Below are 571,658 nucleotides of genomic sequence, written 5' to 3'. Positions count from 1 at the left end.
GAGGAGCTTCCTGCTCTCATCACCGGCTGTTCTTCTGGTGTTGGGAGATGAATGTGTGGAGACTTGATGTAGACTTTATACCACCGACCAAACTGGTCTTATACGTGCGGATTTAGTGGCCAATGAGGCTCCTGTAGCCATTATCCAGCTTGTATATCTCAGTACTGTCCCTTTACTTCTTTCTATCTCTTCCATCAGGTCTCTGTACACACAGGACTATTGATCTGTTAGGCCGCTTTCACACATCAGTTTTTTGCCATCAGTCACAATCCGTTGAATTTTGAAAAAAAAACGTATCCGTCGCAGATTGTGAAAAACTGATGCAACGGATCCATTTTTTCGCTGGATCCGACTAGCTGATCCAGCTAATTGGATCCTAAAAAAATCTGAGCATGCTCAGTTAAAAAAAAGGATTCCGTCGCCATAGGCTTCCATTCTAGAAAGCAACGGACAGCGACAGATCCGTTGCTGTCCTTTTTTTCGACGGACACAAAAAACGTTACTATGTCAGTTTTCTCCGGCTGCCGGATAAACAATTTTCAACGGATCCAGTGAAAAACGGATGAAGCGTGAGGCAATCCATCCCTAATACAAGTCTATGAGTAAAAAACGGATCCGGAGGCAAATTTTGCCTTTTCCGTTTTTTTCAAAATTCGCCGAATTGAGCCTGACAACGACAAAATGATGTGTGAAAGCAGAATTAACTGGTATCATGTACAATGTGCGCCCTCTAGTGGTTCTCCATATTGCAGGTAGTACGTCCCTGGTATCATGTACAATTTGCGCCCTCTAGTGGTTCTCCATATTACAGGTAGTATGTCCCTGGTATCATGTACAATGTGCGCCCTCTAGTGGTTCTCCATATTGCAGGTAGTATGTCCCTGGTATCATGTACAATGTGCGCCCTCTAGTGGTTCTCCATATTACAGGTAGTACGTCCCTGGTATCATGTACAATTTGCGCCCTCTAGTGGTTCTCCATATTACAGGTAGTATGTCCCTGGTATCATGTACAATTTGCGCCCTCTAGTGGTTCTCCATATTACAGGTAGTATGTCCCTGGTATCATGTACAATGTGCGCCCTCTAGTGGTTCTCCATATTACAGGTAGCATGTCCCTGGTATCATGTACAATGTGCGCCCTCTAGTGATTCTCTATATTACAGGTAGTATGTCCCTGGTATCATGTACAATGTGCGCCCTCTAGTGGTTCTCCATATTACAGGTAGTACGTCCCTGGTATCATGTACAATGTGCGCCCTCTAGTGGTTCTCCATATTACAGGTAGTACGTCCCTGGTATCATGTACAATGTACGCCCTCTAGTGGTTCTCCATATTACAGGTAGTACGTCCCTGGTATCATGTACAATGTGCGCCCTCTAGTGGTTCTCAATATTACAGGTAGTACGTCCCTGGTATCATGTACAATGTGCGCCCTCTAGTGGTTCTCCATATTACAGGTAGTACGTCCCTGGTATCATGTACAATGTGCGCCCTCTAGTGGTTCTCCATATTACAGGTAGTACGTCCCTGGTATCATGTACAATGTGCGGCCTCTAGTGGTTCTCCATATTACAGGTAGTGTGTCCCTGGTATCATGTACAATGTGCGCCCCCTAGTGGTTCTCCATATTACAGGTAGTGTGTCCCTGGTATCATGTACAATGTGCGCCCTCTAGTGGTTCTCCATATTACAGGTAGTACGTCCCTGGTATCATGTACAATGTGCGCCCTCTAGTGGTTCTCCATATTACAGGTAGTGTGTCCCTGGTATCATGTACAGTGTGCGCCCTCTAGTGGTTCTCCATATTACAGATAGTACGTCCCTGGTATCATGTACAATGTGCACCCTCTAGTGGTTCTCCATATTACAGGTAGTACGTCCCTGGTATCATGTACAATGTGCGCCCTCTAGCGGTTCTCCATATTACAGGTAGTACGTCCCTGGTATCATGTACAATGTGCGCCCTCTAGTGCTTCTCAATATTACAGGTAGTACGTCCCTGGTGCAGGGCTGGCTCCAGGTTTTTGAGGGCCCCGGGCGAAAGAGTCTCAGTGGGGCCCCCCCTTTAACACATACCATGATTCATGATCGCATATAACACAGCCATGTAGTATATAACACAGCCCACGTAGTATATAACAGCCACATAGCATATAACAGCCCATATAGTATATAGCACAGCCACATATATAACACAGCCCACATAGTATATAGAACAGCCATGTAGTATATAGCACAACCCACATAGTATATAGAACAGCCATGTACAGTAGTATATAGCACAGCCCAAATAGCATATAACAGCCCATATAGTATATAGCACAGCCACATAGTATATAACACGGCCCACGTAGTATATAGAACCGCCATGTAGTATATAGCACAGCCACATAGTAAATAACACGGCTCACGTAGTATATAGAACCGCCATGTAGTATATAGCACAGCCCACTGTAGCATATAACACAGCCCACATAGTATATAGCACAGCCACGTAGTATATAACAGCCACGTAGTATATAGCAGCCACGTAGTATATATCACAGCCACATAGTATATAGCACAACCCACGTAGTATATAGCACAGCCACGTAGTATATCGCACAGCCACGTAGTATATAGCACAGCCACGTAGTATATAGCACAGATACGTAGTATATAGCACAGAAAACGTAGCACAGCCCACACAGTATATAAAACAGCCCACGTAGTATATAGCACAACCCACGCAGTATATAACAGCCCACATAGTGTATAACTCAGCCCACGTAGTATATAGCACAGCCCACGCAGTAAATAACAGCCCACGCAGTATATAACAGCTCACGCAGTATATAACACAGCCCATGTAGTATATAGCAATGTGGGCACCATATCCCTGTTAAAAAAATAATTAAAATAAAAAATAGTTATATACTCACCTTCCGGTGGCCCCCGGATACAGCCCAGGCCTTTAGCGATGCTCCTCGCGACGCTCTGGTCCCTAGAATGCATTGCAGCAATAACCCGCGATGATGTAGCGGTCACACAAGATCGCTACGTCATCAGCAGTCATTGCCGCAATGTATTCTTGGGACCGGAGCGTCGCGAGGACAAAGAAAGGCTGCCGCGGACGCCAAAAGGTGAGAATATAATGTTTTTTTGTTTTTTTTATTATTTTTTAACATGTTTTTACTATTGATGCTGAAAAAGGCAAAAAACCGCAGCAACAATGTAATAATCAGAGCAGATTGTTATTGTGCAGTTTGGTGCGGATCCTGCAGAGGAAGAATCGCAGCATTTCTGTATTTTCTTCATTTTGGCATTTTGTGTGTTAATCTCAGCGCTTCTATCACCACATGGAGATCACAGGGGACGTCGCCCATTACTGAGCAGTGACTCCATCTGACAGAAGAGATCTACAGGAGAAGTGACGCTCTCCATGAGGACCGGGCCGGAGAAAGGCGCCGTAATCCTCTGTGGGGTTAGTTCACACTTGTCGGTGGACGCCCCCTGTAGTCACCGAGGGGTTTACTCCAGGGGAGAGATTCCACCATCGGGTCAGAGAAGGAGTGAGGAGCCCGGACACAATGTCAGGAAGAAGACGGTCACGTTCCAGGGGAATCACTATATACTCAACCTGTGCTGGAGAATAACACTGCGCTGATGTGTAAGGCCTCGTTCACACACGGGTTATTCATGGACGTGGTGTTCACAGACGGACTGTACCAGGTACATGATCTATGGGGATGTTCACATGTCCCTGGTATTTCTGGGCCGAGCGTTCAGCATAAGATCACGGCAACATGTCCGTTTCTGATACAAGTCCCAGATCAGGTCTATGGGTCTGAGAAAATCACACCCAGCACACGGACGGCGTCAGCGCCATTAAGGCCTCGTTCACACATCAGTATTTTTATGCCAAAACCAGGAGCGTCTCCTCACACAGGACAGGTGTCAATATTCCAGTTATAGCTTTTCTCTGTAAGTTCCATATCTGGATTTGGCATCAGCAAAATACTGATGTGTGAATGAGGCCTAACATTGTAGACACGCTCAGTACTTGGTCAGTATTTTACATCAGTATTTATTTATAAGCCAAAATTAGGAGAGGAACAATCAGAGGAAAAGTATAATAGAAACTCGTCATCACTTCTGTATTTATCACCCACTCTTTGTTTTGGCTACAAATACTGTTGTAAAATACTGACCAAATACTGAACATGTGAACATGGCCTAACAGACAGGAGAAGTTTGCAATCATCTGATAAAATAATAAAACATTTATCCATGACCTCTTCATCACCAACAAACTCTCCTTCCTTGGCATCACTGAAACCTGGCTTACCCCCTCTGACTCAGCCTCTCCAGCTGCGCTTTCCTATGGCGGATTCCACCTCTCACACCCCTCGCCCCAGCAACAAACGTGGTGGAGGGGTTGGCTTGCTCCTGTCCAACACCTGCTCCTTTACTCCAATCCCGCTACCACCCTCCGCTACTCTTTCCTCATTTGAGGTGCACTCCGTGCGCATCTACTGCCCCTCCAACCTCCAGCTGGCTGTCATCTACCGTCCCCCAGAACTAGCCATCTCCACCTTTCTCGACCACCTCATCACCTGGCTACTTCATTTCCTCCCTGCTGACATCCCCACTATCATCATGGGTGACTTCAACATCTCTACTGACAATTCCACCTCAGCTGCCTCTAAACCTTTATTGCTCACTGCCTCCTTCGGCCTCACTCAATGGTCCTTTGAGGCCACTCACAAAGATGGCCACACGCTGGATCTCATCTTTACCTGCCTCTGCTCCATTACTAATCTCACTAACTCACCCCTCCCCGTCTGACCACAACCTACTGACATTCTCTTCCCTCTCCTCCCCTAGTGTGCAACCCCCACTCCACAGTCTCACTCACCCTCGCAGAAATCTCAAACACCTCAATTTACAATCATTCTCTGAGTCCCTTCTCCCTCTTCCTTCCATGACACAGATGCTGCTGCCACTTTTTATAACACCACAATAACAGCAACACTCGATTCGGCCACCCCGCTCGTGCATAGCAAAACTCATACAATCAACAGACAGCCCTGGATGACCAGCCTGACCAAAGAACTGAGACAGGCTTCCAGGGTTGCTGAGCGGAGATGGACGCGATCCCGCTCTGTCGACCACTTCACTGCATACAAAACAAACTTCTCATCTCTCATATCATCCCTGTCTCACAACCCTAAACAGCTTTTCAACACTTTCAATTCTCTATCCCCTGCACCTCCTCCCTCCACTCTCATTTCTGCTGAAGACTTTGCCTCTTTCTTTAAACAGAAGATCGATATGATCAGAGAAAGCTTTGGTCCACAGCGCCCAATGCCCCTCTTAGCTGCTCAACCCTGTTTCTCCAAAACCAGCTTCTCCACCATGACAGAAAATCAGCTCTCCACCCTCCTGTCAAGATCACACCTCACCACCTGCACGCTTGACCTGCTCCCATCCCACCTCATCCCTAACCTCACCACAGTCTTCATCCCAACCCTAACACACATTTTCAACCTCTCACTCACAACAGGTGTCTTCCCCTTATCCTTCAAACATGCCAAGATCACACCCATCCTCAAAAAGCCCTCGACCCATCCTAGCCATCGCCCAATATCTCTTCTCCCTTATGCCTCAAAACTACTGGAACATGTCCATCTTGAACTGTCCTCCCACCTATACTGCTCCCTCTTTGACCGGTTACAATCTGGCTTCTGACCCCATCACTCAAATGAAACTGCCCTAACTAAAGTCACCAATGACCTACTAACTGCCAAGAGCAAGCGACACTACTCTGTCCTCCTTCTCCTGGACCTGTCTTCTGCCTTTGACACTGTGGACCACTCCCTTCTGCTACAGATCCTCTCATCTCTTGGCATCACAGACTTGGCCCTATCCTGGATCTTGTCATATCGAACAGTCCGGACATTCAGTGTCTCCCACACCACCTCCTCACTTCGCCCCTTGTCTGTCGGTGTTTATCAAGGCTCTGTTCTAGGACCCCTACTCTTCTCCATCTACACCTTCGGCCTGTTACAGCTCATAGAATCCCATGGTAAGCAGTATCATCTCTACGCTGATGACACGCAGATCTACCTATCTGGACCCGACCTCACCTCCTTACTCACCAAAATCCTGCACTGTCTCTCTGCTATTTCAGCCTTCTTTTCTGCTCGCTTTCTAAAACTGAACATGCACAAAACAGAATTCATCATCTTTCCCAATCTCACTCTACCCCTCCACCAGACCTATCCATCAATTTCAAAGGCTGCTCACTCTCCCCAGTCCCACAAGCCCGATGCCTCGGGGTGATCTTCGACTCTGCCCTCTCCTTCAAGCCACACATCCAAGCCCTTGCCTCCTCCTGCCATCTCAAACTCAAAAATATTTCCCGGATCCACACATTCCTTGACCGTGACACCACAAAAACACTAGTGCATGCCCTCATGATCTCCCGCCTTGACTACTGCAAACTCCTATTCTCTGGCCTCCCCTCTAGCACTCTGGCACCACTCCAATCCATCCTACACTCTGCTGCCCGACTAATCCACCTGTCCCCCCGCTATTCCCCAGCCTCTCCCCTATGCCAAGCCCTTCACTGGCTTCCTATCGCCCAGAGACTCCAGTTCAAAACCTTTACTATGACATACATAGCCATCCACAACCTGTCTCCTCCATACATCCATCCTTGTCTCCCGGTACCTACCTACACGCAACCTCTGATCCTCTCAAGATCTCCTTCTCTATTCCCCTCTCATCTCTTCTTCCCACAACCGCATCCAAGATTTCTCCCGTGCTTCCCCCCATACTCTTGAACTCTCTACCCCAGCACATCAGACTCTCGCCTACCATAGAAACTTTCAAAAAGAACCTGAAGACTCACCTCTTCCGACAAGCCTACAGCCTGCAGAGATCCTGAACCTACTGACCCGCCACACAACCAGCTCTCCCCTCTCCTAGTGTATCCTCACCCATCCCCTGCAGACTGTGAGCCCTCACGGACAGGGACCTCCCTCCTTATGTACCTGTTAGTGCCTTGTTTTTTCCTCATGTTTATTGTATTTGTCTATATTTGCCCCCTTCTCACATGTAAAGCGCCATGGAATAAATGGCGCTATAAAAGTGTATAATAATAGTAAAAACTGATCAAACAATGATGAAAATGGTAATTAAAACACTGATTGACAATGGTTTGTGTTTTCATGGATGTCTGAATGAGACCTAATGAGGAGTCTCATCAGCCACATACAGCGTCGTCTGCCGGAGTCTGACTGTATATTACAGCCTGATAGGAAGAGGTGGAGATGAATTCTACTTCACCCAACTCAAAATTTGCAAATATTGGTCTTTGTATGCAGTAAAGTTTTGTGGATTCTCTTCATAGCCAGGTGGAGTCACTACAATTTTTAGACACAGCGGGCAGCAGTTCTCATAAATTTACATCCATTTTGTTTGCACAGTTCGGCCGTGGTCACACATGGTGTAAATGCTGCAGTTTTATGTGCAGAAAATCTGCTGCGTTTAACCGTCCAAGTAAAGTGGATGTGATTTCATGTAACCTCCGGCCCTCTGTGGTCTGAAGACGCTGCTGAACTCTGCGGTCTTTGTACGTTGTTTCTTTATGAGGAGCCTGAAAAAAAAAACACATGTAAAAAAACACAGCTCCATTTTTAATGCAGAACCAAAGTATCTGTAGTATAAAAAAAACGCGGCTTCACATCTGCACCAAAAACGCATAAAAAAAAGAGAAAATGCACAAAAAAATGCAAGAAAAATGCAATAATCAGAGAGATTGTTATTGTGTAGTTTAGTGCAGATCCTGCAGATAAAAAGCAGCAGAAGAGGACGGCGGGAAGGGGAGTAAGACCATTTTTTTTTCTATGCATTAAATAACAGCAGCAGAATGGGGAACATATACCAGGACGGCGGACATTACTAAATAATGGGAGAGGGATTACAACTAGTATGTCTTCATCAGATATAGAACGCTACAAGGACCCATACATCTCACCGACACGCGGGGAGGGACCAGGGTCAAATGTTCCACCGGGGCCCATCGGACTCTAGTTACACCACTGTCTATGGATCTGTGAAAATCACACACGGATGTGACTAAGGCCTCATTCACACATCAGTATTTCTATGGCAGGAGCGTCTCCAAAACACAGAACAGGTGTCAAATACTTTAATTATAGTTTTTCTCTATACGTTTCTTTCCTGGTTTTGGCATAGAAAATACTGATGAAATACTGACATATAAATGAGGCCTAACACTGTAATAAGACCACGTTCACACGTTCAGTAGTTGGTCAGTATTTTACCTCAGTATTTATAAGCCAAAATCAGGAAAGGAAAAGTATAATAGAAACTCGTCACCACTTCTGGATTTATCACAACTTCTGGTTTGGGCTACAAATACTGATGTAAAATACTGACCAAATACTGACCGTGTGAACGTGGCCAAACACAAGAGAAGCTTTACAATCATCTGAGAAAATCACTAGTAAAAACTGGCACAGACCAAGTACTGATGAATAGCAGCTCGTTTATTCACTGACGTCAGAAAGAGACCTAAGGCCGGGGTCACACTTGTGAGGAACTCGCACGAGTCTCTCGCCTCAATACCCGGCACTCGGGACTGGAGAGTGCGGACACATGTATTTCTATGTAGCTGAATGCTCCGTTCCCGAATGCCGGGTATTGATGCGAGAGACTTGTGCGAGTTTCTCTCATTGCACATGCAAGTGTGGCCCCGGCCTAATGAGGAGTCTTTCATCAGCCACATACAGCGTCTTCTGCCGGAGTCCAACTGTATATTTCATCCTGATAGGAAGAGGTGGAGAAGAAATTTACTTCTGGAGGAGACCAGAATCTTCTGTACTTACTGTACAAAGTCTAGTGTCCCGGATGTGAAATCCTGTCTGCAGTGTGAGGCCTCACTATGTGACGACCACCTGACAGCCCACAATAAGACAGTGCATCATATAGTAACAGAACCCACCGATTCCTTTGGCAGTAAAAAATGTTCCCTCCACAAGAAGGTTCTGGAGTATTACTGCCCGCAGGATGCGGCTTGTCTGTGTGTATCTTGCTGTTTGGTTGGCGAACACCGAGGACACCAGGTGGAACTTCTAGATGAGGCTTCTGAGAAGAAGAAGAAGAAACTGATGGAATATCACAATGAACTAAATCCCAAAAAAGCAGAAATTCAGACAAAAGTCCAGAATCTACAGGATCGTAAGAGGAAGATCCAGGAGAAAGCCTCCGATGAGAAGAAGAACATCAGTAAAAGATTTAAGGACCTTAAGAAGCAACTGGAAATGGCAGAAAATAAAGCACTGAGCGAGGTCTCTAGGCAGGAGGAGAAGATTGTGTCCAAGATATCTGATCTCATCAAGAAGTTGGAAATAAAAGTGAATAAGCTGTCTAAGAAGATGCGTCATGTGGAGATGTGTCGTGTCACCGACCCAATAAGACTCTTACAAGAAGGTGACATTACATTAAGTAGTCATGGAGGAGATGAGGATACAGAAGGAAATGGTGGAGAGGTCAGTACTGAGGAGGATCTGGATGAGGTTCTGATCTCACTGACCTTACACCGATCTATGAGGGATATTGTCACCAATGTAACATCAGAGCTCGGGGTCCATGCCCCAGACATATTGCTGGATTTGGCCACTGCTCATAGATGGGTGAAGATATCAGAAGATCTGAAAACAGCAACAAGATCAGAAAAAGAACAGAATAGACGAAAATCACCAGGAAGATTTGTGGACTACTCCGAAGTGTTAAGCAGATGTGGCCTCTCCTCAGGAAGACATTACTGGGAGGTAGAGTGGGACCAGACAGGAATGTGTGCCATTGGAATGTCCTATCCCAGTATAGAAAAGAAAGGACTACAGTCTGATATTGGACTTAATGATAAATCTTGGTGTCTGTCCATGTACGAAGGTGTATATGAATTATTTCATAACTCATTCATTTCAGCCCTCAGTGTAAAGCCAACATGTCCGACACTTGGAGTCTTCTTAGACTATGAGGCCGAGCGTCTGTCCTTCTATGAGCTGTGTGACCCCATCAGACACTTACACACCTTCACCGCCTCCTTCACTGAACCCCTACATGTTGTGTTCTATGTGGATGATGGAGCCTCTGTTACAATAAGAAGCTGAGGCCGATGTCGTCCTTGTCACATTATAATTCCATTATTCCTTGTCACATGGACACATCTGTATACAGTGAGTTATCAGCAGGACCCCCTAATACAGTGTCATGGGGGGATTGTTCCTTTTGTTTTTTTTTCTTCCCTGTAGATCTGATGCAGAATCAATGATTGAGCAGAATGTAAATATTAATGGGTGAATTGTCCTGAGACTGATAATTGTTATTCAGTAAATGATTAATCCTATCTGATAAAGTGCTGGTATATAGCTGGGATATGTCATGGTGATGGCCCATAAACAGTATGATGCCCTACTGTGCCCCCCACATATGAGTGGCAAAATAGAAAATAAAATCCTCCCCTCGCCTCGATCACTTGATGCGCTGCTCTGGTCGGTGACCGGTGTGGACATAGCGATGACAACACAGGACTCAGTGGCTCAGGCTGAATGGTGGAGCAGGGATCTGACGCCTCGTGTCCCATCATTGTGTTGTACTGTATCTGCATTTGGAGCTGCAAGTGCAGTGGGGTTGGATGTTGCACTTGCAGTTTTCCTGCTTCTCTCCCTGGTCACCGTCCGCCGCCTACCTGTCAGTCAGAGACAAGAGGCAGCAGGCGGGGAAAAGGGAGAGAGGCAGGAAAGCTGCAAGTGCAACCTCCAACCCCACTGCACTTGCAGCTCATTAGCGTTCAAATTTCAACTAGGGATTTAGCTAAAAACAGAAAAATGGATTTCTACAAGAAAGGTCAACATTTCATCGAAATTAAAGCATTTTTACATACCTGCCATTAGTTTAGGGTATGAAGATCTGTTGACAGGTTCCCTTTAAGATGGATGAACTTAGGCCTCAGAGATGCTTCCTGCAGGAAGGACTATAACATTGATAATCTGTGGATTTACATTATTTACTCCTTCAGTGTAATATAAACCTAATAGATCCATTCAGTCCTGCTGTGAGTCTTCTTGGTGGGTTCACTCCTTGACTGTGACAAGAACTTCATCAGAGACTCCTCTAGAATATAATAAGGACAGGTCAACCTTCAGGCTTGGAAGATGAATCTCTTCAGGTCCTGGCATAGCTGAGTGCCATTAGACATTAGTTCTGCTGGGGGAAAGTCTCCAGAAACAAAAACATCAAATCATCTAAATAAATTGCCAGGATCATTTGCCAGAGCAGTGTGACGTCTGCTATCGTGGCCTGGACTTGTCTGATCTTCAGCAATTCTCTTGGTATCACGTAAACTGGAGGAATCCCGTAGGTCAGCTTGAACTTCCCAGATGGACAAACACCATGCTCTCCCAAGTGATAGTCCCTGAAGAAGGATTAGAAAAATTATGTGACTTGGGAGTGAACATGTGCTAGGATAAATGGATCTTTGGCACGTCCCACATCTTATTGATCTGCTCTAGATCTGTATTTCAGAGACATGATCTTTGACTGCTGAACCTCAGCTAGATTAGTGATATTGAAGGAGCTGTCCTGTTTAGTATTATTTATTCCGGCCTATACAGACCACAAGATCTAGAGACTAAATGGCGCACTCGTCCCTTAGACGATTTCCACTTCTGAGGGAGTAAAGATTTCACAATTATAGAGTTCACCTATCGCTCATCAGTCCAGGGTCTCTCTGTAGGTTTAGCGAGTGTCATAAGGACCTGCAGCCATTTGCCTTATTTCTGCAGCTGCTGTCATAAGTCGCAATGTCCACTGCTGCCAATGTTTTCTCCATAGAACAGGAGTAAGGAGGACAATATCTCCGAAGGATTTATGATAAAGCCTAAGGGCAGTCTCACACGTCCAGATAATTCCGGTACCGGAAACAATCGGTACCGGAATTATCCATGTCCGTGTGCCCCTACGTTTCTGGTGTACATCAGTGTGGCACATGTGTGCCGCCCGTGTGCCCACTGGGTACCACACGCACCGTGCTGGGTACCACACATACAAGCATCTGGTGCTGAATCCGCAATTCATATCTTCCCTGCAGCAGCGTTTGCTGCATAGAAGATATGAATAATAGTGTTTAAAAGAAAGATCTATCTGTCCCCCGCCCTCCCACCCCCTGTGCGCCCCCCCACCCCCTGTGCGCCCCCCCGCTGTTCTGAAAATACTCACCCGGCTCCCTCGTTGGCTGTCGCTGCTTCCTGTCCTGGCCGCACCTTCTACTGTATGCGGTCACGTGGGGCCGCTCATTTGCAGTCATGAATAGGCGGCTCCACCCCTATGGGAGGTGGAGCCACATATTCATGACTCTAATCGGCGGCCCCACGTGACCGCATACAGTAGAAGGTGCGGCCAGGACAGGACACTGCGAGGGAGGCGGGTGAATATTTTCAGAACAGCGGGGGGGCGCACAGGGGGTGGGGGGACGGGGGACAGATAGATCTTTCTTTTAAACACTATTATTCATATCTTCTATGCAGCAAACGCTGCTGCAGGGAACATATGAATGGCGGCTTCTGCACCATGTGGGGGGACAGCGCTTACTGTAGCGCTGTCTCCTGCACGGCACAGGGACTGCACACGGAGAACGTCCGTGTGCGGTCCGTGTTTTACACGGACCCATTGACTTTAATGGGTCCGTGTAATACGTGCGCTCCCACGAACACTGACATGTCTCCGTGTTTGGCACACAGAGACACGGTCCGCAAAAAATCAATGACATCTGCACAGATGCATTGATTTTAATGGGTCTACGTGTGTCAGTTTCTCCGGTACGTGAGGAAACTGTCACCTCATGTACCGGAGCCATTGACGTGCAGAGTCCAGAATCTGCAGGATCATAAAAGAAAAATCCAAAAGAAAGCCTCCAATAAGAGGAAGAACGTCAGTAAAATATTTATGGACATTAAGAAGCAACTGGAAATAGCAGAAATGAAAGCGCTGAGCGAGGTCTCCAGGCAGGAGGAGAAGATTGTGTCCCAGATATCTGATCTGATCAGTAAATTGGAAATACAGGAGGACGAGCTGTCCAGGAAGATGCGTCACGTGGAGGAGATGTGTCGTGTTACCGACCCAATAAGACTTTTACAAGAAAGTGACATTACAGTGTGTAGTCATGGAGGTGATGAGGACACAGGGGGAGATGGTGGAGAGGTCAGTACTGAGGAGGATCTGGATGAGGTTCTGATCTCACTGACCTTACACCGATCTATGAGGGATATTGTCACCAATGTAACATCAGAGCTCGGGGTCCATGTCCCAGACATATTGCTGGATGTGGACACTGCTCATAGATGGGTGAAAATATCAGAAGATCTGAAAACAGCAACAGATTTAGAAGAAAAACGGAAGAAGCCAGAATCACCAGGAAGATTTTTGGATTACCCCCAGGTGTTAAGCAGATGTGGCCTCTCCTCAGGACGACATTACTGGGAGGTAGAGTGGAACCAGATAGGAGACTGTGCCATCGGATTGTCCTATCCCAGTATAGAAAGGGAAGAAGATAAGTCTGGTATTGACAATAATGATAAATCTTGGTGTTTGGTTATGTATAATGGAGGATATATTGTAACTTATATCTCGGTAAAATTAACTCTCAGTGTAAAGCCAACATGTCCAACTATTGGAGTCTTCTTAGACTATGAGGCCGGGCGTCTGTCCTTCTATGAGATGTGTGACCCCATCAGACACTTACACACCTTCACCGCCTCCTTCACTGAACCCCTACATGTTATCTTCTATGTGAATGATGGAGCCTCTGTTACAATAAGAAGCTGAGGCCGATGTCGTCCTCGTCACATTATAATTCCATTATTCCTTGTCACATGGACACATCTGTATATAGTGAGTCATCAGCAGGACCCTCTAATAATACAGTGTATATGGCGGAGTCATGGGGGGATTGTTCCTATCGGGTCGGTTTGTCTACCTTGGAGATCAGATGTAAAATCAATAATTGAGGTGAACTGAAATATTAATGGTAAATTGTCATAAAACTGATAATTTCTGATCATTAACCCCTTCCTGATGTCCTCTGTACATGTACGGCACGTATGTATGGTATGTATTTTGTTGGCTCACAAGCAGAGCTGGGTCTTAGCTGTATATCATAGCTGAGGCCCTACTGTAAAAGTCATGGACGGTGATAACCCCTATCGTGGCCATTTGACCCCTCTGATGATTCTGTTGATGGTGACAGTAGTATCTGTTTATTTTAGGGAGGGGGCACCCTCTCCGTCCCTATCGGCACCCCATGATTTTGATTACAAGGTGCAAATGGCAGACATGATGACCCCAGGCTGAGTAATGTCAGATGGTCACCCAGCTATAGTGGCCTCTAAGGTTCTGCCATGAGCAGGACCTAACACACCTCACTGTCAGACTCACCCACCAAACAACCGAAGTGCATTTCACCATTGCTTCATCAGGGGTCTGGTTGGTGAAAAGCGCGTCGTGTGTCTGGTGGGTGAGCCTGAACATGTCCTCATTATCATGTGCACTATTTGCTATTTATCGTATGGGACCTTAATACTGTTGCCACCTTTATTCTTATTTCTATACTTCATTTTTAGATTTGATTTCATTAAGTGTTTACATTTCATTGCATATTAGTTTATATACCTTACTCATAATTTTGGAACAATTCCATGATTTCCATGGCTGGGGTAATTCTTTTCTCTAGTTATACTTTCCACCGTTCTTTTTTATTGGCTAACCCACCATTAAAGTCTATGTTTATTATGTTGGATATTTCTTCTCTTTTAAAAATTAATCAATAAAGATCATCGATCATGTTTTATTCATATCTACTTTAGTCTTCGCGTATTTCTTCTTTTCGGGTTAATAAACCAATCAAGTAAAATCCATCTTCAGAAAGCCGAATGTCCCCTTCTGACTCCCGCATCGTGCAAAGGGGAGAACCCATCTAAAAGGCTTCTCCAGGTCTAATCAGGGATCACCTACCACTGCACAGTTCATCAATATGAGATCGATGTGGGTCTGACACCCGGCACACCCACCGATCAGCTGAAAACTGCTCCACCAAAGCAAAGTCCAGGCAGAACACAACAGCACCGTCCATTGCTTAGTGCGCACAGGTGAATATTGCGCTTTGTCCATTTAAGTGAATTTACTACAGGACTCGGGATCGGCCACTAAACATTTTCTTGGACGGCTGTCTTTGGCCCGTACATCACTTAGTTCAGGCCACTGCAGAAACAGTTTTCAGCTGATTGTGGGACTGTCGGACCCCCATCAATCATATATTGAGATGAGCCATCATGCTTTAGGTCCTGGACACCTCATGTAATAATTTAATAGGTGTGTGTCTCCAGAAGCACCAGCTGGGCACAGTGTATACTGCACAAAAATGGCATATTTGCAAATTTTCACTCTGCAACATCCACTGCACACTAATTTCTGGAAAATGCCAGTGTGGTCAAAATAGTCACTACACCCCTAGATGATTTCCCTGAGTGTAAGTTGCTAATTCAGGCCACTTTTGGGGGATTTTTGGCAGCTTAGGGGGCTCTGCAAATGGCGCCCAGATCTTACACCAGGAAACTCTGTCCCCCCAAAAGCCAAATGTTGCTCCTTCTCTTCCAGCCAAAAATGAGCTCCGAAAGTCACAGATTGAGTTCAGTAGAAATTGCTGCATAATTTTTCAGCGTTTTCTCTCATTGCACCAAAAATGCACATTTCAACCTCCTCTTTAGCTGCACAGTGGGCAGAAGTTCTAGTGAAATCCCATCCACTTTGTTTGGTAAATGTTGCGTTTTTTTCTGCTTCGATTTTTTTTTTTTTTTTTTTCATGCAGAAAACCTACTGCATTTAACCCCTTCATCCCAGAGCCTGTTTTCACCTTCTCCAGGCCAATTTTTTAAATTCTGACCAGTGTCACCAGATCCCACTGATCTGGTGGGATCTGGTGACACTAGCAGCACTACCTGTTGTTGAGTGAAAAATGCAAACTGATGTTGTAGTGACCAGTACGCTGTAGTGACCGGTACGTTGTAGTGACCAGTACATTATGCCCAGCCCATGCTTCTGGAGACACGAACCCATAAATTAGGTGGGTTCTCATCACTTCAGAAATGCCAAACGTGGATGCATTATGTGGTTTGGGTACACTGTGGGGCTCAGAAGGGAGGAGGCATTTGGATTTGGGAGAGGAGAATTTGCTGAATTTCTTTTAGAGGGTGAGGAGACATTTCGCTTTTTCAGAACCATTGTACCACCAGTAACATGGAAGCCCGCTATATTTCCATTAACAGATGACAGACCTGAGTGGGGACTTGCTTTTTTTTTGTGGATTGAGTTGAAGCTTTTATTGGGAACATTTTACATAACGTTTGGGATCACATTTATCCGGTGCTCTACGCTGAGCACTTACATTGGGGTTTCCATGCATGGACCCGTAGAAGCACTAAGCAAGCGGAAAACGGCCGTAAGTCCGTCGGGCTCTCAACTGCATAGCTCCCCTGCTACCTGCACTCCGCACTTTAATATGGTTTAATGTCATAATTCGCCATTGAATCAAATTGCACATCAAGAAGGATCCGGGTGAGTGCCCCAGTTCTTTCAATTTTTTATGTTTTACCTTGATGATACCTATATGAGTGAGAAATATGAAGAAAAAGAAATAGTGGTACTCACCAAGCCAGAGGTGTAGCTAGCCTTTCCTGCACCCGGGGCAAAGGATCAGTTTGCCCCCCCACACACACACACCTCCCCCATTTGAACCTTGACTCTATTGAAACTGCATGACCAAGCCAAGGTACATTCCTGAATCCCCATAATGTTAAAATAGATACCAATAAAAGTAAAATTAATTGAGACATCAGTAGGTTAAGTGTTTTTGAATATCCATATTGAATCAGGAGCCCCATATAATCCTGCATAAAGGTAAATAATGGCCCCATAAGATGCTCCATAGAGACATTTGCCCCATATAGTGCAGCAGAAACGTTAATTATGGCCCCATAAGATGCTCTATACAGACACTTGCCCCATTATAGTGCTGCACAAACGTTATGGCCCCATAAGATGCCCCATACAGACACTTGCCCCATATAATGCTGCACAAAGGTTATGGCCCCATAAGATGCTCCATACAGACACTTGCCCCATATAGTGCTGCACAAAGGTTATGGCCCCATAAGATGCTCCGTACAGACACTTGCCCCATTACAGTGCTGCACAAACGTTATGGCCCCATAAGATGCTCCATACAGACACTTGCCCCATATAATGCAGCACAAGTGTTATGGCCCCATAAAATGCTCCGTACAGACACTTGCCCCATTATAGTGCTGCACAAACGTTATGGCCCCATAAGATGCTCCATACAGACACTTGCCCCATATAGTGCTGCACAAACGTTATGGCCCCATAAGATGCTCCGTACAGACACTTGCCCCATATAGTGCAGCAGAAACGTTAATTATGGCCCCATAAGATGCTCTATACAGACACTTGCCCCATATAGTGCTGCACAAACGTTATGGCCCCATAAGATGCTCCATACAGACACTTGCCCCATATAGTGCTGCACAAACGTTATGGCCCCATAAGATGCTCCGTACAGACACTTGCCCCATTATAGTGCTGCACAAACGTTATGGCCCCATAAGATGCTCTATACAGACACTTGCCCCATATAGTGCTGCACAAACGTTATGGCCCCATAAGATGCTCCATACAGACACTTGCCCCATATAGTGCTGCACAAACGTTATGGCCCCATAAGATGCTCCATACAGACACTTGCCCCATATAGTGCTGCACAAACGTTATGGCCCCATAAGATGCTCCGTACAGACACTTGCCCCATTATAGTGCTGCACAAACGTTATGGCCCCATAAGATGCTCTATACAGACACTTGCCCCATATAGTGCTGCACAAACGTTATGGCCCCATAAGATGCTCCATACAGACACTTGCCCCATATAGTGCTGCACAAACGTTATGGCCCCATAAGATGCTCCATACAGACACTTGCCCCATATAATGCAGCACAAGTGTTATGGCCCCATAAGATGCTCCGTACAGACACTTGCCCCATATAGTGCTGCACAAACGTTATGGCCCCATAAGATGCTCCATACAGACACTTGCCCCATATAGTGCTGCACAAACGTTATGGCCCCATAAGATGCTCCATACAGACACTTGCCCCATATAATGCAGCACAAGTGTTATGGCCCCATAAGATGCTCCGTACAGACACTTGCCCCATATAGTGCTGCACAAACGTTATGGCCCCATAGATGCTCTATACAGACACTTGCCCCATTATAGTGCTGCACAAACGTTATGGCCCCATAAGATGCTCTATACAGACACTTGCCCCATTATAGTGCTGCACAAACGTTATGGCCCCATAAGATGCTCCATACAGACACTTACCCCATTATAGTGCTGCACAAACGTTATGGCCCCATAAGATGCTCCATACAGACACTTGCCCCATTTGCTGTTGCTGCGATAAATAAAAAAAATCACATACTCACCTCTCCGTCGCTCAGGTCCCCGGCACTTTCAATATTCCCCTGCTCCTTGTTCCAGCCGCCGCTCTATCTTCAGCACTGACGTCCAGGCAGAGGGCGCACACTAACTACGTCACCGCGCCCTCTGACCTCAGCATCACTACTGAAGACGGAGCGGCGGCTGGAACGAGGAGCAGGTGAATATCGTGCAGCGCTCCCCTCCCTGTTATACTCACCTGCTCCTGGCAGGGAGCAGTCCCTGCTTCCCCGGCTCCGGCAGCTTCTTCCTGTACTGAGCGGTCACCGTTACCGCTCATTACAGTAATGAATATGCGGCTCCACCCCTATGGGAGGTGAAGCCGCATATTCATTACTGTAATGAGCGGTACTATGTGACCGCTCAGTACAGGACGAGGAGCTTCCTTGGACCGCCGTATCATCAGGCGGCCCGCTGGCGCCCCCCTGTCGGCTGCGCCCGAGGTACATGCCCCGGCTGCCCCCCCTGGATACGCCACTGCACCAAGCGATGCGTTTAAAAGTCCTTTTATTCTCCCACTTAGTGGGGTGAGGACATACCTCTAGGGCGGCGGGTGTACACGAAGGTGCAAGGAGCTTGTGCAGCATTTTGTCCTACCATCCATCGAATATCGCCTTACCTAGTGCCGTTCTATATTTTTTTTTTTCTTTTTTGTGGAATACCTATATGAGTGCCCCACCCCACAGAGGCATATTGAGGTGTGAACCAGTGAACATTGCTTGATTACGGCAACTGGTGCCTAATTCTTTTTTTTTTTTTCAAATAAGAAGAATTGTTTTTATTTATTTTTTACACCATTCCTCTGGTGGTATAACTGATTAGATGACTTTATTCTTCAGGTCAGTACGATTATAGCGATTATAGCGATACCAGATTTATATAGTTTTTTTTATGTTTTGGCGCTTTTACACAGTAAAAACTATTTTGGAGAAAAAATAAGTTTTTTCATTATTTTATTCAGAGAGCTATAACTTTTATTTTTCAGCTTACAGCTATATGGCTGCTTGTTTTTTTGTGAGACTAGATGATTTTTCAGCTATACCATTTCTATTTCCATTCGACTTTTTTATTGCGTTTTATTCCACTTTTTGTTTGCCGGCAGGGCCGAACTGGCCATCGGGCACTTCTGACAAATGCCAGAAGGGCCGGTGCCAGTCGTGGGCCACTCGATCCGCCTCCCCCCGCCACCGCCGACTCCCCCCCGCCGTCGCATTCAACTATACCGGCGTCCATGACGCCGGTACAGTTGAATGCAATGATGGAGGAGAGAGCGTCTACAGATGCTCCCTCTCCCATCATTCCCCACTCTGCCTCTGACACTGCGGGTGCGCGATGACGTCATATCATCGCGCACCTGCTGTGTCCCGGGCAGACTGCAGCCGCTGAGACAGGAGCAGGAAGCAACGCGGGCAAGAGGAAAGGTGAGGAGAGTGTTTTTTTGTTTTTTTTTACTGGACTGTGGGGACATTCTCGGGGGGAGGAGGAGGAGAGATGCGGGCTGTGCTGGATATACCACTGTGTGGGCTGTGCTGTATATACTACTGTGCGGGCTGTGCTGGATATACCACTGTGTGGGCTGTGCTGTATATACTACTGTGCGGGCTGTGCTGGATATACCACTGTGCGGGCTGTGCTGGATATACCACTGTGCGGGCTGTGCTGGATATACCACTGTGCGGGCTGTGCTGGATATACCACTGTGCGGGCTGTGCTGTATATACCACTGTGCGGGCTGTGCTGGATATACCACTGTGTGGGCTGTGCTGGATATACCACTGTGCGGGCTGTGCTGTATATACCACTGTGCGGGCTGTGCTGGATATACCACTGTGCGGGCTGTGCTGTATATACCACTGTGCGGGCTGTGCTGTATATACCACTGTGTGGGCTGTGCTGTATATACCCCTGTGTGGGCTGTGCTGTATATACCACTGTGCGGGCTGTGCTGTATATACCACTGTGCGGGCTGTGCTGTATATACCACTGTGCGGGCTGTGCTGTATATACCACTGTACGGGCTGTGCTGTATATACCACTGTGCGGGCTGTGCTGTATATACCACTGTGCGGGCTGTGCTGTATATACCACTGTGCGGGCTGTGCTGGATATACCACTGTGTGGGCTCTGCTGGATATACCACTGTGTGGGCTCTGCTGGATATACCACTGTGCTGGATATACCACTGTGCGGGCTGTGCTGTATATACCACTGTGCTGGATATACCACTGTGCGGGCTGTGCTGGATATACTACTGTAGGGGCTGTGCTGTATATACTACTGTGGACTGTGCTGTATACCGCTGTGTGGGCTGTGTTATATGCTATGTGGGCTGTGCTATATACTACGTGGTCTGTGTTATATACTATGCGGGCTGTGCTATATACTATGCGGAGTATATTATCTTCTATGGGGAGGTCATGTTATGTACTATGTGGCTGTGGTATATACTATTGTAGGGGTATATTATATTCTATGGGGGCTGGCTGACCTAGAGGTTGTCACAACGATCGGGCCCTGGTGATGACATGGTGGGGGCGCTGGTCAAAAGGGAGAGGGAGTCACCTTCCTTTTCTAGCCTTCTAACACTCCTGGCAGTGACAAACAGGTTCCGCTTTAACTTAAAGAAGTTGTCCACTACTTGGAGAACACCTTGTTATCCCCTATGCTTGGCCCGATAAAATAAAAAAGCTTATACTCGCTCCCGTGCTAGCGCTGTTCCCGCGGTGTCGGCACTCGCTTTCCCCAAAGCTCCCATGCTGTTGTTGTGACATGTGACCCAGGCGCCCAATCAGCGCTGGCATCACTGTCCCCGCCTCCTTTCGAATTGAGCATGAAGAGGAAGTCAGAGACTCTGTGGTCTTGGGGATTTTTTTTCTTGATGATGAGCCTCAAAAAAAGCATGGAACATACAGAGAAAAACTATAATTGAAAGATATACACCTGTTCTGTGTTTTGGATATGTAACACAAACCTATGAGACCTCTAGAAAACTAGTGCAGGATGTGCCATTAATGAGGAGAGACTGCCATATGTTGGCCAGCCGAAATTAAGCGTAACCAAAGTGTGCTGGAAGATTTGCAGAGGAAACTACCTTGTGTGCTGGTCCGGATCAGGTGACCCTCAGTAAGGACTTCCCTGATATGCGCTCCCAACCACGAGATTTGGCGCCAGGAAAGAGAGCGAGGCAGATGTGCTCCAGAGACACCGCTGAGACCAACGTTGTAGGCCTCAGCTGGGAGTCTGTGCTACCCAGGTGTCGGTCACCACCTGCCAAGGTCTGGATCCCCCAGAAGAGATCCCCAAGAACGGCGTACACTGGTCAAAGCCGGAATCTGTGCCTTGCGCTGGTCAAGCCTCTGAGGCCTGACTACACCTGCCAAGAGTTGAGGCCCTGATCCTCTCTGCCCCCGAGCCTGAGGGACTTCCACTGACGGTTAAGCTGAGAAGAGCCTTGCCACGACTGCTATAGGAGAGGCATGCCTGCAAGAGAGGAGGGACAGTGCAAGTGAGCAGGGCCGTCACTTCCAGCTATCACCTGCGGTACCAGAGTCGGCAGTGATAGGATTACAGGATGGGAGGGGGCCGCTTGGTGCATGGGAGGCTCAACGGGCTTTAATAGACTACGTCAGGAAGAGACTTGCTGACTAGCGGGAAAACCTGGTGACCCCCGCTGAGGCCACAGCTTCGAGTGAAAACTCACGTGGTGTCTCCCAAGACTGGGCGCACCACCTTTGTGAAAAGGACACTAACGTTAAGTAGTGCACGACTTTCTTATTTATGCTAAACCTGTTGTGATTCCCTATACTGTTAAATTGTATATATACTAACTGTTGTGTATCAACTCCTGGCTGTTTCTGCCTCCTGATCTCTTATAGTTGCATCCAGACACCTGCATTAGGCCTGGGACAGACCTAACGGATAAAAATACGGTCCGTTTTTTAAGGCCGAGATACGCAGAAAAGTTTCTGAACAGTGATCCATAATCAATGCGAGGATGCGATTTTATTCTCCAAAAAGTATCCGTATGGTGATATTTTCTCGCTGGCTTGCAAAATGGACATAGGATGGACCCACAGGCTCAAATATTTATGAAAACATATATATATACATATATTTAATGCATAGCTAGAAAGCAGAAAAGCTGGCAATTCAATTACTGGCTTTTGCTAAGTCCTTACCAAACCCGACAGGATATGAGACATGGTTACATACCGTAAACCATTTCATATCCGTTATATTTTTACATATTCCTCACTAATAATGTTAGTAGTTTGTGTGTGCAGAATTTTAGAGCTCTAGGTATTAAAATAAAGGGTTAAATCATGGACAAAACTAGCGTGGGCTCCTGCGCAATTTTCTCCGCCAGAGTGGGAAAGCCAGTGACTGAGGGCAGATATTAATAGCCTAGAGAGGGTTCATGGTTATTGGCCCCCCTGGCTAAAAACATCTGCCCCCAGCCACCCCAGAAGAGGCACATCTGTAAGAGGCGCCAATTCTGACACTTAGCCACTCTCTTCCCACTCCCTTGTAGCAGTGGGATATGGGGTAATAAGGGGTTAATGTCACCTTGCTATTGTAAGGTGACATTAAGCCCGGTTAATAATGGAGAGGTGTCAATAAGACACCTATCCATTATTAATCCAATATTAGTAAAGGGTTAAAAATACACACACACATTAAGAATAAAGTATTTTAATGAAATAAACACATAGGGTTTTATTATCTTTATTGTATGCTCAATCCAACTGAAGCCCATTGTTCTTCTGTAAAAAAGGAAAATAAAAAAGCAACAATATCCTATACCTGTCCCATGATGTAAATCCATCTGAAGGGGTTAAATACAGTTACAAGCAGGAGCTCTGCTAATGTGACTGCTCCCGGCTGTATGAGACAGGGGAATGAATGAAATGAAGGTAACGGAGCTTCGGTGAGTAGCGGTGCCGTCATCGAAGCTGTGCCCCGTGGTGGTATAAACTCATTTGAACTGTAACATGGGAAATTTTCTGAATATTTTCTCACGCTACAGTTCAAATGAGTTTATGCCACCAGGGAGCGCAGCTTCGATGACGGCACCGCTAATCACCGAAGCTCCGTTACCTTCATTTCATTAATTCCCCAGTCTTTTACAGCCAGGAGCGGCTGCATTAGCAGGCTCCTGGTTGTAACTGTATTTAACAACTTCAGATGGATTTACATCCTGGGACATGACTGTATGGTGGACAGGTATGGGATATTGTTGCTTTTTTATTTTCCTTTTTATACAGGAGAACGAGGGTCTTCAGTTGGATTGAGCGTAAAATAAAGATAATAAAACCCTGTGTGTGTGTTTTTAACTCTTTACTAATATTGGATTAATAATGGATAGGTGTCTTATTGACACCTCTCCGTTATTAACCAGTCTTAATGTCACCTTACAATAGCAAGGTGACATTAACCCTTATTACCCCATATCCCCTCGCTACACGGGAGTGGGAAGAGAGAGGCTAAGTGCCAGAATAGGCGCATCTTACACATGTGCCTTTTCTGGGGTGGCTGGGGGCAGATGTTTTCAGCCGGGGGGGCAATAACCATGGCCCCTCTCTAGGCTATTAATATCGGCCCTCAGTCACTGGCTTTCCCACTCAGGCGGAGAAAATTGCTCGGGAGCCCAAGCTAGTTTTTTCCATGATTTAACCTTTTATTTTAACACCTAGATCTCCCAAAGTTTGCACACACAAACTACTAACATTATTAGTGAGGAATATGTAAAAATATAATAGATATGAGATGGTTTACTGTATGTAACCATATGTCATATCAGGTCGGGTTTGGTAAGGACTTAGAAAAACCCGGAAATTGAATTATCGGCTTTTATGCTATCTAGCTATGTATTAAATATCAATATATAAACTATATAAACATTATATATGTCTCACTGATATATATACAGTTGTGGCCAAAAGTATTGACACCCCTGCAATTCTGTCAGATAATACTCAGTTTCTTCCTGAAAATTATTGCAAACACAAGTTCTTTGGTATTATTATCTTCATTTAATTTGTCTTAAATGAAAAAAACAAAAAAAGAATTGTCCTAAAGCCAAATTTGATATAATTCCACACCAAACATAAAAAAGGGGGTGGACAAAAGTATTGGCACTGTTCGAAAAATCATGTGATGCTTCTCTAATTAGTGTAATTAACAGCACCTGTAACTTACCTGTGGCACCTAACAGGTGTTGGCAATAACTAAATCACACTTGCAGCCAGTTGACATGGATTAAAGTTGACTCAACCTCTGTCCTGTGTCCTTGTGTGTACCACATTGAGCATGGAGAAAAGAAAGAAGACCAAAGAACTGTCTGAGGACTTAAGAAACCAAATTGTGAGGAAGCATGAGCAATCTCAAGGCTACAAGTCCATCTCCAAAGACCTGAATGTTCCTGTGTCTACTGTGCGCAGTGTCATCAAGAAGTTTAAAGCCCATGGCACTGTGGCTAACCTCCCTAGATGTGGACGGAAAAGAAAAATTGACAAGAGATTTCAACGCAAGATTGTGCGGATGTTGGATAAAGAACCTCAACTAACATCCAAACAAGTTCAAGCTGCCCTGCAGTCCGAGCGTACAACAATGTCAACCCGTACTATCCCTCGGCGTCTGAATGAAAAGGGACTGTATGGTAGGAGACCCAGGAAGACCCCACTTCTTACCCCGAGACATGAAAAAGCCAGGCTGGAGTTTGCCAAAACTTACCTGAAAAAGCCTAAAACGTTTTGGAAGAATGTTCTCTGGTCAGATGAGACAAAAGTAGAGCTTTTTGGGCAAAGGCATCAACATAGAGTTCACAGGAGAAAAATAGAGGCATTCAAAGAAAAGAACACGGTCCCTACAGTCAAACATGGCGGAGGTTCCCTGATGTTTTGGGGCTGCTTTGCTGCCTCTGGCACTGGACTGCTTGACCGTGTGCATGGCATTATGAAGTCTGAAGACTACCAACAAATTTTGCAGCATAATGTAGGGCCCAGTGTGAGAAAGCTGGGTCTCCCTCAGAGGTCATGGGTCTTCCAGCAGGACAATGACCCAAAACACACTTCAAAAAGCACTAGAAAATGGTTTGAGAGAAAGCACTGGAGACTTCTAAGGTGGCCAGCAATGAGTCCAGACCTGAATCCCATAGAACACCTGTGGAGAGATCTAAAAATGGCAGTTTGGAGAAGGCACCCTTCAAATATCAGGGACCTGGAGCAGTTTGGCAAAGAAGAATGGTCTAAAATTGCAGCAGAACATTGTAAGAAACTCATTGATGATTACCGGAAGCGGTTGGTCGCAGTTACTTTGGCTAAAGGTTGTGCAACCAAGTATTAGGCTGAGGGTGCCAATACTTTTGTCTGGCCCATTTTTGAAGTTTTGTGTGAAATGATCAATGTTTTGCTTTTTACTTCATTCTCTTTTGTGTTTTTTCATTTAAGACAAATTAAATGAAGATAATAATAACAAAGAATTTGTGATTGCAATCATTTTCAGGAAGAAACTGAGTATTATCTGACAGAATTGCAGGGGTGTCATTACTTTTGGCCACAACTATATATATATATATATATATATACTCTGTATATACATATATATACCTATACTATGTGTACACATTTATTCTATCTATTCTATTCTAACCTGTCAGTGGGATTTTACTGTACACCGCACTGAATTACCGGCTTTTCTATAGAACACCGCTGTATATTTCTCGCAAGTCACACGTGTGGTCCGTGTGTAATCCGTATTTTTCTCGCCCCATAGACTTTCATTGGCGGATTTTAGGAGGAATACACTGACAATCGCTGCGATTTTCTCAGCCCGTTAAATACGGCCGAGAAATAAACGTCTGATGGAAGCTGCCCCATAGAGAAACATTGGTCCGAGTGCAATGCGTTGTTTTTGCGCCTCTTCCTCGTCCGCATTTCTCTCTCGTGTGACCCCGGCCTTACAGAGACGCTCCTGGTTTTGGCCCAAAAATACTGATAAAATAACTGATGTGTGAATGATGCTTAATATGACCAGTTGGAGACACTACAACTCCTAATCCCACACCAAATCTTCATGGCTGATCGCTAAGTGCTTTCTTGGATCAGCAGTGAACACAAACATGGAGTTGTAGGGGTTAAATATCCTGCACAGACTCTCTGCCCTTCCTACTGGGAGGAAACTATCACTTTCAGTTCCACTTCCTGTTCTTTATCACTACAATGGCGTCTTCGGAGCTGAGGGACGAGCTGAAGTGCTCCATCTGCCTGAGCCTCTATACAGATCCCGTATCCCTGAGATGTGGACACAACTTCTGCCGCTCGTGTATTGTGAGTGTGCTGGATGCACAGGAGGCGGCTGGAGGGTATTCCTGTCCTGACTGCAGAGCAGAATATCCGGAGCGTCCGGCCCTGGAGAAGAACCGGAAGCTGAGGAATATAGTGGAGCGTTTCTCATCTACTCAGCCTGGTATGGAGGAGACCAGAATCTTCTGTACTTACTGTACAAAGTCTCCTGTACCGGCTGTGAAATCCTGTCTGCAGTGTGAGAATACTTTCTGTGACGACCACCTGACTGTCCACAACAAGACATTAGATCATATATTAACAAATCCCACAAGATTTTTTGGGAAGAAAAGATGTTCCCACCACAAGAAGATTCTGGAGTATTACTGCCTGCAGGATGCGGCTTGCCTGTGTGTGTCTTGCTGTCTGGTTGGTGAACACCGAGGACACCAGGTGGAACTTCTAGATGAGGCTTCTGAGAAGAAGAAAAAGGAACTGAGGAAATATCTGGATGAACTAAACCCACAAAAAGCAGATATTCAGATAGGAGTCCAGAATCTGCAGGATCATAAGAGGAGGATCCAGGAGAAAGCCTCCGATAAGAGGAAGAACATCAGTAAGACATTTATGGACCTTAAGAAGCAACTGGAAATGGCAGAAAAGAAAGCGCTGAGCGAGGTCTCCAGACAGGAGGAGAAGATTGTGTCCCAGATATCTCATCGGATCAAAAAGCTGGAAATACAGGAGGACGAGCTGTCCAGGAAGATGCGTCATGTGGAGGAGATGTGCCGTGTCACCGACCCAATAATACTCTTACAAGAAAGTGACATTACAGTGTGTAGTCATGGAGGAGATGAGGACACAGGGGGAGATGGTGGAGAGGTCAGTACTGAGGAGGATCTGGATGAGGTTCTGATCTCACTGACCTTACACCGATCTATGAGGGATATTGTCACCAATGTAACATCAGAGCTCGGGGTCCATGTCCCAGACATATTGCTGGATGTGGACACTGCTCATAGATGTGTGAAGATATCAGAAGATCTGAAAACGGCAACAAAATCAGGAGAACAGGAGAAACCAGAATTACCAGGAAGATTTGTGGATTACCCCCAGGTGTTAAGCAGATGTGTTTTCTCCTCAGGACGACATTACTGGGAGGTAGAGTGGAACCAGATAGGAGAATGTGCCATTGGACTGTCCTATCCCAGTATAGAAAGGGAAGGAGATAAGTCTGGTATTGACAATAATGATAAATCTTGGAGTTTGTTTATGTATAATGGAGGATATGAAGTTTGGCACAAGTCCGAAGAACTAACCCTCAGTGTAAAGGCAACATGTCCAACACTTGGAGTCTTCTTAGACTATGAGGCCGGGCGTCTGTCCTTCTATGAGCTGTGTGACCCCATCAGACACTTACACACCTTCACCGCCTCCTTCACTGAACCCCTACATGTTATCTTCTATGTGGATCATGGAGCCTCGGTTACAATAAGAAGCTGAGGCTGATGTCGTCCTCGTCACATTATAATTCCATTATTCCTTGTCACATGGACACATCTGTATATAGTGAGTTATGAGCAGGACCCTCTAATAATACAGTGTATATGGCGGAGTCATGGGGGGATTGTTCCTATTGTTTTTTTCCTCTTCCCTGTAGATCAGATGCAGAATCCATGATTGAGCAGAATGTAAATATTAATGGGTGAATTGTCCTGAGACTGATAATTGTTATTCAGTAAAGGGTTAATCCTCTCTGATAAAGTGCTGGTATATAGCTGGGATATGTCAGCACTCTGACTCCCGGGACCCCCACCGATCCTGAGAATAAAGGGGTTGAAGCATTAGTTCAGCCTCCTGCACATTGGAGCTCTGGACTCCCCCGATGCAGGAGCTGCAGTATGGCCGCAGTGGATGGGGGGCACATCGGGGGTCCGGAGCGCTGCTGTGCAGGGTAAACAGGGAGGGGACACAGCACTAAATCAGCTCTGTGGCCCCTTCATTCTCAGGGTCTGCGGCATATGGAAAGTATCTATATATATAATCATCTAAGGGGCACTTCCGTCTGTCTGTCGCGGAAATCCCAAGTCGCGGATTGGTCGCTGCCACAGTTTGGCCGCTCCCTACTTCCCTCCAGTTAGCGCCCAGCCGCCCACATAGCGGTTTAGCAGTCAGTTAACGCTGCTATTAACCCTGTGTGACGAACTTTTTACTATTGATGCTGCCTATGCAGCATCAATAGTAAAAACATATAATGTTAAAAATAATAATAAAAAAATCATTATATTCTCACCTTCTGGCGCCTTTTCCACTCCTCGCGCGCCGCTCCTGTCCGAAGAATGCATTCTTGGGACCGAAGCGTCGCGAGGAGCATCACTAAAGGCCTGGGCTGGATCCGGGGGCCGCCGGAAGGTGAGTATATAACTATTTATTAATTTATTTTTTTTTAACAGGGATATGGTGCCCACATTGCTATATACTACGTGGGCTGTGTTATAGACTGCGTAGGCTGTGTAATATACTGCATTGGCTGAGTTATATACTGTGTTGGCTGAGTTATATACTGCGTGGGCTGTGTTATAGACTGTAGGGGGCTGTGTTATAGACTATGTGGCTCTGCTATATACTACGTGGCTCTGCTATATCCTTCGTGGCTGTCTGTTATACACTGTGTGGGCTGTGTTATATACTATGTTGCTGTGCTATATACTACGTGGGCTGTGCTGTATACTAGGTGGCTGTGCAATATACTACGTTGCTGTTATATACTGCGTGGGCTGTGTTATATACTATGTGGCTGTGTTATATACTATGTGGGCTGTGCTATATACTACGTGGGCTGTGCTATATACTACGTGGGCTGTTATATACTACATGGGCTGTGCTATATACTACGTGGGCTGTGCTATATACTACATGGCTGTGCTATATACTACGTGGCTGTGCTATATACTACGTGGGCTGTGCTATATACTACATGGCTGTGCTATATACTACGTGGCTGTGCTATATACTACGTGGCTGTGTTATATACTATGTGGCTGTGCTATAAACTATGTGGCTGTGCTATATACTACGTGGGCTGTTATATTCTATGTGGCCTGTTATATACTATGTGGCTGTGCTATATACTACATGGCTGTGCTATATACTATGTGGCTGTGTTATATACTACGTGGCTGTGCTATATACTACGTGGCTGTGTTATATACTACGTGGCTGTGCAAGGTACTACGTGGCTGTGCTATATACTACGTGGCTGTGTTATATACTACAAATCCTGTGTATTCATTGCATTATTCTTAAATCTTCATAAATAAACTACATATATATTCTAGAATACCCGATGCGTTAGAATCTATAAATATATAATAGGTACAAATTCTACTTACTGGACTCTGACTTCCACCAATCAGCTCTCGATGCCCCGAGGAGTTTCTGTTGTATTTTTGCTGAATGAAAAATGCCTTGTCTTAGACTATGTTCACACATTGCATTTTTGCTGGTTTTTTCCACAGTCAATCGGTTCTCCTGGCAGTAAGAAACTTACTTCAAAAAAGCAGGTTTTGTTTAGTTTTTGTTGCGTTTTTTCCCTGTGTTTTTGTACATTTGTCTCTTGTACATGCTGATAAAGTTTAGTTCATAAAAAAAATCTGATTCACTTTCATCAGGTTTTGGCACCAAAAATGCAGCAAAATCTGATACCTGCAATTTTTCAGTTTTTGCACCACTCATTGCTTTCTATTGGTGAAAAACATTGGTTAAATGCTGAAAGACGTGACTTGCTGCATCCTGCAAAAACCGAGGGATTTCACAAAATACTGAGGACAGACCGAGCCGTGTGCAGGAGATTCCTGAAACCTCATAGACTTTGCTGGTACAGTAAAACGCAGCTAAAATTTGCATAAAAACTCTGAAAAACATAACGTGTGAACATTTTCCTTACAGTTCTAGTAAAGCGGATGAGATTTATAGAGATTTCTTACCCTCTGTGCTTTTTTTACGCAGAATATTCCATACTGTGAAGTCCTGGTGATAAGAAACGGAAGAATGAGGGAATCTACGGCCTGGAGGAGGCTCATTAAAACAATGGCGAGGCAAAAAATGAGACCAAAAATGTTGTGGTCCCGTTACCAGATACGTTTTATATTTCCTATATATTATATTTGATTTCTTGGGAATTAAGTTCTGAAGAATCAGATCACCATGGACAATGAACCAATACCGGTATAATATCTTCCTAATGGAGGCTCGGCCTTCACTACATGTGATGATGAGACAAAATTTAAATTCTTCCATATTTTCAGTAGTTTTAGCATTTTTTCCTTGTCTAATCTCCTGTCCTTTTTAATACATTCCTTCTGGGACCTCTGTCTGGTCTTCCTGTAGGCGTCTGTAAGGCCGGCGTCACACTTGGCGTAAGACAATACGCCACGTATTATACGTCCGTACTACGGCCGTAATACGGAGAAATGTTCCCAAAATAGTGATCCGTAGTCAGGGTGTGTCAGCGTATTTTGCGCATGGCATCCTCCGTATGTAATCCGTATGGCATCCGTACTGCGAGATTTTCGCGCAGGCTTGCAAAACCGACATCTAATGGATTTATGGGCTCAAATGTTCGGCAAAACATATATACAGTATATATATATATATATATATATATATATATATATATATATATGTCATTGAGACACATATATATATATTCTGTATTTAGATTTCATTCAGCGCGATATCTGTGAACAGCCGGTAATTCAATTACCGGCTTTTCATTTCTCCTTCACAAACCCGACAGGATATGAGACATGATTACATACAGTAAACCATCTCATATCCCCTTTTTTTTTTGCATATTCCACACTACTAATGTTAGTAGTGTGTATGTGCAAAATTTCAGCGCTGTAGCTGCTAAAATAAAGGGTTAAATGGCGGAAAAAATTGGCGTGGGCTCCCGCGCAATTTTCTCCGCCAGAATGGTAAAGCCAGTGACTGAGGGCAGCTATTAATAGCCAGGAGAGGGTCCATGGTTATTGGCCCCCCCGTGGCTAAAAACATCTGCCCCCAGCCACCCCAGAAAAGGCACATCTGGAAGAGGCGCCTATTCTGGCACTTGGCCACTCTCTTCCAACTCCCTGTAGCGGTGGGATATGGGGTAATGAAGGGTTAATGTCACCTTGCTATTGTAAGGTGACATTAAGCCAGATTAATAATGGAGAGGCGTCAATTATGTCACCGATCCATTATTAATCCAATTGTTTGAAAGGGTTAAAAAACACACACACATGATTTAAAAGTATTTTAATGAAATAAACACAGCGGTTGTATTAATAATTTATTGCTCTCTCAATCCATTTGCAGGCCCTCGCTTGGCAAAATAATAAACGCACAAGATACATACCTTCTGATGTCCGATCACGTCCCACGAGGTAATCCATCTGAAGGGGTTAACTAATATTACAGGCACGAGCTGCGATAAACCACTCGCTCGTGCCTGTAATCCCCGGGTGCTGAAAGGAAAGCAGTGATCTATACTTACATTGAGTCGCGGTGATGCGCCCCCTGGTGGATGTTCTCATGAACTGCAGCCTGGGAACTTTTTCCCACGCTCCAGGTCATATGAGGACATCCACCAGGGGGCGCATCGCCGCGACAGAAGGAAATGTAGGTCAATGACCTACATTTCATTCATTCGCCGGGGAATTACAAGCAGGAGCACACAGCTGCATTAGCAGGGCTCCTGCTTGTAAATTATTTTAACCCCTTCAGATGGATTACATCGTGGGACGTGACGGTTCAGCTGAGGGTATGTATCTTGTGCGTTTATTATTTTGCCAAGCGAGGGTGTTGCTGATGGATTGAGAGAGCAATAAAATATTAAAACAACCGCTGTGTTTATTTCATTAAAATACTTTTTAATAATGTGTGTGTGTTTTTTAACCCTTTCAAACAATTGGATTAATAATGGATAGGTGTCATAATTTACGCCTCTCCATTATTAATCTGGCTTAATGTCACCTTACAATAGCAAGGTGGCATTAACCCTTCATTACCCCATATCCCACCGCTACGCGGGAGTGGGAAGAGAGTGGCCAAGTGCCAGAATAGGTGCATCTTCCAGATGTGCCTTTTCTGGGGTGGCTGGGGGCAGATGTTTTTAGCCACGGGGGGGCCAATAACCATGGACCCTCCCTAGGCTATTAAAGGGCCACTGTCACCCCCCCCCAGGCGTTATAAACTAAAAGAGCCACCTTGTGCAGCAGTAATGCTGCAGTCTAACAAGGTGGCTCTTTTAGTTTTTGATTAAGTTATTACCGCAATAAAACGTTTTAAAAATTGGCCAAACGTACCAGCGATTGTACCGGGAGGCGGTCCGAAGCGTCCTCTATGAATCTTCAAACTGCCGTCACTCTTCTCTTCAGGGCCGATGGTACCCGCCCCCTTCGCGTTGTTGCTTCAAATCCGGCGCCTGCGCTGTGCGTGCCTGCCTGGGGCCTGCGCAGTCTTCTTTGGCCGTCATCACTCACACGCAGGGTGCCTGACTGCGTCTGTGCGGGCAGTGCGGCCGCCCTGTTACTGAATCCCCGCCCCGCACTGTGTTATTCATTATGCACACTGCGGGGCTGGCATTCCTGGGCATGCGCACTGCACTGCGCTGTTCAGGGCCTCCCCCAGCTCGGACGTTCTCCCTTGTCTGACGTTCCCCCTGCTCCCCCCGCCTTCCGGCATTATTTTCGGCTGCCAGATTCCAAAATCTGGTGAGGATTAGTGTATATGGCGGCAAGCTGCTGTGTGCTTTGTCTCTCTCTATGTGTTTGTATGTTTTAATGCAAATGCATATTTACACCAGCAGCAATGAAAATTTGGTACTTGTGTGGGTGGCCATAAATTACAAAGCACTGATGATCAATACTGTTTTTTGGGGGAGCATTATAGGTTTACATTGCGTTCGGGCAATACGTTTTGCGAATATAGCTAGCGTATTGCACCAGCGCAATGTCTTTAGCGGGATTGCTTTTGCCGATCCCGCTATCGCAGATCCACAATCTGCGCTAGCGAGGAACGGAGCTGGGACGCTGAAAGCAGCATCTGAGGTCCGACTGAAAATAACGGCACATCGCAAGGGCGTGCCTAAAAAATGGCATGCGCTAGCGATGCGATCCAGATCCTAAACACATTGCCGTCAATGGGTGCGCTAACGGACCCGTTGCATGGCGTAACTTGCGACAATCACGCCATGCAGCGTACTCCTTTAGCGTTAACCCATTAACGTTTAGTGAACCTATTCGTAACGCACTGAACATCACTAAAGGAGGAGGGGTCTGCATTATACCACATCAAAGAACAATAAACGTTGAGGGGTGACCATTATTACACCGTACTGCAGATCAATGCACGGTCAGGGGTCTGCATTATTATACCGCACTGATCATCAATAAACGGTGAGGGGGGATCATTATTATTCCGCACTATAGATCTATAAACGGTCATGGTGGAGCATTGAGTGGAGCACTTAAATACGTGGCACTGAAATACGTGGCACTGAAATACGTGGCACGTGGCAATGAAATACGTGTCACTGAAATACGTGGCACGTGGCAATGAAATCGTGGTACGTGGCACTGAAATACGTGGCAATGAAATACGTGGTACGTGGCACTGAAATACGTGGCACTGAAATACGTGGCACGTGGCACTGAAATACGTGGCACTGAAATACGTGGCACTGAAATACGTGGCACTGAAATACGTGGCACTGAAATACGTGGCACGTGGCACTGAAATACGTGACACGTGGCACTGAAATACGTGGCACTGAAATACGTTGCACTGAAATACGTGGCACGTGGCACTGAAATACGTGACACGTGGCACTGAAATACGTGGCACTGAAATACGTGACACGTGGCACTGAAATACGTGGCACTGAAATACGTGGCACGTGGCACTGAAATACGTGGCACTGAAATACGTGGCACGTGGAACTGAAATACGTGGCACTGAAATTCGTGGCACTGAAATACTGGAAAAAATATTTTAATGAAATAAAAACACACACTTTTTGACAAGTACTTTATTTTACGCTTAATCCATTTGAAGACCCTCGACCTGCAACAGAAATTAAAAAAAAAAAAATTAATACTCCCTGGCCCTGTCCGCAGAAATCCAACGAGGGTCCCACGTCGATCTGCCATGGAGAACAGACACATCCGGAGATGTGTCTGCTCTCCACGGCTGCAGCAACACACTGACAGGTGCTCCGGCACCTGTCGGTGTCTTACTGTACATGCGCGAGAGTTTACCTGCGGTCATTGACCCCGGTACTCTCGCTTTACGGCACTACAGCGTGGGAAAGTTCACCCGCACCTGTAGTGCCGTAAATAGAGACGCCGGGCCACGTATTTCAGTGCAACGTATTTCAGTGCAACGTATTTCAGTGCCACGTGTCACGTATTTCAGTGCCACGTACCACGTATTTCATTGCCACGTATTTCAGTGCCACGTACCACGTATTTCATTGCCACGTGCCACGTATTTCAGTGACACTTATTTCATTGCCACGTGCCACGTATTTCAGTGCCACGTATTTCAGTGCCACGTATTTCAGTGCCACGTGCCACGTATTTCAGTGCCACGTATTTCAGTGCCACGTGCCACGTATTTCAGTGCCACGTGTCACGTATTTCAGTGCCACGTGCCACGTATTTCAGTGCCACGTATTTCAGTGCCATGTACCACGTATTTCATTGCCATGTGCCACGTATTTCAGTGCCACGTGCAACGTGTTTCAGTGCCACGTATTTCAGTGCCACGTATTTCAGAGCCACGTATTTCTGTGCCACGTATTTCTGTGCCACGTATTTCAGTGCCACGTACCACGTATTTCAGTGCCATGTGCAACGTATTTCAGTGCCACGTATTTCAGTGCCACGTACCACGTATTTCATTGTCACGTATTTCAGTGCCACGTACCACGTATTTCATTGCCACGTGCCACGTATTTCAGTGACACATATTTCATTGCCACGTGCCACGTATTTCAGTGCCACGTATTTCAGTGCCACGTATTTAAGTGCTCCACTCAATGCTCCACCATGACCGTTTATAGATCTATAGTGCGGAATAATAATGATCCCCCCTCACCGTTTATTGATGATCAGTGCGGTATAATAATGCAGACCCCTGACCGTGCATTGATCTGCAGTACGGTGTAATAATGGTCACCCCTCAACGTTTATTGTTCTTTGATGTGGTATAATGCAGACCCCTCCTCCTTTAGTGATGTTCAGTGCGTTACGAATAGGTTCACTAAGCGTTAATGGGTTAACGCTAAAGGAGTACGCTGCATGGCGTGATTGTCGCAAGTTACGCCATGCAACGGGTCCGTTAGCGCACCCATTGACGGCAATGTGTTTAGGATCTGGATCGCATCGCTAGCGCATGCCATTTTTTAGGCACGCCCTTGCGATGTGCCGTTATTTTCAGTCGGACCTCAGATGCTGCTTTCAGCGTCCCAGCTCCGTTCCTCGCTAGCGCAGATTGTGGATCTGCGATAGCGGGATCGGCAAAAGCAATCCCGCTAAAGACATTGCGCTGGTGCAATACGCTAGCTATATTCGCAAAACGTATTGCCCGAACGCAATGTAAACCTATAATGCTCCCCCAAAAAACAGTATTGATCATCAGTGCTTTGTAATTTATGGCCACCCACACAAGTACCAAATTTTCATTGCTGCTGGTGTAAATATGCATTTGCATTAAAACATACAAACACATAGAGAGAGACAAAGCACACAGCAGCTTGCCGCCATATACACTAATCCTCACCAGATTTTGGAATCTGGCAGCCGAAAATAATGCCGGAAGGCGGGGGCAGCAGGGGGAACGTCAGACAAGGGAGAACGTCCGAGCTGGGGGAGGCCCTGAACAGCGCAGTGCAGTGCGCATGCCCAGGAATGCCAGCCCCGCAGTGTGCATAATGAATAACACAGTGCGGGGCGGGGATTCAGTAACAGGGCGGCCGCACTGCCCGCACAGACGCAGTCAGGCACCCTGCGTGTGAGTGATGACGGCCAAAGAAGACTGCGCAGGCCCCAGGCAGGCACGCACAGCGCAGGCGCCGGATTTGAAGCAACAACGCGAAGGGGGCGGGTACCATCGGCCCTGAAGAGAAGAGTGACGGCAGTTTGAAGATTCATAGAGGACGCTTCGGACCGCCTCCCGGTACAATCGCTGGTACGTTTGGCCAATTTTTAAAACGTTTAATTGCGGTAATAACTTAATCAAAAACTAAAAGAGCCACCTTGTTAGACTGCAGCATTACTGCTGCACAAGGTGGCTCTTTTAGTTTATAACGCCTGGGGGGGGGGTGACAGTGGCCCTTTAATATCTGCCCTCAGTCACTGGCTTTACCATTCTGGCGGAGAAAATTGCGCGGGAGCCCACACCAATTTTTTCCGCCATTTAACCCTTTATTTTAGCAGCTACAGCGCTGAAATTTTGCACATACACACTACTAACATTAGTAGTGTGGAATATGCAAAAAAAAGGGGATATGAGATGGTTTACTGTATGTAATCATGTCTCATATCATGTCGGGTTTGTGCAGGAGAAATGAAAAGCCGGCAATTGAATTACCGACTTTTCACTAACAGCGCTGCGTATTTCTCGTAAGTCACACTGCTGGTCCGTGTGGAATCCGTATTTTTCTCACCCCCATAGACTTTCATTGGCGATTTTGTTGCGCAATGCGCTGACAAACGCAGCATGCTGCGATTTTGTACGGCCGTAGAAAGCCGTATAATACTGAACCGTAATATACGGCTGATAGGAGCAGCCCCATTAAGAATAATTATGCCGTTTATTTTGCGAGTTTTACGGACGTAATTTCTGCGCTCTTACGTCCGTAAAACTCGCCAGTGTGACGCCGGCCTAAGGATGTCTTCAGGGCAGCCCTTAGACAGAAACCTCTCTTTGCAGAAGACATGCCGTGTATTAGAGTCCACATCTAAGGTGCCGTTCTTTGTGATCCCCCGATACTGGCCGTATGAGACTTTATCCACTCTGGGAGACAACCGCCACCAAATTCTACAGAGCTGATAATATCCACATTGCTAAGTAATATGTATGATACAATCTTGTCTGTAGAATCTCGTGTGATTGTGAGATCTAGAAATTGGACAGAAGAATAGGTCGGATTAAACACCAGACCCCACGGGGTTAGTGTCAATCACTGAACACAACATTCTGCTTCATGAACAGTAACTGAGCAATTGAGAAATAAATCATCAATAAAAGGTTTATAAAAATAGATGTGACCCATCAATAAAATGAAGCGAGCGATGAACAGGGACTCGAAACACCCCAGTAACAAGTTTACATAACCGGGCGTGAAACAAGACCCCATCGCACAACCCCTCGTCTGACGATTGGTCGCATCCCCAAAGGAAAAATCATTGTGGTTCTAAATATATCTAATACCCTGGATGAAAACCCCAATCTGATCCCGGGAAAGTTCTGTCATTGTCCAAATATATTTCTATGGCTTTTACATCCAAATTAGGCTGAATATTAGAGTATAAAGAATTTACATCTAAAGTGAAAATTATACAGTGAGATGGTTCAGATGTGACCGAATTCATCTATAAGATGGGAAGAATCCAGAGAACACGATGGTGATTGTGAAACAAAGGACTGAAGAAATAAATCGATGTAGTGGGGGGATTAATTACAAGTGATTGACCAAATCCCCGAAATGATGGGACGTCTGGGGATTATTAATATCTTTATGCACGTTTGGCAAATAATAACAATGAGGTGTTTGTATAGTTCTTTAATAATAAAAAAATCCCTTTGTCTTTTATTTAGAATTTCCACACGGTCTGCTGCTAAAATCACAGTCTGATATTGGATAAATGACAATCAGAGGAAATAGTCTGATAATGTCTTATCCCCGATATTCGCTGGGATTCAGAGATGTTTGCAGCGAGATCCCAGATAACGGCTCCTCCACCTTCGTCAGCGGCCCTTATATTTATATCCCCAGTGTTCCGTAACCCTTTCACGACATATGCTGTACAGTTACGTCGTATGTCGAGTCCCTGCCTGTGATGGGGGCTCGCACATAAATCACAAACATGTAACGCTGAGGCCGTGTTCACACTTAGTGTAAATGCTACGTTTATTTGCTGAAGATGTGAATCCGCCTTTTTAACAGTTTTGTAGTAGTGCAGAAAAGCTTTGATTCTGAGTTTAAAAATGCAACAGCGTTTGTTTTACATGTTTTTTTAAGTCTCCAAATAGAAGTCTATAGAGGGGAAAAAAGCACCAAAACCGCAGAGTTCAGCAGCATCTTTGGACCAAAGGGGACGAAGATTTCATGAGATCACGTTCACTTTGCTTAGACATTTAGACCATGTTCCCATGTGCGTAAATGTAGATTTTTTTCTGCACATAATTTCTACTGTTTAACGAACTCCAAGCAAAGTGGATGTGATTTCCTGTAAACTCCGGCTCGCTGTGGTCTGAAGACGCTGCTGAACTCTGCGGTCTTAAGGCATTTTATCTTTATGAGGAGCCTGAAAAAGACACATAAAAACACAGTTGTATTTTTAATGCAGAATCACAGATTTTCTGTAGTACAAAAAAAATAAAAAATGTGGCTTCACAACTGCACTAAAATCAATCAAAAGGAAAAAATGCATTAAAAACCCCCCAGCAAAATGCAATAATCAGGGATTGTTATTGTGCAGTTTTGTGCACAAGTAGATAAGAAGCAACAGAGAAAAACCCAACATTTTTGCTACATGTGAACACGGCCTTACAGGAAGGTTTGGAAAAATGGCTCTTAAAAAACACAACTGCTCACAAGAAAGAGAAACCTCATATAATGAAGCGGGAAAGTTCTCGATGCTACAACTATGAATGAACAAAAATAATAAATCCACAGATCCCCACCATCCTGGATACGGCGGACAGTCTCGGATTGGGGTCTGCGTCAGGCTGTCCCGGGCGTCTGTGAATGTCCCTCAGTGCCACCGCCCCTCTGACATCTTCTCACATGGACAATAACAGGTACATGCTTTATGGGGCTGTTCACATGTCCGTGTTTTGTGGGCCGAGTGGTCTGCATAAAATCTGGCAACATGTTCGTTTTTTATACAAATCACGGATTAAAATAAAGTGTATCTACCAGGTGGCAGAGGTAAAAAATAAAGTTGTTACAAACATATTCCATGCATAGACACCCATAAGAACCACTAAATATTACCCACCCCAGGTGGCAGAGGGTACGGTGACCCGGGGCCCCTCACTTGGAGGCGACCACCCAGAGCTGCCACCACTCCTAACTGTATTGGCATATAGTTAAGATCTGCGGTGATGTAGGACGACACGATCTCCCTGCACTACTGCTCTCCATTTTGTAGGCCGCATGTGGAGCGCCCCCACACCGCCGCAGGGCCGAGGGGTACCCGGAGCCGGGTCCCTGAGAGTCTCTGTTCAGTTCTGGGGTTTGTCACGGTGGCTAGACCCGGTCCGTGGCCCTGTCTGTCAGTGGGGGACGTCCGGTGCAATAAGTGGTGGTGTAACGGTGCAATTGTGAGGTGCAGGTCGCGGTAAATAACGAGGACACCAGGTTGCAGTCTCTTTACCTCTTTACTGAAGATCTCTGAGTCCTCAGTCCAGGATACGGTTTACCAGGCTGCGCAAGTCCGGCCGGTCCAATGGCACCTCCAGAGTTCTCTTCACAGGTGGAAATCTGTGCCTTCCCCCTAGCGCTATGTGTTGTGGTCCTTCCCTGCTGTGCTTACGGAAAGTCCCCACAACTGTTGTGTCTGTTTCTTAAGTTCCCTCACAACTCGACTAGATGATGTTCTGCTAATCCTCCGTCCCTCCCTGAGGTTCGGGTAGGAACGGCACCCGTTTGACGGGTAGGCTCGGAGCTCTTCCGGGACCCTAGAGACGCCCCTCTCCACAAGTTGCCCCCCAAGACTTCATAGGTGATTTGAGTTAGACAGCCCGCCTGAGACTGACTGTCCTGCCGCTGTTTAGAGTATTGCTTGAAGCTGGATATTATGATACTCTCTCGGCGTTCCGGCCACCGGTTGTGCGCCTCAGTAGAATGTTGCCTCGGTCTTACAGCACGACTCCTACTGGTATTCTCCTATCGCTTTGATCTCGTTTCTCACTCAGCACAATCTATCTCTCTTCTAATCCTTTCTTGGGCACCGCCGCTACCCGGAGCAGGCACGGTCCCGTTACGTTCGTTCTCGTTGCCAAGCCTCTGTCAGGATCCCACCCCTAACAGAGGCCCTACTGTCTCTTCCCCTACAACACCCTCTGCCACAAGGTGTTGCCTGGTTCCAACCCAGTCAGCTTTCTCTCTAACTTCCTGCCTGACCCCCAGTTTTACCAGTATGTGAGGAGTGGCCTAATAAATAGAACCCTTAGCTCCCCCTGGAGGCCAGACTGTGAAATGTATTGGTGTCTGTGATACCTGGTCAGATGAACTCCTTCAGTGCCATCAGACGTACCATAGCTCCCCTTAGTGGCTGAGCCATAGTACTGCAACGACCAGGACTCTGGGGCGCTGCTCTCCCCCCTGGTTAAACACAGTACTCCGGGACTGAGAAGAAAACAACAATACAGGTTAGCAAAAAGACATACAATTTTTGTTGAGTGCAAATAACAATAAGTATACTTGAACAGAGCTTCCCTTTATGGGAGGTGAGGACACTTGAACGTTACAAAACATGGTTAAACATTAAACATTATAAATTACAGGCTATAAATAACTCCTGTTACCCAACCGGGCATTCTACTTAGTATAAATTCTAGAGCAATAATTTAACATCGCCCTTAAGGACGTACACTCGGCATCCATTAAAGACCTTCTTATAATCACATTATAAGGCAAATTTAACTTTTTTCATTCTCCTTCTTTAAATCTGCAGGACCGCCTGTCCTATCGGCACCAGACCTACTGCCTCTCCTTTCTTACAGGACCGCTCCTTTCAGCCCGAGCCTTCTGTCTTTTCAACTACTATACATGGTATAGAACATAACACACTTTCGGGTTTGAGAACACTGAGCCATCTACATATGGCTCCTAAGAGGACCTACCACCTAACCCCTACGGGTTCACTCTCTGTCCCCGGTATCACATTATTAACTCTTCTTCTAAAATGACTAACTTCCTATGGAGGACTCAGGGTTTACCTTCTATCCCCATTTCCTTATCAACATTATCAAAACATTTTCTACTGAACATTAAGCCTTCTATTTTAACTTCTGTGCTAACAACTATGCAGGACACTATGTCTGCCCCTACGGGCCTACTGCATCTTTCTTCTAGCTCTCATTCTTTCTTCTAAAGGACATTATCAACATTTCTTTGTCTTACAGCCAACTAGTTCAATACAAGTAACTTCAACATATAAGCATTATCATCACATTACTGTTCTAAAACAGTATCACTCATAAGTACACAGTTGAGCATCCCCTTTAAGAGAGGATCGAGTCTTTATGAGGTAGCGTATCTCCTCAGGCTACCAGTCCTTACTCAGCAAAGGCTCCGGTATGGTATCTTCGCAAAGAGTCTCTTTCCAAGTAAGACCAGTAGGAAGCGCCTTTAAGAAGGTGCAAACTATATACAGGAAGTTTGTATCATGCACTGTTCATGATTACGGCAGTTCTTATAACATTGTGGAACAAAAAAGCAAAAATGAAAGTGAAAGCAAAAATAAAAAGCAATAGGGATCCCGGGTAAACAAAGGGATCCCTTTAAGAGTTAACCCTGGACGGGTTCAGCAACAAGAATCAGGAAAACAAACAGTTAAAAACTATGTACATCTTTAAGGCATTCATGCTTACTCATTTTTTGGGGAAGAAGGTGGTTTCCTTCCGGGCCTCACCAGACCAACGGGTCGTCCGGCTGGTTCCAGGATCGGGTCCCGCCCCAACAGCGACAGGACCCCTCGCTGGGATGTTCTTTTCACTGAAGCTCCGGCACGCCCCCAAGGTACATGGTGAGTCCGGGTGTTCCGCTGTTCTTCAGGGCCAGATTCAGCGGCTTTTCAACAGGAGATTTATCCTCCGGTGTTCCGGCAGTGGCTTGTAGTGCGACGCACCGCTGGACGCCCCGCGCCACCCAGCCAGCCTCTCCCATGGCTCTCTTCCATCTGGTATAAGTTACCGCGTCACCAGGCTCCAGATCGCGAGGGAATCGTCCTTCGCAAGGCTCCACCTCCTCTCGGTCCACGTGGACTTGTAGCGGCTCCCTGATCTCCTGGATAACCCCGCGTCCATATTGGGGGTTGAAGGAGACCACTACACCCCAGTGGGACAAAGGGGGCTCCGCAACGGTGGTTAGATCAACCCGGGTTGTGGTCGGGTTCGCCGTGCATCCATCAAGCGCCGCAGGTGTTCGGCCTCAGGCATGAGTTTCAGGCCCGGTGCCTGCGGTGCGCTGTCAGCCGCGACCGGGTCGAGAGGATCAGGGGACATTGGAGACAAGCAGACCTCCGTGGGTTGGCCCAGCCGAGCAGTCACACGGGCATCGGCCTCCAGGCGGGCAGCGATCTGCCGGGCCTCGGCTGCGGCCATACATTCTTCCGACGGCGGCCGGGGGGGTCGGCCCATCGTTGGCTCCGTAAGGGTCAGCTTTCGCAGTGACGGCGTATCCTGAGCCACATCGGACTGTCCAGCCTCTCTCTGCGTTCGACCATCCCCATGCGGTGCCTCCGGCGTCGCCATCTTTTTCTCCTCTCCAAAGTCTTCTTCCCGCGGTCTCTTTCGTGGGCGGCCCCGTCGCCATGGTCTCCACCCTCCAAACAGGATCAGGAGGCGGACCTCAGCCGTTGACGGACACGTCCGCAGGACACAGAAATACTTGGACTGGGCGGCCATTATCCTTCGCGCTCTCCAGCTTGCCTACGCCCACTCCACGCCCCTCTTCTTCTCCTGCGCCTCTCCTCAGCGCTGTAATGGCGGCGGATTTTGGCGGCAAATGGCGCAGCACAGTCCTTGCAATAAAGTACAGTTCAAGCACAGTAAATCACAGTTCCAAGGCACACATGACCTGATTCTTCAGGCTTAAGTAGATCCTGTTCGTGACGCCAAGTTTGGAGCGCCCCCACACCGCCGCAGGGCCGAGGGGTACCCGGAGCCGGGTCCCTGAGAGTCTCTGTTCAGTTCTGGGGTTGTCACGGTGGCTAGACCCGGTCCGTGGCCCTGTCTGTCAGTGGGGGACGTCCAGTGCAATAAGTGGTGGTGTAACGGTGCAATTGTGAGGTGCAGGTCGCGGTAAATAACGAGGACACCAGGTTGCAGTCTCTTTACCTCTTTACTGAAGATCTCTGAGTCCTCAGTCCAGGATACGGTTTACCAGGCTGCGCAAGTCCGGCCGGTCCAATGGCACCTCCAGAGTTCTCTTCACAGGTGGAAATCTGTGCCTTCCTGCTTGCGCTATGTGTTGTGGTCCTTCCCTGCTGTGCTTACGGAAAGTCCCCACAACTGTTGTGTCTGTTTCTTAAGTTCCCTCACAACTCGACTAGATGATGTTCTGCTAATCCTCCGTCCCTCCCTGAGGTTCGGGTAGGAACGGCACTCGTTTGACGGGTAGGCTCGGAGCTCTTCCGGGACCCTAGAGACGCCCCTCTCCACAAGTTGCCCCCCAAGACTTCATAGGTGATTTGAGTTAGACAGCCCGCCTGAGACTGACTGTCCTGCCGCTGTTTAGAGTATTGCTTGAAGCTGGATATTATGATACTCTCTCGGCGTTCCGGCCACCGGTTGTGCGCCTCAGTAGAATGTTGCCTCGGTCTTACAGCACGACTCCTACTGGTATTCTCCTATCGCTTTGATCTCGTTTCTCACTCAGCACAATCTATCTCTCTTCTAATCCTTTCTTGGGCACCGCCGCTACCCGGAGCAGGCACGGTCCCGTTACGTTCGTTCTCGTTGCCAAGCCTCTGTCAGGATCCCACCCCTAACAGAGGCCATACTGTCTCTTCCCCTACAACACCCTCTGCCACAAGGTGTTGCCTGGTTCCAACCCAGTCAGCTTTCTCTCTAACTTCCTGCCTGACCCCCAGTTTTACCAGTATGTGAGGAGTGGCCTAATGAATAGAACCCTTAGCTCCCCCTGGAGGCCCGACTGTGAAATGTATTGGTGTCTGTGATACCTGGTCAGATGAACTCCTTCAGTGCCATCGAACGTACCATAGCTCCCCTTAGTGGCTGAGCCATAGTACTGCAACGACCAGGACTCTGGGGCGCTGCACATGTAGCTTTCAGCCTGCAGTTTACAGAAGGGTTGGGTGACACATTGGCTGAGGTGCCGGCACATATAGGTCTTTATAGTCCCAGCACATTGACATCATTGCGCAGCACCAAGACTCTTACATCTTGTGCGAGCACCAGCATGATGACGCCGTACTTTACCAGGGGACTCGTCAGGATCCAGGATTAGGTGGAGTATGGGGGACCCGCAAACATTGTACGGTCTATTGTAGGGGGCCCTCATATAGTGTGGGGGCCATTATACATTGTGAGGACTACTGTGGGGCTATTATACAGTTTGGGAGCTAATGAGAGGGCCATTATACAGCTTGGGGGCTAGTGTGGGACTACTGTGAGAGGCCCTCATACAGTGTGGGAGACCATATAAAGTGTGGGGACTACTGTGGGGCCATTAAACAGTGTGAGAGCAAATGTGAGCACCATTCTACAGTTTAGAGGCCCTCATACAGTGCTGAGACTACTGTAGAGGCTAATATAAAGTGTGAGGGACAATATATAGTATTGGGGCTACCATGAGAGCCATTATACAGTGTTGGGGTTACTCTGGAGGCCAGTATACACTCAGAGGATTGCTGTGGGGGTCATTACGTTGTGTTTTGAGGAAGCAGAGGCCCCTTCATACTGTGTATATGAGAGCTGTGGACTCACCCTGCTATGTATAGGGCAGCTGTGGGCCCTTCCTAATGTGGATAGAGGAGCTGTGGACCCATCTTACTGTGTATAGGGGAGCTGTAGGTGCAATATGCTGTGCATAGTGGAGCTGTGGGGCCCTCATTCTGTGTATAGGGGAGCTGTAGGGGCAATATACTCTGTATAGTGGATCTGTGGGTCCTTCATACTGTGTATAGCAAAGCTGTGGGCTCTTCCTATTGTGCATAGAGGAGGTGTGGACCCATCATACTGTGTATAAGGAAGCTGTGGGCCCATTATACTGTATATATAGAAGCTGTGGGACCCTCATACTGTGTATAGGGGAGCTGTGAGGTAATATACTATGTAGTGGAGCTGTGAGGAGCTGTGGGCCGCTCATACTGTGCATAGGGGAGCTGTAGGGGCAATATAATGTGTATAGTGGAGCTGTGGGGCCCTCATACTGTGTATAGGGAAGCTGTGGGCCCATTATACTTTGTATAGGGAAGCTGTGGACCCATCATACTGTATATGTAAAAGCTGTGAGCCCCTCATGCTGTGTATAGGGGAGCTGTAGGGGCAATATACTGTGTACAGTGGAGCTGTGGGTCCTTCATACTGTGTATAGGGAAGCTGTGCATGGGGGGACTCAGGGTACATTATTAAATATTAAGTAGGCACTGTGATGAACGAGAGCCAGGGGATACAGATATCCCACCGCCGTCATCAATCTGTGATGGAGTTTACACTGATACCGCTCTCTGGCTCCTCCCTTACTTTCTGGTCAGTCAGGGAACTGCACCTAGGATAAGTAGTCGCCAGAGAGGCTGCCCTGTTACGTACTGCAGCAAGGGCGGCATATATATCACCAGTCCCAGGCCGGGAATATACATATATAAACCTCCGGTCCATCAATGCCAGGATCCCCCAATAACACCAGAACAGTATGCTGCCACCAGTTCCTTATTAGATGTAAGCCCGGTCCGTTAACAAGATTATATCGGGTCAGAAACCAACCCCAGGTAGCGTATAAGTACTAGCCGGACTCACGGACGTGGGAATTTGGGATTCGAGGTAAAAGCAGAGCAAAATGAATTGATATTTTAATTGCCGAAGGTGCACTAGATAATACAAATATATACAGAGTAATATACAGGTATTGTAGCCAGAAGTACAGATAAAGTGAGGGTACAGGCTGGGGATAGCAGTTAGCTGTATGGGTCACGTTACCATTTCTTATAGCTTGTGGATGAAGGGAAGCGCTCAAATTCGTGTGTTTATCTCCTGGGTGAGGGCCACAGTTCAGGAACAGAGGGAGAACTCTGAATATATTGGGCCTGAAATTAATAAATAAAAATGGTGTCTCCCTTGTCCCTCACAGGCACTTAAGAAGCGTTATTGTTATAGGGCAGCACGGTGGCGCAGTGGTTAGCACAGCAGCCTTGCAGCGCTGGAGTCCTGGGTTCTAATCCCACCTTGGACACCATCTGTAAAGAGTTTGTATGTTCTCTCCGTGTTTGCGTGGGTTTCCTCCGGGTACTCCGGTTTTCTCCCACATTCCAAAGACATACTGATAGGGAATTTAGATTGTGAGCCCCAACGGGGACAGTGATGATAATGTGTGCAAACTGTAAAGCGCTGCGGAATATGTTAGCGCTATATAAAAATAAAGATTATTATTATTAGGGGCACTCAGAGTTTTGTGACTGTCACAGGCGCCATTATTTCCTTCTAGGGACTAAATGTGGACACTGTTTTCACAGTCGCATTACTATGTGGGGCAGTAAGAGGAGCCATGCTTTTGTACAGCAGATGCTGTAGGACACATACAGGGGACGTGGGTTAGTATTGGGGTATCAGTAGGATGAGGAGGTTGTGCAGGCAGGGAATAGATGGGAACGGGGCTGGAAATGTGAGAAATCATATGTGTCTTTGTTGTAATATCTACAGCTGAGTCCTGGCTGGAGAAGTTGTCGCGTCGGTCTGGGCCAGATGGAAAAGACGGGAAAAGTGAACAATTCCATAAGAAAGAACGTCAGCTGGAAGTCACCATCAATGAAGGTGAAAATATGTTTTATTTATATTTTACGCCATTCCTTGTGCGGTATAAATGATTAGATGACTTTCTTCTTCGAGTCAGTACGATTACAGCGATACTACATTTACATAGTTTTTTTATGTTTTGGCGCTTTAACACATTGAAAACAATTTTATAGAAAAAATAATTTTTTGCATCGCTTTATTCTGAGAGTTATAACTTTTTTATTTTTTGGCTAACAGCTATATGGTGGCTTGTTTTTTGTGGGACAAGATGATGTTTTCAGCTAGACCATTTCTATTTCCATTTGACTTTTTTATCGCATTTTATTCCACTTTTTGTTCGGCAGTATGATGATAAAAAAAAGTGGCAAAAAAAGGATGCTTCATTTATTTTTTTCATTGTTCACTGAAAGGATTAACTAGTGGGACAGTTTAATAGATCGGATCGTTTTGGACGTGGCAATGCAAAATATTTGTTTTTTACAATAAATATGTGTATTTATTGGTTTAATTTATTTTTGTTTCATTTTTTGGGGTTATTTATTTTTTTTTTTTTATATATATTTTTACAATTATTTTTACTTTCTTACTTGGTTCCTCTATAGGACTTTTTTTTTTTTACTCTGATCACTGGTATAACACACTGGAATGAATTATTCCTGTCAGTGCTGCACTGACAGAAGCCATGTGGACCATGTTCGTAACGTGGTCTAACAGACTTGCCATAGCTGGCTGACCTGGAGGTCGTGGCAACGATCGGCCCGGTAATGACATCGTGGGGTACCAGAGTGAGTCGCCTTCCTCTTCCGGCCTTCTAAGTGCGGGCAACGCTCCTGGCAGCGACAACCAGGTTCCGCTTTAACGTAAAGAAGTTGTCCACTACTTGGACAACACCTTGTCATCCCCCACACTTGAACCCAATAACATAAAGCTGATACTCCCTCCCTTGCCAGTGCTGTTCCCGCGGTGTCGACACTCGCTTTCCCCCAGGGTCCCATGCTGTTGTTGTGACATGTGATCCAGGCGCCCAATCGGCGCTGGCGTCACTGTCCCCGCCTCCTGTCAACTTGAACATGAAGAGGAAGTCAGAGATCGGCTGCAGCCCGGACTTCTTCTTCATGTTCAATTTGCCCGAAGACGGGGGGACAGTGACGCCGGCACTGATTGGATGCCGAGCTAACTTGTCACAACAACCACACGATAGTCCCGGGACCGTAAGTGCTGACACCGTTGGAAATGCACCGGCATGGGAGGTGAGTATAGGCTTTTTTATTTTATCGAGGCCAAATATTTAGTTCAGGAAAAGGTTGTCCTTGGGATGGACAACCCCTTAAAGCTGAGCTCCCGTGGCAATCACGCGGGCACAGCTCCTGTACCCCCGCACAATTGCCATGACGTATCCATACGTCAAAAGTCAGGAACCCCTATCTGACTGTAATGTATGGGTACATCAAAGGACGTGAAGAGGAAAACTGTCCAAACTCCTGCCCGCCGTGCGTCTAAAGACACTGCTGAACTGTGCAATTTTGGTGCGTTTTTTTTATGACGAGCCTTAAAAAACATGGAACATACAGGAAAAAACTATAATTGAAAGACTTACACCTGTTCTGTGTTTTAGAGACGCTCCTGGTTTTGGCACAGAAATACTGATAAAATACTGATGTGTGAATGAGGCCTAATATGATCAGGCGGAGTCACTACGACTCATAATCCCACACCAGATCCTCATGGCTGATCAGTTAGGGTATGTGCTGACATTCAGTAATCGGCAGCGCTTTGGACGGCACATGTCCACTGCCGGCTATAGAACGCAGGTGAATCCGCATGTGATTGTAAGCAGGTTGCAGGGTGCAGTGACGCAAGGGAGGCAGAGCAAGGGTTAACTGTATAACAGTTTAATTGAAACAACAGAGGAACTCCTCGCAGGGAGAAAAACAGTTAAGTTGAAAAGAGAAATTGCAAAGTAACAACTGTCCAGTTATAAAACTTAGGTCCTTAGGTTCCTTAGCCGCAGATGATCGGTTGGGGGTTGTAGTACTGGGAACAACTGTGGTAATGTCCACAGATGGGATCCCACAATAGACGGTCCAACTTCTGGCGGCAACGGGCGGTCTCTGGTTTTACCCGTTGAGCCCCTAGTCCATAAGCCTGTGCAGCTAAAATAAAGAAAGCTGCAGAAATCCCCGGATCAAGTGTGGGCGGATCTGTGCTGCCCGGCAGAGGGGACCGTATCCTAGTGTCCCGTAGCCGGCCCACGCTTCTTTGCACGTGCGCAGTCTTACTTGTAGCTTGGCACACGGCGCTCTCTACACTCACAGTCCTGTGGAGTGACCAGGAGATGTCGGCTGCCATACGTCACAGCGCAGATAATCGGGGTGCGGAGTGCGCTGCTCACCCTCCTGGACTCTCTGTGACGGCAGGAAACTCTCTGCCACTTCGCGCGCTTTCAGCTCTGCTTCCGGCTTAAACATGCCCCCTCTGCCTGGGTCATGGGACCTGTCCAGTCCCCTATTACTTCCCACGGGCAACATGGGACGCAGTCTCGGCAGTTCCAGACCCGGCTCAATGCAGGCACCCGCAGCCCAGTCCTCCTTACACTATCACTGAACAGTGCAGATTCACCACGTCCAATACATTGTAGGGATGAAATTTATCTTGCGGAGACTCATGTAATAGACTTGCAGCAGTCTGGAAAGACAAGCCGCATGTCCGTCTCCGCTGGGTAGCCACGGGTGTCAGTGCACACTTAATGGACATGGGATTTCTTGAAATCCCATCCACTATGCTGTAACATCTGGACGCTGAGGATGTACGCACCTTCAAACACGCAGAGTTTACTGGCTGTGTGCACCTACCCTAAGTGCTTTCTTCCCAAGTGTGGATCAGCAGTGAACACAACTATGGAGCTGAAGGGGTTAATTATCCTGCACAGACCCTCCACCCTTCCTACTGGGAGGAAACTCTTTCACTTTCAGTTCCAGCTCTTTCCGAATTCCTACTACAATGGTTGCGTCTAGTTTGGAGTTGATTTTTTGTGGTCCTCAAAAAATCAACTCCATTGTAGCTGATTCACTAGTGAGCCGTCTAGATCGGAGTGGATTTTTTGAGGCCTCATTTTATCAACTCCACTCTAGACGGCTCACTACTGAAGTGACTAGATCGGAGTGGATATTTTGTGGTCCTCATTCCAGCCACTCCACTCTAGATGGTTCACTGGTGAGGTGACTAGATTGGAGTTGAATTTTTGAGGCCTCACTGCAGTCACATGCCTTTGATTACCTCATTTTAGCCACTCCACTCTAGACAATTCACTAGTGAGGTGACTAGATCGGAGTGGATTTTTTGATGATCTCTCTGCAGCTTCTCCATTCTAGACAGTTCAGTTACTACAGTGACGTCCCTCAAAAAATCAGCTCCAATGTTCAGAATGGAGCGGATTCCAGGAGCCTCATAGACTGCAATGTAGTGGAATTGGAATGTATACATACACATTGTGTGTGTGCGTGTGTGTGTGCGTGCGTGCGTGTGTGTGTGTGTGTGTGTGTGTGTGTGTGTGTGTATGTGTATATGTATATATATATATATATATATATATATATATATATATCTCAGCTTTACAATTGTAATAATATAATACTTCTATTTTTTAGATACTTGCTTAAACTGTTATATTTGTTATGTATTTCCAAAGGGCCAATTTTTTTTTTCATGATTAATCAAACTGACATTTTATTATTGCTTTTTATAATATAAATAATTGCACATAGCGCGGTTTGTTGATTTTTGCTAGAATTTTACTTTTGCTGTATTACCAGTCCTGGCCGCAGCACCGACATTGGAGGCCGCAGCACCGACATTGGAAGAGTGGACGGAGCCTCACGGGGAAAAACGTAACATAGCGCATCAACAGAGTCCTCATAATTAACATTGGATCGGAGTGGATTTTTTGAGGACCTCATTTTAGCAACTCCATTCTAGCTGATTCACCATTGAGCCGTCTAGATCGGAGTGGATTTTTTGAGGACCTCATTTTAGCCACTCCATTCTAGCTGATTCGTTAGTGAGCTGTCTAGATTGGAGTGGATTGTTTGAGGACCTCCCTGTAGCCTCAAATCTGTACAGTTTGATGCTGAGGTGACTGGAATCGAGTTTTTCAAAGAGTGAGCGGAGCTTTGCAGGGAGAAACATAACATAGCACAGCAACAGAGTCCTCATAATTTACAATATTGGATCGGAGTAGATTTTTGAGGACCTCATTTTAGCCACTCCATTCTAGCTGATTCACCATTGAGCCGTCTAGATCGGAGTGGATTTTTTGAGGACCTCATTTTAGCCACTCCATTCTAGCTGATTCATTAGTGAACCGTCTAGATCGGAGTGGATTTTTTGAGGACCTCATTTTAGCCACTCCATTCTAGCTGATTCACCATTGAGCTGTCTAGATCGGAGTGGATTGTTTGAGGACCTCCCTGTAGCCTCAAATCTGTACAGTTTGATGCTGAGGTGACTGGAATTGAGTTTTTCAAAGAGTGAGCGGAGCTTCGCAGGGAGAAACAACATAGCACAGCAACAGAGTCCTCATAATTTACAATATTGGATCGGAGTAGATTTTTGAGGACCTCATTTTAGCCACTCCATTCTAGCTGATTCACCATTGAGCCGTCTAGATCGGAGTGGATTTTTTGAGGACCTCATTTTAGCCACTCCATTCTAGCTGATTCATTAGTGAACCGTCTAGATCGGAGTGGATTTTTTGAGGACCTCATTTTAGCCACTCCATTCTAGCTGATTCACCATTGAGCTGTCTAGATCGGAGTGGATTGTTTGAGGACCTCCCTGTAGCCTCAAATCTGTACAGTTTGATGCTGAGGTGACTGGAATTGAGTTTTTCAAAGAGTGAGCGAAGCTTCGCAGGGAGAAACAACATAGCACAGCAACAGAGTCCTCATAACTTACAATATTGGATCGGAGTAGATTTTTGAGGACCTCATTTTAGCAACTCCATTCTAGCTGATTCACCATTGAGCCGTCTAGATCGGAGTGGATTTTTTGAGTACCTCATTTTAGCCACTCCATTCTAGCTGATTCATTAGTGAACCGTCTAGATCGGAGTGGATTTTTTGAGGACCTCCCTGTAGCCTACAATCGTGACAGCTTGGTGCTGAGGTGACTGTAATTGAGTTTTTCAAAGAGTAAACGGAGCTTCACAGGGAGAAACATAACACAGCGAAGCAACAGAGTCCTTGTAATTTACTACATTGGATCATAGTGGATTTTTTGAGGACCTCATTTTAGCAACTCCATTCTAGCTGATTCACCATTGAGCCGTCTAGATTGGAGTGGATTTTTTTGAGGACCTCATTTTAGCAACTCCATTCTAGCTGATTCACCATTGAGCCGTCTAGATCGGAGTGGATTTTTTGAGGACCTCCCTGTAGCCTACAATCGTGACTAGTGTTGAGCATTCCGATACCGCAAGTATCGGGTATCGGCCGATACTTGTGGGTATCGGAATTCCGATACCGAGATCCCATACTTTTGTGGTATCGGGTATCGGTATCGAAACAACACTAATGTGTAAAAGAAAGAATTAAAATCAAAAATATTGCTATACTCACCTCTCTGATGCAGCCTGGACCTCACCGAGGGAACCGGCAGCGTTGTTTGCTTAAAATGCGCGCTTTTCCTTCCTTCCGTGACGTCACGGCTTCTGATTGGTCGCGTGCCGCCCATGTGGACGCGACGCGACCAATCACAGCAAGCCGTGACGTAATTTTCAGGTCCTTCTAGGCATTCAGTATTTTAAAATTACCTTCCGGCTTTGTGATTGGTCGCGTCGCGGTCACATGGGCGACGCGACCAATCACAAGCCGTGACGTCACGGGAGGCAGGAGACGCACGCATTGTTGAGGTGAGTATAGCAATATTTTTTATTTTAATTCTTTATTTTACACATTAATATGGTTCCCAGGGCTTGAAGGAGAGTTTCCTCTCCTTCAGACCCTGGGAACCATCAGGAATACCGTCCGATACTTGAGTCCCATTGACTTGTATTGGTATCGGGTATCGGTATCGGATTAGATCCGATACTTTGCCGGTATCGGCCGATACTTTCCGATACCGATACTTTCAAGTATCGGACGGTATCGCTCAACACTAATCGTGACAGCTTGGTGCTGAGGTGACTGTAATCGAGTTTTTCAAAGAGTGAACGGAGCTTCACAGGGAGAAACATTATAGAGCGATGAAACAGAGTCCTTGTAATTTACAACACTGGATCGTAGTGGATTTTTTGAGGACCTCCTTTTAGCAACTCCATTGTAGCTGATTTACTAATTATTTATTACTAGATGGTGGCCCAATTCTAACTCATCGGGTATTCTGGAATAAGTATGTAGTTTATTTATGAAGATTTTAGAATAATACAATGAATACACAGGATTCGGCTGGCCGGGCGCGACCAATTAGCGAACCGTGGTTCAAATCCCACGCCAATTTGCGGCCGGACTGCACGTGTCGCTGATTGTTCGTGGCCGACAACATAGTATATAGCACAGCCACGTAGTATATAACAGCCCACGTAGCATATAACAGCTCACGTAGCATATAACACAGCCCACATAGTATATAGCACAGCCACGTATATAGCACAGCCCACATAGTATATAACAGCCCACGGAGTATATAACAGCCCACATAGCATATGACACAGCCATGTAGTATAAAACAGCCCACGTAGCATATAACACAGCTCACGTAGTATATAACAGCCCACGCAGTATATAATACAGCCCACGTAGTGTATAACACAGCCCACGTAGTATATAGCGCAGCCACATAGTGTATTGCACAGCCACGTAGTATATAAGTCCACACAGTATATAATGCAGCCCACGTAGTGTATAACACAGCCCACGTAGTGTATAACAGCCCAAGTAGTATATAGGGCAGCCACGTAGTATATTGCACAGCCACATAGTATATAACATCCCACGCAGTATATAATACAGCCCATGTAGTGTATAACACAGCCCACGTAGTGTATAACACAGCCCACGTAGTATATAGCGCAGCCACGTAGTATATAGCAATGTGGGCACCATATCACTGTTAAAAAAAAAGAATTAAAATAAAAAATCATTATATACTCACCCTCCAACGGCCCCCGAATACAGCCCAGGCATTCAGCAATGCTCCTCACGACACTCCGGTCCCAAGAATGCATTGCGGTCTCACGAGATGATGGCCTAACGGTCTCGCGAGACCGCTACTTCATCATCTCGCAAAACCGCAATGCATGGACTGGAGCGTCGCGAGGAGCGTGAAAGGCGCTGGAAGGTGAGAATATAATGATTCTTTATTTTTTTTATTATTTTTAACATTAGATCTTTTTACTATTGATGCTGCATAAGCAGCATCAATAGTAAAAAGTTGGTCACACAGGGTTAATAGCAGCGTTAACTGAGTGCGTTACACCGTGGTCCGTTAACACTGCCAATAACCCAGTGTGAGCGCTAACTGGAGGGGAGTATGGAGGGGGCACTGACTGCAGGGGCGTAAGGAGCGGCCATTTCACTGCCGGACTGTGCCAGTCGCTGATTGGTCGTGGCCGTTTGGCCACGACCAATCAGCGACTTGGGATTTCCATGACAGACAGACAGAAAGACGGAAGTGACCCTTAGACAGTTATATAGTAGATTATAATACATTTTTATACCGCCATTTATTCCACGGTGATTTACATGTGAAAGGGGCAGATATAGGCAAGCACAATAAGCATTAGCAAAACAAGGCACACACAAGTACAGAAGGAGGACCCTGCCCGCGAGGGCTCACAGTCCACAGGGGATGAGTGAGGATACAGTAGGAGAGGATAGAGCTGGTCATGCAGCGGTTCAGCAGACTAAGGATCATTGCAGCTTGTAGGCTTGTCAGAAGAGGTGGATCTTCAGGTTCTTTTTGAAGGTTTCCGTGGTAGGCGAGAGTCTGATGTGTTGGGGTAGAGAGTTCCAGAGTATGGGGAGGCATAGGAGAAGTCTTGTATGCAGTTGTGGGAAGAAGAGATAATAGGGGAGTAGAGATCTTGAGAGCTTCGAAGGTTGTGTGTGAGTAAGTACCGGGAGACCATGTCACAGATGTATGGAGGAGACAGGTTGTGGATTGCTTTGTATGTCAGTTAGGGTTTTGAACTGGAGCCTCTGGACAATAGGAAGCCAGTGAAGGGCTTGGCAGACAGGAGAGGCTGGGGAATAATGGGGAGACAGGTGGATTAGTCGGGCAGCAGAGTGTAGGATGGATTGGAAAGGTGCCAGAGTCCTAGAGGGGAGGCCAGAGAGTAGGAGGTTGCAGTAATCAAGGCGGTAGATGATAAGGGCGTGCACTAGCGTTTTTGTGGTTTCATGGTCATTGAATGCACGGATCCGGGAAATATTACTGAGTTTAAGTCAAAAGGAGGAGGCAAGGGCTATGAGGCTTGAAAGAGAGGGCAGAGTCGAGGATCACCCCGAGGCATCGAGCATGCGGGACTGGGGAAAGTGAGCAGCCATTGACATTGATGGATAGGTCTCATGGAGGGGCAGATTGAGATCGGGAAAGATGATGAATTCTGTTTTGTCCATGTTCAGTTTTTGAAAGCAAGCAGAAAAGAAAGCTGAAATAGCAGACATTGTGGGATTTTGGTAAGGATATGAGGTCGGGTCCAGATTGGTAGATCTGCGTGTCATCGGCGTAGAGATGATACTGTGGGATTCTATGAGCTGTCCTAGGATGAAGGTGTAGATGGAGAAGAGCAGGGGCCCTAGGACTGAGCCTTGGGAACACTGACAGACAGGGGGCGAGGTGAGGAGGTGGTGTGGGAGAGGGAGACATTGAATGTTCGGTCTGTTAGATATGACGAGATCCAGGATAGAGCCAAGTCTGTGATGCCAAGAGATGAAAGAATCTGTAGCAGGATGGAATGGTCGACAGTATTGAAGGCAGAACATAGGTCCAGGAGAAGGAGGACAGAGTAGTGTCGCTTGCTCTTGGCAGTTAGTAAGTCGTTGGTGACTTTAGTTAGGGCAGTATCAGATGAGTGATGCAGTCAAAAGCCATATTGTAACCGGACAAAGAGGGAGCATGAGAGGAAGGAGGACAGTTCAAGATGGACATGCAGTTCAAGTAGTTTTTAGGCATAAGGGAGAAGAGATATTGGGTGATAGCTAAACACAGAGGATGGGTCAAGGGAGGGCTTTTTGAGGATGGATGTGATCGAGGCATGCTTGAAGGATGAGGGGAATTTGAGTGAGAGATTGAAGGTGTGTTAGGATTGGGATGAAGACTGTGGCGAGGTTAGGGATGAGGTGGGACGGGAGCGGGTCAAGCGTGCAAGTGGTGAGATGCGATCTTGACAGGAGGGTGGAGAGCACGTCTGTGGAGATACGGGGTCAGTGGGTGCTCTCGTCCACTGGCCCGGCTGTCTTTAGCAAGACTGCATGGACCACGGCTCATACCACTGAACGCCCGCTCTATCTCCCAGTGGGCAATACACTACACAGACAACACAGGGTTACGGTAAAACAGTGTGGCAATACTTTATTGAACCACAACACACAATAGCCAACAGAACACTCCCACCAATTACCCCAAGATGGTGCACATTACAGGGCCTCACCCTTCCGCTGACTCGCCAAGACAATGGTAGATGTTACGTCAGAGCTCCCAGGGTCGCTACTCTATCTGTGGATGCACGCACAGAGAAGGGATAATTACAAGCATAGGGAGATGACCAAGAACTGTCTATAGAGTCCATACAAGGTCCAAAGCCAGTTTACATGATGTCAGAGCTCCCAGGGTCACTACTCCATCTGTGGATGCACGCACAGAGAAGGGGTAACGACAAGCATAGGGAGATGACCAAGAACTGTCTATAGAGTCCATACAAGGTCCAAAGCCAGTTGACACGAGTCACCATCTGGCTTATCTGACCATCTCCATGAAACCAGGTGACCAGCGGGTCCCAAACCTGGCTTTCTCCAAACATATCCATGGTTCAGAGATGGTCACTGGATCAGATCTGTGTCCTTCCAACTGGAGCCGAAAACCCCTAGGTTGTTTCCCATAGAATCCTAGATCAGTGTCCCTCGTGATGGTGCCATGATGAATTGGCTGCAGTCCTTTCTCTTGTCTGTTGGGTGGTTTGCAGAATATCTGGCTGGTAGCTCTGTGTTACTTCCGTCCCCCAGGATGTGTTCTCTGAGTCTTTTTATACCCAAGGCATGCAAGCTATTTTTAGAATTACCCAGGGTCTTTCAGTCCAACATCAAGATAAGGTAAACAATGGTGATGGGATTAAGTAGCAATATTAGCATATAAGCACACATCAATAAACAAAGCTTAACACTCTCAATGTACAGTCACTATTACAGACTAATTTAAGGTACCTTCACACTGAACAACTTAACAACGATAACGATAGCGATCCGTGACGTTGCAGCGTCCTGGATAGCGATATCGTTGTGTTTGACACGCAGCAGCGATCAGGATCCTGCTGTGACATCGTTGGTCGGAGCTAGAAGGCCAGCACCTTATTTCATCGCTGGATCTCCCACAGACATCGCTGAATCGGCATGTGTGACGTGGATTCAGCAATGTCTTCACTGGTAACCAGGGTAAACATCGGGTTACTAAGCACAGGGCTGCGCTTAGTAACCCGATATTTACCCTGGTTACCATTGTAAATGTAAAAAAACCCAAACACTACATACTTAAGGCCCCGTCACACTTAGCGACGCTGAAGCGATACAGACGATGCCGATCGCTGCAGCGTCGCTGTTTAGTCGCTGGGGAGCTGTCACACAGACAGCTCTCCAGCGACCAACGATGCCGAGGTACCCGGGTAACCAGGGTAAACATCGGGTTGCTAAGCGCAGGGCCGTGCTTAGTAACCCGATGTTTACCCTGGTTACCAGTGTAAAATGTAAAAAACAAACAGTACATACTCACCTTCACGTCCCCCGGCGTCCGCTTCCTGCACTGACTGAGCACCGGCCCTATCAGCAGAGCGGTGACGTCACCGCTGTGCTGTGCTTTCACTTTACGGGCGGCAGTCAGTCAGTGCGGGAAGCGGACGGCAAGGGACCTGACGGACACCGGAATGTGAGTATGTAGTGTTTGTTTTTTTTTACATTTACGATGGTAACCAGGGTAAACATTGGGTTACTAAGCGCAGCCCTGCGCTTAGTAACCCGATGTTTACCCTGGTTACCAGTGAAGACATCGCTGAATCCGTGTCACACACACCGATTCAGCGATGTCAGCGGGACCTCAACGACCAAAAAAAGGTCCAGGCCATTCCGACACGACCAGCGATCTCACAGCAGGGGCCTGGTCGCTGGTACGTGTCAAACATAGCGAGATCGCTACTGAGGTCGCTGTTGCGTCACAAAACTTGTGACTCAGCAGCGATCTCGCTAGCGACCTCGCTTAGTGTGACGGGGGCTTTACATTCCGGTGTCTCTCGCGTCCCCCGGCGTCCGCTTCCTGCACTGTGTCAGCACCGGCCGTAAAGCACAGCACTGCGGTGACGTCACCGCTCTGCTTTAGGGCCGGCGCTTACACAGTGCAGGGAAGCGGATGCGACAGACACCGGAATGTAAGTATGTAGTGTTTGTTTTTTTTTACATTTACACTGGTAACCAGGGTAAACATCGGGTTACTAAGCGTGGCCCTGCGCTTAGTAACCCGATGTTTACCCTGGTTACCCGGGGACTTTGGAATCGTTGGTCGCTGGAGAGCTGTCTGTGTGACAGCTCTCCAGCGACCACACAACGACGAAACAGCGACACTGCAGCGATCGGCATCGTTGTCTATATCGCTGCAGCGTCGCTTAATGTGACGGTACCTTTACACAGTATGTTAGATAGTATATCATTTGGCAAGTCTGTCTTCTTGACCCACCAGACATAAACACTTAAATTCACAAGCCAATATACAGATAAAAAGCCAGTTCTTTTGGTTTTGCAAAAACATGGTTGTCTGGGAAATTAAGATACAATCTGGTTTCTTCACAACATCTTCTGTCATGGAGAAGCTGGTTTGGGGGGAACAGTGTTAAGCAGCTAAGAGGAGTATTGGGGGCTGCGGGCCAAAGCTTTCTCTGATCATAACAATCTTCTGCTTAAAGAGGCAAAGTCTTCAGCAGAAATGAGAGGAGAGGGGGAGGTGCTGGGGGACGTAGTGGAGAATTGAAAGTGTTGAAAAGCTGTTTAGGGTTGTGGGACAGGGAGAATATGAGATGAGAAGTTTGCGTGAGCGTTGACTTAAAGCTGGCAAGGGACTGCTTGTATGCGATGTTCTCCGGAGAGGGGGATCGCTTCCATCTCTGCTCAGTGACCCTGGAAGCCCGCCTCAGTTCTGTGGTCAGGCTGGTCAGCCAGGGCTGCCTGTTGATTGTACGAGTTTTGCTATGAGTGTGGGGGCAGCGGAGTCAAGTGTTGCTGTCATTGTGCTGTGATATAAAAAGTGGCAGTAGTATCTGTGTCATGAAGGGAAGCTATGTCTGTTAGAGGGAGAAGGGACTCAGAGTGATTGTAAATTGAGGTGTTAGATTTCTGCGAGGGCGAGTTTGTGGAGTAGGGGTTGCACACTAGGAGAGGAGAGAGAAGAGAATGTCAGTAGGTTGTGGACAGACAGGGGGAGGGGTTAGTGAGATAAGTAAGGGAACAGAGGCGGGTGGAGATAAGGTCCAGCATCTTTGTGAGTGGCCACGGAGGACCATTGAGTGAGGACAAAGGAGGCAGTGAGTGATAGAAGTTTAGAGGCAGCTGGGGTGGAAGCATCAATGGGGATGAAGTAGACCATGATGATAGTGAGGATGTCAGCAGAAAGGAAATTAAATAGCCAGGTGGTGAAGTGGTCGAGAAAGGTGGAGATGGCTAGTTCTGGGGGGTGGCAGATGAAGGCCAGCTGGAGGTTGGAGGGGGAGTCGATGCGGACGGAGTGCACCTCAAACGAGGGAAGAGTAGCTGAGTGTGGTAGTGGAATTGGGGTAAAGGAGCAGGTATCGGACAAAAGCAAGCCAACTCCTCCACCGTGTTTGTTGCTGGGACGAGGGGTGTGAGAGGTGGAATCCGCCATAGGAAAGTGCAGCTGGAGAGGCTGAGTCAGAGGTAGTAAGCCAGGTTTCAGTGATGGCAAGGGAGGAGAGTTTGTTGGTGATAGAGGTCATGGATAAACGGCAGTTTGTTGCAGACAGAGCGTGCGTTCCATAGAGCGCCAGCTAAGGGGACCGGATGAGTGGGTATGAGGTTACCATCATTGAGAAAACATGTAGAGGATCGTGGTAGGGTGTTCGAAATGAGTGTGGGGATGTGTTGAGGGCCAGGATTTGGGGATACGTCGCCAGCAACGAGGAGTAGCAGAAAGAGCATTAGAAGGTGGGAGCAGGATAGGACATGATGAACTGTCTAGACTGGCCTCTATTCTGTAGTTTGGTGCTGAGGTGACTGGAATTGAGTTTTTCAAACAGTAAGCAGAGTTTTTCCTTGTAGCCTCTATTCTGTATAGTTCATTGCTTGACATGACTAGAATGGAGTTGCTGGAGTGATGTCCTCATAGGATCAAATCTAATCTAGACGGCTCATGACTGAAACTTCCAGAATGGAGTTAATTCCAGGAGCTCCTCCTAGATTCCAATCTAGTGGCATACGAATTATAAATGTATGCATGTATGTATTGTCAGTTTTTGTAAAAAGAATAATTACACACAGCATTTATTGTTCAGTTTTGGCCGAATTTAACTTTTACTGTATTCCAACCAGTCCCAGCTCCGACATTCCTGGAGTGGGTGGATCTAGACCGGCTGACAACCTCTGAAGGAGCATGCGACTTGCCATTTGTTGTGTGCCTGATTTTGCCTATCGGGACTTTGTGACGCGTCGGAGCCTTCTGATGAAGATGTGGAGAGGCATCCAGAGGCCGAGATCTGCGGCGGCTCGTATGTGGTGGTATAGGGAGGAATGACTTTTAGAGGGATAGGAGAAATGTTGGCGGGAATTATTGAATGATTGGGAAGGCGTGTGGCATCTACGCTTGCGTCCGCTGTGGCTATGGGGTATGTTGGGGGTAATTGAATCGGCAGCCAGGGGTGTGTTACTGGCCATTATAGGTAACGTTGTGCTGTTTAGCATTGGGGGTGTTATAGTGCTACTGTAATCAACATTGTTGGGATATGAAAGAGCGGGGGTTAATAGAAATTCTTTATTAGCTATTTGGGCTATAGGGAATGATGTAGGATGCCCCAAAATTGCCATAGAAACACAGCTGTGACCTAATAAAATAGTCTGTAGGAGGAAAAAGATCTACATTATTGCAGACCTATTATTGTGGCTATTTGTGTAAATACTTCTGGATTTTTTTTTATAAAGATTTTGCAAGAAAACACGTTTACATACCTTGATAGAGATCAAACAGCCAGTAACCTGTCATTAATGCCCCAACAAGCTTTTCTCAAACTGTTTAATTAACCCCTTAGTGACAGAGCCAATTTGGTACTTAATGACCGAGCCAATTTTTACAATTCTGACCACTGTCCCTTTATGAGGTTATAACTCTGGAACGCTTTAACGGATCCCGCTGATTCTGAGATTGTTTTTTGGTGACATATTGTACTTCATGTTAGTGGTAACATTTATTCAATATTACTTGCCATTATTAATTAAAAAAAACGGAAAAATGGCTAAAAGTTTTAAAATTTTCAAACTTTGAATTTTTATGCCCTTAAAGGGAACCTGTCACCACGTTTTTGGAAGATGGGATAAAAATAGCGTTAAATAGGGGCAGAGGTGGGCATTACATTAGTGTGTGTGTTATGCGTTTATTACCCACCTAAGTTGCCGAAATAACTTTGCAAAGTCTCCGTTTTCGCCTGTCAATCAGGCTGGTCAGGTCACATGGGCGTGGTGTCTTCACCCAGATTTGGCGTAGTTTTCCGTTGGTGGCGTAGTGGTGTGCGCATGCCCAAAGTCCGGAATCCTCTTCCAGGGGATTTAAAATAGCGCGGTGTTCGTTATTGCATTGGTGATCGGTGGGCGCGGCCATCTTCCTTTGGCCGCGCGTGCGCAGAAGCGGCGCTCTGCTGGCCGCGGCTTCAGGAAAATGGCCGCGGGATGCCGCGCGTGCGCAGATGGATATCGCGGCGGCCATTTTCCTGAAGCCGCGGCCAGCAGAGCGCCGCTTCTGCGCACGCGCGGCCAAAGGAAGATGGCCGCGCCCACCGATCACCAATGCAATAACGAACACCGCGCTATTTTAAATCCCCTGGAAGAGGATTCCGGACTTTGGGCATGCGCACACCACTACGCCACCAACGGAAAACTACGCCAAATCTGGGGGAAGACAACGCCCATGCGACCTGACCAGCCTGATTGACAGGCGAAAACGGAGACTTTGCAAAGTTATTTCGGCAACTTAGGTGGGTAATAAACGCATAACACACACACTAATGTAACGCCCACCTCTGCCCCTATTTAACGCTATTTTTATCCCATCTTCCAAAAACGTGGTGACAGGTTCCCTTTAAATCAGAAAGATATGTCACACAAAAAAGTTAATAAATACATTTTTAGGGACCATCTCACATTTAAAGTCACTTTGAGGTGTGTACATGACAGAAAATACCCAAACTTAACACCCTTCTAAAAACTACACCCCTCAAGGTGCTCAAAACCACATTCAAGACGTTTATTAACCCTTTACGTGCTTGACAGGAACTGAAACAATGTGGAAGGAAAAAAATGAACATTTACCTTTTTTTTTTGCAAATATTTTACTTCAGAACCATTTTTTTTATTTTGACAAGTATAAAAAGAGAAAATGAACCACAAAATGTGTTGTGCAATTTCTCCTGAATACGCCGATACCCCATATGTGGGGGTAAACAACTGTTTGGGCGCACGGCAGGGCTTAGAAGAGAAGGAGCACCATTTGACTTTTTCAATGCAGAATTGCAGAGCTCCTGATGTTCCTAAACAGTAAAAACCCCTCACAAGTGACCCCATTTTGGAAACTAGACCCCCCAAAGAGCTTATCTAGATGTGTGGAGAGCACTAAGAAGCCCAAAGTGTTTCACTACAGTTTATAACGCAGAGCCGTGAAAATACAAAATCATTTTTTTCCCTACAAAAATTTTAGTCCACATTTTTTTATTTTCCCAAGGGTAACAGGAGAAATTAGACCCCCAAAGTGGTTGTGCAATTGTTCCTGAGTACACTTATGCCCCATGTTTGGGTAAACCACTGTTTGGGCGCACGTCGGGACTCGGAAGGAGGGAACACCATTTGACTTTTTGAATGCAAGATTGGCTGGAATCAATGGTGGTGCCATGTCGCGTTTGGAGAGCCCCTGATGTGCCTTAACAGTAGAGACCCCTCAATTCTAACTCCTACACTAACCCCATCACACTCGTAACCCTAATCCCAAACCTAACACACCCCTAACCCTAATACCAACCATAACCCCAACCACAAGCCTAACCCTAACCCCAACACACCCCTAACCACAAGCCTAACCCTAACCTTAACCCTAACTCTAGTTCCAACCCTAACCCTAAGTGCCCACGTTGCGGATTTTTCCGCAGTTTTTGAAAAATCCGCAGGCAAAACGCACTGCATTTTACTTGCAGATTTACAATGTTTTCTGTGCGGATTTCACCTGCGGATTCCTATTGAGGAACAGGTGTAAAACGCTGCGGAATCCACACAAAGAATTGACATGCTGCGGAAAATGCGCGGTATTTTCCGCACCATGGACACAGCGGATTTGGTTTTCCATAGGTTTACATGGTACTGTAAACGTGATGGAAAACTGCTATGAATCCGCAGCGGCCAATCCACACCGTGTGCACAGAGCCTAATTTTAACCCCAACCCTAATTCTAACCCTAATTGCAACCCTAACTGTTGTGAATTCCGTTCTTGGGCTCCATCCTGTGGTCATGAATGGTATTTTTGGGAGTTCTGCTCTTGGGCTCCCTCTGGTGGTTTCGAGTGGAACTTAGCAGCTGCTTTCACTAATCGGTGCCCTGGCCTTGTTATTTAACTGGGCTTTAGCCTGTAGTTGATGCCAGCTGTCAATGTTTCTTCCTGTGGATTCAGTCCTTTCCTGGAAGCTCTCTGTTGGCCAGTCCATTTCAGCTTAAGATAAGTTCAGCTAGTTTTTGGGTGTTTCCCTGCTTATGACCTTCTGTTCAGTTTAAGTTATGTCTCTTTTGTCCAGCTTGTCATTATGAATTATTCCGGCTAGTTGGAAGCTCTGGGGTTGCAGATTTGCTCCTCCACACCGTGAGTCGGTGTGGAGGTTATTTTTGTAAACTCTGCGTGGACATTGTTTTTTATACTGACCGCACAGTAGCCTTTTGTATCTCTGTCTATTTAGATAGTATTGGCCTCCTTTGCTAAATCTAGTTTCATTTCTGAGTTTGTCATTTCCCTCTCCACTCACCGTCAATATTTGTGGGGGGGGCTATCTTTCCTTTGGGGGTTTCTCTGAGGCGAGATAGTTTTCCGTTTCCATCTTCAGGGGTAGCTAGTTCTTAGGCTGTGAAGAGGTGTCTAGGCAGAGATAGGAACGCTCCACGGCTATCTCTAGTGTTGGTGTTAGTAGGGATTGCGGTCAGTAAAGCAACCACCTCCTCAGAGCTAGTACATTATTTGTTTTACCCACCAGGTCATTTCAGTGTTGCTCCGTAATCACTAGGTCATAACAGTGATTACTGTCGGTGGAGCTGCCACCTCCTCTGAGCTTGTCCATGATTGGTTTTACCCACCAGGTCATCTCAGTACTGCTCCGTAATCACCAGGTCATAACACCTAACCCTAATTGCAACCCTACCCCTAGTGGAAAAAAAATATTTTCTTTATTTTATTATTTTGCCTACCTATGGGGGTGATAAAGGGGAGGGGGGTATTTACTATTTTTTTTTTTATCACTGTGATACAACCTATCACGGTGATCAAAATGTACCTTTAATGAATCTGCGGGCCGATTCGGCGGGCGCACTGTGCATGTGCCCGCCATTTTGGAAGATGACGGCACCCATGGAGAAGACGGACGGACACCCGGACTTGGTAAGTATGGGGGGGGTGGGATCGGAAAGCGGGGGGGCGCGGGTGGAGAGAAGACTGATGGCGGCGGATCGCCGCTGTCAGTCAGTGGAGGGGGCAGATCGTGGTCTCCAACCATGGCTGATGATATTGCAGCATCGGCTGGATTGTAATATTTCACCAATTCTCAGTTAACCCTTTCACCCGATCTACAGGAATGCGATCCTGCCATGACGCCACATAGGCGTCACAGGTTGGATTAACTCTCTATGTACCATTTTATTATGTTCATTACTAGGGTTGAGCGAAACGGATCGGACAAATTCAAAAATCACCGACTTTCGTCAAAGTCAGGTTTCATGAAACCCGACCCTAGTGTGGGATCGGCCATGAGGTCGGCAATCTTCGCGCCAAAGTCGCGTTTCATATGACGCGTTCAGCGCCATTTTTTAGCCAATGAAGATGGACGCAGAGTGTGGGCAGTGTGATGACATAGGTCTCGGTCCCCACCATCTTAGAAAAGGGCATGACCGTGATTGGCTTGCTTTCTGCGGCGTCACAGGGGCTATAAAGGGGCATGCACGCCGACCGCCATCTTACTTCTGCTGATCTTAGCATAGGGAGAGGTTGCTGCAGCTTCATCAGAAGGGGTATAGTTAGGGAGGGAAGATTAACCCCCAAACCGCTTGTGCTGTAGCGATTTCCACTGTCCAACACCACCTTTTGTTTGGTGACAGTGGAGGCTATATTTTTGTGCATCAGCTCTGTAGCTTATTAGTCTGCCTTATAAGGCTCCCTGATAGCTGCATTGCTGTTTGCACGCTGTTGTGCAAACCAACTGCTTTTTTAAAAGCAAAAATCCTGTTGCTCCTTTCTGCAGTTATCTTGTTTATTTGTCCACACTTTTGTGTGCAGCAGTCCTTTTTATTGCTGCCATAATTGTCCTGAGATCATTGTAGGGAAATTGAAATTGTACTACAGTCCTTGTATTTTTTCATATATCTTCCAGCCACTTACATTGTGTTGTTATACACTGGGCCTGAGTTTTGGTGCAGTCTCCCCCCAAAAAAAGTGAGATTCAAATTGTCATAAAGTGGATGTACTTCAGTCCTGTTAGTTTGTCGTATATCAGTCAGCCACTTTCAGCCACTTACACAGTGTTGTGTTATACACTGGGCCTGAGTTTTGGTGTAGTCTCCCCCCCAAAAAAAAGGGAGATTTAAATTCTCAACAAGTTTATATACACCTTCTACCTTGTTTTACAGTACCATGTAACGGTTGTTATTTTGGTTAGATTTTCCCAAAAATGAGGAAGTCCGGTGGAAGAGGCCGTGGGCGGTCATTGCCAACTGGTACTGATGGTGGTGGTGGCGCATCTGGTGGTAGTGGGAAAAGCAAAATAGCGCCTAAGGCTGGAGGTGTTGAGCCAGCGTCATCGTCTGGCTACACAAGGCCTCGAAGGCTCATTTATCTGGGAGTAGGAAAATAGGTATTAAGCTTACCGTTAATGATGTTTCCAGGAGTCCATCCTGACAGCACTATGGAGGACGTCCTCCTCCCCCTTGCTGGGACAGGAAACACACGAGAGTTCAAAAGGTCTGGTCCCACCCCCAATCCTCAGTGTTGTAACAAGAACCGTCTCAAGGGAGATGCAAAAAATTATATTTAATGGTAAAGAACATAACCCCATATATTTAGGAACATATTACATCATATGTTAAGAACATAGTACAGACATGTCAGGTTCATATTACATTAGCATAACTAAATTAACAGGGAGGGAATTACCCGTGCTGTCAGGATGGACTCCTGGAAACATCATTAACGGTAAGCTTAATACCTATTTTCCATGACATCATCCTGACAGCACTATGGAGAGTACCAAAGCACCTCCTCAGGGTGGGATTACCGCTTGGAGAACTTTTCTCCAGAATGCAGTATGCTGACCAGACAACACATCAAGCTTATAATGTTTGCAAAAGGTATTCGCACTAGCCCGTGTAGCAGCCTTACAAATTTGCTCTAGAGAGGCACCTGCCCTCTCGGCCCAAGAAGTAGCCATCCCTCTAGTAGAGTGTGCATGGAGACCCCTTGGAGGAGGGATGCCCTCCGACTGGTAGGCCTCAGAGATCACGGAAGTGATCCATCGAGCAATGGAGGCCTTTTTTCCCCTATTTTTACCGCCGAACAAAATAAACAGATTTGGGTCGATTCGCCATGGGTTGGTGGCTGACAGGTAGTCGATGACCGCCTGTCTGACATCCAGGGAATGCAGAGCTTCCTCTTTAGAATTGGAAGGGTTACAGCAAAAGGATGGTAACACTATCTCCTGATTCCTATTTTTTAGAGTACCCACTTTTGGAACGAACGAAGGATCTAGTTTAAGGACCACACTATCATCTCTAATCTGGAGGTACGGGTCCTGTGTGCACAGGGCTTGAATTTCCCCCACCCTCTTAGCCGTGGTGATCGCCACTAGGAATGCCGTCTTACGTGTCAGGGCCGAAATGGACATGTTATCTGCCGAAGCGTAATTATTTTTGCAGAGGAATCTCAGGACGAGGTTAAGGTCCCAAGGAGGAGATAATTGTCTGATGGTGGGGCGCAACCTTTGGGTGGCTCTGATAAATCTAACTATCCAAGGGTGTGTTGCCAGGGGATAGTCTAGAAAGGAGCTAAGTGCCGAGATCTGCACCTTCAAGGTACTCGGCCTAAGCCCCTTATCAAACCCAGCTTGCAGAAAATCCAGAATTCTGGGTAAGTTGGGAGTGCCTGCCGCAACCTCGGACCTGCCACCCTCCAGACAGAAACGCCTCCAGATCTTCAGGTAGATTGCTGACGTGACCGGCTTCCTGCTAGCCTTGATAGTGGATATGACCTGGTCAGACAAGCCTCTTGCCTTCAGGATGTTCCTTTCAGGATCCAGGCTGAGAGATGTAGCTTCTCTGGGTCCGGATGGTACACTGGGCCCTGGTGGATTACATCTGGTCTGTGAGGGAGCTCCACTGGACTCTCTATCGCCAGGTCTACCAGCAGGGAGAACCAACTCCTCCTTGGCCAGTATGGAACTATCAAAATCACTCGAGCCTGTTCTTCCTTGATCTTCCTGAGAACAGCCGGGATTAGAGCTAGAGGAGGGAAAGCATATGAGAGGGGCTCCGTCCAACTGTGACTTAGACCATCTATTCCTTCCGGCAGATCTCGAGGGTTCAGCGAGAAGAACCTTGAGACCTTCGAGTTTCTCCTGTTTGCGAAGAGGTCTTTACTGGGAGTGCCCCAACGCCGGCACAGCTCCTGGAAGATGTCCTGGTTGAGTTCCCACTCTGTTGCAAACACTCTTCTTCTGCTCAGGTAATCCGCTATGACATTCTGGGAGCCTTCTAGGTGGATTGCAGAGATGGAAAGGATCGACCTTTCTGCCCAGCGAAATATTCTCCCTGCCAGCTCCTGGAGAAGATGGTGTCTTGGGCCTCCTTGGTGTTTTAGGAAGGAAACAGTTGTCACATTGTCGGACAATACTCTGACGTGACGATTCTCCAGAGTGCGCCGATTCCTTCTCAGGGCTTCCCAGACAGCATACAGCTCTCTGAAGTTGGATGAGTTGCGAGCGACGTCTGGAGGCCACCTTCCCTGGAGGATCCTTCCTTCTAAGTGAGCTCCCCAGCCACAGGCGTCTGTAGTAACTACTACGTAGGGATCGGTAGTCCATAGTACTCCTGTTCTTAGCTTCTCCGGGTCTGTCCACCACAGGAGAGATCTTCGTACTGGATCTGGTAGATGTAAAGTACTGTCTAGAGAAGACTGACGACGGTCCCACTTGGAGAGGATTAGGCTCTGTAGTGGTCTTGAATGGAACTGTGCCCATCTTACGCATGGTATGCATGCCGTCATTAGGCCTAGCACTCTCATGGCCATCCTTATCGAGACTCTGCGTTCTAGTAGGAGTCTGATCTGAATCTGAATTGCCTCCAGCTTGGATTCGGGTAGTAGGGATATTCTGTTTGCAGAATCTAGACAGACACCCAGGAAGACCTTCTTGTGCTCCGGAATTAGATCTGATTTCTGCCAGTTTATGATCCATCCCAAGTGCTCCATTACCGCGATGGTTCGGTTCCTGTGATCCAATAGGATCTCTGGTGTTCTTGCTATCAGGAGAAAGTCGTCGAGATACGGGACTATTATAATCCCCTGGTTTCTTAGAAACGCTACTATCTCCGACACCAGTTTTGTAAATACACGAGGTGCTGAGGCAAGTCCAAACGGCAGGCACTGAAATTGGTAGTGACAGGTCCCGGACGGCAGAACTACCGCGAACCTCAGAAGCCTCTGAGATAGATGGTGGACAGGGACCTGATAATAGGCACTCTTCAAATCGAGAGTGCACATTACCGCGTTCTGATCTATGAGGAGGATTGCAGAACGGATGGACTCCATACGAAACCTCTTGTACCTGACCCAGGCATTCAGAGGTTTCAAATTTACAATTGTGCGTGAGTCGCCGGACGGTTTTGTTATGGAGAACAGGGAAGAGTAGTGTCCCTGGCCTAGCTCTAGCTGTGGTACTGGTATTATGACTCTTGAGGAAAGCATGTCCATTAAGTCTTTTAACATGGGAGAGTCTTGCATAACCACCGTAGGTACGATGTACCTGTCTGGTGGAGGGGAGTAGAACTCTATACTGTAGCCTTCTGACACAGTGCGAAGGACCCATTGATTTTGAGTGACTCTGCTCCAGTTTACCGCAAAATGGCGAAGCCTTCCCCCTATAAGAGTGGCGTGATTTAGATTTAGAGGAGGGGCTGAAGAAGAAACTCCTGTTCTTGCTACCGTGGCCACGGGCGCCCCTATTAAAACCTCTATTGGACCTTCCCCCTCTGAAGTCGGACCTGTAGTCGGACTGTCTTCTAAAGGGAAACCCTCTCCGAAAGGACTGAGGCCTCTTAGGCTTGTCCTCTGGGAACCCTTTTTTCTTGTCTGAAGCCGACTCTAAGATAGTATCGAGGGAAGGACCAAACACCCTTGCACCTGAGAAGGGGATTGAACACAATTTTGTCTTGGACGCATTATCCCCCGACCAAGACCTTAGCCAGACCGCTCTTCTAGCCGCATTAGACAATGATCCGTTTCTGGCTGAAAAGCTGACTGACTCAGCCGTCATGTCAGATAGAAAAGCGGTAGCCGATTTCATTATGGGGAGAGAGCTTAGTATCTCTGACCTTGGGGTCTTATTAGAGAGGTGCTCCTCTAATTGCCCCATCCAAAGGTGCATAGACCGAGCTACCGAGGTGGCAGCAATGTTGGTCTTAATTAGAGCCGCAGAAGACTCCCAAGCTCTCTTTAGTAATATGTCCGCCTTACGATCCATCGGATCGCGCAAGGTCGATGAGTCCTCAAATGGGATAGCTGTCTTTTTGGCGACCTTCGCCACTGGGACGTCCACCTTGGGTATCTCGTCCCATAGCTTAACATCGTCCGGCTCAAAGGGTAGACGCGCCTTAAAGTCTTTAGACAAAGACAGCCGACGTTCCGCCTCTTTCCATTCTTCGAGCACCATGGCCTTGATATGCTCACTAACCGGGAAGACTCTGCCGACGTGACATAAGTCCCCCAAACATCAGGTCCTGCCTGGATTGCGGCTTAGATGTCTCTTCTACCTGCATGGTGCATCGCACCGCTTGCACCAGCTCGTTCGTGTCCTCTGCCTGGAAAAGGTACTTCCTCTGATGGTCCTGGCTTCCAGAAGGAAGCTCACCCTCTTCCTCAGAGACTAGGTCCTCAGAGTCGGACCTGTCATCAGAAGTATATTCCGGCTCCCGCCTGGCCCTTTTGCGACTGGGCATAGGGCTGGGCTTTTCCACCATGGTAGCTAAGGAAGCCTGGACCTCTTCTCTGATTAAGGACCTCATCTCAGATAATAAGGTGGGCTGCTCCTCTCTCATGACCTTAGATGTGCAATCCGCACATAAGGTTTTGCCATGGGTGTCCGGGAGTTTTGCGTTACATAATGGACATCTACTGGACTTCCCCGAGGCCTTTCCGGATCTCTTAACTTGACCAGGGGGGGACGGCTGGGGTTCCCTTATCCTTAAACGACATAAGATAGGGAACGTAACAGGGTGGCTGTCTTTTACCAGGGTGCTTAGGGGAGTTTGCGCACTGCGCACTTACCCCATCCTCAGGTGGCATGCTCTCCATGTTCCACGGTGTCAGGCTCCTTGCCGCTGCAGCGTCTGCAAAGCGCTACGATACCTGAGCTCCACGCTGGAACGCACGCCTCCCCTGTACATCCAGCGTTACCGGAACGGACGGTAACGGATGCCGCAAACCGGAAGTGACGCGGTCCCCGGAACTTCCGCTGGAAGAGTCGGAGCCCAGCGTTCACGCTGATGGATGCTGCTGACCTCGGGAACCGCGTCCGCAGCCGAGAGCCCCCACACCGGTAGGAGCGGCTGCTGGTCTTTGGAGCAGAGGAACCCCCCTCTGGAGGGTTTCTGCCCTGAGCCTCTTGACAGGGGGAAGGATCTGGCAAGCCACACGATCCCGAGCTCCGGTAAGCTGCGCAGCTTCTTCTCGTGCGTCCCTTGCAGGGACAGGAAAAACACTGAGGATTGGGGGTGGGACCAGACCTTTTGAACTCTCGTGTGTTTCCTGTCCCAGCAAGGGGGAGGACGTCCTCCATAGTGCTGTCAGAATGACGTCCTGGAAAACAGCTTTTAAAGCCGGAGCAGCAGGAAAAAGTTTTGGCTTTCCTTGCTGACTCAGCCTCTAGCTCTTTCGCCTCCTCTTCAGAAAGTTCCAACTATAAAAGCAGCGAGTCGTCAGTGGATGCTCCGGGTCAGGAACAAGTCGCTTCCTTGTGTCCTTCACCCAAACCAAAAGTGAAGGATGAGTCAGGCAACACTACAGTTTACTCCATGGAGCTCATTACACATACCGTGCCTGGGTTAGAAAGGGAAATTGTTAACTGCCCATTACAAGACGAATCGGACATGGAGTGCACTGATACATAGCCACAGCTAGATTATTATGCTACTTTTCCTCCCTTATCGATGTTCTCCCTCACAGGTCATTCGCCTTTGATTAATGGACATCTAAAATAGACACCTGGCGTGAATTGGCAGACTATGCATTACAGGAGCTCGCTTGCCCTGCTGCTAGTGTGCTATCCGAAAGTCTTCAGTGCTGCTGGTTCAATACTGACCGAAAAAAAGGACACGTCTGGCTACCCGAAATGTCGATGATCTAACCTTCATTAAAATGAACCAATCATGGATTTAAAATTATTTGGCCCCACCTTCCCCTGCTGACACGTAGCTTGCCTGAAAAATGTCTTGCTTTTGGCCTCCTCTTACTGACTGCTCCAATTCCTCCATTTGCAGCTGCTGAATGTCCACCATAGGCCATTTTTATACCTCTCTAAATGGGCTAACTACCCCCACAGGGCCGTGGTCACCACCTGGCGCAAGCACCCATGCGAGTGCCGTTTGCCTGGACAGGTGGGTGTGCCCACTCTTGGGCGATGGCACAGGGTCCCTCGTAGTACAATGAAGTGTCTCTGAAGGTGGTGGTGCACAACCGTCAGGACACCGTCGTAATATGAGGGGCCCTGTGCCAGTACCGCCGCCCACGAGAGTGCTCCCCCCAGCTCGAACAGTGCTCTACCACTTGCAATACTTACCTCTCCCTGCTCCACTGTGTAAGCTGTGCTGATAAATCCTTCAATGGCACTGCCAATACAAATTTGTTGAAATGATAGATGATAGTTAAAATATACAGGGGCCCTGGCCTCCATTTAGACCAGTTAATACTTTGCGCCTACTACCACTGTCTGCTACTCAGCAGAGGAGCCCACCCCTGTACCTAGCTATGCCACCTGTTTATTTATAAACAATTTTTTGGCAGACATTTAGCCTACTTAATTATTTGGGCCTACTAACTGTGTCAGTCACTCATTACAGTTGTCCTCCACTGAACAAAGCAATGCCGCCTATTTAGTCCTGTTACCACATTTGAACTGCATTTAGCCCACTTTATTATTAGGGCCTACTAACTGTGTCAGCCACTCATTACAGTTATCCTCCACTGAACAAAGCAATGCTGCCTGTTTAGTCCTGTTACCACATTTGAACTGCATTTAGCCCACTTTATTATTTGGGCCTACAAACTGTGTCAGCCACTCATTAGTTTTCCTCCACTGAACAAAGCAATGCCGCCTGTTTAGTCCTGTTACCAATTTTGAACTGCATTTAGCCTACATAATTATTTGGGCCTATATGTTTCCTCCTCATCATGCCCATTAGAGGAGTCTGCTGGTACATTGACCCAGACCACTACATTCCCCTTGCACTCTACACAGCCAGAATCTGACCCTGCTGAAAGTCAGGTTCCCCTTCCCGCATACTATACCACCTTACACGGGGACAAAGAGGAAGGTGCAGATGAAAGTGCAGGTTCCTTCATCAGGTGTGTGTGTGGGGGGGGGGCATACTCGTTGGCAACGTCACTGGCACAGGGCCCCTCATAGTATGCAAAAGTGTCTGTCGGTGGGAGGCGCCACCCGTCAAACACACCGCCGTACTATGAGGGGCCCTGTGCCAATGAGTGGGCCCCCACTGCTTGCTCAGGATCAGAGCACTTGCAAAGTTGAAATACTTACCTCTCCCTGCTCCACTGCCATGACGTATTCCGCTTTCCTGGACCCACGAAAATCTTGAGCCAGCCCTACCCCCCAACTTTAGCCAAACGACCACCAGTTTTCAATGCCTATTATAAAGTAAATTAAGATTGACAAGCTTCAGTAATAAGAATTAAAAGTTTTTGGCATTAAAATGGGTACTGTTGGTGTTTTCCTGTCCTCCACTTACTGCCTACTTTGATTCCCCATTGACTTGCATTGGGTTTCGTGTTTCAGTCGGACCCCGACTTTTCGCAATAATCGGCCTATTTCACCCGACCTGACTTTTGACAAAGTCGGGTTTCGCGAAAACCGACTCGATCCAAAAAAAAGTAAAAGTCGCTCAACTCTATTCAATACTAAACATCGGGCTTGGTATTATCTATCTATAGATTCATCTATTATCTATCTATGTGTGTGTAAACATTATTCTTCAATGGAGTATATAAAGGAAAAGGTTGAACAAAAAATTACATCACTTTTTTGGGGGGTTAAATAATAGATCTTTATTTAGCTTACAAAAACGCACACAAAGCCGCATGAAAATCAGCATCAGATCTGCACGGATTTTTCTGCCAAGAGATGCCAAATCTGCACAGAAAATTCCACAGGCAGAACTGCAACGTGTGCACATACCCTAACACACATCCCCCCCCCCCCCCCAAATTGGTGCGAAAACAGGGTGCATCTTATAATCTGAACCTTTAAAAAAAAAAAAAAATTACTGAGGGGGGTTGCGGTGATGCAGCAGTGATGCATGCCCCCTCACACCAGCCCCCTGGATGCCCCTCTACATAACCCATGCCCCCCTCACACTATGCAACACAGCCCCCTGGATGCCCATCTACATACCCCCCCTCACACCAGCCCCCTCTACATACCCCATGCCCCCTCACACCAGCCCCTTGGAAGCCCCTCTACATGCCCCCTCACACCAGCCCCCTGGATGCCCCTCTACATACCCCATGCCCCCTCACAGTCACCAGCCCACTGGATGCCCCTCTACATACCCCCTCACACCGGCCCCTCACACTATGCAACAGAGCCCCCCCCGGATGCCCCTCTACATACCCCATGCCCCCTCACAGCAGCCACAAGGCCCCTTGGATGCCCCTCTACATACCCCATGCCCCCTCACAACAGCCACAAGCCACCCTGGATGCCCCTCTACATACCCCATGCCTCCTCAACAGCCACAAGGAACCCGGGATGCCCCCCTCTACATACCCCATGCCTCCTCACAACAGCCACAAGGAACCCTGGATGCCCCCCTCTACATACCCCATGCCCCCTCACAACAGCCACAAGGCACCCTGGATGCCCCTCTACATACCCCATGCCTCCTCAACAGCCACAAGGAACCCTGGATGCCCCCCTCTACATACCCCATGCCTCCTCACAACAGCCACAAGGAACCCTGGATGCCCCCCTCTACATACCCCATGCCTCCTCACAACAGCCACAAGGCACCCTGGATGCCCCTCTACATACCCCATGCACCCTCACAACAGCCACAAGGCACCCTGGATACCCTATGCCCCCTCACAACAGCCACAAGCCACCCTGGATGCCCCTCTACATACCCCATGCCCCCTCACAACAGCCACAAGCCACCCTGGATGCCCCTCTACATACCCCATGCCCCCTCACAACAGCCACAAGCCACCCTGGATGCCCCCTCACAACAGCCACAAGGCACCCTGGATGCCCCTCTACATACCCCATGCCCCCTCACAACAGCCACAAGCCACCCCGGATGCCCCCTCACAACAGCCACAAGGCACCCTGGATGCCCCTCTACATACCCCCATGCCCCCTCACAACAGTCACAAGGCACCCTGGATGCCCCTCTACATACCCCATGCCTCCTCAACAGCCACAAGGAACCCTGGATGCCCCCCTCTACATACCCCATGCCTCATCACAACAGCCACAAGGAACCCTGGATGCCCCCCTCTACATACCCCATGCCTCATCACAACAGCCACAAGGCACCCTGGATGCCCCTCTACATACCCCATGCACCCTCACAACAGCCACAAGGCACCCTGGATACCCCATGCCCCCTTACAACAGCCACAAGCCACCCTGGATGCCCCTCTACATACCCCATGCCCCCTCACAACAGCCACAAGGCACCCTGGATGCCCCTCTACATACCCCATGCCCCCTCACAACAGCCACAAGCCACCCTGGATGCCCCTCTACATACCCCATGCCCCCTCACAACAGCCACAAGCCACCCTGGATGCCCCCTCACAACAGCCACAAGGCACCCTGGATGCCCCTCTACATACCCCATGCACCCTCACAACAGCCACAAGGCACCCTGGATACCCCATGCCCCCTTACAACAGCCACAAGCCACCCTGGATGCCCCTCTACATACCCCATGCCCCCTCACAACAGCCACAAGGCACCCTGGATGCCCCTCTACATACCCCATGCACCCTCACAACAGCCACAAGGCACCCTGGATACCCTATGCCCCCTCACAACAGCCACAAGCCACCCTGGATGCCCCTCTACATACCCCATGCCCCCTCACAACAGCCACAAGCCACCCTGGATGCCCCTCTACATACCCCATGCCCCCTCACAACAGCCACAAGGCACCCTGGATGCCCCTCTACATACCCCATGCCCCCTCACAACAGCCACAAGCCACCCTGGATGCCCCCTCACAACAGCCACAAGGCACCCTGGATGCCCCTCAACATACCCCATGCCCCCTCACAACAGCCACAAGGCACCCTGGATGCCCCTCTACATACCCCATGCCTCATCACAACAGCCACAAGGAACCCTGGATGCCCCCCTCTACATACCCCATGCCTCCTCACAACAGCCACAAGGCACCCTGGATGCCCCTCTACATACCCCATGCACCCTCACAACAGCCACAAGGCACCCTGGATACCCCATGCCCCCTTACAACAGCCACAAGCCACCCTGGATGCCCCTCTACATACCCCATGCCCCCTCACAACAGCCACAAGGCACCCTGGATGCCCCTCTACATACCCCATGCCCCCTCACAACAGCCACAAGCCACCCTGGATGCCCCTCTACATACCCCATGCCCCCTCACAACAGCCACAAGCCACCCTGGATGCCCCCTCACAACAGCCACAAGGCACCCTGGATGCCCCTCTACATACCCCATGCACCCTCACAACAGCCACAAGGCACCCTGGATACCCCATGCCCCCTTACAACAGCCACAAGCCACCCTGGATGCCCCTCTACATACCCCATGCACCCTCACAACAGCCACAAGGCACCCTGGATACCCCATGCCCCCTTACAACAGCCACAAGCCACCCTGGATGCCCCCTCACAACAGCCACAAGGCACCCTGGATGCCCCTCTACATACCCCATGCACCCTCACAACAGCCACAAGGCACCCTGGATACCCCATGCCCCCTCACAACAGCCACAAGGCACCCTGGATGCCCCTCTACATACCCCATGCACCCTCACAACAGCCACAAGGCACCCTGGATACCCTATGCCCCCTCACAACAGCCACAAGCCACCCTGGATGCCCCTCTACATACCCCATGCACCCTCACAACAGCCACAAGGCACCCTGGATACCCCATGCCCCCTTACAACAGCCACAAGCCACCCTGGATGCCCCCTCACAACAGCCACAAGGCACCCTGGATGCCCCTCTACATACCCCATGCACCCTCACAACAGCCACAAGGCACCCTGGATACCCCATCCCCCTCACAACAGCCACAAGGCACCCTGGATGCCCCTCTACATACCCCATGCACCCTCACAACAGCCACAAGGCACCCTGGATACCCTATGCCCCCTCACAACAGCCACAAGCCACCCTGGATGCCCCTCTACATACCCCATGCCCCCTCACAACAGCCACAAGCCACCCTGGATGCCCCTCTACATACCCCATGCCCCCTCACAACAGCCACCAGCCACAAGCGACTCTGGATGCCCCCTCACAACAGCCACAAGGCACCCTGGATGCCCCTCTACATACCCCATGCACCCTCACAACAGCCACAAGCCACCCTGGATGCCCCCTCACAACAGCCACAAGGCACCCTGGATGCCCCTCTACATACCCCATGCCCCCTCACAACAGCCACAAGGCACCCTGGATGCCCCTCTACATACCCCATGCCTCCTCAACAGCCACAAGGAACCCTGGATGCCCCCCTCTACATACCCCATGCCTCATCACAACAGCCACAAGGAACCCTGGATGCCCCCCTCTACATACCCCATGCCTCCTCACAACAGCCACAAGGCACCCTGGATGCCCCTCTACATACCCCATGCACCCTCACAACAGCCACAAGGCACCCTGGATACCCCATGCCCCCTTACAACAGCCACAAGCCACCCTGGATGCCCCTCTACATACCCCATGCCCCCTCACAACAGCCACAAGGCACCCTGGATGCCCCTCTACATACCCCATGCCCCCTCACAACAGCCACAAGCCACCCTGGATGCCCCTCTACATACCCCATGCCCCCTCACAACAGCCACAAGCCACCCTGGATGCCCCCTCACAACAGCCACAAGGCACCCTGGATGCCCCTCTACATACCCCATGCCCCCTCACAACAGCCACAAGGCACCCTGGATGCCCCTCTACATACCCCATGCCTCCTCAACAGCCACAAGGAACCCTGGATGCCCCCCTCTACATACCCCATGCCCCTTCACAACAGACACAAGGCACCCTGTATGCCCCTCTACATACCCCATGCCCCCTCACAACAGCCACAAAGCACCCTGTATGCCCCTCTACATACCCCATGCCCCCTCACAACAGCCACAAGGCACCCTGGATGCCCCCCTCTACATACCCCATGCCTCATCACAACAGCCACAAGGAACCCTGGATGCCCCCCTCTACATACCCCATGCCTCCTCACAACAGCCACAAGGCACCCTGGATGCCCCTCTACATACCCCATGCCCCCTCACAACAGCCACAAGGCACCCTGGATGCCCCTCTACATACCCCATGCCCCCTCACAACAGCCACAAGCCACCCTGGATGCCCCTCTACATACCCCATGCCCCCTCACAACAGCCACAAGCCACCCTGGATGCCCCCTCACAACAGCCACAAGGCACCCTGGATGCCCCTCTACATACCCCATGCCCCCTCACAACAGCCACAAGGCACCCTGGATGCCCCTCTACATACCCCATGCCCCCTCACAACAGCCACAAGCCACCCTGGATGCCCCTCTACATACCCCATGCCCCCTCACAACAGCCACAAGGCACCCTGGATGCCCCTCTACATACCCCATGCCCCTTCACAACAGACACAAGGCACCCTGTATGCCCCTCTACATACCCCATGCCCCCTCACAACAGCCACAAAGCACCCTGTATGCCCCTCTACATACCCCATGCCCCCTCACAACAGCCACAAGGCACCCTGGATGCCCCTCTACATACCCCATGCCTCCTCACAACAGCCACAAGGCACCCTGGATGCCCCTCTACATACCCCATGCCTCCTCACAACAGCCACAAAGCACCCTGTATGCCCCTCTACATACCCCATGCCCCCTCACAACAGCCACAAGGCACCCTGGATACCCCATGCCCCCTCACAACAGCCACAAAGCACCCTGTATGCCCCTCTACATACCCCATGCCCCCTCACAACAGCCACAAGGCACCCTGGATGCCCCTCTACATACCCCATGCCTCCTCACAACAGCCACAAGGCACCCTGGATGCTCCTCTCCTCACATGGCTCCATGCTGCAGCCCCTCGGTCCTCTCCTCACATGGCTCCATGCTGCAGCCCCTCGTTCCTCTTCTCACACGGCTCCATGCTGCAGCCCCTCGGTCCTCTCCTCACACGGCTCCATGCTGCAGCTCCTCGGTCCTCTCCTCACACGGCTCCATGCTGCAGCTCCTCGGTCCTCTCCTCACACGGCTCCATGCTGCAGCTCCTCGGTCCTCTCCTCACACGGCTCCATGCTGCAGCCAGCCTCTCATTTCCCGCGTCTCTTCTCCAGCAGTAACTTCCTTGCTCTCGGCTCGTCATAAAGGAGGCCCCGCCCCTTCCGGTGACATCATGATTTCAAGGAATCACTCCTCCCCCTCAAGAAATCAACTCCAATCTAGCCTCTACCCTACTACAATGGCTTCTGCTGAGCTGAGGGAGGAGCTGAACTGCTCCATCTGCCTCTATAAAGATCCCATATCCCTGAGATGTGGACACAACTTCTGCCGCTCGTGTATTGTGTGATGGATGCACAGGAGGCGGCTGGAGGGTATTCCTGTCCTGACTGCAGAGCAGAATATACGGAGCGTCCGGCCCTGGAGAAGAACCGGAAGCTGGAGAACATAGTGGAGCGTTTCTCATCTACTCAGCCTGATGTGGAGGAGACCAGAATCTTCTGTACTTACTGTACAAAGTCTCCTGTACCGGCTGTGAAATCCTGTCTGCAGTGTGAGAACTCTCTATGTGACGACCACCTGACAGCCCACAATAAGACAATGGATCACATGTTAATAGATCCCACAAGATCTTTTGGCAACAAAAAATGTTCCCACCACAAGAAGGTTCTGGAGTATTACTGCCCACAGGACAGGGCTTTTCTGTGCGTGTCTTGTTGTTTGGTTGGTGAACACCGAGGACACCAGGTGGAACTTCTAGATGAGGCTTCTGAGAAGAAGAAAAAGGAACTGAGGAAATATCTGGATGAACTATTTCCACAAAAAGCAGATATTCAGGCAAGAGTCCAGAATCTGCAGGATCATAAAGGAAAGATCCAGGAGAAAGCCTCCGATGAGAGGAAGAATGTCGGAAAGAGATTTATGGACATTAAGGAGAAAGTGGAAATGGCAGAAAAGAAAGTGCTGAATGAGGTCTCCAGGCAGGAGGAGAAGATTGTGAACCAGATATCTGATCTGATCAAGAAGCTGGAAATACAGGAGGATGAGCTGAACAAGAAGATGCGTCACGTGGAGGAGATGTGTTGTGTCACTGACCCAATAAGACTCTTACAAGAACATGACACTACAGGTGATGAGGACACAGGGGGAGATGGTGGAGAGGCCAGTTCTGAGGAGGATCTGGATGAGGTTCTGATCTCACTGACCTTACACCGAGCTATGAGGGATATTGTCACCAATGTAACGTCAGATCTCGGGTTCCAGGTCCCAGACATATTGCTGGATGTGGACACTGCTCATGAGTTGGTAAAGATATCAGAAGATCTGAACACAGCAACAAGATCAGAAGAAGAAGAACAGGAAAGGCCAGAATCACCAGGAAGATTTGTGGATTACACCCAGGTGTTAAGCAAATGTGTGTTCACTTCAGGACGACATTACTGGGAGGTAGAATGGGACCAGATAGGAGACTGTGCCATCGGATTGTCCTATCCCAGTATAGAAAGGGAAGGAGATAAGTCTGGTATTGGATATAATGATAAATCTTGGAGTTTGGATATGTATAATGGTGGATATAAAGCATGGCACAACTCCGGTGAACTAACCCTCAGAGTAAAGCCAACATGTCCAACACTTGGGGTCTTCTTAGACTATGAGGCCGGGCGTCTGTCCTTCTATGAGCTGCGTGACCCCATCAGACACTTACACACCTTCACCGCCTCCTTCACTGAACCCCTACATGTTATCTTCTATGTGAGTAAAGGAGCCTCTGTTACAATAAGAAGCTGAGGCCGATGTCGTCCTCGTCACATTATAATTCCATTATTCCTTGTCACATGGACACATCTGTATATAGTGAGTCATCAGCAGGACCCTCTAATAATACAGTGTATATGGCGGAGTCATGGGGGGATTGTTCCTATTGTTTTTTCCTCTTCCCTATAAATAAGATGCAGAATGTAAATATTAATGGGTGAATTGTCCTGAGACTTATATCAACTGTTATTCAATAAAGGGTTAATCCTATCTGATAAAGTGCTGGTATATAGCTGGAATATGTCAGCACTGGGATATGGAGCCGATTCGCTTCTGAAATTTGCCTAAAAAAGTGCTGATAAAATGCTCCGTAGAATGGCCGGATTTCTGCTGTGTGAAGAGGTGACCGGAGCGGAGGTTATAAAACCCAAACGTCTGAGAAGCCTAAAAATCTGCAAACTAGGCCTTAGGCTGCCATCACACTATCAGTATTTGGTCAGTATTTTACATCAGTATCTGTAAGCCAAAACCAGGAGTGGAACAAATAGAGGGAAAGTATAATAGAAACATATGCACCACTTCTGTATATATCACCCACTGCTGGTTTTGGCTACAAATACTGATGTAAAATACTGACCAAATACTGATAGTGTGACTGCAGCCTAATACTGAAGCATTAACCCCTTCATAACCCGGGGATTTTCAGTTGTTGTTGTGTTTTCATTGTTCATGCCCCTTGTTCTCAGAGCCATAGCTTTTTTATTTTTCTATACTGTTTTTCGCGGGACGAGTTGTACTTTTCAATCACACCATTAATTTTACCATATAGTGTACAGGAAAACAGGAAAAAACTCCAAGTGCGGTGAAATTGCAAAAAATACTAAACCTGACCTGCCGGTATGATTCCCCAGATCAGTACGATATCGCAGACACCAAACATGTGTGGGTTCTTTTTTATTTTTTTATTCAAGTAGTGAAAAAAAATCCATTGTTTCTGAAAAACAAAACAATAGCCTATAATTCTCCAAAACCCGTAGTGTCTCCATTTTTAGGACCTGGAGCCGGGTCAGGACTTATTTTTTTGTGCGCCGATCTGACTTTTTTATTGATTCCATCTTGGGGCAGATACGATGTTTTGATCGTCTGTTATTACATATTATTATATTATTGTAGCAACCAAAAAAAACGTAATTGTCATTTTGATTTTTTTTCCTCTTTACGCCATTTAGCGATTGGATTTATTCTTTTTATATTTTGATAGATCGGGCGATTCTGAAAGCAGCAATAACAAATATGAGTATTATTAATTAATTTATTTTTAATTCATTTATTTTGAATGAGGCAGAAGGGCGGTGATATGAATTTATATTTAGTTAATATTTTTCAAAAAACATTTTCTTTCCTTTTATACACGCTTTAATATTCTCCTGAGGGCTGTCCCACACGTCCAGATAATTCCGGTACCGGAAACAATCGGTACCGGAATTATCCGTGTCCGTGTGCCCCTACGTTTCTTGTGTACATCAGTGTGTCACACTTGCGGCACACGTGTGCCGCCTGTGTGCCCACTGGGTACCACACGCACCGTGCTGGGTACCACACGTACCAGCATCTGGTGCTGAAGCTGCGATTCATATCTTCTCTCCAGCAGCGTTTGCTGCAGAGAAGATATGAATAATAGTGTTTAAAATAAAGATCTATGTGTCCGCCGCCCTCCCACCCCCTGTGCGCCCCCCCGCTGGTCAGAAAATACTTCAGCACCATGTGGGGGGGACAGCGCTTACTGTAGCGCTGTCTCGTGCACGCAAACGGACTGCAGACGGAGAACGTCCGTGTGCAGTCCGTGTTTTACACGGACCCATTGACTTTAATGGGTCCGTGTAATACGTGCGCTCCCACGAACACTGACATGTCTCCGTGTTTGGCACACAGAGACACGGTCCGCAAAAAATCAATGACATCTGCACAGATGCATAGATTTTAATGGGTCTACGTGTGTCAGTGTTGTTCCGGTACGTGAGGAAACTGTCACCTCACGTACCGGAGCCACTGACGTGTGAAACCGGCCTTAGGAGACTTGAGGCTGCGATCATCCGATCACTTGTGCTGTGTACATCAGGCTTCAGCCCTTCATGTGTAGCAGACATGATCATCTGTTATCACCACGGCCACTGGGCGGCGCTCATAGCAGATCACAATGACCAGCATGGACCCCCGGCACTTCGCGATCATGTGACGGGCACTGATGGGCGGGGTTAGTGAAGCGCTTCCGGCGGAGATTGACAGCGCCATTACACACGTTAACATGTCATCGGTCGTGAAGGAGATAACCCCTTTCTGCCAGTTGACGGGATAGTACGTCAGCTGGCAGACTCCCCCGCCTTGAGGTGGGCTCCGGCGGTAAGCCCACCTCAAAGCCGCGACATGTCAGCTGTTATCAATAGCCGATATGTGGCCGCAATGGGCGTTAGCGGAATCGCGATCCACCCACGCCCATTAACTAGTTAAATGCCTCTGCCAAACTCTGACAGCGGCAATTAACAAGCGCTGCTGGCCTCAAGCGCTCGCACCGCTGACCCCCGTCACATGATCGGGGGTCAGCGGTGCATTGCCATAACAACCTGAGGTCTCCTTGACACCTCTATGGTTGTTGATGGCAAATTGCTGGGAGCGCCACCCTGTGGTCGGCACTCAACGCAACCCTGCATTTCTGTGATATAGAGGTGATCTGTGCTTCATCTATATGTAGCAGAGGCGATCGTGTAGTGCATGATTCTAGCCTCCTATGGAAGCATGCCAAAATAAAAAAAAAAAAAAGTGTTTGAAAATATAAAAAATATAAAAGTTCAAATCACCCCCCTTTCACCCCAATCAAAATAAAACAAAAAAATCAAACCTGCACATATTTGGTATCGCCGCGTTCAGAATTGCCCGATCTATCAGTAAAAAAAGGATTAACCTGATCGCTAAACGGCATAGCGAGAAAAAAAATCAAAACGCCAAAATTAAGTTTTTTTTGATTGCCGCGACATTCCATTAAAATGCAGTAACGGGCGATCAATAAAACGTATCTGCACAAACATGGTATAATTAAAAACGTCAGCTCGGCACGCAAAAAATAAGTCCTCACCCGACCCCAGATCACGAAAAATGGAGACGCTACGGGGATCGGAGAATGGCGCAATTTTTTTTTAGGAAATTTTTGAACTTTTTTTTCGCCGCTTAGATAAAAGAGAACCTAGACATGTTTGGTGTCTGTGAACTCGTAATGACCTGGATAATCATAATATCAGGTCAGTTTTAGCATTTAGTGAACCTAGCAAAAAAGTGGTATTTCACTTTTTTTGCAATTTCATCGCACTTGGAATTTTTTTCCCGCTTTCTGTTACACGACATGGTAAAACCAATGGTATCGTTCAAAAGTACAACTCGTCCCGCAAAAAATAAGCCCTCACATGGCCATATTGACGGAAAAATAAAAAAACTTATGGCCCTAGATAGAAGGGGAGCGAAAAACGAAAACGAAAAAAGCTCCGGGGGTTAAAGAGCCTCTATCAGGACACAACCTGTGTTCACACCAAGTCCAGGCGCTCGGGGCATCATGGCCGCCAATCGTTTATAGTGAACCCTCCCACCTGCTTGTTTTCCCGCTATCTCCACCCTTCATTGAGTGACAGCTCTGACGTCATAGAGCTGAGAAGGACGGAGACAGATGGAAAACAAGCAGAGGGGAAGCTGCACTGAGCTGGTTGGCCGCCATGATGGCGCCTGGACTTGGTGTGAACAGTCGTTCGCTGCTGACAGTCGCCCTTTAGTATAACATTCACATGGTAATACGGTAACCAAGGTAACAGGGTGAATGGTAACCCATAGCAACCAGCACAGTATAGTCTCGGACAGCCCTGAACACAACCATAGTGGGTAGGTGGCATCATATATGGTATTAGGAGGAGGATGGCGGCTCATTTCCATCTTACACTGAGGTTTTCTTCCATATATCTGACAGATTCGCAGACATTTCTTCAGATCGATGGTGTAATCGTGCGTTTAGAGCTGATAAATGGCGCGGCCGGCTGTGTGTTATGTGCAGGAAGAGCCGGTTGTGACCCCTCACACAACAGCTGAGGCGCCATTTCAGGAGCAGAATCCTGGTCGGCCATTTTGTAGCTGTGGTCGGTGTAACGGAGGCTTTATGATCAGTGACAGAAATGATCTCTGAGGAGACAGTTTGTGTAGGACGGAGGCCGGACGCCATATTACAGGGTTTCTGTAATTCTGTGTCACTAATCACTTTATATGGAGACCTCGGGTGTGTGGAGCGTGGGCGGCCATGCTGGATCTCCACAGGGAGACACAGACGTCAGACATCGATGAGCTATGTGAGAAAAGTTAGGGCCCGCACACCCCTAGTGTTAATGTACAGGTGACAAATACACGATGTGGCCACAATTTCCTGTCAGCGGAGCTGTATGACGGCTGTTTGCTGGGACAAGCTGCGGTTTCCATTGGTATCTTTCTGTGGTACATGGGACTGTTTCATCACCTTTTATAAACTATGTAGAGGCAAAACTACCAAAAAACCCCCAGGAATTTCCTCTCGTTTTTGTTGCAGGTTTTTCTCCAGTCATGGTAACACAAAACATACATACTAGATAAAGAATAGACGTGATTTTGATAAAAATAATGCTTTATTAATCCTTTTCCTTATTTTTTCCATGAATAAAAACCCTTTTTTGACCAAATCATTCTAGGGATTATTTCAGGAAAGGCGAAAATAGTAAAAGGAAAACTGCATTTTAGGGCTGTCCCACACGTCCAGATAATTCCGGTACCGGAATAAATCGGTACCGGAGTTATCCGTGTCCGTGTGCCTGGGAACTCACGGAGGCCATACGTGCGGCACACGTGTGCCGCCCGTATGGCGAGTGGGTACCACACGGAGCGTGTGGTACCCACTCTGCATGGTGCTGAAGCTGCGATTCATATCTTCCCTGTAGCAGCGTTTGCTGCAGAGAAAATATGAAGAATAGTGTTTAAAATAAAGATCCATGTGTCCGCCGCCCCCCCACCCCCTGTGCGCCCCCCCGCTGGTCAGAAAATACTTACCCGCTCCCTCGCTGCTTCCTGGTCTGGCCGCGGCTTCTCCTGCATGCGGTCACGTGGGGCCGATCATTTACAGTCATGAATATGTGGCTCCACCTCCCATAGGGGCGGAGCCGACTATTCATGATTGTAAATGATCGGCCCCACGTGACCGCATACAGTAGAAGGCGCGGCCAGACCAGGAAGGAGCGAGGGAGCGGGTAAGTATTTTCTGACCAGCGGGGGGGCGCACAGGGGGTGGGGGGGCGGCGGACACATGGATCTTTATTTTTAACACTATTCTTCATATTTTCTCTACAGCAAACGCTGCTGCAGGGAAGATATGAATGGCGGCTTCAGCACCATGTGGGGGGGGACAGCGCTTACTGTAGCGCTGTCTCCTGCACGCACACGGACCCCAGACGGAGAATGTCCGTGTGAGGTCCGTGTTTTACGCGGACCCATTGACTCTATTGGGTCCGTGTAAAACGTGCGCTCCCACGAACACTGACATGTCTCCGTGTTTGGCACACGGAGACACGGTCCGCAAAAAATCAATGACATCTGAACAGAAGCATTGATTTTTATGGGTTTACGTGTGTCAGTGTCTCCGGTACGTGAGGAAACTGTCACCTCACGTACCGGAATCACTGACGTGTGAAACCGGCCTAAATGTGCTTTTTATAGTATAGAAAAGCTTTGATTCTGCCTTTTTTTACCTGCGTTTTTTTTTAGTCTCCACATAGAAGACAAGAGAGAAAAAAAAAAAGCACCAAAACCGCACAGTTCAGCAACAGCTTTTGACCACAGGGGGCGCCGCTCTCATGAAATCACATTCACTTTGCTTGGACTGTTAACCCCTTTCTGCCCTCGGATGGGATAGTACGTCCGAGGTCAGGACCCCCGCTTTGATGTGGGCTCCGGCGATGAGCCCACATCAAAGCCGGGACATGTCAGCTGTTTTGAACAGCTACGTGCCCGCAATAGGCGAGGGTGGAATCGCGTTCCACCCGCACCTATTAACTAGTTAAATGCCGCTATCCAACTGACAGCGGCATTTAATAAGTGCTTCCGGACATCCGGCCGGTAATGCGGGCACTGGTGACCCCGTCACATGATTGGGGGTCATCGCTGTGATGCCTGATTGCTGTGAGCGCCACCCTGTGGTCAGCGCTGATAACAATGCAGGAATTCAGCTACATAGGGGCAATCTGAGAATCGCTTCTATGCAGCTGAGCCGATCGAGTTGTGGCAGCTTCTAGCGTCCCATGTAGGCTATAGAAGCATGCCAAAATTTTTTAAAATTTTTAAAAATGTGAAAAAAATTTAAAAAATAAGTTTAAACCACCCCCTTTCGCCCCATTCAAACTAAAACAATAAAAAAATCAAACCTACACATATATGATATCGTCGAGTTCAGAATCACCCGATCTATCAATAAAAAAATGGATTAATCTGATCGCTAAACGGTGTAGCGATAATTCAAAACACCGGAATTACTTTTTTTTGGTCGCCGTGACATTGCATTAAAATGCAATAATGGGCAATCAAAAGAATGTATCTGCACCAAAATGATATAATTAAAAACATTAGCTCGGGACGCAAAAATAAGCCCTCACCTGACCCCAGATCACGAAAAATGGAGACGCTACGGGTCTCGGAAAATGGTGCAATTTTTATTTTTTTTGCAAAGTTTGGAATTTTTTTTCACCACTTAGATAAAAAGGAATCTAGTCATGTTTGGTGTCTAAGAACTCGTAATGACCTGGAGAATCACAATGGCAGGTCAGTTTTAACATTTATTGAACCTAGCAAAAAAGCCAAACAAAAAACAAGTGTGGGATTGCATTTTTTTTGCAATTTCACCGCTCTTGGAATTTTTTCCCATTTTCTAGTACACAATATGGTAAAAATAATGATGTCGTTCAAAAGTGCAACTCGTCCCACAAAAAATAAGCCCTCACATGGCCGTATTGTTGGAAAAATAAAAACGTTATGGCTCTGGGAAGGAGGTATTTCTATCACTATAACAAGTTATAAAGGGTCAGTAGCCGATTATTGTGAAGAAACAGATAAAACCTAAGATGGAAACAACAGGAACATATTTACTGCTATAAGTAAAAATCAATAATGTAAATAAATAACACGGGGACTCGATGATCAGCGTTATTGATCGCACCAGCGACGAGGGGTGACCAGGCGGGATGGTCCTAACTTCTAGTATTAAAACCTGACATGTGTCAAAAATGACCCCAGTGTGAATAAGGACCAGTCAGGATATGGACGCCCAGCGATGGGACGCTATAGAAACGTAATGTGCAGCTCAAAGAAGTGAGGCCGCACCTTTATCTGTACAAGTGCAAGAACATAAAGCAAAACCGAAAGAAACGATCAGGAGTATAAGGCACCACGTATAATGGCCGGTGTGAACATGCGCCTACACGGTGCCTCTATACCAGCTTATACTCCAGTTCATTGCTCCTGGTTGTTATACTGAAGTAACATGCTAACTCCACTGATAGAGAACTTAAAGGGGTTGTCCAGAATTGGACCTTGTTCCCACCGTGAGATTTTGGAGCGTTATTTGACGCTGCTTATTTTTGCATCGTCTTACATCTCCAGGATGGGATTTATAGACGTCTCCTGCCCGCTGAGCATCTACTTAGAGTAAACTGCCGGCGATGCGAGTATGAAATCCGCACGTCAATCTCTCTCGCGGGGACGCTGAGCTTTCTGTGCGGATTTTCCCCATACACTAACTTTAGATGCAGAAAATCCACAGGTAAAAAATACACTTGTTTTCAGTGCGTTTCTGGGGTGGAAACGCAACAAAAGTACAAGTATTTGGTACCTGATTGTATCAATAAAGTTTGTCACATACTGGGAAGTATCAAAAACAAGGCAGCATTGTTTAACCCCATAGTGACTGCCGATACTCATTAAAACGACCCCCGCTACGGGCTAAGAGATCGGGAATAAGGCTGCAGCACCCCCCCCCCCCCCCCAGCCTCAAGGGAAGCGGAGACCCCGGAGAACATGATCAAGGCTGGATTTACAGTGAATAACGGGTAATATACATGTCAGAGGAGAGAGAAATGATGCCCCCCGAGACCCCCCAGGACCTCTGCCATCCCCAGGCCTCCTGATCCGTCCCCAGGCCTGGCGTCACTTTCCTGGGAAAAAAAAAGCTGGCCACATGCGCAGTGCAACCGCTGAGATCTGCCGGCCGGTACCCGGCAATAATAGGACATTTTTCCTATTGGTTCCTTTTGATCACTGTGATGGATCCGATCACAGTGATCAAAAGAAAAAAGTAAATAAAATCACATGGAGTCACATGACCACTTCTCGCGGCTGCGGATAATCCTGAGGGCGCAGTGTGCATTGAGCGAGGACAACCCCTTTACCTTCTTATGTAGATGTATTCTATACACAGAAGGGAGTAAAGTAGAAAGAGGCCGTAATGATCCTTGTGTGACTGGTTCAGACGTGTAGGTGGACGTTCTCCTGTGGTCACAGAGGGGGTTTTCACCAGGTGAGAGATTACACCATCAGGTTAGAGATGAAGTGAGGAGCAGCTGTCTAAAGCCTCATTCAGACGTTAGTTTTTCACGTCCGTGTTTTATCCGTGGTTTTCTTGAATAGACCCTGTACCTATGTAGCCACGACACATGCAGCTGTAGAGCCGAACAGCTGATGAGCCGGCGCAATTCAGGAAGCCGGGTTCCCTCTGCAGCTTATTCGATAAGCTCTATGCCTTGCCGAATAAGCCCTGACCCGATCAAATTCACTCATCTCTAGTGAAGTCCTGGTAATAGGGAACAGGGAAGAGTGAGGGACTCTGCCCCCTGGAGGAGGTGTGCAGGTCAGGCACAATCTGATGAGAGTAGTAGTGAGGTGGTAGTCCTCGTATAGACGGCTGCTCCACCCAGTACATGAAAGTCACTCATGAAGCCAAATGTTAAAAACTGACAATGACTGAACATTGATGAAAACTGTATCCAGAATACTGAGAACAACAGTCCATGTTTTCACGATAAATATCACTGATGTCTGAGACCATCATGAACCAAAGATAGCGGCCGTCTGCTGGACTTTAGATGTTTATATGAGGTGGAAGAGGTGGAGATGAATTTTACTTCACCCTACTCAACATTTGTGAGGGTCTCCAGTTTCTAAACACTAAAGCCTCATGGGTTTCCTGCTAGCGTCTCCTATCTGGTCCTGGTGGAGGATCCTTTTTATTATACAAACAGGTGGAGTTACTCCAACTCCTAATCCTACACCAGATCCTCATGGCTGATCGTTAACTGCTTTCTCCATAAGTGTTAATCAGAAGTGAGCACAACCATAGGGATGTTTGGGTTAATTATTTTCCAAAACCCTCCGCCCTTATATAAGGAAACTTTTTAGCTTTCGTTCCTGCTCTATCCCACAACAATGGCATCTGTTGAGTTGAGGGACGAGCTGAACTGCTCCATCTGCCTGAGCCTCTATACAGATCCCGTATCCCTGAGATGTGGACACAACTTCTGCCGCTCGTGTATTGTGAGTGTGCTGGATGCACAGGAGGCGGCTGGAGGGTATTCCTGTCCTGACTGCAGAGCAGAATATCTGGAGCGTCCGGCCCCGGAGAAGAACCGAAAGCTGAGGAACATAGTGGAGCATTTCTCATCTACTCAGCCTGGTATGGAGGAGACCAGAATCTTCTGTACTTACTGTACAAAGTCTCCTGTACCGGCTGTAAGGACATGTCTTCAGTGTGAGACCTCTCTATGTGATGACCACCTGACAGCCCACAATAAGACCGTGGATCATATATTAACTGAACCTTCCACCTTATTTTGCAACAAAAAATGTTCCCTCCACCAGAAGGTTCTGGAGTATTACTGCCCGCAGGATGCTGTTTATCTGTGTGTGTCTTGCTGTCTGGTTGGTGAACATCGAGAACACCAGGTGGAACTTCTAGTTGAGGCTTCTGAGAAAAAGAAGATGAAACTGTTGGATTACCACAAAGAACTAAATCCACAAAAAGCAGAAATTCAGAGAAGAGTCCAGAATCTGCAGTATCATAAGTGGAATATTCAGGAAAAAGCCTCAGATGAGAGGAAGAACGTCAGGAAGAAATTCAAGGCCATTAGAAAGCAACTGAAAATGGCAGAAAAGAAAACACTGAGCGAGGTCTCCAGGCAGGAGGAGAAGATTGTGTCCAAGATATCTCATCTGATCAAGAAGCTGGAAATACAGGAGGACGAGCTGTCCAGAAAGATGCATCACTTGGAGGAGATGTGTTGTGTCACCGACCCAATAAGACTCTTAGAAGAAAGTGACATTACAGTGTGTAGTCATGGAGGTGACGAGGACTCAGAAAGAGATGGTGGAGAGGTCAGTTCTGAGGAGGATCTGGATGAGATTCTGATCTCACTGACCTTACACCGATCTATGAGGGATATTGTCACCAATGTAACATCAGAGCTCGGGGTCCATGTCCCAGACATCTTGCTGGATGTGAACAGTGCTCATAGATGTGTGAAGATATCAGAAGATCTGAAAACAGCAACAGAATTAGAAGAAGAACAGGAAAGGCCAGAATCACCAGAAAGATTTGCAGATTGCTTCCAAGTGTTAAGCAGATGTGTCCTCTCCTCAGGACGACATTACTGGGAGGTAGAGTGGGACCAGATAGGAGAATGTGGCATTGCATTGTCCTATCCCAGCATAGAAAGGGAAGGAGAAAAGTCTGAAATTGGTTATAATGATAAATCTTGGTGTTTGTTTATGTTTGATGGAGGATATGAAGTATGGTACAACTCCGATGAACTAACCCTCAGTGTAAAGCCAACATGTCCAACACTTGGGGTCTTCTTAGACTATGAGGCCGGGCGTCTGTCCTTCTATGAGCTGTGTGACCCCATCCGACACTTACACACCTTCACCGCCTCCTTCACTGAGCCCCTACATGTTGCCTTTGATCTCAATGATGGAGCCTCTGTTACAATAAGCTGAGGCCGATGTCGTCCTCGTCACATTATAATTATGTTATTTCTTGTCACACTGACAACGTGTAGTTCTATCATGTACAATGTGCGCCCTCTAGTGGTTCTCCATATTACAGGTAGTACGTCCCTGGTATCATGTACAATGTGCGCCCTCTAGTGGTTCTCCATATTACAGGTAGTATGTCCCTGGTATCATGTACAGTGTGCGCCCTCTAGTGGTTCTCCATATTACAGGTAGTACGTCCCCTGGTATCATGTACAATGTGTGCCCTGGGTTGTGCAGGTTTGTGGTTACGGCCCCCACACTGTATGATGCCTCCCACATATAATGACTGGCAAAATAGAAGAGTAAATCCTCCCCTCGCCTCGTTCACTTGCTGCTCTGGTCGGTGCCCGGTGTGGACTGAGACTCTGCGCAGCAGGACATGACGGCACAGGACTCAGCAGTACAGGCTGAATGGTGGAGCAGGAGCCGGCGCCTCGTGTCCCATCATTGTGGAAGTGCAGTGGGGCTGGATGTTGCACTTGCAGTTTTCCTGCTTCTCTCCATATTCACCGTCCGCCGCCTACCTGTCAGTCAGAGACAAGAGGCAGCAGGTGAGGAAAAGGGAGAGAGGTAAGAAAGCTGCAAGTGCAACCTCCAACCCCACTGCACTTGCAGCTCATTAACATTCAGTTCAACAAGGGATTTCTCTACAGAAATGGATTTCTACAAAAAAGGTCAAGATTCCATCAACATTAAAGCCTCTTTACGTATCTGCCATTAGTTTAGGGTACGACGTCCTGATTAGAGATGGGGGAACCCAATCAATAAAGTTCGGCGTCTTCACCGAAAGATCCAGACTAAATGGCGCACTCGTCCCTGAGACGTCTTCCACATATGACCGGGTAAAGATTTCACAATTATAGAGTTCACCTATCGCTCATCAGTCCAGGATCTCTCTGTAGCTTAGGCTACGTTCACATTTGCGGTCAGCGCCGCAGCGTCGGGCGCCGCAGCGGCGCCGCATGCGTCATGCGCCCCTATATTTAACATGGGGGCGCATGGACATGCGTTGTGCTGCGTTTTGCGCCGCATGGCCGCAAGCGTTGGACGCAAGAAACGCATCAAGTTGCATTTTTTTTGCGTCCAACTTGCGGCCAAAAACGACGCATGCGGCGCAAAACGCAGCGTTTTAGCGTGCGTTTTGCCGCGTTTTTGTTTGCGTTGTGCGCTGCGGCGCCGACGCTGCGGCGCACAACGCAAATGTGAACGTAGCCTTAGCGAGGGCCAGAAGAACCTGCAGCCATTTGCCTTATTTCTGCAGCTGCCGACATAAGTCGTAATGTCCACTGCTGCCAATGTTTGCTCCATAGAACAGGAGTAAGGAGAATATCTCCAAAGGATTTATGACAAAGTCTAAGAAGATTTTTCTTCCATTCAACAATGTCCAACTGTCATAAATGAGGAGAACAAAATATGAGTGTGGGGGGGGGGGGCAGTCTGAACATTGGCAGTGTGCCCTGTGATTTCTATCTACTCCGCTGCCTGCAGTGCCCAGTACATAATGTTCTCTCCTTCAATGTGACTGCTCTTCTTCATTACAGGCCGACTGTGCTGGGCCATAGAGCTACATCTCTACATATCAGTGCATTTCTATGGATGTATCTCAATGTATTCTAGGGGTAAAATAACAAAGTCAGATTTTATTTCTTCCTTTCAAATTACTAAGAATAATGAAGAACATTTACAATAATGAAATTTTTTCTGCGCTTTTTAAGAAATAAACATCACAAATCAGCAAATAACAGACATATTTGGTGTCCTTGTAATCGTAACAATCTGCACAACACAGCGATCAGATTATTTACGGTGATCGGTAAATGGTGTCGAAAAATGGTAGAATTGATTTTTTTCTAATTAAACTCAAATTTTTTATAATAATAATATAACGTTGAGGTCGTGTTCACACAGTGTAAATGCTGCGTGTTTTCTGCAGGATCCGCACCGCATGATGCAATAACTCTCGATTATTATATTTACGCTGCATTTTTTATGCCTTTTCCGTCTATTTGATTTTTTTTTATGCAGATTTGAAGCTGCGTTTTTTATATAATAGAAAACATTCAGCATTTAAAAGAGCAACTGCATTTTTTTCTTGCATTTTTCAGGCTCCGTAGATAATAAAAACACAATCACACAGTTCGGGCTGTCCCACACGTCCAGATAATTCCGGTACCGGAATAAATCGGTACCGGAGTTATCCGTGTCCGTGTGCCTGGGAACTCACGGAGGCCATACGTGCGGCACACGTGTGCCGCCCGTATGGCGAGTGGGTACCACACGGAGCGTGTGGTACCCACTCTGCATGGTGCTGAAGCTGCGATTCATATCTTCCCTGCAGCAGCGTTTGCTGCAGAGAAAATATGAAGAATAGTGTTTAAAATAAAGATCCATGTGTCCGCCGCCCCCCCACCCCCTGTGCGCCCCCCCGCTGGTCAGAAAATACTTACCCGCTCCCTCGCTGCTTCCTGGTCTGGCCGCGGCTTCTCCTGCATGCGGTCACGTGGGGCCGATCATTTACAGTCATGAATATGTGGCTCCACCTCCCATAGGGGCGGAGCCGACTATTCATGATTGTAAATGATCGGCCCCACGTGACCGCATACAGTAGGAGGCGCGGCCAGACCAGGAAGGAGCGAGGGAGGCGGGTGAGTATTTTCTGACCAGCGGGGGGGCGCACAGGGGGTGGGGGGGCGGCGGACACCTAAATCTTTATTTTTAACACTATTCTTCATATTTTCTCTACAGCAAACGCTGCTGCAGGGAAGATATGAATACCGGCTTCAGCACCATGTGGGGGGGACAGCGCTTACTGTAGCGCTGTCTCCTGCACGCACACGGACCCCAGACGGAGAATGTCCGTGTGAGGTCCGTGTTTTACGCGGACCCATTGGGTCCGTGTAAAACGTGCGCTCCCACGAACACTGACATGTCTCCGTGTTTGGCACACGGAGACACGGTCCGCAAAAAATCAATGACATCTGCACAGATGCATTGATTTTTATGGGTCTACGTGTGTCAGTGTCTCCGGTACGTGAGGAAACTGTCACCTCACGTACCGGAATCACTGACGTGTGAAACCGGCCTACAGCAGCCGTCTTTAGACACAGAGGGCAGCAGTTCTCATGAATTCACATCCATTTTGTTTGCACAGTTCGGCCGTGTTCACACTTGGTGTAAATGCTGCATTTTTTTCTGCTACTTTTTTGGTGCAGAAAGTCTGCTGCGTTTAACCGTCCAAGAAAAGTGGATGTGATTTCATGTAACTCCGGCTCCCTGTGGTCTGAAGACGCTGCTGAACTCTGGGGTCTTGGGGCTTTTATTCTTAATTAGGAGCCTGAAAAAAAACATAAAAATCGCAGTTGTATTTTTATTGCAGAATCTAAGTTTTTTTTTGCAGTGTAAAAAAAACTAATTAAAAACGCGTCTTCACATCTGCACCAAAGACGATCAAAAGAAGGAAAAAGGCAAAAAAACGCAGCAGGAAGGTAATAATCAGAGCAGATTGTTACTGTGCAGTTGGTGCGGATCCTGCAGAGGAAGAATCGCAGCATTTCTGTATTTTCTCCATTTTGGCATTTTGTGTGTTAATCTCAGCGCTTCTATCACCACATGGAGATCACAGGGGACGTCGCCCATTACTGAGCAGTGACTCCATCTGACAGAAGAGATCTACAGGAGAAGTGACGCTCTCCATGAGGACCGGGCCGGAGAAAGGCGCCGTCATCATCTGTGGGGTTAGTTCACACTTGTCGGTGGACGCCCCCTGTAGTCACCGAGGGGTTTACTCCAGGGGAGAGATTCCACCATCGGGTCAGAGAAGGAGTGAGGAGCCCGGACACAATGTCAGGAAGAAGACGGTCACGTTCCAGGGGAATCACTATATACTCAACCTGTGCTGGAGAATAACACTGCGCTGATGTGTAAGGCCTCGTTCACACACGGGTTATTCATGGACGTGGTGTTCACAGACGGACTGTACCAGGTACATGATCTACGGGGATGTTCACATGTCCCTGGTATTTCTGGGCCGAGCGTTCAGCATAAGATCACGGCAACATGTCCGTTTCTGATACAAGTCACAGATCAGGTCTATGGGTCTGAGAAAATCACACCCGGCACACGGACGGCGTCAGCGCCATTAAGGCCTCGTTCACACATCAGTATTTCTTCAACAAAACCAGGAGCGTCTCCTCACACAGGACAGGTGTCAATGTTCCAAGTGTAGTTTTTATTTATAAGCTCCACTCCTGGTTTTGGCCTACAAAATACTGAGGTAAAAAACTGATCAAATAAGACGTGTGAACGTGGACTAATAGACAGGAGAAGCTTTGCTATTATCTAAGAAAATTACTAATAAAACACTGATGGCAAAAACTGACCTAAGGCCGGGGTCACACACAATGTATAAAAAATCTGTCTGATTTTGTCTGCCGAGAATCGCACAAATGTTCTCTGTATGGTGATCCGTATCTCATCCGTGTGCAATGCCAGGATGCGTTTTCTTCTCGAAAAAGTATCCGTGTATCATCAGTATGTCATCCGTATGGTGAGATTTTCTCACACACTTGCAAAATAATGGCTGAGCCTTTCCTGTCACCTGCATACCTCCCAACTTTTGAAGATGGGAAAGAGGGACAAAGTTTGCGGCGCGCTTTGCGCGCCGCGGCAAATTTTAGGCCACGCCTCTGACCACACCCATTCATAATTAGTCACACCCATATCCACATCCCAACCACACCCATTTAGCACTGCCGATCACACTGTTTCATATACAATAATTATAAACAAAAAAATATGGCCACACAGTGCCCCATACTGTATAATGGCCACACATGATGCTCCATACTGTATAATGAACACACATGACGCTCCATACTGTATAATGGCCACACATGATGCTCCATACTGTATAATGAACACACATGATGCTCCATACTGTATGACCGCACATGATGCTCCATACTGTATAATGACCGCACATGATGCTCCATACTGTATAATGACCCCACATGATGCTCCATACTGTATAATGGCCGCACATGATGCTCCATACTGTATAATGAACACACATGATGCTCCATACTGTATGACCGCAAATGATGCTCCATACTGTATAATGACCGCACATGATGCTCCAGACTGTATAATGACCGCACATGATGCTCCATACTGTATAATGACCCCACATGATGCTCCATACTGTATAATGACCGCACATGATGCTCCATACTGTATAATGACCGCACATGATGCTCCATACTGTATGACCGCAAATGATGCTCCATACTGTATAATGACCGCACATGATGCTCCAGACTGTATAATGACCGCACATGATGCTCCAGACTGTATAATGACCGCACATGATGCTCCAGACTGTATAATGACCGCACATGATGCTCCAGACTGTATAATGACCGCACATGATGCTCCAGACTGTATAATGACCGCACATGATGCTCCAGACTGTATAATGACCGCACATGATGCTCCATACTGTATAATGGCCGCACATGATGCTCCATACTGTATAATGGCCACACATGATGCTCCATACTGTATAATGGCCGCACATGATGCTCCATACTGTATAATGGCCACACATGATGCTCCATACTGTATAATGACCGCACATGATGCTCCATACTGTATAATGACCGCACATGATGCTCCATACTGTACAATGACCGCACATGATGCTCCATATTGTATAATGACCGCACATGATGCTCCATACTGTATAATGACCGCACATGATGCTCCATACTGTATAATGGCCACACATAATGCTCCATACTGTATAATGACCGCACATGATGCTCCATACTGTATAATGACCGCACATGATGCTCCATATTGTATAATGACCACACATGATGCTCCATACTGTATAATGACATACAGGCACGCAGCTCACACACAGGCACGCAGCTCACACGCACGCAGCTCACAAACACATGCAGCTTTGACACAAATGCATCACACACGCAGCCATCACACACACACGCAGCCATCACACACACACACACGCAGCCATCACACACACACACACGCAGCCATCACACACACACACGCAGCCATCACACACACACACACACGCAGCCATCACACACACATGCAGCCATCACACACACACGCAGACATCACACACGCAGCCATCACACACACACACACACGCAGCCATCACACACACACGCAGCCATCACACACACGCAGCCATCACACACACACAGCCATCACACACACACAGCCATCACACACACACAGCCATCACACACACACAGCCATCACACACACACAGCCATCACACACACGCAGCCATCACACACACACAGCCATCACACACACACGCAGCCATCACACACACGCAGCCATCACACACACGCAGCCATCACACACACGCAGCCATCACACACACGCAGCCATCACACACACACACGCAGCCATCACACACACACGCAGCCATCACACACACAGCCATCACACACACACACGCAGCCATCACACACACACACACACGCGCAGCCATCACACATGCAGCCATCACACACACACGCAGCCATCACACACACACACGCAGCCATCACACACACACACGCAGCCATCACACACACACGCAGCCATCACACACACACACGCAGCCATCACACACACACACACGCAGCCATCACACACACACACACGCAGCCATCACACACACACAGCCATCACACACACACACGCAGCCATCACACACACGCAGCCATCACACACACACACACGCAGCCATCACACACACACAGCCATCACACACACACACCCAGCCATCACACACACACACACGCAGCCATCACACACATCACACACACACAATCTCCTCTGTGATGCAGGGGCGGCTGATGTCCATGTGCAGCTCTCTGCTGAAGTCTTCAGTCTCCTGCTCACAGCTCTGCACTATCCCGGCACCTCCCCCGTCTCTCCTTCTCTGCCGGGATAGCAGCTAAGAGCAGAAGCCGGAGCTCCGTGCACACACAGCCAGAGGTAGTGAATCGCTGACCTTTCTTCTTGATTGCTGCAGGCTCTCTCCTTCAGCGTGGCAGCGCCGCACAGGGGGCGGGAGGGGAGGGGGGTGTTGCGCGGGCGGTCAGGAGGCAGCTTTTATATAAAAAAAAAAAAAAAACAGGCTCTCTCTACGTCCCGGAAGTGGGCGGGGCTTCACCGGCGGCCGCAAATTCGGGATTTTAAATGCCCGAAGCGGGACAGCGGGACCCCGGTGCCAAAGCGGGACTGTCCCGCTGAAATCGGGACGGTTGGGAGGTATGCACCTGCCCAATGCCTGAGAATTTCTCGCAAGTCACACTGATGGTCCGTGTGTAATCCGTATTTTTCTCGCCCCCATAGACTTGCATTGGCGTTTCTCAGCTGAGATACGCGGACAGTCTCAGTAAGTGTAATACGGACGAGAAAAAAACGGATGATGGGAGCTGCCCCATAGATTAACATTGGGCCGAGTGTTATGCGATTTTTTTATCGCTGAACACTCATCCGTATTACGCTGTAGTGTGACCCCGGCCTAACACTGATGAAAACCAGAACAAAACCACTGATGAACAACGGTCCAATATCTCATCAATGTCTGAATGAGACTTAATGATGAGTCCTTCATCAGCCACATATGGTGGCGTCTGCCGGACTCCGACTGTATGGCCGGGGTCACACTTGTGAGTTCAGTACGAGTCTCCCACAAGTCCTGATACTGCCGCCGGCACTCGGGACCGGAGCGTGCGGATACATGTATTTCTATGCAGCTGAACGCTCTGTCCCCGAGTGCCGGCGGCAGTGCCAGGACTTGATGCACGAGTTTCTCTCGTTGAACTCACAAGTGTGACCCCGGCCTATATTTCAGCCTCATACGAAGAGGTGGAGATGAATTTTATTTCACCTAAATCAAGATTTCCAAAGGTCTCTTCTTATGGTGCACTAAAGTTTTATGAGTCCTCTGCTTCCTTCTCCTTCCCTGAACTGGTGGTGAATTCTCTTGATGACCAGGTGAAGTCACTATAACTCCTAATCCTACACCAGATCCTCATGGCTGATCAGTAAGGGCTTTCTTCCTAATGTAAATGAGCAGTGAGCACAACCATGGAGCTGTAGGGGTTAATCATCCTGCACAGAATCTCCCGCCCTTTTTACTCTTTCACTTTCAGTTCCTGCTCTTTCTCACTACAATGGCTTCTGCTGAGCTGAGGGACGAGCTGAACTGCTCCATCTGCCTGAGCCTCTATACAGATCCCGTATCCCTGAGATGTGGACACAACTTCTGCCGCTCGTGTATTGTGAGTGCGCTGGATGCACAGGAGGCGGCTGGAGGGTATTCCTGTCCTGACTGCAGAGCAGAATATCCGGAGCGTCCGGCCCCGGAGAAGAAACGGAAGCTGGAGAACATAGTGGAGCGTTTCTCATCTACTCAGCCTGGTATGGAGGAGACCAGAATCTTCTGTACTTACTGTACTAAGTCTCCTGTCCCGGCTGTAAGAACATGTCTGCAGTGTGAGACCTCTCTATGTGATGACCACCTGACAGCCCACAATAAGACAGTGGATCATATATCAACAGAACCCACCGGCTCTTTTGGTTACAAAAAATGTTCTCTCCACAAGAAGGTTCTGGAGTATTACTGCCCGCAGGACGCGGCTTGTCTGTGTGTGTCTTGTTGTTTGGTTGGTGAACACCGAGGACACCAGGTGGAACTTCTAGATGAGGCTTTTGAGAACAAGAAGAAGAAACTGAGAAAATATTTGGATGAACCGAATCCTGAAAAATCAGAAATTCAGACAAGAATCCAGAATCTGCAGGCTCGTATGAGGAACATCCAGGAGAAAGCCTCAAATAAGAGGCAGAACATCAGTAGGATATTTATGGACATTAAGAAGCAACTACGAGCTGCAAAAACGAAAGCGCTGAGCGAGGTCACCAGGCAGGAGGAGAAGATTGTGTCCCAGATATCTCATCTGATCAAGAAACTGGAAATACAGGAGGACGAGCTGTCCAAGAAGATGCTTCACGTGGAGGAGATGTGTTGTATCACTGACCCAATAAGACTCTTACAAGAACGTGACATTACAGTGTGTAGTCCTGGAGGTGATGAGGACACGGGGAAATGGTGGAGAGGTCAGTACTGAGGAGGATCTGGATGAGGTTCTGATCTCACTGACCTTACACCGATCTATGAGGGATATTGTCACCAATGTAGCATCAGAGCTCGGGGTCCATGTCCCAGACATATTGCTGGATGTGGACACTGCTCATAGATGGGTGAAGATATCAGAAGATCTAAAAACGGCAACAGATGAAGACGAAGAAGAGGAGAAACCAGAATCACCAGGAAGATTTGTGGATTGCTCCCAGGTGTTAAGCAGATGTGGCCTCTCCTCAGGACGACATTACTGGGAGGTAGAGTGGAACCAGATGGGAGAATGTAGTGTTGGATTGTCCTATCCCAGTATCGAAAGGGAAGAAGGAGAAGAGTCTGATATTAGATATAATGATAAATCTTGGTGTTTGTACATGTATGATAAGGAATATGAAGTATGGCACAATTCAGTCACATTAGCACTAAAAGCAAAGCCAACATGTCCGACACTTGGAGTCTTCTTAGACTATGAGGCCGGGCGTCTGTCCTTCTATGAGCTGTGTGACCCCATCAGACACTTACACACCTTCACCGCCTCCTTCACTGAACCCCTACATGTTGTCTTCAGTGTGGATTATGGAGCCTCTGTTACAATAAGAAGCTGAGGCCGATGTCGTCCTCGTCACATTATAATTCCATTATTCCTTGTCACATGGACACATCTGTATATAGTGAGTTATCAGCAGGACCCTCTAATAATACAGTGTATATGGCGGAGTCATGGGGGGATTGTTCCTAATGTTTTTTCATCTTCCCTGTAGATCAGATGTAGAATGTTAATATTAATGAGTGAATTGTCCTGAGACTGATAATTGTTATTCATTAAATGGTTAATCCTATCTGATAAAGTGCTGGAATAAATTAACTTTTTGATGACATTCTAATGTAGTAAGAAGCACCTGTATGTCAGTACTGTCCCTTTACTTCTAGAGCTTTCCAGTAATACTGTCTGTTCGCCCTCTAGTGGGACGTGATATCATCAGTGATTTCTCATTCTTCTATACAGAGAACTATTCATCTCTGAAGCTGGTATCATGCACAATGTGCGCCCTCTAGTGGTTCTCCATATTACAGGTAGTACGTCCCTGGTATCATGTACAGTGTGCGCCCTCTAGTGGTTCTCCATATTACAGGTAGTACGTCCCTGGTATCATGTACAATGTGCGCCCTCTAGTGGTTCTCCATATTACAGGTAGTACGTCCCTGGTATCATGTACAATGTGCGCCCTCTAGTGGTTCTCCATATTACAGGTAGTATGTCCCTGGTATCATGTACAATGTGCGTCCTCTAGTGGTTCTCCATATTACAGGTAGTACGTCCCTGGTATCATGTACAATGTGCGCCCTCTAGTGGTTCTCCATATTACAGGTAGTACGTCCCTGGTATCATGTACAATGTGCGCCCTCTAGTGGTTCTCCATATTACAGGTAGTACGTCCCTGGTATCATGTACAATGTGCGCCCTGTAGTGGTTCTCCATATTACAGGGAGTACGTCTCTGGTATCATGTACAATGTGCGCCCTCTAGTGGTTCTCCATATTACAGGTGGTATGTCCCTGGTATCATGTACAATGTGCGCCCTCTAGTGGTTCTCCTTATTACATGTAGTACGTCCCTGGTATCATGTACAGTGTGCGCCCTCTAGTGGTTCTCCATATTACAGGTAGTACGTCCCTGGTATCATGTACAGTGTGCGCCCTCTAGTGGTTCTCCATATTACAGGTAGTACGTCCCTGGTATCATGTACAATGTGCGCCCTCTAGTGGTTCTCCATATTACAGGTAGTACGTCCCTGGTATCATGTACAATGTGCGCCCTCTAGTGGTTCTCCATATTACAGGTAGTACGTCCCTGGTATCATGTACAATGTGCGCCCCCTAGTGGTTCTCCATATTACAGGTAGTACGTCCCTGGTATCATGTACAATGTGCGCCCTCTAGTGGTTCTCCTTATTACAGGTAGTACGTCCCTGGTATCATGTACAATGTGCGCCCTCTAGTGGTTCTCCATATTACAGGTAGTACGTCCCTGGTGTCATGTACAATGTGCGTCCTCTAGTGGTTCTCCATATTAGGCTACGTTCACATTTGCGTTGTGCGCCGCAGCGTCGTCGCCGCAACAAAACGCATGCGTCGTGCGGCCCTATCTTTAACATTGGGGCCGCATGGCGCCGCATGTACATGCGTTGTCATGCGTTTTGGTGCGTCGTACGCCGCATGCGGCGTTAGGGCGCACCTGTCAGGGCGCGGCAAACGCAACATGTTGCATTTTTTTTGCGGCGCTGACTTTTTAAAAAACGCATGCGTCGTGTTTGCGTCGCTTTTGCGTCGTCGATGCGCCTTTTTTACCATTGATTTGTATTGACAACGCAGACGACGCAAGTACTTGCGTCGTGGTGCGTTGTACGACGCATGCGTTTTCCAATAAATATGCAAAACATTGTATAGATTTTGGGGGGCGCATGCGGCGCAAAACGCAGCGTTTTTTGTTCAAAACGCAACTGCGTTTTTGTTTGCGTTGTGCGTTGCGGCGCCGACGCTGCGGCGCACAACGCAAATGTGAACGTAGCCTTACAGGTAGTACGTCCCTGGTATCATGTACAATGTGCGCCCTCTAGTGGTTCTCCATATTACAGGTAGTACGTCCCTGGTATCATGTACAATGTGCGCCCTCTAGTGGTTCTCCATATTACAGGTAGTACGTCCCTGGTATCATGTACAATGTGCGCCCTCTAGTGGTTCTCCATATTACAGGTAGTACGTCCCTGGTATCATGTACAATGTGCGCCCTCTAGTGGTTCTCCATATTACAGGTAGTATGCCCCTGGTATCATGTACAATGTGCGCCCTCTAGTGGTTCTCCATATTACAGGTAGTATGTCCCTGGTATCATGTACAGTGTGCGCCCTCTAGTGGTTCTCCATATTACAGGTAGTACGTCCCTGGTATCATGTACAATGTGCGCCCTCTAGTGGTTCTCCATATTACAGGTAGTATGTCCCTGGTATCATGTACAGTGTGCGCCCTCTAGTGGTTCTCCATATTACAGGTAGTACGTCCCTGGTATCATGTACAATGTGCGCCCTCTAGTGGTTCTTCATATTACAGGTAGTACGTCCCTGGTATCATGTACAATGTGCGCCCTCTAGTGGTTCTCCATATTACAGGTAGTATGCCCCTGGTATCATGTACAATGTGCGCCCTCTAGTGGTTCTCCTTATTACAGGTAGTATGTCCCTGGTATAACGTACAGTGTGCGCCCTCTAGTGGTTCTCCATATTACAGGTAGTATGTCCCTGGTATCATGTACAATGTGCGCCCTCTAGTGGTTCTCCATATTACAGGTAGTATGTCCCTGGTATCATGTACATTGTGCGCCCTCTAGTGGTTCCCCATATTACAGGTAGTATGTCCCTGGTATCATGTACAGTGTGCGCCCTCTAGTGGTTCTTCATATTACAGGTAGTATGTCCCTGGTATCATGTACAATGTGCGCCCTCTAGTGGTTCTTCATATTACAGGTAGTACGTCCCTGGTATCATGTACAATGTGCGCCCTCTAGTGGTTCTCCATATTACAGGTAGTACGTCCCTGGTATCATGTACATTGTGCGCCCTCTAGTGGTTCTCCATATTACAGGTAGTATGCCCCTGGTATCATGTACAATGTGCGCCCTCTAGTGGTTCTCCTTATTACAGGTAGTATGTCCCTGGTATAACGTACAGTGTGCGCCCTCTAGTGGTTCTCCATATTACAGGTAGTATGTCCCTGGTATCATGTACAATGTGCGCCCTCTAGTGGTTCTCCATATTACAGGTAGTATGTCCCTGGTATCATGTACATTGTGCGCCCTCTAGTGGTTCCCCATATTACAGGTAGTATGTCCCTGGTATCATGTACAGTGTGCGCCCTCTAGTGGTTCTTCATATTACAGGTAGTATGTCCCTGGTATCATGTACAATGTGCGCCCTCTAGTGGTTCTTCATATTACAGGTAGTACGTCCCTGGTATCATGTACAATGTGCGCCCTCTAGTGGTTCTCCATATTACAGGTAGTACGTCCCTGGTATCATGTACATTGTGCGCCCTCTAGTGGTTCCCCATATTACAGGTAGTATGTCCCTGGTATCATGTACAGTGTGCGCCCTCTAGTGGTTCTTCATATTACAGGTAGTATGTCCCTGGTATCATGTACAATGTGCGCCCTCTAGTGGTTCTTCATATTACAGGTAGTACGTCCCTGGTATCATGTACAATGTGCGCCCTCTAGTGGTTCTCCTTATTACATGTAGTACGTCCCTGGTATCATGTACAGTGTGCGCCCTCTAGTGGTTCTCCATATTACAGGTAGTACGTCCCTGGTATCATGTACAATGTGCGCCCTCTAGTGGTTCTCCATATTACAGGTAGTACGTCCCTGGTATCATGTACAATGTGCGCCCTCTAGTGGTTCTCCATATTACAGGTAGTGTGTCCCTGGTATCATGTACAGTGTGCGCCCTCTAGTGGTTCTCCATATTACAGGTAGTACGTCCCTGGTATCACGTACAGTGTGCGCCCTCTAGTTGTTCTCCATATTACAGGTAGTACGTCCCTGGTATCATGTACAGTGTGCGCCCTCTAGTGGTTCCCCATATTACAGGTAGTATGTCCCTGGTATCATGTACAGTGTGCGCCCTCTAGTGGTTCTTCATATTACAGGTAGTATGTCCCTGGTATCATGTACAATGTGCGCCCTCTAGTGGTTCTTCATATTACAGGTAGTACGTCCCTGGTATCATGTACAATGTGCGCCCTCTAGTGGTTCTCCTTATTACATGTAGTACGTCCCTGGTATCATGTACAGTGTGCGCCCTCTAGTGGTTCTCCATATTACAGGTAGTACGTCCCTAGTATCATGTACAATGTGCGCCCTCTAGTGGTTCTCCATATTACAGGTGGTATGTCCCTGGTATCATGTACAATGTGCGCCCTCTAGTGGTTCTCCATATTACAGGTAGTACGTCCCTGGTATCATGTACAATGTGCGCCCTCTAGTGGTTCTCCATATTACAGGTAGTACGTCCCTCATATCATGTACAATGTGCGCCCTCTAGTGGTTCTCCATATTACAGGTAGTACGTCCCTGGTATCATGTACAATGTGCGCCCTCTAGTGGTTCTCCATATTACAGGTAGTACGTCCCTGGTATCATGTACAGTGTGCGCCCTCTAGTGGTTCTCCATATTACAGGTAGTACGTCCCTGGTATCATGTACAATGTGCGCCCTCTAGTGATTCTCCATATTACAGGTAGTACGTCCCTGGTATCATGTACAATGTGCGCCCCCTAGTGGTTCTCCATATTACAGGTAGTACGTCCCTGGTATCATGTACAATGTGCGCCCTCTAGTGGTTCTCCTTATTACAGGTAGTACGTCCCTGGTGTCATGTACAATGTGCGTCCTCTAGTGGTTCTCCATATTACAGGTAGTACGTCCCTGGTATCATGTACAATGTGCGCCCTCTAGTGGTTCTCCATATTACAGGTGGTATGTCCCTGGTATCATGTACAATGTGCGCCCTCTAGTGGTTCTCCATATTACAGGTAGTACGTCCCTGGTATCATGTACAATGTGCGCCCTCTAGTGATTCTCCATATTACAGGTAGTACGTCCCTGGTATCATGTACAATGTGCGCCCCCTAGTGGTTCTCCATATTACAGGTAGTACGTCCCTGGTATCATGTACAATGTGCGCCCTCTAGTGGTTCTCCTTATTACAGGTAGTACGTCCCTGGTGTCATGTACAATGTGCGTCCTCTAGTGGTTCTCCATATTACAGGTAGTACGTCCCTGGTATCATGTACAATGTGCGCCCTCTAGTGGTTCTCCATATTACAGGTAGTACGTCCCTGGTATCATGTACAATGTGCGCCCTCTAGTGGTTCTCCATATTACAGGTAGTACGTCCCTGGTATCATGTACAATGTGCGCCCTCTAGTGGTTCTCCATATTACAGGTAGTATGCCCCTGGTATCATGTACAATGTGCGCCCTCTAGTGGTTCTCCATATTACAGGTAGTATGTCCCTGGTATCATGTACAGTGTGCGTCCTCTAGTGGTTCTCCATATTGCAGGTAGTACGTCCCTGGTATCATGTACAATGTGCGCCCTCTAGTGGTTCTCCATATTACAGGTAGTACGTCCCTGGTATCATGTACAATGTGCGCCCTCTAGTGCTTCTCCATATTACAGGTAGTATGTCCCTGGTATCATGTACAGTGTGCGCCCTCTAGTGGTTCTCCATATTACAGGTAGTACGTCTCTGGTATCATGTACAATGTGCGCCCTCTAGTGGTTCTCCATATTACAGGTAGTACGTCCCTGGTATCATGTACAATGTGCGCCCTCTAGTGGTTCTCCATATTGCAGGTAGTGTGTCCCTGGTATCATGTACAATGTGCGCCCTCTAGTGGTTCTCCATATTACAGGTAGTAGGTCCCTGGTATCATGTACAGTGTGCGCCCTCTAGTGGTTTTCCATATTACAGGTAGTACGTCCCTGGTATCATGTACAGTGTGCGCCCTCTAGTGGTTCTCCATATTACAGGTAGTATGTCCCTGGTATCATGTACAATGTGCGCCCTCTAGTGGTTCTCCATATTACAGGTAGTACGTCCCTGGTATCATGTACAATGTGCGCCCTCTAGTGGTTCTTCATATTACAGGTAGTACGTCCCTGGTATCATGTACAATGTGCGCCCTCTAGTGGTTCTCCATATTACAGGTAGTATGCCCCTGGTATCATGTACAATGTGCGCCCTCTAGTGGTTCTCCATATTACAGGTAGTACATCCCTGGTATCATGTACAATGTGCGCCCTCTAGTGGTTCTCCATATTACAGGTAGTACGTCCCTGGTATCATGTACAATGTGCGCCCTCTAGTGGTTCTCCATATTACAGGTAGTACGTCCCTGGTATCATGTACAATGTGCGCCCTCTAGTGCTTCTCCATATTACAGGTAGTATGTCCCTGGTATCATGTACAGTGTGCGCCCTCTAGTGGTTCTCCATATTACAGGTAGTACGTCTCTGGTATCATGTACAATGTGCGCCCTCTAGTGGTTCTCCATATTACAGGTAGTACGTCCCTGGTATCATGTACAATGTGCGCCCTCTAGTGGTTCTCCATATTGCAGGTAGTGTGTCCCTGGTATCATGTACAATGTGCGCCCTCTAGTGGTTCTCCATATTACAGGTAGTAGGTCCCTGGTATCATGTACAGTGTGCGCCCTCTAGTGGTTTTCCATATTACAGGTAGTACGTCCCTGGTATCATGTACAGTGTGCGCCCTCTAGTGGTTCTCCATATTACAGGTAGTATGTCCCTGGTATCATGTACAATGTGCGCCCTCTAGTGGTTCTCCATATTACAGGTAGTACGTCCCTGGTATCATGTACAATGTGCGCCCTCTAGTGGTTCTTCATATTACAGGTAGTACGTCCCTGGTATCATGTACAATGTGCGCCCTCTAGTGGTTCTCCATATTACAGGTAGTATGCCCCTGGTATCATGTACAATGTGCGCCCTCTAGTGGTTCTCCTTATTACAGGTAGTATGTCCCTGGTATAACGTACAGTGTGCGCCCTCTAGTGGTTCTCCATATTACAGGTAGTATGTCCCTGGTATCATGTACAATGTGCGCCCTCTAGTGGTTCTCCATATTACAGGTAGTATGTCCCTGGTATCATGTACATTGTGCGCCCTCTAGTGGTTCCCCATATTACAGGTAGTATGTCCCTGGTATCATGTACAGTGTGCGCCCTCTAGTGGTTCTTCATATTACAGGTAATATGTCCCTGGTATCATGTACAATGTGCGCCCTCTAGTGGTTCTTCATATTACAGGTAGTACGTCCCTGGTATCATGTACAATGTGCGCCCTCTAGTGGTTCTCCATATTACAGGTAGTACGTCCCTGGTATCATGTACATTGTGCGCCCTCTAGTGGTTCCCCATATTACAGGTAGTATGTCCCTGGTATCATGTACAGTGTGCGCCCTCTAGTGGTTCTTCATATTACAGGTAGTATGTCCCTGGTATCATGTACAATGTGCGCCCTCTAGTGGTTCTTCATATTACAGGTAGTACGTCCCTGGTATCATGTACAATGTGCGCCCTCTAGTGGTTCTCCATATTACAGGTAGTACGTCCCTGGTATCATGTACATTGTGCGCCCTCTAGTGGTTCCCCATATTACAGGTAGTATGTCCCTGGTATCATGTACAGTGTGCGCCCTCTAGTGGTTCTTCATATTACAGGTAGTATGTCCCTGGTATCATGTACAATGTGCGCCCTCTAGTGGTTCTTCATATTACAGGTAGTACGTCCCTGGTATCATGTACAATGTGCGCCCTCTAGTGGTTCTCCTTATTACATGTAGTACGTCCCTGGTATCATGTACAGTGTGCGCCCTCTAGTGGTTCTCCATATTACAGGTAGTACGTCCCTGGTATCATGTACAATGTGCGCCCTCTAGTGGTTCTCCATATTACAGGTAGTATGTCCCTGGTATCATGTACAATGTGCGCCCTCTAGTGGTTCTCCATATTACAGGTAGTATGTCCCTGGTATCATGTACAGTGTGCGCCCTCTAGTGGTTCTCCATATTACAGGTAGTACGTCCCTGGTATCATGTACAGTGTGCGCCCTCTAGTGGTTCTCCATATTACAGGTAGTACGTCCCTGGTATCACGTACAATGTGCGCCCTCTAGTGGTTCTCCATATTACAGGTAGTATGTCCCTGGTATCATGTACAATGTGCGCCCTCTAGTGGTTCTCCATATTACAGGTAGTATGTCCCTGGTATCATGTACAATGTGCGCCCTCTAGTGGTTCTCCATATTACAGGTGGTATGTCCCTGGTATCATGTACAATGTGCGCCCTCTAGTGGTTCTCCATATTACAGGTAGTACGTCCCTGGTATCATGTACAATGTGCGCCCTCTAGTGGTTCTCCTTATTACAGGTAGTACGTCCCTGGTATCATGTACAATGTGCGCCCTCTAGTGGTTCTCCATATTACAGGTAGTATGTCCCTGGTGTCATGTACAATGTGCGTCCTCTAGTGGTTCTCCATATTACAGGTAGTACGTCCCTGGTATCATGTACAATGTGCGCCCTCTAGTGGTTCTCCATATTACAGGTAGTACGTCCCTGGTATCATGTACAATGTGCGCCCTCTAGTGGTTCTCCATATTACAGGTAGTACGTCCCTGGTATCATGTACAATGTGCGCCCTCTAGTGGTTCTCCATATTACAGGTAGTACGTCCCTGGTATCATGTACAATGTGCGCCCTCTAGTGGTTCTCCATATTACAGGTAGTACGCCCCTGGTATCATGTACAATGTGCGCCCTCTAGTGGTTCTCCATATTACAGGTAGTATGTCCCTGGTATCATGTACAGTGTGCGCCCTCTAGTGGTTCTCCATATTACAGGTAGTACGCCCCTGGTATCATGTACAATGTGCGCCCTCTAGTGGTTCTCCATATTACAGGTAGTACGTCCCTGGTATCATGTACAATGTGCGCCCTCTAGTGGTTCTCCATATTACAGGTAGTACGCCCCTGGTATCATGTACAATGTGCGCCCTCTAGTGGTTCTCCTTATTACAGGTAGTATGTCCCTGGTATAACGTACAGTGTGCGCCCTCTAGTGGTTCTCCATATTACAGGTAGTATGTCCCTGGTATCATGTACATTGTGCGCCCTCTAGTGGTTCCCCATATTACAGGTAGTATGTCCCTGGTATCATGTACAGTGTGCGCCCTCTAGTGGTTCTTCATATTACAGGTAGTATGTCCTTGGTATCATGTACAGTGTGCGCCCTCTAGTGGTTCTTCATATTACAGGTAGTACGTCCCTGGTATCATGTACAATGTGCGCCCTCTAGTGGTTCTCCATATTACAGGTAGTACGTCCCTGGTATCATGTACAATGTGCGCCCTCTAGTGGTTCTCCATATTACAGGTAGTACGTCCCTGGTGTCATGTACAATGTGCGCCCTCTAGTGGTTCTCCATATTACAGGTAGTACGTCCCTGGTATCATGTACAATGTGCGCCCTCTAGTGGTTCTCCATATTACAGGTAGTGTGTCCCTGGTATCATGTACAATGTGCGCCCTCTAGTGGTTCTCCATATTACAGGTAGTGTGTCCCTGGTATCATGTACAATGTGCGCCCTCTAGTGGTTCTCCTTATTACAGGTAGTACGTCCCTGGTATCATGTACAATGTGCGCCCTCTAGTGGTTCTCCATATTACAGGTAGTACGCCCCTGGTATCATGTACAATGTGCGCCCTCTAGTGGTTCTCCTTATTACAGGTAGTACGTCCCTGGTATCATGTACAATGTGCGCCCTCTAGTGGTTCTCCATATTACAGGTAGTACGTCCCTGGTATCATGTACAATGTGCGCCCTCTAGTGGTTCTCCATATTACAGGTAGTATGTCCCTGGTATCATGTACAATGTGCGCCCTCTAGTGGTTCTCCATATTACAGGTAGTATGTCCCTGGTATCATGTACAATGTGCGCCCTCTAGTGGTTCTCCATATTACAGGTAGTACGTCCCTGGTATCATGTACAATGTGCGCCCTCTAGTGGTTCTCCATATTACAGGTAGTACGCCCCTGGTATCATGTACAATGTGCGCCCTCTAGTGGTTCTCCATATTACAGGTAGTACATCCCTGGTATCATGTACAGTGTGCGCCCTCTAGTGGTTCTCCATATTACAGGTAGTACGTCCCTGGTATCATGTACAATGTGCGCCCTCTAGTGGTTCTCCATATTACAGGTAGTACGTCCCTGGGATCATGTACAATGTGCGCCCTCTAGTGGTTCTCCATATTACAGGTAGTATGCCCCTGGTATCATGTACAATGTGCACCCTCTAGTGGTTCTCCATATTACAGGTAGTATGCCCCTGGTATCATGTACAATGTGCGCCCTCTAGTGGTTCTCCTTATTACAGGTAGTACGTCCCTGGTATCATGTACAATGTGCGTCCTCTAGTGGTTCTCCATATTACAGGTAGTACGTCCCTGGTATCATGTACAATGTGCGCCCTCTAGTGGTTCTCCATATTACAGGTAGTATGCCCCTGGTATCATGTACAATGTGCGCCCTCTAGTGGTTCTCCTTATTACAGGTAGTACGTCCCTGGTATCATGTACAATGTGCGCCCTCTAGTGGTTCTCCATATTACAGGTAGTATGTCCCTGGTGTCATGTACAATGTGCGTCCTCTAGTGGTTCTCCATATTACAGGTAGTACGTCCCTGGTATCATGTACAATGTGCGCCCTCTAGTGGTTCTCCATATTACAGGTAGTACGTCCCTGGTATCATGTACAATGTGCGCCCTCTAGTGGTTCTCCATATTACAGGTAGTATGCCCCTGGTATCATGTACAATGTGTGCCCTCTAGTGGTTCTCCATATTACAGGTAGTATGTCCCTGGTATCATGTACAGTGTGCGCCCTCTAGTGGTTCTCCATATTACAGGTAGTACGTCCCTGGTATCATGTACAGTGTGCGCCCTCTAGTGGTTCTTCGTATTACAGGTAGTACGTCCCTGGTATCATGTACAATGTGCGCCCTCCAGTGGTTCTCCATGTTACAGGTAGTATGTCCCTGGTATCATGTACAATGTGCGCCCTCTAGTGGTTCTCCATATTACAGGTAGTACGTCCCTGGTCTCATGTACAATGTGCGCCCTCTAGTGGTTCTCCATATTACAGGTAGTACGTCCCTGGTATCATGTACAATGTGCGCCCTCTAGTGGTTCTCCATATTACAGGTAGTACGTCCCTGGTATCATGTACAATGTGCGCCCTCTAGTGGTTCTCCTTATTACAGGTAGTACGTCCCTGGTATCATGTACAATGTGCGCCCTCTAGTGGTTCTCCATATTACAGGTAGTACGTCCCTGGGATCATGTACAATGTGCGCCCTCTAGTGGTTCTCCATATTACAGGTAGTACGTCCCTGGTCTCATGTACAATGTGCGCCCTCTAGTGGTTCTCCATATTACAGGTAGTACGTCCCTGGTATCATGTACAATGTGCGCCCTCTAGTGGTTCTCCATATTACAGGTAGTACGTCCCTGGTATCATGTACAATGTGCGCCCTCTAGTGGTTCTCCTTATTACAGGTAGTACGTCCCTGGTATCATGTACAATGTGCGCCCTCTAGTGGTTCTCCATATTACAGGTAGTACGTCCCTGGGATCATGTACAATGTGCCCCCTCTAGTGGTTCTCCATATTACAGGTAGTATGTCCCTGGTATCATGTACAGTGTGCGCCCTCTAGTGGTTCTCCATATTACAGGTAGTACGTCCCTGGTATCATGTACAGTGTGCGCCCTCTAGTGGTTCTCCATATTACAGGTAGTATGTCCCTGGTATCATGTACAGTGTGCGCCCTCTAGTGGTTCTTCATATTACAGGTAGTACGTCCCTGGTATCATGTACAGTGTGCGCCCTCTAGTGGTTCTCCATATTACAGGTAGTACGTCCCTGGTATCATGTACAGTGTGCGCCCTCTAGTGGTTCTCCATATTACAGGTAGTACGTCCCTGGTATCATGTACAGTGTGCGCCCTCTAGTGGTTCTTCATATTACAGGTAGTACGTCCCTGGTATCATGTACAATGTGCGCCCTCTAGTGGTTCTCCATATTACAGGTAGTACGTCCCTGGTATCATGTACAATGTGCGCCCTCTAGTGGTTCTCCATATTACAGGTAGTATGTCCCTGGTATCATGTACAATGTGCGTCCTCTAGTGCAGAGGTCCCCAACCGCCGGTCCGCGGACCGGGACCGGGCCGTTGGGGTTTTTCAGCCGGTCCGCGGCGCCCCTGTTCAGCGGTCACGTGGGACCGCTCATTAGAGAAATGAATAGGCTGCTCCACCTCCCATAGGGGCGGAGCCGCCTATTCATTTCTCTAATGAAGCGGTGCCGGTGACCGCTGATAGAGAAAGAGGCTGCGGCGGCACCGAAGACAGGCAGGGGGAAGGAGCGGGACGCCGGGAGCAGGTAAGTATGTCATATTCACCTCTCCTCGTTCCCACACGCCGGGCGCTGTCTGTCTCCATCTTCCCGGCGTCTCTCCGCACTGACTGTGCAGGTCAGAGGGCGCGATGACGCATATAGTGTGCGCGCCGCCCTCTGCCTGATCAGTCAGTGCAGAGAGACGCCGGGAAGATGGCGCCGAGGAGCTGCAAGAGAGGTGAGTATGTGTTTTATTATTTTTATTGCAGCAGCAGCAGCGCAGCTATGGGGCAATAATGGACGGTGCAGAGCACTGTATGGCACAGCTATGGGGCAATGGGGCAATAATGGTGCAGAGCACTATATGGCACAGCTATGGGGCAATGGGGCAGAGCACTGTATGGCACAGCTATGGGGCAATGGGGCAGAGCACTATATGGCACAGCTATGGGGCAATAATGGTGCAGAGCACTATATGGCACAGCTATGGGGCAGAGCACTATATGGCACAGCTATGGGGCAATAATGGTGCAGAGCACTATATGGCACAGCTATGGGACAATTGTGCAGAGCACTATATGGCACAGCTATGGGGCAATTATGAACAGTGCAGAGCACTGTATGGCACAGCTATGGGGCAATAATGGTGCAGAGCACTATATGGTACAGCTATGGGGCAATAATGGTGCAGAGCACTATATGGCACAGCTATGGGGCAATAATGGTGCATAGCACTATATGGCACAGCTATGGGGCAATAATGGTGCAGAGCACTATATGGTACAGCTATGGGGCAATAATGGTGCAGAGCACTATATGGCACAGCTATGGGGCAATAATGGTGCAGAGCACTATATGGCACAGCTATGGGGCAATTATGAACAGTGCAGAGCACTGTATGGCACAGCTATGGGGCAATAATAAACGGTGCAGAGCACTGTATGGCACAGCTATGGGGCAATAATAAACAGTGCAGAGCACTGTATGGCACAGCTATGGGGCAATAACGGTGCAGAGCACTATATGGCACAGCTATGGGGCAATAATAAACAGTGCAGAGCACTATATGGCACAGCTATGGGGCAATAATGGTGCAGAGCACTATATGGCACAGCTATGGGGCAATAATGGTGCAGAGCACCAGGGAAACAAGCATGGTGCTCCCACTCATTCTGAACCTATGGTAAGTTGAATCACATTCTCATTATAAATGTCATAATTATATGATAAGTATGCACTAAGCTCCATCCCTCCATAACCCCACCCCCATATGACCAAAGCCCCGCCCCTGCCCCACCCCCACCGGGCCATGGAAAACTGGTCTTGCTTAAAGCCGGTCCCTGGTGCAAAAAAGGTTGGGGACCTCTGCTCTAGTGGTTCTCCATATTACAGGTAGTACGTCCCTGGTATCATGTACAATGTGCGCCCTCTAGTGGTTCTCCATATTACAGGTAGTACGTCCCTGGTATCATGTACAATGTGCGCCCTCTAGTGGTTCTCCATATTACAGGTAGTACGTCCCTGGTATCATGTACAATGTGCGCCCTCTAGTGGTTCTCCATATTACAGGTAGTACGTCCCTGGTATCATGTACAATGTGCGCCCTCTAGTGGTTCTCCATATTACAGGTAGTATGCCCCTGGTATCATGTACAATGTGCGCCCTCTAGTGGTTCTCCATATTACTGGTAGTATGTCCCTGGTATCATGTACAATGTGCGCCCTCTAGTGGTTCTCCATATTACAGGTAGTACGCCCCTGGTATCATGTACAATGTGCGCCCTCTAGTGGTTCTCCATATTACAGTTAGTACGTCCCTGGTATCATGTACAATGTGCGCCCTCTAGTGGTTCTCCATATTACAGGTAGTATGTCCCTGGTATCATGTACAATGTGCGCCCTCTAGTGGTTCTTCATATTATCGGTAGTACGTCCCTGGTATCACGTACAATGTGCGCCCTCTAGTGGTGCTCTATATTACAGGTAGTACGTCCCTGGTATCATGTACAATGTGCGCCCTCTAGTGGTTCTCCATATTACAGGTAGTACGTCCCTGGTATCATGTACAGTGTGCGCCCTCTAGTGGTTCTCCATATTACAGGTAGTACGTCCCTGGTATCATGTACAGTGTGCGCCCTCTAGTGGTTCTCCATATTACAGGTAGTATGTCCCTGGTATCATGTACAATGTGCGCCCTCTAGTGGTTCTCCATATTACAGGTAGTATGTCCCTGGTATCATGTACAATGTGCGCCCTCTAGTGGTTCTCCATATTACAGGTAGTACGTCCCTGGTATCATGTACAATGTGCGCCCTCTAGTGGTTCTCCATATTACAGGTAGTATGTCCCTGGTATCAGGTACAATGTGCGCCCTCTAGTGGTTCTCCATATTACAGGTAGTACGTCCCTGGTATCATGTACTATGTGCGCCCTCTAGTGGTTCTCCATATTACAGGTAGTATGTCCCCTGGTATCATGTACAATGTGCGCCCTCTAGTGGTTCTCCATATTACAGGTAGTACGTCCCAGGTATCATGTACAATGTGCGCCCTCTAGTGGTTCTCCATATTACAGGTAGTACGTCCCTGGTATCATGTACAATGTGCGCCCTCTAGTGGTTCTCCATATTACAGGTAGTATGTCCCTGGTATCATGTACAATGTGCGTCCTCTAGTGGTTCTCCATATTACAGGTAGTACGTCCCTGGTATCATGTACAATGTGCGCCCTCTAGTGGTTCTCCATATTACAGGTAGTATGTCCCTGGTATCATGTATAATGTGCGCCCTCTAGTGGTTCTCCATATTACAGGTAGTGTGTCCCTGGTATCATGTACAGTGTGCGCCCTCTAGTGGTTCTCCATATTACAGGTAGTACGTCCCTGGTATCATGTACAATGTGCTCCCTCTAGTGGTTCTCCATATTACAGGTAGTGTGTCCCTGGTATCATGTACAATGTGCGCCCTCTAGTGGTTCTCCATATTACAGGTAGTATGTCCCTGGTATCATGTACAATGTGCGTCCTCTAGTGGTTCTCCATATTACAGGTAGTACGTCCCTGGTATCATGTACAATGTGCGCCCTCTAGTGGTTCTCCATATTACAGGTAGTACGTCCCTGGTATCATGTACAATGTGCGTCCTCTAGTGGTTCTCCATATTACAGGTAGTACGTCCCTGGTATCATGTACAATGTGCGCCCTCTAGTGGTTCTCCATATTACAGGTAGTACGTCCCTGGTATCATGTACAATGTGCGCCCTCTAGTGGTTCTCCATATTACAGGTAATACGTCCCTGGTATCATGTACAGTGTGCGCCCTCTAGTGGTTCTCCATATTACAGGTAGTATGCCCCTGGTATCATGTACAATGTGCGCCCTCTAGTGGTTCTCCATATTACAGGTAATACGTCCCTGGTATCATGTACACTGTGCGCCCTCTAGTGGTTCTCCATATTACAGGTAGTATGTCCCTGGTATCATGTACAATGTGCGCCCTCTAGTGGTTCTCCATATTACAGGTAGTACGTCCCTGGTATCATGTACAATGTGCGCCCTCTAGTGGTTCTCCTTATTACAGGTAGTACGTCCCTGGTGTCATGTACAATGTGCGTCCTCTAGTGGTTCTCCATATTACAGGTAGTACGTCCCTGGGATCATGTACAATGTGCCCCCTCTAGTGGTTCTCCATATTACAGGTAGTATGTCCCTGGTATCATGTACAGTGTGCGCCCTCTAGTGGTTCTCCATATTACAGGTAGTACGTCCCTGGTATCATGTACAGTGTGCGCCCTCTAGTGGTTCTCCATATTACAGGTAGTATGTCCCTGGTATCATGTACAGTGTGCGCCCTCTAGTGGTTCTTCATATTACAGGTAGTACGTCCCTGGTATCATGTACAGTGTGCGCCCTCTAGTGGTTCTCCATATTACAGGTAGTACGTCCCTGGTATCATGTACAGTGTGCGCCCTCTAGTGGTTCTCCATATTACAGGTAGTACGTCCCTGGTATCATGTACAGTGTGCGCCCTCTAGTGGTTCTTCATATTACAGGTAGTACGTCCCTGGTATCATGTACAATGTGCGCCCTCTAGTGGTTCTCCATATTACAGGTAGTACGTCCCTGGTATCATGTACAATGTGCGCCCTCTAGTGGTTCTCCATATTACAGGTAGTATGTCCCTGGTATCATGTACAATGTGCGTCCTCTAGTGCAGAGGTCCCCAACCGCCGGTCCGCGGACCGGGACCGGGCCGTTGGGGTTTTTCAGCCGGTCCGCGGCGCCCCTGTTCAGCGGTCACGTGGGACCGCTCATTAGAGAAATGAATAGGCTGCTCCACCTCCCATAGGGGCGGAGCCGCCTATTCATTTCTCTAATGAAGCGGTGCCGGTGACCGCTGATAGAGAAAGAGGCTGCGGCGGCACCGAAGACAGGCAGGGGGAAGGAGCGGGACGCCGGGAGCAGGTAAGTATGTCATATTCACCTCTCCTCGTTCCCACACGCCGGGCGCTGTCTGTCTCCATCTTCCCGGCGTCTCTCCGCACTGACTGTGCAGGTCAGAGGGCGCGATGACGCATATAGTGTGCGCGCCGCCCTCTGCCTGATCAGTCAGTGCAGAGAGACGCCGGGAAGATGGCGCCGAGGAGCTGCAAGAGAGGTGAGTATGTGTTTTATTATTTTTATTGCAGCAGCAGCAGCGCAGCTATGGGGCAATAATGGACGGTGCAGAGCACTGTATGGCACAGCTATGGGGCAATGGGGCAATAATGGTGCAGAGCACTATATGGCACAGCTATGGGGCAATGGGGCAGAGCACTGTATGGCACAGCTATGGGGCAATGGGGCAGAGCACTATATGGCACAGCTATGGGGCAATAATGGTGCAGAGCACTATATGGCACAGCTATGGGGCAGAGCACTATATGGCACAGCTATGGGGCAATAATGGTGCAGAGCACTATATGGCACAGCTATGGGACAATTGTGCAGAGCACTATATGGCACAGCTATGGGGCAATTATGAACAGTGCAGAGCACTGTATGGCACAGCTATGGGGCAATAATGGTGCAGAGCACTATATGGTACAGCTATGGGGCAATAATGGTGCAGAGCACTATATGGCACAGCTATGGGGCAATAATGGTGCATAGCACTATATGGCACAGCTATGGGGCAATAATGGTGCAGAGCACTATATGGTACAGCTATGGGGCAATAATGGTGCAGAGCACTATATGGCACAGCTATGGGGCAATAATGGTGCAGAGCACTATATGGCACAGCTATGGGGCAATTATGAACAGTGCAGAGCACTGTATGGCACAGCTATGGGGCAATAATAAACGGTGCAGAGCACTGTATGGCACAGCTATGGGGCAATAATAAACAGTGCAGAGCACTGTATGGCACAGCTATGGGGCAATAACGGTGCAGAGCACTATATGGCACAGCTATGGGGCAATAATAAACAGTGCAGAGCACTATATGGCACAGCTATGGGGCAATAATGGTGCAGAGCACTATATGGCACAGCTATGGGGCAATAATGGTGCAGAGCACCAGGGAAACAAGCATGGTGCTCCCACTCATTCTGAACCTATGGTAAGTTGAATCACATTCTCATTATAAATGTCATAATTATATGATAAGTATGCACTAAGCTCCATCCCTCCATAACCCCACCCCCATATGACCAAAGCCCCGCCCCTGCCCCACCCCCACCGGGCCATGGAAAACTGGTCTTGCTTAAAGCCGGTCCCTGGTGCAAAAAAGGTTGGGGACCTCTGCTCTAGTGGTTCTCCATATTACAGGTAGTACGTCCCTGGTATCATGTACAATGTGCGCCCTCTAGTGGTTCTCCATATTACAGGTAGTACGTCCCTGGTATCATGTACAATGTGCGCCCTCTAGTGGTTCTCCATATTACAGGTAGTACGTCCCTGGTATCATGTACAATGTGCGCCCTCTAGTGGTTCTCCATATTACAGGTAGTACGTCCCTGGTATCATGTACAATGTGCGCCCTCTAGTGGTTCTCCATATTACAGGTAGTATGCCCCTGGTATCATGTACAATGTGCGCCCTCTAGTGGTTCTCCATATTACTGGTAGTATGTCCCTGGTATCATGTACAATGTGCGCCCTCTAGTGGTTCTCCATATTACAGGTAGTACGCCCCTGGTATCATGTACAATGTGCGCCCTCTAGTGGTTCTCCATATTACAGTTAGTACGTCCCTGGTATCATGTACAATGTGCGCCCTCTAGTGGTTCTCCATATTACAGGTAGTATGTCCCTGGTATCATGTACAATGTGCGCCCTCTAGTGGTTCTTCATATTATCGGTAGTACGTCCCTGGTATCACGTACAATGTGCGCCCTCTAGTGGTGCTCTATATTACAGGTAGTACGTCCCTGGTATCATGTACAATGTGCGCCCTCTAGTGGTTCTCCATATTACAGGTAGTACGTCCCTGGTATCATGTACAGTGTGCGCCCTCTAGTGGTTCTCCATATTACAGGTAGTACGTCCCTGGTATCATGTACAGTGTGCGCCCTCTAGTGGTTCTCCATATTACAGGTAGTATGTCCCTGGTATCATGTACAATGTGCGCCCTCTAGTGGTTCTCCATATTACAGGTAGTATGTCCCTGGTATCATGTACAATGTGCGCCCTCTAGTGGTTCTCCATATTACAGGTAGTACGTCCCTGGTATCATGTACAATGTGCGCCCTCTAGTGGTTCTCCATATTACAGGTAGTATGTCCCTGGTATCAGGTACAATGTGCGCCCTCTAGTGGTTCTCCATATTACAGGTAGTACGTCCCTGGTATCATGTACTATGTGCGCCCTCTAGTGGTTCTCCATATTACAGGTAGTATGTCCCCTGGTATCATGTACAATGTGCGCCCTCTAGTGGTTCTCCATATTACAGGTAGTACGTCCCAGGTATCATGTACAATGTGCGCCCTCTAGTGGTTCTCCATATTACAGGTAGTACGTCCCTGGTATCATGTACAATGTGCGCCCTCTAGTGGTTCTCCATATTACAGGTAGTATGTCCCTGGTATCATGTACAATGTGCGTCCTCTAGTGGTTCTCCATATTACAGGTAGTACGTCCCTGGTATCATGTACAATGTGCGCCCTCTAGTGGTTCTCCATATTACAGGTAGTATGTCCCTGGTATCATGTATAATGTGCGCCCTCTAGTGGTTCTCCATATTACAGGTAGTGTGTCCCTGGTATCATGTACAGTGTGCGCCCTCTAGTGGTTCTCCATATTACAGGTAGTACGTCCCTGGTATCATGTACAATGTGCTCCCTCTAGTGGTTCTCCATATTACAGGTAGTGTGTCCCTGGTATCATGTACAATGTGCGCCCTCTAGTGGTTCTCCATATTACAGGTAGTATGTCCCTGGTATCATGTACAATGTGCGTCCTCTAGTGGTTCTCCATATTACAGGTAGTACGTCCCTGGTATCATGTACAATGTGCGCCCTCTAGTGGTTCTCCATATTACAGGTAGTACGTCCCTGGTATCATGTACAATGTGCGTCCTCTAGTGGTTCTCCATATTACAGGTAGTACGTCCCTGGTATCATGTACAATGTGCGCCCTCTAGTGGTTCTCCATATTACAGGTAGTACGTCCCTGGTATCATGTACAATGTGCGCCCTCTAGTGGTTCTCCATATTACAGGTAATACGTCCCTGGTATCATGTACAGTGTGCGCCCTCTAGTGGTTCTCCATATTACAGGTAGTATGCCCCTGGTATCATGTACAATGTGCGCCCTCTAGTGGTTCTCCATATTACAGGTAATACGTCCCTGGTATCATGTACACTGTGCGCCCTCTAGTGGTTCTCCATATTACAGGTAGTATGTCCCTGGTATCATGTACAATGTGCGCCCTCTAGTGGTTCTCCATATTACAGGTAGTACGTCCCTGGTATCATGTACAATGTGCGCCCTCTAGTGGTTCTCCATATTACAGGTAGTACGTCCCTGGTATCATGTACAATGTGCGCCCTCTAGTGGTTCTCCATATTACAGGTAGTACGTCCCTGGTATCATGTACAATGTGCGCCCTCTAGTGGTTCTCCATATTACAGGTAGTGTGTCCCTGGTATCATGTACAATGTGCGCCCTCTAGTGGTTCTCCATATTACAGGTAGTGTGTCCCTGGTATCATGTACAATGTGCGCCCTCTAGTGGTTCTCCATATTACAGGTAGTACGTCCCTGGTATCATGTACAATGTGCGCCCTCTAGTGGTTCTCCATATTACAGGTAGTACGTCCCTGGTATCATGTACAATGTGCGCCCTCTAGTGGTTCTCCATATTACAGGTAGTACGTCCCTGGTATCATGTACAATGTGCGCCCTCTAGTGGTTCTCCATATTACAGGTAGTATGTCCCTGGTATCATGTACAATGTGCGCCCTCTAGTGGTTCTCCATATTACAGGTAGTACGTCCCTGGTATCATGTACAATGTGCGCCCTCTAGTGGTTCTCCATATTACAGGTAGTACGTCCCTGGTATCATGTACAATGTGCGCCCTCTAGTGGTTCTCCATATTACAGGTAGTATGTCCCTGGTATCATGTACAATGTGCGCCCTCTAGTGGTTCTCCATATTACAGGTAGTATGTCCCTGGTATCATGTACAATGTGCGCCCTCTAGTGGTTCTCCATATTACAGGTAGTATGTCCCTGGTATCATGTACAATGTGCGCCCTCTAGTGGTTCTCCATATTACAGGTAGTATGTCCCTGGTATCATGTACAATGTGCGCCCTCTAGTGGTTCTCCATATTACAGATAGTACGTCCCTGGTATCATGTACAATGTGCGCCCTCTAGTGGTTCTCCATATTACAGGTAGTACGTCCCTGGTATCATGTACAATGTGCGCCCTCTAGTGGTTCTCCATATTACAGGTAGTACGTCCCTGGTATCATGTACAATGTGCGCCCCCTAGTGGTTCTCCATATTACAGGTAGTACGTCCCTGGTATCATGTACAATGTGCGCCCTCTAGTGCTTCTCCATATTACAGGTAGTACGTCCCTGGTATCATGTACAATGTGCGCCCTCTAGTGGTTCTCCATATTACAGGTAGTACGTCCCTGGTATCATGTACAATGTGCGCCCTCTAGTGGTTCTCCATATTACAGGTAGTACGTCCCTGGTATCATGTACAGTGTGCGCCCTCTAGTGGTTCTCCATATTACAGGTAGTATGTCCCTGGTATCATGCACAATGTGCGCCCTCTAGTGGTTCTCCATATTACAGGTAGTACGTCCCTGGTATCATGTACAATGTGCGCCCTCTAGTGGTTCTCCATATTACAGGTAGTACGTCCCTGGTATCATGTACAATGTGCGCCCTCTAGTGGTTCTCCATATTACAGGTAGTACGTCCCTGGTATCATGTACAATGTGCGCCCTCTAGTGGTTCTCCATATTACAGGTAGTACGTCCCTGGTATCATGTACAATGTGCGCCCTCTAGTGGTTCTCCATATTACAGGTAGTACGTCCCTGGTATCATGTACAATGTGCGCCCCCTAGTGGTTCTCCATATTACAGGTAGTACGTCCCTGGTATCATGTACAATGTGCGCCCTCTAGTGGTTCTCCATATTACAGGTAGTACGTCCCTGGTATCATGTACAATGTGCGCCCTCTAGTGGTTCTCCATATTACAGGTAGTACGTCCCTGGTATCATGTACAATGTGCGCCCTCTAGTGGTTCTCCATATTACAGGTAGTACGTCCCTGGTATCATGTACAATGTGCGCCCTCTAGTGGTTCTCCATATTACAGGTAGTACGTCCCTGGTATCATGTACAATGTGCGCCCTGGGTTGTGCAGGTTTGTGGTGACGGCCCCCACACTGTATGATGCCTCCCACATATAATGACTGGCACAATAGAAGAGAATATCCTCCCCTCGCCTCGTTCACTTGCTGCGCTGGTCGGTGCCCGGTGTGGACTGAGACTCTGCGCAGCAGGACATGACGGCACCGGACTCAGCAGTACAGGCTGAATGGTGGAGCAGGAGCCGGCGCCTTGTGTCCCATCATTGTGGAAGTGCAGTATGGTTGGATGTTGCACTTGCAGTTTTCCTGCTTCTCTCCATGGTCACCATTCGCCGCCTACCTGTCAGTCAGAGATAAGAGGCAGCAGGTGGGGAAAAGGGAGAGAGTCGCAAGAAAGCTGCAAGTGCAACCTCCAACCCCACTGCACTTGCAGCTCATTAGCATTCAGTTCAACAAGGGATTTCTCTACAGAAATGGATTTCTACAGAAAAGGTCAAGACTCCATCAACATTAAAGCCCCTTTACATATCTGCCATTAGTTTAGGGTACGACGTCCTGATTAGAGATGGGGGAACCCAACAATAAAGTTCTGCGTCTGCACCGAAAGATCCAGACTAAATGGCGCACTCGTCCCTGAGACGTCTTCCACATATGACGGAGTAAAGATTTCACAATTATAGAGTTCACCTATCGCTCATCAGTCCAGGATCTCTCTGTAGCTTAGCGAGGGCCAGAAGAACCTGCAGCCATTTGCCTGATTTCTGCAGCTGCTGACATAAGTCGTAATATCCACTGCTGCCAATGTTTGCTCCATAGAACAGGAGTAAGGACGGGAATATTTCCGGGGGATTTATGACAAAGTCTAAGAAGGTTTTTGTTCCATTCAACAATGTCCAACTTTCATAAATGAGGAGAACAAAAAATTAATGTGGGGTGGCCCAGTTTGAACATTGGCAGTGTGCCCTGTGATTTCTATCTACTCCGCTGCCTGCAGTGCCCAGTACATAATGTTCTCTCCTTCAATGTGACTGCTCTTCTTCATTACAGGCCGACTGTGCTGGGCCATAGAGCTACATCTCTAGATATCAGTGCATTTCTATGGATGTATCTCCATGTATTCCAGGGGTAAAGTAACAAAGTCAGATATTTTTTTTTTTCTTCCTTTCAAATTACTAAGAATAATGAAGAACATTAAGGGTATGTTTCCACGGTACGGAGGGGCAGCGGTATCGCAGCAGCGGCGAAGCCGCTCGGCGCTAAGCCCCGCCCCCTTTCTGGGACGCGATCATGCCGGATGTGTTAACTCTTCACATCCGGGATGATCGCTCTCTCCCATAGCGCCCTGTGATATGCCTTGCGGGGACGCTGCGTCCCCGCAAGGTGTACGGGCATGCTGCGATCTGAAAAGACGCGCAGCATGTCCGGAGTCGCAGGGCCGCCGTGTGCGGGTTTCCACGCAGAGTGGAGACGGGATTTCATAAAATCCCCTCCACTATGCTGTAACATCTGGACGCTGCGTTTCCTCAACGTGGACACATACCCTTACAATAATGACATTTTTCCTGCGCTTTTTAAAAAATAAACATCAAAAATCAGCAAATAACAGACATGTTTGGTGTCCTTGTAATCGTAACAATCTGCACAACACAGCGATCAGATTATTTACGGTGATCGGTAAATGGTGTCAAAAAATGGTAGAATTGATTTTTTCTTAATGAAACTCAGAAATTTTTAATAATATAATGTTGAGGTCGTGTTCACACAGTGTAAATGTTGCGTGTTTTCTGCAGGATCCGCACCTCATGATAATCTTCTCTGATTATTGTCTTTATGCTGCATTTTTTATACCTTTTCCGTCTATTTGATGCATTTTTTATGCAGATTTGAAGCTGCGTTTTTTATATAATAGAAAAGATTCTGCATTTAAAAGAGCAACTGCATTTTTTTCTTGCATTTTTCAGGCTTCACAAATTAAAAAAAAAATGCAGAGTTCAGCAGCCGTCTTTAGGCCGGTTTCACACGTCAGTGGCTCCGGTACGTGAGGTGACAGTTTCCTCACGTACCGGAGACACTGACACACGTAGACCCATAAAAATCAATGCATCTGTTCAGATGTCATTGATTTTGTGCGGACCGTGTGCGGACCGTGTCTCCGTGTGCCAAACACGGAGACATGTCAGTGTTCGTGGGAGCGCACGTTTTACACGGACCCAATAGAGTCAATGGGTCCGCGTAAAACACGCACCTCACACGGACATTCTCCGTCTGGGGTCCGTGTGGCGTGCCGGAGACAGCGCTACAGTAAGCGCTGTCCCCCCCACATGGTGCTGAAGCCGGTATTCATATCTTCCCTGTAGCACCGTTTGCTACAGAGAAAATATGAATGATAGTGTTTAAAATAAAGATCCATGTGTCCGCCGCCCCCCCACCCCCTGTGCGCCCCCCCCCCGCTGGTCAGAAAATACTTATCCGGGTCCCCCGTCGGCTGTCGCTCCTTCCTGGTCTGGCCGCGGCTTCTCTACTGTATGCGGCCGATTACACTCATGAATATGTGGCTCCACCTCCAATAGGGGCGGAGCCGCCTATTCATGAGTGTAAATGAGCGGCCCCACGTGACCGCATACAGTAAGAGGCGGCCAGACCAGGAAGGAGCGACTGCCGACGGGGGATCCGGGTGAGTATTTTCTGACCAGCGGGGGGGGGCGCACAGGGGGTGGGGGGGCGGCGGACACATGGATCTTTATTTTAAACACTATTCTTCATATTTTCCCTGCAGCAAACGTTGCTGCAGGGATGATATGAATCGCAGCTTCAGCACCATGCAGAGTGGGTACCACACGCTCCGTGTGGTACCCACTCGCCATACGGGCGGCACACGTGTGCCGCAGGTATGGCCTCCGTGAGTTCCCAGGCACACGGACACGGATAACTCCGGTACCGATTTATTCCGGTACCGGAATTATCTGGACGTGTGGGACAGCCCTTAGACACAGAGGGCCGCAGTTCTCATGAATTCACATCCATTTTGTTTGCACAGTTCGGCGTGTTCACACTTGGTGTAAATGCTGCGTTTTTTTCTGATACTTTTTTTGTGCAGAAAATCTGCTGCGTTTAACCGTCCAAGCAAAGTGGATGTGATTTCATGTAACTCCGTCCGGCTGTGGTCTGAAGACTCTGCTGAACTCTGGGGTCTTGGGGCTTTTAAAGACGATCAAAGGAAGCAAAAAAAAAACGCAGCAACAACGTAATAATCAGAGCAGATTGTTATTGTGCAGTTTGGTGCGGATCCTGCAGGAAACGTGCAGAGAAGAAGCAGCGGAAGAAACGCAGCATTTCTGTATTTTCTTTATTTTGGCATTTTGTGTGTATGGGCTCCTTCTTACTTGCGTGAAATTCATCCGAGTCTCGCAGGTTAAAACCCTGCTCTGGTGCCGGCACTCCTGAAACCACCGGACACTAGACGGAGGTGCACATGACTTGGGGATGGGTGGACCGAGAACTCCTGCAGCTTTTGTTTGTATTGCGGTGTAGATTTTAAACAAGTGTTGTTCCTTTAAAGGGACTCTGTCACCTCAATTTGGCGGGATATTAAAATGAGTTGTTACCGGTCAGATGGGCGGCGTATCCTCGTCATTTCTCCACCCCGTCCGTCCCTTTTTTCCACAATAGTTGGCGCGTGCTAGGAAGAGGTGGAGATGAATTTTATTTCACCCAACTCAAGATTTCCAAAGGTCTCTTCTTATGATGCACTAAAGTTTTGAGTCCTCTGCTTCCTTCTCCTTCCTTGAACTGGTGGTGGAATCTCTGGATGACCAGGTGGAGTCACTATAACTCCTAATCCTACACCAGATCCTCATGGCTGATCAGTAAGTGCTTTCTTCCCAAGTGTGAATCAGCAGTGATCACAACCATGGAGCTGTAGGGGTTAATTATGCTGCACAGACTCTCCCGCCCTTCTTATGTAAAGAAACTCTTTCACTTTGGTTCCTGGGCAGTCCGGCTCACTCAGTTCCACTCCCCAAAAAGAGCCGGCTCTTTTTGGCTCAAAAACCGGCTCTTCTTGCACATGGTGCTACTTTTACCACTTTTATATCTCCAGTCACTTAACTATAAAGCCTGAGCCTCATTATACAGCTGTACAGGTGTCTAGTGAAGGCGTTTTAGCATTGCCATGTTCTCAGATTGTAAGCTCTTGGGAACAGGCCCTCACTCCTAGTCTGTCTTGCTGACTTGTATTATTTTCTAAAATCCATGTATGGGAAATTTATCTTGGGGAGACTGAGCATCTCCGCAAGATAAATGGACATGCTGCAGTCTGGAAAGACGCGCCGCATGTCCGGATACGCATTGAAGCCGTATGCGGCCCTGCATGCAAAGTGGACATGAGAGTTCATAAATACCCCCCCACACACACACTATGCTGTAACATCTGGATGCTGCGGCTGTACGCAGCGTCCAATCCACAACAAATACTGATCGTGGAAACATACCCTAAGGATTTTTAGTATTTTATCCTTATTTTTACAGGTGGAGACATTGGGAGCAGACTACTACTCTCATCATTATCCCCTGCTGGTGCTGGGAATCATGATGAGGGCAGCGTTCAGCACTTGGTGCTTGGGAACAGAGCAAACTACACTGATTCCCAGGCTCCGATACGTGTTGCACAGATGGCATCCATGTGGGGTCCGTGTGATCCGTGCTGTCGTCCACAACACACGGTCCATGGAAACACACTGACGTGCGCAGACTCATTGATTTCAATGGTTCTGTGTGTGTCAGTGTCTCCGATAGGCGTGGAAACGGTCACCACAAGTACCGGAGATACTGACGTATGAGAGAGCCCTAATAAGGCCGGGGTCACACTAGACCGTAATACGGACGAGTGCTATGCGATAAAAAATCGCATAGCACTCGGCCCAATGTTAATCTATGGTTCAGCTCCCATCATCCGATATTTTCTCCACCGTATTCAGGATCCGAGGGAACTCGCAGCAGGCTGCGATTGTCAGCGTATCTCGGCCGAGACTCGCCAATGAAAGTCTATGGGTGCGAGAAAAACTCGGATTACACACGGACCATGCGTGTGCATTGCGAGAAATACGCAGCGGTGTTCTATAGAAAAGCCGGTAATTCAGTTGCCGGCTTTGCATTTCTCCTTCCCAAACCCGACAGGATATGAGACATGATTACATACAGTAAACCATCTCATATCCCCTTTTTTTTGCATATTCCACACTACTAATGTCAGTAGTGTGTATGTGCAAAATTTCAGCGCTGTAGCTGCTAAAATAAAGGGTTAAATGGCGGAAAAAATTGGCGTGGGCTCCCGCGCAATTTTCTCCGCCAGAATGGTAAAGCCAGTGACTGACGGCAGATATTAATAGCCAGGAGAGGGTCCATGGTTATTGGCCCCCCCGTGGCTACAAACAACTGCCCCCAGCCACCCCAGAAAAGGCACATCTGGAAGATGCGCCTATTCTGGCACTTGGCCACTCTCTTCCCAGTCCCGTGTAGCGGTGGGATATGGGGTAATGAAGGGTTAATGCCACCTTGCTATTGTAAGGTGACATTAAGCCAGATTAATAATGGAGAGGCGTCAATTATGTCACCTATCCATTATTAATCCAATTGTATGAAAGGGTTAAAAAACACACACACATGATTTAAAAGTATTTTAATGCAATAAACACAGCGGTTGTTTTAATAATTTATTGATCTCTCAATCCATTTTCAGACCCTCGCTTGGCAAAACAATAAACACACAAGATACATACCCTCAGCTGAACCGTCACGTCCCACGAAGTAATCCATCTGAAGGGGTTAACAAATATTACAGGCACGAGCTGCGATAAACCACTCGCTCGTGCCTGTAATCCCCGGGTACTGAAAGGAAAGCTGGATCTGTACTTACATTGAGTCGCGGTGAGGCGCCCTCTGGTGGATGTTCTCATGAACTGCAGCCTGGGAACTTTTTCCCACGCTCGAGTTCATATGAGGACATCCACCAGGGGGCGCATCACCGCGACTGAAGGTAACTATAGGTCATTGACCTACATTTCCTTCAGTCGCGGTGATGCGCCCCCTGGTGGATGTCCTCATATGACCTGGAGCGTGGGAAAAAGTTCCCAGGCTGCAGTTCATGAGAACATCCAGCAGGGGCGCATCACCGCGACTGAATGTAAGTATAGATCACTGCTTTCCTTTCAGCACCCGGGGATTACAGGCATGAGCGAGTGGTTTATCGCAGCTCTGCCTGTAATATTAGTTAACCCCTCCAGATGGATTACCTCGTGGGACGAGACGGTTCACCAGAAGGTATGTATCTTGTGTGTTTATTGTTTTGCCAAGCGAGGGTCTGAAAATGGATTGAGAGATGATTTGATGCGAGGAAATTGCATCCTCGCACTGCACACGGATCACTGTTTTTGAAACATTTGTGCGATTCTCGGCCGTGAAAAACGGACCGTTTTTTTATACGTTAAGTGTGTCCCCGGCCTAAAGAAGTGTGTTTTTTTTTTTTTTTAAATATAAACGTGTCCACAAAAGTACAATCTATTTAAATCTAAAATTAACATGATCTGTAAAAACTATAAAAGAAAAAAAAATAATGCCAGAATTGTGGGGTTTTGGTCACAATGCCACAAAAAAAATGCATTATGAAGCAATCAAAGCATCATATGTACCCCAACATTTAATATATAGAAGTCCCAGATGTTTTGGGAAATTGCAAATCAAGTAATTTTTTTGTTATGAATTTCTCAGTTTTTCACCCCAATAAAATTATAATAAAAAAAAACACAAGCCCACACAACATTTTTTATTTTCCCGCTGACAAAGTCAAAGTTACAGCTCTTAGGCCTCTTTCACACATCAGTGTCTCCAGTAGGTGTGGTGACAGCTGGTGGTATGTCCGCCCATGGTCCATGTGCTCCACACGTAGAGATGTCTGTTTTTTCCCGTCAGCAGAGACGGTAAAACGTCCCACACGAGAACATACATGGATGTCATCCGTGTGACATGCATTGGCACCAAGGAAGAAGCTCTACAGTAAGGTGTATGGTAAATAAAGACACAGACAGAATAAAGTCCTTTATTAGAAATAAAACAAAACACCGTTATACTCACCTAACGCCTAATTCCACCGAAAACTAAGTAAAAAGCCCCCATCAGCTGTCATTGTTCTGACTTAAATATAAGGCCGGGTTCACACTTGCGAGAAACTCGCATCAATACCCTGCACTGCCGCCGGCTGCCAATGCAGCATCAATAGTAAAAAGATAAAATGTTAAAAATAATTAAAAAAAATAAAAAATCGTGATATTCTCACCTTCTGGCGGCCCCAGCAGCCTTCCCGCTCCTCGCGATGCTCTCGTTCCCAGGGATGCATTGCGAAATGACCCCAGATGACATAGCATCACGCGAGACCGCTACGTCATCACAGGTCATCGCGCAATGCATCCCTGGGAACGGGAGCTGTCGGGAGCATCGCGAGGAGCGGGAAGGCTGCTGGGGCCGCCAGAAGGTGAGTATTCCGATCCAGTGGAAAAACTGATGCGGCGCATCAGTTTCTCCACTACTTTCGCCGGATCCAGCAATCCGTCCCGTCGCCAGATTATGCCTGACGGCGCGGGACGGATGTGTGAAAGTAGCCTAAGAGGTTATAGAGGCCATGTGTGTGTGTCAGTGCTGCTGACTTATTACACTATTATTTTACATTTACCTGGATCTGTCCACAGGTTTTGTCTGCCTCAGATTTATGTTATTACTTTCCCACTGTAGAGCAGCAGGAACTAATGAGTGGTAGAAATCCTCCTCCTGTTATTAAAGGGGGACCTGTCACCCCCAAAATCGAAGGTGAGCTAAGCCCACCAGCATTAGGGGCTTATCTACAGCATTCTGTAATGCTGTAGATAAGCCCCGATGTAACCTGAAAGATAAGAAAAAGAGGTTAGATTAAACTCACCCAGGGGTGGTCCCGGTCCGGTTCTGGTCCGATGGGTGTTGCGGTCCGGTCCTCCCATCTTCTTACTATGACGTCCTCTTCTTGTATTCAAGAAAGGTCAGAGATATTAAATAGATATTAAAAATTATTATTAGAGAGGCCCGGCGCTCAACAGGGCAAACAAATTGCGCCAGAGCCCCAGCGTGAATACAAGAAGATGTCATCGTAAGAAGTTGAGAGGCCCCGGACCGGACCGCGACGCCCATCGGACCAGAACCGGAGCAGGACCGCCACTGGGTGAATATAATTTAACCTCGTTCTCATCTTTCACTATACATTGGCGGCTTATCTACAGCATTACAGAATGCATTGCAGAATGCTGTAGATAAGCCCCTGATGCTGGTGGGCTTAGCTCACCTTCGATTTTGGGGGTGACAGGTTCCCTTTAACCTAATTGCTGCCGGTGCTGGACCTCCTCCACTGTCCAGTATGTGTGATTGCACAGTAATGTATGAGCTCATGTGGGAGGACCACAGTCACCAAAGAGCATTGCCAATCATTCCCCACTGTACCCACTGCTCTAAGTCTCCTCCTCGACTCCTCGTAGCCCCCAGTCAGGCAGGAAGAAGCTAAGCAAACTCCCACTACAATGGCGTCTGCTGAGCTGAGGTACGAGCTGAACTGCTCCATCTGCCTGAGCCTCTATACAGATCCCGTATCCCTGAGATGTGGACACAACTTCTGCCGCTCGTGTATTGTGAGTGTGCTGGATGCACAGGAGGCGGCTGGAGGGTATTCCTGTCCTGACTGCAGAGCAGAATATCCGGAGCATCCAGCCCTGGAGAAGAAACGGAAACTGGAGAATTTAGTGGAGCGTTTCTCATCTACTCAGCCCAGTATGGAGGAGACCAGAATCTTCTGTACTTACTGTACAAAGTCTCCTGTCCCGGCTGTGAAATCCTGTCTGCAGTGTGAGACCTCTCTATGTGAAGACCACCTGACAGCCCACAATAAGATAGGGGGTCATTTATTAACAGAACCCACCGATTCCTTTGGCAACAGAAAATGTTCTCTCCACAAGAAGGTTCGGGAGTATTACTGCCCTCAGGACGCGGCTTGTGTATGTGCGTCTTGTCTGCTTGGCAAACACCAAGGACACCTAGTGGAACTTCTAGATGAGGCTTTTGAGAACAAGAAGAAGAAACTGAGAAAATATTTGGTTGAACTGAATCTCCAAAAATCAGAAATTCAGACAAGAGTCCAGAATCTGCAGGATCGTAAGAGGACAATTCAGGAGAAAGCCTCGGATAAGAGGGAGAACATCAGTAAGACATTTATGGACATTAAGAAGCAACTACAGGAGGCAGAAAAGAAAGCGCTGAGTGAGGTCTCCAGGCAGGAGGAGAAGATTGTGTCCCAGATATCTCATCTGATCAAGAAACTGGAAATACAGGAGGATGAGCTGTACAAGAAGATACATCACGTGGAGGAGATGTGTCGTGTCACCGACCCAATAAGACTCTTACAAGAAAGTGACAATACAATATTTTGTCCTGGAGGTGATGAGGACACAGGGGGAAATGGTGAAGAGGTCAGTTCTGAGGAGGATCTGGATGAGGTTCTGATCTCACTGACCTTATACCGATCTATGAGGGATATTGTCAGTAATGTAACATCAGAGCTCGGGATCCATGTCCCAGACATATTGCTGGATGTGGACACTGCTCATAGATGGGTGAAGATATCAGAAGATCTGAAAACGGCAACAGATTCAGAAGAAAAACAGGAGAAACCAGAATCACCAGGAAGATTTGTGGATTACCCCCAGGTGTTAAGCAGATGTGGTCTCTCCTCAGGACGACATTACTGGGAGGTAGAGTGGAACCAGATGGGAGAATGTAGCATCGGATTGTCCTATCCCAGTATAGAAAGGGAAGGAGAAGAGTCTGATATTGAATATAATGATAAATCTTGGTGTTTGTACATGTATGATGGAGAATATAAAGTATGGCACAACTCAGTCACATTAGCCCTTAGAGTAAATCCAACATGTCCGACTCTTGGGGTCTTCTTAGACTATGAGGCCGGGCGTCTGTCCTTCTATGAGCTGTGTGACCCCATCAGACACTTACACACCTTCACTGCCTCCTTCACTGAGCCCCTACATGTTATCTTCTGTGTGGATGATGGAGCCTCTGTTACAATAAGAAGCTGAGGCCGATGTCGTCCTCGTCACATTATAATTCCATTATTCCTTGTCACATGGACACATCTGTATATAGTGAGTTATCAGCAGGACCCTCTAGTAATACAATGTATATGGCGGAGTCATTGTTCTATTGTCCTATTGTTTTTCCTCTTCCCTGTAGATCAGATGCAGAATCAATGATTGAGTAGAATGTAAATATTAATGGGTGAATTGTCCTGAGACTGATAACTGTTATTCAGTAAAGGGTTAATCCTCTCTGATAAAGTGCTGGTATATAGCTGGGATATGTCAGCGCTCTCTGACTCCCGGGACCCCCACCGATCCTGAGAATAAAGGGGCCGCAGCATTAGTTCATCCTCCTGCACATCGGAGCTCTGGACTCCCCCAATGCAGGAGCTGCAGTACGGCCGCAGTGGATGGGGGGCACATCGGGGGTCCGGAGCGCCGCTGTGCAGGGTAAACAGGGAGGGGACGCAGCACTAAATCGGCTCTGTGGCGCCTTCATTCTCAGGGTCTGTGGTGTCCGCACCAATCAGTGATGACATATTCCAGCTTTATACAAGGAGATTCAGCAGCACAACCTCACGGCTGAATACAGGTAGCATGGCTGCAGAAGCTCAATGTTCCCGACCCACTGGACTTACAGATGTAGAGAAGAGACGACCACAGCCCCCATAATAAAGACCCCACATCTGCTTATTAACCCCACAGTGTCCACAGCGGCACAACCCGATATGTTATATATTCAGCAGAATTTTCACTTCTGGGACTTCTGGATGAGTTGGGAATCGATGCCGTTTGTGCTCCCGATCCTCGCCCTCCTCGGAGCGACGCTCAGTTTAATGTCATTTCTGTATATTATTTGCACATGTGAGGATCATTCACTAATTAAATCCATAGATAAATGGTTGTGGAGTAACGATCAGGACAATGTGGAGGAGCTTCCTGCTCTCATCACCGGCTGTTCTTCTGGTGTTGGGAGATGAATGTGTGGAGACTTGATGTAGACTTTATACCACCGACCAAATTGGTCTTATATGTGCGGATTTAGTGGCCAATGAGGCTCCTGTAGCCATTATCCAGCTTGTATATGTCAGTACTGTCTCTTCTACAGCTTTCCATTGATCATATCTCTGTACACATAGAGAGCAATTGATATGTTGGTATCATGTACAATGTGCGCCCCCTAGCGGTTCTCCATATTACAGGTAGTATGTCCCTAATATCACATACTCCTATCCCCACAATGCACTTTCCAGGTCATCCCCTCAGTTCCATCACTCTCATTCCCTTCTTTTGAGGTCCACACGATCAGGCTCTTCCATCCCCTCTCCCTCAGAGTAGCGGTCATATACCGGCCCCCAGGCTCACCCACCCACTTACTGAACCATTTCTCTGCCTGGCTGCTGCACTTCATGTCCTCAGAACTTCCAACCCTTATCCTGGGAGACTTCAACATCCCCATTAACAGCCCCACTTCCACATCTGCATCCCAGCTTCTATCACTAACCACTTCTCTAGGCCTCTCACAGCTCTTAACCTCTGAAACACAAGATGGTAACACCCTGAACCTGGTCTTTGTCCAGCTCTGTTCAGTCTCCTGCCTAAATAACTCACCGTTTCCCCTCTCTGACCACAACATTCTCTCCTTCACACTCACAATTCCTCGTCCACCCCAGCACACTCCTACCTACCACACATTCATAAATCTTCATGCTATTAACCTTTATACACTTTCAGACTCCCTACACTCATCATTGTCCCCAATCTCCTCTTTTTCCTGTCCTGATCTGGCTGTACATCACTACAATGACACTCTTAGAAGCACCCTTGGCCAAGTAGTGCCCCTCACCATCAGAACCTCCAAACATAGAGTAAAACATCCCTGGCTCACTCTCCACATTCGATCCTATTTCAGAAGAAGAAGTCTCCAAACTCCTCTCTTCTTCTCGTCCGACTACATGCACTACCGACCCCATTCCCTCACATATCCTCCAGTCGCTCTCTCCAGTCATCACAACTCACCTAATTACAATCTTTACTCTCTCCCTCTCTGCCATTTTCCCTCCTCCTTCAAACATTATCATTACTCCATTACTAAAGAAAACCGCTCTTGACCTATCCTGCACAAATAACTACAGACTAATCTCCAATCTTCCCTTCATCTCTAAACTCTTGAAACGCCTGATCTACTCCCACCTTACCCGTTACCTCTCCACTCATTCCCTCCTAGACCCTTCACAGTCCGGTTTACACCCCCTACATTCGACAGAAACTGCACTCATCAAGGTGACCAATGACCTTCTGACAGCAAAATGTAACGGTGACCACTCTCTGCTCATTCTCCTCGACCTTTCTGCAGCTTTCGACACTGTTGACCACCCTCTCCTACTCTCTAGGCTCCAGTCACTAGGCATTAAGGACACTGCTCTCTCCTGGTTCTCTTCCTATCTTTCTGACCGCTCCTTCAGTGTTCTGTTCTCCGGCTCCACTTCATCTCCTCTTCCTCTCACTGTCGGGGTACCCCAGGGCTCAGTCCTTGGCTCCCTTCTCTTCTCTCTCTACATGGCCCCAATTGGACAGACCATCAGCAGATTTTGCTTTCAGTACCATCTTTATGCCGATGACACACAACTATACACGTCATCCCCTGACCTTACCCCTGCTGTACTACAGAACGCCAGTGACTGCAGTCTCCAGCATCATGTCCGCTCTCTATCTGAAACTCAACCTTTCCAAAACTGAACTTCTTCTGCTACCGACATCTACCAACCTCCCTAAATCTGACATTTCCCTCTCCGTGGGTGGCATCATAGTAACACCCCGGCAGCAGGCGCGCTGTCTGGGTGTTATGTTTGACTCCAATCTCTCCTTCACATTCCATATACAATCTCTTGCCCGCTCGTGCTGCTTACACCTAAAGAACATCTCTAGAATCCGCCCTTTTCTCACCATGGAAACAACAAAAACCCTCACTGTCACCCTGATCCACTCCCATCTGGACTACTGTAAGACTCTATTAATTGGCCTCCCTCTTACTCGACTTTCCCCTCTCCAGTCTATCCTTCATGCAGCAGCCAGGGTTGTCCATCTAGCTAATCGGTATTCAGACTTGTCAGCTCTTCGCCAGTCGTTACACTGGCTGCCCATTGATTACAGGATACAATTCAAAGTACTTGTTCTCACCCACAAAACTCTCCACAATGCGGCACCCCCTTACATCTCCTCCCTCATTTCTGTCTATGGCCTAACTGACCTCTGCGCTCTGCAAACGACTTTCGACTAACCTCTGCACTAATCCGTACCTCCCACTCCCGACTCCAAGACTTCTCCCGCGCTGCACCAGTCCTCTGAAATGCTCTACCCCAAGATATTAGGACCATCCACAACTTGCCTAGTTTTAGGCGCTCGCTCAAAACACATTTGTTCAGAGCGGCCTATCACGTTCCCTAATCAGTTATTTTATGTTTGTGTGTGTGTAGCCCATTCACTATCTCCATCTACCCCCCACCCCCTGAAGATGGCTGGACCATCATTGTAAATCCATCATTGTAAATACACACCTGTACTTTGTATCTCCCCCACCTCATTGTAGATTGTAAGCTCTCACGAGCAGGGTCGTCTTATTGTGCTTTAATTATTGTATTGTTAACCTTGTTACCTATGACTGTTGTGTTCGAAACTGTTAAACTGTAAAGCGCTGTGGAATATGTTGGCGCTATATAAAGATTATTATTATTATTATTCTCCATATTACAGGTAGCATATCCCTGGTGTCATGTACAATGTGCGCCCTCCTGTCAGTCAGAGACAAGAGGCAGCAGGTGGGGAAAAGGGAGAGAGGCGCAAGAAAGCTGCAAGTGCAACCTCCAACCCCACTGCACTTGCAGCTCATTAACATTCAGTTCAACTTGGGATTTTTTTATATCAGCAAAATGGATTTCTACAGAAAAGGTCAAGATTTCATCAACATTAAAGCCCCTTTACGTATCTGCCATTAGTTTAGGGTACGACGTCCTAATTAGAGATGGGGGAACCCAACAATAAAGTTCTGCGTCTGTACCGAAAGATCCAGACTAAATGGCGCACTCGTCCCTGAGACGTCTTCCACATATGACGGAGTAAAGATTTCACAATTATAGAGTTCACCTGTCGCTCATCAGTCCTGGATCTCTCTGTAGGTTTAGCGAGGGCCAGAAGGACCTGCAGCCATTTGCCTGATTTCTGCAGCTGCCGACATAAGTCGTAATGTCCACTGCTGCCAATGTTTGCTCCATAGAACAGGAGTAAGGAAGAGAATATTTCCGATAGATTTATGACAAAGTCTAAGAAGGTTTTTGTTCTATTCAACAATGTCCAACTTTCATAAATGAGAACAAAAAATAAGTGTGGGGTGCCCAATTTGTACATTGGCAGTGTGCCCTGTGATTTCTATGTGCTCCGCTGCCTGCAATACCAAGTACATAATGTTCTCTCCTTCAATGTGACTGGTCTTCTTCTTCTTCATTACAGGCCGACTGTGCTGGGCCATAGAGCTACATCTCTATATATCAGTGCATTTCTATGGATGTATCTCCATGTATTCTAGGTGTAAAATAACAAAGTCAGATATTTTTTTTTTCTTCCTTTAAAATTACTAAAAATAATGAAGAACATTTACAATAATGACATTTTTCCTGCGCTTTTTAAAAAATAAACATCACAAATCAGCAAATAACAGACATGTTTGGTGTCCTTGTAATCGTAACAATCTGCACAACACAGCGATCAGATTATTTACGGTGATCGGTAAATGGTGTCAAAAAATGGTAGAATTGATTTTTTCTTAAAGTCAGAAATTTGTAATAATAATATAATGTTGAGGTCGTGTTCACACAGTGTAAATGCTGCGTGTTTTCTGAAACAGCAGAAGAAACTTAGCATTTCTGTATTTTCGTTCACACATCAGTATTTGTAAAACCAGGAGTGGAACAATCAGAGGAAACGTATGATAGAAACACGTCGCCACTTCTGTATTTATCACCCACTCCTGGTTTTGGCTACAAACACTGATGTAAAATACTGACTGTGTGTGAACGTTGCCTACAGTAATAGACGGAAGGTTTACAATCATCTAAATCACTAATGAAACACTGATGATAAAAAGTGACCGAACACTGATGATAATCAGAATAAAACCACTGATGTACAACGGGTCGTATTTTCACTGACGTCTGAATGAGACCTAATGTCGAGTCCATCATCAGCCACATTCAGCCGTCGTCTGTCAAAGTCTGATTCCACATTTGCAAAGGTCTCTTCTTTTTATACAAAAAAGTGTTCTGGGTTCTCTGCTTCCTGCGCCTGCATCATACTGATGGTGGATTCCTTTACAATATGACCAAGTGAAGTCACTACAACTCCTAATCCTACACCAGATCCTCATGGCTGATCGTTAAGTAATTTCTTCCCAAGTGTGGATCAGCAGTGATCACAACCATGGAGCTGATAATTAATCTCAGAATCTTCCACCCTTCTTATGGAATTAAACTTTTCCACATTCATTTCCTGCTCTTTCCCACTACAATGGCATCTACTGAGCTGAGGAACGAGCTGAACTGCTCCATCTGCCTGAGCCTCTATACAGATCCCGTATCCCTGAGATGTGGACACAACTTCTGCCGCTCGTGTATTGTGAGTGTGCTGGATGCACAGGAGGCGGCTGGAGGGTATTCCTGTCCTGACTGCAGAGCAGAATATCCGGAGCGTCCGGCCCTGGAGAAGAAACGGAAGCTGAGGAATATAGTGGAGCGTTTCTCATCTACTCAGCCTGATGTGGAGGACACTGATATCTTCTGTACTTACTGTACAAAGTCTCCTGTCCCGACTGTGAAATCCTGTCTGCAGTGTCAGAATACTTTCTGTAACGACCACCTGACTGTCCACAACAAGACATTAGATCATATATTAATAGATCCCACAAGATCTTTTGGGAACAAAAAATGTTCCTTCCACAAGAAGCAGGGCCGTTTTTGCCACTAGGCACTTGAGGGCACGTGCCTAGGGCAGGACGATGTGGGGGGATGGCACCTGAGCAAGTTTTTTTCTGTGTTTTTTTTAAATTAAAGTCCGGGGTCACCGCCCGAACCCCCCACACCCCCCCGACAGCCCGGTGGTGGATTAATCTGTGACTATTGCTTGGTTTTGGGTGTTTGATAATTCCTTTTCTGCTCCTACTTTGGTTTAACTTCATCCTCCACTCCCCGGTGCTTCCTCTGTTACATATCTGAGTACATTTGTATGTTTGGTATTTTTTGTTACCCCTGTTCGTATTACCTTGTTAGTCTGGTTGATGTATTACGGAACACTACAACTCCCTTCTTCCCTGGGTGGGGGAAGGGTACAGACTAAGGGCAGATTCAGGAACTTATGCAAGGTACGTGACCCCGGCCTCTTCACCTTCACAAGTAATCCGGGGAACAGGGCAAGCTAGAGCACCCCCCTAGCATTAGGGACAGGGAAGGAGTCCCGGGACATCCGACAGAGTCCTGACACAGGAAGTTTGTAGCAAGAATTTGTCTCTTTAAAAAAGTGAACATTTGTATCATCCTGAAGCCTTATTCACACCGCCATGTTTTCCATGTTTTGCCCAACACACCACACCTGCGCAGCACACCGACCACTGCTAGGTAATGGACAAGTGAGTGAATTTCCTCACAGAACAATTGTACGTGTGGAAAATAAATCTCATTGTTCTCTATTCTCGTTATTGTAAAGCCCAGAATTGTGCATATAATAGCAGGAGGCTTCTGACCACAGTACGGACGAGCTCACTGAGCTCATTTGATCCACAGGCGGATGAGGCGAATGGTCTCCTGACTCCTGTCTGATCGCAATAAGTGGAATTGAGCTTCTGTTTATCTCACATCTGAGAGAGGCTCTTTGGAGGTCAGTTGATTTCTCCTTCCCCGAACTGGTGGAGAATTCTCTATACTGCAAGCAGGTGGAGTCACTAGAACCACTACAACCCCCCCAAATTTTTCCCCTATGCTTGGTTAAAAAAAGAAACCATTACTGATGACCACGTTTTTTGTTCTTGATTCTTTTTAGTGTTTCTTAAAGCCAGAAAGTTGCCATTTGAAATGACTTTAGTTTTGTGTCAAGTCTGTGATCTGCTTTTTTCTACAAAATTAAACAAGTGAATGAACATCCTCCAAGGCCGGTGATTCCAGAATTTTTGCCAGGGGTTGTACAACTCTCATCTGATCAATCCTGTTAATAATTTCCTCAGTGACAAATAGTCTTGGAGATAAAAGGTTAATAGCTTATTCTCAGAAACTCTCCGCCCTTCTTATGTAAAGAAACTTTTCCACATTAATTTCCCGCACTTTCCCACTACAATGGCGTCTGCTGAGCTGAGGGACGAGCTGAACTGCTCCATCTGCCTGAGCCTCTATACAGATCCCGTATCCCTGAGATGTGGACACAACTTCTGCCGCTCGTGTATTGTGAGTGTGCTGGATGCACAGGAGGCGGCTGGAGGGTATTCCTGTCCTGACTGCAGAGCAGAATATCCGGAGCGTCCGGCCCTGGAGAAGAACCGAAAGCTGAGGAACATAGTGGAGCATTTCTCATCTACTCAGCCTGATATGGAGGTGACCAGGATCTTCTGTACTTACTGTACTAAGTCTCCAGTACCGGCTGTAAGAACATGTCTGCAGTGTGAGACGTCCATGTGTGAGGAACATCTCACAGCCCATAACAAGTCGGTGAATCACAATCTAATTGAACCAACAGTGTCGTTTAAGGGTCAGAAATGCTCCGCACACAATGAGATCCTGAAATACTACTGTACTATAGATGCTGCCTGTATCTGTGTGTCCTGCTGGGTGGCCGGAGACCACAAGGGACATGACGTAGAGCTACTGGATATGGCTTTAGAGAAGACAAAGGAGAAACTGAGGAAACAATTAGATGACCTAAACCCACAAAAAGCAGAAATTCAGACAAGAGTCCAGAATCTGCTGGATCGTAAGATGAAGATCCAGGAGAAAGCCTCCGACAAGAGAAAGAACGTCAGTAAGATATTTACGGACATTAAGGAGCAACTGGAAATGGCAGAAAAGAAAGTGTTGAGCGAGGTCTCCAGGCAGGAGGAGAAGATTGTGTCCCAGATATCTGATCTCATCAAGAAGCTGGAAATACAGGAGGACGAGCTGTCCAGGAAGATGCGTCACGTGGAGGAAATGTGTCGTGTCACCGACCCAATAAGACTCTTACAAGAAAAAGACCTTACAGTAAGTAGTTATGGAGGTAATGAGGACACAGGGGGAGATGGTGGAGAGGTCAGTACTGAGGAGGATCTGGATGAGGTTCTGATCTCACTGACCTTACACCGATCTATGAGGGATATTGTCAGTAATGTAACATCAGAGCTCGGGGTCCATGTCCCAGACATATTGCTGGATGTGGACACTGCTCATAGATGTGTGAAGATATCAGAAGATCTGAAAAAAGCAATAAAATCAGGAGAAATACAGAAGAAACCAGAATCACCAGGAAGATTTGTGAATTACTCCCAGGTGTTAAGCAGATGTGGCTTCTCCTCAGGACGACATTACTGGGAGGTAGAGTGGAACCAGATAGGAGACTGTGCCATTGGATACTCCTATCCCAGTATAGAAAGGGAAGGAAGACAGTCTGGTATTGGACTTAATGATAAATCTTGGTGTTTGGATATGTGTGATGTAGGATATAATGTATCTCATAACTCGGTAAGATTAGCCCTCAGAGTAAAGCCAACATGTCCGACACTTGGAGTCTTCTTAGACTATGAGGCCGGGCGTCTGTCCTTCTATGAGCTGTGTGACCCCATCAGACACTTACACACCTTCACCGCCTCCTTCACTGAACCCCTACATGTTATCTTCTATGTATTTGATGAAGCCTCTGTTACAATAAGGCTGCTTTCACACTAGCATCGGCACGGGGCCGTCGCTATGCGTCGGCCCGTCGTGCCGACTCGCGTTGTGAAAATAATGCCTGACGTGGACAGCGGAAACAGTCTTAGGACGCTTCCGCTACCCCATTGTAAGGTCCGGGGAGGAGGGGGCGGAGTTTCGGCCACGCATGCGCGGTCGAAAATGGCGGACATGACGCGCAAAAAAACGTTACATGTAAGGTTTTTTTGTGCCGACGGTCCGCCAAAACACGACGCAACCATCGCACGACGGTTGCAACGTGTGGCCATATATCGCAATGCGTCGCTAATGTTAGTCTATGGGGAAAAAACGCATCCTGCAGACAACTTTGCAGGATGCGTTTTTTCTCCTAAACGACGCATTGCGACGTACAGCCAACAACACTAGTGTGAAAGTAGCCTAAGAAGCTGAGGCCGATGTCGTCCTCGTCACATTATAATTCCATTATTCCTGGTCACATGGACACATCTGTATATAGTGAGTTATCAGCAGGACCCTCTAATAATACAGTGTATATGGCGGAGTCATGGGGGGATTGTTCCTATTGTTTTTCCTTTTCCCTGTAGATCAGATACAGAATCAATGATTGAGCAGAATGTAAATATTATTGGGTGAATTGTCCGGAGACTGATAATTGTTATTCAGTAAAGGGTTAATCCTCTGATAAAGTGCTGGGATATGTCAGCACTCTCTGACTCCCGGGACCCCCACCGATCCTGAGAATAAAGGGGCCGCAGCATTAGTTCATCCTCCTGCACATCGGAGCTCTGGACCCCCCGATGCAGGAGCTGCAGTACGGCCGCAGTGGATGGGGGGCACATCGGGGGTCCGGAGCGCCGCTGTGCAGGGTAAACAGGGAGGGGACGCAGCACTAAATCAGCTCTGTGACCCCTTCATTCTCAGGGTCTGTGGGGTCCGCACCAGTGATGACATATTCCAGCTTTATACAAGGAGATTCAGCAGCACAGCCGATTATAGGTAACATGGCGGCCGGAGCTCAAAGTCCCCGACCCACTGGACCCACAGATGTAGAGAAGAGACGACCACAGCCCCCATAATGAAGACCCCACATCTGCTTATTAACCCCACAGCGGCACAACCCGATATGTTATATATTCAGCAGAATTTCACTTCTGGGACTTCTGGATGACTTGGGAATCGATGACGCTGGGCTCCGGGTCCTCGCCCTCCTCGGAGCGACGCTCAGTTTTATGTAATTTCTGTATATTATTTGCACATGTGAGGTTCATTCACTAATAAAATCCATAAATAAATGGTTGTGGAGTAACGATCAGGACAATGTGGAGGAGCTCCCTGCTCTCATCACTGGATATCATGTACAATGTCTAGTGGTTCTCCATATTACAGGTAGTGTGTCCCTGGCATCATGTACAATGTGCGCTCTCTAGTGGTTCTCCATATTACAGGTAGTACGTCCCTGGTATCATGTACAGGTAGTACGTCCCTGGTATCATGTACAATGTGCGCCCTCTAGTGGTTCTCCATATTACAGGTAGTACGTCCCTGGTATCATGTACAATGTGCGCCCTCTAGTGGTTCTCCATATTACAGGTAGTACGTCCCTGGTATCATGTACAATGTGCGCCCTCTAGTGGTTCTCCATATTACAGGTAGTACGTCCCTGGTATCATGTACAATGTGCGCCCTCTAGTGGTTCTCCATATTACAGGTAGTACGTCCCTGGTATCATGTACAATGTGCGCCCTCTAGTGGTTCTCCATATTACAGGTAGTACGTCCCTGGTATCATGTACAGTGTGCGCCCTCTAGTGGTTCTCCATATTACAGGTAGTACGTCCCTGGTATCATGTACAGTGTGCGCCCTCTAGTGGTTCTCCATATTACAGGTAGTACGTCCCTGGTATCATGTACAGTGTGCGCCCTCTAGTGGTTCTCCATATTACAGGTAGTACGTCCCTGGTATCATGTACAGTGTGCGCCCTCTAGTGGTTCTCCATATTACAGGTAGTACGTCCCTGGTATCAGGTACAATGTGCGCCCTCTAGTGGTTCTCCATATTACAGGTAGTGTGTCCCTGGTATCACGTACAATGTGCGCCCTCTAGTGGTTCTCCATATTACAGGTAGTATGTCCCTGGTATCACGTACAATGTGCGCCCTCTAGTGGTTCTCCATATTACAGGTAGTACGTCCCTGGTATCACGTACAATGTGCGTCCTCTAGTGGTTCTCCATATTACAGGTAGTACGTCCCTGGTATCATGTACAATGTGCGCCCTCTAGTGGTTCTCCATATTACAGGTAGTACGTCCCTGGTATCATGTACAATGTGCGCCCTCTAGTGGTTCTCCATATTACCGGTAGTACGTCCCTGGTATCATGTACAGTGTGCGCCCTCTAGTGGTTCTCCATATTACAGGTAGTACGTCCCTGGTATCATGTACAGTGTGCGCCCTCTAGTGGTTCTCCATATTACAGGTAGTACGTCCCTGGTATCATGTACAGTGTGCGCCCTCTAGTGGTTCTCCATATTACAGGTAGTACGTCCCTGGTATCATGTACAATGTGCGCCCTCTAGTGGTTCTCCATATTACAGGTAGTACGTCCCTGGTATCATGTACAGTGTGCGCCCTCTAGTGGTTCTCCATATTACAGGTAGTACGTCCCTGGTATCATGTACAGTGTGCGTCCTCTAGTGGTTCTCCATATTACAGGTAGTACGTCCCTGGTATCATGTACAGTGTGCGTCCTCTAGTGGTTCTCCATATTACAGGTAGTACGTCCCTGGTATCATGTACAATGTGCGCCCTCTAGTGGTTCTCCATATTACAGGTAGTACGTCCCTGGTATCATGTACAATGTGCGCCCTCTAGTGGTTCTCCATATTACAGGTAGTACGTCCCTGGTATCATGTACAGTGTGCGCCCTCTAGTGGTTCTCCATATTACAGGTAGTACGTCCCTGGTATCATGTACAGTGTGCGTCCTCTAGTGGTTCTCCATATTACAGGTAGTACGTCCCTGGTATCATGTACAATGTGCGCCCTCTAGTGGTTCTCCATATTACAGGTAGTATGTCCCTGGTATTATGTACAATGTGCGCCCTCTAGTGGTTCTCCATATTACAGGTAGTACGTCCCTGGTATCATGTACAATGTGCGCCCTCTAGTGGTTCTCCATATTACAGGTAGTATGTCCCTGGTATCACGTACAATGTGCGCCCTCTAGTGGTTCTCCATATTACAGGTAGTACGTCCCTGGTATCACGTACAATGTGCGCCCTCTAGTGGTTCTCCATATTACAGGTAGTACGTCCCTGGTATCACGTACAATGTGCGCCCTCTAGTGGTTCTCCATATTACAGGTAGTACGTCCCTGGTATCACGTACAATGTGCGCCCTCTAGTGGTTCTCCATATTACAGGTAGTACGTCCCTGGTATCACGTACAATGTGCGCCCTCTAGTGGTTCTCCATATTACAGGTAGTACGTCCCTGGTATCATGTACAGTGTGCGCCCTCTAGTGGTTCTCCATATTACAGGTAGTACGTCCCTGGTATCATGTACAATGTGCGCCCTCTAGTGGTTCTCCATATTACAGGTAGTACGTCCCTGGTATCATGTACAGTGTGCGCCCTCTAGTGGTTCTCCATATTACAGGTAGTACGTCCCTGGTATCATGTACAGTGTGCGCCCTCTAGTGGTTCTCCATATTACAGGTAGTACGTCCCTGGTATCATGTACAGTGTGCGCCCTCTAGTGGTTCTCCATATTACAGGTAGTACGTCCCTGGTATCATGTACAATGTGCGTCCTCTAGTGGTTCTCCATATTACAGGTAGTACGTCCCTGGTATCATGTACAATGTGCGCCCTCTAGTGGTTCTCCATATTACAGGTAGTACCTCCCTGGTATCATGTACAATGTGCGCCCTCTAGTGGTTCTCCATATTACAGGTAGTGTGTCCCTGGTATCATGTACAATGTGCGCCCTCTAGTGGTTCTCCATATTACAGGTAGTGTGTCCCTGGTATCATGTACAATGTGCGCCCTCTAGTGGTTCTCCATATTACAGGTAGTATGTCCCTGGTATCATGTACAGTGTGCGCCCTCTAGTGGTTCTCCATATTACAGGTAGTACGTCCCTGGTATCATGTACAATGTGCGCCCTCTAGTGGTTCTCCATATTACAGGTAGTGTGTCCCTGGTATCATGTACAATGTGCGCCCTCTAGTGGTTCTCCATATTACAGGTAGTGTGTCCCTGGTATCAGGTACAATGTGCGCCCTCTAGTGGTTCTCCATATTACAGGTAGTACACTATGTTCCAAATTATTATGCAAATTACATTTTTCTCAGATTTTCCTAAAAGGTCGGGGCAAATGACAGTCAGTCTAATAAAAGTCATCACCCGTTAGATTATACATTGAATTTTATTGAGAAACCTCCCAATGATAACAGTATAATCTCCAAAATGAATAAAAACTCAAAATGCACTGTTCCAAATTATTAGGCAGAGTACAATTTCTAAACATTTGATATGTTTTAAAGAACTGAAAATGCTCATTTCTGGAATTTGCGGCATTAGGAGGTCACATTCACTGAACAAAAAAGCTATTTACCTCCAAAACATCCCAACAGGCCAAGTTACATGTGAACATAGGAACCCTTCTTTGATATCACCTTCACAATTCTTGCATCCATTGAACTTGTGAGTTTTTGGAGAGTTTCTGCTTGTATTTCTTTGCGTGAAGTCAGAATTGCCTCCGAGAGCTGCTGTTTTGGTGTGAACTGCCTCCCACCCTCAGAGATCTTTTGCTTGATGATACTCCAAAGGTTCTCTATAGGGTTGAGGTCAGGGGAAGATGGTGGCCGCACCATGAGTTTATCTCCTTTTATTCCCATAGCAGCCAATGACTCAGAGGTATTCTTTGCAGCATCAGATGGTGCGTTGTCATGCATGAAGAAGATTTTGCTCCTGAAGGCACGTTTCTCCCTTTTATACCATGGAAGAAAGTTGTCAGTCAGAAACTTTATGTACTTTGCAGAGGTTATTTTCACACCTTTAGGAACCTTAAAGGGCCCTACCAGCTGTTTCCCCATGATTCCGGCCCAAAACATGACTCCTCCACTCCTTGCTGACGTCGCAGCCTTGTTGGGACATGGTGGCCATCCACAGTTGCTCGACACTCATCAGTAAACAAGACTGTTGGAAAATTAGTCTTCATGTATGTCTGGGCCCACTGCAACCGTTTCTGCTTGTGAGCACTGTTAAGGGGTGGCCGAATAGTAGGTCTATGCACCACAGCAAGCCTTTGAAAGATCCTACACCTTGAGGTTCGAGGGACTCCAGAGGCACCAGCAGCTTCAAATACCTGTTTGCTGGTTTGTAATGGCTTTTTAACATCTGCTCTGTTAATCCGATTAACTTGACTGGCAAAAACCTTCCTCATTCTGCCTTTATCAGCACGAACACGTCTGTGCTCAGATTCAGCCACAAATCTCTTCACAGTATTATGATCACGCTTAAGTTTTTGGGAAATATCTATTGTTTTCATCCCTTGACCAAGGCATTGCACTATTTGATGCTTTTCAGCAAGAGAGAGATCCTTTTTATTTCCCAAATTGCTTGAAACCTGTGACCTGCTTAATAATGTGGAACATCATTTTTAAGTAGTTTTCCTTTAATTAGAATCACCTGGAAAACCAATTATCACATGAGTTTAAGATTGATTTCAGTGATCCATTGAGCCCTGAGACACAATACCATCCACGAGTTTATTTGAAAAACAAAACAATTAAATCTTTACGACACTGAAATCCAATTTGCATAATAATTTGGAACACAGTGTATGTCCCTGGTATCACGTACAATGTGCGCCCTCTAGTGGTTCTCCATATTACAGGTAGTATGTTCCTGGTATCACGTACAATGTGCGCCCTCTAGTGGTTCTCCATATTACAGGTAGTATGTCCTTGGTATCACGTACAATGTGCGCCCTCTAGTGGTTCTCCATATTACAGGTAGTACGTCCCTGGTATCATGTACAATGTGCGTCCTCTAGTGGTTCTCCATATTACAGGTAGTACGTCCCCGGTATCATGTACAATGTGCGCCCTCTAGTGGTTCTCCATATTACAGGTAGTACGTCCCTGGTATCATGTACAATGTGCGCCCTCTAGTGGTTCTCCATATTACAGGTAGTATGTCCCTGGTATCATGTACAGTGTGCGCCCTCTAGTGGTTCTCCATATTACAGGTAGTACGTCCCTGGTATCATGTACAGTGTGCGCCCTCTAGTGGTTCCCCATATTACAGGTAGTACGTCCCTGGTATCATGTACAATGTGCGCCCTCTAGTGGTTCTCCATATTACAGGTAGTACGTCCCTGGTATCATGTACAGTGTGCGCCCTCTAGTGGTTCTCCATATTACAGGTAGTACGTCCCTGGTATCATGTACAATGTGCGCCCTCTAGTGGTTCTCCATATTACAGGTAGTACGTCCCTGGTATCATGTACAGTGTGCGCCCTCTAGTGGTTCTCCATATTACAGGTAGTATGTCCCTGGTATCATGTAGAATGTGTGCCCTCTAGTGGTTCTCCATATTACAGGTAGTACGTCCCTGGTATCATGTACAATGTGCGCCCTCTAGTGGTTCTCCTTATTACAGGTAGTACGTCCCTGGTATCATGTACAATGTGCGCCCTCTAGTGGTTCTGCATATTACTGGTAGTATGTCCCTGGTATCATGTACAGTGTGCGCCCTCTAGTGGTTCTCCATATTACAGGTAGTACGTCCCTGGTATTGTGAAGGAAGAAATTAAGAAAGAATCTCCATTTTGTGCTTTTCGACTCCATTTTGTTGTTTTGATAAATTTTGTTAGTAGGCTAAAGGTTACAGCTGTTATGAGATTTTGATGAGACCTTGATTGTTGCAACCTCGGTAGAACATGAGACTGAGGGTGTATTGTTCTACAAAACTTTGACGCACAGATTGTTCCTGCATTCTTATAGGCTAAGAACTGTGAGCATGTTCTTTTGCTAATTGGTTGAAGTTGTGCATTCTTATAGGCTAAGAACCGTGAGCTTGTTCTTATGCTGATTGGTTGAAGTGTAATTTCTATGATTATAATAAAGTCATGCAGAATAAACGGGGGCTAGAGATCAGCTCGATCCCCCATACAGAGACACACGTCTCCGTCTGGTCATTTTCAGTTGCCGGCAACACTTTATATATTAATTTGGAAATCACTGGGTTAACCGTGAAGGATCACTTTAAATCCTCCCTCAACAGTTGGTGCCGAAACCCGGGATCCAAGCAGGAACGCTTCTGCCCCCCGGAGGACAACAAGACAAAGGACCCTCGGACCGGACGCAGGCACTGGAAAATTGGGACTGATCATCCCCCACAACCACGGTAAGTTGGCAGTTATACTGTCCAGACTGACCGTTTGGTGTGGTTTTCCTGTGTTTGTTGCTGCAAAGAGGATCTGAGGTTTGTCCCCGGAGTGGGATTATTCTTGGGTGGAATCATATAGAGGTGTAGTTCCGTTGGAAGCCCAGTGCTTGAACCGTACCTCATAAGGGACGGACACCCCGGATTAACCAGTGATGTAATTCTCTTTACAGTCAAAATACCCTGAATTCCTGATCACTGTTAGAATCAGGAGCGGTGAGGTGATCGAAGATTGGGTAGGATGCGTAACTCAGGAATACATAGATATATATGTGTATGTCCAGGGGCGTCCGGAGGGGTTAAGTCTGAGACGCCCTCCTCCTTTCACTGAGTACCGCGATTTGCGCGGTGAGGTGATCGAAGATGGGTAGGATGCATAACTCAGGAATATATTGATTTAAATATTTCCAGGGGTGTCCGGAGGGTTAAGTCTAAGACGCCCTCCTCCTTTCACTGAGTACCGCGATTTTGGGTTGTCCCAGCGGGGGACAGGTAAAAACCCTGAGTGGAATAGGCCACACAGCTGCTCTGGTAACTATACACGACTAAAAAGGGGTATTTCGCTTTAAAGGAGAATCAGTTCGTGGAAGAAGAAGACTTTGAATTGTGTGATAAAAATTTGATATTGTTAGCCCAAAGAAGGGAAAAGAAATCTGTCAGGAATGCAGGGAAAATATTCTCAATCTGGTATGTGAATTGTGCGATGAAGATTTTGTAGAAATTAATTAAGTCTAAGAACTGCTGTGATTCTGTTTCTGTGTTTGTCTTTGAAATATCCGATGGGAGGGGTCGCGTAGCTGCGCTATTGCTTGTCTTTTTTCTCTGTGTAGAGGAATGCTGTGATCTTTTTTATCGCTGTTTCTGAAAAGGGAGGGGGCGCGCGCACGTCGCTGCGCTTTTGAGTTAGTGTTGTACGCGCTGGTAGATCTGTGAAATCTGGAAAATTGGAAGTGAAATCTAGTGTCTAGTTTTAGAAGGAAATTTGTAAGTGATTGATAAAAGCAAGTTGAGTGGTTGATATATAGCAAATTGAGGATCAACAGAGAAAGTGAATTCTAGTTGTTTTTGTTACCGTTACGTTGAAAAAGGAAAGTTGTCTACTCCTATGATAAAGTCTGGATGTTTTGTGGTACCGGAAGGAATTGAGAAAGTCCCTGCTTGATGATAAGGTCCCTCCCCAGGAAATCAAGCCTCTTCTCCCGACCGTAAGCTCTGTGGGTTGCCAAAACTTAGTGCGCCTCCACCCTATGATCCGGCTGCGTGGATCTGTGATGTATGCGGAGTTACTAATTCTCAGTGTAGAGAGGTCTGTTCAAGAAGACCCGGAGTTGTAGCCCCCACCTTTCCCTTGCTAAACGCTGACAGCAATTCCCCCATTCCAAATACAGCCCCCCTTTCACAGCAGCGCTCCTTATCAGCTCCAGCCCTCCCCTTCTTACACAAATCCAGTCTCATACTAAAATATCCCTTTTAACCCTGTCTGGGAATCTCCCTCCCCAGCCCCATGTCAATTCTCAGATCAAGAGCTTGTTTTAATTAGAGTAGATGACAGACCCAATAGATATACTCTTATAAAACCTATCCCTGTGGGACCTATCCCTGAAGTTACTGCTCAGTTCGTAATCTCTCCCTCATGTCCGGTAAATTTACTGGGGGCAGATTTATTATTACAGTTCTGCTCCAGAATACAATTCCAAGATGATGGTCAGATGGTCCTTGCGTTATATAACTCCTATGCAGATGAATATAAAGAGATGTGTATCCTACATGCCCTTCCCACAGTTATGATGGTCCTGATAGACCCAGATTCTCCCCCAATAATGCCTGTAGAACCAGTAAAAGTGTTTCTCAAACCTGGTGCCCCTTTTTCTAAAGTCCATCAATACCCTTTGAAATATGATCAGGAGCAGTGTCTCAAGGGGCAAATACAAATGTTATTCGATAATGGTGCCCTGATACCCTGTGTTTCCCCATGTAATACACCCTTGTTTCCCGTTAAGAAAAAGACCCCACCTGGCCAACCCCCTGTGTACCGGCTGGTACAAGATCTACGGGCATTTAATGCAGTTACTGTTCCAGAAACTCCGGTGGTGCCTAAGCCACATACTCTTTTGTCCCAGATATCTCAGGATGCTGCTTGGTTCATAGTTATCGATCTTGCCAATGTCTTCTTCAGCATTCCATTACACCCAGATTGCCAGTTCTGTTTGCATTCATTTATCAGGGATGACAATTGACGTGGACAGTTATGCCAAAGGGGGGCCAGTCATAGCCCAAGAGTGTCAGGCCTACCTTGCCACTTATGGCCCCTTGCAACCAGGAGAGGCTATGGCCACCCCACACGATGTGTATAGTATCCTTAACCAAGTACAACCTGGCCACATGTCCATGGCTAGACAGCTGCGATTTCAGTGTGCTATTCTCATGCCTACTAATGTGATTTAAAAAAAAAAAAAAGGTGCACTGTCCTGAACCCCGCTACTCTTCCCCTAGTTCCCCTGGATCCAAAGGGGGGAGGAGTAGGTGACATGAAAAAGGACACTCTTTTTCTTTCTAGAATGGATCCAGAGGAACAAGATTAGGTTTCCAAACCACATGATTGTCTAGAATTGATGTCTCAGGAAAGGGCTGGTCTCTAGTGTGCCTATTCTAATGCTGATTTTGAGCTTTTTGTAGATGGATCCCGTCACCAAGATGACCAAGGACGCTTCTGTACCGGATATGCTGTGGTCTCAGAACATGAGGTAATCAAGGCTGAGTCAATGCCAGCTCATATGTCTGCACAAGAAGCAGAAGCTCAAGGCGCTTACAGAAGCGTGCAAACTAGCAGAAGGTAAGACTGTAAATATCTACACTGATTCCAGGTATGCTTTTGGCATTGCACACGATTATGGGCCTATCTGGAGAGCCAGGACTTTCCTGACAGCAAATGGCCACCCTTTTAAACGTGCTGAGGCAGTCCAGCAACTTATGAATGCACTACAGCTTCCCACCCAAACAGGCATCATAAAGGTAAAGGCACATACTAAAGGCACTGATGGACGGATAAAGGGTAATGCACTGGCAGACCAGGCTGCGAAGAAAGCAGCAAGCACTCCTGTAGCCTCTCAAGTACATCACCTAGACACCCCACCATCTCCACTTGTGTTGAAAGACATCTTAGCCCGGTTACAAGAACAGGCAAGTAAGGAGGAGAAAAATAGGTGGCAAAAGATAGGGGCTTGCTCTGATACCGTCACTGAACTATGGGGGAGGGGTGAAAAGGTCTGCCTACTACAGGTACTGTACCCAATGATGGCACAGGTTCTGCACGGGAATGTGCACCACTCGAAGACGGCCATGTGTGACACCCTACAGAGACAATGGATTGCCCCCGGGGTTTTCCACCTGCGCAGAAAGGCAGGTACAGAGCTGCATGATATGTGCCACACATAATCAGAGTAGGACAGTGAAAACCCCATCCAAACACACTCCCAGGCCCTTTAACCAATTCCAGAGACTGCAGAATGATTATATTCAGTTACCCAGGGTAGGGACGTATGAGTATGTGTTGGTCTGCATTGATTTATTTTCAGGTTGGCCAGAAGCCTACCCAGTTGCCAAAGCTACGGCTAAGACAACGGCGAAGAAACTGATGGCTGAGATCATATGCAGGTATGGAGTTCCTGAAGTCATTGAAAGTGATCAGGGTTCCCATTTTACTGGAGAGATCATGTCAGAGGTAATGGCAGCACTGGGGGTAAGTCAAGCATTGCATACTCCATCCACAGAGTAGTGGAAAAGTGGAAAGACTAAATGGAACTCTTAAGCTTAAAATCCAGAAGGCAATGGCAGAGACTGGTAAACCATGGACAGAATGCCTCCCTCTAGCTTTGTTTTTAATAAGACATACCCCAAACAGGAAGACAGGTCTGTCACCGTATGAGATTCTGTTTGGCAGGGGCCCCAATCTTGAATGTTTCTTTCCACAACAGTTGTAGCCCAAGTACCAGGACTTGACTAGCTATGTGCAGGCCTTACATGGACACCTTGCCAAAGTGCATTTAACCGTTTTCAGTTCTTTTCCAGACCCAGACAAGGTTCCTGGACACCATCCCTTTGTGCCAGGAGACCTGGTGTATGTGAAAAAGTTTGTGCGCAGAGATTGTCTCCAGCCGAGATTTGAAGGACCTCACACGGTGATCCTGGTTACCCCCACTGCAGTAAAATTTGAAGGAAAGAGCACCTGGATCCACGCCTCACACTGTAAAAGAGACTGTTGTTTTTGATCCTGGAACTGAGGGCTATCCTCGCCCCTACCTCTTTGGTCCCTATTGTAAAAATAAGAATTCTGGTCCTACTATTCTCTGGGTAAACCTGACAGCCCCGGCGAATATCTGGCGATTTGATTTCTGTGATGTAGTCAAGTGCCCCGAGACTGAACGGGTGGTAGAAGGGACCATCCAGTTTTATATATGTGTTACCAGAAATGACAACAATAACCGTTATTATTGGTCAGATGCTGCCTGGAATACGGGAGATGATTGGGGATATAAATCTAGTGAAGCCATGTTCCCAAGGATGGGACGGGTAGGAGTTTTCGTGAGAGAATGCATCTAACAGCCTTTCTGCAACCACTTAGGGGCTGTAAATGGGGTAAAAGTTGTCACCCCCTCCTCCTAAATCTCGAAAGCCCCCAATCTGCTGATCTGCAGACATTTGTACTGGGAAGGCATTATAATTATGTATTTAGTAGTGGATACCATGGGAATTTAGGCCCAGGTGAGCGTTTGCAAAATGTAGTTAATGAAGTGATCCCCATTCCAGGTCTCAGTTGGCAAGAGGTTTTCTCCATAGAAACACAAACAGCCCCAAGGAAAAACCTATGGTTAGAATGGGTGAGATACAATGTAAGAGTCCAGAATATCTCTGTAGGATGTATTGCTTGTGCTGCTGCGAATACACACCTATACACACATGCATTGCTTTTCCCTGATGACAACACCACTGCCTGTGTCATGAACTTGTTGAAAGGTTTGAAGTCCACTGATTGCCCAGATTACGTCCCACTAATTCATGAAGAACCTAAACTAAAGGTCCCAGGAGAAGTAACCGTATTAGCTGACAATTACACCTGCTATAATTCCCACGACACCACAGGTACACTAGTAGGGATCTTCGAGACAGGTTTCTGCAAGGGGAGCAGTTCTCTAGATACTGATTTGCTAATCAAACATACAGAATATATGTACGACATTTATTGGTTATGTGGAGATGGTAAGCTCCATCCTAGGTTGCCTAATGCCTGGATAGGCCAATGCACCCCTGTTAAACTAGTTATGCAGTTCAAGATTTTATTTTTGGGATCCAAAGATACCTGATGAACTTACCAGAAAGAGGAGAAGTTTTGATCAGCTCCACATGAGTTATGAAGAAGATCTATTAGTATATATTGATGCCATTGGAGTGCTAAGGGGGGTGTCTGACCAGTTTAAAGCCCAGAACCAGATTTATGCCGGCTTTGCTTCTATAATCCCACAGGTGCAGATTAATAAAAATGTTGAATGGATCAAATATATATATATTACAGAGATCAAAGATTTGTCAATTATAGCTGTGATGCCTTTTAGGGTATAGTTGAGGACTTGGGCCCTAACGCTTGTATGACCCGTGCTGCAACCCGACCTAAGAGAATTACACTGAATCCTGTCCAGACAAGATCACATGCAGTGACATAAGAAGCTGACACAGGATTGTGGTTGGTGGATGCTGGAGACATTAACTTTTGGGAGTAGGCTGACAGTAATCCTTTTGGGAAGGAGCTGTAGACCAGCATGTCATGTCGCCCCCACCACCCTGAGAACCAACCTTTCTCATTTTACAAACAAATAATGATAATATGATGGATGTGTAAGTACACCTAGGCAGGCCTAGGTAGTTAGTGAAAGTAACTCCGATTGGCACCTTCCACAATTAAGAAGTAGACCCACCAGAGTACGATGGTACTGATCCAGGGGAGATCCCTAAGTATGTCCCCCTCAAGAGAGTAGACAGAACCCCCCATTCTCAGATGATGCTAAGAGATTTAGTTTAGGGACAGTGGGAGAACTCCATGTGAGGTTAGTGAAGGGTTCAGCTGCCTGGAGGCCTCTCGCTAGGGGAGAGTTTCTGAGGTGTCTGGATGAAGAAATCCACCTCCCCTTTTCCCATCACATGGACAGTCTCGAAGGATCTTTCTTTAGGGAAAAAAAAAAAAAAAAAAACTTAGTATTTAGGGGGGATTGTCAAGGTGAGAATATATATCTTATACTTTTTGTACTGCTATACTCTTATACTGTGGCCAGTATTCACCTTTATCTTTGTCATGTATGTAATACTAAAACTTGTTTTTTGGTGTATTTCTGTGTGTATTAGGAAATTCTGCACTAGGATAACTAATGATGAAACCAAAAGCGTTGCCACCCCTGCTCTTCTCTACACCGATTTCACAAAGTTACCTGATGAAGATGTTGAAGCCAAGCGCATGGCTATCTTCAAAAGATCCCCACCACTGTTATCAATAATTGTTATTCGTAAATTCTAGCATACAGGGGGGACGGGTACGCCGCAACAGCCATGGCTGGTAACATGGCACCAGCCATGTGAAGACCAGTACCCCTCGAGCTTAGAGCTTGGGATAGTATCTCTGATGCTGGACATTAATTAACAATATTTATCTAGGGGGGAATGTGAAGGAAGAAATTAAGAAAGAATCTCCATTTTGTGCTTTTCGACTCCATTTTGTTGTTTTGATAAATTTTGTTAGTAGGCTAAAGGTTACAGCTGTTATGAGATTTTGATGAGACCTTGATTGTTGCAACCTCGGTAGAACATGAGACTGAGGGTGTATTGTTCTACAAAACTTTGACGCACAGATTGTTCCTGCATTCTTATAGGCTAAGAACTGTGAGCATGGTCTTATGCTAATTGGTTGAAGTTCTGCATTCTTATAGGCTAAGAACCGTGAGCGTGTTCTTATGCTGATTGGTTGAAGTGTAATTTCTATGATTATAATAAAGTCATGCAGAATAAACGGGGGCTAGAGATCAGCTCGATCCCCCATACAGAGACACACGTCTCCGTCTGGTCATTTTCAGTTGCCGGCAACACTTTATATATTAATTTGGAAATCACTGGGTTAACCGTGAAGGATCACTTTAAATCCTCCCTCAACAGTATCATGTACAATGTGCGCCCTCTAGTGGTTCTCCATATTACTGGTAGTATGTCCCTGGTATCATGTACAATGTGCGCCCTCTAGTGGTTCTCCATATTACAGGTAGTACGTCCCTGGTATCATGTACAATGTGCGCCCTCTAGTGGTTCTCCATATTACAGGTAGTACGTCCCTGGTATCATGTACAATGTGCGCCCTCTAGTGGTTCTCCATATTACAGGTAGTACGTCCCTGGTATCATGTACAATGTGCGCCCTCTAGTGGTTCCACATATTACAGGTAGTACGTCCCTGGTATCATGTACAATGTGCGCCCTCTAGGGGTTCTCCATATTACAGGTAGTACATCCCTGGTATCATGTACAATGTGCGCCCTCTAGTGGTTCTCCATATTACAGGTAGTATGTCCCTGGTATCATGTACAGTGTGCGCCCTCTAGTGGTTCTCCATATTACAGGTAGTACGTCCCTGGTATCATGTACAATGTGCGCCCTCTAGTGGTTCTCCATATTACAGGTAGTATGTCCCTGGTATCATGTACAATGTGCGCCCTCTAGTGGTTCCACATATTACAGGTAGTACGTCCCTGGTATCATGTACAATGTGCGCCCTCTAGGGGTTCTCCATATTACAGGTAGTACGTCCCTGGTATCATGTACAATGTGCGCCCTCTAGTGGTTCTCCATATTACAGGTAGTACGTCCCTGGTATCAGGTACAATGTGCGCCCTCTAGTGGTTCCCCATATTACAGGTAGTACGTCCCTGGTATCATGTACAATGTGCGCCCTCTAGTGGTTCCACATATTACAGGTAGTATGTCCCTGGTATCATGTACAATGTGCGCCCTCTAGTGGTTCTCCATATTACAGGTAGTACGTCCCTGGTATCATGTACAATGTGCGCCCTCTAGTGGTTCTCCATATTACAGGTAGTACGTCCCTGGTATCATGTACAATGTGCGCCCTCTAGTGGTTCTCCATATTACAGGTAGTATGTCCCTGGTATCATGTACAATGTGCGCCCTCTAGTGGTTCTCCATATTACAGGTAGTGTGTCCCTGGTATCAGGTACAATGTGCGTCCTCTAGGGGTTCTCCATATTACAGGTAGTACGTCCCTGGTATCATGTACAATGTGCGCCCTCTAGTGGTTCTCCATATTACAGGTAGTATGTCCCTGGTATCATGTACAATGTGCGTCCTCTAGTGGTTCTCCATATTACAGGTAGTACGTCCCTGGTATCCTGTACAATGTGCGCCCTCTAGTGGTTCTCCATATTACAGGTAGTGTGTCCCTGGTATCAGGTACAATGTGCGTCCTCTAGGGGTTCTCCATATTACAGGTAGTACGTCCCTGGTATCATGTACAATGTGCGCCCTCTAGTGGTTCTCCATATTACAGGTAGTATGTCCCTGGTATCATGTACAATGTGCGCTCTCTAGTGGTTCTCCATATTACAGGTAGTACGTCCCTGGTATCATGTACAATGTGCGCCCTCTAGTGGTTCCCCATATTACAGGTAGTACGTCCCTGGTATCATGTACAATGTGCGCCCTCTAGTGGTTCTCCATATTACAGGTAGTACGTCCCTGGTATCATGTACAATGTGCGCCCTCTAGTGGTTCTCCATATTACAGGTAGTACGTCCCTGGTATCATGTACAATGTGCGTCCTCTAGTGGTTCTCCATATTACAGGTAGTACGTCCCTGGTATCATGTACAATGTGCTCCCTCTAGTGGTTCTCCATATTACAGGTAGTACGTCCCTGGTATCATGTACAGTGTGCGCCCTCTAGTGGTTCTCTATATTACAGGTAGTACGTCCCTGGTATCATGTACAATGTGCACCCTCTAGTGGTTCTCCATATTACAGGTAGTATGTCCCTGGGATCATGTACAATGTGCGTCCTCTAGTGGTGCTCCATATTACAGGTAGTACGTCCCTGGTATCATGTACACTGTGCGCCCTCTAGTGGTTCTCCATATTACAGGTAGTACGTCCCTGGTATCATGTACAATGTGCGCCCTCTAGTGGTTCTCCATATTACAGGTAGTACGTCCCTGGTATCATGTACAATGTGCGCCCTCTAGTGGTTCTCCATATTACAGGTAGTATGTCCCTGGGATCATGTACAATGTGCGCCCTCTAGTGGTGCTCCATATTACAGGTAGTATGTCCCTGGGATCATGTACAATGTGCGTCCTCTAGTGGTGCTCCATATTACAGGTAGTACGTCCCTGGTATCATGTACACTGTGCGCCCTCTAGTGGTTCTCCATATTACAGGTAGTACGTCCCTGGTATCATGTACAATGTGCGCCCTCTAGTGGTTCTCCATATTACAGGTAGTACGTCCCTGGTATCATGTACAATGTGCGCCCTCTAGTGGTTCTCCATATTACAGGTAGTATGTCCCTGGGATCATGTACAATGTGCGTCCTCTAGTGGTGCTCCATATTACAGGTAGTACGTCCCTGGTATCATGTACACTGTGCGCCCTCTAGTGGTTCTCCATATTACAGGTAGTACGTCCCTGGTATCATGTACAATGTGCGCCCTCTAGTGGTTCTCCATATTACAGGTAGTATGTCCCTGGTATCATGTACAATGTGCGCCCTCTAGTGGTTCTCCATATTACAGGTAGTACGTCTCTGGTATCATGTACAATGTGCGCCCTCTAGTGGTTCTCCATATTACAGGTAGTACGTCCCTGGTATCATGTACAATGTGCGCCCTCTAGTGGTTCTCCATATTACAGGTAGTATGTCCCTGGGATCATGTACAATGTGCGTCCTCTAGTGGTGCTCCATATTACAGGTAGTACGTCCCTGGTATCATGTACACTGTGCGCCCTCTAGTGGTTCTCCATATTACAGGTAGTACGTCCCTGGTATCATGTACAATGTGCGCCCTCTAGTGGTTCTCCATATTACAGGTAGTACATCCCTGGTATCATGTACAATGTGCGCCCTCTAGTGGTTCTCCATATTACAGGTAGTACGTCCCTGGTATCATGTACAATGTGCGCCCTCTAGTGGTTCTCCATATTACAGGTAGCATGTCCCTGGTATCATGTACACTGTGCGCCCTCTAGTGGTTCTCCATATTACAGGTAGTACGTCCCTGGTATCATGTACAATGTGCGCCCTCTAGTGGTTCTCCATATTACAGGTAGTATGTCCCTGGTATCATGTACAATGTGCGCCCTCTAGTGGTTCTCCATATTACAGGTAGTACGTCCCTGGTATCATGTACAATGTGCGCCCTCTAGGGGTTCTCCATATTACAGGTAGTATGTCCCTGGTATCATGTACAATGTGCGCCCTCTAGTGGTTCTCCATATTACAGGTAGTATGTCCCTGGTATCATGTACAATGTGCGCCCTCTAGTGGTCCTCCATATTATAGGTAGTACGTCCCTGGTATCATGTACAATGTGCGCCCTCTAGTGGTTCTCCATATTACAGGTAGTATGTACCTGGTATCATGTACAATGTGCGCCCTCTAGTGGTTCTCCATATTACAGGTAGTATGTCCCTGGTATCATGTACAATGTGCGCCCTCTAGTGGTTCTCCATATTACAGGTAGTACGTCCCTGGTATCATGTACACTGTGCGCCCTCTAGTGGTTCTCCATATTACAGGTAGTACGTCCCTGGTATCATGTACAATGTGTGCCCTCTAGTGGTTCTCCATATTACAGGTAGTACGTCCCTGGTATCATGTACAATGTGCGCCCTCTAGTGGTTCTCCATATTACAGGTAGTACGTCCCTGGTATCATGTACAATGTGCGCCCTCTAGTGGTTCTCCATATTACAGGTAGTATGTACCTGGTATCATGTACAATGTGCGCCCTCTAGTGGTTCTCCATATTACAGGTAGTATGTCCCTGGTATCATGTACAATGTGCGCCCTCTAGTGGTTCTCCATATTACAGGTAGTACGTCCCTGGTATCATGTACAATGTGCGCCCTCTAGTGGTTCTCCATATTACAGGTAGTATGTACCTGGTATCATGTACAATGTGCGCCCTCTAGTGGTTCTCCATATTACAGGAAGTACGTCCCTGGTATCATGTACAGTGTGCGCCCTCTAGTGGTTCTTTATATTACAGGTAGTACGTCCCTGCTATCATGTACAATGTGCGCCCTCTAGTGGTTCTCCATATTACAGGTAGTATGTCCCTGGTATCGTGTACAGTGTGCGCCCTCTAGTGGTTCTCCATATTACAGGTAGTACGTCCCTGGTATCATGTACACTGTGCGCCCTCTAGTGGTTCTCCATATTACAGGTAGTATGTCCCTGGTATCATGTACAATGTGCGCCCTCTAGCGGTTCTCCATATTACAGGTAGTATGTCCCTGGTATCATGTACAATGTGCGCCCTCTAGTGGTTTTCCATATTACAGGTAGTATGTCCCTGGTATCATATACAATGTGCGCCCTCTAGTGGTTCTCCATATTACAGGTAGTACGTCCCTGGTATCATGTACAATGTGCGCCCTCTAGTGGTTCCCCATATTACAGGTAGTACGTCCCTGGTATCATGTACAATGTGCGCCCTCTAGTGGTTCTCCATATTACAGGTAGTATGTCCCTGGTATCATGTACAATGTGCGCCCTCTAGTGGTTCTCCATATTACAGGTAGTGTGTCCCTGGTATCATGTACAATGTGCGCCCTCTAGTGGTTCTCCATATTACAGGTAGTATGTCCCTGGTATCATGTACAATGTGCGCCCTCTAGTGGTTCTCCATATTACAGGTAGTACGTCCCTGGTATCATGTACAGTGTGCGCCCTCTAGTGGTTCTCCGTATTACAGGTAGTACGTCCCTGGTATCATGTACAATGTGCGCCCTCTAGTGGTTCTCCATATTACAGGTAGTATGTCCCTGGTATCATGTACAATGTGCGCCCTCTAGTGGTTCTCCATATTACAGGTAGTACGTCCTTGGTATCATGTACAATGTGCGCCCTCTAGTGGTTCTCCATATTACAGGTAGTATGTCCCTGGTATCATGTACAATGTACGTCCTCTAGTGGTTCTCCATATTACAGGTAGTACGTCCCTGGTATCATGTACAATGTGCGCCCTCAAGTGGTTCTCCATATTACAGGTAGTACGTCCCTGGTATCATGTACAATGTGCACCCTCTAGTGGTTCTCCATATTACAGGTAGTACGTCCCTGGTATCATGTACAGTGTGCGCCCTCTAGTGGTTCTCCATATTACAGGTAGTACGTCCCTGGTATCATGTACAGTGTGCGTCCTCTAGTGGTTCTCCATATTACAGGTAGTACGTCCCTGGTATCATGTACAATGTGCACCCTCTAGTGGTTCTCCATATTACAGGTAGTACGTCCCTGGTATCATGTACAGTGTGCGTCCTCTAGTGGTTCTCCATATTACAGGTAGTATGTCCCTGGTATCATGTACAATGTGCCCCCTCTAGTGGTTCTCCATATTACAGGTAGTACGTCCCTGGTATCATGTACAATGTGCGTCCTCTAGTGGTTCTCCATATTACAGGTAGTACGTCCCTGGTATCATGTACAATGTGCGTCCTCTAGTGGTTCTCCATATTACAGGTAGTACGTCCCTGGTATCATGTACAATGTGCGTCCTCTAGTGGTTCTCCATATTACAGGTAGTACGTCCTTGGTATCATGTACAATGTGCGCCCTGTAGTGGTTCTCCATATTACAGGTAGTACGTCCCTGGTATCATGTACAATGTGCGTCCTCTAGTGGTTCTCCATATTACAGGTAGTACGTCCTTGGTATCATGTACAATGTGCGCCCTGTAGTGGTTCTCCATATTACAGGTAGTACGTCCCTGGTATCATGTACAATGTGCGTCCTCTAGTGGTTCTCCATATTACAGGTAGTACGTCCCTGGTATCAGGTACAATGTGCGCCCTCTAGTGGTTCTCCATATTACAGGTAGTACGTCCCTGGTATCATGTACAATGTGCGCCCTCTAGCGGTTCTCCATATTACAGGTAGTATGTCCCTGGTATCATGTACAATGTGCGCCCTCTAGTGGTTCTCCATATTACAGGTAGTACGTCCCTGGTATCATGTACAATGTGCGTCCTCTAGTGGTTCTCCATATTACAGGTAGTACGTCCCTGGTATCATGTACAATGTGCGTCCTCTAGTGGTTCTCCATATTACAGGTAGTACGTCCCTGGTATCATGTACAATGTGCGCCCTCTAGTGGTTCTCCATATTACAGGTAGTACGTCCCTGGTATCATGTACAGTGTGCGCCCTCTAGTGGTTCTCCATATTACAGGTAGTATGTCCCTGGTATCATGTACAATGTGCGCCCTCTAGTGGTTCTTCATATTACAGGTAGTACGTCCCTGGTATCATGTACAATGTGCGCCCTCTAGTGGTTCTCCATATTACAGGTAGTATGTCCCTGGTATCATGTACAATGTGCGCCCTCTAGTGGTTCTCCATATTACAGGTAGTACGTCCCTGGTATCATGTACAATGTGCGCCCTCTAGTGGTTCTCCATATTACAGGTAGTACGTCCCTGGTATCATGTACAATGTGCGCCCTCTAGTGGTTCTCCATATTACAGGTAGTACGTCCCTGGTATCATGTACAATGTGCGCCCTCTAGTGGTTCTCCATATTACAGGTAGTATGTCCCTGGTATCATGTACAATGTGCGCCCTCTAGTGGTTCTCTATATTACAGGTAGTACGTCCCTGGTATCATGTACAATGTGCGCCCTCTAGTGGTTCTCCATATTACAGGTAGTATGTCCCTGGTATCATGTACAATGTGCGCCCTCTAGTGGTTCTCCATATTACAGGTAGTACGTCCCTGGTATCATGTACAATGTGCGTCCTCTAGTGGTTCTCCATATTACAGGTAGTACGTCCCTGGTATCATGTACAATGTGCGCCCTCTAGTGGTTCTCCATATTACAGGTAGTATGTCCCTGGTATCATGTACAATGTGCGCCCTCTAGTGGTTCTCCATATTACAGGTAGTACGTCCCTGGTATCATGTACAATGTGCGCCCTCTAGTGGTTCTCCATATTACAGGTAGTACGTCCCTGGTATCATGTACAATGTGCGCCCTCTAGTGGTTCTCTATATTACAGGTAGTATGTCCCTGGTATCATGTACAATGTGCGCCCTCTAGTGGTTCTCCATATTACAGGTAGTACGTCCCTGGTATCATGTACAATGTGTGCCCTCTAGTGGTTCTCCATATTACAGGTAGTACGTCCCTGGTATCATGTACAATGTGCGCCCTCTAGTGGTTCTCCATATTACAGGTAGTACGTCCCTGGTATCATGTACAATGTGAGCCCTCTAGTGGTTCTCCATATTACAGGTAGTACGTCCCTGGTATCATGTACAATGTGCGCCCTCTAGTGGTTCTCCATATTACAGGTAGTATGTCCCAGGTATCATGTACAATGTGCGCCCTCTAGTGGTTCTCCATATTACAGGTAGTACGTCCCTGGTATCATGTACAATGTGCGCCCTCTAGTGGTTCTTCATATTACAGGTAGTACGTCCCTGGTATCATGTACAATGTGCGCCCTCTAGTGGTTCTCCATATTACAGGTAGTATGTCCCTGGTATCATGTACAATGTGCGCCCTCTAGTGGTTCTCCATATTACAGGTAGTACGTCCCTGGTATCATGTACAATGTGCGCCCTCTAGTGGTTCTCCATATTACAGGTAGTATGTCCCTGGTATCATGTACAATGTGCGCCCTCTAGTGGTTCTCCATATTACAGGTAGTACGTCCCTGGTATCATGTACAGTGTGCGCCCTCTAGTGGTTCTCCATATTACAGGTAGTGTGTCCCTGGTATCATGTACAATGTGCGCCCTCTAGTGGTTCTCCATATTACAGGTAGTATGTCCCTGGTATCATGTACAATGTGCGCCCTCTAGTGGTTCTCCATATTACAGGTAGTACGTCCCTGGTATCATGTACAGTGTGCGCCCTCTAGTGGTTCCCCATATTACAGGTAGTATGTCCCTGGTATCATGTACAATGTGCGCCCTCTAGTGGTTCCCCATATTACAGGTAGTATGTCCCTGGTATCATGTACAATGTTCGTCCTCTAGGGGTTCTCCATATTACAGGTAGTGTGTCCCTGGTATCATGTACAATGTTCGTCCTCTAGGGGTTCTCCATATTACAGGTAGTACGTCCCTGGTATCATGTACAATGTGCGCCCTCTAGTGGTTCCCCATATTACAGGTAGTATGTCCCTGGTATCATGTACAATGTGCGCCCTCTAGTGGTTCTCCATATTACAGGTAGTATGTCCCTGGTATCATGTACAATGTGCGCCCTCTAGTGGTTCCCCATATTACAGGTAGTATGTCCCTGGTATCATGTACAATGTTCGTCCTCTAGGGGTTCTCCATATTACAGGTAGTGTGTCCCTGGTATCATGTACAATGTTCGTCCTCTAGTGGTTCCCCATATTACAGGTAGTATGTCCCTGGTATCATGTACAATGTGCGCCCTCTAGTGGTTCCCCATATTACAGGTAGTATGTCCCTGGTATCATGTACAATGTTCGTCCTCTAGGGGTTCTCCATATTACAGGTAGTGTGTCCCTGGTATCATGTACAATGTTCGTCCTCTAGGGGTTCTCCATATTACAGGTAGTACGTCCCTGGTATCATGTACAATGTGCGCCCTCTAGTGGTTCCCCATATTACAGGTAGTATGTCCCTGGTATCACGTACAATGTGCGCCCTCTAGTGGTTCTCCATATTACAGGTAGTGTGTCCCTGGTATCATGTACAATGTTCGTCCTCTAGGGGTTCTCCATATTACAGGTAGTACGTCCCTGGTGTCATGTGTCGGTGGACGCTCCCTGTAGTCACCGAGGGGTTTACTCCAGGGGAGAGATTCCACCATCGGGTCAGAGAAGGAGTGAGGAGCCCGGACACGTTCCAGGGGAATCACTATATACTCCACCTGTGCTGGAGAATAACACTGCGCTGATGTGTAAGAATCTTTTTACAGTACCGACTTGCTATCTGAAATAAATGCGGGGCTGAACCAAGGCTATAAATGGGGATTTATTGCAATTTGTCTTTAAATTCAGAGTTGAGTTGTGAGAAATACAGTAAGTTTCATAATCGGACTCCAGGATAAGGTTCTACAGACTGTAAACCTCCCTGTGACGCACAACCACGGCCGCCCCTTTATCCGCCTGACGTATGACATCGTCAGGTATTTTCTCCAGAAAACGAGTCTTTCTTCATGTTTTACATTGTGCTTAGAAGATGCAGAACCAACGTCAGAATGTAGAGGAACAAGTTCTCCCCCAGTCATCAGCAAGTCCATAGAGGGAGAGAGGGGGGGTTCTACAAATTATTAGGATTACTACACTTCCACGTTGAGCATGCACCACTGGTTATAATGGTAATAATGTGAATGGAGTAAGATGGAAAAGGATATAAATGTGCAAGAATTATAAATAATACACTGAAAATTATATATTTAATATTGTGTGTATACTAAAATTAGAATAAAAGCATGACTAGTTGTAGTGTAGGGAGAGGAATCCCTAAACTGGGGTACCCACAATAAATGAAACCCAGTTTAATTAGGAAGTTCATGTTTGGATATCTATTTCATTAGGAGCCCTGGATGAAGCTGGGAAACCGGCGAAACGTGCATTGGGATGTTAGTGCTGAGAGTAGTTTAGGGAGAGATCCAACTTTCAATCCGCTACAACACACCTTATTGTGTGGTAACAGTGTGTGAACAAAGGATGCTAATACAATCAGTTTAGTCTGGTGCCACCCACACAAATACATGTGCAGGCAGCAGGAGACTCTCAGATCTCTGAATGCCAGCACCTCCTCAATCACTAATCTCTATTTTGAGACAGATCAGCATGCTATTAATATGATTATTTAAAGAGCACTATTGATTCCATGCTGCTGTCCATGAGAAGGGGTGTATCTGTACCCATTCCCCCCACGTTCCCCATACTGTGTCCCCATCCATTCCACCCCCTCGCTCTTCATACTGTGTCCACACCAATCAATCCCCTCACTCGCCATACTGTGTCCTCAAATTTCTCGTCTCCAGTTCGCTCCTCATACTGTGTCCTCACCAATATCCAACTTGCTCCCCATACCGTGTCCGCGCTTATTCCCACTGCGCTTCCCATAGTGTGTCCTCGAATTTCTTCCCCCACTCTCCTAATTATAATACATTTTTGGTGTTTTTGGCTCCACTTAAGCGTTTACCACAACTTTTTGCTTTTCTCTGCGGAACCGAGCAATGACATCAGCAATGTGATCACAAGACCTGATCATGTTGCTGACGTCTCCCTGACTGGAAGTGCCGGCAGGCAGGGCTTCAATTGTACACCCATCTGAAAGAAGGGCGTACAAGCAGGTGTGCTGCACCTTCTGTCAGCCTGACAGCTCAGAGAATGGCCAACTCCCTATATGGGAACAGCAAAATGCAGCCGCCGGGGATATACCTTGGACTACTGCATGAGGCGGCCCCATGGTGCACCCTTGCTGACTGCGCCTGGGGCAAATTCCCCACATGCCCCACCTACACCATGTTCCAAATTATTATGCAAATGATGTTTTCTCGGATTTTCCTAAATGGTCGGTGCAAATGACAGTCAGTCTAAAAGTCATCACCCGTTAGATTATACATCAAATTTTATTGAAGAAACCTCCCAATCATAACAGTATAATCTCCAAAATGAATAAAACCTCACAATGCTCTGTTCCAAATTATTAGGCACAGTAGAATTGCTAAACATTTGATATAAAGAACTGAAAAGTCTCATTTGTGGAATTTGCAGCATTAGGAGGTCACATTCACTGAACAAAAAAGCTATTTAACTCCAAAACATCCCAACAGGCCAAGTTACATGTAACATAGGACCCTTCTTTGCTGTCACCTTCACAATTCTGCATCCATTGATCTTGTGAGTTTTTGGAGAGTTTCTGCTTGTATTTCTTTGCGTGAAGTCAGAATAGCCTCCCAGAGCTGCTGTTTTGATGTGAACGGCCTCCCACCCTCATAGATCTTTTGCTTGATGATCCTCCAAAGGTTCTCTATAGGGTTGAGGTCAGGGGAAGATGGTGGCCACACCATGAGTTTATCTCCTTTATGCTCATAGCAGCCAATGACTCAGAGGGATTCGTTGCAGTATGAAATGGGGCATTGTCAGCATGAAGATGATTTTGTTCCTGAAGGCACGTTTCTGCTTTTTATACCATGGGAGAAAGTTGTCCGTCAGAATCTCTATATACTTTGCAGAGGACATTTTCACACCTTCAGGAACCTTAAAGGGCAATACCAGCTGTTTCCTCATGATTCTGGCCCAAAACATGACTCCTCCACCTCCTCGCTGACGTCGCAGCCTTGTTGGGACATGGTGGCCATCCACCAACTATCTACTACTCCATCCATCTGGACCATCCAGGGTTGCTCGACACTTATCAGTAAACAAGACTGTTTGGAAATTAGTCTTCATGTATGTCTGGACCCACTACAAAAGCTTCTGCTTGTGAACACTGTTTAGGGGTGGCCGAATAGTAGGTTTATGAACCAAAGCAAGTCTTTGAAGGATCCTACACCTTGAGGTTCGAGGGACTCCAGAGGCACCAGCAGCTTCAAATATGTTTACTGGTTTGTAATGGCTTTTTAGCAGCTGCTCTCTTAGGCTACTTTCACACATCAGCTTTTCGCTGTCAAGCTCAATCCGGCTAAATTTCAAAAAACCGGATCCGACGAATGTCGCTGCCGGATCCATTATTTTTCCCATAGACTTGTATCAGTGCCGGATTGCGCCGGATGACATTGCATTTCGACCGGTTTTCACCGGATCCAGCAAATCTGCCGTTTCCAGTTTCTGGAAAAAACGTCCATAGCAACGTTTTTTGTCTCTGGTGAAAAATCCGGAAGCGCTAGCTGTTTGCTACAATGAAAGCCTATGGGAGCCAGAAGGTGCCAGATCCGGAAAATGACAGATTCCGGCGCTGGATTCCAGATTTTTAAACTGGGCATGCTCCAAATTTTTTTTAATCCAATTATCTAGATATGCTAGTCGGATCCGTCGAAAAAAATGGATCCGTCGCATCAGTTTTTCACAATCTGCGCCGGATCCATTTTTGCCAACATTTGCTGGATTGTGCCTGATGCAAAAAACCTGATGTTTGAAAGTACCCTAAATCTGATGAACTTGCCTGGCAGAAACCTTCCTTATTATGCCTTTATCAGCATGAACACGTCTGTGCTCAGATTCAGCCACAAATCTCTTAACAGTACGATGATCACACTTGAGTTTTCAGGAAATATCTAATGTTTTCATCACTTGACCAAGGCATTGCACTATTTGATGCTTTTCAGCAGCAGAGAGATCCTTTTTCTTTCCCATGTTACTTGAAAACTGTGGCCTGCTTAATAATGTGGAACATCATTTTTAAGTAGTTTTCCTTTAATTAGAATCACCTGGAAAAATAATTACCACATGTGTTTAAGATTGATTTCAGTGATCCATTGAGCCCTGAGACACAATACCATCCATGAGTTTATTTGAAAAACAAAACAATTAAATCTTTATGACACTTAAATCCAATTTGCATAATAATTTGGAACACGGTGTATTGGTTCTGATATGTTTTTCTAATACAATCAGTTTAGTCTGGCGTCACCCACACAAATACATGTGCAGGCAGCAGCAGACTCTGAGATCTCTGAATGCCAGCACCTCCTCTTCTACTAATCTCTATTTTGAGACAGCTCAGCATGCTATTAATATGATTATTTATTTTAAGAGCACTATTGATTCCATGCTGCTGTCCATGACAAGGGGTGTGTCTGTACCCATTCCCCCCTCGTTCCCCATACTGTGCCCGCACCCATCCCACCCCCTCGCTCTTCATACTGTGTTCACACCTATCAACCCCCTCACTCGCCATACTGTGTCCTCAAACTTCTCCCCTCCAGTTCGCTCCTCATACTGTGTCCTCCCCAATTCCCACCTCACCCCCCATACTGTGTCCGCACTTATTCCCACTGCGCTTCCCATACTGTGTCATCAAATTTCTTCCCCCACTCTCCTAATTACAATACATTTTCAGTGTATTTAGCTCCACTTAAGCGTTTATCACAACTTTTTGCTTTTCTCTGCAGAGCCGAGCAATGACATCAGCAATGTGATCACAAGACCTGATCGTGTTGCTGACGTCTCCCTGACTGGAAGTGCCGGCAGGCAGGGCTTCAATTGCACACCCATCTGAAAGAAGGGCATACAAGCAGGTGTGCTGCACCTTCTGACAGCTCAGAGACTGGCTAACTCCCTATATGGGAACAGCAAAATGCAGCCGCCGGGGATATACCTTGGACTACTGCATGAGGCGGCCCCATGGTGCACCCTTGCTGACTGCGCCTGGGGCAAATTCCCCACATGCCCCACCTAGATACATCCCTGAATTAACAGAACAGTCACAAACTATAAGCTCTGTGAGCTCATCCTTGGTTCTGTAGCTATTTGCTACAGGGAGCCTCTTGCTGAGGCTCATTAACCCTTTAATAGCACAATTGTTGGGTTACACAGAAAAACCTGCAATGACAGAGCTATAACAAATAAGGCAGACTCAGGCTCGCTTGTCTACTCCAGCATATTCTGCTGTGATCACAATCACAGATTTCGAGATGTCTCTTCCCGGTTCCTGATGAAACAGACATCCTAACAGGAACCTCCTGCTTATCTGGGTTTCATTTATTATTTGGACCCCAGTTTAGCGTCTCCTCTCCCCACATTACTACTAAGCAGGTTCTTTATACAGTTTCAGCAGACGCACAATATTAATACAGTAATGTTATATATTAATCATTTTCGCACATTCACATCTTTCCCTCCTATCTACAAATTAGAAAACATTTCTGTCACCTACAGAGAGGAAATCGGCTGCTACTTTGTAGCTCAGAACCATTATCCGGTCATGGAGACATTAGACAGGTGAACAAGGAGCCTCTTGTGAGCTCAGATTGACAATTATTTCACTGCTTCCTATTCTACTGTGTATATCTATCCATCCATCTATTATATATATTCTATCTATCTATTATCTATCTATCTATCTATCTATCTATCTATCTATATATAATGGTGTTTCTCACAAAATTAGAATATCATCAAAAAGTCAATTTATTTCAGTTCTTCAATACAACAAGTGAATCTCCTATATTCTATAGAGTCATTACACACAGAGTGATCTATTTCATGTGTTTATTTCTGTTAATGTTGATGATTATGGCTTACAGCCAATGAAAACACAAAAGTCATTATCTCAGTAAATTAGAATACTTTATAACACCAGCTTGAAAAATGATTTTAGAATCTGAAATGTCGGCCTACTGAATGTATGTTCAGTAAATGCACTCAACACTTGGTCCTTTTCCATCAATTACTGCATCAATGCGGCGTGGCATGGAGGTGATCAGCCTGTGGCGCTGCTGAGGGGTTATGGAAGCCCAGGTTGCTTTGATAGCAGCCTTCAGCTCGTCTGCATTGTTGGGTCTGGTGTCTGTCATCTTTCTCTTGACAATACTCCATAGATTCTTTATGGGGTTAAGGTCAAGTGAGTTTGCTGCCAATCAAGCCCAGTGATACTGTTGTTTGTACACCAGGTATTGGTACTTTTGGCAGTGTGGACAGGGGCCAAGTCCTGCTGGAGAATGACATTTCCATCTCCAAAAAGTTTGTCGGCAGAGGGAAACATGAAGTGCTCTAAAATGTCCTGGTAGACGGCTGCGCTGACTTTGGTCTTGATAAAGCACAGTAGACCTACACCAGCAGATGACATGGCTCCCCAAACCATCACTGATTGTGGAGACTTCACACTAGACCTCCAGCAGTTTGGATTGTGGCCTCTCCACTCTTCCTCCAGACTCCGGGACCTTGGTTTCCAAATGAAATGTAACATTTACTTTCATCTGAACACAACACCTTGGACCACTGACAACAGTCTAGTTTTTCTCCTTGGCCCAGGTAAGACGCTTCTGGCGTTGTCTATTGGTCATGAGTGGCTGACACAAGGAATGTGACACTTGTAGCCCATGTCCTGGACATCTCTGTGGGTGGTGAAGCAATGACTCCAGCAGCAGTCCGTTCCTTGTTCCGTGGGCAGCACGGTGTCGCAGTGGTTAGCACAGCAGCCTTGCAGCGCTGGAGTCCTGGGTTCTAATCCCACCTTGGACAACATCTGCAAAGAGTTCGTATGTTCTCTCCGTGTTTGCGTGGGTTTCCTCCGGGCACTCCGGTTTCCTCCCACATTCCAAAGACATACTGATAGGGAATTTAGATTCCATCGGGGACAGTGATAATAATGTGTGCAAACTGTAAAGCGCTGCGTAATATGTTAGCGCTATATAAAAATAAAGATTATTATTATTGTGAATCTCCCCCAAATTTTTGAATGGCCTTTTCTTAACAATCCTTTCAAGGCTGCGGTTATTCCGGTTTCTCGTGCCCCTTCTTCTCCCACACTTTTTCCTTCCACTCCACTTTCCATTAATATTATTGGATACAGCACTGTGTGAACAGCCGGCTTCTTTAGCAATGACCTTTTGTGGCTTCCCCTCCTTGTGGAGTGTGTCAGTGATTGCCTTCTGGACATCTGTCAAGTCAGCAGTCTTCCCCATGATTGTGGAGCTACAGAAACAGACTAAGGACCTCTATAAACACTTTGCAGGTGTTTTTGTTAAGCCTTTGCAGGTGTTTTTGTTAATTATTCTAATTGACTGAGATAACGACTTCTGGGTTTTCATTGGCTGTAAGCCATAATCATCAACATTAACAGAAATAAACATGTGAAATAGATCACTCTGTGTGTAATGACTCTATATAATATATGAGTTTCACTTTTTGTATTGAAGAACTGAAAAATTAACTTTTTAATGATAATCTAATTTAGTGAGAAACACTTGTACATGTGTTATATATATATATATATATATATATATATATATATATGTGGCGGTTCGGGCTGTAAATTTATTGTAGTCGGCTGATGAAATGTTTCCTATATGATGGGTGCATAAAAATCAGGTGTCATACGCATGGTCCGTGTGCATTCCGATTTTTTCTCGCACCCATTGACTTGCATTGGCGAGTGCGCTCCACTTCTCACATCCACTCGTAGAATGCTGTGATTTTTTTCTTTAGGCTGATTAGAGATGAGGAAAAACTCCCAGATGAGCACTGACTCATTGACTAACATTGGTCAGAGCACAATGCGATGTTTCTCACGTTGCACTCCTCTGTATTATACGCCAGTGTGAGCGAGCCTTAAAGAGGTTTTCTGCTGGAAGCAAGTTATCATCTATTCACAGGATCGTATGTTTGAATTTTTGTTGATCGTGGGGGTCCGGCGGCTGGGACCGGCACCGATCACCAGAATGGAGCACTTTTATCCCTGTTAGACAGAGCAGCAGTGCACATGATCGATCAGCTTTTTCCGGCAGCCCCATAGAGGATGAACGGAGCGGCTGTCAGACATCCCACTGGACACTCGACTGTATCCACCAGGGATACAAGTTTCCCTCCTGCTGATCTGTGCATAGATGGACCTTTCTTTCAGATAGCTGATAATGTCTTTTACTGGACATTCCCTCTAATGATCATTAGAGAGCGATCAGGAGGGTCTGACACTGCCAGGCTCCCCTGACTGTGGACTACAAGAAGCAGGGTCTTTGGAGCAAGAACTTGTCTTGTTAAAAAAAGTGAACATTTTTATCATCCTGAAGCCTCATTCACACCGCCATGTTTTCCATCAGTGCATTGTCCGTGTGCCCAACACACCACACCTGCGCAGCACACCAACCACTGCTAGGTAATGGACAAGTGAGTGAATTTCCCCACCGAACAATTGTACGTGTGAAAAATAAATCTCATCATTCTCTAATCTCGTCATTGTACAGCCCAGAATCGTGCATGTAATACCAGGAGGCTTCTTTCCACAGTACGGACGAGCTCACTGAGCGGCACCATTTGATCCACAGGCGGATGAGGCTGCCCTGATCTTTATAATGGTCTCCTGACTCCTGTCTGATCGGAATAAGTGGAATTGAGCTTCCGTTTATCTCACATCTGGGAGAGGCTCTTTGGAGCTCAGTTGATTTCTCCTTCCCCGAACTGGTGGAGGATTCTCTATACTACAAACTGGTGGAGTCTCTACAACTACAACAACTTTCATCCTACACACGATTCTATAAATCATTTTCTGCTTCAGCAGCAATCAGTCCTTGAGAGACAGGATTAATAGCTAATAGCGTATTCTCAGAAACCTCCACCCTTTTTATGTAAAGAAACTTTTAAGCTTTTGGTTCCTCCTCTTTCCCACTACAATGGTGTCTGCTGAGCTGAGGGACGAGCTGAACTGCTCCATCTGCCTGAGCCTCTATACAGATCCCGTATCCCTGAGATGTGGACACAACTTCTGCCGCTCGTGTATTGTGAGTGTGCTGGATGCACAGGAGGCGGCTGGAGGGTATTCCTGTCCTGACTGCAGAGCAGAATATCCGGAGCGTCCGGCCCTGGAGAAGAAACGGAAGCTGAGGAACATAGTGGAGCGTTTCTCATCTACTCAGCCTGATATGGAGGAGACCAGAATCTTCTGTACTTACTGTATAAAGTCTCCTGTACCGGCTGTAAGGACATGTCTGCATTGTGAAAGCTCCCTATGTGACGACCACCTGACAGCCCACAACAAGGCATTGGATCATATATTAACAGAACCCACCGGCTCTTTTGGTAACAAAAAATGTTCCCACCACAAGAAGGTTCTGGAATATTACTGCCCGCAGGACTCTGCTTGTCTGTGTGTGTCTTGCTGTCTGGTTGGTGAACACCGAGGACACCGGGTGGAACTTCTAGATGAGGCTTCTGAGAAGAAGATTAGGAAACTGAGGGAATATCTGGATGAACTAAATCCACAAAAAGCAGAAATTCAGGCAAAAGTCCAGAATCTTCAGGATCGTAAGAGAAATATCCAGGAGAAAGCTTCCGATAATAAGAAGAAGACCAGTAAGATATTTATGGACATTAAGAAGAAACTGGAAATGGCAGAAGAGAAAGTGCTGAACGAGGTCTCCAGGCAGGAGGAGAAGATTGTGTCCCAGATATCTCATCTGATCAAAAAGCTGGAAATACAGAAGGACGAGCTGTCCAGAAAGATGCATCACGTGGAGGAGATGTGTCATGTCACCGACCCAATAAGATTCTTACAAGAAAATGACATTACAGTGTGTAGTCCTGGAGGTGATGAGGACACAGAGGGAAAAGGCGAACATGTCACTTTTGAGGAGGATCTAGATGAGGTTCTGATCTCACTGACCTTACACCGATCTATGAGAGATATTGTCACCAATGTAACATCAGAGCTCGGGGTCCATATCCCAGACATATTGCTGGATGTGGACACTGCTCATAGAAGGGTGAAGCTATCAGAAGATCTGAAAACAGCAACAGATTCAGAAGAACAGGAAAGACCAGAATCATCAGGAAGATTTGTGACTTGCTCCCAGGGGTTAAGCAGATGTGTCCTCTCCTCAGGACGACATTACTGGGAGGTAGAGTGGGACCAGATAGGAGAATGTGGGATCGGATTGTCCTATCCCAGTATAGAAATGGAAGGACGACAGTCTGGTATTGACAATAATGATAAATCTTGGTATTTAGATATGTATAATCGAGAATATAAAGTATGGCACAACTCAGATGTATTGGCGCTCAGTGTAAAGCCAACATGTCCAACACTTGGAGTCTTCTTAGACTATGAGGCCGGGCGTCTGTCCTTCTATGAGCTGTGTGACCCCATCAGACACTTACACACCTTCACTGCCTCCTTCACTGAACCCCTACATGTTGTCTTCTGGGTGAATAATGGAGCCTCTGTTACAATCAGAAGCTGAGGCCGATGTCATCCTCGTCACATTATAATTCCATTATTCCTTGTCACATGGACACATCTGTATATAGTGAGTTATCAGCAGGACCCTCTAATAATACAGTGTATATGGCGGAGTCATGGGGGGATTGTTCCTATTGTTTTTCCTCTTCCCTGTAGATCAGATGCAGAATCAATGATTGGGAAGAATTGATAATTGTTATTCAGTAAAGGGTTAATCCTCTCTGATAAAGTGCTGGTATATAGCGGGGATATGTCAGCACTCTCTGACTCCTGGGACCCCACCGATCCTGAGAATAAAGGGGCTGCAGCATTAGTTCAGCCTCCTGCACATCGGAGCTCTGGACTCCCGCGATGCAGGAGCTGCAGTACGGCCGCAGTGGATGGGGGGCACATCGGGGGTCCGGAGCGCCGCTGTGCAGGGTAAACAAGGAGGGGAGGCAGCACTAAATCAGCTCTGTGGCCCCTTCATTCTCAGGGTCTGTGGGGTCCGCACCAGTGATGACATATTCCTGCTTTATACAAGGAGATTCAGCAGCACAACCTCACGGCCGAATACAGGTAACATGGCGGCCGCAGCTCAAAGTCCCCGACCCACTGGACCTACAAATGTAGAGAAGAGACGACCACAGCCCCATAATGAAGACCCCACATCTGCTTATTAATCCCACAGCGGCACAACCTGATATGTTATATATTCAGCAGAATTTCACTTCTGGGACTTCTGGATGAGTTGGGAATCGATGCCGCTGGGCTTCGGGTCCTCGCCCTCCTCGGAGCGACGCTCAGTTTTATGTCATTTCGGTATATTATTTGCACATGTGAGGTTCATTCACTAATAAAATCCATAGATAAATGGTTGTGGAGTAACGATCAGGACAATGTGGAGGAGCTTCCTGCTCTCATCACCGGCTGTTCTTCTGGTGTTGGGAGATGAATGTGTGGAGACTTGATGTAGACTTTATACCACCGACCAAACTGGTCTTATATGTGCGGATTTAGTGGCCAATGAGGCTCCTGTAGCCATTACCCAGCTTGTATATGTCAGTAATGTCCCTTTACTTCTAAGCACAACCTTCTTTGGTGAAAGCACCACATTATCATACTGAATCAATCCGGGGCCACACTAAAAATTAAAGTGGTATTATTTTTTGTTAAATTTATGCATTTGGAAATTATACACCATAAATGTCTAATAGGTACAAACTCTACGTACAGGACTCTCACCTCCACCTATCAGCTTTCTGTGCCCCTGATGGGTTTTTGTTGAGCTTTTGATGCTGTATTTCTGCTGTATTATTATAGTTCCAGTAAAGTGGATGAGATTTATACAGATTTCTCTCCCTCGTTGCTCTCTACTTCTAAAATCACATTCCGATATTCGATAAAATGTCCGTCAGAGGGGTCGGAGGAAAGAGTTTGATAATGTCTTATCCCCCGATATTCATTAGGATTTAGAGATGTTTGCAGCGAGATCCCAGATAACGTCTCCTCCACCTTTGTTACGGCCCTTATAATTATATTCCCAGTGTTCCTGTACAGAGTAAAGGGCTCTATGTTGTTGTTTGGTGAGGATATCCCGGGTCATGCCGCAAATTGTCTCTAGATTTCTAATATCCTTCAACAATAATGGAGGAAATATCTCAATTAAATTACCCGTTACCTGTATGATGAAAAGGATAAGAATGCGGCTTAGTTATAACGTTAACATGGCGGATATCCGTCCTGATTGAATCATCTGTCGTGCCAGTAATATTTTAAGAGAAATTACATTTTTTTCTTAATGGCAAAATGTTCAAAACAGCTGACATGTGACGGAAAAGATGTGGGCTCAGCGCCGGAGCCCACATCAAAGGGAGGGAGTCTAACATCGGCGTACTATTATGCCCAATGTCAGAAAGGGGTTAAATAAGCGACATGACACTTTTTGGCAATTATGAAAGGGAATTTCTCCATAAACTCCATTTTGGCTTCTTTATGTCGGCCTCCTACTCTCTGCAGGACACTGTTGTCAATAAATGAGGTAAGTTTTCTTAACACACTGTTTATTGAGGTTTTGTTTATAATGCATTGGATTTCTCTGAAGTAGGTTTCTCTTTGAACAGAGAGGACAATGTAGTTTCTAGACGAATCCAAGTCTGAGGTAGCATAGGTATTTGATGCCTGCCTTTACATCTGTCCATCTCACGAGTTCTGGCGTCTCTAACGAGCTATGTGGGACAAGCAGGTGATAGCTCGGGTAAGTGACTTCAAACTTGAGAATTTGTCAAATCTGTGGAATCCCAGTTGGATATCAGAGGTCGTTGTATGAAGTGTAGGCACCGGAGGGCGGATTTCAGGATCTGAGGAATCTTCTACTAGTTCAAAGGTTTCCAAGAATTGTTCTTCACTATATAACTGTTTCGGTCCTGAGAGCCATATTGTGTTTTGTAGTAGACTATCATCAACTGCTCTAGTAATGCAATCTGCAGGATTCTGGTCTGTATATAGTGTGAGGGGTGCAGGGTAGTATTTGGGGGTGAGGGGCAACTGTTCTCCCATCCCTGGCTCCCTACAAGAAGATAGTTTCCTGTCTGTCGTGTGGTGTGGGTGAAATAGTCTCTGCGGGTTCCACTGTCCCAGATCCAGATGCCGCCACACATTGAATGACAGACTCTGTGTCCATTTTTAACATATTAACTTTGCTCAACAAGTTCAGTTCAGTCACAGATACCGCACTGTAGGTTTCAATGGTCATAGTTCCTTCCACCTGTGCTGTCCCTTCCTTTCATGCAATCCTTGCCTCTGAAATGTACTGTCTGGTCCTCCAAGCTTCCCAACGTTCTGACCCAGTTCTTGTCTGCGAATCCCCATACAATTTCCCGTTAGGGGACGAAAATAAGGCTGGCTCCTCCATACCTTTTTCAGACCGCTGGTCTCAATGTTCCGGGATATACTACTGAACCTGGTTGTGGCTGTTCTCATGCTGCTCCCTTTTTCTCTTTCCATGTTTTCCTTCGTATCCGTGTGACTTTCAGCCCTATGGCCCTGAACTATTTTTCCCATAAATTCTTATCTGATGCAATATTCCTTATCTACAACCAACTCACTAACAAACTGCTCTAAATCAGGAAGAGTCCCTCATATATCTACTCCTATCCCTCCCAACTGTGAAAATCCATAAAATCTTAACCGTTTCTATGCTGAACATATTTAACTTCCAGAACACTATTGTGCCCTATACCCAATCCTACTCTAAACTATGAACCCTATGCTATACCTATGCCCTGCACTTATCTCTAAACTTTCCCCTAATCCTGTTACAATACACATATAAGTAATTAACGTAAGTCATCCACATAAAGATAATGATAAAACCGTTATCAAAATATGTAAAAATTCTTCAGCACAATTCACACTTTAGCGAAAGTGTACCTCTTTTATTAGGAAGGGATGAAGGACATGAATTGTCCCTGACATACCATTACAATAGGTAGTGCCACTGCTTTGGATGGATGGATCTTCTTTTTTGACGCAACTTGTTGTTAACATAAACATAGAACCACCTAGTTTAGTTGTGAATATAACCTAGGACTACTTACTGTCTGTATGGAACTCTGGCTTTTCCAGGTCCTTTTACAGATTTTCTCCTATATACAGAGCCCTCTTCAAGTCACCTCAGATTGTCACTTCAGATGACCATTTCACGTATGTCATCTTCTAATTATGCCATGCTTTTGATGATTTGGAGGTCGCTCAGGGTCATTCCTGCTGAAAGGTGAAATTCATCTTCAGCTTTTTTAGCAGAGGCCTGAAGTTTTGCTTTGGGATGTTTACCCCTCATCAGTTCAAAGCATGAGGTCTGATTTATCTACGTGAAAAACCTCTGACAGAGGGTCTAAGGGGAACGGTTCTCCTGGTGGAGAATGCTAAACCAGCACAAGGAGACTAATATGCCTTGCAATGGTCCTCTGGGAATTTAAATATTAAAAATAAACTTTCCTGAAATGCACCTGATTCAGTATCTTCCTCTCTTTTTTTCTTTTCCAGTCAGTTGTTGTACAGCCAATTGACTGTATCAAGTCATGTTTGTGGTGGTCACTCCAGAATGGGGAATCGATAACGTCGAAATTCATGAACTTCAGCTAGGACCTGTCTACAATGAGCCCCCTCAAGTATAATGCCTCATTTGTTGGCTCTCTGGTGCTGATACAGCATTGCACCTTTCATCTTTAGTATCACTGTCCGCTTCTTCCTTGTGTAGTACAGGATACAGTCTACGGACACCTCTCAAACCGAGTGTAAAAATTGCTTTTGGCAACTGCAGTCCCACACTAAATTTAGGACTTTTGCCAACAACAAATGCCAGAAACGTAAATTCCATTGACTCTTAGTTTTGTATGTTCGCTACCAAGGAACCAGGAAGGAAACCCCTCCACTTACCATGGAGTACCAATCTTCCTTGAAGATTAAATAAGCCTAAACGTATCCATACTAAAGTTATAATGGTAAAGAGCAGACAGCTGTTCCGAAGTGTAACTAGGGGGGATCACACAGTCCAAGTTTGTAGCTGTAGTGGTCACAGACATTCCAGGAACATTTGGAACCACTTGCCTAAACATAGCGTTGGGACACGTAAACTACCTGTCCGTGACAGCCACAGTGCGCGAGTATTGCCCCAACCACACACACTCTGATACTTCACTTGGTGCAACCGCAGATGATCATTCGATACCCCCACTGACAATTCATCCAACTCCAGTAGACATGTGAACACCATGTGCGGCGCCCCAGGGTCCTGGTCGTCACAGTAATGTCGCTTTCCTCTTGGGGAGAGTGATATTACGTCTGAAGGCAATGAAAGACAGCTGAATCCAGGTATCACAAATATGCAACACATTTCACACTCCAGTAACCAGGGGGAGCAAAGGTTCTATTTACTAGGCCACTCCCCACATTAGATATGTAAACTGGTAGTTGGAGGGAAAGTTAGTTCCTGAGGGAGCCCTTCAGGGAAGCAACTCCTGGCTGGAGTGGGTTCCTGTCAGGGAAGCTGAGGAGAAAGACATGGAGCTGTGCCTGCCCTAAGTGCGGCAGCATCCCAGAGAAAGAGATACACAGAAAGAGAACTGTATTGCAGCGAGCGTGAGGGAAGGCATAGCAAAGAAGTGGATATCAGAGAGGAGAGTAGCCGTGCCAAGGCTGCCTCCTTCTGAGGCGCAATACCGGTAGCCAGAATACCGAGGGAGCACGGACCTCTATGCTTTGCTCCAGAGACTGGCAGGGCAGCTAATTGCAATTTACCTGTCCGCCCATATACCCAGGAGGCATGGTGTCAACGCTCAGAGGCCGGGGCATGATAGAGTCCCTAACCAAGGTCTCAAGCCACCAGTCATACGGGTTTTGTTCTATCCGACCACGGGGAACAGAGAGAGAGAGATATTATATCTGTGAGGACCTTACTGAGCTAATGCACTAAGGACCTACAACACTGCAGCGCAAGGGAAGGCTACCGATTTCCTACCTGGATAAGGGGACTCTGGATTTGCCTTCAGACCGACTGGACTCTGCCTGCCCTGTGATCTGTACCCTGGACTGTGAAGTGCTGAAGTCTTCAGTAAAAGGTAAAAAGACTGCAAACCTGTGTCCTCGTTATTCTCTACATCTCTCTCATCATCACCTATCTACACACCGGAAACCCTGGGGACACACATAACCTGTGCGAAATTATACCATCTCCACTGCCATAACATCTCCCCAGCGGACTCCTTAAAGCAGCGTCGGTCACCCTGACAGAATACCACAGGTGGCGTCACAAACACTATCCCTTTAAAGACCTTTCCCCAAACAAACACCTTTTGCTGGACACCTCTCGGGCCACGGACCGGGTCAGCCACCGTGACATCCCCCTTCGAGAAGGACCCGGTACCGAGTACCCCATTGCCCTAACTGGGGGTGATCCATCTGCATAAATACGTATAAAACACGTAATATTGAAAATACTAAATCAAAAGGAGCACCAGAAGAGCTTGAAGGAAACATGGTGGGCAGAAGATCCCCGAGATACAGACCTAAACAGACCTATTTCACTAACCTTGTATCTTCACTATCCTACAACCCAAAACAACTGTTCAGCACATTTAACTCCCTCCTCCACCCACCACTGCCACCTCCAACTCCCCTCATCTCCTCCGAGGACTTTGCCACCTACTTCAAAAACAAGATCAACCAAACAAGGCAAACCCTAACTGTTCCATGTCCCCAACCACTCCATATACCAGACCTCTGCCCTTCCCTAATAACCCCCCTCTCCAACATCACTGAAGGAGAGCTTACTCGCCTCTTCTCCAAATCACACCTCACCACCTGTGCACTTCACCCCATCCCCTCCCACTTGCTCCCCAACCTCACTAACATGCTCATTCCAGCCCTAACCAATCTCTTCAACCTATCGCTATCTTCTGGTACCTTCCCCTCTGCCTTCAAACATGCCACCATCACACCCATTCTCAAAAAAACTAACCTTGACCCAACTGCTATGCCCAGCTACCGCCCCATATCACTGCTCCCGTTTGCTTCAAAACTCCTTGAGCAGCATGTCCATGCTCAAATTTCCTCCCACCTCTCATCTAACTCTCTCCTTGACAACCTCCAATCTGGCTTCCGCCCCCACCACCACCGAAACTGCCCTGACAAAAATTACTCACAGCCAAAGCTAACAAACAGTTCTCCATCCTCCTCCTTCTTGACCTATCCTCTGCTTTCGACACAGTCGATCACTGCCTACTGCTACAGATTCTTTCTTCCCTTGGCATCAAAGACCTTGCCCCATCCTGGATTGCCTCATACCTTTCCGACCGCACATTTAGTGTTTCCCAGTCCCACACTACCTCCTCATCCCGCCCTCTCTCTGTTGGAGTCCCTCAAGGCTCTGTCCTAGGGCCGCTACTTTTTTCCATCTATACCCTTGGCCTAGAGCAACTCATAAAGTCCCATGGCTTCCAGTACCACCTGTATGCGGACGACACTCAGATCTACCTCTCTGGCCCAGATGTCGCCTCTCTGCTGTCCAGAATCCCGAAGTGTCTGTCAGCCATATCCTCCTTCTTCACCTCTCGCTTCCTAAAACTCAATGTAGACAAAACCGAACTCATCATCTTTCCCCCATCTCACGTATCCCCCCTACCTGATCTATCTATTATGGTAAACGGCATCACGTTCTCTCCCGCACCTGAAATCAGCTGCCTCGGGGTAACTCTCAACTCTGCCTTGTCCTTCAAACCACACATTCAAACTCTTGCCACATCCTGTCGCCTCCAACTCAAAAATATTGCCAGAATCCGTCCCTTCCTCACCCCACAAACTAGTAAGACTGTTGTGCATGCCCTTATCATCTCCCGCCTCGACTACTGCAACACCCTCCTCTGTGGCCTCCCCGCTAACTCTCTTGCACCACTCCAGTCTGTCCTCAACTCTGCTGCCCGGCTAATCCACCTCTCTCCTCGCTACTCCCCTGCTTCTCCCCTTTGCAAATCCCTCGACTGGCTCCCAATTCCCCAACGAATCCAGTTCAAACTACTAACACTGATCTACAAAGTCATCCACAACCTGTCCGCTCCCTATATCTCTGAACTAATCTCCCAATATCTTCCCTCACGTAATCTCCGATCCTCCCAAGACCTCCTACTCTCCTCCACACTTATTTGTTCCTCACACAACCGCCTCCAAGATTTCTCCTGAATATTCCCCATCCTCTGGAATTCCGTGCCTCAACACGTCCGACTATCCACCACCCTCGGATCCTTCAGACGGAACCTGAAAACCCATCTTTTCAAGAAAGCCTACAGCCTGCAATAACCATTCTGTCACCTCGCCATCGCCAGAGCAGCCGCCTCACCACCATCCGAGCTGCCGCCTCACCACCGCCAGAGCTGCTGCACCGCTGACCTTCTGTCTCTTCCCCACTATCCCATAGAATGTAAGTCCGCAAGGACAGGGTCCTCTCCCCTCTGTACCAGTCTGTCATTGTAAATTTGTTAACTGTAAACGATATTTATAACCCTATATGTAACCCTTTCTCATGTACAGCACCATGGAATTAATGGTGCTATATAAATAAATAATAATAATAATACAGTCTACACCAGCTGTTTTAGACCAATTTCAGGAATTAATAGAAGCAGAACTCACAAAGCTTTTTTTACAGAGACATAGTGCTTCAATGGGGATTACAATTTTCCCTTACCATGGCTAATATTTTTATGGCAAAAAGTGAAGAACTATTTCTTATTTCTTTAAGATAATATTTCCCCCCCTCATATGAGGTGGTATGTTCGCTATGTAGATGACCCCCTCCTGATACGGGAGGGAAATGAGTCAATACAAATTTGAATCAATAAAAATGATATACATTTGAAATTTACTTACAATCTTAATAGTATTAGGATCAACCATTTAGATATTACTTTGACTTCTTTAAAAAAAAACAGGAATTATAACCGCCCCATATAAAAAGCCCCTATGGCAAACAATTCTACTCTGTCATCTCCACCAGGACCTGTCCCTGCTACATCTAGTTCTGTCGCCAGGCGTATTCATTCTGCAGGCGGTGCCGGTGATAGAAGACACATTGGAACCAGAAGTTCTAGACAGCATAGTCTCTGTCCAGCCACTAAATTTACAGTGGCTAGGACCTGCATTGTTGTCCAGTCTGTGTGCTGTCCAGATGAAGTTATCATCAACTCTCTGCTCCAACCAATTGGAGAGCACTACACCCTACTTTAGCTTCCAGCTTACTGCCGGAAGCTGCCAGATATAGTTTTGTGCTTCTCTGGTTCAGTCCTGTCTGTTAGTTCCCCGTTGTTTCATTGCTCCTTCTTTTGTCCTCGGGTTATGTTTTCTGTCTATTCATACGAATCCTTATTTTGTCCTTTATGCAACTTCTTGGCTTTGACCTTGCTTGGCGATCATTCCTTCACACCTCTGAAAGCAGCCCTTCTGTAGGTAGCAATCCACTGGACCCATTTGTAAGTCCAGATCTCTATATAGGGGTTAAAGGTTGTCTGGGTTTTTCTGGAATCTGCCAGACGTAGTGGCTTGTGTCAAGTCTGCCGAGGTAGCCTTTCTGAGCCTGTGGCCTCAGACAGATGTTACAGTTACTAGCGACATCACTGTTACAATTCCACCACTCATGGTGTCCTATGGATGCTGTGAATGACAGCTTTGCCGCCGTATGAGATCGAGGGCTGGCTGAGCTGTCAGGATTGTGAGTGACAGCTCTACCACCCAATCTGAGCCACAGGTGTGAGTATTGTGAATGACAGCTCAGAATCATTTTTGAATGTATACGCCTGTTGTAGACTGTGTCTGAGTGTCCGAATCCAGGAGGTGAATACGCCTGAAAATGATTCACGGCAGAGCGAATGTTCATTCTGATAGCACCATTCCAATCTATGGCCTAGCGCATACATCCAAATCCTATTTTGCAAGGGGGTATGGACGTAAGCCCAGACGAAGCCACCGAACACGTGCCTAAACGCAATGTGAATTCACCCTATCATGTGAGAGAGATTAGCAATATCTCTTGTAGCCAAACTCCCAAAAGCAAGAGAGTAGGAAAGGAGAGACTGGTAATGATGATCGCATGCAGATGCTTTTGTCCAACCTGTAGATCCTCTAATTTGAGTTGCATTGCCAAGGGAATAAAGACTGCTGGATATGTCCGCATTAACCACATTTGATAAATCAAGCACAAATCTGGTCTTCACTGGGGATTTGAATCAAAGAAAAAATACTTAAAAATGTATTTAGAATATAGTTACAATTAGAAGAGATAGAAAAGATATTATATACAAGGCGTATATGGGACCCCTTGAAATATGAGAGAGGAATCTGACGGTTGTAAAAGGCTGCAGTATTTACATAAAAATTCTGCCTCACAGCCGTGGAGTTTCAGTGGCTGTGGAACATCAGTAATAATTAAAGAGTTCAAAACAAAAATCATAAACAGTTATTAGTTTCCAAAAATAATTCTGTTCTTCATGAATGAGTCCATCGTCAACCAAATACAGCGATTACCTGTAGGGATCATTACTTTTGGTTGAGTCTGATAGGAATAGATAGAATTCAGCTTTGTTTCAGCAGATGGGACAGTCTCATTTCTTATGTAGTAGCATTTCGGTTTTCTTTCCTTTGTTTTTCTGTTGATGAATTCTCTGTAAGGTTAAATCAGGTTCAACCAACTAAATTTGTAATCCTACACCATATTTTGTTAAATATTTTCCACAGTACAAAACAGCAGTAAACCCAGTTTCTGAGCTGCAGGGTTCATAGTTTATTCTCAGAAAATGTCCACCCATCATATATAAGGAAACTATTTAGCTTTTGGTTCCTGCTCTTTCCCACTACAATGGCGTCTGCGGAGCTGAGGGACGAGCTGAACTGCTCCATCTGCCTGAGCCTCTATACAGATCCCGTATCCCTGAGATGTGGACACAACTTCTGCCGCTCGTGTATTGTGAGTGTGCTGGATGCACAGGAGGCGGCTGGAGGGTATTCCTGTCCTGACTGCAGAGCAGAATATCCGGAGCGTCCGGCCCTGGAGAAGAACCGGAAGCTGAGGAACATAGTGGAGCGTTTCTCATCTTCTCAGCCTGATATGGAGGAGACCAGAATCTTCTGTACGTATTGTACAAAGTCTCCTGTACCGGCTGTGAAATCTTGCCTGCAGTGTGAGAACGCTCTATGTTGTAAACACCTGACAGCCCACAACAAGACAGTGGATCATATATTAATAGAACCCACCGATTCCTTTGTCAGCAAAAAATGTTCCCTCCACAAGAAGGTTCTGGAGTATTACTGCCCACAGGACACGGCTTGTCTGTGTGCGTCTTGTTGTCTGGTTGGCGAACATCGAGGACATCAGGTGGAACTTCTAGATGAGGCTTCTGAGAAGAAGAAAAAGAAACTGAGGGAATATCTGGATGAACTAAACCCTCAAAAAGCAGATATTCAGACAAAAGTCCAGAATCTGCAGGCTTATAAGAAGAAGATCCACGAGAAAGCCTCCGATAAGAGAACAAATGTCAGTAAGAAATTTATAAACATAGAGGAGCGACTGGCAATGGCAGAAAAGAAAGTGCTAAGTGAGGTCTCCAGGCAGGAGGAGAAGATTGTATCCCAGATATCTCATCTGATCAAAAAGCTGGAAATAAAAGAGTACGAACTGTCCAGAAAAATTTGTCATGTGGAGGAGATGTCTCGTGTCATCGACCCAATAAGACTCTTACAAGAAAGTGATATTAAAATATTTGGTCATGGAGATGAAGACACAGGGGGAAATGGCAGAGAGGTCAGTTCTGAGGAGGATCTGGATGAGGTTCTGATCACACTGACCTTACACCGATCTATGAGGAATATTGTCCCCAATGTAATATCAGAGCTCGGGGTCCATGTCCCAGACATATTGCTGGATGTGGACACTGCTAATAGATGTGTGAAGATATCGGAAGATCTGAAAACAGCAACAGATTCAGATAAAGAACAGAAGAGACCAGAATCACCAGGGAGATTTCTGTATTTTCCCCAAGTGTTAAGTAGACATGGCCTCTCCTCAGGACGACATTATTGGGAGGTAGAGTGGAATAAAGTTGGAGGTTGCGGAATTGGAATGTCCTATCCCAGTATAGAAAGGGAAGGACGACAGTCTTGTATTATATATCTTGATAAATCTTGGTGTTTGGGTATGTATGGTGATATGTATAAAGTTTTTTACCATTCATTCAGATTAGCCCTCAGTGTAAAACAAACATGCCCAACACTTGGGGTCTTCTTAGACTATGAGGCCGGGCGTCTGTCCTTCTATGAGCTGTGTGACCCCATCAGACACTTACACACCTTCACCGCCTCCTTCACTGAGCCCTTACATATTGTTTTCTATGTGTATGATGGCGCCTCTGTTACAATAAGAAGCTGAGGCCGATGTCGTCCTCGTCACATTATAATTCCATTATTCCTTGTCACATGGACACATCTGTATATAGTGAGTTATCAGCAGGACCCTCTAATAATGTGTATGGTAGTTTCCTGGGGTGGGGAATTTTCTATTGCATTTTTTTCCTCAGAGATCAGATGAAGAATTAATGATTGACCCAAATGGAGATATTAATGGGTGAATTGTCTTGACGCTGATATAATTGTTAATTATTAAAGGGTTCCTACTATCTTATAAAGTAGAGATATTTAGCCAAGACATGTCATAATCTTATGACTGCTGAGTCTCCCCAATGATTTTGAAACTTAAGAGGCTGCAGCATTAGTTTAGTGCAGCCTCCTGTAGATCGGAGCTCTGGACCCCACCGTGCCCATCTTGTGGGGTCCACACTCGCCAGGTTGGATACTTTGGTCTCTCTCTATAGTTCCTGGAGATAATCTGAGCCCAGTGCTATGGAGCGGAGTTGAGCTCTGCTAAACAGAGGAGCCGGGAGGTGGAGGCTGATGTCTTCATACAAGCAAAGAACACAGGACTTTGTAGGAAGCTAGAAGTTTTAGTGTCTGTCTTCTATGTTTCTCTATTGTCAATGTTAAAAAGTAATTAAATAAGAATATAACTTATTGCCATGGATTTCTCTACTTATTTCCTTCTGCCTAATGCTTCCACTAGAAACATTTATAGATTTATGTGAGCACCTGTGATACATCTTCGAGGGGACAATTGCTGGGACCCAACTGACATCAGATTCTTCTGTATCTCTTATCGATGAAAACGGGAAGTGTTGTCACCTCTCCTGGTAGCAGGATCCTGTACGGTAGGGAGGCCTCTGACCAAGGGTTGGTTTGTTATCCCTAAACATCGTAGAAAAGGATACTTGGATGGGTGTGTGTTGGTGATTCACATACATGCACCTGCAGACCGCACGCTGACGATTTTGGTAGGAAGCCATGACCCAAAGACTTAAGGATGATTGGGAGAGGTAGGAGTATTAAAATAAACTTTATTCTACTGGATGAACTTGTAAAACAAATATACAACTGGTAGTAGGTATAACGCTTTGGTAATAGTTCTCCTGCACAAAAAAGATGTATAATGTTGATGGGTATAACTTGCGGTACGTAGCTTGTGAGGGACTTTACAACCGTACAGCAAGTGTCCCTGAGCACATCCATCCCATGATTATAAGAGTCACGTGGGTCAATGTGTGTCGTTGTGACTTCCCAAACACAATCTTACGTTCCTCTTATATAAAGGTCGCAGTCTCAGCTGCTATTCCTTTTATGAATGTGTCCCATCCTGGCCGGTCCCATATTCCTTCACTAAGACCTCTAGGTGCTAGGGCAACCCCTTCTTGATTTAAATATTTTGCTCCGATAAAATAATGAAGCCTATATTCACCTCTTGTGCTGGAGCAATTCTATCGGTGTCTGCACTCGTGGTTCCGGGTTGTGCGGTTGTTGTGACATCGGCACCCAACCAGCGCTGGTGTCACGGTCTCCACCTTCATACACCAGGTAGCAGCTGATCTCGGACTTCCTCTTCATGCTCAATTCGACAGGTGGTGGGGACAGTGATGCCGGCGTTGATTGGCCACCGATGTCACATGTCACAACAAAGTACTGAAGTGCGCAGGCGCCGGGAAAGGTCAGAGAGGCCCGGCGCCTGCGCACTGCAGTACTTTGCTCTGCCCTCAACAGGGCAGACAAAGTACGACTGCGCCGGAGCCGCAGCGTGAAGACAAGAAGAGGGCGTCATCCTATGAAGATGGAACGCCCCAATCAGAATGCTGTAGATAAGCCCCTGATGCCGGTGGGCTTAGCTCATCTTCCACTTTGGGGGTGACAGGTTCCCTTTAACATCGAGAACAAGCCAGATTCCAGTAACAATAAGATTGCATATTCAAACTCAACCCTAAAATTCCTATTATTGCTTTTATTATCATTGGTTCCCTATGCATTTCTTTTTTTTCTATATGGTATTGCTACATATTTAGTGTGGAACATACCTGAGTCTTATATACAGTAGGGTACCTAAACTTCATCATAGAGATCATATGTATTAATGCTACTTATTTTGGTACCATACCAGAGGCATGTTACCCATTATAATCTCTGGAGCTGTTCACATGTCTTTGTTTTTTACAGAGCATATGTCCGCAAAAAAATCATGGAAACATACCATTTTTTAATTCAAAGTCATAGATCAAAATTACCAATATAAAATTCACTGACAACACATGGCATGAATGTACTGTTTGTATACTATCCAAGGGTAACTTTTCCATAGATAGAAGATCTACAATTTATTTATTTATTCTTTCATCAGTAATAATCACTGATGGTGTTAAAACTGACCAAACAATGATGAAAATCAGATGAAAAACACTGATGACACTTGAACTCTTTTATGCGTACATGAAAAATCATTGATGTCTGAATGAGGCCTAATATAGACTAACTCGTTATCCGCCATTACTTACCTCGTTATCCCGCACACCTCATTATCTGCTATTACTTACCTCGTTATCCTGCTCACACCTCGTTATCCGGCTCACACTTGCCTCATTATCTCCCTCACACTTACACGATTATCCCTCCCACATTTACCTCGTTATCCAGCTCACACTTACCTCGTTATCCCTCTCACACTTACCTTGTTATCCTGCTTACACTCACCTCATTATTCATTATTCCTCTCACACTTCGTAATCCCACTCACACTTACCTGATCATCACTCTCACTTACCTCATTATCCCGCTCACACTTACCTGATCATCCTGCTCTCACTTAACTCGTTATACCTCTCTCACCTCATTATCCCCTCACACTTACCTGATCATCACTCTCACTTACCTGATCATCCTGCTCTCACTTAACTCGTTATACCTCTCTCACCTCGTTATCCCCTCACACTTACCTGATCATCACTCTCACTTACCTCGTTATCCCGCTCACACTTACCTGATCATCCTGCTCTCACTTAACTCGTTATACCTCTCTCACCTCATTATCCCCTCACACTTACCTGATCATCACTCTCACTTACCTGATCATCCTGCTCTCACTTAACTCGTTATACCTCTCTCACCTCGTTATCCCCTCACACTTACCTGATCATCACTCTCACTTACCTCGTTATCCCGCTCACACTTACCTGATCATCCTGCTCTCACTTAACTCGTTATACCTCTCTCACCTCATTATCCCCTCACACTTACCTGATCATCACTCTCACTTACCTGATCATCCTGCTCGCACTTAACTCGTTATACCTCTCACCTCATTATCCCCTCACACTTACCTGATCATCACTCTCACTTACCTCGTTATCCCGCTCTCACTTACCTGATCATCCTGCTCTCACTTAACTCGTTATACCTCTCACCTCATTATCCCCTCACACTTACCTGATCATCACTCTCACTTACCTCGTTATCCCGCTCTCATTTACCTGATCATCCTGCTCTCACTTAACTCGTTATACCTCTCTCACCTCGTTATCCCCTCACACTTACCTGATCATCACTCTCACTTACCTGATCATCCTGCTCTCACTTAACTCGTTATACCTCTCTCACCTCGTTATCCCCTCACACTTACCTGATCATCACTCTCACTTACCTCGTTATCCCGCTCACACTTACCTGATCATCCTGCTCTCACTTAACTCGTTATACCTCTCTCACCTCATTATCCCCTCACACTTACCTGATCATCACTCTCACTTACCTGATCATCCTGCTCTCACTTAACTCGTTATACCTCTCTCACCTCGTTATCCCCTCACACTTACCTCGTTATACCTCTCTCACCTCGTTATCCCCTCACACTTACATGATTATCCATTTCACACTCACTTGACAGAATTTCTGAGGTAACAGAGATACTGGTCACAGAGGAAGAAACCAAATGTTACATATTTGTAGGGGAGGAGAACCCAGCACTGCAAGAAGGACTAAACCAAAATAAAGGGGATACATTCACACTAATTATTATCGCTGTGGCTGCACACTGCCTGTCTGGAGCCTGTAGATATCAGTACATATCACTATAGATCTATTACATGATACAACATATAATATAATGAATATAGTTCATCTTCTGAAGAATCTTCTTTGCTACGTCCTATAAAGCAAGAAAAATATAACGAGGAAACAGAGCAGGAACCAATCTCCACATACAGACTTTGGCTATGTGCACACGTAGGAAATGTGCAGAATTTTCTGCACAAAATCTGCATCTCCTGACAGAATCCGCAGCTGCGGATTTGCCGCAGTTTTTATGCGGATTTTGTGCGGATTTGCTGCAGTTTTTATGCGGATTTTGTGCGGATTTGCTGCAGTTTTTGCCACTGCGGATTTCTATCATGGAGGGGTGCAGAAACGCTGCAGATCTGCATAAAAGAAGTGACATGCACTTCTTTTAAATTCCGCACTGATTTTTCTGCACCATCTGCACAACCTTTTTTTTTTACAGGGGTGAACCTAGCCTCTCTGCTGCCTGAGGTGAACTGCAAAATGGCGACCCCCCATACACCCCGTACACACACGGCTCTGCTCCGCTCCGTACACATACACGGGTCAGCTTCCTACACCTCGCACACATGCGGCTCAGCTCCGCACACCTCGCACACACACGCGGCTCTGCTCCGTACACCTCGTACACACACGCGGCTCCGCTCCGCACACCTCGCACACACACGCGGCTCTGCTCCGTACACCTCGTACACACACGCGGCTCCGCTCCGTACACCTCGTACACACATGGCTCAGCTCCGCACACCTCATACACACACGGCTCTGTTACATCCACACTGTAAACCCCTCCTGACCCCACGCAAAAGCTTACCCTCTTCCAGCACCATGACAACCAGCACAGCAGAGTCCTGAATACACTGAGGCCACTGATCATGTGACCCCTGGCTCCTCCTATCCAGTGACGTCGTCACAGGTCCTGTCCGCACAGAACAGCCTTCTATAAACAGCCCCTAGCAGATGCAGGAGAGGAGTGACTTCAGGTTGGGAACCTGTGATGATGTCACGATCACGTGACCGGTCACATGGGCTGGATGAGGGAATTCGGCCATTCGGGATGGTTGGAAGCCTTGAATACAGTATTAACTGAACCTGCGTCTACGATGCAAATTCAGTTACTACACCGGCAGAATCTGCTGCTGAGGCAAAGTGCTCAACTTGCCACATGGTAGCGGTGCCCCTGCAAAGCCCCCATTACAGGCATAATGGTAGCCAAAGCTTTTCCACAAAAATCAATCACCCCAAAGCAGTATACAAAGATCCAGGGGTTCCTACAATACCCCCCATTCAGTATTCTCCTATAAAGCCCTCCCAAGACACTGTCACATCCAGCTTCAAACATCTCCTCTGACAGGTGGTATCATCTTATCTCCAGCGTACCATACTTAAATCATCTCAAAACCCCTAAGACCAGTATATGTGCATCCAGATCTGCTCTTCTCTGCAAGGCTACTCACTAAATTCACCATTTTCAGATGTGCTTCTCATACCTGTTTGCTAGACCTGAAGCAAATGCACCAAGCTGACAGGCAGCCGCGAGCCACAATTCATGGGACCACGAGCCACATGTGGCTCCCGAGCTACAGGTTGGGGACCCCTGCAATATACAGTATGAAGAGCTAAGGTAGTGTCTACAACATTGTGCTCAGATAGATCAATATGTAGATATTAAACCTCCCTCGTAATCCAAAGCTAAACATAATTAGAATGACAGGGCCAAGTGACACAGTAATGTAGGTCTCCTATTAACATAGGTTTAGATGCAGCCAAAAGGAAAAGACCATAACCATGTCCCTCCACCCCGACGCACGTTTCGCTCCAGGTTCTTCCGTGCGCCCATATAGCTGCTATTTCTTGTTACCATCAGGACTATTATACAGTATGTTGACTAACAGGCCCTAATAAGGTGGCAGCTATCCCTCAGTATAATTGGAGAAGTTTTCAGGTGCATGTCTTCCTCTTTTTCTCTGACCTCTAGAAATACAATGGGGTAGGTTAATATTGTTTATGGCGTTCTTAATTATAAAGCTCACTGATGCATAATGCCTCTAAAGGGAATCTGTCAGCAGGTGTTTTTGTACCTCATCTGAGAGCATCATGATGTAGGGGCAGGATTCCAGCGATGTATCACTTAGTTTACTAGGTGCAAACATTCTGACACAATTAGAGTTTTTAGATTTATCAACGCAGCAGAGCTGATAAAGTTAACCCCACCCACACCACAGCTAACCCCGCACACACCACAAGGTGATTAAAGCTTCAGTTTAAGAAAACAGCACCATACAGTCAGATGTGTGACACATCATTGAGTTCAGTGATTTAACCCCTACCTCATGATGCCCTCAGATTCCATAACAAAAACTTGCTGACAGATTCCCTTTAACACATCTGGCCCCTTGCTTGCTGTGCATGTGGCAATAAATCAAATGTAGGCCAGCAAGGCTGGCAAGGGTTGACACCATATACTCTGACACTCTATGGAATAAATTATAGTAAATATGTTGAACTGCATGTTTCCCGTTTCCTTCCACAAACATCCATCTACTTTTATAAAAGTGTATTGAACAAGGGTGAGTTTAAAAACGTGCAAATTACACATACACATGCCAAGCACCATAGGTGCAACTTTTTTTTATGCCAGAAAGTGTCGCAAAAGCAACAGTTAGGCTGTGTGCACACGTTCAGGATTTTTTGCGTTTTTTTCTGTGTTTTTTCGCTATAAAAATGCGATAAAACCGTGACAAAAATGCATACATTAAGCATCCTATTATTAGAATGGAATCTGCAATTTTTGTGCACATGTTGCGTTGTTTTCCACTAAAAAACCGCAGCATGTTCATTAATTTTGCGGATTTTTTCGCGTTTTTGCCCCCTATATTATTGAATTGGGGAAGCTCCGGAAAAAAAAAAACACGAAAAATCTGAAAAAAAAAAAGCGAAAAAAACACGCAAGAATCACATGCGGATTTCCTGCACAACAAGTCCGGTTTTGGTCAGGAAATTTCTGCAAGGAATCCAGACATGTGCACATAGCCTAAGGCTGTGTGCAAACGTTTAGGATTTTTTGTGTTTTTTTCCACAATAAAAACGCAATAAAACTGCAAAAAAAACTGGATACATTAAGCATCCTATTATTAGAATGCAATCCTCACTTTTTGTGCACGCGTTGCGTTTTTTTCCGCGGCGGAATCACATTACGGAAAAAAACGCAGCATATTCATTCTTTGTGCGGAATCGCGGGGATTACGCACACCTAGGAATGCAGTGATCCGCTTACTTCCTGCATGTGCCTATGCCCACCATGCGGGAAGTAAGCGGATCATATGCAGTCGGTACCCAGGGTGGAGGAGAGGAGACTCTCCTCCAGGCCCTGGGAACCAAATACCTGTAAAAAAAAAAAAAAAAGAATTAAAATAAAAAATTGTGATATTCTCACCTTCCGGCGGCCCTCGCAGCCTTCCCGCTGCTTCCATTCCCAGTAATATCTCGCGGCAATGACCTGTGATGACGTAGTGGTCTCGCGTGATGCTACGTCATCTGGGGTCATTGCTGCGAGGCATTACTGGGAACGGAAGCATCGCGAGGAGCGAGAAGGCTGCCGGAAGGTGAGAATATCACGATTTTTTATTATTTTTAACATTAGATCTATTACTATTGATGCTGCATAGGCAGCTTGTAAAACGCTAGTGTTTAGCGGGAAATGCCAATTCCGCATGCGTTTTACCCGCGGCACAGTTGCGGAATTGCCACTAAATTTCCGCAGCAATTCCGGACGTGTGCACATAGCCTAAATGTCACCCTGATATGTCTTAACTGGTTTAGGAAGTTGAACCTGAATAACTCCAGCAGTGATTATTCTATATTAGTGTTTATTAAGCACCACGTCAGTGTTTTTGTTTTATTGTAGAGCCAGAGTGGCTCGGACCCATGTCTTAAACTTATCTTCACCTTCCATTTCCCTTGTCTCTCGTTGGTCTCCAGCAGTTTATGACCTGCTGGATCATGCCTGTGTTTGCTGCAGAGAGCTGGAGGTCACTTTTCAAAGTAAGTCTATGAGAGACTTAGGCTGTGTGCACACGTAGCAGATTTTTTGCGTTTTTTTCGCGTTTTTTCGCTATAAAAATGCTATAAAACCGCGAAAAAAACGCTAACATTAAGCATCCTATGTAACAGAATGCAATCCGCATTTTTTGTGCACATGCTGCATTTTTTTCCTGAGCGGAATCGCAATCCAGAAAAAAACGCAGCATGTTCATTAAAATTGCGGAATCGCGGCGATTCTGCACACATAGGAGTGCATTGATCTGCTTACTTCCCGCACGGGGCTGTGCACACCATGCGGGAAGTAAGCAGATCAAGTGCGGTTGGTACCCAGGGTGGAGGAGAGGAGACTCTCCTCCACGGACTGGGCACCATATAAGTGGTAAAAGAAAAAGAATTAAAATAAAAAATAGCGATATACTCACCTTCTGGCGGCCCGACCTCCTCAACGGCTTCTGTGGTGTGTATGAAGGACCTGCAATGACGTCACGGTCACATGACCGCGGGTCACGTGACCGCTACGTCAATGGAAGGTCCTGAACACACAGCATTAGGAACGGAAGCCGCTGAGGTGAGTATAACCTTTTTTTTAATTTTTTTTATTATTTTTAACATTCTATCTTTTACTATTGATGCTGCATAGGCTGCATCTATAGTAAAAAGTTGGTCACACTTGTCAAACACTATGTTTGACAAGTGTGACCAACCTGTCAAACAGTTTTCCAAGCGATGCTACAGATCTCTAGGAAAACGCTAGCATTCTGCAAGCTAATTATGCTTGCAAAACGCTAGTTTTCTGCGGGTATATGCATGCAAATTCTGCATGCGATATACCCGCGGCAGGAGGCGCAGAATTGCCGCGGCAATTCTGCTACGTGTGCACATAGCCTTAATCTGGTTCTCATAGATTTGTACGAAGAGATTGTGACTGTTATTTCTGACTTATGGGCCAGTCAGAAGTTGAGGTCACAAGATGACTCCTCGGGCCCGGAGTGGCGCAGAAAGAAGGAGTAGATGATGGCTGGTATGACGGAGCACTAAATCAGCTCAGTGGCCCCTTCATTCTCAGGGTCTGTGGGGTCCACACCAATCAGACGGTGATGACATATTCTGGCTTCATCCCAGCTTGAAAAACTCCTGTACTCTCCCCGATATCTATGGCAGCTTTAAGGATACAGTTTGTCTATGTCACAAAGAACACCTGGACTGTGTAGGATGATGAGAGTTGTAGTCTCCGTTATGTATTTCATTTCGTTAATGTCACATGAAATAAAATAATCTACTTTTCTGTAACATTTCCTGATGCTCCCACCAGAAACATGTACGGTATACATTTATAAGAGGACGTGTGATAAATATTTGGAAAGGTGACTGCTGAGACCCTCCTGATACTGATAACAGGGGTCCGATGCACACTCAGCCGCTTCTACATCCCCTTGTTCCTGTATCCCTCTCTACTCACTAAGGCGCAGTACACACTGCAGAGCCGTATACACGGAGGGGCCGCACAAGCTCCGGTGGTCTCGTATGGCCACCACATGCTCTGAGCTTCTAAAACCAACCAATGACGTTGGTTTTGCTCTCACCTATTCACTGATCCTCGAGGTCCTTTCCTTGCATTGTCGTGCAGATGTCGCCCTTGTTTCCCGCACTGGCTCCATGCTGTAGGTAGACATTATATATTATTTGTATTATTGGACAATTTATAGAGTAAATCGATCTCACCATTTGCACTTTGACATTGACTTTACAACGTTCCTTCTTTTGTGCTGATGCAGAGTCCGTCACCCTCCAGAATGTTGCGCCATACCACCATGCCGGAGCAGTTTAGTAGTAAACATTGTTTTTTTCCCAGCATAATGGAGACCAGGTCACAAAACAAAAGTGAGAACTAATTGGCTCGGGGAACAAAACATTGATATTTTGGGTCCAGGAAACTCCCCAGATCTCAGTCCCATGGAGAATCTGTGGACGATCCTCAAAAAGTGACAAGCAAAAGCCCAGAAATAGTGATAACTGCGATCACTGATGAGACAAGAACGGGCGGCCATCAGTCAGGATCTGCCCAGAAGCCGATCTCCAGCACCGGGGCGAAGGGCAGAAGTCGGGAGAATAAGGGGCAGCGCTGGGAACATTGAGGCCTCACAGAAACTTCTGTCTTTCTCAACAAGGTTTAAAAACTTTTGGAATGTTTAATATTGTACTTTAGTAACAATAGAAATATCTGACTATAAGATCTAAAAACACTGAAGATGTGAAAAACAAAATCGAAAAAGAAATCGTCAAAGTCACTAAAATATGTCTGGAAACATAACCCACTGAGTACATCCGAGGGGGGATTAATAAATGATTGTCTTTGTTTGTGAAGTAATACTATTGTATCTAATATAATCACCTTTCAACTCTAAACATTTAATGCAACGATCAAAAAGTGATTCTAATTCTTCAGGAAAAAAAAATGTTATCCTGTTCTGCAAACCGTGGCTCTACGGCATCAATTACCATCTTGTTTCATCTTTTCAATTACAGTATTTTTTTAGTTTTGTAGAGAGATAATAATCAGATGGGCGAAATCAAAAGAATGTGGCGGATACTTGACGATTTCAAAGCTGATTTTATTTCGTTTTTGCCAGTTAATGCGCGACTTGTGGGCGAAGCAAAAACAAAACATCTTTTGGCAAATATTTTGCTACAGTTCCAAGTTTTCACCTGACATGGTTAATGACATAACCTTTTCTACCAAAACTTAGCCCGTCCACTTGTCAAAGTGAATATTTGTTTTATTAGAAATTCTCAAGGCCAGCAATTTATCAATGCATACTGCATGCACTTTGTATACACACACGGAATACATACATGCACTTTTTGTAGGGCTCATACTGAATATATAAGGCTAAGTGCTGGCTCACACTGTGTATATGGAGGCTATTCAGGCTGACACTATATACGAGGCTATGTGGGGGCTCATGCTGTATATAAGACACTATATGGGGGCTCATATTGTACATAGGAGGCTATGTAGGGGCTCATACTCTATATAGGAGGGTATGTGGGGGCTCATACTGTATATAGGAGGCTATGGGAGGGCTCATACTGTATATAGGAGGCTATGGGGGGGCTCATACTGTATATAGGAGGCTATGGGAGGGCTCATACTGTATATAGGAGGCTATGGGAGGACTCATACTGTATATAGGAGGCTATGTGGGGGCTCCTACTGTATATAGGAGGCTATGTGGGGGCTCATACTGTATATAGGAGGTTATGTAGGGGCTCATACTCTATATAGGAGGGTATGTGGGGGCTCATACTGTATATAGGAGGCTATGTGGGGGCTCCTACTGTATATAGGAGGCTATGTGGGGGCTCATACTGTATATAGGAGGCTATGTGGGGGCTCATACTGTATATAGGAGGCTATGGGAGGGCTCATACTGTATATAGGAGGCTATGTGAGGGCTCATACTGTATATAGGAGGCTATGTGGGGGCTCATACTCTATATAGGAGGCTATGTGGGGGCTCATACTGTATATAGGAGGCTATGGGAGGGCTCATACTGTATATAGGAGGCTATGTGAGGGCTTATACAGTATATAGGATGCTATGTGGGGGCTCATACTCTATATAGGAGGGTATGTGGGGGCACATACTGTATATAGGAGGCTATGTAGGGGCTCATACTCTATATAGGAGGGTATGTGGGGGCTCATACTGTATATAGGAGGCTATGGGAGGGCTCATACTGTATATAGGAGGCTATGGGGGGGCTTATACTGTATATAGGAGGCTATGGGAGGGCTCATACTGTATATAGGAGGCTATGGGAGGACTCATACTGTATATAGGAGGCTATGTGGGGGCTCCTACTGTATATAGGAGGCTATGTGGGGGCTCATACTGTATATAGGAGGTTATGTAGGGGCTCATACTCTATATAGGAGGGTATGTGGGGGCTCATACTGTATATAGGAGGCTATGTGGGGGCTCATACTGTATATAGGAGGTTATGTAGGGGCTCATACTCTATATAGGAGGGTATGTGGGGGCTCATACTGTATATAGGAGGCTATGTGGGGGCTCCTACTGTATATAGGAGGCTATGTGGGGGCTCATACTGTATATAGAAGGCTATGTGGGGGCTCATACTGTATATAGGAGGCTATGGGAGGGCTCATACTGTATATAGGAGGCTATGTGAGGGCTCATACTGTATATAGGAGGCTATGTGGGGGCTCATACTCTATATAGGAGGCTATGTGGGGGCTCATACTGTATATAGGAGGCTATGGGAGGGCTCATACTGTATATAGGAGGCTATGTGAGGGCTTATACAGTATATAGGATGCTATGTGGGGGCTCATACTCTATATAGGAGGGTATGTGGGGGCTCATACTGTATATAGGAGGCTATGGGAGGGCTCATACTGTATATAGGAGGCTATGTGAGGGCTCATACTGTATATAGGAGGCTATATGGGGGCTCATACTGAATGTAGGAGGCTATGGGAGGGCACATATTGTAGGGGCTGTTTGTGAGCTCTTTTGTTATATAGGGGAGCTGTGTGTGGGCTCAAATAGTATATAGATGATGTCATCATACTTAATTCTGCTCAATATTAAGTGATACCACGAATATTTACCATATATAAATTATTATAATTAATATGTTAATATTAATGTTGAAGATAATTAATTTCAGGATATTGGTTCGGCCTTCACAACAGTTACAGTCTCTCATGTGGCCCCTCGGGGAAATTATAATTTTTATAATTATATAAAATTATATTAAATTAAATTTATAATTATTAGCCCACCCCTACACCAGTGTGTTGCTTTACATTGCAGAAAACAAACAAAAAAACCAATAAAAATAAAAAACAACAATAAACAACAAAAAACAACAACAAAAAGACTTGTATCACCACACAGTTTATATGTGGGATGCAGTCAATGTTTGATAATAATTTGTAATGGGGTCCACCCACCCTGGTCCTCTCGCATCTCCCCCTCCTATACATCGGGTGACTCCTTCTCTATACTCTGACATATGAAGATGTCAGTAATTTTTTCCTATGACGATGGCAGGTACGTAATCGATATTAGAATGTAGAGGAACGAGTTGTCACTCCATTGTTTCTGGTACAAGTCCCTAGAGGGGCGCGTGACTGTGCCGGAGAAAAATGTGGGTTTCAACAACAAATTTAGAAGACGTATTAATGTCCCCAGCAGGGATCTATCACTTTGTAGCTCAGGTCCCATTATCTGGTTAAGGAGAGAGATTAGACCCCTATATATTAAAAGACACTTTTGAGTTCTTAGTGACAACTTTTTTCCTTCTTTTTAAAAGTGTCCTGAACATTAATGGGATAAGGTGCTAGAATGGTTTGGTGGTCTTCCGACATATCGACCAGTTAGTGCTGACCACTTTGTTTCTAAAGGGCTGTGTCCATGTCACGTTTTTCAACTACACTTGACGGATACATTAGAAAGCCAAAAAAATGGACATATCTACAGAGAAAAGATCTGCACAACCTCCGCGAGCTGCCATACAGGCGCTGTCAGGTGTAATATGCCCGAATATGATCTTTCCTCGATCCCCGACAAGTGTTAAGTGCAAAGTCCGGTGTCTGTTATCAACTGGCGGTTTTAACTCAAGATCATCAGTAAAAAGAACTGTGTTTTAACAACTATGGCCTCTCTTCTCTTCTGTTACTTGGACAGTAGCAGCCACCACCAAAGGGTTCACCATGCCCAGAACAACCGGGGATCAAAGGAGCAGTAAAATCAAGGTGAACCCTCCACACATCTACATATAATCCTATGCTGGTGGCTAGTGTAAAGCTGCTTGTCTAAGCCGGCGCGCACCTTACATTTCTATACTCCGATTGCAAGAAGAGACCTTAACAGTGTTTACAAAATGATACACAACCTGTGCTGCACTAAAAGGTAAAAAGTAAGTACACACTCACGTGGTTATCCCACTCACATTCACCTGGTTATCCCACTCCCACTTATCTAATTATCCCACTCACACTTACCTCGTTATCCCACTCACATTCACCTGGTTATCCCACTCCCACTTATCTAATTATCCCACTCACGCTCACCTGGTTATCCCACTCCCACTTATCTAATTATCCTGCTCACACTCACCTGGTTATCCCACTCACGCTCACCTGGTTATCGCACTCACATGGTTATCTTATTCACACTCACCTGGTTATCCCACTCACACTCACCTGGTTATCCTGCTCATACTCACCTGGTTATCCCACTCACATTCACCTGGTTATCCTGCTCACACTCAGCTGGTTATCCCACTCACACTCATCTAGTTATCCCACTCACTTGGTTATCCCGCTCACACTCATCTGGTTATCCCACTCACGCTCACCTGGTTATCCCACTCACATGGTTATCTTATTCACACTCACCTGGTTATCCCACTCACACTCACCTGGTTATCCTGCTCATACTCACCTGGTTATCCCACTCACATTCACCTGGTTATCCTGCTCACACTCAGCTGGTTATCCCACTCACACTCATCTAGTTATCCCACTCACTTGGTTATCCCGCTCACACTCATCTGGTTATCCCACTCACACTCACCTGGTTATCCCACCCACACTCATCTAATTATCCCTATCACACTCACCTGGTTATCCCTCTCACACTCATCTAGTTATCCAACTCACACTCATCTGGTTATCCCGCTCACACTCACCTGGTGTTATGACCTGGTGGTTAAGAGGCCACACCGATATGACCTGGTGGCTAAAACGCAACATGGGACGAGCTCTGAGAAGGTGGTATCTCTACTGACCGCAATCCCTAATCCTAACAACAACACTAGTAATAGCCATGGGATGTTCCTGACTCTCCCTAGACACCTCTTCACAACCTAAGAATTAACTACCCCTAAAGAAGGAAAGCTATCTTGCCTCAGAGAAAACCCCAAAAGGAAAGATAGCCCCCCACAAATATTGGCTGTGAGTGGAGAGGGAAATGACGTACACAGAAATGAAATCAGTTTTCAGCAAAGGAGGCCAATACTAAACTTGATAGACAGAGAGAAAAGGATACTGTGCGGTTAGTATAAAAAACTACAAAAATCCACGCAGAGTTTACAAAAAATGAACTCCACACCGACTCACGGTGTGGAGGGGCAAATCTGCTTCCCAGAGCTTCCAGCTAGCCTGAATATGACATAGTGACAAGCTGGACAAAAAGAGACATATTTGCAAAGCAATAATGTCCAAAGCAAATGGACGAACAAGAACTAGCAGAACTTATCTTTTGCTGACAAGGACAGGCCATATGAGAAATCCAAGGAGAGAACCAAATCCAACCTAAGACATTGACAGCTGGCATGAACTAAAGCCCAGAGCAGGTTTAAATAACAAACCCAGGCAAGGCGATCAGTGATGGCAGCTGCTACAGCTACCTAACGGAGCAGCAGTTCCACTCGAAACCACCAGAGGGAGCCCAAGGGCAGAACTCACAAAAATACCATTAGCAACCACAGGAGGGAGCTCCAGAAAGGAATTCACAACAGTACCCCCCCCCCCTTGAGGAGGGGTCACCGAACCCTCACCAGAGCTCCCAGGCCGGTCAGGATGAGCCAAATGGAAAGCACGAACCAAATCGGCAGCATGAACATCGGAGGCAACAACCCAAGAATTATCCTCCTGGCCATAACCCTTCCACTTGACCAGATACTGAAGCTTCCGTCTCGAAAAACGAGAATCCAAAATCTTCTCCACCACATATTCCAATTCCCCCTCAACCAACACCGGAGCAGGAGAATCAACGGAGGGAACCATAGGTACCACATATCTCTGCAACAAGGATCTATGGAACACATTATGAATGGAAAAAGAAGCTGGAAGGGCCAAACGAAAAGACACCGGATTGATAATTTCAGAAATCTTATAAGGCCCAATAAAGCGAGGCTTGAACTTAGGGGAAGAAACCTTCATAGGAACATGACGAGAAGACAACCAGACCAAATCCCCCACACGAAGCCGGGGACCAACACACCGATGACGGTTAGCAAAACGTTGAGCCTTTTCTTGAGACAACGTCAAATTGTCCACCACATGAGTCCAAATTTGCTGCAACCTGTCCACCACAGAATCCACACCAGGACAGTCAGAAGGCTCCAGCTGCCCTGAAGAAAAACGAGGATGAAAACCAAAGTTACAAAAAAAAGGCGAAACCAAGGTAGCAAAACTAGCCCGATTATTAAGGGCAAACTCGGCCAACGGCAAAAAGGTCACCCAATCATCCTGATCAGCAGACACGAAGCATCTCAAATAGGTTTCCAAGGTCTGATTGGTTCGCTCCGTTTGGCCATTTGTCTGAGGATGGAATGCTGAAGAAAAAGACAAATCAATGCCCATTCTAGCACAAAAGGACCGCCAAAACCTAGAAATGAACTGGGACACAATATTCTCCGGAATACCATGCAAATGGACCACATGCTGAAAAAATAATGGAACCAAATCAGAGGAGGAAGGCAACTTAGGCAACGGTACCAAATGGACCATCTTAGAAAACCGGTCACAAACCACCCAGATGACAGACATCTTCTGAGAAACAGGAAGATCAGAAATAAAATCCATGGAAATATGCGTCCAGGGCCTCTCAGGAATAGGCAAAGGCAAAAGCAACCCACTGGCATGGGAACAGCAAGGCTTAGCCCGAGCACAGGTCCCACAGGACTGCACAAACGAACGCACATCCCGCGACAAGGAAGGCCACCAAAAGGACCTAGCCACCAAATCTCTGGTACCGAAAATCCCAGGGTGACCAGCCAACACCGAACAATGAACCTCAGAAATTACCCTGCTAGTCCATCTATCAGGAACAAACAGTTTCCCCACAGGACAGCGGTCAGGGTTATCAGCCTGAAACTCCTGAACTACCCGCCGCAAATCAGGGGAGATGGCAGAAAGAATCACCCCCTCCTTGAGAATCCCAGCCGGCTCAAGAACTCCCGGAGAATCAGGCAAAAAACTCCTAGAAAGGGCATCAGCCTTCACATTCTTAGATCCTGGAATATACGAGACCACAAAATCAAAACGGGAGAAAAACAGAGACCACCGAGCTTGTCTAGGATTCAACCGCTTAGCAGACTCGAGGTAAATCAAATTTTTATGATCAGTCAAGACCACCACGCGATGCTTGGCTCCCTCAAGCCAATGTCGCCACTCCTCAAATGCCCACTTCATAGCCAACAACTCCCGATTGCCGACATCATAATTACGCTCAGCAGGCGAAAACTTTCTAGAGAAGAAAGCACATGGTTTCATCACAGAGCCATCAGAACCTCTCTGAGACAAAACAGCCCCTGCCCCAATCTCAGAAGCATCAACCTCAACCTGAAAAGAAGGAGACACATCCGGCTGACGCAAGACAGGGGCAGAAGTAAATCGGCGCTTAAGCTCCTGAAAGGCCTCAACAGCCGCAGAGGACCAATTCATCACATCAGCGCCTTTCTTCGTCAAATCGGTCAGAGGCTTCACCACACTAGAAAAATTAGCAATAAAGCGGCGATAAAAATTAGCAAAGCCCAAAAATTTTTGAAGGCTCTTTACAGATGTGGGTTGAGTCCAATCATGAATGGCCTGGACTTTAACAGGGTCCATTTCAATAGCCGAGGGAGAAAAAATGAAACCCAAAAAAGAAACTTTCTGAACTCCAAAGAGGCACTTAGACCCTTTCACAAACAACGCATTAGCACGAAGGACCTGAAATACCATCCTAACCTGCTTCACATGAGACTCCCAATCATCGGAAAAAAACAAAATATCATCCAAATACACAATCATGAATTTATCCAGATAATTCCGGAAGATATCATGCATAAAGGACTGAAATACCGATGGAGCATTAGAGAGCCCGAATGGCATCACAAGATATTCAAAATGGCCTTCGGGCGTATTAAATGCTGTTTTCCATTCATCACCTTGTTTAATACGCAGGAGATTATACGCCCCTCGAAGGTCGATTTTAGTAAACCAACTGGCACCCTTAATCCGAGCAAACAAATCAGAAAGCAAAGGTAAAGGGTACTGGAATTTGACCGTGATCTTATTGAGAAGGCGATAATCTATACAGGGTCTCAAGGAGCCATCCTTCTTGGCAACAAAAAAAAATCCCGCTCCCAATGGTGACGAAGACGGGCGAATATGCCCCTTCTCCAAGGACTCCTTGACATAACTCCGCATAGCGGCATGCTCTGGCACAGACAGATTGAAAAGTCGGCCCTTAGGGAACTTACAGCCAGGAATCAAATTAATAGCACAATCACAGTCTCTATGAGGAGGCAGGGAACTGGACTTGGGCTCATCAAATATATCCTGGAAATCCGACAAAAACTCAGGAACATGAGAAGAAGGGGACGAGGAAATGGACATCAAAGGAATATCACTATGTATCCCCTGACAACCCCAACCAGTTACAGACATAGATCTCCAATCCAGCACTGGATTATGTACCTGTAACCATGGAAAACCCAGCACAACAACATCATGCAAATTATGCAACACCAAAAAGCGAATATTTTCCTGATGTGCTGGAGCCATGTACATGGTCAACTGTGTCCAGTACTGGGGTTTATTCTTGGCCAATGGCGTAGCATCAATCCCCCTTAGGGGAATAGGGCTCCGCAAAGGCTCCAAGGAAAAACCACAGCGCTTGGCAAATTCTAAGTCCATTAAGTTCAGGGCAGTGCCAGAATCCACAAATGCCATAACAGAAAAGGACGACAATGAGCAAATCAGGGTAACAGACAAAAGAAATTTAGGCTGTACAGTACTAATGGTAACAGACCTAGGGACCCTCTTAGTACGCTTAGGGCAATCAGAAATAGCATGAGCAGAATCACCACAGTAAAAACACAGGCCATTCTGACGTCTGAATTTCTGCCTTTCTGCTCTAGTCAAAATCCTATCACATTGCATAGGCTCAGGACTCTGCTCAGAGGACACTGCCATATGGTGCACAACCTTGCGCTCGCGCAGGCGCCGATCAATCTGAATGACCAAAGACATTGACTCATTCAGACCAGCAGGCGTGGGAAACCCCACCATAACATCTTTAAGGGCTTCAGAAAGACCCTTTCTGAAAATCGCTGCCAGGGCATACTCATTCCATTTTGTGAGCACAGACCACTTTCTAAATTTCTGGCAGTATACTTCTGCTGCTTCCCGACCCTGACACAGAGCCAGCAAAGTTTTTTCTGCCTGATCCACAGAATTAGGCTCGTCATACAGCAATCCGAGCGCTTGAAAAAATGCGTCAATATTGAGCAATGCAGGATTTCCTGGCTCAAGGGAGAATGCCCAGTCCTGCGGGTCGCCACGCAGCAAAGAAATAACAATCTCCACCTGCTGAATGGGGTCACCAGAGGAACGGGGTCTCAGAGCAAAAAACAATCTGCAATTATTTTTAAAATTCAAAAATTTAGATCTATCCCCAGAAAATAAATCAGGAATAGGAATTCTAGGCTCTAATACCGGAGTCTGGACAACATAATCTTGGATACTCTGTACCCTTGCAGCGAGTTGATCCACGCGCAAGGACAGACCCTGAACCTCCATATCAGCACCAAAATCCTGAACCACCCAGAGATTAAGGGGGAAAAAAAGACAAAACAAGCTACAAAGGAAAAAAAAAATGACTCAGAACTTTCTTTTCCCTCTTTTGAGATGCATTTAACACATTGTGGGCCAGCTGTACTGTTATGACCTGGTGGTTAAGAGGCCACACCGATATGACCTGGTGGCTAAAATGCAACATGGGACGAGCTCTGAGAAGGTGGTATCTCTACTGACCGCAATCCCTAATCCTAACAACAACACTAGTAATAGCCGTGGGATATTCCTGACTCTCCCTAGACACCTCTTCACAGCCTAAGAATTAACTACCCCTAAAGAAGGAAATAGAAAGCTATCTTGCCTCAGAGAAAACCCCAAAAGGAAAGACAGCCCCCCACAAATATTGGCTGTGAGTGAAGAGGGAAATGACGTACACAGAAATGAAATCAGTTTTCAGCAAAGGAGGCCAATACTAAACTTGATAGACAGAGAGAAAAGGATACTGTGCGGTCAGTATAAAAAACTACAAAAATCCACGCAGAGTTTACAAAAAATGAACTCCACACCGACTCACGGTGTGGAGGGGCAAATCTGCTTCCCAGAGCTTCCAGCTAGCCTGAATATGACATAGTGACAAGGTGGACAAAAAGAGACATATTTGCAAAGCAATAATGTCCAAAGCAAATGGACGAACAAGAACTAGCAGAACTTATCTTTTGCTGACAAGGACAGGCCATATGAGAAATCCAAGGAGAGAACCAAATCCAACCTAAGACATTGACAGCTGGCATGAACTAAAGCCCAGAGCAGGTTTAAATAACAAACCCAGGCAAGGAGATCAGTGATGGCAGCTGCTACAGCTACCTAACGGAGCAGCAGTTCCACTCGAAACCACCAGAGGGAGCCCAAGGGCAGAACTCACAAAAATACCATTAGCAACCACAGGAGGGAGCTCCAGAACGGAATTCACAACACCTGGTTATCCAACTCACACTCACCTGGTTGTCTCACTCACACTCACCTGGTTATCCTGCTCGCATTCACCATAGATGTCCATAAATTAAGTGTAATAATGAGAAATAATACAAGGAAAAGTATTGAAAACACTTACTGAAATTTGATTAAAGAGGTTGTCCCCTACATTCTATAATTCCCCTACTGATTTAATCCTTGTATAGAAGTTTTTTGTAAATACCTCTTCTTGTCCTCTCTGCCTGTGAGTGGCGCTATCACTGACCGCTTACTTGGCATGACGTGACCTCAGCGGCAGCCGCCGCTGATGTCATGTCAAGTACCAGAATGCCTTGCTTTACCCGGGTGCGTCCCAGTTGTGCGGATCCCTCTTGAGTGACTGAGTTGTGGGCGGAGTTTCACCGCATTTCACAGTCCAGTATCCAGCGCGCGCTGGCGACTAATGAAAGCAGAGAGAGGGAAAGCACGAGCTGGATACTGGGCTGTGATGGGCGGTGAAACTCTGCCCACAGCCCAGTCACTCAGAGGCGTGTGCGCAACTGGGTGACGCCCTGGTGAAACAAGGCATTATGGTACTTGACGTGACATAAGCTGATGTCAGCAGCGGCTGCAGCTGGGGTTGCGCGATGCCGAATGATCGGTCAGCAATAGAGCCGCTTACAAGCAGAGAGGTTAACAGCAGGTATTTACAAAAATACAAAAGCTTTTGTTGGTGATGAAGATTCAAGACTCCTCCTGTATGGAGAAACTAGTCACAGACATTGCTCAGGTGTGATTTTGTTCCATTCTTCCACACAAACACTCCACGTCCTAAAGCTTTTGTGGGCTCCTTCTATGAACATTGAGCTTTGGTTCCTTCCATACATTTTCTATAGGACTCAGATCCAGTGATTGGCTCAGTCATTCTAGCAGGTTTATTTTCTTTCTCTGAAACTCATTAAGAGTTTCCTTGGCTTTGTGTTTTGGATCATTGTCTTGCTGAAATGTCCACCCTTCATCTTGCTCATCCTGGTAGATGGCAGTAGATTGTTCTCAAGAATGTCTCTGTACATTTGTCCATTTATCTTTCGTTCAATTATATGAAGTTTGCCAGTGCCGTATGCTAAAAAACATCCTTACACCATGATGTTCGTACCTGCAAACTTCTCTGTTGGTATGGTGATTTGGGGGTGATATGTGGTGCCTTTTGGCCTTTAAGCATAGTGTGTATTATGACATCCAAACAGTTCAATTTTGGCCTCATATGACCAGACTATATTCTCCCAGTATTTCACAGGCTTGTCTAAATGTTGTTGAGCAAACTAAACGCGCTTGAAGAAGCTTTTGTCTTGCGTGGTGAGCGTACAGACAAGCTATGGAGATTGTGTGTGAGCGTGCATACAAGCAATGGAGATAGAGTGCATTACTTATTGTTTTTTTTTTAAACAATTGTACCTGCTTATTCCAGGTCTTTACGTAGTTCTCCACAGGTAGTTCTTGACTCTTGGACAACTCTTCTGATAATTCTTTTCACTCTCTGTCTGAAATCTTGCAGGGAACACCTGCTCGTGGCTGATTTATGGTGAAATTATGTTCTTTCGACTTCTGAATTATCGTCAAAACAGTGCTCACAGGAACCTTCAGTAGTTTAGTAATTCTTCTGTAAAAAAATGCCATCGGTAAGTTTTGCAACAATAAGGTTGTGAAGGTCTTTAGACAGCTCACTTGTTTTACCCATCATGAGATGTTTCTTGTGTGGCCCCTTGGCATTAAGACACTTTTTATAAACCATCAGTTGAACCAGCTGATATTATTTGTCACTAAGTGGCAGGGTTGCTTTCTAATTAATGATGAATTTCAGTTGGTGCCAGGACTTTCCAGGGCGTTTTGCACCTCTTTTTCTTCATGTGTTCAATACTTTTTACATGTAATTTCTCATGATTACACATAATTTATGGACATCTATGGATGATGTCCACCACAGTCCGCCAGTATTCATTGTGATGTCCCCCACAGCCCCCTGTATAGTATGATCCCCCCACAGCACCCTATATAGTATAATGTTCCCCTCAATCTGATGTTCCCATAGCCAGCCCCTCTCATGTCCCCCATAGCCAGCCTTATGTCTCTAATTCATTGGCAAAATATCAGACAAAAAAGCTTATTGTCACCTAATTCCGGCTCCCTGTATACTGTGACCTCCATCTCATCTTGTTGTCACTGTACAGCAGTGGACGCTGGATGGCCCTATGACATCACTGTATCACACTATCCAATGTCATAGCTCCCAACCGTCCCTCATACCGCGGGACTGTCCCGATTTTTAGGCTGTGCCCCGCAGTCCCGTACAGGACTCTACACAGCCAGCAGGAGAAGCAGCTGGCACGCCCCCTTGTATTAGGCCATGCCCCCTCTGTATCTCCTTCCTGAATGGTGGTTCAGAGAGAAAGAGAGGACATTCTGAGGTACGTGTGTGTGTGTTGCAGCTGGCCCTGCTGTGCTTACAGTACAAGGCATTATAACCAGGAGTAGTGGCAGCAGCTAGAGCAATCCAGTCCAGCCTGTTAGTCATAAGCACAGTATATATATATGTATCCTTTATATACTACAGCAGTTATGGAGTGGAGCCAGTAGATAGTGGTGTTGTCTGAGGGCATGCAGAGTTCGCAGAGCCTGGCTATATTGCAATGTGCAGGATCTGTAATGCAGCAGTGTGGACAGCGGCAGGTGGTGAAATCTTTGCCTGCATTGTAAGCAGAGCTGCTGGGACACATCTACAGCCCCAACTGTACAATGGCATCATCATGTGTGGCCATTATACTGTGCACAGCATCATGTGTGGCCATTATACAGTATGGAGCATCATGTGTGGCCATTATACAGTATGGGATATCATGTGTAGCCATTATACAGTATGGAGCACTGGGTGGCCATTATACAGTATGGAGCACTGTGTGGCCATTATACAGTATGGAGCATCATGTGTGGCCATTATACAGTATGGAGCATCATGTGTGGCCATTATACAGTATTGAGCATCATATGTGACCATTATACAGTATGGAGCATCATGTTGGGGCCATTATACAGTATTGAGCATCATGTGGGGCCATTATACAGTATGGGGCACTGTGTGGCCATTATACAGTATGGAGCATCATGTTGGGGCCATTATACCCCAACATGATGCTCCAACTCCTACTCTCTGGACTCCCCTCTAGCACTCTGGCACCACTCCAATCCATCCTACACTCTGCTGCTCGACTAATCTACCTGTCTCCCCGCTATTCCCCAGCCTCTCCCCTATGCCAAGCCCTTCACTGGCTTCCTATCGCCCAGAGACTCCAGTTCAAAACCCTCACAATGACCTACAAAGCCATCCACAACCTATCTCCTCCATACATCTGTGACATGATCTCCTGGTACCTACCAACACGCAACCTCCGATCCTCTCAAGATCTCCTTCTCTACTCCCCTCTCATCTCTTCTTCCCACAACCGCATCCAAGACTTCTCCCGTACTTCCCCCATACTCTGGAACTCTCTACCCCAGCACATCAGACTCTCGCCTACCATAGAAACCTTCAAAAAGAACCTGAAGACCAACCTCTTCCGACAAGCCTACAGCCTGCAGTGATCCTGAACCTACTGAACCGCCACACAACCAGCTCTGCCCTCTCCTAGTGTATCATCACCCATCCCCTGCAGACTGTGAGCCCTCGCGGGCAGGGTCCTCCCTCCTTATGTACCTGTGTGCCTTGTTTTTGCTGTTTAATGTATTTGTCTATATTTGCCCCGTGTTTTACATGTAAAGCGCCATGGAATAAATGGCGCTATAAAAATGAATAATAATAATAATAATAATAAAATAATTATACAGTATTGAGCATCATGTGTGGTCATTATACATTATGGAGCACTGTGTGGCCATACTTTTTTCTGTTTATAATTATTGTTTATGAAATAGTGTGATCAGCAGTGCTAAATATGTGTAGTTGGGGCATGGATATGGGTGTGTGGTCAGGGATGTGGCCTAAAATTTGCCACGGCGCGCCACTTTGTCCCTCTTTGCCTTCTTCAAAAGTGGGGAGGTATGTCCAACGTGCCCTGTGTGCGCCATCTTCAGCACAATTTAGGCCGGAAGGGACCTGTGTTCTGCTGGAGTTCCCAGCAGGGCAGGGAGAGGATTACAGCTCCTGTCCTGGCCGGACAATTGAGTGTAGGGAAGGAGCGATGGCCGGGGTGCAGGGCAGAGAGGGCTGAATGGTGCCAATGATTGACACCACTCAACTCCATGCCTGCGCCCCGGCCGTCACTATGCTGAATGTCACAAGAAAATGCTGGACAGCCGCAGGTATTCAGCAATGTAACTTTTTTTTTCTCCTCAAAGTGCGCTCCCCTCTTGCTACCCAGCCTACCCCACTTCCTGGCCCTGCTTCAGGTCTATGGTGCAACTACAACTACTACAACTCTCATCCAACCTCAGAACCTGTGAACTAGTTTCTTTCTCATTATCTGAGCTGCAGGGGTTAATAGCTTATTCTCAGAAACTCAGTCTTCTTTCACTTTCAGTTCCCGCTCTTTCTCAGTCACTACAGTACAATGGCGTCTGCTGAGCTGAGGAAGGAGCTGAACTGCTCCATCTGCCTGAGCCTCTATACAGATCCCGTATCCCTGAGATGTGGACACAACTTCTGCCGCTCGTGTATTGTGAGTGTGCTGGATGCACAGGAGGCGGCTGGAGGGTATTCCTGTCCTGACTGCAGAGCAGAACATCCAAAGCGTCCGGCCCTGGAGAAGAAACGGAAACTGGAGAATATAGTGGAGCATTTCTCATCTACTCAGCCTGGTATGGAGGAGACCAGAATCTTCTGTACTTACTGTACAAAGTCTCCTGTACCGGCTGTAAGAACATGTCTGCAATGTGAAAGCTCCCTATGTGACGACCACCTGACAGCCCACAACAAGGCATTGGATCATATATTAACAGAACCCACTGACTCTTTTGGTAACAAAAAATGTTCCCACCACAAGAAGGTTCTGGAATATTACTGCCTGCAGGACTCTGCTTGTCTGTGTGCGTCTTGCTGTCTGGTTGGTGAACACCAAGGACACCAGGTGGAACTTCTAGATGAGGCTTCTGAGAAGAAGATTAGGAAACTGAGGGAATATCTGGATGCACTAAATCCACAAAAAGCTGAAATTCAGGCAAAAGTCCAGAATCTTCAGGATCGTAAGAGAAAGATCCACGAGAAAGCTTCCAATAAGAGGAAGAACATCAATAAGAAATTTATGGACATTAAGAAGAAATTGGAAATGGCAGAAAATAAAGCGCTGAGCGAGGTCTCCAGGCAGGAGGAGAAGATTGTGTCCCAGATATCTGATCTGATCAAGAAGCTGGAAATACAGGAGGATGAGCTGTCCAGGAAGATGCGTCACGTGGAGGAGATGTGTCGTGTCATTGACCCAATAAGACTCTTACAAGAAAGTGACATTACAGTGTGTAGTCATGGAGGTGATGAGGACACAGGAGGAGATGGTGGAGAGGTCAGTACTGAGGAAGATCTGGATGAGGTTCTGATCTCACTGACCTTACACCGATCTACGAGGGATATTGTCACTAATGTAACATCAGAGCTCGGGGTCCATGCCCCAGACATATTGCTGGATGTGGACACTGCTCATAGAAGGGTGAAGATATCAGAGGATCTGAAAACCGCAACAGATTTAGGAAAAGATCAGAAGAAGCCAGAATCACCAGGAAGATTTATTACTGATACTCAGGTGTTAAGCCGATGTTCCCTCTTCTCAGGACGACATTTCTTGGAGGTAAAATGGAACCAGATAGGAAGATGTGCCATCGGATTGTCCTATCTCAGTATAGAAAGGGAAGGACGGCAGTCTTGTATTGGATATAATAATAAATCTTGGTGTTTGTTTATGTATAATGGAAGATATAAAGTATGGCACAACTCAGTTAGAATAGACCTCCGTGTAAATCCAACATGTCCAACACTTGGGGTCTTCTTAGACTATGAGGCCGGGCGTCTGTCCTTCTATGAGCTGTGTGACCCCATCAGACACTTACACACCTTCACCGCCTCCTTCACTGAACCCCTACATGTTATCTTCTATGTGTATGATAGAGCCTCTGTTACAATAAACCGAGGCCGAGATTAAATGTTAATGTATGAATTGTCCCAGTTTTTGATTGTTTAGTATTAATGGGTTACTTTCATCTCATTAACTAGCGGTATATTGATCGGCTATGTGATATGTTTCCAGACTGCTGGGACCCCACTAATTCTAATTCCAAGACTGAAGGAACCACCGCCCACTGTGCATTTTTTTTATGCTGAATGACGTCACAATTTTAAAATTCACAACATGTTAATTTCTCTTAAAGGGAACCTGTCACCACGTTTTTGGAAGATGGGATAAAAATAGCGTTAAATAGGGGCAGAGGTGGGCGTTACATTAGTGTGTTTGTTATGCATTTATTACCCACCTAAGTTGCCGAAATACCTTTGCAAAGTCTCCGTTTTCGCCTGTCAATCAGGCTGGTCAGGTCGCATGGGCGTGGTGTCTTCACCCAGATTTGGCGTAGTTTTCCGTTGGTGGCGTAGTGGTGTGCGCATGCCCAAGGTCCCGAATCCTCTGCCAGGGGATTTCAAAGAGCGCGGTGTCCGTTATTGCATTGGTGATCGGTGGGCGCGGCCATCTTCCTTTGGCCGCGCGTGCGCAGAAGCGGCGCTCTGCTGGCCGCGGCGCTCTGCTGGCCGCGGCTTCAGGAAAATGGCCGCCGCGATATCCATCTGCGCACGCGCGGCATCCCGCGGCCATTTTCCTGATGCCGCGGCCAGCAGAGCGCCGCTTCTGCGCACGCGCGGCCAAAGGAAGATGGCCGCGCCCACCGATCACCAATGCAATAACGGACACCGCGCTCTTTGAAATCCCCTGGCAGAGGATTCGGGACCTTGGGCATGCGCACACCACTACGCCACCAACGGAAAACTACGCCAAATCTGGGTGAAGACACCACGCCCATCTGACCAGACCAGCCTGATTGACAGGCGAAAACGGAGACTTTGCAAAGGTATTTCGGCAACTTAGGTGGGTAATAAACGCATAACAAACACACTAATGTAACGCCCACCTCTGCCCCTATTTAACGCTATTTTTATCCCATCTTCCAAAAACGTGGTGACAGGTTCCCTTTAAGCTGAGATCCCACCAATGTCTATGGCACTTCTAGGGGAGCAGAGAAAATGCTGTGAATCAGTTCCCTATTTTAGTACTGATCGGGGGTTGTGAAGCTGTAGGAGACATCAGCCCCTTTTCGCACCACTGTGATTTACTTTTATGTTTAGCGTGTAATCCAGAAAGGCTCCCAACGTAAGATCTAAATGTCTCTGTACGGAGGCTTCTGTATGGCATCTGTCCCAATAAAGTCTCGTTGGTTGAACTGTTTCCGTGTGGACAGTTATCATTGAAGCTTCTCGGTGAACTCGCTGTGTCTTTGGTTAAAGAAGCCAAGATGGAGTTGCGAGTGGTCTACAGAACAGAGGATAGAAGGAGTTCTGGGTGCTGCTCATGACCACATACCACTCTACTTCTATACCTTGTGCTAGGTGATTCTTTGAAATCTTAGATCAGGAGTAAATCTATAAAAGTAAAATAAGGCTGACATAATGAAAGGCGTTGACATGACGGAGGTCGCCCCCGTCTGAGTGTGTTCACGAGAAACCTAAAGTGAGAAAATAATAATTCTCACCTTCTCCGCGCTGCTCCTCTTAGTCCTCACAGGTCTGATGGTATCGTCGGTCACAGCAGGTCCGTTGCCGCCTAGATCACAGGTCCCATCATGACCTGAGGCCTAGTCAGAGCTGGAGGCTCCGAAGAGCCGACGGGTCCCGTGAAGGAGACTCGACCAGAACTTTGAGTATCTGTAAGGAGAAGGTGAAGGCTGAGAAGAGGTGAATAGAAATGATTTTAGCCTCTTCTCAGCCTTTTTGAATCCAAGAAACTGTCAGCCGCCATTTTGCCGGGAAACTGCCTAGAAATTAATGTGGTTTTTTTTCTGGGGATTTTCAGCATCTAATGGAAATCTATGGGGAGAGTCTGCATAGAAAACTCAGCGTAGCGGCGAGGGAAAGTAACATGTTGTGGGTATGGAAGACGAAGCCACAGGTGAGTTTACACTGAGTAACATTAGGGTATGTGTCCACGTTCAGGATTTGGTCAGGATTTTTCATCAGTATTTGTAGCCAAAACCAGGAGTGGAACAATTAGAGGAAAAGTATAACAGAAACATCTGCTCCACTTCTGCATTTATCACCCACTCCTGGTTTTGGCTTACAAATACTGATGAAAAATCCTGACCAAATCCTGATGCAATCCTGAACGTGGACACATACCCTAAAAGCCCAGTGGGTCAGAGACTTCTGTACAGCCCAGGGGCAGCAAAAATACACAGCGTCAAAAACGCACCAAAACAAAATCCGACCAATACATATTAGACATGTACACGCGGAGGTTTCAGAGTTTTTTGGGGGAGTCCACAAAAAAGAAAAATAGAATAGAAAAAGACGGAGAAATTAATTAAAACCCACCGAATGTCACGTTCAGTTAATTTCTATGATGAAGCCTCTTTGCTGCTCAGGTGATCGGACTTTTGAGCGTTTTTTAGAAAACACCTGGTGGGAGATCAATCAGGTCTCTGCAGCGGATCCCGATGGAATCTGTTCCAAACCGGCTCTGTCCAATCAAAGGGCTGCAAAAACCACTTCACAAGAACAGAGAAGCCGCTGATCCCGGAGCAGATTGTAACAGAAACCTGTCCTTTACCACCACATAAAACAATGTAACGTGTGCAGTCCTCTCAGGACTACAAGTCCCATGATGCCTCAGTGTCAGTCAGTCAGGTGAGAGCAATGGAAACTTTATTAGACCCTGAGGCTTCTACTGACTGCAAGGAATGACCAAATCCCTGCAGGTAAGTGCTGAGCCGTGTATCTAATCCTCATCTGTGTGATACTGTCTGCTGAGCCGTGTATCTAATCCTCTCCTGTGTGATACTGTCTGCTGAGCCGTGTATCTAATCCTCTCCTGTGTGATACTGACTGCTGAGCCGTGTATCTAATCCTCTCCTGTGTGATACTGACTGCTGAGCCGTGTATCTAATCCTCTCCTGTGTGATACTGACTGCTGAGCCGTGTATCTAATCCTCTACTGTGTGATGCTGTCTGCTGAGCCGTGTATCTAATCCTCTCCTGTGTGATACTGACTGCTGAGCCGTGTATCTAATCCTCTCCTGTGTGATACTGACTGCTGAGCCGTGTATCTAATCCTATCCTGTGTGATACTGTCTGCTGAGCTGTGTATCTAATCCTATCCTGTGTGATACTGACTGCTGAGCCGTGTATCTAATCCTCTCCTGTGTGATACTGACTGCTGAGCCGTGTATCTAATCCTCTCCTGTGTGATACTGACTGCTGAGCCGTGTATCTAATCCTATCCTGTGTGATACTGACTGCTGAGCTGTGTATCTAATCCTCTCCTGTGTGATACTGACTGCTGAGCCGTGTATCTAATCCTATCCTGTGTGATACTGTCTGCTGAGCTGTGTATCTAATCCTATCCTGTGTGATACTGTCTGCTGAGCCGTGTATCTAATCCTATCCTGTGTGATACTGTCTGCTGAGCTGTGTATCTAATCCTATCCTGTGTGATACTGACTGCTGAGCCGTGTATCTAATCCTCTCCTGTGTGATACTGACTGCTGAGCCGTGTATCTAATCCTCTCCTGTGTGATACTGACTGCTGAGCCGTGTATCTAATCCTCTCCTGTGTGATACTGACTGCTGAGCCGTGTATCTAATCCTCTCCTGTGTGATACTGACTGCTGAGCTGTGTATCTAATCCTCTCCTGTGTGATACTGACTGCTGAGCTGTGTATCTAATACTCTCCTGTGTGATACTGTCTGCTGAGCTGTGTATCTAATCCTCTCCTGTGTGATACTGTCTGCTGAGCCGTGTATCTAATCCTATCGTGTGATACTGTCTGCTGAGCCGTGTATCTAATCCTCTCCTGTGTGATACTGTCTGCTGAGCCGTGTATCTAATCCTCTCCTGTGATACTGACTGCTGAGCTGTGTATCTAATCCTCTCCTGTGTGATACTGACTGCTGAGCCGTGTATCTAATCCTCTCCTGTGTGATACTGTGTCCTGAGCTGTGTATCTAATCCTCTCCTGTGTGATACTGACTGCTGAGCCGTGTATCCAATCCTCTCCTGTGTGATTGACTGCTGAGCCGTGTATCCAATCCTCTCCTGTGTGATACTGACTGCTGAGCCGTGTATCCAATCCTCTCCTGTGTGATTGACTGCTGAGCCGTGTATCCAATCCTCTCCTGTGTGATTGACTGCTGAGCCGTGTATCTAATCCTCTCCTGTGTGATACTGACTGCTGAGCCGTGTATCTAATCCTCTCCTGTGATACTGTGTCCTGAGCTGTGTATTTAATCCTCTCCTGTGTGATACTGACTGCTGAGCTGTATCTAATCCTCTCCTGTGTGATACTGACTGCTGAGCCGTGTATCTAATCCTCTCCTGTGTGATACTGTCTGCTGAGCCGTGTATCTAATCCTCTCCTGTGTGATACTGTCTGCTGAGCCGTGTATCTAATCCTCTCCTGTGTGATACTGTCTGCTGAGCCGTGTATCTAATCCTATTCTGTGTGATACTGTCTGCTGAGCCGTGTATCTAATCCTCTCCTGTGTGATACTGTCTGCTGAGCCGTGTATCTAATCCTCTCCTCTGTGATACTGACTGCTGAGCTGTGTATCTAATCCTCTCCTGTGTGATACTGTCTGCTGAGCCGTGTATCTAATCCTCTCCTGTGTGATACTGACTGCTGAGCCGTGTATCTAATCCTCTCCTGTGTGATACTGTCTGCTGAGCTGTAACCAAACATGACGAGGTTGTTCGTAATATTTTAGTGGTAAGAAAAATGATCAGAAGTTTGGAACCATTTTTTGGGTTGTCGCCATTTCCATGATTTCTTTCTTGGGTCTCTGGAGGTTTTGTTTTTTTTTGCAGGGTTTGATGATTGTTTTTATTTATACAATTTTGCATTTTATGTGCAATTTCGGAGACCAAAAAATGTAATTGTTTTTCGTTTCTGGTATTTACTGATCAGGACTATTATTTTTATGTTTTAATAGATCTGACTTTTCTGAACGTGGTAATACCATAAATGTATCTTTTTTTTTTTTTTTTTTTTTTTCCAATGAAGGCAGGGGAGGGTTTTTGTTTGTTGTTTTTTTTTTTTTTTTTTTTTTCCATGTTGTGTAAAAACTTTATTTTTTCTTAGTTTTCAATGTTTTTATAGTCCCCTTAGGGGACTTGAAGCTGCGATCATCTGAAATGCATAGATGCCAACTGTCCCGTATTTTCTGGGACTCTCAATTTTTTTTTTTTTTTTTTTTGTAAACCGTCCCAACATATATGCGGTCTCTGAGGTTGAAAACAGGTGGGATTACCAGCATGTAGGACCGCCATCAGAAATTTCAGGACCCCCATAATAACAAATCATCGTGCCTCCCACCAATCCCATCCTTATTTTGGTACCTAACTGCACTTGGGTAGCTTGCTCACAAATTTTCATTTTTATGCTTGTTTTTTCCTCCTATACTAAAAACCTTTTTTATGGGGTAAAGAGTGATTAGAATGTGTGTATATGTATGTGTGTGTATATATATATATATATTTTATTCTTAGCAATTGTCTGATCACTTTCTACACTGGAGCATTGCTGTATATAGAAAAATGAATTTGCCCACGTCCTCCACTGTCTCCATGATCCTGGATCCAGGAACAGCCACACATTCAATAGGGGACACGCGGTTCATTTGAACATGTTCGCCTTTACCATACGGAAGTACGGCCATCTTTAACATTGGGCACTGCACCCTCCGCCACTTGCTTCCTCCCCTACACTTGATCCTTCTGTCAGGCACAGGGTTTCCCAATCCGCCTCCGCAGTATGCCAGAATTCTGCAACGTTTCCCTCACACGGTTCCACACCCATCTTCCACTGTACGGAAGGGTTGTCGGCGCTCTCCATAGCCACAGATTCGAGCCTTGGACTCTGGATGTTGCAGGAATGTCCATAGAGAGTTTTGTGTAACCTCAAAACACCAGAACGTCTTTGCCCACGCCGTGCTCCAGCCCACTACACCTTGGACTCGCCCTAGCAACTGTCTCTCATGAACTCCTTCACTAACTGATTAAAACCAAGAAGTGGTTGTCTTTTACTGTAACTAACCCCTCCCACCTCGGGCTGGATCAATCATTTTAATGATCTTTACTGTGTCTGCCCCAGCAATCTTGTTGTTGGGCAATGTTACCCTTTCACCTTCTTAACTATAGTCACTATCTTCTTACAAAATGCACTAAGCATATTACACTCTACAATGGCCATTATTGTCTAATTTGCTCTGTCCAAAACTCTAAACTATATGCTTTCTACACCTGAGCTGAGTGCATGTTTCTCACAATAGACATTTCCCTTACAGTAGCTATACAGCAGCACCAGTACATTTTATAACATTATACATTAGTTACATTACCAAAATCCGCATGACACTGTTCGCATTACACATTTCACAATAAAACGCAGAAAAACCAAACAGAATTCTTATAATTCCACGCTGTCCTCAGGGACAGGGCAGTCCACATCCTTACATACCTCCCCTCATTAAACATGATGGTCGTTCTTGACCATCGCGAACCTAAAAGACACCAATGCCATCACTTACACGTAAAGTTACACTTTAAATAAACCTTTTTCTTTCTTCCTTCCTAGGAAGAAATGTGTCCTTGACACTCATCCCGATCAGTACTGTACCTGGTCTCACTCGGTTGGGACCCTGTAGCAATTTTTTTTTTTTTTTTTTTACGCTGGCCTTTAGGCCCACACAAAAACAGTAGGTACCCAACAGTCCATGGGTATAGTCCTTCTCCCTTTTAACCTGACAGGTACATCAGGCCGTCCGACTTGTATACGAGTCTGCATGACCCTGGTCCCTCTGCCATGAGGACCCCGACAGTGTCCATCTTTTGGCAAACAACGGCCCATTGGCCAACCTAACAGCTTCGACAGTTTATACAGTCCTGACCAGGTTCAATCCTCAGATCATCCGTCTTCTCCCACTTTTGCAGACCATAACCCCTTTTAAGAAGTGCAGTGCAGCTCATCAGTACTTGGAAGGGGGGGGGGGGAGAGTTCATGGATGGAATTTTGGCAGAGCCCATGGGGGGAAATGAGACACAGTGCATGGGGCAGTGCACACAATCCATAGGGGCCACAAGGGTTTCGGACACTTTTTACAGTTTAGTCCTTCAATCCAGGAGGGGGATGCGCAAAACAAAACAGGGTAGGGGACACACAAACTCCTCGGTTGTCTTTAGACAACTCTTGAGATTCTGGTCAATACAGGGCCTTCTACTCTTAGGAACGCAGGACATTTCCAATGACTCTCATGTGCAAAGAGAACAACTGGGATGCTACAGGGCAGAACCCTTCACTTCTGGTCACCATGCGTTATAGTGTGGCAATTATCTCTTTGGTGGGCTGTGAGATACTCACTGGCCACGTCTCTATAATGGACTTCAGCCGTTCCGGCCTGTCATAGGGCCTAGGCTGAAAAGATACTGAAAGTTGGCAGATATCCTGTGCCTTGATTACTCTGACTCTTACACTTTGCTTGTGGTTTGTACCCTGATCTGTTATGTCTCCTGATTCTGTCTCTGGTTCTGTCCCTTCCGTTACTGACCTGACTAGTTAGATTACTCTTGCCTCTGTCTCGCTTCTCTAGCCAGCAGCTACGTCCTGGATACAACCAGGGGACCCTGCAGTAAGTCCAGATTCCTCCTGTTTAGTTTTTAAAGGATTTTAACCTTGGTTCTTCAGGGATCTATTAAAGCCCCGTCTGTTTGAGGTAGCCTTTCAGAGCTGATATTTTAAGAAAGAATTTACAGTTTCACACATTTCAGAAAAGCTAATCCCCATTGTTGAAGAAAGAGCCCAAAATCAACTAATCACTACAGTCACCTCCAGTGTTCTGTGCTTTATGATGTGACTTTAGGTAGTAGAGAGAATTGACACACACCGACAAGATCACATGTAGTGATAGAAGATGCTGACATGGTGGTAGTAGTGGGAGCACTGTCCATAACGCTGTTAGGGAGAGAAGTAATTATTATTATTATTATTATTTATTGTTATAGCGCCATTTATTCCATGGCGCTTTACAAGTGAGGAGGGGTATACATAATAAAAACAAGTACAATAATCTTGAACAATACAAGTCATAACTGGTACAGGAGGAGAGAGGACCCTGCCCGCGAGGGCTCACAATCTACAAGGGATGGGTGAGGATACAGTAGGTGAAGATAGAGCTGATCGTGCAGCGGTTGTATGGAAGTATGGAACATCCAGTCACCGCCACCACATGAGCAGCCACAGCAGGACCGAGACGAGTGACTAGAATCAGACAGACACAGGACTGTTATCCCTGTAGCCCCTCTGACCAGCTACAGTCATGGCCAAAAGTATTCACACCCCTGCAATTGTCAGATAATACTCAGTTTCTTCCTGAAAATGATTGCAAACACAAATTCTTTGGTATTATAATCTTCATTTAATTTGTCTTAAATGAAAAAACACAAAAGAGAATGAAGCAAAAAGCAAAACATTGATCATTTCACACAAAACTCCAAAAATGGGCCAGACAAAAGTATTGGCACCCTTAGCCTAATATTTGGTTGCACAACCTTTAGCCAAAATAACTGCGACCAACCGCTTCAGGTAACCACAAATGAGATTCTTACAATGCTCTGCTGGAATTTTAGACCATTCTTCTTTGGCAAACTGCTCCAGGTCCCTGATATTTGAAGGGTGCCTTCTCCAAACTGCCATTTTTAGATCTCTCCACAGGTGTTCTATGGGATTCAGGTCTGGACTCATTGATGGCCACCTTAGAAGTCTCCAGTGCTTTCTCTCAAACCATTTTCTAGTGCTTTTTGAAGTGTGTTTTGGGTCATTGTCCTGCTAGAAGATCCATGACCTCTGAGGGAGACCCAGCTTTCTCACACTGGGCCCTACATTATGCTGCAGAATTTGTTGGTAGTCTTCAGACTTCATAATGCCATGCACACGGTCAAGCAGTCCAGTGCCAGAGGCAGCAAAGCCACCCCAAAACATCAGGGAACCTCCGCCATGTTTGACTGTAGGGACCGTGTTCTTTTCTTTGAATGCCTCTTTTTTTTCTCCTGTAAACTCCATGTTGATGCCTTTGCCCAAAAAGCTCTACTTTTGTCTCATCTGACCAGAGAACATTCTTCCAAAACATTTTAGGCTTTCTCGGGTAAATTTTGGCAAACTCCAGCCTGGCTTTTTTTATGTCTCGGGGTAAGAAGTGGGGTCTTCCTGGGTCTCCTACCATACAGTCCCTTTTCATTCAGACGCCGACGGATAGTACGGGTTGACACTGTTGTACCCTCGGACTGCAGGGCAGCTTGAACTAGTTTGGATGTTAGTTGAGGTTCTTTATCCAACATCCGCACAATCTTGTGTTGAAATCTCTTGTCAATTTTTCTTTTCCGTCCACATCTAGGGAGGTTAGCCACAGTGCCATGGGCTTTACACTTCTTGATGACGCTGCGCACGGTAGACACAGGAACATTCAGGTCTTTGGAGATGGACTTGTAGCCTTGAGATTGTTCATGCTTCCTCACAATTTGGTTTCTCAAGTCCTCAGACAGTCCTTTGGTCTTTCTTTTCTCCATGCTCAATGTGGTACACACAAGGACACAGGACAGAGCTTGAGTCACCTTTAATCCATGTCAACTGGCTGCAAGTGTGACTTAGTTATTGCCAACACCTGTTAGGTGCCACAGGTAAGTTACAGGTGCTGTTAATTACACTAATTAGAGAAGCATCACATGATTTTTCGAACAGTGCCAATACTTTTGTCCACCCCCTTTTTTGTTTGGTGTGGAATTATATCCAATTTGGCTTTAGGACCATTCTTTTTGTGTTTTTTCATTTAAGACAAATTAAATGAAGATAATAATACCAAAGAATTTGTGTTTGCAATCATTTTCAGGAAGAAACTGAGTATTATCTGACAGAATTGCAGGGGTGTGAATACTTTTGGCCATGACTGTAGCTATGTTGACCACGAGAACCAACCTGTCCCCTTCTACAGACAAATACAGAGGACATAGAATTGCACCAGGGCAGACCTAGAGAGTTTGGTGCCCGCAAAGGCAAGTGATGCCCTGGGACGTATAATAAGGACATATACAGACTAGACAAAAGGATCTAATGTTTATCGATTACTCATGACCGCACCACAAGATAGGGGAAACCTTCAGGCTTAAAAAAAGGGTGGCACTTCTCCCTCGCATCAGTTGGTTTCCTGTCCTTGACAGGGAAACCTCATACAGGCAAACTTGTTGAGAAGACCCAAAGACAGGGCATTCCCAGGCCTGGCCGGCCAGTTCAGGGAGGAATCCCTTCTCTGCCTCGGCTGGTCCAAGGTTCCTGGAAGCACCATGGTTGGTACAAGGGGACTTTCACACGAGACCAACGTAGGAGCCTTGTAACCTGGAAATGCTGGGAGTAGCGGTGGGAGCACATGGGTCAGTATCAAAGAATGCTGATACCACTGCTCAGGTGCTTCCCAGCTCACCCGCCCCCTTTTAGGAGAATGGAGACAGATTTGGAGCAGCAGCAGCAGCAGCCAGATGGGCAGCAACAGCCACAGCAGCTGGATGGGAAGCCCCAGGAGCAGGTGAAGCGATGGCATCTCTGTGGATGTGCACAGCAGTTGGACCACAGAGAGACAGAGTTCTGCAAGAAAGAGGGCAGATCAGTCAGCGCCACTCCAGCAAGGTGGATGAATCTGCAGCCTCCAGAGATGATCTCCTGGCTGAGACTTATCCTTCCTTTCAAACCATTACCTTTGCTTGCATCGGGTGGTAAGTGATCTTTGGGAAAGTTCACTTGGTAATGTGGTTCACCTTTTTTCTTGTCATTTATTGCCAGGGAAAGAAGTGTGTGGCTAAAGCAAGCAAGGAATGTGCACTTTGTAAAACCTTATTGCCCGATTCCTATCAGAAGAGGCTTTTCATTGTTTCATGGCAGTCCTGGATTTGAAAGATGGGTAATATCATGTGCCCGTACATATGGAACATCAGAAATGCCTCAGCGTTGCAATAATCATTGACGGTGTAGTTGGGCACTTTCACTCCAGGGCCCTCACATTTGGGCTGGCTATAGCTCATCGGGTCTTGATGAAGGTCTTTGCTCCTCTTCAGGAAGATGTTGATCATTCCATATTTGGATTATTTCCTGGTGGTTGGCAAATCAATCCACCATTGTAAAAGTCAACTAGAGAAGGTGATGGCTTCCCTAAAGGGCCTTGGCTGGCTACTGAATCTAAAGAAGTCCAGATTAGAATCCCCCAAATATTGAGTTTCTGGGGCTCTTATTGAACTCAGCAGTGCAGGAATGTCCCCACCCAAGTGGTTAAAATAGAAGTCCCCTTCAAGTCAGTCAGGAGTACAATGTCCCTTCTGGTTCTTTGGGCCCCGTTCCATTCCCGGGTTTGCAATGGGACATATTAAAGAATGAGGTATCCTTTATGGGGCACCTGGAAGGGAGGATGACTATTCCTACAGACGGTACAATCCTTCCACTGGTGGCTAGACAGATCAAACCTGTCCAGGGGGGTTCCCTGGATTACTAAAGCTACGCAGATTGTCACCACAGACGCAAGTCTCAGGAGATGGAGGGGGGCTCACCTAAAGAGGGATGTAGTCCAGAGGGTCTGAACTAGGAGTGAGACAACACTGTCATCGAAGTCAAAGGAACTACTAGTGGTAGAGCAGGATGTAAGTAAAATTCCTTGTATCCCTACAGGGGCAGCATGGCAGGATACTTTATTGTCGTGAGTATCAGTGGCTTACATAAATCACCGGAGGGGAAACTCAGTCCAGACCCTTGATGGAGGTGGCGGGTTGCTTGTTCCAGCTAAAGGTCATTTCCTAGTGGTGGATGCTTTCCTGGCTCCGTGGGATTTCAGCCTGGCATACGCCTTTTCTCCAGTAGCCCTGATCCCGCTAATAATAAGAAAAATCAGGGAGGACAGGCCAAGGATTGTGTTGATGGCCCTCTTTTGACCCAGAAGACCATGGTTCTCATGAATAAAGAAAATGTCTATGTCTGATCCATGGGTTCTTCCAGAGATTCTGAATTTCCTTTCTCAAGGGCCAGTGTACCATCCACAAAAAGCCAGCCTCCACTTGATGGCATGGAATTTGAAAGGGTGCTGTTAAAGGAAAGAGGTTTTTTTTGCCCTAATCTCATCTCCACCTTACTTCAAAGTAGGAAGTCAAGTCACAACCAGAATATATGCTAGAATCTGGATGAAGTTTTTATCCTCTACAGTGTCTAGGGTCGAGAATGGGGGTGCCTGTGGGGAGTATTTTGGAATTTTTACAAAAGGGTCTTGATTTAGGTTTATCTACCAGTACCCTAAAAGTCCAGGTGGTGGCTCTGTACAGCTGTGATTTGGCTAGTAATTATTGGATGTCACAATTTATTAAAGCATCATTGAGATCTAGGCCCATTTCTAAAGTAAAATTAGTCCCATGAGATTTAAATCTGACCGCCTTAACGGATGTACCATTTGAGCCCATAGAATCAGCACTCCTTTTGATTCTTTCAATTAAAATAGCCCTGTTGGTAGGTTTAACATCTGTCAGAGTCAGATATACAGGCTCTTTCTATAGCTTTTAAATGACAGAGTAATCTTTAAGCCAGACCCAACCTACCTTCCCAAAGGAGAATCCTGGTTCCATAGACTACAAGAGGTCGTTTTCCCTTCCTTTTGTTCTAATCCGAAGAACCAGAAGGAGGATTAACTTCATACCTTGGATGTTAGAAGATGCGTAGTCAGATACCTGTCCGTTACAGAAAGCTGGAGAAAGGATAGTCATTGTTCATGTCCTTCCAGGGTTCCAGGAAAGGGCTTAAAGCCTCAAACACCAAAATTTCTAGGTGGATTAGGGAGTCAACTTCTTTAGCCTACTCGACAAGTGGCAAGGCAGGCCCGGAAGGTTTAAAGGCTCACTTCACATGAGCTGCAGCAACCTCCTGGGTGGAGAGATCACCTGTCTTGATAGAAGAGATTTGTGACGCAGCAACCTGGTCCTTTACTAACACTTTCTATAGGCATTATAGATTGGATATGGGTGCACCTTCCGATCTCGCCTTTTGGAAGAAGGGTGCTCCAGGCTGTGGTCCTTCCCTGAATTCTTATTTTCTCTGTAATTCTCTCGCGGTGCTCTCATGGGTAATTTAAAATTAAAGTCTTAGTTACTTACCAGTAACTGGATTTTTTAGAACCCATGACAGCACACTTGTATTCCCTCATATAACGTGTGGGTGAGCACTTCTTTCGCTAGGGTGGTGATTCCACACCTTAAGTTTGTGGCCTTGGTGTTTTTTTATTTTTTTTTATTGTAGTAACCATTGGAGATCCTCTCATGCTCTGTAACCCAACTGATGCGACGGAGAGATGCCATCCTTTTTAGCCTATAGGTTTCCAGTCCTTGGTGGGCAGATCCCCTCTTGTGGTGCTGTCATAGGTTTCGAAAAATCCTGTCACCGGTAAGTAACTAAGACTTTTCAATGAAATGAGCGGTCTGAAGTGATGCGCTTTGATGCAATGAGAGAATGGACTACACAGAAACTATAAGATCTGTCTGTACTCCTGGCTGATGTGACACAGCAAAAAGGTGAGAGTATAGAGATGTACTTTGGATGGTTCTAGTTGAGGTGGAAAGATGTGGGGCACAGTCTCAGGAACTCCATTTGGAGCGCCCCCACACCGCCGCAGGGCCGAGGGGTACCCGGAGCCGGGCCTCTGAGTTATCAGTTCTGGGGTTGTCACGGTGGCTAGACCCGGTCCGTGGCCCTGTCTGTCAGTGGGGGACGTCCGGTGAAATAAGTGGTGTTGTAACGGTGCAGTTGTGGGGTGCAGGTCGCGGTAAATAACGAGGACACCAGGTTGCAGTCTCTTTACCTCTTTACTGAAGATCTCTGGGTCCTCAGTCCAGAATACGGCTCACCAGGCTGCGCAAGTCCGGCCGGTCCAATGACACTTCCAGAGTTCTCTTCACAGGAGGAAATCTGTGCCTTCCCCCTAGCGCTATGTGTTGTAGTCCTTCCCTGCTGTGCTTACGGAAAGTACCCCACAACTGTTGTGTCTGTTTCTGATGTTCCCTCACAACTCGACTAGATGATGTTCTGCTAATCCTCTGTCCCTCCCTGAGGTTCGGGTAGGAATGGCACCCGTTTGACGGGTAGGCCTGGAGTTCTTCCGGGACCCTAGAGACGCTCCTCTCCCACAATTGCCTCCCAAGACTTCATAGGTGATTTGAGTTAGACAGCCCGCCTGAGACTGACTGCCCTGCCGCTGTTTGGAGTATTGCTTGAAGCTGAATGTTATTCTACTCCCTCGGCGTTCCGGCCACCGGTAGTGCGCCTCAGTAGGATGTTGCTTCGGTCTTACAGCACGACTCCTACTGGTATTCTCCTATTGCTTGATCTCGTTTCTCACTCAGCACAATCTATCTCGCTTCTAGTCCTTTCTTGGGTCCCGCCGCTTCCCGGAGCTGGCGCGGACCCGTTACGTTCTTTTCAATGCCAAGCCTCTGTCAGGATCCCACCCCTGACAGAGACCCTACTGTCTCTTCCTCCACAACACCCTCTGCCACCAGGTGTTGCTTCGTCCAATCCAGTCAGCTTTCTGATCTAACTTCCTGCCTGACCCCCAGTTTACCCACTATGGTGGGGAGTGGCCTAATGAATAGAACCCTTAGCTCCCCCGGAGGCCCGGCTGTGAAATGTATTGGTGTCTGTGATACCTGATCAGATGAACTCCTTCAGTGCCATCGGACGCACCGTAGCTCCCCTTAGTGGCGGAGCCACAGTACTGCAACGACCCGGACTCTTAGGCCTACCTTGGTTGTAAAGGGTGGCGATTTGAGTCACTGTTGCCTTTCTATCAGCTCGAACCAGTCTGCCCATTCTCCTCTGACCTCTGGCATCAACAAGGCATTTCCGCCCACAGAACTGCCGCTCACTGGATTTTTTTTCTTTTTCGGACCATTCTCTGTAAACCCTAGAGATGGTTGTGCGTGAAAATCCCAGTAGATCAGCAGTTTCTGAAATACTCAGACCAGCCCTTCTGGCACCAACAACCATGCCACGTTCAAAGGCACTCAAATCACCTTTCTTCCCCATACTGATGCTCGGTTTGAACTGCAGGAGATTGTCTTGACCATGTCTACATGCCTAAATGCACTGAGTTGCCGCCATGTGATTGGCTGATTAGAAATTAAGTGTTAACAAGACAGGTGTACCTAATAAAGTGGCCAGTGAGTGTATGTTTAATAGAAAATAATCCAATGAAAATAAAAATAGATATAAAAAGGTGCCTTAACAGAGGGAACATGTATGATGATCAGATAGTAGAAAATATGCAATATACCAGAGGTCCCCAATGTTTCTGACCTTGAGAGCCACATTTAGCTCTGAGAGAGGGTCGTGAGCCACATGTAGCCTTGAGCAGGGCCGGTTTTAGGCAAAGTGGGGCCCTAGGCAAAAGTTTAAAATGGGGCCCCAAATGCTAACATATTGCACCAACAAACAGAAACATTTTGGTGACCCTGCCGTGGGGCGCACAGTGAATAATAAGTGGTGTTGTAACGGTGCAGTTGTGGGGTGCAGGTCGCGGTAAATAACGAGGACACCAGGTTGCAGTCTCTTTACCTCTTTACTGGAGATCTCTGGGTCCTCAGTCCAGAATACGGCTCACCAGGCTGCGCAAGTCCGGCCGGTCCAATGGCACCTCCAGAGTTCTCTTCACAGGAGGAAATCTGTGCCTTCCCCCTAGCGCTATGTGTTGTAGTCCTCCCCTGCTGTGCTTACGGAAAGTACCCCACAACTGTTGTGTCTGTTTCTTAAGTTCCCTCACAACTCAATTAAATGATGTTCTTCTAATCGTCCGTCCCTTCCTGATGTTACGGTTAGAACGGCACCCGTTTGTCGGGTAGGCCTGGAGTTCTTCCGGGACCCTAGAGACACCCCTCTCCCACAATTGCCTCCCAAGACTTCATAGGTGATTTGAGTTAGACAGCCCGCCTGAGACTGACTGCCCTGCCGCTGTTTGGAGTATTGCTTGAAGCTGAATGTTATTCTACTCCCTCGGCGTTCCGGCCACCGGTAGTGCGCCTCAGTAGGATGTTGCTTCGGTCTTACAGCACGACTCCTACTGGTATTCTCCTATTGCTTGATCTCGTTTCTCACTCAGCACAATCTATCTCGCTTCTAGTCCTTTCTTGGGTCCCGCCGCTTCCCGGAGCTGGCGCGGACCCGTTACGTTCTTTTCAATGCCAAGCCTCTGTCAGGATCCCACCCCTGACAGAGACCCTACTGTCTCTTCCTCCACAACACCCTCTGCCACCAGGTGTTGCTTCGTCCAATCCAGTCAGCTTTCTGATCTAACTTCCTGCCTGACCCCCAGTTTACCCACTATGGTGGGGAGTGGCCTAATGAATAGCACCCTTAGCTCCCTGTTATGACCCCAATGGCGAGGGTCTCAGAGATATCAGCCAGTCTGCGAAGTACAAAAATCCAGCTCATAGAGCAGTGGTAACTGGGTTGACCATATATCTACTCCTAACGCCAACACTAAAAGTAGCCGGGGAACATGCCTACGTTGGTCGCTAGATGTCTCACGCCAGCCGGAGAGCTAACTACCCCTAGAAGAGGAAAATAAAGACCTCTCTTGCATCCAGAGAAAGGACCCCAAAAGTAGGATACAAGCCCCCCACAAATAATAACGGTGAGGTAAGAGGAAATGACAAACAGAGATGAACTAGGTATAGCAAAGAGAGGCCCACTTACTAATAGCAGAATGTAGTAAGATAACTTATATGGTCAACAAAAACCCTATCAAAAATCCACACTGGAGATTCAAGAACCCCCGAACCGTCTAACGGCCCAGGGGGAGAACACCAGCCACCCTAGAGCTTCCAGCAAGGTCAGGATACAGATTAAACACAAGCTGGACAGAAATGCAAAACAAAAACAGATAGCAAAAAGCAAAAAAGCAGACTTAGCTTAATCAAGCAGGAACCAGGATCAGTAGACAAGAGCACTACAGATTAGCTCTGATATCAACGTTGCCAGGCATTGAACTGAAGGTCCAGGGAGCTTATATAGCAACACCCCTGACCTAACGACCCAGGTGAGCATACAAGGGATGAATGACATACCCAGAGTCAAATCCCTAGTAGCCACTAGAGGGAGCCAAAAGGTAAATTCACAACAGTACCCCCCCCCTTAGTGAGGGGTCACCGAACCCTCACCAAGACCACCAGGACGATCAGGATGAGCGGCGTGAAAGGCACGAACTAAATCGGCCGCATGTACATCAGAGGCGACCACCCAGGAATTATCCTCCTGACCATAGCCCTTCCACTTGACCAGGTACTGAAGCCTCCGCCTGGAGAGACGAGAATCTAAGATCTTCTCCACCACGTACTCCAACTCGCCCTCAACCAACACCGGAGCAGGAGGCTCAGCAGAAGGAACCACAGGCACAACGTACCGCCGCAACAAGGACCTATGAAATACGTTGTGAATGGCAAACGACACCGGAAGATCCAGGCGAAATGATACAGGATTAAGGATCTCCAATATCTTGTAAGGACCAATGAATCGAGGCTTAAATTTGGGAGAGGAGACCTTCATAGGAACAAATCGAGAAGACAGCCATACCAAATCCCCAACACGAAGTCGGGGACCCACACCGCGGCGGCGGTTGGCAAAACGCTGAGCCTTCTCCTGTGACAACTTCAAGTTGTCCACCACATGATTCCAGATCCGCTGCAACCTATCCACCACAGAATCCACTCCAGGACAGTCAGAAGGCTCCACATGTCCCGAGGAAAAACGAGGATGGAAACCGGAGTTGCAGAAAAATGGCGAAACCAAGGTGGCAGAACTAGCCCGATTATTAAGGGCAAATTCAGCCAACGGCAAGAAGGTCACCCAATCATCCTGATCAGAAGAGACAAAACACCTCAAATACGCCTCCAGAGTCTGATTAGTTCGTTCCGTTTGTCCGTTAGTCTGTGGATGAAAAGCGGACGAGAACGACAATTCAATGCCCATCCTACCACAAAAGGATCGCCAGAACCTGGAAACAAACTGGGATCCTCTGTCCGACACAATATTCTCAGGAATGCCGTGCAAACGAACCACGTTCTGGAAGAACACAGGAACCAGATCAGAAGAGGAAGGCAGCTTAGGCAAAGGAACCAGATGGACCATCTTGGAGAAACGATCACATATCACCCAGATGACAGACATGCCCTGAGACACCGGAAGATCCGAAATGAAATCCATAGAGATGTGTGTCCAAGGTCTCTTCGGGACAGGCAAGGGCAAGAGCAACCCGCTGGCACGTGAACAGCAAGGCTTAGCTCGAGCACAAGTACCACAGGACTGCACAAATGACCGCACATCCCTTGACAAGGAAGGCCACCAAAAGGACCTGGCCACCAGATCTCTGGTGCCAAAATTTCCCGGGTGCCCTGCCAACACTGAGGAATGAACCTCGGAAATGACTCTGTTGGTCCATTTAGCAGGCACAAACAATCTGTCAGGTGGACAAGAGTCAGGCCTACCAGCCTGAAATCTCTGCAACACACGTCGCAGATCTGGAGAAATAGCTGACAAGATAACTCCTTCCTTAAGAATACCCACAGGTTCAGCGACTCCAGGAGCATCAGGCACAAAGCTCCTAGACAGAGCATCGGCCTTCACATTCTTAGAACCTGGTAAATACGAGACCACAAAGTCAAAACGGGAGAAAAACAATGACCAGCGGGCCTGTCTAGGATTCAGGCGTTTAGCAGACTCGAGATACATCAGATTTTTGTGATCAGTCAAGACCACCACACGATGCTTAGCACCCTCGAGCCAATGACGCCACTCCTCAAATGCCCATTTCATGGCCAACAACTCCCGATTGCCCACATCATAATTTCGCTCTGCCGGCGAAAACTTCCTAGAGAAAAAGGCACAAGGTCTCATAGTAGAGCAACCAGGGCCTCTCTGCGACAAAACGGCCCCTGCCCCAATCTCCGAAGCATCCACCTCAACCTGAAAGGGAAGTGAGATGTCAGGCTGGCACAAAACAGGCGCAGAAGTAAACCGGCGTTTCAACTCTTGGAAAGCCTCCACGGCAGCAGGAGCCCAGTTAGCCACATCAGAGCCTTTCTTGGTCATATCCGTCAACGGTTTAACAACGCTAGAAAAATTAGCGATAAAACGACGGTAGAAGTTAGCAAAACCCAAGAACTTCTGAAGACTCTTAACTGACGAGGGTTGAGTCCAATCATGAATAGCTCGGACCTTGACTGGGTCCATCTCCACAGCAGAAGGGGAAAAAATGAACCCTAAAAAGGGAACCTTCTGTACACCAAAGAGACACTTTGAGCCTTTAACAAACAAAGAATTTTCACGCAAAATCTTGAAAACCATCCTGACCTGCTCCACATGCGAGTCCCAATCATCAGAAAAAAACAGAATATCATCCAGATAAACGATCAAAAATTTATCCAGATACTTCCGGAAGATGTCATGCATAAAGGACTGAAAAACTGAAGGTGCATTAGAGAGCCCAAATGGCATCACCAAGTACTCAAAATGACCTTCGGGCGTATTGAATGCGGTTTTCCATTCATCTCCTTGCTTAATGCGCACAAGGTTGTACGCACCACGAAGGTCTATCTTGGTGAACCACTTGGCACCTTTAATCCGGGCAAACAAGTCTGACAACAGCGGCAAAGGATACTGAAATTTGACAGTGATCTTATTTAAAAGCCGATAGTCAATACAAGGCCTCAAAGATCCGTCCTTTTTGGCCACAAAAAAGAATCCCGCACCAAGAGGGGAAGAAGAAGGACGGATATGCCCTTTCTCCAGAGACTCCTTGATATATGAACGCATAGCGGTATGTTCAGGTACCGACAGATTAAACAGTCTTCCCTTAGGAAACTTACTGCCTGGAATCAAATCTATTGCACAGTCACATTCCCTATGAGGAGGCAATGCACTTGACCTAGACTCGCTGAAGACATCCTGATAATCAGATAAATACGCCGGAACTTCCGAAGGCGTAGAAGTAGCAATAGACACGGGCAGGGAATCTCCATGAATTCCATGACAGCCCCAACTTGAAACTGACATTGCCTTCCAGTCCAAGACTGGATTATGGGTCTGTAACCATGGCAACCCCAAAACAACCAAATCATGCATCTTATGCAGAACAAGAAAACGTATCACCTCCCGATGTTCAGGAGTCATGCACATGGTAACCTGTGTCCAAAACTGCGGTTTATTTTCTGCCAATGGCGTAGAATCAATACCCCTAAGAGGGATAGGATTTTCTAATGGCTCAAGAACAAAACCGCAGCGCTTGGCAAATGACAGATCCATAAGACTCAGGGCAGCACCTGAATCCACAAACGCCATGACAGGATACGATGACAGTGAGCAAATCAAAGTTACTGATAGAATAAACTTAGGTTGCAAATTACCAATGGCGACAGGACTAACAACCTTAGTAAGACGCTTAGAGCATGCTGAGATAACATGTGTAGAATCACCACAGTAGTAACACAAGCCATTCTGGCGTCTATTAATTTTCCGCTCATATCTAGTCAGGATTCTATCACATTGCATTAAATCAGGTGCCTGTTCAGATAACACCATGAGGGAATTTGCGGTTTTGCGCTCCCGCAACCGCCGGTCAATTTGAATTGCCAGGGCCATGGAATCATTCAGACCTGTGGGAATGGGAAAACCCACCATCACATTCTTAATGGCTTCAGAAAGACCATTTCTAAAATTTGCAGCCAATGCACACTCGTTCCACTGGGTCAGCACGGACCATTTCCGACATTTTTGGCAATACACTTCAGCCTCGTCCTGGCCCTGAGACATAGCCAGCAAGGCTTTTTCAGCCTGAATCTCAAGATTGGGTTCCTCATAAAGCAAACCGAGCGCCAGAAAAAACGCATCAATATCAGCCAATGCCGGATCTCCTGGCGCCAGCGAGAAAGCCCAATCCTGAGGGTCGCCCCGTAAAAAAGAAATAACAATTTTCACTTGCTGAGCTGAGTCTCCAGAGGAACAGGGTCTCAGGGACAAAAACAATTTACAATTATTCCTGAAATTTCTAAACTTAAATCTGTCTCCGGAAAACAGTTCAGGAATCGGTATCTTAGGTTCTGACCTAGGATTTCTGATAACATAGTCTTGTATGCCCTGCACACGAGCAGCAAGCTGGTCCACACTTGTAATCAAGGTCTGGACATTCATGTCTGCAGCAATCACAAGCCACTCAGAGGTAAAGGGGAAAAGAAAAAAAAAAAAAAAATGAGAGAGAGAAAAAAAAACTCAGAACTTTCTTTCTTATAATCCCGCTTCTGCAATGCATTTAACATTTAATACTGGCCTGGCAAACTGTTATGACCCCAATGGCGAGGGTCTCAGAGATATCAGCCAGTCTGCGAAGTACAAAAATCCAGCTCATAGGGCAGTGGTAACTGGGTTGACCATATATCTACTCCTAACGCCAACACTAGAAGTAGCCGGGGAACATGCCTACGTTGGTCGCTAGATGTCTCGCGCCAGCCGGAGAGCTAACTACCCCTAGAAGAGGAAAATAAAGACCTCTCTTGCATCCAGAGAAAGGACCCCAAAAGTAGGATACAAGCCCCCCACAAATAATAACGGTGAGGTAAGAGGAAATGACAAACACAGAGATGAACTAGGTATAGCAAAGAGAGGCCCACTTACTAATAGCAGAATGTAGTAAGATAACTTATATGGTCAACAAAAACCCTATCAAAAATCCACACTGGAGATTCAAGAACCCCCGAACCGTCTAACGGCCCGGGGGGAGCACACCAGCCACCCTAGAGCTTCCAGCAAGGTCAGGATACAGATTAAACACAAGCTGGACAGAAATGCAAAACAAAAACAGATAGCAAAAAGCAAAAAAGCAGACTTAGCTTAATCAAGCAGGAACCAGGATCAGTAGACAAGAGCACTACAGATTAGCTCTGATATCAACGTTGCCAGGCATTGAACTGAAGGTCCAGGGAGCTTATATAGCAACACCCCTGACCTAACGACCCAGGTGAGCATACAAGGGATGAATGACATACCCAGAGTCAAATCCCTAGTAGCCACTAGAGGGAGCCAAAAGGTAAATTCACAACAGCTCCCCCCGGAGGCCCAGCTGTGAAATGTATTGGTGTCTGTGATACCTGATCAGATGAACTCCTTCAGTGCCATCGGACGCACCATAGCTCCCCTTAGTGGCGGAGCCACAGTACTGCAACGACCAGGACTCTGGGGCGCTGCACTCCCCCCTGGTTAAACACAGTACTCCGGGACTGGGAAGAAAACAACAATACAAGTTAGCAAAAAGACGTGCAATAACAATAAGCATATTTGAACAGGCTTCCCTTTATGGGAGGTAAGGACACTTGAACGTTACAAACATAGTAAAATATCATAGCAACATGCTATAATTAACTTCTGTTACCCAACCGGGTATTCTACTAAGTGCAAAATTGTTGAACAATAATTTAACATTGCCCTTAAGGACATACACTCGGTATCCACTAAAGACCTTCTTATAATCACATTATAAGGTAATTTAACTTTTTTCATTCTCCTTCTTTAAATCTGCAGGACCGCCTGTCCTATCGGCACCAGACCTACTGCCTCTCCTTTCTTTTACAGGACCGCCCCGTTCAGCCAGGGCCTACTGCCTTTTCAACTACTATACACAGTATAGAACATAACATTACTTTCAGTTTAAGAGCATTGAGTCATCTCTACATGACTCCTAGGAGGACTCAGGGTTTACCTTCTATCCTAACTATCTATCAACATTATCAAGCATTTTCTTTTGAACATTAAACCTTCTCATTATCTTTCTTTCTTGCATGCTGGACACCACATCTATCCCTACAGGTCCACTGCATCCTGCTTCTATCTTTCACCTTTTACTTCTCAGAGCACATCATCAGTATTTCTTCACATTTAACTAATTAAACACATATAACTTTTCTCATATAAGCATTATCATCTTTCTTTGGTCAAGACATTATTGCTTCCTATCTTAAGCAATATCACAGTTTAAGCATAACAAATGAACATCCCCTTTAAGAGGGGACCAAGTCTCTATGAGGTAGCGTTTCTTCTCAAGCTACCAGTCCATACTCAGCAAAGGTTCCAGTGCGGTATCTTCGCAAAGAGTCTTTATTTAAGTAAAAACCAGTAAGAAGCCCCTTTAAGAAGGTGCAAACTATTTACAAGCAGTTTGTATCATGCACTGTTCATGATCCAGCAGTTCTTTTCAACAATGAGGAAACGGGAAACAAAAGCAAAAGCAGAGGAAGGGATCCCGGGTAAACAAAGGGATCCCTTTAAGAGTTAACCCAGGTCGGGTTTAAAGCAGCAAAAAGCAGGGAAACAAACAGTTAACTATGTACAGTTTCAGGTTTCCGAGGTTTAGTTGGACGGCTTCCAGGGCTGCACCTGGCACTTTACCCCTCTTGGCCCGGGAAGAGTGAGGTCCAGGGTTACACCCAGTGCTGGACAAACGCCGTTAATCCGTCTTGCATGTACTGTTAAATCGTGCGCAGCGATGGAGGTCTGCGCAGCTTGAGTAGGGACATTTGCTGCAGCAGAGGTAGCGGCTGCTGCAAGACCAGTCACTGGAATGGAGTCAGCAGTTGTGGCACTAGCAGTCACTGGAGGGGTGTCGGTCGTCAGGGCAGGGTCGTCCTTCATACCTGCTTCAGATGCGGTCCCTCCGGTGCCGGTCTGCTCTGCCTCCGCTGGGGTCTGGAATGCTGGCTGCAGGGCTTTGCGCTGCGGCGTCGTCATCTCCGCTCGCAGCATCTCGCTTTCCGGCAGGGCCTTGCTTTCCAGCTTCGGAGCGCTGGGACTTCTTTCCTGTTCCGGACCAGATGAGGCTGCCGACAGACGTCTGGTGAGGCTCCTGATGATGGCCTTCTTCCACCCGGCCTCAGTGCTCAGCTGGGTCCGCCAGGGTCGGTCGCTGAGCTCGTCCACTCCGGCCTGCAGGAATTCAGCATCAGTGGTGGAGGCTTGGTTGCGGTGCCCCTCCGGGTGGCTGGGGGAGTCCTCTGCTCCGACCCCACGCTCCGGCTCCGGGCGGCTCGCCATGGCGTCCTCCATGTCGCTCACTTCTTCTTCCTGGTCCTTTTCCCGCTCTCTCCTTCGTGGGCGGTTTTGTTTTCTCAGTCTCTGCCCACCATTGAGGATCAGGAGGCGGATCTCGGCTGCTGACGGACACGTCCTCAAGGGGCCGAGATATTTAGACTGGGCGGCCATTGTCTTTCGCGCCCTTCAGCTTGTTCACGCCCACTTCCACGCCCTTCTTCTTCTCCTGCGCTCTCCTTAGCGCTGTAATGGCGGCGGTTTTGGTGCGAATTTTTGGCGGCAAGTGACAATCCACAGTCTTTGCAATAAAGTACAGTCCAAGCACAATAAATCACAGTTCCAAGACACACATGACCTGATTCTTCAGGCTTAAGTAGATCCTGTTCGTGACGCCAAGTTGGAGCGCCCCCACACCGCCGCAGGGCCGAGGGGTACCCGGAGCCGGGCCTCTGAGTTATCAGTTCTGGGGTTGTCACGGTGGCTAGACCCGGTCCGTGGCCCTGTCTGTCAGTGGGGGACGTCCGGTGCAATAAGTGGTGGTGTAGCGGTGCAGTTGTGGGGTGCAGGTCGCGGTAAATAACGAGGACACCAGGTTGCAGTCTCTTTACCTCTTTACTGAAGATCTCTGGGTCCTCAGTCCAGAATACGGCTCACCAGGCTGCGCAAGTCCGGCCGGTCCAATGACACTTCCAGAGTTCTCTTCACAGGAGGAAATCTGTGCCTTCCCCCTAGCGCTATGTGTTGTAGTCCTTCCCTGCTGTGCTTACGGAAAGTACCCCACAACTGTTGTCTGTTTCTGATGTTCCCTCACAACTCGACTAGATGATGTTCTGCTAATCCTCTGTCCCTCCCTGAGGTTCGGGTAGGAATGGCACCCGTTTGACGGGTAGGCCTGGAGTTCTTCCGGGACCCTAGAGACGCCCCTCTCCCACAATTGCCTCCCAAGACTTCATAGGTGATTTGAGTTAGACAGCCCGCCTGAGACTGACTGCCCTGCCGCTGTTTGGAGTATTGCTTGAAGCTGAATGTTATTCTACTCCCTCGGCGTTCCGGCCACCGGTAGTGCGCCTCAGTAGGATGTTGCTTCGGTCTTACAGCACGACTCCTACTGGTATTCTCCTATTGCTTGATCTCGTTTCTCACTCAGCACAATCTGTCTCGCTTCTAGTCCTTTCTTGGGTCCCGCCGCTTCCCGGAGCTGGCGCGGACCCGTTACGTTCTTTTCAATGCCAAGCCTCTGTCAGGATCCCACCCCTGACAGAGACCCTACTGTCTCTTCCTCCACAACACCCTCTGCCACCAGGTGTTGCTTCATCCAATCCAGTCAGCTTTCTGATCTAACTTCCTGCCTGACCCCCAGTTTACCCACTATGGTGGGGAGTGGCCTAATGAATAGCACCCTTAGCTCCCCCCGGAGGCCCAGCTGTGAAATGTATTGGTGTCTGTGATACCTGATCAGATGAACTCCTTCAGTGCCATCGGACGCACCGTAGCTCCCCTTAGTGGCGGAGCCACAGTACTGCAACGACCAGGACTCTGGGGCGCTGCACATTGATAATAAAATACTGATGAATACAATCCTTGACTGTATGAATAAGGTTTTGGGAGAAGTAGTACAGACAGCCTAACCTAAATGGAGAAACATGGATCCAAAAGACCTTTTGCAAGTAGCTAAGGGAGTTGATCAAACCAAGTCCAAACGGCCGGTCATGTAGGCTAGAGAACAAGGAAAACAGTGGAAAGAGAGAGAGGGCAAATATTACACCAAATATAAAACGTTAATAAAAATATTAAACAGCATATAAGACTGAGACTAGTTAATTCTAAAAAATATAGAGGACAGATTAACCCTTCCATATCAGTTGCGAGAGGTGCCAGAAATAAGGTTTATTTGGTCTAATATTTTCTTAATAATTGTGTTAGGTTTTGAGAAACTGTTATTAGTTCATTGAGAAGACTACATATCAACACCATCTCATAACATGTTTGTGAGAAGAGGGGAGCTGGTGAACATTTAAGATGGCCACTACATTTGTCGGTAAAATGGTATAAAAGTCTTGCGCACACGGTAATAAATAGATTTGTTTATGCTCCCGACAGTGTGCGTTTGCATTTTCTCTTCTCCAAGAAAAGGCTGAAATTCACAATTTTGCCTCACTGGCGATCCGGCTATCTGACTCTAGTTTTGTGGTTTCTCTGCTTTCTTTTGTTTCTTTGTTCTCGTGGAGGATTCTCTATACTACAAGCAGGTGAAATAAGTACTACTCTCATCCAACCTTAGGCCCTGTTAATGATTTTCTTTCTCATTTTCTGAGTTTCAGGGGTTAATAGTTTATTCTCAAAAACTCAGTCTCTCTAATGTTTTTTCAATTTCAGTTCCTGCTTTCCCACTACAATGGCGTCTGCTGAGCTGAGGGACGAGCTGGACTGCTCCATCTGCCTGAGCCTCTATGCAGATCCCGTATCCCTAAAATGTGGACACAACTTCTGCCGCTCATGTATTGTGAGTGTGCTGGATGCACAGGAGGCGGCTGGAGGGTATTCCTGTCCTGACTGCAGAGCAGAATATCCGGAGCGTCCGGCCCTGGAGAAGAACCGAATGCTGAGGAACATAGTGGAACATTTTTCATCTACTCAGCCTGGTATGGAGGAGACCAGAATCTTCTGTACTTACTGTACAAAGTCTCCTGTACCGGCTGTGAAATCCTGTCTACATTGTGAGACCTCGCTATGTGATGACCACCTGACAGCCCACAATAAGACAGTGGATCATATATTAATAGATCCCACTGATTCTTTTGGTTACAAAAAATGTTCCCTCCACAAGAAGGTTCTGGAGTATTACTGTCCGCAGGATGCAGCTTGTCTGTGTGTATCTTGTTGTTTGGTTGGTGTACACCGAGGACACCAGGTGGAACTTCTAGATGAGGCTTCTGAGAAGAAGAAAAAGGAACTGAGGAAATATCTGGATGAACTAAATCCACAAAAATCAGAAATTGAGACAAGAGTCCAGAATCTGCAGGATCGTAAGAGGAAGATCCAGGATAAATCCTCCGATAAGAGGAAGAACATCAGTAAGATATTTATGGACATTAAGAAGCAACTGGAAGCGGCAGAAAATGAAGCACTGAGCGAGGTCACCAGGCAGGAGGAGAAGATTGTGTCCCAAATATCTCAATTGATCAAGGAACTGGAAATAAAAGTGGACGAGCTGTACAAGAAGATGTGTCATGTGGAGGAGATGTGTCGTGTCACCGAACCAATAAGACTCTTACAAGAAAGTGACATTACAGTATGTAGTCATGGAGGTGATGAGGACACAGGGGGAGATGGTGAAGAGGTCAGTTCTGAGGAGGATATGGATGTGGGACAAGACTCAGGACATGCTGATGTTCATGTGTCTGGCATCAAAGAGCAGGAAAACATGACTGACCCAATTATTGACCTACATAAATCAGATCAAGAAGACTCTTGTTGTGGTCAAAGTATGGTTGTACATGAGGAATCTTCAGATGAGGACCTAGATGAGATGACTGATCTAGATGAGGTTCTGATCTCACTGACCTTACACAGATCTATGAGGGATATTGTCACCAATGTAACGTCAGAGCTCGGGATCCATGTTCCAGACATATTACTGGATGTGGACACTGCTCATAAAAGGGTGAAGATATCAGAAGATCTGAAAACGGCAACACAATCAAAACAAAAACAGGAGAGGCCAGAATCGCAAGATAGATTTGTGTCTTGCTCCCAGGTGTTAAGCAGATGTGTCCTCTCCTCAGGACGACATTACTGGGAGGTAGAATGGGACCAGATAGGAGAATGTAGCATTGGATTGTCCTATCCCAGTATAGAAAGGGAAGGAGAACAGTCTTGGATTGGACTTAATAATAAATCTTGGTGTTTGGATATGTATGCTACACTATGCCAAGTATTGCACAACTCGGTCGAATTAACTCTCACTGTAACGCCAACATGTCCAACACTTGGAGTCTTCTTAGACTATGAGGCCGGGCGTCTGTCCTTCTATGAGCTGTGTGACCCCATCAGACACTTGCATACCCTCACCGCCTCCTTCACTGAACCCCTACATGTTGTCTTGTATGTGTATAAAGGAGCCTCTGTTACAATAAGAAGCTGAGGTCGAGATTAAATGTTCATGTGTGAATTGTCCCAGTTGTTGGGTTACTTCTATCTCATTAACTTCTGGTATATGGATTGAATATGCCATAACTTTTGTGACTTTTGGGACCCCACTAGTCCCGAGAATGAAGGAACCAAAGCCTCCCCTTAACGCTTCCTAGTATGAGTATTGGCTGTGTTTTTTTTTTTTTTTATTTATGTTTTTTGGTCTACAAAAAGCACAGCACAATACATTAACACCTCCAGACACATTCCATAAGTGTACGTCACCATCGGGTAGGGGTTCCTGCAAATTAATGATTGGTTACATCATGGCGATCATGCAGGCACAGCTTATCTTTGCTTACGTGGTAGCTGAGTTCTGTCTCCCACACGATCGGCACCCCCACGATGTGATCACTTGCTGCCAATGATGGTCATCCCAATCGGAGGTCAAATAATGACCTCTGGGTCTGCTAGTTATGGGGGGCCTGTTAGAGCTTTCTGGGACCAAGATCTAAAAAGGTGTTCTGGCAATGTCACTGAGTATAATGCATTGCAGTACATGTGCATTAGAGCAATGATCAGAAAAGTAATCGCACAAGTCCCATAAAGGCACTAAGTACTGTAAATAAATAAAAAAATAAAATAAAACACAAATGAACAAATCCTTTAAAAAAAAAATAAATTTGACCATAAATAATAATTTGGTTAAATACAAAGCTAAATAAAATGTTCGGAACAACCTAATCTATTAAACTGACACATTTAACCCCTTAGTGAGCAATTAAAAAAGAAAAAGTGGCAGAATCTAAGTTTTCATCACACTGTTGAACAAAACAAATAATAAATTTAATAAAAAAGTCGTATGCAAACAAGAATGGTGCCTCTGATATCGCCATCTTATCCCACAAAAAACAAGTCCTCATTTAGCTCCATCAGCGCAAAAGTAAAAATTCTGCAGCTGCTAGAATAAGGCAATGCAAAAACATTTTTTTTTTTCTAGAACATTGTTTTTATTGTGTAAAAAGTAGCAAAACCTCAAATGATGTGAATTTGGAATTGTTGTAATCTCACCGACCTGAAGAATAAATAAAATAAATAAAACCAGTTCTTCACCTGCTGTTGATTTGTTCATTGTGCCTCCCAAAGATTGCAGTAAGGTTCGGCTCACATTTATCCTGTGCTCGGCACTGAGCTCTTACACCGGAGTTTCCATGTAAGGCTACGTTCACATTTGCGGTCGGCGCCGCAGCATCGGTCGCCGCATGCGTCATGCGCCCCTATACTTAACATGGGGGCGCATGGACATGCGTCGCACTTGCGTTTTGCGCCGCATGCGTCACTGCGGCGCCCGCCTCTGGGCGCAGAGGATGCAGCAAGTTGCATTTTTGCTGCGTCCAAAATCAATGAAAAAAAGGACGCATGCGGCGCAAAACGCATCGTTGTGCATGCGTTTTGCTGCATTTTTGTTTGCGTTGTGCGTTGCGGCGCTGACGCTGCGGCGCCCAACGCAAATGTGAACGTAGCCTAAGTCTCTGAAATACGTGATTCTGACAAATCCCCAGAGGAATATTCTATATAATGAGGCAAATAAAGGCACTGTGGATGCCGTCTGACCTATGATCCAGCGGTTTCAGTCATTTTAGGATTGCATAAAAGCACGATCAACCACATTGTATTTTTTTCGGGGTGCAATTGGGCCCAAATGGTTCTGTACACTGTGGCCTCTGTTCACACAGGATGCATCATAGTTAGCACTGGGCAGCCCACCATAGGGCGTCATTAATAGGCTGAGAACCAGATGCTCTCATTCCTTGTGTGAACACGCCACATACAGAGTATATTTTTTTGCACTGGTGTGCCACACGGCCAATCCCTGATTGAAGGCTGGCTGTTTCATTTGGTATTGCACCTGCGCAGGTGCCATTTTACTTGGGTCCGCTGCACCCTGTCAGTGCAATTGTATTGAGGCCCAGTTAGACAGGTAAGCATCTCTGCCGGTTTTTGGTTTGTTTTGTTTTTTGACAGATTGATCTACTAGTGATCGTTCTCTCCCCATCATTGTTCCTCATTCGGTGTATAGAGGCCGGGAACAAGCGTCAAGACTTCAATGTTGTTCGCACTCGTTTAACGGCCTGAAATCAGCGCATGTAAATGCAGGACCAAAATGTCTGTGTGATGGTGCAATATGTGAGCATTTGGGGCCCCACTTTAAACTATTGCCCAGGACCCCACTATATTTAAAACCATCCCTAGACAACCTAAGGGTTCGTCAGTGAATGATGGCATGGCTAAGGAGGATGTTTCTGACTTCTGTACCGTTTTGAAAGGGCGGTTGCACTTCTTTGAAGGGCTTGGCATGGGGCCCTTATGGTGAAATTGGATATAGTCAGCTTTCCGTCTCCTGCCGGTTGATCTCAATTGTTATCGCCTCCTGGGTTGCTGTGTAGATGGTGAGTTTTATTACGACACTGGTTTACCTATGGGCTGCTCCATATCATGCCGCGCTACCCATTCGAGAAATCCTACGTTACCTGAACAATTTCCTTTATATTTCCCCTGAAGGTAGTGACCAGTGTCAGTACAGACTTGATTCATTCTGTTGCTTGATGTCCCTCTTCGTAGTACCTACTTTGTCTGAGAAGACTGAGGGCTCTGTGAGTAATTTGTCATTTTTAGGTATTGAGCTGGCTCGGAGGAGATGGTTTTCACGTTGCATGAAGAAATGATGGTTAAGCTATTAAACTTAGTCTGGAGTTTTTGTTCTGTTTCCAAAATGACCTTGAAGCAAATACAATTGCTTTTAGGGCTTTTTAGTTTTTCTGCGTTGGGTGATGCCTATGTGGTGGGGTATTTTGTGGCGGCTATCTTTGTCCACATGGGGAGTAACCATCATTTTTGTTAGTGAGTATAACGGCTGCACTTGTGTCCAGGATGCTGAGATGTCGAATTCGGAACGTTCAATTTGTACACATTCGGCCAGTTCCAAGGGTTTCGGTGAAATTTTTGGTAAGGAGTGGTGTGCCGCTAGCTGGCCTGGTGAATTGAAAACTAGCCCGCTGGGTAAGAGTTTAGTTTTCCTGAAGTTGTTCCCCATAGTGGTAGCAATGGAACTGTGGGGAGAGGATTTAAGTAACAAGAAGATCTGCTTCTGGTCTGATAATACGGGTGTGGTTCACAGGATTAATAATTAACCATCATCATCTCTGCCAGTGTTTGCTTTTGCTTGGTCATCTTGTTCTTCATTGCTTGCAACGGAATATCTGGTTCAGGTCTCGCCATGTACCCAGTATTCAAAATACTTGTGCTGATGCTCTTTCCGGTTTCCATTGGCAGGAGTTTTCTCTTATGCCAGAAGCATCCGAGGTAGTCAGGACCTGTCCCCCAGAACGATGACTAGCACATGATGGAGCCGATTCGTTCTTCAGTGGCTCCTTCTTCATGGAACAGTTATGGTAAGACGTGGAGCGAGTGGTGTAGCATTTCTAATCAGTCTGATAAGGCAAGACTTTTGAAAGAAATGACGCTCTGTTTTCTTCAGCTCAGGTCCAGTGGTGTATCCTATACAGGGGTTAGGAGGAGGTTAGCTAATAAGATTTTATTTTTGGTTTTATGGTTTAGTGGACGTCCCAAAAGCCTTAAGCCTTCGACAAGCTTTGAGGGGTTGGAGAAGGGAACATGTTAGTAGAGTGTTGTCTCCCCATTTCATACAGTCTTCTGGGACGGCTCTTTACAAAAGCTGAGGTAGTATGTGGAGAAGTTTTTGAAGCCGCATTAAGCGGGACTTAAGTGAGGGGTGAGAATGGGGCTATTCGGGTGAGAATGAGGAGTTCTAAAACTGACCATTTCAGTCAAGGGGTTTGGATATCATTAGAGAGTCGACGTTTTGGTCTGCCATTCTCGATGGTCATGTCTTGTCTGTCTGGCATTCGGGAAGAAATTTCATTTCGCATCATGACCTGTCGCCATTGACGTGTTTTCAGATTCGTGCCATCTATAAGCGCCGCCTATTTGAAGTTGGTGCTTCACCCAAGGAGTTTGGTACGCATTCTTTTCGTATAGGTGTGGTCACTGAAGCGGCTAGGGCAGATATGTCTAATGGGGAGGTCATGAGAATCGGGAGATGGAAATCTAATTACTTTGCAGGTTACATTTGCCCTGATCTATTAAACTGATGTGGTTGCATATTGCAGGTCAGTCGTCCTATCATGTGGTTCCTTAGGCACTTTTGCATCTTTTGGGTGGCCCAGAGGACTATTTGCTGAGCCGAAGAGAAGACTCTAGGATTTTGTGACATCAAGGCAGTCTGGAAAAGGATTTGTGATCTTAAATGTTTTTTTTTAAGCTTCCTAAAGCTATGGAAATGAGCAGAAATGGCAGCTCTCCAATCACCCTAGTAATGCAGGCAGGAGGCTATGATTTATGTTTTTTTGAAGATGGCGGAGCTCCTGACTTAAATGCGTGCTTCAGAGAGATGATTTTAGTATGTTCTAAATTTGGAAATAATTTCATGGGTGACATCGTAAAGGGCCAGGAATGCTGTGGCGGTTGAAAAGCCCCAGAACAGTCAACGGTGGCACTTCTTGTTTTGTTCGCTCAAAGGCCGCACAGACAATTGGTAAGGGATCACCGTCGGCTAACGTGACGAGATGGACTGCATTTAAATGATGTGGCTTTAGACATCTTCTTATCAGGTTTGCAGGATGGGGTTGGGCTCTTTTTCTTTAGTGGGGTGCAGTGTAGGTATACATGAGCCCCTTTGTAGTGGTGAATTATCAAAAAAATGGAACAGATGGAGCTGAAGACAGACTTGCCCATCGGGAGTCCCCGCCGTTTTAGATATTGGTGTTTTAGAGTTTAATGGTTTAAAATGTTTTGTGTTATACTAGGAGAAATAATAAACTAAAGATTGTTTTTCCGTTCCTCGTCATGTTTTGGAGAGCTCTGCTTTCTTTTGGTGAAGAATTATTATTTATTATTATTATAGCGCCATTCATTCTCTGGTGCGTTACAAGTGAGGAGGGGTATACATAATAAAAACAAGTACAATAATCTTAATTAATACAAGTTACGACAGGTACAGGAGGAGAGAGAGGACCCTGCTCGCGAGGGCTCAGTCTACAATCAAAGGCTTACATTGAGAAGCTGAAAACCCATCCTGGACTAGTCCTCCTCTCCCAGCTGCCGGTTAGCTACAATAGGGGAGATGAGAGGTTTCAGCTGCTGTAGGATGTAATCTATGTCCTGGGTCAGGGCAGGTTTTCACACCCTGGATGTCGGCAATGATTCCATTCACTGACAGCAGGGCAGGCAGAGATCATGGAAATCCGTTAACGTGCTCAAAAGCGTTTAAATTCTAGAACTGTACCAGAAGGTGTCACTGTTGGCTCACCAGGCGCTATAATGTACCGTAATATTGTATAATGCGATGAACTGTAAGATGTATTTTATGCTATACACACCCCAACCCTCCCAACATGGCAAGCAGGGATTATAATGGCACCCTTAATGTGATGTGTCATGGGAAAAATGCTAAAAGAAAAATGAGACATTACACAGAATGGGAGGAGGACATCTGGGCACCCCATCCTTGTCACCCACCGCTGGCGGTGTCCTGAGGCTGAGCCCCATGTCAACTTGGTCTGTGACGTTGTCTAAGAATGGGAAGATATGAGTTTCTGAAGCGTACATGTAATTGGGGGGCTGATCCGGGGTCTATAAATAAATATATATATACCGTAATATTTTTGGTGTTTCTTGGGTATATTTTTGTGGTTTGGTAGAGTCGGCATTTGATAGTCTGCTTTTAGCTTAGCTGAGATGTATTTATGGGAGCCGTTTTTTTTTTTTTTTTTGTCGTCCGTTTTCCTCGGTCCGAGACATGCTGCGATGGCCCCCGACACTCGGCCGACTCTCGGCTCACTCGCACCCATATAGGCCTATGGGTGTGAGTGAGACAATGCACATCACTCGGATATCATCTCTGAGATGGCTCGGAGCACAGACGCATGACACTCGGCTCCCACTCACAGCAGTAGGAGCCCAGGGTCATTAGCATATCGCATCGGATGCAATAAGCTAGTGTGATCCTGGCCATAAGGGTGAATCTGGCCTGAGGCTAGTTTTATGAGATCTGATCTGAGGCCTCTATTGGGAGGGGATTTTGGTCTAGGCCATGGGGTCTGATCTGTTTCTAATTTGTTGTAGGGGGTTTGTGTTTATCGGGTTTGTTTGGGTGGTCTGGTTTCATTAGTAGGCCCGGAGTGACATTGTAAGAAGATGAACCGGACCGGGAATGCCTCTCTTGCACCGTTCTGGGACTGTCACCATTGTTGCACGGGGAAGAGTTATGGCCCGGATCTACCTATGCATATGTCAGCAGGGGGCGGGTCAGAGATAAAAATGGCTGTGCGCGGGAAAAAGGCAGGAGTCCTGGCGGGGAGACAGAGCGTGCAGCAGGGTGAGGTGAAGACCTTGTTAGCGGAGCATCTCATGAGCGCAGGCCCACCTTGCACACCCCCTGTGATCGTGTCCACTGATCGCGGACATCAGACTGCTACGCACCTGTCGTCCTCCGTTTCTGGAGGTGACTCACACTTGAGACCAGTGACTGCTGCGGGCGTGCTGCCTAACCGAGACCAGTTAACTGGTGCCAGAGCACAGACTCCTCACCCTCAAACACCGCGGAGCAGAGCCACGCTCCAGCCGTATCGCACATAGAACTGACACCAGTACGAGGAAACCGTGGGAATGGGCACGCACCTAGTTCAATAAAGACTCTCTGCCTGCATCGAGTAACCGGACCTCCATCTACCCAGGACAACCGAGATACCGTTGAAGACCAAGACGCTGCAATCCAGAAGCCGACAGACTGATACTCTTCTTCTAATTTTGAACATTCTTGTTTCCCCTCTCCATCCCTCCAGTTTCAGTATTGTTATATTCCCTACCTCCCATACCTATTTTCTCCCTGCCAGGAGTTTACATCTGTTAATAAATTGAACTCTTGATCTGCCTCCCGTCCGTGACGACATCCCGATCCCTGCAATGTCATGCCTCAAGATGCCACGTTGAGTTTACAAATCAGAAGAGGCACCAGAGATGGGGTCAGGAAGGAGGCGGTTCATTGGCCTTCCATTCGGCGGTCACCGAGTACTGACTAGGCCATTGGACCAGGGTCCTACCAATCGAATTTTTTTTTTTTTTTTTATAAATCTGGTCTATTGTTTAAGGGGATCTGGTCTCGGGTCTTTATATATTTTATAGGGTCTAATTGCCACTCTGTATTCTGTGGGGTCTGCTGTGATGTCAGGTTGCTATCACTTGTGTATTGTCTGCCTGGGATGGTGGGAGGTTTCTGATTTTCTGATTTCTTCATTAGATCTGTGTCTCTTCTCTGATCATGATTCTGTGACTTTTTCCACAGCTCCGTGCTGAGGACAGGGATAATTTTAGCGTTACTGTACATCCCATCGTCTATTTTGGCCGTCACCTTTTATGAGGGCCAGGAATAGCCGGTAATCCTATCCTGCTCGCTCAGTGTCTTTCCCGGCCGCTGACCAGGCAGAATTCCTGCCCCTCGTAGCGAGATCCATTGTGAAGCTTTTCCAAACAAAAATAAAAATACATTCCTGATAAATATCGGTTGTCCTCATCTGTCAATTAATGAAAAACTTCTTGGATGGTTGGAAACTTCTTGGATGGTTGGGTGCTAAACAGTATACCAATATGGCTGGCAGTATTAGTCTTACAAAGGGAGTTGTCACTCATTTTTCCCAGGCTCTTAATTCGTAAGTCCACCAGATTAATGCAGGTTTTACACTCGGCCATATTGGTGGTCATCCAGTTCTCCCAAGATCTGTTTACTGGGTTTTGGGCTCAGTAACCTTGGACTGTGAGTTTGTTGTGGGGACACTCAGGTGGCAGATCAGGTTCACACTGCGTACTTGAAGACTCAGCCGAGTGTAATTATCAGAAGGAACAGCTGAGACGTGCAGAACGCTACAACAGCTGAAGTCTGAAGTGAACTCGGCACTGTTGCCGCTGTGCTCCACTCCTTGCTGGACTCGATGGCGACTGCAGATCTGAAGGACGAGCTGAATTGTTCCATATGCCTCAATATCTACACTGAGCCTGTAACTCTGAGATGTGGCCACAGCTTCTGTCAGGGGTGTATCCGATCAGTACTGGACAGGCAAGATGGGGTTGGCATCTACACCTGTCCAGAATGCCGCGCAGAATACCAAAAGCGCCCACCATTGCGAAGGAACTTGAAGCTTTGTAACATCGTGGAGCATTTCCAGTCAACACAACCAGAGGGGAAGCCTCCCGGGATCTTCTGCACCTACTGCGTCCATGCCTCTGTCCTCGCAGTCAAGACTTGCCTCATGTGCGAAGCTTCTCTGTGCAGTGTCCATCTGAGTGTTCACAGCAAATCCACTGACCACATCTTGACGGAGCCCACCAGCTCCATGGACAACAGAAAATGTGCCACCCACCAGGAGATGCTAAAGTATTACTGCTGTAAAGATGCCGCCTGCATCTGCGTGTCATGTTGCGTGTTTGGAGAACATCGAGGACATCAGGTGGAACTTCTCAAAGAGGCTTCTGAGAAGAAGAAAGCAAAACTGAGAAAAGTTCTGGAAAAGCTGTCCTCAAAACGTGAAGAGACGGAGAAGAGCGTGCAAAGTTTACAAGATCACAAGAGGGGAGTCCAGGAGAAAGCCGCAAACATGACGACAAAGGTGACTGCTCTGTTTAAGGACATCAGGGCCCAGGTCCAAGCTCTGGAGGAACGGGTCTTGAGTGACATCTCCAGACAGAGGGATAAGGTCTCTCTTTCAGTCACTGATCTGATCCAGCAACTGGAGATAAAGAAGGAGGAGTTGTCCAGGAAGATGGCATACATCGAGGAGCTGTGCAAAGTGCCCGATCCACTCGCCATCCTACAGGGACGGGACGTCAGCAGAGCTGAGCCAGATGAAGGACTTAGTAAGAGGCTACAGGTTGTAGGTGATCTTGATGAAGTTCTGACCTCGTTGACCCTACAGTCGTCTTTATCCAGTATTGTGACCAACTTAAAGCAAAACGTCAACATCCAAAACTTACTGCTGGACATTAAGACAGCGGCTGTTGATGTGGCTGTGTCCGGAGACCTGAAGAGTGCTACGTGGTCCAAGACCCCGATCTGGACAAAAGCTTCACAAAGATTTAAAAACTTTTGTCAGGTTCTGAGTTTTCAGAGTTTTGGCTCCGGAAAGATTTACTGGGAAGTGGAGACCAGTGAACTAGGGAATTGGAGAGTGGGGGTGGCATATCCCAGCATGGAGCGGAAGGGAGATCTGTCCGGGATAGGCCAGAACAACAAATCCTGGTGCCTTCGCCTGTGTCAGAAGGATTATCTCGTCGCTCACGCTGCAAAAGAGATTCCACTACAGATAGAGACCTCGCTGCAGAGACTAGGGGTATTCCTGGACTACGAGGCAGGGCGGCTGTCCTTCTATCAGCTATGTGACCCCATTCAACATCTGCACACCTTCACTGCCACCTTCACAGAGCCTCTTCATGCAGTGTTTCTGGTATGGCGGGATGGTTGGGTGAGAATCCGGAGCTAAGAATACAAACACAGACCCTGGTCCCGCCGGATGGAAGCGCTTCGAGCCTTATCCTAACTGCTAGCATCTCTGGTGCCTCTTCTGATTGGTAGGACTTGTGTGATGTCCATGTATGCGTTGTGCTGCAACAATGACATCACACTGGGCTTGCCAATCAGAAGATGAGTTGAGGATTGCTGCAGGTGGCAAGGTGGAGGTTTGGAGGACTCCCAACTGGTGGCCACTTAGTAGTGGGTACTGGGCCAGGGTCCTACGAATTGTTTCACTCCTCTTTAATTACGAACGGTATAAAAATATGAAGCGCTAATTTTAAAGGAACACTCCAGACAAAACTCAGTGGGTGGAGCCCCAGACGGCATTATAGTGCTCCACCCCCTCAGTTAATATGTAGTGTTTTGATTTTACGTGGAAGGTTCCTTTAACAAAGAAGTAGTCCAGAAAGGCTCCTCATGAGCTTTGCTAAAGTTTCCCTTTTTAAAGCTGCTTGTCAAACCCTATTAATGTAAAAGGATACCCAGATCTACACCAATGATCCCTTGTGTGCTGGATCAAGGTGGGTCTGAACATTGGGACTTAGCGATCAACAGAATGGGGGACTTTGCATTCTCCCCTGACCTCAAGACCATGGCGGGAGTTGTTGACTTGAGTGCAGGTGGCTATAGACTCTGTTCATCAGTCGTGGGGCCTGAATGAAGCTTCATTCAGACAAGGTCTTCCAACCGAGGGAGAACAGCGATTGATGGGTGTCCCAATGGGTAGATCCACACCGATCTATCCAGTGGTTATTTGATCATTCTGTGTAGATCAAAACCGTGTAATGAAAAGTTGTGGGATACGTACGTACGTATATATGTCCAAAAAGCAAAGGAAAGGATGGCACTCACCGACCCATTAAAACATCCCTTTTAATGAAGTACCATTAATAAAACAGCTGCAGGAGAGTCCTGTGTGGAGTGGCTGGAAGACGGACGTTTAGCCCAATGTGCGCTTCTATGGGTCCTGCGCTTCTGCCAGGACCCGTAGAAGTGCACATTGCGCGAAACGGCCGTCGTCCAGCCACTCCACACTAGACTCTGCTGCAGCTGTTTTTTTAATGGTACTTTATTAAAATGGATGTTTTAATGGGTCGGTGAGTGCCATCCTTTCCTTCACATTTTGGACATTGACTTTATTCGTTTGCTTGATTGCTTGGATTGGCTTCCGAGAGCCCGGGGACGGGTCTAATCAGTGTTTCCCAGCTGCAGTGGCCAGAAGGTGTTGCAGCAGTGTGGATAAATATGTAATTTTTTTTTTATTATTATTATTTTTACTTTGGCTCTGCTTGATTTCAGTGAATCGGAACTTTTTATTGCCGATATAGAATTTTATTTTTTTAACCACCTAGTCCAATGCTACATCATCTCTGGTTGTGAAAATTCACGATAACCATATTTTACGTTATCTTGTATATTTTACTTGCAATACTTCTGTTGACCACATGGTTCGCTGTTCAAAAATATCCTACAGAAACATGAAGCGCATAAGATCCACATCTATACAAAGCTCCACCCAGTGGTGAAAACATTTATTGCAGTCATTTACATTTATTCTGCAAAACTCCATTTAGTCCTCGTGTGGAATATGAATGAATATTTCATATGTGTGACACAAATGTATCTCGCTTGTCTGTTAAATTTTACTACTTTATGGGTTATTTTTTGATGTTACTCTCTGTATGCAGAAACCCATCAATAAACCTTTCCTTCTGAAGAATTATGTGACTTTTTACATTTTTGGTCTCCTCCACTGGACATATCTGGCCACATTTCTCTAGGTTTGTGGCCTGTCCACTACTTCTCCATGACCCTCCCCACCCTCTTATTCCTTGCTCATGTTTCTAACTGGATGAGCCCCATTTCCCCAGGAGTCCTATAGCAGTTGCCTATTCTGCCTCTTTAGCAAGTCAAGAGTTTCAATAAGGTGTGGGGCTTCGGCAAATTTTCATTTATGGAGGCAACCATGGACATTAATGAGGTGGGGATTAAAATGTCCTTCAAATTAGTATTCTCCTGCTGGTCTGTATAGTGATGGTGACTATATAGGTGGTCACCCAGATTTTCCCAAAAATTGCTGATTGAGTCTGTGAGGAGCAGGTTTTTTTTTTTCTTTAGACATGTTTATTATGTGCACTCGATGGCGACCTAACCACTGTAAGTCATAAACACTGCAACTACGGAAAGACCTCCACCCCAAGAAATTCACTGCAGACCATCATATCTTTGTATCCGGGAATGTGCAGGACATTTCTCTGTCCACTATATAGTGTAATTATGTAACACACCGCCACCGTCAGCCCATAGCACATATGGAGCGGCGACGTTACACGGTGTGACATTACCGCAGCGCTGCAGCAGCTGACTCACATCCTGGGCTCAGCTTTTGCACAAGGCTCCCAGAGTGATGTTTCCGTTCTTGGCACAAACCTGAGAAGAAAAAAAACAGCAACTTCTAAATGTGCAATTGTCAGAGCTGCATCCATCGAGGTGTCGGGGGCTGCGTAACACAGGTTCTCAAAGACCCGAAAAGTTACAGTCCTGAGGTTATAGAAACCAATGACCAGTAGGGATCAGCTGCCAACGGTTCTTCCCCAGATGATGTCATAGTTCCAAATAGTGCTGAAATAATACGGCCATATACAGCCCATGTACTACTGCCATATAGTGTCAATGCGGCCATATGCAGCCCATGTAATACCACCATATAGTGTCAATGCGGCCATATACAGCCCATGTAATACCACCATACAGTGTCAATGCGGCCATATGCAGCCCATGTAATACCACCATACAGTGTCAATGCGGCCATATACAGCCCATGTAATACCGCCATATAGTGTCAATGTGGCCATATACAGCCCATGTAATACCACCATAGTGTCAATACGGCCATATACAGCCCATGTAATACCGCCATATAGTGTCAATGCGACCATATACAGCCCATGTAATACCACCATCTAGTGTCAATGCGGCCATATACAGCCCATGTAATACCACCATATAGTGTCAATGCGGCCATATACAGCCCATGTAATACCACCATACAGTGTCAATGCGGCCATATACAGCCCATGTAATACCACCATCTAGTGTCAATGCGGCCATATACAGCCCATGTAATACCACCATATAGTGTCAATGCGGCCATATACAGCCCATGTAATACCACCATATAGTGTCAATGCGGCCATATACAGCCCATGTAATACCACCATATAGTGTCAATGCGGCCATATACAGCCCATGTAATACCACCATATAGTGTCAATGTGGCCATATACAGCCCATGTAATACCGCCATATAGTGTCAATGCGGCCATATACAGCCCATGTAATACCGCCATATAGTGTCAATGTGGCCATATACAGCCCATGTACTGCCACCATATAGTGTCAATGCGGCCATATACAGCCCATGTAATACCACCATATAGTGTCAATGTGGCCATATACAGCCCATGTAATACCGCCATATAGTGTCAATGCGGCCATATACAGCCCATGTAATACCGCCATATAGTGTCAATGTGGCCATATACAGCCCATGTACTGCCACCATATAGTGTCAATGCGGACCTATGCAGCCCATGTAATACCACCTTATAGTGCCAAGATAATACGGCCATACTATGCGAAGGTAATGCAGCCATGTAAAGCCAACATAATACCACAATATAATGACCAAGATAATATGAAATAAGATAATACTGAAATTCAAATCTAAAAGTTCACATTTTTCTAGATATTTTTCCTGCCGATTGTAGAAGGGAAGACCGGGCTGCCAGAGCTGCTGAAGCGCTGGGTCCGGAACTGCGGAGGCCGAACCGCCTGTTCCTGGGAGGAACCAGACTGCAGCCGGAGCGAGCCAGTAACCAGGGTGAAGGGGGCGTGGCCTGTCAGTGTGAGGTAAAATGGGTTGCATGGCAAAGGAATCGGTCTTACCGCCAGAACGCTGATAAGGTACAAACCGCAAACGCTGAGGGGAACAACAGGCTGCGGCGTGAAGAGAAAGGGCGGCCTAGTGAGGGACTCGCCGAAGCCGGCGGGTGCGCAGGGGAGCGTGCGTTCGACGGAGCGACAGGCCGCGTCGTGAGAAAGGGCGGCATAGTGAGGGACTCACCGAAACCGGCGGTGCGCAGGGGAGCGTGCGATTGACGGAGCGACAGGCCGCGTCGTGAGAAAGGGCGGCATAGTGAGGGACTCACCGAAACCGGCGGTGCGCAGGGGAGCGTGCGATTGACGGAGCGACAGGCCGCGTCGTGAGAAAGGGCGGCATAGTAAGGGACTCGCCGAAACCGGCGGTGCGCAGGGGAGCGTGTGATCGAGGGAGCGACAGGCCGGGGCGTGAAGAGAAAGGGCGGCCTAGTGAGGGACTCGCCGAAGCCGGCGGGTGCGCAGGGGAGCGTGTGATCGAGGGAGCGACAGGCCGGGGCGTGAAGAGAAAGGGCGGCATAGTGAGGGACTCACCGAAACCGGCGGTGCGCAGGGGAGCGTGCGATTGACGGAGCGACAGGCCGCGTCGTGAGAAAGGGCGGCATAGTAAGGGACTCGCCGAAACCGGCGGTGCGCAGGGGAGCGTGTGATCGAGGGAGCGACAGGCCGGGGCGTGAAGAGAAAGGGCGGCCTAGTGAGGGACTCGCCGAAGCCGGCGGGTGCGCAGGGGAGCGTGTGATCGAGGGAGCGACAGGCCGGGGCGTGAAGAGAAAGGGCGGCCTAGTGAGGGACTCAATGAAACCGGCGGTGCGCAGGGGAGCATGCGATCGACGGGGCGACAGGCCGGGGCGTGTAGAGAAAGGGCGGCCTAGTGAGGGACTCGCCGAAACCGGCGGTGCGCAGGGGAGCGTGTGATCGAGGGAGCGACAGGCCGGGGCGTGTAGAGAAAGGGCGGCATAGTGAGGGACTCAATGAAACCGGCGGTGCGCAGGGGAGCGTGTGATCGAGGGAGCGACAGGCCGGGGCGTGAAGAGAAAGGGCGGCCTAGTGAGGGACTCAATGAAACCGGCGGTGCGCAGGGGAGCGTGCGATCGACGGGAGCATCACAATATACAGACGTCCGGGTGTTGTTCGATACCCAGCGTGCGCCTCTCTGGATAAAACATGGCAGCGCAGCCCTTCAGGTCACAGCGGCTGCTGAAGGAGACCCGCACCGAGAGGAATCTTGTGGGGAGCGCTACTCTCCTACTCCACAGATACAGTATATGGACTGGGGGCTCAGCGGGTAGAACCGGAGACCGCCCGCTGCCGGCAGAAGAAGCACCGTGTGCTAGGCGAGGACACCAGCAGACATTACACCGAACACCGCCGGCATTCTGCGATCCACGGGGCCTTCAGAGAGTGACCGGCTGCGGAGTCACGATAAGTGGAGCCGTTATCTAGAGACTGTTTAGTTACCAATGTTTATTCAGTTTTACCTTTGCACCCTGTTTACCCTGCTGTCTCCCTGTGAGTTTTCCCACTGTTAAATAATTAAATATAGTTTATCCCTGCTCTGCAGCATCTGTTACTGCATCCCAGCACCTGCTTATTACACCAGCACATCAGGGTTTGGAACAGATTTTTCGCTGTGAATACTGCCCATGTGAACAGAGCCTAATACTTTGCTTTTTTCCTGGAGTTCTTGTCACCAGGACCCGATTTCAGAGATCATTTATAAGGTTACTGAGCTCTAAAACTGTATATAATTATATATGTACAGCTGATATAACCTGGGCAACTCCTGCATATAATTATATATGTACAGCTGGTATAACCTGGGCAACTCCTGCATATAATTATACATGTACAGCTGGTATAACCTGGGCATCTCCTGTATATAATTATATATGTACAGCTGGTATAACCTGGGCAACTCCTGCATATAATTATACATGTACAGCTGGTATAACCTGGGCAACTCCTGCATATAATTATACATGTACAGCTGGTATAACCTGGGCATCTCCTGCATAGAATTATGTATGTACAGCTGGTATAACCTGGGTATCTCTCCTGTATATAATTATATATGTACAGCTGGTATAACCTGGGCATCTCCTGTATATAATTATATATGTACAGCTGGTATAACCTGAACATCTCCTGTATATAATTATATATGTACAGCCGGTATAACCTGAATATCTCCTGTATATAATTATATATGTACAGCTGGTATAACCTGGGCATCTCCTGTATATAATTATATTATTATTATTATTATTATTTATTATTATAGCGCCATTTATTCCATGGCGCTTTACAAGTGAGGAGGGGTATACATAATAAAAACAAGTACAATAATCTTGAACAATACAAGTCATAACTGGTACAGGAGGAGTGAGGACCCTGCCCGCGAGGGCTCACAATCTACAGGGGATGGGTGAGGATACAGTAGGTGAGGTATATATGTACAGCTGGTATAACCTGGGCTTCTCCTGTATATAATTATATATGTACAGCTGGTATAACCTGGGTATCTCCTGTATATAATTATATATGTACAGCCGGTATAACCTGAATATCTCCTGTATATAATTATATATGTACAGCTGGTATAACCTGGGCATCTCCTGTATATAATTATATTATTATTATTATTATTATTTATTATTATAGCGCCATTTATTCCATGGCGCTTTACAAGTGAGGAGGGGTATACATAATAAAAACAAGTACAATAATCTTGAACAATACAAGTCATAACTGGTACAGGAGGAGTGAGGACCCTGCCCGCGAGGGCTCACAATCTACAGGGGATGGGTGAGAATACAGTAGGTGAGGTATATATGTACAGCTGGTATAACCTGGGCTTCTCCTGTATATAATTATATATGTACAGCTGGTATAACCTGGGTATCTCCTGTATATAATTATATATGTACAGCTGGTATAACCTGAACATCTCCTGTATATAATTATATATGTACAGCTGGTATAACCTGAACATCTCCTGTATATAATTATATATGTACAGCTGGTATAACCTGAACATCTCCTGTATATAATTATATATGTACAGCTGGTATAACCTGGACATCTCCTGAATATAATTATATATGTACAGCTGGTATAACCTGGGTATCTACTGTACAGGTGCTGCACACATAATTAGAATATCATAAAAAAGTGAATTTATTTCAGTTCTTAAATACAAAAAGTGAATCTCATATATTCTATAGTCATTACACACAGAGTGATCTATTTCACGTGTTTATTTCTGTTAATGTTGATGATTATGGCTTACAGCCAATGAAAACCCAAAAGTCATTATCTCAGTAAATTAGAATACTTTATAACACCAGCTTGAAAAATGATTGTAAAATCTGGAATGCTCCCTACTGAATGTATGATCAGTAAATGCACTCAATACTTGGTCGGGCTCCTTGTGCATCAATTACTGCATCAATGCGGCGTGGCATGGAGGCGATCAGTCTGTGGCTGCTGAGGGGTTAATGAAGCCCAGGTTGCTTTGATAGCAGCCTTCAGCTTGTCTGCATTGTTGGGTCTGGTGTCTCATTTTCCTCTTTACAATACTCCATAGATTCTCTATGGGGTTATGGTCAGGGGAATTTGCTGCCAATCAAGCCCAGTGATACTGTTGTTTTTACACCAGGTATTGGTACTTTTGGCAGTGTGGACAGGGGCCAAGTCCTGCTGGAGAATGACATTTCCATCTCCAAAAAGCTTGTCGGCAGAGGGAAGCATGAAGTGCTCTAAAATGTCCTGTTAGACGGCTGCGCTGACTTTTGTCTTGATAAAACACAGTGGACCTACACCAGCAGATGACATGGCTCCCCAAACCATCACTGATTGTGAAGACCTCACACTAGACCTCCAGCAGCTTGGATTGTGGCCTCCACTCTTCCTCCAGACTCTGGCACCTTGATTTCCAAGGTCTAGTGTGAAGTTTCCACAACCAGCCGACAATCATTTTTGAAGCTGGTGTTATAAAGTATTCTAATTTACTTAGATAATGACTTTTGGGTTTTCATTGGCTGTAAGCCATAATCATCAACATTAACAGAAATAAACACGTGAAATAGATCACTCTGTCTGTAATGACTCTATAGAATATAGGAGATTCACTTTTTGTATTGAAGAACTGAAATATATTAACTTTTTGATGATATTCTAATTTTGTGAGAAGCCCCTGTATATAATTATACATGTACAGTTGGTGTAAGCTGGACTATGGAATCGGTAAGTCAAACCTCCGACTCCTCAATTTCCATGACACCGACTCCACCAAAATGGGCTCCGACTCCGATACCACAGCCCTGGGTATAACCTGGGTATCTCACATATATAATTATATATATACATCTGGTATAACCTAGGGAACTTCTGTGTATAATTATATATGTACAGCTGGTATAACCTGGGCATCAACTGTATGTAATTATTTACAGTATTGCCACGATGCACATTTTGCAGGATTGTGGAGCCCGATCTGTTCACATAATTTCTAACCACAACCACTTCCTACAGTTACTCTGGGCTGGAGGTGGTGGGGCTGAGTGGTGCACACCTACACTGCCGGGAGAACACTGCGCCACACCGGCTCCTGTAACCCCTTAATTCCTGGGTGATTTACACCTTCACACTGTCTATTACTGTCACATTCTGGTATCTGTGGATTCACTGCAAATAATGGAGAGAGATTGACTCCTGCTGCACCACTGCCCCTTCACCCAGAAGAGCATTTGTGGGGTCAGATCCTGATGTTGGGGGGGTCCGGGCTCACAATCTCCATTATAGGATAGGGCTGAGGGCCGGGCTCTGGGTGGACGATCATGTTCTCCCCTCCATGTCTATACAGATCTTAAGCCCCGGGCAGTGTCATGGGGGGCAAATAAGGGTCTTCTCCAAACTGTTCCCACAAAACTGAAGCTACAATTGTCTACAATGTCTTGTGCTGAAGATGAAGATTTCCCATCACTGGAGCTGAGGGTCCGAGGCCGCCCCCTGATAACAGCCCATAGTATTATCCTCCTCCACCATCTGTACAGGGGGCACAATGCAGTCAGGGGGTAACGTCCTCCTGGAATCACCAAACCCAGACTCCTCCATCAGTCGCAGATAGAGAAGTGCGATCCGTCACTGCACAGAACATGTCTCCTCCAGAGTCCAGCGGTGGCGGCTTTACACCACTCGATCCGACGCTTGGCATTGTGCTTGGTGATGTACGGCTGCATACAGCTGCTCGGCCATGAAGCTCCGGGTGGGGGCGCAGTGTTTATTACAGAGGAGGTCTGGACCCTGCAGTTAAGGGGTCAGCAGAGCGGTGGGGATATTTATGCAATTGGTGGGTGCGAGGTTGCCGGCAATTACCAAATTGGAAAAAAAGTATATAGTGTAGGATCTATACCCTGTGACCACAGTGTCAGGGTGCAGGTGCAGGCTGCATTGTGGGTGATATAAAGGCTGATAAAGTCAGAGGGAGCAGAGCAGCAACATCCGGGAATATGTGCAGATTGACACTAAACACAGAGCCACGCACTGCTCTCTGCACATCTCCTGGTGAACAAGTCAGCAAGCAGCTCTCCGGCCCGGGATCCTGAATATCGGGAGTAGTCCTCGAAACGGGCAACCCCAACACTGGGACACGAGGGCAGATTTCCAGAAAAGAGGCCAAAGTCCGGCCCCCGATTGTAAGTATGCGACTCCTATTCTCGGCCCATGGTGGATGCCCAATCCTTCACCCCAATGTCAGATCTGGTATGGACCATTTGTAGCACTGCCGTCCCCTACGGTGACCGGGCGCACGGTTCACTGTAGCTTCTGAAAACCCTCAAGCCTCTATTTATTTAAAATGAATATGATCATACATGAGCGTCACTGTATCGGGGTGGAAGAAAGGGCTATCGAGGGACATCTCGAGCACCGAGGACCATGGTGACCAAGCAAGAAAAAACAACAAGAGCTTGGCCTTTACAAACTTAATTTCATGAAATGTGTTCGAGAGGCAACTATAGTGTAAGTGGGGCATGTTTTTAAGGGTAAGATTCCATCTTTAGGAGGGCTCATTTTCCTAATGTCTCCCCTTTTCATCACTACAGGGTCAGTCACTAATCTAGATCGCGATAGGCTAACCCATAGTCTTCACCCAATGGGCATTTTGAGGTTTTTAATTTTTGATAAATAAAATTGTAGTATTTTATTTATTTCAAAGATCACTTCCATTAACGGAGGAGCCGAGTTGTGTCCTCTGTTTATCTCTTCTTCCAGTCAGAATGTGGCCATCGGTTTGCAAAAATTGGTTCTGATCGATGGAGCAGGTTGCTCTTGTCCAAGGAAAATATCTGCTCCTTGTCCGTCAGACATAAATATTATGTTCATCAGTCAACTGTGATATCTAACAAACGCAAATATATCAGAACACGATATTTAAGAAGGAGAGAACCTAGTGATGGAGAGGTCTCGCGAGGTTCCATTACTGATTGCCATGTGTGTGACAATCTTCTATCTTTTCCCCTCTTACAAGAGATTGTGGGCTTCATCCTACTCATTACAAGACACTGTGGCGCCAAAACACAAACCCAATATTTTTAAATCTGTAAATCCATCAATCGATAAATTCCCCCAAATGCCAACAATGGGTGGTGTCAATGATGATGGAAGGTCATCATAACCTTTAGACATGTTTTTTACATTATCTACAATCTCAGGACCCTTTTATGAAGTCATCAACGACTCTCACAGCTGAAGAGCTGATACCAAAAATATGGGACTGCCATGGGGTCACAAGAGGTGAAATAGACCCAATCGTCATTTCAAGGTGAGATGTGAAGAACTCATTGAGTCCCGCTCTCCACCAGCTCCAGTACATGGATGGAGGAATTGTTCAGGGTCACGATGGATCTCTTCAGTAATTAGATCAAGCAAGAAGACTAAAATGTCAACTTTTCTTGTGTTTTATTTATTTCAACCATCTCTTCTGATAACTGGGAGCTAAGTTGGTTTCTCTACTTATGATACCTCCGTGAACAGAGATAATGTAGTAGTTGGCCATTGGATTGAGTAAATAGGTTCTGGCCCATGAAGCAGGGTGCTCTTGTCGGAGGAAAATATCCACCAAAACATGAACAGGATATTTTTAAATGTGTAACCCCCCCCCCCCCCAATTGATAGATTCCCCAAACACCAACATTAAATGATGTTCATGATGATGGAAGGTCGTCACAATCCTTAGACCCAGCTTTTACATGGTCTACAACATACCTTCCATAAAGTCATCAATGACTCTCACAACTGGAGTGCTAGTACCAAAGAGATGGGACTGCTATTGGTCCCAAGAGGTGAGACAGACCCCAAGGTATAAAATAATGGGCTTGTAGGGTTCCCTCTTTCCATCAGCTAGAGTATATGGATGAAGGAATCATTAAGGTTCACGATGGACCTCTTCAGCAATGAAATCAAGAAAGAAGGCTAAACGTTAACTTTTCTTGCCCTGAGGTTTGGTAATTATTCTAGCTTCTGGTTTGAGGTCTAATCTATTTTTTGTCCCCTCTGCTGATAGCACTGCCATTTGGATTTGCTCCAAGTATTCTTATACTAGTTATTGATGAGCTATTTCTTTTGAAGTTATCTTCTAGTATCCATGTACAGGGTGACAATAAGAGGGAGTTTACCCAACTTTTGAAGTTGTTTCCACCATCGAACTTTAAATTTAGTCGGAGATCAGAGTCATTAAAACCAGACAGAAGAAGAGTGTGCCAATGATGTTCTATTAGCACGACACATTGAAGGGGACAATAAAGTCACCACCTCAGGTCCAGCCATAAGCTCACTTGATGGCTTTACAGCATCCGCCATATGAAATATGGATAGGCCATCTTCACCATAGAGACTCTCCATTTTGGCTGACTCTCCATCTTGAGAAGCTGGCCGCATTTTATGTTTTCTTCTAGTAAAACAACCCCTTTAAGTCTGTATCTCCAAACTTTTAACTGTGTGGTCCTTCTATAGGTCTACTACAAGTCCTTGAAACTTCAGGGTTTACAGCAAATCTTTGAGATTGTCTATGACATCACTGTACATAAACCAACCTGAGGCCTGGTATGGTGGTCCCCGGTCAGACAGCTTCTTTCCTCTTCACTCATTTCCTCGCCTTTTTTCTCTTTCTTGTGTGAAATGCTTCAGCAATAATGTTTTCTTTCATGTGTGACCACACAACTCGTACATCACAGATTTAAGGGTATCTCCACCCAACAGGTAGGACACTTCTGGAGATTTGGTGGTGCACATGTTAATATCGTGAAGGAAACCGACAGCCATAATGATTGTCACACAACTGTCCTAGAACATTTCTACCTTATCCAGAGGTGTTTGGCATCGTGGTGGGCCAAGTGATCTATCGAACCAATCCTGAGATAAGTGTAGGGTTCAGTAACCTGGAGAAAAAACTGCAGACATAGAAAGTCTACTGATTTATTAGTTCTACATATTGTATGTCCTGGTAACTGCAGGAACATCCTCCGTTTCATATCCAGTCATGACAACCATTGTGTCACTACCTAGAATGTCCTCCGATGCATTATAGCAAGGGGAAGCTGAGAGGTTGGCAGATAGTGACTGTCATAAGCTGTCAGCATCTGGCGCTCATCTTGGAGATTGCTTCTTTCTTTTTATCTTCCTTTCCATCCGAAATATCTGATAATCTTCACTTCCTACAGAGCAGATTGAGACATGAGCTTGACTAGCAAAAAGGACCAGAACATTCATTCTTGGAGACCAAAGTGTCCTGTGAAAGCTGAGACTCCCGATATAATGAGGAAGTGATATCATATTCATATTCTAATATTAGGACGTAAACTTTTACTTTCTGTTGTTTGAGATTGTGCTGGGATTTCCTTCTGGCATAGGGGAGAGGGAGCTTTCTTCTAGATCTTTTCCTATGGTAATCCTACTAGATAAGGTCATGGGCACCAACTAAAAATCCACCTTCTAGCATACGTCGGAGATGCTTTATTGCCCCCACAGATACCAGTGATACTGTTGCTAACACACAACCTCATGAGGCAGGATTAAATGTTTGATGCCTTCTCTGGATCATTGGGTTGATTCCTCCAACTCTTGTTGGCCAAGTTCCACAAGTCGGTAGAGATTAGATTCCTGCGCAAGTTCTCACCACTCATGGGTCACACCGAAGAAATCTCTATAGTTCACATGTATTGTCAGCTCTAGTGACCATCAATGTCGGTCCATGTATATTTTGCTCCTTTTATTCACTATGGAACCCCCACCCGCAGCCCACTCAAAGGTGCTCAAACTGACTAATATAATGACTAAACCTGAAAACTCTGTAGGGTGAGAGCAGTCGCTGCACCAACCAATGACACCAAACCACAAGACCCAGATACGAGGTCTCAGTCCTCTTCTCATGCACAGTAAGCCAAGACGTCGTCCTCTCACGTACTAGAACAAGACATGCAACCGGCACAAAGATCTTCAACCAAAGGTCAGAGAAAATTATAAAGTCCTACTAAACTTGAATTTAGGGGCAGAATTATAGTAGTTATATTCTTGTACATAGGAGCAGTATTATAGTAGTTATATTCCTGTACATAGGGGCAGTATTATAGTAGTTATATTCTTGTACATAGGGGCAGTATTATAGTAGTTATATTCTTGTACATAGCGGCAGTATTATAGTAGTTATATTCTTGTACATAGAGGCAGTATTATAGTAGTTATATTCTTGTACATAGGAGCAGTATTATAGTAGATATATTCTTGTACATAGGGGCAGTATTATAGTAGTTATATTCTTGTACATAGGGGCAGTATTATAGTAGTTATATTCTTGTACATAGGAGCAGTATTATAGTAGTTATATTCTTGTACATAGGAGCAGTATTATATTAGTTATATTCTTGTACATAGGGAGCAGTATTATAGTAGTTATATTCTTGTACATACGGGCAGTATTATAGTAGTTATATTCTTGTACATAGGAGCAGTATTATAGCAGTTATATTCTTGTACATAGGGGCAGTATTATAGTAGTTATATTCTTGTACATAGGGGGCAGTATTATAGTAGTTATATTCTTGTACATAGGAGCAGTATTATAGTAGTTATATTATTGTACATAGGAGCAGTATTATAGTAGTTATATTCCTGTACATAGGGGGCAGTATTATAGTAGTTATATTCTTGTACATAGGGGCAGTATTATAGTAGTTATATTCTTGTACATAGGGGCAGTATTATAGTAGTTATATTCTTGTACATAGGAGCAGTATTATAGTAGTTATATTCTTGTACATAGGAGCAGTATTATAGTAGTTATATTCTTGTACATAAGAGCAGTATTATAGTAGTTATAGTCTTGTATATAGGAGCAGTATTATAGTAGTTATATTCTTGTATATAGGGGGCAGTATTATAGTAGTTATATTCTTGTACATAGGGGCAGTATTATAGTAGTTATATTCTTGTACATAGGGAGCAGTATTATAGTAGTTATATTCTTGTACATAGGGGCAGTATTATAGTAGTTATATTCTTGTACATAGGGGGCAGTATTATAGTAGTTATATTCTTGTACATAGGAGCAGTATTATAGTAGTTATATTATTGTACATAGGAGCAGTATTATAGTAGTTATAGTCTTGTACATAGGGGCAGTATTATAGTAGTTATATTCTTGTATATAGGAGCAGTATTATAGTAGTTATATTCTTGTACATAGGGGCAGTATTATAGTAGTTATATTCTTGTACATAGGGGCAGTATTATAGTAGTTATATTCTTGTATATAGGGGCAGTATTATAGTAGTTATATTCTTGTATATAGGAGCAGTATTATAGTAGTTATATTCTTGTACATAGGGGCAGTATTATAGTAGTTATATTCCTGTACATAGGAGCAGTATTATAGTAGTTATATTCTTGTACATAGGGGGCAGTGTTATAGTAGTTATATTCTTGTACATAGAGGCAGTACTATAGTAGTTATATTCTTGTACATAGGAGCAGTATTATAGTAATTATATTCTTGTACATAGGAGCAGTATTATAGTAGTTATATTCTTGTACATAAGGGCAGTATTATAGTAGTTATATTCTTGTATATAGGAGCAGTATTATAGTAGTTATATTCTTGTACATAGGAGCAGTATTATAGTAATTATATTCTTGTATATAGGGGCAGTATTATAGTAGTTATATTCTTGTATATAGGGGCAGTATTATAGTAGTTATATTCTTGTACATAGGAGCAGTATTATAGTAATTATATTCTTGTACATAGGGGCAGTATTATAGTAATTATATTCTTGTACATAGGGGCACTATTATAGTAGTTATATTCTTGTACATAGGAGCAGTATTATAGTAGTTATATTCTTGTACATAGGGGCAGTATTATAGTAGTTATATATTGTATATAGGAGCAGTATTATAGTAGTTATATTCTTGTACATAGGAGCAGTATTATAGTAGTTATATTCTTGTACATAGGAGCAGTATTATAGTAGTTATATATTGTATATAGGAGCAGTATTATAGTAGTTATATTCTTGTACATAGGGGCAGTATTATAGTAGTTATATTCTTGTACATAGAGGCAGTATTATAGTAGTTATATTCTTGTACATAGGAGCAGTATTATAATAGTTATATTCTTGTACTTAGGGGACAGTATTATAATATTTTTGCAGATTTAGCAGTTTCTTTCTTGAAAAGTTCTGCATAGAGCTCTCATTTTAAGGAAGAGATGAGGGAACAGGTACTATGAAAGTAACACTGTACCAAAACTGAAATTACTACATTTTCTGCTGAATCATGACTAATATTTAGAGATTACATGATGGTTACAACTTGCAAAGTGCATAAACTCCTGTATGAAACGAGTCTGGTAATGATTACTTGCTTTGTGTTAGGCACTTACCTCTGGGTTCGCTTTATCTGGGCTGGATGGGAAATGACAGGTCCTACTGATTCCTTATTGAAAACTAAATTTGAAAATTTACAAATAAATTGCTGCATTAAATTCTTTCACCTCTAGGTGGCAGTCTTTGCTCTGTTATTAATGAATGCTTAAAAAACACAGCACTCCGAGTGGTAAAATATGGTATAACAAGTAACATTCCTATTAAAAAAAGGAGGTTATGTGGTGATGTTGTTTTTTTTCTGTTCTTTTGAATACAGGCCAGCATGATGGACACATTCAGTGTGATGTACTTTGTTGCTGTTGTTCTCCCCATAGTTCTCATCACAGGCCTGTGTATCAGCTGTCATAGAAAGATACCAAGTAAGTGTTGGAAGTCATGGCGAATATGAAAGATGTTGTAGAAGTCTGAATGTTTAAATTTTTTTGTAAAAAAAACAACTTTTTTTGTGCTTTCTCTCTCAGTTCACATAACGCAGACAGATTACTGCGATAACAAGTAAGTTAGGCAGTATGGAAATGGCACCACCTACAGGTCATAAATGTGCATCTGGAAGTATAGGAACAGCGCCACTTGCAGGTTATATGTCGATAGACTCCAATTGGGCAAAAAATTCTCTTGTTTCTCCTCTTCATCTTTGGTTACATTTAGAGCCTACGTAGGCATGGCCACCTAAAGTACATTTTTTGGGGAGGGATAAAATTGATGGGCAGTGCTACATTACCCAGACTGATTTTTTTGTATTCTCATTCTCTTGTGTCGTAGGACTCATTATACTCCACCTTCGTCAAGTTTTATGATTATGCATAGACCACCAGGTAAGGCCTGACCTCAGATTCCCACCCCATGTGTTCTGCATGGAGACAGAACATCTGTTGTGATGTACCAGAGACGGCCTGCCTGCTCTAACCCCAAAACATTTCCATAACACCTAAACATTGATTGTGTCTGAGGATCAACCCCAGAACAACAAAGTTTAGACCGTAGGACATGTTCCTCGGCTGCTGAGACCTGACCACCATATCCTCTGTCTCCACAGCTCACCTGCGATCAGTCTCCTCTCAGGGCACCATGTGCCACCAGGACATCTTGCTCACCATTCCGTACGTATGTCATCTCCATATCCCTGACGTTGGCCTTCTCCTCTGCACCTATCTTCACTCAGTAGGGTATATGCCTCAATAGATTGTAAGTTCTGATGGTTTCCAGGTCAGTGTGAACAGACGCACATTAGAAAGTTGACTCTGTTGACATGAGAAGGCCTCGGTGTTTTCGTAGACTTCTGAAAGTAATTCAGAGGTCGGGATTTCTTACACTTCCTCATATCACGGGTGGACCACAGATTTATAGCTTCTTGAGGGTTCTTGATAATAAGGAAGTGTTATTATGAACTACACGTGGACTACAGATGAGCAGATCACACTGAGATAAAGGGCTCCTACGTGTGAGCTAAGACCCTCTGAACATCTGTCTCCACAGGAAGTCACCCAACTGTGAAAGCCGTAGAAGTTCAGTGGGAAGAGAAATTCAAGGTAGGTTCTAAAACTCATCTCATCTGGAGCATATATCCCAGGGTTTTATTATGAGGCGGGCACCAGATATATATGCCCCATGGTGGTGATAATGTGGGTCTGATGGCATTGATGGATATGGAGACTTTCACCTGTTTACCAAAATTTGGTGACTTCAAGATTTTTTGTTGGACCCTTTTGTAGGGTCTACGTCATGAGCATTGGTTGTGAGGATCTACTATATTCCAGACCTTATTTCGAATGATACAGGTTTTGTCTACTTATCTTCCATCCACTGTATTAAGTTCATTCATATCCAACCTCATTTCAGAGACACCTACAGCAGGACAACCAGTAGACAAATACCTTATGTTTATCGAGACCTTAACCTCTGCGGATAGTCTCACATCTTCATCATATTTCTTAAACTTCTTCTGTCATTTTACTGAGTTGTCCAAGTCTTTTCTTGATTCCCTCTCTTTCTGCTCTCAGGTTACCCCGATGGATGCGACTCCATCCCACGCGCAGCAAGTACGTGACCTCTGTAATCTTATGTATCAAGCACAAGTCCAACTTTCCATATGGCACTCGTGATACCCAAGGACCATAAGTTTGGCCCTTCCTAAAGTCACCTATGATGATGGTAGAACCATCTGCCAGGATTGTTGTTGAGTTGATGTATTTCCTAGTTCCCCATACTTGGTTATGACTTATGGCCATCTTGATTTAATTGGGGACATATGAGGTGGTCATCAGAGTATCTTGTGCAGGCTCTTCATGAATGAGGCCTCCTAAGACTTTAAATTTCCCACTTGTACTTGCGCGTACAAATTTTATACAAAACCAGGAAAATAATTTGTTTAAAGCGGAAAACCCCTTTTTAAGTCAAGTGGAAGCGACAACTGTGTCCCTTCTCTCCCATCTGTAGGTACTTCTTTCTTAAAAAGTAAAAGTATAGAAGTAGATGATTATGACGATGAAGGAGAAGACCCAAATTACGGATACATGTAAGAAGGCCTGATATCCAGTAGATGACAGCGTGTGAATACTTGGTGCCTACCTCCATGTGAAATATTGTAATGAAATGGTGAATGGAACATAAGAAGATGGTGGAGAATGGCTGACACTATGCTAGAGCTGACATTTGCTAGACCTTTTATAGCTGATAACACGTCAGAGCTGACACACACGATCCAAACCTTCGTACATATACACCATGCACCATCCAAACCATCATACATGTACACAGTGCACCATCCAAACCTTCATACATGTACACAGTGCACCATCCAAACCTTCATACATGTACACAGTGCACCATCCAAACCTTCATACACATACACAGTGCACCATCCAAACCTTCATACACATACGCAGTGCTCCATCCAAACCTTCATACATGTACACAGTGCACCATCCAAACCATCATACATGTATACAGTGCACCATCCAAACCTTCATACATGTACACAGTGCACCATCCAAACCTTCATACACATACGCAGTGCACCATCCAAACCTTCATACACATACGCAGTGCACCATCCAAACCTTCATACATGTATACAGTGCACCATCCAAACCTTCATACATGTACACAGTGCTCCATCCAAACCTTCATACACATACGCAGTGCACCATCCAAACCTTCATACACATACGCAGTGCACCATCCAAACCTTCATACACATACGCAGTGCACCATCCAAACCTTCATACATGTACACCGTGCACCATCCAAACCTTCATACATGTACACAGTGCTCCATCCAAACCTTCATACACATACACAATGCACCATCCAAACCATCATACATGTATACAGTGCACCATCCAAACCTTCATACATGTACACAGTGCACCATCCAAACCATCATACATGTATACAGTGCACCATCCAAACCTTCATACACATACACAGTGCACCATCCAAACCTTCATACATGTATACAGTGCACCATCCAAACCTTCATACATGTACACAGTGCACCATCCAAACCTTCATACATGTACACCGTGCACCATCCAAACCTTCATACATGTACACAGTGCTCCATCCAAACCTTCATACATGTACACAGTGCACCATCCAAACCTTCATACATGTATACAGTGCACCATCCAAACCTTCATTCATGTACACAGTGCTCCATCCAAACCTTCATACATGTACACAGTGCACCATCCAAACCTTCACACATTTAAACAGTGCACCATCCAAACCTTCATACACATACACAGTGCACCATCCAAACCTTCATACATGTAAACAGTGCACCATCCAAACCTTCATACATGTACACCATGCACTATCCAAACCTTCATCCATGTACACAGTGCACCATCCAAACCTTCATACACGTACACCGTGCACCATCCAAACCTTCATACACGTACACCGTGCACCATCCAAACCTTCATACATGTACACCGTGCACCATCCAAACCTTCATCCATGTACACAGTGCACCATCCAAACCTTCATACACGTACACCGTGCACCATCCAAACCTTCATACACGTACACCGTGCACCATCCAAACCTTCATCCATGTACACAGTGCACCATCCAAACCTTCATACACGTACACCGTGCACCATCCAAACCTTCATACATGTACACCGTGCACCATCCAAACCTTCATACATGTACACCGTGCACCATCCAAACCTTCATACATGTACACAGTGCTCCATCCAAACCTTCATACACATACAGTGCACCATCCAAACCTTCATACATGTACACCATGCACCATCCAAACCTTCATACATGTACACTGTGCACCATCCAAACCTTCATCCATGTACACAGTGCCCCATCCAAACCTTCATACACATACAGTGCACCATCCAAACCTTCATACATGTACACAGTGCCCCATCCAAACCTTCATACACATACAGTGCACCATCCAAACCTTCATACATGTACACCATGCACTATCCAAACCTTCATCCATGTACACAGTGCACCATCCAAACCTTCATACATGTACACCATGCACCATCCAAACCTTCATCCATGTACACAGTGCCCCATCCAAACCTTCATACACATACAGTGCACCATCCAAACCTTCATACATGTACACAGTGCACCATCCAAACCTTCATACATGTACACAGTGCCCCATCCAAACCTTCATACACATACAGTGCACCATCCAAACCTTCATACATGTACACCATGCACTATCCAAACCTTCATCCATGTACACAGTGCACCATCCAAACCTTCATACACGTGCACCATCCAAACCTTCATACATGTATACAGTGCCCCATCCAAACCTTCATACACATACAGTGCACCATCCAAACCTTCATACACGTACACCGTGCACCATCCAAACCTTCATACATGTACACAGTGCCCCATCCAAACCTTCATACACATACAGTGCACCATCCAAACCTTCATACATGTACACAGTGCCCCATCCAAACCTTCATACACATACAGTGCACCATCCAAACCTTCATACATGTAAACAGTGCACCATTTATACAGTTCAATATCCAAGCTGCCATACATGAAGCCCCTGATATATGCACAGTTCACAACCCAAACCTCTAAAGCATACATACTGTAGTGCTGCATCCAAAACCTCATATACATACATAGTGCACCATCCAGACATTCATGCATCAAAGACACAGTCCCAAATCTTTTATTTTTTTAATCCAAGACTATTCATCCATCCCACAACTTAATGGAGCATTAGATGTAGGTCTCATTCATCATTGTAACACCTTCACCCCCTCTTCCTTATACTAATGCCCTCCACCTTATACCCATCCAGTGAGGTACTACCAGACGACGGGGCCACTAATCTTGGACCTGTGCTGGTAGTTACATGCGATGCGGACAACAGAGCGAGCCTCTCCTCAGGTAAGAGAAAGTTCTGTCATCTTTCAGGGAGAAAGGTTTGGACCAAACCATTTCTGAGGCCTCTGATTATACCTTGTTTTTGTTTCGCAGTGGGCACCGATGAAAATTATGTAAATGTCGGCAATTCTGATGACACAAAGGGTAAGGGGAATGTTAATAATGGCATTTCTTCAAGATGTGGTCTGAAATTAGCACTTAACACAAAATGTTGAAAATTGGTTTGGAAAGTTTAGCGTTCCATCACCTGGTGATAGGCACAGAACCACAAATCTACCAGAGATGATCGGCTGCTGATCTAGTTCGTGATTCTATGGACTTCTCTTGTAATAATTTCCATTATTCTGTTTTCAGCACCTTCCATCGATGGCAACTACGTTAACATCGGAGATGCGAGTGATATCAAGGGTATTTATATTATAGATATGCGTCAGGAAAGGCAATTGTGGGAGAAGAGGTCAGACACACAGGGAAAAGGGCAGGAGAATTAAGTATGAGGGATTATTAAAACGTTGGTTGAAATTCAATGGTGATGGTTATTGAGGAGGAGTTTGTGGAAACTGATGAAGGATAAGATATGAAAAAGGATCAGGAGTGGAAGAGAAGGTTGAGTAGACAAGTCAAGGTCAGGCATGGAAGAGGAGGTTGGACAGACTGGTGAAGAATATGGCATGGAAGACTGGAGATAGGCTACTACGGTCAAAGTCCGTTACGGTAAAGAAGGGTACAGTGGTCAAAGAGCTGTTAATGGGGAGGAGATTGGATAGATTGGTCAACGATCTAGTATGGAAGAACAGGTTGGATAGCTTGGTCAACAATCTGTTATAGAAGAGGAGGTTGAATAGATTGGTAAAGGATCGTGTATGGAAGAGGTAAATGGATAGATTGATCAAGGATCACACATGGAAGAGGTGGATTGATAGTTCGGGTAAAGATCAGATATGGAGGAGGTGGTTAGATAAAAAGTCTAAGAATCATATATGGAAGATGAGATTAGATCAATTAGTCAATGTCTGGTATGGAAAAGAAGGTTAGATAGACTGGTCAAAAATTAGGCATGGAAGACTGGAAATATGTCAGTTTGGTGAAGGTTAAGTATGGCAGAGGAGGATAAATACAGAGGTCAAGGATAAGTTTTTGAAGAGTAGGTTTGATAGGTTACTCAAGGATCAGGAACTGCAGAGGAGGTTAGATAGAAATGTCAAGGATCTGATTTAGAATGATGGTTTTAAAAAAAGCCCAATAATCAAATGGGGAGAAGGAGGTTAGATCAAGACCATTCAAGGTCAGGTATGAAAGATAGGTTTAGATAGATTGGTCAAGGTTCCGGTATGGAAGAAGAGGTTGAATAGACCAGCCATAAGCTGTTCTGGGTCAGGTGTGGAAGAGGAGGTTATATAGGCTGTTCAGGGTCAGGTGTGGTGGAGGAGGCTAATTAGGTGGCTAAAATTATAGAGTTGATGGTTAAATAAATTGCTGAAAACATAAAGAAACTAAGAGTTGTCCATCTAGTTTTTATTTGGCTCTTGGCTATTTCCCGGGGCCTTCTCATGGGAATGCTTAATTTTTTGTTTAGCCAAGAGGGGACATGATGAAATCCAGCACACCGATCATTTTTAGTGTTAGGAGATCCTGATATACATTAGATCCTTGGCAAATTTCACTAAATTTCACAATATGTCAGGCGTGACTGGAGAGTTTAGACCTATTAAGGAAGGATCGCATATTGGTTTACTAATGGCAGAAGGAATATATCCAGATAAGACGAGTGGCAGGACTTGCCAGAACAGGATGATGTTCGGATACATTGAATGCGTCAAACGTTAAACTCTCTTCTCTTAGGAGAAAGTCTGGAGTATGTGAATGTAGAAGATGCCGAAACCCACTCCGCTTCCATTAATCAGGGTAGGTTTTCGGGATGGTACTAGGTGGAATGTCCTCAGGCCTTAGATCAACATTCTAGTGAGCAAATTTAGGTTATAAAATATTTCCAAACTATGAATTATTTGCTTGCTCTGTTTCCTAGAGGGAAAAAAACATCTTGCATTATGTCTTACAGAGAGTGAAGATGATGACATACCCGAATATGAAAACATTGAGAAAGCGCATTAAGGTATATAAGTAACCCTCTGTTCTTGAGTTGGGGGGCAATGGTCAACTTGTTGGCTCATCTGGGGATGTTTACTATCTCCATCTTCTACATGTCTTGCAGGTTAGGACTCCATCCTTGCTGAAGGACAGGCCTTTATTTTTATTTTTTTCAGACAACTGACCCCCAATATTCCCTGTCTGGACCCAATAGGAAGTCTTCTTGATGGACCTCAGGTTGACCTGTTAACTACTTTTCTTGAATCCTATCTTTGGGATGACCTCCTCTTGCCCTTACTGGACTATTCTACATTGAGTTGCTAGGTTGACCTGGATCCCATTATAACTTCCAACCAACCCTTGATGAACCTGAGATGAATCATGAGTCATTTGAACATAGATGAAGATGGGATCTGACCCTTGGAAAACTCATAATGAATATTTTTCTTTTCTAATTTACTCTATTTTTTTCTGAAGAAATAAGATGCCACCAAACTGGTGTCAGACACGTTTACAAAAATATTAGATACATTTAGAAGACATCGGAATAGTTCCTAGACATCACGTAAGAAAGTGGAATGGAACTATTGGAATCCTGTGGTGGAAAGAGTTGGAGACCACTAATCTAAAGTGAGACATAGATATGGTAGTGCATGTTTTTGTTATTTATACCTTGTAGATATTTTTATGGTTTCCTTCCATATCTTGCTGGCCAAAGCCTGAGATGTTTGCCTCTTCTTTGATCATGGACCTGTAGCTGAAGAACGTGATAATTGGAGCCACTGTAGATGCTCAAGAAGTCTTCAAGATTAGACGCCTTGTGTCTGTAGTAATAGGCCTACAACATGTATAAGCTGACACAAACTCCTCACGATAATTAAACTCTTTCCCCCATTATCCTATGATGATATTCCTGAGAAAATGTAAAAATAATCTTTGCGGGGAGTGACAGAAATGCATACGACACGTTTTATATGAAGACTTATTTATTTCTTTTATTCTAGTATTTCTACTGTTCATTTTTTTTGTATGTTATTAAAGGCTTTGATATCAACCCAAGGGTCCAATAATTTCCTACATATTTGCATCTGTTCGAGTGTCAATTGCCTGGTTTATGGTGTAGGGGCAAATTTCGGGTTACACTATGGGCAGTGTTGGAGTATAGAAATTGGTTTAGGGATGGAATTTGGCTAGGATTTGGCCGGTCATCCAACAGTTCATTGGGGTCACACCCGTCTCCCCAGACTTCCCTGATGCATGCGAATGTCGGACTGAATGTTTATGTATTCTCCATGGAAGAGCGGAGTGTTTCCTGAGGAAGCAATCGGATAGAGCGTTGATTTTCACCGGTCATTCCTTCTTTCCATCAATATCATCTGTTGGGGGAAGAGTCAGGAGATCCACATTAACGAAATATGGTTGGCCGGCACCACCGATACCGACGGGTTCAGCTGATTTTAATGTGTATGGGAGGATTTGGTGTTGACCTATAGATTGAATTAGGGCTGGGAGATATAGAGGGGTTTACGGTTTGACCAGAGTTAGAAGTGGTTGGAGGGCCGATAGAGCCATTTTTTTAACCCCTTATATAACGTACATATTCTTCATAAGCACGTCACTTTGTACTCCATGACTGATATGTACATCATGCCGATCACACCGTCCAGTTTCTGTACCAATGCCATCAGCTGCAGGAACCCAATTGATTCATACAGTTGGGTATTATCACCAATCCTAGCAGTTTAACCCCTCAGGATTAATTTGACAGAGGGAGAGCGCTTCCTCTGTCAGCCCATCAACACTCCCGCAGTGCAATAGTGAAGTGCCGATGGATTGCTATGTCAAATGGAAGACTGACAATGGTCTCCATGTCTGCTATATGCTACTGCCTATGAGATCATGGGTCTAATAGGCCACCAATTAGTGAAACCGCGACAGGGTAAGTAACGCACTGCAATACACAAGTAGTGCTGGGTATTACCTAAGCGATCATAAGATCACATGTTCAAGTCCCCTTAAGTTGCTAATAAATATTATAAAACAAATCTAAAAAAAATATGTTTCTAAGTATTATAAAAAAGTAAAAGCACCCTCTCCAAAATCCCTTTTTTTTCAATAAAATAAAATGTTTAATCTAGAAAAAAAAATCCTTGAAATCATAATTTCATGTACTATAACACTATATAATTAGTTATCCCATATGGTGAATTCTGCATAAACAAGGGAAAAAACAATGTCAGAATTGCTATTTTTGTTCATCCGTCCCATAAAAAATGAAATAAAAAGTGATCAAAAAGTTTACATGTATAAAATAAATTAAACCAAGAAAAGCTGCCGTTTGATCCAGGAAAAACAAGCCCTTATAAAAAATGAAAAAAGTATGGCTTTCAGAAAGTAATGCAGTAAAAAAAATAAAAAAAATATATATATATATATATATATATATATATATATATATATATATATATATATATATATATATATATATATTTTTTAATTTTTTTTTTAAGTAATTTTTTTGCGCAAAAATTGCAAAACGGAAAAAAAAATAAATAAAAAATGGAATATCACTGTATTCATCTGGCCCCAAAGAATAAAACTATAGTTTTATTTATCCTGTAGGGTAAAAGATAATCTGTCACACAACTCTGTCTACGGAAAAATAAAAATGTTATGGGTCTAGGAATATGGCAAATAAAAGTGATTAAAAAAGAAATTGTGAAAACGTAGTCAAATTAAAAAAATGCGTAAATGAAAACATTAAATAAATTATCTATGTCCTAAAGGAAAAAAAATCCAAAAATGAAGAAATCCGACTGAATGAAGTTCTCATGTGTCAGCACGGCCTTTGCTCTTGTGCTCGGAGAATTAGACGGTGCTACTTGTGGTCAGTCTCACTCTTAGGGTTGACACCCAAGGAGCGTTGTGTTTAGGATGTCAAAAAGTGAAAGGTCTTACATCTTGCTCAAGAGCGTAACGACCTAAAGGGGTTGTCCGTGGACATCAAATAAAACCTGCTAATTTAGATTAATTGTAATTCAGAATTATGAAAGTGGCACCGACATGTCCAGATTTCCCCACCAGTCCCACCGTCTACTTCTGCAGGGAGCTTCTTCATTCTCAACATCATCCCATCAGCTGTTTGGCTCACTTCATTCAGTGAGTTATACAAAACTATAAAATATTACAAAAAGCTGTTAAAAATGGTCCTCGTCTCAATGACAAACTCTGAAAATAAGACACCTATGTGCTGTACAAAGGCCTGATGACGACTGAGCATCCTGTCCAATGTGGTTTTGGTGGTTTCCATACGACCTAGTTCTAAACATCGCGTGTCTCATCAGAAGGGCGTACAATTACTGTTCCAGACATGCTGCTTTGGTGGGTCACGAAACCTAGTGAGGACAATAGGACAAGGTACGAGAGGCCATAAGAAAGAGCAGAGAAGAAAAGAAGAGCGTTACAACGCCAGAGAAGCTGAAGGACAGAAGAAAGGACACATTCAGGAGGGCAATGTTGAGTGACCTGAAGGAGGACCTAAGACAGAAGACTCACTGGGGGTGAACACAGAAAGATAAATGTTCCACAATGCATTCGATGACTGGATAATTGGGTTGTTTGGAATATTGGGTATGGCCTTATTCATTGGTTGCACCAGCTGCTGGCATCGTAAGTACATCTCACAAGTTTGGCCTGAAGGCCTACTCTTTATTATGGTTTCAGGGCTTGTCAGCTTCTAGACTTTTGTTGGTGTTATGCTCAAGACTTGTGTTAAGGTGCCACATGCCTCCGATAGATGTCAGTTGAAGGCTTTTTAGGCCGCCAGCTTTTTCTTTTGACTCCCCCATAAACAATAACTCTTGGCTTGATCAAGAGTTAACAGGCTGAAAGCCTCCATATAGAGGCTTTATATAGAAATCAGAATGAAGCCACTAATAGACACCCCTGAAATGTTGTTTCTCCATCATATGTTGGACGAGAGTCAGAAGACCCCAATACAAGCTAGATGTGCTGGGTTTGGGTTAAGAACATGTGTTGAGGTCATGTTCAGGGTTTTTGTTAGGGTCGGAAGCCCCATTAGATAGCTTGATCCAAACTGCTAAACGACGGCCCAATGGATAAATACAAGGAGATCGTTTAATGATCTGTTAAGACATGCTGCAAAATGTTCTTTATGCGCAGAATGATGGTTAATATGATCATTCTGTGCCCATGCAATATTATCGTTATTGCCAGAACAACATCCGATTTAATTGGCGATGTGCTGCCAATAAGGAAGATTTTTAAGCCAGAATAAAAATTATCACATCCAACAAACAAGTGTTTCGTTCATCAGGTGATTACAATTTTGTTAAGACTGACTGATAGTTGGGAACGAGCCCTGCTATAAATGCTAATTTACCAATCATAAGTTCCTCCAAATGAGCCATAAGGACTTGTGAATAGGGTTCAGGTTTTGAGTTAAGATATAGTGCAGATCATGTATCGAGGTTGGGTTCAGGGCTGCTAGTAGTGTAATTTTCAAAGCTTGTGTCATGGTCGGATTTAGTTCCTTTGTGGAATTATAAAACATACATCGGAGTTAGGTTCAAGTCTTGCATTAGGAGCAATCAACAGCATATGTTGGGTATGACTTGTGTTAAATTTGGCTTCAGGACTCATGTTGGGAGTTGGGTTGAGGACTTGTGTTGGGGTCAAATTCAGGTCTTGCATTAGGATTGAGTCCAGGTCATTTGTTGGATTTGGATTCAGGACTTGCGTTAGGGTCAGGATCAGAATGTGTTGTGTTGACTGAAGGTATGTCTTGGGGTTAGTGCAAGACATGTTAGGTTTGGGTTTATAACTTGTTTTGGGGTTTGGTTGAGGGATTTTTTAGGGTTAGAGTTACATCTTTCATTAGGATTGAGTCCAGAATGTGTGTTAGGTCCATGTACAAATCTTCTCTTGGGTTGTACAGGGCTATGTGTTGGGTCAGTGTGCAGGGATTGTTTTGGGTTGGGGTACAGGGCTTGTGTTGGGTCAAGGTAAAGGGCTTGTATAGGGCCCAAGTACAAAGCTTGAGTTGGGTCAAGGTACAGGGCTTTCTGTTGGGTCATGTTGTAGGGCTTTTTTTGGGGGGGGGTTGGGGTCCAGCATTTCTATTGGGTCTGGCTACAGAGCTTGTCTTGGATCTGCGTACAGGGCTTGCGTTGGATCCAGGGACAGGGTTTGTGTTGGGTACGGGCACAGGGCTTATGTTAGGTCCAGGTACAGAGTTTGTGGTTGGTCCGGGTGCAGGGATTGTGTTTGGTCCAGGTGCAGGGATTGTGTTGGGTCTGGGTGAAGACCTTTTTGGGTTGGTGTGCAGAGCATGTGTTGGATGTGGGTACAGAACATGTCGTGTGTCTGGGTATAGGGCTTGTGTTGGGTCCGGGTGCAAAGCTTTTTGGGTTGGTGCGCAGAGCGTGTGTTGGATGTGGGTACAGAGCATGCCTTGGGTCTGGGTACAGGGCTTGTGTAGAGTCCGGGTACAGGGCTTGTGTTGGGTCCGGGTGCAGGGATTGTATTGGGTCCAGGGACAGGACTTGTGTTGGGTCCAGGGACAGGACTTGTGTTGGGTCCAGGACAGGGCTTGTGTTGGGTCCAGGACAGGGCTTGTGTTGGATCCAGATCCAGGGACAAGGCTTGTGTTAAGTCCAGGGACAGGGTTTGTATTGGTTTCAGGTGCAGAGCTTCTGTTGGGTTGGGGCCCTGGTCTTGTATTAGGACGGAGTGCAGAACTTGTGTCTGGGTCAGGTTCAAAGTGTGTGGTGTTGGCTTAAGACATGTATTAGGGTGAGTACAGGATTATTACTCCTAAAACATCACCTCCCTGTCACAATGTAGTTGTATAACAGGAAGAACTAAAAGAGGCATGAGTCCTTTGGTGACCGAATGACACATTAACAAGCTCCTTGAGAACCAATATGGCCGACAGTGAAACTGTAGTTGTCCCAGCTACGAGTATAGAACTTACAAAGCTGAGCTTAGAAACCACAGAGGCAGGTTGGATACCAGGGGCGTAGATAAGGGGGAAAGGCATTGGGGCATGTGCCCCAGGTGCTGGGTGTTGTGGAGGAGGTGGAGAACAAGCCACTTTACCTGGGCTGTGGTATATACAGTAGATACAAGGTGAGGTGAACCTTTTGCCCCAGATGAAGTCACAGTCCTGAATAAACCATCAGGAGTCTGCAGCAACTTTTTTTTAATTTGTACAATTTTTCACAAAAATGTAAAAATAAGAATTGAAAAGAACAATTAAAAATTACATCCCTCCTCTGATATTTCTAACCTTTTCTTTTACACAATCTTTATAGATAAATCCTCACATCCCGGAGGACGCCGCCAGCCTCCGCCTCCTCCGTAAGAACCTAGAGATGAACCCACATTATTATTTGGGAATATTTTCCTCTATTTCTCAATGTTGTCATCTTTTTTTTTTCACAGAACCCCGGATCTACAGCCTCGTTATGAACATGGTGAGATTGAATTTACAATAAGTAACTGTTCCTTCTCATGACTTTTCGCTCATATTTTGGTATTTATGTCTGATTTACAGGTCCATATCCCCCAAATCCACCTCCGGCGGCTGCAGCCGACCACTCTGTCCCTCAGAAAACAAGTATGGCTATCTCAAATTTGTCCCCCAATTTCTCTGCCCCCTATAAATCCTCTGGTACCAGTCAGTGGGTGTAAACAAATCCTTTCTTTCTAAAGAGTCAGGGATGCAGAGCTTACTTTACTTTTTATTCATGTGACTGCCTTCAAAATTACTAAACCCTTTAAATCTTTTATCCCCTCGACAGGCGCAAATGACGGGGATTCTGAAGAGGATTTTGAGGAATGTAAGTACAAATTTTTGGTGAGTTTTAGAAAACCGGTCAGATTCCGATAATATTACCATCATGATGGGGATAAGAGCCTACATGGCTCTACCATCAAAGGAAGCAAATCTTGGAAGAACTGAACACTAGGAGAGGCGCTCCACTGTGAAGCTTTGGGACAAGATACCCAACAAAGATAAAAATGTCAGTGTCCAGTCATCAGGAGGGACTAAAGTGGGAAACATCGGGGTCCAGACCAGTTATGGGGGCTCTGTGATAAATACCTGTAAGGGGACATCGGTGGTTGTCATGTAAGGGGACATCGGTGGCTGTCATGTATGGAGACATCAGTGGCTGTCACGTATTTGGACATCGGTGGCTGTCATGTATTATTATTATTATTATTTATTGTTATAGCGCCATTTATTCCATGGCGCTTTACAAGTGAGGAGGGGTATACATAATAAAAACAGGTACAATAATCTTAAACAATACAAGTCATAACTGGTACAGGAGGAGAGAGGACCCTGCCCGCGAGGGCTCACAATCTACAAGGGATGGGTGAGGATACAGTAGGCGAGGATAGAGCTGGTCGTGCAGCGGTTTGGTCGATTGGTGGTTACTGCAGGTTGTAGGCTTGTCGGAAGAGGTGGGTCTTCAGGTTCTTTTTGAAGGTTTCGATGGTGGGCGAGAGTCTGATGTGTTGTGGTAGAGGGTTCCAGAGTAGGGGTGATACGCGAGAGAAATCTTGTATACGATTGTGGGAAGAGGAGATAAGAGGGGAGTAGAGAAGGAGATCTTGTGAGGATCGGAGGTTGCTTGTAGGTAAGTACCGGGAGACGAGGTCACAGATGTATGGAGGAGACAGGTTGTGGATGGCTTTGTACATCATGGTTAGGGTTTTGTAGTGGAGTCTCTGGGTAATGGGGAGCCAGTGAAGGGATTGACAGAGGGGAGAGGCCGGGGAATAGCAGGGGGACAGGTGGATTAGTCGGGCAGCAGAGTTTAGAATAGATTGGAGGGGTGCGAGAGTGTTAGAGGGGAGGCCACAGAGCAGGAGGTTGCAGTAGTCAAGGCGAGAGATGATTAAGGAATGGACTAGGGTTTTTGCAGATTCTTCGTTGAGGAATGTACGGATTCGTGAAATATTTTTGAGTTGAAGTCGGCAGGAAGTGGAAAGGGCTTGGATATGTGGTTTGAAGGAGAGATCAGCGTCAAGGATTACCCCGAGGCAGCGAGCTTGTGGGACTGGGGAGAGTGGGCAGCCATGTACTGTAATGGATAGGTTCGTTGGGGGGGTCGCGTGAGATGGGGGAAAGATGATGAATTCTGTTTTGTCCATGTTAAGTTTCAGAAATCTTGCAGAGAAGAAGGATGAAATAGCGGATAGACATTGAGGGATTCTGGTTAGTAGGGAGGTGATATCTGGTCCAGAGATGTAGATCTGTGTGTCATCAGCATAGAGGTGATACTGAAAGCCATGAGATTCTATGAGCTGTCCCAGGCCAAAGGTGTAAATGGAGAAGAGCAGGGGCCCAAGGACTGAACCTTGTGGGACTCCGACAGATAGGGGGCGAGGTGAGGAGGTGGTGTGTGAGTGGGAGACGCTGAATGTCCGGTCTGTTAGGTATAATGAGATCCAGGATAGGGCCAAGTCTGTGATGCCAAGGGATGAGAGGGTCTGTAATAATAGGGAATGGTCCACTGTGTCAAAGGCAGCCGACAGGTCGAGGAGGAGGAGGACAGAGTAGTGTCGCTTGCACTTGGCGGTTAAGAGGTCATTGGTGACCTTAGTTAGGGCAGTTTCAGTGGAGTGGTGTGACCAGAAGCCAGATTGTAAGCGGTCAAAGAGGGATCAAGAAGAAAGATGGGAGGACAGTTCAAGGTAGACGTGTTGTTCCAGTAGTTTGGAGGCATAAGGGAGAAGTGATATAGGGCGATAGCTAGATACAGAGGATGGATCAAGAGAGGGCTTTTTGAGGATAGGTGTGATGGAGGCATGTTTAAAGCTTGAGGGGAAAACACCAGTTGTTAGTGATAGGTTGAAGAGATGGGTTAGGGTTGGGATGAAGACTGTGGTGAGGTTTGGGATGAAGTGGGATGGGAGCGGGTCAAGTGCACAGGTAGTGAGATGCGATCTTGAGAGTAGAGTGGAGAGTTGATCTTCTGTAATGGTGGAGAAGTTGGTTTTGGAGGTGGAGGGCTGGGTAGTTGGGAGGAAGGGCTCTGGGGGTTGTTGACAAAAACTGTCTCTGATGTTCTCAATCTTCTGCTTGAAAAATGAGGCAAAGTCTTCAGCTGAGATGAGTGGGGAGGGAGGAGGTGCTGGGGGATGAAGGAGAGAATTGAAGGTGTTGAATAACTGTTTAGGGTTGTGAGACAGGGAGGATATGAGAGATGAGAAGTAGGTTTGTTTAGCTGTGGTGAGTGTGGTCTTGAAAGTAGTGAGGGACTGTTTGAATGCGATGAAGTGCTCGTTGGAGTGGGATCTTTTCCATCTGCGCTCAGCAGCCCTGGAAGCTCGCCTCAGTTCTTTGGTCAGGCTGGTGTGCCAGGGCTGTCTGTTGATTTTTTTTTTTAGCTTTAGTATGTGTAAGTGGGGCAGCAGATTCCAAAGCTACAGCTATTGTGGTGTTATATAGAGCGGCAGCGTCATCCGCATTGTGTATGGAACTTATGTCTGTGAGAGGGAGGAGGGATTCAGAGAATGAATGTAGGTCAAGATGTTTAAGATTTCTGCGAGGGTGTGAAAGTTTGTGGGGTGGGGATTGTAGACATGGAGTGGAGAGGGAAGAGAATGTGAGAAGGTTGTGGTCAGAGAGAGGAAGAGGTGAGTTAGAGAGGTTAGATAAGGAGCAGAGGCGGGTGAAGAGGAGGTCCAGTGTGTGACCATCTTTGTGAGTGGCTGCAGAAGACCATTGAGTGAGGCCGAAGGAGGAAGTGAGAGATAGAAGTTTAGTGGCAGCTGAGAGGGAAGTGTCAATGGGGATGTTGAAGTCGCCCATGGTGATAGTGGGGATGTCCGCAGAAAGGAAATTAAGTAGCCAGGTGGTGAAGTGGTCAAAGAAGGTGGTGGCTGGCCCTGGGGGAGGTAAATGACAGCCAGTTGGAGGTTGGAGGGGGAGTAGATGCGCATAGAGTGCACCTCAAAGGAAGGGAGGGTAACAGAGGGTGGCAGTGGGATTGGGGTGAAGGAGCAGTTACTGACAGGAGAAAACCAACTCCTCCTCCATGTTTGCTGCTGGGGCGGGATGTGTGAGAAAGGTGGAAGCCACCGTAAGAGAGTGCAGCAGGGGAGGCTGTGTCAGAAGGGGTGAGCCAGGTTTCGGTGATGGCGAGGAAGGAAAGTTTGGTAGTAACAAAAAGATCATGGATGTAGGAAAGCTTGTTGCAGACAGAGCGAGCGTTCCACAGAGCTCCTGTTAGTGGGACTGGGGAAGTGGGGACAGGGCGAATGGGTATAAGGTTAGAGAGGTTACGGACGTTTGTGATAGAGCGTGGATGGGAGGTAGAAATGACTGTGGGAATGTGGTGAGGAGGACCAGGATTTGGAGAGATATCACCAGCAGTGAGAAGGAGCAGAGAAAGTGTTAGCAGGTGGGAGCAGGAGAGGGCATGAGGGGGCTGTCTGTGTTTGGAGGCAGAGGATTGTATGTTAAGGAACAGTTCTGAGGAGGTGAGATGGATGGGGAGGATTGAAGCAGAGATAAACAGTTCTTTACTTGGTGTGGGGATTAGGGGAGGTAGCAGAAAGTGAAGAATTATAGGGGTGAAAGTGAAAATATACAGAAACATTGTTTACAGTGACTGGCCAGTTACCTTCTGTTCCCTTCAGATTCAATTCAGGTTTTAATTCTAATGTAGACTTCACACTTATAGGAATCACACTGCAGACTTGTGCTATGCAATATATGTACAACTAAGTGCGCTCAGGTGTGAAGCAGAGAGGAGTGGTCTCTGTTCATCTTGGTCAGAGAATTAAGAGTGGACCAGATGCATACAATCAAGCACTGAGTAAACAAGGTCATAAATAACACGGGTGAGGTAAAGCTGGGGTTAGCTGAAAGGCATACCATGAGAATGCTAGGAGCAGAGGAAAGTCAGTGTGCAAAGCTGGGTGATGTACTATGTGCACTTCATAGACAGACAGCAGGAGAGCTGGGTGGATGAACATACCTGTCAGAAGAATAGAGATGCTTGTTAGAGTGCGATGGTGGCAGGTATGGAGACATTGGTGGCTGTCATGTAAGGGGACATCAGTGGCTGTCATGTATGGAGACATCAGTGGCTGTCATGTATGGTGACATCAGTGGCTGTCATGTATGGAGACATCAGTGGCTGTCATGTATGGAGACATCAGTGGCTGTCATGTATGGTGACATCAGTGGCTGTCATGTATGGAGACATCAGTGGCTAGCATTTTTTAGGGGGTATTTTTAGCTCTCATTCGTACACTGCTGTCATTTCCTGATGGATTTTGTGTCAGGCAGAGACCTCAGTAGTTGACACTTAGCCCCCCCCCAAAAAAAAAAAATAAGACGACACATGACTGAGTTGTATAGAAATGTGGTAGCCCCCTTGAAGAGCGGTAGATGATAATTAGCCCGGGGATGTGACCTGGAGCAGATCTCGAGTGTGTCCATCTTTGTTGGATTGGAGACACGACAGTGAGGAGTTCAGGGATCAGGAATTGGGGAGATTTCCAGGAACCGGTCTGGTGGAGCGGCGCCTGCCCCGGAGAGAAGCGTCTCACAGCCGAAACCTCTAGATAACAGGTCACGTGACCTCAGGAGAACCTGCATTTTGGTAATAATTTTGGTAAGCTTTATTTTTTTTTAAACAAACTCATTGAAAATGTATTTTTAAATTGTAGAGGTGGTCGTCTCCTGGTGCCCGACCTCTGCTTGCTGTCAGTGAACATAGCTGCACTTCTGAGCTTTAGGATATTCAGGGCAATGACACATTGAAGCTGTGCAGAATCTTACACTTTCCTGTAACATCGCACAAGTAACAGATCTCCATAAAACCGGAAACTAGACGTCCGCCTCCATCGCCCCTGCCTCCATCACCCCCGCCCCATCGCCCTCCTGAATGACTGTACCTGCAGAAGTTGCAGATTTATGTATGATGAAAAGTTTCTAATATACTTTCCATCGTGACACCGGCAGTGGGGGCTCGGTGGGTTTATCTGACTATTTCTACTCACTGACAGTAAGCAGAGATCTTATACACTGCAAGAGTGAAGATCTGACAGGAGGGGGCTGGGACCTGTGATCTGTTGTAATGGGGTCCACGTTAACGTTCAGTCTTCTCTCCACAGTTCTGGGTGTGAGCGCGACACAGCAGGCGGAGGGGTGAGTGTTCTGCCCTCTTCTGTCCGACCCAAAACCCCCATCATCCCCTATAGAAGAAGAACAATAACCCACAGAGAACATCCCACAGTGTAGGACGAAGATGACTTTACCATATGTCCCATGATGCATCAGTGATGGTGACTATATAATAAACCATAACTGTGTGCATCTGACAACTGATCACCGGGTGAAAAAAAGTCTGATCATAAAAAAAGTTGTCAAGGAGGCAGTGATGGGGAAATAATATATTATTAACTGCACTAAGATTAATTTAATTTATTTTTCTCTTTCAGGAAAGGACAGAAATCTGCGGAAGGTAAAAATTATTACTGTGAGCTCCCCCTAGCGGTGGCTGCAGACAGGATTTTATCATGTATCTCTGTATACAGGGAGCTCCCCCTAGTGGTGACTGCAGACAGGATCTTATCATGTATCTCTGTATACAGGGAGCTCCCCCTAGTGGTGACTGCAGACAGAATCTTATCATGTATGTCTATATACAGGGAGCTCCCCCTAGTGGTGGCTGCAGACAGGATCTTATCATGTATCTCTGTATACAGGGAGCTCCCCCTAGTGGTGACTACAGACAGGATCTTATCATGTATACCTGTATACAGGGAGCTCCCCCTAGTGGTGACTGCAGACAGGATCTTATCATGTATCTCTGTATACAGGGAGCTCCCCCTAGTGGTGGCTGCAGACAGAATCTTACCATGTATCTGTGTATACAGGGAGCTCCCCCTAGTGGTGGCTGCAGACAGGATCTTATCATGTATCTCTGTGTACAGGGTGCTCCCCCTAGTGGTGGCTGCAGACAGGATCTTATCATGTATCTCTGTATACAGGGAGCTCCCCTAGTGGTGGCTGCAGACAGGATCTTATCATGTATCTCTGTATACAGGGAGCTCCCCCAGTGGTGGCTGCAGACAGGATCTTATCATGTATCTCTGTATACAGGGAGCTCCCCCTAGTGGTGGCTGCAGACAGGATCTTATCATGTATCTCTGTATACAGGGAGCTCCCCCTAGTGGTGGCTGCAGACAGGATCTTATCATATATCTCTGTATACAGGGAGCCCCCCCTAGTGGTGGCTGCAGACAGGATCTTATCATGTATCTCTGTATACAGGGAGCTCCCCCTAGTGGTGGCTGCAGACAGGATCTTATCATGTATCTCTGTATACAGGGAGCTCCCCTAGTGGTGGCTGCAGACAAGATCTTATCATGTATCTCTGTATACAGGGAGCTCCCCCTAGTGGTGACTGCAGACAGGATCTTATCATGTATCTCTGTATACAGGGAGCTCCCCCTAGTGGTGGCTGCAGACAGAATCTTATCATGTATCTCTGTATACAGGGAGCTCCCCCTAGTGGTGACTGCAGACAGAATCTTATCATGTATCTCTGTATACAGGGAGCTCCCCCTAGTGGTGACTGCAGACAGAATCTTATCATGTATCTCTGTATACAGGGAGCTCCCCCTAGTGGTGGCTGCAGACAGGATCTTATCATGTATCTCTGTATACAGGGAGCTCCCCCTAGTGGTGACTGCAGACAGGATCTTATCATGTATCTCTGTATACAGGGAGCTCCCCCTAGTGGTGGCTGCAGACGGGATCTTATCATGTATCTCTGTATACAGGGAGCTCCCCCTAGTGGTGGCTGCAGACAGGATCTTATCATGTATCTCTGTATACAGGGAGGTCCCCCTAGTGGTGGCTGCAGACAGAATCTTATCATGTATCTCAGTATACAGGGAGCTCCCCCTAGTGGTGACTGCAGACAGGATCTTATCATGTATCTCTGTATACAGGGAGCTCCCCCTAGTGGTGACTGTAGACAGGATCTTATCATGTATCTCAGTATACAGGGAGCTCCTCCTAGTGGTGACTGCAGACAGGATCTTATCATGTATCTCTGTATACAGGGAGCTCCCCCTAGTGGTGACTGCAGACAGAATCTTATCATGTATCTCAGTATACAGGGAGCTCCTCCTAGTGGTGACTGCAGACAGGATCTTATCATGTATCTCTGTATACAGGGAGCTCCCCCTAGTGGTGACTGCAGACAGAATCTTATCATGTATCTCTGTATACAGGGAGCTCCCCCTAGTGGTGACTGCAGACAGGATCTTATCATGTATCTCTGTATACAGGGAGCTCCCTCTAGTGGTGGCTGCAGACAGGATCTTATCATGTATCTCTGTATACAGGGAGCTCCCCCTAGTGGTGGCTACAGACAGGGTCTTATCATGTATCTCTGTATACAGGGAGCTCCCCCTAGTGGTGGCTGCAGACAGAATCTTATCATGTATCTCAGTATACAGGGAGCTCCTCCTAGTGGTGACTGCAGACAGGATCTTATCATGTATCTCTGTATACAGGGAGCTCCCCCTAGTGGTGGCTGCAGACAGGATCTTATCATGTATCTCTGTATACAGGGAGCTCCCCCTAGTGGTGGCTGCAGACAGGATCTTATCATGTATCTCAGTATACAGGGAGCTCCTCCTAGTGGTGACTGCAGACAGGATCTTATCATGTATCTCTGTATACAGGGAGCTCCCCCTAGTGGTGGCTGCAGACAGGATCTTATCATGTATCTCAGTATACAGGGAGCTCCCCCTAGTGGTGACTGCAGACAGGATCTTATCATGTATCTCTGTATACAGGGAGCTCCCCCTAGTGGTGGCTGCAGACAGGATCTTACCATGTATCTCTGTATACAGGGAGCTCCCCCTAGTGGCGGCTGCAGACAGGATCTTATCATGTATCTCTGTATACAGGGAGCTCCCCCTAGTGGTGACTGCAGACAGGATCTTATCATGTATCTCTGTATACAGGGAGCTCCCTCTAGTGGTGGCTGCAGACAGGATCTTATCATGTATCTCTGTATACAGGGAGCTCCCCCTAGTGGTGACTGCAGACAGAATCTTATCATATATCTCTGTATACAGGGAGCTCCCCCTAGTGGTGGCTGCAGACAGGATCTTATCATGTATCTCTGTATACAGGGAGCTCCCCCCAGTGGTGACTGCAGACAGGATCTTATCATGTATCTCTGTATACAGGGAGCTCCCCCTAGTGGTGACTGCAGACAGGATCTTATCAGGTATCTCTGTATACAGGGAGCTCCCCCTAGTGGGAATATTACGCAGTGTTTGGTGATAACAGAAGCTCCTGATACACTCACTCTCATTATTTTCTGTGCAGACAGAGGCGCTCAGCAGGACACCTATGTTAACTTAGGTCAGTTCTTTCTTACTATGTGACTTGGATACTTATCAGCTTTTATTCTATGTGTCACTGTAGTATATTCTCGTGTATTTCTACTATAGTTAGATGCAAACTACTAAAGATGAGATAATTGTTTTGTATTTGTGTAATTGTTGCAGACGCAGAGCAGGATTATGAGAATTTGCCCGATCTCGTCGTGAAAGGTGAGTGGTGACAATTGAATGATTTTAGCAAATTTGGATTTTTTTGTCACATTTTACACATTTTAGAGCGAATTTTATTTAAGGGCCGAAGCTGCAGTAATTTCCGGCTGCTGGGATTGATGGCGCGGCTTCATGGTGCGCAGCGTCCGCTCCGTCCTCCCATACTTTGCAGGATTTTCTATGCATTGGGGCGCGATGGCGGAGGCTTAGAGCGGAGCCTGTGTGCTCCGGCCGCTGCTCATTACTTTCTGATTGCGGATTTAATCCTCTCTGTCGTTTTTTGTCTTATGTAACTGACTAGATCACTCGGTCCCGTATATATGCTATATACCCGCAGCAGACCAGCGCTTCTAGGCATGATGGGAGTTGTAGTTTTTCCCTATAAATTTACCCTTCTTTTTCTCTCTTTTTTTCCTACTGGACAGAAGACCACGTTTACCTGTAAGTGACAAATTTTATTACAATTTCCCAAATTTGATGATTCTGAGATGATATCTATCATTTTCGGGGGTCACCCCCAGAATTCTAGAAGCATTTTGCCTACAAGGACACACTCAGATCCCGATGCTCCCGCAATGTGACAATGGGTTTTCTACATCTACATCTTTGTCTCCGGAGGACCCGGCGCGTCCATGTGTTGCAGACAACCCATTCATTTCAATAGACTTGGTGTAATACTTTATTTCTCCTGTGGAGGCGCTGCAGGGAAACTGAACACTTAATTCTTGGTTACTCTACAGCTGATCGCGACCCTGTTGTTGTCTCTCCTTCTGGTCTCCATCTGTCGGGGCTACACAGAGACTGCCCCAGTTCTAATAAAAGTGCTGCCCAGTGAGGGGGAATTGGAAGAATGTAATCATGTTGGCGCCATTGTCTTCTTTGCAGGAAAATTCTGGAAAGTAATCCTGAAACTGATGCGACAGCCGCAGACAACAAGACCGAGGAGGGTAAGTGTGGATCGTAGGTGTGCAGCGCGTCTCATTATTACTTGTAATCCCTCGCTTGTCCACAGGGAGTGCTGTGATAAAGTCATACAGCACTCAGCATTGTGATACAGCGCCCCCAACTATACAGACGTCTATTGTCTCCTTACAGGCAAGACCCCGAGGTCCGCCATCAACAGCATCGGGAAATACTCCTCACATTCGGACAGTCTGTGCCACTCGTATGAGAATGTGGCCATGGAAGACCCCCCTAGTGAGTAATGCCTGCTGTATCTAGTCCTATGTGATACTGCCTGCTGTATCTATTCCTATGTGATACTGCCTGCTGTATCTAGTCCTATGTGATACTGCCTGCTGTATCTAGTCCTATGTGATACTGCCTGCTGTATCTAGTCCTATGTGATACTGCCTGCTGTATCTATTCCTATGTGATACTGCCTGCTGTATCTAGTCCTATGTGATACTGCCTGCTGATCCCTGTATCTAATCCTTCCCTGTCTGATACTGGCTGACATTAACTCTTTCCTGGCTCCGGTGTTGCAGTGTCGTGGGAGTCGGATCTGGATTATGTGAATGTGTCTCCTTCGCTGTGAGCGCTGCTCTGGAGGGATCCATTGTCCGCCTCTGTCTGGATTCTGGAGGATTACACGGCTGAGCGTCTGGTGTGGGGTCTCCCCAGTCAGATGTCCTATTGGGGGGTCCTAATATGTTGTGTGATGCTGACAACCTGCCTCCTAAATATGAGTGACAAGTCGTCAGCGCCGTCTTCTCCTACATCCGGACTCCACTCTATGATTGGACCTCTCTGCTCGCTGTCAGCGACTTGGGGCCATTTTGGGAGATTTGTTCACACTGTAACGTAACCTCAGCCGTGAGAGATATCGGGCCTATAAATTCTCATTCGCTGACCGCAAGCAGAGATCCTAAAAATGGCGCCGGATGGACCCACCAAGTCCGAGAAAGTCACAGAATGTTTAATTGCGCAATGAATTGGGCTTCGCTCCTGTTAATATGGATGCTGGCCCTTTAAGAGAAGCAGCTGCAAGTCATTCTAAACTTCCACACAAGTTTATCTATATAAAATGCAAAAAAAAAATCAGCAGCAAGTGCAGGAGTCACTGAATAAAGGCAGAAATCAGCAACATGGCCGCCCCCGTCTCTCATTTATCGTCTTCTTGTGTCCTCTGGTTTGCAAACACTAAAGGGGTTTGTATAGAATTAGAAAAACAATTGGCTGCTTTCTTCCAAAAAATAGCGCCACCCTGGACCACAGGTTCTGTTTGGTATTGCAGCGCAATCCCATTCACTTTAATGGAGCACATCAGCAATAGCAGATACTGGACAGGGGTGGCGCTGTTTCTGCAAAAAAAAAGCTGCCATGTTTTTTGTAATCAAGTACTTCCCCTTTAAATCTGATGGAGAATGATCACGAGAAGGAAGATGGACATCCTGGAGATGATGCCACCAGTCCGCTTTCCACCAAGGATCGTCACAACGAAAGTTTTTGATGAGAATTCAACCTTTGTAGCAAAAATACAGAAATATGGCCAAAAGCCCGGTGACCACCAGTGCCGCCGAGACCAGGCTGAGCTTCACTGTTCTGTATAACTGCGTGGACCCCGGGACCACCGAATCATGGTTCTCCAGGGTTCTTGCCGCTGCTGCCGTCTGGAGGCCAAGATGTTGTGTTCGAGGTTCCAGATCATCTGTGAAGGAGACCAAAAAGATGGCGTCAATAGGATGGAGCCGAATGGGTGGTGGGCAAGTGGGCAGTGGTCCTAGGGCTCTCTCTACAGGGGGTCTCTTTAACCCCTTATGGACCGAGCAATTTTTCTTTTTTGTGCTTTTTGGTTTTTTTTTTCTTCCATTTATTCCGAGAGCTGTAACTCTTTTATTTCTCCATCTACATCCCCACACGAGGGCTTGTTTTTTGCGGCACGAGTTCTAGTTTTGAATTCCGTCATTCACTTTACCTTACAATGTAGTGAAAACAGAAAAAAAAAATCCCACTGTGGCGATATAGTGAAAAAAAACGCAATTCTGCCCCCAAAAAATTGGTTTGTGCCGCCTTTGTCTGAGTCCCATCCATTTTTTGTTTTCCCATCAGTGGAGCCGTGTGAGGGTCTGATATTTTTTTGCTTGCTGAGCCGTCCTTTTTATTTGATACCATTTTGGGGTGCGTACAATGTTTTGATCACTTTTTGTTGTGTTTTTATACGTATGGAGATGTGGAGAGGAAAAATACAGCAAATCTGGCAGCTGTTGTTTCCCTTTATAGCTAATTAATTTTATATTTTATAGATCACATTTGACACCAAACATGTTGATTTTTTTTTTTTTTTTTTCTATTACTATATTTTTAAACTGGGGAAAAAGAAGAGTGATTCAAACATTTATATATTTTTTTCAAAAAATGTTGTACTTTATTTTTTAGTTCCCTAGGGGACTTCAACCTGTGATCTGTTGATGGCTTGCTCGCTATGCTGCAAAATTATAGAATTAATATTATCATTTGTCCTTAAATAGTGTTGTGCACACCTCAAAAGATGCATATTAAGTCCTATTACCCATAAGAAGATATCTATGGGAAAAAGGAGGCCAAGGCACTAATGTAACATAAAATAAATTTTAATAGAAATATTTTTTAAAAACCAACATCATGAATATACAGCAGGAAATATTCTCCTAAAAATAATGTAATAATGTATCAAAATATACTATGGAATCATTATGCATATTTAATGCGGTATTTTTCCGCTCTTATACATAGGAAATTAGTTTCCATGTCTTTTTTGTAATGCATTTTTCTATATACATAGTTTTAAGGGCATTAGCATTCATTTAGCTTGCGGTTTACATAGTGGCCATTGGTCCCCTTTTGTGCTATAGAGCATTTACATCATTCTCTGTAGTACTAATTTTATAGGGTAATAGGAAATTAGTTTTCATGTTCCCTTAGTATATTTTGATATGTGGCCTTATACATTTTTTTGTTTTTTACAAGACAATAATTAATTATTTTAGTGCATTTATCTATTGTGGACTCATGTGTTATACTACTATACCCATCTCTGTCCTGCCTAGTAGTTGTTCTTGGCGTACATTATTTTTAGGAGAATATTTCCTGCTGTATATTCATGATGTTGGTTTTTAAAAAATATTTCTATTAAAATTTATTTTATGTTACATTAGTGCCTTGGCCTCCTTTTTCCCATAGATATCTTCTTATGGGTAATAGGACTTAAAATTATAGAATTGCAGTATATACAGTAGTGAACTTTATTGTTTCGTATGAAGGCGTACTAACATGGCAGCCATGACTGCCTTCAGTAGGTGTTCACATGGCAGCCATAGGGCCCTTCACTAGGCCTTCAGAGAGAAGCCATGGGTGCCTTCAATAGACCTTCAGAAAAGCCCATGGGTGCCATAAATAGGATTTCAGATGACAGACATGAAGGTCTTCATATGGCAGCCATGGGTGCTTTCAGATGGCAGCTATGGAAGGCATTCAGATGGTAGCTATAGGGGCCTTACATAGGCTTTCAGATGACAGACATGAGGGTCTTCATATGGCAGCAATGGGAGCCTTCATTAGGCCTTCAGATGGCCTCCATGAGAGCTTTCACTAGGCCTTTAAAAGGCAGCCATGGAGGCCTTCAATAGGCTTTTAGACAGCAGCTATTGAGGGCCTTCAGATGGCAGCCATGGGTGATTTCACTAGGCCTTTAGATGGCAGACATGAGTATGCCTTCAGATGGTAGCAATTTGGGCCTTCAATAAGTCTTCAGATGGCAGCCATGAGAGACTTGAGTAGGCCGTCAGACGGCAATTAAGGAGGGCCTTTAGATGGCAGCCATGGGACCTTTCAGTAGACTTTCAGATGGTAACTATGGGAAACTTCACTAGGCCTTCAGATTGTAGCCATGCAAGCTTTAAGTAGGCCTCAGATAGCAACCAACCATGGGTGCTCTTTATATTACAGCCATGCAGGCCTCAAGTAGTCCTACAGGTGGCAGGCATGGGGGCCTACAGTAGACCTTAAGACACAGCTAAGGAAGGCCTTCAGATAATGACCATGGGAGCTGTCACTAGGCCTTCAGATGGTAGCCATGGGTGATTTCACTAGGCCTTTAGATGGCAGCCATGAGTATGCCTTGAGATGGTAGCAATTTGGGCCTTAAATAAGTTTTCAGATGGCAGCTATGAGAGACTTGAGTAGGCCATCAGATGGCAATTATGGAGGGCCTTTAGATGGCAGCCATGGGACCTTTCAGTAGACTTTTGGATAGTAACTATGGGAAACTTCACTAGACCTTCAGATTGCAGCCATGCAAGCTTTAAGTAGGCCTCAGATAGCAACCATGGGTGCCTTCATATTACAGCCATGCAGGCTTCAAGTAGGCCTTCAGGTGGCAGGCATGGGGGTCTACAGTAGACCTTTAGACAAAGCTATGGAAGGCCTTCAGATAACAACCATGGGAGCTGTCACTAGGCCTTCAGATGGTAGCCATTGGGTCTTAATTAGGCCTTCAGATGACAACCATGCGAGTCTTAAATAGGACTTCTTTCCATTCCTTGCAGTGCTAGATCTCTAACAAGAGAGTTACCCCCTAAACTTTTGCCCGGTCGCCTACCTTGGATGCGAAATGTGGTGCTCCAGCTTTCCTCCATTGATTTGTACTTTATGGAGCACGTATACACCCCAGCATCCTTTTCCTGGACATGGACCAATTGTAGGGGCGCTCTTCCCTGTTGGAGATCTTGTTCTGAAATTTCATAACCAGGGGAATCGCAACATGACTTGTTTGAGAAATACATGGTCACTCCGTCCTTTGACCAATGGACAACCAGCGTTGACAACTCCGGGACGGGACCCATCGAAAAGTTGCAATGCAGAGTAATGTTCTCTCCCAGCTTGACCGTAACAAGTTCAACCCCATCGTTTTTCTTGGTCGATCTGACTAAGGTGAGCCCTAGAGGAGAGAGAAGGGAGGTGGTAAGAACAAGAAGTACAGAAGTATAAAATAAAGCATGAACAACCATCTTACCATTGAGTAAGAATATGTAGCTGAAAAAAAAAAAAAAATTCCTGGGCACGGCCATGGGGCCTGGCTGGTTCAACGTTTCGAAAAGGTTGAAGGAAAGAAGATGAACGAAGCTTATATATGAGGTAACAACATTGTTATCTTAAAACCCCAGTCACGTAGGGAGGGAACGACAGAAGCTTATGCTACGTCAGATATCAAATTCTTGTTTTTGAGTTTCAGAAACATTTATCCAGTAAATGTTCAGTCAGTAACGGCCAAGCTGTGGATCATCCACGGTGCCCTGATGGCCCCAAGTTGGAGATCCTCGATATGAGACAAAAAAGCCTTGATCTAAAAACTACATTTTTGAAAAACTTTAACATTTTCATTGTTAATTTTTCAAAATTCTACTTATGTATGAAAAGTTGTCATTCTCCAGGGAAGAGGGTCTTACTTTCCCCTGAAGGACCAGAATAAACATTAAAGAACCTCTTTGATATCTACATCCACTTCATTCATCAATAATCCAAGTCTTACTGGCTTTCTCCGGGGGAGGCGTCAAGTCCAAGATGCGGATCCTATTACCTGGACAAAAACAAAAAGGTGAGAATCATTGGTGTGAACCGAAGAGGGATCCAACCTAGAATCTATAGATAGACTGAATCAAAGCTGAAATAAAGAGGGTTGGAAAATGTAAGCCCCACCCACTGGACTCCTTAACAGGACTCCTACAAGTGATCAAATTACACAGTCCCCTGCTACATAGCTCCACCCTCCTATCTGTAAACATACTATAAGCCCCACCCACCGGACTTAAAAGCAGAAATAGTTCCCAGAGTGGTCACATGACCCCGCTATATGGCTCCAAATGAAGCTACCCAGCTAATTAGCCTCTCCTTAAAAACCCAAATCACATACGTCTCTTCTTATAAATAACGGTTTCTAGTTCAGTATGGCGTTCTTCTCTTTGGAGGATCCATTTGTGCCCACCTAACATTGCATCATAGAAATGCCCTAATCAAACAGGACCTGCTGAAAAGACCACTTTAAGGGTCAATGTAAAAAATATATAAAGGGACTCTGTACCTTTTAATAAACCTTCCTGCATAGATAGAAAAGACAGTTAAGTTGCCATGGTTGCCATTGCAGAATGGACATTCCATCATGTGACTTATGAATTGAACGTTGAGGTCACAGGACAACAAGACTGTGCTGGCGTCTCCATGACAACCCCAGAGCAATCATAATATTAACATTAGTCTTTTTGTCTAACCCAATATTGTGTCAATTACCGCTCCCCCACATAACGGCGATAAAGCGGACCCCCTTACGTTCTATAATCAGGGTATAGATGGCAGTTTGCAGTTTTACACCATACTGGACCAGACAAGTATAATTTCCAGCGTCGCTCAGAGTAAGATTAGTCAAAACCAGAGAGATATTTCCTTGTGCGAGCTGCTCCAAAGACATCTTGACCCAAGGGCTGTGAAACGTCAGATTCCCATCGATATACTCCACCAGGGGGCGCTCATTGTGCTCCCAGCGCACTGACAGGATGTCCATTCTCACTGGAGGGTTGACCACCTTTATGGAGGTATTCATGAGAATCTGATGGGGGAGGCGGGCAGTGACCGTGGAGGTGTCTGAGGAGGTGAGGAATGAGAGGGCTAAAAAAAAATTAATAAAAAAAAAACTTTAGCCACTTTTTGTATACAGCTACTCTGCAGAGCTTCGTCTCCATGGTTACAGACTACACACCCTGGGTTATTATCCTCCATCAACCCCTTCGTCTGCCGAGAGTAGACAAGGTGACAGAGGGAAAGTCCCAGGATCAGACTACGCAGGGTCTGTTTGTAGTCTGTTACCACGGAGACTCACAGGTAGTCAGGAGATTTTTCATCATGGCACTTTGTAATCTGTCTCTTTAAGATGTGATTCTATCTGAGTGAAAGCTTCCATACATATAATATGACCCACACGCTGTACCCGTGTGCGACCCTGTGTCACGCGTGTGCCCTGTGTGTAAATATCATGTCACTTACCGGCACATATCACCAGGCTGAGTACGGAGACTGCGCAGCTCATGGTCATGGACGCTCGCCCGTGTAGGACTCTGCTCCGCCAAGTGCAGATCCTGGCTGTGAAGAAGGGCCTGTTCCCGCTGCTTCCTGTGATATGGCTGCCGGGGGCCTTATCTAATGCTGACACCAGAGACTTCCACACAGATAAAAACGTCAACTCTACCCTAATGGCCAAATGGAGCAGAGCCCAGATCGTCAAGCTTCATTTTTACATTACAATGGAACAGATAACGAACATTGCGGTCAATTTTTGGGATGCAAAGACCCACCCCACAGCACAGCCATACAGAAACTGAGCTCCTATTAAGTGTCCCTTTCATAGCCCCCACATTGTATAATGCCCCCCACACAATGTAACGTGGCACAGTCGTAGCGACGGCCTGGGGGTTTATAAGGTTTAGGCGCCGGCACTTCTGTAGGGACGTCTGTGGATTTCTCAATCACCGGCCTTATGACTGATGGAGTAACCTGCATTCTGCAAAGCATTTGGATAACGCTCGGTGATAATGTCCACCTACCACCAGGGCCGGCTCCCGATCCATAAAGGCCTGGGGGACACAGTCCAGGAGGGCCCCGCTCCACTTTCACGATTTTCTCACCTTCCAAGAGAAATAGCTTTTGATTTTTCAGACGTTGGGGTTGTATCGGGGCTTGATTTTTGTAGTTATTACTACATGCAACTTACACATTATTTTTATTCCAATTTTTCGGATGATTACACAGAAAGGGATTAATAATCAGATATTTTATTATTTTTTATTCTATCTTATTTCCATTTCAAAGAAGCTTTTCTATTAGTTTTTTTTTTTAGCCTTTACATTCTTTATGTATATTTTTTCTTGGTTCCCCTACTAGGAGCTTGAACCTTCAATGGCTTCATCGCTTGTACGATATATTGTAATATTACAGATTATTGTAAAATGACCAATGGCCATACAAACGTGGCAGAAGCAGGGGCCTACAGTCGGCCTTCTGGGTGCCATGACCCTGCCATCGATACCCTACGATCACTAAGGTTTTGCTGTATTTTTGGGGGGCACTAAACGTTACCAACATGCACAAGAGACAATAAAAATACAGCAATAACACAATGTGTGAGCATAGCCTTAGGCGTCGGCTGTACGACACAGACGGTGCCGGTGCTGTATACACACAATGTGCGCATTCGCCAATGGAAATCTGTGTCGAGTCGGACCCCCAGGCACCAGAGACCCTGGCACTTGCCTATGTTCGCCGGGTATTGATGCCGGCACTGCCTACAACACAAGAAATTACTCTTCCTATAATGATTACACATAGAGACAGCAGTTATTATTATTTTTGCTTTATTGCATAAGTATTCAACCCCACAGTGAAGCGACAGCACAGTGAAGTGAAGCAATATCTGTACCTCCCAAAACTTTCATCCCCATTCACACATTTTACCTCCAACCCGACCAGGTGCGCCCTCAAAATGTCACTAGAACGCCCCTTTTAGAACACGCCAAGCCCTTTGAGGCCCGTTTCAGGGGAAAATCCCACAAAAAAACTGAATTTTTGGCTATAAAATAAAAAAGTACACCCTATGAGTGCTCGTCTCTCTTCCATACCCTTCAACCCAACATTTTTGTGTGTGTGTGATTTTCCACGATGCTCAAAAGAAAGATAAATTACACAAAAATATCGAAAAGTGAGCATTTCTAGGAATTTTTCGGGTTTTCCTAGAGATATAAGAGCGGTGCTTAGAAGTGCGGATGCAAATATAACAAAAGTATGCTGATTCCCGTCATGGGTCTATCGCAGGGTAACGTAAGGTGTGACGTCAGCTGCGCCATACTTGAAGTCAGACAGAAAGCTGACAGATCCTGCTATGAGATCTGTTTATAAATGGATCCATCAAAACTGTGAATCCAGAAGCCATAATACTCATGGAAACAAGGCATAAGGAGGAAAACAGGCCTCGTTGCCCATAGCAACCAATCAGAAAGCAGCATACATCTCTAAAACTGCCGTGGAAAAATGAAAGCTGCATTCTGATTGGTTACTACAGGCAACAAGGTCGGTCTTGATAAGTGAGGCAGCAGGGAAAGCGCGGAGAGGCGTCGGATCAGTTTCCGAGCGTCTTGTACTTCTGGGAGGAGCAGGCGCTCTGCACGTCTGCCAGTTTGCTTTCCACTTTGCTGATCCAGTCGATGATCTTGTCCAGCTTCTTGTCCAGGACGGTCTCACAGGTGCTCAGCTCCACGTCACTTACACTTTGGGTTGGTGCACCTGCAAAAAAAGTTTAAAAAAAAACGATAAAAAATAGCAGCGTCCAGGGAATATGGCGGCTCAGATACATGACATAGATAGCAATTCTCTAAGGATCATCCAATAATCTGGAGTATCTGACAATCGGCCATCAATCAAAGCCAACTGATGCCAAACTCTTGTCTGGGGTCTGTAATTATCTCGAGGATCTGGTCTAAAATCTTAGTTTAGGGGGTCTGGTCTGTGGCCTTATAGTCTAGTGGGTCTGTATTAGTTTAGGGGGTCTGGTCTAGGGTACAAATTACTTGAAAGGCTCTGATTTGGGGTTTTTATAAATTTAGGGTGACTGGTCTGGGGTCTATATTAGTTTAAAGGATCTGGTTTGGGGTCTTTTACTTCAGGTGGTCTGGGGTCTGAAATAATTTAGTGGTCTGGTCTACAGTCATTTAGTTTAAGGGGTCTGGTCTGGGGTCTGTATTTAGTGGGTGCAGTCTGGGTGTGTATTAGCTTAGGTGTCTGGTCTGGGGTCAGTATTACTTTAGGGTTCAGTTTGAGAAAAAAAGTTTGGGGGATCTGGTCTGGGGTCAGTATTACTTTAGGGCTCAGTTTGGGAAAAGAAGTTTGGGTGATCTGGTCTGGGGTCTGTATTACTTCAGGGCTCAGTTTGGGGGAATCTGGTCTGGGGTCTGTATTACTTCAGGGCTCAGTTTCAAGGAATCTGTCTGGATCAATATTACCTTAGGGCTCAGTTTGGAGGATCTGGTCTGGGGTCTTTATTACTTTATTGGTCTGGTCTGGGGTCTTAATTAGTTTAGGGGATCTGGTCTGGGATCTGTATTACATTAGGGCTCAGTTTGTGGTTTATAGTAGTTTGGGGGATCTGGTATGAGATCTGTATTACTTTAGGGCTCATTTTAGGGGATCTGGTCTGGGTCTGTATTACTTTAGGGCTCAGTGTGCGGTCTATAGTAGTTTGGGGGATCTGGTCTGGGTCTGTATTACATTAGGGCTCAGTTTGCCGTTTATAGTAGTTTGGGGATCTGCTCTGGGATCTGTATTACTTTAGGGCTCAGTTTGGGGGAATCTGGTATGGGGTCTGTATTACTTCAGGGCTCAGTTTCGGGGAATCTGTCTGGATCAAGATTATCTTAGGGCTCAGTTTGGAGGATCTGGTCTGGGGTCTTTATTACTTTATGGGTCTGGTCTGAGGTCTTAATTAGTTTAGGGGATCTGGTCTGGGATCTGTATTACATTAGGGCTCAGTTTGTGGTTTATAGTAGTTTGGGGGATCTGGTCTTGGTCTGTATTACTTTAGGGCTCAGTTTGCGGTCTACAGTAGTTTGTGGGATCTTGTCTGAGATCTGTATTACTTTAGGGCTCATTTTAGGGGATCTGGTCTGGGTTTGTATTATTTTAGAGCTCAGTGTGCGGTCTATAGTAGTTTGGGGGATCTGGTCTCGGATCTATATTATATTAGGGCTCAGTTTGTGGTTTATAGTAGTTTGGGGGATCTGGTCTTGGTCTGTATTACTTTAGGGCTCAGTTTGCGGTCTACAGTAGTTTGGGGGATCTGGTCTGAGATCTGTACTACTTTAGGGCTCATTTTAGGGGATCTGGTCTGGGTCTGTATTATTTTAGGGCTCAGTGTGCGGTCTATAGTAGTTTGGGGGATCTGGTCTGGGTCTGTATTACATTAGGGCTCAGTTTGCCGTTTATTGTAGTTTGGGGATCTGGTCTGGGATCTGAATTACATTAGGGCTCAGTTTGTGGTGTATAGTAGTTTGGGGGATCTGGTCTGGGTCTGTATTACTTTAGGGCTCAGTTTGCGGTCTACAGTAGTTTGTGGGATCTGGTCTGAGATGTGTATTATTTTAGGGCTCAGTTTAGGGGATCTGGTCTGGGTCTGTATTACTTTAGGGCTCAGTGCGGTCTATAGTAGTTTGGGGGATCTGGTCTGAGATGTGTATTACTTTAGGGCTCAGTTTAGGGGATCTGGTCTGGGTCTGTATTACTTTAGGGCGCAGTGTGTGGTCTATAGTAGTTTGGGGGATCTGGTATGGGTCTGTATTACTTTAGGGGTCTGGCTTGTCAGCCATATTAGTTCAGGGGATCTGGTCTGGGATCTGTTTTGCATTTATTTTGGGATATGATGAAGGGGATCATAATAACTACCTATGAATCAAATGCCTTAGCTTGGGGGGCATCTTCCCTAAATGGGAAGGGTATATGATAAAAAGTGCTAAATAGGTAATCTAGTCAGTGATTTACGGCAGCATGTGTAAAGTGGCAGCGTGCGTGACATTAACTTACCATTAGCAGAAAGAACTGTCTGCTTCATGGTGTGGTCTGACTTGTAGTAGAAATAACAGCGATAGTTCCCAGCATCCTCTGCGGTGAAGGACTGGATGGTCAGTGTGGCGTCACCTTTCATCAGTCCCTCTAAGGACATGGACAATCCGGTTTTTGAAATTTGGATTTTATCATCAAACTCAGCGATTTGCTTCCCGCGTGTGTACCACTGAACCATGAGCTTCTTTAGCTCCACGGGACCTTCCAGACCCTGCAGGACACATTTCAGCTTCACTGTGTCCCCAATATTGGCCACGATATTGGAGTCCACGGAGATCTCAAGTATAGCATCTGGGTCAAAGAAACATACAAATTATGATATTTATCTAATCCATAGATGACGAGGTCTTGGACATCGTCAGGACCTTCTCTCATGGGTGTCACCATATCACACATGTTCACAAAGTTATACTTACATGAGACCCCGGCCCCTAGGAGCACGGACAGAAGGATGAAGGCTGCTGCCATGTTTCTTCTCTTAGATGTGTTGGTTGTTGTGTTGTTCTCCGCAGAGTCAGATCTTTTAATATTATCTAAGGACATGTTTGGGGTGTAACACTTGAGGCGTTACTGTCTGCACCCACGAGATAGGGAGCAAGGACATGTCTGCAGCTCCAGAGAGGACTTCTTGTCCAATGCCACATATCAAAGAAGAGCACAAATGCGTGTCACCCCAAATGTCCTGAACCACAAGTGTAATTGTCGTGTACCTCAAATATCACCATGTCATTGTCCAGTGTATAAACCCATGCCCCATATCTCCAATTCTTAAACTCATGATTTTCATCCATGGAGAGGTCTGGAGTCTGAATTAATTTAGAAATCTGGGATTCTGCTTTGGGGTCTGTACTAGTTTATGGGTGTGGTGGTCTCAAATTTGTAGCAGTTTTGGGGATTTGGTCTGTGATTTACATTAGCTTAATTGGCCTGGTCTAGAGTCAGAATTGGTCTGTGTGGGGTCTATGTTAGTTTAAGGTATAGGGATTCACACTGAGCAGTAGGTAGCATTCACACAGGCAATGCAGTTTATTTATTCCTTTCATAAAACTATCAGGCATTAAAAAAACAAAAACAGTCTCTTCTGGGCACAAATGTATCACAGCAAATAAACAGTTAATTCAGCAGATACATATATGTCAGTGCGGTCTCACCAGAAAATATTACAGTCCTGTCCCGGAGAAAATATTACACAAAGAAGAGATACGATCCCACCAGTCTCCATATCCCCAGCAGCTTCCAGCACCAAACAGAAGTTCAACTGGCACAGTCCACACTGTACAAGCTGCAGCTTCAACACGCTACTCTGCAGCTCCAACACACAGACTGCTCAGCTTTCCCAGCTGACCCATGCAGTCTCCATTCACAGAGACACTGGCTTGTCTCCCAGCTGCCACACTAAAGAGAGCACATGCCTATTTGTTTAGTCAAAACTAGCCAAGTATCCAATCAAGACCAGCAGAGCTAGGATTTAACAAATGCGTGTGTAGTGATGACTAAGCGCTCGTTTATTTAAACAATCATGGGGTCGATCAGGTACATTTGTTTGTCAATTTTTTTTTTTTTTTTTAGGCATTTTTTCTTTTGCTATTCACATAGATATTTCTGATAAAGGCCTATGTGCCGAAACGTTGGAAACTATGTTTGTCCTTTTCATATGTTGGCTATGAATTAAAAAATTCTTGATTCATGTTCAACTCTACCCGAAGTGTCATATCTTCTAGAATCTGATTGTTACGTTTCCTTCTAAGCACCAACGTCTACCTATTGGGAGTGCAGAAGTCTTGGGCTGCATCTACTGAAGTCTGAATTAGTTTAGGGGTTCGGGTCTGAGATCTGTATTAGTTTGGGGGCTTGGATTGAGGTCTAATAGTTTTGGGGTCCGGTCTGGGGTCTTTTAAGGGGTCTGCACTGGAGTCTATATTACTTCAGGGGTCTCATCTGTGATCTGTATTTAGGGCTTTAGTCTGGGATGTATATTATTATACCTATAATAGTACAGTATTATTACTACGCTCTATTATCCCGTATTACACTATATTAGATTTTACTGTTATTGTTCTGTTAGTTTGACTCATTATTATTACACCATTAGTTTTATATAATATCACATTGTTATTATGTTTTTCTACTTTATATCGTATTTAATTAACCCTTCACATTCCCTCCTCCCCTACCCACCACCCGGGACAATGTTAAATCACAGATGAGGTCGGATCAGAGATCTAATCCTGGGTTAATCCCGGATCTCGCTTCAATTAATTACATCTCTACGGTCAGGGTGTTAGCGGGCGGAAAACTGGGAGGAGGCGACCATGTCCGATCCCACTTATGGTGCACGACTTTCCCTGATGTTATGACTGATGAGATGCCGTCACCTGTCCCCTATTTTGTGGTAGTACACAAAAGATTTTACCAATAATTACAGTGAAATCCGCAACTAAAATCTAAAATAGTCACGGTATAGCAGCATTAAAATTTATCATTTTTAGCCGCAGCGCTATTAACCTCTGCATGAAAAAACCCCCCTGGTATATATAAGTCCTGGAGTCGTCCTCTCCTGAGATCACCAAGTGTCACATCCATTATCAATATTGCACTGTCTGCTGTTATTAACCTCAATGTGTCTTCTCAGTCATATGTGCGACACCAGATAAATCCGCGAGACATCACTGATCCAAAAATGATCTCATAGCGACAAGACCAATCATAAGATGTTTATATACTGTCAGAAGAGCGACTGCTGAAATTACACAGTAATACTGCCCCTATATACAAGAATATAACTACTATAATACTGCCCCTATGTACAAGAATATAACTACTATAATACTGCACCTATGTACAAGAATATAACTACTATAATACTGCCCCTATGTACAAGAATATAACTACTATAATACTGCCCCTATGTACAAGAATATAACTACTATAATACTGCCCCTATGTACAAGAATATAACTACTATAATACTGCCCCTATGTACAAGAATATAACTACTATAATACTGCCCCTATGTACAAGAATATAATTACTATAATACTGCCCCTATGTACAAGAATATAACTACTATAATACTGCCCCTATGTACAAGAATATAACTACTATAATACTGCCCCTATGTACAAGAATATAACTACTATAATACTGCCCCTATATACAAGAATATAACTACTATAATACTGCCCCCTATGTACAAGAATATAACTACTATAATACTGCCCCCTATGTACAAGAATATAACTACTATAATACTGCTCCTATGTACAAGAATATAACTACTATAATACTGCCCCTATGTACAAGAATATAACTACTATAATACTGCTCCTATGTACAAGAATATAACTACTATAATACTGCTCCTATGTACAAGAATATAACTACTATAATACTGCCCCTATGTACAAGAATATAACTGCTATAATACTGCTCCTATGTACAAGAATATAACTACTATAATACTGCTCCTATGTACAAGAATATAACTACTATAATACTGCCCCCTATGTACAAGAATATATCTACTATAATACTGCCCCCTATGTACAAGAATATAACTACTATAATACTGCTCCTATGTACAAGAATATAACTACTATAATACTGCTCCTATGTGCAAGAATATAACTACTATAATACTGCTCCTATGTACAAGAATATAACTACTATAATACTGCCCCTATGTACAAGAATATAACTACTATAATACTGCTCCTATATACAAGAATATAACTACTATAATACTGCCCCCTATGTACAAGAATATAACTATTATAATACTGCTCCTATGTACAAGAATATAACTACTATAATACTCCTATGTACAAGAATATAACTACTATAATACTGCTCCTATGTACAAGAATATAACTACTATAATACTGCTCCTATGTACAGGAATGTAACTACTATAATACTGCTCCTATGTACAAGAATATAACTACTATAATACTGCCCCCTATGTACAAGAATATAACTGCTATAATACTGCCCCTATGTACAAGAATATGACTACTATAATACTGCTCCTATGTACAAGAATATAACTACTATAATACTGCCCCCTATGTACAAGTATATATCTACTATAATACTGCTCCTATGTACAAGAATATAACTACTATAATACTGCTCCTATGTACAAGAATATAACTACTATAATACTGCCCCGTGTACAAGAATATAACTACTATAATACTGCCCCTATGTACAAGAATATAACTACTATAATACTGCCACCTATGTACAAGTATATATCTACTATAATACTGCCTCCTATGTACAAGAATATAACTACTATAATACTGCTCCTATGTACAAGAATATAACTACTATAATACTGCCCCTATGTACAAGAATATAACTACTATAATACTGCCTCCTATGTACAAGAATATAACTACTATAATACTGCTCCTATGTACAAGAATATAACTAATATAATACTGCCCTTATGTACAAGAATATTACTACTATAATACTGCCCCTATGTACAAGAATATAACTACTATAATACTGCCCCCTATGTACAAGAATATAACTACTATAATACTGCCCCCTATGTACAAGAATATAACTACTATAATACTGCCCCTATGTACAAGAATTTAACTACTATAATACTGCTCCTATGTACAAGAATATAACTACTATAATACTGCCCCCTATGTACAAGTATATATCTACTATAATACTGCTCCTATGTACAAGAATATAACTACTATAATACTGCTCCTATGTACAAGAATATAACTACTATAATACTGCCCCGTGTACAAGAATATAACTACTATAATACTGCCCCTATGTACAAGAATATAACTACTATAATACTGCCACCTATGTACAAGAATATAACTACTATAATACTGCCCCCTATGTACAAGAATATAACTACTATAATACTGCTCCTATGTACAAGAATATAACTACTATAATACTGCTCCTATGTACAAGAATATAACTACTATAATACTGCTCCTATGTACAAGAATATAACTAATATAATACTGCCCTTATGTACAAGAATATTACTACTATAATACTGCCCCTATGTACAAGAATATAACTACTATAATACTGCCCCCTATGTACAAGAATATAACTACTATAATACTGCCCCCTATGTACAAGAATATAACTACTATAATACTGCCCCTATGTACAAGAATATAACTACTATAATACTGCTCCTATGTACAAGAATATAACTACTATAATACTGCTCCTATGTACAAGAATATAACTACTATAATACTGCCCCTATGTACAAGTATATATGTACTATAATACAGCTCCTATGTACAAGAATATAACTACTATAATACTGCTCCTATGTACAAGAATATAACTACTATAATACTGCCCCGTGTACAAGAATATAACTACTATAATACTGCCCCTATGTACAAGAATATAACTACAATACTGCCCCTATGTACAAGAATATAACTACTATAATACTGCCCCCTATGTACAAGTATATATCTACTATAATACTGCCCCCTATGTACAAGAATATAACTACTATAATACTGCTCCTATGTACAAGAATATAACTACTATAATACTGCCTCCTATGTACAATAATATAACTACTATAATACTGCCCCTATGTACAAGAATATAACTACTATAATACTGCCTCCTATGTACAATAATATTACTACTATAATACTGCCCCTATGTACAAGAATATAACTACTATAATACTGCCCCCTATGTACAAGAATATAACTACTATAATACTGCCCCCTATGTACAAGAATATAACTACTATAATACTGCCCCCTATGTACAAGAATATAACTACTATAATACTGCACCTATGTACAAGAATATAACTACTATAATACTGCTCCTATGTACAGTAATATAACTACTATAATACTGCTCCTATGTACAAGAATATAACTACTATAATACTGCCCCCTATGTACAAGAATATAACTACTATAATACTGCCCCCTATGTACAAGAATATAACTTCTATAATACTGCCCCCTATGTACAAGAATATAACTACTATAATACTGCCCCTATATACAAGAATATGACTACTATAATACTGCCCCCTATGTACAAGAATATAACTACTATAGTACTGCTCCTATGTACAAGAATATAACTACTATAATACTGCCCCCTATGTACAATAATATAACTATTATAATACTGCCCCCTATGTACAAGAATATAACTACTATAATACTGCCTCCTATGTACAAGAATATAACTATTATAATACTGCCCCCTATGTACAAGAATATAACTACTATAATACTGCCCCCTATGTACAAGAATATAACTACTATAATACTGCCCTCTATGTACAAGAATATAACTACTATAATACTGCCCCTATGTACAATAATATAACTACTATAATACTGCCCCTATGTACAAGAATATAACTACTATAATACTGCCCCCTATGTACAAGAATATAACTACTATAATACTGCTCCTATGTACAAGAATATAACTACTATAATACTGCCCCCTATGTACAAGAATATAACTAGGCTGAACCCCCTCTAATCTGATGAAACATGGCAACCGGGAGGTCTGGTGGGTTAATCAGTAGGGAGTATGAAATTGATGACTTCCTGCACTTGAGCAAGTTGTCTCGAATGTGGTTTTCGCATTATTATAGAAGGCTCTAGGAGGGAGTGACTGGAGAAAATGCAACAGCTGACCTACTCTCCGTACATCTAGGGAGGATGGTGAAGAAATACCAAGGAGATGGTCCTTTGAAAACCAAAAGGTTTCCTTCTCCAAAATTACAGACCCTGAAGTGGCCCCTATTTATCCAGGCTCAGGATACACCGTCATCGAAAATTGTGCCCGTCTTCATGCGCTTACAGTATCAAGGTTTTCAGACCAGATATTGTGGTCTCTCACATCCAGCAGTATTGATTTGCAGCCGCAGATAAGGAGGATGACCTTTAAAATGGGAAGTGCTCATCAGACAAGATTGCCCTCAATCAGTCTCACGGTATCTCAATCACAGAAGCAATAAGCAATAAAATGAAGGTAGAGTTAACAAAGCAAATATTCACATCACTCCCTCATGTGAAAGCAGCAAAATCCACATACATCTTTAACTGTTACCGATCACAGCCTTCCAAATTTCGGCAAATAACTCTCAATACAAGTCATTAATTAATTTCTAGGACTAAGGGCGACTACACGGGATTCAATATTAAAACAGTTGAGGCATCAGAAAAATGATCACTGGATGTGAAGCAGTTTGTGAGCCACCAAACTCCTAGTGAACAAGTCTGTGTGTCACACCACCACGTCATCTCAAAGTGTCCATCAAGAGTCAAGAAGAGGAGCCTGTGTTCCCCTATACTGAGCTCCGACCCTCACCGAAGAAAAACATCACCTCTTGTGTCTCTTCCAAGACTCGGAGAGAAAAGCGAAGGCCATTTTTGCTTTAATGACTCCAACCAAGAGCATTCACATATCTTGACCACACTGGTGATTACGACCACTGTCGTAAGCTGCCATCATCTGTTACCTGCCCTCAACCTTGTACTATACAACCAATCAAGCAGTAACATTAAAAGTCTCCATAAATATGAGACTAAAGTTGGCACAACCCAATGATATTGGCGGGAGAGAAGGACTTGTCTTGTAGGATTTCCAACAAAATGGAAATGAACTATTTTTGTTTTTTTCTAAAACTGTCGGATTGTTCATTTGAACTTCTTCAGTGTCCTAAAAGTCTATGTGGTCTAAGTTGGGGGTTCGGGTCTCTCTGAATTTTGTTTTAAAGGGGATTCAGGTGGAACCCGAAATCACTGCAGAAAACGCAGTGTCCAATTACCATCTTAAGCACTACATCAAATTGGAAAACAGGTTCAGGATGGCGTCCTTAGCTCACCTTGTGAATCTTCTAGGGTGTTTCATGAAGACGTAAGGTTACCAGAAATTCTAGATAGGATATTCAAGATGCCGACAATTTCGTGCTCCTCCAAAATCAGGCAAGGGAATCACAGAGTTCAGAGGAGTTGCATACTTTATTCAGGGCTATAAAACTACGCGTTTCGTAGACGTCCTGTCCACTTCCTCAGGTACATTTCCAAAAAAGCTACATGAGCCTTTCCACAATATCCTCCCCACAGTGCCACTCTCCGTAATATCCCCCTCCACATTGAGCCTCTCCATGATATCCCCCTCCCCCCACAGTACCCCGCTTGATAATATCTACCCCCACACAGTGCCCCTCCCCATAATATACCCCCACCCCACTGCCACTCACTGTACTATGGTCCCTTTCACAATTCCCCCTGCCCCCATAATATGCCTTGGCAGTAACGCCGATGGTCCCCATCCCCGTTAACTTATCTAAAATGATTTCACATTCCTCCATGGAGTGCTTACCGATGCCCAACTTCTTTGCTACCTTTGCAGTGCCGGCCCCTGCGACAGCAGCAGTGTGATGATGTCAGCAGTGTGCGGACCTCACCCCACTGCTGCCCGTCGGGGGCGGGGTTGACGGCGCTCCTCCACACCAGTCCCGGCGGCACAGTGTTCAAAAGTATTTGTGTCTGAAAGATGCAAATGCATTTGGCTATAGGGACAAGGGTGCGGCGTCAGCTCTGCGGGCAGCAGCAAAACTGCAGGCCGTATATTGTGCAGGCCAGCCCCAAGCCAACACAACAGGGGCAGCTGTCAGGCAAAATCCGGTCATTACTTATTAGGAGCTTACACTTCGCTGCTGCAGCCACTGCCGCCTTCCGTAAATTGTATGGTGACATCCAAGTTTCCTGTTACTCAAAGAGCAATGTATTGTGGAAGCCTTGACGAAAGTTATACACTTGCAACTCGGCTGGTAGATCACATCAGTGACAGGAGGTAGAACCAAAATACAGTTTGTTCCAGCAGAATTGTGAATGCAGCTCTGAATGGTCTGGATCTGGTATTTGCTTAGAGTTTATCTGCGATCTGTTATTACCATCTTAAGGGGTTTTTAGAAATTGTTACATACTGGACAGTCCATAATAAGGAACCCTGGAGCCATTTTTAATTAGAAGTAAAATTCTGCAGCCTCCGGAGCTGAAATCTCCCACTTCTTTAGTGTCTCCAAACAGCGTGCTTTAGATCATTTGCATTCTAGGATTGATCAATGGGGGGGGGGGGGATACACATATTTTGATAAGGTTAAGGTTGGGATTTTCATTATGTGGCAGGTTTTGAAGGACGACAAGGACAGAAGACGAGGAGTTCAGATAAAGAAGGAAAAATAAATAAGCTAGAAATTACATCATCCCATTAAATAAATCCTGAGTTTCCGGAGCTGCAACCGTGACATAATTAAATCTACAGAACAGGAAACCGCTGACAAACAGGTGGTGATAGAAGCAGAATGGTGAAAAAAAAAATACAGAAAAATAAGTGTTCACGCCCTGCTCTCAGGACATGGGTGGAGTGGGCTCAGTATAGCGGTTCCACCATCGAAACGCGACCTCTCACTTCACATAAACAGGATTTTTTTTTAACCTGGTGTAAATGCCGCCGTTCTCCTGAACCTGGCCCTGTTTTTTGTTTTTTTTACTGCTCTTCGCTGTTCGTGAGATATGGCCCCCTCTTCACTATATATATATATATATATATATATATATATATATATATATATATATATATATATATATATATAAAGCTAGTAGTTTTAGCCAAGTGGGTATGGCCCCCAATGCTCCTCAGTGGGTGTTTTCTTGAAAGCCACGCCCAGTTGGATAAAAGGACTAGATGAATATACAGTAGAGAGGAGGCCATATCTCAGGCACAAAAGAAAAACATCGCCGGTTTCAGCAGAAAAACGGCATTTACACCAAGTAAAAAATTCCTATTAATGAACGGGTGATTGGTCTTCTTTGAGGCCAAACTTACTCTTGTTTTGACAGCCCTAAAAGTTTAGATTTCCAAATTAGGGGACATTTTTCCATCAGGTTTTAAAACTCCCAACCTGCACATAACACCTCCTTATGGGAAATGAGCACAAACTCCACATCGTTTGGGTCTCGCGTAATATTGATATAATCAATATCATAATCAGCCAAAAATTGCCTCAAAATACGACAGAGTAACAGACGAGTATTACTGATCTGTAATATTTTATTATCGCTCACGTGATTACATTTATTAGCTCAGAGTGAAACAGAACCATAAAAGAGTGAAGTAAGAATAATAATGGTAAACACTATCGTACAATTCTCTCACATGGAAAAAGGAATAACCGCTCAACTTAGGAGTGTGTCCAAAAATACCAATGCTGATTGTTTCCATTAACATGGATTTTAATAATAAAAACAGTTTTAGAATCAATTTTATGGTTGATTTTTAGATATGTCAGGTATCAAAATTGTGAAAAATTACTATTTGTTTTAGCAAAAATTTGGTGAGGTGCAAATGCCTTTACGCCCCATGCCAATGCGAATTACCTTTTTCCCAGTAAATCTAAATTTTGGGGGATTTTTCTCCGGGCGGAGGGCCATTTAAGCACCTGACACCCCTTTCCCACCACTTGGACTCTACAGAAATGATGGGGTGAGACTCTAAACTCAAACCCATGTGAAGATCTCACGAGATTCTCAATATTTTACAGAGAAGGAAATAAGAAAAAATAAAACGTCGTCTACGTATCTACAACTTTATATTAAAAAATCCACTAACCACATCCTGATCTCACAGTACTTTCTGCAAGATGTTAAGAATGACAAAGGGTCAGAGAGCTGGAAAATAATCCAAATCATTGACCCCTATATTTCAATATGCTGCATGGACAATGAACAGGACACTAGTAGTGGGGGAAGGGTGCAATATACAAATAGGATTTTGTGATCTTTGAATTAGGGGTTAACTATATACAAAGGGTGAATATACAGAAAGGGGGCGGGAATGTGCATGTGAACAAGGTGAGGTTGTGGGAAAGACAAAGGTTCGATCTGCAGTAACTGAAGCGTCAGTTTAGCTGAGATGCAGATGTGTAAAAGTGTTTGCACAATAAATCTTCTCGATCAACAGTAGATATATCTGAAAGGAAGGCTCAGACCATGTCATTTTGTGGCAGGCCCTGGGTATATGCTGCCCAATGGCACTCCGGCCCCACACAGACTCAGACAACACAAGAAGCTGATATCTCTCGGGCCCGTTTGTCCATCTTCCTCCTTAGCTCTCATCAGACACTCTCTCGGGTCCATTTGTCCATCTTCCTCCTTAGCTCTCGTCAGACACTCTCTCGGGCCCATTTTTCCATCTTCCTCCTTAGCTCTCATCAGACACTTTCTCGGGCCTGTTTGTCCATCTTCGTCTGTAGCTCTAGTCGGACACGATGTATTACCTATAAGAAAGAAAGACGAGATCAGCGGTGCCCTGCAGACCCCAATACCGGCACTGATACTACTGTCAATTACAGTTACATCTAAAGCAGGACTCAAAATTCTACTGGTATCCAGTTAGCTCTCAGTATCACAAGTAGTGTTGAGCATTCCGATACTGCAAGTATCGGGTATCGGCCGATACTTGCTGTATCGGAATTCCGATACCGAGATCCGATACTTTTGTGGTATCGGGTATCGGGTATCGAAACAACATTAATGTAATAATGTGTAAAAGAGAGAATTAAAATAAAAAATATTGCTATACTCACCTCTCCGACGCAGCCCGGACCTCAGCGAGGGAACCGGCAGCGTTGTTTGTTTAAAATTCGCGCGTTTACTTGGTTACGTGAAGTCCCGGCTTGTGATTGGTCGCGGCGGCCATGTTGCCGGGACGCGGACCAATCACAGCAAGCCGTGACGTAATTTCAGGTCCTTGCAGGATTTTAAAATTACGTTCCGGCGTTGTGATTGGGCGCGTCGTGGTCACATGGGCGACGTAACCAATCACAAGCCGGGACGTCACGGGAGGCTGGACACGCGCACATTTTAAAATGCGCGCGTGTCCAGCCTCCCGTGACGTCCCGGCTTGTGATTGGTCGCGGCGGCCATGTTGCTGGGACGCGGACCAATCACAACGCCGGAACGTAATTTTAAAATCCTGCAGGACCTGAAATTACGTCACGGCTTGCTGTGATTGGTCCGCGTCCCGGCAACATGGCCGCCGCGACCAATCACAAGCCGTGACGTCACGGGAGGCTGGACACGCGCACATTTTAAAATGCGCGCGTCCAGCCTCCCGGCTTGTGATTGGTTGACCGCGATGCAACCAATCACAAGCCGTGACGTCACGGGAGGCTGGACAAGCGCGCATTTTAAAATACGCGCGTGTCCAGCCTCCCGTGACGTCACGGATTGTGATTGGTTGCGTCGCCCATGTGACTGCGGCGCAACCAATCACAACGCCGGGACGTAATTTTAAAATCCTGCAGGACCTGAAATTACGTCACGGCTTGCTGTGATTGGTCCGCGTCCCGGCAACATGGCCGCCGCGACCAATCACAAGCCGGGACTTCACGTAACCAAGTAAACGCGCGAATTTTAAACAAAGAACACTGCCGCTTCCCTCGGTAAGGTGCCGGTTCCCTCGGTGAGGTGAGTATAGCAATATTTTTTATTTTAATTCTTTCTTTTACACATTAATATGGTTCCCAGGGCCTGAAGGAGAGTTTCCTCTCCTTCAGACCCTGGGAACCATCAGGAATACCGTCCGATACTTGAGTCCCATTGACTTGTATTGGTATCGGGTATCGGTATCGGATTGGATCCGATACTTTGCCGGTATCGGCCGATACTTTCCGATACCGATACTTTCAAGTATCGGACGGTATCGCTCAACACTAATCACAAGACTTCGCATCTCACTCTGCCCCCTGCTGGATCAAAGTCTGTATAGAATATGCTGTGGTGCATTGTGGGAGATGTAGCATCTACAGCAAGCCGTACATGCTTTTCCCATAATACAATGCAATAAGATAAGCCACAGGATTAGAAAAACAAGGCTGCTTTCTTGCAGACACAGTGCAACCTCTGCCTAAAGGTTGATCGTGATATTGCAGATCATTATTTATAATGCAGAGGGTGGAGCCTAGACCAGGGATTTTGTGTCATACTCCGCCCCTTTATGGTATACCACAGCCTATTAGATTTGTGCAAAGTTTTCCTTTAAATGCCTATAATACTGACTACGGAAAAGTCTCACTCACCCAGAGCTTTGCGGCATTTTCCTACAAATTGAGAGAGCCACGACACAATGCTCATCGTGGACCTGCAGCAAAAACATTATAACAAACATTTATTACAGCATCGATGTACAGAGCTGTTAAAACCAGAAACTGCAACCACAGGACTTATTACTCTGCAGTCCTCGCTCATGTGTAGTGGGTGTAAGGCCCCTATACAGGCGCTTCTCACAAAATTACAATATCATCAAAAAGTTAATTTCTTCACTTCTTCAATACAAAAAGTGATTCTCATATATTCTATAGAGTCATTACAAAGTGATCTATTTCACGTGTTTATTTCTGTTAATGATGATTATGGCTTACAGCCAACATAAACCCAAAAGTCATTATCTCAGTAAATTAGAATAATTAACAATAACACACCTGCAAAGGCTCCTAAGTGTTTATAAAGGTCCTTAGTCTGTTTCAGTAGCTCCACAATCATGGGGAAGACTGCTGACTTGACAGATGTCCAGAAGGCGTAATTGACACACTCCACAAGGAGGGGAAGCCACAAAAGGCCATTGCTAAAGAAGCCGGCTGTTCACACAGTGCTGTATCCAAGAATGTTAATGGAAAGTGAAGTGGAAGGAAAAAGTGTGGTAGAAAAAGGAGCACAAGCAACCGGGATAACCGCAGCCTGGAAAGGATTGTTAAGAAAAGGCCATTTAGAAATGTGGGGGAGATTCACAAGGAGTGGACTGCTGCTGGAGTAATTGCTTCAAGAGCCACCACACACAGACGTCTCCAGGACATGGACTACAAGTGTCACATTCCTTGTGTCAGCCACTCATGACCAATAAACAATTCCAGAAGCGTCTTACCTGGGCCAAGGAGAAGAAGAACTGGACTGTTGTCAGGGGTCCAAGGTGTTGTTTTCAGGTTAAAGTAAATGTTGCATGTCATTTGGAGATCAAGGTCCCAGAGTCTGGAGGAAGAGTGGAGAGGCCACAATCCAAGCTGCTGGAGGTCTATTGTGAAGTCTCCACAATCAGTGATGGTTTGGGGAGCCATGTCATCTGCTGGTGTAGGTCCACTGTGTTTTATCAAGACCAAAGTCAGAGCAGCCGTCTACCAGGACATTTTAGAGCGCTTCATGCTTCCCTCTGCCAACAAGCTTTTTGGAGATGGAAATGTCATTCTCCAGCCGGACTTGGCCCCTGTCCACACTGCCAAAAGTACCAATACCTGGTGTAAAAACAACAGTATCACTGGCCTTGATTGGCAGCAAACTCACCTGACCTTAACCCCATAGAGAATCTATGGAGTATTGTCAAGAGGAAGATGAGACACCAGAGCCAACAATGCAGATGAGCTGAAGGCTGCTATTAAAGCAACCTGGGCTTCCATAACCCCTCAGCAGCGCCACAGGCTGATCGCCTCCATGCCACGCTGCATTGATGCAGTAATTGATGCAAAAGGACCAAGTATTGAGTGCATTTACTGAACGTACATTTCAGTAGGACAACATTTCGGATTTTACAATCATTTTTCCAGCTGGTGTTATAAAGTATTCTAATTTACTGAGATAATGACTTTTGGGTTGTCATTGGCTGTAAGCCATAATCATCAACATTAACAGAAATAAACACGTTAAATACATCACTCTGTAATGACTCTATAGAATATATGAGATTCACTTTTTGTATTGAAGAACTGAAACAAATTAACTTTTTGATGATATTCTAATTTTGTGAGAAGCTCCTGCAAATCGCCCTATAACTCACAGACACGGGGAGGAATCTGCACATCTCATCACTTATCTTATTATTGGAAACTAGTAGATAACAGAGTAACAATAGATTACATTCACCTGTCGTACAGTTTCTCACTAACCTGAAATGACAGATAACGGAGCGATAAATTCAGCTGCACAGCAGAAGTGATAAGTTGGACGGTGGATCCCGATGTTACTAATGGTGTAATCGCTGATTAATAAAGTTACAGATCATCACATGGATGTAAACGATAAGCGGCACTTACCAGGAACGGGCAAGGTCCTGCTATAATCAGAGATGAAGAACTTAAAAGTCCCAGAGACTAGTGACTCTAATATCGAAAGAGAGAGGAAGTTTATAGAAACAGCAGACGTCAGATTTAAAGGGCTGCAGACACAATACAGATCACATCCTGGGGGCCGAGCTACAAATATTTACTATGAAAAGAATGAAAGTGAACCTGGTGGACTTGACTCATCTCCTGCAATCGGAGCATCAATCATTGCTGTGTACAAACCTCCCTACCAACGCCAGGTTCTTCTGTACTGTCACTTTAAATCAAGGTAATCATCTCAAAAGTACGGGAATCTGGACCAAAATCCCCCAACACCCCGAATGGAAGGCGACGTGCCCAACTGACCACCGTGTTGACTGTCTTCACATTGTTCTAGCATTGTATTCATGAACCTGCATGAATCTGATGCAGATTTAATCTAGAACATCCTGGCAGGCGGCTTCATCTGTAATTATTTGTATATATTATTATTTGTCTAGCACCATTGATTCCATGGTGCTGTACATGAGAAGGAGTTTCATACAAATTACAGATATCACTTACAGTAAACAAACTAACAATGACAGACTGGTACAGAGGGGCGAGGACCCTGCCCTTGCGGGCTTACATTCTACAGGATGGTGGGGATGGAGACAATAGGTCGAGGGCTGCAGTAGCTCCGATGGTGTTGGTGAGGCAGTAGCTCCAGTAGTGGTGAGGAGGCAGTGGGGTCAGTGCAGCCTGTAAGCTTTCCGGAAGAGATGGGATTTCAGGATCCGTATGAAGGATCCGAATGTGGTTGATAGTCGGACATGTTGGGGCACAGAATTCCAGAGGATGGGGGATATTCGGAATAAGTCTTCGAGGCGGTTGGGTGAGGAGCCGATAAGTGTGGAGGAGAGAAGGAAGTCTTGGGAGGATCGGAGATTACGTGAGGGAAGATATCAGGAGATTAGGTCAGATATATGGAGGAGACAGGTTATGGATGGCTTTGTAGGTCAATATTAGTAATCTGAACTGGATACGCTGAGGGAATGGGAGCCAGTGAAGAGATTTGCAGAGAGGGGAAGCGGAGGAATAGTGAGGAGAGAGATGAATTAATCGGACAGCAGAGCTAAGGATGGACTGGAGAGGTGCAAGGGTGTTAGCAGGGAGGCCACATAAAAGGATGTTGCAGTAGTCAAGGCGGGAGATAATGAGGGCATGCACAAGCATTTTAGTAGATTGACGGTTGAGGAAAGGACGGATTCTGGAGATATTTTTGAGCTGGAGGCGACAGGAGGTGGAAAGAGCTTGGATGTGCGGTTTGAAGGACAGGGTAGAGTCAAGGGTTACTCTGAGGCAGCGGACGTCTGGTACAGGGGAGGGCGTGATGTCGTTAATAGTGATAGATAGGTCAGGTAAGGAAGATCTATGAGATGGAGGAAAGATGATGAGTTCAGATGTGTCCACATTGAGTTTGAGGAAGCGAGAGAAGAAGGAGGATATGGCTGATAGACACTCCAAGATTCTGGACAGCAGAGAGGTGACGTCTGGGCCAGAGAGGTAGATCTGAGTGTCGTCCGCATGCAGGTGGTACTGGAAGCCATGGGACTTTATGAGTTGTCCTAGGCCAAGTGTATAGATTGAGAAGAGTAGGGGTCCTAGAACACAGAGCCTTGAGGGACTCCAACAGAGAGAGGGCGAGATGAGGAGGTATGGAGCATCTACAGCTTCTCTGGAGGCCGGGAGACTCTCACATCACAAAAACAATCATAGTTCTTAAAAAATAAAATAGAAGCAGTAGGACTGAGACATGATGCAGAACAGACGATTAATGCACACTCATTCGTCATACCTGAGAGGTGACAGGAGAGCAGTATATTCACCCATTACTGAGAGGTGACAGCAGAACAGTACTGTGCACACTCATCCATGACACTTGAGAGAGATCAGTAAAGCTGTGCACTCTCACACATCTCAGACTCTAGTCCTATAGTTGTGCTCACCCAGCAAACAGCAGATGATCCGTCTGCAGAGTACAATCCCCAGCATGTACACACACCTCTGCGGCCACGCTCTATTACCCATTCCACAAATCATTCATCATCTATTCATTGCACTTTAACAGAGAAGTCAGTGCACCCCCCCATTGGGCCTGTAACATCCTCCCTGTGTTTACCAATACCACGCTTCATGTGCCACCGCCATATACTGTGCACGGTATCTATACCGCCATAAAATACATATTCCCAGAATAGCACCGAGGTCATCATATAAAAGTGACATTTGTGAGCGCAACTCTTAACTTCTTTACTGCTCAGATCTAGCAGAGTTCAGCTTATCATTTATACATTGTGATAGCCATGAATACAGGAATTTGTAGTGGATGTCACCTGCAGTCCTATGTAACACCACAGATAACACAGTGATAACTCTCTGAGTAGAGAAAGTAGTACATGTCACCTGCAGTCCTATGTAACACCATTTTGTTTTGTTTTCTTGTTTTGCCCAGAGGGCTGTATTTTCTTTACCACACCTTGGTGTATGCTGCCTACAATAAACCAAAGGAAGTTCTTAAAGCCGCAGTGTACCTGTGTCTACCTCCATGTGCAGCCGAGTGAGCCGATCTACCACAGTGCGGACTGCAATACAACGGCCACGCAGTAAAAAGTGTTCTAGTGGATAACATTTCAGGAAACGCTTTTTCTTTGAGGAGTTTTTTGAGGAACTGTGCATCTTAAACTAAAAAAAAACCTCTGGGCACGATTCATAGATGTTTACATGCCAAAATTCTGGCATAAAAAAGATTTGAAAGTCTCAAAATTTTGGTGCAAATAGAGGCTGTGCTAAAATTTTGCCACTTTGCCATTCTCACAACAGGACAAAGCTGGGGCAAGACGAAGGCATGGCGACCGATTCTCATCAAAGTTCACTACACCACAAATCTTACCCCAGCATGGACAGGTGTAAGATTTGTGGAGAGGCGCACATGTAAGTGCATGCCACATAACGCATCAGGTGCCTCATACTCCACCAGACCCATAATCGAGAGCAGCGTGAAGATCGACGGTCTTGATGAATCGGGGATTGTGCGTGCACATATTCTAACACTGGGTCTGGTCTGGGGTTTGAAAAATGTAAGGACTGATCTGATACAGGAAAAATATATATCTTTGTACCGTTTTAGCCAATAGATAGAAAAATATTAAGGTTTCAGAGTCCTCAGTGGTTGATACCATCTTTTCAGTTAGCCATTAAAAGGTAACAAATTGCAGCTTTCGAGACTACTCAGGTCCCTTTATCAGGCAAAAAATAACACGAAATCTGTTTGCAGATTTATGCATAAATACTATATATAATCTGCTCGGTACATATTACCTGAATGCCACCGCCGTCATCATGCCTCGTGGCACGCTAGACCTCAGCTACCCCGACGCACGTTTCGCATCTGCTTAGTATTTATGCATTATTTAGCTATACGTTACATGTGTTGCTTATGAGGCCGACGGGAGGTGCAATAGCCCCACGGGTTACAACCTGGGGGGGTGTTTTTCTGGTGCTTGGGTGATTATACCCATGTTAACAGCACCTATTAGGTTGGTAAAATTCTGTGGTTTATTGATCATAGGGCAGCTACAGGACATATGGGTTTATGATGCCTGGTGGTTCTGTTTGGAACATCTAGGAGTGGGCAATTGCTCTATATAGTTGAGGAATACGTATTCTCTCTGGATATGGACATCTGTTTTGCTAGAATAATGATTATTTATGAATATCATGCACTTGCACCTTTTTGTGATATGGCCTGGTAGTGACTATTTTGCACTGTCACTTTAAAACTTGGAATATTTGCTGTGAAAAAGAAAAAAGATTGCCTTAATAATTAAAGAATTTGCCATAAGCATCTACGTACATGTGTATAGCAGAAAAGGTAGCTGTTTTTGCCTGGACACCTGCTGTTTCCTTTGCTGGCCTCTATAATGTTATTTTGTTCTGGTATTGAGGCACTGATTTTAATTGTGTGTATTGTTTATGTGAATAAAGTTCTTTCTTAAATTAACAAACACTTCGTGACCGAGTATAGTTTAATAACTTTACAGTCAGTATTGTTATAGTTACAAAACAAAGCCAAACACTGAGAACTTGGACACTCCATTCCAGACACAAAAACATCTAACTGTGTCATCAATCTATAAGTGGAGCTGTCCGTGCTTTCTAGAGGACTCTCATTTTGTCCTACAAAGGCCCTAGATAAAACTGAACTCTGCAGTGATATGGAACATTTTTTCAGGAGACTGCGCCTGGGGGAATATTTCAATGTTACAGAAGATTCAGAACCCACCTGGACTGAAGTAAAAGGGATCCTAACAACCAAAAAGAGGTCAGACTGGACACCTCCACCTGGACGCAACTCTCATTTGGATAAATATATAGACTCCTTCAGACATGTGATAAAATCCATCATCATAGATACTAACAGGAGACAAGCGTCCAACATCAGTGCCCAGGAGAGAAAGGCCATACAGTCTCTGAAAACCAACAAAGAAATCATCATCAAACCTGCTGACAAGGGAGGTGCAATAGTCATGATGAACACATCAGACTATATGAAGGAAGCAAACAGACAACTTATGGACACACGCTACTACAAAAAATTGGAGTCGGATCCTACACAGGACTACTACAAGGAACTAAACAAGTTGGTATCTTGTCTGCCCGACGAATCCATAAGAGCCAATGACCTGGTACCAGGAAGTCCAAGAAAATGGATATTCTACATGCTTCCCAAAATCCACAAATCTGGAAATCCAGGAAGACCACTTATCTCATGTGTGGGCACCTTACTGAGCAGGTATCTGGATGGGTAGAGTGTTCTTAAACCCCTGGTAAAGGACACACCCAGCTTCATTCAGGACACAACTGACCTATTGAATAAACTATCAGCAATAGGTCCTCTACCAGAAGGAACCATCCTGGCCACCATGGATGTGGAATCTTTATACTCTAATATTAAATGCTTGCAAAGTCTGGAAAATTCTGGAATTGATGCTGATTCTGTGGTGAAACTTACAAAATTCATCCTCACCCGCAATTACTTTGAATTTGATAACATATATCTACAGGAGACTGGCACAGCAATGGGAAGTAATATGGCTTCTCAGTACGCAAATCTTTTCATGGCCAAGCTTGAAAGTGACTTTTTGTCCTCATGTCCCATCAGGCCTCTGGCGTACTACCGCTACATTGATGACATTTTAATCATCTGGACGGAGTCTGAGCCACAGCTAAAGACGTTCCACAAACAGTTTAATCAATTTCATCCCACCATCAACTTGACACTCAACTACTCCTGTACTGAAATTAACTTTCTGGACACCATCATTAAGCTGCAGAACAATAAAATAGAGACATCCCTGTATCAGAAGCCAATCGACCGTCCAACATACCTTAAATGGGACAGTTTCCATCCAAAACACATAAAAAACTCCATTGTCTACAGCCAAGCCATCAGATACAATCGTATATGTTCCAACCCAATGGACAGGGATGAACTCCTTGGTCGCCTCAGAAAGACCTTTTTGAAACAGGGCTACCATCCAAGAACAATTGAAAACCAGATCACAAGAGCCACCAGAATATCAAGGAATCACCTGCTACATTACAAAGCTAAAGAAGAAAACAAACGGGTACCTCTAGTAGTCACCTACAATCCAAATCTGGAGGTGCTAAGGGGAGCTGCACGGAAATTACAACCTTTACTACAAAAAGATGCCCGATTACAATCCATATCTCCAGACCCCCCCACTACTGTGTTTTAGGCAGCCCCCAAATCTAAGAATCATCATTGTCAGAAGCTCGCTGTCCTTTCCAACCGCTGCAGGAACCTTTCCTTGCAACCAGAAAAAATGTAGAACCTGTCCATGTATAATGACCACGGACAAGATAAAGATCCCCAATTCACATCAGGACTATAAGATCCCAGGTACTTTCAGCTGCATCACATCTAATGGGGTGTACCTAATTATATGTACTAAATGTCCATGCAATTTGCAACTAAGGAATGTGTTCCTCAGACCATTTGGGGGCATCACAACCATGAACCAGATCTCAATCACAGGACAATAAAACTTTCACACTCCTTATTTATGAACTGTTGCGACCGTTTCTCCCTGTCCCATCGTTATAGTTCTGCTTCATGTCTTTTGTCTTTTCTATTGCATTATTCCTATGTCCTCGCGTATAAATATGTGACCACAAATTTTGTGTTATTCTCTGCCTGATGAAGAGACCTGAGTAGTCTTGAAAGTTTACAATGTGTTACGATCTTTTCAGTTAGCCATTAAAAGGCATCAACCACTGGGGTCTGATCTGGTGTTTTATTAATTAAAGGATCTGATAAAGGGTCTGAAGGGATCTAAACATCTGGTCTTGGGTTTGAAGAATGTAGGCGTCTGGTTTGATTGATTTATGAGTTTGTTTTCGGTTCTGAGTTTGTTACTACAGAGGGTGGAGATGGCTGTATAAATGAGGGGCAAAGGAAGTCTTGGCAGCAAACTCGGAAGTTGTCAGAAGTCATTGTAGCAGTCTGGGCCTGATGGAGAGAAAAATGAAAGAGAACCTGTGAGTACATATTCTGTATTCTTGCTCAATATTCTGCAGTGCACCATTATACACCTGGTATCGGATCTGTATGGTCACTGCATGGCAGTATTATTCACTGTATACCTTCTTGTATAGTGTTAGCATACGCCTTTCCCTCGCTATCTATCAGGTGTTTAAACTTTCTGCTTTACTTTCACTTCTTGTGTTGTTGGCCGTAAAGTTTGCAAATCTCAAGGTCATCAAAGAAACATTCCCGGAAACAGCGCTTCTAGAAGATTTCTTGTGCTTGACCAAACATAAGGCAAGAAGCAGGCATGAGGTTGTAAAAGAGACTACACGTCAGATCCTTGGCTCAAAAAGTTATCAAGTAAGGTTTCCCATATTTAATAAGTTGGGTGTAAAAAAACATTGACAAATTGCGAGTGCAGCTCCGGATTAGAGTCATGTAATCATTCTGTACGTGCTGTGGATGCCGCCATCACTGAGAGTGTTGATGATATAACTGTCGGCTATGCTCCAATTAGAATTTTCCTGGCAGGATGAGAGGATTTTAAGGGAAATATTAACCGCTGATTAAGCTTTGTGCTAATATTTGAGCTGTTACAGGTGATAAGTAACAAATATGTGTTATCCTCCCTCTCCCGACTCATCCTGGATCACACCATGTCGACTCCAGTCACATCCAGAGCAGCATGCACAATTCTGCTCACACGTCACACTGCTGTATATGCAGCTCTGGGTGGGGGACTATCGTACAAGACAACTTTTTCAGTTTTTTTGGGTCTCAACGGCACATGAAACAAAGATCACTGACAACCTGCAGCTTTCTTCTTGTGAAGATCCAACTCTCTGACAACCTGCAGGAGTATATACCACCCAGGGTTTGTGGAAAGTTGGGTGACATAAGACATGACAGCTGGAAAATGATCGACGCTTGAGGAATTTGGGGGGAGTCAGACAGTCACATCTGTAGGTGACCTACATAGACCAGGCAGGTAAGGAAAAACAGCAGGGGAAAATAGGATCGTTCTTCAAGAGAAAATCCAGAGCTCAGTCATGGGAGGAGTGAGGCGTTCTCCAGCTGTACGAGAGGACGAGGCTCCGATAATAAACAGGAAACTATCTGTTCACAACAGATACCGTCCGCATTCACTCAGTGAGAACAACGCCATCACATTCCGTGGCCCCGAGTCAGTATGTGGACTGTAGCATGATAGAATCATCATGGAGGTATTCGGCTCTGGGTATCTTGTGCCTCTATATTGACTATATAGGGTGACAATAAAAGGTGAATGGGGACTGTAATCTCCGAGGTGGGGAGTCAGGACATCCTGAAGAAGTTTTCAGAGTGAATGTGACTTTATCCTCTAGGTAGCCTTTAAATAAGGCCAAATAATGACGTGATGGTGCTGGACCTGCGGAGTCAGTGTGACTGACCTAACTGATGCAAGATACACTGAAGTAACTGAAGATCAGACAACAGAGCAGGTGGAGGCGTTGGTCTGCTCCTTTCACCCAAATGTACCTTCCAAGTTATCCCCCAAGTACCCTCACTTGTATTCCCTTCCTTTGAGGTCCATGCTGTCAGATTCTACGTCCCCTTCTCCATGCGAGTGGCGGTGGTGTATCGTCCTCCCGGCCCCTCTCACCAGTTCCTGGATCATTTTGCCACCTGGCTTCCACACTTTCTCTCTTATGACACCCCCACCCTCATCATGGGTGATTTCAATATCCCAATTGCTTCTCCCCTCTCCCCATCTGCTTCTCACCTTTTATCTCTAACCTCCTCTTTCGGCCTCTCGCAGCATACTAACTCTCCAACACATGATGATGGAAACTCCCTTGATTTGGTCTTCTCCCGGCTTTGCTCACTGGATGATTTCACAAACTCCCCTCTCCCGCTCTCTGACCACAACCTTCTTTCATTCTCTATCAAGAACTGCCATCCCGCTCAGGTCATCCCCACTTTCCACACTTATAGAAACATACAGGCCATTAACACCCAGAAACTTATGAAGAACTTGCAGTCTTCATTGGCCCCAATCTCCTCCATCTCTTGTCCTGATTCTGCTCTGAAGCATTACAATGAAACCCTGCAAAGTGCCCTGGAAGAAGCTGCACCTCCTATACATAGAACAACTCGGCACAGACGGCGACAACCGTGGCACACGCTGCAAACACGTTTCCTGCAGCGGTGCTCCAGGTGCGCCGAACGTCTGTGGAGAAAATCTAATCTGCCCGAAGATTTCATCCATTATAAGTTCATGTTAAAAACATACAACTCTGCCCTTCACCTCTCCAAACAAACCTATTTCAACACCCTCATCACCTCGCTGTCCAATAACCCTAAACGTCTCTTTGACACTTTCCGGTCCCTACTCAACCCAAGAGAGCAGGCCCCAACCACAGATCTCCACGCTGACGATCTGGCCAATTACTTCAAAGAAAAAATTGACCACATTCGACAGGAAATCATTTCCCAATCTCTTCATACCAAGCACTGTCCTCCCTCCCCCACTGCATCTAGTTCACTCTCTGACTTTGAACCAGTTACAGAAGAAGAAGTAAGCAGGCTCCTTGCATCTTCTCGCCCGACCACTTGCACCAGCGACCCCATTCCGTCGCATCTCCTCCAGTCCCTTTCCCCGGCTGTCACCTCTCACCTAACAAAAATATTCAACCTTTCCCTCACTTCCGGTATTTTTCCCTCCTCATTTAAGCATGCCATCATACATCCACTACTTAAAAAGCCCTCCCTCGATCAAAATTGTGCCGCTAATTATAGACCTGTCTCTAATCTTCCCTTCATCTCTAAACTCCTGGAACGCCTGGTCCACTCCCGTCTTACCCGCTATCTCTCAGATAATTCTCTTCTCGACCCTCTTCAATCTGGTTTCCGCTCTTTACACTCTACTGAAACTGCCCTCACTAAAGTCTCTAATGACCTACTAACAGCTAAATCTAATGGTCACTATTCCATGCTAATTCTCTTGGATCTCTCCGCAGCATTCGACACTGTGGATCATCAGCTCCTCCTCACTATGCTCCGCTCCATCGGCCTCAAGGACACCGTTCTCTCTTGGTTCTCCTCCTATCTCTCTGGCCGATCCTTCACTGTTTGTTTTGCTGGTTCCTCCTCCTCTCACCTTCCCCTTACTGTTGGGGTTCCTCAAGGATCAGTCCTAGGCCCCCTCCTCTTCTCTTTGTATACTGCCCCTATTGGACAAACAATCAGTAGATTTGGTTTCCAGTACCATCTCTATGCTGACGACACCCAATTATATACCTCTTCTCCTGTTATCATGCCGACCTTTTTAGAAAACACCAGTGATTGTCTTACCGCTGTCTCTAACATCATGTCCTCCCTCTATCTGAAACTGAACCTGTCAAAAACTGAACTCCTCGTGTTCTCTCCCTCTACAAACCTACCTTTGCCCGACATTGCCATCTCTGTGTGCGGTTCCACCATTACTCCAAAGCAACATGCCCGCTGCCTTGGAGTCATCCTTGATTCCGAGCTTTCATTCACCCCCCACATCCGATCACTGGCTCGCTCTTCTTATCTGCATCTCAAAAACATTTCCAGAATTCGCCCTTTTCTTACTTTCGACTCTGCAAAAACTCTTACTGTCTCACTTATTCATTCTCGTCTGGACTATTGTAACTCTCTACTAATTGGCCTACCTTTTACCAGACTCTCCCCGCTCCAATCTGTCCTGAATGCTGCTGCCAGGATCATATTCCTCGCCAACCGTTACACCGATGCCTCTACCTTGTGCCAGTCATTACACTGGCTACCCATCCAATCCAGAATCCAGTACAAAACTACTACCCTCATCCACAAAGCACTCCATGGCTCAGCACCACCCTACATCTCCTCTCTGGTCTCAGTCTACCAACCTACCCGTGCCCTCCGCTCTGCTAATGACCTCAGGTTAGCATCCTCAATAATCAGAACCTCCCACTCCCGTCTCCAAGACTTTACACGTGCGGCGCCGATTCTTTGGAATGCACTACCTAGGTTAATACAATTAATCCCCAATCCCCACAGTTTTAAGCGTGCACTAAAAACTCATTTGTTCAGATTGGCCTACCGCCTCAACGCATTAACCTAATTATCCCTGTGTGGCCTATTAATAAAAAACAACAACATAATCACGTTCCTCCATCATGTTCTCATACACTTTATGCAGTTAATAGCCTCTGTGTCTGTACTGTTACATACTTAGGCAGTTAACTGGTTCATGCAGCTTTACATGAACACCCGAGCCTTACACTATGGCTGGTCCAAATAACTAAAGCAATTGTTACCATCCACCTCTTGTGTCTCCCCTTTTCCTCATAGATTGTAAGCTTGCGAGCAGCAGGGCCCTCATTCCTCCTGGTATCTGTTTTGAACTGTGATTTCTGTTATGCTGTAATGTCTGTTGTCTGTATAAGTCCCCTCTATAAGTTGTAAAGCGCTGCGGAATATGTTGGCGCTATATAAATAAAATTATTATTATTAATTATTATTATTAACAGCAACTTCACAACCTTTTTTAAAAAATTCTTCACACATTGCCAACAAGTAAGGCAGTTTAATCCGTCATAATTTTGCTATTGAACAAAAATCCTGAAACCAAGGCTCGTGTGTTACAGAAAATGCATTTCCTGGTTGGTGAAATGGACAATTCAGTATTTTAAAAGACAGATCTTCATAATTCAGAACTTTAAACACTAAGTGTGCATGTTGCGACAAAAAAAAGAAGAAGATTTTTTCACACTTTCTTGCTGTAAATAGTCCAATATTAGACTCGTACATGTTAGCCAAATACCGCTTTTGGTTACCATCTATTTTCCCTAGGTTGTGGTCACTTAGACATTAGTAAGACTTGGGTTTGTATTTAAAGAGCACAAAATGGGATTCAATACCGTCCTTGGAGACCTCAGAGTGTTGTACATGTATTTTCGGGGCAATTAGAGGCTCTGCAGTATCACAATTCTAATTTTGGGGAACATTTGATGAAGCTGGCAAATTCGATTTTCAAAACGTCTGCCCACCTCTAGTAGTTATCACTGACATCTAGTAGATTGAAAGAAAATGGTTACTTTCCACTATCATATTATATCATCATGTTGTCCACTAGGTCACCAGGGACCGCATATTGTCCACTAGATCACCAGGGACCACATTTTGTCTATTAGATCACCAGGGAACGCATATTGTCCACCAGATCACCAGGGACTACATTTTGTCTATTAGATCACCAGGGACTCTTGAGGCTGGACCTCATTCTTATGTCGGGAACTGGACCCACAGGAGAATTCTATGATAGACAAGTTGGACATTACATGGTGGCAACATCAAGAACTTATGCCTATAGATCCTCCTCTGCAACCGTCTACATAATCTGGTGATCAAACACCGCGATCCTGCCAGTGCTATCCAGGAGGTCGTTGTGAAGCTCTAGCTCAGCTCCCTCCTAGATTCCTTCCTCCATAGAGGGCAATAGCAGCATTGTGTTCTAATGTTCATCAAGCATACTAATATCACTCAGTATCTTATGTAATTGTCTTGAGGATCCTATTCACTGTCTGGCACCAATTCACCCACTATATGTAATACATACGCACATTATACCCCTTCTCTCAGTCCGAAAAATCCCAAATTCCATTCTTTTACACATAGTCACAGGATAATTAAATACACCACAGGCACAAGTTACAAAAGCAGAATAAAGTTTATTCACAGTAAGGGTGGAGGTCGCAGATCTTATACATATACATCAGGGGGTCGCCTACTCACAGCTACATCCAAGCATTAAACACAGAGGCTTGTGAGGCGTCGTAAATTATATGGCATGGTGAGGGTAAGACAATATTGGGTTGTCTGCGATCTTCTCAGTAAGACTTCAACGCGACATCATCCGAACAAACTCTGCGAGAGACAGACGGAAAGTGACGAGAATAAGGCGGGAGGTGAGGTATGAGGGACAGGGTATTGGAGACCTCCTCCTACCTTCAAAATCCACCGTCCCGTCCCCATTCAAATCAGCTTCCCGGACGACATCAGCAATTTCGTTATTGGTCAGTTTTTCTCCCAGAAGTCTTTGCATGGCCTGCTGAAGTTCATCTAATGTGATCTCGCCATCGCCGTTAGTGTCGAACTGTGAATATATTACAACATGAGCGTAATGGGAAGAGTTGAGAGGCTTCCATTTACCCAATTAGACCAATGACATAAAGTAAGGCGGAATAGGATTGGTGGTTTTGAGTTTTCGCCTTTACCTGCTCTCATATATGGGGCCACAGTGCTATCCCTTTGTCCGAGGTCTAGACGATTGAAAACTGGCGGTCGAATTATTGGGACCTATGACGATTACAAGAATGGGGGTCTGAGGTGCCCCATTTTAACTGAGCGATGGTTGATCATGTGCACCACCGCTCTAGCCATTAATGAAGATAAACGATGGCTGCAGTCTAATATCACCACCAGTTCTGTTCTCATACGAGAGCCATATTGCTGGTTAGTCATCTTTTTAGATCCACGTTTGAGCCTCTCACCTCTTTAAAGGCATCCCTCAGTTCCTTCACTCCGATCATCCCAGCTGTCTCCTCCAGGAGTTTTGGAGTCATCAGGTCCACAAAGTCCTGGAAGTCAACACGACCTCCAACTGGAGACGAAAAAGGGTGAAAATAGAGGATGAGAACATGGAGGAGGGAGAGGGTGACCTGACTACTCCTCTCATTATCTCCTCCTCTCTTCCCTGATAGAATGGAGGAGATGGCTATAAGTCTCCCGGCCTGTGATACTCACGGTTCATGTTGATCTGTTGGGACAGTTCTATAAGCTCCATCTCGGTGGGCATGTATCCCATGATCCTCATCAGATTCCCCAGGTCCTTGCAGGTGATGAAGCCATCCTTGTCTTTGTCAAACTCCAAAAAGGCATCACGTAATTCTACAAGAAATTAAAAGACCAAGAATTACTGATAGTAATAACCCATGTATAAAGTATATAGTTACTAATCACAGGGTCTTCAGTTCTCCAATTCTGTCATTAGTTCACGCTTACCTTCAATCTCATCCGTTCCCAGTTCTCGGTACTAGAAAAAGAGAAGACATGAAGGCACATAATAGATGTGGCTTATGTATGAAGTCTGTCTATTCCTAATTCCTTGTTTCCTTACCACTTGTTTCTCAGCAATGCCCTTACGTAGAAAGATACAGGCTGGACCGAGCCCCTGCATGCCCGAGCCAAGTGTAATGACTGGCAATGTCAACTCCGGATCCGATACTGGAGGCTTTCTGAGGAACCGAGACACGGCTCCTGCTGCCTGGAAGAACCAAGAGACGACACATAACATATGTGCCATAAACCATTATACATTTAAGATATTAATCAATCTCTTCTCTATCAGATATCTCCCACAAACTGGTATCTATTCCTTATTGATCTCACATCCATTTCTGTCATCGTTAGAGTCTTATTTCTATATGAAATCTGTTTATCGATCATCTCTAACAATGTCACATCTCATAAGATCTCATATTTGTTATATATTTCTATCTACAAGGTAATATATCACTCCTATCCATCTCTAAAGATCTCACATCTATCTGATATCAATTTCACATTGATCTCACATCTATCGTATGATCGGACACCCACCTTTTTATAGAAGCGAGACACCTCTTCCCGATAAATGGAAAAACCAAAAATGGGCCAACAAAAAGAAATCAGAAACTATAATCTCTGATTCCGAAGGAACAATGGACTAAAACCAGATAGAGAAGGAACCGGGTTTCAAGTCAAGGATTGAAGAAGGGTCACTACTAATTAGAAGATGAACCAACAAGGTAACAAAATATAGGTATTAAAAGAAGAGCAGGACGTGAAATGTAAAGGATGACGCCGAAAACAAACATAAAATATAGACGACGCAATGAAATAAGAAGGCGTCAGCCGAGACGATGATAGATTGTGCGTGACTGATGCCAGAGGTGGAATGTGCGGGTATCAGAGATCATCCAAGAGAGTATAATACAGATTAGGTCACATGGCTCCTCAGAACATCTGTTTTATTAATAGTCTCCCCTCCCCCCTCAGACATCTGGTCTATCAATTCTGGATGCAGAAGATCCGACTGGGTCTCCAGTATCAATCCATATCAGCCGGTGATTAGAAGACTTCACGTAAATGTCTCCAACCCCATCAGATCACATTCTGGTCCTGATTCCTATGATTACCTGTAGGTAAATCGTCCTGAAGTACAGAAATCATCCATCAGATTGCAGGACTGGTGAATACAATCAGCGTCTCTCCTAGTCTCAAGTCGCAAACAGGGAAAAATGGATCGCCGAAAATGGAGCGAATGCAGCTTTTCTGTCCTTTTCGCTATCCCACAGAAACCCTGAATGATAAGTATTTTGAAACATCCATAAAGAGCGATGGCTTCAGTTTCCTCTGCAGTTCTGACTTCAGATCCAACCTATGAAGCTTACACAGTCACACCAAAAACAGAATCAGAGCACCAACATGGACAAGGGCCAATGTGAGCGATGACGATCCCTGTACAACGCTGCAGAATATGTTGGTGAAATAAATATGTGAACAGACTGGATGCAAACTAATAGTCCTGGAGATTAGTCTACAATAAGGAACAAGATCAGCCAAGGAAAGTCTGTTCTTCAGACGACGACAATCTGCAAGGTGACTGCTGCCTTCTGCTGGATAAAACTGACAGCTCGGTCTTTGCATCGGCAACATACTCGCTCCATTCTAGTGATCCAAAATGCTGCTGTACAAGTGCTCAATACCATTATTGTACTTTGTGGAAACTATATTGCTGCACATTTTCCATGGTTGTCTCGAAAATAGTTCTCTTCATTGAAAAAAAAGTTACAAGGATGTAATAGGGAACCAATTCAGGGAGACTGGTGAGAAGAAAGTAGGAGTAGAGAACGAAACAAGTTTGTCCAGCCCCATGGAGAGCATCTAAGAGGTGATGGTCAACAATCGAGGCATTGTGGATGCTCAGTAGGTCATTTGAAGGAGATTTCGAGTGTCTATAAAGACAAGGTCATACTTACTTTTGGAACTCCCTCCATGTGAATGTACTGACCGCGGTGCCCCATATGATTCCCCATCTTGATGCCGTCACTCTTCACCCCATGGGATGGTTGGCTTGAGACATGGTGGTCTAGATGCCAATGATTCAACCTATGAATATGTGCTTGGCTAAGAGTGTGAGAAAAAAAGCTTATGGGTTCCTTGAGGCTATGAAGACACTTATCTTTCACAAGCACGTGAAGTCTACAAGCAAATTGTCAGAGGTGGTGGAGGATGAAGGGGTGATGAGAAAATAGTGGAAGTGACAGATGGGCAACCAGATCTTAACAGATGACAAGATAAAGCCGGCACCTCAACCATAAGAGGACGAATATTCACAGCTTAATATAATAAGTCGGTCAGCCCTATTATCAGGACGTCGGAGCCTGGACTCACAACCTTGCTCTAGTTAATTTATCGCAAATCAGGCGCCTAAATCTCAGGCTTAACAGCCAAACGGCAGAATTTATGCAGTCTCCCTGACCTGCAGTGAGGCGTGAATGGTCTGTGAGACACGATCACTGTAATAAATCCAATATCTAAAGAGATTGCAGAGGATTCGGCACATCGGATTAGTAACAGGAACAACTCAGGTTTAGTGTTGTGTTCTCATACATTAGTATTACTTATTTTGTATTGATCCCTAATATCCTTTATTATACTTCAGAGCTGCACTCGCTATTCTGCTGGTAAATTCACTGTTTACATAGACTGATCTGCCATAACAATAAAATTATTTTCCTAATATTGAATACTTCCCCTTTGTTCTGCCAAAACACATGTGTCCCATCAAGACCCGCTCTCCACAAGACCTCTAAGGGTACGTCTCCACGGTCCGTTTCGCCGGCGGGATCGCCGCAGCGGCGAAGCCGCTCAGCGCTAAGCCCTGCCCCCTTAATGGGACGCGATGGTGCCGGATGTGTACAGTACACATCCGGGATCATCGCACACCTCGCCATAGGGCCCTGTGATATGCCTTGCGGGGACGCTGCGTCCCCGCAAGGTGTACGGACATGCTGCGTTCTGAAAAGACGCGCAGCATGTCCGGAGTCGCAGGGCCTCCGCGTGCGGGTTTCCACGCATAGTGGAGACGGGATTTCATAAAATCCCCTCCACTATGCTGGAACATCTGGACGCTGCTTGTTTGACGCTGCAGCGTCAAACAAGCAGCGTTTACGTACCGTGGAAACATACCCTAAAAATGTCTGGTGGTCTCTGTCACCAACACGTTTGCAGCAGATCAGTTATATGGTGCAGCCACGCCGTTGTCCTGGTGCGAGGATGGCATCGCAGTGCACAAACTGGCCCGGCACCTCTCCTGATCTGAGCGTGAGGTATTTCTATGCAGCTTTCACGTTCAGGTCAGGAGAGCCGACAAGTCCAAGGATTGCGATGCCATCCTCGCGGGAGAAATAAGACCATCTGACTACACCCTAAGAGTTTGTTCCAAGAACATCACACAGCCAAACCAGATCTCCACTTTGCACTGACGAGGGGCAGTACCCCGAAACAGTGTCTGCAAATTGAGATTCTGGTTTGGCTATTATCCCAAGTCATGTGACAAGGCTCATGTCAATCTCCGCAAGGAGAAACGATACTTCTTGGATTCCAAGAACATTGTAATCTTTGGCAGTCCCATAGAGAATAACTGGAGGGAAGGGAAGAGTTAGCATGAAGGGTCCCATTCTCAAGACCACTGGGAATCTTACTGATTTATGGGCAGGAAAGAACGATAAAACGTAGGCCAAATTCTTTTTGAGTTGATCGATTGGGTCTCGATTACTCAGACTTGTTTTTCCAGCACAAATCACAGATGATCGATTGGCTTGAAATCTGCTAACTGGCTTGATCTCTACAACATATTCTGCAGCACTTTACAAGTAAGTGGAGACATGTACAGACAATAAAGACATTACAGACTCACACAATTTACCAGTTACAGGAGAAGCGAGGGTCCTGCTGCTCACAAGCTACAATCTATAAAGAAATAGGTAAAACGTGCCATCATATACGGTCTGGTCATCAATATAACAAATAGGGCATTTCCCAGAACGCTGCATGATCCAATTGTCAGCCAGGATCAGTCTTGAATTGCCAAGTGCTACTGTATGCATGGATAATGTGGCAACAGATAAATAAGAGGGACCAGAATCTGAGTAAAATTTAGAAAGGAACAGGGCAGGGTTTGGTTGGTGAATTGAGGGGGTCGGCCTACCAATAAGGGTAAGTTCACACTGGGCGTTTTTTCAGTTTTATTTTTCTGCAGCAAAACCTGATCTCTTGGCAGGAAAGAAGCATGTTTTCCTTGCGTTTTTGGCATGCTAGATTTGTCTCTTGTGCATGTTGTCATCCCAGAAGTGTCTATTGGATTAAGGTCCGGGGATTGGGCCGGCAGCTCCACAACCTCAATTTTGTTGGACAGCAACCAATATTTTGCTCGCTTACTGGTGTGTTTAGGGTCATTGTCATGTTGAAACCCCCATTTCATGGTCATATCCTCTTCATGGTAAGGCAACATGATCTCTTCAAGTATTTTAATATATGCAAACTTGTCCATGATCCCTGGTGTGCGGTATACAGGTTGGCACCATAATAAGAGAACCATGCCCATATCACGGTGGCGCAGTGGTTAGCACAGCAGCCTTGCAGCGCTGGAGTCCTGGGTTCAAGCCCCACTAAGGACAACATCTGCAAAGAGTTTGTATGTTCTCTGTGTTTGAGTGGGTTTCCTCCGGGTTCTCTGGTTTCCTCCCACATTCCAAAGACATACTGATAGGGAATTTAGATTGTGAGCCCCAATGGGGACAGCGACGATAATGTGTGCAACCTGTAAAGCGCTGCAGAATGTTAGCGCTATATAAAAATAAAGATTAATATTATTATCATGATGCTTCATCACCATGCTTCACTGTGTGCAGAGTGTACTGTGGCTGAAGGCAGTTTGGAGGTCGTCTGATGAACTGTATGCGGCCCTTGGACCCAAAAAGGCCAATTTTACTTTCATCAGTTCACAAAATGTTTCTCCAATTATTCTTCAGGCCAGTTGATGTTTTCTTTGACATATTGTATCCGCTTCAGTTCAGTTTTTTTACTTTTTCTAGCTGATCAACCGGTCATTGTCTGCACTTCTATAAGTTTTACCCTCTCCAATCAACTTTTTAATCAGAGTACGCGGTTCTTCTGAACATTGTCTCGAATGACTCATATTTCTCAGGCTTTCAAGGAGAAATGCATGTATAACATGTCCTGGCTTCACCCTTAAATAAGGGCCACCGGATTCACACCTGTGTCTTCACAGAATGATTGACGTCACTGATTGATCCCCACACTGCTATTATTTTGGACACACCGGCTTTCAATTAATTATTCTAACCCACAGACTCAGAAACCAGCAGATCATGAAAGCGGAGTCTGGGGGTTTTCTTAGAATCTACTGCACCAACTGGTAAATTGTGAGACATGTGGTGATATAATTTATGCCAAAAACAGAGATTCATCTGGTTAGTCATATCGGACTGGTATTGTTTTGATCACTACTGTAGGTTAATAGAGGGAGGACCATACACTACCGTTCAAAAGTTTAGGGTCACCCAGACAATTTTGTGTTTTCCATGAAAACCCATACTTTTATTAATCCAATGAGTTGCCAAATGAATGTAAAATCTAGTCCACACATTGACAAGGTTCGAAAAAAAGATTTTTATTTGAAATAATTTTCTCCTTCAGACTTTGCTTTCGTCACAGAATGCTCCTTTGCAGCAATTCCAGCATTGTAGACCTTTGGTATTCTAGCAGTTAATTTGCTGAGGTAATCTGGAGAACTTTCCCCCCATGCTTCCAGAAGCCCCTCCACAAGTTGGTTTGGCTTGATGGGCACTTTTTGCACCATACGGTCCAGCTGCTCCCACAAGAGCTCAATGGGGCTGAGGTCTGGTGACTGCGCTGGCCGCTCCATTACAGATAGAATACCAGCTGCTGCTTCTTCCCTAAATAGTTCTTGTATAATTAGGAGCTGTGCTTTGGGTCATTGTCCTGTTGTAGGATGAAATTGGCTCCAATCAAGCGCTGTCCACAGGGTATGGCATGGCGTTACAAAATGGAGTGATAGCCTTCCTTATTCAATATCCCTTTTACCTTGTACAAATCTCCCACTTTACCAGCACCAAAGCAGCCCCAGACCATCACATTACCTCCACCATGCTTGACAGATGGCGTCACACTTTTCCAGCATTTTTTCAGTTGTTCTGCGTCTCACAAATGTTCTTCTGTGTGATCCAAACACTTCAAACTTAGACTCGTCTGTCCATAACACTTTATTTCCAATCTTCCTCTGTCCAATGTTTGTGCTCTTTTGCCCATATTAATCTTTTCCTTTTATTAGCCAGTCTCAGATATGGCTTTTTCTTTGCCTCTCTGCCCTGAAGGCCAGCATCCCGAAGTCGCCTCTTCACTGTAGACGTTGACACTGGCGTTTTGTGTGTACTATTTAATGAAGCTGCCAGTTGAGGACCTGTGAGGCGTCGATTTCTCAGACTACAGACTCTAATGTACTTGTCCTGTTGCTCAGTTGTGCAGCGCGGCCTCCCACTTCTCTCTCTACTCTGGTTAGAGCCTGTTTGTGCTCTGCTCTGAAGGGAGTAGGACACACCGTTGTAGGAAAGCTTCAGTTTCTTGGCAATTTCTCACATGGAATAGCCTTCATTTCTAAGAACAAGAATAGACTGTCGAGTTTCACATGAAAGTTCTTTTTTCTGGCCATTTTGAGAGATTAATGGAACCAACAAATATAATGCTCCAGATTCTCAACTAGCTCAAAGGAAGGTCAGGTTTATAGGTTCTCTAATCAGCCAAACTGTTTTCAGCTGTGCTTACTTGCACAAGGGTTTTCTAACCATCCATTATACTTCTTACACAGTTAGCAAACACAAAGTACCATAAGAATACTGTACATGCTTACTATTCATCATTTACTGAGATTACCAGGATGAACCGCGAATGCCCAGACAAGCCGCATTGCATACCAGGGGAACACCCAGAGTAGTCATGAGGCATATCAGAGAATTCTAGAACTAGCCGTGTCACATACCAAGGTGGAACCCCCGGACTGGCAGCGCCACACACCAGGGGAACCCCCGGACTGGCCGCCCCATAGACCAGGGGAACCCTCGGACTGGCTGCCCCATAGACCAGGGAAACCCTCGGACTGGCTGCCCCATAGACCAGGGAACCCCCAGACTGGCCGCCCCATAGACCAGGGGAACCCCCGGACTGGCCCCCCCATATACCAGGGGAACCCCCGGACTGGCCGCCCCATATACCAGGGGAACCCCCAGACTGGCCGCCCCATAGACCAGGGGAACCCCCGGACTGGCCCCCCCATATACCAGGGGAACCCCCGGACTGACCGCCCCATAGACCAGGGGAACCCCCGGACTGACCGCCCCATAGACCAGGGGAACCCCCGGACTGGCCGCCCCATAGACCAGGGGAACCCCCGGACTGGCCCCCCCATATACCAGGGGAACCCCCGGACTGACCGCCCCATAGACCAGGGGAACCCCCGGACTGGCCGCCCCACATACCAGGGGAACCCCCGGACTGGCCGCCCCACATACCAGGGGAACCCCCGGACTGGCCGCCCCATATACCAGGGGAACCCCCGGACTGGCCGCCCCACATACCAGGGGAACCCCCGGACTGGCCGCCCCACATACCAGGGGAACCCCCGGACTGGCCGCCCCATAGAAACCTCAGACTGGCCGCCCCATATACCACCTTTTATCTGTGCCTGTTAATTACAGAGCTGCAGTACCAGCTACAGCCATGGACACCGGGGCGCTGTTAACACCCTGGACCATTGCAGACTAATAGTACAAAGCTGAGTCCTGTCCATAACTAACGCACAGTCTGCATTGAGCGCTACTGATCCTCACAGACACCGAGCGCCGCGGTATAACGGGGAGAATTCCCCTCAGAGAGCAGCACTGCTGCCTTGCCTTCCCGCCTTTTCTGAGGCGCCTGTCCCCGCCCACCTCACACGTCACTTCCGGCAGGTTGCTAGGAGACACAAGGACGCTGAGGAGACCGACGAGACCGAGCGCTGGTCGGGACAAATCGCAGCGGTACCGCGTGTAATGGCCCCAGAGCGCCTCATACACACCTGTCACCTCACATACCGCGGCTCCCACCATGTTCTCTGCCTCCTCACTGTACCGCAGACTTGTCCACACACCGCTCATTATAGCACCGGGCGACCTGCTGGGAAACATTCACTTCTGGGGAGGCAGAATGTAGACATCCCCTTTAAATTAAGGGGATGGTGAAAAATAAACAATACCATAACGCAGGGTGCAGATGTGGAGTGTGTACAGGCCCCACTGAGCGGAGAGCACGTCCATCAGTCTCATTAATATTCATGGTTTATTCCAGATTCCACAGCAGCACAGAGTCATGGCCGGGATACTGGTGACCCCGAGACCCCGAGTGATACCGAGCCGCCCCCCGACCCGGCTGTCATCACCGGAGGACACCACAGACCCCCAGGAGCCCACCCCACAGCCGAGCACCGAGGGGGAACTGCAGCTGGAGAAAGACATGTAAGAGCCGGAATAACCCCGTGTTATACCCCAGAGCTGCACTCACTATTCTGCTGGTGCAGTGACTGTGCACATACATTACATTACTGATCCTGAGTTACATCCTGTATTATACTCCAGAGCTGCACTCACTATTCTGCTGGTGCAGTCACTGTGTACATACATTACATTACTGATCCTGAGTTACATCCTGTATTATACCCCAGAGCTGCACTCACTATTCTGCTGGTGCAGTCACTGTGTACATACATTACATTACTGATCCTGAGTTACATCCTGTATTATACTCCAGAGCTGCACTCACTATTCTGCTGCTGCAGTCACTGTGTACATACATTACATTACTGATCCTGAGTTACCTCCTGTATTATACCCCAGAGCTGCACTCACTATTCTGCTGGTGCAGTCACTGTGTACATACATTACTGATCCTGAGTTACATCCTGTATTATACCCCAGAGCTGCACTCACTATTCTGCTGGTGCAGTCACTGTGTACATACATTACATTACTGATCCTGAGTTACATCCTATATTATACTCCAGAGCTGCACTCACTATTCTGCTGGTGCAGTCACTGTGTACATACATTACATTACTGATCCTGAGTTACATCCTGTATTATACTCCAGAGCTGCACTCACTATTCTGCTGGTGCAGTCACTGTGTACATACATTACATTACTGATCCTGAGTTACCTCCTGTATTATACCCCAGAGCTGCACTCACTATTCTGCTGGTGCAGTCACTGTGTACATACATTACATTACTGATCCTGAGTTACATCCTGTATTATACCCCAGAGCTGCACTCACTATTCTGCTGGTGCAGTGACTGTGCACATACATTACATTACTGATCCTGAGTTACATCCTGTATTATACTCCAGAGCTGCACTCACTATTCTGCTGGTGCAGTCACTGTGTACATACATTACATTACTGATCCTGAGTTACATCCTGTATTATACCCCAGAGCTGCACTCACTATTCTGCTGGTGCAGTCACTGTGTACATACATTACACTACTGATCCTGAGTTACCTCCTGTATTATACCCCAGAGCTGCACTCACTATTCTGCTGGTGCAGTGACTGTGCACATACATTACATTACTGATCCTGAGTTACATCCTGTATTATACTCCAGAGCTGCACTCACTATTCTGCTGGTGCAGTCACTGTGTACATACATTACATTACTGATCCTGAGTTACATCCTGTATTATACCCCAGAGCTGCACTCACTATTCTGCTGGTGCAGTCACTGTGTACATACATTACACTACTGATCCTGAGTTACCTCCTGTATTATACCCCAGAGCTGCACTCACTATTCTGCTGGTGCAGTGACTGTGCACATACATTACATTACTGATCCTGAGTTACCTCCTGTATTATACTCCAGAGCTGCACTCACTATTCTGCTGGTGCAGTCACTGTGTACATACATTACATTACTGATCCTGAGTTACATCCTGTATTATACCCCAGAGCTGCACTCACTATTCTGCTGGTGCAGTCACTATGTACATACATTACATTACTGATCCTGAGTTACCTCCTGTATTATACCCCAGAGCTGCACTTACTATTCTGCTGGTGCAGTCACTGTGTACGTACATTACATTACTGATCCTGAGTTACATCCTGTATTATACCCCAGAGCTGCACTCACTATTCTGCTGGTGCAGTCACTGTGTACATACATTACATTACTGATCCTGAGTTACATCCTGTATTATACTCCAGAGCTGCACTCAGTATTCTGCTGGTGCAGTCACTGTGTACATGCATTACATTACTGATCCTGAGTTACATCCTGTATTATACTCCAGAGCTGCACTCAGTATTCTGCTGGTGCAGTCACTGTGTACATACATTACATTACTGATCCTGAGTTACATCCTGTATTATACCCCAGAGCTGCACTCACTATTCTGCTGGTGCAGTCACTGTGTACATACATTACATTACTGATCCTGAGTTACATTCTGTATTATACTCCAGAGCTGCACTCACTATTCTGCTGGTGCACTCACTGTGTACATACATTACATTACTGATCCTGAGTTACCTCCTGTATTATACCCCAGAGCTGCACTCACTATTCTGCTGGTGCAGTCACTGTGTACATACATTACATTACTGATCCTGAGTTACATCCTGTATTATACTCCAGAGCTGCACTCACTATTCTGCTGGTGCAGTCACTGTGTACATACATTACATTACTGATCCTGAGTTACCTCCTGTATTATACTCCAGAGCTGCACTCACTATTCTGCTGGTGCAGTCACTGTGTACATACATTACATTACTGATCCTGAGTTACATCCTGTATTATACTCCAGAGCTGCACTCACTATTCTGCTGGTGCCGTCACTGTGTACATACATTACATTACTGATCCTGAGTTACCTCCTGTATTATACTCCAGAGCTGCACTCACTATTCTGCTGGTGCAGTCACTGTGTACATACATTACATTACTGATCCTGAGTTACATCCTGTATTATACTCCAGAGCTGCACTCACTATTCTGCTGGTGCAGTCACTGTGTACATACATTACATTACTGATCCTGAGTTACCTCCTGTATTATACCCCAGAGCTGCACTCACTATTCTGCTGGTGCAGTCACTGTGTACATACATTACTGATCCTGAGTTACCTCCTGTATTATACCCCAGAGCTGCACTCACTATTCTGCTGGTGCAGTCACTGTGTACATACATTACATTACTGATTCTGAGTTACCTCCTGTATTATACCCCAGAGCTGCACTCACTATTCTGCTGGTGCAGTCACTGTGTACATACATTACATTACTGATCCTGAGTTACCTCCTGTATTATACTGCAGAGCTGCACTCACTATTCTGCTGGTGCAGTCACTGTGTACATACATTACATTACTGATCCTGAGTTACCTCCTGTATTATACCCCAGAGCTGCACTCACTATTCTGCTGGTGCAGTCACTGTGTACATACATTACTGATCCTGAGTTACCTCCTGTATTATACCCCAGAGCTGCACTCACTATTCTGCTGGTGCAGTCACTGTGTACATACATTACTGATCCTGAGTTACATCCTGTATTATACCCCAGAGCTGCACTCACTATTCTGCTGGTGCAGTCACTGTGTACATACATTACATTACTGATCCTGAGTTACATCCTGTATTATACCCCAGAGCTGCACTCACTATTCTGCTGGTGCAGTCACTGTGTACATACATTACTGATCCTGAGTTACATCCTGTATTATACCCCAGAGCAGCACTCACTATTCTGCTGGTGCAGTCACTGTGTACATACATTACATTACTGATTCTGAGTTACATCCAGTATTATACCCCAGAGCTGCACTCACTATTCTGCTGGTGCAGTCACTGTGTACATACATTACTGATCCTGAGTTACATCCTGTATTATACCCCAGAGCTGCACTCACTATTCTGCTGGTGCAGTCACTGTGTACATACATTACATTACTGATCCTGAGTTACATCCTGTATTATACCCCAGAGCTGCACTCACTATTCTGCTGGTGCAGTCACTGTGTACATACATTACTGATCCTGAGTTACATCCTGTATTATACCCCAGAGCAGCACTCACTATTCTGCTGGTGCAGTCACTGTGTACATACATTACATTACTGATTCTGAGTTACATCCAGTATTATACCCCAGAGCTGCACTCACTATTCTGCTGGTGCAGTCACTGTGTACATACATTACTGATCCTGAGTTACATCCTGTATTATACCCCAGAGCTGCACTCACTATTCTGCTGGTGCAGTCACTGTGTACATACATTACATTACTGATCCTGAGTTACATCCTGTATTATACCCCAGAGCTGCACTCACTATTCTGCTGGTGCAGTCACCGTGTACATACATTACATTACTGATCCTGAGTTACATCCTGTATTATACCCCAGAGCTGCACTCACTATTCTGCTGGTGCAGTCACTGTGTACATACATTACATTACTGATCCTGATTTACATCCTGTATTATACCCCAGAGCTGCACTCACTATTCTGCTGGTGCAGTCACCGTGTGCATACATTACATTACTGATCCTGAGTTACATCCTGTATTATACTCCAGAGCTGCACTCACTATTCTGCTGGTGCAGTCACTGTGTACATACATTACATTACTGATCCTGAGTTACCTCCTGTATTATACCCCAGAGCTGCAATCACTATTCTGCTGGTGCAGTCACTGTGTACATACATTACATTACTGATCCTGAGTTACATCCTGTATTATACTCCAGAGCTGCACTCACTATTCTGCTGGTGCAGTCACTGTGTACATACATTACATTACTGATCCTGAGTTACCTCCTGTATTATACCCCAGAGCTGCACTCACTATTCTGCTGGTGCAGTCACCGTGTACATACATTACATTACTGATCCTGAGTTACATCCTGTACTATACCCCAGAGCTGCACTCACTATTCTGCTGGTGCAGTCACTGTGTACATACATTACATTACTGATCCTGAGTTACCTCCTATATTATATCCCAGAGCTGCACTCACTATTCTGCTGGTGCAGTCACTGTGTACATACATTACATTACCGATCCTGAGTTACCTCCTGTATTATACCCCAGAGCTGCAATCACTATTCTGCTGGTGCAGTCACTGTGTACATACATTACATTACTGATCCTGAGTTACATCCTGTATTATACCCCAGAGCTGCACTCTCTATTCTGCTGGTGCAGTCACTGTGTACATACATTACATTACTGATCCTGAGTTACATCCTGTATTACACTCCAGAGCTGCACTCACTATTCTGCTGGTGCAGTCACTGTGTACATACATTACATTACTGATCCTGAGTTACATCCTGTATTATACCCCAGAGCTGCACTCACTCTGCTGGTGCAGTCACTGTGTACATACATTACATTACTGATCCTGAGTTACATCCTGTATTATACTGCAGAGCTGCACTCACTATTCTGCTGGTGCAGTCACTGTGTACATACATTACATTACTGATCCTGAGTTACCTCCTGTATTATACCCCAGAGCTGCACTCACTATTCTGCTGGTGCAGTCACTGTGTACATACATTACATTACTGATCCTGAGTTACATCCTGTATTATACCCCAGAGCTGCACTCACTATTCTGCTGGTGCAGTCACTGTGTACATACATTACTGATCCTGAGTTATATCCCGTGTATACTCCAGAGCTGCACTAACTATTCTGCTGGTGCAGTCACTGTGTACATACATTACATTACTGATCCTGAGTTACATCCTGTATTATACCCCAGAGCTGCACTCACTATTCTGCTGGTGCAGTCACTGTGTACATACATTACATCACTGATCCTGAGTTACATCATGTATTATACTCCAGAGCTGCACTCACTATTCTGCTGGTGCAGTCACTGTGTACATACATTACATCACTGATCCTGAGTTACATCTTGTATTATACTCCAGAGCTGCACTCACTATTCTGCTGGTGCAGTCACTGTGTACATACATTACATTACTGATCCTGAGTTATATCCTGTATTATACCCCAGAGCTGCACTCACTATTCTGCTGGTGCAGTCACTGTGTACATACATTACATCACTGATCCTGAGTTACCTCCTGTATTATACCCCAGAGCTGCACTCACTATTCTGCTGGTCTCTTCCCCAGTGATTGTGGAGAGGAGGTGATGAGCTGCAGATTTAACCCCTCGGGATCTCTGCTTGCTGTTGGTCTCATCACTGGATCCATAAAGGTGAGGTGCAGTGGGGTGACTGTCTGCAGCGGTGCTGCCGCCGGTGATGTGTTGTGTGCCATGCTCTGTGTGTCTCCAGGTGTACTCCATGCCCGCCGGACACTGGGCGCACACCCTGCAGGACGACCAGTCTGTATCACAACGGCTGCCGGTGACTGCGCTACGATTTCAGCCCTGCAGACCGGCCTCTCGGGGGGAGCTGCTGCTGGCCACATGTGAGATACTAGATCACGTGTCTTAAAGGGATTGTCCCCAGACCCCGAGTCTCACCTGTTCTTCGCCTCCTCAGATGCCAGCGGGCGGGTGAAGTTCTGGCACGTCTCCACCCAGAGCTGCGTGCGTTCCCTGACAGAAGAGCGACAGACCCTCGCCGCTGCCTTCAGTCCGTCCGGCCGCAGTTTCCTGACCGCGGGGTCTAGTGATGAGATCCTTGTATACGACACCGAAACCATGAAGTGTGTGAACATCTGTCAGCCCAGGTCTGTGCCAGTGACACCCCCGGGGCCCCTGACAGCTGGGATCACTGGGGGCCAACCTGCACCACCGCTCAGACCACCAGGGGGCGAGCTGCACACAGCGGGATAGGCCTCCTATTGATATGAATGAGGCTGAATACAGCTCGCCCTCTAGTGGCAGGAGCAGGTATCACATATAATGCCACCTGTAACTATGGTCCCCACTCTCCCCCGCAGCCCCTCGCTCTCTGTGATGGACGGGCACCGCTCCCGGATCTTCGGACTCACCTTCCACCCCCTAAGCGAGGAGAGTTTTGTGTCGGGGGGCTGGGACGACACCGTGCAGGTGAGAGGCCGCGTATGAGCACAGGGCGGTTATTACGCTCCGGGAGTTTATTATAAGCCGCCGTCTTGTCTCTTGCAGTTCTGGGACGTCAGACTGGCTCATTCCTTAAGGTAACGGTGGGCGGATGATGTGCGGGGGGCCGTAGTGTGAGTGACGGGGGTAAAGCTCCCACTCTCCCCTCTCCAGGAAGATCTCCGGACCCCACGTGTGTGGAGACGCCCTGGACATCGATGCGGACACACAGGAGATCCTGATCGGCTCCTGGCGGAAGGAGGAGAATCTGCAGGTGAGGACACGGGGGCCGCCATATTGGAAGCCCCCAGCAGGACTTGTCAGACTCCAGGTGAAGCCCCCTGTAAATCCTTCCATCCTCCACTCATCCGGGGTCTCTCGCAGGTCTGGGATTCCCAAACTGGACAGAAAATGGACACTGTGCCCGACCACTACCGCGGACCCTCCAGGGTGAGTCTGGGGAAACCTGCCGACAGCTCGTGGGGGTCCGACCGCTGCCAGACACTATACTCCAGTCACATCCAGAGCTGCACTCACAATTCTGCTCACCACCTGTTTGGATGCTAGTGGTGTTGTGGCTTCCACACCCTCACACTGGTAATGCACCAATCAGCACGCGGCCCGGACAGCGTAATGCTGGGAGTTGTAGTTTCACATTAGCTCTGTACAGCCAGGAGGAGAGCGGGGAGGTGCGATCACTGAGTTATTGCAGCTCTGGGGGTGACTAGAGTAAATGACTCACGCTGCCTCCATCCCGGTGCGGTGCACTGAGCGGCTGCTCCATGTCCCGGTCCGGTCACGTGTCGCTCTGCCTCCCAGGTGTACGGCTGCCGCTGGTTGGGCGCAGGTCACATGATCGCTGCAGGAAGCGACATCAACATCTGCCGGATCATCGACCGGAATTCCTTCCAGGTGAGAAAGTTCTAGAAATACAGCCACATGATCTCGCGTGTTGTCCCCTTGTACATATCGCGCCCTTGCTGTCCAATCACTGGCACACGTCGTCTTCTCGCAGTCCAATCACTGGCACACGTCGCCTTCTCGCAGTCCCGTCACTGGCACACGTCGCCTTCTCGCAGTCCCGTCACCGGCACACGTTGCCTTCTCGCAGTCCCGTCACCGGCACACGTCGCCTTCTCGCAGTCCCGTCACCGGCACACGTTGCCTTCTCGCAGTCCCATCACTGGCACACGTCGCCTTCTCGCAGTCCCGTCACCGGCACACGTCGCCTTCTCACAGTCCTGTCACTGGCACACGTCGCCTTCTCGCAGTCCCGTCACCGGCACACGTCGCCTTCTCGCAGTCCCGTCACCGGCACACGTTGCCTTCTCGCAGTCCCGTCACCGGCACACGTCGCCTTCTCGCAGTCCTGTCACCGGCACACGTTGCCTTCTCGCAGTCCCGTCACCGGCACACGTCGCCTTCTCGCAGTCCCGTCACCGGCACACGTCGTCTTCTTGCAGTCCCGTCACTGGCACACGTCGCCTTCTCGCAGTCCCATCACTGGCACACGTCGCCTTCTCGCAGTCCCGTCACTGGCACACGTCTCCTTCTCGCAGTCCCGTCACTGGCACACATCGCCTTCTCGCAGTCCCGTCACTGGCACACATCGCCTTCTCGCAGTCCCGTCACTGGCACTCGTCGCCTTCTCACAGTCCTGTCACTGGCACACGTTGCCTTCTCGCAGTCCCGTCACTGGCACACATCGCCTTTTCGCAGTCCCATTGTGATAGAAATATATATATCATGTAGATCTCACTTGCATGTATACTCCTCTATAATCAAATATATACTTATATGCTCACAGCTAATATATACATTATAATCAATGGTTTAAAATGTCTGACACAAACTAATATAACCTAGACAGATCATAAAATGGCTGACATGAACTAATATAAACCAGACAGATCGTATGGGGTTTTCCATCCTTAAAAGCAGAAGAATGTCAGATGTTTGATGACTGCTGATCGAATGTCTCAGCTTGATCAGCAGTCATATGAGCATTAATCACAATATTCCATATATGTTTAGATAACCAATGACAGAGGAGCTAGACAATATGGTAATTAACTAACCACCCCTGACAACCCCTAACCACTCCTTTCTATGTGAAAATATAAAACTATGTATGTACAATAAAATTCAGTATTGATGGAATGTTGTTCTGACACAATGGTGTTGCAGTCTCATTCCTTTGAGCGCTCAAAATACTCAGTCTAATTGGGAGCGGCCACAGCACGCACAGGGATATATTTATCCAACCCTAATATTTCCATAACAGAATGGCGCCCAACGGCTCGGATGAAACGCACACGTGGACCCACTACTGACCGGAACCGAAGTTATGGCCGTGGCTTTGGCACAGGGGCAGGAGACTGCGCAGCTCCATAAGTAAGGTAAGAAAATGTTATCATCTTACCTGAAAGTCCCCTGTGCCCAGTCCTCGTCTATGCTTCTTGCCGGTAAGATGTGGTCACAAATTCCCAGGTAGTGTAAAAAATCCGTAGCCACGAATCCACCCTGGGAGGTGTCTGCTGTGGACCGTGTATGTGTTTGTGTAAAATCCGAGAGAGGAAGGAAAAAGTGACTTTTGTTTATGGTGGCTGGGTAACAGACAGCAGGAGTTCAAATCGCTGAGTAAGCTATCACAGATTCCCGTGCAAGAGGAAAGGAACAGGTAGTTCCGGAGCAGGTGGCTCCAGAATCCAGGCATGGATGGTGATAGTTTTCAGGGGCTACCACAGATTCCCGTAGCCGGCGGCCAGTCAGGACGACCGGAGCGGAGGGTGGTAGAACCCGGCATATGCGTGCCAGTGCGATTGATAGTTGTCTGTTCCCAGCGCAGCCTGCATGTGTCACAGAATTTAAAAGGGCGTCTCTCGGATTGTCTATCTGTGTCTGTTTGTGTCATGTACTATTGCCGCTTTAAGGGCATGAAATAGTAAGAGAAAGTTTTGGTTTTTTTTCCTCTCTTGAACTTCCTCTTTTTCAGCTGAGAGGAGAGATATGCATTGTAAATCAAACTGTCACACACATCTGGTTTTTTTTTTTCAGACTGTTTTCAGCTGCAATGCTGGCTATTTGTGGTTCTTTTTGTGAAGAAGTGAAATTTAAATTGTATCCATCATTTTTGATATGACAAACGGGATTTTAGTGACATTGCATATTAGAATATTATAGTAAAAAAAAAAGAGGAAGTGTGTCTCTGACTGCATTTGGGCGCAGAGATTCTAAAAGAGAAAAAAAAAAAAAAAAGGGAAAAGCCGTTTTCATTTTTAATTCTTTTTACTCTCTTAAAGGGTCTTTTTTTTTTTCTTCCTTTTTGCGGCATTTTAAAATTTTTAATTAAGTTTTCCTCAATCTTCAATCTCTTTATCTTTTTATTTTTTATTTATTTATTTTTGAAAAAAGTTTTTTCTTTACTCTTGTATCAAAGTTTTGAGTTTTTGGTTGTGAACTAAGTTTTTGACGGTTTTCTTATCATTTTGGGTTTTTCTTAGAGTTTTATATACTCATTTTTAGAAGTTTTTTTTAGTACTGTTTTCTTTTTTCATTTTTGTGTGTTTTTTTCATTTTTTACTCTTGCCATGGGGAATAAAGTGGCCGAGCAACAGGAAAGTCTTTTTACTTCCTGATGAGAAAAGAGCCCCTAGATAGTGGCAGGACACGGAAGGTATTAAGTATGTGAAGATTTTGGAAGGTATTAAGTACGTGAAATTCATTAGAATGGCAGACTTCAAGCTGCGGAGTGGCATGACGTAGAAAGGAAAAATAAGGGAAGTTATCTGATGTTAGATTGCTGAAAACTAATACATGGTATAAAGTGGCAGCAGAGCTTACATCGTTTAGGTGTTACAGAAAATTATGTGAGCAAACCAGGAAGTGATTTTTGTGGGTATAAGACAGGAGAATCTGAGTAGTCTGCTTTTAGCAGAATCCATGGTATAGGTAGTTATTTTTGCACAGTATGTGGTGCACCCCGTCTCTCCCTACAGGGAGAAGGCATCATTGCTCCACTCTATTGTTCTCATTCTGTTGTCAGTCTTTTCTCTCTGCATTCTTCTCTCTCTCTCTCTTTTCCTCTCCTCTTCCTCCACATATTTCTTCTCACCCTCCATCTTCTCCTCCCTTCTTCTCCACTTCACAACCACACCTATCTCCTCCTTCTTTTCCTTCTACACACCCATCTCTCCTCCCTCTTCTCCACACTCTCTCTCTCTCTCTCCCCTCCTACTATTCCTTTGTCCCACTCCTCGAACCCTCCCCCTTCTTCTTCCTCTTTTTCCCTCCTTGTTGCCGGCTGGGCCAACGCCCAATTCAAACAATATGGTGCGTACAGCACAAAGTGTCCCTGGCACAGTCCAGCCATTGCCAGTTGTGATATCGGGGAAAGAAGGTGAAAGCCCCCCCTACAGTGGGCAGCCCCAGACATATCAGGCAGCAGTCAGCTCAGCCCTGGGTGCAGAGGGGGGAGGGGTGATATCAGAACGAGCTCACTGACAGATCCTCCGTTACCTCATTTCACAGTCAACAATATTGTAACCCTTAAGATTTTACATGAACTTTGATATCACCATGTATTGATAATGTACAGCTTCAGCACCAGTCAGAGCTGCCTACATCCACATTCACACCAACATGAAACTATAAGCCTAATCCATCATAGCTTCAGCAAGGGGGGAGACATCCTCACATAAAAAAGCAACTTCTGAGTCCAATATCAGCCAGTGTATGACCCCAGTCACAAATATTCCTCTGATGAAGATGAAGAGGGAACATCATACATGCTGTCTAGTACTAGAAAAGAAACCCACAGGCACCAAGAATGCAGCGGCAGATAGAGGCACCACCATTACACTATGTGCACTGCCCTTCAAGTCAGGTGACAATAGTCCAGACCCAGGGATGCATCCCATGCCATTTTACCGAAGAATGTAGCAGAAGCAGCAAACATATGCAGGCAGCTGCAATGATCTCTGGGCCATGAATGAAAATAGAAGCAGGTGATGCACTCTGGCCAATCATGAAGGAACAATTCAAACTTCCAGCAGAATCAGACATACACGCTTGGAAGTCAGGGCCACAGCTAATTGAACAGCTCAGAGAGTGAGCCATGACATGAGCCAAGATAAGACAGAGTCTGTAAAGAAGTTTCAGTGCAGAGTAATGCAAGTATTCCAAGACTTGGGCTTCACCATTGATGACCAGATACACGGGCCTTTGTGCATGGACTGAGACAGCCAATCAGGAAACCACTGATAGTGGCTAGGCCTAGGAACAGGTCAATAGCAGTGGACTGACCCAGAAAAAATGTTTTATGTGCGCCTAGGAGACTGTTTATTGCCGATTGTCACCAAAATTGCACCATTTTAGCACCACAAAAGAGCACAAAGAAGGAAAAGGGTGCCGTGCTGCTGAGAACACCAGAAGGGGAGCCAGAGGTGAAGACGCTACAAAGTGCCGACCAACACACCACCAGAAGAACCGCTGCAGACTCCAGAGAGGAGACACCGACCTCAATAAGGTTAGCAAAGGGGAGAAGCTATGTCGGAGCAGGAGGAAGAAGTGATGGCAGATGCAGCCACAGCCCCTGTAACGCCGCAAGACCTTGGGTTGGATGCAGCCGCCGGTCTCATGGCACCCCGGGCCTCGCCACGAATGCACCTGCAGGCCCCGTCTTACCACCGCAGCTTCAATCAGCAGGCCGGACCCCGCTGCCGCTACAGTACCCATCATGCCGTTGTCCACAGTAGCCAAAGGGATTGAGTCCCAACCAGGGGTGCAGAAGACAGCCCCTCTCATGGTGACCACTGACCTGAAAGCGCAACCACCCTACAAAGACAGAAAAAGTGTCAAGTGTTACATCTGTAGCAAGTTTGGCCATTTCCAGAACCAGTGCAAAGCACTCACGCCCCCGAAGAGACTGGACCCATGCAATCCAAGAGTTGGTCCAGAGAAACAGGTCAAGGAGGAAGTGCAGAAAGCAGTGAAGTACCCCGTCCATAGGACAGAGGCAAGCAAGCCAGGTCTGCAAGACACTACGCTCCTGACATGTAAGACTTCATCTGCAAGACCAGTACCTCAAATTACCCTTAAAATGGATGGCGTTGTCAGATCCAAAGTGGTGCAGCCAGAAGTGTGATGACACCTGTGGAACTCGCTGATCCCACCTGCCTATCAGAATCCTCTGTGTCTCGCATGGGCATTGGTGGTCAAGTCAGACATTCTCAGCTTACAAAGCCACTGAGCGTGTGCACTCAGCCAGGACACTCTATCCTGTCCCAGTTTGTGGTGTAAAGGACCTGCCACTCAACCTGCTGGGAGCGAACCTACTGCAGAAGCTGAAGGCAACCACAGTGTTCCAGGAAGATGGGACAGTGACACTTTCTTCATCCCTGACCCAAGAAGAGTCATGCTGGCGGCCCTACAAGAACATTAAGCAACCAATGAGGCCTACTCAAGGAGGTACTGGACATAGTACCAGAAAGTCTATGGTCTAAGGGACCCCAGCACGTGAGAAAACCTCAAGTTGCCCCAGTACGGGTGTCACTCAAGCCATGTACCCCGTACCCTCGTAAGGCCCAGGCCAGGCCTAGAGTCAAGCTGCCTCTGACCAACTGAAGGTCTACCTGGAAATAGGAATCATTGTTCCTCGCACATCGCCTTGCAATACCCCACTTTTCCCCGTCAAGAAAAAGACTGTAAAAGGAGAGCCAGCCAAGCTCAGAATGGTATCTGACCTGAGAGCTGTGAATGACGCCACAGTGTTTGAAACTGCAATTATGCCGAATCCGCACACTCTGCTCTCAAATGTGCCTGCCACAGCAAAAGTGTTCACAGTGACCGACCTGGCTAAGGTTTTCTTCAGTGTTCCCCCTCATCCGGAAGACCAGTTCCTGTTTGCCTTAATGCACCAGGGGGGACACCACACATGGACAGTGATGCCACAGTGGGCCCAGAACAGCCCTTCACAGTTCACCAAAGCAATGTCCACAGTTCTCACCAACTGAGTCACAGAACAAGCAGAAGTAACCCTGCTACAATACATGGACAATTTACTCCTTTGTGCAGTTGACTTTGACACGTGTAAAGCCCATTCCTTGTATCTCCTACTCTACCTGGCGGAGCAGCACTGCAAGATCTCAAAGAACAAAGTCCAGTGGTGTCTGAAGCAAGTTACGTTCCAGAGACACTGTATTGCTCACCAGGCGAAACAACTGACAGATGACCGGAAGACCACAGTGGAGAAGATGGTCCCTCCGACAACTCCAAAGGTGCTACAGGCCCTCCTTGGTCTAGTTTCATATTGCAGAGCCTGGACCCCTGATGCTTCCGTCCTAATGCAGCCTCTGTGTGAATACGTCAGTGTGACCCCGTTCCTCCAGACAGATGTGGCCTTCAGTTCGTTCAAGAAGTTAAAAGGCTCTGTAGTCTCAGCGCCAGCACTAGGCCTATCTGACTACAAGAAGCCATTCCGTCTCTACTTGATGAGAAGAGAAGGCCTTGCTACTGGAGTCCTGACACAGCCTCAGGGGGGAAAGCAGAGACTTTCGGACTACTTTTCAGCTTGCCTGGATCCAGTTGCAAGGGAAGCCTCTTCCTCCCGCATGAGAGCAGCAGTTGCAGCACACGCCCTCCTGGACAGGACTACTGACATCAGTGGAAAAACCATTGGAAATCCTGGCTCTGCATGACATCTCAGCAATCCTCAACCAAACCCAGCTAAAACATCTCTCCACCGCCAGGCATCTTCGCCTCCAGTGCTCTCTACGCCTGCCCAACAATGTCACCATCTCCAAATGCACAGTCCTCAATCCGCCCACTCTACTCCCACTCCCAAGGGGGGATACAGATACGGATCCTCAGATAAAAAGTCTGATCAAAATCTGCATGATACCTTCTGCAGGGATCTGAATTTGCTCCGGACGGATGTCCATGATTGCTTCAGCATCATGCAACAGGAAACAGCAGGACTACCCAAGGTGGCAGAAGAGCCACTGACCAACCCAGAGTTGATCCTCTATGTGTATGGCTCCAGATTTGCAGATGATGAAGGAAGATTCCACACGGGAGGTGCAGCGACCAGCAATCAAGAGATCCTGTGGTCCAGAAGTCTGCCGCCCAGTCTGTCAGCCCAGGAAGCAGAACTGATAGCGCTGATGAAGGCCTACCAGATGGCAGAAGACAAGACTGAGAAAATGTATACCGATTCAAGGTACTTGCATGGCATAGCACACGACTTCGGACCCATCTGGGCTGCAAGGGACTTCCTCACAGCAAGCGGAACAACCGTGAAGCATCAATGGAGCCATTAAGGACCTGCTGAACACACTTCAACTTCCAAAAGTGGTGACAATGCTAAAAGTCAAAGCGCATGGAAAACTAAACACAGTAGGGGCACGAGGCAACAACATGGCGGATATGGCAGCCAAAGAAACAGTCAAGGGAAGACAATATGGACAAGTGGAAGAGGTCGTAGAGCCGGACGGCTACTACAGGACGGCTGAAGACAGGAAACCTGACAAGATGACTGTGATCTGCTCAAAAAGCTGCAAGACCAAGCCCCAAAGGACAAGAAGGAATGCTGGATGCAGAAGTGAGCAACACATGAAGAAGGAAGGGTATACTAAATGGACTACAAACCCTGTTTACCCCGAAGCATGTACCCTATGGTGGTCCAGTGGGCACATGGGCCCACACACAGATTTAAGACACAGATGAATGATCCGATTGGTGCTTACTGGTTCGCTCCAGAAATCTCCACCCTAACAGCCAAGTTCATAAACAGCTGTCTGACCTGTGGCAAATGCAACCCTGGAAGAATGAAGAAAGTTCCCACACATCAACTTGCCAGACCACTGTACCCCCTTCCAGAGGATCCAGATAGACCACATCCAGATGCCGCCAAGTGGAGAATTCGAATATGCCCTTGTGGCCGTGGACATGTTCTCAAGATGACAGCCAGAAGCTTTCCCAGTGAAAAACCAGTCAGCAAAGACTACTGCAAAGAAGCTACTCTCAGAGACGAGATATGCAGCTATGGGGTCCCAGAAGTGATAGAGAGTGACCAGGGACCCGCATTCACAGCAAATCTCACACGAGAGATCTAGTCAGCAGTAGGATCAGACTTAGGCCTACACACTCCCAATCACACTACTCAGTGTTAGGCACACTCCCAGAGACCCAGAAAAGCTGTTACCATATGAAATTTTGTTTGTGTCTAGTCCCAGGTTAGGGGTATCCTTTCCCTTAGCAGCTGATTATGTAATATGATACTTTGTCTGCTTATGTAATTGAAATCACCAAGAAACTTGCTAACATCCATTCTCGAGTTTTTTCTTCATTGCCAGATCCAGATTCAGTGTCCGGTATGCACTCCTAGAAGCCAGGAGACTGGGTGTTGGTGAAAAAGCTTGTAAGGAGAACACCACTCGATCCCAGATTTGATGGTCCTGCTCAAGTGCTGCTGATGACACCAAACTCTGTGAAACTGGAGGGAAGACTCGCTTGGATCCACTCATCGCATGGCAAGAAAACTCCCCTACCAGAAGATGACACCCAAGCCAGAATGATGTCGTGGATGCCCTGCCTGACCGGAAAAGATGACCTACCTGATAAAGACTGCACATCGCTCACTACACATGCTATTGACTAAGAGACTGATTGCAATGAACCCCCGTTAGGGACAGATCTCCTGACCGCCCATTTGCGAAAAGTCTGTATGGAGTGGGGCACAGGCGTTAGGCTTGTGTCAGTTCGCCAACAGCACAAAAGAGTTGCAGCGCTTTGGGACAGGAGGCTAGGATTAGGGCAAGTGATATCTAAGGGGGGCTTGTGATAGAAATATATATATCATGTAGATCTCACTTGCATGTATACTCCTCTATAATCAAATATATACTTATATGCTCACAGCTAATATATACATTATAATCAATGGTTTAAAATGTCTGACACAAACTAATATAACCTAGACAGATCATAAAATGGCTGACATGAACTAATATAAACCAGACAGATCGTATGGGGTTTTCCATCCTTAAAAGCAGAAGAATGTCAGATGTTTGATGACTGCTGATCGAATGTCTCAGCTTGATCAGCAGTCATATGAGCATTAATCACAATATTCCATATATGTTTAGATAACCAATGACAGAGGAGCTAGACAATATGGTAATTAACTAACCACCCCTGACAACCCCTAACCACTCCTTTCTATGTGAAAATATAAAACTATGTATGTACAATAAAATTCAGTATTGATGGAATGTTGTTCTGACACAATGGTGTTGCAGTCTCATTCCTTTGAGCGCTCAAAATACTCAGTCTAATTGGGAGCGGCCACAGCACGCACAGGGATATATTTATCCAACCCTAATATTTCCATAACACATCACTGGCACACATCGCCTTCTCGCAATCCCTTTACTGGCACACGTCGCCTTCTCACAGTCCCGTCACTGGCACACATCGCCTTCTCACAGTCCCATCACTGGCACACATCGCCTTCTCGCAATCCCTTTACTGGCACACGTCGCCTTCTCACAGTCCCGTCACTGGCACACATCGCCTTCTCACAGTCCCGTCACTGGCACACATCGCCTTCTCACAGTCCCGTCACCGGCACACGTCGCCTTCTCGCAGTCCCGTCACCGGCACACATCGTCTTCTTGCAGTCCCGTCACTGGCACACATCGCCTTCTGGCAGTCCTGTCACTGGCACACATCGCCTTCTGGCAGTCCCGTCACTGGCACACGTCGCCTTCTGGCAGTCCTGTCACTGGCACACATCGCCTTCTGGCAGTCCTGTCACTGGCACACGTCGCCTTCTCACAGTCCCGTCACTGACACACATCGCCTTCTCACAGTCCTACGTCGCCTTCTCACAGTCCTGTCACTGGCACACGTCGCCTTCTCACAGTCCTACGTCGCCTTCTCACAGTCCTGTCACTGGCACACGTTGCCTTCTCACAGTCCCGTCACTGGCACACATCGCCTTCTCACAGTCCTGTCACTGGCACACATCGCCTTCTCGCAGTCCTGTCACCGGCACACGTCGCCTTCTTGCAGTCCCGTCACTGGCACACGTCGCCTTCTTGCAGTCCTGTCACTGGCACACGTCGCCTTCTTGCAGTCCCGTCACTGGCACACGTCGCCTTCTTGCAGTCCTGTCACTGGCACACGTCGCCTTCTTGCAGTCCTGTCACTGGCACACGTCGCCTTCTCACAGTCCCGTCACTGGCACACATCGCCTTCTCACAGTCCTGTCACTGGCACACGTCGCCTTCTCGCAGTCCCGTCACCGGCACACGTCGCCTTCTCGCAGTCCCGTCACCGGCACACATCGCCTTCTGGCAGTCCTGTCACTGGCACACATCGCCTTCTGGCAGTCCCGTCACTGGCACACGTCGCCTTCTGGCAGTCCTGTCACTGGCACACATCGCCTTCTGGCAGTCCTGTCACTGGCACACATCGCCTTCTGGCAGTCCTGTCACTGGCACACATCGCCTTCTGGCAGTCCTGTCACTGGCACACGTCGCCTTCTCACAGTCCCGTCACTGACACACATCGCCTTCTCACAGTCCTACGTCGCCTTCTCACAGTCCTGTCACTGGCACACGTTGCCTTCTCACAGTCCCGTCACTGGCACACATCGCCTTCTCACAGTCCTGTCACTGGCACACATCGCCTTCTCGCAGTCCTGTCACCGGCACACGTCGCCTTCTTGCAGTCCCGTCACTGGCACACGTCGCCTTCTTGCAGTCCTGTCACTGGCACACGTCGCCTTCTTGCAGTCCCGTCACTGGCACACGTCGCCTTCTTGCAGTCCTGTCACTGGCACACATCGCCTTCTCACAGTCCTGTCACTGGCACACGTCGCCTTCTCGCAGTCCCGTCACCGGCACACGTCGCCTTCTCGCAGTCCCGTCACTGGCACACGTCGCCTTCTTGCAGTCCCGTCACTGGCACACGTCGCCTTCTTGCAGTCCTGTCACTGGCACACGTCGCCTTCTTGCAGTCCCGTCACTGGCACACGTCGCCTTCTCGCAGTCCCGTCACTGGCACACGTCGCCTTCTTGCAGTCCTGTCACTGGCACACGTTGCTAATTCACACTTGATGTTCTCTTTCTCCAGACTCGGGGGAGCCTGGTTGACTTGCCCTGTGGAGTCTACAGTCTGGACGTCTCGTCGCCCGTCTCGCCAGCCGCCCCTCTTCTCGCCGTCACCTCTGGGCACAGAGTCTTCCTGCTGCGTCCTACAGGCAGCTCCTTCTCCTGACACCTCCGTGTACAGAGAACCACCACCCCCATCATCCATTGTGCAGCTCTTTATTTGCAGGTTTGCTCCGGCCAGAGTCAGCAGTCAGTGCCACATTGCCATCTGCCACAAGTTCTGTGCCACGCCGATGCCCCCTCACCCATTACTGACCGATCACACACCGGATCCTCCCACAAGAGGGCGACAATTCCACTTTATATCCCCGACTCCCGATAATAAAGATCTTTTCCGATTCTGCGCAGTTCTCGTGGTGTCCACCAGGAGGCGATGAGGAACGTTCCATAGAATCACAGGATTTTATCACTGCGGATTTTATTACTTGTTTTCCTACAAAGTCACATGATGAAATTAGCATAAAAGCAGTTGATTTCACTTATCTGACTACAAGTTATCACAGAGCAGCATTCTATGACATAACCGAGCCGGAGTTCCCCTTTAAGTGTGGTATTATGTCCAGAGGTCTCCAGGGTCAGTGATCGGCCCAGGCCAGCTGGTGCAGGGAGTGGGCCACCGCCTCCATCCTCTCCCTGTATTCCAGGTGACTGTAGTTTCCCTCTGGGACCCCTGTAAGTCCATGGAGGGCCCCCCAGCAGCTGCCGGCAATCACCCCGGTGGAGTCGCTGTCACCTGTGGGGACGGACAGTGTAAGCGCGGAGTCTGGCTGTACCATGAACCAAGCAGGGGCCGGAATATAACCCCGCTACCTACCCCCATGAAACATGGACCTGCTGCACAGCTCCCCCCAGGATCCCTGGGCCCCCAGGAGAGCATCATAGGCGATCATAGGAGCGTCATGCCCGCTACGCCCCGGCCAGCCATCCAGACTCCACCGCCCGTACTCCACATCCCGCTCCGCCGCGCCGTAAGGAGATGGGAACCGCGCCGGCCCGGCCCCCTGCAGAAGACCCCTCTCCGACAGGTACCTGGGGGGGAGAACCTCAGAATAGTCACAGAATAAGAGGATACAGCCTGCAGTGTAAAGAATGGTGGTTAGGATTGTGCCCCTCACCTCTCCCAGGACTGCTGGAAATAATCCCACGCCTCCAGGTGGCGCTCCGCGTCCGGGTCTGTGGAGCGCACGTACTCCAGCGCCAGAGGGAGCGTCTCCAGCAGGCGGAGGCCCCACTGTTCTAGCGGGACCCTCTGCACTGCCAGCGATGTGAAGAGCGCGGAGGCCAGAGAGCCCAGATACCCTGCGGAGAGCGCGGGACAATGACACCCACCACAGCCGCAGCGGCGCTCGGCCCCCCGGAGCTGCAATCACTCACCTGTCGGGTGGTTGTGCGTCATCTTCCCGCTCTCCACGCTGACAGCGACCAGAAGAGACCGCTCAGAGGGACGCGGGAACCTGCGGAGAGACTCCCATACATCACACACTAATGGGGGGCACAGGGGACCCCCGATATTTATTGGCTCCTCACCTCAGCCCTATACACATGGATCTCATGGCCGCTCCGCATCCGGTCGCCGAGGGGTTAAAGGGGATTTTGTAGCCGCCAGGTTCCCCGGGGCGCAACTGAGAGGTTCCTAAAACCAGAGGAGGGTCCATGACGGCTTCTGCTCTAGTCACCCCCAGAGCTGCATCCTACTGCTTCAGGGCCTGAGTGCGCTAAGCTGCGATGCATTGTGGGAGATGTGGCGACCCGGCACTGCGGCACCGGAGCGTAACGGGCTCCATTGGGTTACAGACATTACATCTCCCACAATGCACGGCGCCAACATTTCAGAGCAGAATTATGATTTCAGCTCTGGAGTACAAAACTAAGGAAAGCAACCTTCTTACCCAGAATGCTCGTGGGTCCGGGCTTCCGTCCCTCCATATCCGTCATGGCGGACACGTATCTTGCGGCCAGGTCGTGATACAGCTCGTCATCCTGCTTCCCTGTGGGCAGCGAACGGGAGAAGTCAGGAAGTGATCTGATTGGATGATCCGGACCCCCGTCCGCCATAATATAGACCACCCACCCGATGCCAGGCTCTCGCCCGTCGCCAGGTGGAGCACGGTGTCGTCACTGACCGGCCAGTCCGGGAGAGCCGCCCTGATCTTGTCCAGTCCTCCCAGCGCCTGCAGCTCCGCGTGGATCTGGGGCCCCGACTTACAATATTCCCACAGCTGGTTCCTGTAGCCCAGAGCATCTCCGGCCCCGCTCAGCAGCATGGCGGCCACGTAGAGGTCACGTGACGGCGCCGGCCTGAGACACAGGATTAGACGTTATAGGCGCTCAGAAACCCACCCCCGTGCTTTACACTGCAGCCCTGCCGCCAAAATCAGTCACTCCACTGAGCTGCATTGTCGGCGGTAGCCTAACCCTCGCCTCCTCTTATCGCAGGCTCAGGCTGCACCTCTGCTCCTCCTCTGCGCTGTACGGCTCCTACTCATTTGTGAGACACACGGACGAGCGCAATCCGATAAAAAATCAGACTGAACTCTGACCAATGTTATTCAATGGCTGACATCGCATCTGCCATTATCTCCTCAGCTGAAATCGGAGAAGTGCTGTCCGTTTATTACGCACCGGTGTCCTTTGTAAAGTCGGTAATTTGTATGCGGCTACTGTAAAATCACACTGACAGGTTAGAATAGATATATACACATAGAATACATAGATGTCAGTGACACACACACATATATATATCTGTATTTATATTACATAGAATAGTCGGTAATTCATCTGTCGTGTTCTGTAAAATCCCTGCAGGAGCCGACAGGACAGAAGAGATGGATCACATACAGTAAATACACATAGAACAGGTAGATATATAGATGTCAGTGACCAATACTTATAGTTACTGGACATGTAATTAATAAAAGATTATTTTACGGAAAAAATGTTGTGGGCTCCCGTGCAATTTTCAAAACCAGCAGAGGTAAAGCCGACAGCTGGGGGCAGATGTTTATAGCCTGGGAAGGGGGTAATACTCATGGAGCTACCCAGGCTATTAATATCAGCTCACAGCTGTATACTTAGCCTTTACTGGCTATTAAAATAGGGGACCCCGCAAAAAATAACGTAAGTTACCCCATAATTAATAACCAGCAAAGGCTATGCAGACAGCTGTGGGCTGACATTAATAGCCTAGGAAGGGACCATGGATATTGGCCCCCCTCCTGGCTAAAAACATCAGCACTCAGCCGCCCCAGAAAAGGCGCATCTGTAAGATGTGCTAATTCTGGCACTTAGCCTCTCTCTTCCCACTTGCCCTGTAGCGGTGGCATATGGGGTAATAGTTTGGGGGTTAATGGAGAGGCGTCAATAAGAACCTATCCATCACTAATCCTATTGTTGTTACATGTTTAATAAAGAGACAGCCTATTTGCACACACTGTACTAATTGTATTTGTCACTGACATCTATATATCTACCTATTCTATGTGTATTTACTGTATGTCATCCATCTCTTCTGTCCTGACGGCTCCTGCAGGGATTTTACAGAAGCCGGAGGAAGTATTACCGGTTATTCTTATATCTCTCTATGAAATATAAAGATATATATATATATATATATATATATATATATATATACATATATATACAGCTATTCTATGTGTATATATCCTATCTTATTCTATTATAAACCATCAGTGTGATTTTACTGTACGCGCACAGGAATTTCCGGCTTTTCCATCAATTATATATATATGTGTGTGTGTGTTTTGAAGACTATTTTGTATGTAAAAGCTCATGTTAAAATCGCATCGTACTCGTCCGTTTTTTCTTACATACGGGTAGGAGCCCCTTACACTGCAGCTATGATCAGTGACCCGGGAGTGTAATCTCCAGCTTCCTCCATGCTTTACACTGCAGCTCTGCCTGCTGGACGGCGGATTTCTATTACACGCAGTGCTGGCAAAAGACCAGCAGGTGTCACTGCTCAGAGCCCCTAAAACCATTAAAGGGGAAGTGCACCATCTGGGACAGAACCATTTGTGCAGTGAAGGAGGGGTGATCCCTGGTAACATCCATGGCCTCATCCAGCTCCAGTGACACTGGAGACCCTTAGATCAGGGCTGAGGAGGGGGATCTATGGGGGAAGAAGAGGGGGATCTATGGGGGAGGAGGGGGATCTATGGGGGGCCTCAGCCCTTCTTCTCACTCCTCCCATTATGAATCACCCTGAAGTGCCTGATAACAGGGAGCAATAGATTGTAACCGCAGCTCATGGGAAAATTACAATTGCAAGGGTCCTGTCTCTTTAAGAGGAGTAGGGTAGTGAGGCGCTGCAGCAGCTCCGGTCTCTTACTTGCTCTCCATGTTGTGTCCTTCTGTGCTGCGCAGCAAACTTCTTCCCAGAATCCCCCCTCTCCTGTCCTGGAGTCATGTGACCTGCATGTCCTCGGTGTAACCCCTTCACTGCCGGGGCTCAGCGCCTTCTGTGTCTATTTCTGGGCACTCAGCCACCGGGGAGGTCAAAGTTCACCAGGCTACTTATTAAGGGTACTGTCACACAGTGCCATTTTCATCGCTTCGACCGCACGATTCGTGACGTTGCAGCGTCGTATAAGTATCGCTCCAGCGTCGTAGACTGCGGTCACACGTTGCAATACATGGCGCTGGAGCGATAATTTCATGACGTATTTGCGCTGTAGAAGCCGTTGGTTACTGTGCACACATCGTATACAACCTGTGTCACACGATGCAATCATGCCGCCACAGCGGGACACTAGACGACGAAAGAAAGTTTCAAACGATCTGCTACGACGTACGATTCTCAGCGAGGATCCGGATCGCAGTAGCGTGTCAGACACAGCGATATCGTAACGATATCGCTAGAACGTCACGAATCGTGCCGTCGTAGCGATGAAAATTGCACTGTGTGACGGTACCCTAACTGGGTGTATATAGAATGACAGGGTCACACAGGGCGATGACGAATGTGGGGCAACGAGGGGCAGAAAGGCACCCGGCGTCCCCCAATACTCTGCCTCTACATATATGTGTCGCCCCCTGCTGGTGCAGTGTCTGTACAGGGCATGCTCTGCAGTGCTGCATTGTGTGAGATGTAGCGTGCACGTGTCGCCCCCTGCTGGTGCAAAGTCTGTACAGGGCATGCTCTGCAGTGCTGCATTGTGTGAGATGTAGTGTGCACGTGTCGCCCCCTGCTGGTGCAGTGTCTATACAGGGCATGCTCTGCAGTGCTACATTGTGTGAGATGTAGTGTGCACGTGTCGCCCCCTGCTGGTGCAGTGTCTGTACAGGGCATGCTCTGCAGTGCTGCATTGTGTGAGGTGTAGCGTGCACGTGTCGCCCCCTGCTGGTGCAAAGTCTGTACAGGGCATGCTCTGCAGTGCTGCATTGTGTGAGATGTAGTGTGCACGTGTCGCCCCCTGCTGGTGCAGTGTCTGTACAGGGCATGCTCTGCAGTGCTGCATTGTGTGAGATGTAGTGTGCATGTGTCGCCCCCTGCTGGTGCAGTGTCTGTACAGGGCATGCTCTGCAGTGCTACATTGTGTGAGATGTGTGGATGTGTCGCCCCCTGCTGGTGCAGTGTCTGTACAGGGCATGCTCTGCAGTGCTGCATTGTGTGAGGTGTAGCGTGCATGTGTCGCCCCCTGCTGGTGCAGTGTCTATACAGGGCATGCTCTGCAGTGCTGGATTGTGTGAGATGTAGTGTGCACGTGTCGCCCCCTGCTGGTGCAGTGTCTGTACAGGGCATGCTCTGCAGTGCTACATTGTGTGAGGTGTAGCGTGCATGTGTCGCCCCCTGCTGGTGCAGTGTCTGTACAGGGCATGCTCTGCAGTGCTGCATTGTGTGAGATGTAGCGTGCATGTGTCGCCCCCTGCTGGTGCAGTGTCTGTACAGGGCATGCTCTGCAGTGCTGCATTGTGTGAGGTGTAGCGTGCATGTGTCGCCCCCTGCTGGTGCAGTGTCTGTACAGGGCATGCTCTGCAGTGCTGGATTGTGTGAGATGTAGTGTGCACGTGTCGCCCCCTGCTGGTGCAGTGTCTGTACAGGGCATGCTCTGCAGTGCTGCATTGTGTGAGGTGTAGTGTGCATGTGTAAGGAGGTGGTATTGACCCTCGTGTGCTTCCTCTCTTCTGAACGCTGTTCACATGTGTCATGTGCGGCACCCTGACAGTTATTCATGTCCACTAACGCTAATGTAATGTGCGGTTCACTAATGTTCATTAATGTGTGTCATGTATTGTAATGTGATGCATTTGTTATACACTGTGTGTAAGCATAGGGACAGTATAGGACCATAGGGGGATTAGAATAGAGGGGGCACATTAGAGATAGAGAATAGGATAGATAAGATGATTAGTTTACTCACAGGCAACAACAGAAGCAGAGCAGCACAGAGCAGGGAGATATAGGACAGACATTTCCTGGTTCTGTCAGACATCGGGCAGTCTGACCAAGGGGCAGAACGCATACAGTGAGACAGTTACAGGCTGTGGGGGATAAGTCTGCTGAAGGCAGTAAGGGCGCCCCCGGCTGAAGAATAGTGCAGTCGGGCACCAGCTCAACAGGACCATCCCCAAGAAGGATCCAGGGTCTACGACCGGGGCGGAAGCAGCTGAGATGGCGTTCCCGGCACCTTTCCCTATTGGAACCAGACAAGGGGCTGACAGGGAGCTGGTTATGCTGAGGGAACAGATGGGACACGAACTGTCCAAAGATGCTGCCCGGATGTCAGAGGAAAGGAAAGCGCAGACAGAACAGAGTCTGGCTAGAGGTACGACTGTGAATGCCGAGAGTAAAGAGAAAGAAATGACAGAGATACTAGAGTCTGCCCGTATGGCAGAGGAAGGGAAAGTGCAGGAAACGTCCTGTGTGATCTGTGCTGCTGATGTGAAGAATGCAGATAAGACGATGTCTCTGTGTGTGAACTGTGCCGTCTGTGAGATGAATACACTGCTGTCTAGTAAATTTAAGCTGCTGGAAAAAGACCTCGTCTCTGAAGTGATTTGCGGAGCTCATGAATGCGGAGCCGGCATGGCAGCAGCTGAGGGGAATCTGACAGAGCCTGTGAGTGGGCTGTGGGGCATGCTGCACAAGGGACTTTATGTATCTTTTCATGTGGAAGGTGCCGGGGTGCTCACTGACTGTTGCTTAGTGAGCTCGCCCATGACTACCACCCCGTGCCACCTTGTTACACATGTGTTGCCCCCCTGCTGGTGCAGTGTCTTGCTCTGCAGTTTAGAGGCATCCGTCTATAACGCTCTCAAATCATTATTTTCACCAAACTTTGCGACAGATTTTATAAAATTCCTTATTATTGCTCCTGAGACAGCGAAGATAAGTAAGTGCCCCCCTCCATGCAGTAACACAGTTTATATGAGGTTGTCAGGTCCGCTCTCCACCATAGACCAGAGTCCAGTCAGAGTCCTGGGATTTCTCCTCCATCTTTGGCGCAGGCGGTCTCAGCTTCGGCGCAGGAGGCGACGTCTCAGCTCCCGGCGCAGGAGGTCTCTCTCCTTCCGGATTCCCTGGAGGACGCTCTGGTTCTCCTGCGCTCGTCTCACCAGATATGGAAGCACCGATTCCACTGAACCGTAAGGGATGGACTTATAGACCAGATACCCAGCCTGACCTGAGGACGAGAGCGGCACATCAGCCCCGCGAGACGTACCACCAGACGTACCGCGAGTATCTGCTCCGAGGAAAGACACCCGCGCCAACCTACCGAGCGTGAGAGACACGTGGTCACACATCCCGAGGAGCTGCCCGAAGCACACGGCACCGCCGCTCCCACCGATCCCGAGCTCCGCCATCCTGAAAGAGCAGAAAACCTGTATCTAATCCTATCCTGTGTGATACTGTCTGCTGAGCTGTGTATCTAATCCTCTCCTGTGTGATACTGGCTGCTAAGCCGTGTATCTAATCCTATCCTGTGTGATACTGTCTGCTGAGCCGTGTATCTAATCCTCTCCTGTGTGATACTGACTGCTGAGCCGTGTATCTAATCCTCTCCTGTGTGATACTGACTGCTGAGCTGTGTATCTAATCCTCTCCTGTGTGATACTGGCTGCTAAGCCGTGTATCTAATCCTCTCCTGTGTGATACTGACTGCTAAGCCGTGTATCTAATCCTCTCCTGTGTGATACTGACTGCTGAGCTGTGTATCTAATCCTCTCCTGTATGATACTGACTGCTAAGAAGTGTATCTAATCCTCTCCTGTGTGATACTGACTGCTGAGCTGTGTATCTAATCCTCTCCTGTGTGATACTGACTGCTGAGCCGTGTATCTAATCCTCTCCTGTGTGATACTGTCTGCTGAGCCGTGTATCTAATCCTCTCCTGTGTGATACTGACTGCTGAGCCGTGTATCTAATTCTCTCCTGTGTGATACTGTCTGCTGAGCCGTGTATCTAATCCTATCCTGTGTGATACTGACTGCTGAGCCGTGTATCTAATCCTCTCCTGTGTGATACTGTCTGCTGAGCCGTGTATCTAATCCTATCCTGTGTGATACTGACTGCTGAGCCGTGTATCTAATCCTATCCTGTGTGATACTGACTGCTGAGCCGTGTATCTAATCCTCTCCTGTGTGCTACTGTCTGCTGAGCTGTGTATCTAATCCTATCCTGTGTGATACTGACTGCTGAGCCGTGTATCTAATCCTCTCCTGTGTGATACTGTCTGCTGAGCCGTGTATCTAATCCTATCCTGTGTGATACTGACTGCTGAGCCGTGTATCTAATCCTCTCCTGTGTGATACTGTCTGCTGAGCCGTGTATCTAATCCTATCCTGTGTGATACTGACTGCTGAGCCGTGTATCTAATCCTATCCTGTGTGATACTGACTGCTGAGCCGTGTATCTAATCCTCTCCTGTGTGATACTGTCTGCTGAGCTGTGTATCTAATCCTATCCTGTGTGATACTGACTGCTGAGCCGTGTATCTAATCCTCTCCTGTGTGATACTGACTGCTGAGCTGTGTATCTAATCCTATCCTGTGTGATACTGACTGCTGAGCCGTGTATCTAATCCTCTCCTGTGTGATACTGACTGCTGAGCCGTGTATCTATTCCTCTCCTGTGTGATACTGACTGCTGAGCCGTGTATCTAATCCTCTCCTGTGTGATACTGACTGCTGAGCTGTGTATCTAATCCTCTCCTGTGTGATACTGACTGCTGAGCCGTGTATCTAATCCTGTCCTGTGTGATACTGACTGCTGAGCTGTGTATCTAATCCTCTCCTGTGTGATACTGCTGAGCCATGTATCTGAGCCCTGTGGTACGCCCACCTCTGCGCAGCGTGCAGCACGGACTCCTCGTTGTGGCTGGCGACGATCAGGTTGTGTTTCGCTCCGTCCCGTGCGATCAGCTCCAGCAGGTGATCCAGTGATCGCTGGTAACTGGGGGTCAGAGGTCGGGGGGTTTGATACAATGTATCACTCGGCACATTCCGCAGCCCTGATCTCGCTGACACACTGTGACGGCCCCTCAGCGGTGCCCGTTTCGCCCCGTTTTCCTCACCTTCTGTTGGTGGCCGCCCAGTCGGGCTGGACGGGGTCGCTGTAACCCTTCTCTTCCGCCATCTTCCGCTCCTTGTCCATGTACGCCCCGCGGACCAACTTCACCCCGAAACAGCAGCCCAGACTGTCGGCCGTGCGCAGGTCCTGGGTCAGGTTCTTGTAGGAATCCTCCATGACGGAAAAACAAAGCAGAAAGGTAACGGCCCGTCCAAGAGGGTGTCACCGACATATCTGCACCCCCCGCACGACCACTCAAAGGTCCAAGATGGTGGGGACCACCGACTGCCGTGTCTCCATGGCAACCGTCTCACCTTTAAGTAGCACTGATAGGTGTTCCAGATCCAGGGCTCGTCCGTGTTGCACTGGGCCATCATCGCCATGGTAACCAGGCTGAGCGCGGGGTTCACGTACGTGTACTCAGCATCCACCAGGACACGGACGCGCTTCGCCTTGGCGTGCTGCGGGGAGATCAGAGGCAGTGTACTGTACAGCAGGCTGGGCCGCGGGTAGTCACCGACACAGGAGCCAGGTGGTTGCTAGGCAACACCGCCCATTCGCCGTCGTCCTCACCTTCCCGACGCGGCTGAGCCTCCGCACCGCGGTCTGGAGATGCCGATTCTGCTCCTCGGACAGGAAGGGAAGAGCCGGATCCTGCGAGAACGACTACAAGTGTCAGAACATTGCGCCAATATGGCCGAGAAACGGAACCGGCCCCCCGTACCTGGCCCTCCATGATGGAGACGATCCGCTGAGGACTGAGCGCCGCCCGCAGAGACGGATCTGACAGATACACGGACAGAACCTTCTGGTGACGGGAGGGAAGAAGAGGAGACGTCATGGCTCTGATGGTTGTCGCTTCCCCTCCCCCACTCACCCCGGCTTTATATCGCACTCACGCACAGGTCGGCGCTCATCAGGGCCGTGATTTTCAGCTGCATCATGGGACGGTCCCCTCCAGCCGAGGAGAGGTCCACACACTTCAGCATGATCTCCTCGTTCTGCTCGTACCAGCGCTCCCTGCGAAATGATGCGGGAAATAAGGAGCAAAGCGTTTCTAGAAGATTGTGTGCAGTACCGATCATGGCCTGCAGGTGGCACTGCTCCTACTCAATTGTAACAAGTGACACCTGCTGGCAGGAAGTGGTACTGCAGCTCAAAAGATCTAAAAACTATTTTTTTATGTTTCTGTTCTCAGCTGTAGAGATGTAAATTCTGGCTCCAATGTAAAATCTAGAACAAGACCCCTGACCACCATTCAGACACTCTTAAAGCCAACGTGTCATCATCAGATTAAGCACTATTGGTCATTATTTTATGGTCTTTAAGAGAGGGTGTGGCTCACAGGATCCTCTTGGGTGTGTCCTTGGGCTGATCTGCATAATTATGCTCTGAGCCACGCCCCCCCCCATGGAAAACACCACAAATAGTAACACCAAATAAAATGGCCCTTATCTCTGGAACCAAATTGCAGATTAAAACAAAAGAAAAAAAAAAATTGAAAAATCAAGGGAACGTCAGAAATAAAATAAGAGAAAAACTGGGAAACTTTATTACATTTTTTTTTCTATCACAATCTACATTAAAAAAAAAAAAGAAAAAAAGAAAATGTTACATTTTTCACATCGACCCCTTATTGTTTTTTTTAGCCTCTTCCTTCCTTTTGCTCCAGGAAATTTACATGTACATTCGAAGCAATGAACAGACTCTGCACACGCTCATTAGAAGCTTCGCTATGTAAGATAGCATTAAAGGTCATGGTGAAGGGAGGAGGAGTAGGTGAGCTGTGATATCACCTATTGTGACTGCTGTGTTATCTACTGTATATAGAGGTGTTATCATTGTAATCCTGCCTCTGCTGATAATGAAGCTGCTGTAAAATCATCCTGAATTACAAGGAGGAGTATAACAGAGCCCCCAGTGTCAAAAGTGCAAGATTGCTAAGTTTGTTTTCTACTAAAGATCATGCTATGAAAAACAACACAAACAAGAAGTTACTATAAATACATGTATCAATAATCTGATTTAAATATCAGGTAATTTTCTGACTACACCTTCCTTGTTATCACCTGGACCCTGCGGCCCTATAGCTGGGCCTGGAGCGCAGACATTACACAGAATATCTTGGCTGCAGTACCACTTTTCCACTGCAGGTGGCAGTTTCCATTGTTAATAACACTGGTGACATCTGCTGGCAGTTGCTGGTAATGCAACCTAAAATACATAATTTTCAATGTAATATTTTCCTTAATGAAGTGTAGACATTGGGGAAAAGTGAGGCTCGCGGAGCCCGATGCAAAATAAATAACAGGCCCCACCATTTATATTATCGGGGTCTATAATCCAACAAACATATAAGCAACTGCTTCCACTGGCAGGAAGGTAGTGCAGTCATTTATACTGTTTCCACTCGCACATTAGGAAGGTATGACAAAAATCCCACGTGAAATATGTTGCAGTGCCCCCTACTGGTCAGGGTATTATGCATCATGGCCCCCAGCTCACCCGCTTTTGCTTTCGCCCAAGTCCTCCTCGATGGGTACGGCCAACATGGGGCGAATGCCGAGCCGCGCCAGCCGCTCCGTACAGGCCTGAATCTCAGGGAGGGTCTCTCCGGCGACAAACTGGCCGTACACCGAGCCTCTCATGCCCCATTCAAAGAGTCTGCGGCCCAGGAGCCTGCGAGACACCGAGAGAAGCTGCCGGAGAGAAGAAAGGACATCGGGGGGCTGAACATCGGGGGGCTGAACATCGGGGGGCCGGTCCGGTGCAAGAGATGCGTCTTAGGTCTGGAAATAGTAGCCTGGTCTGATACATTGTAACAAATCTCAGCAGTGAGCGCAGGACGCGGTGCGGACGGTTGTTACATTGTACGTCTGGGGAGAATCTGCTGCCGCTGTAACAGACCCTCAGCTGTGCGCAGAGGCCCGGGATCATTCCGCCCAGTCAGGACAATCTCTCCTCTGATGGTTTGTTACAATGTATCATTCCCACAGAGGATTGTTTAGCCTGAACACATTGTAACGACCCCTCAGCTGTCAGCAGTGACGTTTCCATCGCTCACCTTGTCGGAGTTCCTCACCAGGGTGGGCACGGAGCAGAGCCGGAATATGAGCAGCCCCCGCGCCACCTCCCAGCCGCTCTTCAGCCTGAAGGCCTTTCCATCCGAAAAACTGAGCTCCGGTCCCGGCCTGTGAGCGAACGCCCTCCAGGACCAAGTCCAGACCTGGGGCGAGAGCCACGACCCAGAACGCTGGCAGCGAGCGACGCGCCACATGATGAGTGCAGCCGCCGACACCTGACGGACTGCAGGGAGCGCGGGGGGCAGTCAGCGACCAATGGCCGTGGGACGGCGGCAGCTGTGTACATAGGTGATGGCCCCACCGCAGGGGATGACGGGGTTAATGCACAGCCTGTACGTATATAGGGACGGGACACTTATTAACCCATTGCTGAACGTCTCACCAGCAGCCGATTAGTCAGTGACCGGTCCGACCCGAGCAGGGGGCAAAGTAATAAAGGGCACCCATGTCCTGGGATGACACCGCGGAGCAATGTCCACATCCACCACCAGGGGGCAATGTAATAAAGGTCACATGTCCTGGGATGACACCGCGGAGCAATGTCCACATCCACCACCAGGGGGCAATGTAATAAATGTCACCCATGTCCTGGGATGACACCGCGGAGCAATGTCCACATCCACCACCAGGGGGCAATGTAATAAATGTCACCCATGTCCTGGGATGACACCGCGGAGCAATGTCCACATCCACCACCAGGGAGCAATGTAATAAAGGTCACATGTCCTGGGATGACACCGCGGAGCAATGTCCACATCCACCACCAGGGGGCAATGTAATAAAGGGCACCTATGTCCTGGGATGACACCGCGGGGCAGTGCCCACATCCACCACCAGGGGGCAATGTAATAAAGGTCACCCATGTCCTGGGATGACACCGCGGAGCAATGCCCACATCCACCACCAGGGAGCAATGTAATAAAGGTCACATGTCCTGGGATGACACCGCGGAGTAGTGCCCACATCCACCACCAGGGGGTAATGTAATAAAGGGCACCTATGTCCTGGGATGACACCGCGGGGCAGTGCCCACATCCACCACCAGGGGGCAAAGTAATAAAGGTCACACATGTCCTGGGATGACACCGCGGAGCAGTGCCCACATCCACCACCAGGGGGCAATGTAATAAAGGTCACCCACGTCCTAGGATGACACCGCGGAGCAATGTCCACATCCACCACCAGGGGGCAAAGTAATAAAGGTCACCCATGTCCTGAGATGACACCGCGGAGCAATGTCCACATCCACCACCAGGGGGCAAAGTAATAAAGGTCACCCATGTCCTGGGATGACACCGCGGAGTAATGTCCACATCCACCACCAGGGGGCAATGTAATAAAGGTCACCCATGTCCTGAGATGACACCGCGGAGTAATGTCCACATCCACCACCAGGGGGCAATGTAATAAAGGTCACCCATGTCCTGGGATGACACCGCGGAGCAATGTCCACATCCACCACCAGGAGGCAATGTAATAAAGGTCACCCATGTCCTGGGATGACACCGCGGAGCAATGTCCACATCCACCACCAGGAGGCAATGTAATAAAGGTCACCCATGTCCTGGGATGACACCGCGGAGTAATGTCCACATCTACCACCAGGGGGCAATGTAATAAAGGTCACCCATGTCCTGGGATGACACCGCGGAGCAATGTCCACATCCACCACCAGGGGGCAATGTAATAAAGGTCACCCATGTCCTGGGATGACACCGCGGAGTAATGTCCACATCCACCACCAGGGGGCAATGTAATAAAGGTCACCCACGTCCTAGGATGACACCGCGGAGCAATGTCCACATCCACCACCAGGGGGCAAAGTAATAAAGGTCACCCATGTCCTGGGATGACACCGCGGAGTAATGTCCACATCCACCACCAGGGGGCAATGTAATAAAGGTCACCCACGTCCTAGGATGACACCGCGGAGCAATGTCCACATCCACCACCAGGGGGCAATGTAATAAAGGTCACCCATGTCCTGGGATGACACCGCGGAGTAATGTCCACATCCACCACCAGGGGGCAATGTAATAAAGGTCACCCATGTCCTGGGATGACACCGCGGAGCAGTGCCCACATCCACCACCAGGGGGCAATGTAATAAAGGTCACATGTCCTGGGATGACACCGCGGGGCAGTGCCCACATCCACCACCAAGGGGCAATGTAATAAAGGTCACCCATGTCCTGGGATGACACCGCGGAGTAATGTCCACATCCACCACCAGGGAGCAATGTAATAAAGGTCACCCATGTCCTGGGATGACACCGCGGAGCAATGTCCACATCCACCACCAGGGGGCAAAGTAATAAAGGTCACATGTCCTGGGATGACACCGCAGGGCAGTGTCCACATCCACCACCAGGGGGCAAAGTAATAAAGGTCACCCATGTCCTGGGATGACACCGCGGAGCAATGTCCACATCCACCACCAGGGGGCAATGTAATAAAGGTCACCCACGTCCTGGGATGACACCGCGGAGCAGTGCCCACATCCACCACCAGGAGGCAATGTAATAAAGGTCATCCATGTCCTGAGATGACACCGCGGAGTAATGTCCACATCCACCACCAGGGGGCAATGTAATAAAGGTCACCCACGTCCTAGGATGACACCGCGGAGCAATGTCCACATCCACCACCAGGGGGCAATGTAATAAAGGTCACCCATGTCCTGGGATGACACCGCGGAGTAATGTCCACATCCACCACCAGGGGGCAATGTAATAAAGGGCACCCATGTCCTGGGATGACACCGCGGAGCAGTGCCCACATCCACCACCAGGGGGCAATGTAATAAAGGTCACATGTCCTGGGATGACACCGCGGGGCAGTGCCCACATCCACCACCAAGGGGCAATGTAATAAAGGTCACCCATGTCCTGGGATGACACCGCGGAGTAATGTCCACATCCACCACCAGGGAGCAATGTAATAAAGGTCACCCATGTCCTGGGATGACACCGCGGAGCAATGTCCACATCCACCACCAGGGGGCAAAGTAATAAAGGTCACATGTCCTGGGATGACACCGCGGAGCAATGTCCACATCCACCACCAGGGGGCAATGTAATAAAGGTCACCCACGTCCTGGGATGACACCGCGGAGCAGTGCCCACATCCACCACCAGGAGGCAATGTAATAAAGGTCACCCACGTCCTGGGATGACACCGCGGAGCAATGTCCACATCCACCACCAGGAGGCAATGTAATAAAGGTCACATGTCCTGGGATGACACAGCGGAGCAATGTCCACATCCACCACCAGGAGGCAATGTAATAAAGGTCACCCATGTCCTGGGATGACACCGCGGAGCAATGTCCACATCCACCACCAGGGGGCAATGTAATAAAGGTCACCCATGTCCTGGGATGACACCGCGGGGCAGTGCCCACATCCACCACCAGGGGGCAATGTAATAAAGGTCACCCATGTCCTGGGATGACACTGAGGGGCAGTGCCCACATCCACCACCAGGGGGCAATGTAATAAAGGTCACATGTCCTGGGATGACACCGCGGAGCAATGTCCACATCCACCACCAGGGGGCAATGTAATAAAGGTCACCCATGTCCTGGGATGACACCGCGGAGTAATGCCCACATCCACCACCAGGGGGCAATGTAATAAAGGGCACACATGTCCTGGGATGACACCGCGGGGCAGTGCCCACATCCACCACCAGGAGGCAATGTAATAAAGGTCACCCACGTCCTGGGATGACACCGCGGAGCAATGTCCACATCCACCACCAGGAGGCAATGTAATAAAGGGCACACATGTCCTGGGATGACACCGCGGAGTAATGTCCACATCCACCACCAGGGGGCAATGTAATAAATGGCACACATGTCCTGGGATGACACCGCGGGGCAGTGCCCACATCCACCACCAGGGGGCAATGTAATAAAGGTCACCCATGTCCTGGGATGACACCGCGGAGCAATGTCCACATCCACCACCAGGGGGTAATGTAATAAAGGGCACCTATGTCCTGGGATGACACCGCGGAGCAATGTCCACATCCACCACCAGGGGGTAATGTAATAAAGGTCACCCATGTCCTGGGATGACACCGAGGGGCAGTGCCCACATCCACCACCAGGGGGCAGCAAAGGAGGAAAATCTCCTCTACAGACCACTATGCACAATATCGGGGGCTCGGCCCCCATTATCCAGGCGGAGCACGATGGTTCTCAGCAGGGACGGCGGTCTAAGGAACAAGGTACATTGCAAACACTAGAAAGGAACATTCCGGGTGTAAAGGATGCGCTGGAGGGGCACGACGCAGGAACCGTAAAGAATCAGGCTCCGTCCCTGCCATTACTGAGCTCCACCACCAGAGGGAACCTCTGCACCCCAGCCTCCTACTCTTAAAGAGCCCTTGTCCCAATTTGCTTTTTTTTTTTTTTTTTTAAGCCTTGATTGATCTGTGGGAACGGTCGCATCTGTCCAGAGTCCAAACCCGAGGACTTATGTCACGGAGCGGCAGCTGAACCAATTCTCACACGGTAAAGTTACAGTCCGCAGATCTATATAAACTGCTGGAGTGGCGGAGGATGGGGAATGTCCTAGGTGACCCGTCCCTTTAAGGCCATACAGACAGTATACAGAGGTGGGGCGGAGTTCACTCCACTATCTTTATTAAGAGACATGATGGCAACAAAGTAAATAAAAATGACAGACAGATCAGCGGCGGATCCTGGGGTCCGGAGCCAGGCCGGACCGATCAGTAGTTGTTCTGGTTCTGCTGGTCTCGCCGGTAGCCGCGCCGCATGTAGCCGCCCTCCTTCCTCTGGTACGAGTCTTTTTGGTCTGGAAAAATTAGAGAAAGAAGACGTAAGAGAAGATGGAGGCGCGATGACTCAATGTCGCCACCAGAGGGCGCAGCTGCACACACTTCCAGCCTCTCAGGGCATGCTGGGAGCTGTAGTTCTGCAGCAGCTGGAGAGCCACGTGTGACCCCTGAATGACTGGTCAGATAAGACAGGATGGAGACAAGCGGCATCAGATTGTGCGGTGCCGCTCATCTCCAAGATGAAGAAATGGTGACGAGATGCCAGCACACCCCACCTGCATCCCCTCCCCCTGTTGCAAAACTACAACTCCCAGCAAGTCCTAACAGTTGCACTCTGGGCATTGTAGTTTGGCCACAGATTGGAAAGTGCTGCATTAGAGGGAACAGGAAGTGAGGTGTGCAACGCAGTAAAGCTTCCCCGCCCTCAGGATGATGGATGAGAAGACATCACGAGCAGAGAAGCCCCTGAACCAGTCGCCGTCCACCTGACAATCTCCGGCTGCTGTACAAGTACAACTCCCAGCATGCTCGGACATGCTGGGAGTAGTAGTACAATAGCTGGAGAGCTGAAGGGATGAGGAGGGTTAATGACGAGGGGACGGTGAGAGATGATGAGCAGGAGCCTGCAGCGCGCACAGCCGGCCTCACCGCGGTTGAAGTATCCCCCGTAGCTGCCCTGCTTGTGGTCGAAGATGCGCTCGTTGTTCTCCACCAGGTTCCCGAGCTTCTCCGCCAGCTGCAGAGCCGTGTTCTGGAGGGAGCTGGGCTCCGTGCCGTGCATCACCACCGTCTGGGTGGGCTGATCCAGCGAAGCCTGCAGAGAAGAATGGGGGCCGTCAGAAAGGAGGCGTGGGGAGAAGAAGAGGAGGGGGAAACTGCGCGAGGCGAAGAAGAGAAAAGGGAGAAAAGCGCGGTGCGAAGAAGAGGAGGGGGAAAAAGCTCAGTGCGAAGAAGAAAAGGGTAAAAAGTGCAGTGCGAAGAAGAGGAGGGGGAAAAGCTCAGGGCGAAGAAGAAAAGGGGAAAAGCGCAGTGCGAAGAAGAGGAGGGGGAAAAGCTCAGGGCGAAGAAGAAAAGGGGAAAAGCGCAGTGCGAAGAAGAGGAGGGGGAAAAAGCGCAGTGAGAAGAAGAAAAGGGGAAAAAGCACGGCGCGAAGAAAAGGGGAAAAAGCGCGGCGCGAAGAAGAAAAGGGGAAAAAGCGCAAGGCGAAGAAGGGGAGGGGAAAAAGCGCAGTGCGAAGAAGGGGAGGGGAAAAAGCGCAGTGCGAAGAAGAAAAGGGAAAAAAAGCACGGCACGAAGAAAAGGGGGGAAAAAAAACACCACAAGGCGAAGAAAAGGGGAAAAAGCGCGGCGCGAAGAACAAAAGTGGAAAAAAAAACGCAAGGGGAAAAAGCGTGGCACGAAGAAGAAAAAGGGAAAAAGCGCGTTGCGAAGAAAAGGGGAAAAAGCGCTGTGCGAAGAAGAAAAAGGGAAAAAGCGCTGTGCGAAGAAGAAAAAGGGAAAAAGCGCGAGGCGAAGAAGAAAAGGGGAAAAAGGGAGGGGAAAAAGCACAGTGCGAACAAGGGGAGGGGAAAAAGCGCAGTGCGAAGAAGAAAAGGGGAAAAAAACAAGGCGAAGAAGAAAAGGGGGAAAAAGCACGGCACGAAGAAAAGGGGGGGGGAAACAACAAGGCGAAGAAAAGGGGAAAAAGCGCGGCGCGAAGAACAAAAGTGGAAAAAAACGCAAGGCGAAGAAGAAAAGGGAAAAAAGCGTGGCGCGAAGAAGAAAAAGGGAAAAAGCGCGTTGCGAAGAAAAGGGGAAAAAGCGCTGTGCGAAGAAGAAAAAGGGAAAAAGCACTGTGCGAAGAAGAAAAAGGGAAAAAGCGCGAGGCGAAGAAGAAAAGGGGAAAAAGCGCAAGGCGAAGAAGAAAAGGGGAAAAAGCGCGAGGCGAAGAAGAAAAGGGGAAAAAGCGCGAGACGAAGAAGAGGAGGGGAAAAAACGCGAGGTGAAGAAGGGGAGGAAGAAAGGCGCCGGGCAAAGAAGAGAAGGGGAAAGGCACAAGGTGAAGACAAGAAGGGGGAAGTGTGGGGCGCACAGAAGGAGCAGAAGAGAAAGGGGGGTAAAAACGAGAAGCACAGAGGAGGAGGAGCAGGAAAGGGAAAAAGGCGCGGGGCACAGAAGAGAAGGGGCTAAGCGTGGGGAACAGAATGCCCACCAGCAGAGGCAGCTCTGTGCAGACCCTGGAGGGAGCTGGGGGTCCGGTGGTGGCGGGCGGCTCCACTACTCACCATGAGCTCCTCATTGATGATCATCTTGCTGATGATGCTGTGGACGGTGGGAATCTCCAGCTGGAACATGTCGCCCAAGATGCCCATCCTGAGGGAAGAGGAGGAAGAACTGTGACCCCTGAGTGTTTCACGGCCGCACCGGGGTCCCGTCAGGCTAATACAATGTCTGCTGCTGTCAGTGAATGGAAACTTTCCTACACGGATCTAACACTTATGGTGCATCATCAGACTGCACAGGCTGCCAGGACATGCTGATACTTGTAGTTTGCAGGAGAGCCTCAGATCGGAGGAGGGTGGGTGCTCGGGGGTCTCACCTGATGGAGTCGTACACGCTGCTGTATGTGAACAGATACGTCCTCAGCGATTCCTCCTGGATCTTCCTGCAGGAAGCAGAGAACATTTTCCATCATATCCCGACACAACGACCCCCCCAATATGGTGGACCCCGTCCTCACCTGACCAGCATGTTGCGCACACGATCCGCCTCCGGGAACAGATCCCACACCTTCCCGTTCATCTTCTCGTTGATTATGAAGTTGCGGCAGGTCTTCCAGTCTCCCATCTTCATGGCCTTGGACGCGGCCACCACGTGCTCCCTCATACTTTCTGGGGGGCCTGCGGAGAAAGGAGAACAGTCAGTGAGCCCGGAGCACAGACACGTCTCACAGGCCAACATGGCCGCCGTCAGACTCACCCAGCAGCGGCTGCCGCTCGCCCACACGCAGCTGGTGGTGGAACTGTTTGCTGATCATCCTCCTGCGGGCGTCAAACTCGTGCGCCGCCATGTACGGGATCTCCAGCAGCATGGCGGACACCAGGTAGACGCACTCCAGCAGCTCCAGGTTGATGTGCATGTGGAAGGGGATCTGTCGCCGCTTCTCGATCTTCTCCTGCTCCTGGTTCCTCTCCTGCATGGTCCTCATCAGCAGCCCCTGCCCCAGCAGCTCCTTGGCTCTGCCGCTGGACTGGATGTCCAGGAGGGCGTTGTGGGCGTCCCGGATCATGCCCTGCCGGAAGGCGCAGATGCCCAGCTGGACCATGGTGCGGTTATATAGGATCTAGAGGCAACGAGAGGGAACCGGTAAAGGGGTCAGGGGGTTAAAGAGTCAGGATGGACATAAGGGGTCTGGCCGCCCTCACCTGCACAGGAGGGTCAGCGTGCTGGATGTTGTCTTGCAGGTGGGACATGAGCATCAGGTCTCGGGCCTGGAACCAGCGGTTGTGCAGGGCGTGGTGGTAGATGTGGCACAGGATGGCGCAGGTACGGATTCGGTCCGTCCTGTCCTTGGCGTATATGTACTTGGAGAGTCTGTCCATGAGGATGGCACTGTCCTCCGCCTCGTTCTCCGCCTGGTCCTGCTCTGACTGCAAAGAAGGAAGGAACATCAGAATCGAGCATGAGGATGGAGGTGGAGCAGACCACCAGCGGGTCAGGATGGAGGTGGAGCAGACCACCAGCGGGTCAGGATGGAGGTGGAGCAGACCACCAGCGGGTCAGGATGGAGGTGGAGCAGACCACCAGCGGGTCAGGATGGAGGTGGAGCAGACCACCAGCGGGTCAGGATGGAGGTGGAGCAGACCACCAGCGGGTCAGGATGGAGGTGGAGCAGACCACCAGCGGGTCAGGATGGAGGTGGAGCAGACCACCAGCGGGTCAGGATGGAGGTGGGGACGACCACCAGCGGGTCAGGATGGAGGTGGAGAAGACCACCAGCGGGTCAGGATGGAGGTGGAGACGACCACCAGCGGGTCAGGATGGAGGTGGAGACGACCACCAGCGGGTCAGGATGGAGGTGGAGACGACCACCAGCGGGTCAGGATGGAGGTGGAGACGACCACCAGCGGGTCAGGATGGAGGTGGAGACGACCACCAGCGGGTCAGGATGGAGGTGGAGACGACCACCAGCGGGTCAGGATGGAGGTGGAGACGACCACCAGCGGGTCAGGATGGAGGTGGAGAAGACCACCAGCGGGTCAGGATGGAGGTGGAGAAGACCACCAGCGGGTCAGGATGGAGGTGGAGAAGACCACCAGCGGGTCAGGATGGAGGTGGAGAAGACCACCAGCGGGTCAGGATGGAGGTGGAGAAGACCACCAGCGGGTCAGGATGGAGGTGGAGAAGACCACCAGCGGGTCAGGATGGAGGTGGAGAAGACCACCAGCGGGTCCCCACTACCCCGGCCCGTCCGTCACCTTAGACTCCTGCCCGGTGCTGAGCTGCCGCTGATGCGCTTTGTAGTCAAACTTGTAGTAGGTGTGCATGATCCTGCGGAGATAGATCCGGCAGATCTCCTCAGTGCTGCCCTTCTCCTGCAGGTATTTCTGGGCTCGCTCGATCACCTCACACACCCGCGCCTCGTCCTTCAGGTTGTCCACATACTCTGCAAGGAGCAAGTAAGGAGATGACGTTATTTGGGGTGACCCGGCCTGTGACACCACCCAGGGGTCCAAATACGAAGCAGCAGAACCCCAGGGTCACCCAGACGGGGGTCGCAGCAACCAGGGGCCCAGATACAAAACAGCAGAACCCCAGGGTCACACCACCCAAGGGTTCCGATATGAAGCAGAGGAACTCAGAGGTCACCACCGAGGAGTCAAGATACGAAGCGGCAGAACCCAGAGGTCACCCGGCCAGCGGCACCTCCCAGGGGTCCAGGTATGAAGTTTACTTTCTGCTTACTGTCAGTGAATGGAAAACCTGTTTAGACCAATCCCGGTTCTCTGCCGTATGTGCCACCCCCATTACACGTATCTCCTGCCCGGATCTCAGGAAGCTGCAGCACCTCTTTGAGGGCAGGATACAAGCGGGCTCCTCGTACCTTGTGAGTGCGGGTCCGTGTTCTGCATGATTTTGGTGAACTCTTCTTCCATCCTCTCGATCAGGGTGAGAATGCAGCCGCGGACGCGGAGAGGCTGGAGGAGAGGGAGAAGACTAGGATGAGTGCACCCCATATGATAAGGGTGGAGGGGAGGGTCCGGGCAGCGGGGGCTGCAGATGCTTTATGACTAAAGACGACCAGCACTAGGATGCTCTTATTGTAGTTCTACGGGATATACAGCATGCTGGGAGTTGTAGTTCTCCGGCGCTCACCGGGTCTGAGACGATGAGATTTTCGGAGTCTTCGGAGATGTTCTCCCCGATGAACATGTTGGGGTTGGAGAAGAGGATGTCCAGCAGGTCGTTGATGCACTCCAGGCATTTCTTCCACATGTCGGCCTGCGCAGGGAGGAAGGGGTTAAGTCGCACGTTGGCGGTTTTTGCGTTGCTGCGTTTCGCTCCTCGGGCGACGCTACCTTCATGTACGCGGCCAGATTGGGGTTGTAGTCGTACAGAGACGCCACGATGTTGAACTTGATCTTGACGGCGACTCCCTGCCCCAAATTATTTTCTTCCGAGATTACAACGAGCAAATTCAGGAGCTCGATCTGTGCGGCCCTTAGAGGAGGCAAACACCGGGGGTCAGAGGGCACCGGAGGGGACAAGGACGCCCCCCATAGACCACTGCAACCCCCAGCCTCCCGTTACCTGTCTGTGCCCTTCTTCCCTCGGGCCTGAAGGATCTCATTCAGCTTCTTCACCACAATGGGGGGAGTGATCTCGGTGCCTTTAGCAAACATCTTGGGCTTTTCCTGTAGGAGGCAGAAAGGACTGATGAGAGGTCGGAGGAGGAAAGAGCCCCCCAAAGCCCCCCAGTCTCCTCCAGGTCTCACCTTCACCATGGGCGCGCCACCTTTGACCTTCTCCCACTCTCCTCCGGCTTCGCTCTCGTCCATCTCCCCCTCCTCGTCCGCTCTGGTTTTCACTTTCCGATCCTGCTTCTTCTTGATCTTCTCCTCCTTCTTCTTATCGGTGGCCTGACGATCGGATTGTCCTCCGGTCCTGCAACGTAGCAAGGCGTCAGCTCATCGACCGCAGCGGACCCTCGATCCAAGAAGTGGTCGGAGGAGGAGGACCCCCAAAGCTTTACTCACTTTTTAAGGAAGCGGGCGGCCAGAGTGGTATATTTGCCTTCCTCGTCCTCGGATTCGGAGTCAGAGTCCTCGGAGTCGGACTCCCAGATTTCATCGTCGGAGGATTCTTCGTCGTCCTCGGCGTCCTGGCACAGAGCACAAGGTTAATGCCGCATTGTTACAACTCCGAGTAATCTGCCGTCACTTTAAGAGGTTTATCAGGACCCAGCGCCTTACAAAGGTGCCGGATTATCAGACTTTCCAAATCAATGGACTCCAGTTACTTAGCGACATCAGACATTTGTACCCAGAATCCTCCTCACCTCGGCTTTCTTCTGGAACTTTCCGCGAGCGTCTGCAGGAGCGGATTCGGCCTTCTTCAGGAACTTGCTGGCGCTGATGCCTTCACCTTTGTCGTCATCGCTGGACATGGAGGCTGAAGAGGAAGGAAACACGTGAATAGATGATGCAGCAAACATGGCCGCCGGCGCGCTCCGCACAAGGCACACACTCACCTTCGGAGTCGTCGTCATCCTCATCCTTGTCTTGGTCTTCATCTGCCGACTCCTCGGGGTTCTGGGAAAAGGAAACATATGTGGGAGACTCGGTGCCGGCTCTCCCCGGGGGAACCACTACACAGACGCACGCCGCCTTCCTGTTCCGCCAGATCGCCTCACCTGCTTATAGGCGGAGATGGGGGCCTCAAAATCGCGGTTGTACTTGCGCAGTTTCTGGCGCAGCGTGCTCAGGGCTTTGGCGTTGTTCTTGTTCATCTTCTTCTTGCCTTCCTTATCTTCCCAGAGCTGCAGGAAAAAAAGATGGAGGCAGGAAATGAGGAGGTAAGGTCAGTTCACACTATGGATTTTTAACCGCGGCCGTCACATGTCACCATCACTGCAGACAAAGGGGCGGCGTCACCAGGTAAGAAATGCGTCTTATTTTATGGCCATGTTCTTCCATTATTGTGCACAGTCCCTTTATTTCTGCAACTATTATTTGCAAAAAAGTGACCACTAGAGGGAGCAGTGAGTGCTGCAATCAGCAGAGAGAGCTCCCCCTAGTGGTGGCTGCAGACAGCAGAGAGCTCCCCCTAGTGGTGGCTGCAATCAGCAGAGAGCTACCCCTAGTGGTGGCTGCAATCAGCAGAGAGCTACCCCTAGTGGTGGCTGCAGACAGCAGAGAGCTCCCCCTAGTGGTGGCTGCAATCAGCAGAGAGCTACCCCTAGTGGTGGCTGCAATCAGCAGAGAGCTACCCCTAGTGGTGGCTGCAATCAGCAGAGAGCTCCCTCTAGTGGTGGCTGCAATCAGCAGAGAGCTCCCTCTAGTGGTGGCTGCAGTCAGCAGAGAGCTCCCTCTAGTGATGGCTGCAGACAGCAGAGATCTCCCCCTAGTGGTGGCTGCAATCAGCAGAGAGCTCCCTCTAGTGGTGGCTGCAGTCAGCAGAGAGCTCCCTCTAGTGGTGGCTGCAGTCAGCAGAGAGCTACCCCTAGTGGTGGCTGCAATCAGCAGAGAGCTCCCTCTAGTGGTGGCTGCAATCAGCAGAGAGCTCCCTCTAGTGGTGGCTGCAGTCAGCAGAGAGCTCCCTCTAGTGATGGCTGCAGACAGCAGAGATCTCCCCCTAGTGGTGGCTGCAATCAGCAGAGAGCTCCCTCTAGTGGTGGCTGCAGTCAGCAGAGAGCTCCCTCTAGTGGTGGCTGCAGTCAGCAGAGAGCTACCCCTAGTGGTGGCTGCAATCAGCAGAGAGCTCCCTCTAGTGGTGGCTGCAATCAGCAGAGAGCTCCCTCTAGTGGTGGCTGCAGTCAGCAGAGAGCTCCCTCTAGTGATGGCTGCAGACAGCAGAGATCTCCCCCTAGTGGTGGCTGCAGTCAGCAGAGAGCTCCCTCTAGTGATGGCTGCAGACTGATGCAGCGGTACAGGGCAATTATGGGTGGAGTTCCCCTTTCACCTCGTTCAGGTAGTCCTCCAGGTCGGACAGCAGGCGGATGTAGAAGCGAGGGACGCCTTCCTTGTCCACTATGTTCTTGGCCTTGATGTAGGCTTTCCCCAGCTGCTCGAACTCCTCCAGACACTTGGTCATGTCGCGGATCTTCATGGCGTTGCGGATCGTCTTGATGATGTTCGTCAGCTCCTCGAACCTGAGCGACACAAGAGACGGGTGAGGGGTCGATGCTCCGGACAGTGGTATTATGGGGTGAGGGGTGACACCGTCACCCACCTCTTATCCTTGGCGCTGCGCACCACACGCTTCGTGTCCTCCTCGTCATCGCTGAGAATAATCGGCCTAAATGTGAGCACAGAAAGGGGGAGACGGTCAGATTCCCGCGATCGCCCCCACAATCCGCCCCCGGAGGTACGAGGAGGTGTCACTTACTGTTTGCCGTAGGTGCCCCCCACTGGTTTGGGGAGGATCTCGTCTCCGGACAGCGATGACTCCGACTCACTGTCCGAGCCGGTGGCGAAAAAACGGGACATGGCGGCGGATAGAAGAGCGCGTCACTCAGCACTGAGAAGGAAGAAGGATACGGAATACTCACTGCTGGGGGCTCGTTACAGTGTGTCAGTGCAGCGGAAAATACGTCTGTCAGGGCTACCGGCTGTGGGGGAGTATGGGATTAAGGGGTCTTATTGTGGGGGAGAGGAGAGCACATAGAGATTTCGCTCATCTCTGGGGTCTGTGAATAGTCAGCTTCTGGGATCACACACGGACCGCTGCTGCCAATCACCAGAGTTGGGATCAGCATTACTACATATATGGACTGTCAGCTCCGGGGCCCAGTATCACACACATATGAGGACTGTCAGCTCTGGGGCCCAGTATCACACACATGAGGACTGTCAGCTCCGGGGCCCAGTATCACACACATATGAGGACTGTCAGCTCCGGGGCCCAGTATCACACACATGAGGACTGTCAGCTCCGGGGCCCAGTATCACACACATATGAGGACTGTCAGCTCCGGGGCCCAGTATCACACACATATGAGGACTGTCAGCTCCGGGGCCCAGTATCACACACATATGAGGACTGTCAGCTCCGGGGCCCAGTATCACACACATATGAGGACTGTCAGCTCCGGGGCCCAGTATCACACACATATGAGGACTGTCAGCTCAGGGGCCCAGTATCACACACATATGAGGACTGTCAGCTCCGGGGCCCAATATCACACACATATGAGGACTGTCAGCTCCGGGGCCCGGTATCACACACATATGAGGACTGCCAGCTCCGGGGCCCGGTATCACACACACATATGAGGACTGTCAGCTCCGGGGCCCGGTATCACACACACATATGAGGACTGTCAGCTCCGGGGCCCAGTATCACACACACACACACATGAGGACTGTCAGCTCTGGGGCCCAGTATCACACACATATGAGGACTGCCAGCTCCGGGGCCCGGTATCTCTCACACACACACACACACACACACGAGGACTGTCAGCTCTGTGGCCCAGTATCACACACATATGTGGACTGTCAGCTCCAGGGCCCAGTATCACACACATATGAGGACTGTCAGCTCCAGGGCCCGGTATCACACACATATGAGGACTGTCAGCTCCGGGGCCCAGTATCACACACACATATGAGGACTGTCAGCTCCGGGGCCCGGTATCACACACATATGAGGACTGTCAGCTCCGGGGCCCGGTATCACACACATATGAGGACTGTCAGCTCCGGGGCCCGGTATCACACACATATGAGGACTGTCAGCTCCGGGGCCCAGTATCACACACACATATGAGGACTGTCAGCTCCGGGGCCCGGTATCACACACATATGAGGACTGTCAGCTCCGGGGCCCGGTATCACACACACATATGAGGACTGTCAGCTCCGGGGCCCAGTATCACACACATATGTGGACTGTCAGCTCCGGGGCCCAGTATCACACACACATATGAGGACTGTCAGCTCCGGGGCCCGGTATCACACACATATGAGGACTGCCAGCTCCGGGGCCCGGTATCACACACACATATGAGGACTGTCAGCTCCGGGGCCCGGTATCACACACACATATGAGGACTGTCAGCTCCGGGGCCCAGTATCACACACACACACACACGAGGACTGTCAGCTCTGGGGCCCAGTATCACACACATATGAGGACTGCCAGCTCCGGGGCCCGGTATCTCACACACACACACACACACACACACACACACACACACACACACGAGGACTGTCAGCTCTGTGGCCCAGTATCACACACATATGTGGACTGTCAGCTCCAGGGCCCAGTATCACACACATATGAGGACTGTCAGCTCCGGGGCCCAGTATCACACACACATATGAGGACTGTCAGCTCCGGGGCCCGGTATCACACACATATGAGGACTGTCAGCTCCGGGGCCCGGTATCACACACATATGAGGACTGTCAGCTCCGGGGCCCGGTATCACACACATATGAGGACTGTCAGCTCCGGGGCCCAGTATCACACACACATATGAGGACTGTCAGCTCCGGGGCCCAGTATCACACACATATGAGGACTGTCAGCTCCGGAGCCCAGTATCACACACACATATGAGGACTGTCAGCTCCGGGGCCCGGTATCACACACATATGAGGACTGTTAGCTCCGGGGCCCAGTATCACACACACATATGAGGACTGTCAGCTCCGGGGCCCAGTATCACACACATATGAGGACTGTCAGCTCCGGGGCCCAGTATCACACACATATGAGGACTGTCAGCTCCAGGGCCCGGTATCACACACATATGAGGACTGTCAGCTCCGGGGCCCAGTATCACACACATATGAGGACTGTCAGCTCCAGGGCCCAGTATCACACACATATGAGGACTGTCAGCTCTGGGCCCGGTATCACACACATATGAGGACTGTCAGCTCCGGGGCCCGGTATCACACACACATATGAGGACTGTCAGCTCCGGGGCCCAGTATCACACACACATATGAGGACTGTCAGCTCCGGGGCCCGGTATCACACACATATGAGGACTGTCAGCTCCGGGGCCCGGTATCACACACATATGAGGACTGTCAGCTCCGGGGCCCGGTATCACACACATATGAGGACTGTCAGCTCCGGGGCCCAGTATCACACACACATATGAGGACTGCCAGCTCCGGGGCCCGGTATCACACACATATGAGGACTGTCAGCTCCGGGGACCGGTATCACACACATATGTGGACTGTCAGCTCTGGGCCCGGTCCGGTGTCGCTCTCCCCAGGCCTCACAGCTCCGGGCCCCGTATTTCGCCGTTATTTGGGGCCCCCAGGTCGCTCTCACCTCTGGAACAGCGCACACGCTGCGGGCCTGGATAGATTCGGCGCAGAAAGAATAGCACGCATGCGCCAACCCGGCAAGTACACACCGGAAGTAGCGTCAGTTCCTGTGGACATTTCCCGGCGTGCAGTGCGGACACGCCTCCTTATCTCCGCGTCTGCTTGGGGGAGGGTCTCAGACTTCTTGTAGCTTCTGGAGGAGACGGATCAGGAATCTCCCGCTGTGACCGCTGCGCCTCCTGCCGGCTGAAGGACCGCTTTTTTTTGGCTGTTACTTGTTTGTTACTATGGAAACTCATAAGGGCAGGTTATCAGTCACTTTCCCCTGTCTTCTCTCCCGCCCAGACCGCCATTACGACGTCTTCTAGCCGCGGCTCATCTGTGACCCGGACCCGTTATATTTCTCTCATCTTCAGCTCCGTCCCCGCCTGTTCCCAACCGACGTAACCCCGTATTTCTGTGCACTAAAGACACTGCTGAAAAAAGGAGCACTAACCCCACACTGCGACTCCTGCAGAGGGAACAGACAACAGCTAGAAATGATCGGCAATTACCAAGACCCCCTATAACGGAGCGGTTCTGCAGGGGGTGACCACAGACCAGTTCCCCGTAATCAACATTTTTGGCTGTTGTTTTGGTCATTTTGTCATTGCTCTCACCCCTAGAGGTCCTGTACAGTAGCATGAGGCGATGTCTATAACACAGAGAAGTGGCTCAGGTAGTGCAGCTCATCCAGGATGGCACATCAATGCGAGCTGTGGCAAGAAGGTTTGCTGTGTCTCCCAGCAGTGGTCCAGAGCATGGAGCAGATACCAGGAGACAGGCCAGTACACCAGGAGACGTGGAGGTGGCCATAGGAGGGCAACAACCCAGCAGCAGGACCGCTACCTCAGCCCTTGTGCAAGGAGGAACAGGAGGAGCACTGCCAGAGCCCTGCAAAATGACCTCCAGCAGCCAGTAACATCCATGTGTCTTCTCAACCTGTCAGAAACAGACTCCATGAGGATGGTCTGAGTGCCCGACGTCCATAAGTGGGTGTTGTTTACAGCCCAACACCGTGCAGGACGCTTGGCATTTGCCACAGAACACCAAGATTGGCAGATTCAACACTGGCGCCCTGTGCTGTTCATGGAGAGCAGGTTCACACTGAGCAGATGTGACAGACGTGAGAGTGTGGAGAAGCCATGGAGAGCGATCTGCTGCCTGCAACATCCTTCAGCATGACCGGTTTGGCAGTGGGTCAGTAATGGTGTGGGGTGGCATTTCTTTGGAGGGCCGCACAGCCCTCCATGTGCTCGCCAGAGGTAGCCTGACTGCCATTAGGTACCGAGATGAGATCCTCAGACCCCTTGTGAGACCATATGCTGGTGCGGTTGGCCCTGGGTTCCTCCTAATGCAGGACAATGTCAGACCTCATGTGGCTGGAGTGTGCCATCAGTTCCTGCAAGATGAAGGCATTGAAGCTATGGACTGGCCCGCCCGTTCCCCAAACCTGAATCCGATTGGTCACACCTGGGACATAATGTCACGTTGTACCAGACTGTCCAGGAGTTGGTGGATGCTTTAGTCCAGGTCTGGGAGGAGATCCCTCAGCAGACCATCCGCCACCTCATCAGGAGCATGCCCAGGCATTGTAGGGAGGTCATACAGGCACGTGGAGGCCACACTCACTACTGAGCATCATTTCCTTGTCTTGAGGGATTTCCACTGAAGTTGGATCAGCCTGTAATTTGATTTTCCACTTTGATTTTGAGCATCATTCCAACTCCAGAGCTCCATGGGATATTAGTTGTGATTTACGTTGATAATTGTTAGGTTTTATTGTTCTGAACACATTCCACTATGCAATGAATAAAGATTTACAACAGGAATATTTCAGTGATGTAGGATGTGATGCCCCTTACACAAGCTATCACCACTTCGAAGGAAGACCAGCCTCATAGTGAATGGAGCAACAGGCGGGCAAACGCACTAGTGTGACCCCCTTCTGCCGCTCAGTGCACGTCCTCAGGGTTGGATCCCACCAATCAAGTGATCACCTGTCCTGTGGATTAGTGATAAATGGGGGATTTCTGTTGAAAGGTTAACTGCCCTCTTAAAATGCAATGCTGCTCATCGTGCCCCTGTAATGAATAATGGCCTTAGTGTCCCCTAAACTTTACAGTCAGGAGCCCAAACAAATGACATTTTCGAATTGTGGTGGTGGCGTGTACACGTAATGGGTAAACTGTAGTGCGCTGGGACTGTGGAGACGCTGTATAGTGAGGCACCTGGCATAAATTTTACAAGACCCATCATTATGGATATACAGAGAAGCGGTATCTTGCAGCGTACAACTACGGGATGGGAAAAGAGATACTGCCCAGCGAACGCCTACACGACGGGAAAAGTACCGCGCAGCGTACGCCAACAGGACAGAGGAAGCGGTACCGCGCAGATTACGCCTACGGGATGGGGAAGCGGTATCTCACAGTGCACAACTACGGGATGGGAAAAGGAGGTACCGCACAGCGTACGCCTACGAGACGGGGAAGCAGTACCGTGCAGATTAAGCCTACGGGACGGGGGAAGCAGTACCACACAGCGCACGCCTACAGGACGGGGGAAGCGGTACCGCGCAGATTAAGCCTACGGGACGGGGGAAGCGGTACCGCGCAGTGCATGCCTACAGGACGAGGGAAGCGGTATCGCGCAGATTAAGCCTACGGGACGGGGGAACACCCCCACCTGTTGATCATTTACAATACAGTACAGCAGTGTAATAATCATTTGGAGCTGATCCTTATGATTCTGCTAAAAGACGGAAAGTTTTTCATTTATTTAAATAGAGCACTAAAATGGTAAAGTTTAACAAAAAAAATTCCACGTGTTGGTGACACAAGGCTGGAAAAAAGACAAATCCAACATCTGAAGCCCGGGGAGGGCCGTGCTCGCCCCCCCGAGAACAGCAGCTATCCATCCACCGAGAATCTCCTGTGTTAGGAGCCGCTCAGCAGATACGGAGCGTGACCAGTAGGGGGCGCATCCCGCTCGATATTGACCGCTGGTTAGGCTGAAGAGTTTGCATATGATTGACGAGCCCTTTCCTGATGCCCTCGAGCTGATATAGATGAGGATTATTGGAAAGCCATTCATGAAAATCAGATTTAGAAAATATCACACAATAGACAAGAAAAGCGGTGCTGAGCAATGTCCGTACACCAAGAGCAGATCTGGGAAGCTGTGCTGTGCGGAGTGGATGTATATTCTCCAGACCCGTCCTTTGTACCATGCCACAATGCAGCTCTGACATAAGGCTGCAATATCAGTGTGTGGCGAAAGAAGGATCCTCCATCCCAGAATCCCTCACTTATCGCCTCCTGTTGGTACGGATCCAAGCAGTGCTGGATGGCAGAGTCATGACAGGCGACAAAAGTAGTTATGGACGGGTATGGCAATGGCTCCAGACAGAGATATTCCCAGGGTGTCAGACGCGCAGGCCACAGACATGGCAAATTCCTGGTCTTCCGGTTTACTCTGTGGGTGACATTAAAGGTGCAGATTACAGCAACATAACTAAACAGTCACAAAAATACAAAACAGCGCCATTCGCAGCCTCCATTACCTCAATAGCAATGTTGTTGAATGTGTTGACATAAGCAGCGCCCCCGAGCAGACCCTCAAATATGATAATCAGGAATATTCCTGGCAGCGTCAAACTCGGGAGGAATAAATATGCCACCCCCACGAGAAGAAAGATGGCGAGTCCACACTACAAGGATAAAAAAAAAAATCAATGACATTACTACAGACATATTAAAGACTTCTCTCCTGCTCTGGAGGATGAGGAGTTACCTGTAGACAAGCCAGGATCCAGATGTGTCGGATCTTAAAGCACTGGACTGACGATCGAGAAAGAAACACACCAGCCTGATACAGCATCTGGTACCTGAAAGGAAGGTTGATGGCAGTTAGTCCAGCTCCTGGGAGGGGGGGGGGGGGGCAGGACATGCTATTATGGGTATTATTGAACTGTCCAACTCACAATTTGTTTTTAGAGATAGGAACCGTGATGGGGTAATGTTTTAGCCCTTCCCAATTGTACCAATGGATCTTCAATGTTTGGGCACTGATTAGTAATAATCCATAAAGCTGCTGATCTTTGGGAGAGGCACAATCCAGCACCAATAAGATAACCCACTCTCCCCATAAACAATTTTTACAGGCCTCATGTCGAGCCCCATCACGGTTCCAAATTTTAGAAATGGAAATCAAAGCATATGTGACTGGAGAATTCACAATTGATGGTAGTTATGGATTTTTTTTCTGTTTATAAGAATGTAACAGAAATATTTCACACTTTTTTCACTGTAAACAATTAAATGGCTCCATCTAAAGGTACCTTCACACGAAACGACTTTACAACGAGAACGACAACGATCCGTGACGTTGCAGCGTCCTGGATAGCGATATCGTTGTGTTTGACACGCAGCAGCGATCTGGATCCTGCTGTGATATCGCTGGTCGTTGATTAAAGTTCAGAACTTTATTTGGTCGTCAGATCGGCGTGTATCGTCGTGTTTGACAGCAAAAGCAACGATGCCAGCAATGTTAAACATGGAGCTAACGACCTGTGAGAACGATAAGTGCGTCACCGCTACGTCACAGGATCGCTCCTGCATCGTTCTGGAGCTGCTGTGTTTGACATCTCTACAGCGATGTAAACAGCGACGCTTCAGCGATCGGATCGTTATCGTTCTCGTTGTAAAGTCGTTTCGTGTGAAGGTACCTTTAGACTCCAGAATACCTCCTAATAGACATCATTTGGCCCTTACCATCGGTATTGCATCGAGTGGCTCATCTTGATGTTCGGAAAATAGATTAACTCATACTGCAAGAAAGAGAAAGAAGCTAATAAAAGACCACCCACCCCCACAAAAGATCAATACCCTGTCATACGTTCACACTTACCAGACCCTGGTTTATAAAATATTCTGCAAAGTAGACAAGCGACAAGGGAAGCATGTACTTCAACAGTGACTGTATGAAGGAAAACAAGGACAGGGGTTACATGACGAGAGGATACAGCAGTGGTCACAGTGTATATAAAATATTGTATTTCCTGACCCTAACTATCTTCCACTTATCCACCATTGTCCGATGAGAGCTCGTCCCTTTAAGAAATGGATAAACAAAGATGCAAATTAAGATTACATAATTCACATTACTACCGCTCCTGTCCAGGAGGTGACTTACTCCATTACCTGAGACTCGAGGTGATGGTCCATCTAATAGGGGACGCTCGTCAGACCGGTCCGCTGAAATATAACTGGCGGGGAACTTCCATCGTGGGAGCGAGGATGGCGGGACCAGGAGGACAAAATAACTAAGAAGAAACAGGAAAACAATGGACACCTTCAAGATATCTAGAATTCTGCGCTATTAGTGGTTAGAGAATTAGTGAGAGACTTAAATCAATTACTAATTAGTAACATTGTGGAAGAGTGGACAGCAAGAATAATAACCACATGTATGTTCTCTCAGTCATCAGTGCCATCATCATCTCCCTCCACCTCACCTTATCAAGAGCAGAGCTGGAATAATAAGCATCACAAGCAGGGAGGACCGGGGAGAAAGCCCAGCCGCAGTGAGGCCCAGGTAGGAGAGCGCACCCAGGATCCCTGCACCACCAGTGCCACTGGACCACCATGAGACCACATCACTAGAAAAAAAACACGCTATAATACTGCTGCCTATGTACAGGAATATAACTACTATAATACTGCTCCTATGTACAAGAATATAACTACTATAATACTGCTCCTATGTACAAGAATATAACTACTATAATACTGCTCCTATGTACAAGAATATAACTACTATAATACTGCCCCTATGTACAAGAATATAACTACTATAATACTGCCCCTATGTACAAGAATATAACTACTATAATACTGCCCCCTATCTACAAGAATATAACTACTATAATACTGCCCCTATGTACAAGAATATAACTACTATAATACTGCTCCTATGTACAAGAGTATAACTACTATAATACTGCTCCTATGTACAAGAATATAACTACTATAACACTGCCCCTATGTACAAGAGTATAACTACTATAATACTGCCCCTATGTACAAGAATATAACTACTATAATACTGCTCCATGTACAAGAATATAACTACTATAATACTGCTCCTATGTACAAGAGTATAACTACTATAATACTGCCCCTATGTACAAGAATATAACTACTGTAATACTGCCCCCTATGTACAAGAATATAACTACTATAATACTGCTCCCTATGTACAAGAATATAACTACTATAATACTGCTCCTATGTACAAGAATATAACTACTATAATACTGCTCCTATGTACAAGAATATAACTACTATACTACTGCTCCTATGTACAAGAGTATAACTACTATAATACTGCCCCTATGTACAAGAATATAACTACTGTAATACTGCCCCCTATGTACAAGAATATAACTACTATAATACTGCTCCTATGTACAAGAATATAACTACTATAATACTGCTCCTATGTACAAGAATATAACTACTGTAATACTGCCCCCTATGCACAGGAATATAACTACTATAATACTGCCCCTATGTACAAGAGTACAACTACTATAATACTGCCCCTATGTACAAGAATATAACTACTATAATACTGCCCCTATGTACAAGAATATAACTACTATAATACTGCCCCTATGTACAAGAATATAACTACTATAATACTGCTCCTATGTACAAGAATATAACCACTATAATACTGCTCCTATGTACAAGAATATAACCACTATAATACTGCTCCTATGTACAAGAATATAACTACTATAATACTGCCCCTATGTACAAGAATATAACTACTATAATACTGCCCCTATGTACAAGAATATAATTACTATAATACTGCTCCTATATACAAGAATATAACTACTATAATACTGCTCCCTATGTACAAGAATATAACTACTATAATACTGTCCCTATGTACAAGAATATAACTACTATAATACTGCCCCTATGTACAAGAATATAACTACTATAATACTGCTCCTATGTACAAGAATATAACTACTATAATACTGTCCCTATGTACAAGAATATAACTACTATAATACTGCTCCTATGTACAAGAATATAACTACTATAATACTGCCCCTATGTACAAGAATATAATTACTATAATACTGCTCCTATATACAAGAATATAACTACTATAATACTGCTCCCTATGTACAAGAATATAACTACTATAATACTGTCCCTATGTACAAGAATATAACTACTATAATACTGCCCCTATGTACAAGAATATAACTACTATAAGGCTACGTTCACACGATCAGGATTTCCATCCTTTTTTTTTCCTGCCCGTTTTTGGAAAACGGCAGCTAAATTCCGCAGTGAATTTGAGCTGCGTTTTCTGATCCTTTTTCTTCAGCGTTTTCCACTGCGGGTTTCCAATAGCAGTTTCCTATTGGAGCTGCTGGAAAACCGGTGCGGAATCCGCTGAAAGAATTGACATGCTACTTCTTTTTTCCGCTGGAAAATCCGCGCGGATTTTCCAGCGGAAAAACGGATCGTTAGCACAGCGGTTTTGGTTTTCCATTGGGTTACATTGTACTGTAACCAACATGGAAAACTGATCCGGATCCGCAGCTGAAAATCCGCTACGGATCCGGATCAAAATCCGGATCGTGTGAACGTAGCCTAATACTGTCCCTATGTACAAGAATATAACTACTATAATACTGCTCCTATGTACAAGAATATAACTACTATAATACTGCTCCCTATGTACAAGAATATAACTACTATAATACTGTCCCTATGTACAAGAATATAACTACTATAATACTGCTCCTATGTACAAGAATATAACTACTATAATACTGCTCCTATGTACAAGAATATAACTACTATAATACTGCCCCTATGTACAAGAATATAACTACTATAATACTGCCCCTATGTACAAGAATATAACTACTATAATACTGTCCCTATGTACAAGAATATAACTACTATAATACTGCTCCTATGTACAAGAATATAACTACTATAATACTGCTCCTATGTACAAGAATATAACTACTATAATACTGCCCCTATGTACAAGAATATAACTACTATAATACTGCTTCTATGTACAAGAATATAACTACTATAATACTGCTCATATGTACAGGAATATAATTACTATAATACTGCTCCTATGTACAAGAATATAACTACTATAATACTGCTCCTATGTACAAGAATATAACTACTATAATACTGCTCCTATGTACAAGAATATAACTACTATAATACTGCTCCCTATGTACAAGAATATAACTACTATAATACTGCCCCTATGTACAAGAATATAACTACTATAATACTGCTCCTATGTACAAGAATATAACTACTATAATACTGCTCCTATGTACAAGAATATAACTACTATAATACTGCCCCTATGTACAAGAATATAACTACTATAATACTGCCCCTATGTACAAGAATATAACTACTATAATACTGTCCCTATGTACAAGAATATAACTACTATAATACTGCTCCTATGTACAAGAATATAACTACTATAATACTGCTCCTATGTACAAGAATATAACTACTATAATACTGCCCCTATGTACAAGAATATAACTACTATAATACTGCTCCTATGTACAAGAATATAACTACTATAATACTGCTCCTATGTACAGGAATATAATTACTATAATACTGCTCCTATGTACAAGAATATAACTACTATAATACTGCTCCTATGTACAAGAATATAACTACTATAATACTGCTCCTATGTACAAGAATATAACTACTATAATACTGCCCCTATGTACAAGAATATAACTACTATAATACTGCCCCTATGTACAAGAATATAACTACTATAATACTGTCCCTATGTACAAGAATATAACTACTATAATACTGCTCCTATGTACAAGAATATAACTACTATAATACTGCTCCCTATGTACAAGAATATAACTACTATAATACTGTCCCTATGTACAAGAATATAACTACTATAATACTGCTCCTATGTACAAGAATATAACTACTATAATACTGCTCCTATGTACAAGAATATAACTACTATAATACTGCCCCTATGTACAAGAATATAACTACTATAATACTGCCCCTATGTACAAGAATATAACTACTATAATACTGTCCCTATGTACAAGAATATAACTACTATAATACTGCTCCTATGTACAAGAATATAACTACTATAATACTGCTCCCTATGTACAAGAATATAACTACTATAATACTGTCCCTATGTACAAGAATATAACTACTATAATACTGCTCCTATGTACAAGAATATAACTACTATAATACTGCTCCTATGTACAAGAATATAACTACTATAATACTGCCCCTATGTACAAGAATATAACTACTATAATACTGCTTCTATGTACAAGAATATAACTACTATAATACTGCTCCTATGTACAGGAATATAATTACTATAATACTGCTCCTATGTACAGGAATATAATTACTATAATACTGCTCCTATGTACAAGAATATAACTACTATATTACTGCCCCTATGTACAAGAATATAACTACTATAATACTGCTCCTATGTACAGGAATATAATTACTATAATACTGCTCCTATGTACAGGAATATAATTACTATAATACTGCTCCTATGTACAAGAATATAACTACTATAATACTGTCCCTATGTACAAGAATATAACTACTATAATACTGCTCCTATGTACAGGAATATAATTACTATAATACTGCCCCCTATGTACAAGAATATAACTACTATAATACTGCTCCTATGTACAAGAATATAACTACTATAATACTGCTCCATGTACAAGAATATAACTACTATAATACTGCTCCCTATGTACAAGAATATAACTACTATAATACTGCTCCTATGTACAAGAATATAACTACTATAATACTGCTCCTATGTACAGGAATATAATTACTATAATACTGCCCCTATGTACAAGAATATAACTACTATAATACTGCTCCTATGTACAAGAATATATCTACTATAATACTGCCCCTATGTACAAGAATATAACTACTATAATACTGCTCCTATGTACAAGAATATAACTACTATAATACTGCTCCTATGTACAGGAATATAATTACTATAATACTGCCCCTATGTACAGGAATATAACTGCTATAATACTGCTCTTTATGTTGATGTTACCTGTTAAAGAAGGCTGTGAGACTGAGGAAAGTGATTTCTCCCACTCCTGACGAGATACTGGCGAATACGACCCCTGGAGACAGAAGATCGTGATTAGATTCGATAAGATCCAGACTTTATATCTGATTATTTTATCCGTCATTACATTGTTGTCATAAACAAATTCAGATCTCACCGAGGAGACTGATGGCGACTTGTGTGGCGAACGACACGATCAGGAAGCTGGCGGCGGCCGTGACGATGCACAGAGACACCCTGTAACTGAATCATAAGAAGAACAGAGGACCGGGAAACCACAGAAGAGACGGCACAGCAGAGGACATGGAGATCACAGAAGAGACAGCACAGGACAGGGAGATCACAGAAGAGACAGCACAGGACAGGGAGATCACAGAAGAGACAGCACAGGACAGGGAGATCACAGAAGAGACAGCACAGGACAGGGAGATCACAGAAGAGACAGCACAGGACAGGGAGATCACAGAAGAGACAGCACAGGACAGGGAGATCACAGAAGAGACAGCACAGGACAGGGAGATCACAGAAGAGACAGCACAGCAGAGGACAGGGAGATCACAGAAGAGACGGCACAGCAGAGGACAGGGAGAACACAGAAGAGACGGCACAGCAGAGGACAGGGAGATCACAGAAGAGACAGCACAGCACAGGACAGGGAGATCACAGAAGAGACGGCACAGCAGAGGACAGGGAGAACACAGAAGAGACAGCACAGCAGAGGACAGGGAGATCACAGAAGAGACAGCACAGCAGAGGACAGGGAGATCACAGAAGAGACGGCACAGCAGAGGACAGGGAGATCACAGAAGAGACGGCACAGCAGAGGACAGGGAGATCACAGAAGAGACAGCACAGGACTGGGAGATCACAGAAGAGACAGCACAGCAGAGGGCAAGGAGATCACAGAAGAGACGGCACAGCACAGGACTGGGAGATCACAAAAGAGACAGCACAGCAGAGGACTGGGAGATCACAAAAGAGACAGCACAGGACTGGGAGATCACAAAAGAGACAGCACAGGACTGGGAGATCACAGAAGAAACAGCACAGGACAGGGAGATCACAAAAGAGACAGCACAGCACAGGACTGGGAGATCACAAAAAAAGAGACAGCACAGCAGAGGACTGGGAGATCACAAAAGAGACAGCACAGCAGAGGGCAAGGAGATCACAGAAGAGACAGCTATAGCCATCTACGGGGATGGAGGGGACATTGGGATTAACCCTTACTTGTAGGGGATCTGGTGGATGTAGAACGGAGCTGTGAACTTGATAATCAGGGTGGGCAGTATGTCGGCCAGGAGCACGGCCTGTAATACAGAGGGCGGTTATCAGCGGTCCTTACAGGGTTCTCTGCGGTCCCTGGAGCCCGGACCGGTGGAGTGCACGTCTATGGTGAATACTTACAGCGGTGGAGATCTCGTTGCAGTCGTATCGGCTGGAGTTCGTCACGTTGAGCTGGAAGAGAAAAGAGATGTGAAAGACGAGTGACCTGGAGCAGCAGCAGCAGCTCGCACCCCGGGCGCCGGCAGGTCAGCGCTGTGCTGCAGGTTCCAGGCTCTCTGCATCCACAAGCTTCACTTCTTCATATTAACCAATGTCACGAGCCGAGATAGAAGGAGAGACTGTACACAACGCACCCCCCGCCTCCTCCATGTCCCCCCTGCCTCCGTGTCCCCCCCTCCTCCGTGTCCCCCACCGCCTCCGTGTCCCCCACCGCCTCCGTGTCCCCCACCACCTCCTCCATGTCCCCCACCGCCTCCGTGTCCCCCACCGCCTCCTCCATGTCCCCCACCGCCTCCTCCATGTCCCCCACCGCCTCCGTGTCCCCCACCGCCTCCGTGTCCCCCCCGCCTCCCTGTCCCCCACCGCCTCCCTGTCCCTCACCGCCTCCGTGTCCCCCACCGCCTCCCTGTCCCTCACCGCCTCCGTGTCCCCCACCGCCTCCCTGTCCCCCACCGCCTCCCTGTCCCCCACCGCCTCCGTGTCCCCCCCGCCTCCCTGTCCCCCACCGCCTCCGTGTCCCCCACCGCCTCCCTGTCCCTCACCGCCTCCGTGTCCCCCACCTCCTCCGTGTCCCCCACCGCCTCCGTGTCCCCCACCGCCTCCGTGTCCCCCACCTCCTCCGTGTCCCCCACCGTCTCCGTGTCCCCCACCGTCTCCGTGTCCCCCACCTCCTCCGTGTCCCCCACCGTCTCCGTGTCCCCCACCGTCTCAGTGTCCCCCACCGTCTCAGTGTCCCCCACCTCCTCCGTGTCCCACACCTCCTCCGTGACCCCCACCTCCTCCGTGACCCCCACCTCCTCCGTGACCCCCACCTCCTCCGTGTCCCCCACCTCCTCCATGTCCCCCACCGTCTCAGTGTCCCCCACCGCCTCCCTGTCCCCCACCGCCTCCCTGTCCCCCACCTCCTCCCTGTCCCCCACCGCCTCCCTGTCCCCCACCGCCTCCCTGTCCCTCACCTCCTCCGTGTCCCCCACCGCCTCCGTGTCCTCCACCTCCTCCATGTCTCCCCCTACTCCGTGTCCCCCACCGCCTCCGTGTCCCCCACCGTCTCAGTGTCCCCCCACCGCCTCCGTGTCCCCCACCTCCTCCGTGTCCCCCACCTCCTCCGTGTCCCCCACCTCCTCCGTGTCCCCCACCTGTATTTAGATCGGCTGCAGCGGTCTCCCCGGACCTCTCTGTACGGATCACTCACAGTTGCCGTGTGATTGGTCTCCGTCCTCAGGATGTCGTGCGCCGCGCTCAGCATCACCACGTAGGCGAAGTTATTACACAGCCCGAGGAGCCTGAGAGCGAGAGACACAGGGGATTACTCCAGTCACAGCCAGAGCTGCATCCTCCGCACAGGACGGTCAGTGTGTGACCCCGAGCAGCGTACCAGAAGGCGGACAGGTTCCTCCAGGGAGAGCGGCTCTCGGCCCGGGGCGCGGGGGCTGCAGCGCCATCCTCCTCCTCTGTAACACAAAACACACAGGCGGTGACTGACCGCGGCTGCTGCAGAACCTCTTCACACGTTACAGTGAGACTAAGTGATGCTGGGACTTGTAGTGCCACCAGGGTCTATGGCAGATAGAATACTGGGACTTGTAGTACCACCAGGGTCTATAGCAGGTAGAACACTGGGACTTGTAGTGCCACCAGGGTCTATAGCAGGTAGAACACTGGGACTTGTAGTGCCACCAGGGTCTATAGCAGGTAGAACACTGGGACTTGTAGTGCCACCAGGGTCTATAGCAGGTAGAACACTGGGACTTGTAGTGCCACCAGGGTCTATAGCAGGTAGAACACTGGGACTTGTAGTGCCACCAGGGTCTATAGCAGGTAGAACACTGGGACTTGTAGTACCACCAGGGTCTATAGCAGGTAGAACACTGGGACTTGTAGTACCACCAGGGTCTATAGCAGGTAGAACACTGGGACTTGTAGTACCACCAGGGTCTATGGCAGGTAGAATACTGGGACTTGTAGTACCACCAGGGTCTATAGCAGGTAGAACACTGGGACTTGTAGTACCACCAGGGTCTATGGCAGGTAGAATACTGGGACTTGTAGTACCACCAGGGTCTATAGCAGGTAGAACACTGGGACTTGTAGTACCACCAGGGTCTATGGCAGGTAGAATACTGGGACTTGTAGTACCACCAGGGTCTATAGCAGGTAGAACACTGGGACTTGTAGTACCACCAGGGTCTATGGCAGGTAGAATACTGGGACTTGTAGTACCACCAGGGTCTATAGCAGGTAGAACACTGGGACTTGTAGTGCCACCAGGGTCTATAGCAGGTAGAACACTGGGACTTGTAGTGCCACCAGGGTCTATAGCAGGTAGAACACTGGGACTTGTAGTGCCACCAGGGTCTATAGCAGGTAGAACACTGGGACTTGTAGTGCCACCAGGGTCTATAGCAGGTAGAACACTGGGACTTGTAGTGCCACCAGGGTCTATAGCAGGTAGAACACTGGGACTTGTAGTACCACCAGGGTCTATAGCAGGTAGAACACTGGGACTTGTAGTACCACCAGGGTCTATAGCAGGTAGAACACTGGGACTTGTAGTGCCACCAGGGTCTATAGCAGGTAGAACACTGGGACTTGTAGTACCACCAGGGTCTATAGCAGGTAGAACACTGGGACTTGTAGTACCACCAGGGTCTATAGCAGGTAGAACACTGGGACTTGTAGTACCACCAGGGTCTATAGCAGGTAGAACACTGGGACTTGTAGTACCACCAGGGTCTATGGCAGGTAGAATACTGGGACTTGTAGTACCACCAGGGTCTATAGCAGGTAGAACACTGGGACTTGTAGTACCACCAGGGTCTATGGCAGGTAGAATACTGGGACTTGTAGTACCACCAGGGTCTATAGCAGGTAGAACACTGGGACTTGTAGTACCACCAGGGTCTATGGCAGGTAGAATACTGGGACTTGTAGTACCACCAGGGTCTATAGCAGGTAGAACACTGGGACTTGTAGTACCACCAGGGTCTATGGCAGGTAGAATACTGGGACTTGTAGTACCACCAGGGTCTATAGCAGGTAGAACACTGGGACTTGTAGTGCCACCAGGGTCTATAGCAGGTAGAACACTGGGACTTGTAGTGCCACCAGGGTCTATAGCAGGTAGAACACTGGGACTTGTAGTCCTCTCACCTTCCCAGTCAGAGTCGGAGCTGCCCCCGACCACCCTCCGCTCCATCTGTGACCCCAGCGCCGGCTCCACAGCTTCCTGCATCCACAGGACTTCCTGCTCCTCTGGCCACGCCTCCTCCCTAGTTACTGTAACCAAGCACAGGAAGCCTTAAAGGGACCATCACCATAAAAATAGCCATAGTGATTAAAGGGATCACAGTTATATTTTAGTTTTCTCATCACTGGAGCTGAGGGTCCAAGGCCGCCCCCTGATAACAGCCCATAGTTATTATTATTATTATCCTCCACCATCTGTAGAGGGGGCACAATGCAGTCAGGGGGTAACGTCCTCCTGGAATCACCAAACCCAGACTCCTCCATCAGTCGCAGATAGAGAAGTGCGATCCATCACTGCACAGGACACGTCTCCTCCAGAGTCCAGCGGTGGTGGCTTTACACCACTCCATCCGACGCTCGGCATTGTGCTTGGTGATGTACGGCTGTGTGTAGCTGCTCGGCACGTCTCCTCCAGCGGTGGCGGCCTTACACCACTCCATCCCACGCTCGGCATTGTGCTTGGTGATGTATGGCTGCGTGTAGCTGCTCGGCACGTCTCCTCCAGTGGTGGCGGCTTTACACCACTCCATCCGACGCTCGGCATTGTGCTTGGTGATGTACGGTTGCGTGTAGCTGCTCGGCACGTCTCCTCCAGTGGTGGCGGCTTTACACCACTCCATCCGACGCTCGGCATTGTGCTTGGTGATGTACGGCTGTGTGTAGCTGCTCGGCACGTCTCCTCCAGCGGTGGCGGCCTTACACCACTCCATCCCACGCTCGGCATTGTGCTTGGTGATGTACGGCTGTGTGTAGCTGCTCGGCACGTCTCCTCCAGTGGTGGCGGCTTTACACCACTCCATCCGACGCTCGGCATTGTGCTTGGTGATGTACGGCTGTGTGTAGCTGCTCGGCACGTCTCCTCCAGTGGTGGCAGCTTTACACCACTCCATCCGACGCTCGGCATTGTGCTTGGTGATGTACGGCTGTGTGTAGCTGCTCGGCACGTCTCCTCCAGCGGTGGCGGCCTTACACAACTCCATCCGACGCTCGGCATTGTGCTTGGTGATGTACGGCTGTGTGTAGCTGCTCGGCACGTCTCCTCCAGTGGTGGCAGCTTTACACCACTCCATCCGACGCTCGGCATTGTGCTTGGTGATGTATGGCTGAATGCAGCTGCTCGGCACGTCTCCTCCAGTGGTGGCAGCTTTACACCACTCCATCCGACACTCGGCATTGTGCTTGGTGATGTACGGCTGCGTGTAGCTGCTCAGCACGTCTCCTCCAGTGGTGGCGGCTTTACACCACTCCATCCGACGCTCGGCATTGTGCTTGGTGATGTACGGCTGCACGCAGCTGCTCGGTACGTCTCCTCCAGTGGTGGCGGCTTTACACCACCCCATCCAACGCTCGGCATTGTGCTTGGTGATGTACAGCTGCGTGCAGCTGCTCGGCACGTCTCCTCCGGTGGTGGCAGCTTTACACCACCCCATCCAACGCTCGGCATTGTGCTTGGTGATGTACAGCTGCGTGCAGCTGCTCGGCACATCTCCTCCACTGGTGGCGGCTTTACACCACCCCATCCAACGCTCGGCATTGTGCTTGGTGATGTACAGCTGTGTGCAGCTGCTCGGCACGTCTCCTCCAGTGGTGGCGGCTTTACACCACTCCATCCGACGCTCGGCATTGTGCTTGGTGATGTACGGCTGCATGCAGCTGCTCGGCCATGAAGCTCCCGGCGGGGGCACTGTGTTTGTACCAGAGGAGGTCTGGACCCTGCAGTTAAGGGGTCAGCAGCGCGGTGGTGGCTTCTGCCCTCAGTGCCCCCCGCTCTGTAATGTTATGGGGTCTCGAGGCTGAGCTGCTGCGGCTCCTTCCTTTTCAGGACTACAACCCCCATCTGGGCCCTTATCTCCCGGCTGCAGTGCATTGTGGGACGTGTTGTCGCCTCTGCTGTGCGGTCAGGGTGACATACACCACATCCTGTTACGACACACGCGGCGGCTGAAAACATCGAGTCCTCTGAGCAACAGCTGACCGGCGAGAATCATGGCGGCACCATGAACCGTTACATCCGCCGCCCAAAAATAGAGATTTTCCCATAAAAAGAAGGAGAACACCTGGGGGACAGAGGAAGCCATGGTGTCACAGAGCGGGGGGTCGCGTGCGGCCTTAGAGGGGCACGTTATTGTCAGACATTGGGGGTGGCGCGATGTAAGGGAGAAGTGCGGGAATCGTTTGTGATCTCTGCGGACAGAGGTGTAAAATACCGGAGAGGAGGAACGGCGCAGCGCGCAGCGGCAGCGTCCAGCCCCGGGAGCCGGTGTCTCCGGCAGTGAAGGGGTTAGGGGGACAGAAGGGGAAGTGGATATTGTACAAGGAGAAATGCGCTGCGCACTTACACATTGCTGCGGTTTTATGGCCACATCCCGCGACAAAGTCACATCAGACAGAAGCAGTCGTGTAGAGAGACGGCCGAGAGACCCTCCAAAGGTGACAGCAGCATGGAGTTCCTGCAGAGACATCTCCCCCGCGTGTACCAGGCCGTGCAGAACGCGCTGGTGAGATTTGTGGGGGAAGGAATTATGTGACGCACCTCTAGGGGTAATAATGTGATGCACCTCTGGAGGTAATAATGTGACGCTCCTCTGGGGAGGTAATAATGTGACGCACCTCTGGGGAGGTAATAATGTGACACACCTCTGGAGGTAATAATGTGACGCACTTCTGGAGGTAATAATGTGACGCTCCTCTGGGGAGGTAATAATGTGACGCACCTCTGGGGGTAATAATGTGACTCACCTCTGGGGGTAATAATGTGACTCACCTCTGGGGGTAATAATGTGATGCACCTCTGGAGGTAATAATGTGACGCACCTCTGGAGGTAATAATGTGACGCACCTCTGGAGGTAATAATGTGACGCACCTCTAGGGGTAATAATGTGACGCTCCTCTGGGGAGGTAATAATGTGACGCACCTCTGGAGGTAATAATGTGACGCACTTCTGGAGGTAATAATGTGACGCTCCTCTGGGGAGGTAATAATGTGACGCACCTCTGGGGGTAATAATGTGACTCACCTCTGGGGGTAATAATGTGACTCACCTCTGGGGGTAATAATGTGATGCACCTCTGGAGGTAATAATGTGACGCACCTCTGGAGGTAATAATGTGACGCACCTCTGGAGGTAATAATGTGACGCACCTCTAGGGGTAATAATGTGACGCTCCTCTGGGGAGGTAATAATGTGACGCACCTCTGGAGGTAATAATGTGACGCACCTCTGGAGGTAATAATGTGACGCACCTCTGGAGGTAATAATGTGACGCACCTCCAGGGGTAATAATGTGCTGCACCTCTGGAGGTAATAATGTGACGCACCTCTTGGGGTAATAATGTGACGCACCTCTTGGGGTAATAATGTGACGCACCTCTGGGGGTAATAATGTGACACACCTCTGGGGGTAATAATGTGACGCACCTCTAGGGGTAATAATGTGACACACCTCTGGGGGTAATAATGTGACGCACCTCTGGGGGTGATAATGTGACGCACCTCTGGAGGTAATAATGTGACGCACCTCTGGGGGTAATAATGTGATGCACCTCTGGGGGTAATAATGTGACGCACCTCTGGGGGTAATAATGTGACGCACCTCCGGAGGTAATAATGTGACGCACCTCTGAAGGTAATAATGTGACGCACCTCTGGAGGTAATAATGTGCTGCACCTCTGGGGGTAATAATGTGATGCACCTCCGGAGGTAATAATGTGACGCACCTCTGAAGGTAATAATGTGACGCACCTCTGGAGGTAATAATGTGCTGCACCTCTGGGGGTAATAATGTGACGCACCTCTGGGGGTAATAATGTGACGCACCTCTGGAGGTAATAATGTGACACACCTCTGGGGGTAATAATGTGACGCACCTCTGGAGGAAATAATGTGACGCACCTCCGGAGGTAATAATGTGACACACCTCTGGGGGTAATAATGTGACGCACCTCCGGAGGTAATAATGTGACGCAGCTCTGGGGAGTTAATAATGTGATGCACCTCTGGGGGTAATAATGTGACGCACCTCTGGGGGTAATAATGTGACGCAGCTCTGGGGAGGTAATAATGTGACGCACCTCTGGGGGTAATAATGTGACTCACCTCTGGAGGTAATAATGTGACGCAGCTCTGGGGAGTTAATAATGTGATGCACCTCTAGGGGTAATAATGTGACGCACCTCTGGAGGTAATAATGTGACGCAGCTCTGGGGAGGTAATAATGTGATGCACCTCTGGGGGTAATAATGTGACACACCTCTGGAGGTAATAATGTGACGCAGCTCTGGAGGTAATAATGTGACGCACCTCTGGGGGTAATAATGTGACGCACCTCTGGGGGTAATAATGTGACGCAGCTCTGGGGAGTTAATAATGTGATGCACCTCTAGGGGTAATAATGTGACTCACCTCTAGGGGTAATAATGTGACGCACCTCTGGGGGTAATAATGTGACGCACCTCTGGGGGTAATAATGTGACTCACCTCTGGAGGTAATAATGTGACGCAGCTCTGGGGAGGTAATAATGTGATGCACCTCTGGGGGTAATAATGTGACACACCTCTGGAGGTAATAATGTGACTCACCTCTGGAGGTAATAATGTGACGCACCTCTGGGGGTAATAATGTGACGCACCTCTGGGGGTAATAATGTGACGCAGCTCTGGGGAGTTAATAATGTGATGCACCTCTAGGGGTAATAATGTGACTCACCTCTAGGGGTAATAATGTGACGCACCTCTGGGGGTAATAATGTGACGCACCTCTGGGGGTAATAATGTGACGCACCTCTGGGGGTAATAATGTGACTCACCTCTAGGGGTAATAATGTGACGCAGCTCTGGGGGTAATAATGTGACGCACCTCTGGAGGTAATAATGTGACGCAGCTCTGGGGGTAATAATGTGACGCACCTCTGGAGGTAATAATGTGACGCAGCTCTGGGGAGTTAATAATGTGATGCACCTCTAGGGGTAATAATGTGACTCACCTCTAGGGGTAATAATGTGACGCACCTCTGGGGGTAATAATGTGACGCACCTCTGGGGGTAATAATGTGACTCACCTCTAGGGGTAATAATGTGACGCACCTCTAGGGGTAATAATGTGACGCACCTCTGGGGGTAATAATGTGACGCACCTCTGGGGGTAATAATGTGACGCACCTCTGGGGGTAATAATGTGACTCACCTCTAGGGGTAATAATGTGACGCACCTCTAGGGGTAATAATGTGACGCACCTCTAGGGGTAATAATGTGACGCACCTCTGGGGGTAATAATGTGATGCACCTCTGGGGAGGTAATAATGTGATGCACCTCTGGGGGTAATAATGTGACGCAGCTCTGGGGAGGTAATAATGTGACGCACCTCTGGGGAGGGTAATGTGCCGCCCCTACATCCGCCTGCCCCTTTGTCTGCAGCTGACTTTTGTTTCTATTGCAGGTCTATGTGACCAATATGACGGCGCAGATTTTCGGAGCACCACCCAACGCCCCGCAGCCTAGAGACTCCCGCGCCAAGACCCCTCTACAGTCCGAGGACGCAGCAGCAAAGTCACAGGTCGGTGACAACCACATCTGCACCCAGAAAGCTGCTGTTCGCTAAAGGGTTAGGAAACTACAATTCCCAGCATGCCTTTTTTCTTAAAAGGATTCCCCATATTATTGTGCACATTTGCTGTAGTTTAGCCATCGTCCACTAGGAGGCAGCAGTCACTATGACGGACATCACTAAATCTAGTACATCCCGAAAGTGAGAGCAGAGCAGAAATCACCTCCTGGTTCTGATACAGGAAAGATCTATATCTTGGTACCGTGATAGCCAGAAGATAGAAAATAATTTAGACGTGAGAGTCCTCAGTGGTTGATACTTTTTAACGACTAACTGAAAAGATGGTAACAAATTGCAGCTTTCGAGACTACACAGGTCTCTTCATCAGGCAAAGACTAAAACAAATCCTGAGAATCACATATTTATATACAACACAGCACAGAGAGAAAGAAGGCAATAGATAAGACAAGTGACGTGAAGCAGAATTATCATTATGTGAGAGGGATAGCCATAAATGTTGGAACAGTTCATAGATAAGGAATGTTTTATTGTCCTCTGATTGGGGTCTGGTTCTATGTTATGATGACCCCAGAAGGTCTGAGGAGCAAATTCCTTAATTGATGTAAAAATACATAAATCCATGAGACACATTCATTCCTGCACTGAGCGTGCCAAAGGTCGTCATCATCTGTTTTGTGTATAAATATGTGACTCTTCAGAATTTGCTTTAGTCTGTGTCTGATGAAGGGACCTGCGTAGTCTCGAAAGCTGCAATTTGTTACCATCTTCTTAGTATCAACCACTGAGGACTCTCAATTCAAAATTATCTGCTGGTTCTGTGCAGTCACATTGTGATCACATGACATCTCTCGGCCAATCAATTGCTTAACAATGAAGCAGGATTACAAGAGGACAGGACTGATGAGAGAGAAGGAGAGCGCTGTGCCCATATAATAACGCTGCCCCAGGATCACCATCCATATTATTCTACAACATTTTACTTTGTTTATTTTTTGTAAACCATCAGCAAGTTGCTATTGTTATAGTATGAGTGTATATAATGCCAAACATTAGGTGGAGTGTCACTTTAAAGATATTCTTAGAATCTCCTGTCCATGATTTTTTTAAACCCCTTAATCCCATATGACGTACTATCCCGTCGAGGTGGGGTGGGCCTTAATTCCCACCGACGGGATAGTACGTCATATGCGATCAGCCGCGCTCACGGGGGGAGCGCGGCCGATCGCGGCCGGGTGTCAGCTGACTATTGCAGCTGACATCCGGCACTATGTGCCAGGAGCGGGCACGGACCGCACCCGGCACATTAACCCCCGGCACACTGCGATCAAAGATGATCGCACTGTTCCGGCGGTATAGGGAAGCATCGCGCAGGGAGGGGGCTCCCTGCGGGCTTCCCTGAGACCCTCGGAGCAACGCGATGTGATCGCGTTGCTGCGAGGGTCTCCTACCTCCTATCCCTGCAGGCCCCGGATCCAAAATGGCCGCGGGGCTGCATCCGGGTCCTGCAGGGAGGTGGCTTACAAAGTGCCTGCTCAGAGCAGGCGCTGGTAAGCCTGCAGCACTGTAAGTCAGATAGAGTGCTATGCAAACTGTCAGATCAGCGATCTGTGATGTCTCCCCTGGGACAAAGAAAAAATGTTAAAAAAAAAATGTCCACATGTGTAAAAAAAAAAAAAAAAAAATTCCTAAATAAAGAAAAAAATATATATTATTCCCATAAATACATTTCTTTATCTAAAAAAACCAAAACAATAAAACTACACATATTTAGTATCGCCACATCCGTAACGACCCAACCTATAAAACTGCCCCACTAGTTAACCCCTTCAGTGAACACCGTAGGAAAAAAAAAAAACGAGCCAAAAAACAACGCTTTATTATCATACCGCCGAACAAAAAGTGGAATAACACGTGATCAAAAGGACGTATGTAAATAACCATGGTACCGCTGAAAACGTCATCTTGTCCCGCAAAAAACGAGCCACCATACAGCATCATCAGCAAAAAAATAAAAAAGTTATAGTCCTCAGAATAAAGCGATGCCAAAATAATTATTTATTCTATAAAATAGTTTTTATCGTATAAAATCGCCAAAACATAAAAAAATGATGCAAATGAGATATCGCTGTAATCGTACTGACCCGAAGAATAAAACTGCTTTATCAATTTTACCAAACGTGGAACGGTATAAACGCCTCCACAAAAAGAAATTCATGAATAGCTGTTTTTTTGTCATTCTGCCTCACAAAAATCGGAATAAAAAGAGATCGAAAACTGTCATGTGTCCGAAAATGTTACCAATAAAAACGTCAACTCGTCCCTCAAAAAATAAGACCTCACATGACTCTGTGGACCAAAATATGGAAAAATTATAGCTCTCAAAATGTGGAGACGCAAAAACTTTTTTGCTATAAAAAGCGTCTTTTAGTGTGTGACGGCTGCCAATCATAAAAATCCGATATAAAAAACGCTATAAAAGTAAATCAAACCCCCCTTCATCACCCCCTTAGTTAGGGAAAAATAAAAAAATTAAAAAAATGTATTTATTTCCATTTTCCCATTAGGGTTAGGGCTAGGGTTAGGGTTAGGGCTAGAGTTAGGGCTAGGGTTAGGGTTAGGTTTACGGTTAGGTTTAGGGTTAGGGCTAGGGTTAGGGCTAGGGTTAGGGTTGGGCTAGGGTTGGAGCTAAAGTTAGGGTTAGGGTTGGGGCTAAAGTTAGGGTTGGGGCTAGGGTTGGGGCTAGGGTTAGGTTTGGGCTAGGGTTAGGGTTAAGGCTACAGTTAGGGTTGAGGCTAAAGTTAGGGTTAGGGTTTGGATTACAATTAGGGTTGGGATTAGAGTTAGGGGGTGTGTCAGGGTTAGGGGTGTGGTTAGGATTACCATTGGGATTAGGGTTAGGGGTGTGTTTGGATTAGGGTTTCAGTTATAATTGGGGGGTTTCCACTGTTTAGGCACATCAGGGGCTCTCCAAACGCAACATGGCGTCCGATCTCAATTCCAGCCAATTCTGCATTGAAAAAGTAAAACAGCGCTCCTTCCCTTCCGAGCTTTCCCGTGCGCCTCAAAAGGTGTTTACCCCAACATATGGGGTATCAGCGTACTCAGGACAAATTGGACAAAAACTTTTGGGGTCCAAGTTCTCGTTACCCTTGGGAAAATATAAATTTGGGGGGCTAAAAATCATTTTTGTGGGAAAAAAAAAAGATTTTTTATTTTCACGGCTCTGCGTTGTAAACTGTAGTGAAACACTTGGGGGTTAAAAGTTCTCACAACACATCTAGATAAGTTCCTTGGGGGGTCTAGTTTCCAATATGGGGTCACTTGTGGGGGGTTTCTACTGTTTGGGTACATCAGGGGCTCTGCAAATGCAACGTGACGCCTGCAGACCAATCCATCTAAGTCTGCATTCCAAATGGCGCTCCTTCCCTTCCGAGCTCTGCCATGCGCCCAAACAGTGGTTCCCCCCCACATATGGGGTATCAGCGTACTCAGGACAAATTGGACAACAACATTTGGGGTCCAATTTCTCCTGTTACCCTTGGGAAAATACAAAACTGGGGGCTAGAAATAATATTTGTGGAAAAAAAAAAATATTTTTTATTTTCACGGCTCTGCGTTATATAAACTGTAGTGAAACACTTGGGGGTTCAAAGTTCTCACAACACATCTAGATAAGTTCCTTGGGAGGTCTAGTTTCCAATATGGGGTCACTTGTGGGGGGTTTCTACTGTTTGGGTACATCAGGGGCTCTGCAAATGCAACGTGATGCCTGCAGACCAATCCATCTAAGTCTGCATTCCAAATGGCGCTCCTTCCCTTCCGAGCTCTGCCATGCGCCCAAACAGTGGTTCCCTCCCACATATGGGGTATCAGCGTACTCAGGACAAATTGGACAACAACATTTGGGGTCCAATTTATCCTGTTACCCTTGGGAAAATACAAAACTGGGGGCTAAAAAATCATTTTTGTGAAAAAATAAAGAATTTTTATTTTCACGGCTCTGCATTATAAACTGTAGTGAAACACTTGGGGGTTCAAAGCTCTCAAAACACATCTAGATAAGTTCCTTAGGGGGTCTACTTTCCAAAATGGTGTCACTTGTGGGGGGTTTCAATGTTTAGGCACATCAGGGGCTCTCCAAACGCAACATTGCGTCCCATCTTAATTCCAGTCAATTTTACATTGAAAAGTCAAATGGCGCTCCTTCCCTTCCGAGCTCTGCCATGCGCCCAAACAGTCGTTTACCCCCACATATGGGGTATCGGCATACTCAGGACAAATTGCACAACAACCTTTGTGGTCTAATTTCTTCTCTTACCCTTGGGAAAATAAAAAATTGGGGGCGAAAAGATCATTTTTGTGAAAAAATATGATTTTTTATTTTTACGGCTCTGCATTATAAACTTCTGTGAAGCACTTGTTGGGTCAAAGTGCTCAACACACATCTAGATAAGTTCCTTAAGGGGTCTACTTTCCAAAATGGTGTCACTTGTGGGGGGTTTCAATGTTTAGGCACATCAGGGGCGCTCCAAACGCAACATGGCGTCCCATCTTAATTCCAGTCAATTTTGCATTGAAAAGTCAAACGGCGCTCCTTCGCTTCCGAGCTCTGCCATGCGCCCAAACAGTGGTTTACCCCCACATATGGGGTATCAGCGTACTCAGCACAAATTGTACAACAACTTTTGGGGTCCATTTTCTCCTGTTACCCTTGGTAAAATAAAACAAATTGGAGCTGAAATAAATTTTGGGTAAAAAAAAAAAGTTAAATGTTAATTTTTATTTAAACATTCCAAAAATTCCTGTGAAACACCTGAAGGGTTAATAAACTTCTTGAAAGTGGTTTTGTGTACCTTGAGGGGTGCAGTTTTTAGAATGGTGTCACACTTGGGTATTTTCTATCATATAGACCCCTCAAAATGACTTCAAATGAGATGTGGTCCCTAAAAAAAAAATGGTGTTGTAAAAATTAGAAATTGCTGGTCAATTTTAACCCTTATAACTCCCTAACAAAAAAAATTTGGGTTCCAAAATTGTGCTGATGTAAAGTAGACATGTGGGAAATGTTACTTATTATGTATTTTGTGTGACATATCACTGTGATTTAATTGCATAAAAATTCAAAGTTGGAAAATTGCGAAATTTTCAAAATTTTTGCCAAATTTCCATTTTTTTCACAAATAAACGCAGGTAATATCAAAGAAATTTTACCACTATCATGAAGTATAATATGTCACGAGAAAACAATGTCAGAATCACCAGGATCCGTTGAAGCGTTCCAGAGTTATAACCTCTTAAAGAGACAGTGGTCAGAATTGTAAAAATTGGCCCGGTCATTAACGTGCAAACCACCCTTGGGGGTGAAGGGGTTAATGTTCTGGAAAAAAGAAGATTTTGTGGACAACTCTGGAACAGTAATGTAATGTATATACACAGTGACTGCACCAGCAGAATAGTGAGTGCAGCTCTGGAGTATAATACAGGATGTAACTCAGGGTCAGTAATGTAATGTATATACACAGTGACTGCACCAGCAGAATAGTGAGTGCAGCTCTGGAGTATAATACAGGATGTAACTCAGGGTCAGTAATGTAATGTATGTACACAGTGACTGCACCAGCAGAATAGTGAGTGCAGCTCTGGGGTATAATACAGGAGGTAACTCAGGATCAGTAATGTAATGTATATACACAGTGACTGCACCAGCAGAATAGTGAGTGCAGCTCTGGAGTATAATACAGGATGTAACTCAGGGTCAGTAATGTAATGTATGTACACAGTGACTGCACCAGCAGAATAGTGAGTGCAGCTCTGGGGTATAATACAGGAGGTAACTCAGGATCAGTAATGTAATGTATGTACACAGTGACTGCACCAGCAGAATAGTGAGTGCAGCTCTGGGGTATAATACAGGATGTAACTCAGGATCAGTAATGTAATGCATGTACACAGTGACTGCAACAGCAGAATAGTGAGTGCAGCTCTGGAGTATAATACAGGATGTAACTCAGGATCAGTAATGTAATGTATGTACACAGTGACTGCACCAGCAGAATAGTGAGTGCAGCTCTGGAGTATAATACAGGATGTAACTCAGGATCAGTAATGTATGTACACAGTGACTGCACCAGCAGAATAGTGAGTGCAGCTCTGGAGTATAATACAGGAGGTAACTCAGGATCAGTAATGTAATGTATGTACACAGTGACTGCACCAGCAGAATAGTGAGTGCAGCTCTGGGGTATAATACAGGATGTAACTCACGATCAGTAATGTAATGTATGTACACAGTGACTGCACCAGCAGAATAGTGAGTGCAGCTCTGGGGTATAATACAGGAGGTAACTCAGGATCAGTAATGTAATGTATGTACACAGTGACTGCACCAGCAGAATAGTGAGTGCAACTCTGGGGTATAATACAGGATGTAACTCAGGATCAGTAATGTATGTACACAGTGACTGCACCAGCAGAATAGTGAGTTCAGCTCTGGGGTATAATACAGGATGTAACTCAGGATCAGTAATGTAATGTATGTACACAGTGACTGCACCAGCAGAATAGTGAGTGCAGCTCTGGAGTATAATACAGGATGTAACTCAGGATCAGTAATGTAATGTATGTACACAGTGACTGCACCAGCAGAATAGTGAGTGCAGCTCTGGAGTATAATACAGGATGTAACTGTTGTGAATTGACTTTTTGGCTCCCTCTTGTGGTCACTAGTGGTATGACTCTGGGATTGTCTTTCTTCAGTTTGGAACTCACCTGGGTCGTTAGTCCAGGGGTGTCGCTATATTAACTTCCTGGATCCTTAGTCCAGTGCCTGGCATCGTTGTAATCAGATCCTTCTGTTGCTCCTGTCTGCTGGTCCTGGCTCTTGCAAAATTAAGCTAAGTCTTGCTTCTTTGATTTTTTTAGTTATTTGCTTTGCTCCTATTTTTGTCCAGCTTGTACTAAATGTGATTTCTGACCTTGCTGGAAGCTCTAGGGGGCTGGTGTTCTCCCCCCGGCCGTTAGTCGGTTCGGGGGTTCTTGAATATCCAGCGTGGATATTTTAATAGGGTTTTTGCTGACCATATAAGTCATCTTACTATATTCTGCTATTAGCTAGTGGGCCTCTCTTTGCTAAATACCTAGCTCATGCTTATGTTTGTCTTTTCCTCTTACCTCACCGTTATTATTTGTTGGGGGCTTGTATCCAACTTTTGGGGTCTTTTCTCTGGAGGCAAGAAAGGTCTTTCTTTTCCCTTCTAGGGTTAGTTAGTTCTCCGGCTGGCGCGAGACGTCTAGAACCAACGTAGGCACGTTCCCCGGCTGCTTCTATTTGTGGTGCTAGGATTAGATATATGGTCAGCCCAGTTACCACTGCCCTATGAGCTGGTTTTTTGTGTTTGCAGACTTGGTATTATTTCCTGAGACCCTCTGCCATTGGGGTCATAACAGTATGCCAGGCCAACATTGAATGTTTAATGCATTGCAGAAGTGGGATAATAAGAAAGGAAATTCTGAGTTTTTTTTTTTTTTTTCCTCTCTTCCTCCCCTTTACCTCTGAGTGGCTTGAGCTTGCTGCAGACATGAATATCCAGACCTTGATTACAAGTGTGGACCAGCTTGCTGCTCGTGTGCAAGGCATACAAGATTTTGTTACCAGTAGTCCTATGTCTGAACCTAAAATACCTATTCCTGAACTGTTTTCTGGAGACCGATTTAAGTTTAGGAATTTCAGGGATAATTGTAAATTGATTCTATCTCTGAGACCCCGTTCATCTGGAGACTCAGCTCAGCAAGTTAAAATTGTTATCTCTTTTTTACGGGGCGACCCTCAGGATTGGGCCTTCTCGCTAGCGCCAGGAGATCCGGCATTGGCAAATATTGATGCGTTTTTTCTGGCGCTTGGATTGCTTTACGAGGAACCCAATCTTGAGGTTCAGGCAGAAAAAGCCTTGCTGGCTATTTCTCAGGGCCAGGATGAAGCTGAAGTGTATTGCCAAAAATTTCGGAAATGGTCCGTGCTTACTCAGTGGAATGAGTGTGCTCTGGCCGCAAACTTCAGAAATGGCCTTTCTGAAGCCATTAAGAATGTAACTTTAATTTGCTCATTGTCCTCTTACCCTGTTATGGCGTTTGTGGATTCAGGTGCTGCCCTGAGTCTTATGGATCTGTCATTTGCCAAGCGCTGCGGTTTTGTTCTTGAGCCGTTGGTTAATCCTATCCCTCTGAGGGGTATTGATGCTACGCCATTGGCGGAAAATAAACCGCAGTTTTGGACACAGGTAACCATGTGCATGACACCTGAACATCGGGAGGTGATTCGTTTTCTTGTTCTGCATAAAATGCATGATTTGGTCGTTTTGGGTTTGCCATGGTTACAGACTCATAATCCAGTCTTGGATTGGAAGGCAATGTCTGTGTCAAGTTGGGGCTGTCAGGGTATTCATGGTGATTCCCCGCCAGTGTCTATTGCTTCCTCTACTCCTTCGGAGGTTCCTGAGTATTTGTCTGATTATCAGGATGTGTTCAGCGAGTCCAGGTCCAGTGTTCTGCCTCCTCATAGGGACTGTGACTGTGCCATAGACTTGATCCCAGGTAGCAAATTTCCTAAGGGAAGACTATTTAATCTGTCTGTACCTGAGCATACCGCAATGCGTTCGTATATCAAGGAATCTCTGGAGAAGGGGCATATCCGTCCTTCCTCTTCCCCTCTTGGTGCGGGATTCTTTTTTGTGGCCAAGAAGGACGGATCTTTGAGACCTTGTATTGACTATCGGCTTTTGAATAAAATCACTGTTAAATTTCAGTATCCTTTGCCTCTGTTGTCAGACTTGTTTGCCCGAATTAAAGGTGCCAAGTGGTTCACCAAGATAGATCTTCGTGGTGCGTACAACCTTGTGCGCATTAAGCAGGGAGATGAATGGAAAACCGCGTTTAATACGCCCGAAGGTCATTTTGAGTACTTGGTGATGCCTTTTGGGCTCTCTAATGCTCCTTCAGTGTTTCAGTCCTTTATGCATGATATTTTCCGGAAGTATCTGGATAAATTTATGATCGTTTATCTGGATGATATTCTGGTTTTTTCTGATGACTGGGACTCGCATGTAGAGCAGGTCAGGATGGTGTTTCAGGTTTTGCGTGAGAATGCTTTGTTTGTTAAAGGCTCAAAGTGCCTCTTTGGAGTACAGAAGGTTCCTTTTTGGGGTTTATTTTTTCCCCTTCTGCTGTGGAGATGGACCAAGTCAAGGTCCGAGCTATTCATGATTGGACTCAACCCACGTCAGTTAAGAGTCTTCAGAAGTTCTTGGGTTTTGCTAACTTCTACCGTCGTTTTATTGCTAATTTTTCTAGCATTGCTAAACCTTTGACGGATATGACCAAGAAAGGTTCTGATGTTGCTAACTGGGCTCCTGCAGCCGTGGAAGCTTTCCAAGAGTTGAAGCGCCGGTTTACTTCGGCGCCTGTTTTGTGCCAGCCTGATGTCTCGCTTCCCTTTCAGGTTGAAGTGGATGCTTCTGAGATTGGGGCAGGGGCCGTTTTGTCGCAGAGAGGCCCTGGTTGCTCTGTGATGAGACCTTGTGCCTTTTTCTCGAGGAAGTTTTCGCCTGCTGAGCGGAATTATGATGTTGGCAATCGGGAGTTGTTGGCCATGAAGTGGGCATTTGAGGAGTGGCGTCATTGGCTCGAGGGAGCTAAGCATCGTGTGGTGGTCTTGACTGATCACAAAAATTTGATGTATCTCGAGTCTGCTAAACGCCTGAATCCTAGACAGGCCCGCTGGTCATTGTTTTTCTCCCGTTTTGACTTTGTGGTCTCGTATTTACCAGGTTCAAAGAATGTGAAGGCTGATGCTCTTTCAAGGAGCTTTGTGCCTGACTCTCCGGGAGTCGCAGAACCAGTTGGTATTCTTAAAGAGGGAGTTATCTTGTCAGCCATTTCTCCAGATTTGCGACGTGTGTTGCAGAGATTTCAGGCTGGTAGACCTGACTCTTGTCCACCTGACAGACTGTTTGTTCCTGATAAGTGGACCAGCAGAGTCATTTCCGAGGTTTATTCCTCGGTGTTGGCAGGGCATCCGGGAATTTTTGGCACCAGAGATCTGGTGGCTAGGTCCTTTTGGTGGCCTTCCTTGTCACGGGATGTGCGGTCGTTTGTGCAGTCCTGTGGGACTTGTGCTCGAGCTAAGCCTTGCTGTTCGCGTGCCAGCGGGTTGCTCTTGCCCTTGCCTGTCCCGAAGAGGCCTTGGACACACATTTCCATGGATTTCATTTCGGATCTCCCGGTGTCTCAGGGCATGTCTGTCATCTGGGTGGTATGTGATCGCTTTTCTAAGATGGTCCATTTGGTACCTTTGCCTAAGCTGCCTTCCTCTTCCGATCTGGTTCCTGTGTTCTTTCAGAATGTGGTTCGTTTACACGGCATTCCTGAGAATATCGTGTCTGACAGAGGATCCCAGTTTGTTTCCAGGTTCTGGCGATCCTTTTGTGCTAGGATGGGCATTGAGTTGTCGTTTTCGTCTGCCTTTCATCCTCAGACTAATGGACAAACGGAGCGAACTAATCAGACTCTGGAGGCTTATTTGAGGTGTTTTGTTTCTGCGGATCAGGATGACTGGGTGACCTTCTTGCCATTGGCTGAGTTTGCCCTTAATAATCGGGCTAGTTCCGCTACATTGGTTTCGCCATTTTTTTGCAACTCTGGTTTCCATCCTCGTTTTTCCTCGGGACATGTGGAGCCTTCTGACTGTCCTGGGGTAGATTCTGTGGTGGATAGGTTGCAGCAGATCTGGAATCATGTGGTGGACAACTTAAAGTTGTCACAAGAGAAGGCTCAGCGTTTTGCCAACCGCCGCCGCGGTGTGGGTCCCCGACTTCGTGTTGGGGATTTGGTATGGCTGTCTTCTCGATTTGTTCCTATGAAGGTCTCCTCTCCTAAATTTAAGCCTCGCTTCATCGGTCCTTACAAGATATTGGAAATCCTTAATCCTGTGTCCTTTCGCTTGGATCTTCCTGTGTCGTTTGCTATTCACAACGTGTTCCATAGGTCTTTGTTGCGGCGGTACGTTGTACCTGTGGTTCCTTCTGTTGAGCCTCCTGCTCCGGTGTTGGTTGAGGGCGAGTTGGAGTACGTGGTGGAGAAGATCTTGGATTCTCGTCTCTCCAGGCGGAGGCTTCAGTATCTGGTCAAGTGGAAGGGCTATGGTCAGGAGGATAATTCCTGGGTGGTTCCTTCGGATGTGCATGCGGCCGATTTAGTTCGTGCCTTTCACGCTGCTCATCCTGATCGCCCTGGTGGTCTTGGTGAGGGTTCGGTGACCCCTCCTTAAGGGGGGGGGGTACTGTTGTGAATTGACTTTTTGGCTCCCTCTTGTAGTCACTAGTGGTATGACTCTGGGATTGTCTTTCTTCAGTTTGGAACTCACCTGGGTCGTTAGTCCAGGGGTGTCGCTATATTAACTTCCTGGATCCTTAGTCCAGTGCCTGGCATCGTTGTAATCAGATCCTTCTGTTGCTCCTGTCTGCTGGTCCTGGCTCTTGCAAAATTAAGCTAAGTCTTGCTTCTTTGTTTTTTGAGTTATTTGCTTTGCTCCTATTTTTGTCCAGCTTGTACTAAATGTGATTTCTGACCTTGCTGGAAGCTCTAGGGGGCTGGTGTTCTCCCCCCAGCCGTTAGTCGGTTCGGGGGTTCTTGAATATCCAGCGTGGATATTTTAATAGGGTTTTTGCTGACCATATAAGTCATCTTACTATATTCTGCTATTAGCTAGTGGGCCTCTCTTTGCTAAATACCTAGCTCATGCTTATGTTTGTCTTTTCCTCTTACCTCACCGTTATTATTTGTTGGGGGCTTGTATCCAACTTTTGGGGTCTTTTCTCTGGAGGCAAGAAAGGTCTTTCTTTTCCCTTCTAGGGTTAGTTAGTTCTCCGGCTGGCGCGAGACGTCTAGAACCAACGTAGGCACGTTCCCCGGCTGCTTCTATTTGTGGTGCTAGGATTAGATATATGGTCAGCCCAGTTACCACTGCCCTATGAGCTGGTTTTTTGTGTTTGCAGACTTGGTATTATTTCCTGAGACCCTCTGCCATTGGGGTCATAACAGTAACTCAGGATCAGTAATATAATGTATGTACACAGTGACTGCACCAGCAGAATAGTGAGTGCAGCTCTGGGGTATAATACAGGAGGTAACTCAGGATCAGTAATGTAATGTATGTACACAGTGACTGCACCAGCAGAATAGTGAGTGCAGCTCTGGGGTATAATACATGATGTAACTCAGGATCAGTAATGTAATGTATGTACACAGTGACTGCACCAGCAGAATAGTGAGTGCAGCTCTGGGGTATAATACATGATGTAACTCAGGATCAGTAATGTAATGTATGTACACAGTGACTGCACCAGCAGAATAGTGAGTGCAGCTCTGGGGTATAATACAGGAGGTAACTCAGGATCAGTAATGTAATGTATGTACACAGTGACTGCACCAGCAGAATAGTGAGTGCAGCTCTGGGGTATAATACATGATGTAACTCAGGATCAGTAATGTAATGTATGTACACAGTGACTGCACCAGCAGAATAGTGAGTGCAGCTCTGGGGTATAATACAGGAGGTAACTCAGGATCAGTAATGTAATGTATGTACACAGTGACTGCACCAGCAGAATAGTGAGTGCAGCTCTGGGGTATAATACAGGATGTAACTCAGGATCAGTAAGGTAATATATGTGCACAGTGACTGCACCAGCAGAATAGTGAGTGCAGCTCTGGAGTATAATACAGGAGGTAACTCAGGATCAGTAATGTAATGTATGTACACAGTGACTGCACCAGCAGAATAGTGAGTGCAGCTCTGGAGTATAATACAGGATGTAACTCAGGATCAGTAATGTATGTACACAGTGACTGCACCAGCAGAATAGTGAGTGCAGCTCTGGAGTATAATACAGGATGTAACTCAGGATCAGTAATGTAATGTATGTACACAGTGACTGCACCAGCAGAATAGTGAGTGCAGCTCTGGAGTATAATACAGGAGGTAACTCAGGATCAGTAATGTAATGTATGTACACAGTGACTGCACCAGCAGAATAGTGAGTGCAGCTCTGGGGTATAATACAGGATGTAACTCAGGATCAGTAATGTAATGTATGTACACAGTGACTGCACCAGCAGAATAGTGAGTGCAGCTCTGGGGTATAATACAGGATGTAACTCAGGATCAGTAATGTAATGGCTGTACACAGTGACTGCACCAGCAGAATAGTGAGTGCAGCTCTGGGGTATAATACAGGATGTAACTCAGGATCAGTAATGTAATGTATGTACACAGTGACTGCACCAGCAGAATAGTGAGTGCAGTTCTGGGGTATAATACAGGATATAACTCAGGATCAGTAATGTAATGTATGTACACAGTGACTGCACCAGCAGAATAGTGAGTGCAGCTCTGTAGTATCATACAGGTACAGGATGTATTAGCAGTAGTATGATGGCTGTACCCTTACAGTTTTCTCCTGCCTCCGATGATGTGACTGAACACGGGACCAGATTTGAGCAGCGGCTGAGAGGAGGAAGTGTCTTTATTACACAGAGAACATGTAAGATGTAGGATCCTTCTGGGGAGGGAAGTGAGGTCAGCAGTGGCAGTGGTCAGGAATCTCTCTGTGATGCATCTGGGGAAATAAGAGAGTTTTCTAATGATGGAAGTGGAGATAACACAATGGTGAGCAGGAACATGTGAGGAGCGGGCAGAGACCACAGTTTTCCTTCAAGGCATCTTCCTCTTTCTTTATGCGGCAACTTAATAATAATAGAAATTTCAGGTCACCACCACATTGCTCTGTCTCCTCTACCTTCCGACCGATGTTAGTCTGGTTTGCAGATTATTACATTAGTGACTTCTCTGCAGATCATTGCATCTAACACGGAGCAGGACAAGAAATTGGTGCAACCTGTGCAGCGACGCAAGGTAATGGTGCCCAATCCCACATCCAAGTAAAGAACCATTGCACTCCTGAAGGTCCACATCCTGATCTTGCAGAGAGACCCCCCTTCTATGACTGATCGTCCCTGCTCTAACCTCAGTGTTTCCAGTTTATACATGGCCTTCTACACAACTATCATTCTTGTACCTTGTTCATTTCAACTGGTTTCGTCTTCGAACAGGGTACAGATCAGATGACCTTAGCTCCAGATGTGTCGTCAGAAGAAGCCGTTCTGGAGGCCACGGAGGAGAGTATGAAGATGATCCAGCAAGGTAAACCTTGTAAAGAAAAAATAAGTGAATAAATGTTCTCACCCATGTCATAAAGTAATATATCTTCATCAGGGAACGCAAGGTAATAACCCTAAGCTGTAACAGGGGTTGCCTCGCTGTCCTTAAACATGTCATCTAATTTTCTACATAGGTTGGTGACCTTCATATGTTCTTATTTCCAACCTCAGATGTTGAGAGCCAAGCACAGGAGACAGCGGTCAGACATCGGAAGGAAAATGTAGAAAGAAAACATCTTGACTATCATCATACAATTAGTGATGCCAATGATACCTTCAGTCACCAAGATGAAAGCCACAGCAAAGCCACCACCACAGATGATCTGAAGCCACCAAAATCAGAAGGCGAATTCCTACACAGTGAAGCCCAAGCAGTCATCATTGAAGAGGTGCAGAAGGCAAATCAAGAAGCACTTGTGTCTGAAGAACAATTAAGGATCAAGATGGAGAAAAAATCTATTTCAAGGCTTGAATATTTGTTGAGGGACCTAGAACCAATGACTTATCAGGAACACGAGGTTTTGACTAATAGAGATCAAGTTCCCAGGAGCAACTTAGATTTTGAAATTAAAGAAAATTCTGTTAGTAACGTGACTTCTCCAAGTCTAGGGAGGACTATAACTATTCAAGAAATCTCAGAAGAAGCTACAATTTGTCATCTGACCGTGACATCAGAAAAACTTGACCAGGAACCAAACGAAGATGTTTTAGCTACTCCACTCATGATGGAATATGATGACTTGGATGTACCAGATCTCAAAAGACAACATAAAAAGTTGGTTACACCAGTCAGCGCAGAAGACAAGTCTCCTAGTGATCAAGGAGAAGAGGCAAGGAAGACTTGGGAACATCTTCATGAGACGGCTGTTCGTCTAGCGTTACACTGTAATTTGGAGGTGAAGGAACTTGGCTCAGAAGAGAAGGATCGGTCAGATGAGGTTAGCAGTGTTTCCACTTTAGTAGAAGACAGTCAACCTACTGAACAAGGTCAGAGAGTTGAGAAGATGAGAAGAAGAGTTCACTTCTCCCCCAGTATTGAAGAACGGGAACAGATATCAGAGGATATTATCTGTATAAATATTGAGGGGGCGCTGGAACCCACCACTAAATACACTGAACTCCCACCAAACTTACACCCGAGACCAGAATCAGGTGAATTACCAATTGATAAAGAAGAGACGATTGGATTAATAAGTAGCAACCAAGTTATTGAGACAGCCACGATGGATCCAAACACTGAGAGAGATCAGGTGAAGCTACTGCATGCGGGAAGCTCTGTATGTTACGATGGGCTTGAAGTGTCAACACATGCAGATGAAGAGACATGTAAATCCATAGGTGACGTGACCTACCAGAGCGTGACTTTAGGCTTGCAATCAGAGGAGACCGCCAATAGATTTCCAAATAAAATGTCATTGGGGGAACTTTCCAATGACGTTCGCACTGTTGAAGAGATGAAGGATAGTGAAGAGGAACAAAACAAAAACTCAATGCCTACCTTACATGCTAACCTATCTCATTCAGATGTAGATTGTGAGGTGGAATATGATCATGGAGAAAGTATGCAGAGGTTTGATATGATTGATGGTCCTTTAGAGAAAAGTTATGAGATTGTCTCAGATCCTTCAAACCAAGAAGGATCACATTTTACAGAGCTCAACGTTACAGAACCTCTGGAGGATGAAAGTCAGTCAAGTGAAGAAATCAAGGTGGATCTCTTTTTACATGAAGACGCAGAATCAATGAAACAACAGGTCCATCCAGAAGAAGATAGTAAAGATACTAATAGCAAACAGAAACTGCTTCAGCTATCGTGCTGCCCGTTGGTGGAAGAAGACTCAACCGAAGGAGGAATAATACCGATGACTGATAAATTATATTTACATGAGGCCAGACTGGATGGTGAACCTGGACCAAGTGAGTCTACAGTTTTAGTGTATACACCAGATGGACAAGACATGCAAACATCTGTCCAAAAGCTGGATACATCCAAATATGATCAAATACAAGATGACACCATCAGCATTGAATCAGAGAGACGTCTATCAACAGACTTATCAAATATTGACAATGTCCAAACAGCAGAAGATCCATCAGAAGGAAGCAGTGAAGGATCTGTAGGAATAAACCACCCCATGATGACTGAGGCTCAAAATGAAGAAGTCATGGCTGGGAAGCAATATCACGATGTAGGAGATTTCGGAGAAATTAGGCCTCTAACTGATCAATTAGAAGAACATATGAGAGTGAAGGAGGAATACCAGATACAGGAAATGGATGATTATATGTGGTATAAACGAGAAAGTTATCAAAATGATGGCCTCGTTATCTACAGTGAGAGCATTGAGGAGGCAGGGGCACCAAAAGATCCTACAGGGAACGCAAAGGAATCATCTGAGCAGCTACCTTGCGAGGAATCTGAACGTGAAGTCCACTCTAAAGATGGAGTGGGAGGACAACCCAATCAGAAAGTTATTTTCTCAGGTGAAAATGCAACCAAAGCCAATGGCCTTATTGTATCTGAGGCCGAATCTAGATCAGAGATCTCTCACAGTGTTTCTACAGAAGGCAATTTTCTAGAAGATACAGCAGAATCAAAATTCCAAATTGACAATGTCATTAAAAATTTAGATCTCCAACATATGGTCATGCCAGGTCACTCAATGGACAAGATCTCAGAAGATCTGCCAGAAGAAATTCAAACTTCTCTGACTTCAGATGATGCTCAATCTCTAGAAAGAGTCAAGGAACTGGAGATTTCATTGGACAGTGGAACTCTCAACCACTCTGAAGTAATCTTGGACAAGAATATCTTATGTGAACATCATTCAGTGATGTCAATGTATCATCCTGCAGAAGTCTTGGAAATTACTAGGAGTGAAGGTCAGTTAGATAAAGGAGTGGACGATGTAGGTCAAGCTAATGAAGAAACGTTGGAACACAAAAACGCTGAAAAAAGTAGTCTTGGTCTCCATCTTTCAGAAGAACTTGGATCCCTTATACAATCTGTGCAGACTTTTGAGGAAGATGATAATTCCTCTATTTGTATTGCTGCCTCTGAGACCACGATAGAAGTTTCTGATATTGGTTTGGACATCAAAGATACCTCAGTAGAGATCTCAGAAAATAAGGAAGAAGATGGGGAAATAGGAGAAGATCAATCTTCTGTTATTCTGTTATTTTCAAATGGAAAATTAGGAGATCAAATTCTAGATAGTGTCAAGGAATTGGAGATTGTATTAGATACTGGATCTCCAACTGAAGTTAACAATGAAGTGATCGTAGGATCCAGCTCTGAATCATATTCTGATACAGTTGAAGGAGGTGATGACCATTTATCGAATATGGACACTTCTGTGGAAGTGATTGTGACTACTATTAATGTAGGTCAGTCAGATACAGAGGTGGAAGATGTAAGTTATTCTAATGAGGAAACTATTGCTGAGATCTTTTCAGAGAAAATTACTGCAGAGCATGAAAGCTCTGAAGAACATAGTCCTGGTCTCCATCTTTCAGAAGATCGTAGATCACTAATAAAACCGGAGCAAGTATTAAAGGAAGAATATTATTCTTCCATGGAAATTGCTGTCACTGAGATATCAGAAAATAAAAAGGAAGATGCACAAGCAGAAGAAGATCAACCTTTTGTTACACTAGATGAAACATCAAATGGACAATTAGGAGATCAATTTCCAGATAGGGTCAAGGAGCCAAAGATTTTATTAGATTCTTTAGCTCCTGCTGAGGACAACAATGAAGTAATCGAAGCATCCACCTTGAAATTATATTCTGAAACATTGGAAGAAGGTGATGATCTTTTATCCAATATGAACCTATCTGATGAAGTCAATGAGTCTCCTATGAATGTAGATGTGTCAGATAAATGGTTGGAAGATGGTGGTCAATCTGATGATCCAATCGTTATAGATATTTTTTCCGAACACCAAGCTAAGGAGAATTACCCCGAAATGTGTTTTTCATCTGGACCTGGATCCATTATAGATCTTGAACATTCATTTGAAGAACATCGTTATTCTTCCATTATTGTCACCAATACTCAGGTAGAAGCTACTGAATTTAATAATGTATTGACTGAGACGGAAAATGTTCTCTCAAAAGAAATTGATCCTTCATCAGAAATTTGCAATGACCTTATCCCTGACCACACAGCGGAGGAGACTTCAGAAAGCAAAGAAGAAAGTCAACCTTCCGAAACTATAGATGATACATTTAGAAAACAATTTGGGAATCTTGAAGTCTATGAGCCTGTAATTCATACAGAAACTGGATCTATTGCCGATTACATTGACACAATATTGGGATCTACCGCAGAGCATTCTCAAGATGAAGGTGTTCTCTTATCAGATCTTCACTCAGTCAAGAAGACAGATCACACAACAGATGTCATTAGCGTTATCTCTAGTACTGGTAAAGAAGACATATTGGACACACGTAAAGCTCGTGATATACTGGTTGAATCATCTGTTCCAGTTGATATTCTAGATAATTTTATTACGGATGAACAGGAGAAGGACCTTATCCCTGACCACACAGTGGAGAAGACTTCAGAAAATAAGGAAGATAGGAAAGAGGAAAATCAACCTTCCGAAACTATGGATGATACATTTAGAAAACAATTTGGAAATCTTGAAGTCCATGAGCCTGTGATTCATACCGAAAGTGGATCTATTGTCAAATACATTGACATAATTTTGGAATCTACCTCAGAACATTTTCTAGATGAAGGTGTTCTCCTATCAGACCTTCACTCAGTCAAGACAACAGATCACACAACAGATGTCATTAGCGTTGTCTCTAGTTCTGGTAAAGAAGACATATTGGACATGTGTAAAGCTCATACTGTTCAAGTTGATATTATTCCAGATAATGTTATTCCAGATGAACCGCCGAAGAACCAGAATGACACCTCAGATATCTGTCATGCAGAAGCACTTGGATCCAGTTTTGTGCATAGCCAAGAGCCTGAAGAAAATCAACCCAACTGTTCATCTCCAATTTTCATTGAAGAATCTCACGTTGGTTTGGGCATTGTCAGTACTGCAGAAGAAAATGTAAATGTACTACTGGTAGATGATGAACCCAAAGAAATGGACCTTTTATCTGAAATTCAGTCTGTGACTACCTCAGATTACTCAGTGGAAGTCTCAACAAGTATGTCTACCGTAGAAGCCAATGAAGTTGCTGGAGAAGACCTCTTCATAAAGTCTATTACAAAAGAAGAAAAGGAAGATTCTGAGGAGATGAACCAAAAGTTAGGTCCTTCAGAACCTGGTAATGATCTGGACAAGAAACTCCCTGAGCAAGATTCTTCTCATCCAACTTTGTCCATAGTGACCCATCATACTGAAGACATCGCTAGTGTTGATATCAATGAATTATCAGAATCAGCACATTTTGGTTCATCAGACTTAGAGCTCAGGTTACCTCCAAGTATGGATCATATCAAGAAAGAATCGGTGGAAGGCGAGGAACAGCTTTCTAGCGACAAAGCCTTGTATTCAGATCAAAACGAGCAAGTCATCACAATTCTCACCGACAAACCTCCAAAACTAATAGAGCCACCAACCCATGTGGAAATGAATGAAGACCAAGAGAAACCTCTAGTAGATCTCAGAGGAGCAATGAAGGAACCGAGTGTGGAGGAAGACGATGACATTGACAACAGTCTGGTAAGTGTTGGCCATTTATCTGTTTTGACTACATAGTGTTTACAGCATGCTGTAAAGTGAAGATGATTCTTTATATAGACAGATTTCAGACATGGTGAGCCTTATATAATGTGGTTGTCCAATTTTTTTTTGCCTATAGTTTCCTCATAATACACTGGACATCAGCGCCCAAAAGAGCCGCGTGCAGCTACGTAGAAAAACATCCATTCGGCGTAAGCAGGGGCAGCGCCAAGTTCCATCAGAGAGTGAACCCGTCGAACCACCGCAGCCAATGCCCAGGCCTCGGCCAATGGGAGTACCAATATTTCCAGGAAAATTGCCAATATTTCCAATGGCTCCTGCCGTATCACATCCTACAGAAGAAAAGAAGGAAGAGAAGTCTGCTGAAGCAGAGGAGATCCTTATCAAGCCCAAGAAGGGAATACCAAGGCACGCTGGGTAAGGATCGCTAGAGAGTAGACATTACAGATCGTGGAAGGATCTCATAGGGTTCCGCTACAAAAGTTCTGAGACTCCTGATGTGTGCGTGTAATGCCAGTATAACAGAAGTCCTAGAACTGGTGACAGGGAAGGAATTGGGAACCTTCGATATGGGAATGGGTGCAAGGACTATATTTGGGGTGGAAGGGGATATTGAGGGGTATGCCACCATTAGTTTCAGATTGAATCCTCAGCCCAAAGTAGAGAAAAAACAATTTCATATTTTCATCTGGACGCTGACAAACAGTGAAAATCGTAACTTCTGTAATGACATTGAGGGCTGTAAAATTCCCTGTACGGCTTCCAGCAATCAACACCATCGGGGGAAACCCTACTGGGATCTAACCAAGGCATAAAGTCCACCAAGTCCCCCCCATACCCCAGCTAGGAATAATATGATGGGGGAACATAGGCCTAGCACTAACGATCCTCCTCTCTCTACATGGACAGGTTCGGGATCCCGCACCCCCAGATGATGCAGGAGCTGCAGTCACGTCTGAAGAAGAAGAAGCCAAATGAGTGACCGGCGGGGAGATTATTGGGAAATTACTTAATGTATTGTAAATAAAAGTCATTAATAAAGATTGTCTATGAAATGTATGATGAGGAAAACACCGCCACGTGTTACTCGCATCAGGAGGAAAACCCATTGTGGTCACTAAGTGCTGTGTAATAGGGGAGGACATGCAGGACTTGTCCAAAGGGGTAAATAGACATACGCCATATCCAGAGACCCCCTATCACATTACTGATAATCCCTGTAAATAGTGCATAATGGCAGTACCTCCTACATAAATGTTATTACTCATGGAGAACTATCCACAGAGCCCCCATAACAGCACCAGCCCCAGGGACCACAGTGTAAAAAGGGACCCCACTGATTGCCATCCAAGAAGCCCTTATAACATAGCAGTGCAGCCACAGAGACCCTTATAGTATCAACTGGTAAGGTCCAAATCAGTGCCCACCATAACAACCGCATATAGTCCCCACCAGTGATCCCCCATAACAGTCCCCACCACAGCACCCGAATATATTACCAATTATAGATCCCTCATAACCATGCCAATCTCAGAGACCCTATACATTGTTAACCCAAGAAGACCCCCTAGAGCGCCCATCTCAGTGACCCCATATGTTACTCACAGACTCCATAATGGGTCCAATCTGAGACCCAATGCAGTGCCCAAAGTGACCACTATGTATTACTAAATATAGAGATCCCATACAGTGCTAACCCCAGAGACCCCATACAGTGCCCATCACAACGACCCTATATATTACCAACCACAGATCCCCATAGCAGTACCAGAGATCCCATACAGTGCTAACCCCAGATACCCCATACAGTGCCCATCACAACGACCCCATATATTCCCAACCACAGATCCCCATAGCAGTGCCAGTACCAGAGACCCCATACAGTGCTAACCCCAGAGGCCCCATACAGTGCCCATCACAGCGACCCTATACATTACCAACCACAGATCCTTATAGCAGTGCCAGTACCAGGGACCCCATACAGTGCTAACCCCAGAGGCCCCATACAGTGCCCATCACAATGACCCCATATATTCCCAACCACAGATCCCCATAACAGTGCCAGTACCAGAGATCCCATACAGTGCTAACCCCAGAGACCCCATACAGTGCCCATCACAACGACCCTATATATTCCCAACCACAGATCCCCATAACAGTGCCAGTACCAGAGATCCCATACAGTGCTAACCCCAGAGACCCCATACAGTGCCCATCACAACGACCCTATATATTCCCAACCACAGATCCCCATATCAGTGCCAGTACCAGAGATCCCATACAGTGCTAACCCCAGAGACCCCATACAGTGCCCATCACAGTGACCCTATATATTCCCAACCACAGATCCCCATAGCAGTGCCAGTACCAGGGACCCCATACAGTGCTAACCCCAGAGACCCCTGTTGTGAAATTGGATTCTGGGCTCCCCCGGTGGCCACTTGTGGAATTGTACTTGTGTGCATCATCCCCTCTGTTCACCTGCTCCTATCAGGATGTGGGAGTCGCTATATAACCTTGCTCCTCTGTCAGTTTCATGCCGGTCAACAATGTAATCAGAAGCCTTCTGTGCATGTTCCTGCTACTAGACAACTCCTAGCTAAGTTGGACTTTTGTCCTTGTGTGTTTTTGCATTTTGTTCCTGTTCACAGCTGCTGTTTCGTTACTGTGTCTGGAAAGCTCTTGTGATCGGAAATTGCCACTCTGGTGTTATGAGTTAATGCTAGAGTCTTAAAGTAATTTCTGGATGGTGTTTTGATAGGGTTTTCAGCTGACCATGAAAGTGTCCTTTCTGTCTTCATGCTATCTAGTAAGCGGACCTCGATTTTGCTAAACCTATTTTCATACTACGTTTGTCATTTCATCTAAAATCACCGCCAATATATGTGGGGGCCTCTGTCTGCCTTTTGGGAAAATTTCTCTAGAGGTGAGCCAGGACTGTCTTTTCCTCTGCTAGGATTAGTTAGTCCTCCGGCTGGCGCTGGGCATCTAGGGATAAAAAAACGTAGGCATGCTACCCGGCCACTTCTAGTTGTGCGGCAGGTTTAGTTCATGGTCAGTATAGTTTCCATCTTCCAAGAGCTAGTTCTCATATATGCTGGGCTATGTTCTCTCGCCATTGAGAATCATGACAGACCCCATACAGTGCCCTTCACAACGACCCTATATATTCCCAACCACAGATCCCCATAACAGTGCCAGTACCAGAGATCCCATACAGTGCTAACCCCAGAGACCCCATACAGTGCCCATCACAACGACCCTATATATTCCCAACCACAGATCCCCATATCAGTGCCAGTACCAGAGATCCCATACAGTGCTAACCCCAGAGACCCCATACAGTGCCCATCAAAGCGACCCCATATATTACCAACCACAGATCCCCATAGCAGTGCCAGTACCAGGGACCCCATACAGTGCTAACCCCAGAGGCCCCATACAGTGCCCATCACAACGACCCCATATATTCCCAACCACAGATCCCCATAACAGTGCCAGTACCAGAGACCCCATACAGTGCTAACCCCAGAGGCCCCATACAGTGCCCATCACAGCGACCCTATACATTACCAACCACAGATCCCCATAGCAGTGCCAGTACCAGGGACCCCATACAGTGCTAACCCCAGAGACCGCATACAGTGCCCATCACAATGACCCCATATATTCCCAACCACAGATCCCCATATCAGTGCCAGTACCAGAGACCCCATACAGTGCTAACCCCAGAGGCCTCATACAGTGCCCATCAAAGCGACCCCATATATTCCCAACCACAGATCCCCATAACAGTGCCAGTACCAGAGACCCCATACAGTGCTAACCCCAGAGGCCCCATACAGTGCCCATCACAGCGACCCTATACATTACCAACCACAGATCCCCATAGCAGTGCCAGTACCAGGGACCCCATACAGTGCTAACCCCAGAGACCGCATACAGTGCCCATCACAATGACCCCATATATTCCCAACCACAGATCCCCATATCAGTGCCAGTACCAGGGACCCCATACAGTGCTAACCCCAGAGACCCCATACAGTGCCCATCACAGTGACCCTATATATTACCAACCACAGATCCCCATAACAGTGCCAGTACCAGGGACCCCATACAGTGCTAACCCCAGAGACCGCATACAGTGCCCATCACAACGACCCTATATATTCCCAACCACAAATCCCCATATCAGTGCCAGTACCAGAGATCCCATACAGTGCTAACCCCAGAGACCGCATACAGTGCCCATCACAGTGACCCTATATATTACCAACCACAGATCCCCATAACAGTGCCAGTACCAGGAACCCCATATAGCTAACCACAAAAGCCCCATACAGTGCCCATCACAGTGACCCCATATATAACTAACAATAGAGATTCCATAATAATTCCAACCCAAGACCCCCATACAGTGACCATCAAAGTGACCACCCTATATTACTAACCATAGAGACCCCATACAGTGCTAACCAGAGATCCCATATGTTACCAACCATGGAGACCCCATATCAGTTCCAACTCCAGAGACCCCATACAGTGCCCATCACAGTGTCCCTATATATTACCAACCACAGATCCCCATAACCGTGCCAATACCAGAGACCCCACACAGAGCTAACCACTGAGACCCTATACAGTGTCCATAACAACTTCATATATTATAACCCACAAAGCCCACATAATATTGATGACCCTAGAGACCCTCATATCAGTGTCAATCTGAGAGATCTTATACAGTGCCCATAACAGTGACCCTATATATTACTAACTATAGAGACCCTATACAGTGCTATTCACGTAGACCTCATTTATGGCTGACCTCAGAACCCCCGTATAGCAACATTACCGAGCCCCATATTGTACGAGCCACACAGCTCTATATAGTCTCTTCCCCAGTGACCTAGTGTGGTACCAACCAAAGTGCCCATAAGCATCATGTCTTGTCCCTCAGAATCCAGGAGACACGTGACGTGAGATATCTCATCCTAGCTGTATGCTTATACCCATCCGCTCCTGCGCCACCCAAGTATTTGTACCTTATATCAAATGTGAACAAGATGGCGGATGGGCAACCGTGTGATATTTTTATACGTCGTCCTTGTTGGGGGGCTGTGAGTTGTGTTTTTGGTAAGACACAGGATTTCCCCCAATTATTCAGTGACTCAAAACAAATGATCTGAGCGCCGCCGGTAGGGATCTTCCAAGTTCTCATCGTATCCTTCCTTTTAAGGAAAAGGAGGTCGATGAGGAACATGATAATGAAGGTGTAAGCCTGGAAGGGTTACCGTACTTGTACCATTAATTGTGGGGCTTTCACAACCAGCCACGTTTTTTTTTTACCCATCAATTAGAGACAAGAAAATTTCCAAATGCTGATTTTTTTTTATTTATTTAAGTTAACAAAAGTAAAACAAGAACTAATAGATAAAAGAGTCGCGAAATGTAACAGACACATTATTTACCATAAATTAATATCTGAAAAAAAATACACAGTTCTCTCGAACCACATGATGAAATAGAGTCCTGAGTTTCCGGAAAAAAAAGCTCCGATGTATGGTCAGTGGCTTTCCTAACAACGAAAAGCACTTCCACAAAATCAGACTATGACTAAACAGAATTGCCTAATGGTGTGATTAACCACTCCGAGGACAGACCAGTCTGAGATGATTTGGCCACCCACGTGGGACAAAACTGGGAAAGAGGGTGGACCAGACTGGGTGTCTTACATCGATAAGGAACGAGGTCATATGAAGGACTCGTGTCAATGCGTCGGTGATGGTTATCTACATCATCGGGGACGTGGGTGCAGATATGGGCCATGTTGATGAAGAGTTGGCCAACTGGGACATGTAGATGAAGAGGGTTATAGACCATGACGTGAGGAAATGTTGACCTACTGAGACATAATTGTGAAGGATGCTGTAATATAGGAATTGAACTTGATGTGTAGAACTGATGAAGGGTCAACTGTAGAAATGTTTGTTTCGGATTATTGGCCTGATCGTTTATGTGAGCCTACAAACAAGTTGAAGAGATGATCTTGAAGTCTCTGACATGTTGGGAAGTGGGACATGTTACATGTTGAGTCGATTTGAAGGATGATCAGAGTTGTAGATTAGGAAATGGTGGAGTAGAGTGTAGGGTTTATCTTCATAGGAGATGATGTCTACAAGGAATGGTGGATGAGAGCGTGATTGTCCCAGGAGCATCGGTAGCACTCTGAGGTGATAGGTTGTCGTACTCCTTAGACTTATGAGGTTGATGGTTGAACATCCATTCAAAGTTTGGTGAAGCTCCATAAATGGAGGGAAGATCTCTCTAGAAATATTCTGTCACAGAAAGATCTACCTGTCGGAAAGGGGGGCACCTTCTTTCCTATCAATCAGGTCAAACGATCGTTCGTTCTTATATTTCACCCAACAATCTATATTTTTGGTTGAAATCATCCATTTTTCATCAACTTTAAAGTAATATGTATTGGTAGCTTAACAGTCTACATGGTGATTCCTTTTAGATAATGTCTTGATGAGTCTGATGGACGTGGTTTGGTAAGGTGGACATGTTGGGTAGCCTGGTAGGCTGTAGTATAGAGGCACACATTGTGGGTACATTGATAAAACAATAAGTTTCTCCATAAAAAATATATATATAAAATATATCATAAATATAAAAAGTGTAAATTATATAAAATATCCTGTAAAAGTGATAAAATCTTCACATTTGTAGGATTTTCGGCAGTGCAATAACCATTACAATGTGTTTCATTCGACGACAAGTAACACGGTGAGAAAACGCTTTGAAAGCGACAATACTGCCCATTACTCGTCACAGAAGCATCCGGAAAATCTGCGGCTTATTGTCCGAATGTCAGTGCAATATCCAAGGCAATAAATAATAATAAATAATTACATATAATAACATCATAAATATTGTCAGAACAGATAACGGAGGAGGCGGAAGACAAGGAGGGAGATCATCAGCTGGGAAACTGGCAAATTACCGTAGGTCACTGATACCAGAAAATGGTCCTTGAAGTTCAAGACAATGACACTGACACTCGGTACAGGACAATGATGCTGACACTCGGGGTACAGGATAGTGACACTGGCACTCGGGGTGTGTAATAATACTGACACTTGGGGTACAGGATAATGACACTGACACTTGGGGTTATCGATGTGTCATTGTCCTGATTTTTTCCCGCCTTTTCCCAGCTGAGCGTCCCGCCTCACCTTCCTCAGCTTACAGTATGAGGGGGTAATAGTGTATCAGTCAGCAGTATTATCCATAGAATTGGGAGGATGAAGGAACCCACATGAGTAACAACCCACTTCCCCCACACTCAAACTTATCCCCACTTTCAGCCATGGAAACGTTGCAATATGGTGTACTCCCTCACCGCCCGAAGTAGGGTTTGTTCCATGGTACGAAGAACTTGGTACATTTTCACACGGGTGCACCAGTCATTGGCACCACCCCATAGACTCTCCGGGGACGAAGCTTTGGTATGATTGAGTCCAAGTGATGACATCTATAGAAGATGAAGCATTATTAAACATTTCCTTTATTCAGGAGATAGAATAATCTAAAATCCCCAGGATATCACCCATCTGATCTTAACCGTTGAATGGAGGTAAATCTGGTGACCAATAATGATGCTTGTGATTGCTCACTGACCTGTCTATGAATGTGATGCAGGAGATCTCGGAGGTCAAGACGTACGCAGGAGATGCTTCTTTTGAGTGGCGCTGAGCCCTCCTTGGTCTCCCTCTTCTCCCACTTCTCTAGCTCCTCCAAATACACGGGATAGACCTGGAGAGCATCACTGAGGAACCTGAGACGGTCACTTGGCTAAAGAAAGTAGAAGAGTTTATAAGCTAAGACATTAAGGGTCAAGAAAAGAATGGAATGGTGAGAGAACAGCCAAGACTCACCTTTAACTTCAGCCATACAGTAATGTTGACAGCAACTGAGGTGAGGTTCAGTGAGGTTCCTGTGAAGTCCAGGTGGGACCCTGGCAATTTCCACATACGCTAAAGACAAACAGAACGGTTGTTATGAAGATGATTATCTAAAGAATAAGTGTTCATGAAGCAAAAACAGAAATTACAATAGTAAAAACATTGAGGAGAACATCAACGCTTGAGCTTGGAGAAAATCGTTGGATGAATTGAAGAATGGACGAGAAAATGAACACCTTCAAAAAGAAGGTGCATTTTTTTTCAAGCTTCCATATAAGAAGAAGGCTTCAGGTCAGACAAATAAGTCAGAAGAGTTGACATTTCAGACAGACCCCATGTAAAGCATCCTACAAAGGTAATGAAGGTCCATGATTAGGGTTATTTAGGGTTCCCTTTATTTACCAAAGGTGACTCTTTACCCTGAATTAACCCCAACATCTCTTGAAATCTATAGCAGCTTTCTAGTTTTGATGGTCTTTGTAGAGGCATTGCTTTAGGACCCCAGCGACTAATTTTACACATGTGGACAAAACATAAGGGGCTGCCCAAAGTGGACAATCCCTTGTATAAAAACATTACGTTGCATCACGGTCAAAGCTTGTGACTTGTAGTATAGAATTACGGAAAATCATTCCAGATTTTGGGGAAGTTAAAATTCAAGCCTCATAATACATTAAGTGCTACAAGAAGGAGGTTTCGTGAGGCAAAATCCAAAAAAAAGTACCGAAACTCTGAACAGTCGCTGATAAAAGAATTACAGCTGATATTAGTCACTTACATACTGATGGGTCAACAGTCTGCTCTCCCGTAAGAGGTTCCTGGACAGTTTTAATGTCTTCCCAAATTCATGGCCGAGGTTGACGCTCTTCGGTGGAGTGCTGGTACTTATAGGAGCCCCTTCCGCTACCCACCCAAGGACCATGCTGGAGAAAATTATGGACAACCAGAATCCACCTGTATAAATAAAGCAAAGAATTTGTGATAGGACACAACAATCTCCTTGTATGTACAGGAGACCTGATCTCCCTTCCTTGAGTCGATTTACCAAGGTTATTCCAAGTTTGCTTGTCTTAGAAGAAAAATTGGCCTTCACGTCTCCCTGCGTTTCATGTCTATGTCTTCTCCCAGTTATCTCTGTCTCATCGACAGTCACAGCCGCCTACTTTCTTGATCGACGTCTCTCCTCTTTGCCTTTTCCACTCCCTTCCCTTTCTCTACGTTGTCTCATCTTCCTTCCACAATCATCTACGGGCTGTTTTTGGAAATTGCAAATTTCCTTCCTTTTGAGCAAGATATTATCAAGTCAAACCCACAAAAGACAAAGACCTATTTGTCTGAAGACGCTTGTCTGCAATCTCCCATCTTATTAATTATTTGTGGTCTTTTTCTCTATATTGTATATCCTAATTTGAAAAAAATCTATAAAATAAAAGTCAAGGATTTTTGACATTTTCCAAGACTTGGACTCTGAAGGTTGATCCTTATCCTCATGCAAGTGCTTTGCTGCCACCAAAGAAGAATAAAAACTACCCCTCCTCACAATCTATGGTGCAGATAAGGTGCTGAAATAATGAAGGTCAGTGATTGCCAGGACATTGTTGATGGAGGCTACCTAATTTTCACAGACCAGATAGTCTTTTGTAGAGTGCAAATTGATCTTCACATAGACCTAGAAGCCTCCTACCTGCAATTATGGTGTTCATCGTGAGTGTAGACCTTGTCCGAGGACCTGTTCCTTGTGTGTCTGAGCTCTGAAGACTCCATCTGGGATTTTATACCCTGAAGACTTTCATTTCTGATCCCTTAGAGAAACTTCGCATTGCCTGTTCTCGTTATTTGGGGTCTAGTATGGGGATTCCCTCGTTCACATTTCTCACAATTGGGGTTTCCTCCACAGCTCAAAATATAATGACACAAAATTGAGGAACTATCAAATAGATGCAGAACTTCATAGCATTGCAGTTCAGCCACGATTGCGTTGCCTGTGTATTTCTGTGTTGGATAAGGATTGATCACCGTGGTCGCTGTCCACCAGGAAGCCGATAAACTCAGCCCCATATGATGAAGACCTCTGGAAACGGTAGTAAAAACATTAAAAAGGAACATCCCTGGTGGTCTAGGGCAGTAAAGCACCAAAAGGAGCATCCCTGGTGGTCTAGGGCAGTAAAGCACCAAAAGGAGCATCCCTGGTGGTCTAGGGCAGTAAAACATTAAAAGGAACATCCCTGGTGGTCTAGGGCAGTAAAATCATTAAAAAGAACATCTCTGATGGTGTAAGGCAGTAAAAGTCTTAACTAGTGGTCCAGGGGAATAAAAGTGTTAAAAAGAACATCCCTGGTGGTCTAGAGGAGTAAAAGTGCTAATAGGAATATTACCTGAGGTCTAGGGCAATAAAAATGTTAAAAAACAGGAACATCGATGGTAGTATACCATTCTAGAAGTGTTAATAAAAGCATCGCCAGTGGGCCTGGGCAGTAAAAGTGTTAATCCGAACATTGATGGTGGAATAGGGCAATAAAAGCCTTAAGTCCTGGTGGTCTAGGGTGCTAACAATGTTAAAAGGAACAACCCTGGGGGTCTAGGGTAGTAAATGTGTTAATAAGAACATTTTGGCTCAGCGGTGCCTTTTGTCCATTTGCATGGGATGCTACCACAGCTGCCATCATCAATGTCATGGACCTTGCAGCGAATAACGTCGTCAATATACCCACACTGAAGCTTCCATTATAGATGCCTGGGAGCTAACATTTACTGGAAAAATCCGCTATAACATTGTGTATTATGTGTTTCTCATCTCTATTGTTAAAGTGTTACATGGAAATCAAGAAACCATAGAGCTCCACTCCTCACTATTCCTTTTCTCATTATATCCTTACAGGGGCACGCGACTTTTCCTGACCTGATACATTCTAAAATAGTGGCCAGGGCAATTTTTGTACTTATTCTAAGAGGGAAACCTAATATTACCAGTAACGCTTAGTCATCTAATAAACTTTTTATAACTCCTAAAAAAATTGTGGGATTCATAAAGAGGAACCCAAAATCAGAGTCGTGAGTAACGAGAAAGTTAAAAACAGCAAAAAAATGAAAAAGAAAATGAGAGCGAAACAATCTAAAGAGAAACGTTTCTGGTGATACAGAGAGAGAGAACAGGTTTCAGTGCTCTCCTCACATGTGAAGGACGCAGAGCGGAGATTTCTACTGATACAAGACCGTCACATTGTGAGGATTGTGCAATAGTGAGAGGATGCAACGCTACCACGCTCTCTGCAACATGCTGCACCCGGCGTCCAGGGCGAGCAACACGACAAGATGCATGAGTAGAGGCCACAGAGGGCAGTATTATAGGAGTTATATTCCTGTACATAGAGGGCAGTATTATAGTAGTTATATTCTTGTACATAGGGGCAGTATTATAGTAGGTATATTCTTGTACATAGGGGCAGTATTATAGTAGTTATATTCTTGTACATAGGGGCAGTATTATAGGAGTTATATTCCTGTACATAGGGGCAGTATTATAGTAGTTATATTCTTGTACATAGGGGCAGTATTAGAGTAGTTATATTCCTGTATATAGAGGGCAGTATTATAGTAGTTATATTCCTGTACATAGGGACAGTATTATAGTAGTTATATTCTTGTACATAGGGGCAGTATTATAGTAGGTATATTCTTGTACATAGGGGGCAGTATTATAGTAGTTATATTCTTGTACATAGGGGCAGTATTATAGTAGTTATATTCCTGTACATAGGAGCAGTATTATAGTAGTTATAGTCTTGTACATAGGGGCAGTATTATAGTAGTTATATTCTTGTACATAGGAGCAGTATTATAGTAGTTATATTCTTGTACATAAGGGCAGTATTATAGTAGTTATATTCTTGTACATAGGAGCAGTATTATAGTAGTTATATTCTTGTACATAGGGGCAGTATTATAGTAGTTATATTCTTGTACATAGGAGCAGTATTATAGGAGTTATATTCCTGTACATAGGAGCAGTATTATAGTAGTTATATTCTTGTACATAGGGGCAGTATTATAGTAGTTATATTCTTGTACATAGGAGCAGTATTATAGTAGTTATATTCTTGTACATAAGGGCAGTATTATAGGAGTTATATTCCTGTACATAGGAGCAGTATTATAGTAGTTATATTCTTGTACATAGGGGCAGTATTATAGTAGTTATATTCTTGTACATAGGAGCAGTATTATAGTAGTTATATTCTTGTACATAGGAGCAGTATTATAGTAGTTATATTCTTGTACATAGGGGGCAGTATTATAGTAGTTATATTCTTGTACATAGGAGCAGTATTATAGTAGTTATATTCTTGTACATAGGAGCAGTATTATAGTAGTTATATTCTTGTACATAGGGGCAGTATTATAGTAGTTATATTCTTGTACATAGGGGGCAGTATTATAGTAGTTATATTCTTGTACAAAAGGGGCAGTATTATAGTAGTTACATTCCTGTACATAGAAGCAGTATTATAGTAGTTATATTCTTGTACATAGGAGCAGTATTATAGTAGTTATATTCTTGTACATAGGGGCAGTATTATAGTAGATATATTCTTGTACATAGAAGCAGTATTATAGTAGTTATATTCTTGTACATAGGAGCAGTATTATAGTAGTTATATTCTTGTACATAGGGGCAGTGTTATAGTAGTTATATTCTTGTACATAGGAGCAGTATTATAGTAGTTATATTCCTATACATAGGGGCAGTATTATAGTAGTTATATTCTTGTACATAGGAGCAGTATTATAGTAGTTATATTCTTGTACATAGAAGCAGTATTATAGTAGTTATATTCTTGTACATAGGAGCAGTATTATAGTAGTTATATTCTTGTACATAGGAGCAGTATTATAGTAGTTATATTCTTGTACATAGGAGCAGTATTATAGTAGTTATATTCTTGTACATAGGGGCAGTATTATAGTAGTTATATTCTTGTACATAGGGGCAGTATTATAGTAGTTATATTCTTGTACATAGAAGCAGTATTATAGTAGTTATATTCTTGTACATAGGAGCAGTATTATAGCAGTTATATTCTTGTACATAGGAGCAGTATTATAGCAGTTATATTCTTGTACATAGGAGCAGTATTATAGTAGTTATATTCTTGTACATAGAAGCAGTATTATAGTAGTTATATTCTTGTACATAGGAGCAGTATTATAGTAGTTATATTCTTGTATATAGGGGCAGTATTATAGTAGTTATATTCTTGTACATAGGAGCAGTATTATAGTAGTTATATTCTTGTACATAGGGACAGTATTATAGTAGTTATATTCTTGTACATAGGAGCAGTATTATAGCAGTTATATTCTTGTACATAGAAGCAGTATTATAGTAGTTATATTCTTGTACATAGGAGCAGTATTATAGTAGTTATATTCTTGTATATAGGGGCAGTATTATAGTAGTTATATTCTTGTACATAGGAGCAGTATTATAGTAGTTATATTCTTGTACATAGGGGCAGTATTATAGTAGTTATATTCTTGTACACGGGGCAGTATTATAGTAGTTATATTCTTGTACATAGGAGCAGTATTATAGTAGTTATATTATTGTACATAGAAGCAGTATTATAGTAGTTATATTCTTGTACATAGGGGCAGTATTATAGTAGTTATATTCTTGTACATAGGGGCGGTATTATAGTAGTTATATTCTTGTACATAGGGACAGTATTATAGCAGTTATATTCTTGTACATAGGTGCAGTATTATAGTAGTTATATTCTTGTACATAGGGGCAGTATTATAGTAGTTATATTCTTGTACATAAGGGCAGTATTATAGTAGTTATATTCTTGTACATAGGAGCAGTATTATAGTAGTTATATTCTTGTACATAGGAGCAGTATTATAGTAGTTATATTCTTGTACATAGGAGCAGTATTATAGTAGTTATATTCTTGTACATAGGGGCAGTATTATAGTAGTTATATTCTTGTACATAGGAGCAGTATTATAGTAGTTATATTCTTGTACATAGGAGCAGTATTATAGTAGTTATATTCTTGTACATAGGGGCAGTATTATAGTAGTTATATTCTTGTACACGGGGCAGTATTATAGTAGTTATATTCTTGTACATAGGGGGAGTATTATAGTAGTTATATTCTTGTACATAGGGGCAGTATTATAGTAGTTATATTCTTGTACATAGGGGGAGTATTATAGTAGTTATATTCTTGTACATAGGGGCAGTATTATAGTAGTTATATTCTTGTACATAGGGACAGTATTATAGTAGTTATATTCTTGTACATAGGAGCAGTATTATAGTAGTTATATTCTTGTACATAGGGGGCAGTATTATAGTAGTTAGATTCTTGTACATACGGGCAGTATTATAGTAGTTATATTCTTGTACATAGGGGCAGTATTATAGTAGTTATATTCTTGTATATAGGGGCAGTATTATAGTAGTTATATTCTTGTACATAGGAGCAGTATTATAGTACGGTAGTTATATTCTTGTACACGGGGGCAGTATTATAGTAGTTATATTCTTGTACACGGGGGCAGTATTATAGTAGTTATATTCTTGTACACGGGGGCAGTATTATAGTAGTTGCGTGAGTTGTGATATATTTATGTACTATGGTATCTATTTTTTACACCTATAGTCTTTTGGGTTGATTGTCTAGTCACTCACCACAGGAAACTGTTACATATTTTTGAGAAATTGATATGTTTCAATCTTCCCAAATTTACAACATGGCAGTCTTAGGCTACTTTCACACTAGCGTTAACTGCATTACGTCGCAAATCCGTTTTTTTGCCGAAAAAACGGATGCGTCAAAAAAGTGAAAAACGTATGCAACGCATACAGCATTTCGACGGATCCGTCGCAAATCCGTTAAACGTTTCCGTCGAAAATACTGGATGCGTTGCATACGTTGCATCCGTTTTTACGACTGATCCGTTTTTAAAAGGGAGGCTCCCAAATTTGATTGGCTACTGGAAAATATGGAAAACTATATAGTTACTGTTTTTACAGCCCATCTTTGAGGGTTTTAGTTTTGTGGCAGCGATGGAAGGTGTTCTTGTGAGCATTGCTAGTTTGGTTACCGACATTATCTTTGAGACGAATCGCCTGGACATCATAGTGCGGGAGAAGGAGGCGGCAGCGGAAAAACGGAGGATGCTTCTGCAGCAACGGAGACGGAGGCGACTCTGGATACATCCGATTAATGAACTACGGATGATGATAAAGGGATCCAAACCCTAACCCTACCCCTAACCTCACCCCTAACCGTTTAATGAACATTTTCTGACAGTCATAGTGCCACGTATTTCAGTGCCACGTATTTCAGTGCCACGTATTTCAGTGCCACGTATTTAAGTGTCACGTATTTAAGTGTCACGTATTTAAGTGTCACGTATATAAGTGCCACGTATATAAGTGCCACGTATATAAGTGCCACGTATTTCAGTGCCACGTATTTCAGTGCCACGTATTTCAGTGCCACGTATATAAGTGCCACGTATTTCAGTGCCACGTATATAAGTGCCACGTATATAAGTGCCACGTATAACCACGTAGTTATAGTATTTATAGTACGTGGCACTGAAATACGTGGCACTTATATACGTGGCACTTATATACGTGGCACTTAAATACGTGGCTGGCTGGGGTCTTGTGGCTGGCAGTCTTCTCTCTGGGTCTTGCTGGCATATGTGGGGTTGAAGGCCCAGGCCAGGTTTATATAGATTTGGGGGTGTCTGGCCAATTGGCAACAAAATCCAGCTTCTGAGCATGCTCAGTGCAAAAAAACGTATTGCAGCGCTGCATTGCGTCGTACGACGTGTCCCGACGCATCCGTCGCTCATAGGCTTCCATTGTAGCCAACGACGTATGCCACAGGATGCGTCGCGACACGTTTTTTAGGCGGAGACAAAAAACGTTACAAGCAACGTTTTTTGCCGACGACGTGTGGCCAAATTTCGACGCATCCGTCGTAAAACGGACACGACGTATGCCAATCCGTCGCAATACGTCGCCAATACAAGTCTATGGGGAAAAAACGCATCCAGCAAAAACTTTTGCTGGATGCGTTTTTTCTGAAAAAAGACGTTTTGAGACGTAATGCAGTTAACGCTAGTGTGAAAGTAGCCTTACATTTGAGGTAAACCACTTTGGTTCCATTCATAGATAATTTAGTAATGAAATGTTAAAAGTTTTAAATTTATCCACTTTCTTGCTCAATAAGTTTTTTCTGAACATCGTCAAATAAATGTCTTTACCTAAATGTATTTTATCATATAGAAAAATCTTATTACGAATGATGAGATAGTAGAAGTGTCCTATGTGTCTGGCATGGAGGTCTACAAGTTCCTTCACGACAGGATTCTGTGTTCCCATAATGACGCTATTATAGATATTTTGGATCTGAATATCTGACCATATACCATAGAGAAGACGCTGTACATTTGAGGTGCTTCAGGGGTTAATTACCGTATTTACTTCTATAATAACATAATACTGCCACACAGTGTATATAAAATAATACCATATACAGTGCGCAAATAACAAAACCATACAGTCCCTACATGATACTGCCACATAGTGCTTGCATAACAGTATTTTATAGTGAGCACATAATGTAAATGTACATGGGGATGGCAATAATGGAAATTGTCCCCTGAAGAAGCCTTGGGTGAAACGTGCGTCGGGGCTGGTGGGCCAGCACATATGTACTTTACAAGCTCTGGCGTGACTATAAAGAGCCTCTGGCCTTGGCCACGAGAATCATAGGGAAGTGAAAAATGACGACGATGACACGGTAACAGTGAAACCCGCTGCTCCAGTGCTGAACTCCCCCCGCTCGTGCTGGAGACGTCTCCATAAGAAAGGAGAGAAGTCGTTTTTTTGCCATTGACCACAGGTCTGGTGTTACGTCACTTCTGCACCAAACCGACAGAGAGTCGTGTGGGTCCGCGAAGGACCCTGTGTCCCATCGTCTCCACTATCACAACCCGCCATGTAAGGCTCACACACGAGCGCCCTCCACAGAGAAACACCGACTGACAGCAAGGAGACGGCGGCCTCAGTCATTTCTCACACTTCTGAGGTAAACTGAAAGCAAAGCTGAGCGCTGATTGGTTGCCCTGGGTAACAAATATATGTATATGCAGTATAAATATAATACAGTCTGACATTAGTGCACTATCTTTGTTGCCTATACAAACCAATCAGAGTTCAGCTTTTATTTCTAACACTGCTGTAGTAAAAAGAATGCTGAGCTCTGATTGGTCGCCCTGGTAAAATGAAAGCTCAGCTCGGATTGATTGCTCTGGTAAAATGAAAGCTGAGCTCTGATTGCTTGCCTCTAGAAACCAGTCAGAGTTCAGCTTTTATTTCTAACACTGCTGTCGTAAAAAGAAAGCTGAGCTCTGATTCGTTGCTCTGGTAAAGTGAAAGCTCAGCTCTGGTTGGCTGTTCTGTTAAAATGAAAGCCGAGCTTTAATTGGAACGAAGATTTGGTAAACGAGGCCGCTCATGTTTATCTATTTCCAGTTTCTTTTTATTTTCTTTTTTTTTTTTTTTTTTTGGGGGGGGGGGGGGGGGGTTACATGCTGTATTACACTGTCTCCATTAATTTCTATGGGAGTTAAGGAAAATCTCTCTCAACCCTGAGCTGTGATGGGAATAACCCTATAAAGGGGTCTTCTCCTCATGATAGGTCATCAATATCAGATTTGAGGGGTCCTTCACCCGGCACCCACCGATCAGCTGTGACGAGCCCCGGCGGGGGCCAGATGGAGACATATTGGATGGAGGTCCCTGCCGGCCAGCCTCTATTATTGTCACAGCTGATCGGCGGGGGCCGGCGCGGTCGGACCCCATATAGTTGATATTTATCACCTATCCTGTAGATACCTCATCAATATATTCTGACCAGACGGCCCCCAATAAATAAGGGTAGATTTATTTTTTTATTATTATTTTATGGATATAACTCTGATATTTGATCATATTCGTCATTTATATTTCATAATTTTAAATATATTATTTATTTTATTATAAATTTTCACTTTAGGATTTAACTTTGTTTTTGAGCAGATTTTAGATTCCGCTATTTTTGATATTTTTATGCTGTGATCACTTTTTTTTGTCATTGTTTCTTTTCAGATTCACATTTACAAAGAAAGAAAAAATATTTCCATGAAATTGTATAAAAACCTCTCTCTGCGGTCGGCCCGTAGAAACTGCTGAGGTGCAGACATTTTTGCCGTATTGCACAATGTATAGAGACTGATTATTCGTCTTCAGTAGATACATGTGGACTATCCCTTTAATTGATCACCAGGGAGTGCAGCTATAGGAGGCGCAGCGGCAGTGGCACAGGGTGTGCTGTCAGCGCACCCCCTAATCCGTGGACTGCACCCCTCCATCAGCTCTTCCCACCAGACAAACACATGGATTATATTAGTAAAAAATACTCACAGAATTAAAGCTTCACTTTTATTTTTTTTCCAGCTTTTTTTCTGAAATCAAATATATAATTAAAAAAATAAACGTTATTCATTAAGTTTTTTACTTATTTATATATTTTTTGCGTTTATTTATATAACTATTTTCTTAACCTCGTCCTGAGCCTAAGCCTAACCATCACATTAACTCTAGTCTAACTATAACCCTAGCCCTAGCCCTATTTCTAACCCTTACCCTAGCCCTAGACCTGACAATGGCCCGAACCATAAACCTAGAGCGAGTGTCCTAGCTACCGGAGAACGAGGCTTTTTGATGGTGCCAGATAAATGTTGCGCTACTTTCCATAAACCTAATCTCAGCCTTAATCCTAACCTTATCCCTAATCCTAACCCCAGACCTAAACCTAGCCCTAATCCGAACCTTAGCCCTAACCTTATCCCTAATCCTATCCCTAGTCCTAACTGTAACCCTAGCCTTAATCTAAACCCTAACCTTATTCCTAATCCTAACCCCAGTTCTAAACCTAACCCTAATCTTAACCCTAGCCCTAATCTAAACCCTAGCCCTAACCTTATTCCTAATCCTAACCCCAGCCCTAATTTAAACCCTAGCCCTAACCTTATTCCTAATCCTAACCCTAGTCCTAACTGTAACCCTATCTCTAATCTAAACCCTAACCTTATCCCTAATCCTAACCCCAGCTCTAAACCTAACCCAAATATTAACCCTAATCTAAACCATAGCCCTAACCTTATTCCTAACCCTAGTCCTAACTGTAATCCTATCCCTAATCTAAACCATAACCCTAACCTTCTCCATAATCCTAAACCTAGTCCTAAATGTAACCCTAGCCCTAATCTAAACCTAAGCCCTAACTTTATCTGTAATCTTAACCCAAATTCTAACTGTAATCCCAGCCCTAACTTTAGCCATAACTGAAATCTTAAAAAAACTATATTGGACCAAACACTAAGGGCGCTACCAAAATATAAAAAAAATATCAAAAGAATATAGAAGCGACAAGGCCCAAATAAAATAAAACAATAAAAAAATATTACGGTAGTTACAGCAATTAAAAATATAATAAGTGATAAAATCCTGATAACAAGAGAGAACCCTAACCTTAGCCCTAACCCTAACCATGGCCACAACCCTGGCCCTTATTCTAACCCTAGCCCTAACCTTTGCTTTAATCCTAACCCTAGCTTTAATTCTAGCCCTATTTACGGTTGAAAAAAGTGTGTGCTAATGTAAGTTTTGGCATATCCCTCCCCGCAGGTCTCCGACTCTCCTTTCACAAAATGACTCTTGAAAAGAGAAGCATGAAGTAGCAGCACAGCAGAGTGCAGCACAGCAGAGTGCAGCACATGACTCAATACCCCCTTACTCAGCCTCTGTCATCTCAGTCACTGACTATGCAGAGCGCAAACTCAACTGCTGTGCTCTGCATAGAAACAGGCATCTGTTGGCTGCTTTGCTCATTTAGCTTGATGGCTGATGGGAAGGTGCGTTTGCTCCAAGAAGAAGCATTAATTGGCGCTGGATCAATCATTTGACAAGGGTGTTAAAAGGGGGAAATTTTGGGCACCCGTGGAATTTGGCAGCCGGGTTAACCGCCCTTATGACTCCCACCATACTATGCCCCCGTGCACAGGTAACTGTCTCATTAGGGCCCTACGGCTTGAGATGACTCCTGTTTTGTGGACACCGTATTGTGACTGGGTACTCTTGCTGGGCACCGTTGTAGGCGGGAGACTCTACGTCAGTGGGAGCCCGTATGTCCGTAGGTGGAAATTCATGAAACCAAGAGTTCCTAAAAGTCCCCGATGTCACCTCATATAATGTCTGTGAAATGATTGGAGGTTTGCAGAAATTTGGACACCCCCTCCTTCCTGCCCTCTGGTGTGGGGGAGGGATACCATGTCGGGAAAATCCGCTGCAATGGATGACCACTGGTCACCGGTATTGGTTTCAGTAGGCAGTAAGAGAAGAGTCACTTTCTTCAGTAATGGGAGATCCCAGACACTAGAGACCCGCGGAGGAAAAAGGGATTGTCCAAATGTGTGCGAGGAGCGGCTGTCAGGGACGGGTTTATAGGGTCTATAGAGAGCTAATTGTGCGGCTGTTTGTGTATGTTTATGGTCCTCCTGTATTGTACACACGCCATCGCTCCCTCCTGTCAGCCATGATTGGCGTTTTACAGTTGTGGGTCCGGACTGTGTTACCTGTAAATATAATGTCGCATGTGTGAGAGCAGTGCACAACCTCGGCGGCACTCAGAGCGGACCTAACCTCCTTGTCATAGACCAGCAAGAATTATATACTATTGTGTACCGCCTGGGATACACCGCCTGGGATACACCGCCTGGGATACACCGCCTGGGATACATCGCCTGCGATACACCGCCTGGGATACACTGCCTGGGATACACTGCCTGGGATACACCGCCTGGGATAGTCCACCTGGGATACACCGCCTGGGATACACCGCCTGGGATACATCGCCTGCGATACACCGCCTGCGATACACCGCCTGCGATACACCGCCTGGGATACACTGCCTGGGATACATACAGCGCCTGGGATACACCACCTGGGATACACCACCTGGGATACACCACCTGGGATACATCGCCTGCAATACACCGCCTGGGATACACCACCTGGGATACACAGCCTGCGATACACCGCCTGCGATACACCGCCTGCGATACATCGCCTGCGATACACCGCCTGCGATACACCGCCTGCGATAAACCGCCTGCGATACACCGCCTGCGATACACCGCCTGGGATACACTGCCTGGGATACATACAGCGCCTGGGATACACCACCTGGGATACACCACCTGGGATACACCACCTGGGATACATCGCCTGCAATACACCGCCTGGGATACACCACCTGGTATACACCGCCTGCGATACACCGCCTGGGATACACCACCTGGGATACACCGCCTGGGATACATTGCCTGCGATACACCGCCTGCGATACACCGCCTGCGATACACCGCCTGGGATACACTGCCTGGGATACATACAGCGCCTGGGATACACCGCCTGGGATAGTCCACCTGGGAAACACCGCCTGCAATACACCGCCTGCAATACACCGCCTGGGATACACCGCCTGGGATACACCGCCTGGGATACACCGCCTGCGATACACCCCCTGCGATACACCACTGAACACTCGGCAGCACACGCCACTTTTCCTATCATCTTTCCATGCTGTGACATGGGGCGAGTACTTCGCCGGTGGCTGCTGAGCTCGGCCCTCGTGGAAACTCTGCTATTCTCGGGGTGTCTTCTCGGGTGGAATTCCCTGAGCCCCATCTTGGTGGATGAGGGGGTGCTGTATCGGGACTGCCCCTCAGGTCTGTATCTGCGTCATCCATTATCTCGCTATTATAGTGCGTCGTTATTCTCTCTGTCAGTTTCGGTGGGTCGCTATGATGCAGGTTCCTATGCAGAGCACTGTTGGTAAGAAATGAGCTTTCTCTCTCAGTTGCTGCCTATGCAGAGCACAGCAGTTGATTTGATAAAGCTGTTAATATGAAGAAGTTAACTTTTTCATCTTGGTTGCTGCCTATGCAGAGCATCGCAGCCGCAGATAAAATAATATCTGCGCTCTGCATGGGCAGAAACTGAGATAACTTAGGCTGTACTGTGCTCACCGATTGTCACTTGTAATTTTATGGGACGTGAGACAGCTACTCTCTAGTCACTATTGTCTTTGTGCTCGGCGTCACATAGAAAGTCATGGTCCTCTCTATGTCCCCCAGAGCGGTTAGAGGTCGGGGGCAATGACAGCTCTGGAGGTCAGCGCGCTGCACGTGTGGGTAAGAACACCCCCTGTATACTGTGTGTCCGTTCTCTCTCCTCTCATGTCTCTCTTCATCTCTTCCTTATGGTTTTTTAACTAGAGCTGGTGTCTCCCCTGATGGAGGAAGAGCCGGGACGCCGCGACCCACAAGACTCCTGCGCATCCCAGGAGAAGAACCTCAACTTAGGCTTCACAGTAGGAACCTTCTTCGTGTGGGGGGCTTTCCTTCCCCTGCAGCTACTTCTGGGATACGCTCAGATCAGGTCCCTGCGTCAGATAGGAGGGTGAGGACTGTACTGTATATAGGCCCCACACATGATAACCGCCATATTGTGTCCGTCACCGCCACTCATCACCAACACGTCTCCCCAACAGAGCCCTGGTGTCCGTCTCCTACCTGATGCTGGCGTACTGTCTTACCAATCCACAAAGTGAGTGTAAACCTTATTATTATAGGAGTTATATTCTTGTACATAGGAGCAGTATTATAGTAGTTATATTCTTGTACATAGGGGCAGTATTATAGTAGTTATATTCTTGTACATAGGGGCAGTATTATAGTAGTTATATTCCTGTACATAGGAGCAGTATTATAGTAGTTATATTCTTGTACATAGGAGCAGTATTATAGTAGTTATATTCTTGTACATAGGAGCAGTATTATAGTAGTTATATTCTTGTATATAGGAGCAGTATTATAGTAGTTATATTCTTGTACATAGGGGCAGTATTATAGTAGTTATATTCTTGTACATAGGGGCAGTATTATAGTAGTAATATTCTTGTACATAGGGGCAGTATTATAGTAGTTATATTCTTGTACATAGGGGGCAGTATTATAGTAGTTATATTCTTGTACATAGGAGCAGTATTATAGTAGTTATATTCTTGTACATAGGGGGCAGTATTATAGTAGTTATATTCCTGTACATAGGAGCAGTATTATAGTAGTTATATTCTTGTATATAGGAGCAGTATTATAGTAGTTATATTCTTGTACATAGGGGCAGTATTATAGTAGTTATATTCTTGTACATAGGGGCAGTATTATAGTAGTTATATTCTTGTACATAGGGGCAGTATTATAGTAGTTATATTCTTGTACATAGGGGCAGTATTATAGTAGTTATATTCTTGTACATAGGAGCAGTATTATAGTAGTTATATTCTTGTACATAGGGGCAGTATTATAGTAGTTATATTCTTTTACATAGGAGCAGTATTATAATAGATATATTCTTTAGGAGCAGTATCATAGTAGTTATATTCTTGTACATAGGAGCAGTATTATAGTAGTTATATTCTTGTACATAGGGGCAGTATTATAGTAGTTATATTCTTGTACATAGGGGGCAGTATTATAGTAGTTATATTCTTGTACATAGGAGCAGTATTATAGTAGTTATATTCTTGTACATAGGGGGCAGTATTATAGTAGTTATATTCCTGTACATAGGAGCAGTATTATAGTAGTTATATTCTTGTATATAGGAGCAGTATTATAGTAGTTATATTCTTGTACATAGGGGCAGTATTATAGTAGTTATATTCTTGTACATAGGGGCAGTATTATAGTAGTTATATTCTTGTACATAGGGGCAGTATTATAGTAGTTATATTCTTGTACATAGGGGCAGTATTATAGTAGTTATATTCTTGTACATAGGGGGCAGTATTATAGTAGTTATATTCTTGTACATAGGAGCAGTATTATAGTAGTTATATTCTTGTACATAGGGGCAGTATTATAGTAGTTATATTCTTTTACATAGGAGCAGTATTATAATAGATATATTCTTTAGGAGCAGTATTATAGTAGTTATATTCTTGTACATAGGAGCAGTATTATAGTAGTTATATTCTTGTACATAGGAGCAGTATTATAGTAGTTATATTCTTGTACATAGGAGCAGTATTATAGTAGTTATATTCTTGTACATAGGAGCAGTATTATAGTAGTTATATTCTTGTACATAGGGAGCAGTATTATAGTAGTTATATTCTTGTACATAGGGGGCAGTATTATAGTAGTTATATTCTTGTACATAGGAGCAGTATTATAGTAGTTATATTCTTGTACATAGGAGCAGTATTATAGTAGTTATATTCTTGTACATAGGGGGCAGTATTATAGTAGTTATAGTCTTGTACATAGGAGCAGTATTATAGTAGTTATATTCTTTAGGAGCAGTATTATAGTAGTTATATTCTTGTACATAGGAGCAGTATTATAGTAGTTATATCCTTGTACATAGGAGCAGTATTATAGTAGTTATATTCTTGTACATAGGAGCAGTATTATAGTAGTTATATTCTTGTACATAGGAGCAGTATTATAGTAGTTATATTCTTGTACATAGGGGCAGTATTATAGTAGTTATATTCTTGTACATAGGGGGCAGTATTATAGTAGTTATATTCTTGTACATAGGAGCAGTATTATAGTAGTTATATTCTTGCACATAGGGGCAGTATTATAGTAGTTATATTCCTGTACATAGGGGCAGTATTATAGTAGTTATATTCTTGTACATAGGGAGCAGTGTTATAGTAGTTATATTCTTGTACATAGGAGCAGTATTATAGTAGATATATTCTTGTACATAGGGGCAGTATTATAGTAGTTATATTCTTGTACATAGGGGCAGTATTATAGTAGTTATATTCCTGTACATAGGGGCAGTATTACAGTATTATAGTAGTTATATTCTTGTACATAGGGGCAGTTTTATAGTAGTTATATTCTTGTACATAGGAGCAGTGTTATAGCAGTTATATTCTTGTATATAGGGGCAGTATTATAGTAGTTATATTCTTTTACATAGGAGCAGTATTATAGTAGTTACATTCTTGTACATAGGAGCAGTATTATAGTAGTAATATTCTTGTACATAGGGGCAGTATTATAGTAGTTATATTCTTGTACATAGGGGCAGTATTATAGTAGTTACATTCTTGTACATAGGAGCAGTATTATAGTAGTTATATTCTTGTACATAGGAGCAGTATTATAGTAGTTATATTCTTGCACATAGGGGCAGTATTATAGTAGTTATATTCTTGTACATAGGAGCAGTATTATAGTAGTTATATTCTTGTACATAGGAGCAGTATTATAGTAGTTATATTCTTGTACATAGGGGCAGTATTATAGTAGTTATATCCTTGTACATAGGGGCAGTAATATAGTAGTTATATTCTTGTACATAGGGGCAGTATTATAGTAGTTATATTCTTGTACATAGGGGCAGTATTATAGTAGTTATATTCTTGTACATAGGAGCAGTATTATAGTAGTTATATTCTTGCACATGGGGCAGTATTATAGTAGTTATATTCTTGTACATAGGGGCAGTATTATAGTAGTTATATCCTTGTACATAGGGGCAGTAATATAGTAGTTATATTCTTGTACATAGGGGCAGTATTATAGTTGTTATATTCTTGTACATAGGAGCAGTATTATAGTAGTTATATTCTTGTACATAGGAGCAGTATTATAGTAGTTATATTCTTGCACATAGGGGCAGTATTATAGTAGTTATATTCTTGTACATAGGGGCAGTAATTATAGTAGTTATATTCTTGTACATAGGGGCAGTAATTATAGTAGTTATATTCTTGTACATAGGAGCAGTATTATAGTAGTTATATTCTTGTACATAGGGGCAGTATTATAGTAGTTATATTCTTGTACATAGGGGCAGTATTATAGTAGTTATATTCTTGTACATAGGGGCAGTATTATAGTAGTTATATTCTTGTACATAGGGGCAGTATTATAGTAGTTATATTCTTGTACATAGGAGCAGTATTATAGTAGTTATATTCTTGTACATAGGGGCAGTATTATAGTAGTTATATTCTTGTACATAGGGGCAGTATTATAGTAGTTATATTCTTGTACATAGGGGCAGTATTATAGTAGTTATATTCTTGTACATAGGGGCAGTATTATAGTAGTTATATCCTTGTACATAGGGGCAGTAATATAGTAGTTATATTCTTGTACATAGGGGCAGTATTATAGTAGTTATATTCTTGTACATAGGAGCAGTATTATAGTAGTTATATTCTTGTACATAGGAGCAGTATTATAGTAGTTATATTCTTGTACATAGGAGCAGTATTATAGTAGTTATATTCTTGTACATAGGAGCAGTATTATAGTAGTTATATTCTTGTACATAGGAGCAGTAATATAGTAGTTATATTCTTGTACATAGGGGAAGTATTATAGTAGTTATATTCCTGTACATAGGGGCAGTATTATAGTAGTTATATTCCTGTACATAGGGGCAGTATTATAGTAGTTATATTCTTGTACATAGGGGCAGTATTATAGTAGTTATATTCCTGTACATAGGGGCAGTATTACAGTATTATAGTAGTTATATTCTTGTACATAGGGGGCAGTATTATAGTAGTTATATTCTTGTACATAGGGGCAGTATTATAGTAGTTATATTCTTGTACATAGGAGCAGTAATATAGTAGTTATATTCTTGTACATAGGGGAAGTATTATAGTAGTTATATTCCTGTACATAGGGGCAGTATTATAGTAGTTATATTCTTGTACATAGGGGCAGTATTATAGTAGTTATATTCTTGTACATAGGAGCAGTATTATAGTAGTTATATTCTTGTACATAGGGGAAGTATTATAGTAGTTATATTCCTGTACATAGGGGCAGTATTACAGTATTATAGTAGTTATATTCTTGTACATAGGGGGCAGTATTATAGTAGATATTTTCTTGTACATTTATTTTTTTCAGACCTTTCTCTGTTTCTGCCATTTGCTTTGATGTCTCAGGGTCTGGGGGGAAGCTGCATTCTCTTTTCCTCCCTCATGGTAAGGATAATACCACATTTAGCCTTTAGTGACACAAACTATGTTATCAGTGACCAATTTACTGTGTTTTTTTATGTGAACTGTTTGTGATGTCTAATGTGTCACCTACAAACATCCAAAGCGTTTACACAACAGATGCCGGATGGCGCCCAAGAGCAGGACATTCTAGCAAAATACAGTGCCTTGTGAAAGTATTCAGCCCCCTGGAACTTTTCAGCCTTTTCCCACGTATCATGCTTCAAACATAAAGCTACCAAATGTAAATTTCTGGTGAAGAATCAACAACAAGTGGAACACAATTGTGAAGTTGAACAAAATTTATTGGTTATTTTAAATTTTTGTGGAAATTCAAAAACTGAAAAGTGGGGCGTGCAATATTATTCGCCCCCTGTAACTTAATACTTTGTTGCGCCACCTTTTGCTGCGATTACAAGTCTCTTGGGGTTTGTCTCTATCAGTTTTGTACATGGAGAGACTGAAATTCTCGCCCATTCTTCCTCGGCAAACAGCTCGAGCTCAGTGAGGTTTGATGGAGATCGTTTGTGAACAGCAGTTTTCAGCTCTTTCCACAGACTCTCGATTGGATTGAGGTCTGGACTCTGACTTGGCCATTCTAACACCTGGATACGTTTATTTGTGAACCATTCCATTATAGATTTTGCTTTATGTTTGGGATCATTGTCTTGTTGGAAGACAAATCTCCGTCCCAGTCTCAGGTCTTTTGCAGACTCCAACAGGTTTTCTTCAAGAATGGTCCTGTATTTGGCTCCATCCATCTTCCCATCAATTTTAACCATCTTCCCTGTCCCTGCTGAAGAAAAGCAGGCCCAAACCATGATGCTGCCACCACCATGTTTGACAGTGGGGATGGTGTTCAGGGGGATGAGTTGTGTTGCCTTTACGCCAAACATATCGTTTGGCATTGTTGCCAAAAAGTTTGATTTTGGTTTCATATGACCAGAGCACCTTCTTCCACATGTTTGGTGTCTCCCAGGTGGCTTGTTGTTTATGGATATCTTTGAGAAATGGCTTTCTTCTTGCCACTCTTCCATAAAGGCCAGATTTGTGCAGTGTACGACTGATTGTTGTCCTATGCACAGACTGTCCCACCTCAGCTGTAGATCTCTGCAGTTCATCCAGAGTGATCATGGGCCTCTTGGCTGCATCTCTGATCAGTCTTCTCCTTGTTTGAGATGAAAGTTTAGAGGGACGGCCGGGTCTTGGTAGATTTGCAGTGGCATGATACTCCTTCCATTTCAATATGATCACTTGCACAGTGCTCCTTGGGATGGATAAAGTTTTGGAAATCATTTTGTATCCAAATCCGGCTTTAATCTTCTCCACAACAGTATCACGGACCTGCCTGTTGTGTTCCTTGGTCTTCATGATGCTCTCTGTGCTTCACACAGAACCCTGAGACTATCACAGAACAGGTGCATTTATACGGAGACTTGGTTACACACAGGTGGATTATATTTATCATCATTAGGCATTTAGGACAACATTGGATCATTCAGAGATCCACAATGAACTTCTGCACTGAAAGTAAAGGGGCCGAATAATATTGCACGCCCCACTTTTCAGTTATTGAATTTCCACGAAAATATAAAATAACCAATAAATTTCGTTCAACTTCACAATTGTGTTCCACTTGTTGTTGATTCTTCACCAAAAATTTACATTTGGTATCTTTATGTTTGAAGCATGATATGTGGGAAAAGGTTGAAAAGTTCCAGGGGGCCGAATACTTTCGCAAGGCACTGTGTGTCAGTGATCTGCTGAGCCGTGTATCTAATCCTCTCCTGTGTGATACTGACTGCTGAGCTGTGTATCTAATCCTCTATGTATACTGACTGCTGAGCCGTGTATCTAATCCTATCCTGTGTGATACTGTCTGCTGAGCCGTGTATCTAATCCTATCCTGTGTGATACTGTCTGCTGAGCCGTGTATCTAATCCTATCCTGTGTGATACTGACTGCTGAGCCGTGTATCTAATCCTATCCTGTGTGATACTGACTGCTGAGCCGTGTATCTAATCCTCTCCTGTGTGATACTGACTGCTGAGCTGTGTATCTAATCCTATCCTGTGTGACACTGACTGCTGAGCCGTGTATCTAATCCTCTCCTGTGTGATACTGACTGCTGAGCCGTGTATCTAATCCTCTCCTGTGTGATACTGACTGCTGAGATGTGTATCTAATCCTATCCTGTGATACTGTCTGCTGAGCCGTGTATCTAATCCTCTCCTGTGTGATACTGACTGCTGAGCTGTGTATCTAATCCTATCCTGTGTGATACTGTCTGCTGAGATGTGTATCTAATCCTATCCTGTGTGATACTGACTGCTGAGCTGTGTATCTAATCCTATCCTGTGTGACACTGACTGCTGAGCCGTGTATCTAATCCTCTTCTGTGTGATACTGACTGCTGAGCCGTGTATCTAATCCTCTCCTGTGTGATACTGTCTGCTGAGCCGTGTATCTAATCCTATCCTGTGTGATACTGACTGCTGAGCTGTGTATCTAATCCTCTCCTGTGTGATACTGACTGCTGAGCCGTGTATCTAATCCTATCCTGTGTGATACTGACTGCTGAGCCGTGTATCTAATCCTATCCTGTGTGATACTGACTGCTGAGCCATGTATCTAATCCTCTCCTGTGTGATACTGACTGCTGAGCTGTGTATCTAATCCTCTCCTGTGTGATACTGACTGCTGAGCCGTGTATCTAATCCTATCCTGTGTGATACTGACTGCTGAGCCGTGTATCTAATCCTCTCCTGTGTGATACACTGTAGCAGACCCTCTGATGTACACCCTGTGTCTGCTCTCAGCTCTCTCACCTCCTGGAGGACGTCCCGTTGCTCTTCTCCTCTCTGGTGATTGCGAGTTTCTCTTCCTCAGCGACAATCTTCACCCTCATTAAGGTAAAACCGAACTTGACGATGTCGGTTCTCACACCGCGGCACAGTGTCATATACACTGTATATATATAAAATCATTCAGCCCCTGGTGTATACAGTGCTCTATCCCTGGTGGCCTAGTGGTGTATATAGTGCTCTGTCCCTGGTGGCCTAGTGGTGTATATAGTGTTCCATCCCTGGTGGCCTAGTGGTGTATATAATGCTCTGTCCCTGATGGCCTAGTGGTGTATATGATGCTCTGTCCCTGGTGGTCCCGTGGTGCATATAGTGGTCCGTCCCTGGTGGCCTAGTGGTGTATATGATGCTCTGTCCCTGGTGGTCCCGTGGTGCATATAGTGGTCCGTCCCTGGTGGCCTAGTGGTGTATATGATGCTCTGTCCCTGGTGGCCTAGTGGTGTATATAGTGTTCTGTCCCTGGTGGTCCCGTGGTGTATATAGTGGTCCGTCCCTGGTGGCCTAGTGGTGCATATAGTGTTCCGTCCCTGGTGGCCTAGTGGTGTATATGATGCTCTGTCCCTGGTGGCCTAGTGGTGCATATAGTGTTCCGTCCCTGGTGGCCTAGTGGTGTATATAGTGGTCCGTCCCTGGTGGCCTAGTGGTGCATATAGTGGTCCGTCCCTGGTGGCCTAGTGGTGTATATAGTGGTCCGTCCCTGGTGGCCTAGTGGTGTATATAGTGCTCTGTCCCTGGTGGCCTAGTGGTGTATATAGTGTTCCGTCCCTGGTGGCCTAGTGGTGTATATAGTGCTCTGTCCCTGGTGGTGTATATAGTGTTCTATCCCTGGTGGCCTAGTGGTGTATATGATGCTCTGTCCCTGGTGGCCTAGTGGTGCATATAGTGCTCTGTCCCTGGTGGCCTAGTGGTGTATATAGTGTTCTATCCCTGGTGGCCTAGTGGTGTATATAGTGGTCCGTCCCTGGTGGCCTAGTGGTGCATATAGTGGTCCGTCCCTGATGGTCCCGTGACCTCACTCTGGGGATATAACATTACAGTTTTGCTTCCTTCCTGTCTCCGCTCAGGTCCTGTATTATTCGGGGGTCCCTATTGTCCCCATCATTTTGTTATACGGGGCCCTGTCCTGTGCTATGTTCCTGAACAGCTCCCTCTGCTGGAACCTGAAGGCCCCTGAGAAGCCAGAGGACAACGTGTACAGGTGACTGAGGCGGGCGGCTGGGGAGTGCGGAGGGGACAGGTCATTACCGTGTGGTGTCTCCTCAGCGTCAGGCTGCGGCTGAACTGCTATGAGGCCATGAAGAAGAAGAAGAAGCCGCAGGAGGACAACTGGTGCCAGAAGTCTCTGAAACTCAAGTTCCAGGAATCTCTGAGGGACAAAGAAAGAATCCTGAGTCAGAGGAGGACACTCAGCTTCCGGAGGCCAAACGGTAAGCGGCGTCTACTAACCACGGCCAGGCCAGGCCCAATGTCAGGTCTCTTCATCATGTCGCCAGTTATAGCACAGTAATATCTGCTCCCGGCAGAGCGAGCACCTCCATGTTCTGCCCCAAGTAGCCCATGAAGTCCAGCAGAGGTCGTCCCCCGAGGACCAAGGCTACTATTGACCTTGTTCTCTCAGAACCGTCTGCTGACCATGGCTCCTCTCTTCTAGTTCCTGCCCCGACGCCGCTCCTGGAAAGTCTCACCTGTCCCACGTTCCTTCTTCACCTGCTGTCCGACACCACGCTGCTCACCTGGATCTATTTCTACGTCTCCTCGGTGAACTCACATCTTCAGAGTAAGGCGGAGGAACATGGACCCCAGGCAGGTAAGAGCCCCGACTGCCCCTGTCAGGTGAGAGCCCCCGACTGGCCCTGCCTGGAGAGAGAGCCCCCGACTGGCCCTGCCTGGAGAGAGAGCCCCCGACTGGCCCTGCCTGGAGTGAGAATTCCCGACTGCCCCTCTCTGAAGAGAGAGCTCCCGACTGCCCCTGTCAGGTGAGAGAGCTCCCGACTGGCCCTGCCTGGAGAGAGAGCCCCCGACTGGCCCTGCCTGGAGAGAGAGCTCCCGACTGCCCCCTGCCAGGTGAGAGGTCCCGACTGGCCTGCGTGGAGAGAGAGCCCCCGACTGGCCCTGCCTGGAGTGAGAATTCCCGACTGCCCCTCTCTGAAGAGAGAGCTCCCGACTGCCCCTGTCAGGTGAGAGAGCTCCCGACTGGCCCTGCCTGGAGAGAGAGCCCCCGACTGGCCCTGCCTGGAGAGAGAGCTCCCGACTGCCCCCTGCCAGGTGAGAGGTCCCGACTGGCCTGCGTGGAGAGAGAGCCGCCGACTGCCCCTGCCAGGTAACAGCCCCCAACTGCCCCTGCCAGATGAGAGAGCCCCCGATTGCCCCTGCCAGGTGAGCTTCCAACTGGCCCTGCGTGGAGTGAGAGTTCCGACTGTCCCTGCGTGTAGAGACCCCGACTGCCCCTACCTGGAGAGTGAGAGCTCCAGACTGGCCCTCTCTGAAGAGAGAGCTCCCGACTGCCCCCTGCCAGTCGAGAGCCCCCATCTGCCACTCCAGATGAGTGCTCCTGACTGGCCCTGCCTGGAGAAAGTTCCCAACTGCCTCTACCAGGAGAGAGCCCCCGACTTCCGCGTGCCATGTTTGAGCTCCTGACTGCCCCGCCAGGCAGACCTATCATAGTCCCAGCCCTTTTATGTCCCTATGATGGTGTCTCGCCCTTCGCAGGTCTCTACTCCTCCGTGTTTGGGGCGCTGCAGATGCTCGGACTGTTTGCCGCGCCGATGATCTCTATTTTACTCCATAACCATCACATCCGAAGAATGGGAAAACTGAGTGAGCAGACCCCCGCCAGGTGCTTCCACGTTGTATACTGCGCTCCATCCTCTCCGGACTACATTGCTGTAATCCTCATGATGTGATGGTGTCTTGTAGGAACCCTCCCCGGGGAGCATGCAGCGTGAGGAGGCTGGCTGCCGTCTACGCCCTCCGGACTCTTCTGGTCATTTGCTTTGGGATCATTTGTCTCATTCCATCTCTGCACATCCAGGTAACCGGAGGAAGGCAACGATCACACCAGGCTCAGCCCAACGATCTCAGCTGCATGTAGTACCACCTCACAGCCAGCAGATGGTGCTGCGTCACCTCCACACACATTCCTCGCATCTCCACCTGCAGGCAGGGACTGGTACTACACTCAGTACAGCAGCAGTGGGGAGAGTTTGTGCTTTTCTGCTTTTGACTTTTACCTTTCTCTTTGCCCCCGAGGTTATCGGCTTCATCCTCCACGTGGCGATGAGAACGTCCATGTTTTTAGTTGGCGCCACTCTTTATCTGTGTGTGTGAGTATAATGCTCTGGTGACATGACCCCACCGCACCGCCCCAATAAAGCAGGTGTCACAATGTCCGATGTGTCCACAGGTTCCCCAGCCAACATTTCGGCGCTTTACTGGGAATCAACACGTTGATCTCATCAATCCTGTCCCTTGTCCAGCATCCGCTCTTCCTACTGGTCACAGGACCCCTGAAGAAGGACCCGTTCTGGGTAAGGAAACACTTCCTGTATGATACCCCAGAGCTGCACTCACTATTCTGCTCTGGAGGAGATCCCTTCTCCCTGTAACCTCTTCTCCCATTGCTGTAGATCCACGCTGGCTTCCTGGCGTTGTCTCTGGTCGCCGTCGCTCTTCCGCTCCACCTCGTTGTGAAGAATCACCGCCGGCACCGTGACCCCCGGTCGCACCCCATCCACCTCCGCCCGCTGCCACCGTCCACTTGTGCCAAGGCCTGAGGCAGATCCGGTAAATCACAGATGATCGAGGACGAAATACAGGATTTTTTTAAATTTTATTTTCATAAATGCGGTCACATGATAACTTTAAAAAAAAAAAAATTACTAAAGCCCCTCCGTCCCGTCCCCCCCCTCCCGGTCGGGATGACTCCAGCCCTCCTGGTCCCTTCTCTATAATCTGCGTCTCTGGACCCTACAGAGATTGAGAAGTGCTGCCCCACCGGCCTCCCCTACCGGACCGGACCAAGCAACACCCCCCCCGCCATCCCAGAAATGGAACGATCCACGAGAAGGAAAGACATTAACCCCTGTGCCGCTGGACTGTGGCAGCATTAACCGCTCCACTGCTGGACATCAGTCACGGCGGATGCACCGATAGTCTCATAATAAATCTCATAATAAAACTCTTTTTTTCGGTCTGGCGGAATATTCTAAGAACCGTTAAGGGGGCCACGGGGTTTGCTCCGCCTGTCAGTGTCCGTCTCCAGCAAGGAAGGGTTACACAGAAGGCAGCTAAGTCCTGGGGCAGTGAAGAGGTTAACAGAGTCTGGCAATGATGAGGGCAAGTAGGAAAAAAAAAAACAAAAAAAAACCATTGATGAGAATCCAAAAAGTCAAAACATGAAAGGATCGGGCAGGGAGGAGTCCGCAGGGGAGGGCTCAGCAGATCTTCCTCTCCAGTCATTGCTCCTTTCAGACACGCCCCCTGAGCAGATCAGCCAATGAGAGGAAGGTGGTCCAGACTCCGCACCAGAGGGATCTGAACAAAAACATAGATGTAATTACCTATTCTGCCTGTAGATGGCGACAATACAAAGCACACCACCCAGTGGCCACTGCCGGTACTGCACTGCTCGGCTGATTTAACCCTTTTTCTTACTTGTTCCTTCCGAGGACCCCAGGGATTTATTCATCTTTGGCAGACATCCCTCTGACTTGTCCTTTTTGCCTCATCTGGGAGAAGATAATAAAATCGATGAGTCCTAGAAATAAAAGGACGGCCTCATGAGCGATCCCAAAAAAAAACCGCACCTCGTCGAGTTCTCGCTGCGTCTCGTCTTCCATCCGGCGGATGTCGTCCATGTTCAGGTGCACCCACCGGTCCAACGAGCAGAAGAGCTGGCGGTGAAAGTTGGTGAAGAGGCGCTTCTCTTGCTAGAATACAAAATATAGAGATTTTTGTTGAGCCCGAGAGCTAACAGGAAGGAGCAGAAGCTCGAGCGCAGCTCTGGATGTGAAAGACAGTACTTATGGTAATACACATCACACTCCAGTCACAACCAAAGCTGCTGCTGGACTTCTGCTCCTTCCTATTAGCTCTCAGGCGGAAAAAGAAAATAAAATCACATTGCGACAGGTCACTGCATTACATCCTCGTCACATCCAGAGCTGCACTCAAGCTTCTGCTGCTTTCCTGTTAGCTCTCAGGCCAACATCTCAGCTTTTCTCTCCAGGAGAGGAGTGCATTGTGGGAGCTTAACACTGTAGAATAGGGTTTCCTACATCCAACATGTCCCACAATGCAATGCTGCAGGAATTCTGGGAAATCCTTAAAGGGAGTTTTCACCTTGTGGATAAATTTCTCCATTCTGCCCTGAAGACCCCACCACCGGAACTTGACGGTGACCAGCTTGTAGGCACACATGTGAGGGCACGAGGGGTTGTTCAACACTTCTTTCTACAGCCAAGGACCAAAAAGAGGATTAGCTCCCTGCGTCCGTGAACCAGGAGGCCCAGGATGAGCACTGCTGCGCCATGGTACTGTCCATTTAAAGAAAGTGAAAGGATCGTACCATCCAGTCCTTATTTAGGGGACCTCTCCCCGTCTTCTCCGACCTGAAGGTCGCAGGATCCTCTTCTGGTTTATAGTCCTGTTGAGACACAGTCAGACCTGGGTAAATGTGTAGTCCCACGTCAGGAGGACACAGCCACAGTCGTTGCACTCACGTCTTCGGAGATCTCGGAGCGGTCTGCAATGTCGATAGGTACGACCTCCACTTCCTTCCAGGTCTCGGCATCCAGTCCATGGACCTGCAGGATGGGAAGGGCCGGGAATTAGGGGGCACAAACCTGCGTACGGGGGATGGGCGAGGGAAGACTCACGTTTTCCAGGCTTCCAAAATCGGGTTTATGCCAAGTCTCGATTTTGATGAAGAAATCGTCTTTCATGTATTCGTTCTGGGGGGAAAGTCAGGATTAAAAATATGCAAAAAGCAGCCAGGACTCTCCATAGACCTCTATGGAACAGCGCCCCCTGCTGACACAACAACATCAGCACACCGGACGGGAGGGAAACACTGCTGCTAGAGGGGAAGTGGCGGGACCGGCCCAGGAAAAGGCCATCACTGCCACAAAAATAACTGGAGGACGAGTCCACCATCCTGAGAGCGAAATCACCACATCCAATCAGGTCACAGCCGTCACCAGCGTACTACAATCCCCAGCATGGCTATAAGGGCCAAAATAGCCCCACTCCTGTACAGGTGGGGGGCTCTGCTGTCTGAGACCGCCTGATGTACAATGATCATCAGTATCAGAACATCTCACACAGGTAGAAACTGAAGACGAGAGAGGACGAGGAGAGGGAGGCAGAGGGGAGAGCGCGAGGAGAGGGAGGCAGAGTGCGAGGAGAGGGAGGCAGAGGGGAGAGCGCGAGGAGAGGGAGGCAGAGGGGAGAGCGCGAGGAGAGGGAGGCAGAGGGGAGAGCGCGAGGAGAGGGAGGCAGAGCGCGAGGAGAGGGAGGCAGAGGGGAGAGCGCGAGGAGAGGGAGGCAGAGGGGAGAGCGCGAGGAGAGGGAGGCAGAGGGGAGAGCGCGAGGAGAGGGAGGCAGAGGGGAGAGCGCGAGGAGAGGGAGGCAGAGGGGAGAGCGCGAGGAGAGGGAGGCAGAGGGGAGAGCGCGAGGAGAGGGAGGCAGAGGGGAGAGCGCGAGGAGAGGGAGGCAGAGGGGAGAGCGCGAGGAGAGGGAGGCAGAGGGGAGAGCGCGAGGAGAGGGAGGCAGAGGGGAGAGCGCGAGGAGAGGGAGGCAGAGGGGAGAGCGCGAGGAGAGGGAGGCAGAGGGGAGAGCGCGAGGAGAGGGAGGCAGAGGGGAGAGCGCGAGGAGAGGGAGGCAGAGGGGAGAGCGCGAGGAGAGGGAGGCAGAGGGGAGAGAGCGAGGAGAGGGAGGCAGAGGGGAGAGCGCGAGGAGAGGGAGGCAGAGGGGAGAGCGCGAGGAGAGGGAGGCAGAGGGGAGAGCGCGAGAAGAGGGAGGCAGAGGGGAGAGCGCGAGGAGAGGGAGGCAGAGAGCGAGGAGCGCGAGGAGAGGGAGGTAGAGCGTGAGGAGAGGGAGGCAGAGCGCGAGGAGAGGGAGGCAGAGCGCGAGGAGAGGGAGGCAGAGCGCGAGGAGAGCGCGAGGAGAGGGAGGCAGAGCGCGTGAAGAGGGAGGCAGAGTGGGTGGAGAGCGCGAGGAGAGGGAGGCAGAGCGCGTGGAGAGCGCGAGGAGAGGGAGGCAGAGCGCGTGGAAAGCGCGAGGAGAGGGAGGCAGAGCGCGTGGAAAGCGCGAGGAGAGGGAGGCAGAGCGCGAGGAGAGGGAGGCAGAGCGCGAGGAGAGGGAGGCAGAGCGCGAGGAGAGGGAGGCAGAGCGCGAGGAGAGGGAGGCAGAGCGCGAGGAGAGGGAGGCAGAGCGCGAGGAGAGGGAGGCAGAGGGGAGAGCGCGAGGAGAGGGAGGCAGAGGGGAGAGCGCGAGGAGAGGGAGGCAGAGAGCGAGGAGCGCGAGGAGAGGGAGGCAGAGCGTGAGGAGAGGGAGGCAGAGCGCGAGGAGAGGGAGGCAGAGTGCGAGGAGAGCGCGAGGAGAGGGAGGCAGAGCGCGAGGAGAGGGAGGCAGAGCGCGAGGAGAGGGAGGAGAGGGAGGCAGAGGGGAAAGCGCGAGGAGAGGGAGGCAGAGGGGAAAGCGCGAGGAGAGGGAGGCAGAGGGGAAAGCGCGTGGAGAGCGTGAGGAGAGGGAGGCAGAGCGCGTGGAGAGCGCAAGGAGAGGAAGGTAGAGCGCGTGGAGAGCGCGTGGAGAGGGAGGCAGAGCGCGTGGAGAGGGAGTCAGAGCGCGTGGAGAGGGAGGCAGAGCGCGTGGAGAGGGAGGCAGAGCGCGTGGAGAGGGAGGCAGAGCGCGTGGAGAGGGAGGCAGAGCGCGTGGAGAGGGAGGCAGAGCGCGTGGAGAGGGAGGCAGAGCGCGTGGAGAGGGAGGCAGAGCGCGTGGAGAGGGAGGCAGAGCGCGTGGAGAGGGAGGCAGAGCGCGTGGAGAGGGAGGCAGAGCGCGTGGAGAGGGAGGCAGAGGGAAGAGCGCGTGGAGAGGGAGGCAGAGGGGACAGAGCCTGACAGCGACCGCGGGGGAAGGGAGAGAGTGAGGGGGCACAGGAAGAAAGGCAGAAGGGAGAGAGTGAGGGAAGGGAGCAAGAGCGAGAGAGAAAAAACGCGGGAAGGGAAGAGATGCAGAGGGGATAGAGAGTGTAACAAAAAAACCTAGAGAAAACGTTCACCATCCAGCGAGTGAAATCACCACATCTACTCCGGTCACAGACGTCACTATGTACTATAATCCCTAATGTTTATTTAAAAGCCAAAATAACCCCGATCCTGTACAGGTGGGGGCTCCGCTGTCTGAGACCACCTGGTGTACACTGATCACCGGTATCAGAACATCTCACACAGGAAAAAAAATCATAAAGTCACCACAGAGAGAGATAGGAGGAGGCTCCCACAGTGATTGACGGCCCGGAGGAGGAGGAGGAGAAGATACAAAGCAGCAGCCGGACCAGTAAGGCCACACAGCTACGTACTGTCCAAGAAACTGAAGGCGCGGAGGGGAGGCAGCGATCGCGAGAGGGAAATGAGGAAGAGGGGAGAGAATGAGAGAACTCTGGGACATGAGGGACTGCGCGGGTAGGGGCACATTAGTGGGTAGGTATGGCACAGCAAGCAGGTAGGGGCACAGTGGGCGGTGCACATTAGCGGGCAGGTACGGCACATTAGCGGGCAGGTACGGCACATTAGCGGGCAGGTACGGCACATTAGCGGGCAGGTACGGCACATTAGCGGGCAGGTACGGCACATTAGCGGGCAGGTACGGCACAGTGGGCAGGATAAGGACACAGTGGGCAGGATAAGGGCACAGCGGGCAGGTAAAGCACATTGGCGGCGGTGCAGACAGGATGCGCTGTATATACTCACAGTGACGACTGATGTCCGGTTGCAGCGGCAGGAGGGGGGAGAAGAGAGACGACATGGTTACGAGACCCCCGCACACTATGCCCACTCTCACCATGCAGCCCCCCGACACTCACTGGTGCGGCAGTACGGATACGCGTTCCAGGCCTTCTCATGGAACACCAGCGACCCCTCGGGGGCGATCATCTTCACGAAGCTGGGCACCTTACTGCGAGGAGAACACACGTCACCACACGTCCCACCATTCCGGCTCCTCTCTGCCAGCGGCGGCTGGTTGCTATGGGTGACGGCGCTCACCTCTGCAGGTGGTAGATCTTGTGGGTGTACTGCCCCTTCTCCCCGTCGCGCTCGTACGGCTCGTTCTTCAGCACCTCGATGCCCTCCCCTCCCCCGGTGTTGTCCTTACTGGCCTCCGCCACCGAGAACAGCTGCCCGACCTGGTACTGAGAGAGAACCCGCACGTTACCGGAGAGAGAACCCGCACGTTACCGGGGCGACCGCCGGAGCCTCCTCATTGGTCAGCGCGCTCCTCGGTCCAATCTGGTGGCCAACATCGCAGCGGCCGTAAAGCAGGAGCCAGGATTTAAAGGGGAAGTGTCACACTTACCTCCTCCACCGAGATGGGCAGATAGACGCGGCTGGAAGAGAAAAAACGGAGAAAGTCAGAAGCGTCCAGCGAATCCCAAAGCTCCATGTGACGTAACCGGGGATCACCGCCATATTGTGCCCATACACTACAGGTGGCAGAACCACAAGCCCCAGCATGCCCTGACACTACAGCTGAGCCCCCACTGTCTGCTCCTGTCACAGCCCCCTCCCATATGTCACCAGGCCCCTCCCTCACCGGGCAGCCCCCACAGTCCCTCCCAGGGGGTCCCCACATGCCCAGGCCGGCCAGCGGGCACGGACCACTCACAATTCCTTAATCAGGACCATCCTTTCCTCCCTCCGCTTCACCAGCCCCTGCAACACAGGCCGGAAACCGGAAACCAGGCCGCCCAGGCTGGAGGGAGGGACACATGCTTGTGCTCGGAGGAGCCGGCGGCCCGTGACGTCACTGTCCAGCGACGCGCAATGTGAAAGTGCTGTATGTGGCCGCACGGCCGCTGGTTGCTAGGGGGCTGCTAGGTTACTAAGAGCGGGGTGCGGTGAGCAGAGGGAGAGTCAGCCAATAGGAGGAGGAGGGGGCGGGGCTTGTGCGACAGTTCCCAGAAAACAGCAACAAGAAACGTCAGAAAGGTTCCGGTGCGGCCGCAGGAAGGACGTGAGGAGCGCGGTGACGTCACTGCTGTAGTATATCACATATCAGGAGAGCGGTGACGTCACTGCTGTAGTATATCACTTATATCAGGAGAGCGGTGACGTCACTGCTGTAGTATATCACCTATATCAGGAGAGCGGTGACATCACTGCTGTAGTATATCACTTATATCAGGAGAGCGGTGACGTCACTGCTGTAGTATATCACTTATATCAGGAGAGCGGTGACGTCACTGCTGTAGTATATCACCTATATCAGGAGAGCGGTGACGTCACTGCTGTAGTATATCACTTATATCAGGAGAGCGGTGACGTCACTGCTGTAGTATATCACCTATATCAGGAGCGCGGTGACATCACTGCTGTAGTATATCACTTATATCAGGAGTGCGGTGACGTCACTGCTGTAGTATATCACTTATATCAGGAGCGCGGTGACATCACTGCTGTAGTATATCACTTATATCAGGAGAGCGGTGACATCACTGCTGTAGTATATCACTTATATCAGGAGAGCGGTGACGTCACTGCTGTAGTATATCACCTATATCAGGAGAGCGGTGACGTCACTGCTGTAGTATATCACTTATATCAGGAGTGCGGTGACGTCACTGCTGTAGTATATCACTTATATCAGGAGAGCGGTGACGTCACTGCTGTAGTATATCACTTATATCAGGAGAGCGGTGACGTCACTGCTGTAGTATATCACTTATATCAGGAGAGCGGTGACGTCACTGCTGTAGTATATCACTTATATCAGGAGAGCGGTGACGTCACTGCTGTAGTATATCACTTATATCAGGAGAGCGGTGACGTCACTGCTGTAGTATATCACTTATATCAGGAGAGCGGTGACGTCACTGCTGTAGTATATCACTTATATCAGGAGAGCGGTGACGTCACTGCTGTAGTATATCACTTATATCAGGAGCGCGGTGACGTCACTGCTGTAGTATATCACTTATATCAGGAGAGCGGTGACGTCACTGCTGTAGTATATCACTTATATCAGGAGAGCGGTGACGTCACTGCTGTAGTATATCACTTATATCAGGAGAGCGGTGACGTCACTGCTGTAGTATATCACTTATATCAGGAGAGCGGTGACGTCACTGCTGTAGTATATCACTTATATCAGGAGAGCGGTGACGTCACTGCTGTAGTATATCACTTATATCAGGAGAGCGGTGACGTCACTGCTGTAGTATATCACTTATATCAGGAGAGCGGTGACGTCACTGCTGTAGTATATCACTTATATCAGGAGAGCGGTGACGTCACTGCTGTAGTATATCACTTATATCAGGAGAGCGGTGACGTCACTGCTGTAGTATATCACTTATATCAGGAGAGCGGTGACGTCACTGCTGTAGTATATCACTTATATCAGGAGAGCGGTGACGTCACTGATGTAGTATATCACTTATATCAGGAGAGCGGTGACGTCACTGCTGTAGTATATCACTTATATCAGGAGAGCGGTGACGTCACTGCTGTAGTATATCACTTATATCAGGAGAGCGGTGACGTCACTGCTGTAGTATATCACTTATATCAGGAGAGCGGTGACGTCACTGCTGTAGTATATCACTTATATCAGGAGAGCGGTGACGTCACTGCTGTAGTATATCACTTATATCAGGAGAGCGGTGACGTCACTGCTGTAGTATATCACTTATATCAGGAGCGCGGTGACGTCACAGCTGTAGTATATCACTTATATCAGGAGAGCGGTGACATCACTGCTGTAGTATATCACTTCTATCAGGAGCGCGGTGACGTCACTGCTGTAGTATATCACTTATATCAGGAGAGCGGTGACGTCACTGCTGTAGTATATCACTTATATCAGGAGAGCGGTGACGTCACTGCTGTAGTATATCACTTATATCAGGAGAGCGGTGACGTCACTGCTGTAGTATATCACATATCAGGAGAGCGGTGACGTCACTGCTGTAGTATATCACTTATATCAGGAGAGCGGTGACGTCACTGCTGTAGTATATCACTTATATCAGGAGAGCGGTGACATCACTGCTGTAGTATATCACATATATCAGGAGAGCGGTGACGTCACTGCTGTAGTATATCACTTATATCAGGAGCGCGGTGACGTCACTGCTGTAGTATATCACTTATATCAGGAGAGTGGTGACGTCACTGCTGTAGTATATCACTTCTATCAGGAGAGCGGTGACGTCACTGATGTAGTATATCACTTATATCAGGAGAGCGGTGACGTCACTGCTGTAGTATATCACTTATATCAGGAGAGCGGTGACGTCACTGCTGTAGTATATCACTTATATCAGGAGAGCGGTGACGTCACTGATGTAGTATATCACTTATATCAGGAGAGCGGTGACGTCACTGCTGTAGTATATCACTTATATCAGGAGAGCGGTGACATCACTGCTGTAGTATATCACTTCTATCAGGAGCGCGGTGACGTCACTGCTGTAGTATATCACTTATATCAGGAGAGCGGTGACGTCACTGCTGTAGTATATCACATATCAGGAGAGCGGTGACGTCACTGCTGTAGTATATCACCTATATCAGGAGAGCGGTGACATCACTGCTGTAGTATATCACTTATATCAGGAGCGCGGTGACGTCACTGCTGTAGTATATCACATATCAGGAGAGCGGTGACGTCACTGCTGTAGTATATCACTTATATCAGGAGCGCGGTGACGTCACTGCTGTAGTATATCACTTATATCAGGAGAGCGGTGACGTCACTGCTGTAGTATATCACCTATATCAGGAGAGCGGTGACATCACTGCTGTAGTATATCACTTATATCAGGAGCGCGGTGACGTCACTGCTGTAGTATATCACATATCAGGAGAGCGGTGACGTCACTGCTGTAGTATATCACTTATATCAGGAGTGCGGTGACGTCACTGCTGTAGTATATCACTTATATCAGGAGAGCGGTGACGTCACTGCTGTAGTATATCACTTATATCAGGAGAGCGGTGACGTCACTGCTGTAGTATATCACCTATATCAGGAGAGCGGTGACATCACTGCTGTAGTATATCACTTATATCAGGAGAGCGGTGACGTCACTGCTGTAGTATATCACTTATATCAGGAGAGCGGTGACGTCACTGCTGTAGTATATCACTTATATCAGGAGAGCAGTGACGTCACTGCTGTAGTATATCACTTATATCAGGAGCGCGGTGACGTCACTGCTGTAGTATATCACATATCAGGAGAGCGGTGACGTCACTGCTGTAGTATATCACTTATATCAGGAGAGCGATGATGTCACTGCTGTAGTATATCACTTCTATGAGGAGAGCGGTGACGTCACTGCTGTAGTATATCACTTATATCAGGAGAGCGGTGACGTCACTGCTGTAGTATATCACTTATATCAGGAGAGCGGTGACGTCACTGCTGTAGTATATCACTTATATCAGGAGAGCGGTGACGTCACTGCTGTAGTATATCACTTATATCAGGAGAGCGGTGACGTCACTGCTGTAGTATATCACTTATATCAGGAGAGCGGTGACGTCACTGCTGTAGTATATCACATATCAGGAGAGCGGTGACGTCACTGCTGTAGTATATCACTTATATCAGGAGAGCGGTGACGTCACTGCTGTAGTATATCACTTATATCAGGAGAGCGGTGACGTCACTGCTGTAGTATATCACTTATATCAGGAGCGCGGTGACGTCACTGCTGTAGTATATCACTTATATCAGGAGAGCGGTGACGTCACTGCTGTAGTATATCACTTATATCAGGAGAGCGGTGACGTCACTGCTGTAGTATATCACTTATATCAGGAGAGCGGTGACGTCACTGCTGTAGTATATCATTTATATCAGGAGCGCGGTGACGTCACTGCTGTAGTATATCACTTATATCAGGAGAGCGGTGACATCACTGCTGTAGTATATCACTTATATCAGGAGAGCGGTGACGTCACTGCTGTAGTATATCACTTATATCAGGAGAGCGGTGATGTCACTGCTGTAGTATATCACTTATATCAGGAGAGCGGTGACGTCACTGCTGTAGTATATCACATATCAGGAGCGCGGTGACGTCACTGCTGTAGTATATCACTTATATCAGGAGAGCGGTGACGTCACTGCTGTAGTATATCACTTATATCAGGAGCGCGGTGACGTCACTGCTGTAGTATATCACTTATATCAGGAGAGCGGTGACATCACTGCTGTAGTATATCACTTATATCAGGAGAGCGGTGACGTCACTGCTGTAGTATATCACTTATATCAGGAGAGCGGTGATGTCACTGCTGTAGTATATCACTTATATCAGGAGAGCGGTGATGTCACTGCTGTAGTATATCACTTATATCAGGAGAGCGGTGACGTAACTGCTGTTGTATATCACTTATATCAGGAGAGCGGTGACGTCACTGCTGTAGTATATCACTTATATCAGGAGAGCGGTGATGTCACTGCTGTAGTATATCACTTATATCAGGAGAGCGGTGACGTCACTGCTGTAGTATATCACTTATATCAGGAGAGCGGTGACGTCACTGCTGTAGTATATCACTTATATCAGGAGAGCGGTGACGTCACTGCTGTAGTATATCACTTATATCAGGAGCGCGGTGACGTCACTGCTGTAGTATATCACTTCTATCAGGAGCGCGGTGACGTCACTGCTGTAGTATATCACATATCAGGAGAGCGGTGACGTCACTGCTGTAGTATATCACTTATATCAGGAGAGCGGTGATGTCACTGCTGTAGTATATCACTTATATCAGGAGAGCGGTGACGTCACTGCTGTAGTATATCACTTATATCAGGAGAGCGGTGACGTCACTGCTGTAGTATATCACTTATATCAGGAGAGCGGTGACGTCACTGCTGTAGTATATCACTTATATCAGGAGAGCGGTGACGTCACTGCTGTAGTATATCACTTATATCAGGAGAGCGGTGATGTCACTGCTGTAGTATATCACTTATATCAGGAGAGCGGTGACGTAACTGCTGTAGTATATCACTTATATCAGGAGAGCGGTGACGTCACTGCTGTAGTATATCACTTATATCAGGAGAGCGGTGACGTCACTGCTGTAGTATATCACTTATATCAGGAGAGCGGTGACGTCACTGCTGTAGTATATCACTTATATCAGGAGAGCGGTGACGTCACTGCTGTAGTATATCACTTATATCAGGAGAGCGGTGACGTCACTGCTGTAGTATATCACTTATATCAGGAGCGCGGTGACGTAACTGCTGTAGTATATCACTTATATCAGGAGAGCGGTGACGTCACTGCTGTAGTATATCACTTATATCAGGAGAGCGGTGACGTCACTGCTGTAGTATATCACTTATATCAGGAGAGCGGTGACGTCACTGCTGTAGTATATCACTTATATCAGGAGAGCGGTGACGTCACTGCTGTAGTATATCACTTATATCAGGAGAGCGGTGACGTCACTGCTGTAGTATATCACTTATATCAGGAGCGCGGTGACGTCACTGCTGTAGTATATCACTTATATCAGGAGAGCGGTGACGTCACTGCTGTAGTATATCACTTATATCAGGAGAGCGGTGACGTCACTGCTGTAGTATATCACTTATATCAGGAGCGCGGTGACGTCACTGCTGTAGTATATCACTTATATCAGGAGAGCGGTGACGTCACTGCTGTAGTATATCACTTATATTAGGAGAGCGGTGACGTCACTGCTGTAGTATATCACTTATATCAGGAGAGCGGTGACGTCACTGCTGTAGTATATCACTTATATCAGGAGAGCGGTGACGTCACTGCTGTAGTATATCACTTATATCAGGAGAGCGGTGATGTCACTGCTGTAGTATATCACTTATACCAGGAGAGCGGTGACATCACTGCTGTAGTATATCACTTATATCAGGAGAGCGGTGACGTCACTGCTGTAGTATATCACTTATATCAGGAGAGCAGTGACGTCACTGCTGTAGTATATCACTTATATCAGGAGAGCGGTGACATCACTGCTGTAGTATATCACTTATATCAGGAGAGCGGTGACGTCACTGCTGTAGTATATCACTTATATCAGGAGAGCAGTGACGTCACTGCTGTAGTATATCACTTACAGTTATATGAAAAAGTTTGGGCACCCCTATTAATCTTAAGCTTAATGTTTTATAAAAATTGTTTTTTTTGCAACAGCTATTTCAGTTTCATATATCTAATAACTGTTGGACACAGTAATGTTTCTGCCTTGAAATGAGGTTTATTGTACTAACAGAAAATGTGCAATCTGCTTTCAAACAAAATTTGACAGGTGCATAAGTATGGGCACCCTTATCATTTTCTTGTTTTAAATACTCCTACCTACTTTTTACTGACTTACTAAAGCACTTTTTTTGGGTTTTGTAACCTCCTTGAGCTTTGAACTTCATAGCCAGGTGTATGCAATCATGAGAAAAGCTACTTAAAGTGGCCACTTGCAAGTTGTTCTCCTGTTTGAATCTCCTCTGAAGAGTGGCATCATGGGCTCCTCAAAACAACTGTCAAATGATCTGAAAACAAAGATTATTCAACATAGTTGTTCAGGGGAAGGATACAAAAAGCTGTCTCAGAGATTTAACCTGTCAATTTCCACTGTGAGGAACATAGTAAGGAAATGGAAGAACACAGGTACAGTTCTTGTTAAGGCCAGAAGTGGCAGGCCAAGAAAAACATCAGAAAGGCAGAGAAGAAGAATGGTGAGATCAGACAAGGACAATCCTCAGGCCACCTCCAGAGATCTGCAGCATCAACTTGCTGCAGATGGTGTCACTGTGCATCGGACAACTATACAACGCACTTTGCACAAGGAGAAGCTGTATGGGAGAGTGATGCGAAAGAAGCCGTTTCTGCAAGCACGCCACAAACAGAGTCGGCTGAGGTATGCAAAAGCACATTTGGAGAAGCCAATTTATTTTTGGAAGAGGGTCCTGTGGACTGAAGAAACCAAGATTGAGTTGTTTGGTAATACAAAAAGGCGTTCTGCATGGCGGCAAAAAAACACAGTGCGTTGTATAGTTGACCGATGCACAGTGACACCATCTGCAGCAAGTTGATGCTGCAGCTCTCTGGAGATGGTCTGAGGATTGTCCTTGACTGATCTCACCATTCTTCTCTGCCTTTCTGATGTTTTTCTTGGCCTGCCACTTCTGGCCTTAACAAGAACTGTACCTGTGTTCTTCCATTTCCTTACTATGTTCCTCACAGTGGAAATTGACAGGTTAAATCTCGGAGACAGCTTTTTGTATCCTTCCCCTGAACAACTATGTTGAATAATCTTTGCTTTCAGATCATTTGACAGTTGTTTTGAGGAGCCCATGATGCCACTCTTCAGAGGAGATTCAAACAGGAGAACAACTTGCAAGTGGCCACTTTAAGTAGCTTTTCTCATGATTGCATACACCTAGCTATGAAGTTCAAAGCTCAATGAGGTTACAAAACCAAAAAAAGTGCTTTAGTAAGTCAGTAAAAAGTAGGTAGGAGTATTTAAAACAAAAAAAATGATAAGGGTGCCCATACTTATGCACCTGTCAAATTTTGTTTGAATGCAGATTGCACATTTTCTGTTAGTACAATAAACCTCATTTCAAGGCAGAAACATTACTGTGTCCAACAGTTATTAGATATATGAACCTGAAATAGCTGTTGCAAAAAAAACAATTTTTATAAAACATTAAGCTTAAGATTAATAGGGGTGCCCAAACTTTTTCATATAACTGTATATCAGGAGAGTGGTGAAGTCACTGCTGTAGTATATCACTTATATCAGGAGAGCGGTGATGTCACTGCTGTAGTATATCACTTATATCAGGAGAGCGGTGATGTCACTGCTGTAGTATATCCTCATTATTACTCCCATCAGCGCTGTACAGGACACTGATACCTTGGAAATCAGAGAATGGGATGAGGGATTACTGCGAAAACAGAACCTCTAACCCCCATCTATTATTCTGGGGGGCACCGCTAAGCCTTCCGAGCCCCCTGAATGTTATAAGAGCTATATTCCTGCTCCCACTATCACTTGCTGTCAGTCCACACTGTGACTGTCATTCTATTCACGGTTTGAATTAAACTCTTGGCAGGTGTCGTCTGTTCTTATCTGGGGTCACAGTACGCTCCGTCCTCGCTGTGTGGATTTTTGATGTTACCTGGAATGAGTCCAATGATAAGAAGCTGCCAGATCTACGGAATGTTCTAGATGGCTTGGGACAACTCATAAAGTCCCATGGCTTCCAGTACCACCTCTATGCTGATGACACTCAGATCTACCTCTCAGGCCCAGACGTCACCTCTCTGCTGTCCAGAATCCCAGAGTGTCTATCAGCCATATCGTCCTTCTTCTCTCGCTTCCTCAAACTCAATGTGGACAAATCTGAACTCATCATCTTTCCTCCATCCCATAGATCTTCCTTACCTGAGCTATCTATCATCATTAACGACATCACGCTTTCCCCCGTACCTGAAGTCCGCTGCCTCGGAGTAACCTTTGACCCTGCCCCGTCCTTCAAACCGCACATCCAAGCTCTTTCCACCTCCTGTCGCCTCCAGCTCAAAAAAATTTCCAGAACCCGTCCTTTCCTCAACCGTCAATCTACTAAAATACTTGTGCATGCCCTCATCATCTCCCGCCTTGACTACTGCAACATCCTTTTCTGCGGCCTCTTCTAACACCCTTGCACCTCTCCAGTCCATCCTTAACTCTGCTGCCCGACTAATTCCTCTCTCTCCTCGCTACTCCTCCGCTTCCCCTCTCTGCAAATCTCTTCACTGGCTCTCATTCCCTCAGCGGATCAACTTCAAACTAATAATACTGACCTACCATAACCTGTCTCCTCCATATATCTCTGAACTAATCTCCTGATATCTTCCCTCACGTAATCTCCGGTCCTCCCAAGATCTCCTACTCTCCTCCACACTCATCCGCTCCTCACTCAACCGCCTCCAAGACTTCTCCAGAATATCCCCCATCCTCTGGAATTCTGTGCCCCAACACGTCCGACTATCAACCACATTCGGATCCTTCAGACGGAACCTGAAAACTCATCTCTTCATCAAAGCCTACAGCCTGCACTGACCCCGCTGCCTCCTCACCACTACCGAAGCTACAGCCTCACCAACACCGGAGCTCCTACAACCCCCAACCTATTGTCTCCTTCCCCACCATCCTGTAGAATGTAAGCCCGCGGGGGCCGGGTCCTCGCCCCTCTGTATCAGTCTGTAATGGTTTGTTTTGTTTACTGTAAGTGATATCTGTAACTTGTATGTAACCCCTTCTCATGTACAGCACCATGGAATCAATGGTGCTATAATAGATGGAAATAGGAGGGTGTGAATACTTTATGGGGAGCTCCACACCTTCTACTCCTTGGGACTCCTGCCTCATTGAAGCTGCTCCTCATATTGAGGCTCCTCCTTCTTGTCCTTATTGAAGCTCCTTATTGAAGCAGAGTTGCAGTGTAAAGCATAGTGGAGGAGACAAGTTCTGCCTCGGATTCTTGGATGCTCCAGAGCTTTTGCCCCACTTAACTCCTCACAGTGTAACAAACAGATGCAAGAAAAAAGTTGCCGATACAAACTTTTATAAGTTTTATTGCAAAAATTAATAATTTTCAGCTGCTATCAGCTTTGACCTCAGGATCTCCGCTTTCTGTCAGTGAGCGGGAACATTCTAGATTACGCTACAGACCTAGAACTTCAGCAGCTGAGAGTTTGTTACAGTTGTGTCCGGTGTAGGTGATCCTCTGTGAGGTGAACTCAGCAGCAGCTCGGGTGTCGCTCTTGTGCTGATACTTTGTTACAGTGTATCAGCGCAGGTAAAATGCATTAGGCTGAAGTCCTGGGTGTTACAAGGGGAGAGAAGGTGCGGAGACACTGCATCATTGCCGACAACTAGGACAGAGGAGGGGGGCATGTAAGCGTCTCTGTCCATAGAGGACGTCAGGTGCGGTTTTCCTTTCATGCACAGTAAGTAGACAGATGGAGCTGCCCTGTCTGTGGCGGCTCAGCATCAGGCGCTGTATACCATGGCATCCGGGGAGCCGCAGTAGCCATACACAGGACTAAAGCAGAAGCTGTGGAAGTGATTGACGTCTCAAAGATCTCTGCTTGCTGTCAGTGAACTCTTCTGTGCGCCGTCAGATGTTGCTGCGAAACTTCAGGTTGGATCCCTTCATCTTCCTCTGATATTCCTCATCAAATATCTTATTCTGAGATATAGTGAAGTGATTCATCCAATCGCCAACTTCCCCTAAAATTGTAAAGGAAAACAAAATTAATTATTCAATTGATAATTTCAAGGGGAGACTCCAGTACACAGGTAGGGGGCCTTGTATGATGGTACTGTGCTGTATACAGCCCCTGGTCAGGCTCCTCCTGTGATTTACACCTTTTTCTGCTTGATAAACTGCCGAAAAGGCTTAGAGCAGCGAATTTACAGCTTGCCGTAAAGCGAGCAACCTTAAATTGAGCTGTTTCCTCTTTGCTGACATCTAGTGGCCACTATGAAAACTGCTATTTATTTTTATTCTAATACCCCATCCATTTTTTGGACGCACCTTTCCTCATGAAGGGGGACAGAGACTGGTCCAGCACGTTATCGGGGAGGCTGCTGTAGTTGGCCATCGGATTCTCTTTCATGGCGCTAAATGACGTGTGTTTGTAGATCTTCTCCACGGACTCTTCCGATAGTTTCTTCCCTAAGAACTTCATGACTTTTCTGATCTCACGTTTGGGGTCCTGTATAAATAATGACATTCAGTGACCTTCGGCTGCTTCTCTCTGGAGTCAGCCAGTTCCTCACCTCCTTCATGTCTTCATAGAACATGTACAGGATGTCATGCTTCTCTCTGGCTTTCCACCAGCCAAGGACATGGTCGAACCAGCTCCCCCAGGCCACTGGAAGAAGAGAGAGTGTCAGGAGCTGTGCTGCTTCACTGTTAGCTCTCAGGCTGCAGACATGGGAGCTTTTTAGAGAGGGAGTCCTCAGATGTAGGGTTCTCACCCTCGATTCATTGGGTCAATATTAACCAAGAGAGGGAGCTCCGATTATAAATGACTAGAGGCAGAACTGTGAATTCAGCTCTGGAGTATAAGGCTGGAGGTATGGAGAGAGCTGGATGCAGAAGTCACCCGTTCACCCACCGTCGCCCTTCAGAAATTTTTGCACGTATTCTTCCCACGTTCCGGGCTCCGGCTGCGTCTTGTTCATCACATCAAAGAAGTAATAAGACACCGCGTTGTCTTTGGCGTTACGGGCAACGTAAATCGTCTACAACAAGGGGAGACAAAAGGTGGAACGGGCAAAGCCTGACCGAGAATAACGAGAAGTAGTCACTGGTGAGGGGCGCCAAGGATGTCTGCGTTGAAGGGGGGGCGCTGAGGACACCTCTGTTGTGACAGTGGGAAGGGCTCCGGGGATGTCTCTGCTGTGATGGGGAAGGGGCCATGGATGTCTGTTGTGGTATTGGCGTGTGGGCGCACTGGAGATGTCTCTGCTGGGTGTGGGGATGCTCTGGATGTCTCATGATGATGGTGGTGGTGTGCACCGTGGATGTTTCTATTGTGATAGTGGGAGAACCGTGGATTCCTGTTCTGATGGTGAGGTGTGGGAGCACTGTGGACGCCTGTTATGGTGGTGGGGTGCGCTGTGGAGGTCTCTGTTATGATAGGAGGCTTATATGTCACTCTTGTGATGGTGGGTGTGGAGGTGCCATGGATGTCTCTGTTGCGATAGTGGGGTGGGGGAACCGTGGACGCCGTTTATGATGGTGGTGGGGTGCGCCATGGATGTCTTTGTTGTGATGGTGAGGTGTGGGAGCACTGTGGACGCCTATTATGATTTTGGGGTGCGCCGTGGAGGTCTCTGTTATGATAGGAGGCTTATATGTCACTTGTGATGGTGAGTGTGCGGGCGCCGTGGATGTCACTATTGTGGCAGTGGGGTGCGGGTGTCGTGGATGTCTCTGCTATGAGGGCTGTTTTGTAGGGTAATGAGGAGCGGCTCCCGACCTTACACTTCTCCTTCCAGAAGGACTCTGGCACCAGTTCGTAGGGTAGATGGGTCTTCACCAGCCGCGGGGACGGCGTCACCTCCAGCAGGTCAATCCCTTTAGAGAGAAAATGGAGTCAGTCTCCAGTGATTTACATGTAGCCACTTCCAGAGCTGCAATCACACTTCTGCAGACTTCTGTCTATAGAGAGCATGAATTGCTGGGAGACTCCTCATCAAACATCTGTACAAATAATCTACACGCCCCACAATGCCACGCAACAGGATTTCAGCAATGCAAGCAGCATTTAGCTGCACTGTGAATACAGCTCTGGAGTAAGAACCCTACAATAGTTACCAGCAGGGGGCTCCAGCCTCCAGAGGGCACTGTGTACTCACCTGATGGCACCGGAGGGGGGGAGCAGATCTCCAGGAAGGGCGAACGCACGTGTGTGGGGGCACGCTTGGTTTTCTCCACTTCTCCCTTGTTCATTATGGAGTCGATGATCTCCTGCATCCATGTGGTCCCTGCGCAGAACAGAGTTTACCATCACTACCTCTGCTTACTTACAGGGAATTGAACCCTCATAGTTCTCACAGCTGATGCTTCGTTACAATGAGTCTAACTATGACAATCTTTTGGGATTCAGACTGATACATTGTAACAAACTATCAGGACTGATGTGCTAGGCTACGCTGATACATTATAAAAACCCGGAGTCGGAGCCCTAATGATGGGGCAGGTCGCAGGAGGTCGGCCCTACCTGCTTTGGGGTAAGTGGCGATCAGGAGGTCATCCGGCCTCGCCTGGAACTTTTCTATTCTCTCCCAGGATGTCGCAATCGGCTTCATCAGGGGAACACCATGAACCGGGATGAGGGGGAACCTGTAGAACGTGCCCTCTGGGACCGCGGAGAGGAAGTCGGAGTATTCTTGAGAGGTGTCCTGGAAGAGGGAGAAGGTTGTAGTCAGAGTGGACAGGCGTAAACCAGCTTCCCCAGACTGAAGAGTGGCCCTATCCTGTATCACCAGATTATCAGGAGTCTCGGAAAGATGGAAAACACCAACCTTAAGCCCCTACAGCGGCCGCACCGGTGTCACCTAGTGTTAGGGGTAACACCAAAGAGAAAGCGCAGATCCCACTGCTGCCACCAGTCTGTTCAGGAGATGCAATTCCCCTGCCTCCAATCGTCAGGACTAGGGTTGAGCAACTTTTACTTTTTTAGGATCGAGTCGGGTTTCGTGAATCCCGACTTTCTCAAAAGTCGGATCATGTGAAATCGGCCGATTATTGTGAAAAGTCGGGGGGGGGGGAGGGGGGCGACCGAAACACGAAACCCAATGCAAGTCAATGGGGATTTTTTTTTTCTCTCTCTCTCTCTCGACTGTGTACATTGCTACATCCAAAACGGTAAGATGGCGTTTGTACCCCCACCCCGTGACGCCGCAGAAAGCAAGACAAGACCTATGTCATCACACTGCCCACACTCCTTCATTGGCTGAAAAAATGGCGGTTCAAGCGTCATACGAAACGCGACTTTGGCGCCAAGATCGCCGACCGCATGGCCGATCCCACACTGGGAACGGCTCGGGTTTCACGAAACCCAACTTTGCCTAAAAGTCGGCGATTTCTGAAAATGACCGATCCGTTTCGCTCAACCCTAGTCAGGACTATTACATCATTGACCGACGAGTGATTGACGAGGCCACGGCGGCTTCCACTACTAGGCTGTAGACGTTCCCTGATACAGTCACTGCCAGTTCCACAATAACAAAAGAACTACTCGTTTCCACCACCAATCGTTTATACCGGCCGATTGGACGCCCTTTACAGGCAGTGTATGGCTTCAGGGGTGCGGTTTACAGAACAAAAGGAACAGAACTATTAAATGTTTAATCCAGAAAGACAGACAGTGCTTATAACAAATATACAAAGATGATACAAAAGGGAACAAAATAATACGATATTTACAATTACATAGAATAATAGGGATAACCAATGAGAATTCCTAAACCTGATGTCACAAGAATGGTTCTTATATTTATGGATCGAAGAACTGTGATTAAGAAAGTGGAACACTCTCACAGCGAGCTACATCTTCCAGAATGAACATTGACAGAAACCCAAACTCATTTTTTTTAGATGAAGGTCACACTCTCATTCCTCCACTTGGTGGCTTCATATGAAGACTGGTTTTGGGGTGTGCTGGTTGTTTTAGCAGATTATGAGATCCCCAACTTTCAGGATATCTTCACCTCTGGAGGTCCCAGGCAGGAGATATTGTTCTCATAACCTTTCTATGGAAGTGAAACATGGCATGGATAGCATCATCCTTTTGACCAATATTCAGTTGAAGGGGTTAAACCGGCCTTACGGTGATGTGAGGGAATGCATTATGTTCATGCTTTTGCTACGACACCGAAAATATACCTGCCATAAATATATGAATTGATGCAAACCCCAATATTCATCACTAACCACTGGCTCCAAAGAATCTCAGACAGGGCCTTGATCAGAGTAAGCTCATGCCTTGGAAGTGTACTTCTCCACCTCTGAATAAATGAATCCCAAGCTTAGTGTCTGGCTCTCAGAGCAAATCTCTTGTAATTACCTGGTCACTGCAGGAGGTCTCTACTTCAATGGAGATTGAAGTGTCAGCTGTCTTCCATTTTTCCAGTTATGATTAGTTTCCCACTACCCCAGTTATAATTAATCCCATGTTTAAGGTGCAGGTGGTATGTACCCTCCCCGAAGATGTCTGTATGGATTTTAACTCTGGTCTACGACACCCAGCTTTCTCAGAAGCAGATAAGACTAAGAAACCAACACATAGGAAGGGTCTGTGCACTGTCTCCACCTGGTGGTCAGAACCTAAACTGCCAAAACAAAAGATCCCAGCGAGACGCCTGCCCTCTAATATAACACTGAACCCTGACCAGGGGAGCCCCGAGGTAATGAACCAAATAAAAAGGCAGAAGATTTGTTATATTGGGTGATAGGATTTTAATAAAAGGTTGTTTCATGATAAAACCTCTATGCTTTACACTGCAGGCTGCATTCAGAGAACATTCTCCCTCTAATGTATATTTATTTACTGTGCAGAGAACTGTATCTCTCACTCCCTGTTATCAGCCACCTCAGGCCATAGAGGCGATTTAGGAATACAATTCTAGAACTGCAGTGAAGACTGACAGCACAGACAGGAAAAACGCCCGCATCCACAACTAAGCAGATGTGTCACCCCGACCTCTGTCCTGGAGGTGCCCCTCGCTCTGCGGTACTCACATACGTCTCCATCCTGAGCTCTGCAGTCGCCTCCGGCCCCGGCTCCGCTCTCACCGCACCGCATCCCGGAGAAATATAAGGGACAAAACCGGCTACGTCACAGAGGGTGTGAAGAGGCGAAAACGGGGCAGAGCCGGGGCGGCAACAACACATGCAGCAGAGCTGGGAATGTCCTGCACAGTGACAACTCCGAGCACAGTAATGTAGGAGATGTGACCTGCAGTCCTATGTAACACCACAGATAACAGTGATATCTCTCTGAGTACAGATAATGTAGTAGATGTCACCTGCAGTCCTATGTAACACCACAGATAACACAGTGATAACTCAGAGCAGAGAATATGTATTTGTCACCTGCAGTCCTATGTAACACCACAGATAACAGTGATAACTCTGAGTACAGATAATGTAGTAGATGTCACCTGCAGTCCTATGTAACACCACAGATAACAGTGATAACGCTGAGTAAAGATAATGTAGTAGATGTCACCTGCAGTCCTATGTAACACCACAGATAACAGTGATAACTCTCTGAGTACAGATAATGTAGTAGATGTCACCTGCAGTCCTATGTAACACCACAGATAACACTGATAACTCTCTGAGTACAGATAATGTAGTAGATGTCACCTGCAGTCCTATGTAACACCTCAGATAACAGTGATAACTCTGAGTACATATAATGTAGTAGATGTCACCCGCAGTCCTATGTAACACCACAGATAACACAGTGATAACTCTCTGAGTACAGATAATGTAGTAGATGTCACCGGCAGTCCCATGTAACACATGACAAGCTCGGCTCTGCTACATCGGGGTAATACTGTGTCTCGTTGGGTGAATCCGGGCCGTCGGGGTCACGCCGTGGTTCCTCCAGTGCCGCGGGCGCCGCCGTCTCCAGCACATGATGGCCGCCCACTCGGCCAGTGACCTGCATCTACGCCCCCCACAGTGACACGGCTTCCAAATCTCTGCTTACTGGGGGTAAATGGAAACAACCCATCCAGACCCAAAACTTCTCACAGCTGAGGGTTTGGTACATTGTATCCGGCCTAGACACTGATTACAGGATGTCTCCTTCCTACACTGATACATTGTAACAAAACCATCAGCGATGGACCTAGGACTGGTGTCAGACGGGCCGTCCTCCGCTTGCTGCCAGTGAATAGAACCCACCTATAAACCCCTCCTGTTCTCACGTGTTTGTCTGCACTGATACATTGTAACAAACCATCACATGTGAACGTTGAGCCGCGATCTATGACAAAGTTATAGAAACTTTCCTGAACTCTGAGAACGGAGGCCGGTGAGATCTGTGCGCAGAGGCGGCTCTGTTACACTGTGTCAGCGCTGATTACACCTGATGGAACGTTCACACACGACGTGGCCTCCGCCACATGACTGATAGCAGCCACATGACTGATAGCAGCGGTACAATATGCCGGGCTGATGGCGCCGCTGCCCCCCCGCAGTACACACCCTGATATAGGGCCATAGCGTATAGAGTCCATAGAGCAAACTCCAGGTCCGCCTGGGGCAAGCACGCAACATTAACCCTACACCGTCCACAGCGAGACGCTTGGATGCAGCTTTGGATGTAACTAGAGTAGACGGACATGATCGAGCTCCTATACGGAGACGATAACGGGCTGCAACGTGGGGACGAGAAAAGGCTCAACCCGGAGACCAAGGGTTAATGCTCTGCCCCATAGGAGCAGCACAATCCCTGGGTCTCAGCATCTGGGGGAGGGCAGGGCACATGGAGGGCTCTTATATAGGGGGGGCGGGACCAGGGGGAGGAGCTACTGCTGGGCGAGGAGCCAATAAGAAGAGTTATTCCAAAGTGGGAAAGAATTGGACAAAGGTGGAAAAAGGAAACGAAGAAGCAGGAAAAACGGCGGAGACCGAAGAAGAAGCGGCGGCAGGTGAGAGAAGACCCCGGGAAGTGGGAAGAGGGGGACATCAGCCGAAAGGGAATGTGGCCGCTGGCCCTTTAAGAGACTTTTTATTACAAACTTATTTAAAGTGATATCGTCCCAAAAATGTCTGATGACTAAAATTAGTTTGTGTGATTCCAGAATGGATCCTGAATTAATCGAGAAGTTAGTGGAGGAGATGCACAACATGGGAACAATGGGGGAGATCGAAGGCATCCCGCTTCCCCAAACCACCTGCGACATCTGGGACCAAATATATCACTTTCAGGCCCGAGAGGACGATATCCTGATCTCTACATTTCCTAAAGCAGGTAAGTAATCAAATGGAGGAGGGGGATCTTATCATGTATCTCTGTATACAGGGAGCTCCCCCTAGTGGTGACTGCAGACAAGATCTTATCATGTATCTCTGTATATAGGGAGCTCCCCCTAGTGGTGACTGCAGACAGGATCTTATCATGTATCTCTGTATACAGGGAGCTCCCTCTAGTGGTGACTGCAGACAGGATCTTATCATGTATCTCTGTATACAGGGAGCTCCCCCTAGTGGTGGCTGCAGACAGGATCTTATCATGTATCTCTGTATACAGGGAGCTCCCCCTAGTGGTGACTGCAGACAGGATCTTATCATGTATCTCTGTATACAGGGAGCTCCCCCTAGTGGTGGCTGCAGACAGGATCTTATCATGTATCTCTGTATACAGGGAGCTCCCCCTAGTGGTGACTGCAGACAGGATCTTATCATGTATCTCTGTATACAGGGGGCTCCCCCTAGTGGTGGCTGCAGACAGGATCTTATCATGTATCTCTGTATACAGGGAGCTCCCCCTAGTGATGGCTGCAGACAGGATCTTATCATGTATCTCTGTATACAGGGAGCTCCCCCTAGTGGTGACTGCAGACAGGATCTTATCATGTATCTCTGTATACAGGGGGCTCCCCCTAGTGGTGGCTGCAGACAGGATCTTATCATGTATCTCTGTATACAGGGAGCTCCCCCTAGTGGTGGCTGCAGGCAGAATCTTATCATGTATCTCTGTATACAGGGAGCTCCCCCTAGTGGTGGCTGCAGACAGGATCTTATCATGTATCTCTGTATACAGGGAGCTCCCCCTAGTGGTGACTGCAGACAGGATCTTATCATGTATCTCTGTATACAGGGAGCTCCCCCTAGTGGTGGCTGCAGACAGGATCTTATCATGTATCTCTGTATACAGGGAGCTCCCCCTAGTGGTGGCTGCAGACAGGATCTTATCATGTATCTCTGTATACAGGGAGCTCCCCCTAGTGGTGGCTGCAGACAGGATCTTATCATGTATCTGTATACAGGGAGCTCCCCCTAGTGGTGGCTGCAGACAGGATCTTATCATGTATCTCTGTATACAGGGAGCTCCCCCTAGTGGTGACTGCAGACAGGATCTTATCATGTATCTCTGTATACAGGGAGCTCCCCCTAGTGGTGGCTGCAGACAGGATCTTATATCTCTGTATACAGGGAGCTCCCCCTAGTGGTGACTGCAGACAGGATCTTATCATGTATCTCTGTATACAGGGAGCTCCCCCTAGTGGTGGCTGCAGACAGGATCTTATCATGTATCTCTGTATACAGGGAGCTCCCCCTAGTGCTGGCTGCAGACAGTATCTTATCATGTATCTCTGTATACAGGGAGCTCCCCCTAGTGGTGGCTGCAGACAGGATCTTATCATGTATCTCTGTATACAGGGAGCTCCCCCTAGTGGTGGCTGCAGACAGAATCTTATCATGTATCTCTGTATACAGGGAGCTCCCCCTAGTGGTGGCTGCAGACAGGATCTTATCATGTATCTCTGTATACAGGGAGCTCCCCCTAGTGGTGGCTGCAGAAGGGATCTTATCATGTATCTCTGTATACAGGGAGCTCCCCCTAGTGGTGGCTGCAGACAGGATCTTATATCTCTGTATACAGGGAGCTCCCCCTAGTGGTGGCTGCAGGCAGAATCTTATCATGTATCTCTGTATACAGGGAGCTCCCCCTAGTGGTGGCTGCAGACAGGATCTTATCATGTATCTCTGTATACAGGGAGCTCCCCCTAGTGGTGGCTGCAGACAGGATCTTATCATGTATCTCTGTATACAGGGAGCTCCCCCTAGTGGTGGCTGCAGACACGATCTTATCATGTATCTCTGTATACAGGGAGCTCCCCCTAGTGGTGGCTGCAGACAGGATCTTATCATGTATCTCTGTATACAGGGAGCTCCCCCTAGTGGTGGCTGCAGACAGGATCTTATCATGTATCTCTGTATACAGGGAGCTCCCCCTAGTGGTGGCTGCAGACAGGATCTTATCATGTATCTCTGTATACAGGGAGCTCCCCCTAGTGGTGGCTGCAGGCAGGATCTTATCATGTAGTGGTAATCTCGGCTATGGGAGCTCGGGTCCACAGGTCCATATTTTGTACGAGCGCCGATTATACTGTGGTTTCGCCACTGATTAGATCCCGTGGCTCTGACAGTACCGCACATGGTTTGCTGAGATAGGTGAGTCTCCATGATACGTGAATCTCCGGAGGTCAGGGCCATATTTATAGGTGTGGGGGGGGGGCAGAGGTCAGAGTTCGCCTCAGTTTTATTTCAATCTCTTTTGCTGAATCATTATGAAACATAACCTTCAGCGCCAGGAATGTGGCAATGATACCGGGGGAGGGGAATTAAAAGGCCCATCATCCTGGCAATCCTCTTCCTCCGTCAGGTTATTGAAACTTAATCAGGCACAATCATGTAATCCGGAGTGAAGTATGTGCCCCCCCTCTTTTTCTCATTGTGCTTTTTTTTATGGCGTTGGATGAATTTCCCAAGAATCTGAGACTGTTAATATCTTAATTGTAGGTTATTAGGAAACCGAAGACGATCACTTTATATAATACGATCATTACCTCATCTTCACGGTCCTAATATTTTCTGCACACCCCTGCTGCAAAATCTAAACTGCACCAAATCCACCACGACAGGGACTAGTCAGATATTTAAAGGAACAGTATATTGAGTGTTATTTCATTTGTGCCATTCATGGAGGCGCCGGAGATGAACAGATATTGAATATTAAATAAATTGAAAAAAGACAAATCTGTGAATTATGGTTGCATGTCACTTTAAGATTTAAAGGGGACATGCACATTAATTTAAAAAAATTGACTTTAGGGTGTAAAGGTTCTTCCTGTGGATGTGTTCTTGCAGGGACTACGTGGATGCAGGAGATTGTGGACCTGATAATGCTGAATGGGGATGTGGAGAAGAGCATGCGGGCCCCGTGCTTTGTCAAGGTGCCGTTCATAGACCTATATCCAAAGCCCATGCCGTCAGGTACGAGAGAGACCACCAGGGTTTAGTTGACAGTTGTCAAAACAGTTGTGACAAAAAGATAATTGGTTTCCGATCTTCTGACATTGTAGGTGTGGAGGCCGCTAACGCCATGGCGTCACCGCGCCTCCTAAAAACTCACTTGCCGATACAACTCATGCCTCCATCTTTCTGGGAGAAGAACGCCAAGGTGAGGGCCATGAAGAGATTGAGGATCTCGCTCCTCTGCTTTAAATTATAATCGAATGTTCTCCTAAAGGGGTAGTCCTGCCGTGTAGACCTGAGATCCTTGTCCTTAATGAGCACCTGGATCATCACCCGTGGGGTCTTATTACATGGTTTCCTGGAATTATCTAGTCAGATGTTGGGGTCTCCACCATGTAGCCCAGAATTGTGCGTCATTAGAGGGGTCGCGTCTGTAATCTGGAGGTTTCTGTGATGTCGTTTACGGCTCTTGGCAGCGAGCTGAGGACATCTGTGACTGCACATCCTTACTACTAGAGAGGAGCTAATCTGTGAGGTGAAGATGTCTGCCCTAAGCCTGACACCACCCATGGATATATCCGTGATCAGGGAACATGTTCACATCTGTGGGTAAAATCGCAAGAGTGTCGGTAGCTGATGACCCCCAGGAGCACGATATCTCCCTGAATTATGGGTCTATCGCCCTCCTGTGTAGTCTGTATAGAGTGCTCGGGGTCCGGAGAGATGACGGCCATATTGTTTCTCTAGAAGGTTCCTGAGGGAAAATATGACCCACAGCAGAAATGAGGACTAAACCTAGATTAGAATCTGATCTGCCTTCCTCCTCCTCTTCCCATCTCAGTGGAGGAAGGAGTGAGGGGTCCGGTGAAATGACGGCCATATTGTTTCTCTAGGAGGTTCCTGAGGGGAAAATATGGCCCACAGCAGAAATGAGGACAAAACCTGGATTAGACCCAAGTCAGCCATCCAGTACTCACCTCAGTGGAGGGAGGTGTCCGGTGAGATGACTGCCAAATTGTTTCTCTAGGAGGTTCCTGGGGGAAAATATGACCCACAGCAGAAATGAGGACTAAACCTAGATTAGACCCGAGTCAGGCGTCCTGTAATCACCTCAGTGGAGGGAGGAGTGAGGGGTCCGGTGAGACCCTTTATAACATCTCATCTACCACACATCAGTGTCAGACCACAGGAGAAGCCCCAAGTATGGCAGATCTGTCCATATTTCCCACGGCGTTCTCCTCCACCAGTAGCCGGTTGTTCATGACACTAATTTTTATGTTTTTCATTTCAGGTCATTTACGTTGCCCGGAACGCCAAAGACTGCATGGTCTCCTACTTCCACTTCCAGAGGTTGAATAAAGGTTTACCAGATCCTGGGACCTGGAATGAATACTTCTCAACATTCTCCTCAGGACAAGGTGCGTTTGACAGGTTCAGCACTGAGGGTTTCTTCGGTGTTTCTCATCATTTCTTTACCACAAGCCTCATCATTTTCTCCCCATGTTTCAGTGTTTTTCCATTGTGCTCCTCCATATGTCATTGCTGTGTTCCTCCTCTACTTCTCCTAGCCATCTACCTCCTTGTTAAGCTCCTATTCACCATGTTCTTCAGCCTCTCTATACAGGTTTGCCCTTGTTTCCTTTCCTCACCATTTTTCTCACTGTTCTTCCTCTGACTTTTCTCACCATGGTCTCTATTGTTTTTTCCACCATGTTTCTCCTTAGCTTTTCCTCACCATGCTATTCTTCACTACGTTCCTCCCCTATGACACTCGTCACTGTTCATTCTCTCTGTGTACCTCGTTTCCACTCCTCTCCATATTCCATCTTGTTGTACATTTTCTTGTTTCCTCATCATGTTCAGTGTTCCTTCACCCTTCCATGTTCTTCTTCACTGTGTTCCTCCTTTCTCTTCTCACCTTGTCCTTCCTCTGCCTCTCCTCCTTTTTTCCTCTTCACCGTTTTCTCTCCTTCTTCCTCGTCACTGAAGTCCTCATTGTTTTTGCTTCTCTCCATGTTTGTGCTCGCTATGCTCCTGCTTGTTTCCTCTCCATGTTTCTTCTCTCCATGTTTCTGCTCGCTGTGCTCCTGCTTGTTTCCTCTCCATGTTCCTCCTCTCCATATTCCTCCTCGCTGTGCTCCTACTTTTTTCCTCTCCATATTTCTCCTCACTGTGCTCCTCACCTTGTCCCCCCCCTTTCAGTTCCTTGGGGCAGTTGGTTTGACCACGTCATCGGATGGTGGAAGGTAAAAGACCAGCACCAGATTCTCTACGTCTTCTACGAGGACATGATTGAGGTGAGGACGGTGACTTTCTCTTCACGCACCTGGACCCTCTGCATCTTTTATTTACCTATAAATTCTGCCATTAGGACCCAAAACGAGAAATCACAAAAATAGCAAAATTTCTGGACAAAGAGCTGAGTGCAAAGGTGCTGGAGACCATTGTGCGCCACACATCCTTCGCAGCCATGAAGGAAAACCCGATGACCAACTTCAGCGTCCTGCCGTCCATTGTATTTGACCAGTCCATCTCACCCTTCATGAGGAAAGGTGAGATTGTGGGAGGAAGGACTATTCCTGTGTTCATTCTGAGCAGCCTGGTTCATGAGCCAGACCTTCAGTACAAATGCTGGTTATTAACCCCTTGTTTGTTTTTTCATTTTCAGGTAAAGTTGGGGACTGGAAGAATCATTTCTCGGTGTCCCAGAATATTGTATTTGATGAGGAATACCAGAAGAAGATGGAGGGCAGCGGGCTGAGCTTCCGCACCGAGCTATGAGAGGAGCCAAAAACATCTTGTTATTTTGTAGGACGGTGGAAAAATTATCCACAACCGTCTGTAGGATCTAGTTGATTACTAGGATAGTTGATTAGAATACACCTCCAACATATGGAGGCTCCTTCCCTCATCATGGCTCCTCCCCTTTGTCTATGTGTGGTGGTTGCCTTGCTGCTTTTACCTGTGTTTTTTGATCGTTGTGTCCTCGCAGTTCTCCGTGCACTGACTTTGTACTCAGCAGACAATCTGAACAACCAAAGCTGCAGTGTAAAGCATGGCGAAGAGCACTGGCTTTAACCCTATAAATATAAGGGAGGTGACATTCAGACCCCTCAGCCTCATGGGGGCAAAGCTGGAGTCACTGATCCTAACTTGTACACTGTAACAAACCCTCCATAAAGAACAGTTTAGAGAACTCTCTTGTGATTTTCTGTGCGCCGTGTATAGATATCCGAGAATCGGGGCAGCGCTATCGGGAAGGAGGAATCCTCGATGGTATGAAAGTTATTATCAATCGCAACATTCTAAAGAATTCCAAACATTGGCGCCCATGTTCTCCATTCCGTCCCTGGGGAGATTGTATTCTCCCTCTTATTTTGGCACAATTTTTCCAACGTGTTTTTATTTCTTTTTTGCTAAATAGCGATGACGTTGGTCAAAGACCCCAAAATACTGGATATTTGATTTTGTGCCAAATTAATGACACCCCCCCCCCCCCCCCCGCTGCCATAATAAAGAAATGGCAATAAAAACCACAAGAGAAAAACAAACAATAAAAACGACTCGCGGATGATAAACCAGAGCCGCGATCTACGGGAAAATCACAGGAACTTTCCTGAACTCTGAGGACGGTCAGATCTGTGCACAGCAGCGGCGGCGTCACAATGTGTCGGCGCTGATTGCACCTGATGGAACGTTCACGCACGATACAAAGGTGCAGATCAGGAGCCGTCACCTTCCACCCTGATCCCGGCCTCCGCCACATGACTGATAGCAGCGGTACAATGTGCCTCGCTGATAGCTAAGCACCCGCTAGACCCGCAGACCATGTAGTGCGCATTGCCCCGGACAGGGTCCGACCGCCCAACATTAACCCTTCACCTTCCATAGCAGCTTCACAACAAGGGATAGGGTAGGGTGCAGCTTTGGCTGTAACTAGAGAACACAGACATTAGCGAGCTCCTATACAGAGATACTGGGCTGCAAGACGGAAAAAAGACTTCGATGCCGAAAAGTGGAGGGATCAGCTCGCCATGTTACCGAGGGGCAGGGTGAAAGCTGGGCTCTTATATAGGGTCAGTCCGACAAGGGGGCGGAGCTGCTATTGTGGGAGGGGCCAGTAAGAGACGATATAAGACGACAATGAGTTATTCCAAGACAGTAAATAACTGGACAAAGGTGGAAAAGAAAACGAAGGAGCAGAAAAAGCAGCGGAGACAGAAGAGGAGGCGAGCGGCAGGTGAGAGAAGACGCTGGGAAGTGTTCACAGAAGTTTTTGTTAGGAACTTGATCATTTAAAGTGACATCGCCCCGAAAACATCTGACGACTAAAATTAGTTTGTGTGATTCCAGAATGGATCCTGAATTAATAGAGAAATTGGCTGAAGAAATGAAGAACATGACGGTAAAAATAGGGGAGATCGAAGGAATTCTGCTCCCCAAAACCACCTGCGACTCCTGGGAACAAATATATAACTTTCAGGCCCGAGAGGACGATATCCTGATCTCTACATTTCCTAAAGCAGGTAAGTGATCAAATGGAGGAGGAGGATCTTATCATGTATCTCTATATACAGGGAGCTCCCCCTAGTGGTGGCTGCAGACAGGATCTTATCATGTATCTCTGTATACAGGGAGCTCCCCCTAGTGGTGGCTGCAGACAGGATCTTATCATGTATCTGTATATACAGGGAGCTCCCCCTAGTGGTGGCTGCAGACAGGATCTTATCATGTATCTCTGTATACAGGGAGCTCCCCCTAGTGGTGACTGCAGACAGGATCTTATCATGTATCTCTGTATACAGGGAGCTCCCCCTAGTGGTGGCTGCAGGCAGGATCTTATCATGTATCTCTGTATACAGGGAGCTCCCCCTAGTGGTGACTGCAGACAGGATCTTATCATGTATCTCTATATACAGGGAGCTCCCCCTAGTGGTGGCTGCAGACAGGATCTTATCATGTATCTCTGTATACAGGGAGCTCCCCCTAGTGGTGACTGCAGACAGGATCTTATCATGTATCTCTGTATACAGGGAGCTCCCCCTAGTGGTGACTGCAGACAGGATCTTATCATATATCTCTGTATACAGGGAGCTCCCCCTAGTGGTGCCGGCAGACAGGATCTTATCATGTATCTCTGTATACAGGGAGCTCCTGCTAGTGGTGGCTGCAGACAGGATCTTATCATGTATCTCTGTATACAGGGAGCTCCCCCTAGTGGTGACTGCAGACAGGATCTTATCATGTATCTCTGTATACAGGGAGCTCCCCCTAGTGGTGGCTGCAGACAGGATCTTATCATGTATCTCTGTATACAGGGAGCTCCCCCTAGTGGTGGCTGCAGACATAATCTTATCATGTATCTCTATATACAGGGAGCTCCCCTAGTGGTGACTGCAGACAGGATCTTATCATGTATCTCTGTATACAGGGAGCTCCCCCTAGTGGTGGCTGCAGACAGGATCTTATCATGTATCTCTGTATACAGGGAGCTCCCCCTAGTGGTGACTGCAGACATGATCTTATCATGTATCTCTGCATACAGGGAGCTCCCCCTAGTGGTGGCTGCAGACAGGATCTTATCATGTATCTCTGTATACAGGGAGCTCCCCCTAGTGGTGACTGCAGACAGGATCTTATCATGTATCTCTATATACAGGGAGCTCCCCTAGTGGTGACTGCAGACAGGATCTTATCATGTATCTCTGTATACAGGGAGCTCCCCCTAGTGGTGGCTGCAGACAGGATCTTATCATGTATCTCTGTATACAGGGAGCTCCCCCTAGTGGTGGCTGCAGACAGAATCTTATCATGTATCTCTATATACAGGGAGCTCCCCTAGTGGTGACTGCAGACAGGATCTTATCATGTATCTCTGTATACAGGGAGCTCCCCCTAGTGGTGGCTGCAGACAGGATCTTATCATGTATCTCTGTATACAGGGAGCTCCCCCTAGTGGTGACTGCAGACAGGATCTTATCATGTATCTCTGTATACAGAGAGCTCCCCCTAGTGGTGACTGCAGACAGGACCTTATCATGTATCTCTGTATACAGGGAGCTCCCCCTAGTGGTGACTGCAGACAGGATCTTATCATGTATCTCTGTATACAGGGAGCTCCCCCTAGTGGTGGCTGCAGACAGGATCTTATCATGTATCTCTGTATACAGGGAGCTCCCCCTAGTGGTGACTGCAGACAGGATCTTATCATGTATCTCTGTATACAGGGAGCTCCCCCTAGTGGTGGCTGCAGACAGAATCTTATCATATATCTCTGTATACAGGGAGCTCCCCCTAGTGGTGGCTGCAGACAGGATCTTATCATGTATCTCTGTATACAGGGAGCTCCCCCTAGTGGTGACTGCAGACAGGATCTTATCATATATCTCTGTATACAGGGAGCTCCCCCTAGTGGTGCCGGCAGACAGGATCTTATCATGTATCTCTGTATACAGGGAGCTCCCCCTAGTGGTGGCTGCAGACAGGATCTTATCATGTATCTCTGTATACAGGGAGCTCCCCCTAGTGGTGGCTGCAGACAGGATCTTATCATGTATCTCTGTATACAGGGAGCTCCCCCTAGTGGTGGCTGCAGACAGGATCTTATCATGTATCTCTGTATACAGGGAGCTCCCCCTAGTGGTGGCTGCAGACAGGATCTTATCATGTATCTCTGTATACAGGGAGCTCCCCCTAGTGGTGACTGCAGACAGGATCTTGTCATGTGTCTCTGTATACAGGGAGCTCCCCCTAGTGGTGGCTGCAGACAGGATCTTCTCATGTATCTCTGTATACAGGGAGCTCCCCCTAGTGGTGGCTGCAGACAGGATCTTCTCATGTATCTCTGTATACAGGGAGCTCCCCCTAGTGGTGGCTGCAGACAGGATCTTATCATGTATCTCTGTATACAGGGAGCTCCCCCTAGTGTTTGGGATCAGGTGTTGGCTTTGCATCTGTGTCAGATGTAGCTGATCCTGTAATGCTGCGGTTTGCCCAGGTTACTCCCCTTAGGTCAGGGCCATATTTATATTTGGAAGAGAGGAGGGAAAGGTCAGAGGTCGCCTCAGTCTTATTTGACTCTTTTTTTTTTTTTTTTTTTTGCTGAATCCTCATGAAAAATAAACTTGAGGAAATGATACTGGGGAGGGGAATTAAAGGGCCCATCATCCTGGAAATCCTCTTCCTCTGTCAGGTCCTTGAAACGTAATCAGGCATAATGGTGTTATCCAGAGTTAAGTATGTGCCCCCCTCTTCTCCTCGTTATGATTTTTCTATGGAGTCAGATGAAGCCCCCAGGAATAAGACGGTTAATATTTTACATTTTTGTTTAGAGGAGGCAGAACATTATCATCTGAAATAATACGACCGTTATTACGTCTGATACCATAATATGTGCTGCACACCCTTACTGCCAATGCCAGTTGCACCGAGTCACACCATGTCAGGGACTAGTCAGCTATTTAAAGGGAAAGTACAATACATGGTAATTCAGCTGTGGCATTCCAGGAGGCGCTGGAGACACAATAGAATGGAATTTAAATAAGACTACAAATTTGTGAATTATGGTTGCATGTCACTTTAAGATTTAAAGGGGACATGCACATTAATATAAAATGTAGTTTAGGGTGTAAAGGTTCTTCCTGTGGCTGTGTTCTTGCAGGGACTACGTGGATGCAGGAGATTGTGGACCTGATAATGCTGAATGGGGATGTGGAGAAGAGCATGCGGGCCCCGTGCTTTATCAAGGTGCCGTTCATAGAGCTAAATGTGGATCCCGGGATGTCGGGTACGAGAGAGACCTCAGGTCTATAGCTGTAAGCTGCAAAGGTGAAAAAAAAAACGTGACAAAAACACAACTCGCTTCTGATCTTCTGACATTTTAGGTGTGAACGCTGCTAACGCCATGGAGTCACCGCGCCTCCTAAAAACTCACTTACCGATCCAGCTCTTGCCGCCATCTTTCTGGGAGAAGAACGCCAAGGTGAGCGTGAAGAAGTGATGAGGACTTTAAGACTTAAAGGGGAACTCTGCCAGGTCTCATTTCTCTGCCTTAAAATGTAATCAAGCGCGCTGAGAGATTTTGCCCATGTTCTTCACGGACACCAAGATCTTCACCCCTGAGATCTTCAGACATTATTCCTTGTGACCCTCTCACCTGGGGAAGGTGTTGAGGTCTCCACCGTGTAGCACGTAACTGTGGGGCAATAATGAGGTTGTGTTTGTAATCTGAAGGTTGAGGTGACCATAGTTTAGGGCTCATGGGAACAAGCTGAACTCGTCATTTGTATCGTCAGTGTTTCCATCTTTTCCTCTATATCAGGTCATTTACGTTGCTCGGAACGCCAAAGACTGCTTGGTCTCCTACTTCCATTTCCACAGGTTGAATAAAGGATTACCAGATCCTGGGACCTGGAATGAATTTTTCTCAACGTTCTTATCTGGAAACGGTAGATGCAAGAGGCTCAGAACATTTCTGAGTGTTTCACCACCTTGTTTTTCCTTTTCTTCACGTCCTTCACTGCTTCCTATGTTCCTCCTCATTACTTTACCATGTTCCTCATCATTTTCCTCATTGTTTCCATGGAGATCCTGAGCCTCTCCTCACTGTTTTCCTTCCTCTCCTCTTCTTGTTCCTCCTTGTTTCCTCTCCATGTTCTTCCTTGTTTACTCACCATATTCCTCATTGTTTCCTCTGTGTTCCTCATCTGCTGCTCCTCTTCTCACCATGTTCCTTTCATCTCCTCCTCTCTGTGTTTCTCCTTGTTTCCTCTGTGTGTTCCTCAATGTATTCTCTCTACATTCTTCTACCTTTCCTCACCATATTCCTCATTATTCACCTCTTCCTCCTTGATTTCTCGCTGTGCTCCTCTTTGTCATGTTCTTCCTCAGCATCTCTTCACTGTGCTTCTCCTCACCACATTTCTTCTCTGCCATTCCTCCTTGTTTCATCTCTGGGTTCCTTGTCTCCTCTCCATATTCTTTCTCATTTCCTCCCCATGCTCCTCTGCCTTATCATGTTTCTTCTCAGCCTCTCTTCACTGTGTTCCTCCTTAACGGCTCATCGCTGTTTTCCCACCACATTCATCCACATTTCCTTGCCATGCTCCTTTTCACCACGCTCCTTTTTCTGGCATTTCATGTTCCCGTTTCCCTTTCTCTACATGCTACTCACTGTTTTCCCACCATTTTCCTACTCATTTACTCACCGTGCTCCTCCTTTGTTCCTCCTCGTTTCTTCACCATTCTCCTCCTTATCATGATCTTCCTCAGCCTCTCTTCATCATGTTCCTTCTTAATCGATTCTTACTGTTTTCCCACCATGTTCCTCCACATTTCCTCCCTGTTCTTCTCCTCACGATGTTCCTTCTCTGCCAATCCTTGCTGCTCCTTGCATTGATCCTCCTCGATTCTCTCCTTTCTATCTTCATCCTTATCATGCTCCTCATTGTTTTCTCTCATTTTCAGGTTCCTGCTTGCCGTGCTCCTCCTTATTTTTTCCCATTTTCATGTACTCCTCACTGTGCTCATCCGTGCATTTTCTGTTTTTCATATTCCTCCTCGTCGTCCTCCTACTAGCTTTCCATTCAGTTCATCTTCCTTCTCCCCTTGTTCCTATTTTTACTTTCTCCTTTCATTATCCTTCTCGCCATTTTTTCTCTTCTCCATGCTCCTCCTCGCTGTGATCCTTCTTGTTTCCTCTCCTCTCCATGTTCCTCTTCACCGTGCTCTTCCTTGTTTCCTCACCATGTTCCTCCATGTATTCTCCCCATATTCGTCCTGTGTTTCTCCTTTACTTGTTCCTCCTTGTTTATGCACCATGTTACTCATTGATTTCTCTGTTTTCCTCATTTGGTGCTCCTCTCCTCGTTATGTTCCTTTCATCTCCTCTCTTCTCCTATCTTGTCTGTGTTCCTCTTAGTCCCTCTACATTCTACCAGTCCTCGCCATGTTCATTTCTTTATCTCATTCCTCCCTGATTTCTTGCATTGTTTCCCCTAATCAGGTTCCTCTTCAGCCTCTCCTAAGCATGCTACTCCTCAGCACATTTCTTCTTTGCCATTCCTCCTTGTTTCATTGCTGGGTTCGTTGTTTTCTTTCATCTCCATGTTCCTCCTTATCAAGTTCCTTCTCAGCCTCTCTTCACCATGTTCCTCCTCAAAATGCTCATCACTGTTTTCCCACCATGTTCATCCGCATTTCCTTGCTGTGCGCCTTCTCCCTATGCTCTTTTTCTGAAATTCTATATTCCTGCTTGTTTACCTTCCTCTCCATATTACTCACTGTTTTGCCACAACTCCTCGATTTCTCACCTTGCTTCTATCATGTTCCTCCTAATTTTCTCTCTGTGTTCCTCATCATGTTCTTCCTCGTCATGCAGCTCCTTGTTTTGACGTTTCTCCATTTTGTTCTTTGCTGTGCTCCTCACTTTCTCTCCTCTCCATCTTCTTCCTCACCGTGCTCCTTGTTTTTTCTCCTCTTCATGTTCCTACTCGCCGTTATCCTCCTAGTTTTCTCTCCTCTTTGTCTTCCTCCTTGCCATGTTCCTTCTTGTTTTCTCTCCTCTCCATGTTCCTTCTCACCATGCTCCTCATTTTCTCTCCTCTTGTTCATCCTCATTGTGTGCTCCTTTTTGTTTTCTCTCCATGTCATGCTTCTCCTTGCCGTGCTCTTGCTTGTTTTCTCTACTCTTCATCATTCCCATCGCCATGCTCCTCATTGTCTCTCCTCTACTTCCTCCTCACGGTTCTCCTTCTTGTTTTCTCTTCTTGTTCCTCCTCGCCCTTCTCCTCATTTTCTCTCCTCTCCATGTTCCTCCTTGCCATTCTCCTTCTTGGTTCCTATCCTCTCCATGTTCCTCCACGCTGGGTCCCTGCTTGTTTCCTCTCCATGTTCCTCCTCGCTGTGCTCCTGCTTGTTTCCTCTCCATGCTTCTCCTCACTATGCTCCTCACCTTGTTCCCTTCTTTCAGTTCCTTGGGGCAGTTGGTTTGACCACGTCATCGGATGGTGGAACGTAAAAGACCAGCACCAAATTCTCTATGTCTTCTACGAGGACATGATTGAGGTGAGGACGTTGACTTCCACATCACACACCTGGACGTTCAGCATCTTGTATTTAACTATAAATTCTGTAATTAGGACCCAAAACGAGAAATCACAAAAATAGCAAAATTTCTGGACAAAGAGCTGAGTGCGGAGGTGCTGGAGACCGTTCTGCACCACACATCCTTCGCAGCCATGAAGGAAAACCCGATGGCCAACTTCAGTGCCCTGCCGTCCTTTATATTTGACCAGTCCATCTCGCCCTTCATGAGGAAAGGTGAGATTGGTGGAGGAAGGACTATTGTAGATTGGAGATGTGATCATCCTGAGCAGCCTGGTTCATGAGCCAGACCTTCAGTACATATGCCTTTAACTGCTGATTACTAACCCTTCGTTGTTAATTTTCAGGTAAAGTTGGAGACTGGAAGAATCATTTCTCGGTGTCCCAGAATATTGTATTTGATGAGGAATACAAGAAGAAGATGGAGGGCAGCGGGATGAGCTTCCGCACCGAGCTATGAGAGGAGCCATGTGGATGGTGGAAAAATGACCACAACCACCTCTCACCCTCAGCAAATCCGTCTGAAGGATCTAGTTGATTCCTGGGATACTTGATTATAATACACCTCCCACATACGGAGGCTCCTCCTGTCATTGTGGCTCCTCCCCTTTGTCTATGTATGACAGTTTCCTGACTTCTTTTACTTGTGGCTCTTGATCACTCTGTCCTTGTAGTTCTCCACGTACTGACTTCCCGTAATAGGAGGTGACATTCAGACTACCTCAGCCTCGCGGAGGCAAAGCAGCAAACTTGTACATTGTAACAAACCCTCCATAAAGAACAGTTTACATACAGCTCTCTGCGTTTCTGTGCTCGCGGTGCGTCGTATATAGATTACATCAATGCTTAATCATTTGGGTCTGAGATTCTAAGTGCGGGGTCAGGAGGAAGCTCGCTGCTATGAAGGCTAACACTTTATAACTTTCAGCTATTTTTCTCTATCAGCCATTTGTGTTTCTGGTCTTCACTAAGTAGCCGGATGCAGAAAGCAGCCAGGATTCTGCAGCCATTTTCAGCTATGGAGATGTCATATTGTCACCCAAGCTCCATCCACATGCACAGCCCCTGCTAGCCACACCTCTATGTGACTCCACCTTACTGTAGCTCCACCTCTTTATGTGACTCCACCTCTTACTGTAGCTCCACCTATTTATGTAGCCACACCTCTTTATGTGACTCCACCTCTTACTGTAGCTCCACCTCTTTATGTGACTCCACCTTATTGTAGCCACACCTCTATGTGACTCCACCTTACTGTAGCTCCACCTCTTTATGTGACTCCACCTCTTACTGTAGCTCCACCTATTTATGTAGCCACACCTCTTTATGTGACTCCACCTCTTACTGTAGCTCCACCTCTTTATGTGACTCCACCTTACTGTAGCCACACCTCTTTATGTGACTCCACCTCTTTATGTGAATCCACCTCTTACTGTAGCTCCACCTCTGTATGTGACTCCACCTCTTACTGTAGCTCCACCCCTTTCTGTGTGCCCCATCTTTCTGTAGCTCCACCCCTTTCTGTGACTCCACCTCTTTCTGTAGCTCCACCTCTTTCTGCGAATCCATCTTTCAGTAGATCCACCTCTGTATGTGACTCCACCTCTTTCTGTAGCTCCACCTCTTTATGTGGCTCCACCTCTTTATGTGACTCCACCTCTTTCTGTAGCTCCACCTCTTTCTGTAGCTCCACCTCTTTATGTGACTCCACCTCTGTATGTGACTCCACCTCTTTCTGTAGCTCCACCTCTGTATGTGACTCCACCTCTTTCTGTAACTCCACCTCTGTATGTGACTCCACCTCTTTCTGTAGCTCCACCTCTTTCTGTAGCTCCACCTCTGTATGTGACTCCACCTCTGTATGTGACTCCACCTCTTTCTGTAGCTCCACCTCTGTATGTGACTCCACCTTTCTGTAGCTCCACCTCTGTATGTGACTCCACCTCTTTCTGTAGCTCCACCTCTTTCTGCGAATCCATCTTTCTGTAGCTCCACCTCTGTATGTGACTCCACCTCTTTCTGTAGCTTCACCTCTTTATGTGACTCCACCTCTGTATGTGACTCCACCTCTTTCTGTAGCTCCACCTCTGTATGTGACTCCACCTCTTTCTGTAGCTTCACCTCTTTATGTGACTCCACCTCTGTATGTGACTCCACCTCTTTCTGTAGCTTCACCTCTTTATGTGACTCCACCTCTGTATGTGACTCCACCTCTTTCTGTAGCTCCACCTCTGTATGTAGCTCCACCTCTTTCTGTGACTCCACCACTTTCTGTGAATCCACCTCTTTCTGTAGCTCCATCTCTTTCTGTAGCTCCACCTCTTTATGTGGCTCCACCTCTTTATGTGACTCCACCTCTTTATGTGACTCCACCTCTTTCTGTAGCTCCACCTCTTTCTGTAGCTCCACCTCTTTATGTGACTCCACCTCTGTATGTGACTCCACAACTTTCTGTGAATCCACCTCTTTCTGTAGCTCCACCTCTTTCTGTAGCTCCACCTCTTTCTGTAGCTCCACCTCGTTCTGTGACTTCACCTCTTTCTGTGAATCCACCTCTTTCTGTGAATCCACCTCTTTCTGTAGCTCCACCTCTTTCTGTGACCCCACCTCTTTCTGTAGCTCCACCTCTTTCTGTAGCTCCACCTCTGTACGTGAATCCATCTTTCTGTAGCTCCACCTCTGTATGTGACTCCACCTCTTTCTGTGAATCCATCTTTCTGTAGCTCCACCTCTGTATGTGAATCCACCTCTTTCTGTGACCCCACCTCTTTCTGTAGCTCCACCTCTGTATGTGAATCCACATCTTTCTGTGACCCCACCTCTTTCTGTAGCTCCACCTCTGTATGTGAATCCACCTCTTTCTGTGACCCCACCTATTTCTGTAGCTCCACCTCTTTCTGTAGCTCCACCTCTTTCTGTAGCTCCACCTCTTTATGTAGCTCCACCTCTTTCTGTGAATCCATCTCTGTAGCTCCACCTCTTTCTGTAGCTCCACCTCTTTCTGTAGCTCCACCTCTTTCTGTGACTCCACCTCTTTCTGTAGCTCCACCTCTTTCTGTAGCTCCACCTCTGTATGTGACTCCGCTGTACTGTGCAGAAGCAGACTGGCCCCCTGGGGGATGAGAGGATCCCGCAATGAACGCAGGGCCCCGATGGCCGGTCCTGGGGGTCCTCCTGTGGATGCCATCTTGTGACTGGCGGCCATAGTAGATGGTGATTTTCGCTCTATACAGCAGCACTGCGGCATTGAGGAGTATAACACAAGCGACTGATGATCGCGGGTACAAGCCTCTGATAGGGGTAAGAAAGTGAGAAAATAATGTGATGGAAAAATAAAAAAAACTATAAAAAGTTCCTATCAGCCCCCATAAAAAATACACATATGTCACTGCATCTGTAAAGGTCGGAATTATCAAAATATAAAAATGAGGCGACCCAACCGGTAAGTGAAAAAATAACAACACCAGAATTAGATTTTTGGGGGCCGTCGTAATACTACAAAAAAATGGAGAAAAGGCAAAAAAAAAAACATTGTGTGCACCCGAAACGGTATCAGTAACAACATGGGCTCAGGGTGCAAAAAATAATCCCTGACCGGACACTGAAAACGCTACCGCTCTTGGACAACGGCGACACAAGTGAAATATAGATTTTTTTTTTTTTTTACAAATTTAAAAACATTTTTTCACCAGAAAAATAAAAAATATTAATAAACATGTCTGATGTCGCCGTAATAGTGTGAACCTGGAGAGTCACATTGCTGAGGAATTATTACCACATCGTGTGCCCTGTAAATAAAAAAAAACTAAATCATCGTGTCATTGCGCCATTTATTGCAATTTTGCCGCAATTGGAATTTTTTTAAAATGAATTTTCTAATACATCACGATAAAACGAAAGGAATCACTCAAAAGTACAACTCGTCCTGCAAAATACGAGCCGTCACACGGCTGCGGGGAGGGAAAAATAAAGGAGCTATGGCTCTGGGAAAAAAAACACAGAAATGGAAAATAGCTGTGTCAGGAAAGGGTTAATGGTAAGGACGGCCTCCCAAAAAGGGTTAATGGTAAGGACGGCCTCCCAGAAAGGGTTAATGGAAAGGACGGCCTCCCGGAAAGGGTTAATGGTAAGGACGGCCTCCCGGAAAGGGTTAATGGTAAGGACGGCCGCCCGGAAAGGGTTAATGGTAAGGACGGCCTCCTGGAAAGGGTTAATGGTAAGGACGGCCGCCCGGAAAGGGTTAATGGTAAGGACGGCCTCCTGGAAAGGGTTAATGGTAAGGACGGCCTCCCGGAAAGTGTTGATGGTAAGGACGGCCTCCCGGATGGTAATAATGGCCCCATGTTCTCGGTCTGACCCCTGAGGAGCGCTGCAGGCTGAGGTTTCCTCCCTCCCCACCAGAGGGCGCTGATAACAGCCCCAGAGGTAGGTCCCTCCCCGAGTCCACACCGGCCGCCGGTCAGAGCAGTCTGCGGTCAGTCAGCTGCGGCCCAGGCACGAGCGGCGGGGAACGGGACGCATCGCAGTGGCAGCACAGCGTATCTGTGTGTGAACAGTGACATGCAGCCGCTGCTCACATTATGGGGGCCCTCTACACCCACAGGTGCTACTGGGGGACCCCACTAGGGGGAGCTAGCCGCATGCGTTATGCTGCTCTCATTGACATCAATGGAGACTGGCGGCTGCAGGAATACACTGATTTAAAGGGATGTTCCCCCAGGGCTGGGGTGTGACACCACGTTATGGTCGGGGGCATCTGATTTCTGGTATTAACACTACACACTGAGGCCCCCGATCCCCCGCTATATGGAGGGGGCGCTCCGGTGTGTGGGGTCATGGATGTTATAACCGGTCGTAGGGAGCGATCACAAGGAGCAGTCAGAGAGCTGGAGACAGCTCGGGTACAGCAGATTAGATACAGACAAGCTCATATCTGTGATACACACTGCAGCAAAGGAGGCGAAACAGGGGCCCGAGACAGGAACTACCGCCCCAAATACTACAGGAATGGTGTATCTACACTGTGTTCCAAATTATTATGCAAATTGGATTTAAGTGTCTTAAAGATTTAATTGTTTTGTTTTTCAAATAATCTCATGGATGGTATTGTGTCTCAGGGCTCAATGGATCACTGAAATCAATCTTAAACACATGGGATAATTGGTTTTCCAGGTGATTCTAATTAAAGGAAAACTACTCAAAAATGATGTTCCACATTATTATGCAGGTCACAGGTTTCAAGCAATATGGGAAATAAAAAGGATCTCTCTGCTGCTGAAAAGCGTTAAATAGTGCAATGCCTTGGAAAAGGTATGAACACATTAGATATTTCACGAAAACTTAAGAGTGATCATCATACTCTGATGAGATTTGTGACTGAAACAGAGCACAGACAGAGTTCATGCAAATAAAGGCATAATGAGGAAGGTTTCTGCCAGACAAATTCATTGGATTAAGAGAGCAGCTGCCAAAATACCATTACAAAGAAGCAAACAGTTATTTGAAGCTGCTGGTGCGTCTGGAGTCCCTCGAACCTCAAGGTGTAGCATCCTTCAAAGGCTTGCTGTGGTGCATAAACCTACTATTCGGCCACCCCTAAACAGTGTTCACAAGCAGAAATGGTTGCAGTGGGCCCAGACATACATGAAGACTAATTTCCAAACAGTCATGTTAATAGTAGTGGATGGTTGGTGGATGGCCATCATGTCACAACAAGGCTGCGACGTCAGCAAGGTGGAGGAGTCATGTTTTGGGCCGGAATCATGGAGAAACAGCTGGTAGGGCCCTTTAAGGTCCCTGAAGGTCTGAAAGTGACCTCTGCAAAGTATATAGAGTTTCTGACTGACAACTTTCTTCCATGGTCTAAAAAGCAGAAACGTGCCTTCAGGAACAAAATCATCTTCATGCTGACAATGCCCCATCTCATGCTGCAAAGAAACCTCTGAGTCATTGGCTGCTATGGGCATAAAAGGAGATAAACTCATGGTGCGGCCACCATCTTCCCCTGACCTCAACCCTATAGAGAACCTTTGGAGGATCATCAAGCAAAAGATCTATGAGGGTGGGAGGCCGTTCACATCAAAACAGCAGCTCTGGGAGGGAGAAATACAAGCAGAAACTCTCCGAAAACTCACAGGTTCAATGGATGCAAGAATTGTGAAGGTGACAGCAAAAAAGGCTCCTATGTTACATGTAACTTGGCCTGTTAGGATGTTTTGGAGTTAAATAGCTTTTTGGTTCTGTGAATGTGACGTCCTAATGCTGCAAATTCCACAAATGAGACTTTTCAGTTCTTTATATCAAATGTTTAGCAATTCTACTGTGCCTAATAATTTGGAACAGTGCATTGTGGGGTTTTATTCATTGTGGAGATTATACTGTTATCATTGGGAGGTTTCATCAATAAAATTAAATGTATAATCTAACGGGTGATGACTTTTATTAGACTGACTGTCATTTGCACCGACCATTTAGGAAAATCCGAGAAAAATTTCATTTGCATAATAATTTGGAACATAGTGTAATCCTCTCCTGTGTGATACTGACTGCTGAGCCGTGTATCTAATCCTCTCCTGTGTGATACTGACTGCTGAGCTGTGTATCTAATCCTCTCCTGTGTGATACTGACTGCTGAGCTGTGTATCTAATCCTCTCCTATGTGATACTGACTGCTGAGCCGTGTATCTAATCCTCTCCTGTGTGATACTGTCTGCTGAGCCATGTATCTAATCCTATCCTGTGTGATACTGACTGCTGAGCTGTGTATCTAATCCTATCCTGTGTGATACTGTCTGCTGAGCCTGTATCTAATCCTCTCCTGTGTGATACTGACTGCTGAGCCGTGTATCTAATCCTCTCCTGTGTGATACTGTCTGCTGAGCCGTGTATCTAATCCTCTCCTGTGTGATACTGACTGCTGAGCCGTGTATCTAATCCTATCCTGTGTGATACTGTCTGCTGAGCCGTGTATCTAATCCTATCCTGTGTGATACTGACTGCTGAGTCGTGTATCTAATCCAATCCTGTGTGATACTGTCTGCTGAGCCGTGTATCTAATCCTCTCCTGTGTGATACTGACTGCTGAGCTGTGTATCTAATCCTCTCCTATGTGATACTGACTGCTGAGCCGTGTATCTAATCCTCTCCTGTGTGATACTGTCTGCTGAGCCGTGTATCTAATTCTCTCCTGTGTGATACTGACTGCTGAGCCTGTATCTAATCCTCTCCTGTGTGATACTGACTGCTGAGCCGTGTATCTAATCCTCTCCTGTGTGATACTGTCTGCTGAGCCGTGTATCTAATCCTCTCCTGTGTGATACTGACTGCTGAGCCGTGTATCTAATCCTATCCTGTGTGATACTGACTGCTGAGCCGTGTATCTAATCCTCTCCTGTGTGATACTGTCTGCTGAGCCGTGTATCTAATCCTCTCCTGTGTGATACTGTCTGCTGAGCCGTGTATCTAATCCTCTCCTGTGTGATACTGTCTGCTGAGCCGTGTATCTAATCCTCTCCTGTGTGATACTGTCTGCTGAGCCGTGTATCTAATCCTCTCCTGTGTGATACTGTCTGCTGAGCCGTGTATCTAATCCTATCCTGTGTGATACTGACTGCTGAGTCGTGTATCTAATCCAATCCTGTGTGATACTGTCTGCTGAGCCGTGTATCTAATCCTCTCCTGTGTGATACTGTCTGCTGAGCTGTGTATCTAATCCTCTCCTGTGTGATACTGACTGCTGAGCTGTGTATCTAATCCTATCCTGTGTGATACTGTCTGCTGAGCCTGTATCTAATCCTCTCCTGTGTGATACTGACTGCTGAGCCGTGTATCTAATCCTCTCCTGTGTGATACTGTCTGCTGAGCCGTGTATCTAATCCTCTCCTGTGTGATACTGTCTGCTGAGCCTGTATCTAATCCTATCCTGTGTGATACTGTCTGCTGAGCCTGTATCTAATCCTCTCCTGTGTGATACTGTCTGCTGAGCCGTGTATCTAATCCTATCCTGTGTGATACTGTCTGCTGAGCCGTGTATCTAATCCTCTCCTGTGTGATACTGACTGCTGAGCCGTGTATCTAATCCTCTCCTGTGTGATACTGTCTGCTGAGCCGTGTATCTAATCCTATCCTGTGTGATACTGACTGCTGAGCTGTGTATCTAATCCTCTCCTGTGTGATACTGACTGCTGAGCCGTGTATCTAATCCTCTCCTGTGTGATACTGACTGCTGAGCCGTGTATCTAATCCTCTCCTGTGTGATACTGACTGCTGAGCCGTGTATCTAATCCTCTCCTGTGTGATTCTGTCTGCTGAGCTGTGTATCTAATCCTATCCTGTGTGATACTGACTGCTGAGCCGTGTATCTAATCCTCTCCTGTGTGATACTGACTGCTGAGCTGTGTATCTAATCCTCTCCTGTGTGATACTGACTGCTGAGCCTGTATCTAATCCTCTCCTGTGTGATACTGACTGCTGAGCCGTGTATCTAATCCTGATTGATCTTTTGGGGTTCAGTTTCCTCTGTGTGCAATAGTTCGTCTCTACCAGAAGGTGGCGCCATATGTATGATCTCATCCAGGACAATAAGTCGCTCATTCTATAACTTTCCACTTTCTTCTGCACTTCTAGTTGTGGCGCCACTCCAGCTTTTTATTTGTTTGTTTATTTTTCAGCACTGGAGTGGCGCTTTAAATGTAACCCCGGTCATATACTAACCCTCTGGCATTTCACCATTATGTGGCGCCGGTCCAGTTGCACTATGCCATCTTGTGAGCGCAGCATCTGATTGGCCAGAAGTAAGAAACTTTGTCATGAGCGCTCGATGTGACTCCGGGAGCCGGGACGAAGCCACTGACAGATCACAGCGAGCAGGAGGTGAGTATCAGACAGCGGGCAGGGGACATGGACAAATGCTGGAGTGGTGCTGAGACCAACATACTGAATGTGTTATTAGAATAGTGAGCGCAGCTCTGAGGTATAATACAGGAGGTAACTCAGGATCAGTAATGTAATGTATGTACACAGTGACTGCACCAGCAGAATAGTGAGTGCAGCTCTGGGGTATAATCAGGGCCGGACTGGCCATAGGGCACTTCTGGCAAATGCCAGAAGGGCCGGTGCCAGTGGTGGGCCGCTCAATCCGCCGCCCCCGCCGTCGCATTCAACTATACCGGCGTATAGACGCCGGTACAGTTGAATGCAATGATGGAGGAGAGAGCGTCTACAGACGCTCCTCTCCCATCATTCCCCGCTCTGCCTCTGACACTGCGGGTGCGCGATGACGTCATATCATCGCGCACCTGCTGTGTCCCGGGCAGACTGCAGCTGCTGAGACAGGAGCAGGAACCAGGAAGCAACGCTGGGCACGAGGAGAGGTGAGGAGAGTTTTGTTTTTTTCTAGACTGTGGGGCCATTCTCGGAGGAGGTGAGGGGAGGAAGAGAAGAGATGTGGGCTGTATATAGTTCTCTGTGGGCTGTGCTCTGTGCTATATATAGTTCTCTGTGGGCTGTGCTCTGTGCTGTATACTGCTGTGGGCTGTATATAGTTCTCTGTGGGCTGTGCTCTGTGCTGTATACTGCTGTGGGCTGTATATAGTTCTCTGTGGGCTGTGCTCTGTGCTGTATACTGCTGTGGGCTATATATAGTTCTCTGTGGGCTGTGCTCTGTGCTGTATACTGCTGTGGGCTGTATATAGTCCTCTGTGGGCTGTGCTCTGTGCTGTATACTGCTGTGGGCTGTATATAGTTCTCTGTGGGCTGTGCTCTGTGCTGTATACTACTGTGGGCTGTATATAGTTCTCTGTGGGCTGTGCTCTGTGCTGTATACTGCTGTGGGCTGTATATAGTTCTCTGTGGGCTGTGCTCTGTGCTGTATACTGCTGTGGGCTGTATATAGTTCTCTGTGGGCTGTGCTCTGTGCTGTATACTACTGTGGGCTGTATATAGTTCTCTGTGGGCTGTGCTCTGTGCTGTATACTGCTGTGGGCTGTATATAGTTCTCTGTGGGCTGTGCTCTGTGCTGTATACTACTGTGGGCTGTATATAGTTCTCTGTGGGCTGTGCTCTGTGCTGTATACTGCTGTGGGCTATATATAGTTCTCTGTGGGCTGTGCTCTGTGCTGTATACTGCTGTGGGCTGTATATAGTTCTCTGTGGGCTGTGCTCTGTGCTGTATACTGCTGTGGGCTGTATATAGTTCTCTGTGGGCTGTGCTCTGTGCTGTATACTGCTGTGGGCTGTATATAGTTCTCTGTGGGCTGTGCTCTGTGCTGTATACTGCTGTGGGCTGTATATAGTTCTCTGTGGGCTGTGCTCTGTGCTGTATACTGCTGTGGGCTGTATATAGTTCTCTGTGGGCTGTGCTCTGTGCTGTATACTGCTGTGGGCTGTATATAGTTCTCTGTGGGCTGTGCTCTGTGCTGTATACTGCTGTGGGCTGTATATAGTTCTCTGTGGGCTGTGCTCTGTGCTGTATACTACTGTGGGCTGTATATAGTTCTCTGTGGGCTGTGCTCTGTGCTGTATACTGCTGTGGGCTGTATATAGTTCTCTGTGGGCTGTGCTCTGTGCTGTATACTGCTGTGGGCTGTATATAGCTCTCTGTGGGCTGTGCTCTGTGCTGTATACTACTGTGGGCTGTATATAGTTCTCTGTGGGCTGTGCTCTGTGCTATATATAGTTCTCTGTGGGCTGTGCTCTGTGCTGTATACTACTGTGGGCTGTATATAGTTCTCTGTGGGCTGTGCTCTGTGCTGTATACTGCTGTGGGCTGTATATAGTTCTCTGTGGGCTGTGCTCTGTGCTGTATACTGCTGTGGGCTGTATATAGTTCTCTGTGGGCTGTGCTCTGTGCTGTATACTGCTGTGGGCTGTATATAGTTCTCTGTGGGCTGTGCTCTGTGCTGTATACTGCTGTGGGCTGTATATAGCTCTCTGTGGGCTGTGCTCTGTGCTGTATACTACTGTGGGCTGTATATAGTTCTCTGTGGGCTGTGCTCTGTGCTATATATAGTTCTCTGTGGGCTGTGCTCTGTGCTGTATACTACTGTGGGCTGTATATAGCTCTCTGTGGGCTGTGCTCTGTGCTGTATACTGCTGTGGGCTGTATATAGTTCTCTGTGGGCTGTGCTCTGTGCTGTATACTGCTGTGGGCTGTATATAGTTCTCTGTGGGCTGTGCTCTGTGCTGTATACTGCTGTGGGCTGTATATAGTTCTCTGTGGGCTGTGCTCTGTGCTGTATACTACTGTGTGCTCTGTGCTATATATAGTTCTCTGTGGGCTGTGCTCTGTGCTGTATACTGCTGTGGGCTGTATATAGTTCTCTGTGGGCTGTGCTCTGTGCTGTATACTGTGGGCTGTATATAGTTCCCTGTGGGCTGTGCTCTGTGCTGTATACTGCTGTGGGCTGTATATAGTTCTCTGTGGGCTGTGCTCTGTGCTGTATACTACTGTGGGCTGTATATAGTTCTCTGTGGGCTGTGCTCTGTGCTGTATACTGCTGTGGGCTGTATATAGTTCTCTGTGGGCTGTGCTCTGTGCTGTATACTGCTGTGGGCTGTATATAGTTCTCTGTGGGCTGTGCTCTGTGCTGTATACTACTGTGGGCTGTATATAGTTCTCTGTGGGCTGTGCTCTGTGCTGTATACTACTGTGGGCTGTATATAGTTCTCTGTGGGCTGTGCTCTGTGCTGTATACTACTGTGGGCTGTATATAGCTCTTTGTGGGCTGTGCTCTGTGCTGTATACTGCTGTGGGCTGTATATAGTTCTCTGTGGGCTGTGCTCTGTGCTGTATACTACTGTGGGCTGTATATAGTTCTCTGTGGGCTGTGCTCTGTGCTGTATACTGCTGTGGGCTGTATATAGTTCTCTGTGGGCTGTGCTCTGTGCTGTATACTGCTGTGGGCTGTATATAGTTCTCTGTGGGCTGTGCTCTGTGCTGTATACTGTGGGCTGTATATAGTTCCCTGTGGGCTGTGCTCTGTGCTGTATACTGCTGTGGGCTGTATATAGTTCTCTGTGGGCTGTGCTCTGTGCTGTATACTACTGTGGGCTGTATATAGTTCTCTGTGGGCTGTGCTCTGTGCTGTATACTGCTGTGGGCTGTATATAGTTCTCTGTGGGCTGTGCTCTGTGCTGTATACTGCTGTGGGCTGTATATAGTTCTCTGTGGGCTGTGCTCTGTGCTGTATACTACTGTGGGCTGTATATAGTTCTCTGTGGGCTGTGCTCTGTGCTGTATACTACTGTGGGCTGTATATAGTTCTCTGTGGGCTGTGCTCTGTGCTGTATACTACTGTGGGCTGTATATAGCTCTCTGTGGGCTGTGCTCTGTGCTGTATACTGCTGTGGGCTGTATATAGTTCTCTGTGGGCTGTGCTCTGTGCTGTATACTACTGTGGGCTGTATATAGTTCTCTGTGGGCTGTGCTCTGTGCTGTATACTGCTGTGGGCTGTATATAGTTCTCTGTGGGCTGTGCTCTGTGCTGTATACTGCTGTGGGCTGTATATAGTTCTCTGTGGGCTGTGCTCTGTGCTGTATACTGCTGTGGGCTGTATATAGTTCTCTGTGGGCTGTGCTCTGTGCTGTATACTGCTGTGGGCTGTATATAGTTCTCTGTGGGCTGTGCTCTGTGCTGTATACTGCTGTGGGCTGTATATAGCTCTCTGTGGGCTGTGCTCTGTGCTGTATACTACTGTGTGCTCTGTGCTATATATAGTTCTCTGTGGGCTGTGCTCTGTGCTGTATACTGCTGTGGGCTGTATATAGTTCTCTGTGGGCTGTGCTCTGCGCTGTATACTGCTGTGGGCTGCATATAGTTCTCTGTGGGCTGTGCTCTGTGCTGTATACTACTGTGGGCTGTATATAGTTCTCTGTGGGCTGTGCTCTGTGCTGTATACTGCTGTGGGCTGTATATAGCTCTCTGTGGGCTGTGCTCTGTGCTGTATACTACTGTGTGCTCTGTGCTATATATAGTTCTCTGTGGGCTGTGCTCTGTGCTGTATACTGCTGTGGGCTGTATATAGTTCTCTGTGGGCTGTGCTCTGTGCTGTATACTGCTGTGGGCTGTATATAGTTCTCTGTGGGCTGTGCTCTGTGCTGTATACTGCTGTGGGATGTATATAGTTCTCTGTGGGCTGTGCTCTGTGCTGTATACTACTGTGGGCTGTATATAGTTCTCTGTGGGCTGTGCTCTGTGCTGTATATAGCTCTCTGTGGGCTGTGCTCTGTGCTGTATACTACTGTGTGCTCTGTGCTATATATAGTTCTCTGTGGGCTGTGCTCTGTGCTGTATACTACTGTGTGCTGTATATAGTTCTCTGTGGGCTGTGCTGTATATAGTACTCTGTGGGCTGTGCTGTATATAGTACTCTGTGGGCTGTGCTGTATATAGTACTCTGTGGGCTGTGCTGTATATAGTACTCTGTGGGCTGTGCTGTGTATAGTACTCTGTGGGCTGTGCTGTATATAGTACTCTGTGGGCTGTGCTGTATATAGTACTCTGTGGGCTGTGCTGTATATAGTACTCTCTGGGCTGTGCTGTATATAGTACTCTCTGGGCTGTGCTGTATATAGTACTCTCTGGGCTGTGCTTTATATAGTACTCTGGGCTGTGCTGTATATAGTACTCTGGGCTGTGCTTTATATAGTTCTCTGTGAGCTGTGCTGTATATAGTTCTCTGTGGGCTGTGCTGTATATAGTTCTCTGTGGGCTGTGCTGTATATATTACTTTGTGGGCTGTGCTGTATATATTACTTTGTGGGCTGTGCTGTATATATTACTCTGTGGGCTGTGCTGTATACTACTGTGTGGACTGTGCTGTATACTTCTACATGGGCTGTGCTGTATACTACTGTGTGGTCTGTGCTGTATACTACTGTGTGGTCTGTGCTGAATACTGCTGTGTGGGCTGTGTTATCTACTACGCGAGCTGTGCTATAGTATGCAGGCTGTGCTGTATACTATGCGGTTTGTGCTATATAATATGCGGGCTTTGCTATATACTATGGGGAGTATATTATATTCTATGGGGGAGGCCATGTTATGTACTATGTGGCTGTGTTATATACTATTGTGGGGGTATATTATATTCTATGGGGGAGGCTGCGTTATATACTATGGGGGGCTGCATTATATTCTATGGGGGGCTACATTATATATTATGGGGAGGTGGGCTGTATTATATTCTATGGGGGTTACATACTCTGGGGTGGCTGCATTATACTCTGTGGGGTGGCTGCATTATACTCTGGGGTGGCTGCATTATACTCTGGGGTGGCTGCATTATACTCTGGGGTGGCTGCATTATACTGTATCGAGGACTATGGGGAATACGTTATACTATATGAAGAACTATGGGGTGCATTATACTATGGGAAGTGAATTGTACTACATGGATGACTGTGGCGGTGCATTATACTATATGGAGCACTATGAGGATTGTATTATGCTATATGGAGGACTATGAGGATTGTATTATGCTATATGGAGGACTATGAGGAGTGTATTATACTATGTGGAGGACTGAGCAGTGTATTTTAATATATGGAGGACTATAGGGAGTGTATTATACTATATGGAGGACTATGGAGCACATTATAATATATGGAGGACTATGGGGTGTATTTTACTAAACAAGTAAAATGCTGCATATTCGGATTGTTTTTGCTGGAACAAAAAGCCTTGTTGTCAGCAGCACATTGCCAGTGTAAACTGTAGATGTGCTGCTGAAAACATGATACTGTATGGTGATCTATTAGTGATCGTTCTGTCTCATCATTATTCCTCAGCTGGTGGAAAGAGGCCGGGAAACAAGCGTTGAACAACTTCAGTATTGTCGATCAAACTCGTTTAGCGGCCTGAACTCAGCGCACGTAAATACAACAGAAAGGCTTCTGTGTGATGTGCAATATGTTAGCATTTGGGGACCCATTTTAAACTTTACCTAGGGCCCCACTTTGCCTAAAACCGGCCCTGCCTACAAGTGTACAAAGATATTATACAGTCACCATGTGACAAGTGGGCCTGTGTAACTTCAAATGCCAGGGCTGAATTTTAGTCCCAGTCCGGCCCTGGGTATAATACAGGATGTAACTCAGGATCAGTAATGTATGTACACAGTGACTGCACCAGCAGAATAGTGAGTGCAGCTCTGGGGTATAATACAGGATGTCACTCAGGATCAGTAGTGTAATGTATGTACACAGTGACTGCACCAGCAGAATAGTGAGTGCAGCTCTGGGGTATAATACAGGATGTAACTCAGGATCAGTAATGTATGTACACAGTGACTGCACCAGCAGAATAGTGAGTGCAGCTCTGGAGTATAATACAGGAGGTAAATCAGGATCAGTAATGTAATGTATGTACACAGTGACTACACCAGCAGAATAGTGAGTGCAGCTCTGGAGTATAATACAGGATGTAACTCGGGATCAGTAATGTAATGTATGTACACAGTGACTGCACCAGCAGAATAGTGAGTGCAGCTCTGGGGTATAATACAGGAGGTAACTCAGGATCAGTAATGTAATGTATGTACACAGTGACTGCACCAGCAGAATAGTGAGCGCAGCTCTGGGGTATAATACTGGATGTAACTCAGGATCAGTAATGTAATGTATGTACACAGTGACTGCACCAGCAGAATAGTGAGTGCAGCTCTGGAGTATAATACAGCATGTAACTCAGGATCAGTAATGTAATGTATGTACACAGTGACTGCACCAGCAGAATAGTGAGTGCAGCTCTGGGGTATAATACAGGATGTAGCTCAGGATCAGTAATGTAATGTATGTACACAGTGACTGCACCAGCAGAATAGTGAGTGCAGCTCTGGAGTATAATACAGGATGTAACTCAGGATCAGTAATGTAATGTATGTACACAGTGACTGCACCAGCAGAATAGTGAGTGCAGCTCTGGGGTATAATACAGGAGGTAACTCAGGATCAGTAATGTAATGTATGTACACAGTGACTGCAGCAGCAGAATAGTGAGTGCAGCTCTGGGGTATAATGCAGGCTACATTACATAACGAGGACTGTATAAATGTGGTGGGGTTCACTATATACTGATGGGTGAGGTGCTAGAATTTTAGTTTTGGACCCCGAGGCTTTCGCTTTGCTCCCTGTGAATACCCCCCTTTGTATCCGCAGTGTCTCGTGAATTCGGCAGCGCTCCTTGGTTACGTCAGTCTGTTAGTGGCCTTTTCCCATCCTCGGTGGCAGATTCTCTTCGCTCCTGGACACAGGTCAGTGCCGCGTCCTCGATATGTGATTGTCACCTTTGCAGGACTCGTACCTCGCGCGTCAGTGACGGTGTTGATGGATGACGGCTGTCGGATTATGTCATGGTCGTCGATTTCTGCTCTCTCCTCCCAGGATGGATCCTGAAATCATAGAGAAAGTAGTGCAGGAGATGGCGAACTTCACCCCCGAAATGAGCAAAATTGAGGGGACTCCTCTCCTCAAGGGAATCTGTGACATATGGGACACAATATATAACTTCCAGGCTCGGGACGGCGACATTGTGGTGGTGTCTTACCCCAAATCAGGTGAGAGGGAGCGGGAAGGATTCTCTGCGGTAAGAGCAGATCATGGAAACATGAGTGGATGTGACGGATGTGACCTCTCCCGGCAGGAACCACCTGGATGCAGGAAATTCTGGATCTGATCGTCCAGGAAGGTGACGTGGAGAAGAGCCTGAGAGCGCCCGGCTTCATCAAGGTGCCATTCCTAGAGATGGGGCACACGTGTGAGTACAGGGACACAAAGGATCACGTGTGATGGCAACACAAAGTAGAAAGTATTGGTGACGTGTAAAGGAAATTATACAGGGTTTTCTAATTATTTTATAAATATAAATCTGAAAATTGTGACTTTGTGCGTTAGTATTCAGCCCCCATGATTCAAAACATTGTAGCACCACCACATGCTCTATGTGTCCTCTACAGGGTATCGGGAAGAAGGAGCTCTGCTTAAATGAGACCAAAGGACAACTTTTTAGGCTAAAAGCAAAACACTATGTGTGGTGGAAAAGTAACACTGCACATCACCCTGAAAACACCATCCCCACCGTTATACATGATGGAGGCCACATTGTTGTGAATTCTGCTCTTGGGCTCCCTCCGGTGGTTGTTGGTGGTAGTGCAGTTGTCTTGGGGTTGTAATCCTGGGCAGGTGTTTCTGCTGATTTCAGCTCTATTAGGTATTTAGGTGTGCAGGATCCATGAGTCTGTGCCAGTTGTCCATTGTACTTGGAGGGATTGCATCTCTCTCTGGTTCCTCATGCCCTGCTGCCAATTCAGCTAAGATAAGTGTCTGGTTTTTTGTCTCTGTGCACACATGCAGTGTGCTTTGCAATTCAGTGCAATTCATTGTGTTTTTGTCCAGCTTAGACTTTGTTTGGATTTTTCAGTCATGCTGGATTCTCAGGAGATGCAGATATACTTTCTATGTCTTTAGTTAGATGTAGAATATTTGTATTATCTGCTGTGGATATTTTTAGGATTTTAATACTGACCGCTAAGAATTCTGTCCTATCCTTTTCTGTTTAGCTAGAAGTGCCTCTTTTGCTAAATCCTGTTTTTCTGCCTGTGTGTGTTTTTCCTCTTATACTCACAGTCAATATTTGTGGGGGCTGCCTATCCTTTGGGGTTCTGCTCTGAGGCAAGACAGAATTCCCATTTCCATCTATAGGGGTATTTAGTCCTCCGGCTGTGTCGAGGTGTCTAGGACGTGTTAGGTACACCCCACGGCTACTTCTAGTTGCGGTGTTAGATTAGGGTTTGCGGTCAGTACAGGTGCCACCTACTCCTGAGAAAGTCTCTCATGCGGCTCCAAGGTCACCGGATCATAACAGTACAACTGGCCAACAATGAGTAAAATGCATCTCAGAAGAAGGGAAATAAGAGCCATTTTTTTTTCTGTAGCCTGCTCTGTCTTTTCTTCCCTCTTTTCCTCTGGGTGACTGAGGAGACTTGTGCTAGCATGGATGTTCTGGGATTAGTTTCTCGTGTAGACCAGCTTGCTGCTAGGGTACAGGGTATTTCTGATTATATTGTTCAGACTCCGCTTTTAGAGCCTAGGATTCCTACTCCTGATTTGTTTTTTTGGGGACAGGTTCAAATTTTTGAGTTTTAAAAACAATTGTAAACTGTTTTTTTGCTCTGAAACCTCATTCCTCTGGTGATCCCATTCAGCAGGTTAAAATTGTCATCTCCCTGCTGCGTGGCGATCCTCAGGATTGGGCATTTTCACTGGAATCTGGGAATCCGGCCTTGCTTAATGTAGACGCCTTTTTTCAGGCTCTAGGATAATTATATGATGAACCAAATTCTGTGGATCAAGCGGAGAAGACCTTGTTGGCCCTGTCTCAGGGTCAAGAAGCGGCAGAATTGTATTGTCAGAAATTTAGAAAATGGTCTGTGCTGACTAAATGGAATGAGGATGCTTTGGCGGCAATTTTCAGAAAGGGTCTTTCTGAATCCGTTAAAGATGTTATGGTGGGGTTTCCCACGCCTGTTGGTCTGAGTGATTCTATGTCTCTGGCCATTCAGATTGATCGGCGTTTGCGGGAGCGCGGAACTGTGCGCGCTGTGGCGTTGTCCTCAGAGCAGATGCCTGAGCCAATGCAGTGTGATAGGATTCTGTCTAGAACGGAACAACAAGGATTCAGACGTCAGAATAGGTTGTGTTTTTATTGTGACGATGCTTCTCATGTCATTTCAGTCTGCCCAAAGCGTACAAAGAGAATCGCTAGTTCAGTTACCATCGGAACTGTACAACCTAAATTTCTGTTATCTGTGACCTTGATCTGCTCATTGTCGTCATTTTCTGTCATGGCGTTTGTGGACTCGGGCACCGCTTTGAATTTAATGGACTTTGAATTTGCCAGGCGTTGTGGTTTCCCCTTGCAGTCTTTGCAGAACCCTATTCCTTTAAGGGGCATTGATGCTACACCTTTGGCTAAGAATAAACCCCAGTTTTGGACACAGGTGACCAGCACATCAGGAAGATTGTCGTTTTCTGGTGTTGAATAATTTGCATGATGCTATTGTGCTGGGTTTTCCATGGTTGCAGATACATAATCCTGTGTTGGATTGGAAGTCTATGTCTGTGACTAGTTGGGGTTGTCAGGGGGTTCATAATGATGTTCCTGTGATGTCAATCTCCTCTTCCTCCTCTTCTGAAGTTCCAGAGTTTTTGTCTGATTTTCAGGATGTATTCGATGAGCCCAAGTCCAGTTCCCTTCCACCGCACAGGGACTGTGATTGTGCTATTGACTTGATTCCAGGCTGTAAGTTTCCTAAGGGCCGACTTTTCAACCTGTCTGTGCCTGAACATACCGCCATGCGGAGTTATGTTAAGGAGTCTTTGGAGAAAGGGCATATTCGGCCATCTTCTTCTCCATTGGGAGCAGGTTTTTTCTTTGTTGCCAAGAAGGATGGCTCCTTGAGACCCTGTATTGATTATCGCCTCTTGAATAAGATCACGGTCAAATTCCAATACCCTTTGCCTTTGCTTTCCGATTTGTTTGCCAGGATTAAGGGGGCTAGTTGGTTTACTAAAATTGACCTTCGGGAGGCATATAATCTTGTTCGTATTAAGCAGGGTGACGAATGGAAAACTGCGTTTAATACGCCCGAAGGCCATTTTGAATACCTTGTGATGCCATTCGGGCTCTCTAATGCTCCATCTGTGTTTCAGTCCTTCATGCATGATATATTTCGGAATTATCTTGATAAATTCATGATTGTATATTTGGATGACATCTTAATTTTTTCCGATGATTGGGAGTCTCATGTGAAACAGGTCAGGATGGTATTTCAGATCCTTCGTGATAATGCTCTGTTTGTGAAGGGGTCTAAGTGTCTCTTTGGGGTGCAGAAGGTTTCTTTTTTGGGCTTCATTTTTTCTCCCTCATCTATAGAGATGGATCCGGTTAAGGTTCAGGCCATTCATGATTGGATTCAACCCACGTCTGTAAAGAGCCTTCAGAAATTTTGGGGCTTTGCTAATTTTTATCGCCGTTTCATTGCCAACTTTTCCAGTGTGGTTAAACCCTTGACCGATTTGACGAAGAAAGGCGCTGATGTGACGAATTGGTCCTCTGCGGCCGTTTCTGCCTTTCAGGAGCTTAAACGCCGATTTACTTCTGCCCCTGTGTTGCGTCAGCCGGATGTTTCTCTTCCGTTTCAGGTTGAGGTTGACGCTTCTGAGATTGGGGCAGGGGCCGTTTTGTCTCAGAGGAATTCTGATGGTTCCTTGATGAAACCGTGTGCCTTCTTTTCCCGTAAGTTTTCACCTGCTGAACGCAATTATCATGTCGGCAATCGGGAGTTGTTGGTTATGAAGTGGGCGTTTGAGGAGTGGCGACATTGGCTTGAGGGAGCTAAGCACCGTATTGTGGTCTTGACCGATCATAAAAATCTGATTTACCTCGAGTCTGCCAGACGGCTGAATCCTAGACAAGCTCGGTGGTCCCTGTTTTTCTCCCGTTTTTATTTTGTGGTCTCGTATCTTCCGGGTTCTAAGAAAGTTAAGGCTGATGCCCTCTCTAGGAGTTTTTTGCCTGATTCTCCTGAGGTATTTGAGCTGGTCGGCATTCTGAAGGAAGGGGTGATTCTTTCTGCCATCGCCCCTGATCTGCGACGAGTTCTTCAGGAATTTCAGGCTGACAGACCTGACCGCTGTCCAGTGGGGAAACTGTTTGTTCCTGACAGATGGACTAGTAAAGTGATTTTGGAGGTTCATTGTTCAGTGTTGGCTGGCCATCCTGGTATTTTTGGTACCAGAGATTTGGTTGGTAGGTCCTTTTGGTGGCCTTCTTTGTCGCGGGATGTGCGTTCTTTTGTACAGTCCTGTGGGACTTGTGCGCGGGCCAAGCCTTGTTGTTCCCGCGCTAGTGGGTTGCTTTTGCCTTTGCCAGTCCCTGAGAGGCCCTGGACGCATATTTCTATGGATTTTATTTCAGATCTTCCGGTTTCCCAGAGGATGTCGGTTATCTGGGTGGTTTGTGACCGGTTTTCTAAGATGGTTCATTTGGTACCTTTGCCTAAGTTGCCTTCCTCCTCTGATTTGGTTCCGTTGTTTTTTCAGCATGCGGTTCGTTTGCATGGCATTCCGGAGAATATTGTGTCCGATAGAGGTTCCCAGTTTGTTTCGAGGTTTTGGCGGGCCTTTTGTGCTAGGCTGGGCATTGATTTGTCTTTTTCTTCCGCATTTCATCCTCAGACAAATGGCCAAACCGAGCGAACTAATCAGACCTTGGAGACTTATTTGTGATGCTTTGTGTCTGCTGATCAGGATGATTGGGTGGCTTTCTTGCCATTGGCCGAGTTTGCCCTTAATAATCGGGCTAGTTCGGCTACCTTGGTTTCGCCCTTCTTTTGTAACTCTGGTTTTCATCCTCGTTTTTCTTCGGGGCAGGTTGAGCCTTCTGATTGTCCTGGGGTGGACTCTGTGGTTGACAGGTTGCAGCAAATTTGGGCTCATGTTGTTGACAATTTGGTGTTGTCTCAGGAGGAGGCTCAGCGTTTTGCTAACCGTCGGCGGCGTGTGGGTTCCCGGCTTCGGGTTGGGGATTTGGTCTGGTTGTCGTCCCGTCATGTTCCTATGAAGGTTTCTTCCCCTAAATTTAAGCCTCGGTTTATTGGCCCTTATAGGATTTCTGAGATTATCAATCCTGTGTCCTTTCGTTTGGCCCTTCCGGCCTCTTTTGCCATCCATAATGTTTTCCATAGATCTTTATTACGGAAATATGTGGTGCCCCTTGTTCCCTCGGTTGATCCTCCTGCTCCTGTGTTGGTTGATGGGGAGTTGGAGTATGTGGTTGAGAAGATTTTGGATTCTCGCTTTTCGAGGCGGAGGCTTCAGTACCTTGTCAAATGGAAGGGTTATGGCCAGGAGGATAATTATTGGGTTTTTGCCTCCGATGTTCCTGCTGACGATTTGGTTCATGCCTTTCATCTGGCTCGTCCTGATCAGCCTGGGGGCTCTGGTGAGGGTTCGGTGAACCCTCTTCAAGGGGGGGGTACTGTTGTGAATTCTGCTCTTGGGCTCCCTCCGGTGGTTGTTGGTGGTAGTGCAGTTGTCTTGGGGTTGTAATCCTGGGCAGGTGTTTCTGCTGATTTCAGCTCTATTAGGTATTTAAGGTGTGCAGGATCCATGAGTCCTCGCCAGTTGTCCATTGTACTTGGAGGGATTGCATCTCTCTCTGGCTCCTCATGCCCTGCTGCCAATTCAGCTAAGATAAGTGTCTGTTTTTTTGTCTCTGTGCACACATTACAAAGCATAAAGTGGATATAATAAAACGTAACTTTTAATAAATCAAAGAAACATAAAAAAATATATATAGTCACCCAAGTGAAGATACAAATAGAGGCAACGTCTCAGCCATATAGTAAATGGTTACAGAGAACAGGACAGCATAGAGGGTGGCAGGACTCTATGTCCCTCCTTTACTTAGCACTTTAGCACTTTTCTCCTAATTCAAGCAAGTCCCCTGATGAAATAGCTTGAAAGAAACGCGTCGGGCGACATCATAGGGAGAGTGCAGGGCATGTGTGTGCAGGGGTAGTTGTGGACTGCCCTTGTAAGGGCAGGAGTCTTGGGGATAGCCTAACGGTAGCCCTATAGGGATTGACATAGGGATTGTCATCTCTTCCTTTTCCGGATCATCGCCTGACCAGGAAATGTCCGGTGCTCTGATGCCCATGGAATTGGTGAGACTGTTCCATTTTTTTTATACTTTCTCAATTATGAACAGCCTCACATTTTTTTGCTATGGTTGAAGGTAGTCAATCATTTGTCCTTATATGCGGCTATGTGTGTATAGAAATTAATGCTGCTTTACTTGTGTAGTCTGTTTACAGCATCTTAATAATACCACACCATAGTTTTTTTTTATTCCAGAAACAGTGACGTAGTTGGAATCTTTTATCCCATAAGAGGTTTGCTGGTCTCTGTAACCATTTACTATATGGCTGAGACGTTGCCTCTATTTGTGTCTTCACTTGGGTGACTATATATATTTTTTTATGTTTCTTTGATTTATTAAAAGTTACGTTTTATTATATCCACTTTATGCTTTGTAATGATTAATTGTTAGTGGTATCGTCTGTGTGACTCGTATCTCAAACACAGATATTGCTTTGCCTCTGTGCACACATGCAGTGTGCTTTGCAATTCAGTGCAATTCATTGTGTTTTTGTCCAGCTTAGGCTATGTTCACACGGTGCGGTTTTTGCTGCGGATCCGCAGCGGAATTGCACTGCGGATCCGCAGCAGTTTTCCATGTAGGTTACAGTACAATGTAACCCAATGGAAAAAAGGACCCGCTGTGCCGACGATCCTTTTTTCCACAGGCAAATCCGCAGCGGTTTTGCCTGCAGAAAAAAGAAGTAGCATGTCACTTCTTTCTGCAGATTCCGCTGCGGGTTTCCAGCAGCACCAATAGGAAACTGCATTTGGAAACCCGCAGTGGAATCCGCAGAAGAAAAAGGATCAAAAACCGCAGCTAAAATCAGCGCTGAATTTAGCTGCGGTTTTTCAAAACAGGACCTGAAAAAAAAAGGATGAAAAAAAGGATCGTGTGAACGTAGCCTTAGACTTTGTTTGGATTTTTCAGTCATGCTGGATTCTCAGGAGATGCAGATATACTTTCTATGTCTTTAGTTAGATGTAGTATATTTGTATTATCTGCTGTGGATATTTTTAGGATTTTAATACTGACTGCTTTGAATTCTGTCCTATCCTTTTCTATTTAGCTAGAAGTGCCTCTTTTGCTAAATCCTGTTTTTCTGCCTGCGTGTGTTTTTTCCTCTTATACTCACAGTCAATATTTGTGGGGGGCTGCCTATCCTCTGGGGTTCTGCTCTGAGGCAAGATAGAATTCTCATTTCCATCTATAGGGGTATTTAGTCCTCCGGCTGTGTCGAGGTGTCTAGGACGTGTTAGGTACATCCCACGGCTACTTCTAGTTGCGGTGTTAGTTTAGGGTTTGCGGTCAGTACATGTGCCACCTATTCCTGAGAAAGTCTCTCATGCGGCTCCAAGGTCACCGGATCATAACACCACATCTTGCTGTGGGGAAGCTTTTCTTCAGCAGGGGCAGGGAAGCTGGTCTCAGGTGATGTGAAGATGGATGGAGATAAATACAGGACAGTCCTGGAGGAAAACCTGTTAGAGGCTGCAGAAGACTTCAGACTGGGGCGTAGGTTCACCTTCCAGCAGGACAATGACTCAAATCCCAGAGAATCTGTGAAAAGTGCTGATCACAGATTTCTCCATCCAATCTCACTGAGAGAGAGCGAGCGAGGGAGAAAATTGTCACCTCTAGATGTGCTAAGCTGGAGAGACAGACCCCAAAAGACTGTAGATAAAGGTGGTCCTACAAAATACTGACCTAGGGGGACTGAATATAAATGCACCTCCCAATTGTCAGATTTAAAATCATTAGAAAACGTTCTACCATTTCCTTTACATGACACAAATACTTGATACTTCGTGTTGTGTCACAGAAAATCCCAATAAATTACACTTAAGTTTGGGGGTGTAACAGGAAAAAAAAAGTGGAAAAGTTCACAGGGTGTGAAGACTTTTTTTCTAGGCAATCTCTGTATATCGCAGTGTACACTGCATGCACCATTTAGGTGTATCTCTCGTCATGGCTGTGACCCTTCCCTTTTACACAGCCGGGCAGAATAATGACACATTAGATGGATGTGCGATAGATAAAATAAAGCCGCACTAATCCAATATAAGGTGCAGATCCGGGGACCCCAAAACACAAACTGCAAAGACCGGCAGCACTTCCATAGGATCTTGGTGAGACTAGTACCTTACTATGCTGCCAGTTTTTGCATTGACCGATAATGACCATCACGTGAATATTTCATGTATTTCCAGCTCTGGCCGTGGCCAATTCTATGCCGTATCCTCGTGTCCTGAAAACTCATCTTCCCGTCCACTTAATGCCACCTTCGTTTTGGGAGAAAGATGTCAAGGTGAGAGATAAGAGATGGGCAGAAACTTCCCAGTCATCATCTTCTAGCGTGTAGTTCCAGGCATAAGGTTGGGTTGGTCTGTAATGGCGGCCAAGGTAGACCTCAACACTGTTGAGTTTTGTCTATATGGTAGGTGTCAAGTGGACTCGTCTCGTATTGTTCTCTGGCAGATCGTATACATTGCGAGGAATCCTAAGGATTGCATGGTGTCCTACTACTACTTCCACAAGATGGACCAGACGATGGCAGATCCCGGGAGTTTTGACAACTTCTTCTCGATGTTCCTGGCTGGAGATGGTAATTCTAGATCTGTACACTTCAGATATTGATACCTTGTATTTATTGTTCTGAAATTCTCTAACTTCCCCACATAGTGAACTGGGGCAGCTGGTTTGACCATGTGCTTGGATGGTGGCAGTCAAAGGACAAACACAAGGTCCTCTACGTCTTCTATGAGGACATGATTGAGGTAAAGGACACTCTCATCTGGTCAGGAGTTATCATGTGAGGTGTTTATACTTCCAATTCTTCCTTGGACAGGACTCTCGACGTGAGATCCAGAAAGTGATGACGTTCTTGGGTAAAGACCTCTCCGAAGACATCATTCAGAAGATCCTTCTCCACACTTCCTTTGAGTCCATGAAAGACAACTCAATGGCCAACTTTAGTACCCTCCCAGAGACGGTCCTAGACCAGTCTGTGTCACCTTTTATGAGGAAAGGTTGGTGGCCGAAGAGGCAGTGTGAATTATTCCTACATCCTTAAGGTTGCCCCCAAAATCTCCTGTATTTATAGGCTCCAAGTAGTTCTCATTAGAGGTTCTCCAAGAGGTTCTCATTACGTGACGTATAGAATGCTCTAATAATAATAAAAATAAGTTCTACACCAAGATGGATGGCCTTTCTCGGCCAACAATGTTGTACCATTGGAACTGCCAAAGAAATCCTAAGCTATCCCTTTGCTTTCAGGAACTGTCGGAGATTGGAAGAACCATTTCCTTGAATCTCAGAACATCGTTTTTGATGAAGAGTACCAGAAGAAGATGGCGGGCAGCGGTCTGCTCTTCCGTAACGAGCTCTGACTAATTGTATCCGGACGTTACCTTATCCATATATAATATATACTGTATGTAATATAGTATGTGAAACGAAGGTCTCTGCTGACTCTTTTATAACTGGACTCATGGCGGTCATTTCATTGGCTCTGCTCCATGACGTTATCTTTACGTTGTTCCTGCCTTTTCCTTACTTCCATGGACTTTTGCATCTTCCTTTTAGCCTTTCCTAGTTTAGTATTTCGGGTGATGGCAGATGCAGGAGTCTCCAAGCCATGGAAGATCTCTCCCTCAGACCAAGATCCTGGAGGGCACCTCATGAGACATAAGTGTCCTTCAGGGCAAAGGTCATGGCCAAGAAATGTTTCCTCCATATTCCATGCTCGTGTTCAGGGCAAACACCCCTGTTAAGATGAACACTCGCCCCAGGAAATGACTGACAGGCCTCGGGGCAGCCTGGGGCTCTTCTCTGGGTCACTGGGGCCCAATATGGATCTGGCTCAGGTTTGGGGCTAGCAAGTCCTACAGACCCTCAGTATCCTGGTCTAACACCTCATGCAGTTAGTCCACACTCCCAAATTGGCACCAAAAAGCCTTTTTATATATGGCTCTCCACCACCCCTTCTATCAGAATGGTGATTGATGCAGCAGCAAAAAAGGCAAATACAATTCTGGGATGTGTTAACATAAGCATATAGTCTAGATCACGTGAAGTCATTATTGTCCTCTACTCCTCCTCGGTCAGACCTCATCTGGAATACTGTGTCCAGTTTTGGGCACCACATTTTAAAAAAGACATCAACAAACTGAAGCAAGTTCAGAGAAGAGCGACCAGAATGGTGACCGGTCTGCAAACCATGTCCTATGAGGAACGGTTAGCTTGCAAAAAAGAAGACTGAGAGGAGACTTAATAGCTGTTTACAAATATCTCAAGGGCTGTCACATTGTAGAAGGATCAGCTTTATTCTCATTTGCACAAGGAAAGACTAGAAGCAATGGGATGAAACTAATGGGAGGAGACACAGGGGGCTGGACCAGATGACCCAGGAGGTCCCTTCCAACTCTATCATTCTATGTCAGTACCATTCATCCCCAGCATAGGCCAGGCTACTCATGGACTAGCCAAGTCTCCTCTGTAACCTGTCCTCCAAGAGTCTCTGATTCCATCATCCAGTCATTGCCCCAAATATAAACCACGACCCATGACATAGATGACCTGCCACCTCGACAACCTGCCTACTGGATGAATGACTGATGAATTAGACATTCTGTTACCTAGACAACCGGCAAAGTAAATGGTCCATCACCTAGACAACCGGCAAAGTAAATGATCCATCACCTAGACAACCGGCAAAGTAAATGATCCATCACCTAGATTTGTCACAGGTTGCCAATCACTTATACAACCTGTTACCTCCGTGAACCATCACCTAGATGATCTGCCAACTACATGACCCACCACCTAGATGACCGTCACCTCAACAGCCACACGAGCTACACGAGCTGTAACCTCGACAGCCGGTCACCTAGACGAACCACAAATAAAACCCAAATAATCCTACAATGTATACAAGAAAGTCCTTTAGTCAATCATTTAATGAGAAAGGTTTATGATTAACCCGCCGCTCACATGATCCAGTAGCCATTATTGTCTCTGTCGGAGCGCAGGTACGTCGCCCTCAGAGCTGCAGTTATACTTCTGCTGTTCTTCTATCGCCAGGGAGCAGAGCCTGGTGGGATGACATGTGATGTCACCAGCTCGTTTGTGAAGTTTAGATAAAGCTTAGACATACGCCAACATTTTTAATGCAGATTTGGATGTGAGCGGAGTGTACAATATGATCCACAATGGAGGTTGGTGTGTGGAGGGGAATAATCTCATCGGAGGCACGACATGTCCCTTTAATTGGCAAGTGCAGGACTTCGCAGGCCAGCGAGTCCAGACGTGAGGGTCACGTGGGGAAATCTCTATTATTTAGGCTCTGACGCTCCATAGAAACCATGTGAAGAGGAATTCCTGCCGATGTCTCTCCGCTTTCACCACATTTGAATTTCTCCGTATTTCACCGACCGCTTGTCCGGCGCTGTCCTCATGGCTTTTGCGCAGAACGCCCAGCACTTTGGCGGTTACGTAATGCGGAGGCCGCGCACTGGACACGTCTCCGGCGTCCCGCTGGACCAGAACACGTGTGACACATGGGACAACATCTGGAGATTTCAGGCGCATCCGGAAGACGTCCTGGTGGCCGCTTATCCAAAAGCAGGTACAAGGGAAACCATATTGTCTGTATACTCTAGTCACAGCCAAAGCTGCGTGGTCACCACAGAATTGTGAGCGCAGCTGTGGATGTGACTGGAGGATAATCGGTATTTTATAACTGAGAAGACTCTTTCTCGAAGGCATCACCTGGATGCAGGAGGTCGTGGATATGATCTGTCAGGAAGGCGACGTGGAAAAATGCCGCCGGGCGCCCACCTATGACAAGCATCCATTTCTGGAAGCCGTGGCGCCAAAACCTGTCCCATCGGGTGAGGAATATATAAATCTATACAGTTAGGTCCATATATATTTGGACAGAGACAACATTTTTCTAATTTTGGTTATAGACATTACCACAATGAATTTTAAACAGAACAATTCAGATGCAGTTGAAGTTCAGACTTTCAGCTTTCATTTGAGGGTATCCACATTAAAATTGGATGAAGGGTTTAGGAGTTTCAGCTCCTTAACATGTGCCACCCTGTTTTTAAAGGGACCAAAAGTAATTGGACAGATTCAATAATTTTAAATAAAATGTTCATTTTTAGTACTTGGTTGAAAACCCTTGGCTGGCAATGACTGCCTGAAGTCTTGAACTCATGGACATCACCAGACGCTGTGTTTCCTCCTTTTTGATGCTCGGCCAGGCCTTCACTGCGGTGGTTTTCAGTTGCTGTTTGTTTGTGGCCTTTCTGTCTGAAGTTTAGTCTTTAACAAGTGAAATGCTGCTCAATTGGGTTGAGATCAGGTGACTGACTTGGCCATTCAAGAATATTCCACTTCTTTGCTTTAGTAAACTCCTGGGTTGCTTTGGCTTTATGTTTTGGGTCATTGTCCATCTGTAGTATGAAACGACGACCAATCAGGTTGGCTGCATTTGGCTGGATCTGAGCACACAGTATGGCGGCTCTGAAGACCTCAGAATTCATTCCTGTGTCACATCATCAACAAACACTAGTGACCCAGTGCCACTGGCAGCCATGCATGCCCAAGCCATCACACCGCCTCCGCCGTGTTTTACAGATGATGTGGTATGCTTTGGATCATGAGCTGTACCACGCCTTCGCCATACTTTTCTCTTTCCATCATTCTGGTAGAGGATGATCTTGGTTTCATCTGTCCAAAGAATGTTCTTCCAGAACTGTGCTGGCTTTTTTAGATGTTTTTAGCCTTTTTATTCTTGATGCTTATGAGTGGCTGCACCGTGCAGTGAACCCTCTGTAGTTACTTTCATGCAGTCTTCTCTTTATGGTAGATTTGGATATTGATACGCCGACCTCCTGGAGAGTGTTGGTCACTTGGTGGCTGTTGTGAAGGGGTTTCTCTTCACCATGGAGATTATTCTGCGATCATCCACCACTGTTGTCTTCCGTGGGCGCCCAGGTCTTTTTGCATTGATGAGTTCACCAGTGCTTTCTTTCCTTCTCAGGATGGACCAAACTGTAGATTTTGCCACTCTAAATATTGTAGCAATTTCTCGGATGGGTTTTTTCTCTGTTTTCGCAGCTTAAGGATGGCTTGTTTCACCTGCACCTGCATGGAGAGCTCCTTTACCGCATGTTTACTTCACAGCAAAACCTTCCAAATGCAGCACCACATCTCAAATCAACTCCAGGCCTTTTATCTGCTTAATTGAGAATTACATAACGAAGGGATTGCCCACACCTGTCCATGAAATAGCCTTGGAGTCAATTGTCCAATTACTTTTGGTCCCTTTAAAAACTGGGTGGCACATGTTAAGGAGCTGAAACTCCTAAACCCTTCATCCAATTTTAATGTGGATACCCTCAAATGAAAGCTGAAAGTCTGAACTTCAACTGTATCTGAATTATTTTGTTTAAAATTTATTGTGGTAATGTCTATAACCAAAATTAGAAAAATGTTGTCTCTGTCCAAATATATATGGACCTAACTGTATGTTGCACCATTTGCATCTTTATGACTCCAATCCTAAACTCTTCTTTCTCAACATTTGGATTGTATTTCTCCCTCTAATCAGCCACTTAATTCTGGCTGATAACAGGGAGCAATATAATTGATGGAAACTACCATTTATGGCTGAATGTAGGGTCCAGTTCTAGCCATTTTCTGCAGCATTTAGTCACCCAGGCTTCAAGGAATTGCACAGCCCCTGATCCAACTTGACTCCTCCTTCTTGACTGGTCTGTGGCTGCATTGGTGAAGGCTCAGCTGACCCTTGGCTTGCTCTCTTTAAGGACTGCAGTTGGCAGAGAACATGGCGCCTCCGCGCATCCTAAAAACCCACCTTCCCATCCAGTTGCTGCCGCCATCCTTCTGGGAGCAGGACTGTAAGGTAAAGGGGTTGAGGAACCACCCAGGTCGCCGTCGTCAGGTTGTTTTGGATTGGTCCAGCGGTAGATGCTATTTTCCGGTTTTGCGCAGATGATATATGTGGCGCGGAACGCCAAGGATTGCATGGTGTCGTACTATCACTTCCAGAGAATGAACAAAGGTCTCCCGGACCCCGGAGACTGGGGCGACTACTTCTCAACCTTCCTTTCTGGAGAAGGTGGGTGTCAGGGCTTCAATCATCAGCAGTAAATTAAAGGGGAACCCCAGTAATTATCTGTAATGTTCCTGTAGAAAGAGAGTGATGTCGCTGATCCCTGTTGACAAGTGGAATCATGTCACTCGGTTGTCAATTTATTCACATATTTACAGAAATCACAACAGATGATTGGTAAAATAAAGGGTCCTACAAAAAACTGTCCCAACAATGTTATTTTGAGACTAATTCAATTCTATATTAGAACCAAAATGTCAGAAGAGCGGTCAGGTTCTCTTTAAGCAAAGAAATGGCCTTGTGAATGATTTCCTAAACTGATCCTAAGTGACATTCGGTCTTTTACAGCATTTACCTCCATTCACAATTCTGCTGGTTCAATGGTTATCAGAAAGCAGAGCATTGGGGGAATACAAGTATAAGCCCATAAATGAATAACACATGGAGCTCAACCTCTGTCTGTTCTCAGGGGCAAATTGGTAAATTTTGAGAGCAGCTCTGAATGTGAATATAAAAAACAAACCCCAGTTCTGGTGTAAATCCAGCTGTGTCAGTGAAGTGTGTATACAAAGAGGGAGGACAAACTCAAAACCTGGCCCCTGGTGCGTGCCCATGGCAGTCCCTAAAAAAAATAAAAAATGAAAATAGGATCATATAAATGTAGAGTGATGTCAGCAAAGGGGGAAGATGGGGGCTTTGACAACACTCAATAATATTCTGGTTAATGGGTGATGTCAGTAATTGGGTGGGGCTGTGACATTTTATGCTGAAGATTTAGGATTTCCTCATCTTACAGTCTTTTGGGGGAGCTGGTTTGACCACGTGCTAGGATGGTGGGAAGCAAAGAATCATCATCAGGTTCTTTACATCTTCTACGAGGACATGATGGAGGTAAGAGGTGAAATACTGAGTGAAAAGAGGATAGTATTCCCAGGTAAATCTGCAATTTCTTATTTTTGTTAGAACATGAGGCGAGAAATTGAGAAAGTGATGAGGTTCCTGGGAAAGGAGCTTTCCGAGGACATCCTAGAGAAGGTCTACCAGCAGACCACCTTCCAGGCCATGAGGGGGAATCCCATGGCCAATTATAGCACCATCCCTTCGTTTGTCATGGACCAATCCATATCGCCCTTCATGAGAAAAGGTAAATGGCCCATAGTGCCCCAATAACGGCAACATCCACAGTGCCCCATAATAACAACATCCACAGTGCCCCCATAATAAAGATGATATCCATAGTCCCCCATAATAACAGTGATATCCACAGTGCCCCCATAACAGTGGTATCTACAGTTCTCCCAAAATAAAGGCGACACCCTCAGTGCCCCCGTAGACTTGTATCAGCGAGTCTTGTCCGATATATGGAGCACGACGCTGCCTCCTGTGATGTTTCTCCACACGGCCCCTCGGCTTATTGTGTAACATTGGTGCATGTGAGGCCCGGCCCTCAGACCGAGGTGTGAACGTGGCCTTACAGAGACCTCTCTTACTCCAGGTGTTGTGGGAGACTGGAGGAATCATTTCACGGTGGCGCAGGATGAGGTGTTTGAGGAGGAATATGGCAGAAGAATGGAGAGGACGGCGCTGACGTTCCGCACTCGTCTCTGAAGATTCCGGCAGCGGGAGCATCATCATCGCACTGCCCAATGTGCCCACAGACGGACAGATCTCCGGACACACAGCCATTACACAGGAAGGTTTCTGGGACTTGTATAGTAGCGGTCTGATACCGACGCTGGTGTTGAACTATAAGTCCAGAAAAGAGACGTGTGCAGATCCGTCCATTATACTGGGGTCTGTGTATCTAATCCTATGTGATACTGACTGCTGAGCTATATCTAATCCTCTCCTGTGTAATACTGACTGCTGCGCCGTGTATCTAATCCTCTCCTGTGTGATACTGACTGCTGAGCTGTGTATCTAATCCTATGTGATACTGACTGCTGAGCCGTGTATCTAATCCTATCCTGTGTGATACTGTCTGCTGAGCCGTGTATCTAATCCTCTCCTGTGTGATACTGACTGCTGAGCTGTGTATCTAATCCTATGTGATACTGACTGCTGAGCCGTGTATCTAATCCTCTCCTGTGTGATACTGACTGCTGAGCTGTGTATCTAATCCTATCCTGTGTGATACTGTCTGCTGAGCCGTGTATCTAATCCTCTCCTGTGTGATACTGACTGCTGAGCTGTGTATCTAATCCTATCCTGTGTGATACTGCCTGCTGAGCCGTGTATCTAATCCTATCCTGTGTGATACTGACTGCTGAGCCGTGTATCTAATCCTATCCTGTGTGATACTGACTGCTGAGCTGTGTATCTAATCCTCTCCTGTGTGATACTGACTGCTGAGCTGTGTATCTAATCCTCTCCTGTGTGATACTGACTGCTGAGCTGTGTATCTAATCCTATCCTGTGTGATACTGCCTGCTGAGCCGTGTATCTAATCCTATCCTGTGTGATACTGACTGCTGAGCCGTGTATCTAATCCTCTCCTGTGTGATACTGACTGCTGAGCTGTGTATCTAATCCTCTCCTGTGTGATACTGACTGCTGAGCCGTGTATCTAATCCTCTCCTGTGTGATACTGTCTGCTGAGCCGTGTATCTAATCCTCTCCTGTGTGATACTGTCTGCTGAGCTGTGTATCTAATCCTCTCCTGTGTGATACTGACTGCTGAGCCGTGTATCTAATCCTCTCCTGTGTGATACTGTCTGCTGAGCCGTGTATCTAATCCTATCCTGTGTGATACTGACTGCTGAGCTGTGTATCTAATCCTCTCCTGTGTGATACTGTCTGCTGAGCTGTGTATCTAATCCTCTCCTGTGTGATACTGTCTGCTGAGCCGTGTATCTAATCCTATCCTGTGTGATACTGACTGCTGAGCTGTGTATCTAATCCTCTCCTGTGTGATACTGTCTGCTGAGCTGTGTATCTAATCCTCTCCTGTGTGATACTGACTGCTGAGCTGTGTATCTAATCCTATCCTGTGTGATACTGACTGCTGAGCTGTGTATCTAATCCTCTCCTGTGTGATACTGACTGCTGAGCTGTGTATCTAATCCTCTCCTGTGTGATACTGACTGCTGAGCCGTGTATCTAATCCTCTCCTGTGTGATACTGACTGCTGAGCCATGTATCTAATCCTCTCCTGTGTGATACTGACTGCTGAGCCGTGTATCTAATCCTCTCCTGTGTGATACTGACTGCTGAGCCGTGTATCTAATCCTCTCCTGTGTGATACTGACTGCTGAGCCGTGTATCTAATCCTCTCCTGTGTGATACTGACTGCTGAGCCGTGTACCTAATCCTCTCCTGTGTGATACTGTCTGCTGAGCCGTGTATCTAATCCTCTCCTGTGTGATACTGACTGCTGAGCCGTGTATCTAATCCTCTCCTGTGTGATACTGACTGCTGAGCTGTGTATCTAATCCTATCCTGTGTGATACTGACTGCTGAGCCGTGTATCTAATCCTCTCCTGTGTGATACTGACTGCTGAGCCGTGTATCTAATCCTCTCCTGTGTGATACTGTCTGCTGAGCTGTGTATCTAATCCTATATTGTGTGATACCGTCTCTGTACCCCTCAGCACTACTCCCCCCATCATCTCATCTCTCTGTACACTGTGACAAATTGATAATCCTCATGCAACTATAAAATTAATAAAGTCTGTACCCTTAACAAAGATGGCGGATCCTGGACTTCCACTTTTTCCGGAAGTGCCTCTCCGGAGTCAGCATTTCCGACCTCTATGATTTCTCTTATCTATTTTTGACACGTTGCACGTCAGGTTACGTCACCAGGCTGGAGCATTCTGGGAAATGTAGTGTTCTTCAGTGACGTCATCTTTTGATTCACCTGAGCATCCGTCCGTACGCGGACTACAAGTCCCGGCTCCACGTTGTTTCTGTAGTAGTAATTGAAGCCGGCTCTGTAGTAGAGCGGGGCTCGGATACGTGAACAACATGTCCGGGAAAGTGAAGGTCCGGGCCGCCGCTAATGCGGAGGCGATGGCCGGGACCGTGTCCGTTAACGAGCGGATCCTGAGAGACTGCCACAACCTGTACACGGACGCTGAGAACGGTGAGAACCGGCAGCGCGTGTGTCCGTATATACAGTGTGTGTGTCCGTATATACAGTGTGTGTGTCCGTATATACAGTGTGTGTATATATATATATATACACACACACACAGGGTGTGTGTCTGCTCCTGGGCCCCTGCACTGTGTGTGTGTGTGTCTGCTCCTGGGCCCCTGCACTGTGTGTGTGTGTGTGTCCGCTCCTGGGCCCCTGCACTGTGTGTGTGTGTGTGTGTGTGTGTGTGTGTGTGTGTGTGTCTCTGCTCCTGGGCCCCTGCACTGTGTGTGTGTGTGTGTGTGTGTGTGTCCGCTCCTGGGCCCCTGCACTGTGTGTGTGTGTGTGTGTGTGTGTGTGTGTGTGTCTGCTCCTGGGCCCCTGCACTGTGTGTGTGTGTGTGTCTGCTCCTGGGCCCCTGCACTGTGTGTGTGTGTGTCTGCTCCTGGGCCCCTGCACTGTGTGTGTGTGTGTGTCCGCTCCTGGGCCCCTGCACTGTGTGTGTGTGTGTGTGTCCGCTCCTGGGACCCTGCACTGTGTGTGTGTGTGTGTGTGTGTGTGTGTCTGCTCCTGGGCCCCTGCACTGTGTGTGTGTGTGTGTGTGTGTCCGCTCCTGGGCCCCTGCACTGTGTGTGTGTGTCTGCTCCTGGGCCCCTGCACTGTGTGTGTGTGTGTGTGTCCGCTCCTGGGCCCCTGCACTGTGTGTGTGTGTGTGTGTGTGTCCGCTCCTGGGACCCTGCACTGTGTGTGTGTGTGTGTGTGTGTGTGTGTGTGTGTGTCTGCTCCTGGGCCCCTGCACTGTGTGTGTGTGTGTGTGTCTGCTCCTGGGCCCCTGCACTGTGTGTGTGTGTGTGTGTGTGTCCGCTCCTGGGCCCCTGCACTGTGTGTGTGTGTGTCTGCTCCTGGGCCCCTGCACTGTGTGTGTGTGTGTGTGTGTGTGTGTGTCTGCTCCTGGGCCCCTGCACTGTGTGTGTGTGTGTCTGCTCCTGGGCCCCTGCACTGTGTGTGTGTGTGTGTCCGCTCCTGAGCCCCTGCACTGTGTGTGTGTGTCCGCTCCTGGGCCCCTGCACTGTGTGTGTGTGTGTGTCCGCTCCTGGGCCCCTGCACTGTGTGTGTGTGTGTCTGCTCCTGGGCCCCTGCACTGTGTGTGTGTGTGTCTGCTCCTGGGCCCCTGCACTGTGTGTGTGTGTCCGCTCCTGGGCCCCTGCACTGTGTGTGTGTGTGTGTGTCTGCTCCTGGGCCCCTGCACTGTGTGTGTGTGTGTCTGCTCCTGGGCCCCTGCACTGTGTGTGTGTGTGTCCGCTCCTGGGCCCCTGCACTGTGTGTGTGTGTCCGCTCCTGGGCCCCTGCACTGTGTGTGTGTGTGTCTGCTCCTGGGCCCCTGCACTGTGTGTGTGTGTGTCTGCTCCTGGGCCCCTGCACTGTGTGTGTCCGCTCCTGGGCCCCTGCACTGTGTGTGTGTGTGTGTCTGCTCCTGGGCCCCTGCACTGTGTGTGTGTGTGTCTGCTCCTGGGCCCCTGCACTGTGTGTGTGTGTGTCCGCTCCTGGGCCCCTGCACTGTGTGTGTGTGTCCGCTCCTGGGCCCCTGCACTGTGTGTGTGTGTGTGTCCGCTCCTGGGCCCCTGCACTGTGTGTGTGTGTGTCCGCTCCTGGGCCCCTGCACTGTGTGTGTGTGTCCGCTCCTGGGCCCCTGCACTGTGTGTGTCCGCTCCTGGGCCCCTGCACTGTGTGTGTGTGTGTGTGTGTCCGCTCCTGGGCCCCTGCACTGTGTGTGTGTGTCCGCTCCTGGGCCCCTGCACTGTGTGTGTGTGTGTGTCCGCTCCTGGGCCCCTGCACTGTGTGTGTGTGTGTCCGCTCCTGGGCCCCTGCACTGTGTGTGTGTGTGTGTCCGCTCCTGGGCCCCTGCACTGTGTGTGTGTGTGTGTCCGCTCCTGGGCCCCTGCACTGTGTGTGTGTGTGTCCGCTCCTGGGCCCCTGCACTGTGTGTGTGTGTGTCCGCTCCTGGGCCCCTGCACTGTGTGTGTGTGTGTCCGCTCCTGGGCCCCTGCACTGTGTGTGTGTGTCCGCTCCTGGGCCCCTGCACTGTGTGTGTGTGTGTCTTCTCCTGGGCCCCTGCACTGTGTGTGTGTGTGTCCGCTCCTGGGCCCCTGCACTGTGTGTGTGTGTGTCCGCTCCTGGGCCCCTGCACTGTGTGTGTGTGTGTCCGCTCCTGGGCCCCTGCACTGTGTGTGTGTGTCCGCTCCTGGGCCCCTGCACTGTGTGCCCTCACGCCCTGTATTATTATTGTATTGTGCTAGGTGCCCCGGTAGCTGGTCTGTGTCTTAGGCTACGTGCACACGGTCAGTATACGCTGCGGGTTGGACGTTGTGTACAGTATAGCGGATGACTTCAAGAAATCCCATCTCCACTATCTGTGCACTGACAGCTCACCAGTGGAGACGGACATGTGGCGCATCTCTCCAGACCGCAGCACATCTATCTTGTGGAGACGCTCAGTCTCTGTAAGATCTCACCGTTCAATGTATAAGACACGGTGATTCCGCACAGTTCAATGATCAGAGAAGTCACCTTTGTTCAATAGCCGGCGGCGGACATTTGCTGCGTCCAAAGTGCTGCCGATTCCTGACCATGTGCACGGACCCTAACACTGTGGCCCCTCCTGGCTGGGTGCCGTCCCCTCGTGTGTGCACATCTCACCGCTCGTCTCCTCTCTGCAGGTCTCATCGCTCTCGCCTCGCACCTCGGCCTCACGTTCCTCCCTCCGAGGAAGAAGATCACAGTGATGTTAATGGGAAATCACTCGGCCGGGAAGAGCAGCTTCATCAACTGGTGAGGGTGGTCCGGGGTGTGGGGGTCCCGGGGGGGTGCTCTGCTGCTTGGGGGTTGCCCCTGGGTCTGTTAACGGTGGGGGTGTATGCCGCTCCTGGTGGGGTGCGCCACTGCCAGTGAGGGGGTGCTCTGCAGCTACCGGGGGAGGCGAGTATGAGCGTGCACTGGTGCATCCTGCGGAGGGTCCGGCGTTAACCGCTCCCCCCGCTTGTGACCAGGACATGTGACACGTATTCAGGGGAGTATAATGATCCCTAAACATCACCAGATGGAGACCCCTGACATCTGTACCCTTCCCCCCCCCCCCCCACAACTGCTCATCCTTTCATGTGCATTTCCCACCCCTGATTGGCCCTGGCCCCTCATGGTGTCTCCGTCCTCCGCAGGTACATAGAGGAGCACATACAGCGGACCGGTGTCGCCATAGAAACACAAGGATTCGCCTTCATAACGAGCGGCCGCAAGAAGGAGTCTCTGACGGTGAGCGGAGGGTTGTGGGGAGCGGACATTCTCCAGGGACGGGGGGCAGATTGTCAGGGCCGGGCGGCTCCCACCGCTCTCACTCCTGTCTCTGATCTCTCCCACAGGGCGACGCCACCCTCCACCTGTACCCGCACTTCAAGCCCCTGCAGTCCTTCCAGGGTAAGGAACTACCGCTGATGAGGAGGGCGCCTGACTGGTGTCTGCCACCACTGATGAGGAGGGCGCCCGCTCACCGACCTGTATCTGCCACCACTGATGAGGAGGGCGCCCGCTCACCGACCGGTATTTGCCACCGCTGATGACGAGGGATACCCTCTGACCGGTGTCTGCCACTGTTGAGGAGGGTGCCCGCTCACCGACCGGTATCTGCCACCGCTGATGAGGAGGGTGCCCGCTCACCGACCGGTATCTGCCACTGTTGAGGAGGGTGCCCCCTGACCGGTATCTGCCACCGTTGAGGAGGGTGCCCCCTGACCGGTATCTGCCACCGTTGAGGAGGGTGCCCCCTGACCGGTATCTGCCACCGTTGAGGAGGGTGCCCCCTGACCGGTATCTGCCACCGTTGAGGAGGGTGCCCCCTGACCGGTATCTGCCACCGTTGAGGAGGGTGCCCCCTGACCGGTATCTGCCACCGTTGAGGAGGGTGCCCCCTGACCGGTATCTGCCACCGTTGAGGAGGGTGCCCCCTGACCGGTATCTGCCACCGTTGAGGAGGGTGCCCCCTGACCGGTATCTGCCACCGTTGAGGGTGCCCCCTGACCGGTATCTGCCACCGTTGAGGAGGGTGCCCCCTGACCGGTATCTGCCACCGTTGAGGAGGGTGCCCCCTGACCGGTATCTGCCACCGTTGAGGAGGGTGCCCCCTGACCGGTATCTGCCACCGTTGAGGAGGGTGCCCCCTGACCGGTATCTGCCACCGTTGAGGAGGGTGCCCCCTGACCGGTATCTGCCACCGTTGAGGAGGGTGCCCCCTGACCGGTATCTGCCACCGTTGAGGAGGGTGCCCCCTGACCGGTGTCTGCCACCGTTGAGGAGGGTGCCCCCTGACCGGTGTCTGCCACCGCTGAGGAGGGCGCCCGCTCACTGACCGGTATCTGCCACCGCTGAGGAGTAGGGCGCCCCTGACCGGTGTCTGCCTCCACTCATGAGAAGGGCGCCCACTCACCCACCGACGTCTGCCACTGCTGGTGAGTAGGGCTCCCCTCGACCGGTGTCTGCCTACCCTGATGAGGAGGGTGCCCGCTCACCAACCGGTGTCTGCCATCACTGATGAGGAGGGCGCCCCCTGACCCGTGTCTGCCACCACTGATGAGTAGGGAGCCCCCCGACCGGTGTCTGCCACCGCTGATGAGGAGGGCGCCCCCTGGTGTCCTCCGCTCGGCCTCTCCTGACTCGTGCCCCCTCTCCCGCAGGCGTGTCTGAATACCTGTGCACAGAGATCTCCACCTCGCGGCAGAAGAAGTTCAGCCTGGTGACGTTCGTGGACACCCCGGGGCTGGTGGACGGGGACATGAAATACCCCTTTGATGTGAACAGAGCCCTCTTGTGGCTGGGTGAGTGTACTGCTGTAGTAGAGCCGGTTATGGGGTGCAGCGGACCAGATTGCTGCATTTTAATCTGGTGTCCAACTGTATGGAAATAATGCTGATCCGGGATGGGAAGAGAAATGAGGGTCTGACACTCGGACCCCCCAATTGACCATTCAGAGAGCGTGGGGCGAGCAGGGAATCTACCAGATTATCAGTCAGGGATCAGTGGGAGGCGACAGTCCGATAATCCGGCCGTGTCTCTCAGGAGAGCTCTGCGACCTGGTGCTGGTCTTCTTCGACCCCATGGGGCAGGCGCTGTGTAAGCGCACCCTGGACATCGTGGAGAGGATCAACGAGAGCCACGGGGACAAGCTGCGCTTCTACCTGAGCAAAGCGGACGAGGCCGGAGGAGAGAGCGACCGGCAGGTGAGCGCCAGTGCTGCTCCAGTCGCCTACAAAGCTGCGGCTGTTGTTACTTTCTGGACACTACATTTCTCGCAGGAGGCTGAATTATGATCGCAGCTCTGCATGTGACCCGTGTTTTTTTTCTGCAGAGAGTCCTGATGCAGATCGTCCAGGAGTTGTGCAAGCGGCCGGGGCTGAACAAGTGCGGCTTCGACATGCCGACCATCTACATCCCGAACCCCAATAAGGTGAGACCCCCGGACTGACGGCAAGAGGCGCTGCTGCCCCCTGGTGTCCGCTGAGAGTTATACTGTCTCTCTCCAGCCGAGTCGCTGCGTCAATCAGATCGAGGACGTGTGTAAGACCATCGAGAAGACCATCACCCAGACCGTGCAGACCACCCTTAACGCCCTGGGCAGAGACTGCCAGAAACTGAGCGAGGGCATCGAGAGCAAGCTGCGGGAGGACGAGTGAGCGCCGGGCACAGGGGTGGGGGGTCTCGGCTAGTCCGGAGCATGTGTGTGACCTCTCCTCCCACCGCAGTGACACCGTGTGGAGGAACAGACGGGCCCGGCTGCACGGCTGCCTCTTCGGGCTGACGGGATTCCTGCTCCCGCTCTTTCTCTTCACCTCCATCTTATTCGGTGTCCTCCCTCGCCAGCTGTGGCTGAGTCTCCTGGGGCTGTCCGGAGTGGAGACCCTGGAGCTCTACCTGGTGAGGATGGGGGGAGTAGTCCTTACTATGGAGTTGTCTCATCAGAAGAACTTACCGCCTCTGCTGTTCTTTCCCTCCGCAGTCTCCGCTGCACACGCTGTGGTCCGTGGTCCCGGAGGACTATGTCCTCTACACCTTCCTCGGGCTGCTGCTCCTCACCCTGCTCTTCCTGTTCCTGGCGCAGAGATGTTTCAGGTACCCGGCGCCCCCTACTGGCCGTTCTCCCGGGCGAGCGCCCCCCGTAGTCTGACCCGCACCCTTCTCTTTCCTTCCCAGGACCCAGGAGACTCTGAGCAAGAAACAACGCCGCTACTTGCTGGACCGCCGCGCCTACGTCACCGAGGTGGTGGAGCACAAGCGGGTAAGAGCGACTGTCTGCAGCGCTGCACAGGGTGCCGCCCATCGGCTGCTACTCACCGTTATCTCTCTCCCATCAGAAGCGGCTGTACGAGGATTACCTGAAGCAGAGCGTGGGCGAACACGACATGAGCTGAGGGCGGCCATCACCCGCTGAGGGCGGCCATCACCCGCTGTGACCCCCACACTACGCGGTGCCACCCTGCCCACCGGCACCGTCCGCGGGACGTCACCACCAGCAATAACTACGGAGCGCCGCTCCTGCCCTCCAATTATGCAAGAACAGACTGACATTTTTTTTAATAATCGCCCGAATCATGGCGTCCTATAGGGACGATACACTGCCAAACTGTGCCAAGCAATTTGGTGCAGATGTAGCAGAGCTGTTACATAGGACTGCAGAACACATCTGCATTATCTGTGCTGTTACATAGGACTGCAGAGCACATCTACATTATCTGTGCTGTTACATAGGACTGCAGAGCACATCTGCATTATCTGTGCTGTTACATAGGACTGCAGAGCACAGCTACATTCTGTGCTGTTACATAGGACTGCTGAGCACATCTACATTATCTGTGCTGTTACGTAGGACTGCAGAGCACATCTACATTATCTGTGCTGTTACCTAGGACTGCAGAGCACATCTACATTATCTGTGCTGTTACATAGGACTGCAGAGCACATCTACATTCTGTGCTGTTACATAGGACTGCAGATCACATCTACCTTATCTGTGCTGTTACGTAGGACTGCAGGCACCACCTGCTCCATCATCTCCTCCCCGTGCGCTGCAGTGACACATTCCGCTCTGCTACATCTGTGTCTAGAACACTCCAGTATAGATACAGACTCTCGTTGTCGCCGGTTCCCTTTTTTTTTATCTGGGATTCTGGATCCTGCCAGTATTGCCCAGCAGGGGGCGCTCACTCCGCAGGAAGTCCCCCTCCGTCTCCCGCACTGTGAAATCTCATCCGCGTTCTTCCGGTTTTTTTTTTTTGTACAAGAGAATAAATTATTTACTAATAGATTGTTGTGTCGCTTTTCATGCCCAGCGCTTGTTGTCAGTGAATGAACACGGAAGCACGACTTCTACATCACACCTTTATTCCAGCTCATGCAGCCACGAAGGGGTTAACAAAGCTATGACCGGAATACACTGCAGCAGGCGGAGCAGCGCTCTGCGTCTCCTGTACAGCGCTGCGACCAGATGTGATGTGCTGCAGCGCTTCCCTGCCAGCGTGTGTGGAGGCGGTGTGCCGGAGCGATGCTCTGCAGCCTGTGTAGTGTCAGCAGCCGCCTGCGTCTGCTCCGTGTCTCCCTGGTGAACGGCGGAGACTTCTGTCCACATTCACCAAGATCTCTGTGTTCGTCACGTGCCATCAAATCCTGCGCCCTAGAGCCGTCCGAGGAGGAAACCTGCAGGAAAACATAGGGGGCAGTATTATAGTAGTTATATTCTTGTACATAGGAGCAGTATTATAGTAGTTATATTCTTGTACATAGGAGCAGTATTATAGTAGTTATATTCTTGTACATAGGGGCAGTATTATAGTAGTTATATTCGTGTACATAGGGGCAGTATTATAGTAGTTATATTCTTGTACATAGGAGCAGTATTATAGTAGTTATATTCTTGTACATAGGAGCGGTATTATAGTAGTTATATTCTTGTACATAGGGGGCAGTATTATAGTAGTTATATTCTTGTACATAGGAGCAGTATTATAGTAGTTATATTCTTGTACATAGGAGCAGTATTATAGTAGTTATATTCTTGTACATAGGAGCAGTATTATAGTAGTTATATTCTTGTACATAGGAGCAGTATTATAGTAGTTATATTCTTGTACATAGGGGCAGTATTATAGTAGTTATATTCTTGTACATAGGGGCAGTATTATAGTAGTTATATTCTTGTACATAGGGGGCAGTATTATAGTAGTTATATTCTTGTACATAGAGGCAGTATTATAGTAGTTATATTGTACATAGGAGCAGTATTATAGTAGTTATATTCTTGTACATAGGAGCAGTATTATAGTAGTTATATTCTTGTACATAGGGGCTGTATTATAGTAGTTATATTCTTGTACATAGGGGCAGTATTATAGTAGTTATATTCTTGTACATAGGGGGCAGTATTATAGTAGTTATATTCTTGTACATAGGAGCAGTATTATAGTAGTTATATTCTTGTACATAGGAGCAGTATTATAGTAGTTATATTCTTGTACATAGGGGCAGTATTATAGTAGTTATATTCTTGTACATAGGGGGCAGTATTATAGTAGTTATATTCTTGTACATAGGAGCAGTATTATAGTAGTTATATTCTTGTACATAGGGGGCAGTATTATAGTAGTTATATTCTTGTACATAGAGGCAGTATTATAGTAGTTATATTGTACATAGGAGCAGTATTATAGTAGTTATATTCTTGTACATAGGAGCAGTATTATAGTAGTTATATTCTTGTACATAGGGGCTGTATTATAGTAGTTATATTCTTGTACATAGGGGCAGTATTATAGTAGTTATATTCTTGTACATAGGGGGCAGTATTATAGTAGTTATATTCTTGTACATAGGAGCAGTATTATAGTAGTTATATTCTTGTACATAGGAGCAGTATTATAGTAGTTATATTCTTGTACATAGGGGCAGTATTATAGTAGTTATATTCTTGTACATAGGGGGCAGTATTATAGTAGTTATATTCTTGTACATAGGAGCAGTATTATAGTAGTTATATTCTTGTACATAGGAGCAGTATTATAGTAGTTATATTCTTGTACATAGGAGCAGTATTATAGTAGTTATATTCTTGTACATAGGGAGCAGTATTATAGTAGTTATATATTGTACATAGGGGGCAGTATTATAGTAGTTATATATTGTACATAGGGGGCAGTATTATAGTAGTTATATATTGTACATAGGGGGCAGTATTATAGTAGTTATATTCTTGTACATAGGGGGCAGTATTATAGTAGTTATATTCTTGTACATAGGGGCAGTATTATAGTAGTTATATTCTTGTACATAGGGGCAGTATTATAGTAGTTATATTCTTGTACATAGGGGCAGTATTATAGTAGTTATATTCCTGTACATAGGGGCAGTATTATAATAGTTATATTCTTGTACATAGGGGCAGTATTATAGTAGTTATATTCTTGTACATAGGGGCAGTATTATAGTAGTTATATTCTTGTACATAGGGGCAGTATTATAGTAGTTATATTCTTGTACATAGGGGGCAGTATTATAGTAGTTATATTCTTGTATATAGGGGCAGTATTATAGTAGTTATAATCTTGTACATAGGGGCAGTATTATAGTAGTTATATTCTTGTACATAGGGGCAGTATTATAGTAGTTATATTCTTGTACATAGGGAGCAGTATTATAGTAGTTATATTCTTGTACATAGGAGCAGTATTATAGTAGTTATATTCTTGTACATAGGGAGCAGTATTATAGTAGTTATATTCTTGTACATAGGAGCATTATTATAGTAGTTATATTCTTGTACATAGGGAGCAGTATTATAGTAGGTATATTCTTGTACATAGGAGCAGTATTATAGTAGTTATATTCTTGTACATAGGGAGCAGTATTATAGTAGTTATATTCTTGTACATAGGAGCAGTATTATAGTAGTTATATTCTTGTACATAGGGAGCAGTATTATAGTAGTTATATTCTTGTACATAGGGGCTGTATTATAGTAGTTATATTCTTGTACATAGGGGGCAGTATTATAGTAGTTATATTCTTGTACATAGGAGCAGTATTATAGTAGTTATATTCTTGTACATAGGGGCAGTATTATAGTAGTTATATTCTTGTACATAGGAGCAGTATTATAGTAGTTATATTCTTGTACATAGGAGCAGTATTATAGTAGTTATATTCTTGTACATAGGGGCTGTATTATAGTAGTTATATTCTTGTACATAGGGGGCAGTATTATAGTAGTTATATTCTTGTACATAGGGGCAGTATTATAGTAGTTATATTCTTGTACATAGGGGCAGTATTATAGTAGTTATATTCTTGTATATAGGAGCAGTATTATAGTAGATATATTCTTGCACATAGGGGCAGTATTATAGTAGTTATATTCTTGTACATAGGAGCAGTATTATAGTAGTTATATTCTTGTACATGGGGCAGTATTATAGTAGTTATATTCTTGTACATAGGGGCAGTATTATAGTAGTTATATTCTTGTACATAGGGGCAGTATTATAGTAGTTATATTCTTGTACATAGGAGCAGTATTATAGTATAGTAGTTATATTCTCTTATATAGGGGTAATATTATAGTGTAGTAGTTGTATTCTCTTATATAGGGGTAGTATTATTGTATACCATGTGACGCTTCTTTCACTCTCACCCATCACTCTTTTCCAGGCTTACTCTTCTTCTTGTTTTCCGTCTTCTGCAGTTTCTCCACAATCTTCCTCTCGTGGCCCGCGGCGCTGTCTTTATTTGTGTTCTCTTGTGCCTCTTTCTTCGTCCGCCCCTTCCTGGCTGACGACGTTACTGTGGGGATGAAGACTCCTCGTTAGTGGTGAGGACAGTGATCGGTTTGGGTTGGGGTCTGGTCCCGCTCTCTGGTTCCTCTGACTTCTGTGACTATTATAGCACAGATCTGCCAGATGAGCCCCATAATCAGCGCTCTATATAATGGGTGCGCTGGCCCTTTAAATCGTGAGATTTCACAACATAATGCTGATTGCAGCGTGTAACGTGACGCCAGATACAGTATTATTATACGTCCCCCGTAGATGTGAAGCCCCCATTCTCGAGGGGATTATATGGGGGCTTTCGGGGTCAGAGGTTACTTACAGGTGTAGCGGTCGGTGAGGTTGTAGTAGTCGTAGTCGTCGAAGTACTGAACCTCGAAGTCGGTGGGCTGCAGCTTGTCGGCCTGTACGTAGGAGGTCATGGCGGGGTCTCTGGGGGTCTCTCTCTGGGGTCTCTCAGCGTCTGTCGCTCTCGGATTCTCAGGTTGTTTTTGTGTCTCTTCTTTGTCTGGTGTTTATATTATGGAGACTCCGCCCACTCTGTCCTGCTCCGCCCCCGGCCACGCCCCCACATTGCATCAGACTCCAGTGTTTACATCTGATTACAGCATCGTCTGCAGAGCGTCTCACCTGAGGAATCACACCCTGTACTGCCCTGCAGAGCGTCTCACCTGAGGAATCACCCTGTACTGCCCTGCAGAGCGTCTCACCTGAGGAATCACACCCCGTACTGCCCTGCAGAGCGTCTCACCTGAGGAATCACACCCCGTACTGCCCTGCAGAGCGTCTCACCTGAGGAATCACACCGTGTACTGCCCTGCAGAGCGTCTCACCTGAGGAATCACCGTGTACTGCCCTGCAGAGCGTCTCACCTGAGGAATCACCCTGTACTGCCCTGCAGAGCGTCTCACCTGAGGAATCACCCTGTACTGCCCTGCAGAGCGTCTCACCTGAGGAATCACACCCCGTACTGCCCTGCAGAGCGTCTCACCTGAGGAATCACACCCCGTACTGCCCTGCAGAGCGTCTCACCTGAGGAATCACACCGTGTACTGCCCTGCAGAGCGTCTCACCTGAGGAATCACACCCTGTACTGCCCTGCAGAGCGTCTCACCTGAGGAATCACACCCTGTACTGCCCTGCAGAGCGTCTCACCTGAGGAATCACACCGTGTACTGCCCTGCAGAGCGTCTCACCTGAGGAATCACACCCTGTACTGCCCTGCAGAGCGTCTCACCTGAGGAATCACACCCTGTACTGCCCTGCAGAGCGTCTCACCTGAGAAATCACACCCTGTACTGCCCTGCAGAGCGTCTCACCTGAGGAATCACACCCTATACTGCCCTGCAGAGCGTCTCACCTGAGGAATCACACCCAGTACTGCCCTGCAGAGCGTCTCACCTGAGGAATCACCCTGTACTGCCCTGCAGAGCGTCTCACCTGAGGAATCACACCCCGTACTGCCCTGCAGAGCGTCTCACCTGGGTAATCACACCCCGTACTGCCCTGCAGAGCGTCTCACCTGAGGAATCACACCCTGTACTGCTCTGCAGAGCGTCTCACCTGAGGAATCACACCCCGTACTGCCCTGCAGAGCATCTCACCTGAGGAATCACCCTGTACTGCCCTGCAGAGCGTCTCACCTGAGGAATCACACCCTGTACTGCCCTGCAGAGCGTCTCACCTGAGGAATCACACCCTGTACTGCTCTGCAGAGCGTCTCACCTGAGGAATCACACCCCGTACTGCCCTGCAGAGCATCTCACCTGAGGAATCACCCTGTACTGCCCTGCAGAGCGTCTCACCTGAGGAATCACACCCTGTACTGCCCTGCAGAGCGTCTCACCTGAGGAATCACACCCTGTACTGCCCTGCAGAGCGTCTCACCTGAGGAATCGCACCCCGTACTGCTCTGCAGAGCGTCTCACCTGAGGAATCACACCCTGTACTGCTCTGCAGAGCGTCTCACCTGAGGAATCACACCCTGTACTGCCATGCGGAGCGTCTCACCTGAGGAATCACATCCTGTACTGCCCTGCAGAGCGTCTCACCTGAGTAATCGCACCCCGTACTGCCCTGCAGAGTGTCTCACCTGAGGAATCGCACCCCGTACTGCCCTGCAGAGCGTCTCACCTGAGGAATCACACCCTATACTGCCCTGCAGAGCGTCTCACCTGAGGAATCACACCCAGTACTGCCCTGCAGAGCGTCTCACCTGAGGAATCACCCTGTACTGCCCTGCAGAGCGTCTCACCTGAGGAATCACACCCCGTACTGCCCTGCAGAGCATCTCACCTGAGGAATCACACCCCGTACTGCCCTGCAGAGCGTCTCACCTGAGGAATCACACCCTGTACTGCTCTGCAGAGCGTCTCACCTGAGGAATCACACCCCGTACTGCCCTGCAGAGCGTCTCACCTGGGTAATCACACCCCGTACTGCCCTGCAGAGCGTCTCACCTGAGGAATCACACCCTGTACTGCTCTGCAGAGCGTCTCACCTGAGGAATCACACCCCGTACTGCCCTGCAGAGCATCTCACCTGAGGAATCACCCTGTACTGCCCTGCAGAGCGTCTCACCTGAGGAATCACACCCTGTACTGCCCTGCAGAGCGTCTCACCTGAGGAATCACACCCTGTACTGCCCTGCAGAGCGTCTCACCTGAGGAATCGCACCCCGTACTGCTCTGCAGAGCGTCTCACCTGAGGAATCACACCCTGTACTGCTCTGCAGAGCGTCTCACCTGAGGAATCACACCCTGTACTGCCCTGCAGAGCGTCTCACCTGAGGAATCGCACCCTGTACTGCCCTGCAGAGCGTCTCACCTGAGGAATCACACCCCGTACTGCTCTGCAGAGCGTCTCACCTGAGGAATCACACCCTGTACTGCCATGCGGAGCGTCTCACCTGAGGAATCACATCCTGTACTGCCCTGCAGAGCGTCTCACCTGAGTAATCGCACCCCGTACTGCCCTGCAGAGTGTCTCACCTGAGGAATCGCACCCCGTACTGCCCTGCAGAGCGTCTCACCTGATGAATCACACCCAGTACTGCCCTGCAGAGCATCTCACCTGAGGAATCACACCCTGTACTGCCCTGCAGAGCGTCTCACCTGAGGAATCACACCCTGTGCTGCCCTGCAGAGCGTCTCACCTGAGGAATCACACCCTGTACTGCCCTGCAGAGCGTCTCACCTGAGGAATCGCACCCCGTACTGCTCTGCAGAGCGTCTCACCTGAGGAATCACACCCTGTACTGCTCTGCAGAGCATCTCACCTGAGGAATCACACCCTGTACTGCCCTGCAGAGCGTCTCACCTGAGGAATCGCACCCTGTACTGCCCTGCAGAGCGTCTCACCTGAGGAATCACACCCCGTACTGCTCTGCAGAGCGTCTCACCTGAGGAATCACACCCTGTACTGCCATGCGGAGCGTCTCACCTGAGGAATCACATCCTGTACTGCCCTGCAGAGCGTCTCACCTGAGTAATCGCACCCCGTACTGCCCTGCAGAGTGTCTCACCTGAGGAATCGCACCCCGTACTGCCCTGCAGAGCGTCTCACCTGATGAATCACACCCAGTACTGCCCTGCAGAGCATCTCACCTGAGGAATCACACCCTGTACTGCTCTGCAGAGCGTCTCACCTGAGGAATCACACCCCGTACTGCCCTGCAGAGCATCTCACCTGAGGAATCACCCTGTACTGCCCTGCAGAGCGTCTCACCTGAGGAATCACACCCTGTACTGCCCTGCAGAGCGTCTCACCTGAGGAATCACACCCCGTACTGCCCTGCAGAGCATCTCACCTGAGGAATCACACCCCGTACTGCCCTGCAGAGCGTCTCACCTGAGGAATCACACCCTGTACTGCTCTGCAGAGCGTCTCACCTGAGGAATCACACCCCGTACTGCCCTGCAGAGCGTCTCACCTGGGTAATCACACCCCGTACTGCCCTGCAGAGCGTCTCACCTGAGGAATCACACCCTGTACTGCTCTGCAGAGCGTCTCACCTGAGGAATCACACCCCGTACTGCCCTGCAGAGCATCTCACCTGAGGAATCACCCTGTACTGCCCTGCAGAGCGTCTCACCTGAGGAATCACACCCTGTACTGCCCTGCAGAGCGTCTCACCTGAGGAATCACACCCTGTACTGCCCTGCAGAGCGTCTCACCTGAGGAATCGCACCCCGTACTGCTCTGCAGAGCGTCTCACCTGAGGAATCACACCCTGTACTGCTCTGCAGAGCGTCTCACCTGAGGAATCACACCCTGTACTGCCCTGCAGAGCGTCTCACCTGAGGAATCGCACCCTGTACTGCCCTGCAGAGCGTCTCACCTGAGGAATCACACCCCGTACTGCTCTGCAGAGCGTCTCACCTGAGGAATCACACCCTGTACTGCCATGCGGAGCGTCTCACCTGAGGAATCACATCCTGTACTGCCCTGCAGAGCGTCTCACCTGAGTAATCGCACCCCGTACTGCCCTGCAGAGTGTCTCACCTGAGGAATCGCACCCCGTACTGCCCTGCAGAGCGTCTCACCTGATGAATCACACCCAGTACTGCCCTGCAGAGCATCTCACCTGAGGAATCACACCCTGTACTGCCCTGCAGAGCGTCTCACCTGAGGAATCACACCCTGTGCTGCCCTGCAGAGCGTCTCACCTGAGGAATCACACCCTGTACTGCCCTGCAGAGCATCTCACCTGAGGAATCACACCCTGTACTGCCCTGCAGAGCGTCTCACCTGAGGAATCACACCCCGTACTGCCCTGCAGAGCGTCTCACCTGGGTAATCACACCCCGTACTGCCCTGCAGAGCGTCTCACCTGAGGAATCACACCCTGTACTGCTCTGCAGAGCGTCTCACCTGAGGAATCACACCCCGTACTGCCCTGCAGAGCATCTCACCTGAGGAATCACCCTGTACTGCCCTGCAGAGCGTCTCACCTGAGGAATCACACCCTGTACTGCCCTGCAGAGCGTCTCTCCTGAGGAATCACACCCTGTACTGCTCTGCAGAGCGTCTCTCCTGAGGAATCACACCCTGTACTGCCCTGCAGAGCGTCTCACCTGAGGAATCGCACCCTGTACTGCTCTGCAGAGCATCTCACCTGAGGAATCACACCCTGTACTGCTCTGCAGAGCGTCTCACCTGAGGAATCACACCCCGTACTGCCCTGCAGAGCGTCTCACCTGGGTAATCACACCCCGTACTGCCCTGCAGAGCGTCTCACCTGAGGAATCACACCCTGTACTGCTCTGCAGAGCGTCTCACCTGAGGAATCACACCCCGTACTGCCCTGCAGAGCATCTCACCTGAGGAATCACCCTGTACTGCCCTGCAGAGCGTCTCACCTGAGGAATCACACCCTGTACTGCCCTGCAGAGCGTCTCACCTGAGGAATCACACCCTGTACTGCCCTGCAGAGCGTCTCACCTGAGGAATCGCACCCCGTACTGCTCTGCAGAGCGTCTCACCTGAGGAATCGCACCCTGTACTGCTCTGCAGAGCGTCTCACCTGAGGAATCACACCCTGTACTGCCCTGCAGAGCGTCTCACCTGAGGAATCGCACCCTGTACTGCCCTGCAGAGTGTCTCACCTGAGGAATCACACCCCGTACTGCTCTGCAGAGCGTCTCACCTGAGGAATCACACCCTGTACTGCCATGCGGAGCGTCTCACCTGAGGAATCACATCCTGTACTGCCCTGCAGAGCGTCTCACCTGAGGAATCGCACCCTGTACTGCCCTGCAGAGCGTCTCACCTGAGGAATCACACCCCGTACTGCTCTGCAGAGCGTCTCACCTGAGGAATCACACCCTGTACTGCCATGCGGAGCGTCTCACCTGAGGAATCACATCCTGTACTGCCCTGCAGAGCGTCTCACCTGAGGAATCGCACCCCGTACTGCCCTGCAGAGTGTCTCACCTGAGGAATCGCACCCCGTACTGCCCTGCAGAGCGTCTCACCTGATGAATCACACCCAGTACTGCCCTGCAGAGCATCTCACCTGAGGAATCACACCCTGTACTGCCCTGCAGAGCGTCTCACCTGAGGAATCACACCCTGTACTGCCCTGCAGAGCGTCTCACCTGAGGAATCACACCCTGTACTGCCCTGCAGAGCGTCTCACCTGAGGAATCACACCCTGTACTGCCCTGCAGAGCATCTCACCTGAGGAATCACACCCTGTACTGCCCTGCAGAGCGTCTCACCTGAGGAATCACACCCTGTACTGCTCTGCAGAGCGTCTCTCCTGAGGAATCACACCCTGTACTGCCCTGCAGAGCGTCTCACCTGAGGAATCGCACCCTGTACTGCTCTGCAGAGCATCTCACCTGAGGAATCACACCCTGTACTGCCCTGCAGAGCGTCTCACCTGAGGAATCACACCCCGTACTGCCCTGCAGAGCGTCTCACCTGAGGAATCACCCTGTACTGCTCTGCAGAGCGTCTCACCTTGGGAATCACACCCCGTACTGCCCTGCAGAGCGTCTCACCTGAGGAATGATACCCTGTACTGCCCTGCAGAGCGTCTCACCTGAGGAATCACACCCTGTACTGCCCTGCAGAGCGTCTCACCTGAGGAATCACACCCCGTACTGCCCTGCAGAGCGTCTCACCTGAGGAATCGCACCCCGTACTGCTCTGCAGAGCGTCTCACCTGAGGAATCACACCCTGTACTGCTCTGCAGAGCATCTCACCTGAGGAATCACACCCTGTACTGCCCTGCAGAGCGTCTCACCTGAGGAATCGCACCCTGTACTGCCCTGCAGAGCGTCTCACCTGAGGAATCACACCCCGTACTGCTCTGCAGAGCGTCTCACCTGAGGAATCACACCCTGTACTGCCATGCGGAGCGTCTCACCTGAGGAATCACATCCTGTACTGCCCTGCAGAGCGTCTCACCTGAGTAATCGCACCCCGTACTGCCCTGCAGAGTGTCTCACCTGAGGAATCGCACCCCGTACTGCCCTGCAGAGCGTCTCACCTGATGAATCACACCCAGTACTGCCCTGCAGAGCGTCTCACCTGAGGAATCACACCCTGTACTGCCCTGCAGAGCGTCTCACCTGAGGAATCACACCCTGTACTGCCCTGCAGAGCGTCTCACCTGAGGAATCACACCCTGTACTGCCCTGCAGAGCATCTCACCTGAGGAATCACACCCTGTACTGCCCTGCAGAGCGTCTCACCTGAGGAATCACACCCTGTACTGCCCTGCAGAGCGTCTCACCTGAGGAATCACACCCTGTACTGCTCTGCAGAGCGTCTCTCCTGAGGAATCACACCCTGTACTGCCCTGCAGAGCGTCTCACCTGAGGAATCGCACCCTGTACTGCTCTGCAGAGCATCTCACCTGAGGAATCACACCCTGTACTGCTCTGCAGAGCGTCTCACCTGAGGAATCACACCCCGTACTGCCCTGCAGAGCGTCTCACCTGGGTAATCACACCCCGTACTGCCCTGCAGAGCGTCTCACCTGAGGAATCACACCCTGTACTGCTCTGCAGAGCGTCTCACCTGAGGAATCACACCCCGTACTGCCCTGCAGAGCATCTCACCTGAGGAATCACCCTGTACTGCCCTGCAGAGCGTCTCACCTGAGGAATCACACCCTGTACTGCCCTGCAGAGCGTCTCACCTGAGGAATCACACCCTGTACTGCCCTGCAGAGCGTCTCACCTGAGGAATCGCACCCCGTACTGCTCTGCAGAGCGTCTCACCTGAGGAATCACACCCTGTACTGCTCTGCAGAGCGTCTCACCTGAGGAATCACACCCTGTACTGCCCTGCAGAGCGTCTCACCTGAGGAATCGCACCCTGTACTGCCCTGCAGAGCGTCTCACCTGAGGAATCACACCCCGTACTGCTCTGCAGAGCGTCTCACCTGAGGAATCACACCCTGTACTACCATGCGGAGCGTCTCACCTGAGGAATCACATCCTGTACTGCCCTGCAGAGCGTCTCACCTGAGGAATCGCACCCTGTACTGCCCTGCAGAGCGTCTCACCTGAGGAATCACACCCCGTACTGCCCTGCAGAGCGTCTCACCTGAGGAATGATACCCTGTACTGCCCTGCAGAGCGTCTCACCTGAGGAATCACACCCTGTACTGCCCTGCAGAGCGTCTCACCTGAGGAATCGCACCCCGTACTGCTCTGCAGAGCGTCTCACCTGAGGAATCACACCCTGTACTGCTCTGCAGAGCGTCTCACCTGAGGAATCACACCCCGTACTGCCCTGCAGAGCGTCTCACCTGAGGAATCGCACCCTGTACTGCCCTGCAGAGCGTCTCACCTGAGGAATCACACCCCGTACTGCTCTGCAGAGCGTCTCACCTGAGGAATCACACCCTGTACTACCATGCGGAGCGTCTCACCTGAGGAATCACATCCTGTACTGCCCTGCAGAGCGTCTCACCTGAGGAATCGCACCCTGTACTGCCCTGCAGAGCGTCTCACCTGAGGAATCACACCCCGTACTGCTCTGCAGAGCGTCTCACCTGAGGAATCACACCCTGTACTGCCATGCGGAGCGTCTCACCTGAGGAATCACATCCTGTACTGCCCTGCAGAGCGTCTCACCTGAGGAATCGCACCCCGTACTGCCCTGCAGAGTGTCTCACCTGAGGAATCGCACCCCGTACTGCCCTGCAGAGCGTCTCACCTGATGAATCACACCCAGTACTGCCCTGCAGAGCATCTCACCTGAGGAATCACACCCTGTACTGCCCTGCAGAGCGTCTCACCTGAGGAATCACACCCTGTACTGCCCTGCAGAGCGTCTCACCTGAGGAATCACACCCTGTATTGCCCTGCAGAGCATCTCACCTGAGGAATCACACCCTGTACTGCCCTGCAGAGCGTCTCACCTGAGGAATCACACCCTGTACTGCCCTGCAGAGCGTCTCACCTGAGGAATCACACCCTGTACTGCTCTGCAGAGCGTCTCTCCTGAGGAATCACACCCTGTACTGCCCTGCAGAGCGTCTCACCTGAGGAATCGCACCCTGTACTGCTCTGCAGAGCATCTCACCTGAGGAATCACACCCTGTACTGCCCTGCAGAGCGTCTCACCTGAGGAATCACACCCTGTACTGCTCTGCAGAGCGTCTCACCTGAGGAATCACACCCCGTACTGCCCTGCAGAGCGTCTCACCTGAGGAATCACCCTGTACTGCTCTGCAGAGCGTCTCACCTTGGGAATCACACCCCGTACTGCCCTGCAGAGCGTCTCACCTGAGGAATGATACCCTGTACTGCCCTGCAGAGCGTCTCACCTGAGGAATCACACCCTGTACTGCCCTGCAGAGCGTCTCACCTGAGGAATCACATCCTGTACTGCCCTGCAGAGCGTCTCACCTGAGGAATCGCACCCCGTACTGCCCTGCAGAGTGTCTCACCTGAGGAATCGCACCCCGTACTGCCCTGCAGAGCGTCTCACCTGATGAATCACACCCAGTACTGCCCTGCAGAGCATCTCACCTGAGGAATCACACCCTGTACTGCCCTGCAGAGCATCTCACCTGAGGAATCACACCCTGTACTGCCCTGCAGAGCGTCTCACCTGAGGAATCACACCCTGTACTGCCCTGCAGAGCATCTCACCTGAGGAATCACACCCTGTACTGCCCTGCAGAGCGTCTCACCTGAGGAATCGCACCCTGTACTGCTCTGCAGAGCATCTCACCTGAGGAATCACACCCTGTACTGCCCTGCAGAGCGTCTCACCTGAGGAATCACACCCTGTACTGCTCTGCAGAGCGTCTCACCTGAGGAATCACACTCCGTACTGCCCTGCAGAGCGTCTCACCTGAGGAATCACCCTGTACTGCTCTGCAGAGCGTCTCACCTTGGGAATCACACCCCGTACTGCCCTGCAGAGCGTCTCACCTGAGGAATGATACCCTGTACTGCCCTGCAGAGCGTCTCACCTGAGGAATCACACCCTGTACTGCCCTGCAGAGCGTCTCACCTGAGGAATCACATCCTGTACTGCCCTGCAGAGCGTCTCACCTGAGGAATCGCACCCCGTACTGCCCTGCAGAGTGTCTCACCTGAGGAATCGCACCCCGTACTGCCCTGCAGAGCGTCTCACCTGATGAATCACACCCAGTACTGCCCTGCAGAGCATCTCACCTGAGGAATCACACCCTGTACTGCCCTGCAGAGCATCTCACCTGAGGAATCACACCCTGTACTGCCCTGCAGAGCGTCTCACCTGAGGAATCACACCCTGTACTGCCCTGCAGAGCATCTCACCTGAGGAATCACACCCTGTACTGCCCTGCAGAGCGTCTCACCTGAGGAATCACACCCTGTACTGCCCTGCAGAGCGTCTCACCTGAGGAATCACACCCTGTACTGCTCTGCAGAGCGTCTCTCCTGAGGAATCACCCTGTACTGCCCTGCAGAGCGTCTCACCTGAGGAATCGCACCCTGTACTGCTCTGCAGAGCATCTCACCTGAGGAATCACACCCTGTACTGCCCTGCAGAGCGTCTCACCTGAGGAATCACACCCTGTACTGCTCTGCAGAGCGTCTCACCTGAGGAATCACACCCCGTACTGCCCTGCAGAGCGTCTCACCTGAGGAATCACCCTGTACTGCTCTGCAGAGCGTCTCACCTTGGGAATCACACCCCGTACTGCCCTGCAGAGCGTCTCACCTGAGGAATGATACCCTGTACTGCCCTGCAGAGCGTCTCACCTGAGGAATCACACCCTGTACTGCCCTGCAGAGCGTCTCACCTGAGGAATCACACCCTGTACTGCCCTGCAGAGCATCTCACCTGGGTAATCACCCTGTACTGCCCTGCAGAGCGTCTCACCTGGGTAATCACACCCCGTACTGCCCTGCAGAGCGTCTCACCTGAGGAATCACACCCTGTACTGCCCTGCAGAGCGTCTCACCTGAGGAATCACACCCTGTACTGCCCTGCAGAGCATCTCACCTGAGGAATCACACCCTGTACTGCCCTGCAGAGCGTCTCACCTGAGGAATCACACCCTGTACTGCCCTGCAGAGCGTCTCACCTGAGGAATCACCCTGTACTGCTCTGCAGAGCGTCTCACCTGAGGAATCACCCTGTACTGCCCTGCAGAGCATCTCACCTGAGGAATCACACCCCGTACTGCCCTGCAGAGCGTCTCACCTGAGGAATCACACCCTGTACTGCCCTGCAGAGCATCTCACCTGAGGAATCACACCCCGTACTGCCCTGCAGAGCGTCTCACCTGAGGAATCACACCATGTACTGCCCTGCAGAGCATCTCACCTGGGTAATCACACCCTGTACTGCCCTGCAGAGCGTCTCACCTGGGAAATCACACCCCGTACTGCCCTGCAGAGCATCTCACCTGAGGAATCACACCCCATACTACCCTGCAGAGCATCTCACCTGGGTAATCACACCCCGTACTGCCCTGCAGAGCATCTCACCTGGGTAATCACACCCCGTACTGCCCTGCAGAGCATCTCACCTGCGTAATCACACCCTGTACTGCCCTGCAGAGCATCTCACCTGAGGAATCACACCCTGTACTGCCCTGCAGAGCATCTCACCTGAGGAATTACACCCCGTACTGCTCTGCAGAGCATCTCACCTGAGGAATCACACCCTGTACTGCCCTGCAGAGCATCTCACCTGAGGAATCACACCTCGTACTGCCCTGCAGAGCGTCTCACCTGAGGAATCACACCTCGTACTGCCCTGCAGAGCGTCTCACCTGGGTAATCACACCCCGTACTGCCCTGCAGAGCGTCTCACCTGAGGAATCACACCCCGTACTGCCCTGTGGAGCGTCTCACCTGAGGAATCACACCCTGTACTGCCCTGCAGAGGGTCTCACCTGGGGAATCACACCCTGTACTGCTCTGCAGAGCGTATCACCTGAGGAATCACACCCTATACTTCCCTGCAGAGCATCTCAGTGTAACAGCATTGTGCAGAACATTGCACCATATTTTCAGTACACTTGTTCTGATGACTATCGCATCATGTGTTGCTCTGCAGAGCGTCGCATTCTGCTAAGGATCGAGTTCTGCAGAGCGTTGCAATCTTTTACAGTCATTTGCAGACTATCGCACAAGTGGCATGCATGAAGCCACGGATGTTGAGAGAAGGCTGCAGAGCGACCCACTCCCACGGCGGCCATGTCTGCATTAACCTCTCCGGTGCCGGCGAGCTGCAGGGTGATGTAAGCCGATGGCGTGGAGTCACATCCGCCGCTGAGTCCTGGTTTCCACGCACGGGACGTTGTGACTCCTCGTCCTGATTGTCCCCGGCGGCGGCATTAACCCTGTGCTCACCACGATGAGGGATTAACGCTTTCTAACAATGTCACATGCTCGGAGAAGTTTCTGTAATTTTCCAGATTCTTCCCCGGGGCGGAGCGGGAGCTGGCGGCCGTCCACCGCAAACATGGCAGCAAATAAACAGGCTGTGCGGGGTGAGAGCGCGGGGCGGAGAGGACACGGGATGTTTGAGTTCCCAGTAATGAGTAACAGCACATAACACCTGCCCCAATATGGCCGCCGTCACCCAGCTTTCCCAGACACCTGAACACCAATGCTGTCTGCAGAGATAGAAGACTGGGGGGATGGCTGTACAGGCGGACAATATAATGGTGGTCACCCAGCCACAGCTATAAACACCTCTAACAACGAGTGGAAAGCTGGGTGAAGAACCAGACCTAGATGGTGACCCCATGGGGCGGCCATATTGGTGGTCGCTGCTAGACAGCCTGAACACATGCAGGGATTGGCTGTTTGTTAGGGTTTCCCCACATGTATTCAGGCTGTCTAGCAGCCACAAATCATGCAGCTGCAGGAACACAAACATAATCTACGAGCACGCCCAAAATACTCGGAGACCACCCGAGCACACTCGCTCATCACTACTGGTCACCCATCTTTCCCAGATACTGATAGAACAAGACGAGTCCGGGGAATGTGGGGAGATTGTTGTGATTGCAGCTCTGAGGACGAGAACCTCCCGCCACGTGTCATTATCAGACGTGAGTCACTCCGGTCAGGGCGCCTTGTCCTCCGCCGCCGAGCGCGTGACGGCTGCAAACAAACAAGTCCGTCAGCCACAACAGCAGCAGCACGTGACTCTGACTGCTCCGCCTGTCACCGGCCAGAGCCACCGAGCTGAGGCAGGCAGTCCTGTGCAAAAGTGTTAGGCAGGAAAGTAAGAAGTCTCATGCAGAAGTGGTAACATTAATCAGTAACGTGAAAAGTGACCAAAGAGACATGGAAATACCATCAGAATCTGATGACCAGATACTGAAGATGGAGGAGACCAGATACTGAAGATGGAGGAGACCAGATACTGAAGATGGAGGAGACCAGATACTGATGATGGAGGTGACCAGATACTGATGATGGAGGTGACCAGATACTGATGATGGAGGAGACCAGATACTGAAGATGGAGGAGACCAGATACTGAAGATGGAGGTGACCAGATACTGAAGATGGAGGAGACCAGATACTGATGATGGAGGTGACCAGATACTGATGATGGAGGTGACCAGATACTGATGATGGAGGAGACCAGATACTGATGATGGAGGAGACCAGATACTGATGATGGAGGAGACCAGATACTGAAGATGGAGGAGACCAGATACTGAAGATGGAGGTGACCAGATACTGATGATGGAGGAGACCAGATACTGAAGATGGAGGAGACCAGATACTGAAGATGGAGGAGACCAGATACTGAAGATGGAGGTGACCAGATACTGATGATGGAGGAGACCAGATACTGATGATGGAGGAGACCAGATACTGAAGATGGAGGAGACCAGATACTGAAGATGGAGGTGACCAGATACTGATGATGGAGGAGACCAGATACTGATGATGGAGGAGACCAGATACTGATGATGGAGGAGACCAGATACTGATGATGGAGGAGACCAGATACTGAAGATGGAGGAGACCAGATACTGAAGATGGAGGTGACCAGATACTGATGATGGAGGAGACCAGATACTGAAGATGGAGGAGACCAGATACTGAAGATGGAGGAGACCAGATACTGAAGATGGAGGTGACCAGATACCGAAGATGGAGGAGACCAGATACTGATGATGGAGGAGACCAGATACTGATGATGGAGGAGACCAGATACTGATGATGGAGGTGACCAGATACTGATGATGGAGGAGACCAGATACTGATGATGGAGGAGACCAGATACTGAAGATGGAGGAGACCAGATACTGAAGATGGAGGAGACCAGATACTGAAGATGGAGGAGACCAGATACTGAAGATGGAGGTGACCAGATACCGAAGATGGAGGAGACCAGATACTGAAGATGGAGGAGACCAGATACTGAAGATGGAGGTGACCAGATACTGATGATGGAGGAGACCAGATACTGATGATGGAGGAGACCAGATACTGAAGATGGAGGAGACCAGATACTGAAGATGGAGGTGACCAGATACTGAAGATGGAGGAGACCAGATACTGAAGATGGAGGTGACCAGATACTGAAGATGGAGGTGACCAGATACTGAAGATGGAGGTGACCAGATACTGAAGATGGAGGTGACCAGATACTGAAGATGGAGGAGACCAGATACTGATGATGGAGGTGACCAGATACTGAAGATGGAGGAGACCAAATACTGATGATGGAGGAGACCAGATACTGATGATGGAGGAGACCAGATACTGAAGATGGAGGTGACCAGATACTGAAGATGGAGGAGACCAGATACTGAAGATGGAGGTGACCAGATACCGAAGATGGAGGTGATGGGCGATCACCAGATACTGATGATGGAGGAGACGGGCGGTCACCAGATACTGATGATGGAGGAGACCAGATACTGAAGATGGAGGAGACCAGATACTGAAGATGGAGGAGACCAGATACTGATGATGGAGGTGACCAGATACTGATGATGGAGGTGACCAGATACTGATGATGGAGGAGACCAGATACTGATGATGGAGGAGACCAGATACTGATGATGGAGGAGACCAGATACTGAAGATGGAGGAGACCAGATACTGAAGATGGAGGTGACCAGATACTGATGATGGAGGAGACCAGATACTGAAGATGGAGGAGACCAGATACTGAAGATGGAGGAGACCAGATACTGAAGATGGAGGTGACCAGATACCGAAGATGGAGGAGACCAGATACTGATGATGGAGGAGACCAGATACTGATGATGGAGGAGACCAGATACTGATGATGGAGGTGACCAGATACTGATGATGGAGGAGACCAGATACTGATGATGGAGGAGACCAGATACTGAAGATGGAGGAGACCAGATACTGAAGATGGAGGAGACCAGATACTGAAGATGGAGGTGACCAGATACCGAAGATGGAGGAGACCAGATACTGAAGATGGAGGAGACCAGATACTGAAGATGGAGGTGACCAGATACTGATGATGGAGGAGACCAGATACTGATGATGGAGGTGACCAGATACTGATGATGGAGGAGACCAGATACTGATGATGGAGGAGACCAGATACTGAAGATGGAGGAGACCAGATACTGAAGATGGAGGAGACCAGATACTGAAGATGGAGGTGACCAGATACCGAAGATGGAGGAGACCAGATACTGAAGATGGAGGAGACCAGATACTGAAGATGGAGGTGACCAGATACTGATGATGGAGGAGACCAGATACTGAAGATGGAGGTGACCAGATACTGAAGATGGAGGTGACCAGATACTGAAGATGGAGGTGACCAGATACTGAAGATGGAGGTGACCAGATACTGAAGATGGAGGAGACCAGATACTGAAGATGGAGGTGACCAGATACCGAAGATGGAGGTGATGGGCGATCACCAGATACTGATGATGGAGGAGACGGGCGGTCACCAGATACTGATGATGGAGGAGACCAGATACTGAAGATGGAGGAGACCAGATACCGAAGATGGAGGAGACCAGATACTGATGATGGAGGTGACCAGATACTGAAGATGGAGGAGACCAGATACTGATGATGGAGGAGACCAGATACTGAAGATGGAGGTGACCAGATACTGAAGATTGAGGAGACCAGATACTGAAGATGGAGGTGACCAGATACTGATGATGGAGGAGACCAGATACTGAAGATGGAGGAGACCAGATACTGAAGATGGAGGTGACCAGATACTGAAGATGGAGGAGATCAGATACTGAAGATGGAGGAGACCAGATACTGAAGATGGAGGAGACCAGATACTGAAGATGGAGGTGACCAGATACCGAAGATGGAGGTGATGGGCGATCACCAGATACTGATGATGGAGGAGACGGGCGGTCACCAGATACTGATGATGGAGGAGACCAGATACTGAAGATGGAGGAGACCAGATACTGAAGATGGAGGAGACCAGATACTGAAGATGGAGGAGACCAGATACTGAAGATGGAGGAGACCAGATACTGAAGATGGAGGTGACCAGATACTGATGATGGAGGAGACCAGATACTGAAGATGGAGGAGACCAGATACTGAAGATGGAGGTGACCAGATACTGAAGATGGAGGAGACCAGATACTGAAGATGGAGGAGACCAGATACTGAAGAAGGAGGTGACCAGATACTGAAGAAGGAGGTGACCAGATACTGAAGATGGAGGAGACCAGATACTGAAGATGGAGGAGACCAGATACTGAAGATGGAGGAGACCAGATACTGAAGATGGAGGAGACCAGATACTGAAGATGGAGGAGACCAGATACTGAAGATGGAGGTGACCAGATACTGAAGATGGAGGAGACCAGATACTGAAGATGGAGGAGACCAGATACTGAAGATGGAGGTGACCAGATACTGATGATGGAGGAGACCAGATACTGAAGATGGAGGAGACCAGATACTGAAGAAGGAGGTGACCAGATACTGAAGATGGAGGTGACCAGATACTGAAGATGGAGGAGACCAGATACTGAAGATGGAGGAGACCAGATACTGAAGAAGGAGGTGACCAGATACTGAAGATGGAGGAGACCAGATACTGAAGATGGAGGAGACCAGATACTGAAGAAGGAGGTGACCAGATACTGAAGATGGAGGTGACCACATACTGAAGATGGAGGAGACCAGATACTGAAGAAGGAGGTGACCAGATACTGAAGATGGAGGTGACCAGATACTGAAGATGGAGGTGACCAGATACTGAAGATGGAGGTGACCAGATACTGAAGATGGAGGTGACCAGATACTGAAGATGGAGGAGACCAGATACTGAAGATGGAGGAGACCAGATACTGATGATGGAGGAGACCAGATACTGAAGAAGGAGGTGACCAGATACTGAAGATGGAGGAGACCAGATACTGAAGATGGAGGAGACCAGATACTGAAGATGGAGGAGACCAGATACTGAAGATGGAGGAGACCAGATACTGAAGATGGAGGAGACCAGATACTGAAGATGGAGGTGACCAGATACTGAAGATGGAGGAGACCAGATACTGAAGATGGAGGTGACCAGATACTGAAGATGGAGGTGACCAGATACTGATGATGGAGGAGACCAGATACTGAAGATGGAGGAGACCAGATACTGAAGAAGGAGGTGACCAGATACTGAAGATGGAGGTGACCAGATACTGAAGATGGAGGAGACCAGATACTGAAGATGGAGGAGACCAGATACTGAAGAAGGAGGTGACCAGATACTGAAGATGGAGGAGACCAGATACTGAAGATGGAGGAGACCAGATACTGAAGAAGGAGGTGACCAGATACTGAAGATGGAGGTGACCACATACTGAAGATGGAGGAGACCAGATACTGAAGAAGGAGGTGACCAGATACTGAAGATGGAGGTGACCAGATACTGAAGATGGAGGTGACCAGATACTGAAGATGGAGGTGACCAGATACTGAAGATGGAGGTGACCAGATACTGAAGATGGAGGAGACCAGATACTGAAGATGGAGGAGACCAGATACTGATGATGGAGGAGACCAGATACTGAAGAAGGAGGTGACCAGATACTGAAGATGGAGGTGACCAGATACTGAAGATGGAGGAGACCAGATACTGAAGATGGAGGTGACCAGATACTGAAGATGGAGGAGACCAGATACTGATGATGGAGGAGACCAGATACCGAAGAAGGAGGTGACCAGATACCGAAGATGGAGGTGACCAGATACTGAAGATGGAGGAGACCAGATACTGAAGATGGAGGTGACCAGATACTGAAGATGGAGGTGACCAGATACTGAAGATGGAGGAGACCAGATACTGAAGATGGAGGAGACCAGATACTGAAGATGGAGGAGACCAGATACTGATGATGGAGGAGACCAGATACTGAAGAAGGAGGTGACCAGATACTGAAGATGGAGGTGACCAGATACTGAAGATGGAGGAGACCAGATACTGAAGAAGGAGGTGACCAGATACTGAAGATGGAGGTGACCAGATACTGAAGATGGAGGAGACCAGATACTGAAGATGGAGGTGACCAGATACTGAAGATGGAGGAGACCAGATACTGAAGATGGAGGTGACCAGATACTGAAGATGGAGGAGACCAGATACTGAAGATGGAGGTGACCAGATACTGAAGATGGAGGAGACCAGATACTGAAGATGGAGGTGACCAGATACTGAAGATGGAGGAGACCAGATACTGAAGATGGAGGTGACCAGATACTGATGATGGAGGTGACCAGATACTGAAGATGGAGGTGACCAGATACTGAAGATGGAGGAGACCAGATACTGATGATGGAGGAGACCAGATACTGATGATGGAGGTGACGGGCGGTCACCAGATACTGATGATGGAGGAGACGGGCGGTCACCAGATACTGATGATGGAGGAGACGGGCGGTCACCAGATACTGATGATGGAGGAGACCAGATACTGATGATGGAGGAGACCAGATACTGATGATGGAGGTGACCAGATACTGATGATGGAGGAGACCAGATACTGATGAAGGAGGAGACCAGATACTGATAAATGAGGAAACCAGATACTGATGATGGAGGTGACGGTCGCTCACCAGATACTGATGATGGAGGTGACGGGCGGTCACCAGATACTGATGATGGAGGAGACGGGTGATCACCAGATACTGGTGATGGAGGTGACCAGATACTGATGATGGAGGAGACCAGATACTGATGATGGAGGAGACAGGTAGTCACCAGATACTGATGATGGAGGAGACGGGCGATCACCAGATACTGATGATGGAGGAGACGGGCGGTCACCAGATACTGATGATGGAGGAGACGGGCGATCACCAGATACTGATGAAGGAGGAGACCAGATACTGATAAAGGAGGAAACCAGATATTGATGATGGAGGAGACCAGATACTGATGATGGAGGTGACGGGCGATCACCAGATACTGATGATGGAGGAGACGGGCGGTCACCAGATACTGATGATGGAGGAGACGGGCGGTCACCAGATACTGATGATGGAGGAGACCAGATACTGATGATGGAGGAGACCAGATACTGATGATGGAGGAGACGGGCAGTCACCAGATACTGATGATGGAGGAGACGGGCGATCACCAGATACTGATGATGGAGGAGACGGGCGGTCACCAGATACTGATGATGGAGGAGACGGGCGATCACCAGATACTGATGATGGAGGAGACGGGCAGTCACCAGATACTGATGATGGAGGAGACGGGCGATCACCAGATACTGATGATGGAGGAGACGGGCGGTCACCAGATACTGATGATGGAGGAGACCAGATACTGATGATGGAGGTGACGATGGTCACCAGATACTGATGATGGAGGAGACGGGCGATCACCAGATACTGATGATGGAGGTGACCAGATACTGATGATGGAGGAGACCAGATACTGATGATGGAGGAGACGGGCAGTCACCAGATACTGATGATGGAGGAGACGGGCGATCACCAAATACTGATGATGGAGGAGACGGGCGGTCACCAGATACTGATGATGGAGGAGACGGGCGATCACCAGATACTGATGATGGAGGAGAGGGGCGGTCACCAGATACTGATGATGGAGGAGACGGGCGATCACCAGATACTGATGATGGAGGAGACCAGATACTGATGATGGAGGTGACGGGCGATCACCAGATACTGATGATGGAGGAGACGGGCGGTCACCAGATACTGATGATGGAGGAGACGGGCGGTCAGCAGATACTGATGATGGAGGAGACGGGCAGTCATCAGATAACGATGATGGAGGTGACGGGCGATCACCAGATACTGATGATGGAGGTGACAGGCGATCACCAGATACTGATGATGGAGGAGACGGGCGGTCACCAGATACTGATGATGGAGGAGACGGGCGGTCACCAGATACTGATGATGGAGGAGACGGGCGGTCACCAGATACTGATGTTGGAGGAGACGGGTGGTCACCAGATACTGATGATGGAGGTGACGGGCGGTCACCAGATACTGATGATGGAGGTGACGGTTGCTCACCAGATACTGATGATGGAGGAGACGGGCGGTCACCAGATACTGATGATGGAGGTGACGGTTGCTCACCAGATACTGATGATGGAGGAGACGGGCAGTCACCAGATACTGATGATGGAGGAGACGGGCGGTCACCAGATACTGATGATGGAGGTGACGGGCGATCACCAGATACTGATGATGGAGGAGACGGGCGGTCACCAGATACTGATGATGGAGGAGACGGGCGGTCAGCAGATACTGATGATGGAGGAGACGGGCGGTCATCAGATAACGATGATGGAGGTGACGGGCGATCACCAGATACTGATGATGGAGGTGACGGGCGATCACCAGATACTGATGATGGAGGAGACGGGCGGTCACCAGATACTGATGATGGAGGAGACGGGCGGTCACCAGATACTGATGATGGAGGAGACGGGCGGTCACCAGATACTGATGATGGAGGAGACGGGCGATCACCAGATACTGATGATGGAGGAGACGGGCGATCACCAGATACTGATGATGGAGGAGACCAGATACTGATGATGGAGGTGACGGGCGATCACCAGATACTGATGATGGAGGAGACGGGCGGTCACCAGATACTGATGATGGAGGAGACGGGCGGTCAGCAGATACTGATGATGGAGGAGACGGGCAGTCATCAGATAACGATGATGGAGGTGACGGGCGATCACCAGATACTGATGATGGAGGTGACGGTTGCTCACCAGATACTGATGATGGAGGAGACGGGCGGTCACCAGATACTGATGATGGAGGAGACGGGCGGTCACCAGATACTGATGATGGAGGTGACGGTTGCTCACCAGATACTGATGATGGAGGAGACGGGCAGTCACCAGATACTGATGATGGAGGAGACGGGCGGTCACCAGATACTGATGATGGAGGTGACGGGCGATCACCAGATACTGATGATGGAGGAGACGGGCGGTCACCAGATACTGATGATGGAGGAGACGGGCGGTCAGCAGATACTGATGATGGAGGAGACGGGCGGTCATCAGATAACGATGATGGAGGTGACGGGCGATCACCAGATACTGATGATGGAGGTGACGGGCGATCACCAGATACTGATGATGGAGGAGACGGGCGGTCACCAGATACTGATGATGGAGGAGACGGGCGGTCACCAGATACTGATGATGGAGGAGACGGGCGGTCACCAGATACTGATGATGGAGGAGACGGGTGGTCACCAGATACTGAT

At 46.9% G+C, this 571,658-nt stretch overlaps 30 protein-coding genes, 2 long non-coding RNA genes and 2 pseudogenes across 46 annotated transcripts; 22 read left to right on the top strand and 12 right to left on the bottom strand.

The window, feature by feature from the left end:
• The first annotated feature begins 8,753 nt into the window (after positions 1 to 8,753).
• On the top strand, positions 8,754 to 10,688 carry LOC143785345 (tripartite motif-containing protein 16-like). The gene has a single exon (XM_077274107.1). It carries the CDS (start codon positions 8,754 to 8,756, stop codon positions 10,185 to 10,187), a length of 1,434 nt encoding a protein of 477 aa, XP_077130222.1. The 3' UTR covers positions 10,188 to 10,688.
• A 16,178-nt stretch (positions 10,689 to 26,866) lies between these two features.
• Positions 26,867 to 31,185, top strand: LOC143785310 (E3 ubiquitin-protein ligase TRIM39-like). The gene has a single exon (XM_077274062.1). The coding sequence runs from the start codon at positions 26,867 to 26,869 to the stop codon at positions 28,430 to 28,432; it is 1,566 nt and encodes a 521-aa protein (XP_077130177.1). The 3' UTR covers positions 28,433 to 31,185.
• Positions 31,186 to 80,810: 49,625 nt separating this feature from the next.
• LOC143785308 (E3 ubiquitin/ISG15 ligase TRIM25-like) lies at positions 80,811 to 82,520 on the top strand (annotated as a pseudogene).
• Positions 82,521 to 91,846: 9,326 nt separating this feature from the next.
• Positions 91,847 to 93,412, top strand: LOC143785344 (E3 ubiquitin/ISG15 ligase TRIM25-like). Its single transcript, XM_077274105.1, has one exon. The coding sequence runs from the start codon at positions 91,847 to 91,849 to the stop codon at positions 93,410 to 93,412; it is 1,566 nt and encodes a 521-aa protein (XP_077130220.1).
• Positions 93,413 to 101,645: 8,233 nt separating this feature from the next.
• LOC143785307 (E3 ubiquitin/ISG15 ligase TRIM25-like) lies at positions 101,646 to 103,472 on the top strand (annotated as a pseudogene).
• A 30,581-nt stretch (positions 103,473 to 134,053) lies between these two features.
• Positions 134,054 to 135,736, top strand: LOC143785305 (E3 ubiquitin/ISG15 ligase TRIM25-like). The gene has a single exon (XM_077274060.1). The coding sequence runs from the start codon at positions 134,066 to 134,068 to the stop codon at positions 135,629 to 135,631; it is 1,566 nt and encodes a 521-aa protein (XP_077130175.1). The 5' UTR covers positions 134,054 to 134,065; the 3' UTR covers positions 135,632 to 135,736.
• Positions 135,737 to 143,004: 7,268 nt separating this feature from the next.
• LOC143784321 (E3 ubiquitin/ISG15 ligase TRIM25-like) lies at positions 143,005 to 144,882 on the top strand. The gene has a single exon (XM_077272464.1). The coding sequence runs from the start codon at positions 143,005 to 143,007 to the stop codon at positions 144,580 to 144,582; it is 1,578 nt and encodes a 525-aa protein (XP_077128579.1). The 3' UTR covers positions 144,583 to 144,882.
• A 31,657-nt stretch (positions 144,883 to 176,539) lies between these two features.
• On the top strand, positions 176,540 to 178,368 carry LOC143785304 (E3 ubiquitin/ISG15 ligase TRIM25-like). Its single transcript, XM_077274059.1, has one exon. The coding sequence runs from the start codon at positions 176,608 to 176,610 to the stop codon at positions 178,171 to 178,173; it is 1,566 nt and encodes a 521-aa protein (XP_077130174.1). The 5' UTR covers positions 176,540 to 176,607; the 3' UTR covers positions 178,174 to 178,368.
• Positions 178,369 to 188,040: 9,672 nt separating this feature from the next.
• On the top strand, positions 188,041 to 191,165 carry LOC143785303 (E3 ubiquitin/ISG15 ligase TRIM25-like). The gene has a single exon (XM_077274058.1). The coding sequence runs from the start codon at positions 188,557 to 188,559 to the stop codon at positions 190,120 to 190,122; it is 1,566 nt and encodes a 521-aa protein (XP_077130173.1). The 5' UTR covers positions 188,041 to 188,556; the 3' UTR covers positions 190,123 to 191,165.
• A 24,113-nt stretch (positions 191,166 to 215,278) lies between these two features.
• Positions 215,279 to 217,077, top strand: LOC143785301 (E3 ubiquitin/ISG15 ligase TRIM25-like). Its single transcript, XM_077274055.1, has one exon. The coding sequence runs from the start codon at positions 215,376 to 215,378 to the stop codon at positions 216,951 to 216,953; it is 1,578 nt and encodes a 525-aa protein (XP_077130170.1). The 5' UTR covers positions 215,279 to 215,375; the 3' UTR covers positions 216,954 to 217,077.
• A 2,414-nt stretch (positions 217,078 to 219,491) lies between these two features.
• On the top strand, positions 219,492 to 279,392 carry LOC143785299 (E3 ubiquitin/ISG15 ligase TRIM25-like). 5 transcript variants are annotated; one of them, XM_077274051.1, is made up of 14 exons: positions 219,580 to 219,768; positions 271,109 to 271,211; positions 271,314 to 271,347; positions 271,615 to 271,667; positions 271,889 to 271,952; positions 272,329 to 272,381; positions 272,853 to 272,891; positions 273,289 to 273,367; positions 276,167 to 276,255; positions 276,346 to 276,396; positions 276,607 to 276,660; positions 278,095 to 278,157; positions 278,312 to 278,365; positions 278,465 to 279,392. In XM_077274051.1, exons 1-13 carry the CDS (start codon positions 219,751 to 219,753, stop codon positions 278,362 to 278,364), a joined length of 753 nt encoding a protein of 250 aa, XP_077130166.1. In that variant the 5' UTR covers positions 219,580 to 219,750; the 3' UTR covers position 278,365; positions 278,465 to 279,392. The 5 variants fall into 5 exon arrangements, with proteins under 5 accessions (XP_077130168.1, XP_077130166.1, XP_077130165.1 ...); XM_077274052.1 differs by lacking the exon at positions 219,580 to 219,768 and adding an exon at positions 264,420 to 264,603; XM_077274053.1 differs by lacking the exon at positions 276,607 to 276,660 and having other exon boundaries at positions 219,492 to 219,768.
• On the top strand, positions 253,346 to 255,068 carry LOC143785302 (E3 ubiquitin/ISG15 ligase TRIM25-like). Its single transcript, XM_077274057.1, has one exon. It carries the CDS (start codon positions 253,392 to 253,394, stop codon positions 254,934 to 254,936), a length of 1,545 nt encoding a protein of 514 aa, XP_077130172.1. The 5' UTR covers positions 253,346 to 253,391; the 3' UTR covers positions 254,937 to 255,068.
• Positions 279,393 to 281,682: 2,290 nt separating the features above from the next.
• On the top strand, positions 281,683 to 294,056 carry LOC143785297 (uncharacterized). Its single transcript, XM_077274049.1, has 9 exons — positions 281,683 to 282,009; positions 284,676 to 284,721; positions 284,806 to 284,837; positions 284,918 to 284,980; positions 285,165 to 285,203; positions 290,503 to 290,536; positions 290,830 to 290,852; positions 293,744 to 293,779; positions 293,926 to 294,056. Exons 1-9 carry the CDS (start codon positions 281,919 to 281,921, stop codon positions 293,979 to 293,981), a joined length of 420 nt encoding a protein of 139 aa, XP_077130164.1. The 5' UTR covers positions 281,683 to 281,918; the 3' UTR covers positions 293,982 to 294,056.
• A 227-nt stretch (positions 294,057 to 294,283) lies between these two features.
• On the top strand, positions 294,284 to 296,054 carry LOC143785298 (uncharacterized). Its single transcript, XR_013217969.1, has 4 exons — positions 294,284 to 294,411; positions 294,856 to 294,917; positions 295,066 to 295,167; positions 295,458 to 296,054. It is a non-coding gene; the product is annotated as an uncharacterized LOC143785298 (long non-coding RNA).
• LOC143785296 (titin-like) lies at positions 295,874 to 302,174 on the bottom strand. Its single transcript, XM_077274048.1, has 5 exons — positions 301,984 to 302,174; positions 301,273 to 301,608; positions 300,479 to 300,526; positions 299,549 to 299,887; positions 295,874 to 296,620 (listed from the first exon to the last, which is right to left on the bottom strand). Exons 1-5 carry the CDS (start codon positions 302,030 to 302,032, stop codon positions 296,430 to 296,432), a joined length of 963 nt encoding a protein of 320 aa, XP_077130163.1. The 5' UTR covers positions 302,033 to 302,174; the 3' UTR covers positions 295,874 to 296,429.
• A 1,156-nt stretch (positions 302,175 to 303,330) lies between these two features.
• Positions 303,331 to 313,449, bottom strand: LOC143785295 (uncharacterized). Of its 2 annotated transcripts, XM_077274047.1 has the most exons (4): positions 313,427 to 313,449; positions 307,017 to 307,120; positions 306,562 to 306,891; positions 303,331 to 304,272 (listed from the first exon to the last, which is right to left on the bottom strand). In XM_077274047.1, exons 1-4 carry the CDS (start codon positions 313,432 to 313,434, stop codon positions 304,109 to 304,111), a joined length of 606 nt encoding a protein of 201 aa, XP_077130162.1. In that variant the 5' UTR covers positions 313,435 to 313,449; the 3' UTR covers positions 303,331 to 304,108. The 2 variants fall into 2 exon arrangements, with proteins under 2 accessions (XP_077130162.1, XP_077130161.1); XM_077274046.1 differs by lacking the exon at positions 313,427 to 313,449 and having other exon boundaries at positions 307,017 to 307,158.
• Positions 313,450 to 316,707: 3,258 nt separating this feature from the next.
• Positions 316,708 to 322,580, bottom strand: LOC143785294 (uncharacterized). 2 transcript variants are annotated; one of them, XR_013217967.1, is made up of 3 exons: positions 321,608 to 322,580; positions 319,754 to 319,815; positions 316,708 to 317,950 (listed from the first exon to the last, which is right to left on the bottom strand). It is a non-coding gene; the product is annotated as an uncharacterized LOC143785294 (long non-coding RNA). The 2 variants fall into 2 exon arrangements; XR_013217966.1 differs by having other exon boundaries at positions 321,755 to 322,296.
• Positions 322,581 to 324,650: 2,070 nt separating this feature from the next.
• On the top strand, positions 324,651 to 363,147 carry LOC143785343 (uncharacterized). The gene is made up of 13 exons (XM_077274104.1): positions 324,651 to 324,736; positions 324,783 to 324,834; positions 328,569 to 328,715; positions 343,872 to 344,038; positions 349,735 to 349,819; positions 349,899 to 350,034; positions 350,109 to 350,298; positions 350,512 to 350,620; positions 350,699 to 350,730; positions 350,807 to 350,906; positions 351,017 to 351,082; positions 351,452 to 351,544; positions 362,771 to 363,147. The coding sequence occupies exons 1-13, from the start codon at positions 324,651 to 324,653 to the stop codon at positions 362,912 to 362,914; spliced, it is 1,407 nt and encodes a 468-aa protein (XP_077130219.1). The 3' UTR covers positions 362,915 to 363,147.
• On the bottom strand, positions 334,053 to 337,846 carry CABP5 (calcium binding protein 5). Of its 5 annotated transcripts, none has more exons than XM_077274040.1 (7): positions 337,424 to 337,846; positions 335,521 to 335,667; positions 335,406 to 335,436; positions 335,148 to 335,291; positions 334,895 to 335,004; positions 334,350 to 334,497; positions 334,053 to 334,268 (listed from the first exon to the last, which is right to left on the bottom strand). In XM_077274040.1, exons 1-7 carry the CDS (start codon positions 337,478 to 337,480, stop codon positions 334,243 to 334,245), a joined length of 663 nt encoding a protein of 220 aa, XP_077130155.1. In that variant the 5' UTR covers positions 337,481 to 337,846; the 3' UTR covers positions 334,053 to 334,242. The 5 variants fall into 5 exon arrangements, with proteins under 5 accessions (XP_077130155.1, XP_077130158.1, XP_077130156.1 ...); XM_077274043.1 differs by lacking the exon at positions 337,424 to 337,846 and adding an exon at positions 336,581 to 337,348; XM_077274041.1 differs by lacking the exon at positions 337,424 to 337,846 and adding an exon at positions 336,581 to 337,348 and having other exon boundaries at positions 335,521 to 335,663.
• Positions 363,148 to 363,201: 54 nt separating the features above from the next.
• Positions 363,202 to 367,295, bottom strand: LOC143785291 (ADP-ribosylhydrolase ARH1-like). Its single transcript, XM_077274039.1, has 8 exons — positions 367,157 to 367,295; positions 364,880 to 365,106; positions 364,698 to 364,796; positions 364,336 to 364,441; positions 364,183 to 364,262; positions 363,924 to 364,107; positions 363,623 to 363,837; positions 363,202 to 363,541 (listed from the first exon to the last, which is right to left on the bottom strand). Exons 1-8 carry the CDS (start codon positions 367,165 to 367,167, stop codon positions 363,384 to 363,386), a joined length of 1,080 nt encoding a protein of 359 aa, XP_077130154.1. The 5' UTR covers positions 367,168 to 367,295; the 3' UTR covers positions 363,202 to 363,383.
• A 2,825-nt stretch (positions 367,296 to 370,120) lies between these two features.
• PRODH2 (proline dehydrogenase 2) lies at positions 370,121 to 375,732 on the bottom strand. The gene is made up of 10 exons (XM_077272440.1): positions 375,402 to 375,732; positions 374,843 to 375,036; positions 373,237 to 373,357; positions 373,062 to 373,145; positions 372,911 to 372,991; positions 372,652 to 372,798; positions 372,342 to 372,508; positions 372,110 to 372,220; positions 370,545 to 370,633; positions 370,121 to 370,451 (listed from the first exon to the last, which is right to left on the bottom strand). Exons 1-10 carry the CDS (start codon positions 375,612 to 375,614, stop codon positions 370,282 to 370,284), a joined length of 1,377 nt encoding a protein of 458 aa, XP_077128555.1. The 5' UTR covers positions 375,615 to 375,732; the 3' UTR covers positions 370,121 to 370,281.
• Positions 375,733 to 380,049: 4,317 nt separating this feature from the next.
• LOC143785289 (eukaryotic translation initiation factor 3 subunit C) lies at positions 380,050 to 391,878 on the bottom strand. Its single transcript, XM_077274036.1, has 21 exons — positions 391,723 to 391,878; positions 388,813 to 388,944; positions 388,657 to 388,722; positions 388,387 to 388,576; positions 387,119 to 387,244; positions 386,957 to 387,017; positions 386,765 to 386,877; positions 386,463 to 386,587; positions 386,202 to 386,370; positions 386,017 to 386,120; positions 385,785 to 385,926; positions 385,582 to 385,707; positions 385,310 to 385,403; positions 384,684 to 384,871; positions 383,631 to 383,855; positions 383,185 to 383,548; positions 382,946 to 383,105; positions 382,805 to 382,870; positions 382,491 to 382,578; positions 380,875 to 381,040; positions 380,050 to 380,243 (listed from the first exon to the last, which is right to left on the bottom strand). Exons 2-21 carry the CDS (start codon positions 388,911 to 388,913, stop codon positions 380,158 to 380,160), a joined length of 2,760 nt encoding a protein of 919 aa, XP_077130151.1. The 5' UTR covers positions 388,914 to 388,944; positions 391,723 to 391,878; the 3' UTR covers positions 380,050 to 380,157.
• A 1,610-nt stretch (positions 391,879 to 393,488) lies between these two features.
• Positions 393,489 to 409,204, bottom strand: CLN3 (CLN3 lysosomal/endosomal transmembrane protein, battenin). Of its 2 annotated transcripts, XM_077274037.1 has the most exons (16): positions 409,070 to 409,204; positions 406,635 to 406,760; positions 404,860 to 404,935; positions 404,677 to 404,767; positions 403,386 to 403,436; positions 403,209 to 403,288; positions 402,136 to 402,221; positions 401,961 to 402,033; positions 397,276 to 397,419; positions 396,962 to 397,083; positions 396,825 to 396,871; positions 396,669 to 396,737; positions 396,533 to 396,588; positions 395,553 to 395,646; positions 395,323 to 395,469; positions 393,489 to 395,234 (listed from the first exon to the last, which is right to left on the bottom strand). In XM_077274037.1, exons 1-16 carry the CDS (start codon positions 409,071 to 409,073, stop codon positions 395,115 to 395,117), a joined length of 1,386 nt encoding a protein of 461 aa, XP_077130152.1. In that variant the 5' UTR covers positions 409,074 to 409,204; the 3' UTR covers positions 393,489 to 395,114. The 2 variants fall into 2 exon arrangements, with proteins under 2 accessions (XP_077130152.1, XP_077130153.1); XM_077274038.1 differs by lacking the exons at positions 404,860 to 404,935; positions 409,070 to 409,204 and having other exon boundaries at positions 394,504 to 395,234; positions 406,635 to 406,747.
• Positions 409,095 to 433,343, top strand: LOC143785288 (uncharacterized). Its single transcript, XM_077274035.1, has 6 exons — positions 409,095 to 409,228; positions 412,171 to 412,287; positions 426,463 to 426,553; positions 426,742 to 432,260; positions 432,400 to 432,698; positions 433,191 to 433,343. Exons 1-6 carry the CDS (start codon positions 409,172 to 409,174, stop codon positions 433,261 to 433,263), a joined length of 6,156 nt encoding a protein of 2,051 aa, XP_077130150.1. The 5' UTR covers positions 409,095 to 409,171; the 3' UTR covers positions 433,264 to 433,343.
• Positions 433,344 to 439,647: 6,304 nt separating this feature from the next.
• On the bottom strand, positions 439,648 to 441,951 carry IL27 (interleukin 27). The gene is made up of 5 exons (XM_077274094.1): positions 441,933 to 441,951; positions 441,027 to 441,202; positions 440,222 to 440,320; positions 439,965 to 440,138; positions 439,648 to 439,818 (listed from the first exon to the last, which is right to left on the bottom strand). Exons 1-5 carry the CDS (start codon positions 441,949 to 441,951, stop codon positions 439,648 to 439,650), a joined length of 639 nt encoding a protein of 212 aa, XP_077130209.1.
• An 11,843-nt stretch (positions 441,952 to 453,794) lies between these two features.
• LOC143785285 (large neutral amino acids transporter small subunit 4-like) lies at positions 453,795 to 466,214 on the top strand. 2 transcript variants are annotated; one of them, XM_077274030.1, is made up of 14 exons: positions 453,797 to 454,111; positions 454,520 to 454,576; positions 454,661 to 454,844; positions 454,936 to 454,991; positions 459,341 to 459,417; positions 462,252 to 462,344; positions 463,361 to 463,494; positions 463,560 to 463,723; positions 463,948 to 464,103; positions 465,006 to 465,132; positions 465,213 to 465,327; positions 465,546 to 465,619; positions 465,700 to 465,823; positions 465,923 to 466,214. In XM_077274030.1, the coding sequence occupies exons 1-14, from the start codon at positions 453,973 to 453,975 to the stop codon at positions 466,067 to 466,069; spliced, it is 1,647 nt and encodes a 548-aa protein (XP_077130145.1). In that variant the 5' UTR covers positions 453,797 to 453,972; the 3' UTR covers positions 466,070 to 466,214. The 2 variants fall into 2 exon arrangements, with proteins under 2 accessions (XP_077130146.1, XP_077130145.1); XM_077274031.1 differs by lacking the exon at positions 462,252 to 462,344 and having other exon boundaries at positions 453,795 to 454,111.
• On the bottom strand, positions 466,108 to 472,389 carry LOC143785286 (phosphatidylinositol transfer protein beta isoform-like). The gene is made up of 12 exons (XM_077274032.1): positions 472,179 to 472,389; positions 471,870 to 471,900; positions 471,560 to 471,705; positions 471,379 to 471,470; positions 471,266 to 471,273; positions 468,173 to 468,247; positions 468,017 to 468,100; positions 467,863 to 467,940; positions 467,637 to 467,747; positions 467,102 to 467,224; positions 466,950 to 467,023; positions 466,108 to 466,829 (listed from the first exon to the last, which is right to left on the bottom strand). Exons 1-11 carry the CDS (start codon positions 472,196 to 472,198, stop codon positions 466,976 to 466,978), a joined length of 816 nt encoding a protein of 271 aa, XP_077130147.1. The 5' UTR covers positions 472,199 to 472,389; the 3' UTR covers positions 466,108 to 466,829; positions 466,950 to 466,975.
• A 9,731-nt stretch (positions 472,390 to 482,120) lies between these two features.
• Positions 482,121 to 488,017, bottom strand: LOC143785284 (sulfotransferase 1B1-like). The gene is made up of 8 exons (XM_077274029.1): positions 487,830 to 488,017; positions 485,308 to 485,488; positions 484,943 to 485,071; positions 484,564 to 484,661; positions 483,697 to 483,823; positions 483,356 to 483,450; positions 483,111 to 483,291; positions 482,121 to 482,803 (listed from the first exon to the last, which is right to left on the bottom strand). The coding sequence occupies exons 1-8, from the start codon at positions 487,980 to 487,982 to the stop codon at positions 482,691 to 482,693; spliced, it is 1,077 nt and encodes a 358-aa protein (XP_077130144.1). The 5' UTR covers positions 487,983 to 488,017; the 3' UTR covers positions 482,121 to 482,690.
• A 1,625-nt stretch (positions 488,018 to 489,642) lies between these two features.
• LOC143785283 (sulfotransferase 1C2-like) lies at positions 489,643 to 496,284 on the top strand. Its single transcript, XM_077274028.1, has 8 exons — positions 489,643 to 489,754; positions 489,908 to 490,077; positions 492,981 to 493,106; positions 493,196 to 493,293; positions 494,380 to 494,506; positions 495,291 to 495,385; positions 495,460 to 495,640; positions 495,757 to 496,284. Exons 2-8 carry the CDS (start codon positions 489,909 to 489,911, stop codon positions 495,867 to 495,869), a joined length of 909 nt encoding a protein of 302 aa, XP_077130143.1. The 5' UTR covers positions 489,643 to 489,754; position 489,908; the 3' UTR covers positions 495,870 to 496,284.
• A 942-nt stretch (positions 496,285 to 497,226) lies between these two features.
• LOC143785282 (sulfotransferase 1C1-like) lies at positions 497,227 to 504,984 on the top strand. 2 transcript variants are annotated; one of them, XM_077274026.1, is made up of 8 exons: positions 497,227 to 497,328; positions 497,442 to 497,614; positions 500,749 to 500,874; positions 500,972 to 501,069; positions 501,409 to 501,535; positions 504,058 to 504,152; positions 504,227 to 504,407; positions 504,539 to 504,984. In XM_077274026.1, the coding sequence occupies exons 2-8, from the start codon at positions 497,443 to 497,445 to the stop codon at positions 504,649 to 504,651; spliced, it is 912 nt and encodes a 303-aa protein (XP_077130141.1). In that variant the 5' UTR covers positions 497,227 to 497,328; position 497,442; the 3' UTR covers positions 504,652 to 504,984. The 2 variants fall into 2 exon arrangements, with proteins under 2 accessions (XP_077130141.1, XP_077130142.1); XM_077274027.1 differs by lacking the exon at positions 497,227 to 497,328 and having other exon boundaries at positions 497,335 to 497,614.
• Positions 504,985 to 512,926: 7,942 nt separating this feature from the next.
• Positions 512,927 to 530,362, top strand: LOC143785280 (sulfotransferase 1C1-like). The gene is made up of 9 exons (XM_077274022.1): positions 512,927 to 513,062; positions 520,348 to 520,442; positions 520,573 to 520,745; positions 520,832 to 520,945; positions 529,102 to 529,199; positions 529,370 to 529,496; positions 529,574 to 529,668; positions 529,740 to 529,920; positions 530,168 to 530,362. The coding sequence occupies exons 3-9, from the start codon at positions 520,574 to 520,576 to the stop codon at positions 530,278 to 530,280; spliced, it is 900 nt and encodes a 299-aa protein (XP_077130137.1). The 5' UTR covers positions 512,927 to 513,062; positions 520,348 to 520,442; position 520,573; the 3' UTR covers positions 530,281 to 530,362.
• A 1,550-nt stretch (positions 530,363 to 531,912) lies between these two features.
• On the top strand, positions 531,913 to 538,717 carry LOC143785279 (sulfotransferase 1C1-like). Its single transcript, XM_077274021.1, has 7 exons — positions 531,913 to 532,517; positions 532,654 to 532,782; positions 534,730 to 534,827; positions 534,917 to 535,043; positions 535,834 to 535,928; positions 536,001 to 536,181; positions 536,533 to 538,717. Exons 1-7 carry the CDS (start codon positions 532,346 to 532,348, stop codon positions 536,643 to 536,645), a joined length of 915 nt encoding a protein of 304 aa, XP_077130136.1. The 5' UTR covers positions 531,913 to 532,345; the 3' UTR covers positions 536,646 to 538,717.
• Positions 538,718 to 538,831: 114 nt separating this feature from the next.
• Positions 538,832 to 546,458, top strand: LOC143785277 (uncharacterized). The gene is made up of 12 exons (XM_077274020.1): positions 538,832 to 539,121; positions 541,830 to 541,941; positions 542,328 to 542,421; positions 542,529 to 542,583; positions 543,837 to 543,977; positions 544,219 to 544,379; positions 544,508 to 544,606; positions 544,683 to 544,828; positions 544,902 to 545,073; positions 545,156 to 545,268; positions 545,350 to 545,434; positions 545,511 to 546,458. Exons 1-12 carry the CDS (start codon positions 539,004 to 539,006, stop codon positions 545,565 to 545,567), a joined length of 1,353 nt encoding a protein of 450 aa, XP_077130135.1. The 5' UTR covers positions 538,832 to 539,003; the 3' UTR covers positions 545,568 to 546,458.
• Positions 546,459 to 546,520: 62 nt separating this feature from the next.
• NUPR1 (nuclear protein 1, transcriptional regulator) lies at positions 546,521 to 550,487 on the bottom strand. 2 transcript variants are annotated; one of them, XM_077274023.1, is made up of 3 exons: positions 550,291 to 550,487; positions 549,859 to 549,984; positions 546,521 to 546,849 (listed from the first exon to the last, which is right to left on the bottom strand). In XM_077274023.1, the coding sequence occupies exons 1-3, from the start codon at positions 550,388 to 550,390 to the stop codon at positions 546,827 to 546,829; spliced, it is 249 nt and encodes an 82-aa protein (XP_077130138.1). In that variant the 5' UTR covers positions 550,391 to 550,487; the 3' UTR covers positions 546,521 to 546,826. The 2 variants fall into 2 exon arrangements, with proteins under 2 accessions (XP_077130138.1, XP_077130140.1); XM_077274025.1 differs by having other exon boundaries at positions 549,836 to 549,984; positions 550,291 to 550,478.
• Positions 550,488 to 571,658: the final 21,171 nt, after the last annotated feature.

The sequence above is a fragment of the Ranitomeya variabilis genome, chromosome 7 (assembly GCF_051348905.1).
Source record: "Ranitomeya variabilis isolate aRanVar5 chromosome 7, aRanVar5.hap1, whole genome shotgun sequence".
NCBI classification, from domain to species: domain Eukaryota; kingdom Metazoa; phylum Chordata; class Amphibia; order Anura; family Dendrobatidae; genus Ranitomeya; species Ranitomeya variabilis.
This window is presented reverse-complemented; position numbering and strand designations above follow the sequence as displayed.

What these genes read in the sequence shown, in the direction of transcription:
- LOC143785345 (XM_077274107.1), top strand. Translation starts at nt 8,754, where the DNA reads ATGCAAGTGTGGCCCCGGCCTAATGAGGAGTCTTTCATCAGCCACATA.
- LOC143785310 (XM_077274062.1), top strand. Translation starts at nt 26,867, where the DNA reads ATGGCGTCTTCGGAGCTGAGGGACGAGCTGAAGTGCTCCATCTGCCTG.
- LOC143785344 (XM_077274105.1), top strand. Translation starts at nt 91,847, where the DNA reads ATGGCATCTGTTGAGTTGAGGGACGAGCTGAACTGCTCCATCTGCCTG.
- LOC143785305 (XM_077274060.1), top strand. Translation starts at nt 134,066, where the DNA reads ATGGCGTCTGCTGAGCTGAGGTACGAGCTGAACTGCTCCATCTGCCTG.
- LOC143784321 (XM_077272464.1), top strand. Translation starts at nt 143,005, where the DNA reads ATGGCGTCTGCTGAGCTGAGGGACGAGCTGAACTGCTCCATCTGCCTG.
- LOC143785304 (XM_077274059.1), top strand. Translation starts at nt 176,608, where the DNA reads ATGGTGTCTGCTGAGCTGAGGGACGAGCTGAACTGCTCCATCTGCCTG.
- LOC143785303 (XM_077274058.1), top strand. Translation starts at nt 188,557, where the DNA reads ATGGCGTCTGCGGAGCTGAGGGACGAGCTGAACTGCTCCATCTGCCTG.
- LOC143785301 (XM_077274055.1), top strand. Translation starts at nt 215,376, where the DNA reads ATGGCGTCTGCTGAGCTGAGGAAGGAGCTGAACTGCTCCATCTGCCTG.
- LOC143785299 (XM_077274050.1), top strand. Translation starts at nt 243,590, where the DNA reads ATGGCGTCTGCTGAGCTGAGGGACGAGCTGGACTGCTCCATCTGCCTG.
- LOC143785302 (XM_077274057.1), top strand. Translation starts at nt 253,392, where the DNA reads ATGGCGACTGCAGATCTGAAGGACGAGCTGAATTGTTCCATATGCCTC.
- LOC143785297 (XM_077274049.1), top strand. Translation starts at nt 281,919, where the DNA reads ATGTTCCACAATGCATTCGATGACTGGATAATTGGGTTGTTTGGAATA. An exon ending in CGCCAGCCTCCGCCTCCTCC is followed by an intron (nt 284,722 to 284,805) that starts GTAAGAACCTAG and finishes TTTTTTTCACAG; the next exon opens with AACCCCGGATCTACAGCCTC. An exon ending in GCGACACAGCAGGCGGAGGG is followed by an intron (nt 290,537 to 290,829) that starts GTGAGTGTTCTG and finishes TTTCTCTTTCAG; the next exon opens with GAAAGGACAGAAATCTGCGG.
- LOC143785296 (XM_077274048.1), bottom strand. Translation starts at nt 302,032, where the DNA reads ATGACCATGAGCTGCGCAGTCTCCGTACTCAGCCTGGTGATATGTGCC. An exon ending in CAGCCTGGTGATATGTGCCG is followed by an intron (nt 301,609 to 301,983) that starts GTAAGTGACATG and finishes ATTTTTTTTTAG; the next exon opens with CCCTCTCATTCCTCACCTCC. An exon ending in CTATACCCTGATTATAGAAC is followed by an intron (nt 300,527 to 301,272) that starts GTAAGGGGGTCC and finishes GTTTTTGTCCAG; the next exon opens with GTAATAGGATCCGCATCTTG.
- LOC143785295 (XM_077274046.1), bottom strand. Translation starts at nt 307,143, where the DNA reads ATGTCCTTAGATAATATTAAAAGATCTGACTCTGCGGAGAACAACACA. An exon ending in CCTAGGGGCCGGGGTCTCAT is followed by an intron (nt 306,892 to 307,016) that starts GTAAGTATAACT and finishes TCTTTGACCCAG; the next exon opens with ATGCTATACTTGAGATCTCC. An exon ending in GACAGTTCTTTCTGCTAATG is followed by an intron (nt 304,273 to 306,561) that starts GTAAGTTAATGT and finishes CTTTTTTTGCAG; the next exon opens with GTGCACCAACCCAAAGTGTA.
- LOC143785343 (XM_077274104.1), top strand. Translation starts at nt 324,651, where the DNA reads ATGGCGACCGATTCTCATCAAAGTTCACTACACCACAAATCTTACCCC. An exon ending in GTGAACATCTGTCAGCCCAG is followed by an intron (nt 350,299 to 350,511) that starts GTCTGTGCCAGT and finishes TCTCCCCCGCAG; the next exon opens with CCCCTCGCTCTCTGTGATGG. An exon ending in GGAAGGAGGAGAATCTGCAG is followed by an intron (nt 350,907 to 351,016) that starts GTGAGGACACGG and finishes GGTCTCTCGCAG; the next exon opens with GTCTGGGATTCCCAAACTGG.
- CABP5 (XM_077274040.1), bottom strand. Translation starts at nt 337,480, where the DNA reads ATGGGGAATCATATGGGGCACCGCGGTCAGTACATTCACATGGAGGGA. An exon ending in GCATTGCTGAGAAACAAGTG is followed by an intron (nt 335,437 to 335,520) that starts GTAAGGAAACAA and finishes CTCTTTTTCTAG; the next exon opens with TACCGAGAACTGGGAACGGA. An exon ending in CGGGACGGTGGATTTTGAAG is followed by an intron (nt 334,269 to 334,349) that starts GTAGGAGGAGGT and finishes TGTCTCTCGCAG; the next exon opens with AGTTTGTTCGGATGATGTCG.
- LOC143785291 (XM_077274039.1), bottom strand. An exon ending in CGGACCCACGAGCATTCTGG is followed by an intron (nt 364,442 to 364,697) that starts GTAAGAAGGTTG and finishes CTCTGGTTTTAG; the next exon opens with GAACCTCTCAGTTGCGCCCC. An exon ending in CAGGTCCATGTTTCATGGGG is followed by an intron (nt 363,542 to 363,622) that starts GTAGGTAGCGGG and finishes CCGTCCCCACAG; the next exon opens with GTGACAGCGACTCCACCGGG.
- PRODH2 (XM_077272440.1), bottom strand. Translation starts at nt 375,614, where the DNA reads ATGTGGCGCGTCGCTCGCTGCCAGCGTTCTGGGTCGTGGCTCTCGCCC. An exon ending in TCTCCATCATGGAGGGCCAG is followed by an intron (nt 372,992 to 373,061) that starts GTACGGGGGGCC and finishes TCGTTCTCGCAG; the next exon opens with GATCCGGCTCTTCCCTTCCT. An exon ending in TGGGCGGCCACCAACAGAAG is followed by an intron (nt 372,221 to 372,341) that starts GTGAGGAAAACG and finishes TCTGACCCCCAG; the next exon opens with TTACCAGCGATCACTGGATC.
- LOC143785289 (XM_077274036.1), bottom strand. Translation starts at nt 388,913, where the DNA reads ATGTCCCGTTTTTTCGCCACCGGCTCGGACAGTGAGTCGGAGTCATCG. An exon ending in GGATGACGACGACTCCGAAG is followed by an intron (nt 386,878 to 386,956) that starts GTGAGTGTGTGC and finishes CTTCCTCTTCAG; the next exon opens with CCTCCATGTCCAGCGATGAC. An exon ending in GGGAAGAAGGGCACAGACAG is followed by an intron (nt 385,927 to 386,016) that starts GTAACGGGAGGC and finishes GCCTCCTCTAAG; the next exon opens with GGCCGCACAGATCGAGCTCC.
- CLN3 (XM_077274037.1), bottom strand. An exon ending in AGACCAATCACACGGCAACT is followed by an intron (nt 403,437 to 404,676) that starts GTGAGTGATCCG and finishes TTTCTCTTCCAG; the next exon opens with CTCAACGTGACGAACTCCAG. An exon ending in GGATCCTGGCTTGTCTACAG is followed by an intron (nt 395,470 to 395,552) that starts GTAACTCCTCAT and finishes TTATCCTTGTAG; the next exon opens with TGTGGACTCGCCATCTTTCT.
- LOC143785288 (XM_077274035.1), top strand. Translation starts at nt 409,172, where the DNA reads ATGGAGTTCCTGCAGAGACATCTCCCCCGCGTGTACCAGGCCGTGCAG. An exon ending in TATGAAGATGATCCAGCAAG is followed by an intron (nt 426,554 to 426,741) that starts GTAAACCTTGTA and finishes TTCCAACCTCAG; the next exon opens with ATGTTGAGAGCCAAGCACAG. An exon ending in GGAATACCAAGGCACGCTGG is followed by an intron (nt 432,699 to 433,190) that starts GTAAGGATCGCT and finishes CTACATGGACAG; the next exon opens with GTTCGGGATCCCGCACCCCC.
- IL27 (XM_077274094.1), bottom strand. An exon ending in GACTGTTGACCCATCAGTAT is followed by an intron (nt 440,321 to 441,026) that starts GTAAGTGACTAA and finishes GTTTGTCTTTAG; the next exon opens with CGTATGTGGAAATTGCCAGG. An exon ending in CTGTATGGCTGAAGTTAAAG is followed by an intron (nt 440,139 to 440,221) that starts GTGAGTCTTGGC and finishes TACTTTCTTTAG; the next exon opens with CCAAGTGACCGTCTCAGGTT.
- LOC143785285 (XM_077274030.1), top strand. Translation starts at nt 453,973, where the DNA reads ATGGGGCGAGTACTTCGCCGGTGGCTGCTGAGCTCGGCCCTCGTGGAA. An exon ending in TTCTCTTTTCCTCCCTCATG is followed by an intron (nt 459,418 to 462,251) that starts GTAAGGATAATA and finishes GTCTGCTCTCAG; the next exon opens with CTCTCTCACCTCCTGGAGGA. An exon ending in CAATCTTCACCCTCATTAAG is followed by an intron (nt 462,345 to 463,360) that starts GTAAAACCGAAC and finishes GTCTCCGCTCAG; the next exon opens with GTCCTGTATTATTCGGGGGT.
- LOC143785286 (XM_077274032.1), bottom strand. Translation starts at nt 472,198, where the DNA reads ATGGTCCTGATTAAGGAATT. An exon ending in ATGGTCCTGATTAAGGAATT is followed by an intron (nt 471,901 to 472,178) that starts GTGAGTGGTCCG and finishes TTTCTCTTCCAG; the next exon opens with CCGCGTCTATCTGCCCATCT. An exon ending in GCTCCGAGATCTCCGAAGAC is followed by an intron (nt 467,941 to 468,016) that starts GTGAGTGCAACG and finishes GTGTCTCAACAG; the next exon opens with GACTATAAACCAGAAGAGGA.
- LOC143785284 (XM_077274029.1), bottom strand. Translation starts at nt 487,982, where the DNA reads ATGTGTTGTTGCCGCCCCGGCTCTGCCCCGTTTTCGCCTCTTCACACC. An exon ending in AAAATTTCTGAAGGGCGACG is followed by an intron (nt 483,451 to 483,696) that starts GTGGGTGAACGG and finishes CTCTTCTTCCAG; the next exon opens with TGGCCTGGGGGAGCTGGTTC. An exon ending in GTCCCCCTTCATGAGGAAAG is followed by an intron (nt 482,804 to 483,110) that starts GTGCGTCCAAAA and finishes TTACAATTTTAG; the next exon opens with GGGAAGTTGGCGATTGGATG.
- LOC143785283 (XM_077274028.1), top strand. Translation starts at nt 489,909, where the DNA reads ATGGATCCTGAATTAATCGAGAAGTTAGTGGAGGAGATGCACAACATG. An exon ending in TCCAAAGCCCATGCCGTCAG is followed by an intron (nt 493,107 to 493,195) that starts GTACGAGAGAGA and finishes CTGACATTGTAG; the next exon opens with GTGTGGAGGCCGCTAACGCC. An exon ending in TCTACGAGGACATGATTGAG is followed by an intron (nt 495,386 to 495,459) that starts GTGAGGACGGTG and finishes TTCTGCCATTAG; the next exon opens with GACCCAAAACGAGAAATCAC.
- LOC143785282 (XM_077274026.1), top strand. Translation starts at nt 497,443, where the DNA reads ATGGATCCTGAATTAATAGAGAAATTGGCTGAAGAAATGAAGAACATG. An exon ending in AACGTTCTTATCTGGAAACG is followed by an intron (nt 501,536 to 504,057) that starts GTAGATGCAAGA and finishes CCCTTCTTTCAG; the next exon opens with TTCCTTGGGGCAGTTGGTTT. An exon ending in TCTACGAGGACATGATTGAG is followed by an intron (nt 504,153 to 504,226) that starts GTGAGGACGTTG and finishes TTCTGTAATTAG; the next exon opens with GACCCAAAACGAGAAATCAC.
- LOC143785280 (XM_077274022.1), top strand. Translation starts at nt 520,574, where the DNA reads ATGGATCCTGAAATCATAGAGAAAGTAGTGCAGGAGATGGCGAACTTC. An exon ending in GGTGTCTTACCCCAAATCAG is followed by an intron (nt 520,746 to 520,831) that starts GTGAGAGGGAGC and finishes CTCTCCCGGCAG; the next exon opens with GAACCACCTGGATGCAGGAA. An exon ending in TCTATGAGGACATGATTGAG is followed by an intron (nt 529,669 to 529,739) that starts GTAAAGGACACT and finishes TTCCTTGGACAG; the next exon opens with GACTCTCGACGTGAGATCCA.
- LOC143785279 (XM_077274021.1), top strand. Translation starts at nt 532,346, where the DNA reads ATGGCTTTTGCGCAGAACGCCCAGCACTTTGGCGGTTACGTAATGCGG. An exon ending in GGCCGCTTATCCAAAAGCAG is followed by an intron (nt 532,518 to 532,653) that starts GTACAAGGGAAA and finishes TCTTTCTCGAAG; the next exon opens with GCATCACCTGGATGCAGGAG. An exon ending in GCCAAAACCTGTCCCATCGG is followed by an intron (nt 532,783 to 534,729) that starts GTGAGGAATATA and finishes GCTCTCTTTAAG; the next exon opens with GACTGCAGTTGGCAGAGAAC.
- LOC143785277 (XM_077274020.1), top strand. Translation starts at nt 539,004, where the DNA reads ATGTCCGGGAAAGTGAAGGTCCGGGCCGCCGCTAATGCGGAGGCGATG. An exon ending in AGCAAGCTGCGGGAGGACGA is followed by an intron (nt 544,829 to 544,901) that starts GTGAGCGCCGGG and finishes CTCCCACCGCAG; the next exon opens with TGACACCGTGTGGAGGAACA. An exon ending in CTGGCGCAGAGATGTTTCAG is followed by an intron (nt 545,269 to 545,349) that starts GTACCCGGCGCC and finishes TTTCCTTCCCAG; the next exon opens with GACCCAGGAGACTCTGAGCA.
- NUPR1 (XM_077274023.1), bottom strand. Translation starts at nt 550,390, where the DNA reads ATGACCTCCTACGTACAGGCCGACAAGCTGCAGCCCACCGACTTCGAG. An exon ending in CCTCACCGACCGCTACACCT is followed by an intron (nt 549,985 to 550,290) that starts GTAAGTAACCTC and finishes TCATCCCCACAG; the next exon opens with TAACGTCGTCAGCCAGGAAG. An exon ending in GACGGAAAACAAGAAGAAGA is followed by an intron (nt 546,850 to 549,858) that starts GTAAGCCTGGAA and finishes GTTTTCCTGCAG; the next exon opens with GTTTCCTCCTCGGACGGCTC.